The sequence below is a fragment of the Ambystoma mexicanum genome, chromosome 3q, assembly GCF_040938575.1.
Source record: "Ambystoma mexicanum isolate Mex_15411 chromosome 3q, UKY_AmexF1_1, whole genome shotgun sequence".
Taxonomy (NCBI): domain Eukaryota; kingdom Metazoa; phylum Chordata; class Amphibia; order Caudata; family Ambystomatidae; genus Ambystoma; species Ambystoma mexicanum.
In genome coordinates, this window is record NC_090926.1 from 1,235,043,354 (window position 1) to 1,235,515,740 (window position 472,387).

Below are 472,387 nucleotides of genomic sequence, written 5' to 3' on the forward strand. Positions count from 1 at the left end.
CCGCTGGGAGGGGGTATTTAGAAAGTGATAAGCAGTCATTAAGGGCTCCCTCCCATTCCACCCAGCATCGTCTACCGCTGGGAGGGGGTATTTGTCTGGGCGACAGACATATCAAGTTTCAGAGATATATTGATATACATTTTCAATATCGATATAGGATGAGAACATATCCTTAACATCAAGATATATAAAACAGAATTGCTTGCTGTATAGATGCACGATTTGTACCTCCCCATGGCCTCTTTGGACTAATTTGCCCGCGTCAGTTTGGGAAAAGCATACACATTGCCCTTTTCTAAGTGGCCCCCCTACTTTTGTCTGTGGCTCCCTCTGTGCTCCCCCTAAATTTAATTCCTGGAGACGTTACTGTTTACAGACCAAAGAAAAACCTAGATTTACAAAGCCAGACCTATTGGCATGGCCAATGCTGGTTTTGTTTGCATTCGGTTACTTGTAGTTTTGGCTTTCCCGATTATAAACCCAAGACTATCCATCGCAGAATGCCAAAGAAAACAACATTGAAGGAGCATCTCTACTTCCACTGAGTGACCTGCACACATTTTAAATATAATTTATTTGCAGATATCATCAAGCTCATATGTCTGACATCTGTACCCTACTTGTGTTGATCTAATAAAGTGTTAAAGTTTATGTTACTTGCAAAACAGCCACTACAGGCATCACAATCGCACACCGACACAACCTGCATACAAAGATAACAAAGTTTCCCAGAAGAGCACGAGGGGCAGTAGCTCACCGGTGTGAACCGTCTTCTATATTCCCAAAATAGTTCACCAGCTTCGGTCGTCACCAACATGTTGCGAAAGTAACAGCAGACGCACCCCCTCCCCCCCTTGACAGCCAATCACGCAGCTCCCCTTCAGATGTCCACCCTTTAGCATTCCTGGCACAGCCTCTGACGTGCGGGCGGGGAGGGCCGCCATGCTCGGTGTGGTAACAGCAAAGGCGAGCGTGTGACTGACAGCATACAGTGAAGGCACTGCTGGGGCTGGACGTGGAGCAGGAGTGCAACTAGGTAAAATGTCGGGGGGCTTGGGGAGGGCCTTCTGGGGTGCTAACCCATCAGATGATGGGAGAGTGCAAACTACAGAGACAGCGTGGTAAGAAATTCTTACTTTTGTGGGGGCACCCAACTATTTTACACATTCTAATGAGACTATTCTAGTGCAGCTTCAATGTTACAAGCGGTTAACTCTTTCACGTCTGCAACCACACACTGGCACAGTTTATTGCATGTGTCATGTTATGTACTGTAGGTCAGAACGCATGCAGCGCAGGGTATGCATTTGGTCACCAATCGTGTTTCTAGTGTTCAGTATGTTAGCACTGCATGCTATTGAAAGTAAATACACATGAACGTTATTGAATGTGTTAGCTTTCATATGTGTAGCGCTGCAAACCTGCATGCAGGGGGCTTGGCGGGAGAGTACATGATTATAGGGCGGGGGATTTGAGAGGGATACCGGTCAGCCATTAGAAGTGTCAAGGTGAGTGAGAAAAGGTGGACTGACAAAGTGATTGACTGGTGAGTGAAAGGGACTATATCTGGTGTGCACTGCAAAACGTGGTTGACTTGACATGTATGAGCTGGTGAACATGAATCATGATAAAGAGTGTACATTGTTTTGGTCGTGATATATAAAATCCTTATTTTTTCAATGGGGTAATGCATATTCTGGGATAATCCCGGTCGCTACAGAGATCCGATGATGCCATTATTATTAGTGAGAATGTGGGAGCTACAGCCAAGATAAGCACGCAGGTTCTAGTTCCATGGTTTTGGCTTCATTTGAAGGCAAAGATTTTAACTCTGCCGTTTTTTCTGGATGTAGTTTACCCAGTTTAATGTATGCTCCGACTGCTCCCAGTACCTACCCGAACCACGAAGTTGCATCAGCTGAATTGATTGCTGGACATGCACATGAGTAAAAATGGTTCCATGTAATAATTTTTTTATTTTTTTTATTTATTTGAACTTTACTCAGTAACAAGTTTTGTCAAAAACCTTCCATATCTACAGATGCAGTTCAGAATGAGACGGGCTAACGCCTCCCCTAGGCGCTGGCCAAGCCACCTAACTAGCCGGAGGGCTAGTTCCTTGAAGGAACACTGTGAGTCATTTCTTTAGGCTGCTTCCTGATCTAGTACAGATCGACCATCGGGCCGTAGCTGGTTTATCTGGTCAAACGCTAGATCGATCAGTTTGGCCAACGTTTGAGTCCATCTGGTGTTCTCGCCGGAAATTAATCTATTCCATAAGTCGTCTTTTTGGAATATCCACAGGTTTGCGCCAGCGAAGGGAGGTATGTGTTTCTATTTTCATTCGTGTTCGGGCATTCTATCACAAGGTGCTTCAAAGTCTCGATGGATAATTCCTTTTTACATAATCGGCATCGCTTCTCGGCACCAGCTCCTCTGATTGTCATGATTTCTCTAGTTGGCAGCAGGTTTAACCTTGCTCTCATGATCGAATTTCTCAGCTTCTTATCTGGAAACTTGGCACAGTATTTCAGTGGTTGTTTTAACCTTGTTAAATGTTGGAGGCAGGTGATTTAGAAGTGTGTTCCCTACTGCTTTCTCTGTTGTCAGAATCCAGTCCAAGTCTTCTGTTTTCCTTTTAATTTGATCAGGATTTTCTTTTCAACTCTTTGTCACTGCATTTGATTTTCGCCAGGTCGTCCTTTCTGGCTTTTACCCAGTGTTTGAGGGCCTCGCATTCGCCTGTTTGTTTCGTCACGTATGATGTTGAAGATGGGCAAGGTGTCTGACATGATGATTCTTCTGTATAGACACATGGCACTTTGATCTACCATTGACGCTAAGGATAATGTCTCTGCAAAAATGTCTCCTGACAAAAAGGTTGTTTGACATTGGTTGAATCGTTTTTTTATTCTTCTGCTCAATTTACTCTAGACATAAGAGTATTGGCTTACGACAGCTTTGAGGGACCTTTGGGTGCATACAGCTATGGCAGCAATTGCAATTTTTAAATCAACTGGCATGGCTTATGTGCAATTTGCTGGTTGCAGTAAACACGGGGGTTGAGAAGGGAAGCAGGGCTGTGCTTATTTTCAGTCCGCAATGCACAGTAATCCTTTGAGAATTATACATTGGATGGTTATTCTAGGTTTTAATAATGACTTTGCTTAGTAAGGCAAGTGCTACATTCCTATTACAACTACAATGTATGCTGGAAGTGATCATTTGAAATGAACATTGTAAAACTTTACAAAAAGCCAGTTTACAATTTAGCAGAATTAAATCATAATTAACGGCACCTTCCACAGAGAATACACATCATTTGTTTTCCCTCAAAACGTCCTTCCTTCCTGGAAATAGCAAACATAGTTGTAGACCCTGCAGCCTGGTCCTCTGGTTCCTTGCAAGGTCTTTCTGAATCCCATCAGCCTTCGCAAAGTACATCTCCATACCATCAGCTCTGTCCATACAGACGATACCCCCACAGTGTGTTGGCAACACAAAGACAATGTATGTCTCCAAATAAGAGGCCAGGCGCACTTCAAGGGATGCCTCCGTTGTTGCTGCTTCTATGCAACTATCCAACTATCGTCCCATTACGTTACTTCCCTATCCATTCAAACAGTTAGAAAAGGCTGTTGTCTCACCCAGCGTTTTGTTGAAATGGCCGATCCGCGGGATAATGCACACTACGTTTTTAGGCCAACTCGCAGTACCAAACTTGTCACAATATCCGTCCTTGACCATTTGAGACTCAAAGCCCATAAACATGAAATGGGCATTCTGATACTTTTAGACCTCTCAGCAGCGTTCCATACGGTGGACCATGGAATTCTGTTGGAGAGACTGAATGAAATCTTTTTCCTTTACAGACTCGCCTAAGATCTTATTTCTCCCAGCTCCACTCCAATAATTGTCTTCTTGCTGTCAAATCCTGGATGGATGCAAACTTCCTGAAGGTGCCTGTACTTCTGTACTTCACTATGCTGGCCCAACTCTTTAGGGAAATGCCCCACCCCACCCCCAGAGGTCTAGAACCTAGGTATAATCCTAGACCATACACTAACATTAAACTCTCATATATCTGCAGTCATAAAGTTGTGTTATTTTATGATAAGGGAAATAAAAATACTGTTACACTACCTGGCCTTTCCCCACCAGGTGATGGTAATGAACTCCCTGGTGTGTTCCCGCCACTTTAACCATAGCATGTATCCAGGCCTCCATGACTACCAAATAGCAAAGCTGCAGAGAGTCCAGAGGACTGAGACTACTAACAAAATACTCGAAGTATAAGCATATTACCTCAGTCCTTCAATCTCTGCACTGGCTCCTGATAAAAAAATTGGACAACCTACAAGAGCATGTGCATAGCTTTTCATCCCACAGCAAACACACTGTTCCACAAATTAAGTTCACATAGCTCTTCGCGGTCAACAAGACAGACACTACAGGATACTGAAAATGCCATTTTATTAGAAGGCGAGACTAGGTCGCTCCTTCCTACTTAACATGCCTGGACTCGTGCCCTGCAACACAGCACAGGAGCTGGAGCTCCTAGGACCGGATCCCGACCTGCAGGAGCAGCGGGCATCCTGCAACAAGCCCTCCAGCCTATTGCCCAAATTCTGGTAAGCGCCGCCCCATAGCGCCGCCTCGACCGCATATTATTTTAATATATTGCATCCGCCTGAGCAGCAGAAGCGAATCATTTCCTAAGCAAAGCCAGGGAAATCCGTTGCCTGTTTACAGCCATTTGGCTGTCCTTTACAAGAAAATCGCCATTGAAGCACATGAGGCACTCCACAGCTTCAAAATGGCCGACCGTTTCCTGATGTGTACCTGCACTGCCTATTGAGGCTCGAGCAAGCCTCCTGATTGGCTGCCCCCGCCTACTTGTCCTCCTATTGGGCGCCGGCAGGCGAAGCCGGCCCACTTCACCCAAGGCCATCTCCTGTTTCCATGCCTGTTACCTGCCTACTCTGCCGTCTGCCAGAACCCCTGCTTCTCCCACACATGACCACCAAGGTAACTCTGTAATACAGTTTACTGCACTAGTCTGACTCTACCTGCTTAGTCCCTGCAACAAAATTACATAATTTCTGCAGTAGATGACTTTTGCACCATGTCATCACCTCCTGCAATGCACTTTTAAACTAACTCAGGCATTGCTGCCTTTCTTGTGCACCATCTAACTGAGTACTTCTTGCTAACCAAACCCAAATGGGGCCCCATACACTTTAGCTTTACTGTGATGCCTGTACTAACTCATCATCATACTACAGCTTGCCTGGCTGGCCAATTCTAGATACTGTCATGCGCACACTAGTTTAACTGTGCTGCCTTGTGCTGCCCGCACTGATTTGAATTTAGATGTGGCCATGTACACGGTAGTTTGCCTTGCTGCTCAAATCCAGACGCAGCTCTGTGCATACAAGCATGTTGTGCCTTAAGGTCGCTGTCAGTAAAATTGTGTTGTGCCTTAAGATCGCTGTCAGACATTTAAAATTGTGTTGTGCCTTAAGGTCGCTCTCAGACCATTTAAAATTGTGTGGTGCCTTTAAGGCCGCTTTCAGACCATTCTAAAATTGTGCTGTGCCTTAAGGTCGCTTTCACGTACTCCTGCAACTAACTAGCATGCCTCCCCTGCTTAGTAACTACCTTGCCAGCCCCCTATTCTTCTTAATTACCATTATACTATCCAACATGCCACCTCAACTCCCTACTACCATGTACATGACCTCACCTAATTTCAATTCCTCAATCAATTTACCGCCAATAACAACTGAGGCTCCTCTAGCAATTATGATCAGCCTCCCGTGCCCCACTGTAGTCAGGAACACAAAACTCAGAGCTAGACTAGCCAAAATTTACGAGCCACTCGCCCGCTCCATGCCTACTAATAAAAGGTCCAAATCCACTCTCACTAGCCTTGACAACTACAGACCCAAAATATCTCTGAGCTATCCCACTAAAGACCCTACTACTCCCATCATCCAGAAAAACACTAAACCCCCTCAGAAACTGTCGGCCCCTACTGCACCTCTAGTGAGCCCCCAAATCAAGGGAGCTTTAATTAACGCCAGATCACTAGTAGCTCACGCAACTGAAATCGCAGACCTACTTATCAATGAAGACCTGGACCTCCTTGCCATCACTGAGACCTGGCTCCACCCGGCAGCAGGACCTATGCTGATGCTAGCAATCCCAGAGAACTACACCATCCTGAGACAAGACCGACCCAATTCCAGAGGAGGCGGTGTTGCCATCATTCACAAATGTAGCCTTCCAATAAGATTAGCTACCCCCACCAATGCCCCATCCTGCGAACTACTTTCAGCTAAAATCCCCATCACAAATACTCAAACCCTTAACGTCCATTTGATCTATCGCCCCCCAGGTCCTTTAGGCACCTTCGATGAGGATCTTAACACTATCCTATCCACTAACTTAAAAAACGCCACACAGATGCTCACCCTCGGAGACTTCAATATGGGCTTTAATGACCCTGAAGACCAAGCCGCCATCACCACGCTGAACACCCTCACCGAATTAGGATTGACTCAAAGAAGCCTAAAACCTACCCATGACAAGGGCAGAATACTAGACTGGGTAGCCGACTACAATTGCCTAGCCAACGTCACTGACATCTCACCCCTAGCCTGGACTGACCACCACCTGGTATCGTTTGTGTTGTCCACTACTAGACCTCCACCCAGATTACCGTGCAGGGCACCACCTACTCTTACGAGAAACAAAAAGAGTATCACAGTGGAGAGACTTATCCCCTTCCTACTCCCCACACTTAACTCACTCCCTGACAACTTGGACCCTGAAACCTTGGCTGAGGAATATAATAAAATCATGTCTACCTCTCTGGACTCAATTGCCCCTCTCAAACTCAGGCCAAGCAAGTCCAAAACCCACCTTAACAAATGGTACACACCTCTCCTTAAAAACTTAAGGCAACAAAAAAGACACTGCGAATCTATCTGGAAAAAAGACCCATCAGCAGCCAACAAAATTAAATTCACCAAACTAGCGGCCCTGTACAAAAAAGAAATCTTCCTTGCAAAACGTACCTCCTTTGACTCTCGCATCTCCCAAGCCAGCTCAAACACAAAGGAACTATTCTCGATTCTAAAAGAAGTAGAAACCCCCATTGCACCTATAGACACCTGCATAAAAGACAAGAACTGGTGAACCGACATCCAATATGCCCTAGCCAACAAAATCGCCACGCTACAAAATAAAATATCCTGTAAAAAAGCCTCCTTGAACAATCCTGCCCTGTCCAAGCCACCTGAGAAGCGGACCACAAGTGAATATTCACGATTTAACTTTACCAAAGTGACCATACTCGAAGTGGAAAAAATCATCCTGTCATTAAAGCCTTCTAACTGCCAGGGAGACTTATGCCCAGCACAGCTCATAAAAGATGCTGCCCGCGACCTTTCCCCATTTATCACTAAGCTAATCAACGCTTCCTTCTCCACTGGTTCCATCCCAACTAATTTAAAACAATCCTGGGTACTACCCCTACTAAAAAAAACACTCTTGACCCAGCAATACCTACTAACTATAGGCCTATAACAACGGTACCATTCCTTCTGAAAATTCTTGACAAGGTCGCCTATGTACAAATACAGAAGCACCTGGAGGATCACCACTTGCTAGGAGCCAGACAATCAGGCTTCCGACCCCAACATGGGACCGAGACAGCTCTCATCAACCTTAAAACACAGATTGATCTGCTCAAAGACAATGGTCAAGCAGCTTTACTCCTCCTCCTTGACCTATCTGCAGCATTCGACTTGGTCGATCATTCAGTCCTCTGCACCCACCTCCACACGGCTGCCCATTTCTCCCCCGAGGCCATTACATGGATCAGATCCTTCCTTGATGGCAGAACCATGAGGGTCTTTTCGCCGACAGACGCGGCAGACCCCATACCCATCACCTGCGGTGTGCCTCAGGGTTCCTGTGTCTCCCCTACACTGTACAACATATTTACCAAGCCCCTTTTCGACGATCTGGATCATCTCGGTATCACCTACACTAATTATGCAGATGATACCCAGATCCCCCTTCCACTTTCTGGAGATTATGCAAAGGATTTGGCCTTGGTGAATAGGGTTTACATCATCATCCAGGCATGGATGGCCACTCACGGTCTATGCCTGAATGATGATAAAACGGAACTCATCACACTGGGCACCAAAGCTAGCCTAAAGAAACTGAGCCCTGCATACTCATCATTTATAATTGATGGTAATACCATCAGGGTTGGACACGAAGTCAAAACACTGGGCTTTTACTTGGACTCTAATTTCAATTTTAGCAGACAAGTGAACTCACTAGCCTCCTCCACGTCCTATACTTGTAAATTGATCCGGACAGCCAAACCTTTTCTATCCGAGGCTAGTTGTCTGACCCTGGCCAGAGCCCTTATACTCTCCCGCTTGGACTACTGTAACGCCCCCTATCTTGGGTCCTCCAAGTTCGTCACTGTCAAGCTACAAACTCTCCAGAACAACGCACTCAGAGCGGCCTTGGGCATCTCAAGAAGAGACCACATTACAATACATAGCAAGCAACAAAATTGGATTCCCATCATAGACAAAATTTCCTTAAAAACTGCCTCACTAACCCATAAGTCCCTTAACAATGCGGCCCCTACCTATCTGATCAACAGATTTCATAGACTAACATCCATGAGACCGACTAGGATAACATACAGCGACTGCCTCTCCGTCCCTTCTTACAAACGATCAACTATAGGTGGCAATAGCTTCCCAGTGAAAGCGGCCAAGCTATGGAACTCCCTACCACCCACTCTTAGAATGGACCTACCCTACCAAAACTTCCGCTCAAAGCTGATGTCTTGGCTGAAGACAGCTATCATCTAGGACCTCTTGTCTCCCACCTTCACTTGGTCACTCTGGATACACAACTGTTAATTGTACATATGTTTATATTTACCGCTTATTGCTATTATTACTGTGTTCATACTTGTATATATTTTACTGTCTGTAACTAAGTCTTGCAAATTCTTGTATCTGCTGCGCCTTGTTACCCTTGGGCTTTTCGGCGCATTATAAATAATAAACAAACAAACAAACAAACAAACATGGCCAGGACCTGGAACACCCTACAAGCTATCCTGTTATTCCGGAAAAAATTGAAGACATTTTTATTTAACCTCCATCAATCTTCTTTGTTTAGTAGGTCATTTTGCTTTTTAGAACTTGCACCATGCAATAACTCCCTCTCTAAGCGCTGAGATTCCTACAATAGAGATTCTGTGCTTTATAAAACCCCCACATAACATATTCTGACTGATAAGATAGCTCAGCGCGGTTGAGCTCTCGTTGCTGAGATCTGTGTGTGATCTTCAGGTAGCAGGATCGAAACCTGGCACGGCCAACTCAGTCTTTCATCTGTGATGAACTGCAAGAATGTGTCCATTTTCCCCAAGCGGGAGCCTCCCTGTAAGGCTATGGAGGTGAGCCTGCTCTGCATTAACCTGCCTAGGGGTAGAGGCAAGCAGTACCTCACCGAGAGACACTCCCCTTTTGGAGACAAGGACTACAGTTCTCAGGAAGAACTCTCTAGCGCACCTTTCAAGATAACACCAGTATATCTTCCTGATGACAAAACCTCTGAAGAACAAATTAAAATGTGGTACTGCCAAACAGAAATAGAAAATATCCTTTTAAAATCCCATTCTACTGGAGGGAAAGAGGAAAAGGTAGTGAAAGAGAAGAAGTAATTGCTTTTTACACAGGGGAAGTCCTCCAGCTATGTGTTCTCAGAGAGAAGAGAAGCCTGGGGAACTGAAAACACAGCCCGCAAGATTCAAAAGGGAACATACGCTGGCTATGACCAGCTGAGACGAGACGTATAGACTTCTGCAGTCGCACAGAGTGCTGAGCTGTCAGATGTGCTGTCGGTAGCAAGAAACCTAGCAGGAGAGAAAGCGGACAAACACAGCATCTCGAGGAGACGAGAGAGTGGCACACAGAGTGGTGGCATGACCATGGGACGTTTGTGGTGGACAGGAGGTCCAGGTAACTACGCTGAGTCCATTCGCATATGGCGACCTCGGGACGAGTGGAAACCCGAGATAGCCTACTGCCAGCTAGAAAGAATCCAGGAAAGAGAAACTGGGAGAGAGACGCGAGATGCTAGGAAAGGATAAAAGGAATCAAGTTATGAGCCTGAGAAGAACCCGGTGACGCTAACTCTCTCCATGGACGGTAATGGAGATATTGGGAGAACCATGGATGGGGGTGTGAATCATTACTGGACTCCTACTCATCACAATCATGAGAGTGAAGGTATAATCAAAGTGAATGAAAATCATTACTTGGCTGATCCTACTCGTCACAAGAGTAAAGATATGATAAGTGTGAATGGGAATCATTACTGCAGTGCTCATGCTCGTCATAGTAACGAGAACCAAGTTGCAATAAGAGAAACTGAGAATCATTATTGTAAAGCCCCTACTCGTCTTAGTCAGGAGAAAGAAAATACAAGAAGAGTAGTAACAACAAACCTACAAGACAATTGTATTGGAAATTATCCCACTGATTATAAAGCATATCATGAAGGTCCAAGAGACAGAGACGAGTCGTCCATAAAAGAGGAATCCAACAATCAATCAAAATACCCCAGAAAGCTGAGAAGGAAAGATTCAAGGGAAATGAACTGTTCAGGAATACAAGAAATATCCCAGATGGGAAAAGTAATTGTTGGAAAAACAAACCAGGTAAATAGAGCAGGAGCAATCATTATAAGGAGAATTGGGAGAAGAACCCCGAACTCAAGACCACACTAAAAGAATTGTGATTACTAAAGACTATCTAAATATCATCTGTTGAAGAGTGGCCGAAAGACAAGTCAAGAAGCCTCAGGAGAAGGGCAGCCTTCTATGTTAAATTGTTAAGAATAGTGGTAGGGTAAGATAGGTAAGTGTTGGACAGTTCTTTATTTCTAGAAATTGTGAGAAACCTAACAGTATTCTCTCACCTACTCCCTCAGGATCTTCCATCCAGGTGGCCAGGGAAGGGCCATTGCTTTTGGATCCCTACCCTGGGGGTGGACAAGCGAGGATCACCTGAGTGGAGGGTCACGAGGGATTGCGAGGAGGATACCCAAGGGCGAGACATGGTATTTCCCCAGTCCCAGTAATACCCCAAACCCACTCTCGCTCAGCCTTCATGGGGTGCTTTCAATCTCACCCCATCTGCCCCTCCCCATTTCCAACAAATACTGAGACGATGAGGAGGCAACTAAGAGCTGTAAAAATTACCCATAGAAACAACACGGGAAGTAAGGGCAACAGACTATAGAAAGAACTTAAACTGTCTCACTGATAGTCGGGCAGAGTCAGGCATTTACTAATTATCACTCCCACCTGACCTCACTTTACTGTTTTCACAACTATAAAAGGTGTGGTCTTTTTCAAGAGAGTGAGTGAGCTGTGGATACTGTCTGGACCAGAGGAGCCAAGGAGCAGAGACTGACAGGAGCTGAGCTCTGGAGGAGAACGGCGTGCCAATACGCTGACCCGGTGTCTGTGAGGAGCTGCAGCGTGGTGAGGGAGCCGTGACTCCAAAGAGCTGGAGTGAGGTTGCCTGCATCCTGCTGGCGGCGTCCAGAAAGGTGCTTGTTCCCTTGGGAACTGTGCCGGCCCCAAGGGTGTCAGAGGGGTAGGTGGTGAGACCCTGACATCAACCTCATGTATCCTGAAGGGACGGCCGGTCAATGCGACGCTGCCCGGTGGGTTTCGTGAAAGCAGTGAGAAAGCAACTCGGACGCGTGCATGTGACTGTAGTGGAGCGGGAGAAAGGCACAGAATATAAAGTGACACAGAGCGAAAAAGCAAGCCACAGAAGGTAAAAAGGTTTTGAAGCTGAAAGTAATTGGAAAAAAGAGCGCAAAAGACACAAAAGTGAAAGTGAAAAGCGGAAAGTGTATAAAGAAGCGCTGAGAGAGCGGAATGGAAAGGTACAAATGAGCGCTTCCGGAGGACAGAAAGGTGTGGAAAAACAGTGAGAGTAACCCGCAACGAAAAGGAGGGTGCAAGTCAGCACCGAAAAGACAAGAGAAGCGTGCAAGGGGCACAGGAAGGAAAAGGAAAGGAAAGTGCCAGGGGCACGGAAAAGGTGAAAGCAAGCGAGAGGCAGTGCAAGTGTGCACGAGAAAGCAAGAAAGGTACATGTAAGGAAAGTGCAAGTGTACACAAGAAAGAAAGCAAAAGATACAAGTGAAAACAGGAACGGGTGCTGGCAGCACATGACGGTGAAGGGCTTAAAAGGGAAGAGCAAGGAATAAAGAGTGGGGTTACATATCGGAGTGGTCACACCTAGTGGAGTAAAGAACCAGACTATTTCAAAAGTCTCTGATTGTGTCCCACAAATGAAGTGTGTATGAAAGAACTGTGTTTAAATAGGAAAGGTACATCCTAACAAGTTGATCTTGTATTTGAAACTGAAAAGGGTCCTAAGCTTGGGGAAGGGAACACTGGAGGGGCCTAACTAAGAAAGCAAAGTGCATTCTGACAAAACTGAAGTTGTGTTGAAAACTGAAAGGGGCTGAGTTTGTGGAAGGGAACCCCAAGAGGTCTAACCAAGTTGGAGATTGATTGTTTTGTAGCGTTGAAAGGATTGAAGCATAGGTTTAGACACAGATGGCTTTTTACCTTGGACTTCGACAGCCTTTTCAAACATCAGTGAAGGGAACCATCCCTTTAGTGCTAAGGCCAGTTGGGCATTACACCAACCCAGGTACTTTAGTTAATAAAGGTTCTGAAACTAACATCTTTGCATCTGTGTCTCTCTTGATACCATGCCTGTCTCACATATGGTGCCAGAAGTGGGATGTGGATCAACTGATAAAGGTTGGGGACTCCACCAGATTAGAGAACAATATCCCATAAAATGAGTCCACTGACAAACCTAGGCCCCAAGAAAACATACAATTTCTTCTACTCCACCAGCAAGTGCTTTTTCCATGAACCAGAAGAATAACAAACTCTAAGGTGTTAAAACTTTGGGATGTGGGGTCACCTTCCGACAAGCCCTTCCTCCCATGAGAAAAATAGTGGAAAGAAACGCTCATCTGTTTTGTCTCCGGGATTATATGATCCCCGGGATTATACGGTGCCAGGAAAAGTGATTGTCTCCATAGACGTACAAATCAACATTCCTATTGACTGGCACATATGTCATACCCCGTAGGAAAAGAAATGTTGAGGAGTTACTTCTGTTGTCTTGTGGAAGTAATTTGAAATTTGTCTTTTTGAATTTCTCTCCCACTCCCAGAAAGATCAATAGGGGTGAGATGGTAGGAATCCTCATGTATGAGAACTTATGGACTCCCCTTTTCTCCTAGAACATCAGGAGGAGAAGTGATGACAGCCCTGAAAAACAACCCAATGGACAAGGGGAGCCCAAAAGAAATATTCAGGCTGAAAATACTGAGTCAGATTATAACACCACGTTGACAGGGAATGACATATTTGGGGAAACCCACCCCAGTCCGTATTTTCAGGCTATAAAACCCAGGAAGGGAAAACTCCACTGTCCCACCACTTCCCCACAGTCGTCCATCTCCTCCACCGAGATACCACTATTCAATCCCAGAAAGAAAGTGAGAGATATAGAATTACTATTATTTTCCCTAGCACCAGAGGCAATCTTAGGGGGTCCATGACAGATCCAAAGATCCTGCATCACAGCCCCACACAAGATAAGGTAAAGTTCCTTATGGGAAGATGGTCAAGCCCTCTGGAGACAGTGTTCCCTAGACTAGGAAGAACAGTGACCATCCCCTTCAGGAATACCTTCCCAGGATTCACTAGAATTGGAATCCTCTAGTGATTCTGAGGGCAGCCAAGTTGTGGAAGATCAAGTCTGGGGTATGTCCTTACAGAAATATGGGACCAGAGAGAGTTTCCGCCACACAATATTCAGCAGTGAAGATGATGAGAATCCTGATAAGCAATCTGAGGGAGGTGAGGACCAAACAATTCTGTTGCATGGTTTAGGGGTGGGGACAAAGAAAATCTTTTGTGATCAGAGCAGGTACAGTCCACTGGAGGAAAGTAAGTGGGAGCCGGTTCCTCCAAGAACACAGTTTATTTTCCCTTGAGGAAAATGGAATGTGGAATGTGAAATGTCTCAAACCCAAACCTTTTCCATTTCCACTCTGGGTAATATCACTATTATACATTGCACATGTGAGCGATAGCTCTATCAGTGAGGACCTACTCCTTACCATCAAGTTCCACAGGTGATCGACTAAATCCCACATGGGAAGAGGTTGACGTCTCTGCCAGAAACTGTCCTTCTGTGCGCAGAGAACAATTACCATCTTCCCCAAAACCACCCTTGCTGGTTCTCAAGGAAAAGAAAACCCTGAAGATAGTGGGTCTTATGTAGCTACTATAAGAAAAGGGGTGAGCATATTTCTTCTTCCCTCACATCCTTGAATGAGGGGATCTCCTGCTATTCATGCGGTGAGACCGAAGAGAACCCAGTTATCATAACCTCCTTTGAGGATAACGCCCCAATCTCTAGTAAAGATATGGGAGCAAATTCATCCTCTAGGATTCCTCTCTGATGAACCAGAAATTAGATCTCTTGCGGAAAAACAGTAAATACCTCTCTCGAGCTAATCGGTTTTCTTCTTTAGACAAAAACCCTGGAGAGATTCAGAAAAAGTACATGCTTGCCATGGTACATTCTTGAAAAGGAAAGGTACATTTACAAATGCACAACTCAACTGCACTTGAGCTGAGTTTTAACTGAAGCACAATTTATTCAAAAGAACCAGCCGACACGTGTTGCCAGCAGGCAGTGCAATATAGTTTCTTACAAGAGTTCTTACCGCACTGTCTGCTCTGCATTGAAAACGCGTCAGCATTTCAACGACACCCACTGTACGTGTAGTCTCACTAGTTTTGCTTCAGTGTTCATTATTACCGACTGTACATGTGGCTTATCAAAATTGTTTCAGCCTAAACAAAGACTGAGTTCAAAACACATCTCGGCTGGTTCTTTTGAATAAATTGTACTTCAGTTAAAACTCACCCCATGCACAGTGGAGTCGTATATTTGTAAATTGTATGGTTTGGTGGATCTGGGAGGCATAGGGTCCAATTGCACGACCTCTTGCAGCAGATCATACCCATACATTTTTTGGTTCTCCTATAATTAAACAGACAAGCGCAGCTGGTTCATGTCCATTTTCCTAGCTCCATAGTTTACATCCTAACCAGTTGAGCCTTTATTTGAAACCGAAAAAGGGCCTGAGCCTGGGGAAGGGAACCCTGAGAGGCCTAACCAAGTTGGAGATTTATTGTTTTGTAGCGTTGAAAACATAGAAGCTTGGGGAAGGGAACCCTGAGGAGCTAGGCAACACATGCCTTCTTGCAGCAGGCATTTGGAAAATACCCTGGTCTAATTTCCCCAGCTAGGCAGAGAGGGCGGACACCAAGGTGAGTGGTCTCCCGAGCACCCTGATGGGCAGGGGGAGCACAGGTTGAAAAATGTATACACCAACATATATGTTGTCCCAACCAGGTAAGCGAGGTTGGGAGCTGCCGGACAGCCCAGAACACGCTATGCATCTGGGCATGGGTAATGAGTTGTGTAAGCAGAGACTCCGGCCCCATTGGTTAGATGGAGACGGCGTTGGGTCTGCCTGTTTTAGGCCTACACAAATGTATTCTGGAAACAGACACAATGGGCCGCATTCCAAGTATGGTGGTCCAGAAATAAGGGTGCTGGTAGAAATTTGCCAGCATCCTTACCGGACGGCCATACTACAAGCATACTGGTAGGGGTCATGGATCCCCTGGCAGGCCTGACCTGCTGTGTTTTCAGGCCCCTAACGGCATGTCTCTAGTGCTTAAGTGGAACTGCATGGAAATGGGCATTAACCGTTTCCGCCGCCTGCCGTAATGTCCCGGTGGCACCGGAAAGTCAGGTGGCGGAAACAGAGTTACAGGGTTTGCCGGTAACCCGCCGCGTGCCGGCCGGGTTTCCAGCAACCCAGTAATGAGGCCCAATGTTGCCTTACCAACACAGAAGATCGAAGGCCGAAATCAATCAGAAGCTGCAGAAAGTCTGACCAGAAACGGAAGCATGTGGAAGACACATCTTCTACAAGCTATTCCTCCAAGCTAGCAACAGAAAAAAGGAGGAAAGTCGAAAAGAGGAAGAAGGATTCTGTCCATCGCCATTAAGAGAAAGAATGAATGCACTTTTTTAAAGAAGACCCATGGAGAGGAATCGTAGAAAAAAGGGACATACTTTTCTTTACTTCTCCAGATCCACTGCATCCCTTCTGTCATTCCAGGCTCAGCGCTTAGCAGTCTATTGAGACCTATTGATGTAGACAGAGAAGTCATTATGGGAGGGCAAAAGGGGCTTGTGCACTTTCCAATGCACAAACAAGAAAGATCTTCCATTTCGCTTGTTTGGACTGGGCGCAGTGAAAGGACCAATACACTAGGTTCATTTTTTTTAACTTGTTATGCATTTTCTTTGAAGTGGGAGAGCAGCAGTGTTAAACGCTGCTCTCCGCCCTGCATTTATGTCCAAAGGCGGATATAAATGCATTTTTATGTTTTTCTACTGCATTTCAGTGATAGAGTGTGTTTGAGTGACAGCCCCTTAAAGGGCCTAAGCACCCAAAACTGTGAGAGCCTGTATACATTAGTGTTGGGAGCTTAAGAGGGATGGGCTCCACATCTTTGCTTTACTGTTCAGCCACCCATGAAATGCACAGGTCACCTTTGAGAATAAGGTGACCTGCGCATTTCTGAAATGAGCGCATATGAAAAAGTGCACTATCTGTGCTTTTCTCAATTACACAAATCTTTGAGAATCTGCCCCAGTTTGTTTGTTCACTATAGCACATCTGGTGTAGCATTATCACCCTTCTATGCGGAATAGATTGGTCAGGTGCAAAGTTGACATGCCTAGTGAAACAATTTAGTCCCATGATTTTTCAGAAGTTACTGCGGTAAACACTCCTTACAGAGATTTGCATTCATATGCCATATCACAACCAAATTCCAGCAAGGCAGATGTAGCCTTTCACCATTTCTGAGGTTGTTAAACTTGAGTGTATAAACTTTTACTGCTCTACAAAAATGTACCTGCACCTGATACATAAAATGTAACATAGCATCATTATGATGCAGGCCTAGAGCTAGGTTCCTCCAAACGAGGGTTGTAAAAACTAGCAGCCACATTCCACAAAAAGCAAAAAGTGTTTAGTCGGGAGAAGTGATTAGGTAGTAAAATCCAAGACTGTGGAACCAACATTTTTTGAGGCTCGGATTCTGGTTTATGGAAGGATAAAGTGGTCGTGGCCTAATCAGCTTCTCTCAATGCAGAATACGCTGATGCTTTCCATGGCAATGTTTGCCTTATCGCATACTGGTGCAATTCTTTAGCACATTGCCTGAAATCCCGGCGTCACCTCTTAATCAATGTGTGTGATTATGGGTAACTCTTTTAATCCCGTGGTGCCTAACCTGTAAATATTGGCATTTTCAAAAAAAAAATAATAATAATAAAAACAGATTCAAAGTTCTAAATAAAATGGTTTATGAAATCAAATGTCAGGATGGTAGAGGGCTTAACTTGCCCTATGCTAAGGTGGGATTTCCCTAACTGAACGAAACTAAAGAAAGTCTGAGTCAAAGAGTTCAACGGAAAAGTCTGTCTGTGTCCAAAACCTATCCTTGCCCTCACAACTAAAGTTAAAGAATGTGCAGGGAAGTCAATAATAAAAGAAATGGTGATCCACACAAAGTTCTGAGCTTCTTCCAGCTCTTAACTACTTCTTCAGCTCCCTTTCCCCAAGTTCAAGAAAGTTCCACAAAAGTCTCAAGATTACCTTTCTCAAGTTCAAAGGAGTATAGTTCTAAACATTCCTTGGGGTTCCCTTCCCCAAGGTCAAAGTAATACAGTTCAAAAGAAAAGGGGTCTTGAGGTTCCGTCCTCAAGACAGCATTTTGCAGTTCATCAAGTCTCAGGGTTCCCTTCCCCAAGACTTCAACGTGGTAATTGATACTGGGCTCAGTCTTTCAATGTTTAATACAACTCCAGGCCAACTTGACACGCCTTCTGGATTTCATTAACAGTTTATTCACAGTGCGTCTCCTTGGTTTGTTTCACAATGTCTTTGGCTTTCACAATTCAGGGCTCCCTGGTCTAGGCACAGTTGTCACACCGCACAGTCTACCCATCACAGGTCGTGCAACCAGGATCCCTAGACTCTTCAGTCCACACAGGTATTTTTGTATCTGCTCCTGTGTACAGATTCACATTCACTTTGCTTCTCTTTGACGGCCTCTTGGCTTTATATGCAGGTTCACACACTCCTGGCTACTCCTGGTTAGCCACTTGGCTTTGCCAACAGTTCACTTTGAGGTGGTTTTATGTCTTTCCCACCTTTCTGTTGCACTCTTTCACATGTGTACTCTTTTAAGTAGGTTGCTTTCAAATGGGTACTTTCCTTTTTGGCATTTCATCAGCTTTTAGTTTTGCCCATAAAGTTTCATTCAGATCGGTATTCAATATGCATAATTTTACTTTACTTCCAGTGTTCATTCAGTTTGGGATTCTATAGGCATCATACGGCCGTATTTATGCGTAGCCCCCTCGGAGCACTCCAGCTTTGAGTGACACTTCCCTGCACTCACTCGTCTCTGGCGTTTATCTCAGGCCACTCCCCTTCTGCTGCACAGACCCACAGGCCGTTCTCTGCAAGCCTTGCTCCACTCCATGTGCTCCCTTGCACCGAACAGCAGTGCTGCACAACGGGACTCGCTTTTCCCAGATGGTTGGCTGACATTTAAGCACATACATCAGTGACTGCTGACACCTTGAGTGTGAGACACTGTGCACGTCCAGTGTTTTCCTCTTTTGTGGAATACAGGGACCTTGTGCCGTTGGTCTAGTGCACTCTAACCAATTGGCCTACAACATATCCAGCGGGGAGGAAACACGTCTGCGAATCAAGAAGTGGCTTTCGGAAAAAATCGTATTTGGATTACCACTATTGAACACCCTGTGAAGCAAAAGAAATTGGCTCTTTGAAATTGAACGAACTTTGTCAATTCACATCAATTTGAATTCTGTTTTTAGTAATTGTGTCTTTGTTTGTAATGTATACGTCCTGATGAGGTGCACCAGATGGAAGCTGTATAGACCGTTCTGGTAGCCCGAAACTCGAGTCGACAATACCACAGAGCTTACTCGTCCCAGAGTTGTCTCTAACTTGGGTTTTTATAGACAAATATGGGGATTAATATGGGTCCATGAATAATTAGCTTTGAAATACCCACCCAGTGTTCTTACATCTTTTGATGGAAAAAATATTGTTAAATAGGCACTTTTGGAACTAGTAAAATATCCAACCCATATGGATGGGATGTTCTGAGTTACAGAACAAAATTACCAGGATTGCGTTTTTTGCACAAGTATGAGTGATTTTTGTATGTATGGGGATGAAAGAGTATGGAAGGCAGTGATATGTGAGCTTTTTTGTTGATGTGATAAAATGTGTGTTCTTGACCTTTTTTTTATAGATGTGTTATTAATATATTTGATATGCTCTTTTGTAAAAGTTTTCTATAATTAAAAAAATGATTACATTAATCTGAAATAAATGCGTTCTGGCCTGCTGTCTTACGTCTAAAACACATACTCTTTAAGTAGGCTTGTTGTCTTGGAGGGGATCATGCAGCGTCTTTACGCATAAATGTATATGAATCAATTATAGGAGGTTGTGCAGCTTATCCATGGATAACTGCAGCTTTTGTTTGGTCCTTGCACACGCCGACAGTCTCGCTTCTCTTCAAGGGCGCGGACGGCATCCTCTCTTCATTGGTCGCAGCTCTGACTGCTTTCTTCAGACTACGGCGGCCCCCACACCTGTGTTGCCTAACGGCCTAATTAACATCTGCTGGCGTCCTGGCCTCCTCTCAGGTCCCACCATGGCTGCCTCCTCACAAGAAGGGTCTCCTGCTGGTCTCTCCCACATAGGCTTCCCTGTTGCTACTCTTGCTCCTCCTTTGGTCTCCCTTTATACACCTGCATCCACTTGACAGGTTGCAGGTGTGGACTCTCAATTGGGCTTGTCTGACTATAGTTAAAAGGGGCATACCTGACGTTCAAATTACTCTGCAGGCATCTTCCTCATCCCAGTACTAGAGTGGTGAAATTAGGTTATAGTGTACATTCCTCTCTCGTCAACTCTTCCTCGTCCCAGTACTATCAGAGGTAAAATGTGGGGAAATGAGAGGACAGGTTTTACAGTAGCCCATAAAGGCCGGGGGAGGGTTAAGTTGGTCTTCAATGGGGAAAGGGGAATACTATGTCTCAGCTGTGGGCACCCCACTCCCAATCCCTAATGACCATCCACCCAGGGATGTCTAAAGCGGCTCTTAAGGCATTGTTCTGTATGATCAGTAACGTCTTAATCTAACAGGTAGTAGTTGTGATGAAGAGGGCATTACAATAGTCTAATTTGGAGACAAGGAGCACTCCTGCAATTGTGACAACTGTCAGCGGAGAGGAAAGGTCTGCATGCATTAATGAGTTTAGTGGTGTAAGCCGTAGACGAGGCAATTGCAGGCTGCAGACGAGGCAATTGTAGATAGAAAGGAGTACAGATAAAATCCCATGGTTTTTACTTCTTTGGAGACGGGGAAGGTAATACCATCCATGATGAATGATTTGTATGCTTCGTCAAGGTTGTTTAGTAGTGGCCGAGATCCAATCCAGAGCAGCTTGGTCTTGTTGATGCATAGAGAATGTAACGCCATCCAAGCTTGAATAGTTTGATAGACCATACCCAACGTATTGGAATCAGTGTCATAGGTGCCCGAGATAGGTAAGAGGCTTTGGGCATCGACCTCATAGTTAGTGTAGGAGATACCCAGGGTGTCAAGGAGGTCGAAAAGGGGTTTCATGAGGATATTGTATGAAAGACACATGAATTTTGAGAGACTCAGCAAGTGACTGGGGCTGAGGCAGAAGGGGAGAACACAGATGAGATTCAAGGTGTTGCTTTAGGGGAGAAGTAGCCTGCAGATGAGGTGTTGGCAGATAATTTTGTGATCGCCCAAATCAAAGGCAGCTCAGAGGACTAGCAAAAGGAGAGCAAGTGCACTGTTGTCTTTGAACTCCTCTATTTGGATCCTTAAATCTAGGAGTGCAGATGCCATGCCGTGACCTGGAGGGTACCAAGATTGACACAGCCCGAAAAGGTTATTAGATTCAAATGCTTTTGGATTTGTAGATAAGCTGCTCTGTCCAGAATTTTGAGCAGACATGGGATAGTCGTAATGGGGCAGTATTAGTGGGGATGTTTGGGTCCAAGGTGGGCTTTTTGAGGAGGGGTAGGACCCAGGCATATTTTAGACTAGAAGGCACTATGCCAGAGGAGAAAGAGGTATTGATGAGCAATGAGATGAAAGGTGTGTGCTCTGATGCGCAGTCTTTGACTGAGGCCCGGGCAGATGTCCCCTTCACATCTGGATGGTTTTAGACCTTTGATGATTTTGGTTAACTCCAATTCAGTGATAGGGTTCATCTGCCCGTTCTGCCTATTAGGTGGCACTAAAAATCCACCTGTTAGCCAAAACTATTGCATTAGATAACAGCTAGGGAGAAATGGCATTTGAGGGACACAAAGCGTGTAGGTGTTTGGCTATTTACCCACCAATTGACAGCCCCTAGCCAAGCTAATTAATCCCTATGGCATTTCTCACCCACTTGCTGCCCCTCCCCGCCCAAAACAGATGTTCCTGAGATCTCCTTCAGTTAGCTTAATCATCCTTACCTTCAAGGTTTGGGTTTGAAGTACCTGCCAGTGGTTTATTTGTTTTACAAAGCAGCCTTTTCAGAGGTAATGACTTAATTGGAGCTGTAAACGTGGCACGGTCTTAACCAGGTCTGCCTCCGGCCACGTGATAAGCACCATGTGTGTCCTTCACTGAAATCCTGTTAAAGCATTTGTAAAGCCAACATCATTGGCTTGTGTAGAAGCATTAGGCACTTGCCAGGCACGGTTATTATATGCCAAGGTACTCGCACCATTTTGCAGCTCCTACGATTCATGACGTTAATACCAGTGCAGCCGTGCCTGGTAATACCTTTCTCATGCCCACACAAAAGTTAGAATGTCCTATGCTTATTTAAGATGTGTTCTGTATCCTTGTCACGGACTACTAATTATGCCCATAAAATTCCACTTATTTTTCTGATTCCAGCCAGTCTGTAGAGCATAAGGGGACGGGAAGGGAATACCCATGCATATTTTGATTGCTGTGAGGCAATCAAAACTATAAGACGTTATCGGTGGCACAGCAAGATATTCTGGATCTCTTTATTTCTTTAGTTTGGGGGTAGAGGGAAAGGCAAAGGGGTCTGTGCCCAGGCCCCAAAGATCCTTAAGATTGCCCTTGGTATAGAATTTAATCCAAGTATGAAGTTGTCTGCGTACCCTAAGCAGTGGTGGTGCCAACTGCCTCTCACTCCCCACACCAAAAAACTATGGAGGGAAAGCGCACGTCTATTTTGCAAAATAGAATAACTACAAGTACCAGAAGTAAACAAAACGAGTGTCGGACACGTCTTGCGTGTTGCCATTGCCTGCCTTCCACCCATCTATGCTGATGCAAGAGTAGCAGATGGGGTCAGTTCGGTGTAAGCGCTCTCTTAACTCAAAAGTAACTAGACTCCTCAAAAAACGTTACACATTTAAAATAAAACCGAGTAGGCTTTTCAATATAAGGAGGCTGGCTGTAGGGCTGCTCTGCTGTGGGTTACGACCCTACCGCTCCAGAACATAGTGCGTGGGGGAAATGACACTCTTTTAATTGCCCATCGCCCAAATTACAGACACGCCTCACCTGTACCCGAAAATACCCCCGATTTTCACCCAAATAAAAAATAGCACTTTTCTTTTGTTAATCAAAGGGACACCAACCCATTCCTCAACACGTCGGCCGATTTCCACCGAGAAATATCCCTCGTTTTAACCCAAAATAAGTATCCGTTTTTCACGAGCAATGTTAGCGAAACGTTCCACTTCATACTCCAATAAACCCCCCTTCACTGTAAATCACTCCCCTCCTGGTGTCAATCTCAATTGAACCTCACTCTCCCGAGACGGCAAGTGAAAGCCATGAATACTCCCGCTTGGGGCTCTCAGAGCTCTGCACTGTCTGCGCATTCCTTCCCCCGGTAATGGATCCGCTGTGAAACCCCCGGGCACGGCGGGCAACCCCGTACCCCCGGACCTGCCACGAGCCCCGTATTTACAGCTCTGCTGCCACAGGCAAGATGGCGCCCGTCGCCACCCAGCCAGGACCCCGGTGACGTCATCAAGACGCGCCGCCTGCCTGGCTGCCGGACCGGGACCTGTCACCTGTGTTACCTAACTAAGAATCCAGAGAGCAAGAACATTGCCTGCACTACGGGTAAGGGGGGACCTGGGACTAGGGCTGTAGGTAGGGGCGGTGCAAGCAGAGAAATGCACTCTGGCATTTGCAGTCCTGAGGGAAACATTCTGTCTCTCCAGGAAAAACTAAAGCTTATATTAGCAGACCGACCGAGCAAGCTGGGAGTTCGAGATTAACTGTTGTTTAAGATCTGTCCTCTGGTCAGGGCTCAACGTTTTGCCTTTCTGCATAGAGGAAACCATTGAGTGATATATAGCACAATCAGACCTTTCTGGGATCTGTAAGCTTGTGATATGCCCATGCTGGGTGGGTTAGCCCATCCAGGGTTGTTGTTTTCTTTGGATTCTTGTAATTGCAGACTTTTATAACGGGAAGAGAATGCAAATGATAATAAGCATGGAAAACCCAAACCGATTTGGCTTTTGTGTTGGCATGGGATCTGCATTTTCCAGAGGCTACTATAATGGCCGTTCGACCTGTTCAGAAGTTTACAACAGCTGGCATGGGGCTTATTACCTGGACATATTATGATAGTTCCTGGAAAATGCCTTGATAATGGCCATACAAGAGCCAAATCTATTGGACGTTCCAGTATTTCTTTTTTAACATGATTGCAGTGAAAGGAACAGATGCAAGGACACATAGTCTGTTTATAATCCAAGTGGCTAAAGGATCACTTGGATATTGTTATGTTAAAGGATATTTTTATTGCACACTATCACCACCTGAGTGGTTCTCTGGCAGATCTGAAAAGCAAGAGGGTAGGGTAAGTTAGTAGGACAAAGCGCAAAAGAGCTGTGATGTGCTGAGCCTAGGTGTGGTTTTTCCCCTCTGTAGTTGTTGTGTGAGGTTATGTGTGGTTTCATTGTTGCACTGTAGTGAATTCCGTGCGGTTTGTTATGCTGTATGGGTATGGTTGTGTTTGTTTGAAAGGTGTAAGCAGAGGGATGAGTTTTTTAGTAGATTGGTTAGTGGTGGCGCTCTACCGTACCCACTCCGCTTTGTCCACATGTGGCACGCATCCCTGCCATTGTTCTTCATTGTGGTATGCTGTGGCGCTCTCCCTCTTGTATTGTGGCTTGCCAGCAGGGCTTTTGGTGGTGATGCCTTCTTCATCTTCGTGCCCCCTTGTTCAGACTAATGGATGTCTACACCGCCTTGTTCTGTGGTGTTTCCTGGGATGCCGCCCTCAACACCTCCCTGGGCCCCTTGAGGGGGGGCGCTCTTCCCTGTGCCCTTGAGCTCCTTGGGCCTCGTGATTTATCTATTCGGTCGCGACTCTTTCCCTTTCAACTCTAATGCCCTTTGTCTAAATACCTTCAACTCTCTCTTCCCAAATATCTTCCTTCCCGAGCCCTTCGATCATCCGCCTCCAACTCCCTCAGGGTCAGCCGCTTCTCGAAGCAACGAGCTGGGGGTAGATCTCTCTCCGCGGCAGGGGCCTCCCTCTGGAACAGCCTTCCTGCCTCCCTGAAACTCGAGGAGAACCATCTCCGGTTCCGGAAGCACCTCAAAACCTTCCTCTTTGCTTCTGCTTTCTCTCTCCCTCTCCCCTGCTGAACAGCTAATATTCTTCACTGAAACTGCACTGATCCTGCAACTGGACCTCTCTAAACGGCCTCGGCCCTGGGCCCAGCCACTCTCCACTTGCACTGATGCCCTGGAACCCCTCTGCACTGCGGGACTGTCTCTGTATCCCTACAGCCCCCCCTTCCCCAGCACTTGTTCTGCACTTACCTTGCACTTGCCACCAACTGGCCCTATTTATTTATTACTTTACGCCACTTACCTTGTACTGCACTTCCCCCCTTCCCCTTCCACTTTTCCCCCTCCCCCACCCCTGCACTTGCGCGATCTGAATGACACCTGGCCTAGTAGGATCGTTGTCTGTCTCCCCTTGTTCCTCCCCTCCCTGCCTCGTCGCGCCTTGAAACACCTGTGTATAGGCGCGTTACAAATACCATATCATATCATATCATATGGTTCAACCTAGTACTCTCCCATCTCTCTCCTTATCCTCTGGTGGGGCCTGCCATGCATGGAACAGGTGCACCCTGGTCTCCCTGCCATGGGAACTGGAGCACCCGGGTCTCTGTCCCACTGAGATGTCTCCACCTCCCTGCACTTTGTTTTGGTTTAGTCTAGTCCTTCGTCTTGCCATTTGTATGTTCATTCCGTTGGGTACAGGTGTTGTTCATTCGTTTTCGTCCAGCTCTGAGTTGAAGAGCCCTGTTTTTAGGAGTTTTCTGTATTTTAGGTGATCTTTCATGTTTCGTATTTCTCTCGTGAGTTGCACTTTTTTTGCAACTATGCAAGAGAATGCAGATCCACCAAGCTTTTTGTTTGTGTATGGTTTAAGTTCCAGGCAGATGTCGGTGCTCGATCGGAGTGTTCTGGTCGGCTGATTTTCTTTTGTAAGATTTCTGCTCGTTGGCTAAGACATTTTTATTACACCAGGAGCTGGTTTATAGTTGTAAATGGTGTCCTGACATAGCAGCTTGGCGCCCGTCTATAAAATTAATAACTTGGGTGTGATCTAGAAGGGAAGCGATGGCTTCACGCTCATTTTCACATGAATGCACGATCTATAGCAATGCATTTCTCTTGGTTTTAACAATTGATCGGGTTATGGGATGGCTAGGGTGCATTTCAATGTCACCTGGTTTTCTCATCACACTTAGGCCAAGAAGCAGTCTCTGTTTATCCAAGTTCCCACTTGACACTCTCCCCTACTATTCTTCAGCTCGAAACCTCACCGCCATTTATGAGCCTTCTCGCACCTTCTATACTTTCATCGTCAAAACTGCTACAGCGGCTCACCTCAGCCTCCTAAATATTAGGTACATCAGGCACCTACTTCCTTTCAATACTGCCAATCATCTATTAACCACTCTTGTCTTCTCTAAACTGGACTACTGTACCAGCATCCTCTTTGATCTCCCCAACTATGCTTTCTGTCCTCCTTGACAAAATCATTAATTTAACTCTCTTTAAAAATCCCATATATTAGGAGACTGATGAACTGTTGTTTAGGATCTGTCCTCTGGTCAAGGCTCATCATTTTGCCTTTCTGCATAGAGGAAACCATTCAACGATATATAGCACAGAATGTCAGACCTTTCTGGGATCTGTAAACTTGTGATATGCCCATGTTAGGTGGGTTAGCCCATCCAGGTTTGTTGTTTTCTTTGCATTCTTGTAATTGCAGACTTTTATAACGGAAAGAGAATGCAAATGTTAATAAGCATTGAAAACCCCAACCGATTTGGCTTTTGTGTTGGCATGGGATCAGCATTTTCCAGATGCTACTATAATGGCCATACGACCTGTTCAGAAGTTTACAACAGCTGGCATGGGGGTTATTACCTGGACATATTATGATAGTGCCCTCCCTGTACTTCCTCTCACTTCGGCTCTTTCTCTCTCCTCGCTCCACTTGCATGGAACTCTCTTACCCTGAGACACCTGAGAAATGGTCCACACTGATTAGTTCACAGCCAAGTTGAAACCCTACCTCCTCATTCGAGTTATCGTCTTAACCTAACCCTCATCTGCCTTCGGGCTAACATTTTTCCATCGCCTCTAACCTGCCTCTGTCCCTCACTTTCTATGCCTCCACTCTAAGACTTCATCCATCATGGCCACATCTCTAACATAGCTGGCTGCAATGCCTACCTGCACTTAAAAATGTTGATTGCCCTTAATCTATGTAAGACCGCCCATGTATTGTCCCCGGTGACTGTTCCATTTACTCCCCACCACAACCTCACACTTTCACCTGAACTCACACCATTGTAAGAAGCTTGCTGCCTCGTGTTAAATTTGATATCTCTTGTATATTCTTTTGCGATCAAAAGAGCATTGTTCTTCTATATATATGTATATATATAGATCTCCATCGAAAGCATATAATCTGTTTGTTCCTTTTAGAATTCAACACTGTTCCACCAATCTGCACCAAATTCTGTTGGGACCCTCCGGACGTTACTGGTTACATGCCATTTGACTACCCCGCCGTTTTCCCGGGATTTTAGCCCCTTCACACATGAGACGGCTGCCTGAAATCTGCCAAACATCAATGTGGTTCTAGAAGGACCTGATGAAGCTCATTTTAAGCGTCTCGACACAAACAAAACTCGAAGGTCCCACACCAAAACCACGTTTCAAGGCCCTGGGACGCACCGTTTCCGAGATATTTGCACTGCAGTGCACCACATGAGGGTGATGCAAGAGGTGGGGAGAGCACACAGAAGGTCCCTGTATGCTGCAACACCCAACTCTCGTCTCCCCTCCACGTCTGCTCTGGGGTATAATAGCCAGCCACACACGCCCATTCTCAGTGCAGTTTACTTCAGAGTGCAGAGCACATCAATAGATAAGCGACTCGGAACAGCGACCTACAGAATCATTGATTTTCAACAATTGATAAGTGTTCTCATGTCTGTCTACACAAGCTGTGTGGAGTGCGGGTATTTTTTGCTAGTAAATACAGTAAATAAAAATAAACATTATCCATCCCATTCTTGATATACTAGCCGAGTCCTGGTTTTAACAGCACATTTTGAGACTTAGGGCTACACGCCTTAAATCACGCAGTTACAAACTAGGACTGGACTATGCAGAATTGTAATTTAGTACAATATAATTTTTGGCAGAATTAAAGGGAGTGTTTTGACAAATAGTCTTCAACGGTGGTTCAGCAGTGCTTGAGCTTGTGGAAATCTCTCCTGGGTTATGCCCTCAAGTAGAGTTCCCTGACCCACACATATTGGTGTAGAGCAGAGTTAACCAGTTTCTAATTACTCCATGTAGAAGTTGCACAGCATGAGCAACTGGTAGGATAGCTTAGGAGCCAAAGATTCAAATTCCAGTTGGGCAGACACTGTCCATCATCTTTCAGCAGTCAATAAATTGAGTAACATTGAATAATAATAACCCCTATCTTTACGGTGGATGGGAGCTGGAGGAATCAATCCTAAAGCGTTATGTAAAAACGTTATTATTTTTGAATTAGAAGACTGACTTGTGACGTATCTGTACAATTTGTCCCTTCTCCCCAGAGGGAAGCCATCCCCTTTTGAGGCGAGGGAGGTGAGTCCCTAAGCAAGACCCTCCCTGGGGGTGTGGGCATGTGGGACCTTACTGGGAGTGACTCCCTCTTGTGGACCAGGGCTCCCATTCCACCAAGGAACTCCCAGTCCAAAACACCCTTTCTGCCTATATGGATGTTGGAAAGACTTTGAGTATATTCTTCAAAGATCCTTCTTTGTCTCTATTGGCTGATGGTAATGCTGAACAGTGCCTAGATGCCATGGGCAAGGAAGGCAGACCCAATCCCTGGTTTTCCAAAGGCATGTATAAGGAGAGAGACTCCTACGGAGGAGAGTGAGCAAGTGCTACTCAGAAGAGCCTCTGTAGCATTGACATCCTCAAGCGGTGGAGCCACATCGAGCCGCAGAGCTAGCTGTGGTATGAGGGACATGAGGGCCGCTAGCTGATGTCTGGACGGCGGGTAACTTGATTGAACAGGCGGCTCTGGTCAAGGGGAAAGAGACGCAGAGAAGAAAACAGTCTTCTTGGGTGGTGTGGCCACTGAGCGGCATTGGTTGGCTGGGCACCCAGCAAACAACACTGAGAGCATAACGGAGCCAGAGGTCCCGAGTTCCTCTTGTAAACTGTCTTTGTCCGCCGAGAGAGGTACAGACAGGGAATCAGACATTCGCCAACTTGTACATGCGAGCAAGGCATAAATCTACTTGTTTCACAAATACCGGAACCGATGCAGGCACGACAACTTAAGAGACTGTAACTGGCACACAGCCCTACTAAACATGATGAGAAAAATACAAACACAGCAATAAATGGAATAGCCACCAAAGATACGAGAACTCAAGGGAGTGTAACGGGCGCACAGCCTCACTAAACCGGAGTTAAAGGAAGACAAACACTGTACTACAAGGCAGGAATAATCACCAAGCACAAACAAGCCTAAGAGAAGCTAACTAGCACATAGCCCCACTGTACCAAAGTGAACCAGAGACCAACTTTCTGTATCAATGATGAAGGACGGATATAGTCCTACACTGAGAGAGGAAGAAAGGATGGTGAATTTATTTATTGCATTTGTTATACGTCCAAACCCTGGGGTATCACTGCGATGTTAGACAGTTTACGATTTGGTTCAATAGCACTCAATATAAAAACATTTAAACATTCGATATACATACATATGAAAGGCAATGGTACCACAGATGACGTAGTAGGGTAGCTTGGAATATACATAGGTTGAGACATTACATAGGTCACATACACTGTTTCCCAATTCTAGAAGGGTCTTCATGGAGTAGGCAGATATCTATACCTGAGGAGGCTGAGTATAGTTGACTGTGTATCAATTGGCTATAATTGGTTGAATAACCAGGTTTTAAGTATTTTTTTTGAAGCAGTGGAAGGAGTCTTCATTTTTGAGGTTTAGAGGGAGGGCTCTGCAGCATGGATACGAAAGTGCATAAAACCACGGGAAGCTGTGTTACCCAAGTGGGCAGACACCTTAATAGAAGTTATGTACTTGAAAAATAAGATATTTACTTATTTATTTAAAAATGTATAAATTGCAAACTAAGGCCCAAAGGCGTCTAGGCGACCACAGGACTATGGACCATTAAGGTGATTAAAAAAGGCAGTGTCTTTTTCACGTAATCAAGGAGGGATTAGAACATTTAAAAGAGACCCATACTAAAGATAATTCTAATTCTATACAAAGAACTTGATACGAAGATTGGGGAAAATATACCATTACACTTCCAAGACACTTTGGGACTGGAAGCAAGGCAATTCAATTTGGGCCAGGCAGAAGCTTATACTGAGTCTGTTGTGCAAGCCTCTCTTTTTTCCTTTTTATTTAGGTATTTTTCAAAAGCGGTAGGCCCAGTTAGTCGGTTAGGATTCGGACAAAAGACTTGTTATGTTGGGCGTGATGTGCACCCTTCGCTTTAGTTTTGTTAGGTAGGGAACTTCCCTCATAGCGATAGGGCAAAGTTAAGAGTTTTGCTTTTTTTTAAATAAACCATTTTGAGCATGTCATTAAGTTGCCCAACTGCTTCTTCTGGTTCACTTTAGCACGTCTCAAGTTAATGTGGCTGGGGAGCACTTGCATTCCTTGATCAGCTGCGTGCTATCCTGATTCAGACTAGGAATTCTTTCGCTGATATCATGCCTTCTCTTTAGGGTACATTTGAAAGTTTGTTACAAAATGCATCTCATAAGTAGAGGGATGTAAACCAAACCCTGTAAAAAAATAAAGAATGAAGGGTGATGTATGAAAGATTTTGAATACATCTAAACTGCTGCTTGCTCTGGTCATAATCACCTGCCATTAAAGAAAGGGGAAAGCCCCTATGTAGTGATTCCTGGTCCTAAGAGAAAAGGGGCAGCGTAGTGCGAACTGCTAGGCAACATCATATCTGCTCAAGACCACAAGCATCCCAGGTATGTTTCTGCCTCATTGGGTGTCATCAGCGAGGTTCAGTATCCCCCCCCCCCTTGGCTTAGCAAGCTTGCAGCCCAGGCCTGGGCACCTCTAGTGTCCTGCACACAGAGCATGTAAGCACCAGTGTCCTGCATTTAGTGCATGTCCGCTGCCACAGATACTCTGCTTGTGGCATGGCCCTCGGTAAAATGCTAAACTGTGGTTTCGGTGCAGCAGACAGGGGCAGTCTGGCTAAAAAGGATTTACCAGATATGTTTGTTTTTGGGAGCATATTTTAATCATAGGGGAGTAATTTCTATATTGTTTTGTTTTGGTCTTGTTACCTGTACTTATCATTTGTAAATGGCCTATCTGCTATAGGTACAGCTGTGTACCACTGTGGGTTGTTTTAATGTTGCACATTTCGGGCTTCCTGCTATCCCGTCATCTAACATTGTTTAACAAATGGCATGTGTACATGCATTGAATGCCCATTTGTTATGTAACCACATGCAAGATCATGGACGTGTCAACATGACACGGCATGGCATACATTTCAGTGTGGAGTGTGTTGAGATCAGTGGCATTAGGCTAACCTTGAACTTTTGTATCATTTATTTCATATTTTCATAAAGTGAGGAAAATGCACAAAATGTATCTGCGCGTCGTGCAATAAAACACATACAATAAAATCAAAAAGTCAGTAAAAATACAATCTAAGATACAAATACAAACACACTAAAAGCTACTGATACTAAGTACCAGGCTAGAACATTAAAAACCTTTTTATAAATGAAAAAACACAAGACCCATATGAATTTCGAGGTGAATTGCGTTCCCAGACCAGACAACTAATAACACTAAAGAACTGAATTCCTTAAGCAGAACTTTAAGGCTTCTAAAAGTAATCCAGAATAGTGTGCATTTCGGAAGGTAGTACACTCCAAAGTGCAATAGCAGCTCCTAAAAACAAAAAACAAAAAAAAAGAACTTTTGCAGGAGGTTGCAGTCTAAATCTGAGGACCTTGAATTGTGTTAGCTCCTGGCTATGTAAACTAGAGCCCCTACAAATCTTCAATTTCTCTGTCGGATATAAGGGCGCAGACACATGAATGGCTTTGTAGGTAACACAAATCAATTTAAAAGAGTTTCTCACTTCTAAAGGAAGCCAGTGTAGGCTTTTCTGAACAGTGGTTATGCTACCAAACTTGATTGCACCGAAAGGTAAACTAGCTGCGTCATGAAAGACCGCTTTCACAGGCGACACTGAAGATTTGGGAAGCCCTACTACTAAAGAATTAAATTAACAAAATCGAGTATGGGATAAAACTAAGGATTAAACCAATGCATAAAAATTTGCAGAACAAACAAAAGATTTAATAACTCTCAGGGAAAATAAATGAAAATTAGCAGATTTAACTAAAAAGATATGGGAAATCAAAGACAAACGAAAACCCAATAATTTATCATGGCGTCAAAACCCGATTGTCCTCCTTTTAATAGTGACTGAAACCAACCACGTGTCGGTTGTAGATGATGAAGTAGAGTGAGAAAATAGAAGAAACTCTGTCTTCGAAAGGTTTAGTTTCTTAAAACGGGAGGCAATTAAATGTTAATATCAAGTAAACATGGAGTTGATGGATATCTCTTTCCAACAACACTGAAATATAAAGCTGAGTGTTATGTGGATACTGATGCATTATGTCCATTCACTTAGAAGCTCCACATTCAAATTAAAGAGTATAGGTGACAGGATTGATCCCTGGGGAACCTCAAACGGCACATGAAAAAGGTCTGAGTGGACCCGCCAAAGGTCACCGACTGCCACCTTTTAGACATACGAGAGCAAAACCTGACCCCTATTACCTATCCTCTGTGAACGAATCTCCAAAAGTACCTCATGATCTCTGTATCAAATGCAGCGTATAGGTTGAAAAAGACCAATAAACAAGCACACCCATCATCCAGCATTCAGTATACTTCATCCTAAATATGAAGGGTGGCAGTTTCAATGCTACAAGCTTGCCAAAAGCCCAATTAAAAGGTGGCCAAAAGTTGTTCCTCAGTAATCCATTGGCTCATTTGGACAGAAATCACGCTTTTAAGAAACTTGCCCAAAAATGGAAAGGCAATCAACACCAAGATTAGTCTTTTTTTGGTATGGGTGATAAATGGCTTATTTTTAAGAACTCAGGAAAACATTTACTAAAAGGGGGGGTGGGTTTACTAGATGAGTGACGGAGGAGACCAAAAGTGAGAAACAGGACAGGGATCATCCACATGGTTTTGTTTATAATAACTAGAAAATAATCCATATCAAGGATGTAAAACTGGTCCCAGATGTCCCGACCCTCGCCCAAAACCTCCTCTGGCAAACCCATTGGCCAGGTGGAGTCAGGACCCGGGCCTCTAGAGCCTGGCATCCTCTTCAAAAGCCCTCATGGGGCCAGTCCTGGCGCCATGCTCATACACCATGAAAAACAATGTGCTTGGGATCTACTTTATTGTATTGTCAGCTAACATGGAGGCATCCACATAGCTTGGTTCCTAAGAACCAAGCTATGCGGTCTAGTGTTTTGGGTGTGGTAGCCTAGGGACTACTTTACCTGGACTATTTTGTTGGGGCTATTTAAACCACATCCGAGCAAGACAACACGCTTCGCGTTACTTTGCAGCTTGCAACGTGACGCTTACCGTATCCAGCTATTCCCTCGAACCTCGGAGAAGCAGAACCTGCAAGGAGACAAAAGGAAGATCTTTAGCAGCAGCATCTTACCTGCAGTCTTCATCTTTAAACACTCGCAGCTACTGAGAACAGCTTCCTGGAATCTTCACGCCTCCCGGACAGAACGACCTGAAAGAGAAAGATAGAGGCAACATTAAAGAAAGCAGTAGAGACATTTTACAAATTACGAACTGCTCAAAAGGCTTACCTGGCTGGTCGCCTCTCAGCTGCCACCACTCTGGACATTGTACTCGCGCTGAAGAACACCGCGACCTACAAGGAAGGAAAACACAGGTTAGCAAAGGCAAGACTTAGCAGCGCTGCGCATAGCGCTTACTTACCGCATCATAGCGCTCTTAATGCGCCATCATTTACCAGTGGGGCTCAACCAAGCCAGTTTGCCGCGTTGAAGCTCCGCATACCTAAGGGAGAAAAAAAGAGACATTTTAAACAATGAAAGGCATGCGGGATAGCAACAAAACTAAAGAACAGCAATAAGACCTACCTGAACAATATCAAACGGGCCGGCGTCAGTGAAGTAACTGGACCGCACTCGCCCATGAAAGACAACGCGCCCCTGCAAAGAAGGCAGGATGGAGAGCAAGCCTAATTCTACCACAAGGTGAGGAGAGGGCGCCAGAGGGACTGATATCATTCGGGGGTGGAGGGAGGATACGTACCCCAGTCGGTCAGTCTTGAACACAGTCCTCCTGTATTTTCAGGCAGAACCTTCCCCGCAGACCACATCAGGGCAAAGCTGAGAAGCATACCAGCGAGTAACCCGGCTGGGTGGCGTCCCTGTGGATCCCAGGTGAGCGTAACACCAGGTGGCTACAGATTTACACTGCAAAGACCACTTTTGAGACGGGGTCTGAAGAATGACCGCCCTGATATTTTAAATCGTATTACAGAAGAACAGCACACATTGTTTACACTTGTCCTTCGATAAGCAGGGGGGTTCTTGTGAGGGAGGCTTCCTCATAATCTTCAATAAGTGCACTTCAGAAATATTAGCTGAGTTGCAGCAGCGTGCTTGTTTCAAGGCTCTCATATTGCCATCCAAAGGATCTGAGCATCAGACTCACTTCAGGCACTTAATTAACTGTCATTCCAAGTTAAAGGGCTTCAATAAACTAAGGGATGGAACACTTGGAGAGCAAGTGTTTCAGATGAAAAGGTGCAATGAAATCCACAACGAATTTCATTGTTAAAATGTTAGAATACATCATTCACTGAGTCAATTGATTCTGTAGGCCCTGAAATACTACCAAGCAAAGGAGCCAAGGTAGTCATACTGACTAAGCGTAGATTTCGTTTTAACACAGAAACCTTTTTTTCTCTTGGCCGCAAGATCAACCGATCATCAGACCAATCCAAATTCTGTGATACAACCTTCAACTCAGAAAAAGGCTGAACACTAAATCAAGAACGTTTCCCTTAACATGGATGAACACATTACAGTAGTTTTTAAATTCAACAAATGAAAGAATGGTGCTAAAATAGAAACATGGTGCCAGGAATAATTCGACAAGACAAGGTTAAAGTCGCCAACAAAAAAGAAATGCATGGAAAGCAGACAATCATTCGTAAATAAATCCATCAAATCAGAGGAGAAAACTTCATTATTGCCAGGAGGATGTGTGACGGGTCAGAAGGATGCAGACTCTTTAAGGACATTTTAAATATGTTATATTAAATGATAGTCATACAGGCTTATCCATTCCTATAGCTATGGGGTGTTCCTTCCTAAAGAATAACTAAGGTGCTCATCAGTCGTCCGTTTCTCAATGTCCAAAAAGAGTCTGTCTACTGTCCAAACTAATAATATCTGCCCCTATCACTTATCTTAACCAAATAAAGGCAGGGGAATGAACTACTTCTCAGCTTTGTGCTTCCAGCACTGGTTCTCTTGATATATGAGCATGTTCTTTCTTAAGTAGTTCCTTTTATCAGTTCCAACAGTTCTTTTCTCAGAGTTTATATCCGACTTTATAGAAGTCTTTACTATGTCCAACTTGTTTGCTGGCATAGGTTATGTATGTCTTTAACTTTTGATGTTCCGTTTAATTTATTTCACACCCTTATGCTTTGAGTATCTCACAAGCTTTCCTTTCTTTTCCACGGTTTGAGGATCTCTTTCTTGCATTCACATTTATAGGATTTCTCTCTTTAATGCGGGTTCCTCTCTGGCAACCTTATTCACTCTTTATTTCCATCAAAGTTTGCATTTGGTGAATGTACTGTATTTCTACTTTCCTTCCCTCCGGAATATTCCTGTTCCTTTACATACATTATAACTCTTTACCTTCGACAATGGTATTTCTTTTATATCCAATTCTCCATCACTGAGTGGTATGGATATCACCCTTATTTCATTACAGTTCACATATTTTACTTCTTTTGTACTGGGATGAGTTATTCGTTCCGTGTTACTTTCCTTCCCATGCCTTCCTATTCCCCCGTTATCTTCTCTCTTCTTCAGAAACAGCCCTGGGACTCTTACGGGTCTGGCAGCAGTTCCTGTTCACTTTACCTGCAAGCCTTTGTTCTTGGTGCCCCCCGCCTGCGGTCCTCGCATCTCTTCGGTCTCTCACCAAGGAGTCGCGTTGCCTGCAGCATGTCCCTCTGATGTTCTGAGCATTGTTACACGGGTCCGCTTCCAGGGTCACACCAACACTGATTCTTCTTCTCTCCAGCATTTCAGTACATGACAGTTCAGCGTTCGATCACATGGCTCACCTTCCTAGTCTCACGGGGCGAGGGGGGACTCCCCCTTGGGGAGAAGGGATGAATTCCCTTGATTCGTCACAGATGATGGATTACAAACACATGCTTACTCGGAGGCTTCAGCAACACATTTCATTGATCGTAGTACATTCAAAAGAACAGGGAGGAATAACATCGAAACCTGTAGGTGTCTCACCCACTAGTCCCCCAGGATCTGTCATCCAGGTGGCTAGGACAGGGCCATCGCTTTTGAGTCGAGTTCCTGGGGGGTGGACCAGTCCAGGAGCATCACCTGGATGAGGGGTCTTCGGGGAGTCAGATTGAGACACCAGATGGTGAGCCGCGGTATCCCCCTCCCTGTAACACCTTGTCCCCATCCTACCAGGTAGGATACTTAGGAGCTCAACCTCCCTCCACCCTTTTCCGACACTAACACTTTCTCACGGACAGCTCACCGTGAGCGAAAACATACTAACACCAGAGCAGTAGACCTGACATGTCCCAATACAATGGTCAGGCAATTACTGATCATTACACACACCTGACTTCCATCACACTTCCCCACACAGATAAAAGGCGCACACTCTGAGCAAGGCAAAGCACACGAGGAAGCAGCGGTTCCAAGATGGCAGTTTAATATGAGGAAAAAGACGGGACCAGACCAGAAACGGTTGCAAGGAGGGAAGTGCCCTTGACTTTTTCAGACCGTTACTTTTTTTAACCTTGGAAAATAAGAAACGTAAGACCTGGGACTAAAGCTGAACAAATCTGCATTGTGTGTCAGAGGTACCCGGCGCTCTCCCGCGACGATAACCAAGACAGGGAGGAGTGGTTGCCGCCATGGTACTGTTCTTGGCTCCTAAAACAAAGCAGCGCCAGTAAAGACAGCACAGCCGGTGGGTCGGAGACACTGATGCCAGACCAGCTTGTGTTAAAACTAAGGTTGCAAGCGGCAACAATGTATGAAGAAATCTAAAGAGAGCAGCATGTAAAACGTATATGAGTGACACAGATATAATTGTAAACCAGAGGAGTGACTGAACTTTGGAAGCCAAGAAAAATACTGTACACAGAGGGGTCTGGCGCCACGTGGTCTGCTCATTCGAAGGTCTGTTAGGTATCCAATGGGTTGGTGATTGTGGAAAAGGGCATGCCAAGATTGAAGTGGTCCTGCAATGGGTCAAGCTAAACCCTGTACACATTTGAAAGTCTTCGATAGTTTAATGCAAACTGAAATTGGTCTGAACCCGGCTTAGGGAGACTAATTGTGCAAGAGGAAGGATCTGAGCCCGGCACAGGGGGATCCGGGGTGAACCATGAGTCACCCGAGAGAGACTATTCTGAGAACATTGTAAGAAGGGGGATCTGAGACCGGAAGAGGTTGATCCACAGTAACTTATCATGATGTAAAAGAGATATGAGCCCGGCTGGGGGGATCCAGGGTGAATCACCTGAATTGAGTATTTACAGAAGGAAAGGAACTTTGTTTTGTTTTGATAGATCAGGATCTCTGAATCAAGAGACTGTGAAGTAAAGAGACTTGGGCACAGAAGGCCCTGATGCTGGTAATGGAACTGTAACCTCGTGCCGGAGAAACCAGAGTGTGTGCTTTGCTCGAGTGAACTGCCTTGTCCTGTGCTGAAAACGTGGGGAAGGGAGGCCAACAGCCTGAACATCCTGACATATCATTTCGTGAACACTTCCTTCTTTTTCATGAACACTACCCCACACACTGTATTTAGTGGTAAGGATCGGCAATAGGTTTTTTTAGTATAGGCCCTTTATATTTTGACGAGACTCCACTAGGACTGCATTATTATTATTTGATGGTCGTAGCACACCCCTGTTGAAGCTCAATAAACACCCTTGAACTGTGGTCACGTGTCTCTTACTGTTGATACCATGTGTTCCGTACAATACACATTTGCATACAACAGTCACTCCCTCCCTCATCCACACGTGCACCCATACATCACACACATAATGCATATAAAAATAAAATCTTACCTGCATGCAGCCCCAATCCTCGCAGATTCCGCCGCCACCTCCAGAAAGCACACTTACAAATGTGCAGTACCCCAGCTTGCATTCCCAATGTGCCATGCAAGGCTGGGGAAGTGAAATGCCCCGGCCTTGCATGGCTTATTAAGCCATGTGCGGCTGGGGTATGAACTGTAAAAGGAAAACTGGGTTTCCCTTTGGTAGTTCAAGCCAGCCAGCAACAAGCAGCTGAGGGAGTAGTTAGCAGTTTACAAAAGTGTGGCCTTCAGACACTGGGTAATAACTGATAAATGTGACTTTGTTTAAAAGTTGTTTGTGGCGTTTTGTTTGAGGGGCACTTCCTTACACTTGATGTATAGTAGATTCATTTGGTGGCACATTTGAATGTTGCCTTATTTATGTTAAGTTTCGAGCCACCTCATCTAGATTTACATGCAAGGTTTACTCTTCTTTGCTACTGTACACCTTGTCCATAGTCCCATTTTCTCAATTCTCTTGCAATGTATGTCCACTGGGAGGTAACTGAAGCCTCTCTGTAGTAGTAACCCTCAATTTTAAAAAGCCGACTTGCGGGTCCTTTGCACATTTAGGGGCTGAAGGTGGGAAGGGTAATGGAGGAAATAGAACTATTGCCTTGTAGTACAGTAGTGCCTACTGTGAAAACATTTCCATATTCCTGTTTCCTTTGCTCTATACACTGGGAAATTCCTAAAGCATGATTTATCCAGAGGGTGGTTGAGCCAAAGCACTGGTGTAGCCAAAAAGAAGGTTCTTTAGAACTGCTTGGCCAAGCCAAGGTCATCGGACCTAGGGCTGTGATTCATGCAGTAGTGTGAAGAAAGATGATGTGGATGCCCAAAAGCCAGCCTTGGTGATAATGTCGACTAGACAGTTTCTTTGAAAAGAAACCAGTGCAGCTTTAGTTCTGACAGAATGTGTGTGGGAATCCTCGTCTAGGAGATGGGACGGTGACCAAACAACCAGGTTGCTGCTTGAATGTGCTTGGAAGCCCCATTAGGACTGGGTGCAACATTGGCGTAGTAGGGGTAAAATTAGTATTTGTTGAGCGGGAGCGAAAATCATCACCCAGTGTCAGGACTCACACTGTGATTGGTGGCAGGCAGCAAAGTTGCTCTTCAATGGGAGGATGCCGCCTTTCGTTGTGTTAATTGCAGCGTGTGGTTTGGACCCGGGGGCCTGTGGGCTGTCATGTCTCCTCCTTGTGTTTCGCCCACACAGCGTGCTCCAACAGGCCGCGCAGTGCCGGTATTCCGCCTTCGCGCTTCCTCTCACACCGGGTTTACAACACTTCCCAGTGACAACAGCAGTATTGCACTTGACCACAATGTATACACGACTCACCTGCTACTAGGAAGCACAGGCATAAAAGGAGCATACAATGATGAGCCTGCGCTCCTCAACTGTGTTTCTCTTCCCACAGTGAATGGCGTTCTGGTACTCCTTTGATGTGCTTTTTCCTGTGCATTTGACCTCAGATTTGTTTCTTTTGGATTGCCCTGTTTTTCCCTTTTCTCTGGTTGCTGTCTAAATTCCCTATTGACGTGTGCTGTGTGCTTAGAACTGCCTTTTTGTTCTCCTTTGTTTGTTGTGACGCTTTGGAACTTTGGATAACCTGGATTGTGACCATCTTTGCTATGTGTATCTGATTGCTTACAGATTTCCCTGAACTGTGGTGTCATCATTGGCGACTCTGGCTGTCTATTGCTCACTGGAATTACTCCTTTGGATGCCTTCTGCATTCCCCTTTCTCTCCCTTTTTAGTTTCTGTCCTCGTGCCATCCAGGTCAGACCCAGCGTTTTCATCTTGGGACTTTGGCAACCGCTGGCATCCATGTCGAGCAGTCACCTGTGGCATATGGACTCATAACATCTGGTGGGAATACACATAGGTTCAGCAGTCCTTTTCCATTCAGAATCAGGTAGGAGTGGTTTTAGAGGGCAGTGCTGGTTTCTGGCCATCATCAGGGTTCACTTATTTCCGTAACCCTAAGTTTGATTTTTTGACTTTGTTACCCTGTAGTGCTTTGTTAGGGGTTTAGATATGAGAGCCGGACACACGGTTGTCATGTTTTTGTCAAATATATTTATTAAATGAAAAAGGGTTGGGAAAAATGCCTCTCTGATCCCATGCTAAAGAAGAGTTTCCCTACCTTTAAACCAAAACTAAGTATCTGTCTGTCAGGATGTTAATAACTGAAAACCCGCCCTTGTTTCCAGAATATCCTAACCTGACCGTCCCACTACAAACAAAACAATAGGAATGTGTAGGGAAAATATCTTTAGCTTGAAACGGGCAAAAAGTGTTCACAACTGAAGTAAGAATCATTCCAACAAAAATGTTCTCCAAGGTGGAAGCCCTTTGTTCTACAGGGTGGTTCCCTTCCCCTGGATTCTTAAATGGAGTGTTTCTTTTACTAGCAGTTCCTTTGTTTCCTGCTTTTGCTTCAAAAGGTTTCTGTTTAATCAATATCTTCTGTGACTGTCTTTCTTTAATGCAACCTTCTTCTTGGTTCAAACAATATTGTCAAGAATCTGTATCCACGTAGACTATGAAAACCTCCGTCCCCAAGCACCAGTCAGAGAGAGAGGAAAAGACACTCGCTGACCGGTTATTGGGCCACAGGTGGCTGGAACGAGAACACTGGTCCCTGGGTAGCTGCAAAGGAATAACAACAATAAACCAGTTTCAGGCACTATTACCATGCAACAAGGGTTTCCTAACCAGACACAATGAGCACCTACCTAAGGGACAGCTGAAGAAAAGTTTGGAAGAAGAGGGAACTCAAACCCAGGTGTAGTACTGCTCAACCCCAAGGGATGTCAAATACCAGGTGACGGGGGAGCCGTACCCAGCAGCTGCAGGTCAACGGCGGCGAGCAGATGTGAGAAGGAGCAGGCTTTGTAGTCCAGCAGTAGAGGGGCTGTGAACTGCTAATATCTAGAGAGAAACACAAGGTCAGAACGTGGAGGGAGTCCCTGCCTCGAATCAGAATCTAGGGAGGAGCAGTAGCAATCCGTATAGCAGTCTGTGGTCGGCAATGGTAAATCAAAATCCAGGAAGGAACAGTAGCAGTCCGTAGAACAGTCTGGTCGTCAAAGTCAAGGTGTAGTCAGACAATCCATATTGCGTGAGCCCAATTTCCAGAACCGTAGTCACGAGCTTCAGCCAGGTCGTCGTAACCAGAGGACAAAAATCCAGGGACGTGAGCGTGGTTTCAAAGTTGCAAAAGGCACAAACAAGGAAGCGCGTAGCAGACTGTGTAAAACAGCTGATGAGCACTGAACTGCAGGGCTAGGTTCCTTTTAAACGCGTAGTAGTGTGGTCACGTGACTGAAACAAGACCCGGTCACGTGAACGAGGCTGCGTCACCTGACTACTGTGATGCGTACTGATGACCACATTCCTTCTCCATGGAAACCGCAACCTCCAATGCAGTCATAGGCGCCAGGTACGCTGGTAATGACGTGTCGGCAACCCTCCTGACAAAGGGAGACTGCAACGCCGTACACAGAGATGCCACTGCTGGATGGGCACATGAGGAATCGGGGTAGGTGTGCATGATTCAGAGGGGCTGTAAGGAGTGACTGGGTGCATGGATGTGTGCATGACAAATATCCACCAATCTTTCCTTGGTTCAGCCAACTGGTGTTTCATTAAGATCTATAGGGCTTGCAAATTGCCTGGTATACTCTCCTCCTAGGTTCCCTTGTGTAATGTCCACTACCTGGTATACTTTCCTTTCTGCAATGTCAACTAGCTGGTGTGCTCGCAAGCCAGGACTTCACTTTATGAATCTCATTTGCCTGGCATAATGCCCTGCTAGGACTTTCCTATGTTTCTCAGTTGCCTGGTATCTTGCTTGCCAGGACTACTCGTGCATTTTCCAGTTCTCAGTGTTATCAACACTGTATGTATTGTTCTCGGTTTCATAATTCGGTTTGTTCTAAGGTTTGCTCAAGGTTTTCCCAACATTTATACTTTAGGTAGTCATAGATCAGTGGGGTTTGTACTTTAACTTTTCTGCAATTAAACCATTCTTTAAACATGTCTTCAATGGAATTCAATTCAAACTGTTGTTGGCACGGTTGCCGGAACGCCCCGGGGTCCCCACTGGCCTCAGGGAGACTCAACAGCTTTCTCCAGCATCTTCAGTCTGGTTTGCTCTACTGCAGAGTGCTGCTTTCACACCTCTTTTCAGTCTGGAGGGCGTTGACATTCCACTGTCACACGCCTGCTTTGCTGAAGCTCCTAAAAGAGAGCACCACCTTCTTTACTTGCCGAACGGCCAGGACCTCCCTTGTGGCTCCCAGCACGGCAGCTCTGGTTCGGCGTCCCTCCCTATGATGCGGCGGCCTCCTCTGCTCTGCCACACCAACGTCATCTTTGCCGATTTGAGCTTGGGGATCGGAGCCAACGTCTCTTCCTGCACTGCCTCTGAATAGTGCGCTCGCCAGGTTTAAAAGTCCTGCAGATAGGTGCTTTAGAAAAACAAGTAGACTGCACCATAGGTTTCAGGTTCTTGTTCAAATTCCTGCTTCTTCCCCCTCTCAGTACTTTGGGAATTCTGGTAGTTGAAGTCCATAGGAGTTATTGAACATTTCTTATTGACTTTACAAAAGGTACTTTGGAAGAAAGTTGTATTGGCTCTGTGTGTCTTTGTGTAGTAGTTAGGCACTTGATCAGAAAGAAAAGAAGAAGAGGTTTATTTACTTTTTCTACAAATGGGAACAAGCAACTGGCAGTATGCCATGAGGGGCTTTGGTATTAGAGGGTCTTCGTCATGGAAAATGGTCTTGGATATTAAAAGATCTTCGTTATGGAAAAGGGGTAGATGCCGCTTCTCGTCCAATGAAGTCATGACATCTCCACGGGTATTGTCTCCTCCCATTTGATTTTCCCTCAAAAAGCCGCCGCCTGAGTCTGGATCAGGCAGTGGCTGCCGTCCCCTGGCCACATGGGAGGAGGTCACCGCCGGAGAATCTGTGATGACTCCATTGGATTCATCACAGCTTGCTGATTCTTGGTGTGTTCCTGTCTTTTCGCCTGAGCCTGTAGTCCCCAGTCATTTGGTACTGCGGGCAGCGCTTTCAGGCGGAAGGTGTCCACAGATTGGGGACCACTTCTCTCTTGTTAATTGGAGAGGGGCAGTGGTGACTACAGAGGGTAGAGAGTCCACGACACCCAATAAGCAGGAGCTATCCTTGAGAACAAGGAGCTTGCACATACTTGCAAATCCAACTCCCACACTATAAACGTTTGTATGTGTCCAAATATGCTTTAAAATGTCCTGCATGTGTCCTAATGCTCCTTTTATGTACATTCCCAAACACAAAGAGCCAGGCAGACGTGCTTGTATGGCACCAATTTACCTGGGGAGTGAAACGCAGCTCCTGGTACTTGTTGGCGTCCAGCTGATGAAGCTCTCCTAGGCTACAAGCAGGAGCTAAATTCAAACCCTGAAGCACGAACATCTAGAATGCTAGAAATATTTTCCTCCCTATGGAGTCTCAGCTCCTCTTAGATTTCCTAAGCAAAAGCATATTGAGGAAAGATCTTTGCTTGTCTAGGAGCTGTCGGTCATCATTCCTCCAGTGGTCCATCTCATGCGGATTCCTAAATGAAAGAGTTAGCGCTGCTGCTTATTCGGTTATGACAAGCAGCGCTGTAACTGACCTTGCCCCCACATATCTCAGGGGGCACGGCACATTTCCAATGTGCCCCACCCCTTATTTCCATCAACACTCGCTGCTCACACCATTCTTTCAGTTTCACTACAGCCAACAGCCCACTCACTATGTGATTCATGTTCTTTGGCACGCACTCTGCTCCAAATCCTGTCTCGTCATTCTGAATTTACAGTTCCTTCCTCCACTGGTTCTCGTGCTGGGCCACCATGTTATAGGTGGGAGGGGAGGGGAGTGGTGTGGGACTTTAAGAGCGTAGTCTAACAAACTCCTCATTCTTCTTTTGATCATAGTTCCACTGAGTTGCTCTGCTCCATCCCAAAGACCCCTCATTCCAGAAAAAGCACTGCATTCACCGGTGACTGAGTTGTGGGCCTGACCACTTCCAAATCTGTACTGTTGACCATTAAGTTTAATGTACAGCAGTCTAAAAGTAGGTTGGATCTACACATTCCTCTGTTCCTGTTGCCCCGTGGCAAGTCTGGTCTTGATAGATTGGACCACTCAGACCACAGTCTCATCAGTAAGGTATGTTGACTGGAATACAGGATCCACAGGTGGAGACCTGTGTTTCTCCCATGGCGACTGTACATACCCTTGTAATGTCCCCTGGAACGGATGAGGAACACTTGCTTACACTCTGACACCTAGACGTCCCCAAGTGAGGCTACGGGGGCAGGGAGCCAATGGCAGTCAGCCACTTTGTTCATGACAGTATTGAGGGAGGCTAAGGCAATGTACCCAACCCTCTGTCCACCTGAAGACCCCACGTCTGCGATCTCCATATCAGGGTGTGCACTTTAAGGTCCTCATAATCTCCTGCAGGCAACGTACTGTCCGATCTCTGATTGGGTTTGTGGCTTCACAGCACTGGCTGACAGAGGAGCAGCAATTGCCTCCAGAGCAAGATCCTAAATCCTCCACATTAGATGCCTTGATTTGCACCAGTTCCTCATTAGAACTATGTCTTCAATAGTGTTATCTATTTGATTCCAAAGAGCAGTGGTGCCTGCAAGAAGATGACTTGATTCTTGATTTGGACCTCTTGTGAAACCAACAAAAAGAGACCAGAAGAAGCACAAGAGGGGCTAGCTTTGGGCGATGGCGCTGCAGAGCTGACATGCCTTGCTAAACCTGGGGTGATAGAGAGCATGTCTCCTCGCCTTTATGGGACACATTGAACCGTTTAGTGTCCCGTTCCTGGATGGTCTGTGGGCGCATTGTATGGGATTAACTGTGGGCGCATTGTATGGGATTAACTGTGGGCATCAGTGCCCTGATGCATGCTCAAATACAGAACTGATGTACATCTAATGCTCTCTTCTATCTCCTGCAATCACAGACCAGCTTGAAGCCTGAAGTCTTTGAGACATTCTTGGATTTGGTGAAACACTGAGTAGCAAGGTCCTGAAGCTGAGCCTATGGCACACAGAAAAAATGAACTGAGGGAAGGGTTATATGGGGATGGCTCTTCGGAAATCCCAGCTACATCACATCCAGTGCCAGTGGTACTTGGATCGTGTAAGCATTAATAAGGTGAAGGGGCTGGACTGTTAACTCTCCTAACAGTGAGCCCCAGCTCTCTCGGCGTGTCATGGATGGCTGTAGTTGTGATTTTTAAGCGAATGGGCACGGCTGCCACTTGCATAATATTGGTCATAATGCTCTTTGTACAAAGAGTGTTAAAATGTCTTTAATTATTTACTTTCGTGCCTGGCATTTGGTTAACTATAAACTTGGTGTCAAAGTCTCCCTTAAGCTTTGCACTGTGTGTTTTTATGGGTAGACATTTTCTAGAAAGGGAACCCATTTGAGAACTGGAAGAGGAAGGGCTGCTATATAAACAGTGAGGTCCTGCATTCTAGAACTCGGCCGTAAGCACTCCATGCTAGTCATGTACTAAACCCTGCACAAATCCTGTCCGTCAACCTCAGTTCTTTCCAAGGCAAGCACGTCCTATTGGCATGGCTCTGCCAGTGAACTGCAGAACTGCCCTGAAGCAACCCTACTCTGCACAGTGTTGCTGTGCCAAAGCATAGCCAAAGGCCATGCTCCCTGCCTGGCAACACTAAACGCCTAAACACTGCTCCGACAGTGTGACCTCATCCTTAAGTGATATCTGCATCTCCCACCTGTTGAATGAACAAGGATGTCTTTGTAGGACTTAAGAGGTGGTGCATACACATATGGGTGATCGGATTGGCACTCACGACGAGTGGGCGCTTGAGTACCACCTAGGAATCCCAGAATGGGAATGAAGTTTCAAAATGAGGTGTAGAGAAAAGTTTGAGTGCCAATTGGTTCGGACACTATGACTGGAACCATACAAAAACAAGCACTGGCTTTTTGTATGGTACCTTAAGGCTCCTCCCAGATGTGTCCAGGGAAAGGCCGATGCTTTGTCATGAATCTACGCCATAATGCGCATCCGACGCGTAAACGTGTCTCAGCATCAACTTTCCTATGATGCTGTCTGTTGACATGGTACCTAAGCAGACGCCACGCACTCAGGCATTGTATCGCAGCTGCCTCGCTCTCATGTCGAGTAACAGTGTCACCATGGTTACCCAATGCAGCGTGTAACAGCGTGCCACACCTGCTTTCCCGGAACCATAAAGATCAACCCGCAGAATGGCGCTTTCGCTTCTGATTCCAGTAAGTACGTGCGCATCTTGGTTTCCATGTCCCTTGTCTTGATGACTCGCTTTGACCCTGTTTCTGTTTTGACCCTGTTTCTACACTACGGATTGCTTTGGATTTAGATTTGGTACCTCTGTTCTTCTGGTTACCTCGTAACAAACTGTTGTTGTGTAATGGACGGTTTTCCGGATTTCCCCACGTTTATGGTGGTTTCTAACACTCTGAGTCTGTGGGCCTATGGACCCTAGTTTACTGTTGGACCTTTGGGGGCTGTGTTGTGCAGTAGACTAAGGACACTCTGCTGTTTATCTGTGCGCCATCCCGTCGTTTGTGCATACTCCTGCTACCCGGGGATAGGTCCCTACTAACCATACTAACCACTTCCTCTTTCCCTTTTCTGCACTCCTTTTGCCCTGCAACTGATATTCTGATCACTCAACACTCACAGGACTTCACTCTATCAATTTAGGTAAGGCACCCATTCCTTAGGAATCATACTCACCCTTCCCAAACCACTCGATCAGTTCATGTTTCTATGCTCTCGTTTCTATTTAGAGTGAGAACAGAGCCTTTTTGCCACCAGATGAACCCTTGAAATACCGGCTGTAACCCCAAGCCTCCTCAGGTTTGTGCTGACCTATTTTGGAACTAAGACCTATCCTTATTTCCACAGCTTGGTGCATGCCTGGTGGTACCTTTGCCCTTTCATTTGACCTAGACCTTTGTTTGTTCAGTAAACAGAGGGGTGTATATCAAAAGGAAGGTGACCCTCATTGGGCAGGCCCTACCTTTTAGGTTTCGGTTTGCAAGATCACTGGAGTGAATAATAGGTCTGTCTTTTCGTCCTTTGGTGAGTACTGACACGCTTCCTGATCCTGACTTTGGGGGTGGTGCACTGCAGGAGGCTCACCTGGGAGGAGACCAGACCAAGGGTGTTGAAGGGATCCTCTCGGATGAAACGCGGTATTCGCCTTTCAGCAGGAGTAATCTTTTGTGTATACCAAATCCTACAATGGCTTATTGCCATTATGTTTCTGAACCCCATGCTAAGTTTAGAAATATGGGCAAAGTGGGTGCAACATCTTTACATACCCCACTTAAGGAGGAACCTGTTGAGATTAACAAGTCTTAATGTTCTGTTATCAATATGAATTTGATATTGATGGCTACAAAATCACAATGAAAGTTGACACGTGCTCTCCGTGGACTATTATTTCACGAGACACTTTAATAAATACTTTGAGGAAGAGTGAAAGTTTGATTGGCCCAACTGACATTCGTCCATGTGGTTATGCCGAATCCTCCATAGAGATTTTGGGACCATTTTCTGCGAAGGTAGTGTACAAGGAGATGCAATGCAATGCAAACATTTTAGTGGCAAGAAAAGGTGCTTCATTGTTGGGATGGGAGGAGCAAAGAAGCCTAGGAAGACCTAAACATTTTGAACATCATATAAAACTCAAGAAGGATGCACAGCCCATTATTCATAAAGTGAGACAGCTGCCGTTGAATATGAAGGGACAACTGCGTAACGAATTGAATGATCTTATAAACAAGGGTGTGATCGAGCCGGTGACAGCCACAGAGTGGTTGTCGCCCATAGTTTTAGTGGCCAAAAGCAATGGGAAACTAAGATTGTGTGTAGACCTATGTAGTTTAAACCAGAATATAATAGTTGAGGGGCATCCCCTTCCTAACGTTTCAGAAGCTCTCTCCACACTTGGTGAACCCAAGTTGTTTTCAGTTATCGATCTTTCAGCGGCATATCACCAGGTTCCCCTTTCTAGAGAGTCCCAACATTTAACCGCCTTTATCACACCTGAGCGCATGTTTAAGTACAATTGTATGCCGTTTGGACTAGCTTCGGCTGCGTCTGTATTTCAGAAGGTGATGGAAGAGGTTTTGAGGGGGTTGAACAAAGATACTGTGTTCCAGGGCGATTCTAGTGTTTGCGGATGATGAAAGTGAGCATGATGAAATATTGAGAGCTGTTTTGAACAGACTTAGAGGAGCAGGTCTAACTGTTCAAAGGAACAAGTGCAGGATAGCTGTTAGGAACTGGAGTACCTTGGTCACAAGATTTCCAAGGATGGAATTTCCCCCAAACAATTGCTTATTGAAAGTATCAGCAATGCTCCCCAGCCCCAGAAAAGGACCAATTACGTTCTTTCATGGGTCTGGCGGAGTATTACCACACATTTTTAGTGGTTTTGCTACGATATCCTCTCCTTTGAGAGATCTGCTTAAGAAAGGGGTGAAATATGACTGGTCGAATTTGTGTCAAGAAGCCTTTCAGCAAATCAAAAAGGGTATCATCCAGGCACCATCATTAGGGGGTTTTGTTTCAGGCATGAAAACTTTGTTATCGGTAGATGCAAGTACCCTAGGTTTGGGCGCTGCTTTGGCCCAATATGATTCTGGCAAGGTTGAACACATAATAGCTTTTGCCTCAAGACCACTGAGGGGGGCGGAGAAAAACTATTCCGTCATAGTGAGGGGAGCGTTGGCTGTATCATGGGCTGTTTCACATTTTACGTTTTTTCTTTCCAAGCTTTTCTTGTGAGAAGAGACCATAAGCCCTTGGTTTAGTTGATGGGCAGTGTTGAATGGGCCAAGGGATCTAACAGAATATCAAGATGGATGGTATAACTACTGGGTTACAATTTCAAAGTAGTATACATACCTGGTAGAGAAAATGTTGTGGCAGATTGCCTATCCAGGTTACCGACAAGTGACAATGAAGTAGGTGAAATTCCTGAGAGTCAAGAGTTCAATATATCACAAATGGAATATGATGCCATAGACAAGAGTAAATGGGAAAGTGCTGATGAAGAGGATGATGTGTTGAAACAAGTAAAAATGTGGACTAGAGCAGGCTGGCCTCACAAGAATGAGATTGAGAGAGGATTTGACAGGTATTATGGAGTAAAAGATTAATTAAATTTGTCGGAGGATGGGCTTCAACTCAGGAAGGGCAACAAAGTTATACCTCCCAGTAGTATCAGATCTCATTTGGTGAGTGTAGCCCACCAGGGAGATTTAGGCATGGGTGGCACAAAGAGATACCTACGTCAAGCATTCTGGTGGCCTGGTGTTGATAGTGATGTTGAGAGATGTGTAAGGAACTGCAAAGAGTGTGAGAGAAGCGATAAAAGCAAAACAATCAGAGAAGTACCAATAATTCTTGTTAATGTACCCAAGGAACCCTGGCAAAAAGTTGCTGTTGATTTGGAAGGACCATTGCAGAATTTAGGTGATGACTACAGATATTTAGTTGTGCTAATAGACTACCAGGCCAAATGGATTGAGTGGAAAGCACTTGGTGAGGTCACTACCTCAGAAATGATTGTATTGTTTGAGGAGGTGTTCCACAGGGAGGGCTTTCCTGCAGAGGTGGTCACTGATAACAGGGTTCAGTTCTGTTCCTATAGGATGTTGGCTTTTCTGAAGAAATTTTGCATTAAACATTCCAGAACAGCCTTATACCACCCCAGGGCCAATGGCCTGGTGGAAAGGGCCAATAGGTTTGTGAAAGGTGGGTTACAGCTAGCCATGGCTTCGGGATTAAACTGGTGAAAAGTTCTAGGAGAGATGGTTTGGAACTATTGTACTACACCGCACTCTGTTACAAAAATATCCCCGTTCATGTCGCTTAAAGGCAGACAACCAGGCACAGAGCTTTGTCCGGGCTGGCTGGATATGGCATAGAGTGTCAACATAGATCGTGAGAAGATTATGGCACTCTTTAGAGAGGCGCAAGATGAATATAAAATGAAATTTGATGTAGAAAGAAAAACAAGGAAACAAACTGGAAGGAAGGTGATTTAGTTTTTGTCAGGAATCCCAGACTAACTCCTAAATGCCTGGAAAGCAAGTTTATTGGTCCCAATAAGATTGTTGTTGTGAGGGGAAATGTGGTTATTATGGAAGGGGGTGAATGCTGGTCCATGTCCAGATTAGTCAGATGTCCACATAGTGATGAAGCAGATAACCATGGTCCGAGTGTCAACCATGCTGGCAAACACCCAGACTGTTGTGTTAAGGAAAATTAACAGTTTCTCAAAGGAGAATCTAGCGATGATCTACAAGTGAATATTGGAACAGAATCAAATTCAGGAAGGGCAAGGAATACACCGTCTTGGTTCAAGGACTATTACTTGGAATAAACTTGTTCAAAGCTGTTTTGTTCAGGGACCATTACTTGGAATTAACTTGTTCAAACTGTAAGGGAGGAGATGTGTTGAGATTAACAAGTCTTAATGTTCTGTTATCAATATGTAGCAATTTAGTATTAGCCAAGTGTTTAAGTATGTACAAGAAATTGTACTCCAATGCATATGTTTTCTTTGTATAAAAGACTAAGGATATTGTGATGTCATCTGATTCTTTATTGGAATGTTTACTCATGTGTTTTGTTCTCGAGTGTGATTTGACAGTTGGAGCCTGCGATAACAAGCAGTGCCAGCTGCCGCGTTGCTATAACATTAAATCTTAGTTGTAACCAAGTTATAGTCCTTGCATACTTTACAGAACCCGTTAAACCTGAAGTGGCCAAACATCCCTCTTGCTCCCAAAGGTATGGAGAAAGGAAACATGTGAATGGTTGTGTAAATTAACTGCCTTTCCCTTTTGTGACAAAACTTGATAACGCATTTGTAAAAATGTGTAAAACAATCCCAAGAGTACTGGGACGAAAAAGAGGCCTGAAGTTCAGGCAATTAGGCTTTACAGCCCACACTTGAGGAAGGCTGAGCGGCTTAAAAAAGCTCCCTCGGGTGCAAGCCATTAGATGTGGTCATGGTTGGAGAAGCAGTAGCAGGGTTTGCAGCAGAAGTAATTGCTAGGGCAGGAGGAAGTGGTAGAGGAAAGCACGTTGCTGACAGAATCCACAGAAGTGGGAGGAAAGACAGGACGCCGGGACTTTCCATCCGTTTATTCCAGTTATCAGCCCTGAGTTGGTCCTTTCCCCCACTGGAATGCAGAGGTTGCGCAGCAGGAAGCGTACGGTTTGAAGGCTTTCCCCCAAGTGAACCTGATTGCAGAGCATTCGCTGTGAGAAGCGTGCAGCAGACAGTGCCTGCAGACTGGCGTCCTGCAAGGGGTCATGGTGAGCCGAACTCCATGCTTGTGTGGTGAGACCAAAGGCAGCTAGCTGAGAGAAGAGTGCCGGTCGAGAAAACAACCATAGTAGAAGTCCTGCAGCCTGTGACAAGGGCCGAGGAGCCGGTGTTTCTGCGCATCCCCAAACCTTCAGGCAGTGCAGCGGGCAATTGTAACCAGTTGCTTTTCACTTGTTTGTTTGTTTATTCATATATAATGCACACCGGACCCGAGGGTGTCAGGGCGCAGCGGTTACAAGACAGTTGGCAGTTTAGTTACATAGGCAAAATACAATACATACAATACATAGAGAGATCAATACAGGGTAGCACAAGTTGAAAGTAGAACAGACGAAAGAAGATACAGTAGCAAGTCATGCTGGTGAAAGGCAATCAATATTTGAGGACTGTGAGGCAAATGTCTGGCTTTACTGATCATGTGCTTTGAATCGATTGACAAGATTCTGTCTGAACTGAAGATATGGCTGGTCCGCTCGTGCAGTAGGGGGCAGAGAATGCCATAGCCCAGCAGCTTTAACAGGAAAGGTACAACCTCCCACCGTAGATAGTGTAGTTCTTTGGACAATGAGGCAGTTAGCTTTTGCTGATCTAGTGGGCCTAGTTGACGATTTTCTACAAAATCTTTCACTAAGGTAGAGGAGGGCTGCGTTATTGAGACATTTATATGTCAGAGAGGCGGTTTTAAGCTGGATTTTATCACTCGTAGAGAGCCAGTTGTTTTGTTTTCTGAATTCGGAGATGTGATCTCTCCTGGAGATGCCCAAGGCCGCTCTAAGGGCGTTGTTTTGGAGGGTTTGGATTCTCTTCATGATGTATTTGTTGGAACCAATGTAGAGGGCGTTGCAGTAGTCTAATTTAGACAATATCAGGGCTCTGGCAAGGGTGATAAAGCTATCTTAGAGAGAAAGGCTTTGCCTGCTCTAATGAGTTTGTAGGTGTATGCAGTCGTGGATGCCACAGAGTTGACTTGCTTGGTGAATGAAAGGGTGGAGTCGAGGTAGAAACCTAGAATTTTTACCTCGTTGGCAACCTTGATAGGTTGGGGGAGGGGCCCAGGATAATGAGTTCAGTCTTGTCGTTATTCAGGCATAGAACATGTGTTGCCATCCATGCCTGGATGACGAGGTAGACCCTGTTCACCAAGGCCAAATCCTTGTCATAATCCCCTGAAAGTGGAAGGAGAATCCGGGTATCATCTGCATAGTTGGTGTAGATGATACCGAGATGGTCCAGATCGTCGAAAAGGGGCTTGGTAACAATGTTGTACAGGGTGGGCGAAACACAAGATCCCTGGGGTACTTCACAAGGGATGGGGGTGGGTCTGCAGCAGCTGAGGGTGAGAAGACTCTCAAAGCCCTATTACTGAGAAATGATTTAATCCATGTAATGGCTTCTTTGGAAAAATGCGCAGCTGATTTTAAGAGGCACAAAGGACCTTGGGATCAACCAGGGCGAATGTGGCAGAGGGATCTAAAAGGAGAAGTGTTGATTTCCCTTTATCCCTGAGTTTGTCTATTTGAGCCTTGAGGTCTATTAATGCTTTTTCTGTTCCATGTTGGGGACGGAAGCCTGATTGTCGCACTCCTAGTAAGTGGTTGGATTCCAGGAATTTTTGGATTTCTAAGTAAGCAACCTTATTATTTGAAGGAGGAAGGGCACTGTAGTGATAGGGCGGTAGTTGGTCGGGATGGATGGGTCTAGCGTTGGTTTTTTCAAGCGGGGGAGTACTCGGGACTCTTTGAGGGTGCTTGGGATCGAGCCCGATGTAAAGGAGGCCTTGATAAATTTTGATGTGAAGGGTGCCAAGTCTCTCGCTGCGTCCTTGAAAAGTTGAGCAGGGCATTGGTCGCCCTGGCAGTTTGAGTGCTTAAGTAATAGTATTAATTTTTGTGTCTCGATTACTTTTTCTGTCTCAAGAATGGTGTCTTTGGAGAAGTTGAAACGGGTTAGAGGGTTTTGGGGGGGCTACAAGGGAGGATATACAGGGGTGTATAGTAGGGAGAGACGCTTTCTTTTTGCAATTTTGTCTGGAGGGGGTGGAGGTTATTTTGTTAGCTAAAGCAGACCGACGGTTAGTGCACCATATTTTATCCTCCGTGCAGGTGTCTTGTACTGGGATGGGAGTTTCTAATTCTTTGAGAATTACAAAATGTTCCTTCGTGCTGGATTAGGCTTGTTATATTTGGTTATTGTAGGATTCACGCTTTGCTAAACAGATTTCTTTTTTTGTAAAGAACTGATATCTTGTTAAAATGAGTTCTATTTTCTGGGGCAGGGAGTAGTCTCCAAGTTGTTTCACATCTTCTTTTCTCCAAACGTAACACTTTCAATTGTGGTGTAAACCAGGAATTGAGGTGTGCTATAAGTTTACTATGTATCATTTTGAGAGGGGCAATGGAATAAAGTGATGCCGTCATAATTTTATTGTATTCTGTGACTAACATATTGGGGTCCATGTTGTCTGGTAGGGCGTTGAGGGTAGGAAGAATGAGAGGTAAGGGTATCTGTAGTGATATTCTTTATATTCCTCGTTAAAGTTGGAGGGGCAATGATCACATTTTTTTAGAAGTTGGTTTGGTAGTGGCGAGGTTAAAAGATACAAGGTGGTGGTCCGTCCAGATTTCAGGGGTGATGGCGGTGATAGTGACATTGCAATTATATTCCGCCACACAATCTAGAGTTCTTCCTTTTGTCATGGGTTGGTAGGTTTACTTTCCGTGTCATTCCTAATTCTGACATGGTGAGGGCCATACTTGCTGCAAATGTGTCAAGGGGGTCATTAAAGCCCAAATTGAAGTCTCCTAATAAAAGAATTTGTGATGAGCATGGAAGATAGGTCTTCCTCGAAAGACCCAATCGGGCCTGCGGATCTGTATAAGAGATGTATTGTCAGAGTCTGTGAGTTAGCGATGAGCAGTTTAGCTGTGAAGGGCTCGCAGGAAGTAAGGTGTAGGGATGAGTCGATTCTTATAGACGGGCTAATTTTAGCAATGGGGATAGTGTAACCATCCGGTACTTCAAGCATGATAGCTGGGCCTGCTGCCTCATGCAGCCAGGTTTCGGTTATGGCCAGGAAATCATAATTTTCGGCCAAAATCAGGTTGGATATCTTTATAGGGTGCACAACTAAAGATCTGGCATTAATTAATGCTCCTTTGAGGTCTGAGGTGGGGTTGTCTGATGGGGGTGGAGTTGCAGGGAAAGCCGATGCATCAAGTGACGGAGGGTCGGTGCTAGAGTGTTTAATTTGTGAGTGGGTTGGCATACGTTAGTTATACCGAGTTTGCTGAGGTAAAAGGTTGGTGGTAGGTTTGTCACTAATAGTGGTAAGAGGAGGGGCTGAGTTGATTCTCTCGAGAGGATGTTTAGTGGAAGATCTGGCGGGGGGGTCCAAACAATTTTGCTAATCTCGAGTGAATCCTGGTATTCCTAAAGGCTGTGTCACAGGGCCTGGTAGGATGAGTTGGGATAAGAATGAAGCTGACCGGAGCATGTCAGACAATGGAGTGCAACAATTGTAGCACTCGCGTATAGACAAATATGCTGTAGAAGAAAGTTTCAAACCTCATAGATGATAAAACAGCTTTTAATAACGTTAATAAGGGTCACGTGCACCTAAAGGTGACTTTAACACAAAGACAAGACCTCAGTGAAGCCATCATAACATTGTATCCTGTGAAACCAAGAATTAAACCTCAACATTGTGAACCAAATAGAGCAAACAAGCACTACCTTAAGCCCAGAGGTGAACAAGCATTGCCCTCAGTCAAAAGAGACTAAAGTAAAGGTTTCTTTGGGAATAACTGTTGCTACCAGAGGAAAAGGGGCTAATATAACATCCTTGAAGGTAGAGCTTGTAAATGAATGACTATGATGTGAAAGAAACTGCAAATGAATAATGAACTCACATTGACAAAACCAATAGAGGTTACATTGAAAATACTTGGTTGGTGGCTTGATAAAAGACCAGAGTGGTTGGAAAGTGGCCCTAGAGGAGTTAAAGAGACATAGACATTGCTTGTCTAGCGGAGTTAAAAGGGCATTGGTATACAACTTGTCTTTGCTGTAACGTTGTGAAGAAATGTTTAAAGCTGTTTAACGTTGAAGAAATGTTAACCTTTGAAAGTGCCAGTGGAACTGAAACATCAAAAGCAAAGAAGTGAAAACTGCATGGTGTATTTCTGAAGGAGTTGGGTCTGACAGGAAAGTGGACCATGCAGAAGTGGAAGTAGAAGACCGGGTGTGAGTTACCCTTGCAGTCGTAGAAGTTGTTGTGTTTCATTGTGCCAAGAGAAAAGCACTGTGAAGGGAGCAATTGGTGTTTACTGTGCCAGGAAAGAAAGGCTGTGGTACTTTTTTGGGACTAAGAAGATGTGTTACATGGTGCTGCAAGAGAAGAACTATGAAGAGAAGTCACTTTCAGTTTATTTGGGTCCTGTGAATCATATAAATTGCAACAGCAATCATCCTGACCAAGAATCCCTTTGGTGCTGTTTAAGGAACTTTGAACCATATATTTCCTGGAGGGAAGGGATCTTTTCTGTGTTGAACTGTGGTGTGTTAGACGTTTTCTTTAACAAACTGACGTTATCAGGAACTGTGTTGGAACTCTGTTTCAATCCTGGATTTCCTTGTTGTTTTGTGTTATTCAACAGAACTGACTTTAACCTGAAACCTGGGGAAGGGGAGTTCGCTCAGGTTACAAACAAAGACTTTGAAGGTGTTGCAAATACATGTATTGACATTTCGAATTGCCATATATTTTCTGTGTGAAGCCAGAAATGTTATGCTAGAGTGTTTTTCCTTAGTTTATTCAGGCAGGGAAATCCTTGTTAGAGTAGGGCAAGTGAGGTGCTGGATTTACATTTTGATTTAATAAAATGGCACTGTTTGAAAAACCCTCTGAAATGTGTCGCCTCACATTTCTGAACCCTTACACTAGGCTTAACAGATGCCTTTAATAATGGTAAAACTGTTTTTACAAATGTAATGCAGGAAGCAGATGCAAGGACACATATATTGCTAAGAAATTGGAAAAATGAAGATTCACTTCGTTAAGACATTTTCATTACACCAGGAGCAACCTAGTTTACAGCTGAAAATAAGCGATTTTCTTACAGAAGACTGCTTAGAAAAAACATTAGAATTACTTTAAAAGCACAGGGTTAGATCAAATAGATAGTGAAGGTTTGGAGTTGATTTGGCAAGTAATGGGTGGGAATGGCCATGAGGACGAGCATAGTCTTTGGCGGTCAATGGGTTGGTAAAGTCCAAACATCCCCCTTAGACTGTGTCCCTCCCCACACATAGACTCTCTCCAATCTTCACTTTCAATGCTAATAGTTTTTGTTTATAGGTACTTATTAGCCGAAACTAAGAATGCCAGTTAGTTGACATTGCATAACAATACCTTCTTTCACCCTTTTTTCCTCTGTAGGGAGTGAAGAAACATGGCGCTACCAGCTGCAACATGGAGACTTCTGAGCTGCGCCCGCCACAGGGCACATACTGTGGGCATAATCCGGATGCAGGGGACCGTCGCCAAGCAAAAGGGTGAGTAGAACACTTGTCAATTGTTTGCCTTAAAATGCAGGTTAATGTCTGTACCAGAGCTGTTGTTGTTCCGTTTCAGAATCAGGCCTCAAAATGTGCACTCACCGCTAACCATTGTGATCTATTTATTTATATAACGCAATAAACCCATAGGCACCAGGGCGCATAACATTTTACATCGAGACAAACACCGGACCCAACAAGACCTACTTTACAGGACACACATAAAAAGAAATCCAATAAATTGTATCTGAAAAAAGTCAAATCCAGGAATCGGAGACAAAGAATTAGTCACTTTAAAAAGATACATTTTCAGAGCGTGCTTGAACGGCAAAATAACTTGGATTCGTCTCAAATTAGTGGAATTAGTGAATTCCAAAACATTGGTGCCATGTGATCGAAAGCAAGTTTACTGGTTCGCTCGATATCTGGGTTGATCAATTGGCAAGTATTCGTCGAGCTTAATGCTCTGTGGGCAGGCAGCCAGTCAATTCTCTCCTTCAGATAAGCTAGGGCTGCTCCATACATACATTTGTGAGTAACAAGCATCAGGAACATAACCCTTGACTCCACTGGAAGCCAGTGAAGTTTGCTGCCCCATTCTGGACTGTCTGAAGCTTTACAAGATTATCTATAAGCTAGCACACGCCAGAAGACTGCCACAATAATCACCCTTGGAACAGATGACGGTTCTGGAAATCATGGAACAGCTAGGTTTAGACAGAAAGGCATGACTTTGTCATATAAGTTTTAAAGTAGTAGGCACAGCTGTACACTATGCTGTTAACATATGGCCTCATGGAGAGATTGGAGTCTAAATAGACCCCAAGAGTTTTGACCTTGATGGCAACCTCAACTTTAAAGCCTGCAATTCCAAAGCTCGGATACTCCTCTCCCAATTTCTTTAAACAATTAGATGTTCCGATGATCAACAGCCTGGTTTTGACATCATTAAGCGCTAGATGAGCCACCCAGCTCTGAAATCCGCATAAATGTCATTAATTAGCACTGCGTCTTTCCCATGATCGCTTACAATTTAAACAAAATCTGGCCGTCATCGACATAGTTCATATAGAAATACCTATCTCATCCAGCATATCAAACAGAGGTTTTGTCAAAACATTATAAAACGTTGTGTCATGAACCATCAAACTCGCCCCTTCTGGGCCTCCTCGTCCCTGACACGTCGGGCCTTACACTCCATAATACTACCAACATGGCGGCAAGCTCAGAACGTTGCTCGCCAGTCTTCACGTTCTACGCAGCGTCCTCTATAAAGAAGCCACACCCCCGCGGCCCACGCCTCTCAACGCTGCTACTAGCTGTGATCGGACGTGTGGTCCGAACCTTCTCTAGTGCTGCTTGCTATCCCCTGGCCCCTGGATTCCCTTCTCCCGACTTCTTACCTCTTTCCTACTTCCTGGAATCCCTGTGCCGCTTCCGCGTGCCCCCAACACCTTCTTGAATACTCCTGGAGTTTCCCGTGATCCTGGACATCGAAGCTGAGCGTAATCTGGAAGCCGAGGAAGGCCGAGCGGGCTTATTTGAGTCCCGAACCATACGAAAGAAGACTCCGCCTAAAGAGGACATCCGGCAACATAGACAGGTGAGAAGGGGGGAAACCTGTGACAGATTGAGACACCACCTGACCGAGGTCGATACAGACATGGAGGCGGCCATCCAGGATCTTATGCGTGGCATGCAAGAACTATCGACCGAAGTACAGAACTTGAAAGCGGAGAACGCTGCGCTGAAACAATTGGTACTTTCACGCGACTCTGCCCCAAAGGACAGCGTGCTATCGGGCGGCATTGTTGACAAATATGACGGCTGTGCAAAAACCCTCCGAGAATTCCTGGATTCTTGTTTGGTCCACTTTACCTTTAAACCTTATTATTTTTCCACCCCCAGGGCTAAAGTGGGCTTTATTATTTCTCACCTCTCCAGGAATGCCTTAGCCTGGGCCACACCATTAGTTAACACCGGAGATTCCCTTTTGGATGATTATGATGGATTCATTCAAGCACTAAAGACTATGTTTGACTGCCCAGAACAGGTCTTTATTGCTCAAGAACGTTTACTCGATTTCCAGCAAGGCTCTCATGACATGCTCACCTACATAACTCGATTCAAGCAATTGGCTAAAGAAGCGGGTTGGCCTTCTGAAGCTTGCTTCACCCTCTTTCGAAGAGGGTTAAATGAAGATGTTCAGGATGAATTGGCCAGGGTAGCACGTCCTAGTTCTTACCAGGCACTTGTGGATCTTGCTCTATAAATTGATTTCCGCATCCAGGAAAGAAAGGTAGAGAAAAGAAAGACCAAGTAACCATCCAAAAAAATCCACTTGCGAGCCCTTCAAAATCCGAAGATTCTCATGTTCTTACAAATGAACCCGAACCCATGCAGCTAGGGGACTTCCGTGGACCCATATCCCCCCAAGAAAGGTTGAGAAGGATCCATACTGGCTTATGCATGTACTGTGCCTCGGACAAGCATTTAGTCAGAGAATGTCCCTTAGCCCCTCCGCGGCGTTCGGGAAACGCCAGCTCCCGATCCTAGATGGAGCTCAGTTTCGCGGGAGAGAGATGCAGGCTCCACATCTATACCATCCTTGAACTCTCCTGGACAAAACTCCCTGGTAGTCTTACAGGCTTTTCTATCGTCATCTAAGAAGGAATCCTACCCCATTCTGGCACTAGTGGACTGTGGGGCCATGGGAATATTCAAAGATCAGGAATGGGTCCTTAAACATCATATTCCTTACGAATCCCGGAACGTCCAGCAACCTGTAGAAGCAATTGATGGAAGACCTCTTTCTTCTGGACCCATAACCCTTCAGACTAAGGAAATTGAGCTTGCTATAAACCATCACCGAGAAAGGATAAAGTTTGACATCATAAAATCTGCCCATTACCCAATGGTTTTGGGAATGCCCTGGCTACAAAAACACAACCCATACATCAATTGGACAGCTGGTTCCCTGTTCCTAGGTTCCGAATTTTGCATGTCCCATTGTCTGCTCCAGGATCCTTCACCGACAACATCAGAAGAACATTCAACAACTCAGCAAGATCCTCTTATGGTCTCCAACATCATCCAGGTTCCTAAAACCTACCAGGAATACGCCGATGTGTTCTCTTCTGCTATTGTCCAAGCCCTACCACCCCATAGGCCTGAGGACTGTGCTATTGAAACCGAACCTTCAGCCGTGAATCCCTTTGGAAGGATGTTCATCCTGTCTTAACCAGAGAAAAAGGCCCTTCTTGAATACCTAGATACTAACCTAAAAAACGGCACCATACTCCCATCCAAGTCTTCGGCACCAAGGAACTGAGACCTTGTCTTGATTATCGAGGTCTTAATCAGTGCACCCTTAAGGATCGTTATCCATTACCCTTGATCTCGGATATCCTGGAAGCCGTAAGAGGAGCCGTAATATTCACCAAATTGGATCTTAGGGGTGCTTATCACTTGATTTGTTTTAGAGAAGGTGACAAATGGAAGACAGCCTTCAGAACACCCTTTGGTCATTACGAATACTTGGTCGTGCCCTTTGGACTCTCTAATGCTCCGGCAATCTTCCAACGCTTCATGGACCGGGTGTTTTCGGATATGCTATTTCTTTTCGTCATCGTCTACTTGGGCGATATTTTGATATTCTCCAAGGATCCTCTCAAGCATGAAGAACATGTTAAATCAGTGTTACAACGGCTACGTGAACACAAGCTTCTAGCAAAACCTGAGAAATGCCTTTTTCATGTTTCCACTGTTCACTATCTAGGATTTGTCCTTAGCCCAGATGGCATATGCATGGATCAATCCAAGGCTAAAGCCATACTATCCTGACCAACTCCGACCTCCGTAAAACAGATCCAATCTTTCCTGGGCTTGGCCAATTTCTATCGGAAGTTTATACCATCCTTCTCCGAGATAGTTCAACCGATCATCTCCTTGTTGAAGAAAGATACTCCCTATCATTGGACCCCAGCCCAGGAGAAGGCCTTCTAACGCCTAAAAACAGAATTTACACAAGCCCCCATCCTGGTTCAACCTGATATAAATCGACCATTCCTAGTGGAAACAGATGCCTCTAACTATGCCATCGGAGGAGTTCTGAAACGGGAACTAGATGACGGGCTGGAACATCCTATTGCCTATCTTTCACGGACTTTGTCCTCCAGTGAAACTCATTACTCAGTCTTAGAAAAGGAACTTCTAGCCATCCGTCAAGCCTTCACCGATTGGCGTCATTTACTTCTAGGAGCTTAACAACATCCTGTCCAGGTTCGGACGGAACATCGAAATCTCCAAGTGTTACAGGCCCTGGAATGCAGGAACAGCCGTCAGGTCCGTTGGGCGTTCTTCTTTGCTCAATACCAGTTCCAAATTCACCATGTTCCGGGAACACAAAACGTAATTGCTGACGCCTTGTCTCGGCACCCTGACTATGAACCTCCTGATGACCGAACATTTCCCAAGATGTTTCCCCACACAATAATTGTAGCCCAGGCGACCAGTCTCCTAGATGAAGTCCGCAGTCAGACTCAATCCTCGGAACTCTGGAAAGGTATCTCGGACAAGAACCAGTGGAAACTGAAGACCAAAGATGGATACTTGGCCTTGGTCATCCCAACACAAAAACTACAGCAGAGGATAATAAATCTCTGTCACAAAACTCTTTACTCCGGGCATCGTGGTATTACCAATACCCTCCGATTAATACAAAGGCAATTTCGGTGGCCTGGAGGGAAAGCTGATGTACAAAGGTATATCCAGGCATGCTCTGTCTGTAATCAAAACAAACATGACAACAAGAGACCAGCGGGTCTATTGCAGCAACCTCCACTTCCAACAAGGCCTTGGGAATTCATAGCAACAGACTTCATTGTGGAATTGCCACCTTCCAGGGGATGCACAACCATCATGGTCACCATTGATTTGTTTACCCATGTGGCCCATTTTACACCTCTGTTTAAACTGCCATCCTCGTCAGAACTTGCTGGAATTTTCCTGGAACACATATTCCGACTGCATGGACTTCCTTCCAAGATCATATCAGACAGAGGGCCCCAATACATTTCTCAGTTCTGGAAACATCTTTGCCAAATACTAGGAATCTAATGCGCTCTTTCCTCAGGATATCATCCCCAAACCAACGGAGCCACAGAGCGCGTAAACCAAACCTTGGAACAATACCTCCGTTGCTTCGTTACCAAGGTCCAGGACGATTGGTCCCTCTTAATACCAATGGCAGAATTCGCCTATGGACCACTCTGCTATTAAGACCAGTCCTTTTTTCTGTAGCCAAAGATTCCACTCTTCGGTTCTACCCTCCATCCTTTCTCATCCTACACCAGTTCCAACAGTCGATTCCTGGATTAAAATGCTCATTAATGTTCAAAGAGAAGCCAAAGAACAATTAGAAAAGGCCCAGACCAAACTGTATGCGGACTCCAAACGATGACCAAGACCCTCCTACACCATAGGGGATAAGGTTTGGCTGTCCTCGAAACTGCTACCACGGAATTTGCGACCAAATAAATTGGCTCCTCTATATTATGGGCCATTCCTTATAAAGGAAATCATCAACCCAGTGGCCTACCGACTCAAGCTTCCAGACTCCTGGAAGAAAATCCACCCAGTCTTTCACACATCCTTAATAAAGCCATATCTTCAGACCTCTCGAACTAACCTTCGGCCCAAACCAGTACTCATCAATGACCAACTGGAGTATGAGGTCTCCAGGATTTGCGATTCTAGATATAGACGTGGCAAACTCAAGTACCTGGTGGAGTGGAAAGGATATCCCCCCAGTGAACGCACTTGGGAATCTATCTAAAATCTAAATACTCCCAGGCTACTCAGAAGGTTCCATCTCATACACCCGGGCAAATCCAGTGGAACGAGTTTCCGGAGGAGGCATGCTGTCATGAACCATCGAACTCGCCCCTTCTGGGCCTCCTGGTCCCTGACACGTCGGGCCTTACACTCCATAATACTACCAACATGGCGGCAAGCTCAGAACGCTGCTCGCCAATCTTCACGTTCTACGCAGCGTCCTCTATAAAGAAGCCACACCTCAGCGGCCCCGCGCGTCTCAACGCTGCTACTAGCTGTGATCGGACGTGTGCTCCGAACCTTCTCTAGTGGTACTTGCTATCCCCTGGCCCCTGGATTCCCTTCTCCTGACTTCTTCCCTCTTTCCTACTTCCCGGAATCCCTGTGCCGCTTCCACGTGCCCCCAACATCTTCTTGAATACTCCTGGAGTTTCCCGTGATCCTGGACATCGAAGCTGAGCGTAATCTGGAAGCCGAGGACGACCGAGCGGGCTTATTTAAGTACCGAACCATACGAAAGAAGACTCCGCCTAAAGAGGACATCAGGCGACATAGACAGGTGAGAAGGGGGGGAAACCTGTGACACGTTGGATATGAACAAGATCCCTGGGGAACACCACACTTCAGCATTACGGAATGGGATTGGCAGAGCTATCTTAAAAAAATAAAATAAAAAATGAAAACGTGCCCATTCGACCACTCAAAAATGAACTGACCCAAGCAGCTGCCTCTGCAGAAAAGTTGGCAGAGCTTAAGAGTTTGTCTGATAATAGCTTGTGATTCACCAGATCGAAGGCCGAGGAAAAGTCAAGCAACATCAGTAGGGCAGCTTTTCCAGCATCCATCATCTTGAGCATACTAGACTTCAGATCCATTAGCACCGTCTCCATACCATGGGCCTTCCTTAAACCTGATTGCCTTTGACTAAGGACCCCACCTGCTCAAGATAGTGCTGCACCTAAATATATGCTACCCGATCCAAGATTTCTAACAGGAAAGGTACATTGGTGGTTGGCCTGTAATTTGTAGCCACAGCTGGATCGATATTTGGCTTTTTCAAAAGCGGTGTTATCCAGGCCTCTTTTACAGCCGATGGAACACAAATGAGATGTTACGAAACCTAGTGACCAGTGGAATCGTAGCAGCATAGCATTCTTTGACTATGAAAGCAGGACAGATATCTCCCTTACAGGATGTAAATGATATGATAGGTTATTTATAACTTCAAAGCTGCAATAATTTCAGACCTCCATCTCAGATGCACAAATGTGAACGGAGGATGGCCCATGAAAGATAGGGGAGGTGCTATAGTGGGGCATGGGGATTGGTCCATCCTAGCAAGGATATTAGTCTGCAGTTTGTGAACCTTACAAGGCATTTTGGATGTCGAAACACCATGCTTGATCCTTAGTCACTGTAGTTATGGGCCGCACCTTAGGTGCTTCTAAGTCTTGTAAGATTTTGAAAAGTGCTGCAGTGTCAGATTTTGCTTTAGCTAATTTAGTTTCAAAGTAATTTATTTTTTGATAGAATAATAGCCTTCTTACATTGAATTATGGCACTATTATATGCCTCTTTACTTTCCCGAGAGGGACACGAAACCCAATGCCTGTGACGCTTTCTTTTGTGTGCTCTAAGAGCAATACATTCTGGAGAGAACCAAGAGTTGGTAATAGGATGAAAGGTCAGTTTTAAATTTCTCTGTTGCCAATGTATTAACTGCTCCCAAGAGTAAGGTGTTGTAATGATCCACTAACTCATCCACTGAAGTCAAACTGTTAAGATGGACAGTATCAGTTTTCAGGGGAATCCTAGCTTCCTTTGTCAGCTTGCGATGGTTTTGCGTTTTTTTGCAATCTTTTTCCCAGCTGGAGGATTGGACTGTGTTTGTCAATAACAATATCAAAGAAGACCAAAGAGAGGTGACCATGGGCACTTATGTACTTGAAAAACCATAAATATGGATATTCAGGTGGCTTACCAAATCAAGCATCCGCTTCTTCTCTATGGGTAGATCCCTTAACCGGGATAATAAACCCGAGGTTAATCAGTGCCTGTACAAGGGCCACAGAACTGTTGACAGCTGGCTCGCCCAACCCATAGTTAACATCTCTTAATAATAACATAATGGTGTTAGTTTTCAATAAGGACAAAAGGGTCGATACCAGTCGTGATTCAAATCCAGGCATGTGCTGTGGCGGACGATATAGTGTAAGTATATTCTAATTGGTGATAGAATTGACCAAGAATTTCAAATGAATGAAGTCACAGCCTTCGGATTGTCAATTTCAACTTGATGAATATTAAGATAGTCCCTGAAAATTCGGGCACCTCCTCCTCCAGTGCTCAAATGCAAACCCTTTTCTCCAGGAAATTGGTGAAACCAGGTACATAGTTGTCGTGATAGCCTTGCAAAATGTCTGTGTTGGGTAGATAAAGCTATGTATAAAATGGCACTGCCCTCATGGACGAAGACAATTTCCTGGAGAAAAAGGTTTGCATTTGAGGTAATTTGCATACCACAATGCCATGCTGTTGTGGCTCAGAAGTGGAGGTGAACTTCCAGAGATGGCTAATAGGTGGTGTTGTGGAATGTGTGACTTGGCTCAAATAAACTTTGCTACTTTCACTTTTCTGGTGAATGTTTTTTTTCAAAACCTTTTTAAACCCACCATAACTTTCTTGGTGTTATATAATATATACATATATATTCAGTTAAAAAAACTTATTAAAGAGCGAGTTAAGGTGATCTGATTTATTGCAACAAAGCCCTTGAAATTCAGTGGGTGTTGGAAGTGTTGACTAGATTAATTCGGCATTGCCTCCCTCCTCATCCTACCGTTGATATCCTCCTATGATGTCATTTTGTATCTCATCATGCTATGTGCTCATTTATATTTTAGGGCGGCAATTGACTCCCTCTAGTTAAGATAAAACCTATTTACATGGACTTTTCCCACTTGGTGGACGGATTTGGATGACATTTTCCAAACAAAATGCTTGCCATGGGCCGCTCGAAACTGGAAGCTTTGGGGGAAAATTAAACGTAAAAACGTATTCAGAAAACAAAAAAATCAGTTTTTGACTTCTTCCATTCCTTCCTATATGGAAAAAGGTTATTCTGTTGAACATATGTAGCGCGAAAACCACTGGACAGATTTCCACCAAATAAGAAAGAACTTGGGATCAAAGCGTTGCAGATGAGCGTTTTTGTTTGTTTGTGGTAAAATCGTGCAGTAGTTTTTAAATAATTAGACGGAGTAGAGGGTGCCCCCATCCCAAAAGACTTTTAATCTCCCATGGTGCATTGTATCAGTGAGACTTTTCAGAAATAAAAAGGTAGGAGTGGGGAGGCGGAAAACTACCAAATGTGCAGTGGGAGAGTTACGGGTAGGTGGGGGAGTCTGCTTGTTTCAGACCATGTTCGTTTTAGCGGGGGATCTGGTTGCTTACTAAGCAAGGGGATGTTGCCCACGGCCATAGGCCCGGATCAGTGGTCATGGCCAAAGCCCACGGCCAGTGGACCTCTGATCTTTATAATGATAGGCGCTAAAAGGACATTTTATATTAATTGGTGCTAAAATGTTAAAAGGCTAACCATAGCCAGTGGGGCCTGGACATAATGTAGCATAACAAATCCCTTGAAATTCAGGGAAAAACATTAGTTAGTACAGAGTTAAGAAGATCCAATTTATCCCAACACTGGCCTTGTGTTAGGTAGAATTTCCTTTTTGAGTGTAATTCTCTCCACTTTGTGAGTCACCAAGCATTTTTGCTGGGCTATGGGAGTTTTGGACTGATTCTTCTGAGAGAGTGGGAACCTTTTTCCACACACTCTCATTCTTTTACTCTAACCGTGGGAACCCTGTTTACCTCTTTTTGGTACGTTTTAATGGGGCTATGTTTATTATTGCAGCACACAGCATTTTCTGTGCAGTGTGCTGGAAGCTCCGTGAGCTTTCCTTTTGATTTTGCCTGTATTAACACAAGTTACCAGGGCAGGGGAACACCCTTTTGTTCCTCCTGTATTTTATTTTGTGAGATCAGCACACCACTCTTAAGTGGATTGCTGAGGAGAAACATTGTCTTCCTTTTCTCACGTTTCCAGTAACATTTAGTTACTGTTCCAAGTTCATCTGGTGGCAGGGTATCTTTTTGCACAACATTTTGTGCACTTTTGTTGCAGGCTGTCTTCACAGCGGCGGTGAGAGATACAGGGGTCACCATTTGCCTAAAAGTGTGACTGTACTTTTTGAAGCCCTATTCATGATGACTTGTTCTAACTTTAGCCTTCTCGACCTGCCTGGGTCTGGGAGGTCCTGATGTTTTTTGTCTTTGGTGGGTTTCCCTTGTAAAGCTCTTCAAGACTGAGTTCCTGAATGGATAGGAAACGGGGAAGGCGACCGAAACTCCCCTGCTCTTTGTCCTGCAGTGTGCCTGCCTGGAACCAGTTTGTGCTAGGAGGCTGTTTGTCCCCATTGGACAGCTACTCCCCCGCCCCAGGTTTCAATGAATGCATGTCTGGTGATTGGTGGCTTCAGACAGTTTTTCTACATAAAAGTCGAAGGTGCTGGAGCAGTAACTCAGTCGACCACTGTAACTGAAGCTCTGAAGAAGGACGTCTGCAGCCACCTCCAGCAACTGCCAGAGCTGTCTAAATAACTGCTGCTTAACCGACATCAACTTCTGAGCGACTGGAAAGCCCCGAAGCCGACAACTTTCTCCTCTGGACTGATAGGCCTAACCAGTCCCAAGACAAACTGCCCTCCCTGGAAGAGCTGAAACCTCCACAGCCCATAATTCACCAATACGCTGGGTCCTGTGCCATTTTGCAGTGCAACGTCAACCGAAGCACGCTTTCATCTGAAACTTTGCAGGCATTCTCCTGTAATTCCAGAGACTGCATCCTGCTCCTGAAAGTCCCCCAGCCGAGTCGAGGACTGAGAACCGGAGGAAAGTCTACTGCACAACAGCCATCCTCCACCTGAGCCTTGAAAAAGGAGCCAATGAGCCAGTGCCGCAAAGATCTTCTGCTGGGCATTCCACTACTCGAGAGCAACCATCAGATCCATTGCAAGTTCTTTTTTTCAGTCACCAAGACCAAGAAGCCCAAACCGGGGTCTGCTGTTGTCACTCCTTGGGGACCATCCTGTTGCACAAGCTTCTTCATTGATAAGGTACTGTTCAGCCCCTAGTACTTACCTGGGGCCTGCATTGGTGTTCCTGTGCTTTCGGAGGGGTGCACATAAGCTGTTACTTGCATCCCCTCCTACGTCTACATAAAGCTACATTGGGACGGACAACGCATTGTGCTCCTTCCCAAAGAAATCTTCTGATACTAACCTGTAAACCTGAAGAACTCTTCATAGACTATGCCTTGTTTGCTGCTTGCCTGCTTTTCTTCTTTGGCCCTTGGTCACTCTATCTCCAGTGCCATACCTGACTGTGAGACTCACTTAGAATAGGGCTGGACATCATAGAATTTGGTTAATCAGGGGTGGACTTCATAGGTTTTGGTTAATCAGGGGTGGACTTTATAGGTTTTGGTTAATCGGGGGTTAACTAAAGTATAGAAGTTGGTTTACAGTTTACATACCTGTGTGAGAAGTTTCTTCCAGTTTTGTGTTACTTTAAAAGTGTTCAAAAGTATCTTTTATCCTTTTGCCATTGCTTATATATTGTGTTTACAGGCTCTAGCAGGGGTCCCCAACCTTTTGAGTGCAGTGAGCAAAATGTGCATAGGAAAATAGTGTGCAACATACATTTTTCGAAAGAGCATATTTGCCCTCAGTTGGCGGAAAAATTATTGTAACACAAATTAGAAATATAAGAAGGCCTTTAACTTAATTTGACATTAAGTTGTTGTTTTCAGGAAATGTTGAGGACATTGAGTGGTCAGTAGAAAATGTTTATACACATAAGACCAGTTAAGTTGTTCAACAATATAATAGGACTAAATAAACATTACCAGGGGGTTTCAGGATCTTGAGCGAAATATATATATTTTTTAAAATGTAGTGCAAATGTTTGGACCGTAAAATTGGTCACAAATGGAGCACTGATTTTCAGGTGTACTTTAGGATTCTGGCCAGGGATTTTCTGTGATCCTTAGTGACAAATTGTGCATTCCTAAGCATAAAAGATCAGCGGAAAGTGTCAGTTTGAGTCTTTGGTTGAAACCCTCCGGGACAGAGCTGTTGGCAAACAGTGTCCCCAAGTTCAGGAGGTCCAGGTTATAGAAAGGCATGCCCCGTGGTTTGATGCAGAATGTAGAACCTTGAAAAGAAAATTGAAACATGATTTAGTGAGTGGTGTGTACACCCCTGGTCATATTTATAGTTTTAAAATGGCATACAAAAATGGCCAAAAGACAAACAAAAAAAGAATGTACTGAGAAACAATGGGAGCTTTTTTGAAGGACACCAAATAGCTTTATATTTAATGCAGTCGTCAGGACATGCATTATGCCATCTCTTTGGACAAGTAGTCCTTGGACCACCAGCCTCTTATAGGTCAATTCCCTTACTGGATGGACATTGTAAGATATTCTCCAAATTTTTGTTGCTTAGAGTAGAAGAGTGGACTCAAAGTAACAATATCTTGAAGCCCTCCCAAACTGGTTTCAGGGGATGGCTTAGTACAGTGGGCCACTGCTTCACTCTGAGCACAATCATGGAGAAAAACAGTTAGGTTAAGGGAGTGAGTGTAACGCTCAACTGGCTCCCACGGAGGCGCTGACCTGGTCTGGATTGCTGTGACCTCTTCAAGCGTGATGCGCAGGATTCGAAACACCGACTGAACTGGACCCCCAAATTTGGCTTGTCTGGCCCGTAGAAAAATCTTTCTGTAGGTGGAGAAAGGGGATTAACTCACTGCGGAGTATTGTGATTGCTTCCCACCTCCCCTTTGCTCTTCTCTGACCCCCTCCGAAATCCCCAATCAAGGCTCACCTTAATGTTTGAATGGATGAGCTCTCCATCCTGCTTCTGGTGCAGGGGTGCGTATTTGACCAGTTACTTCACTGATTTCGGAAGGCGAAATGCCGTAAGTATGCAGTTTAAAAAGTTCCAGAGTAGAGTCTTCTCTTTGTTTGCTTTTCTTAACCTGCGATCTGTCCTTATTTTCAGGTGCAGAGTGGAAGTGATGCTTTGAGGGATATTGCCGGAGATAAACTCAGGTGAATTTGTGATAAAATGATCCCTTTAAATGTCTTTGAATCCCTCTAGTAATGTCTTTCTTTTTTCCACTTAGGGGCCGGGGTGCGGTACCAGGCCAAGAAGTGGCGCCGACCCGAAATGAGGAGTGGTTCCGTCAAATATGGTCAGGTAAGTCTTGTGACGGAAAATCAGGTTTTCCTCATTTGTTCCTCCTGCTCACCTTTTGTCTCTTCTTCTCCCCTGCAGGTGCAGAGATGTGGCGGAATGCCCAGAAGGTCGCGGTGGATAGTGAAGAGCCCACGAGGCAAGTGAGTGATGCGCGGCGCTGCTACAAGTAGCGCGATGCTTTTAAAGAATGTCTATCTTCAGGATCGCTGGCGTGATGATTCCGGAGACAGGTAAGAAATTAGATTAAGTTCTTGGTTTTCACCTTTTCTCTTCCCTTCCTTCCTTTCAGGTATTCCAAGATCGAGGCAGGCGTGGCTGGAGGCAAGATGCAGGAGCAGGCACGGTGAGTGTTCAGCTGCTAGATGCAGAGCAACGAGAAGCACGTGTGGCAGTCCGGGCGTGGTTTAAATAGCCTTGGAAGAAGTTCCAGGTAAGTATTCTTCCACGGTCCCCACCCAAGTAAAATAGTTCCTTTGAGAAAATAGTCCCTCATTTGGCTTGAGGCTTCATGCAGCATGGTCTGCGTCAGGTAAGTGCACCAAACACCCTCTTTTATGAGCCTGGCGCCTATAGCGCCAGGACTGATGTCCAACATGAGCCTGGCACCAAAGGCGCCAGGACAAAGTCCAAAGAGCCCCTATTAGGGGCCGCTGGGCTTTTACCCGAGGGCATGATGCCTGCTTCCGGGGGTGCTGGGCCTGTCCTGGTGCTCCGGGGGTAGGCATCATGACAGTGAGATTATTTTTGCATTTTTTTAAGATTTAGAGAAAGCATTTTTTATTTGATCAAATCACAGTGTGGCACAATTTACATTTTATTGTGGTGCCTAATGGTTTTTATCGTGGTCCCTAATGGTTTATTAAATCTTATCCAACTATCATACACAGACATCTCTGCATCTGTCCGATATACAATATCAGAGAATTATACATTGTTTTTCCCCACCAATAAAGGTGAAAAGCAGGGGTATCAGTTGGCCGCAATGTATTCCTTTCTGATGTTGATTAGAGTATCGGCACCTTTGGTCTTCCTCCTCCCTCCACTGCATCCACTTCCTCGTTACCCTTCTGCCTCCCTGCCCGCCCACCTCCCATGATTGGCGGCCTTGTGGGTCATTACTGACCCTCCCTGGGCAGCCCCTGCAGCTAAGGGCCCCAAGGCAAAGGGCAGCTCCTTCAGCGGCGGATCTAGCTAGTGTCTGCAGGTGTCAGCAGGGGAAGCCAGCGGCCAGCCCTCAACCTGCATCGACTAGAAAGGTTGGAGTGGTCCCGGGTGAGGAATAGAGCCTTCACTCTACCCTGAAACACTGCCACATAGCAAGCTCACCTACACTAGAATAATACTGTGTTTTGTGAGCTTGTGCCACGCTGGAATAGCGCTGTGACATTTGCGAAAATATGTTTAAATTGCATTGTGAAACCTAGGCCTTTCTCCCACTATACTTTCACCTAGCAAACTGTTCTACTACTGTCTGAGCCCTTGTTTTGTTCAATTGTCTATTGTCTCGTCTGCTTGCACCCCTCCCTGCGTCCTTCCCTAGTGCTCTCTCCACCCCTGCTCCCCCTTCCTCGTCTCTCCTCTCCTCTCCCTACCTACTCTATGGTGCTCTCTTGTCTATCGGATCTTTTGTAACTGCTTCTTTATCCAACATCCTGCTCTCCTCACTAAATCTGGTAGGAATAAGTTTAAAAAGTACATCCTGGTCTCCAACTCAGGCCTCCCTATCGCTGATACCCATACCAGTGCATCCTCCAGGCAAACCCTCACCGACATCCTCTTTGCCGTTCCCTCGCCAGACTTATGGTCTCTTCATATGGTCTCTGTGTTTTCTCATTTCTCATCTTCTCCCATTAATGGTGGCACCTAGTGGGAGGCCCTTCTGGTCTTCTTCGACTCCTCTAAGTTTGTTTGTTTATTGTTTTTATATGGCGCACCAAACCCGAGGGTAACTGGGCGTAAGCAGTACAACGAGACTTTAGGCTTGATGATACATAGTTACAGTCATAGAATTACCGGTCACAGGTTACCGGCGAGCAGTTAAGGATATATACAATACATTACAAAATATACAGTTAATCATTATGTTATCATTAATTAAGGTCATCATTAATGTTTACCTGAATGTTACCTTCCTGGTCCAAGGCCCTCGGGCCAATATTTCTCCTCTTTGATAGACGCTTCCCGTGCCTCATCAATTTCCTTCCTTCTCCTGCTGTCCCCTCTCTTCACTCCACAGCTTCCTTGCTTCCCCCTGCTGTCTCCTTCTTTGCTACCTTGCCCTCTCCTCCTTCCTCTTCCGCCCCCCCTGTCTTCTTCTACACCTCCGCAGGGCGTACCTCTGATTTGTACCCCTCCCCGGAAGTCTTTCAGCGTTGGCAACCTTCTCCATATTGCCACTCTAAACTTGTGCTCAGCTGTGAAACACTCCTCTGACATCTGCCGCTTCCATGAAGAACTTGACCTCGATGTCCTTGGTCTCACCGAGTCATGGTTCACTGGCAGCTCTGTCACAAGCTTTGGCACTCTCCTCCCTGACGGCTACAAGATCCTCTCCGCGCCAGGTCCAACCGTTCCAGAGGGGGTGTAGCCCTGATCTTCCCAGAGTGGACTCCTGCTTCTGTCATTCCTACACAGGCCTACTCTTCTTTCAAGTGCCTCGCCTGCATATTCTCTCTCCCTCCCTCTCCCTCTCCCTCTCCCTCTCCTTCTCCCTCTCCCTCCCCCTCTCCCTCTCCCTCTCCCTCTCTCTCTTTCTCACACCTGGTTGGATCACTTCCTTCCTCTTTGAGTGGGCGGACCTCTCCTCTTCCCTCTTGGCCTCGATCCCTCAACTCTTCCTTCTTGGAGACTTTAACATCAACCTGGATGCTTCCTGTCCTTTCTCTGGACTCTTTCGCGACCTCTGCGACTCGCTCTTTCACTATCTATCCTCCCCTCTGGTTCGACTCACTCTGCAGGGCATACTCTGGATGTTCTGATCTCTACAGACCTTCCCCTTTCTATCCCTCTCACCACTCCTCTCACCTGGAGTGATTACTTTCTCCTTTCCTCCCAGCTCACTCTCTCCACCCCTCAGGCCAACCACAGCAATGCTGCATACCTTTTCGGTTATCCGACCCATGAAGCGTGTGTCAGTGAGGTACTCGCTGCCACTTTCTCACCCCCCCCGACCCCTTTGGCTGACTCGCACCCTGACCAAGCCCTCTCCATGCTCCACTCTGATATCTCTGATACTCTTAATGTTCTTGCCCCTGTCATGAGGATCCGCTTGAAGCCCAAAGCCAAATGCAACTCCTGGAACGACTCAGACCTTGCCACCCTTAAACGCAAGTGCAGGGTGGCTGAGAGGAAATGGCTTGCTTCCATTACATCCTTTCACAAACTGTGTCTTCAACTTACTCGATCTCTATTCTACCTTTGGCACGGTCAACCATGCCATTCTGCTCATCCGTCTATGTGATAACCTGGGTATCATCGATCAGGCCCTGACTTGACTAACCTCTTTCCTCTCCGATCGACCCTCCCAGGTCCAATGTGGGTCCTTCCTCTCCTCTATCTCTACCTGTGGTGTTCCCCAGGGGTCTAACCTCTCTTCCTTGCTGTTCAACCAATACCTGCTGGCACTTGCCGCTCTCTGCACCAACTTTCAGTGCTATGCGGATGACACTCAACTCATTTTCAGGCTCTCTTCCACCACTTCTTCACCTTCTCTCATCTCTGACTGTCTGTCTGCTATTCAGGAGTGGTGTGCTGCCAATGATCTCTGCCTTAATGCCAGTAAGACTGAGATGCTCCTCATCAGCACACCTGCTCCCTCCTTTCCTGTCACTTTATTCATTTGTATTTGTAAACCGCACGAACAGCCCGGAGGCATCGAGGCGCTGTTGCAAAGATTGTTTTATATGCACATATTTATCTTAGTTACGCAGATATAATTCGCTCTTGGTTACATTGAGCTTGAAAAAAAGTGTTGCCTTAGTTACAAGTGGAGAAATTGGCACAGGAGAACGCAATAGCTGGTGGTTATAGAGAGCCTCAGTCAGGCAAGCTGATGGTGGGCTCAGGTAAACAGCAGGGTTTTGATTAGTTTTGTGAATGCCAGGTGAGATACAGTGTTCCTAGCGTGTGGAGGGAGTGCATTCCAGTGTGTTGCTACCAGAACTGGAAAGCTGGACCCTCCTGCTCGCGCTCTCCTGGTTTTAGGAATGGATATCCTGTTAGCATAGGCTGTTCTGCTGGGTCTTGTGGGTTCTTGCTTAACAACAATTTGCACCAGGTATTGGGGTGCTTGGTTGTGGAAGCATTTGTGTGTTATGGCCAGCGCTTTAAAGGCTATCCTCTCTTTGATGGGGAGCCAATGGACTTGTTTTCTTGTGGCAGAGATGTGTTCCCTTTTGGAGATGCCAGTGACTCTCTGGCCGGCCTCTCTTGGCCCTCTTCCTGCTCCCACTTATGAGGCTAAAAACCTTGGGGTACTCTTCAACTCCACATTCTCCTTCTCTTTTCTCATCTCCGACGTCTCTAAGAAGTCACACTACCAGCTGCAACCCCTCAGAGGTATTCTTCCTTTCCTCTCCTTCCCCCAGAAGTCACTGTCTCCAGAGCTCTGGTTCTCTCTAGGCTGGACTACTGCAACAGCCTCTTTCTAAATCTGCCTGCTTCTACTCTCCGCCCTCTGCAACTCATCCAGAACAGGACTGCAAGACTTGTCCCTGGCCTCAAGCCCAGGGATCGTATCTCTTCAGGACTGAAATCTCTGTACTGGCTCCAACTCTCTCAGGGTCAGTCGCTTCTCCAAGCAACGAGTTGGTGGTGGATCTCTTTCTTCGGCTGGTGCCTCCCTCTGGAACAGCCTCCCTGAAACTTGAGAACCATGTCCGGTTCCGGAAGCACCCCTAAACCTTCCTCTTTTGCTTCTGCTCTTTCTCCTCCTCTCCGCTGCTAAACTCCTGGCTGAAACTGAAATTGCACTGGTCACCTGGCCACCCTCTGATCCTGGGCCCAGGTCCCCTCTCCTGCCAGTTGCACACCTGCACTGCCTCCCTGGCAACCCCCACACTTGGGGACTGATTTTCTGTATTGCTACAGTCCCCTTCCAGCACTTAACACCGGATGTCTGCACTTGCCACTAGCTGGCTTCACTTTTTTCTTATTGCCTTTTATTTATTCTATTTATTTTTTACTTTCGATTCCCTTTGTACTGCACTTTTCCCCTTCCACTGCACTTGCACAATCTCAATGTCACTGGGTTTAGCAAGATCGTTGTCTGTCCTACCTCTGTTCCCCCTCCATTGCCTCGTTGCACCTTGAAACACTTGTGTAAAGGCGCGTTATAAATGCCATATCATATCATACTTCTCTTATATAGCATGCATCTTTATGCCGAAGACACAGCTATTGTGGACTTAACACTGGCAGTTCTCAAGCAGGTCCTGCTAAACCCAAATTACTATGGAAATTTAGTTTGAAATGAAATGTGATAAAAACAAAAATGATGGTGTTGGGAAAAGGGTGAAAATGTGTTCGAGCCTCAAAGAGCGGTGCTTGGGTCAATCATTTCTAGAAGGCAGCTGAAAGGGCATCATTAAGGATTAAAGGGCTTTTTTACATTTTTATTTCACGTTTGAAGCATTCTGATTGGACAAGTGCCTGGAGGTATATATGGCAAAGGTCTGCTCCATGATCTTTATGGAAGCAAAGTCTAGGGTGGTTCAAACCGTCATGTCCTGGAAGGGTTGCAGATAAATGTCTGTGCCAAATAGCAAGCCTCTCCTGCAGATACACCTTGTAGCGCATTATGACCTGAATTGGGGGTGTTCGGATTGAAGGTGTCGGGCCACTTACAATTTGTAACTTATTTTTTAAACGCTCAGCTGGGATTTTCTGCTAATCGTAGAGGGAATTTCAGTGCAAGTGTGACTGAGTTCCCCCTTGGGAAAGAAAAAGGCTTGTTGTATGGGGGTGGGGGTGGGGGCGGTGTGATATAACTACAGTTGGCAAATTAAGTCAACTCATAATAGCTCTTAAAGCCAAGAGCTTGTCCAACAGGGAGAGGCAGATGTCCAAAATATCCACAGGCTGCCCCCTTTAGCTTTAAATGCAGACTTACTACACATATAAGATGGCAAGCAGAAATCTGTGAAAGAAGATCCCCAGAATCCTAGAGGCTGATGCTAATGGTACATTTAAATGTACCTATCCCTCAATACGTTAAGGTCTGCAGGAGGAAGCACACAGTGTGCCTCCAAAATAAGAGTTGATGAAGATTTGGTTCATTTTCTGTTAATTTGTTATTTCTGTTTTGCGTAAGCATGGACATGCGTGCAAGCTTTGTTTTTATATCTAATGGTAATGATCAGGGATTTCATATATAGCTTGTTTGAATATGTTAAAGCTGTTTTTTATTTTATTTTGTGATTGTTCTATGTGAATTTTAGGAAATATGATACATGATCTGATATGATAAGTCATTTATAATGCACCATTACATAAGTGTTCCTAGGCGCCACAAGACAAGGGAGGGATAACGGGGGTGACAAGACAAACAATCCTACTAGGCCTTGTGACATTGGAATTGTGCAAGTGTGACAACGAGAAGTGCAGGGGGAAGGGTGAAGTGAACGGGAAAGGGTAGGGAGAAGTGCAATCAGGGCAGCATCGCTCTGGGTAAGTGTAAGGAGGAGGGGGGGCTGTCGGTGTTACAGTTACAGCCTCCAAGTGCACAGTAGACCCGGAGGCAGTGCAGGGGTTACTGGTCGTGTAGGAGCCTGGTACCCAGTGAGACTGAGGGTACCAAGCAACCAGTCTACGCCGCAGACAGGTAGGTAAGCAAGGAAGTGAGAGATAGAAGGCAGAGGCGAAAACCGCATCAGGTGGTCCGGCTCAAGTATGAGTGTGGCAGGGAGGCAGTTCCAGAGGGAGGCACCTGCAGAGGAGAGAGATGCCCCCCCCCCATTCCCTGCTTGGCGAAGCGTTTGATCCACAGAGAGTTAGAGGTAGCGGAGCAGAGGGCTCTAGAAGGAAGGTATTTAGGCAGAGAGAGTTGGATATAGTGGGGGCCCTGTCCCCAGAAAGCCTTGTGGACGATGCAGAGGGTCTTGAACTTGATCCTTGCCACCACCGGGAGCCAAGGCAGAGATTTCAGGGCAGGAGAGATGCATGTTTTGAAATGTTGCTAACTTAATGGAGAAATACGATGAAATAAATATTGACTGCATATTACGGGTCATTCATGGTAGGCTTTAAAGGTCACTTCACTGCGGTTTCGGAAGTTACCTCCTAAGAATTCTTTGGGCATGCAATGGCAAATAATGCATTTTACAACTCCCGAGGCCTGTTACATTGGTGAAAAAGTGGGCAGGAATAGAAATAATAATTGTTCTGAAGGATTTGGAGCCTCCTTTTCTCTACTTAAAAGGTATTTTACGCAAAGCTTAGTGGCAATCATTGGTCAAAACTTGAGTATTTGATGACCATAGAGGAGTACGGCGGTGTTAACGAAGTATTTGAATTAATTAATTGGCTTGTTAATTTAATTGTATTAACAGTAAATTAATTGGATTTGAATATAGGACAAATTAATTATGAAATATGTGGCATGCCATTTACTTTATCTGCACATTATCCACATGCCAGATCGGCAGAGTGTCAAACGATGAACATTTTTCCACTGGGAAACTATGTAAAAATAAATATTGGTGACACTAGAACATGACCATTTCCTCCAGCACACAAACATGGTTCAATTATTTTGCTCATGAATGCATTTGTCAGCTGGGCAAATTATCTGAAGATGACAGGGTTTTAACAATGACACTGCTATAATTAGTAAGGACATTTACTGAAAAATAATGTGCATGGTGGCAACAAACTAAAATCTTGCATATATAAAAATAAGTCATCTGAAACCACAGCAGACTCATTGGCCAACATTCTTGCACAGTCCAGGCCTCTGTCGTGGCTTTGCTGCGACTGAGGTCTCATCCCTTTAGCACCTCACCATGGTCCAGAGCAACTGGCAAGCAACAATTTGGGGTGTTGCGACCAACATTTTGTTCACGAGCTACACATTGGGGATCACTGCGTCTAGTTTGTATAAAATAAATGCTTATTCTTATATAACTGCTAGCGTGTAAGTGTTTCCTTGAACTAAGTGTATACTCAGAGTACTGTTTGCCTTAATACAGCCCCCATCCCCCTAGTCTAAGCTTGACTGCTCAGCCATTACTACCAAACCATTGGGTGGTTGAGGCTAAACCTAAGGGGTGTCTTCCTGTTCTTCCACGGTGGGCTTTCTAAAATCTTTCCACATATAAGACTTTTGTAAGACCTCCTAACAAGTGTTAAATGGTGTTGGAAGTGACAACAATCTTAACTCTGAATCCTCCCCATTACTCAGTAATTGAGCACATGCATGATACTATAGCAGGGATTAATAATGAGATAAAAAAATAACATCATGGGTTATATCTACAGCGGGCTCTTAGTCAAGGTGGTCTTCACTTCCCACACCTGCTGAATTTCACGGCTTTTGTTGTGATAAATCAGATCATCTTAACTCTGTGCAGGGGCAACGCGCTGGTCTTGGAAGCAAGACCATGCAGAGGTTTGAATCCCGGACCCGCGCTTAGAAACTGAACTCTGGTACGGTATTAGGCGAGTTATAAAAAACAATAAAATACATCTAGTCCCAATTATTTAAAACAAGGATTGGGACGTGGTTGAAAAAGACTACTTTAGAGCCATAACTGGTTATGTATGCCATTCACTATTATCACACTGTGCAGTGATGTCACTGGTTTCAGACAATATACCGTGAGCTTTTTAAGTTTGGTGAATAGGGGCAGAATTAGGAAAGAGGACATTGCATTGTACAGATCTGTTCCCAGACAGGCTGGCTTTTTGGACACTATTGTGCACAATACAAGCTTACACTGCTAAATCTAGTTATAAAAACATGTGCAATACCAAACTTTCAACAATCAAATTAAATGGGCAACTTGGTGCAGCATATATGTGTTGTTTTCTGTGGCACCACTTGGAGGTATGACCTTCACCACATTCCCTGCACTCTCCTCATATTAACATTGCAAAATTCAGAGGACAATGTGGACATTTTACCGTCACAGAAACAGCAGAAGAATGCAGACTATAACAAGAGAAAGGGCTGGGGCTGGGACTGGGTTTTAAGAAAAAGCAAAGGGTGGGAGTCAGACACTGGATGGAGTGGGTGATGATGGGGCTGGGAGTGGAATGCGAGTCCACAGATGTGAAATGAGGAGGTGAGCGCCTGGTAAATATCATTTAACACCAGCTTTGGAATATGGTTGAAAAAGGATACTTTAGGAGCCATAAAAGGTTATATTTGCTAGTCACTGTATTTTCACACTGTGGTCTGGTGTCAGAGGTTAGGGAAAATATGTGACAACACAAACCTTGAAGAAATTAAAATGCAACTTTTTGTCAGCGCAAGTTATATATCATTGCCTGTGATGGGCTAGTGAAAATAAGCATCAGACATTGAGTACATTGAAACAGTTTTATTTTTGCCAAGGTTGTCCAGTGGCGTAAAACTCAGTAGACAGACTGCATGTTATTTAGCCACAGTCTTACTAGTCTCTTTAGTAAATGCAACATACCTCAGCTCAGTCACTTTCTTGATTGGTCAAGCAACTTTGCATTCAAGATCCAACATGCAGTAGTTCTCATTTAATTCCCTTTCTTAATGGGTTCAGTGGCCTGGCCTCAAAGTGGCAACATGCATCAGTTCTCATTTCAGTTGTTTTCGCACTTTGATCTAGAAACATTCCATCCAGGTCCCACCCTGTATCGTTTCTCAGTTCATCCTCTTTCTCGATCTTCTCTATGAAATTTCACTCCACTTCCAGCCGCTAGACCTTTTCCATTCAGTCCCTTTCTCAATTGTGCTCTGGGAGCTCTCACTACAAGTTCCAACTCGCAGCATTTCTCCTTTCAATGTCTTTTCACCTTTCAAATAGTCTCTTGGAACGACCCTCCATGTTCTCACCTACAGCTCTTCCCCATTTGATGTCATACTATATTCTGGCCCCTTGTTGTGCCCCTTGTGATGAGGTCATAATCTTAGAGGGAGAGGAGCAGACAACCTTGTGGGTCATGTTTGTTGCCCAGCTGGAAAAGGTGGTCGGGAGGTCTCTGGGGCTGCTTCCCCTCCAAATCTTCTTACATTTTCTTCAGAAGATTCAGTGCCTAGGTAAAATGCATCTGCATTCCCGGAGATTTGTGTGGCCAAGGCCGCCAGATGGCATTCTGGCTTCTAGATTTTATTTAGCGTGCTGCTCGGGCATAGGGTAGCATGGGCACGGCGGCTCCTTGGGGGCTTGACACACCTGCAAAGTGGACTAGAGGTGGGGAGTGCAGTTTGGCATCAGGGAGAGTCGCAACAAATTCCCTGTCGTGGTGTGGACCAGCCCTCGCGTTATTCACTCCACTTTGAGATCTGGCCATTTGAAACCGAAGCGAGCATTAAATGCCCAAGTAGCACAAGGCAGCGAGTTATTAGGAATTAGAATAGGACGTCCATGTAGCTGGGGAAGCAGAGCAGTAGACCACAGAAACGGTGTGCGAGAAGAAACTGGATGAGAAACTGTAGCTTATCGGTGAAAAATAAAATGCCTTGACTCAACAGAATGGAAGAGGGAAGGTGTAATAAGGGAGAGCAAATAAATGAGGCTGGAGGGGGGAAAAGGTGGTGTAGGAGAAGGGAGACTTTAAAGAAGAAAAGCTTAGCAGAGTAAGCTAGAGGGGTGGGGGCTTGTGAAAATGAGGGCAGAGGGAAGGAAGGAGTTGGAGGAGGAGTCGGGACTTCAAGGCCCTAGAAGGGAACGAATAAGAGGACTGCTGGAGAAAGAAAAACCGACAGGAACGTTGTGGTCCACTTGGGTGTGAGCTGTACCCCCGGACAGGAACATCCGAAGGAAGAGGAGGAGTAGAACGAAGAGACACAGCAAAACAATGTGATGCTTCAACAGGAAATGGCAAGCAAGATCCTTTTTTTCAGTTCTAGCTAGATCCGCCTGACTTTCAAGAAACCGCTGAAGACTTGGCTTTTTAACCACCTACTTTGAAAGAAATGAAAGATAACAGCAACTGCCTGGAAACTGTGCACCAGAAAGGTTTGTGCTAATTTATGACAAGCGTATCTCGAAAATCTTGGCACTACCATCTGCGGGAAACCAAGCTGACTCATGGAACCTCTCCTGCGTGGCAATGGTCCACACCTTTAATCTCAGTGAAATCTACCACCAAGAGCAAATAAGCGACAACACCCTCGCTCCCACTCTCCATCTCTCTCATTCTCAACTAACTCCTCACTACTAAGATCTTGCATCCTTAGACTCCTCCTACAGACAACCTTGTAGGTCTAGTGCACTTAACAGATTCAGACTTTACCCATCTTCTATCAACAACCATGCAGTTAATTATTTCACTCGATACACAGGTAATGGGTACCTCCGACCTAAATCCATTAGCACCAAAGGTATCTGCATCTGCCTTCCCACTATCCGACTAACACACCTTGCCCTCCGTTCTTACAGAGCCATGTGGAACAAGGTCAATATTATTGGCAGAAGAGCACCATATAAAACCACTTCACATTATTGAGACAGGAGGTGAATAAAAGGAGATGGTGGGAAGGGGGGGGGGGGGGGAAAGAGAGAGAGAGAGAGAGAGAGAGAGAGAGAGAGAGAGAGAGAGAGAGAGAGAGAGAGAGAGAGAGAGAGAGAGAGAGAGAGAGAGAGAGAGAGAGAGAGAGAGAGAGAGAGAGAGAGAGAGAGAGAGAGAGAGAGAGAGAGAGAGAGAGAGAGAGAGAGAGAGAGAGAGAGAGAGAGAGAGAGAGAGAGAGAGAGAGAGAGAGAGAGAGAGAGAGAGAGAATAAAATAAAAAAAAAGAAAGAATCGGAGCTCACAGAAAAGCCAGCTGACGGCTAGCTAAAAAGCGTGTCCTACTCATCCTGTATAGGATCAATGTTGCACTTTCTGTCAGAACAACAATTCCTACTGCAAGTTCCCGCTTACCAGACGGACTTTCGAGAGCCAAAGTAGCTAGGAACAGCAGCAATCGCTTCCATTCCTTTAAAGGCTTGTTTCAAAGGCATTGGGGGTTGCCATGGCGACGTTGGCCGCTAGTACGTCTGCAGTCACGTGTTGCTCCGGTTTCCCAGTCACGTGACTCCCGCGTTGTGGTCACGCATATTTAAGTCCTCCCCGTTTGCCGTTTCGGTGCTTCTGATCGTTTTCCTCGGAATTCTACAGTGGCACTTGCTATCTTGGATCTTGTCCCTTCTCGACCTCTTGCCTGTCTAATGGATTTCCTCTTGTCTTGCCCACGGTACTTCTGATCTTGCTCCTTCTCGACCTCTTGCCTGTCTATTGGATTTCCTCTTGTCTTGCCCACGGTACTGCTACGAACAGCTGCTACGACCCGGACTTCTTTTTGACTTCGATTCATGTCTCGTGCTTCATTTTGTCTGCTTACCTGGTTTTGACCCGGAACACTTGGATTGTTTACTTACGTCTCTCAGAAGAAGGATCTCTCACCTTAGGCGTACGCGTGCCGGCGGGAATAGGAAACGAGTGCTGGACTAGAGACCGTGCAGCCTCAGGGTACACAAATCCTGTGTACTGGGCCTTTGCGCACCACCACACCGTCCCCTCATTCTCCACTATCCAAGTACCAGAACCTTCCTAACACCCTGGCATTGCAGCAGCTGTACAAGGGCAAAAGCAGGGGAGAAAAGATAGCAGGGGGGGGCAAGAAACCACAAAAGGAATTGGAGGAGGTGTTGAGGAGGACAAAGGTGGAATCGGCACAGTTAAGGATGGACATGAGGGATGGACAGAAGGCACCTAGTGGGCTGGACGAATGGAGGACAGGGGACACATTATTCAAGATTGATAGTACCGCCATTAGGGATGTGCACATTGATAAAGAGGATAGGAGGAGAGGAAGACAGCAGACGGGAAGTTTGGTGTATGGGACAGTGCAGTTGGAGGATGAGATGGGAGGAGACCCAGGTGAAGAGGCATGGGATACAGTGGACGAGGTAGAAGAGGAGATGGCACCACCCATGATATCACCACGAGTGGAGAGCTTGTGGGGGGCCCATGTTCAGAAATCAGTATGGGCGCATGGCAGTGGCAAAAAGGCAGACCGTCCAAGGAAAGTGAAAAAGGAGACAGGGAGGCAGTTCCCCTTGTTACATAAAAGACCAGGGCGGGAACAGTATGTACCATGGCCTCCCATGGATAAAAATAACCAAATTAAAACACTGGCATCTCTTACTGCAGGCATGAAGCTGTTATCACTCTGGGTGTAGGTGATTTAAAAAGTTATTTGACGCAATACTAGGGGATCAGGCAAACGACATATGGGTGAAAGCTAGGTATGCTGTGGTGCGGTTATGGTACAACATTTGTGGTGGAGCCCATTTAAATGATATCAGGGTGCAGGTGTGGGCACCTTTACAACGTGCCTACCCTGACACCCCAGTTCTTCACTCCATCATGTAACGCACGATGATGAAGACCCAGCCCAATTTTATTTTACAGACACGAGATGTGGAGGTAGGAAACGGGCGGTTCATGGGATCAATCGATCCCATTTTTTTATTTTGTGGTTAAAAAAAGGGCTCCCCAAGGAGGTGCAAAAGGCCCGCGACAAGATAGTGGGGTTTGAGGCAAAGGGGTGGGTGGAGATGCAGTCCATAATCATACACCATTGCAAACGGTTGAGAGAAAAGGAGAAGATGGAAAAGGCCCAATGAGTACAAACGGAGGAGCCAAAACGGGGGCAGAGAAAGTTAGCAAAGATTCAGTAGACTGGTGGTAGTAGCAGCCGTACAGACAGAGCACAGGACGTTGCAAGCAGACATGAGGACGGCACCTGCATGGGGAGGAGGATATAAGTGGAACTGTGGACTGCAGGAGCAGTATCGGGTGGCCTCAAGGAGGGTACCCATGGGGGAGAGCGAGGTTCACAGGGCCGCAAGTGGGGAGAGGAGGCTTAGGAGGGATGGGGCCTAGTGCAGAAATATGGGACCATGTTGGACATACGGGAGAATGGGACATTTTACACAAGAATGTAGGAGCAGGCCTGCAGCTTCCTATAACCAGATGCCCCCATATCCCCATGGAACGCCGTCCCTGTCCCCACAGCACTATGCTCTTGTGCCTACAGCGGCCCCGTACGGTGTGTGCGTCGCCAGCTTAGCCCTTTCCGCAGGTGCAAGCACACGGTCCTACCAGCCCAGTTCCTTTATATAGTGCATCTGGCTCCTTCACAAGCGCTGCAAATACCCAACAGTCATGCAGTTCCCAATGGCACCATCACACACTACCAAGGGGTGAGTGTGCTGGGAAGGAATACCTTCCCTGATAGCGTGCCCGGTGCTGTCAGTCACTACCAACCCAGAAGAGGAACGTGGAGATAGGCGATAAACCCTTTATTTACTTGATGGGCATAGGTGCAATAAAATTGTGCAATTAAATTGTGCAACAGCGAGGGGCACTTTCCTTTGTCGTGTGAGTTTATGGACAAAGAGGGCTTCTCTGGAGCAGTGAAATCTGTTCCATTTACATAAGAATTAGCAATGAAAGTGGGGGGTACGGTGGTGTGGGCCCTGTTGTTGTTCTGAACAACATCCCCTGTTAACCTGCTATGAAGAGACGTGCTTAGCAAGCTGAACATGACTGTCATTTGTTGACAGGGGGTGGTGTGTTCAACTCCATAAATGTGTCATATTATAGACATGGTGGTCATACATGCTTTAGTAAGCCATGGCAGCCCCGGGGATCCTAATCCACCCAGATATGTTTATCTATTGAGTCGGTGTTCTTAAATGCAATTCTTCAAGTGGATAATATGTTTTGGACGAATACCCTCCGATTTTCTCTTCGACATTCTGTAGCCAGCCAACCCCCATGATGTGGGGCTCTTGCGGAGCGTGGCTTCAATTCAAATGACCCTTAAGCCAGGAGCAGTATTGCCCCAAGTGAAGCAGTAAGCACTACCCAAAGAAGCATAAGAAAGAATACATGACACCATCACTGCCCTCCTACACCAAGGCATTATTGTGCCACCTAACACCCCTGTAACACAGCTATATACCCAATCAAGAAATCAAAAGGATCTAGTTGGAATATGACTAAGGATTTATGCCCTTTGGATGACCTGGTTTGTTTGTTTATTTTATTTCTATAGCGCTCCAGACCCAAGAGTAAAAGGGCGCTTAGTACAAGTTACAAGGCACAGTACATGATAATAAGCAATAATAATTGAACACAGTTATATACAGAATATACAGACAGTGGAGGTAATAGCAACCAATAATGACAAAAATTAGACATGTGCAATATGTACAGTTTATAGCTAAGTCTAACTTCAAGGTTGACTTTTTGTCAGAAGCCACCCAATGGCAAGTTTCCTGAACGACTGGAAGGATTTGGATAACTTAATATTCAGTGGCAGGGCGCTCCAGAGTTGGGAGGCGAGGACAGTGAAGCTCGAGCCTCCGGCTCTTTTAGAGGTAAATCTGGGTACTGTGAGACATAAGGTATTGGAAGATCTCGTAGTTCTGGTGGAAGATTTCATGGTGAATTTGTTAGTAAGGTAGGTGGGGGCTAGATGGTTGAGAGCTCTATAAGTGAGGCAGAGGGTTTTTAGATCGATTTTATGTTGGATAGTGAGCCATTTGCATGTAGTTCTGGTGGCAGAGATGTGCTCACACCTGGGAATGTTTAGCGCTGCCCGTAGTGCATTATTTTGTGGGACTTGGAGTTTACTAGTTATCGCTTGGTTGGCCCCTAAGTAGAGGCTATTACAGTAGTCTAACTTAGATTGTATAAGAGCTCTAGCTAGCAGAGTTACTGGTTTAAGCAGAGTTTCCAGCAATGTCCAACCCTGCGACTATACTGTGCAATATACCCACAACAGCGACCCACTTTCCTGTCATTGACTTCAAAAACTTTCTTCTCAGTCCCATTGCACCCTGCCTCCCAATATCTCAGTGTTTATGAATGGCGGGAGGCGATTCCAGCACAAAAGATTGCCCCAGGTGTACTATGAGTCCCCCAGTAATTTGAATTGGGTGCTATATGCAGATTTAGGTAACATATAAGTGCCAAGCACAATCATTCAATATGTGGAAGATTTGTTAGTATGTAGTACTGATTAACAAAAGTGCATGGACGATTTTCATCATTCATTCTATTCCAATTGCTTTCTGAAAAAGGATACAAAGTAGACTGGGCATAGCTGCCAACAACAGGTGTTATACCCTGCTCAGTTTATTTCTCTGCATGCTAAGTAAATAACACAAGAGCGTGCTGCAGCAGTGTGCAGCATACCCCAGCCAGTGATGGTTAAGGACATGCAGAAATTCCTGGAGTTGTGTAATTATTGCAGGGCATGGATTTCTGATTACATGACTTGCACACAACCACTGCTGCAGGCACTCAAAGATGGCCAGAAAACCAAGAACACCATTGTATGGACAGAGAACATGCTTATTAGTTACCAAGAATTAGAAAATGTTATTGCCACGGCCCCTGTTTTAGTAGCATCCGACTACTTGCAAGATTTCTATCTCTTTTCACACGCAGACGGGCAGATGATGAAGTCAGTACTAACTCAGAAAAGCATGATGGGCCACAAGCCCTTGGCATACTATAGTGGCATTTTAGATTGTTATGCAGGGCCAATTCCCATGTGAGCAAGCTCCTTGCTGCAGCAGCTTTTGCTATAGAGAAGTCAGCCATTATTACAATGTGCTGCTCGGTGATGTTGTATATGGAGCATGCAGTGTTTGCCATTTTGGAATGATCCAAGTCAACCCTGACCACACAGCGAGCTTCAACCTATGAGGTCATTTTATCCAGCGCTAACCTCTACATACAACGATGTAAAACAGTGAATCCAGCCACTTTCCTGACAGAAACCACATATGAAGGACCCGATGATGACATTGCAAAAGCACATGATTATGCCCTTGATGACAGAGAAGTGTTCTTTGTTGATGGGTCAGCAACTAATGAACAGGAGATGGATAGGAGGCACACAGGGGCCCGGTGGTGCATTTGGTTGACCGAGAGTACAAAGTCCTAGGGTAAAAATGGTTACTGATGCACTATTCTGCACCGGCAACTGAACTCATTGCATTAATTGAAGCTTTAGAGGCATTGCAGGGCTGCCGAGTGAGAATCTATTCTGACTCGCCCTACGTCACAACCACAGTACACTCAGGGTTGTCCCAGTGGAAGAGGGGATTTGGAAGAGCAGATGGGTCCCCAGTGTAACTTGCTGCCTTGTTGGACAGGCTAATCTATCCCCTATCGCAGCCCACTCTAGTAGCAGTGGTGAAATACACCGCCCACACAGATAATAATGACGTAATTTCTCTCGTCGAATGAGGTAGCCGACACAGCTGCAAAGTTAGCAGCCTATCTCCCAGTACCAGATATTTCAAAATACCCCGAAGGTGCGAGTATGCAAGAACAATTGCCAGACCTGTATACATCTCTACCAGTTACCCAGATCATTGAAGTACAAAGCTGAGCACCACAAGAGGAGAAATTGTTATGGCAATAAAGAGAATGTGAGCAATCCCCCACAGACTTGAAATGGAGGCAGGGCACTACAGGCAAGGTGGTAATGCCACATGAGTTGGAAATGGTCGCATTCTAGCAATTGCACTATCCCCCCCCCCACATGTCGAAGCAGCACATCGCTGCGGACATACAATACGACTGGCATGTGGCCAATCTTCAAGATTTGTTAAATGCGTTCATATCAAATTGCATAGTATGTCAAACGTACAATGCTGGGCAAACACTGCAGACCTTACGAGGCACATTGCCTCGCCCTCCGCGTTGATTATGCCGACATGGGAGAGCGGTACAACAACTTCCAGTCTTTTATTGTGGTGGTGTGCCCCTTCTCCCGCTGGGTTGAAGCTGGTCCATGTGCACATCCAGATGCCCAATCTGCGGCAACAATTTTTGTCAGAGAAGTGTTCCCCGATGGGAAATGTGCAAAGTATTAAAATTGGATAATGGCACACATTTCTTTAATGAGCTGTTCAAGGAGATAACAACTCTGCTAGGTATTAAGTACAAGCTGTGTTCCATTTACCACCCTTAAGCCAACAGCCTTGATGAATGAATAAACAGCCTCTTGAAAGCCAAACTGTCTAAACTGTGCGTTATCCTCAAGAAGAATCCAGTCCACTGTTTACCCGTGGCCCTTTTTAGCATGCAGACGCAAACCTGTAAGGATCACCATCTTTCACTTCACAAAACAGTGATCGACCAGTGCATGCATATGCCATTCTCGCCAGTTAGTAGTGTCTCTGATGCTGACAGGGCTGCGTCCATCTTGGGGGATAAATTTAAAGTATACTGCTCTGCTTTGAAGAAGTCAACAAAATGTATTTCTCAACAGATAGCACCACACCTATCAGAATACAACATCAGCGCTGCACCACGCCTATCAGAATACAACCTCAGCGCTGCACCAGAGTCTGCGATCTCGACACCTATCTAGCTGGTCCCAGGGGGACACTGTTTATGTGCGTAACTTTGTCCGCAGGTGGAGCGAGCCAAGGTACAACGGTTCATTTACAGTTGTGTATGCCACACCATTTGTGGTCAAGATGAAGGAATTTCAGCATTGGGTAGACCCCTTGGATGTCCAGCTGTCTCCCCAAACTACACCTCCGATGTCTGAAACAATGACATAAAGTTCTGCAGTGTCATGACTGTTTTTCAATTTTATGCATGTACGGAGGGTATAGCACGTTGATGACTGTATACAGAAATTACTTGTGCACTATCACTTTCTTATATTTATTGTATTTTCCTTAACAATTCTACCTCATTGCTGCAAGACAATCCCAGCTCATCAGTCGTTTCACCAATATTATCGGCCCCTATTCTGTAAGGGCCAGCTGCTACTATTTTTATGATGCATTATCACTGCACTTTTTAGTATAAACAACACATTTCAGAAAGCCACAGTATCTCTGCATTCGGCGCAGACAGTCTTCTCATCACTGTCGCTGAGTAATGTATATGTTGATATGTATATGTTGTGGTTTTATTTTAGAGATTAAGCATTTATGTTAAATGTTAAAGGTATTTGTACCGCGCTCCGTCACCAACGGTATTGGTCCCCAGGCTCTCTGGTGGATCTGTAAATGATAAGGTGGGGTGGGGTGGGTTAGTAAGGTGAAGAGGGAGTAGGATAGTGAGAGGAGTGGTGTTCTGTTGGCAGCTTCAACTCGGTATACACCAGATGCTGAGCTTTGATGCTGGTATCGGGTCTGTGATAGGCCGCGTTTGCTGTAGGTCCAGTTTATGTGTTGTTGCAGTGTTGTGAAGTGCGTGCGGCTTGTTGTGCGAGAGATGGTTGTGTGAGTTTGAGTGAGATAAGTATGCAGAGTTTGAGCTTGCTAGCATTGCAGTTCTGTCCCAGTGTGGCACCAGATGGTCCCCACAACTCTATCCGGATGCGGCGCGGGCCAATGTCCAGAATTCTATCTGGGTGTGGGCAAGCCAACAATTCACAGTCCCGTCCAGATGCGGCGCAAGCTAGCGTCCTGAAATCTGTCCAGGTGTGGGCATGCTACCATTCGCAACCCCATCCGGATGCTGTGCTGGCTGGTGTTCACAATTCCAAGTGTGGCACATGCCAACACTCAAGTTTCATCCAGGCGCGGGCTTGCTATCCTTCAATTAATCCCATCTAGATGCGATGCAGGCTAATGTCCACAATTCCAGGTGTGGCTTGTGCTAGTCTTCAGCTTTCACCTTGGTGCGGGCATGCCAATGCTCATGGTCCTATCTAGATGAGATGCAGGCTGACATTCTCAATTCTGTCCAAATGTAGACATGCTAATATTCACCACTCCATCTAAGGGCGGACATGCTAGCATTCAAAGTTTCCTCTAGATGAGACGCAGGCCAATGTCCACAACTCCATCCATTTGTGTCCATGCTTATATTCTCAATTCTATCTAGATGCGTCTGCCGGTCTGGATATGGTGCGTCCGGTACGTGCGAGTGGGCGAGTCACTTGAGGACTTTCGCCTGTGTCCAAGTATGTGTTCCGTCTCTGGAGCCTTCCTTTGTGGCTATTTCCATGATATCTTATGCTCTGTCGGGTGTTTAGTTCTTTGGTCTAAGTGTTTGTCCAGATTGAGAGTGGCCGGGATTGGAGTTATTTCCACCGTTGTTTTAATGTCTGCACATTCTGCTGCGTTTCCGTTGTGGTTACCCTGTGAAGAGCCATGATATGAGGAGTTTCCTGAATGCTAGGTGGTTTGTTGTGTTCCGTATATTCTTAGGTAGGTCATTCCAGGTTTTGGGTGTCTGGTGGGAGAAAGAGGATCCTCAGAGTTTTTTTCTGTTGTAGAGTTTTGGTTTCAGGCGTATGTCGGTGCTTGATCTTAGTGTTCTTGTCGGTTGATGTAGGCGTAGTTTGTCGCTTAGGAATTCTGCGCCTTGTTTGTGTATTGCTCTGTGTGTGATGCACATGGACTTGAACTTTATTCGTTGTTTTAGTGGTAGCCAGTGTAGTATTTTTAGCGCGGGTGTGATGTGTTCTCGTTGTGGTAGCTTGAGGAGGAGTCTGGCTGCTGCATTTTGTATGCATTGCAGTTTTTTTAGAAGTCGTTCGGGCATGCCCAGGTATAGGCTGTTGGCATAGTCTACTCTGGACATGATCAGAGCGATGATGGTAAGTGTTTTGTTGGTGAACGACAGGAACGGTAGGATCCTTTTTGCTGCTTAAAGAAGGACAAACATTTCTTGATTACCAAGTTTACTTGTGGCTCTAGAGTGAGATTGTTATCCATCAGGACCCCTAGGTTTTTTACAGTTGATGATGGTTCTGGTTTGGTGCCGAGCTCTATTGGCCAGGGGATGCAGTTTATGTCTCCTCCCTTTTTTGAAACGATCATGATCTCTGTTTTGCCTGGGTTGATTTTGAGATGGTTGAGGTTCAGCCAGTTGAATATGTCACGAAGGCAGTTCTCTAGTGTGGTGTTTTCTTCTCTGGTGTCTTGTATGTTGAAGATTAGTTGAGGATCGTCGGTGTAGTTGTAGCATGTGAGGCCGTGTTTTTTGATGAGTTTGATTAGTAGGTACATGTAGATGTTGAATAGCAGCGGGGAGAAGGATGAACCTTGGGGTACTCTGCACGTGGATTCTCTTGGTTTGGATTTAAAAGGTTTCATCCATACTGTTTCTGTTCTGTTTGTTAGGAAGGATTTGATCCATAGTAGGGCAGTGTCTGTTATCCCTAGTCCTTCTAATCTCTTTATAAGGATGGTGTGGTTGACAGTGTCGAAAGCTGCAGACAGATCAAGGAGAATCAGGACGGTACTGTTGTCCGAGTCTGCATTTGTTTTTAGGTCGTCCCATATTGAGAGGTGAGCTGATTCTGTTCCTCTCATGGGTCTGAAACCAACTTGTGCCTGGTCTAGTAGGCAATGCCTTCTATGAATTCTTGGGTTGTTTGGTAGACGTACGTTTCTAGCAGTTTGGCTAAGTAAGGTATGTTGGAGATGGGTCTATAGTTAGATAAGTCCTCTACGTTTCCTGTGTCTTTGAGTAGCGACTTGATGTAGGCTAATTTGAAGCCCTGTGGTACTTTACCTGTTGAGATTGAGCGGTTGAGGAGGTTCCTGTGGTATTCCATGGGGGTACCTTGTTTGAGAATTGTTTTGTATATGTCCGGGGGGCAAGGGTCTTCAGGAGAGCCTGATTTGTTGCTTTGGTTTATCAGTTTGACGAAAGCCTCAACTGATATTTCTGGGAAGTTTCGTAGCTTGTTTGCGTGTTACTCGTCGGTGTCGGTGGGGTTTGCGCTGTGATCGCTTGGTCTGTTTTGAATGGTGTGTTGGATGGAGGTTATTTTTTTTTTTGAAGTGGTCTCCAAGGTCCTCGCAGAGTTTCATTGATGGAATTGGCGTGTTGTTGCAGCCCGGTGGGTTTTTTATTTCGTTTATGATTTTGAATAGTTCTTTCTAGGCGTTTGGTGCTCTGAAGATTCGGTTGTCGTAATGTTTCCCCTTCGCTTTTTGTATTTTCTTTTTATATGAGCGGATCTGTTGTAGGAATTTCAATTTGTTTGCGGAGGTGTTGTTGGTCCTCCATTCAGATTCTAGTTTTTGGTTTTTTCTTTTCATGGTGTTGAGTAGTGGGGTGAACCCCTTTGCTGTGGTTATCTTGTGTGATGGGGTGAAGGGCTTTTCTTTGGCGATGTTGTCTAGGGTTGTTGCGATCCAGGTATGAAGTAGGGCCACTTTTTTGTCTAGATCTGCTTCTTCCATGGTTGATGCTTGTGGTTTGCTGAGTTCTAGGAGTTCGGTTAGGTTGGAATTTTTTATGGTTCTCCAATTTCTTTTCATCATGATGGGTCGTTTTCCTTGTTGCTTTTTTGTTGGGGCGGTCGTTGTGATTATGAATGGGATGATTAGGTGGTCGCTCCAAAGTATTTGAATTGAGGGTGCCATGGTGATGAGATCCTTGTTGGTAAAGATTGCGTCAAGTGTGTGCCCTGCTGAGTGGGTTGCTCCTTTGACTAGTTGTTGTAGGTTCATGGCTTCTAGTTGGGCAGTTAGGGATTTTTGTGTGGTTGTGGTTTCTTCGTCGAACCAGATGTTGAAATCTCTGAGGATGATCAGATGATTGTACTTGATGGCTAGGGTGGTGATTGCTTCTGTGAAAGTGTCTATGAAAGTCACGTTGTAGGTTGGTGGTCTGTATATCAGTTTGAATTTCAGGTTAGTTTTGGGGTTTACTGAAAGTCGTAGTATTAAGGATTCGCATTTCTCGATGTTTAGAGGATCTTCCATTTTGATGGCCAGTTGTTCCTTGTGGATGATTGCTAGTCCCCCCCCCCCTCTTTTGGATTTTCTGTTTGTTTGGATGCATTTGAAGTCTTCAGGCAGGCAGTTGTTGAGGGTGATCTTGTAGTTGTCGTCTAGCCATGTTTCGTTTATAAATAGGATGTCTATGCCTCCTTCTGAAAGGAGGTCGTATATTTCAGTTGAATGGTTGGACATTGACCTTGCGTTTATTAGGTTGCAGTGGATTCTCTGGGTGAGATTTTGTTTGGATGTTATTTGTTGTTCAAGTTTGTGGTTGTCTGTTCGTGGTGTTTCCGCGTTGGTGTTGGTAGGATGAAGAACGGCGACGGCTGCTTCTTCATTGAAGCGGTCCAGTAGGTTGGTAACAGGGCTGATTATTCTTGGTGTTTCTGCTGTGATGCTGTTCGGGTGAAGACCAGCGGTGGTTTCTTCATTGAGTCCGATTCTTGGGTGGGAGGTAGCATTGCTGGTTGTCGGTGCTTTGCCGTATTGTGCGGGATGTAGTGGAAAACAACGTTGTCCCTCTGTTCTTGTGAAGTAAGGTGTGATGGGGTCGGAGCCCTCCCACTCTCTTGTTGAGTGCTCCCATCGTTTTTCCACGTGTTTCAGGAAATTCTTTGCATGTTTCAGGGTTTCCGTGTTGGGTTGTTGGTGTACCGTGGTTGTTGCAAGGTAAGGTGTGAGGTATAAGGATTTTTCTCTTGTAGATTTTGTTCCGGTTATGGCTGTGTTGGGCGTGTTTCCTTCCAGTGGGGTTGCTTCTTGTGGGTTCTGGCGGTGTTGTGTGTTCGCGTCTCTTGTTGCACGGTCCTGTTCTCTTTCTCTGCGTCCTTTTCTGGTTGGGCCATTTTCCAGTTTAAATGCAGGCGTAGTAAGGTAGTTGGTCCTCTATGCCATGTTGTGCACTCACAGTGCCCTCGGTTTTTCCTTCTCTGGATACGCTGGGGTGTTCTCTGGCTCAGTGTTGCTTTCCTGTCGGTGGGTAGGGTGTGTTTCCTAAGGGTGCGCTGTCGGGGGGGTTTAGGGTGTTAACGGTCTGCTGGAATGGGACTTAACTGAGTTAGGTTGTGGTGGGTTTCCGGGATTGAGAGAGTACTAAGCTATGCGCAGTTAGATTATTTGAGAGACTTGTATAGTGGGAGGGGGTCCTATTAGTGCAATTTAAACATCACACAGTGCAGTTTGGAGGCAGAACCCCTGCTAGGTTTGAGAAACCTGTATAGTGTGAGAGAGGCCTATCAGTGCAATCTAGACATCATAGAATGCAATTCGGGGATGGACCCCTAGCTAAATTTGAGAGACCTGTATAGTGGGAGAGAGGCCTATCAATGCAATCTAGAACATCATACAATGCAAATTTTGGGGACAGAACCCCAGCTGAATTTGGGAGGCCTGTATAGTGGAAGAGAGGCCTATCAATGCAGTCTGGACATCATAAAATGCAGTTTGGGGACAGAACCCCAGCTACATTTGAGAGACCTGTATAGTGGGAGAGGGGCCGATCAGTGCAATCTAGAATCTCATACAATGCAATTTGGGGACAGAACCCCAGCTAGATCTGAGAGATCTGTATAGTGAGGGAGAGACCTATCAATGCAATCTGGATATCATACAATGCATTTTGGGGACAAAACCCCAGCTAGGTTTGAGAGACCTGTATAGTGGGAGAGAGGCCTATCAATGCAGTCTAGAACATCATACAATGCAATTTGGAGACAGAACCCCAGCTAAATTTGAGAGACCTGTATAGTGGGAGAGAGGCCTATCAATGCAGTCTAGAACATCATACAATGCAATTTGGGGACAGAACACCAGCTAGGTTTGAGAGACCTGCATAGTGGGAGAGAGACCTATCAATGCAGTCTAGAACATCATACAATGCAATTTGGGGACAGAACCCCAGCTAAATTTGAGCGACCTGTATAGCAGGAAAGAGGCCTATTTAGAACATCATACAATGCAATTTGGGGACAGAACCCCAGCTAAATTTGAGAGACCTGTATAGTGGGAGAGAGGCCTATCGGTGCAATCTAGAACATCATATAATCCAATGTGGGGACAGAACCTCAGCTAAATCTGAGAGACCTGTGTAGTGGGAGAGAGGCCTATCAATGGAATCTAAACGTCATACTATGCAATCATCTTCTTTACTTATGGTTCGGCAAGTGGCTTGGAGTCTGGGGCAGAGTAGTTGCTCTGCTCCTGACCCAGGCCACTCCTACCTTACTGGTCCTTGTAGATGCTGGTTGACGGCTGGCCACTGCTTCCCCCGTAGACACTGGTTGACACTTCTTTAAGCCGCCTCTGTTGGAGCCGACCTTGGCCTTAGTGCTCCAATCAGGGCTCGGGGCGGGATGGGAGGCGGGAGGGCTGGGATGCGGAAGGGGAGCTGGGATGGAGGAGGCGGGCTGGGGAGCGAAGTGGGGCTGGCCGCGGATGTTCCTTTCCTTGTCGGGTGGGTGGCGGGGTCTGGGGCCTTACCTGGCATGTGGCGAGGGGTGAGCCGAGTGGCTCTGTGGGTCTAGGGGCCTGCAACTTTTCTCAGAGGCTATTGGGCACACTTCTAAATGCAACTTTTCTCAGAGATGCTATTGGGCACAAATTCTAAATACACACATAGGCTATTGGGTACAAATCTAAGTGCAACTTTTCTCAGAGAGGCTATTTGGCGCAACTTCTAAATGCAACTTTCCTTGGAGAGGCTATTGGGCACAACTTCTAAGTACACACATAGGCTATTAAGCACAATTCTAAATGCAACTTTCACATGTATAGGACAGTTCTCAAATGCAAATATACTGCAGATATAATGAATTTACAGTGGTGATGCTTTGTTAGATGAGTGGTAGGGTAGTATGGCGTGAAGTAGTTGCTTCTTGCCACACTTCTTGCCACACTTACTTGTTTTTGGCTTCTTGCTTCTCCTGTGGATACCTGCAGATACGATATGGATCCGTCTTTGTAGGAGCTGTCCTTTGCCTCGTGGTCCTTAGCCGATGGGGCTGCCGGGCAGAGGGCTGCCCTCGAGGGTAAGGGATGAGGGTAAGGGATGAGCTGAGCAGATAGCTGGACCAATCAGGTCTCGGGGGCGGGTCGGGAGGCGTGAGGGAGCTGGGAAGCAGGAACCCGGTGCGGGGAGGGAGAGGACTGCAAACGGTTGCTCAGGGCCTCACGGGATGACCAAAATACCCAAAATGGGGGCACCCTGCAGAGGAGGTGCATTCACCTTCTTTGGTAAATAGGGATAGGTCAGCCTGCTTCCAAGGATTACGAAAGGAAGCAGGGGGCTATGCACAGCTTAATACACCCAGGCAGTGCCTCTGAGGCAGACAATCAGAGCCGGTGGGAGGGTCGGGAGGCGGGAGGGAGAAGGAAAGCAGGAAGGGAGACGCTGCGAGGGGTGCAGGCACACAAGCCCTAGAGCCCCGTTTTTTCCCCAAATAAAGCGCACAATGTGGCACAATGGGGCCGCGCACAGCTCCAAACTCACCTGCCTCCAAGGATTATGAAAGGAAGCAGGGGGCTATGTATGGCTTGATACACCCAGGCAGTGCCTCTTAGGCAGCCAATCAGAGCCGGTGGGAGGGTCGGGAGGCGGGAAGGAGAAGGAAAGCAGGAAGGGAGACGCTGCGAGGGGTGCAGACACACAAGGCCTAGAGCCCCGTTTTTTTCCCAAATAAAGCGCACAATGGGACCGCGCACAGCTCCAAACTCACCTGCTTCCAAGGATTACGAAAGGAAGCAGGGGGCTACGCACGTCTTGATACACCCAGGCAGTGCCTCTTAGGCAGCCAATCAGAGCTGGTGGGAGGGTCGGGAGGCGGGAGGGAGAAGGAAAGCAGGAAGGGAGACGCTGCGAGGGGTGCAGGCACCCAAGGCTTAGAGCCCTATTTTTTTCCCAAGTAAAGCGCACAATGGGGCACAGTGGGGCCGCGCACAGCTCCAAACTCACCTGCTTCCAAGGATTACGATTATATAAGTGGCCAAGTTATTTGGTTGAGTCATATAAAGGAGGTGATTTCTTTGGGGGGGTTACAGTTGTGACGAATGCCTTTCTGGATGACCTTATCGATGTACAGCGTACTCAAGTAATTAACACGATCACACAGAGAAAAAAGTGGGGGGTGGATGAAGAAAGGGGATATGACCAATACATAGGGATTGGATTAGATGCAATGGCTCATGTTCACCATCCAGAATTTAGCAATGTGTGGTACAGCCACATGCGCTTGGTGGGGAAAGAGAGGGTAAATGGTAGCTGCTATGTCTGCTCCTTGATTCCCCCCCCACACGTTGGGAACACCTAAAAGGTTAGTGCCCCAGGAAATACATCTTTAGAAGCCCAGTGCTTAGTTCCTCTAGCACTATGTCAGGTTCGCAGCTTGTTCCAGGGGCACGGAGTGCGACTTGTGCTGATGGACAAAGACGAAGCAAATTGTGCCAAGAACAACAAAGACCCACAATGCAAACCATGTCCACTATTACAAATGGAAGGTGAACTGTTCATATCAGACAGGTGGCAAGAGGCAGTAGTAAGCTGCACGGCAGGGGTACTGGCAGGGTTTGGCGAAGAAGTAATATGGGACGTGAACAGCAAATGCTTCACCATATGGGCCGCATATGTTCAGAAATTGACATGGATCAAAACCAGTGAACGTGCAAGCACCAAAAGAATAGCCGTTGTGTTTTCAAGGGCTCGTAAATATTCCAGTGGGAACCAACAGTAAATGTAAGACTTTGTACATTCCAGATATAAGCATAGTGCACAGCGACCGTCATGGACATCTACTGGGTGTGCGGCCAGCAGACATACTTGCATCTCCCACCATCATGGAGAGGCACATGCTCATTGGCGACATTACATTCTGCCATTTTTATAGTGCCTGAAGCACACCACACAATAGCACCAGCTCTTGTTGCAGCCCCGTCAAGACAATCCCCACCCCATTTCCCACAAACGAGAAGAATGAAGCGATCACTGCAAAGAAAGAGGAGGCGATCGAATTATCTGAGAGCTCCTCCAAGTTGCTAAAAGTAATTCCAGATAAATATCGACTGTAAACCATGACAGAGGTCTTCTTTGCGTCCCTCTTGCTACCAGGGGGCTGCACAGATTGTTAGGTGTGAGATGATCCAGTTGGCGAATGAAACCGAGCAAGGATTGAATGCGACTAAGAGTGAAATGCGTGTAATCCAGTTGACTCTTCAAAACAGATAGGTGTAAAAGAAAATTGGACTGTCCTGTTGCACATACAATACCCTCAAACGGTGCAGAGAATGGGTCCCTATCACACTTTATAGGGACCCTGCAGAAGCTAAAAATCGGTATGGAAACCGAAGCAGGAGTTGATGCTGAAGATTGGTTCGATACAATGTTCTTGTGAGCACCATCAATCCTCGGAGCACTGGTGAAGATATTGGCCCATAACTTCTACTGGTGATGTTCTGCATGTGCTAAATCATCCTTTGGTGCTGCATAATAGTGTGATTGTTTCGATTGGTTCAAGTGGCGTACCTCCTAGAACAAAAAGATGGGCATGCGCAGAGAGACAACCCAAAGAAACCCCGAATGGTGAGAACCATAGACCCCCACGGAACGGTAACCACCCCTCTAGCAGGACCAGATAATTATACAGAACACTGCGTTGGGCTATCAGGGGATGCAGTGTATTTATCTTACCTGTACCCCGCAGCAATAGGCCAAAGCAGGTGAAAGCTTGTGTGATTTATGTAAGGTATGGGTGCTGTGGTATGGGTCATCACAAAAAATCTGGTATGGGCTTCCCATGTGGCATGGGGAACGCAGCCGCTACCTGATCCTGACCCTAGGTGTGGTATTATGAGGGAGGATCACACGGGAGGAGACTCGAGGAGACTCGTATCACAGGGAATTGGTGACCTCTTTAACTCATGATTCTCCTAATCTCCCTGAAGCATTGATGGCATATTGTAAAGTAGAACAAACTAATGTAGCTGCTTCACACTTAACATCTCCTAATTCTGATAACATCCAGTTCAACCATCAAATAGATATGAATAGACATGAAGGACTTCAAGATCCATAATGCCTGTGGTACTGGGACGAGGAAGAGGGTCCAAGAGTCAATGAGAATCACAGGTGTCACTAAAGGGAATATGCGGTTTAGTTATTTGAAGGCAAGGCACCTGAGCTGGATATTTAAATCTGAAAATGGACCACAGCTGAGGGCGGAGCAGGGAAGTTGCAGCAGAAGCAGTCCAGAAAGTCTCAGAGGCGGTTGGATCGACAGAAGTGTTAATGCCAGCAGAAGCCCGCTCAGTAAGAGAAGGCATGATTAGCTTTGCAGAGTATGCACACCAGGAAGCAGAGTCGCGGTCCGCAGCAGGGAGAGCATCCCAGCTGTGTGGGAGACATGCACCCGACCTGACGCGAGTTTGCTGGTGGTGTTGGAGGATGCGGAAACCCAATGGAGCCGTGCAGCCTCAAGAGGAAGGATGTGCAGGTTGTGGCAGGTCTGGAAGAGCTCTCAATCAGATTACCGACCCACTAAGGGTCTGCTGCAGCAGCAGGGAACAACACTGAGCTGCCAAGTGAAGCCAGTGAGTTGGCCTTTAAGAGAAGGTAATCCCAGGGTACTCGAGTGGAACGTTTGCTAGAATCAGACTATTTTGAATACCGAGCAAGTAGAATAAGAAGGCAAAAAGGCAGCAATTCTCCATTTATGAGATGTCAATTTAGGGAAACCTGTAACCCACATTGCCAACAGTGAAGAGGCTATCCAGAAGAACTAAGAAGGCAAAAAGGGTGGATTTGTCATCTATGAGATGTGAACTTGGGGAAGCCTGTAACTCACATTGCCAAAAACTAAGACTATCCAGAAGAAGAGGGCAACAAGGGTGCCATTATCCATTTTATGAGATGTCAACTAGGGGAAACCTTTAACCCATATTGCTACCAATAGAAGAGACCCGCTGTAGTAGTAGGAGTTATTTCTTCCTTGCAGGAGAGTGAACCAGGAAAGGGACTACTTGTAGTTAGTCCTGGCATGCGAGTATAGCAGGAAAGAAACAGTTGCTTTGAATCAATGTGGTTATAGTAAAAAGGTGTTGTGGAAAGAATTTGGGATCTTTCATCCTTCTGAAGCACTGTTGCATCACCGAAGGAAGTTTCTCTGCTATCCTGACAAAAGTATTTCATTGAAAGAATAATTGTGATATGCTAAGAATTGCTTTGCTTTCTGGGAAAGACCTTTGAGTGGAGGAAAACAATTGCCTTGGTTTGTGGACTAGTGTTTTTGTGGAAAATATATTTGCCTCATCAAGACGGATATTGTGGAGGAAAACAATTGATTTGGGTTTTTGGAAGAAGTGTTTGTGAAAAAGACGTTTACTTTACCAGGTGGATGGACACAGTGAATGATGGAGACATTTTGTGTTGAACTGAATAGAACTTTATGAATCGGAACTTGCCTAAGGGTATTTCTGAATTGATCCAGGGGAAGGGAGCCCAAACATTGTCATACGGGGTACTTTCTAAAAACTATAAGTTTGAACTTGTGCACTGTTTTTGTTGAGCAGAAGGACAGACAATTATTCCTTGTACACTTTTGTAAGTTGTATTAGTGGCGTTTGGACACTAATTGGTCATCTTTCTTTAGTTTAGTTTGCAAGGTAGGGACATTCTCATTAGGATAGGGAAAGATAGGTGTTTCTCTCAACCGTTTTTATTTTAGTAAATGGCAAACATTGAGAAAAATACACTTTGTTGTCCGTCTCACATTTCAGACCCCTCTCAGTGCCTAAGGAAGGCTCCGATAATGCACGAGAAGCAGCAGAGTTAGTTAATGCAGGATTAACTAAAAGGAGAGAATGTTGGGATGCATGTTCAGCTCCAATGTCCTCAAAATGATTCAGGAAAATATATTCGGAACACAAAGAAACAAAGAGGCCCAGCTTTAGGAGGAGGGGGTAAGCAATAGGCGACATAAGGGTAAGGGCGTAATGGTTTGTGTACTTGAAAGCTCAAGGGAGGGGGTTGTATCTGTGGGATTATATAATATAGTAATGGGGTGAGGAGAAAGATCAATGAAAATCCAGCCCTGTCCCGTGGCAGAAAGCACTGAAGCACCGTCATATTAGGATCGAAGCCTGGGATGACCCAGTCCGCAGTAAAGGCAGTAGCGCATTCTGGCACCCAGTTCCATAGCACTCTTCCCATCCCCGGTCGCAGCCCAGGTGTTAGACGAAAAGGCCTTCAGGCCGGACAGATAAACCATTGATTGTGTTATGTTGCAGGCCTGTGCAATCAGAAAAGAATGCAAATAGCCAAGCGTGGGTAGGGCTATGCCCCTCCCCGAAGGACGATCTCCTGGGAGCTGGGGCAGATGTCTTGACTGCCAACATAGTCCAACCCAGATTTAGGGCACTAACACCTCCAGGATAATGGCCACTCTATCTGAACTGCCAGATGCCTACAAACTGAACACTTATGTCCCTCACAAAACTTATTTGTGTTTTCCTGAAGAGGCCCGGGTGAAGGCCTGGGGAGGGAGCAGCTGCAAAGGGGGGGGGAGCGCGCACAGAGCAGGGTGTCCTGTGATTTGTATTATGAGGTGCACAGGATGATGGCAACAAATCTGTTTCTGTGCTGGGGAGGCTTTGGTGGGGGTACCTGCGTGTCTGGGATCACAAGAATTGCCTCTGTTATGTTTGATGGTTTCGGAGTCATGATGTAATGGTGATGTAATGTTTTCGGTTGGCATAGTTCTATAATGATGGGGATTCCAGAACTATGCGAGTTGAGAGCTGAAGCCATCAGAGGGTTCACCAACCTGGGGGCTCTCATATGAATAAATACTAAAAAGATAAGCTAATCAAGTTGAGTCAGCAAATGCTTTATTTATTACAAATTGACGACGAGGATTACTCGCTACAGAGGAAGAGAGTCCCTAGCAAGACATTTGTTTGGTGGTGAATCTATAAAAACCAATAGTGCAGACGGCAAACAGTTATCAGTTTAATTTACAGCAACAAGAACTCTTGAACGGTACTGTGCGTGATTAATTATATCATAAGTGAATAATTCAAACTGGGAGCTTACCTGCATTTTATGAAAACTGTAGATGCGCGCTGGCAGTGGCATTTATAGAGTGTAGAGGAAAGGACCTTAGGAAACGTCCTCTACGTGGCAGCCATATTGTAAACAATTGAAGGGTTGCCTATAGGCCGAATAAAAATATACAGAGCGTAATAAACTAGAACGTGCAGTCTGTTTGTATCAAAGTATACTTCCTGGGAAACAAACTACACCGTTTCAATTAACGCAATGGTAGTGCATGGATGAGAACAATAAGTGGGGATGAATAAGTGAAGATATTTAGCCATAGTTCTTGCAACAACAAGGAGTATGACAAGTACAAATAAAAAAAGAAAAGATTACCTCCAAAGAGCAAGACTGTGTATTCAATCTACACATGACCATAATATAAGGACTCCAGAAACATTACTAAAATGACATTGTGTGATCACTCACCATGCAAAACACTCCAACACCAGTTCAATTTCTTCCAAATCCGGGAAACACTACCAGTACGTGGGAACAATGGATAGACGGATTTCAAGTATACCTAAAAGCAATAGGTGGTGTCAAGTTTAACGATGATTTAAAAGAAGCTACCTTGTTGAATTGCTAAGGTACAGAGGCCCTCCGAATATTCTGCACACTGCCGGATCAGTATGATACAAATGGTGTGTCGGGAGATTCGTCTGGTCCAATCAGCAATAGGAGATATGGAAGTGCTTAAGCCAAACTATCCAAAAATGGTGGATACAAAACTAACATTGTTCTTGAGAGATTTTTTTCTCCAGACGCCAAAGCAAAGGACAATCTGTAAATGCCTACATTGCCGTATTGAGAGGTCTAATTTCAACATGCAGATTTCATGGGAGTAGCTGATGAATACCTGAGGGACCTATTAGTATTACATGTTGTGGATTCCTCATACAACGGAGGTTATGGCAAGCAAAGGACCCAACTTTGGAACAGGCGATTGAAATAGCCTAGGAGGATAGAACTAGATGAAACATGTATGAGAGAGTTGCAGAGTAAGGCAGAGAGTAAAGAAATTAAATCTATTCAAGATGAAAAAGAAGAGAACAATGAGGAGATGCTTATAGCGTTGGTAAAGAAATTAATGATGAACAATTTCAAACCGAATCCCAGGAGAGAGAGGGAGCCTGTCAACAGAATGCAGGGTCGGTATTACAAATGTGGTAGGAGCAGACACATGAATATAGAGAAATAATGCCCAGCATACTCTGCTGAATGTTTCAAGTGTTGCTACACAGGTCATTTTGGCAAAGTTTGTCGAAATACCAGAGGAAGATAAAGATTTGGGTCCTATCCTACCAGCAGAATACAAAATGAAGGAAGTTGTTATACAAGCGCAAATAAGGCAAGCATCAAAGCATTGGAAGAAATTGTAGGCCCGAGTAGTTTACTATCGATCACAGACGAGATGGAGGAGGAGGTTCAGATTTTAACCCTCACATCAGGTGAAAAGAATCAAGGACCTTGTCCAGGATCTTGGGTGACCATGCAAATAAATGGAGTGCCATTGCAAGTCATGATGGATACAGGTTCACCGTATACCATGGTTGAATGTAGAGATTTATGTTAAGGAATTGAAAGGCAAGCGGGAGGATTTGCAAATCGCAAGAGTGAGGGCCACAGGGTATGGCAAGACTCCAATTAACATCATTGGATATAGTTGGGTACACCCATGTTTTAAAGAAAGGAAAACCTACTGCAAGCTGTATGTTGCCGAACAGGGCTCATCTGTCGTAGGATGGTGGGAACAAGCTGCATTACACATCCCAATACATCCTGGAGAGAATATTCCCATTTTGAGCATATCCGAAGACTGTTGTGACACTGGTGAGAATCTAGCAGGGAGTTTTTTCCTAGAGTGTTTAACAAGACCATTGGTTTATTAAAAGGTTTCAAACACAGAATCATATTGAAAAAGGGTGCCAACCCAGTTGCACATAGAGTAAGAAATATTCCCATAGGCACTAGAGAAGCATTACATGAAGAACTTACAAGGCTGTGTGAACAAGATATCATCGAACCAATTGAAAGTTCAGAGTAGCTTTCCCTGATTGTGATTGTACGTAAACTCGATGATTCCATTAGAATGTGTGTGGATTGAAGAGAGTTAAATGCAAACATTTGGGAGGACAGACACCCTCTACCTAACATCGGAGAGATGTTGACAACAATGAAACCAGAAAAATTCTTCCCAACTCTTGATTTATCTTCATCCGGTTATGTTAGACGAGGAATCGAGACATCTCACATCATTTGTTACACCTCTGGGACCCTTCAGATACAAAAGGATGCCTTTTGGTTTAGATGCAGCGGCGGCTGTATTTCAAAGGCTAATGCATCAATTGTTTGGTCTTAAGGGTGTCTACTATTTTCAAGATGACATTTTGATCTCAGTGTTGACAGAGGAAGAGCACAATACAAAATTATTAGGAGTGCTGCAAGTAATACAGAAGAGCGGACTCACTCTGAGGTTAGAAAAATGCAAGATTAGAATGGATGAAGTGACATATATGGGACAATGTATTAAATCTGAAGAGATTAGATCAAAGAAAGATCTAGTAGACACCGTTTTGAACATTCCTGAACCAACAAGTAAAGATCAGCTACGAAACTTCCTGGGGTTAACTGAATATTATTCAAAATTCATATCTCACTACATGGATAAAACAAAGCACATGAGAGAACTGATGAGAAAATCTGCGAGATTTCTATGGTCAGATGACTGCAGGCATGAATGTGAACAAATAAAGATTTGTGTAAATAAAGCACTGATGTCGAAGATGTTCAATTGCAATGCTCGAAATGTAGTTTCTGTGGACGACAGTAGCATTGGTTTGGGAGGTGTCCTAGAATAAATCCAGGAGTGCAGAATGGTGCCAATTGCATTTGCATCAAGAATACTAATAGTGGTAGAAAATAACTATTCCACTATTTAAAGAGAGGCACTTGGGGTGAGGTGGATACTAGAACATTGTACCTACAGATCATAAACCATTGATCCATGTACTAAACTCCAAGAGCCCACATCTGGTGTCGACCCAGATCCGCAGGTGGATATTAGACATTATGCAGTACAATGTAAGTGTGAGGTACACTCCAGGTAAATCCAATGTTGTGGCGGACTGCTTTTGAAGATTAACCTGGGATTGTGGTGAATACAATGAGGTGTTCTAGGATGAGCATAGTGCAGAGTGTATCATTGCACACATAAATCCAAGCATATCCAGAGAAGAATGGACCAAAGCGGTGGCTGAAGATCGTGAACAAGATTATTAAAGACAAGCTATTCAAGGTATCACGATCCACGCCCATGACCCCTCAGGTATAACAGCCCCCTGGCAACAGTGGGGCTAGAGCCCTTCACAGTGGCCCAAGGGCCTTTTAACTCCATCATAAGGTTACATGGAGTCAGTCCTGGCACCTTTGTCGCCAGGCTCATTATCAGGAATAAGGCAGTACCAGTTTTGGTCCTTAATCCAACATGAAGGTCTGTTACACAGCTCAGTTCCTAGAACTGAGCTATGCAGACTAGTGTTTTGGGTGTGGTTGAGTCTTCAGGTGTGGCTGGCTATATAAGCCACGCCCAAACTGGAATACACGCTTCGCGTTATTCTGCACTCCTGAAGCATAACACGCACTGTGTCCGGCTTTTGCTCATCTGCTTCTCCCTGCGGCCTGATCCTGAAGCCATTGATCCGAATTCTATCACCAACCTGGAAGAACAAGAACAGCATTGGCAAGCAAGTACTTTTACCTGTGAGTAGCCGGTCCTGAAACTATCCTGCGCTTTGTTTGCCTCGCCATCTGCAGATCTCGCCGCAAGCTGCGAAGATAATGATACAAGGACAGCATTGATAACAACTCCTCCCTGGGCAAGCAGCGGATCCTAACATCACTCTGTGCTTCGTTTACCTCGCCCATCTCTGAATTTCACCGCAACCTGCAAGGCTGAAGCAGGGACAGCATTAATAAAACACTTACCTGGGCAAGCAGCGCTTCGATCGCTCATCACTCCGGAACATCACCGCAACCTGCACGAAGAAGAGAACACAGGTTAGCAACTAACTCTAAATAAACAGCGCTGCGCTCTGCGCATCAACAACTTACCGTAGTCTTCACCATCTGGCGCTGCAGCTCCGAAATCGCAACCATCCCTGTGAAAACATAAAGAGACATTTTTAGATAAATAGCGTAGCGGGGCAAACACAGAGAAAACGAAAGGAGAGGAAAGAGACAGAATAAAGACTGAAAGACTATAACTCACCTGAACACAACAAGCAGAGTCAGAGTCACAGCCGGTCTGGACCCGACATAAGGGCACACGGACCAGTGAAACAACTAGGTCCACGAAACGCCCGCACCTACCACGCGCCCCTGCCCAGAGACGCAGGACGGAGAGTTCAATGCACAAAAACCTAACGTGAGAAAGAACCCCCAAGGGATGGGATTTGGATCAGAGGGAGGCGGGAGTCCACCCATCATGAGCCCAGTATCTCAACCCTCCATTCTCCTATTATAGGCGCTACCCAACATCTGGCACATAACCAATCCGAGAGGGGCCCGGGATAGCGCACAGTCTTCCATCCAGTATCGTGTGGCGCCCCGTGGATATCAGGTGAGCGTAACACGAGGTGTTGGAAGTTGATCAAAGTGTTCAATATGTACATTCAAATAAAAAATGAAATTTCAAGTGATGCCACATGTGTACATAGAGGGAATCATATCATTCCACCAGGGGCATTGAGGAGAAGAATAAAAGATCTTGCACATGAAGGTCATTTGGGAAGGAGTCTCACTAAGAGGAGAGTGAGAAAAAACTATTGGTGGCCAGGTATGTAGAGTGAGATGGAAGAGTTGGTTAAAGAGTACACATCATGTGCTGTCAGAGACAAAGGAAAAAGGGCGATATTTATGCCCTTACAGGTGGTCAAATTCCACCTTCAGTTTGGACTAAATTAGCCATATACATCACAGGACCTTATGAAACTTTGGAGGCCCAGAAAATGTATATTATTGTACTGTTAGACTGCATATCCAAATGAGTGGAATGGGGTATTATGTTACTGCCAAAAAGATAGTGAGGTTTATGGAAGATGAGTTCAACAGGGAGGGGGACCAGCTAGAAATACTATAAGACAATGGTGTTCAGCTCATGTCAACAGAGGTACAGACTTTTAGGTCTAATGGCAAATGGCTTAGTCGAGAGGATGAATGGCTTTGTGAAGAGCATCATACAGTTGGCAATTGTGAATGCTCTACCGTGGAAAGACACATTAAAGGAAGCCATGAATGCTTACAGGATGACTCCACACTTGGTCACAGAGGAGGAACCTTTCACAATGATGAGAGGGAGGACAGCATCCAATAGACTTAGACCTGCTTGGTTGGTATCAAGAGGTCACAAACAAATTGACATGAAGGAAGTTGTGAAAAGAGTGAAGGAAAGGCAAGCCAAATATAAGGAGTACTACAATACCAATAAATGTGTAGTAGAGATTGAGACCAATGAAGGTGACTGGATTCGTGTGAGAGAGCCCAAGAAAGTGCTGAAAGGTCAATTTAAATTTAGGGCTCCTCAAAGAGTTGTGAAGTCATCAAGAAAATCTGTATACTTCCTGTGTTCTCATTTACTCAAGTTGCCTTGTCCATTGTCCCCTTTTCGCCTTTTCTCACCTTTCCCTACTCTTTTCCCTTGTTTCATATCTCTCTTTCTGTTTCTGTGTGGTGTTATGTAGGGGGGAAATGTTATGTTTCAAGGTTTCTGAGTCATGATGTAATGGTGATGTAGTGTTTTAGGTTGGAATAGTTCTTGAATGATGAGGGTTCCAGAACTCTGCGAGTTGAGAGCTAAAGACATCAGAGGCCGCACCCACCTCGGGGCTCTCATATAAATAAATACTAAAAAGATAAGCGAATAAAGTTGAGTCAGCAAATTCTTATAACAGCCTTTCATCTCAGGTAGCCAATTTGATCTCAAGAGTATCCACTGATTTCATTTCTCATTACCAGGTGCACATCATGTGAGTTATCCATTGGGAGAGGGAAATATTCTTACATGGGCTGCCAATCCTGTTCATTGAACCCAAGGTGGCAAGGCTGATGTCCACGTAGAATGGGATTGGCACAGAGTAACTGCAAACAATCGTCCGAAGCCCTATGGCGAGCGGGTGGTATGTACATAGGGTATAGCCAATGAGGTTGGGGAATGAGTACCATATACTGTATGCATCATGGGTGACTACATTGCCCGTTATAATGTGGTGTTTGCTTTGAACTAACCAGTGCGCTGCGTGGTAGTCTAGATTAAATGCCCCTACTAACGCTTTTTTTCGATCTGTATGAGAAATAAAACTTTAGTATCCTTGCAAGAGGTGCACCAAGCCTTTGTCCTTGGAGAATTGTTTTTTATTGTATGGTTGTTGGTGGACTGCGCTACAATTCTCATACAATTGTATCTTTTCTACTGCTAAATAAATCTAAATGTTTCTCCCGCGTGTAAGTAACTATGTTTAGAGCCTTTCTACCATCTCATCCACACGTCCTATCCTAGACTAATTCTTTGTAATTTTAAACTATTGATGAAGTCACTCCAGAATGTGTATTCTTTTTTTCAGAGGTCCCTGCTAAAACTGAAAAACCCGTCAAAGGTGAGCATCTATTTTTGGTTATATTTTTTAAATGTGTCAAATGGGATTCTCGTTGTGCTGTAAGTTTTTTTTTTTTTTTGTTTTCTAAATATCATAGCTTTCATATCATTATGATATGTAAAGAGGTATAATAAGACATTTCTTTTTCCTGTGAGCATATCTTATCTCGTATATGGTGAGATTGGGGGGTTGAGCGAAGTAACTTTTCAGACTTGCAAAATGTTACTGTGCAAAGAGTAGTTAATCAGAATAGTGTGTCTCTGAGAACATGAAGGCTTACACAAGTGATAATACCATCAGTGAAAAACTTGACACGTGTTGGCATTGAAGGCTTCAAAGACGCACGTTTATCAGTGTCCTAAATAAACTGCTTATATGCACGCTCACCTAGCTGTGCACAGTGACCGAATTCTCCAGGGAAAGCTCTCTACACAAATGTTAATGCTGGATGCTTCATATTGTCACACACTCGCGGGCATCCACATCCAGACCAGCAAATACCTGCAGCCATTCCAACTCACAAGCATTCACATCCAGACCACTGACACACAGACACCCATGTCGACAAAAGCTCTTACCTGCGACACCTGTCCAGTCGTCTCTATCCGGGCTGGCACTTGTACCCGGCGGTGTCTGGGTGCAGGCCGGTGTGGGACACCACCATATTTATTCCAACAAGCACGTGCGGCAGCACGGCCTCCGCGCATCTGCGTTGCTTGCCGAATAAATAGGTCACCATTGCAACTGCCATACCATGCCACCAGCTGTATTGTCAGAAAGGGGAGGGGTTTAAACCCCTCTCATCCCCAGCTGAGCGTGTTTTAATGCACTCAGCAAGTACTCCGCCTTCAGTGTCCTGACTTTATTTCTGTGCTCTGCAAGCCCTCTGATCTTCTCAGCTCGTTTAATTCCCTGCTCTGTCCTCCTTAGTACCTCCCCTTGCCTGGTACCTGATTTAGCACATGTCCTCCTTCTGCTGTTATCCTGCTTGTCAGTGGAGTTCCATCCCCCCCCTCTTTATTCCTGCCCCGGGACTGCTTCCTATTCCCTGCCGATTTCGTTCTCTCTAGTATCCTTGTCGTCACCTGCCAGTTGCTGTTTTGGTTGGATTCCTCGTCCTCACTATTTTTGCCATGTTCGTTCTCATAGAGGGGCGTCCATGTGCATTTTTTTTATAATAAAGGTAGTCTCTTGGAACTGTCGTGGGAGTGCACACCTGCTTTCTAATGTGGAAGCTACTAGTGTCTTGAGAGAATGCAATTGCATGCTCTTACAGGAGGCTTGGTTATGATATGATATGGTATTTATAATGCGCCTATAAACAAGTGTATCAAGGCGCAACGAGGCAAGGGAGAAGGAACAAAGGGAGGACAGACAACAATCCTACTAGGCCAGGTGTCATTCAGATTGTGCAAGTGCATTGGATGGGGGAAGGGGAAAAGTGCGGGGGGAGGTGAGGGGACAGTGCAATACATGGGAATAGAATAATAACAAAAGTAAAAATAATGGCCAGTAGGTGGCAAGTGAAGGGAAGCGCATACGTCGGGTGTCAAGAGCTGGTAGTGGGACTGTACGGATACAGAAACAGTCTCCGAATGCGTGGGTTGCCGGGCAGGCAGTGTGGGCGTGTAGGACTGGTGTTGGAGGGACCTGGGCCTGAGATCAGAGGGTGGCCAGGTAACCAGTGCAGTTGCTGTTTCAACCAGGAGGTCAGCAGGGGAGAGGAGGAGAAAAATCAGAAGCAAAGAGAAAGGTGTTGAGGTGCTTCCGGAACCAGAGATGGTTCTCCTCATGTTTCAGGAAGGTTGTTCCAGAGGGAGGCCCCAGCTGAAGAAAGAGATCTACCACCAACTCGTTGCTTGGAGAAGCGACTGACCCTGAGGGAGTTGGAGGCGGATGAGTGAAAAGCTCGAGAAGGAAGATATTTAGGAAGAGGGAGTTGGAAGATATTGAGGCCCCAGGCCCCAGAAGGCCTTGTGGACAATGCAAAGGGTTTTGAACTTAATCCTCACAGCCAGTGCAGAGATTTCAGTTTTGGGGCGATACAATCCCTGGGCTTGAGGCCAAGGACAAGTCTCGCAGTCCTGTTTTGGATGAGTTGCAGAGAGATGAGAGTAGAGGCAGGCAGATTTAGAAAGAGGCTGTTGCAGTCCAGCCAAGAGAAAACCAGAGCTCTGGAGACAGTGAGCTTCTAGTGGAAGGAGAGGAAAGGAAGAATACCTCTGAGGAGGTGGAGTTGGTAGTGTGACTTCTTAGAGACGTCAGAGATGTGAGGAGGGAAGGAGAGTGTGGAGTAGAAGATGACCCCGAGGTTTTTAGCCTCACCGGTGGGAGCAGGAGGGCGGCCAAGGGAGGCCGGCCAGAGTGTGACAGGAAAGGAGGGAGTGGGTGTGCCGATAAGGAGAATCTCAGTCTTACTGGCATTAAGGCAGAGGTTATTGGCAGCACACCACTCCTGGATAGCAGACACAGTCACTGATGAGGGAAGGAGAAGAGGAGGCTGAAAGTAGCCTGAAAATGAGCTGAATGTCATCCGCATAGCACTGAAAGTTGGGGCAGAGCGCGGCAATGCGGTGGGCAAGAAGTGCCAAGAGCCAGGGAGAGAGGTTAGACCCCTGGGGGACACCACAGGTAGAGAAAAGGGTAGCAAAGAGGAAGGACCCCAGTTGGACCTGGGAGGGTCGGTCAGAGAGGAAAGATGTCAGCCAAGCCAGGGCCTGACCGGTGATACCCAAGTTATCACAGAGACATTTGAGCAGGATGGCGTGGTTGACCGTGTCAAAGGCAGAGGAGAGATCAAGCAAGATGAGGACACAGGGGGTGTTAGAATCAAGGTTGGAGAGCAGGTCTTCACGAATGTTCAGGAGAGCAGTTTCCATGCTTCTGGCAGCTCTGAAGCCAGACTGATGGTCATGAAGACAACCAACCGTTTCAGTGTGGAGATTAAGCTGGGAGATGGCCAGCTTTTTTCAGAAGTTTGCTCAGGAAAGGAGTGATGGAGATTGTGGGATAGTTAGCCGGGCAGGACGGGTCGGCAGAGGGTTTCTTAAGAAGAGGGTGCACAAGGGAGTGCCTCGGGGGGAGGGGGGGGAAACCCCAGTGGCGAAGGAGTGGTTGCAGAAGTCAGCCAGAGCAGGGGCCAAGGTGTCAGAGAGCCGGTATTGCCTTTGGAGCAGGCGGCTGGCCAGTTTCTCAGAGGATGTACATGAAGCACGCCATTTCCTCTCGGCCACCCTGCACTTGCGTTTAAGGGTGGCGAGGTCTGAGTCGTACCAGGAGTTGCACTTGGCTTTGGCCTTCAGGCGGATTCTCATGACCGGGGCAAGAATATCTAGAGTATCGGATATAGCAGAGTGGAGCATGGAAAGGGCTATATCGGGGTGAGAGTCAGCCAAAAGGGGACGGGGTTGAGAAAGTGGCGGCAAAAGCCTCAATTGACACGCGCTTCATGGGTCAGATGACCGAGAAGGTGGGTGGCAGCGATGGAAGTGGCTTGGCCTGAGGGGCAGAGAGGGAGAGATGGGAGGAAAGGAGAAAGTGATCACTCCAGGAGAGAGGAGTGGTGAGAAGGGGAGAAAGGGGAAGGTCTGACGAGATCACAACATCCAGAGGGTGCCCTGCAGAGTGAGTCGGGCCAGAGGGGAGAATAAAGAGTGAGAGAGAGTCGCAGAGGTCGCAAAAGAGTCCAGAGGGAGGACAGGAGGCATCCATGTGAATGTTGAAGTCTCCAAGAAAGAGTAGTTCAATGGTCGAGACCAGGAGTGACGAGGAGAGGTCCGCCCACTCAGAGAGGAAGGGGGAGATAGACCGGGTGGCCGAAAGATAGTAACCACTCTAAGGGAAGGGCTAGGAGAGGGAGAGCCTGCAGACAAGGCATTCAAAAGAGGAGTAGGCCTGCATAGGAATGACAGAGGCAAGAATACACACAGGGAAAATCAGGGCTACACTCCCTCCGGAGCAGTTAGACCTGGGCGCGGAGAGGATCTTGTAGCCGTCAGGGATGAGCCTGTCAAAGCTTGTGACAGAGCTGGCCGTGAACCAAATCTCGGTGACACCAAGAACATCGAGGTCAAGTTCCTCAAGAAGGCGGCAGATATCGGACAAGTGTTTGACAGCTGAGCGAGAATTAAGAGTGGCAATGTGGAGAAAGTTGCCATCCTTGAGAAACTTCCAGGGCGGGGTACAGATCAGAGGTACGCCCTGCGGAGGTGCAGAAGGAGTCCGAGGGGGGGGCAGAAAGGGAAGGAGAGGGCAAAGTAGCCAAGGAGGAGGTAGCAGGGGGAGGCGAGGAATCAGTCGAAGGGGGAGAGGGGACAGCAGGAGAAGAAAGGAAATTGATGAGGCGTGGGAAACGTCAATCGAAGAGGAGAAGGTTGGCCTGAGGGCCTTGGATCAGGACAGTGCCATTCCCATAAACATTAATGACGACCTTGGAGGAGTGGAAGGAGGCCAGGAGGGCATCCCACCGGGTGCCACCATTAATAGGAGAGGAAGAGAAGGGAGAGAGCGCAGCGACCATATGCAGGGTCCATAGGTCTGGTGAGGGAACGACAAAGAGGATGTCGGTGAGAGTTTCCCTAGAGGAGGCACTGGTATAGGTGTCAGCGATAGGGAGACTTGGGTTGGAGACGCTTAGAACCGGTCATGGACGAATATTATGTATTTGCACAGGCGGCCAGACCGAGCACTGGTGGGCACCTGGCAAGCGATTTAATTACAGCGATCCGCTCAGGACGGGGGATAACAGCGAAAGAGGTGGCCAAACTCCCATATGGTGGCAATAGCTGTTGAGTTCTCTAAGATTGGAGACCCTAATTTATTTGTATTAATACATGTCTACTGGCAAAAGGGTATCTCCAGCCTAGATGTATTTCCACAGACCGTTCATTTCCCCCTCCAGTCCGAGGAGCAGGAGCTCTGCCCAGCTGCACCCGACCCTGCAGGAGCAGCGGGAATCCAGATGGCAGCCTTTATGCTCAGGCCATATAACGCGGTAAGCGGTGCAGGCACTGTGCTTTAATTACAATTTTAACTGCACAAGCCTCCGCTTTACTGCGAACAAAATGCCCAGAGGATTTGATGAGGTAACTTTCCTCACAGCACCATCCTGCTGATAGTAGCATCCCCTGTGCCCTTCCCCACCATTGAGCACCACGAGGCACCTACACACTTCAAGATGGCCGTCCTCCACTGAAGTGCGACTCCCCACCGCCGAAACAGCCCCAGCTGACGTCACCGAGAACCGATTGGCTCCTGCGCCAATTATACTGTCCAGTAAGAAAGACGGCAGTGAAGCCGGCCCTCCCTCAGCAAGGCCCTACTGAAACAAGGCAATCGTCTGTTCCCTGCCTGTTCACGCCAAGTCTGCCGTCTGCCAGCCCCCTTGGATTCACTTAACGCCAAGGTAACTTTGCTACTTTTATCTCCGAGGCATCACAACTGCCATTTCAAATTCTATCTGACTCTAACGACTTTGCCTGACCTAAGCGATCGACTTGCCATGCTTATACAGCGCCGTTCCTCATTTGCAGTATCTGCACCCACCACCGCCCACCTTCCTGCCAAAATGGCACTGCCTCATTGCTGAACGCGCCATCTCGTTCACACCCGCCCCCCAGCGCTCTCCTGATATCCGCTATCCCATATACTTTACCCTCCACGAGTAGCATCGTACTAAATTGAAATAGAGCACTACTGTACCGTACTCACCTACCGCTGCATACATGTGCAAACCGCTCTTTAACGGCACCAGCTACCGTCTACTCGTTCTGAATTCACTCTCACGCACCTACACCTAAGTAGTTGTCAGCTTACCTGTTTATCGTTATTAGTAACCTGCTACTGTTTAACCACTCCTGCTTGCATGTGCACACCCATATCTAGGTGGCATGTGGACTTCTCTAACAGTCCTGTTTGACATTTTGTTGTGCATTTCCCCATTAGCCATTGCTTATTATTTCTGACTATATGTGCAAAATTGAATCTAGGTGGCCTGTGCATTTCTCTAATAGCCGTGTTTGGCATTTTGCAGGGCATCTCCCTATCAGCCATTGTTTACTATTTCGGCCTGTATGTGCAAACTTGCATCTAGGTGGCCTATGCATCTCCTTATTAGCCTCTGTTTGCCTTTTCTGATGGTATCTGCAAAATCGTATATAGATAAGCCACTGCAAGACTATAGTATATACATTTTTTAGAACCTGCCGTATCTGTCACACATCCTGCCTAGACTGACATGACATGATTAGCCCAGCTCAGCCATAAGTCCTAGCATCCTAGCTACCTATACAAGTTTACTATGTACTTGCCACTACTCTACACGGTTCTACTTAGAACCATCCTGAATCTGATCACCCTTCACAGGCCAAACATGTCCCAACCACTGAACCAACTACCTCATGCTAACGCACCGCAAATACCACCTCAAGTATTCGCTACCATAGCTACCATACTCTGTAGTCTCCAATAGTGAAACCTTAAACTCTGCGCTAGACTGCCTAGAATCTACGCTCCCCTAACCAACTCTACCATCCATACCCAGTCCACCTCTAATACCCCACCCCGCAAAGACAACCATGGCCAACATCCTCTACAACTTAATTGCCATCTTTTAGAGATTCCACCACCTCCCCAAACAGCCAACAAATAGATCAGTCGCCCCCCGCCCCACCCACACCTCTTGGCATAAAAGATGCCTTAATAAATGCCCGCTCTATGGTAGCGCATGCGGACATAGTCCATAATGAAAACTTAGATTTCCTAGCAATTACTGAATCCTGGCTCCACCCCGCAGCAGGTCCAGCCATCATGCTAGCCATCCCAGACAATTACTATTTTATACGACTGGATCGCACCACTTCTAGAGGTGGTGGCCTTGCTATAATTGTAAAAAATAATTTAATGTTAAGACTATCCGCACTAACTCCAACTCCTGTGAAACTCTAACAGCCAAACTTACCATAGCCAACAACCTAACTATCACCATCCACTTGATTTACCGACCACCAGGACCCCTAGGTTCCTTCGAGGAAGACCTCATGAACCTACTTTCCAATAACCTAAAAAATTCCACTCATTGCCTCGTCCTAGGAGACTTCAACTTGGATTTAATGACGCCCGAGACACTAATGCCCTACAGATTAATAATGCCCTTGAGGAACTAGGTTTCTCCCAAAAGATTATGGAACACACGCACATCAAAGGTAGGACCCTTGATTGGATTGCGGAACATAATTGCCCAAGCAACATCACGTCCATACTACCTCAACGCTGGTCCGACCACCACCTAATATCGTTCTCCCTAGAAGCCACACCTCCTTTGAACAAAAGTATCGTAGCTCCCACTGCACCTACCAGAAATAAAAAAAAAATCACTCCTGAAAATCTCATCCCCCTCATCCTACCTACTTTAAATTCCATCTCAGATCTGACTGACCCAGCCACCATGGTAGATATCTACAACGAAGCGAAGCTGGCCTCTGTAGACGCCATTGCACCTCTGAAAATTAGAAAAAGCAAACCCTGCCAACACTTAAATAAGTGGTTCACGCCCCTCTTGAAAGACATTAGACAAAAGAAACGACTGAGTGAAAAAATCTAGAGATCAGACCCCTCAGATTAACAAAAACAAACTAGCCACCCTCTATAAAAAAGAGATTATCCTAGCTAAACAAACGTCCTATAACTCCCGATTCTCTCAAGCTAAATCTAACACCAAAGAATTGTTCTCTATCCTGAAAGAAGTAGAATCCCCTATCTAAACACCTGATTTATGCTTCAAAGATAAGAACTGGTGCACTAGTATACAAGAGGCCCTGGCCAACAAGATTACAATGCTCCAGGCAAAGATTAACAACAAAAAAAGTGCCATCACCGTTTCCAATGCCGAGATCAAAGATACCACCCCCAAGACTGCCACGAACACCCCACACATCCGGCAACCTACCCCAACACTACACAGACTTGACACCACTAGCTTCCACTTCCGCATAGTCTCTATTAACGAAGTTGAGAAAGTCATCCTCACCCTCAAACCGTCCAATTGTCAGGGTGACCTGTGCCCAGCCCAACTCGTAAAAGACGCAGCCTGTGAACTCTCACCCTTCATCACTAAACTCATAAACGCCTCATTCTCATCTGGCACTATACCCAGCAACTTGAAACATTTGTGGGTCCTGCCCCTCCTTAAAAAACAAACCCTGGACCCAGCCATCCCAACCAATTATCGACCCATAACTACTGTGCCCTTCTTACTTAAAATCTTGGATAAAGTAGCATGCTTACAAATTCAGAATCATCTGGAACTTAACCAACTCCTGGGAGTTCGTCAGTTTGGCTTCAGACCACAACATGGTACTGAGACTGCACTCCTAGACCTCAAGGAACAAATTGACCCACTTAGGGACAAAGGCAAGATGTCACTTCTGCTACTCCTCGACCACTCTGCCACTTTCGATCTGGTAGACTACTCAATACTCTGTGACCACTTGGTCACCGCAGCCCACTTCTCCCAAGAGGCAGTTGCCTGGATCCAGTCCTTCCTCAATAACCGGACCATGAGTGTCTTCTCTCCCCTAGCAGCTGCAGACCCCACACCCATCACATGTGACGTACCCCATGGTTCATGTTTATCTCCCACTCTGTACAACATCTTCACAAAGCCCCTTTTCAATGATCTAGATGGTCTAGGTATCACCAACACGAACTTTGACGGGCGATTATTTTTATTTTAAAATGTTTTTATTGGCATTTCTTAAATCAACATGGTACCATCAATGTGCATGGTTGCCAACGTATAATATATAACACAAGTATAAGAACATTTTAACCGAGCAATAACCAACAGTAACTGCCTCCAAATGCTTTTCATCCTATTATTTGCAACACTTTAGAGTGGGGTAATTTGTAACGCGTTCCTTTAGCTTTTATATTAGGTGCATTTGGAAATGTGTGGAATTACCAAAAATAAAACTTCTAACACTAAACAACAACAGTCTACATATGGAAGAAGCGTCTGGCTCAGGCGGGTATGTCACCGGTAAAAGTTCCATTTCTCAGGAAGTGAAGGGGACAGTGATCGAGATGACATCATCTGTGTTTCAATGCTTGAGTTCGGGTATAGTGATAGTGGTACAGTTCTTTAGGGGGGTTTATGATCTGCGCTGAAGTGTATGTCTCGCAGTAGGGCCTTCCAAGAGTCAAGGGTGCCACTCGTCATGTCTCCTCCAGAGACGACTCCATCCTGCCAGGCTCTGGTTTCGGCTGCGGTCCATCTCTCCAATTCTCTCAACCAGCGTTCATGTCTCGGTCCCCCTGGTGTCTTCCATGCCATGGCTATGGTTCTCTTCGCCAGTATGCATGCGATATCCATCAGCTTTATGACGTGTTTGTATTTGCTCGGCCTAGGGTAAGTCCCTAATAGGCATTCTGCGGGAGTCCACGCATATCTGCTTATTCCGGCGTCTGTGCAGGTCTGTTGTACTCTGGACCACAACGCCATTGCCTTGGTACAAGTCCAGAACATGTGGATAAGATCAGCCCTGTCACTCCCACACCATGGGCATGCTGAGGAGGCCTGTTTGTTGAAGGAGGCCACCCTGTGCGGGGTCATGTACGTCCGGTATAGAACGTTTAGTTGTATCTGACCAAATCTAGAGTTCCTCGAGACCTTCTTGGGGTGTAAAAGTACTCTCTCCCATTCCTTGTCTGTGAGTGCAGTTTCAAGATCCACTTCCCACTTCGCCTTTAGCGCCGAGCTTTTGGGATTAGGTTTGTCATTGAGTCTTTTATACAATCGAGAGACGGGTTTCCAGCCATCTGTAAGATCATGCATTTCTTGCAACAGTGGGTCCGGGGTGGGTTCCTCCGGCCAGCTGCTCCAGTTTTTCTTGGCGATTTGTTTATTGACGGGCGATTATGACAAGGATTTGGCCTTTGCGAACAGAGTGTACCTCATCATCCAGGCATGGATGGCCTCCCATGAACTATGCCTGAATGATGACAAAACAGAACTCCTCATCCTGGGCTCACCCTCCAACATTAAAAAACTTGGTCCCAATTATGCCTCCTTCATAATTGACACCAACAACATAACTGTGGCCAAAGTAGTCAAAACCCTTGGCTTCTGCTTGGATTCCACGCTTACCTTTGGCAAACAAGTAAACGCTATGGCCTCAGCCACCTCCTATACATGCAAGTTAATTAGAGCAGCCAAACCCTTCCTCTCCTCCAACAATTGCGTCACCCTAGCTAGAGCACTAGTTCTGTCCAAATTAGACTATTGTAATGCTCTCTATATAGGCATCAATAATTACATTACTTCCAAAATTCAGACCCTTCAAAATAATGCACTAAGAGCTGCCCTTAGTCTTCCTAAAAACGCCCATATATCGGACCTTAGGAGATCCGTCAACTGGCTCTCCACTAAAGACAAAATACTCCTTAAAACTGCATCTCTGACACACAAATGCCTCAACCACGCAGCCCTCCAATAACTAATAGACAGATTCACCAGACAAACAGCTGCACGTCCCCTAAGAAAAGCCAACTCCAACCTCCTACTAGTACCCAGATTTAGGCTCACTAAATCTGGTGGGAGTAGCTTCCCTGTCAAAGCAGCTTAACACTGGAACTCCCTTCCCCCTGCCTTAAGGGAAGATCTCCCCTACTCACAATTTAGATCCAACTTCATTCATTGGCTAAAGGAACATGACGTCTGACCTTACTGCACTAGCCTCGCAAGGACCCACTGTATATATGTTCTGCCGATTTTTTTTATGCATTACCCCTACAAACTGTATGTATCATGTTTTTGTTTCTTCTCTCCACGTTTGTGCCTGTATACAGCACTGTAACCTTGGCTGTACTGTTTATAATTCCTGATGATTCTGTAACTTAAGCTGAACAACCCTCTTCTTGCCCTTGCGCCCGAATACCTTTGGGTCTGGTGCGCTATATAAATAATAAACATAAACAAACATAAACGTAGCTGAATGTATCGTATCCTGCGAGTGCGAGGTACATGTCATACTGGCAGGGGACTTAACTGCCTCTTGCACAGAAGTTAGGTCTGATGTAGAAACTTGGGAGGTAACATCCGATATGGTGGCACAAGGGTTTAAAGCTCAGGCAGGGAGAAAATGGTGTGTGGCATTAGCTTCGGTAGGACAACAGATGCTTAACGGGAAGAAGAACAGGGATTCCCCGCAGCAATCGACATGGCACCATGGTTCTAGCTAACCCATTCTATTTAACTCCTGCTTTGGGGAAGCAGATCACTAAAATATGTGGAGGGATCCTTGCATGATGCGTGCAGATTTCGACATGTTTTTCTGTTGTATAACTTGGGGAGCTCTGACAATCCTGAGGGTAAACCCTTCTAACAATAGGATACGTTGGTCACGCACAGATACTGGGCGCTTAAATAGCAGTCTTTGGGAGACCCTAAAAAGGACAATGTTCGTATGGAAGTTGTCCCCTTTGAATGGAGATATACGATAAGTAATTTATAACGCACCTGCGCCTAGAAACACGTGTGCAAGGTTTCTAAATAATATTGACAAAGCACTGGAAAATCTAGTAGGTAATGTGCAGGGGAACAAGGGAAGTGATCCCCGGAAGGGGAACACATTTCATATGCACGCATATGATGTAGTGCTCACTGAAAAGAATGGGAAATGCAAAGAGTGATAAAGGAAATTAAGTCCTCCAACTACCCTGGCTAAAGGAAATTGTTTCAGTGTAAACAGCAGGTAAAGCAGGCACATACACATTGGTAAAGCTGGCGCAGAGGGATGCTGGGGTAATGCTCCATACATTAATTAAAAGAGATACAGAAGCTTTTGGGGAAATAGTTAATGCCCAGAAAGGCACAGGGCCCACTAAAAAGCTGAACGCAGTGCCTGAGTCCTCCTAAGTAGAACCCTTGGAAGAACTCTGTGCCCCAGGGTGTGATGTCCATCCGGTGGCCGAAGTTGTAACATATAAGCCTGATGGAAAACATAGAATCATTGTAGAAAATGAGTTGGTTGAGGACTTAATTAAGCTTTGTAAGCGTTCAGGGGCATCAGGCCCAAACGGTTTAACCAATAATATTTTCAAGGAAAACCTTACCTACCAACGGTACTAACTATTCTGTTTTCGGAGTATAGTAGTGGCCGAGTCTTTTATGGAATTCTAGTGGATTGCTTTTGTTGTGCCTTTTTTTAAATGGGCGTGAAATGATCAATAAAGACTTTTTATTGCAGCATGTAGAGGATTGGGTATTTACCTCTGGTAGAATGAACAAGCTACAAACCGGCTTCCACAAGGGCCACTCGACAAACATCAATGGTTTGGTGTTAAGAGTTATTCAAGAGCATGCATGGGAAGATGAGACTTGCTGCACCTATGCTGGCTCAATCGATCTCTCATCAGCGTACGACAGGGTTGATGGGGGGAGACTATTTTCAACATTGCCCATATGGGAGTTAGGGGGGTTGCCCAGCGGTTTACTAAAACTGATAATTGATAATAGATCTCCCAGAGGGTTCCGGAATTAAAGTAAGACTCCATAATAAAGGATGGCTGTCCAGAGGAATTCAAACGCTATCAAGCCTTAGACAGGGCTGCGTTTTAACGCCCTGCCTTTTTAATGTTTACGTATCCAACATCAGTGACGTTTTAGATTCGTCTGCTTTTATATCTCATACACTGTGTGTATTTAAGGTTCCCTGGATTGCTTACCCCGATGACTTTTTAATTTTCAACAAAACATGTAATGGTCTTCAGTGCCTTTTATGTGCTTTTACTATAAAAAAGACAACAGTCTTATCATAAATCTAGGGAAACCTAAAGTTTTCCAAGGGGAAAAAACACAGGGTATTTAAGTGGCACTTGGAAACACTGTGTTGACGCAAGGCCCAGTGTAACATACCTAGGGTTTCACATAACAGGGAAGCCTGCATTCCTGAACATTTGCACTATTCTAAAACAGAAGGTGTCTGCTGTGATGCTGGAAATGCATTGGAGGGACAGGACCTCCATGTCCTTGTCCTGTACTCCTTTATCATGCACGTTCAGTGCAGTGTTGTTCTGCACAGGAATCCATGTGGGACCCCTGGCCATGCAGCTCTTCCTCTTTTTGGTTGTGGTGAACAGACCCTTAGGATACCCCTATAGCACTCATGGGTGGGGCTACAACCATGTACCCCTAGTGTATGTTTTTGGGCACCTGTGTGAGGCCCACAGAGCAGGGTACGAGCTGGTGGCAGCTCCATGCTGAATTTGACAGATGCTCTGAGTATCCTCCATTTTGAGATACCCAGGCCCTGCCATTGGAATCAGTTGATTCCTGATAGGAGACAAGATGGCCCCTGTGGCCTCTTGCTTTCTATTGCCTGTTACATTGTTTTCCCAAAGTCCTGGGAAGCCCTGACTCTGTCCCTTCCCCTGACTGGCTGTTGGGTGGAAGAACCATATATGGAAATCCAGGTCAGACTGGCTGGAGCCTTCCTAGTGACACTATGTTGTGGCTACACCCTTGGGGTGGGACCTGGGTGAATGGAGTGTGTCACCAATATACATTTCATGTTATGGGTGTCTGGTCTTTGGTGTGTGACACAATGATTGAGACAGCCCTGCCCGAAACTGGTATGAATGCAGTATGGTGTGCTGAAAGGCTGCGTGCTTGCCCCAATCCACATTCCTTGTTGTGAGTGTCTGGATGATATGATATGATATGGCATTTGTAAGGCGCCTATACACAAGTGTTTCAAGGCGCGACGAGGCAGGGAGGGGGGGACAAGGGGAGACGGACAACGATCCTACTAGGCCAGGTGTCATTCAGATCGCGCAAGTGCATGGGTAGAGGGGAAGGGAGAAGTGCAAGGGGGAAAGGGAGAGGGGAAGTGCAGTACATAGTAGAATACAAGATAAAATAATAAGGGCCAGCTGGTGGCAAGTGCAAGGTAAGTGCAGACCAGTGCTGGGAAGGGGGGCTGTAGGGATACAGAGACAGTCCCGCAGTGCAGGGTTTGCCAGGGAGGCAGTGCAGGGGACAGTGGCTGGGCCAAGGACCAAGATCGGTGAGTGGTCCAGTTACGGATTCAGTGTAGTTTCAGTAAATTAGCAGGGGACAGGGGGAGAGAAAGCTGAAGCAAAGAGGAAGGTTTTGAGGTGCTTCCGGAACCGGAGATGGATGGAGAAGAATGGCCTGAATGCACTGTGAGCCTGATTGGCTGTCTGCCTGCTGAATGCCCTTCTGAATGATTGGCTGCCTGGGCCTGGCTCAGCAGTGTGAATGAGAGACAGAACAGTATATCTGGGGACCTCTCACTGACCAGAATTGTTAAGAAGCTGAAGTCAAAACTTGATGTTTAACCTTGAAGCTTAGCTGGAAGAGAAGAATTGCTGCAGCTTTCCTTCGCCAATCTAAAAGCTCTTGTGTCTTCAAGAACTGCTCCAAGGTAGGACCTGGCTAGGCGACCTCTTCTCGAGCTACGAGAGAACATCATGCAAAAGCTAATCTTCTTCAAGGCGCCCTGGAAGTCAGTCCTGGAAAGGCTGCTGACCGGAGACTGGGTCCGCAAAGAACCTGAAGTGAAGCACCCGGACATCGAAGTCCATCGTCGTCGACCAGAGTCCGGAGGACCACCGTGACCCATGGAAGCCCATTGAGTCGTGTTGCCCAGAAGCGGGGACAGCTTGATGTTATGCTGCTCAACAACTGGAGCCGCAGCGCTCCACTTTTGTCTAAGACAGTTTGAAATGAAGGACTTCCTTGCCATCACCGTCGACTGCTTTGTCCCGCCGGAGAAAGTCGAGGTCGTCGACGGCTGAGTAGAATCCGCTGATGGGTTTCCTGCCACCTGAAGTCCACAAAGACGCCCACAAAGATCTGAAAGCCGGCCGTTATTGAGTCCCGATCGGTGACGCCAAACACTGACGACCCGACGCCCTTGCTGGGCCTACGTTCTTCATCAATCTTCAACAAACTCTTGTCATCAAGGTGCACCGCACGCCTCATTATCTCAGGACTTCTACGACCGAACGTTGATGATCACCACAAAGGACGAAGCTGCTCTCGCGTCGACAGTGTTCCTATTTTCTTCGTAGGAATCACAATGACCCGTGGCTCCTGCCTTAAAGGCAGTCCACTCAGGAAAGGCACGTCGACGAACAATCGAAAGAACTCTGCTAAACTCAGGTACATTGGGGTAGTAGAACATTTTTAGAAGCAAACAAGACTTTCTCCAGCATGGGGTCTGGCATGGATTCACATGCTCATGAATATTCCCTGTCGTCAGGCTGGGAATCCTCGGTAAAGAAAAAACCAGTATCAGTTTCGTTTCTGATCTGTCTTTCGTAGTAGTAACCAATCACTGATCTCTGCGTCATACTGACCACAGCCAATGACTGCCCTCTACCTAAGCCCCGCCTCTGGCAGCCATCTTCAGATTTTTACCGCACGTTCAAGTGTTGGGATCCTCGTGCTATTGCTCTCGAGCGTTAGTGCTATTTTTCACGTTTTTTCCTCAAAAACTTCGATTTTTCGGTCAAAAGAGCCTCAAGCTCCACCGTTTCTTCATCCGATCAACAGGGACCCGTGTCGGATTCGTCTACGCCCCTCAAGGGTGAAGATTTCGTCGAGCCACGCTTTTGGAGGACTCCAGAAGTTTCTCAGGCGCATCTCGGACATGGCCCAGGAGAAGGGAAGCTCGACGCCCGGAAAGCTGTTCAGGGTCTGCTCTGGATGCCAGCTTCAGAATGTCTTTAAGGAGGACGAACACTCCTTTTGTCTCTACTGCCTACATGAGGACAAGACGCATGTGGAGAAGGACTGTGCGTTTTGCGGCAATATGACCATGAAGGACCACCATCAACGTCTCGCCAACTGGCTGGAAGGGAAAAGCCCGTCAGGCGAGAAGAAGAAGAAGAAATCCGAGCGGTCTTCTAAAACCTTTGAGGACGCCCCGGCGACGGGGGTCCAACATAAGGCCAAGCACCGCTAGTCTGCTGGCACCGGAAGCGCCGAATGGTCGGGCTCTACGGGCGGCAGGCAGGGCGCATCTTCCCCGGCACCATCAACCACGAGCCAACGCTCTGGTTCGGGTAAGAGGAAGGCCGAGCACCCGGCGAAGCTCCTGGAGAGGCCCTGGTCGAGCTCTAAGGCCCCATCGGAGGGAGAGCGAGGCAGTGACCCTCCCCCCAAGGAGAAGGCGGTGAGCGCACCTAAGGTGGTGAAAGCCTTAATCCATCCGGCCAAGGCCTCTATCGAGACAGTCGCGGCGGCCCTGGCTCAGCCTGTGGAGGCTACACCAGTCGTGGCGACCTCGGGGCTCAGAGTCTCCCTGCCACCGCGGAGGGAGTTCTCTTTTATGCCCATCGACAGGACCCCCGTGAAACCTCCGACGGAGAAGAAAAAGGGGGGGCAGGAGGTCGCCGTGGATTCGGCCTCAACCTCTGGGGAAGAGCTGATCAAAGTCTTAAGCCACGGCGTTGGCGTGGAAGAAGACCAGCCCGTCGGGAGGGACCCCGACGTAGGAGACGACGATAACGTTGAGGGTGCCGACGGGGCCCCTGACCGCCCGTCGGACTCCCCTCAACCAGTGCCGCAAGACAACTCGGCGGCCATTTTGTTGGCTATACAGTCCTTATGCTCAGAGATAAGGACGAGACTGCCGTTACCACCAGCGGAGGAACCGCTCCCGACGGAGGACCCGGAGCCAGGCCCTTCTGGGAGCCCTCCCCCTAAGAGAAGAAGGATTCATCCTCCACCTCCTTTTCAGCCATCGCACCCTGTTCAGCCCTCCTCCCCGTCCACGACTCGTGGGGATGATACAGGGACTGACACGGCCGCGACGGGTACGGACGACGAGGTTTACGACGAAGATCTGCCGTCGTCACCTCCCACCCGGGCTTCTCCGCCCGACGAGATTGGATCGTTTCACTCCATGATCGCCAGGGCATCCGAGCTTTTCCAGCTCTGCCCGGAAGAGAAGAAGAAGGAAGGTTTCCTTTATCAACGGCGCAAAGCCAAGAGGAAGACGGTCCTCTCCCTACCTCTACTGGACGATATTTGGGATGAGGGCCTCGCCCTCCTCAAGAACCCATCCACGACGCCGGCTAGAAGGGATCGGTACGAGAAGAAGTACCGGGTCCCGGACGCGGCCCCCTTGTGCCTTCGGGTGCAGCCTACCCCGGACTCGGTCATCTCCGCGGCGGCCAGGAAGAAAGCGGGGGGGGGCGCGGCCTCTACGTCGACCTCCCAGCCGGACGGCGAGGGAAAGAAATTGGATACGATGGGACGCAGGGTCATCTCGTCTGCAGCGACGACGATTAAGGCGGCCAACGCCTTGGCTGTCGTAGCCCGCTACGACAGGGAGTTGTGGTACAAACTAGCCCCCCTGCTGGACTTCCTACCGGACGACAAGAGTGCGGATGCCCTAGAGATCTTGCAGGAAGGAGAGGTGGCGTCGGACCACGCCATAACGATTGCGACGGACATCGCTGACACTGGATTTCGCCAGTTGGGCAACGGCGTGTGCCTTAGGCAGCGTGGATGGCTCAAGGCTACTGACTTCTGTCAGGACGTGCAGACCAGAGTCTTGGACATGCCGTTCGACGGAAACAACCTGTTTGGGAAAACAGTGGACGATTCCCTTCAAGCCATCAAGGCAGACACGGAGACGGCCCGGGCTCTTGGGGTTCTCCAGCAACGGCGGCCGCCCTTTAGGAGCGGCGGAGGCAAACAGGGTGCCTCCAAAGGTTCCGGCGGTGGATTTTCCACCTACCGTCAAGCGGCCCGTTCGTCGTCGCAGGAAGCTTACAGGGGACGAGGCAAGTCAGGCGGGCCCCACCGTCGTCTCCAAGGAGGTCAAGGCGGCAAAGCCTCGTCGAAGCAGGACTGAACCGGCCGTGGGGTCGGGCCCCCACCGAAGCACCCCGGTGGGAGGCCGGCTGGCAAACTTTGTCAGCGTGTGGGAGTCCATCTCCACCGACCGTTGGGTGCTGGACGCCCTAGCCCAGGGTCACGCGCTCGAGTTTCTAAAGAGGTGCCCGCGCGTCCCCCGTGTGGCCAGGAAAGAACATCACGTCCCTCAACTTCTCTTGGAGGTAAAAGCGATGCTCAAGAAGGGCGCCATCGAGCTCGTCCCAAAGAGGCTTCGGGGCTCTGGAGTTTACTCAAGATACTTCCTTGTGAAGAAGAAGACGGGAGGATGGCGTCCCATCCTGGACCTACGACGACTGAACAAATTCATCAAGGCACGGAAGTTCCGGATGGTCACCCTCCAACACGTCCTGGGTCAGCTGGAGGAGGGCAACTTCCTGTCGTCGTTGGATTTGGAGGATGCCTACTTCCATATTCCCATCCTAAAGGGACACCGAAAGTTTCTCAGGTTCGTGGTCCAAGGGCGTCACTATCAGTTCAGAGCCCTTCCCTTCGGACTGAGGTCGGCACCCAGGGTGTTCACCAAGTGCCTCGCACCGGTGGCGGCGCAGCTGCGTCGAGAGGGGATCCATGTCTACCCCTACCTGGACGACTTGCTCATCCGAGCGAAGACGAAGGAGCTCGCCGTGGAGCACACAGCAAGGACCGTCCAACTTCTCACGGACCTGGGATTCTCCATAATCTACGCCAAGTCCCACCTGGTGCCCGCGCAAGACGCACTGTTTCTGGGAGCGAAGCTCGTCACAGTGTCGCTTCTGGCCTCTCCGTCGGAGGAAAGGACGAGGGCCATTTTGGGCAAGGTGCAGCGGATGCTGGTTGCGGACGCGGCCAAAGTGAGGTCCATCAAGTCCCTCCTCGGAATGATGTCTTCTTGCATTTACCTCATCCCCCTGTGCAGGCTCCAGATGCGCCCGTTGCAGGAGTTCCTGGACGCGCGCTGGATCCAGACGACGGGCAGCTTCGAGGAGAGGATCACACTCGACGAGAGTTTCCGATGAGCGATCCGGTGGTGGGGCACCCGCGCGCATCTGACGGCGGGCATGGACTTCCAGACCCCAGACCACCAGGAGACAGTGACCACGGATGCCTCCCTGGAAGGGTGGGGAGCGCACACCGAAAATCTGCACGCGGGAGGCCTTTGGCTCCCGACGGAGATGTCCCTCCATATCAACGTCCTGGAGCTCCGTGCAGTGTTTTGGGCCCTCAGGTCCTTCCTTCCGTCCCTCAAGGACAAGGTGGTGAGGATCTTCACCGACAACACCACCACCATGTTCTACATCAGGAAACAGGGCGGAACCAGGTCCCCAGCCCTGTCCAGGGAGGCGCAGGATCTGTGGCATTGGGCCGTCGCCCAAGGGATGTTTCTGGTGCCGTTTCATCTGGCAGGGATAAAAAAACACCATCGCCGACTCACTCGTGCCACGAGTGGGAACTACGACAGGATCTAGTGGACCGCCTCTTCCGACGGTGGGGCACACCCCAGATCGATCTGTTCGCGACGGCGACGAACTCCAAGTGCCGGAGGTTCGCCAGCAGGTTTCCCCAGCCGAGGAGCATGGGCGATGCTTTCTCGTTCCCCTGGGAGGGCCTGTTTCTATACGCGTTCCCTCCATTGCCATTGCTGATCCGGCTCATCAACCAGCTCAAGAGGTCACGGTGCAGGATGATCCTCGTCGCACCTGCATGGGCGAGGCAGATATGGTTCCCGGACCTTCTGGACTTGTCAGCGTCCCCGTCAATCAAGCTGCCAGTGGACGCGGATCTTCTCTCCAGGGAAGGAGGCGCCATCCTCCATCACGACCCGAAGTCGCTGAACTTGCAGGCCTGGCTCCTGCAGCGTTAGAGTTTGGAGGATACGACATACCGGCCGACTGCAGAGAGGTTCTTGCAAAGGCCAGGGCGTCCTCAACTCTTAAATGCTACGGACACAAATGGAAGAGGTTCTCTGTCTGGTGCCACGCACAGAAGATTAACCCTCTACGGATTACGGCTCCCCAAGTACTGCCGTACCTACTGACGCTGGCCAAAGCTGGACTGACGCACGCGTCCTTCAAGATTCATCTTGCTGCAATCTCCCAATACACCAGAACCACGGGGGCGGACGTCTTTGTGGTCTCATCGTCTGGTGAAAGAGTTCATGAAGGGACTGTTCAGATCGTTCCCGCCGGTGAAGGCTCCGGCCCCGGCGTGGGAGCTCAACGTGGTGCTGACCAAGCTCATGGGACCTCCGTTCGAGCCTCTGCACTCGGCTCCGTTGAAGTTCTTGTCGTGGAAAACAGCGTTTCTTGTGGCCATCACCTCCGCACGACGGGTGGGAGAGATCCAGGCCCTTTCCTGCAAGGCCCCGTACTTGACTTTTCACGACACGAGGGTAGTGCTTAGGACGCACCCCTCCTTCATGCCCAAGGTGCCGTCGGACTTCCACCTCAACGAACCCTTGGTGTTGCCTGTTTTCTTCCCGTCGCCTTCGTCGCCGGCTGAAAGGACTTTGCACTCGCTGGATGTGGCTAGAGTGCTGAAGTTCTACGTGGACCGCACAAAGTGTTTTCGGAAGACGTCACAACTCTTTGTGAACTTTGGACCTGTCAATCAGGGGAAGGCTCTGTCGAAGGCTTCCATTTCCAGATGGCTCTCCGGCTGTAACATGTACTGTCATCGGTTGGCAAACCGACCGCTGCCTGGCCGTCCGAGAGCCCATTCCACCAGAGCGATCGCAGCTACCACGGCGTTCCTATCTGGTGTGTCCTTGCTGGACATCTGCAGGGCTGCTACGTGAGGTCGACGCACACCTTCACGAAATTCTACTGCGTCGATCGGGATTCCAGGGAGGAGTCCAGGGTCGGCCAAGCAGTGCTGCGCAACCTGTTCGCCTAAGGTGAGCCTGGTGAGGAGGTAAGATTTGCTTAATGTTGAGTTTGATGTAATGCTTAATGTTGAGCCTTTGCCACCTCCCGTGGTTGTGCATGTGTGTACTGCTATGTATTCTTTATTCATGAGCATGTGAATCCATGCCAGACCCCATGCTTGAGAAGGAACAAGTTACTTATCTGTAACTGTTGTTCTCCAGCATGGGTCTGGCATGGATTCACACGCGAACCCTCCCGCCTACCCCTCTGCGGCTCTTCACTTGGTCATACTGCCACTTCACGTGCTACCAAATCTGAAGATGGCTGCCAGAGGCGGGGCTTAGGTAGAGGGCAGTCATTGGCTGTGGTCAGTATGACGCAGAGATCAGTGATTGGTTACTACTACGAAAGACAGATCAGAAACGAAACTGATACTGGTTTTTTCTTTACCGAGGATTCCCAGCCTGACGACGGGGAATATTCATGAGCATGTGAATCCATGCCAGACCCATGCTGGAGAACAACAGTTACAGGTAAGTAACTTGTTCCATATTAAACATATATGGACTGGGCTTGTTAATACAATTTATTTACAGGTTGCCCAGGATGGGGGAGGGGGGGATCCTCACACAGAATGGTGTCTTTGGTAGGGACAAAGTATTCTGCCATTTGTTTAACCCAACTTGTCTTACTTCCCATGTCTATTGTTGATTCACTTTACTAATTGATTTGTATGCTATTAAGAACTGTCCGCAGTTGGTGCATTTTAAAGGAGTCAAGAGGAACAAGTTACTTACCAACTGTAATGTTCTTTTGATTGGATGTTCCTCCCATGTATTCCTCATCAGAGATATATACATATCTTCCAGCTTTGCTGCTTCGGACATTTCTTTTCCCACCAGAGGGTGCTGTGCTCGAGGTTGTAGCGTTGATGTCCCTCGAGGGCTGCCGTCGAGCGGCGACGTCATACATAGTATAAAGGGCTCGAGCCGTGCCCGGTGGCTTCAGTTCTGTTTTTACGATATGTTGAAGTGCATCAGGTGACCAGGCATTAATTGACCTCCAGCTCTTAAGGAATTTAGAGAGCAACTAGCGTAAACTGTATGGTGGGGTAGGCTGGGAGGGTTGATGAGGAATACATGGGAGGAACATCCAATCGAAAGAACGTTACAGTTGGTAAGTAACTTGTTCTTCGAATGGATTGTGTCCTCCCACGTATTCCTCATCTTTTATATAGGCTCCCAAAGCAGTATGAATTCGGAGGAGGGAGTACTGAAATGTTATTCATGAACCGTGTGAAGGACGGCTTTTGCAAAAAGGCCCCCTTGAGATGATGTTGAGTCCAAGCAATAGTGCTTCACGAAGGAGTGCATTGACGACCAGGTGGCCTCTTACACCGGGACACCCCTCTGAAGAGCCGTTGAAGTCGCCATGCCCCTAGTTGAATGGGCCCTTATCCCATCTGGAGGCTCTTTACCAGCAAATTTATAGCATTCATTAATTGCCAAGATTATCCATCTGGACAGCACCTGCTTTGTTACCGCTAAACCCAATTTGTGTCAGTATACCCGACAAAGAGTTGGTCACTTGGGTGGAAGTCGGAGACTATTTTTGGTAAAAAAAAGGTTTGACCCTAAGAGTAACTTTATCCCTATGGAAAATGTTGTGAGGAGGCATCAAGCGAGCGCCTGCAACTCACCCTGCGGGCTGATGTAATTGCCACTAGCAGAATGGTCTTCAAAGTGAGGAGCCTTTACAGGCAAGAATGTAATGGCTCAAAAGGGATACATGTGAGAAATGTTAGAACTAAATTTAAATCCCAGATGGGAACCTGTAAGGGTGTTGAAGGGTACACATTTGTGAGCTCTTTCAGAAATTAAATAACCAAGGTTATTTTGAAGTAGACACTTCTTCTGAGGAGCGCTTAAAAATAGATAGCGCTGCTAAGTATCCTTTTATTGTGCCAACTTGGAGTCCCAAATTGGCCAAGTGTAAAAGGAAAGAAAGTATTGTAGGAGTATTATTTAAGAATGGATCCACATTATTATCCCTGCACCAGTTACTGAACTTGTTCCAACGACACCGGTACAATGATTTTGTTGCTGGCCTTCTGGCCGAAAGCAAAATCTCCATTACGTCACCCGGGAGGTCCCAATCCTTATATCTCAGCCTCTCAGAAACCATGCGTGAAGGCTGAGTGTCTTGACCTCTGGATGGAGAACCCGACCTTCCTCTTGCGAGAGAAGATCCTCTCTTTGTGGAAGACGTATTGGAGGGCAGATGGACATGTCCAGAAGGTCTGGGTACCACGTCCTCCTGGCCCAATCCGGAGCAATTGGGATCATGGATTTCCTGAACTTTCTCAACCTCCTGATTATATGAGGAATCACGGGGACTGGAGGAAACACGTATAGGAGTGGAAAATCCCAGTCCACCACGAACGCGTCCCCTAGAGCTCCTCTTGGAGGAAATTCCCTTGAGCAGTACAACTCACACTTCCTGTTGACAGTGGTCGCCAACAGATCCACTTGAAGGGTTCCCCAAAGGGCGAAGATCTTCCGAAGAAATTCCTGAGCTAGTTCCCATTCGTGAGAAACTGCGCTCTGCCTGCTCAGAGCATCCACCGCCGTGTTGCTCTCCGGCTAGGTGAACTGCCGTGAGAGAGATTCCTCCGTGCATTGCACAGAACCAGAGCTGTATTGCCTCTCTTCACTGTGGTAGTGACCCTACGCCCCCTCTCTTGTTGAGGTAGTACATGGCCACTGTGTTGTCCGTCATTATCAGGACATTCTTTCCCCGTACAGATGGCAGAAAGGCCTTCAGCGCTAGTCTGATTGCCCTCAGCTCCAAAAGGTTGATGTGTAGTTTGGACTCCGATGGAGAGCATCGACCACTGATTGTCAGATCGTTAGTATGATCTCCCCACCCCTTGAGTGAGGCGTCCGTCACTACTGTTATCTCCGGCCATGATTGCCAAAAAGATTGAGGGTATTTTCCTTGCAAGCCCACCATAGAAGATCTTGAGTCACTCTGGCCGGGACTTGCAGAAGATCTGACATATCCCCCGCAAAATTGGTTACCATTGAGTCCTGAGGGCCCATCATTCTCAATCAGGCTTCTGGCACCAGAAAAATGCAGGATGCCATGAGGCCGAGCAACATCAGAAAATTGAAGGCCGGCAAATGTTGGGCATTCTGAAACTTTACCACCTGCAGAATGTGGTGAGCTCTCTTCTTGGGAGGCAAGGCTTTGCTCGAGGACATATTCAGGACTGCTCTGATGAATTGGAGCTTTTGGAGTGGAATCATTTGTGACTTCTTGTAATTGAGGGAGAAGCCCAGTCTGTGCAAGAAGTGGCAGGTCATGGTCAGATATTCCTGGGCTTGTACGTGTGAACTTGCCCTGATTAACCAATCATCCAGGTGTTACTCACCGGACGGGAAGTATACCAAATCGGTGGCCGGAAGACACAGGACTGAACTATTGATTGAAGAGCTAGGTCGGGGCCTCCAACCTAGCCTCCTCTCTGTGAGGGCACAAGACCTTTTTAACGATATGACCCTCTGCTGGGTAGGACCAGGCAGAGGGACTGATCGCTCAAAAGGGCGGGGAGGACACACCGCCAAGAACCCAGCTGTAAAGGAAAAACAAGAGGTGAGCAATTGGAAATAAGAAAGATCCCTTTCCCTCGATACTTCTTTCTAGTAGTACCTGAGCTATGCTCTCCCCTTGTTTCAAGGCAACCGGAACCACCTACAAGTAAGAGAGGAGAATATAACCTATCCTGACTATAGTGGTCGATTAGCTAAGGAATATGGATAATCATACAACAGAAAACCCTTACCACTGATGTGCTGTTGAGTCTGTGTTGTCCCAAAGAGTTCATAAAACGGAAGTGCAAAATAACAAATGGGTAGGTTAGTTAGGGAACTGAACCCGGGCGGAACGAGGGCCGCACTAGAGTCGGGTAGGTGCACTATCCGCAAAGCGTCCCTGTGCACTACTGAAGAATGTCCAATGGAAGTCTGATTGTGGAGAGGATTGTAACAGCAACAATAAGAGACACAATTGAGTTGGAGTATTGCATGTGATATAGTTCAGCGGCAAGGTACAATGAGTACAGGAGATATGCTTGTTAGCAAGTGGTGAAAAGAAGAGTCTTACCGATGCCGTGATCACAAGGTTCCAAAAAGCGGCAGGCAAAAGCAGTCCGTGAAGGAGGAAACAGGTCTGGTACACGGGTAAGTAGTTATCCAAAAAGCGGCAGGCAAAAGCAGTCCGTGAAGGAGGAAACAGGTCTGGTACACGGGTAAGTAGTTATCCAAAAAGCGGCAGGCAAAAGCAGTCCGTGAAGGAGGAAACAGGTCTGGTACACAGGTAAGTAAAGCAGGATCGAAGACGGAACTTCTAAATACTGGGATGCAACTTTAATCAGAAGCAGCGTTTCGCCCGGTTCCAAGGTTTAAATCGGGAAGGAGAAGGCGGAACTGGACGAAACCGAGGTTCACGCATCATCGCCTCTCAGCTGACAGCGGGAGGCAGAAGGCTGGGAATCGTAGTCCAACTTGCCGCAGAGTGCTGCGGAGTGAGCCGAAGCCACTATTTTCCAGGGCAGTTGCCAGTGGGCGTAGAATGGGTTTGCAATATGACGCATACCCTTACGGAGGGCAATAACCTTCCTCCGGCCTGCCGAGGCGTAACACCAGGTAAGGGCAGACATGAATCCCCCCTCTCCTGAGACTTGCTGCCACTACAGTCATCAGCTTGGTGAAAACCCTTGGGGCGGAGGTCAGCCCAATTGGCAGAACTCGAATCTGATCATGAGAACTGCCAATCGCAAACCTCAGGTACTTTCTGTGCTTGAGATGAATCGGCACATAAAGGTAAGCATCCTGAATATCAAATGAAACCAACCAGTCTTGGAGTTGGAAAGCCTGAGGGATCTGAGGAAGGGTCACCATCTTGAACTTGTCCTTCCTGAGGAATTTGTACACATTTCATAAGTCCAAGATGGGTCTCAATCCTCCGTCCTTCTTGAGAATGAGAAAATAAGGAGAGTACCAACCCTTGTTCATCTCCGCTACAGTTACATGCACTTGGTGAACACCCTTTCTCTAGCAAGGTTACAATCTCCTGCCCAAGGAGCGGGTCTGGAATTTTGATAGAGCTGGCTCTTGGTGCATGGTCCTGAGGCCTTTGTCGAAACGGAAGACAGTAACCATGGGCCACTGTTTCTAGTGCCCAGGCATCTGAAGTAATGCCCCCCCATTGGTTCAGATACTGAGTGACCCTGCCTCCGACCGGGGTCTTATTGGTCAAGGCATCAGAGTGGCTTTGCAACAGCTGCAGCAACGGCTAAGGGGACAGTTGCTGGGGCTAATCTAACACTCTTTCATCTTCCACCACGAGGACATTTTCTTTGTTGTCCTTTATGATTGGCCTGTCCTTTCCCTCTCCCAAATGAGGGGTAGAAACAAAAAGGACGGTTCCTCCAGGAAGATGACCCTGATTAGGAGTGTTGTTGAGGCTGTTTTATGGAGGTGCTAAGTGATTTAGACGCCGCTTTCGAGGTCTGCAGCTTTTCTAAACTTTCGTTACCTTGCTGCCAAACAACCTCAAGCCATCAAAAGACATATTGGGCCTCATCACGACTTGGGCGGTAAATGTGGCGGATTATCCGCCGGACCTAAATAGCGCTAATGCCAAGGCACCCGGCGGATAATCCGCCAGATCACAAGTCATTGAGTACGCGCCCCGGTCCAAGGCGTTAGCGCGATTAGCACAAACCCTTAAATCCGGCGCACCGTGCGCTACCGCCACCTCGCGCTTATAGCGCGCGGGAAACGCGTCACCGCCGGAACGGGAAATAAAGCGGCGGCCATCTTGGAAATCACAATCCGTCGGATATCACAGCCACTGGAAGCCATCCACGCGATCTGAACCCTGAAAATGAGTCAAGAGCGCACTAGGGGCAAGTCTGCACTGGACAGGGTCAGAAAACCCAAGTTCAGTGACCAGGAGCTTGAGGTACTTGTGGAGGAGGCACTGACGTACCATAATGAGCTGCAGCAGCGTAAAACCAGCGCCCAGCGCAGAGGCCAAATATGGAGATCCGTCGCAAAAAGGGTCAGTGCAGTGGGGCGCGTGCCCCGGATGGGGAGGACTGCCGCAAGCGGCTGAATGACCTGCGCGTGCGAGGCATCCTGTCCCAGCACAGGGGCACAGGAGGAGGGCCACCACTCCCCCTCCCCCGACCTCACACCATGGGAGGAGAAATTGACGGGCCTCATCGACGTTGGAAATATTGAGGGCATTGGTGGAGCGGAGGCAGGGACTGGCATAAATCCAACGGCAGGTGAGTCCCATCCCCAAATACATGAATGAGAGTGAAGACATGTGTCTGAGGCACTGCATACACCCGTAAGTGAGTGCCACATCCCTAGAACGGTAGTGCTGCCTAGACGACCCTGTACGTGCAGTGCATGAATGACAGGGGCAGGGGATAGACTCCCATACCCATAGGACAGCTACGTAGAGTGGTACTGTGCATCAACACAACCACAAAAGCCTGAGCGCAGTCCGCCCCAACCACGCGTTCCCATGCAGTGTACCTCCATGCACATCCACAACAAGCACCACATGGTGACTGAACGGAATGCAAGTTGACTGCGTCATTGTCACTGTCTTCATTCACACTTGTTTGCATGACCTGCATCACACAAATGTATGTAGCATTGTACTCAAACCACCCCCTATGTGCCCCACAGGCACATGTTGATCCCAACAGCCTGGTGATGATGGCGAAGAGGCCACACCGACAATGCGCCCACAACACTGTGCCTCCACCAGCACCCCCCAAAGATGCCGCACCCATGTGAGACAACACAGGGGAACACCCACCTCACCCCAACGCAGCCCCGCCAGACAGCAGCGGCAGCCACATGGCCGCAAGGAGGCGACCGGCAGCTCACCTGAAGCCACCATCCACAGCCCCAATGCCGAGGGAGAGAGGCCTGAACTGGAGGCCGACGTGGGAGCAACACCTCCACATGGGCATCATGCCGCCGCACTACACTCGCAAAGCAGTAGTGATGGAGAAGGGGTGTCAACACCCCATGGAAGCCCAAGCCCAGGCAGACACCAGGCAGGGAGTCGCCATGAGCCTGTGCGTCGCTGCAGCACACCGCAGCCTGATGTGGACACTCCTTCCTATGGGAGTCCAGAGGGCCAGCGATCTGAGCCAGGCTGCCCAGTCCAGTCTGGTGGCATGTCGCCATGCAGCCCCCCCCCACAGCGCCCAATTCGCGGTCCACCACCTGACGCACCAGGAGAGGCCTTTGTCACTGGGGCAGGAGTCATGGGCTGACTGGATATCATTGAGGCAAAACAGGCCCGGGTGGAAGGAATGGCAAGGGTCCAGAGCCGGCACATAAAGGCTGTGAGTAAATCCATCCGGCATGGGTGCAGGTACATTGCGCGGGACAATGCGCGCACACGGCAAGTTGTGCAACAATGCACCGCTGCCCTGACAGGCTTTGGGCAACGAGTCCGCGAATTCACAGAGGCAGTGTCAGCACTGGCAGAACAGCAACGCGAGGCCAATAACCTCATGCGCCAGCACATGATGGCCAGCGCTTCCGTACACTCTACTTCCACAACACCCACAGAGGGTTCACTAGACCCATCTCCAAGGCGCCGGTCCATGTGCCACCTGAGGGCACGCACACCGGAGGGTCCTGGGAGGGGGAAGCACCCGCGCCCATCCTAGTGGTGCATGGCAACATTGTTGCGGCAACTGCACAGTTGGGGGTTGTACACTGGGGGGAGGGGGATTGGTGGGTGTTCACTGGGGGTAGGGGGGATTGTTGGGTGTTCACTGGGGGAGGGGGGATTGTTGGAGGGAAAATAAATCGCGTTACAAAAAACACAATGCATGGACAGTAGTGATTGTAACAAATGCAATTTAATGTTGAAGTGACATGTTCATCATTTACCTATTACCCATTTCTAATGGAATCCCGCAATCAATCCCTGTCTGGCAAACCTCCCTTCTCTCTGCCCAACCCTTTGTGCATGTGCAACACCTTCTGGCACTTCATCGCCCTCACTACCATCATCAGGTGGCTGCACATGTGCATCAGGCGGCAGTGGCACATTTCTGCGACAACTGATGTTGTGCAGCATGGCACATGTCAGTACAATTTTTCCAGCTTTTTCTGGTGCATACATCATTGCCCCTCCCGTGCGGTCGAGGCACCGGAAGCGTGCCTTCAGCAGTCCAAATGCCCTCTCCACGCAGATCCGTGTACGGGCATGGCCAAGGTTGTATGCCCACTCCGCCGCCGTGTGTGGGTGACGCACAGGGGTCATGAGCCACGTGTACTGGGGATATCCAGAATCACCTGCAGGGGAGAGGAAGCCGGTATGGGGACAAGATAAGTCCAGTGGGTGTACAGAGCCCTGTCATCAGTGTGATTTTGCCATATTTGGCATTTGGCCTATAACATTGTGGAGTGTGCTGTCCTACGGGCACGATTGAATCAATGGGGTACTCTCCACTTGGTACGCCTATGTTTCTGTATGTAACAGTACTCATTCACTTGTCGCAGGATGAGGGGGCCCTTCCATCTACTTCTGCTTGACAGAAGTGGCTGCCTCATGTGTCATTGCAAATGCATTTGGCTGCAGTTGCATTTGCTGCTCTTCACTATTCTGTACTGTTCACCATGGATTTCCATGGCCATTTTGGGGACAGCGTTTGTGGGATGTGCATTGTCAGCACTCGGCCTACTTATGTGTGGAGCATTCGTGGATGTGCCAGCTCATGGTTTGGAATTACATTACTGTCGGATGGACATCTTCTTCCCGCAATTCTGACATTTCTTAAAGCCAGTTTTTGGGCATGGAAGGATTCGACGAGGAAGACATTTCACAGAAAACTGAAGCGCTGTTTTCGTGACATGAAGCAGAGTTATCAGAAAAACTGAACTTAAGCCAACGGGCGCGGTTCGAGCCCTTTATACTACGGATGACGTTGACGCTCGAAGGACATCGACGCTACGACCTCAAGCAAAGCGCCCTCCGGTGGGATTTTTCTTTCCAAAGCAGCAAAGCTGGAAGATACGAATATATATCTAACATGGGGAATACGTGGGAGGACACAATCCATTCGAATGAACTGTGGTACCACATATACATTTACCATATTAGAATTGCCAGAGTACAAAGTGTTATTGATTGGGTGTATATATATATATATATATATGTATATAAAGAACTGTGTTATCACATAACAGTGTGCGGGCATTCCTTTGTGGAGGCTTGGGGACTACACTGTACTTAAGAACCAGCCCGCATCACCTCCTGAAAGCTTAAGCCTTGATTGCTCGTCCATTGCTACCGCATAGAGAATCCTGGCTGGGGTGCTCTGTGTTTCTACTCTGCCATATAGAGGGCAGGAGTACAGAACCCACCCTCCAGTCTTTACATCCGCTCAGTCCAATCAGCTACTAAAGATAGATGGGAAATGCAGCTGTTTTTTCCATGAAATTGGCCACCCATTTTTATGAGGGCAAGGGAGTACCCAAATTAATTTAAGGGATGGCACTATGGTTTATGGCCAGTTGGACAGAGCGGAGGATATGCTGTCGAGACAGGTTCTGAGCGTGCCCATTGAAGTTCTGCTCCCAGCTATGTGCTTTGAGCTCGGGTTCTTATCGTTGAAGGTGCCCGTTCAGTTGAGAATGTTGCCCCTTTTTTGCAAACTAATTAATTATCTCACCCAGGGATTCTGTATATAGCATTATAAAAACATATATGGAAATGAAACCGGTTCAGGCAGCCATTCCTGCTTTCTGGAAAGGATAAGAGAGCAGTGTGTTTAAAGATTGAAGGATGCCGATCGAGATTATAGTTACCCGATAGTGAACTCGGACAATGTGAAAAACGGCCTGTATAACAGGAATTGGTGCAGCACAATGGAACAGTTCTATAATTATGCGCCATTGTCCCATCTTGAACACAAACGCAAATAAGGGGCACGGTGGACCCCTACTTTGTTCTCTAATTGTTTTTTCAAATCAACCCTCTTGCGATTTAGATAGAACTTGCTTCCGAAAAGAGAGGTGTTGTTAAAAAGTAAACAAATTAGCATTGGGGCTTGTGAGGGGGGTCAGTAATGCGAGGCAGACAACTGCTTGTAGTTTTCTCAGTATTTGACATTTTATTTTAAACAGAAAATGCAAAGATAACCTAATTAAGCCTACTCTACAAGGGAATTCCCTGCTTAGTCTAGGTTCTAAGGGAAAATCTCCTAACATTCACCAAACTGGCCATCTCACTAAACAACAAAAGCATAGCACAAACAACATAAATAAAAGATTATCAAATAACCAGTGATTTGGTTAACTTCCACTTGTCCTGGGTAGATCTAGTTCCCAGGAAAGTCCAAAGTCAATTTCTCCCAAAGGAAAGTAAAGTCTTAAATCAGTCATTGAAAAGTTCCAAAGAAACAAAAGTTCACCCAAACAAAAATTCACCGGTAACTGTTCCTTTTCTGTTGGTTGAAAAGTTCCCTTTCCAATCCCCACAAGGTAAACCGCACCAATGGTAATCCTAGATAACCTCCTTCCAGGATAGAATTGACAAAGTTCAAAACAAAAGTACCACCTCTGCTTTAACAACTTTCCCTCTTTTTGTAACCTCTGCACAGATAAGACTTCACTTCAAGTCTTTCATAAGAAGTGCTCTAACAAGTCCTATTCAGAAGTGCACTGCATCTAATAAACGGTCCTGAATGAAGTTCTCAAGCTAACTACACCTATAAAAAGGGCTTGGAAAGTACAGAGCATGACAGCCAGAGTTGAGTCCAGTGCAGACCAGACACACAAGGACATATCCACAGGATCAGCTAGAAAGCCACTTGGCAGAAGGTGGTATCAATGTTAACCAAGCTGCTGTCTACTGTGAAGAGCCAGGAATGAGACTCGGGCACAAGGGATTCGTGATTTTGGTCATGTCTTTTATTAAAATAAGAGGGTGGGGATATACCTCTCTGTCCCTGCTCTAAGAGGTGTTTCCCTACTTAAAACCAAAACTAAGGGTCTGTCAGTGTCAGAATGTCCAAAGCAAAATCGTCCCATGCCCAAAGTACAATTCTGGCCCTCACATTCTAACAAACTAAACTTTAATGTGAAAAGGGGAATGCCTTTGACCTCGAGTGAATTACAAATGTTCAAAAAGGAAAAATGGTAACTCCAACACAAGTTCCAAAAGTATACAGTACCTTCTTCCAGAGGATGATTCCCCTCCCCTGGTATTCTCTTCCTTTGGTTGTTTATTCAACAATGTTTGTTCCTTGGGTTTCTCTTGGTCAACAACAGAACAGGTTATACAATAAAACTTGACTTTTTGTCTTTATCTTGTTAGGCTACCTGGTGTACTCTCCTGCCAGGTTTTCACTCCTGTTTTCGTAATCAGCAGAGCTATATAATCAGCACAGCCTTTTTGCTAGACCTCTTATGTCTCTCTCAGGCCTTCTTTATTATTATTTATTATTTTTGTATTTGCAGAGCGCACTACAGCCACGGCATCAAGGCGCTATAAGGAGACGCAAGAGGGCTTGTTTCAGGGTTACAATGAATTCGCCCCAACAGAGTAATACTTGGTACAGAAAATGTGTTACATAGTCAATAGTTACTTTACAGAACAAAGAAACATTATAAGAAAGTAAGCAGAAATAAGCAGAACGCAGTAGGTGAGGCCCTTTGTACAAAGAGCCTCGTTTTGATGGCCTTCCTGAATGCTGCATGAGATTTGATCATTCTGATCTGGGCTGTGAGGGTGTTCCAGAAGGTCGCAGCCATGGCAGGGAAGCTTGTTCCGCCTGCACGCACTCTACGTGTGGGAGGAACAGTGATACGGTTGGAGTAGGCCACCCTAGACGGTCTGGATGATGTGTTTTTAGTGATCCTTTGTGCTAGGTATAGTGGGGCAAGGCCATGGAGACATTTGTGAGTCAGTGCTAGGGTCTTGAACACAATCCTTTCCTTGACTGGGAGCCAATGCACCTGCCTCCTGATCCCGGAAATGTGATCCCTTCGTGATATGCCTGTTGCTGCTCTTAGGGCATTGTTCTGCACTATTTGGAGTTTTGCTAGATTCTGCTGGGAGGTCCCAACAAAGAGGGCGTTGCAGTAGTCCAATTTGGACCCTATGATAGCCCTAGCAATTCTTAGATCCGTTTGATCACATACAGTGTTCATCTTGTCCTTGCCTGGTGTACCTTGTTACCAGGACTTTCTCTTATGAACACATTTGCAACTGCCTGGTAAACTCTCCTGCCAGGGCTTCTTTTAGAAGTACACACTTGCAACAGCCTGGTATACTCTCCTGCCAGGGCTTTCATATATATATGTATCTTTCTTACACTTTTATTTTGCCTGGTATACTTCCCTGCCAGGGCCTTTATCATATGGGAAAACAGTTGTCCACAGATGTGTGGATGCTCCGTCACCTGTAAACCAAGTTTTGATGTATTCCAATCAACATTTAAGACCATTTAGGCAATCAGTTCTAGACTTATGTTTTCTATTCAAGAATGTTTTCACTCAATAGCTTTTATATCAACAATCTTGATTGTTTATGTAAAGAATTTGTAAACACAATATACACAAATATATATATTTATATATATATATATTTTTTCAACAAAATAATGGTGAAGGTTCTTAAGTCAGCAATCCATTAATCATATGTTCATATGCACTACGCATTTTCGGGAAATTTTTTCCCTTCCTCAGGAGCTATTATTTGTACATTTTTTGTATATCAAATCGCACAGTGATCTACAAAACTTACAAAATATAGAGTATATTTATTTAGTGAAATGCTATGTCTGAAGCCATTCTTGATATATACATCAACAATCAAGATCTGTCCGGATTCTTTTTCTTAATATTCCTCTAGGGTCAGTCTGGCTAGCACAGTCCAAGCTGTGAATAGTGTGTTTTCTGAGATGCCGAAGCCTTAAATTGTATCCAGTACGTCCAGAAATTCTTAGTGATTTAAAGCAAATTGTGTCCGATATTTGTATCTTGTGTTCCCTTCTATCTGTTATCATCTCCCAATTAAGTACTATCCTCACCTTAAGTAGAAGATATCCGGTCCAACAGCCGTATCTAGATCTTCCTTGTGACTTACAAAAATGAGAGACCTGTCTCAAAATTTCCCTCTTTGGTAGTGAGATCTATTTGTGAATAACAGATCCAAAGATATCTATTAGATCTATTTATGCAGCTAATATCTCATCCAAAGCACTGCATTACTCGGCTCATCTTCCTCATCCCAGGATCCTCGTGGGTATGGGAATGGTAGTCCATTGTAGGTATTTACATACAAAGTGTGTGTTCTTTAAGGGCAAGTCAGCTCTGCATGACTTGCAGGTAGAGTCTGTAAAGGTGTTTTCTTGAGGAAAGGTCTTTAGTATTCTTCCTAGATGGATGAGGGGAGGTGTTACAATATGCCATTAAAGCATTGCGTATGGAGGGGGTATCCTCAAGAGAGGCAGGGGAATACCATGCCTTTCCCGATGGTGCCCTGCCACTCCCCGGGAGGTTGTCTCCCCCATGGGACCCTCCCTCATATAGCCGTTCCCAGGATCAGGTAGTGGCTGCCAACCCCATGTCATATGTGGAGAGGTCACCACTGGGAAAGGAGTGATGACCCCATCAGATTCATCACACTACCCACATCCTAATATAAGAGAAAGCCCACCCAAGGTCTAGAAGGAGAACAAACAAAGGAAATTCTGACACACCAGGTTGTCGGATGCCTGCACAAGTGAATGCTGATGCCAGGTCATGAGGAGATTTGCCTCGGTGAATGCTGACATAACAGGTCATGGTGAGACCTGCTCAAGTGAATGCTGATATACCAGATTAAGATAAGAATTGCACCAGTGTATGCTGATGCCAGGTTATGAGTCTGCTCTGATCATTCGTAAAATGCTCCATTTCTTCCGAGAGCCAGACCTGCGGTCAATAAATACCCTAATAATAATAAAAGACCCATCTATGCGAATGCTGATATATCTGGTCATGGTATATAATTTATATTCATTGAGACCAGCTCAATTAATTGTTGACATTCCACGTCGTGGTGAGGCCTACGTAAGTGAATGCTGATAGTCCAGCTAATGGAGAGACCTGCACTAGTGAACCCTGATGCCAGGCCGTGGTGAAACCTGCACACATTAATGATGATATGCCAGGTATTGGTGAGACCTTTCCAAGCAAGTAAAGAGTATCTAGGTTGTAGCAAGGCCTGTCTGTGTGTACGCTGATGATCAAGGTCCTGGTGTGACCTACATTCAATTTCTGAGAGGAGGAGGACCTGTGTTTGTTGGAACGGTCTGGAGACCTGAGGTTGGAGATATATCCGACAACTGAGCGGTTAGAAGATAAAGAAGTGAAACTAGAATCTGCAGAGATGTCTGAGAAGTTAAGGACGTGGGAGAGGTATGAAGGATCAGCGAGAAAGCAAGAAGACCATTGAGGATCCACAACCTGGAACCAGTAGAATCTTCTTTCTTTTGTGTTGAAGACTAGGGATGAACATTGTAGAATAGGATTTGTAAACTCTTTTGTTAGCCAAGACTTGGAACATTTGTGTTTTTGCTATGGGACAAGCCTGGATGATAAGTGCTTATTAAGCATAGGTTTAAACATTTCTGTTGGCCACATACTTGATCATTGTGTTATAGATTATGGAGTCCCTTGAGGGACGAGGACTTGGAATATTAGGTTGAACTGTAAGATTTGGCTTTGCACAGTGGCAGGTGTTGAAAGCTGAAAGAATACCACATTTTGCATTGCCCATTCCTGACACTGCTCAGATATAGATATCCCTTTTAAGTAGACACTCCCCAAGTATCTATAGGCATTTGGTCTCAACTGTACCTTGAAAACGCTGTCCCAAAAATACATAATCTGATTATAGAATTGACCATTTCAACTAGAATGCCACAGCGAGACCCCAATAGCCATCCCTGGACATTCACCTCCATTTCAGAGCCACTGAGCATGCATTGAGATATATTCTTATTTTTGCTAGAAAAGCATAACTGCTGTAAATGCTGACAATAAATTGAAAAAGAGTAACTAATTACTTGCTAGCATGATCCTTGAATGTGTGTCTGAGTGCTCCGATTGTAATGCGATTCCTCTTCCTTTAAGCGCCCCGAGTCCAATTTGATTGGCAGGACCCTCTGGCATTGGACAGTCAGTTGACTGAGGAGGAGGTCATGATCCGGGACTCATTTCGCACCTACTGCCAGCAGAAACTCATGCCGCGCATCCTGATGGCGAATCGCAATGAAGGTAGAGAGCCAAAAACAGATGGAACATGTTTAAAGTTACATTGCTATGTTTATTTGAAAGACTACGGCAGCCAGTAGCATTGTCTGGGCTTCGAAGTAGATCTGAGTTCTAACAGTGCACCGCTGTCTTGGCCTGCACCACCACCTGCTTTATTGGGAATAGGCTGGCACAGAGTTCTGTCAATGCACTTCAATCTTGACGTGTAGCACCCCCTGCAAGTCCATTATTAGACGTATGCAGACTGTCTGGTGTACGGGCCCATGGGCCTACCTCTGCCTGCACATCTAAACCTGGATCTGTAGCATGACCTGCTAGTCCAGTACTGGGACCCATACACTGCTGTGCCAGTACAACCCAGCCATGTCCTACCGCACACAGCTTTTTCAGTGTCCCTGAATTTGGAACATCACCACAACTTATTCGATCCACACATAGCTCTGCCAATGCATGTCCATCCTGAACAGTACCACACCTACTATTCCAGTACTGGGACTCGCACACAGCTTTGCTAGTGCACCTCAATCTCGACCATTACTGGAATCTGCACAAATCTCGCTCGATGCATCTCATTCCTGTCTTCAGCGATATAAGTAAATGAATTGCTGCGTCCCTTCTTTCTCATCATACGTGCCTTTCAATCACCATTCAAAATTGTATATGTGCCAAAATGCTTTGTTCATATTTGTTTCTTTTAATCTTTCAGTCTTTAACCGTGAAATCATTTCCGAGATTGGCGAACTTGGGGTCTTAGGATCCACCATTAAAGGTAATACATGGAACAGAACAGAACTGGCACAGGGTACAAATTACTACTTTTGTAGGAGACCGCTACAACACAGAGAACACAGCCACCCAGGCATTGGCTAGTTGAAGTCTGCCATGTCCAGGCAATCGTTCCAACCTTGGTCCATAGCAGCCCACCACATCACTGGGAAAATACAGGAGGGTGTGTCAACGGTAGTAGGAGCCTACCACTGAACGAGGTTGTATGCTGCAACCTTGGTGAGGATTAGCCATCAGATCACTGAGCGGAAACAACAATTCCAATCCTAGCTTCAGCTCACTCACTTACTGGGAACATGTAACCACTCCATCCGCCATCCCTAGCAAATAGTATCCCACCAGATCCCTTGAAGCAGACAACCCCTCCTGCCATGCCCTGCAGTAGACCACACATTATTTTTAACAGATAAACCCTTCTGTCCCGGGGTATGAGAGTTAACTACATCATTAGGAGGAGGCAACCCTTCAGACCAAGCCTGTAGCAGCCCAACACATCTTGAAGGGCCGGACATCCACTATGAAAGGACACTCTAAGGCCTTCCAATCCACCTTCATTTTCTTTTGTGTCCTCAGGCTATGGCTGTGCTGGGACCTCCTATGTTGCCTATGGTCTGTTGGCCCGAGAAATCGAAAGAGTGGACAGCAGCTACCGATCTGTGATGAGCGTCCAGTCCTCCCTGGTTATGCACCCAATTTATGCATATGGAACAGAGGAGCAGAAGCAGAAATACCTCCCGAAGCTAGGTGAGAGGACACACGTTTGTATGTGGTTGAGAAACGGTGATTAAGGCAAATTTGCACAACAGTTTTGACACTTGGAAATCTACAAATACTTTCTAGATTGGTAGTGTTCCCAGCAAGGAGAGTAGAAGGGGACAAAGCTCACATAGTAGAAGGGGACAAAGCTCACATTTTCTGATCCATGGGCAGAAATTAAATTCCGCTCTAATGGCAGTACCATACCGCAGTAAAAAGCAATGTTCTATGTAGCGCAGTGATCTTTCAGTGCAACTTATAGGGAGACCGGTGTAGGCGGGCACACAATATACAGCTTAACCCTTCACTTGACCCGCCTCTTAACTGTCTCCAAATCCCGACCTCCCTGGTTCGAGATCACCCTGGTGTACTTCCCTAGAAATAAGGTAAGGGTAAGGAAAATCAAGAGGTTAGGGCAGGCAGGTTACCCAAATACCCCTAAGGAGAAAACACAAGGTTAGCATAACGAGCACAAAAGGAAAGGCGGACAAAGGGTATGCTGGTGTACAGTTCTTTTTAGTTGTTAAAACATTCTTATATACTTATCCTGTACACCAGCAGGTTTTGTGGGTTTTTTTTACAAACGAGGCAGAGCACAAGAAACTATATACAACTTAAGTTAATCATAAGCAGCTGCAATACTAATAAAACACAAACATATAAAAAGAGTGCTTTAAAAATATAAAATGTCTTTTAAAAATATACTCAAGGTCTATAAAGTGGCAGTGGGCAGCAACAACAGTGTGTGAGGGCCCCAAAGTCTTAATATGGGCTGGGCTGCGTATGCCAGCTGCAGCCCAGCACTCGGAAACAGCGTGGAGTGCCCCCCATAGCACTTCTCAACCTGGGCCACGTCTGCCAGGTGTGGCCCAGGGAGTCTGGTGGGCCACCTGTCAGGCCGGGGGAGGTGGCCCCTTCATTTAAAATCAGCCCATGGAGGGCTAAAGATACATTGGGTGCCCACAGCTATGGGGAGCACCAGTAACTGGAGGTGCCTGGCACGATTGTTTAAGGCACTCCCCTACCTGTGTCAGAATTTATGTCAATCCTGGCTATCTCTTCCTGATCGTCACTTAACATGAATTCCCCCTCCTCCTTACCTGTGTCTTCGGTAGAAGAATAGTGTAAATGTCTCTTTCTCACAGTCTTATGCCTTTTTTTTTTTTTTAAGAGATATGGCCGTCCCCGGATGGAAGCCACTCAGCTGCCTCAGTTTACCAGGCAGACAAAGGACCCCCTTCTGAGGGAGCCAGCGAGAGGAAAAAGCCAAGGCTAAAAAAAACTCTCTGGGATGTTGCTGAATGTTCCTTCTTCCAATAGTGTAGTTGTTGCTGCTGCAGAGTGCCGCTTGAGCAGGAATGGGGCAGGTTCTCCAAAAATGAAAGCAAACGGTATCCTCTGTGTCCGGAGCACAGCCAACGCAAGAGGAGTCGTCAGCGCCGAAGATCAGGTAAGCAAACTATGGACGGGAAAGGGAAAGGTGCGACCGAAGCCTAAAGGTAAGCCGGAGCCCCACGGAGATGGTAGCAAAGAACAGGAGGAACGGGGGGAAAAGAAAAGGGCCGGAGCTGCAATGAAGACTTGGAAGGAAAGGCGAAGGCAGACAGAGGGAAACGGGATAAAAGGGAAGATAAAGAATACGGAATAATGAGCAGAGACGAAGGCGGAAATCAGAGGAGAGGGAAAGCCGGTACAAGGGGGGACCGGAGAGTAAGCAGAGGCACGAAAGCCAAAACAAGAGTACTACCATGTTAACTCGAAGGGACGCAAAGCGAAAGGGTTGCAACGCAACGCAACCAGGAAGTGACGGGACCATAAAGGCATAGTTAACATAGAGAAAGGACTAAAGGAAATAGACTAGACCGCTACTAAGAAGAGATCGAGACCAGTGAATATAGAAAACGGACTGAAGCAGAATTAGAGAGCAAGACCCAAACCCAAGGACGATATAAACAGGGAACCCAGAAGAGGGACAAACACAAACAGATAAGGGGTTACCGGCGGCGCTGTTGCCAGGGTCTCCATAAGCGCCAGGTTGGAAGGTGCGTGACAGCCTGTCAGGGTAGTACCAAATTAAAGGCCTGGGCTGCGTATGTCACCGGCGCTGAGCAGAGCGCTTTTTCTTTTCAGAATAATGGGTCCCTTGAATGCCCACGTGCGAGGGTCACTTACTAACTTTTTCTTTCTTCGGGGTCCGAGGCTCACGTCGGACACCCGATTCTCTACTTTTAATTATTTCGGGATCCCCAGCGCAGTTTCACGTGCCGGGGATGCTTTCTTCAATCCCCGAAGCGGGGGTTACATGCACCCCTCCTTTTGAACTACCCTCGGCCCTGAGGATCGCCATGGCCTGGTCAATGAATGTATCCAGCCATGATTTAGCACAGACCACTGGACCCCTGGTGTATCATATGTTAATTTCATAACCTGTCTGCTCTCCCTGGTGGTACGACTGAGAGCAGCTGAGGCATCAGATAGGTTTTCCTCCGTACTTGGCGGAGTGCTCGGTACTAAGTCGGGGACCCTATCTTCCAGTGAAGGAATGGGTAAGGGTTCCTCTACCACATCCAGCGTGGCAGGGGTGATTGGAGCAGGATTGGAAACAACCTCTGAAGGAATACTCATGGGGTTCAGGTTCCCTAGGAGTGGGATATGGCCAAGTTGGTGTAGGGACCCACACAAGGGTCTGATCTAATGCTTGGTCTGGGTAGACGCCAAACTGATTCTCCTCCTCGGCATCAGTGTCTTCACTGGCTTCTGGCTGACCTTCTGATCTCTCGACCTCGGTAGCTGGAGAAGCTTCCGGGATTAAACCTTCAACGGATCTCCTTCGGGCCTCTCAGCTCGGAGTCGGTGCCTCGTCACCAGCCCCTTGACCAGTTCTTCATCTGTCACCTCAGGTGTCAGCTCAACCTCATCCCGACTGGGAGAATGTGGTTCTGGTGCAAGGTCTCGATATTCCTTGGCCGTTCTTCCTATCGCAGTCAGTATACAGGGAGCCCTACCAGCTGATGCTCTATGATGAAAGGCTGAGACTCCTACTTGTCACCTAGCTTGTTGCGTCCCCTCTTTCCCAGGCTGCGGATGAACACACGATTGCCAGGTTGAAGAGGGTGAAACTTGATCTTGATGTCTTAGCAGCATTTGTTCCCGTCTGCCGTCTTCTCCGCAGCAGCCTGAGTGAGCTGATATGATTGCTCCAGTTGTCGCTTGAGCTGTTTAACATAGTTGGCATAGTCCTTGTCTGCAGACACCCCAGAACACAGGTCTACAGGCAGTTGGGCATCTCTTCCAAACATCAAGAAATATGGTGTAAACCCAGTGGCATCATTCTTCGTACAGTTGTACGCATGGGTCAGGGTGGCCACATGCTGACTCAGTCTGTTCTTCTCCTCTTGCCTCAGGGTGCCCAGCATGGCCAAGAGGGTGCGATTATACCTCTCCACTTGGGCATCCTCCTGAGGGCGACATGGCATTGTACGGATCTTCTTGATGCCAACCAGCTTCAGCATCTGCTTGATGAGTGTCGATTCAAAGTCTCGTCCCTGGTCGGAATGAATTCTGGCCGGCAAGCCACAATATTTTTCCCACAACACACAGGCAACAATGATGGCATGCTGATCTTTGGTGGGAAACGCCTGCGCGTACCGAGTGAAGTGGCCTGTCACCACCAGGATGTTCTGCACTCCTCCTCCATCTCCAGCTTGAGGAAGTCGATGCAGACGAGGGACATGGGCCCGGAACTCTGTAGATGACGAAGAAAGGCTGCAGGATCAGCCGCAATCTTCCTGGTGACACAACTGGCGTTGTGCTGGCAATAATACTCCACATCTGATCTTCTGGGCTAGAAAAATCTTGAGCCAACTCAAAGGTTCTGTTGCTGCCAATATGTCCATTCTGGTCATGGAGTGCATACAATACAGCTCAGCTGAAACTCTGTGGTAAAAGCAGGCAATATAGTGGTCGGTCTCCTACTTTGCTTTCCTTGTACAGGATTTCACCCTTGAGCGTCTTCCACTCCTTCAGCATTGCAGCTTGCTCTGGGTCATGAAGGACATCTCTTGACACATCCGCTTCTGTGGTCTTGTTTTTCAAGAACAGAGCAATGCCAGGATCCGCTTGCTGCGACATACGGATCTCATCTCGGGTCAGACGTGGTAGCACAGATTCCCTCATATTGCCGATATTGCAGTAGACTTCGGGTACTGCCTCAGCTGAGGATCCCAAGCAATCAACGCACCTGGCTCTGTCTGACTCCTGCTGCCTTGCAGCCTGGCAGATAGCTCTGACACCTGCTAAAGACAACTCCTTCCACCAGGTGGATCCAGCTGTATTATCTGGCTGAGCATGATTGCTTCTAGAGCGGACATCACCATCGATGTTAGTGCGCCCAGGTCTATACTGTAGACCGAAGTTGTATGTGCAAAGTGTGGCGAGCCAACGGTGTCCGGTAGCATCCAGCTTCGACGACTTCAACACATATGTAAGGGGGTTGTTGTCCGTCCTCACCATGAAGGTGGCGTCGTAGAGGTAATCCTAGAGATTCTCTGTAACAGCCCACTTCAATGCCAAGGATACCAACTTGTGGACTGCGTAATTCCTCTCTGTCGCATGCAGGCCTCGGCTGGTAAAAGCGACCGGTCTTGTTACACCATTGGTCTCCTGGTAGAGAACTGCTCCCAATCCCTCCAAACTTGTGTCCACATGCAGGATGTAAGGTTACTGCGGACCCGCATAGGCCCGGACTGGTGCTGTGGTGAGGGTCCGCTTGAGCTCCTCAAAGGCCTGCTGGCATCAGTCAGACCAACGCTCACCAAAGGGCTGCCATGGATGATATAAATGGTCTGCAGAGTTGGCAGTGTTCTTCCGGCTCCACTGGGTAGGTGGGTACCCCTTGGTGAGGTCCACAAGTGGTCGGGCTATGTTGTTGTATCCCGTGACAAATCTCCTGTAGTAATTACAGAATTCCAGAAAACACTGTAACTCCTTGATGGTTTGAGGTCTTGGCCAGGTGAGGAGGGCATCCTTCTTTACTGGATCCACAGCGATGCCATCCACGGAGACGATGTGCCCGAGGTACTTGACACTTGTTTGGCAAAACTGGCACTTGTGCACACTGACCTTTTAACCCTTGCTCCTCCAGGCTATGCAGCACCTTCATGAGCCTCCTATTGTAGTCCTTCAGTGTCCTGTAGAACACAATGTCATCTAAGTACACCAGTATCTCCAGGAGGTTCATGTTGCTGACAGTCTTATGATATGATATGGCATTTGTAACGCGCCTATACACAAGTGTTTCAAGGCGCGACGAGGCGGGGGGAAACAAGGGGAGACAGACAACAATCCTACTAGGCCGGGTGTCATTCAGATCGCGCAAGTGCAAGGGTAGAGGGGAAGGGAAAGTGCAAAAAGGAGGTGGAGAGGGGAGAGTGCAATACAGGGTTAAGAGCATACAGGATAAATAACAAGGGCCAGCTAGTGGCAAGTGCGAGATAAGTGCAGAAAAGTACTGGGAAGGGGGGCTGTAGGGATACAGACACAGTCCCGCGGTGCAGGGGGTTGCCAGGGAGGCAGTGCAGGGGAGAGTGGCTGGGCCAAGGACCGAGAGCGGTGAGTGGCCCAGTTGCAGATTCAGTGCAGTTTCAGTAAGTTTAGCAGGGGAGAAGGGGAGAGAAGGCAGAGGCAAAGAGGAAGGTTTTGAGGTGCTTCTGGAACCGGAGATGGTTCTCCTCGAGTTTCAGGGAGGCAGTGTTAGGGAGAATTCTCTGTTTAGGCTGAATTTCCTAACCTAGTGAGTCCCCCAGCAGCTTTGCTGGATTTTTGGGGTTTATTTTTTTCTCCTGCCAAGAGTGAGACTCTTTTACCCTCACTCTTGGACATGATTTGAGTGTGTTTCTTTGAATCTAGAAGTGTTTAATGGGCTATGGGGTCTTTTACTCCATAGGGTTTCATGTGTTTTTGTGATGTGTGTTACACAGCACCCTCAGTGCAGTGACACAGGGGTGTCTTAGTGACCCCCCAGTATAGACTCCATACCCTGGGACTGACTACAGTCTCCCAGGGCATGTAAAGTCACCATTGACTTTACTAGTCAAATTCTGAACAGAACCAGTACAAACCATCATATTGTGGACATACTGGCTGGGGCAATTCGATTGCCCCAGGGTCTGTTAGTCGAGGGGGCACGTCTCCGTTCCCCCTGATCGAGTTTTGGCTGGTGGCAGTGGATACTACTTTTTATATTCAACCGCAAATATTTTCCTATGGGATTTCCCATTGTTTTAGGCTACTATCTTTATTTAATTATTTACGGTAGCCTCGAACATACCGCCGGTTTATTTAATTAATATTAATTCTCCGGTTGGTATTTTTTGCCAAAACTTGATTCTAAAATGGCGTTTGTGTTCTCTTCTGTGACTCCAACCCAAGTCGAGCCCTTTGTTCCACTTTTTGGCGGGCTTCTCCACAGAAGCCCTCCAAAGTGGTGCCACTCTGTCTGGGGTACTTAGGAGGGGTGGAGGGGAATTTAGGCACCCTGGACTGAGTTGCCTAGGCAACTCAAGTCGCACTCCAACCTGATTGGCCCAAGTGGTGAGCCGGCCAGCTCACCACTTAGCATGTTTGAGTGACAGCTAGGCTGAGTGAATGGGGGTTTGCTGCATAAAAGCAGGGCTTTGGGGACTGGAACTTCAGAAGTCGCCACAGGACCTAAGAATCCGACGAGGGAGAAGCTGAGCCGACCTGCCACGACACCACCACCGGTGGAGCCCTGCTGGACTGCCTCACCACTTTTCCCAACGACAGAGGAGATCTCCCGCCGGAGAGTCTTCTTCCTTTGACTGGTAGGGGTAACCAGTTACACCGTCTTTTCGCTTTCCCGACATATCTCGTGGCCGCCTTGCCCGTGCCAAGCACCCCGGCAACCGGGATACCACGTTTTACCACGACCGCGAAACCAAGGTACCACCTTTAACCGGAAAACTCTGCGGCTGGTTTCTTCCCTGGTAGTGCAACGACCTTCATCTTTCCTCCAAGTCGAGATCTTCTCTTCCCCTGGACGACGACGCAACTTGCACCCACTACCAGGAACAACTGCCACCGCTGGAGGATCCTTCCCACTTAAGGTACCGCGTCTCGCCTGGCTTCCCTTGCTACCGACTGTATGGGGTAGATTTAGCCCCCGGCTTTCGAACCTGGGTTAGCCTGGGACACCCTGGCTAAACTTTTCTAAGCCGCTCTAACCTCTTTCTTGAACCCTCTGCAAGACTTTCTAAGCATACTGTAACTGTGTGCTCTTGGGCGCATTTGTGCTCTGCTCTCTCTAAGAGTGGGCCCAGCCTTTGGACTTTGGCTCACCAGTGACTTTTTTGCTCTCTGCCTTGCTAACAGTGTTCCTGAATCGTAGAGTGGTGTACCTCTTTGTATTTTGTCTTTTTCCCTCCCTTTCTCACAAACTTATTAGAGTGCAATCTAGTTAAGCGCTCACCTCTGTATGAAAATAAGTGGTGTTTTACTGTGATTCATCTGATAGGGAAAAAGGGGTGTATATATTACAATAGTAACTGTGCTTAGAATATTTTACAATAAGAGTGCTGGAGTGTTTCAACTGTGTGTTTTAAATAAATAATTATATACTTTGATACCAAAGCTCTGGTCAGTGTTTGTTTGTATTATTGTATCTGAGTGCCTATTGAGTATACTTTGCATACTGCCTAACTCTTCTTGAGGGAAGTCTGACTGCTCAGCCACAGCTACCAGGTAAATCTGGGTGGTGCAGACTGCTACCAAGTGGATTTACTGCCAACACCTGTAGTCTTAAATCTTTTGCAGTGGTCCCTAAGGGAACTGCACAGGTTTCTACCTAACAGGCAGGAAGGCTGTTCCAGAGGGAGGTCCCTGCAGCGGAGAGTGTTCTGCCCCCAACTCGTTGTTTGGAGAAGAGGCTGACCCTGAGGGAGTTGGAGGCGGATGAGCGAAGAGCTCGAGAAGAAGATATTTAGGAAGAGAGAGTTGAAGGTATTTGGCCCAAGGCCCCAGAAGGCCTTGTGGACAATGCAGAGGGTTTTGAACTTGATCCTTGCAGTCACTGGGAGCCATTGTAGTGATTTCAGTCCTGGAGAGATACAGTCCCTGGGCTTGAGGCCAAGGACAAGTCTCGCAGTCCTGTTCTGGATGAGTTGCAAAGGGCGGAGAGTAGAGGCAGGCAGATTTAGATAGAGGCTGTTACAGTAGTCCAGCTTCGAGAGAACCAGGGCTCTAGAGACAGTGAGCTTCTGGGGGAAGGAGAGGAAAGGAAGGATACCACGGAGGAGGTGGAGCTGGCAGTGTGACTTCTTAGAGACGTCGGATATGTGAGGAGAGAAGGAGAGTGTGGAGTCGAAGATGACCCCGAGGTATTTTGCCTTGCAGGTAGGAGCAGGAAGAGGGCCAAGAGAGGCCGGCCAGAGACTGCAGGGAAGGAGGGAGTGGGTGTGCCGATGAGTAGAATCTCAGTCTTACTGGCATTAAGGCAGAGGTCGTTGGCGGCACACCATTCCTGGATAGCAGAAAGACAGTCAGAGATGAGGGACGGAAGGAGAAGAGGAGGCCGAGGGTAGCCTGAAAATGAGCTGGGTGTCATCCGCATAGCACTGAAAGTTGGGGCAGAGAGCTGCGATGCGGTGGGCGAGGAGTGCCAGATACTGGTTAAACAGCCAAGGAGGAAGGTTAGATCCCTGGGGGATAAGGCGTTGGAAAGTCGCTGGCCCACCAGAGATCCCCCTGAGGCATCCTGACGAATTTGTGAAAACTCAAGGGACAGATGAAAGCGGTCTTCTCATGATCCGCCGGATGCAACATGATCTGATAGTAGCCACTCCACAAGTCCAGGACTGAAAACTCAGTGAGGCAGTCCAGTGCCTCGTCCACCCAGGGTGTGGGGGACTGGTCCGGACTAGTGCGGGTGTTGAGTCGACGGTAGTCGATGCACATCCGGACATCCCCATTTTTCTCCTGGGCGACGACAATGCGAGAAGTGTAGGGGCTCCTGGATAATCCCTGCTTGCAGAAGATCATCTCAGGAGTATAACTCGGGGGCAACACACTCGTCTTGGAAGCAAGGCAATGCTTGCTTCCAAGGCAATGCTCAAGGGCAACACAGGTTCGATCCCCGGGTCCATGCTTAGAAACCTCTGGGTATTAAGCAAGTTATAAATAACCAATTATATATATATATATTATCCAGATGGCGGCGTACATCCTCCAAGTCTCCTGGGAAGGGAGTTTTATCAGACCTCCGGATCTGATGTTCCACTCCTGGGCCTTGCCAATGTCCCAGGGGCTTGTGGAGAATGCCTCGGCGTGCAGGGCGGGCTGCTCCCTTAGGTGGTCCTTGCCCCTCTCTGAGATCGGGGCGTTTCCAAGGTCTTCGGATCTAACGCTTTCTCATATGAGCTGGTGGTGGCACTTGCTGGGGCTACAGATGCGGTCAGGTGGTGCATCCTCGTACACGGATGGTCCTATTGCTCACATTAATGACCGGTACCTTGATGGTCTTCAGGTCCATTCCATCCATTATCACCAGGGTCTGCTGTACCAGTAAACCCCCTGGGAGCTCTCCACGTTCTGGTGCCTCCATCGCCAGACATTTTGGTCGTTGTTCCCCGCTGTGTCGTACTCTGACAGGGACCATCACAGTGGCGTGTGCGGGATTGTGATCTGCCCGAACCGAGTTGTGCGGTTCGATCCAATGGGACCATCAGGTGGAGCTCTGGACAGGATCTCTCTCTGCAAGTATGCCTGTTGGCACATGGAGTGCATGGACAACGTGCTGGCATATTGTGGTACAGCCATCTGCTGGCATAATACTGCCAGTGCGTCGAACATCGAGGAATTGGTTCCAAACACAACCGATATTGCGGGATCTTCACTCTGACTGCTGTAGACCAGAGTCCGGGTGTCGATAGGAGCGCTGACTCCAGCTACATCGCGTGGAAACTGCAGTCGGACCCAGATATTTGCAAGGGTTGTCTCCCACGCCGAGAATGTTCAGCCGAGCCAAGGGCTGCAATGGGATATGCACCAGGTGTTTTATGTAGAACGGCTCATAAACAATGTTCAACTGTGAGCCGCTATCCAGAAGCGCGTGTGCCTGTCGACCAGCGATGGCAATCGTTACAGTGGCGAGTGGTCCTGCAAGCCCATCAGGCATTGCCCATGATGTTCGGGGGCTGAGCTTGTTGTTAGTTTGACTACAGATGATCTTCCTCTCGGGTGAACTAGCCGGTCTGTGTGGATGCTGGTTTCCAGATGACTTGCCCACAGGTGGTGTCACTGCAGCCTCGGGCCAGTCTGGTGGTGTAGACTTGTTAGTTGTCGCCTCTACTCGGTTGGAGCGTAATAGTATTGAGGATTCAGGTGCTCCGCTTCCTAGTCCTCGCTGGCGTTTCCCACCACCGGGTGCTTTGGACTATTCAAGGCCTGGAACCTTGTTGGGGAGAATTCTCATTTCTGTGCTAATTCCCTTCTACCTTAGAGACCCACAGCTCTTTTGCTGGACTTTACGACTTTTAATTTTTATCCTGGAGTGAGACCTTTTTCTCACTATCTCATGTATTTCTATCTGATTTGGTGTTTCTTTTGGTTTTGGAATCTGACAAACTCCATAGCATCATCTTTTTGTATTGTGACACACATCACCTTCAGTGCAGTGTCTCATAGAAGTCCTTTGGATTTCTGTAAAGGTTTAAATACCTTCTCTTGGATAAAGTACTGTTTCCAAGAGTAGTAAAGTGAAATTGACTTTACTTAACTTTTTCTCTTTGTAGACCTAGCACACACCATCTTATGTGGGGTACCGGGGGCTACTTAATATCACCTTTGTCTACCTTCTCATGTGACATCTTTTATGTTATCCTCACTACAATTAATGGCTGGTGGCAGTGGTTTACTTTTCCTGCCATTGTGTGCATTATTACCGCAGGCTGCTTCCTCAGCTGCTGCATTGCACCCATGGGTGCTCATTTTGTAAAAATGGACCTGGTCTTCTTTTTTTCACCATTTCTAGTTTGACAGGACTCTGTGCGCCAATCCAGGTTTGGTCCCTTTGTTAGTTTAGTCTTTGGCATGATTCATGGGTGAAGCCTGCCCCTGGCCCAAGCGTGTCTGGCAGGGCAGGAAACGAGGGAGGTTCCCAAAACTCCCTGTGTTTAGTCTTCTTGGTTACAGGAATGCACCCAAAGGTGATTGGCTAGCTGGGTGTCCTTGGAGGTCTTACACGCTGCTGTGTGACTGACGGCTAAGCTGCAAATGAATGGGAGAAACCTGCATAAAAGGTGAGGTCGTTTGCAAGAAAGGCAGAGCCCACCACTGGACAAAGGAACCGAAGATGAAACTGGAAGAGAAGCTTGCTGCATCCTCCTGGACCCTTGGTGTGCCCGGTGCAGCCCTGCTGCAGTGCTGAAGCTCCAATGTTTGTATCCACTAGAGAAGCCCGGAATGGACGACTTCTCACCTTGGGTTGGTGGGACCAACTGGCCCCAAGACGAACTTGACTGGAACCCCTCTCCCTGCTGGTTGTACTTCTTTGCTGCTGCAGGAACCGAGCGCCAGGGGACAGGAACACCAGGAACTAGTGCATCCCGACGCAGGGTGACGTAACCCTGAGCCACCTCAACAGTGCTGGACCCCATAAGCAAGGGGAACCCACAAGGTGTCCAAGAACCGCAGTGGTGCCATTTGCCGGTAGCTGAAATGAAAAGAGCTGCCGATCTGGAGTAAGCCCATTGTTGCCGCTGACCTTCAAACCGCAGTGCAGGAATCCCCAGACGTCCTCCCTCTTGTCCCCACGACTGAGGCCCAGGAACACAGGTTCTGCAGGACTGCAACAGGAACAGAAGCCAGCTGGATCCTTTTTCTTCAGAACTAAAGTACTGTCTAACTAGGGGTACTTACCTCTTGTTGTGTGTAGCTTGCTTGCTATCACTGTAGACTTGCATTTGCTGCCCTTTGCAGAGTTGCTTGCATCTTTGCTTTTCACAAGCCACCCAGCTTGTGGCCCAACAGTGATTCGTTTCAACAAACTCTCTATATAACATTGTGCAAGACTTTTGTTCCATCTTCAAGAAGTGCCTCAGCTCCCCTAGACTTTGTTCAATTGAAATGGCTGTCCTGGCTCTCTGCAGACTCTTCTTACCCTCTGACTTTGTGTTTATCTGTCCCTCAGAAAAGTCATACATAAGTTACTTGTATAGCTGGGAAAGGGTTAACCTATTCTTCATTGGGGGATTGTAAAGTACTTACCTGTTCAGAGAACTTGTTTAGTTTCCTTCCCTAACCTTTTCATTTTTTCTACAATCTCAGTATTGCATTTAAGTGTTAAAGTGATATGTCAGCGTCTACAGTGTCCTAGTAATTTGTCACCTCAGGGTGTAGGAAGTGTTTACGTGAGACATCCCAAAAGGGTAGGGTAATTACTTAACTGAAACTGAAGGAGTGTATTTTTAAGTGTATTTTATAGTTGCATATTTCCCTTTCTAAAGAAGGCTTACTTTAAAACTGACTTAAATTAATGAATAATTATTTTAATAAGAAACCTTGAGTATAAGTTTTATTAGAATACTTGTCGCTGTGAATCTCTATGTTGAATCTCTATAGCTCACATTGACCCCTCTTGTGATAGGTCTGGCTGCTCAGTCACTGTACCAGCTTGTGTACTACAGACCTATACCAAAGGAGGGTTCCCTATTGCCAAGAGGACAAGGCTGGTGTAGTCTCCAGCGGGGTTAGTACATACAATCTTGCCTAACAAACCTTGCCGCCACTTGGTTGCATTCCGGTGAGTTCGTAAACATACGGCGGATGTGGCCCTCCTGTCCACACATATGGTAGACACACATATGGTAGAACTGCCAAGGCCGGAGCTGTGCGGTACGTCGTTGGTTCATTTGAGGCTGCTGTCGCTCTTGAGCATGCCGGAAGAGCTAGTGTTATCTCTCTCGGGATGGCGGTGTAGAGCCTCTCCCGTACTCTGGTGGTCTGGATGTCATTACAGGCGGTGGCTTGGTCTGCACCCTCTGCAGCTGCATCGCCTGGATGGTTCGGTGCAACTCCTCTACTTGATGATGCAGATCATAATCCAGGGCAGCGTATGGAGACACCAGTTGACTTGTAAACTGTACACTGTGTTCTTCATATCGCCCTCCAGAGTACGCACCTCTCAGACCAGTTCATCAACGTGTGGTGGTCTCTGGGTTCGTTCTCGGAGTCGTAGGTGCAGACGTAACAGCAGCAGAGATTTGGCTCTGCTTATAACCTGTTGCAGCCTGTCCAGGTGCAGGCTGTTTGGCTCAATCCACTTCCGTTGCAAAGCCAGCTGAAGAATTGGCTCGGTCATGGCCAGATATTTGGAGAGACGCCCACTCTGTTGGAGGCGGGTGACGTAGTACTTCCCCATCAGCTCCGCCCCAGTCTTGGTGGCTCCAAACACTCCATCGAGCTTGTACATGACGTCCTTCGTTGTGAGATCTGGATGTGTGACACAGATTGCCTGGTGGCTCTCAATGCAGGGCCGCGCAGACTCTCAATGATGCAATACCTCTTCTCCCGGTCTGTATCTCTCCAGTCGTGTATCATCTGGTTGGTCTGGTCTGCCCACAGTTGGTGTTTCCTCTTCACCCCTCAGGGTTGGTTTCTCCCCAGAGAAGGGTCTCAGGCGGACATAGGGGCCATGCTCAGATGGTGCCGCAGTGGCCTTGTGTAACACGTTGGTGAAAGCATCCACCATGGAGGAAGCGTCAGTTTGGCGCCTCTATCCTCTGGTGTAGCACTGGCATGTGCTCTAGGCCCTGGTAGGATAAGGGGTGCTTATGGGCATAGCCATTATAGCATCTACACTGGGCACTGCAGGATGATGGGGTGCAGCGCTGAGCAAGGCATGATTTGGGCTAAGCATAGGTGGTGTGATTGGTGCACTAGCCTGCAACCCGGACCATGTGTTCATTGCCCAGAGAGGATAGGACACAATCTCCCCTATGGATGGTAAGGGGCAATGAACGGAGGATAGCACTGGGGCAACGCGCTGGTCTTGGAAGCAAGACCACACAGAGCAGCAGAGGTTTGAATCCCAGATCCGTGCTTAGAAACCGAATTCTGGTACGGTATTGAGCGTGTTCTGAAAAACCAATTAAATAAAAATAAATGTCTCGGGATCAACTTCCTTAGGCACATAGCGGACCAGGATACTGGTTCCTGCTAGGCCACAGGCTTTAACCATGCATTTACCCTGGCCAGTGAGGGATTCCAGGGACTCCGTCAACCTCAGGACCTGGTGTAGAGGTGTGCTCCAATGTGATCAAGCAATGGTCGGGCTTAATCCCCTCAATCCAGCTGGCTACCTGAAGCTGATCCATGAGGATGGTACTTGTCTGTCAAATAAGTTGGCAAATCTGTTAAAATCCCACAACACAGTGATTATATTACTATATACAAATCCCTATCCAAAGTTTGCACAAAAAACTAATTGCAAAAAAACAAACCTACGCTAGCAAACTAAATACTACCCCAGGGATGGAAAGGGGTAAGTATAGGGTAAGTAGGTAGGCTAGGAAGGGTATAGGCACACCAAAGGTGATCTCAGCAGTGCCTCCAGAAAATGTAGGACAGTGTTCTTCCAACAAACCTAATAGAGAGACTGGTGTAGGCGGGCACACAATATACAGTTTGACCCTTCATTTCTAACTTGACCCGCCTCTTAACTATCTCCCAACCCCACCCTCCAACAAAAGGGAGTTTTTGAATAGTCACGGAGGACCTCGCTATTTCAAGGGTTGCTACAGATGTGGAATTTCTGACCACTTTGCGATGGACAGGGAATACATGGCACTACATGTTGAATGTCGATGTTGTGAGAGAAGAGGACATTTATCCAAGTGTTGTCGCTTCTGGAGTGGAAGTGTGGGGATGATAGAAGATGACTATGATGATTATGAGGATGTATATGACGGATGAAGCGTGGGGATGATAGAAGATGACTATGATGATTATGAGGATGTATATGACGGATTGAAGGGTGTACAACTTATCAATGTGGTGAGTGAGGTTAAGATCCAGAAACCCAGTGTGTTGATTGGGGTTAATGGCTCATTCATTGAAATGTTGGTGGACAGTGGGGCAGATTACACTCTTGTCAGTAAGAAATCGTGGGAAGAAAACTTGCCAAGGTGTGTATTAAAAGAATCCAGAGTAGAAGCAAATGCATATGGTAAGAATCCCATAGTTAAAATAGGAGAATTAGATGCTATGTTGTCTTTTAAGGGAAAGACCACCGCCAGTAGAATCTGTGACAAATGTAGGTGGGAATCTGTTGTCGTGGAGCTGTCGGACAGCTCTCAAAATGAAGCTAGACCTCAACGGTGAAAAGCAGGTATATAATAATTGCAACACAGTTTGTTTCCCCCACAACAAAATGAGATGCAAGAGTGGACGGAATTGAATGAAGAGGAAGTGACCAATTGGTCACCCAATGTGTTTAAAGCTGAGGTTGGATGCTTGAAAGGGTTCATTCACAGAATCGGGCAAAAAATAATGCAGTGCCATTTGTTGCAAAGCTTAGGCATGTACCTAATGCGTGTAAGAAAGAGGTAGAGCTGGAAATTGAAAGGATGCTTAGGAAGGGGTCATTGAGAGTTCGGAGGCATCTGAATGTGTTAGCCCATAGTGATTATGAAAAAAAAACAATGGATCTATAAGGCTATGTATAGATCTTAGGGAAGTCAACAAGAATATCATTACTGAAAGCTTTCCCTTACCGAAGATTGACGAAATGATAATTGAGTTGAGTGGTTACAAAGTGTATTCCCTATTGGATCTAAAGTCTGCCTATCACCAGATTAGGATGCATCCTGACTCTCGCGATATACTTACCTTCATTACACATATTCGGTAATTCAAGTGCGTCAGGATGTCGTTTGGGCTAATATCTGCAGTAATTGTTTTTCAGCGAGTGATGCACAATATTTTGGGTGGCCTGAATGGAGTAAAGTTTTATCATGATGATAATCTTGTGTGGGGGAAGTACAGGAATGAACATGATTTCAAGTTGAAACAAGTTCTGAAGAAGTTAGAAGAGACTAGAATGACATTGACATTGGAAAAATGTACATTTGTTGTGGCTCATGTCGATTATTTGGGCTACAGCCAGTCTACGGATGGAGTTCGACCTAAAGAGAGCACTGTGAAGACCATAAAATAAATACAGCCACCCGAGAGTAACACTGAGGTATCGTCTTTTTTAGGTATGATTGAATATTATGCCAAATTTGTCTGAAATCTTGCCAGCAAAACAGTATGCGCAGGTTGACCAGGAAAGCTGCGAGATTTGAATGGAATGAGAGATGCCAGTAGGATTTTAAAAGTGTCACGAAAGACGTCACCAAAGCTCTGTTTTTACATGGATGGTGCATGCACCATTGTGTTTACGAATGCCTTAGAACTTGGTTTAGGTAGTGTTCTTATGCGGACAGTACTGCATTGCATACCATTGAATATGGCTCTAAGGCTCTCAAGGAAGTGGAAAGGAGGTATTTGGTGATTGAATAAGAGGCATTGGCAGTGTTGTGGGCAATAATAACATTATACTGCATGGTAGACGAGTCATTGTCAGGACTGATCACAAACCCTTGGTTGCCATAGTTATTAAAAAGGGACTCGATGGAGTGTCAAGGAGGATGTCGAAATGGATAACGAGGTTACACGGGCTTGACTTCACAGTTGAGCATGTCAGAGGGAAGGTGTTAGGGAGAATTCTTAGAAATGTGCTAATTCCCTTCTACCTTAGAGACCCACAGCTTTTGCTGGACTCTAGGACTTTTTCATTTTCAACCTGGAGAGAGTCAGACCTTTTTCCCACTCTCTCATGTAATTTTCTGTGATTTAACACTGTGTTTCTTTTGGTTTTGGAGTCTGACAAACTCCATAGGCATCATGAATGCATTGTGACACACAGCACCTTCAGTGCAGTGGCACGGGGCAGTCTCTCCGATTTTCCAAAACTTTAAATACCTTCTTTTGGTGAAACTACTGTTTCCAAGAGCAGGAAAGTGAAATTGACTTTACCTACAATTTGTAACTTTCTAGACCCAGAACACACTATCTTACCATAGGGTGCTGGAGGGGTTACTTAGTATCCCTTTTGTCTAGTTTCACATGTAACATTTTTATGTTACCCTTTCTACAATTAATGGCTGGTGGCAGTGGTTTACTTTTTACTACCATTGTTTGTTTTTACGGCGGGCTGTGTTCGCAGCTACAGTAATGCACCCATGGGCACCCATTTTGTCAAAATGTCCCCAGTCTTCTTTTTTCGCCATTTCTTTTTGGAAATCTTGAGATTTTTACTGCACACCAAACCAGGTTTTGTCCCTTTGTTTGTTTTGTCTTTGGCGGGATCCACGAGTGAAACCCGCCCCTGGCTCCAGAATGTCTGGCAGGAAGTGAGGGAGGAGCCCGAAATTCCCTGTGCTTGAACCCCTTGGTTACAGGAATTCACCCAAAGGTGAATGGCCGACTGGCTATCTGGCAGGGACAGCCACCCTGCTGTGTGATTGACAGCTAGGTATAAAGAAACCTGCATAAAAGGCGAGGCTGTTTGGCTTGGAAGGCAGGGTCGACCATTGGACGAAGGAATCCAAAGGTGAACTTGGAAGAGGCGCCTGCTGCAACTCCTGGATCGTTGGTTTGCCCGGTGAAGCCCTGCTGCTGTGCTGAAGCTCCGGATCCGCCTTGACTAGAGAAGCCCTGCAAGGACAACTTCTCCCCTTGAGTTGGTGGGACCAATTAACTCCAAAGTTAAGTAGTTTGGACATCCTCTGGGAGCTGGCTGTACTTCCACTGCTGCTGGAACCGAATTGCCAGGGAGAGGAACACCAAACTGAGTGCATCACTTTTAAATCGGACTCGATCTTGTGGAATATCCTCCGGACTCCCAGTAAGCAGGACTGACCAAGCCTGAGCCACCTCAACAGAGTGCTGGACCCCAGATGCAGGGAAAGTCCAGAGTGGTATCCGAGAGTCCTCAGTGGTGCTATTTGCTGAGATGTGAGGAGCTGAAAACGCGAAGTTCCGCTGAATAGAAGCTGGTCCTTTTCTGCCGCTGACCGTCCCGTTGTGTTGTAGGAGTACCCAGAAGTCCTCCCTCTTGTCCCCACGACTGAGGCCCAGGAACAACAGGATCTACAGAGCCACACAGGAACAGAAGCCAGCTGGAACCATTTCTTCTAACCAAAGGTACTGTACAGTCTAAGAGAACATACCTCTTGTCTTGTAGTCTTACTTGATCTCAGTTGAGACTTGTCTTGGTTACTTCTGTAGAGTTGCTTGACTCTTCTACCTCTCACAAGCCTCCTGGCTTGTGACCTTACTTTGATTCTACTTTTTCTACAAAGACTTCTAAAACATTGTGCAAGACTTTTACTTATCTGGAAGAAGTGCTTCAGCTCATCTAGACTTTTGCCCAATTGATATTGGCTGGCCTGGCTCCCTGAATGACTCGTCTCTCCTCTGTGTGTTGGTACCTTCCTTCCAGGAAAGGGTTAACTTACTTTGCATTGGGGGGGGGTTCAAAAGTACTTACTTGTTTCAGAATATTTGTGTTATGTCTATCTCAGTATTGCTCTAAATGTACCAGTGATATATTAATGTCCAGTGTCCTAGCTATTAAGTCACCTGAGGGTGTAGGAAGTGTCTGTGTGCCATCCCAAATGGTATTTGCTGATTTAGAGAACTAAAAGTGTGTATTCTGGAGTGTATTTGTGTGTTACTATTATATTGCCCCTTCTGAAGAAGGCCTATCCAAACTCACTGTTAAAATAATAATTGTTTAATCAAGTAACCTTGTTCGTGAGAGTTTATTTGGGTACTTGTCACTGTGATCTATGTGTAACCACCCTACTGCTCACATTGACCCCTCTTGAGATAAGCCTGGCTGCTCAGCCACACTACCAACCTGTGTAGTACAGACGTATACCAAAGGTTGGGTTCCAATTGCCAGGAGGTCAAGTTTGTTGTTGTGCCTCCAAGGGGTACTGCACCAAATCTTGCCTAACAGAAGGATAATGTGGTGGCTGATGTGTTGTCGAGGTGTCCGCTTGTAGAAAGTGATGAGCTTCAGATTGGGTCTGACAAGATGGGATCAAGGATATTTTTAAGGCCGAGGAGTCTCTGCGTGAAGGGGACTGGCACATGAGGCGTGTCAGAATGACTAATTGTTTCGATGTAAAGAGTATGGTAGAAACAAGGTGGAGGGAGAGCAAGAATCTGGTAGGCTGTGATCAACTCAAGGAATTCAATAGTTAGTGAAGAATTAAGTGTTTTGAATGGTTTGCTGTGCAGAGGACAGGGATTAGTTGTACCGGAGAGATTGCTTGTGCCCTCGCGCCACGCGGAACGCTGCATTGTGGAATTGTCATACAGAACAGGTAAATAATATAGGAATTGCGCTTACATTGTGACTGAGTATGTAGGATATGGCCTATTAGCTGTCCCGGCATGGTTTTTGTGGCAAATGCTGCTTTTAAAGTTATTGTGTGAACCGGGTGGTTACTATAAAATGTATGGGATCGTCTTTAATGCGCTAGAGGCTCTATGGACCTTATCTTTTTGAACTGATTGGAATGTATCACAATGTTGATACTCTTAAGGCGCTGAGCGATTAGGTAAGGACTGCAGTAATTTGTTTGTCGTATACTTAACAGAACTTGGAAGGGTAATCAGATAGTTGACTTGAGGTTATATATATCTTGTGATTGGATGATAAGAAGTGCAATCGTTTTTTTTTTAAGATTGCTGGACTTATACAATGGTGTTCTAACAAGTGGATACATTAGGTAAGAATTCTCGGCACAATGTAGAAGTAACTCCTTTTAGAGTATTCTAATGTATCATATGAATCATACATTATGATTTTGTTCTATTATTGATAGAATGGAAGTTTGAAACTAGAGGAACAAGAAGGATAATTTAACCTATCCACGAAAAAGAGAATTGACAAATGTGTTAAGGAAAGACAGTCAAACAGTAATTCTCCTAAAAAACGTTTTTGGAAAGATCACTCTTTGGGAGTTGTATACATTTAATGGTGATTAGGTTATAGCTTTATTCTACACAGAGCGATGGTGGTATACGTTGGGAACACCAAAGCAGAATATAGGTCAAGTCTATATTAAAATATAAAAAAATCAAATTCACAGAGTGTTGGTGGTGGACATTGACACATCGTTTGGTGAAGACATTTATTTAATACACCTCAATAAATTTAGACCTACAATGGTTGAAAAATATATAAGTACGGTTAGGATCTCCAATAATTGTGAATCAACAATTAAAATGTATTTCTCTTTTTCTTTTCCTTGGCTTGCCACTGGTCTGTATATAGTTTTCATATATTTGTTTGATGACCTGATGACCTTATAAATTGGAATTGTTATGTGGTGGATAAATCCCTGAGGAAGATCCTTATGTTTGGGGTCGAAACACATGTTGACGATGTCCAATTGTTAACAATTAAAACATAATTACTGTATCAATTAGTGGTTGTAATATGTATGATTTTGTGAAAATTGGAGAGGTACTGGCGCAGAAGTCAGAACTCATTAGATGTTGCATTTTTAGGCTTCTTTGGGCTTGCAGCTTTTTGTATCATTGCATCCCAGAAGTAGCAGGATAGAAATTAACAAATGTTTTTCAGGAAACAAATAATAAACAACAAATAAGGTGGTTAGTGCAGCGGAGTGTACGCCCACAAGGTGATTGTCATTAGAGCTATCACAGCGAAAAGTGTAGTGACATTTTTGGAGGGCATATGTTGGAGACAGGGCTGGCCGATTTAACTGTTAAGTGATAATGGTCCCCAGTTCATCTCTAACGAGTTTCAGAAGTGGTCTTGAGAGAATGGCATCAAACATAAGAGAACATCTCTTTACATCCACAGAGCAATGGGTGTGTGTAACGTTTCAATAGGACTGTGATGGATAGTATACGCTTGTCGTTACAAGTTTGTGTTGACTGGCAAAGAGAGCTTCTTTGGAGGCTGTTTCAGTACAGGAGCACTCCCCATCTGGTTAGTGGTGTCTCCCCCTTTTAGCTCATGAGGGGATGCAAACCCAACACGTTGGTGGTTCCAGGATGGAAGGGCCCCTCCAAAATAGTGGATGTGGACCTTGGTTTGATTCATGAGAGAATTAGAAAATGTGGGGAAAAGGCCAAAAGAAGGTTTGATGTTAAGCATGGGTGTGTATTGATGCGGCTTGAAAGAGGCAATGACGTCAAAGTCAAACTTCTGCGATGGAGTAGGAAGGTTGACTCAAAGTATTCAGGTACCAAGACTGTTGCGAACGACTACAGAAATGCAGTGCAGTTGGAGGGAGGTAAAATATGGAATGAGGAATGCATTACAAAAAGGTCATAAGGCATACCCTTTTGGATAGGTCTATCATTGTTGTTAACTTTCCCTACTTTACCGGCATCTCCCTGAGCCAAGGAAAGGTCTTGTATTTGGGCATGGTTATTGTCTTCATTGATGTAAGGGAAGAAATTGTACATAGTTAGTGTTAGCAATGTACTCACCCGTATGTAATGTGTGGAACACTGCAGCAGCTGGTTGCATCATAGAGGCCTAACGTTCCTTGAGCAGCACAGAGAATGTTGTGTTCAAAAGGGATTTCAGTTGTAAGATGCTCAAGGGAAGAGAGGCTGTCGTCCCAAGAGTTACCTTAATTAAAACTCAGTTTACATACCCTCACTCTGGGTGCTTTCATTCTTCACCACCAAATTACATTTTGGTGCAAAACGAGCTCCATTATGTTGTCTTTTATATCAGTTTGCTCTTTTTAAATTGTTGCATGTGTAACAGCATGGGGTCGATGGAACACTCTTGATTCAGGTTTTAAGTTGACTTTTTTGCACACAAGGAGGGGTTGGAGGATTTCCTATTGGGTAAGGATAAACTGAGTAAGGACCAGTAAGGCAAGCCCATGTTAAGATGGAGGAATAGCCCAATATGTGTAACAAGGAATTCTATAGATGGCGTAATGCCTAGGCCTTAAGACTTTATGATTGATATCCCAATGCCTCCAGTCTTAGTAGTTTCCTCTTAGGGTGTCTGTGCTTCCTGAGGTTCCCATGCCAGGCTTCTTTAGGTTGTTCTACCATACATGTATTATTGACCTTGCATTAGTGGATACCTTACACGGCTAAAAGCAGACATCACCAACAGTCATTCGCTTGTATGTCCTGGACAGACAGTCAGCATTACTATGTTGGGGACCTAGACTATGCTCTATAGGGAAGTCAAAGCCTTGGAGGCTTATGGACCACATGATCAACTTGAGATTCTCACCCTTCATGTGAAGGCTTGAGAGGCTGTTGTCGGAGGCGGCCGTTGTAGGCGGTGCAGCCTGACGCAGCCTTCTCCCAGTATAGGGTGCCTTCCTCTAACCTCACGCACCATTGAGGTGTGAGACCGAGCTCAGATGTAATGGAGGCTAGGGATTCTGCAGGACAGCACGGATTACATGAAAGGACGGTGAGGTTTACTGCCCTGTAGCGGTTCCCACTTTGCTAGCTTCAATATTAGCGCCGGTGTTAGAGACCTGTATGACCGCTTGGGTCATTCGAGTTCTGCGAGCCGTACTTAGGGGGCTTTCCCCTGCCCTACGTCCCTATGACCCTTTTTAGAGAGAGCCTCAGCAGCCTCTTGTTGCCTTCTGGTATCCATCTACGTAGTGTGGTGCTTAGTGGCTGGATGAGTTAAGTGCAACTACGGGGGTTAAGAACCCTTTATTACTCTTGTTTTCTATCTGTTCTGGCATAAGTTCGCAGACCATGCCTAGCAAGGATAAGGACATAAATTTGCCCACTACCCCTGAAAATGCCTCTGGGCCCGGGGCAAGGAATGCCTGTTCACAGCATGACGTCATGGGTAGGGTTGATTTCTCCCCACAATCCACCTCCCTGGGTAGCCACAGGAGTGGCATCCGCTTATCTGAAGTTCTGGCAATGAGTGCCAAAAGGAGGCACACGCTTCAGAAGGAGCAGCTTCTGCTTACTAATCTGTCAATTAAAACAGACCTTAAGAGTGTTGTTTGCCCCCTTTCTCCTATTTCCCTGAATTACTGCCAAAGGTACTAGATTATTATATGGCCAATGAAGGGATAATTGAGGTGATACGAGAAGTTAATGATACTGTGGGTGCCCAAATCCAGCTAGTACAGCCAAGCAGTAAAAGGGAATATGCAGGAGAAGAAATGGCAGAAAGAATGGATAGCATCCTAGTAGACCCCAAGACACCAGAAAACTGGCGGATTCATAAAAACCAGATGCTGTGGGACCTTGCAGCAAATTTTGGGGAATTTCAGTCATGGATGGTCTCTTTGGGCCCAAAAATTCCTTCCTCATCTAAGTCAACTTCCCAGAAGACCAGTCAAGAGGTACCTGAAAGAATGGAAAAGGCCTCTCAAACTTCCGTTCAGAAGAGGTCCCACTCGGGCTGTCAAACAGATCACATGGAGACTCCTGAAGTAGGGCCCGCCGTGCAGGCAGAGGCAGCTCTCCCTTTTCTTTGTCCAGTGGAGAGTTTTTATCGGAAAGTTCTATGCCCTCTTTTAAACTGGCAGTTCTACCGGCCCCAGCTTTGCCTAAGGATATTCAACAAAGAAAAGGAACTATGGCTAGGATTTTGGACCCAGACCTACAGAGTTTTGTTTTGGACTACAGAAACGTTTCGAGGGGATTGGGTACTCCGACGTATTCCATATCTATGACATGTAATCACCACAGCTGCACTGCTTCGGAAAATCTTCAGCGTCTGCCTCCTGCGTCGATGACGTCGATACGCCGCCCTCTAGGACCTCCTCCGACGGCCGACGTCACTTGATGTTATAAGTAGGACGCACGACGCCCGTAGCTTCAGTTCCATTTTTTCCGCGAACGTGTTTGCTTCGGAGATCTCGCCGCGCCTCGACTCTTTGGAGTTTCTGTTCTTTCTCGGTTCTTCGAACCTGTTTGTTTTGTGAAGTATTTCGTGAAGCTGTCTACCTTGTCTTCCACCCCGCGTCCGGGCTTTAAGAAGTGCGTGGACTGCGGGTCCAAGATGTCAGTGATGGACTTGCACAACGCCTGCCTCTAGTGCCTCGGGGAGCCCCATGACACGGATTACTGTGTCGGCTGCCAATCGCTCACGTCCAAAGCCTTGCGGAGCGCAAGAAGAAGTTATCGGTAGGTAAGGTGTCCAAGCCACGGAAGTCGAGGTCTGCGGGGCTTTCGACGGACGATACGAGGGTTGACTCTCCGCGTCGTCGTGCAGTGGGTCTCAGTCCCGGAATCGGTCCCGTCACTCCTCTGCCTCTTCGAGGCACTCCCGAAAGCGGCGTTATCGGTCACCTTCCCCGTCCTCATCCGAGGACTCCGCTCATCGGCGGGTCGCTTACCCCACCACGCATGCGACACCGGAGGAATGGGCTTCCTTCGGGAAGAAAATGTTGGCGATTCTTGAATCACAGTGCACTTGTCCGTACGCGCCTCCAAGTGGGGTCGGTCGTGATTGGGCGAGAGACACCGCTCGCACGCCTTCGAGCTCGGGTGGTCGGCACGATTCGTGGGAGAGGTCCCGCTCGGACAAGGGGAATCGTTCTCTTCATGCCTGTTCTAGGTCCCAGTCCTCGACGCGCTCGAGACCGTGTGCACCTGTGGTGTCTTCAAGGAAGACATCAACGCCGGTGGTGCCGAGGTCGTCGACTGACTCTTTTGAGGCCCCGCCTTCGAAGAAGTCGTTGACGCCATCGACGCCCCGGCTGTCGAGGGACACGCACGGGGCCCCGGCCTCGAGGACTGTGTCGGCGCCATCGATGCTGTCGGCGCCGTGTTCGGCGTCAACGCCGATTCACTCGACGCCTTTCGAGGCTGTTTCAACGGGGGTTGCCCAGGGCTCGGTGGAACCGCCTAGGAAGGCTCTGGCAAAGGTTAAGCATGGCTTTGTTCCACATTCTGTGCCTTCTTTCCGCCAGCTTGAGTTTATTTCAGAGATGGATGAGAGCTCTGATGATGGCATGGTTCCGGATACGGTTCCGGACGAGATTTCCTCGGGCCATAGCCAATTTGAAGACCTGCAGCAATCCCTGCACGATGCCAGTGGGCTGGACACCTCTCCGGAGGTGGAGTTTTGTAGGCCTGAGCCTGGCACTCATGCCGACTCCTCGTACCGGCGCCTTATGTCCAGGGTCACCGAGTACTTGGGATGGTCTGCTCCCCCAGGGGATTTTCTTCAGGATGTCCTTACGGATATCCTCGACCAAGGTCTACCAACTGACCCGGTACTGCCGTTCCATATGGCTCTACAGAGGAGGGTGGCGGCGGCTTGGACTGCTTCGGAGAGTCTCCTGGCAGTGGGCAAGTCTTTGCCATGAAGATACCGCCCCGCCAGTAGCGACTCCTGCTACTTGACCAAGCACCCCACTCCGGAGAGTTTGGTGGTGCAGGCGGCTACGGCCCCGGCAAAGCAGGCGTCGTATCCTACCATCCCTCCTGATAGGGACGACAAGCGTTTTGACGGCTGGGCGAAGAAAGTGTTTTCTTCAGGGGTTATGGCGCTTCAGGCGGCCAACGCCGTATATGCCTTGTCACGTTTCACGCACACTCTGTGGAACTGTGTTTCCTTAGCGGCTGAACATATTCCCGAAGGGGACGGTTTCCTTGCCATGGTTCAGGATGGAAAGGATGCCATGTGTGAGGCCGTTCAGTCGGGTTTGGACATGGCAGATTGCGTCAGCCAGTCCATGGCGGCGAGCACCATAATACGCAGGTTTGCGTGGTTGCGGAAGTCGGGGTTTGCTCCTGATGTGCAGGCCCGGGCTCCTCAACATGCCCTTTGACAGGGAACATCTTTTTGGCAGCAAGGCTGACGAGAGCCTTGAGAGGTTGCAGACCTCAAAAGCTGCAGCAAAGTCATTGGGCGCTGCAGTTTGCCAACCTCTGCCTTTTCGTCCTGGGGGACAGCAATGGAGGGGAGGTTCCTTTCGTTATTACTCATCCTTTGGTAAAGCGAGAGGAGCTGCCAGTCAAAGGGGCCACCGTAGGAGTGCCAGAGGTGGAAAACAAGGTACTCGAGGTGCCAAGGCCGCTCGGGCTGTTGCCTCTTTGCTCTCAGGCAACGCTGCAGCCGCTTCAGCTCAGTGCTGAGGCCATATCCCACGGTTCGTCGGTTGGGGGAAGGCTGGCGCAGCATCTTGCAGAATGGCGCACCATTACTTCAGATGTGTGGGCTCTGGAGATCATAACCCACGGCTACTATCTTCCTTTCCGGCAGAGGCCTCTGGACAATCCACCAGGGAATCTCTCTTTGAAGAGTCCGGATCCGCTCCTTGCGCAGGAAATTCAATCCCTGCTGGAGAAAGGTGCCAGAGAACTGGTGCCTGTAGCGGAGAGGAACAAAGCATGGTATTCCCCTTATTTTTTGATTTCCAAGAAAGACGGGGGTTTGAGACCCATCATGGACTTGCGCGGTTTGAACAAACTCCTCCAGACGGACAAGTTCAAGATGGTTACTCTTTCTCAAGTCCTCCAGGCCCTTCAACTTCAGGACTGGTTGGTGTCTCGCAACCTCAAGGACGCTTATTTTCATGTGCCGATCCATCCAAAGCACAAGAAGTACCTGAGGTTTGCGGTTGGCGACTTGCACTTTCAGTTTCGGGTCCTGCCGTTCGGATTGACCTCCGCCCCAAGGGTCTTCACCAAGCTCATGGTAGTGGTGGCAGCGCACCTCAGGAAAGGGGGGATTCACGTCTACCCCTACCTGGACGATTGTTTGATCAGGGTGCGCTCTCCCGAGCAGGTCCGGGATCATCTGTCAGTCCCCTGCCACTCCCTCGACAAGCTGGGCTTCTCCCTCAACTTAAAGATGTCCCATTTGACACCAACTCATATGCTCCAGTACATCGGAGCTGTGCTCGACACGTCCCTGGGGCATTGTTTTCCTCCCTAGGTGAGGGCTCATCACATTCAGCAGACGGTGCACATGTTTCAGCTTGCCCAGAGTCTCCCAGTGTTCGAGTTCTTGAGATTGCTCAGCCTCATGGCATCCTGCATTCTTCTGGTGCCAGAGGCCAGGTTGCGGATGAGATCTTTGCAGTGATCTCAGTCCTCCGGCAGGTTGTCGGACCCTGTTCAGGTGCCGTCCTCGGTCGCCCATGACCTTCGGTGGTGGGCCGTCGAAGACAATCTGATGAAGGGGGCTCCATTTTGGCTACCCTGGCCGGAGGTGACGATCGTGACGGACGCATCCCTCACGGGATGGGGAGCTCATGCCAACGAGTTGACAGTCAGTGGTCGTTGGTCTCCGTCGGAGTCCAGACTTCATATCAATCTGTTGGAGCTGAGGGCCGTCGGGCTGGCCCTGAAGGCTTTTCTGCCGACTGTGCGAGGGTAGAATGTCCTGATCCTGACGGACAACATGGTGGCCATGCACTACCTCAACAAAAAGGGGGGGCAGGGTCACTTCCTCTGTGCAGAGAGGCGATGCAGCTCTGGTTCTGGGCAATCCAGCAGGAAGTTTCGATCTCGGCAGTTCATCTGGCCGGAGACGAAAACGAGACGGCGGACGCTCTGAGCAGGCAGAGCGTGACCTCTCACGAGTGGGAGTTGGCTCAGGAGATTCTCCTGGAGATGTTCGCCCTTTGGGGGACCCCTCAAGTGGATCTCTTCGCCTCCAGTGTCAACCGGAAGTGCGAGCGGTTCTGCTCGCGGGAATTTCCTCCAAAAGGAGCCTTATGAGACACGTTCGTGGTGGAGTGGTCAATCCCACTGCTGTACGTGTTTCCTCCAGTCCCCGTCATCCCGCAAGTGCTGCGGAGGTTACGGAGGTTCGGTTCCCGGATGATCCTCATTGGTCTCGCCTGGGCCCAGAGGACGTGGTACCCGGACCTTCTCGACTTGTCCATCTGTCCTCCACGTCGTCTTCCCTACCGAGACGATCTGCTCTAACGGGAGGGGGGTCAGGTTCTCCATCCAGAGGTCAGATCCCTCAACCTTCACGCTTGGTTTCTGAAAGGTTGAGGTATAAGGATTGGGACCTCCCTGAAGACGTGATAGAGGTGTTGCTCTCGGTCAGACGGCCCGCAACAAAGTCCCTGTACTGTTGCCGTTGGCGTAAGTTCTGTGATTGGTGCAGGGTAAGAATGTGGATCATTTTGCATGTGACATTCCCATGCTGCTGTCTTTTTTGCTTTCTTTGGCCCACAGGGTCTTGCAAGTGGGTACCGTTAAAGGTTACCTGGCGGCGCTGTCCATATTTAAGCGCTCATCTGAAGAGTGTTCCTATTTTAAAATACCTTTAATTTCTTAGTTTCTGAAAGGGCTCACTAATGTGTTCCCTTCGTCACCTTTCCAGGTGCCCGGTTGGGATTTGAACCTTGTTCTCAAGTTTCTGATGGGTGCTCCGTTTGAGCCTTTGCACTAATTCCCTTTGAGACTGTTAACTCTTAAAACTGTATTTTTGGTTGCGGTCACTTCCGCTCGCAGAGTGAGTGAGTGAGTTACAGGGACTTTCAGTTAAACCACCCTTCACTGTGTTTCATAAGGACAGGGTTGTCCTTCGTGTTCGTCCTTCTTTTCTTCTGAAGGTGGTGTCGGAATTTCATTTAGGCCATAAGGTTGTTCTTCTGGCATTTTATCCTCCTCCACATCCTGGTAAGGAATAGGAGAGGCTCCATAGGCTTGATCCTAGGAGAGCGTTAAGCTTTTATATTTCACGCATGTCCCGGGTCAGAGTGGACGATCAACTCTTCATTGGTTATGCTGGAAAGCGTTTGGGACAAGCTTTGACGAAACAGACTTTGTCTCGCTGGATTATTCTGGCTATTTCTGAGTGTTACCGCTTGGCGGATAAGGACCCACCGGTTGGCTTGCGGGCCCATTCTACCAGGGGTATGGCTGCCTCTACTGCCCTACAAAGGGGTGTTCCGATTTGTAACATCTGTGATGCAGCCACCTGGGCTTCGGTACATACTTTTATATGTCACTACTCCCTCGATTCAATCCGTGGGCAGGATCTGGCCTTTGGCAAGGCAGTCCTTTACTCTGCAATTTGATTGGGCATTCTAAATTTCTGTTTTCTAAAATTCTTTTCCCATCTCCTTGCATTTGTACTGCTTTGGGAGTCTGTCATAGATATGGAATACGTCGGAGGACCCAATCCCCTCGAAGAACAAGTTACTCTCTTGCCTGGTAACGTTCTTTCGATGGGATGGTCCGACGACGTATTCCATATCGCTCCCTCCCTGCCGTCCCCGCTACAGAATTTCTTGTGCGATTTCAGCTTATGTTTCCGCAAGGCTTTGTGTGTCAGTCTGGCAGAAGACTGGTGCCACAGGTTCTGGGAATAAACTACAACTGAGGCTACGGGCGTTGTGCGTCCTACTTATAACATCCAGTGATGTCGGCCGTCGGAGGAGGTCCTCGAGGGCGGCGTATCGACGTCATCGACGCAGGACGCAGACGCCAAAGATTTTCCGAAGCAGCACAGCTGGGATGATTACATGTCATAGATATGGAATACGTCGTCGGACCATCCCATCGAAAGAACGTTACCAGGTAAGAGAGTAACTAGTTCATTACCAACGTTGCCGAACGGAGTCATCCTGAATCCTGGGAATCTTTGAAGAATACTATTTTAGCCTGGCTCATTAAAAAAATGGGGCTCAATTGTGTTAGAACCAAGGACTTGAAAGTCTTGCGCAGAATTACGATTGACAATTGGTGCTCCATTGACAACACAGAATGTATCATTATAGGCTATGGGCTTAGCAATTTCCCTATGTTCCTGAACAAGGTTGTAAAATTACAGGACTCATCCTCGCCTACTAATTTAAGAATTGTGGTGAACTGATCTGTTTTTTCTTTTGCAAGTTTCTGGTTACAGCAGTGGCTTTGATTAAGGTCTCTTCCCTTTGACATTTTTATTTGTTTGTATTTCGCCTCGTAGATGGTTTTGTTTAAATGTGATTTTTTTGTATTTGTCTGTATGTCAGCGCCCTTAAGCCTGCGGGTCAGTGGAGCGCGGTACAAATAAATTTCAGTTCAATTCATCAGCCATTTTAAGAGCTGATGGTCAGTTTGGATGGTGAAGGGAGTCCTATGCCCCCCCATAACTCTTTTCTTAAGATGACTGATGAAGCATATAGGGTTCTCCCTGCCTTTTGTCATCTAGCTAAGAGTGAACTGCTCCTATGCCAGTGTCCGAGGCATCGGTTTGTACAATAACGGGTCTCTAGTATTCAGATGCCTTCAGAACCTGGAACCTGGGCCTGGAACAGTGAAGCGTTTAAGACCTTCTCACACTCCTCAGAGCAAGTTACATGTTTGGGCTTCATGGGGGTTGTGAGAGTAGGCAAAGGGACAGTTATGTTGTCATAGTCGGCCATATAGCCATATAAATTCCTGTTATACCCAGCTAGGCCCAAAAAGGCTCAGACTTGAGTTTTGGTGGTAGGGGTCTCCCAGTCATGTACAACTTGTACTTCAGTGTTCAGAGGCCGATTGTGAGGTACCTGCAGTGACAAATCTGGACTATTCATCCCTTCTCCCCAGGGGGGAGCCACCCGCTTTGAGGCTAGGGAGGTGAGCCCACTAAACAAGTCTCTCCCTAGGGGTCTGGAAAAGAGGGACCTTTCTGAGAGTGACAACCCCCCTCCCCTCCAAGGGACAAGGACGCCCATTAGGAACTCCCTATGAAGAATACATTGTCTGCCTACATGGGAATAGAAAAGGCTAATGGTGACATTGCATCAACCTCTTTGACTTCAGGTAATGCTGGATTCCCCTTGAACGTAAACGGCACGCCCCTCTCAAATATGGCAGTGGAAATAAAGAGATGAGGAACCTTGAATGGAAGAGGGAGATTCTTTCGTAGAGGTGAGCCTCTGATGTGAGAACTTCCTGGAGGGGCAGAGCCGCACTACACCGCAGAGCCAGCGGTAGCGTGGCGGAAGAGATGAAGCACGGAAGGAGGCCGGAAGGCTGGCACAGAGAGTGGCAAGTTAGCCTCGGCCGAGACAGGCCCGGAAGGACTGTCTCTTCTGATGGTGTGACCATGCTGCAGCCGTGGTGGGTCTGGGGCCTGCAGAACGATACAGAAACCAGGGTTACATGGAGAAATAAATCCTTGGCTCCAAATAGGAGGAAGGAGACTGCCGAGACAAGTTCAGAGACCACAAGCTGGCATACCGAAGAAGCTGGAGAGAACAAATGAAAATCACTACACTGGGACACTATCTCGCTGTAGCAGACTTGACTGTAACAGAGGTATGGTTGCCCACGGCAGAGGCAAGTGAGTTGAAGGAAGAGAGCAGGAAGACATTACTGGTTACAGGAGCCTTAGAAACCCGGGTCCTGAACATTTCCTCCGGCCAAAGTGATCACTCAAGCTAGATCATCAGAGGGGTCAGGAGAACCCTATTGAAACAAGTGACAATGTAAATTATCTGAATAAATGTGAACTTGGAGGGTTCAATCAAACAAAAACAAAAGCTAAGAGGGGAAGAACCATCTGGTGGAAAAGGGATGAAGGTAACATCCCTCTGTTAAAAGGATATTATATTTTGGATTTATATCAAGACTTGCAACCTTTCCTAAGGAAGTTAAAGAGAGAGTTGAAGAGGCTTCCTTGGTGAACTGACATTGAACATTTTATTTGGAACTGAGAATAATATCCTGAGATATATAACTGAAACCTGAGACAGACATAGCCTGAGTTAGCAGCATAGTGCTCTGATTTAATATATGTTGTTTTCCAACAGTGATAGGGCCAGAGAGCAATTTGGTTCTCGGACTGAAGACTACATTTTATTTTGACATTAGACGAGTACCCTTAACTTAGTTTTGTAGACATGGAAATACCTCTTAGCAGTAGTGATACTTAGGCATTTCCCTTTTTAGTTTAATAAACAAATTTGAAATTTCCTCCTCGAGTCCGACGCCTTTTTCTGGTACGTTCCAGGGTGTCTGTCGGGGGATACGCAGGGCGCCCAGGTAGGTTTGGGGTGGCTGTACTGATATAAGGAGACAGGCAAGCACATACAGCATGAGGGTAAACACGAAGGAAGAACAGACAAGGTAAATCGGAACAACGGAACAGGAAGAAAGGGCAGACCTCAATGGTGAACAAGAAGTGATGGGAATCATACATTGGACAAATAATGGAGTGTACACACAGGTTGGTCTTGAGACTACCCACAGAAATAAGGGAAGTTCAGGGCCTCTGTGCAAGTTACTAAGTGCCACACCATGCAAGCCCATGGAAGGGGGCAGCAAGAGTGGCTTCTGCATCTAGACCCTAAGTCACAAACAAGGGAGTGTACTTTAACGAGACAAGCCGGTGTAGGTCCAGCTGGTACATACAGTGTATGCCTTGTTCCAGGCCTCTACTCTCACTTGCTCTGCCCCCTAACTACACCATATTCAGGGCCGACCGAATCGACTCCGTTGGAGTAAGTGTAGCCCTTATTGCCAAATCATCCCTCCTCGCCAGAAACTCTGCCACTCCTCCCATCCCTGTTATGAAACACTGCTACTTAAACTATTTCTTAACCCACAGACTACTTACAACATCCTCCTCTACCTCTGCTAACTCCCCTGAATCTGATATCCCCTCCTCCTCACATCAAACCTGCCACTAAATGTATCATACTTGGCGATTTCAATCTAGAGTATGACCCTATGGATCACACTCACTCCAGGACATGAGTTTCACGTAACTGGTCTCCTTCCTCACGCATGACAAAGGATGCATCCTTGACTGGATTCGGACTGAAATACCACCATCAGCATTTCCAATATCAGTCCAGTGCCCTGGTCCGTTCACAACTTAATAGAATTTAATGTCTTATACCAAACATGCCCCTACCACAGCGCCTGTACTCAGTCACATCATGGTCAGAAACACCAGGAAACCCACCAATGAGACCCTCAAGCCGAGCCCCCTAGAATTCCTCACCTCTGCCCCCTCATCACCTAGTGAACCCGAAAGCATAGCCGACATCTACCATCAGAGTCTCTGCTACACGATTGATCCGCATGCCCCCCAGAAACTAAAAATGTCCAAACCACACTCGCCCTCCAAAACCTGGTTCTCGGAGGAACTCATCACCCTTTGCAGAAATTAGAGACTGTTAGAACATCTGTTCAGAAAACACCCTACCCCCGCAAATAGCTCTAAAATTGCCAATGTTGCCAAAACATATAAGAAAGCAGTTCTCACACAAAGCAACCTACTATGACCCTTGAATCTCCAATGCAAGCTCTAATTCCAAGGTATTATTCGCCATCCTAAGAGAATTGGAAAACTCTGCACCTTCTATTACACAGACCAGCTCTGAAAAAACCTGGTGCACTACTATTCAAGACGCCCTCTCCAACAAGATCGACGTTCTACGCAATAAAATGAATGCCAAGAAAACACTTCTAGCTGCCAAATACCCACAGCCAGACACTTTCGCTTCCCTTCGCTCCTCCTGATTACTATTCTCCTTAGCACAAACCACCCAAACTACTGTCCTAGACGTCATCCAGACCATAAAATCCTCTGTCAGAGAGACAACTGCCCCGCATACATCGTGAAACTCTGTGCCCCCACATTGACTCAGATCATCACTGACTTTGTGAATGCGTTTTTGAGACCAGTGTTCCGTCCAGCATCAAAACGGCGTGGGTTACCATACTGCTAAAAAAAATCCACTTTGGACCCTTCCCTGCCTGCCAACTACTGTCCCATCACCACTGTGCCCTCCCTATTAAAAATTCTGGACAGCATTGCCTACCTGCAGGTTCAACAATACCTCGAACACCACCAACTCCTGGGTGCCAGACAGTCAAGCTTCTGCCCTAAACACAGTACCAAAACATTAGGGTCTCACATTATCGCTTCTGACTGTCTAGACGGCCTCATCACGATTGCTAATTAGCACCCTTGTCTTTGTTCTTCTCCCTCTTCGGCTTCGTCCGGATACCTTAAAACTTACGAATGCGACGGCTTGCAACTGAACAGACTCAACTACCTCTAATTGAATGGCCGTACGTGCAACCACACATATATAGGTATGTTCTGCCTAATTTACTCGCAAAATTAAATGAATGCATGCATTTCGCATGCATGGAGACTGATTTACTGTCAAGTATAAACGTGTCACAACACAATTTAATCTCATTCCAGTGGAGCCCGTGATTGTCACAACCATATTACTAATACCTCACACCAAGCATGGGTAAGTGAGACGGACCAATATTATTTTCCCGCAATTATAATTGGAGTCCCACGCGATCTGCATAGCAATAAACATTATAATTATGTCTCTCCAGTGATCTGCAATATTCATCAAGATTCTAAGGTGCGCTTTAAATATTACAATTTATTAGCACATAACACAGCATATCTGGTTGACCAACAATGGAATAGATGCTAATTGAGCCATTGACTAATTTTAATTCTTTTTCATTCTTTTCCTGTGAACGTACTTACCTGGAATTGGGTACATGATAACCATATTCGGCCAACTTATATCCTTTTCCGATGCACAACTTGTCAAAGTTTTTTTTTCTCAATGTGATCAATTTGGTATTTGTATGGATTTATGACTGGCTGTTGAATTAATCTAAAATAACCGCCAATTGTACTCTGTGTCTCGGATCGGTCCGTAATGTATGGTTTATTTTCAAATGCATTGAATTATACATTTCACTGTACATGCAGTCTCAGAAGAAGAGCCCTTTAGCTCGAAACACGTGTTAGACTGCCTCAGACTGCCTCGCATCTCAAATTAAAATCTTGAAGGATCGTATTGAATTTGCAGTTTGTGCGCGCAGCGTGATTGCAAACACCCCCTTTTTTGCATAACTTACACAGTGGGTGACTTGGCAGGTCCTCACTATGTGCTTTCAGCTGCAGCCAATTGGAACCAACCCAAATTTCCAGTCCTTGCGCTGTATCTCGCCAGTCCCCTTCTGCCACTCCTTTTGGTTCAGTACCAAAACAGCCCTAGTTGATTTTAAAAACTCAATTCAACAGTATTTGAGAGTGGCAACCTAGCCATCCTCCTCCTCCTTGACCTTTCTGCAGCTTTTGACTTGACCATCACATCCTCTGCCTGCACCTTTGCTTCCACTTTCACTTTTGCTCTGATGCCGTACGCTGGATCAAATCCTTCCTTGGTGAACGAACCTCAAGAATTTTCATCGAATATGGAGCAGCGGACTCCAAACCAGCCCCCTTCTTCGTCCCCCAAGGCTCCTGACTCTCACCCACTCTATACAATACCTACACCAAACCTCTATATGACATTCGGGACTTGCTTGGCATCATCTATACCAATTGTGCTGCCGATACACAAATCCTTATCCCTCCCATTGGCAACCACCAGGACGTTTCTGATATTATAGACAATGTGTATAGCTCCATTCAGAATTGGATGGTTACTCACACCAATGATAAAATGGAGCTACTCCTCGTGGGGTTGCCACACCTTCTCAAAACACTTGACTCAGCTTACTACACCTTCTCCATTGATGGCGCCTCAATTCCAGTCCTCAAGCAGGTTAAAACCCAAGGTGTCTACCTCGATGCAGAACTAACCATGTCCAAGCCCATCAACGCCTTTGCCTCCTCGACTGCCTATACCTCCAAACTCATCGCACTGAGTAGACCATTTCTCTCCTAATAACTGCCTCCTGCTTGCAAGAGCACTGATACTCAGCAAATTGGATTACTGCAATGTTCTCCATCAGCTACCAACCACGCTAAGCTTCAAAACCTCCAAAATAAAACATTACGTGCAGCACTGTCGATCTGATCCTATTGTGGTGACACGTAAAGAGGCTCACTGGTTGCCCATCAAAGCCTGAATTGACTTGAAAACCCTTGCTAATAGCCTGCACACAGTAATACTAGCCAACCGACAGATGGACACTTGTATGTTTGATCCAGTCCGCACGACTGTGAATGCCTGGGCCAGAATATTTCAGAGGCTGTGGGTCACCGTGCCCTATGCTGGGGCAATCCCGCTTTGGTGTTGCCCGGGACTCTCCCCAACATACGACAAGGCCATTCAGAGGGGGTGGGATCCTGACGACACACTGACAATACGCGACCTCTTTCCAGAGGGCTCTTTCGTTACACATGAGGACTTCTCTGAGAAACTAGGCACTAGCTCCATTAAATCTTTACAATACTACAGAATTAGAGCAGCGGTTAGGGTGCATTGGCCGTCGTTTCTGATTGAACCAGAGGAGTGCGAAGTGCTGGGCTTGGTGGTGGCGGACGGGAACCCCAGAGGGCTGGTTTCCAGATTATATAAGAAGTGCCAGGAAGCACAGAGCCATCCCCAGAAAGCCAGAGAGAGATGGATATGGTGGTGTCGCTTGACTAGGGAGGTGTCTCTTAAAGCAAGACACAGGCTCATACAATTTAAGATGCTCAATAGGCTACACTGTACCCCTGCAAAAATTGCTAGGTTTGCCCCCACGGCAAACGGCGGCTGCATTAAATGCAGACGTGTCTGATGCACACCATATGTGCTGGCGCTGCCCCGATTTTGGCAAGAGGTTGCTAATTGCTTACAGGAACACACGGGTGTCCCCCCTTATTTGCACCTCCCAAAATACCTATTTGGAGATATTGGAAAGGTAAATGTTAAATTACGACGCTTGTTTAACCTCGGGTGCTGGAAAGCCATAAAATGTATACTACTTAAATGGAAATCTAAGATTGCTCCGGATATTAGTATGTGGATCAAAGAAGTGACATATGCTAACGAATGTAAGGAGGCCTATGTTTCACTTGTAACACCGAGCTGCAGACCTAAAGATATTTGGGAGCCTTTCTGAGAATACTTAAGTAAACAAACAAGTGTTAGGTGACACCCATGCAACAAGAATGTATATTAAGATATGCTATGGTGTAAATGTAATAATGTCGATGAAGACTTTATGTGAGGATGTATGTTCTGCGCTGCTCTAAAATAAAGTTTTTAAAAAAACCTTGTTATTGCCCAATGCTGCATCCACAAGGAAGCCCCCCCTTTACTTGAACAATAGTAACTCCAAGAGACACCCGGCACAACCCCTACGTATATCCAACCACATCTCACTGGTTATGCCTTGCATAAAATGAGCCAGAGCAGGAGGCGTGAGTTTTGGAACTAAAGCCCCCATGCACTGGAACTTGTTACCATCCTACATCAGAAATTAACCCTCCTACCATGTCTTCAAGAGACATGTGAAAACTTGGCTGTTCGATAAATATGCCTAATCCTTTATTTTTCAGCACTCATTGCCACCCCTACCTCCGGAAGCCTTGCTATTCGGTCCTCTATGTATGACTTTACTTACCTTATGTCTAACCACACGTTGCCCACTGTTTTTCTGTACAAACTCTGTGATTCCCCTAGGTTTGGGCGTCGCATAAATAATGTAAATAAAAAATGTAAATAAGCAGAACGTAATGCAGTGATACATTAAATAGACTACAAGCAGAAGTGAGACACAGGAATAGGCAGCTTCCTAGGATATAGGAGCCAGTCTCTGTACAAAGGAATACACAGAGGCACAGGTGCAGACACCATACAGCACTTACCAGACACCGAGATCCCCAAAAGGCAAACAGGAGTTCAGACAAGAAATCAGGAACTAAGAAAGAAGTACACAGTAGCACTGAATTGGTGCAAGGTAACAGAGGCAAGGTACATGTACATGGTAACAGAGACCAGGTATTGGTACAAGTTAACAGAGACATTGTACTGGTACATGGTAACAGAGCAGGGTACTGGTACAAGGTAACTGAGGAGGTTACTGGTACAAGGAAACCAAGGAGGTTACTGTTACAAGGTAACTGAGCAGGGTACTAGTACAAGTTTACATCGACAGGGTACTGGTACAAGGTAACAGACATGATACGGTACAAGGTAACTCAAAAGGGTGCTGGTACAAGGTAGCTGAGCAGGGTAGTGGTATGAGGGAACTGAATGTAGGTAACACAAGCAGCCTGGAAAACTGGACTGGAAACACATTAACTATACAAGACAAGACTTTGGAAAAGAGAACTAGACCAAAGGGGAAAAGGTACAAAAAGAAGCAAGATAAACAGAGACTGACTTATGGGGTAACGCTTGGAAGTAAATAGACCTGAAAGCAAGGAAGTTGCATAGAAGGGAGCAGAGGAGTCTTATAGGAAACCGCACGCGTTCCTGAAAGCTGCAGGGACACAGTACAAGGGCTGGGCACCACATGTAATCAGGACAAGATACAGGGGTAAATTGCTGCCGGGTACTGCACAAAGGCAAGTAACAAACACACTGGCAGCATGAAGAGGGTGCAGAACAGAGCCTGCAAGGCAAGCCTTTTAAGATTTGAGAGATTCCAAACGGGTCACAGCAGCACAAGGTTTAGAACGCAATGCAAGAACAAGGAAGCTTGAGGGTGTGGCAGTTTACAAGCAGCTGCATTATTGGCCTGAACACAAGCAGTCACAGGTGTAGTAAATTGAAATCTCTGGCCTGGACTTTGGGAGAGGATCCAGTGCTGACAAACCAAGAGTTTCTGTTTGGAAACAAAAGCACAATCATTGCCGTGGCATTTTAGATCTTGCAGTCCATTGAAAGGAGTCTGTTTGCTTCCAGTTACACTGAAACCAGTGTGCATGCAACTCAAATTCCAAAAGAGTTTCTGGATTGGTCTATCGGGTTTTCCAGGTATCTTCCAGGTATATTCTGGGAATTAAAGTCTATGGTTTTGTAAATACAGATTTATTTTAGGAACTGTTAAATATCAGGGTCTTCTCTGGAGATGGTAGACAACACCCGACAGGTCTGCAGACCGCATCACCCAGAGGCAGAGATGCAGAGACGTGATAGTTAGCCACACTGCCTTTGGTTTTTTACCAAGAGATGGACTTACCAAGAGATGGGGGTGGAGAAGCTAGGTCGGATCACCTGGGGGGAGGATACTTGGGGATTGGGAGTGGGGTGCCCACAAAAGAGACATGGTATCCCCCTTTTCCTGTTGAGGACCAACCTAACCTCCCCCCAACTTTTATGGGTTACTATAAAGCTGTTCCCCTAATTTCCTCACGTATGACACTTGACTGTACTGGGACGAGGAAGAGGAGACTAGGAGTAGTGAACACTACACCATTTCACCACTTTAGTACTGGGATGAGGAACATTCCTACAAAGAGCTGTGAGGGTCGAGTATGTCCCTTTAATTATGGTCAGGCAGGACTAATTAGGCATCCATACATGCAGCCTGCCAAAGGGCTGCAGGTGTATAAAGGGAGACCAGTGGGGCAGAGAGGAGAGTAACAGGGAGACCTGTGTGGGGGAGGCCATCAGAGTACCTTGAATTAGTGGAGGTAGCCGTGGTGGGACCGTAGAATGAGCCAGGACACCGGCAAATATCCCAGAGGACTTGCAGAGCCCAAAGTCAGTGGGCCGTGTGCTTGTTGCAGGTCTGGGCGCCTCCATGACGGAGGGTTAGCAGCAGGAGCAGCGAGAGAGCCCCAAAAAAGAGAGTATGCCGTCTGTGTCCGTCCAGAAGCATTTCCAGTGCCGGCGTGCAGAAGGAAAAGGAAGCCAAGCGAGCAGGGCTTGGAAAGGTGGATTTCCCGGCTTCATAAGTAGAGGAGAAGCACTGGGAACCGCCGGAAGGCAACGCAGAGAGTCAGTGAGTGTCGGGGGACCACTGGGGTGCTCCTAGGAGACCGCAAATAAGTAGCAGTCCTCAAAATGAAGCAAAACAAATGCATATTGAATACTGAACGGAATGGAATCTTAAAACAAAGAAAAACAAATGCATATTGAATACCGAACTGAATGGAAACTTAAAATTAAGCAACATAAATGCATATTGAACAACAAATTGACTGAAACCTTGAAGTCAAGCATATTAAATACTGAATGGAGTGAAACTTTGTGGGCAAAGCAAGTAACAGGGAATCATCTAAGTGCCATTGCGAAAACAAATTACAGAAAAGGGCGTAAGTATGACAGAGCGCCATAAAAAGGTGGGGAATGAGCAAACCCAACCTCGCTCCCCTCCCAACCCCCCCGGCCCCCAGAGTGAACTATTATGATTGATTGAATGCGGTGCAACAAGGCCAACAACTGGTAAGGGGTGTGTGGCACATGATGGCAGAGCCACAAGGCTGACAAAGTGAAGCCAGAGGAGTGTAAAACAGCATATAAAGCCAAGAGGCCGATAAAGAGGAACTAAGTGAAGGTGACATAGACCACAGGAGCAAGTACCAAAGAAACTGTGTGGGCTAAAGAGCCCAGTAATCCTGGTTGCGCGACCTGTGTGGCTGGACCGTGAGGTCTGTCAACTACGCCTAGACTAGTGAGTCCTGAATACCAGGGTTATTGTAAACAAAACTAATGAAGAGCACCGTAAGTGAATCCTCAAGATCTTTTGTTTTTTTAACTGTGCTGCTTGAAACTTGGGAAAGGGAACCCTGAGGATTGTTTTGAACTGTATCGCCTTGAACATGAGAAAGGTAATCTTGAGACTTTTGTGGAACTTTCTTACACATGGGGAGGGGGAGCTGAAGAAGAATCTAAGAGCTGGAAGAAGTGCTGAACTTGGAGTTAAGCCCTGTTTATTGTATTATTAACATCCCTATACATTGTGTAGCTGTAATTGGGAGGGCAGGTATAGGCTTTGGACACAAACGGAACTTTAAGTTGAACCCTTCGACTCAAACGTTCCTTAGTTTTGTTCAGATAGGGAACTCCCACCTTACTTAGCATAAGGGCAAGTTAAGTCTTCTACCATCCTCATATTTGATTTAATAAAGTATTTTATTTTGAACTTTAAGTCTCTTGTCTGTATCTTGCTTCATGATGCCTTCACAGTATATGGCACTCGAAATGACATTATGCAGTAAAATGTAGGAAAGCAGCAAAAAGAAAATCTTTCCTTATAGTTGCTTGCTACTTCAGCAATGCACACAAACAAAACACCTGTATTGTAAAACACTTAAGTACTAGTAAGGTTGTAATCCCATTAAAATCACATGGACCTTAAATATACTAACTAAAGATTGTGGCAGACCAGAAGAAGGCATCAGACGCACCGAGGACATTTTTAAGATTTAGTATTAAATAATAATGAAAGAAAGGCCTAATTCTCCATAACGCTATGGGGATATTCATTGCCTACCAAAACTAGACACAGGGTGTTCATCCGTCGTCAAAGCTCAAAAAAAGTGTCCTCCATCTAAAACTGTCCCTACCAAAGTAACACCCGAATGTTCCTCTTCTGGAACTTTCCTTTTAGCTGAACTTCCTGGGTTTCTTCACAGGGTTATTCCATGAAAACGCAAAAAACAAAAAAGTTCTTAGAGTTCTGAAAAGTGGTTAAAGGTCAATAAAGAAGGTTTCTGAAGTTTCCTTGATTCCCTGAAGACTCTGTAGCTCTTGATATAGGATTCTGTATTTGTCTGCTTTGAGGTTATGGAACCTTCCTGTATCATTCTTAACACCCCTTTTGGTGGTGCTATTTAAATCTTCTCCTTCTTTCTTTAACTCTTCTGGTCCAAGTTTCACACTGTCTCTGATAGGGCGTTCTGAACCCTTTTTGATACAGCAACTCTTGTGGCCTCGCCAAAGGCTTATACTTTGGGTTATTCAGGCTCCTATAACCAGTGCTTGTGAACCATTGTTATTTCCAACAACTCTCTTGTCATCATCCAAGACATATATTTTGGGTTTCTCCAGTTCCCATAATCAACATTATAACTTTGTTCATTCATCCCAGTTTTCCCCCTCCCTCATTTCCTGAGCCACCTGGTTACCTTCTTTTGGGTTGGGCTGGTTCAAAGGGCTTGACATTTGGATATGGCAGCTTTGCCTTCTCTTGTTCGCTGCTTCCTCAACTCTCCTCGCTCTCTGCATCTGTTGACTTCGGTAAGCTCTGCACACGGCAGATGAGAAGTTTCATTACTCCAGGCTCAACTGGTTTTGGCATTGTTTAGCAGGCCGTGGACCCACCACGGCTTCCTCGTGGTCACGCCACCAAGTAGGATGGTCTCTGTGACTCCTTCCCTGCAGTGGTTGTCCACTGCTTGCTACATCTGGCTTCCAGCGTTCTCAGGTGTTCTCTCACTCTCAGGCTACCACTAGCTCCACCCCTCGAGGGCCTACCTACGTCAAAGGTCCTCCCTTGCATAAGGTTCTCACTCTCAATTCAAAGTTTCTCTTGGGTTTTTGTAGGTCATCCGGAACAAAAGGGATATGTCTGTGCTCTTTGACTATGGAGTTTGGGCGAGTTCCAACCTTAACTGAAACCAAAGATATTGAAGAAATGTCACTACTTGGTGGATTCCGAATAGAAGTATTCAAAACAGAAGTGACAACAGTTTTCCAATTCCCATCTAGGCAGATAATGTTCTCTGGACCCTTATCGGAATGGGAGTCTTCGTCCCCAGGAGGGGAGTCACTCCCAGTGAGGTCCCACTTGCCCAGACCCCTTGGGAGGGTCTTGCTTAGCGGCCTCACCTCCTCAGCCTCAAAGGGGGTGACTCCCCCCTAGGGGGATGGGACGAATACCCGAGATTCGTCCCAATGTCCAATCCCTAGCTAGTGAGAGTCCTAGAGCCGGTAGTAGTATCACAAAGTTCTGATGGAGTCTCAGGTGAGTAGCGCATGGTAAGGCCACTCAGATGGGGATTCCTAGGCAAATAAGTAGCCAGTTCAGGGCCAAAGCATTTGGGAATATGGTGACGTAAAATACTTTGGGCCTCCTTACAAGTTGGGCAGTGAGGATTAAAGGGTGCGGTATTACTACGCCGCCCAATCATAAGTTTGGTGGAAAGTAGGAGGATTCACCTCCAGCAAAGCTTTCTGCCAAATTTTAGCGCAATTAGCGCAGTAATTATGCCGAAAATGCTCCATTGATTCCTAAGCACTAAAAAAAATGGGGATTTACACTGCCACTTGTAATCTGGAGGTAACACCGCCAGACCAAGTGGCGGTAACGGGTAATACAGTTTGGCGGTATCCGGATGGATTTGCCGCCTAGATAACACCAAACTCGTAATGAAGGCCTTTGTCAGGTTGTAGGATTCTGGGAAGCAGCTGCCTCCTCCTAGTGTCTAAGACGGTGGTCTTCAAACTCGGGGGCCCGAAACATGTCAAGGGGGACATGAAGCTCTTTAAAAAGAGCATGGGGCCTGCTTTCAATAGAAAATATAAGCCAATATGCATCTGGAGATGACCCGGCAACACTATTTTTACTCTGAAAGGGGGGTGAGGGAGGTGGGGGGTTCAGCAACAATATTTTTGCTTGGGTGTGTGGGCTCAGCACAAACAAGTTTGAATACCACTGTTCTAAGAGGATAATGCTAAGGTAAGGTAAGGTAAGCATATAAACTCAATGTGGAGGCTGCTGGTCAAAAAAGTTGATCTCAGGGCCCCCAACATCCAGAAACCTAGAAACTGCCTCGTACAACAGTAAATCTTTGGGGAAAACCTTGCCCCACCGCTGTGGTCACCGTTTAAGATTGTCAGATTCAATGGCGATCTCTGCCGGTTGCCTCTCAGTTCCTCTGTTTATCTCGGATGGTTGGGGGAGACACTCTGAGTTCGGTCTCATGACGAAGAAGAGACCTTCACTGGTGCATGTATTGCATCAACTCCAGGCAAGGTCAAAGGTCACTCAGCACCTCAGCGGTTGGACATGCTCTTCTTATGGTGAAAGTCAGCACAGCGGGTTTCCAGCATCACAGCTCACCCCCCAAAGATGCTCACAAAGAGTTCCTGCCATTATGTCAGTCAGGGACACCTTGGAGCGGAACAAAGCTGGAGACGGGACTTGCAGAGAAAATGCAAAAGATGCACTCTCCAACAACCAAAATGGGTGAAGAACCTACCTCGAGCAGGATAGCTGACTGGTTGGTCCAACCAGTCAAGGGGGAGTAAGGCAGTGGTATTCCCTATTGAATAGAAGGTCGAGTTTTGCGATGCAGAAGTGTTGGCTAAGCCAGTGCTAGTTTCTGGAGCAGCCTTCTAGCACCCCTTAGTCATCTTGGTCTTTAGATCCTCTTCAGTGCGAGTGGTCGACTTGGATTCCACCTCTGCTCCTTTTATCCAGAAATCGGGCTCAAGGGTCACCCCAGGCCTCCCGACCAATAGCTCATATAAAATGTGCAACCAAATTTCAGGGTTGCTTTTTATAATCCGTGGTGGCAGACCATACCTACCTGCTGCCCTTAAACTATTGATCTGCTTAATTGCATAACTAATGTCATTATACGAGAAAATCACTATTCCTAGACCAAAGTCAGCTCAGGTCCTTACTGCCAGCAGCCACCCCAAATTTATTTGTGTAAAATTTCACCATTTCTCTTCGTCAATCGCAACTCTCTGAGCATCTTTTACTCCATCTATACAGTCTGATAAAGATTTCCAGAATTGCTTCTGGTCCTTTAGGGCCAGAATCCTTACCAGATCCCTATTATTAAATGAACATTGTGATTTTTGTTGTGGATTTTTGTGTAGATGCAATTAGCCAACTTGTATAGGCTTGCCTAATGCACCTTTTATGTTCCACATAATGATCACTCCTGATTGTCTGAGCCTTCAAATTAAGTAGCCTAAGATCACTCTTCATGTTTTTTTACTTTCCCAGATTAGCCACACAAAATGTGCAAACTTACTAAGTCCCTCACCTCTACAAAACCTAACTTCCCCTTATTAAGGGGACCATCTTCCTACGTATTGTCTGAGAAAAGGCACCTGGGTCTGTCAGCTTCCTATACAATCACACCGTTGAGGACTTTATCTAGCGCCACATTACATATCTGCGCTTTATGCTCATCCCATTTAATACAATTTCTCCCATTATTCAGCTCAAGAGTCCCCCTAAGGAATTCACAATGTAATTCCTTAAGCCCATTCAAGCTTTACACTTCACTGTTTATGATCACTAGCACCAGGATCTCGATTGGTTAATTATAATACCTTCCCCCACTGAGCGGTGGACACGAATATGTAATTGAGGGTGCGTCTAAGTTGACCATTCAACCAAGTCCATGCCCCAGGGGAGTCATCCTTTGTACACACATTAACATGGCCCATGATAGAAATAAATCGGCTCATAACTGTCCATTGCTATCATTTTTTTTTGGTTCAAATAGCATGAATTTCTGCACTCAGTGAACAAACTTTTTCCCATATATGATCATCTGAAAAATGCATATCCAGACATGGGCATTAAAATCGCTCACTACCATCACGTAGAATATAAGCCCACAGCCCTCAAATTCTTCCAGAATAAGGGTTAGTCTATCTTTTTTAGATACATATTAATAATCAGGAAGACACCCAGAATTTCTTACCTTCATCAGGTGTCTTTTTATGGTAAAATTATGTAGTTCTTGGTCATTGTTAATAGACCTCCCAAAGGTCTCCCCCTAAACCCCTGTCAGGTGGGAAACAAACATAACCATCCACACTCCGCACATCCCTCACCCAAACCTCTTGCATAGCGGGCAACCAAGTCTAGTCTGTCCTTGCTGTCTCACCACCACCTTAGGCTGTGAACCCTCATCCTTCGGAATAGAAATGTTTAGGCCAGAAGCAAAAACCATCCACTCACCACCTTTTTGTACCTTATGGGAGGACCCATGCGACTAATTGATTTTCCCTTTGGACTTGGCCTGGCTCTTTGTGGGGTTAAACTACCTTCCTGTAGAGTTGCTGGTAATACATCAATGCCTAGGATCAGAAATGAGTCACACTCTGAACGTATTAGTTTAGTTATGACCCTATTCTTAAAGTGCACTATGGCGCACCACCACCATAACCCTCTTCCAGTTCCACTCCATCAATACCCGAAGAGTTCAGCACACTAAGTCTGTGGATTTCATTGAATAGAGTAAGAATCCTGAAATGATTTAACCATATAATACTGTCCTCCATGGTTTGTTCAAAGGGTAAGCTGACAGGGCTCATCCTATTGGCATCAAAGCTGATATTAGAGGCTCTCACTGACTTAACAACGACACTAGATTGGGCCATCAGGCGGACATTATCTTTATTTGACAGGGGTCTCTCAAAAGGGGACTCCCTCGTAGATCCAATAAAGACTTGTACAAGCCCCTCCTCTGGGAGGTCTCATTTACATCCATATTACCACTATCAATTGAAACCAGATGCATAGTTTTTGCATTTTCAAGATTCATACAAATTCTGCTATTACTCTGTTTTTTTCTTTTTCCTGTAGTCCCTTAACGTTTTGCTTCTACTTTTTTGGTCCACCCTTACAACTACTCTGTACACCTGAGGCCAGTGGATTCGGCAGAGTCTTCAGTGCAAACCATCGGGCTGATTACCAATGTTGGGATGCACGTTCAGCTCCCATGCCCACCCAAACGATTTAGGCTCAGGAAAATCTATTAGTCAAAATATAGTGTATAGCAATGCTAACAGACCATGGTTCAAGGCGCGAGAAATACAGAAGCACTGCCATATTGGAAGTGAGGCCTAGTACTTTGCAATCCCTGTTGGAAGAGCAGCAGCATAGTGCGATAGAGAATTCAAATCATCTCCCCTTCCCAAGCCGCAGCAGTGAAACCTAGCATAGCGGCCTTCAGGCCGAACAGATAAAAGTCCAATTGTATCGAGCTATAGGCCTGCAAAACCAGAAAGGAATGTGAATGACCAAGCTGAAGGGGCCCCTGAGGGACCCGCGGATGTGGAAACAAGGCACAATCACCACACACAAACTGATATGCCAGACACGAGGTTGTATTCCCAAAATCTAGGGTTTATTGCAAAGCAAATAGTCTCAGTTGGCCAAATGGTCCCACGCCCCTCGACGTGTGTCTAATAGACCTCGGGGACGCAAGAGAGCGAGGATCGTACATCAGTTACATATATACAAAGTAAGCATCTTACAATCAGAAATGACGCATTCGATACCGCCCCTAATTCATTCCCTTTGAATTGGATGCGATGATTGACCATGGTGACGAGTATGACACCTTAGACCATTATATTTAGCAACAGTTTGCAATCTCGGACCTACAGAGACAAGCCTTTGTTTTAAAGAACACAACACTTCTGTTTTCATGGGCGAGCTGTGCGTAGGGGAATGGCACATTCCAGGCCTTGCTATCTCCTAGTTTCTATTCACGCTCTGGAGGTCAGCTTGCTCTCTGGGGCCTTACAGTGCTCAAGAAGGGGGGGCCGCAAAGAAGAGCATAATTCAAACCTTTTAATATTAGTTTCGTACATTGCTATTCCTTTAGGGAGACTCGCTGGCATCTGTGTACTGATTAGAATGCCTTGCTCCTTGCCTCCAAGGATATGTGAGGGAGGGGACCGGGAATTTCTGTCTGGCTTTCAGCGTTATGTTTCAACATGTCTTTAGTAACCTTGGACCATTGAAGCAGAATAATATCTCAGCAAAGCAGTTTTACATGAAGCAAAGAGGCAAAGTTGGAGAAAACAGAGAAAACAAAATGGCGATTTTGGTCATCTTAAAATCGCCTTACTTTAGTTAAACTAATGGCTATATATTCCTAACACTGAAATGAGGCGGTTGGTCTTCGGCCAACCAATTATCTTATATTGCCTTACATTTGAGGGATGTCTAATTTTTCTAGACTGACAAAACCCTCCTCTTGGCCGTATGCCAAACGCCTCACTCATACATTGCATCCTCCTCCGACCAAGTGTCTGATTCTGATTCTGAACCCTGTACACTCGTCATCTCTTCTTCATTGTCATCAATATCGATTGCCATGAATTCTTTAATAGTTTTGGATTCATCACTGCTGTGAGTGTTTGTTCTAGTAGTGTTTTTTCTTTCTACCATTTGTACACATTCTTCACTGATCTCAGTGCATACTATAGGGAGACAATGTATGCAACAACAACATGTCATGAATATTCCTAGTATTGCTACTAAGATTGCAAATATTTTCCATCCCCAGGATCGTAACAATTCCCAATACCAGGAGCTTATGTTCAACTCCCAACCTCCTTCAGGGGGGTGAAGATCAGAGCTCAAAACATGCAATTTTCTTATCGCTTCGAAAATCGTGGAGGAGTCGCCGCTTACAAATACGCAACATGCTGATCCCACGATTTTGCAAACACGGCCGCGATCAACTAAGATTACATCAAGAGCCATTCTATTCTGAAGTGACATTAATCTAATTCCCTTTTCCTCTAGTGTCATGTTGTATAATATATCTGTTGTCACATTTATTGTTTTCTCTAATATATAGGACAATTGTCTTATATTATAGGAGTTTACGGCTTGGCTCACGAATGGCACGAATGATTTTGCTATGTCTTTCACTAACAAACCCTCTTCATTTCACCGCGGTCTGGACTTGGCCAATTTGGCCACATCTGCTGTTCTTGAAAGGAATATCCCAGGGAACAATAATCCTAAATAACAAGTACCTCCCCAATTTCTGGGCAGCCAGGGATATGCTTTTTCTCCACATATAAAGTAAACGGGACCCCCAACATAAACTGGCTCTACCTCTTTCTCCAGGAATGCTATGTTCATGCATCTAGTGGATGTCCCTACTGAATAGGAACCCCTCTTCTTCAGGCAAAAGGGCACTGAACGTGGACTGGATTTCACTGGATAGGATGGGGGAACCGTGGGCCTCATTACGACCCAGGCGGTAAGGGGTTTACGGCAGCGTAAACAGCGCCGACCCTTACCGCCTGAGTACGAGGTCCCTTAGCGCCATGGCGGATTTAACACCTGCTTTTAGCAGGTGTTAAAATCCATGGCGCTAAGGGACCATGGAGTTAATTACGCCACCGTAATTTACGGTGGCGTAATTAACGCCTTCCCCACTCCCATTATGCCCTATGGGGCAAAAATGGGAATGGGGAAGGGTAAATGGGGATTGGGGACTTACCGCCCCGCCAAGGTCGGAATGGGGCGGTAAGTCCGCCAACCACCATGGCGTAAACGTAGTTTACGCCATGGTGGTAAAGTCACGGCCCAGGCGGTAACTTACCGCCTGGGTCGTAATGAGGCCCCGTGTCTTTATTTACTTCGTGTTTCATTTGGAATGTGATTACAGATGATTTATAAGGCACAAACAATCTATCCTGTGGCATTATCACTGGTGTAATTAATCGCGTGTTGCGAAATATGGCACAACCGACTAGTTTCATGATCACTTCCTCATACTCATATTTGTTCCATCTAGTTGACCAGTTTCACTTTCGTTCCATTTCCCATAATATAAGGCACTCAGAGAGGCATAGCATGCAGAGGTCAATGGCAGGGGCTGTACATACCATCCAATTCCCTTCCCACCATGCTGTGGCAAGTGGGCACATACCCAACAATCAGTTTTCCTCAATATTGAGTGTGTCATGTTCATTATTAGCAATAATGTGTTGTTCCCATACCCTTCCCTATGTCTTTCTTCCATTGGGGATAGGGTATAGGAAACCACATGAACTGGGCTCTCTGTCGCAGAAATGTTTAGAACAGGCAAGAGTACTTCCAGAGGGTGTATCTCTTCCAGGTACCACAATACTGACATTGTCATGATTGGGGCCAGTACACTCATTATACACATTATTACTGTTAAGCACAGCATACAGCTTTTCCGACCATTCTTTTTTTCGACTTTCTATGTACCATGTTTAACTCGTTAACAGCAGTGGTGCAGGAGGGGACGTAAACTGATTCAGTCATCTTTCCTCATTGTTCTTCTTCCGCTGTGTTCGTCGTGAATGTCTCTTGTTGATGCGCTCGCTGGGCTGTCAGTAAGTTTGATAAATGTCTGCAGTTTATTTATGCCAGCTCTTAGCAACTTGGATTGCTTCTACATTAGGCAAGATCTCTGTGCATCTGCACATCACTCCAAAGTTCCAGAGCAATTTTTCGATTGCCTTTTGTACCATGTGCGCCCCGCTTGTCTGCACGGGTTCAGGAAACATTAATTTTATATTAGCACCGAGGAGTCACGCTTATTGGGCTGTCTGTTTTGCACAGCCCTCATGTCGCTTTCCTCTTTCCACGCCCTTCTCCCATCCACCCGAATTGCCGTGTGTGTAGTCGGGAGGATCCGATAGGGCCCACGCCACCTGTGTGCTAATGATGTCTTTCGCTCAAAGTTTTTTATTAGCACCCAGCTTCCTGGCTCCAGTGCGTGTCCCGGGCTGGTGTATCTTATGGGCAACACCTCCTGCACCTGCTGATGAATCAAACGCAATTTCTACATTAACAGATTACAATAAATGCTGAGTAGTAGTAGCTGAGTAGAGGGTATTCCACTTCCCTTAGCCTTTTCGGCTGAGGTGCACACCAAACATTCGCCGGCCTCCCCATGACAATTTCATACGGGGAGAGCCCAGTTCTTGCCTGCACAAACGTACGCATACACAGTAAATCTATTGGTAATGCATCTACCCAACTTAGCTTGCTGCCTGCACAGATCTTACTTATTTTGGATTTTAGTATGCCGTTGTGACGTTCAATAAGACCGGCACTCATGGGATGTCTGGAGCAATGTAATCGCTTATCGATTTGGAGACGGTACTTATGGCAGTACAGTCCTTCAAGGATTACGCTTCTACCCATTTACTGAAAGCACATATAATCACCAGGACATACCTCAAGTTTTGGCATCTCTCCATTTCTATGAAATCAAAATGGATCACCTCAAATGGCATAGAGGGAGGGCCAAAACTACCTGTTGGAGTCACCGTTCCTTTCCCCACATTGTGTTGTACGCACGTGATACAATTCTGTGCCAGCCTCTCTGCATTCTTTTTTATGAGTGGATTTTCCCAAACTGTGGCTAGATGTTGGATTATTTTCTTTGCACAGATATGAGAGGGGCTGTGGACCATTGTGACCATTGCATTTACATAGGCATTGGGTAGCATCCAATTCCTGCTCTTCTTGTCCACCCAACAACCTTCCAGATCTAATTCTGCAGAGCCCTCAGCCCACCCTTGGATCTCATCAACAACGGCTTCCGCCTGCATCTCTTTGACGGTGACAATTCCATTCTCTATCATGCAGGGCACTTCCTCCGACTGTACTGTTAACATTTTTGTATTCAAATCAGTGGCAGTTTGTTTCGCAATTCTGTCTGCAAATGCGTTTCCCTCTCCCACTTTGCATGTCACTTTTTATGCGCTTCACATTTCTCTATCGCCAGGTGCTTTGGACACGTAAGTGCAGACAACAATCGTACAATCAGAGGGCCATGTTAGAAAACCTCTCTCAGCCCACAGTCTGCCAAAGTTATGAACTACGCTAAAGGCGCATTGGCTGTCAGTATATATATTTACACTCCGATTCTCAGAAATCTCACAGGCCCTCGTTAGAGCAATTATTTCTGCTGCTTGGGCAGAGTTGTAAGGGATTCTTTTACTTTCTACAATGCTCTTTAATGTGGTGATGGCATATGCAGCAGTTGATGTGCCGTCAGGTAATTTAAAGCAGCAACCGTCACAAAACAGTTCTCCATCTGGTTCTTTTAATGGGGTATCACTTAAATCAATTCTCCCTTTTGTTTCTTCCTCAGTAACCATTAAGCAATCATGTGGAGGTGATTCATTTTCACCAAGGTTTTCTCCGGGCATTGGCATTAATTCTGCTGGATTCAAAGCGCTACACCTCATAATTTGGATGTGGGATGCAAACAACACGATTTCATATCTAGTCAATCTAGCAGAGGTGAGGTGTTGTGTCTGCGTTCTATTGAGTAGAACGTCTATGCCATGTGGCACCATCAAAATTAAAGTGTGCCCCAATACCATCCCTTCTGTTTGTTTCACTGATGCAGCAGCCGTTTCAACAGCTCGCAAACATCATGGTAATGCGCGCGCTACGGGGTCCAGCGCGGAAGAAAAATAACCGCACAGCCTATTTCTTCCACCTTGTTCCTGTGTCAAGACAGATAACGTGCAGCCTTTACTTTCATGCACAAACAACCTAAAAACGTTTTCATAATTTGGTGTGCCCAAAACTGGAGCAGAACACAGTGCAGCTTTGAGCAAATCAAATGCTTTCTGACATTCTTCCTTCCACTGCAAAGGCATCACAGCATCCTTCTTTGTCAACTCCACCATTGGTTTTACAATTAAAGCAAAATTCGCAATCCACTGACGGCAATAGGAAGCCATGCCTATTATAGCTCTGACTCCTTTCTGTGTCTTTGGAATAGGCATACCAGAAATTCTCTCTATTCTCGCCGGCGTTAGTCTTCTCCCTTCTTTTGAAAGTAGGTAACCCAAATAAGTCACCTTCTTCTGACAATACTGGAATTTCTTTAAGCTTGCTTTAGGGCCATGCGCAGCTAGATGGGTCAATAACAAGACAGTACTTTTTTTACAAATCTCTTCCGTGTCAGCAGCAATCAACAGGTCATCAATATACTGTAACAATACACAACCTGCCGGTAGTTCTAGCATATCTAACTGTTCTTTTAATGCTCTACTGTATATACTCAGACTTTCTGTGTAACCCAGTGGAATGCGGGTGAATGTGAATGATCGTCCTCCTAAAGTGAAGGCGAACAAATATCTGTTTTCCTTATGTACCGGAATGCTGAAGAAAGCATTCTTCAGAACGATAACGCTAAAGTATTCTGCCGAGGCAGGAATCATTGTCAAAATTGTGGTAACATCTGGAACCAACGGGAATTGAGGGTCTACTACTCTGTTTAATGCACGCAAATCAATTATGAAACGGTACAGTACCTCGTTACCCCCTTTCTTATACACTGGAAGGATGGGGCTGTTACATATACTGCCTGTAATCTCTTCAATTACTCCCAATTTCACCAAATCAGAAACAATACTTTTCAATCCTTTCTCTCCTTCTGCTGAAATGTTATACTGCGGAATACGTGGTAGTGTTACTCCTTCTTTTGAAACAATTTTCACTGGCTCTATTTTCAAGCATCCCACATTGTCATTCATAGCCCAAATGCAAGTGGGCACCTCACTCAATTCCCCTGTTAATGGTTTAGACACAAATTCAGATACTGGCACATTCTGAGGATAAATGGTCAAAAATACCACCTCTGGTGTACAGTGGATAACTGCGCTTAGTTTTTTCAATAGATTCAATCCCAGGAGATTTTCCCCACAGTTCTCTGTTAAAAGGAATGGAGAATGTTCAGTAAAACGGCCTATTGTCACTGCTACTGGTTTGGATTTATTACTGGGGTACCTGCAAACCCTACTGAAATATTAATTCGCCCTGACAGTGGTATATCTCGAACCAAGTGATGGTCTATCGAGCACTTTTGTGCCCCCGTATCCACGAGGAATCTATGCTCTTCAGTCCCGACTTTCATTTCTACGTAGGGTCCTTTCTAATTCACGGGAATAGATACTGGTTCCGACCCCTGTCTTGGGCTGTCCTATTGGGGCAACAACACATCTTCCGAAGTGTAGTCGCTGCTATTATTGTAGTATGCACCTGATTGAGTGTCAAAAATATTCCCGCCTCTTCCTCTACTTCCATTTTGCATACCCTGATGATGGGTAAAAGTAGTTTGATTCAGAGCCTGGCCTTGATTCTGGGCACTATTCGCCTGACTATTTTGGTGCTGCTGCATATGATTTCTGTTATGGCCATTTGTTCCTGGGTGCCCTCTGTGTTGTCTTCTCTGACCGTACCCACCTCTATTTTGTAAGTGTGGACATTGTGCTCGCCAGTAACCTTCCTCTTTGCAATACGCACATTGATTTAATCCCAAGGGCTCTCCATGCATGTTCAAATTACTCCTGCCTTGTGTATTTTCTCTTCTCCTATTGTGTCCTGACACTTGCTGGAGTAGCACTCTCGTTTTCAAGTTTTTTCTTTCCTTCGCTTCCTTCTCCTTCTCTGCATTCACTCGATTTTCATAATTTTAGGCCATATGTAATACCTCACTTAATGTTTTTGCTTGCCATGCACTTTCTGATGTCATTATTAGATTTTGGATCGGAAGTATTAATCCTCTCACATGTTTATCAACAAATAGCCTTTTTCCCGCTTCCGTGCTTACATCCTGCCCACTGAAGTCTGTAAATACTTTCTCAAATCTATTAAAATAATCTGTAGCTAACTCGTCCTTACCTTGAACGCACGCAGTCAATTTGCCCCATTGAATTCTTTTCTCTGGGACAATTTCTTTAAATTTCTGCACTTTTTGTGCCGGTAATGCCATCATATTCGGCCCCGGTTTTGCCCCTACTGCTTTATCTTTATCCTCCTGCATTAAATTTGCCCAAGTGGCGCCGTAGGCCGTCTCATCATCTACCTTCCTTATTTGTTTCCATATGTCCGCTGGCAGGATTACTGGGAATATTGGATCTATATCACTCATAGTGAACATAGATGATTGCAATTGGGATTCTACTTCTTTATAGAAGCCTGCTGGATTCTTTCGTATATCAGGGATCGTTTGTTTTATGTTATTCACTTCCTGTCTAGAGAAGGGAACGTGCACATATTGGGCTGTGTAGTGTGCTGGAGTTACCTGAGCTGGAGTGGTGCCCGTCGCAGGAATCTCTACCTCCGGTACAAAGGTAGGGGGCACTTCCCTCATAGTAAATACTGTGCTCACTATTCCTCCCCCTTCTCTCATATGCAACAATATTCCCAGATCGAGGGATAAGGCTGTTTCTCCCTTCCCTCGTTCCAATGCCCTCTTATATACTGCCATTGTCTCGGGGGGGTGGGGAGGGGTGGCTGTCTTTCTTCGCATTTACATCTCTGTCTATCAAATATTCAACCATTGTCTGCAGTGCTTTTCTTTTCATCGGCAAGGAATATTCATCAAATATTCCATGTATTTCCATTGCAGAAATACTGGGGATCTGAAATCCATTTTAACGCTTCTCGTATGCATACTTTTAGCCTATCACCTGTCTGTCCTGATGACGACAAGAATCGCTGCTGTCGATTGGGTACCACCGCTTCCTTCCTACCCCTCACAATATCCTTCCTCCTATACCCCGGTGTGGCAAATATTTCAGCATATTCATCATCAAGTTCATTCTTAAGTTCAAAAAGTCGGTCCACATGCTCTTTTATTTCTTCGTCTCTCTCTCTACAACGGGCCAATGCATTCAAATCCAACAATCGTTGTGGCGGTAACCTGCCAATTAACTTTTTCCATAGTGCCGTCAAATATTCCCCCATGCATTCCAACAATACCTGTCTTTCATTGCTCTTCCTGAAATCATACATCGACGCTAGCGTTGCCGTCTCATCATTCCCGTCTAGATAAATGCTTTCTCTCCTTGCTGATCGCACTGCGGGTCACTCTCTCACATCCACTTTGTCCTTCTCTCTCTCTCTCTCTCTCTCTCTCTCTCTCTCTCTCTCTCTCTCTCTCTCTCTCTCTCTCTCTCTCTCTCTCTCTCTCTCTCTCTCTCTTCAATTTGTTCAAGTTCACTTATTGGGGGAGCTGTCGGGACAGAGACACCCTCTTGGGCGAGAGGTGCAGAGGGGACAGTGGAAACGGGTGATGACTGTTGGGGCTGTGGCAATTGCGAAACACTCGGGGCTGGCTGACTAGTGGGCAGCGCTGTTCCTATTGCAGCCTGTGGCTGAACTGGGGTTGGGAGGGGCCGAGCAACGGGAGGGGGCTGAGCGGCAGCTCCTGACGTAGTCTTTTTTTAGTCTCTCCTCTCGGGCCCTGTTTTGTTTCAGTCAATATTTTATTTATCAGCTCATCTAATGAATGTAGCTCTCTTTGTGGATATATTATTTTCAATTCTCAGCTGGTCGCGTCTCTCTGCCTTCCTCAAACTATTACTCCACTCCTCTTCCTCTTTTTCCTCCGCTTTCTCTGCTCTCGATTTATGCCTACGCGCATGTTTCTCTCTACTTCTAAATCGGAGCATTGCTTCCCTCCTCCAGTCCCTAAGGATATCAAATGCCGCAGGGCGTGCTTTCTTACTCATCAGAACCTTTTCCAGGTTATCTATTTACCCCATTTCAAAACTCCCATGTTTCGGCCACTGCAGATCCTCCTGCTTTCTGGTTTGCCTATGCCAAATTTCACAAAACATTATCGCTCCCACACTATACTTCACATACTTATCATAAGCAGGTGTTCCACCCAGAGGTGTGACCTGGCCAGTTTCCAAAGATTGTCCACCACAGCGGAAAAATCCCGCTAGGGTGGACAATACCCCAGGCATGTTTTAACCTTACCCTTTGGCTAATCAAACTTACTCTGGGTGTTTGATTTTGCAAAATCAACTCTCAACCAATATCAGGATTACTTACTAATCGGGGCACGACTCACCTGATCAATCAATTTGCCTTTTCAAGACACAATTTGCCCGTATACTGACGCAACCAAATGACGCTGTGTCTGCATATCTTGGCTCTGCCTCGTTTCGGGACCCTCGCCTCCTTGTTCGCTGGCTGGGCACGTCGATCAGGGATCAGCTGTGCGCAGATCTGCATAGGAGTCTCATCGCTTACGCAAGGGCTCCCCGAACACCTCTTGATCCCGGTTCGATCGTTCTCGTCCTCGCCTTTCTTGCCGCCTTATTTTGCAACGTACACAATGGAACAAGCGGGGGAGGGTCCCTATTCGGGCGCCATCTTGAAGGGGCCCCTGAGGGACCCTCGGATGTGGAAACAAGACACAATCACCACACAAGAACTGATATGCCAGACACAAGGTTGTATTCCCAAAATCTAGGGTTTATTGCAAAGCAAATAGTCTCAGTTGGCCAAATGGTCCCACGCCCCTCGACGTGTGTCTAACAGACCTCGGGGGACGCAAGAGAGCGAGGATCGTACATCAGTTACATATATACAAAGTAAGCATTTTACAATCAGTAATGGCACATTTGATACCGCCCCTAATTCATTCCCTTTGAATTGGATGCAATGATTGACCATGGTGACGTGTATGACACCTTAGACCATTATATTTAGCAACAGTTTGCAATCTCGGACCTACAGACACAAGTCTTTGTTTTAAAGAACACAACTCTTCTGTTTTCGTGGGCAAGCTGTGCGTAGGGGAATGGCACATTCCAGGCCTTGCTATCTCCTAGTTTCTATTCACACTCTGGAGGTCAGCTTGCTCTCTGGGGCCTTACAGTGCTCAAGAAGGGGGGACCGCAAAGAAGAGCATAATTCAAACCTTTTAATATTAGTTTTGTACATTGCTATTTCTTTAGGGAGTGTTAAACGTATCTTCACGGGATCGTGGTTTACCTCTTTTTCCTGTAGACCGTGGAGTTGAGGTTGCCAGTCTGTCGAAGTCTTGATAGCCGATGAAAGAGTAACGCGAGGAATTAGCCCAATCCCCTCCTGACGGTATATGACAGGATGGCAGTGAACCAACTCCCAACGCCACGGGTGGCACTTCTCAGGATTAGCGTGACGTCGGGACAGTGTTTCCACTGGCTGAGAAGGCTTGATGAAATCACCGATGAAAACGGAGAGGAACTCAGGAACTTCCAAGGCAGTAAGGCACAGGTACCGGCAGGGCACAAGACAGGCAAAGGAAAGCAAACTGCAAGAAGAAGCAGTACTGACAGGGGTCCCCACTACTACTAGGAACCCAGACGAAACCTCCTCCACCCTGAACCAGGGGCTGGCTAGTAACGAAGATAGGGGAAGAAAGGGTAGGAGGACCAGAAGCAAGAAGGAGTAAGGAGTAAGGAGAAAAGGCAGGACTGAGCAGGAAAGGCAGACCTGGAAACTGGAGGGCTGAAAACCTAGCACCAGGCTCCAGCAGCGCATACACAGTAACAACCGCGTTGAGACGCGTTGTCCCTGTGTATGCGATGCCTATTTATGGTCCGGGGTCAAAACGAGGCTTGGAACGCATGTTCCGATGCTGCGCATGCGCGGGACGTCGAATACTGACGATCCGCGCATGCGCAGATCCTCGCAAGATGGCGGCGTCCACGGCGCCCATCCGAACCGCGGGTCGGCGTGAAGAGAGTCGCCACCGCGGGTACAGCCTCCATGAAGGAGGAGACTGCTGCGGCCGTGGACCAGGAACCCAGGTAAGTGGCGCCGACGCCCGCGAGCGAGCGCGCGGCGTGACAGGGAGACTCACTGGCATCTGTGTACTGATTAGAATGCCTTGCTCCTTGCCTCCAAGGATATGCGAGGGGGGGACCGGGCATTTCTGTCTGGCTTTCAGCGTTATGTTTCAACATGTCTTTAGTAACCTTGGAACATTGAAGCAGAATAATATCTCAGCAAAGCAGTTTTACATGAAGCAAAGAGGCAACGCTAGAGAAAACAGAGAGAAAACAAAATGGCGATTTTGGTCATCTTAAAATGGCCTTACTTTAGTTAAGCTAATGGCTATATATTCCGAACACTGAAATGAGGCGGTTGGTCTTCGGCCAACCAATTATCTTACATTGCCTTAAATTCGAGGGGTGTCTAATTTTTCTAGACTGACAAAGCATGGGCAGGGCTTTGCCCATCGCGAAGGACTAACCGATGGGAGCCGGAGTACAGGTCTTGAGCTGCCAACATGTCCAGTCTAGATTTAGGGCACTAGTACCCCACCCCTACCCCCCCAGGAGAAGGGCCGTCCCTTTTGAACTGCCAGATGCCCATAAAACAGGATACCTAATCCATCAGAATTCGGATGATTAGAGTGGTCTTCGAAAAGCCCAGGCAAAGCTCCAGGGAGGGGCAGCTGATAAGGGGGGAGCCAGGAGTGAAACAACCTGTGATTTGTCATAAGAGCTGCAGCAGGTGATGCCAATCAATTTAGTACATCAGCTTGGAGGCATGGTGGGAGCACCCCCGCATTTCTGACATCAAGAGAAGCGTACCATTATTCTAAAGAGCCAATTTGACCTTGGAGATATCCACTGAGCTCATGTTAACAATCAGGTGCACACCACATGACAAAACTAATGGGGAAGGTAACATTCAAGGTACCTTGCAAACCAAGCAGCGGAGAACCAAGATCACAGAGTAGGGGGGCCACGCGTTGGAGGGCAGGGTTAGGTTAGGATGTGGCGACTCGGTCAAGGGTCTATAGGGGACTGGTAGTCTGTTTATAGGTGGTAACCAATAAGGGTGGGGGGTTATTATTGTATGTTTACGTCCCGCGTGATGTTGTTCTCTCTTAAAACGCCATGCATGTTTTGAACTAATGGAGAGCTCTGTGGCAGTTCGGTTCTACATTACATTCTGTCACCTTTTGCCTTTATTTATACAAAATAAACCTTGTTTTCCTTGCAAAGAGGTACACCAAGCCTTTTTCCTTAGAGGAGTGTTTTTTTTAAAATGATCTGGTTGTCTAGGGAACGTGCCTTAAACCTCCACAGACCGGCCAACCTCGGGAGGATAGCTCAGGGCCAACACGCTCACCTTGGAAGCAAGACTACGCTAAGCAAAACAGGTTCGATCCCCGGGCCCGTGCTTAGAAACCTCTGAGTATTAAACGCGTTATAAATACCCATTACCCATTACAACCTACCCTGGTAAAACCGGTTTCCTGCTTTATTACACTGGCTGACAGCATGTCAGGCCCAAACTCTGAGGGCGACTTAACATCCATTGGTGACTGCACCCTTTTTTGTATCCAAAATGTCTCCTTCACATAGCCCTCTTCTTTTTCTTAGTCTTAGCTGGGTTTCTAACTGGCAATCATGGCAATTCCGGAATAGACACGTTGGGAGATACATAAGGAATGGATGCAGATCTATGGCTAATAGCATCCTATGGAACAGTCCCCATAGGAGAGCTAATCAAATCAGTCAGTATTGGTGAGGCACTTTGACGGCCTAACAAACGGGGGCGCCAACCTGGTGTCTCAGGCTCTATTGGGACCCTCGTCCCTCCGTCACCCTGGTTCGCTGTTTTAACTCTTGTATCCACCATCTGTCTAATTTCAAGACTAGAAATATTATGATCCACTCTACCACAAACTTCCAGAATTTTGTCCAACAGCTTCGCATGTACTTCCAACTCTCTTTTAGTGTCCTCATGCAGAGCTACCGGCTATCAAAATATCCTATGTATTGCTCCAAGGGCAGGAGGGGCAGGTGTCTCCAGGCAATTCACCATTGAATCCGAGATGGATTGGGCCTTTCCTCTCAAACACTGAGAGGAAGGGATCTTTTTCAATGCTGTTTACAAGGTCCGCTCTGGAGGAGATGTTCCCTACACACTTAGTCCATCTCCACATTAGGTGCGTTATAGTCCAGACTAAAGCAAGATCTTAAAAATTATGTCTAGCTAAAACCTTCTCCCAGCATGGATGGGAGTAACGGGGTCGATAGTTAACTTGTTCATTGGATTCCTTGCAACCCTATGATCATCTTAGCTATCCCCATCTTTTAATGGTAAGTAGAATTTGTGATTTTCCCCAGTAAAGAATGGCACCTTCCTATCCTTTTTTTACTTATGTTTCCAGGGCTCTAGGAATCTTTACTGTATCCTATCTGGCCAACTCACCCACAAGGCTGCATCATTGCCTTGTTACCGACTTGTTACTTCTCAGATTGTAAGCGCATTCCATGGTCGTTACCCAAATGGCTTGAATGCCAGGTTCCAAGATGGCCCACCAGTCTGCAAGACTGCACTTAGTGACACTTCACGGAAGACGCAGATTTTGTTGGCGTCTCCGCTCCATACTCTGCCCATCTTCAAGCACAACAATAAGGTTGGGCACAAAAATGGGTTGTGGTGGTGCTTTGAAAGTTCTTTAAAGTAAAATAAGTATTTACCCCAGATGAGGTAAGTATCCTACTCTATCCTATTTCCAAAGTCAGTCCAAGGAAAGGATCCTTAGCCCAGATTCAATGACCAGAGGCCAGGCAAGAGGGATTTTAGGACAAGGGCTTTACAACCTATCTTACCCACTGAAGGACAGGGGGTGGGGAACAAGTATGTTATCTTACCCCCTCACTCTGATTCTTCCAGGTGACACTGCAAGTCTTCTGGAATTCTCCGGGGACACAATCTTCGGTCCTTGTATCGGTTGAGGGAAGCCCAGGGGTCGTGGATAGAGAGATCACTTTTCAGGTCGGGAGCTGGTCACCTTGCACAACAGGGAGTTCCAGTCAATTTCAAGAAGAATACCCCAAATAAAGAAAAGGTGAAGACTTCAGCAGTGCAGACACTTCAGGACACCTTATAGTAGTGCAGCAGACACTTTGGGACAACACAAGGGAGTGCAGGAAGATTGTTCCAGCAGTGGTCCCCACGGTCAGGTAGCAACAGGTGATCACCCAGCAGTGAACACATAAGCAGCCCCAGCACAGCTTCCTTTGGGGTGAGATAGCTGAAATTGCGAGGACCGGAGACTTGTGGCATAAGTAGAAGATCTGGCAAGTCTCAAGGCTGTGCTCGGAACGAAGACGGCTGCAACAAGGAAGCCCAAAAGGGAGCTGATGAGTTTACTGGGTGGTCCAGGGACATCTCAGAAGGCTTTCAGGGCACAGCCCCTCAAGCAGGGGTTGAGACTGGTTGTTTGCACCGGTCCAAGGGTCGATTCAGCCACAAGGGTCTTCTGAGATCAGCCAGAGGAGCAGGGCTTCACCAAACCAACCACTGGAGTCCTCGGGTTGCCAGCAGCTTTTCCTCGAAAGAGTTTTGGTTCCAGCGAAGATCTGTCGAATAGCTGCAGGAACCCTCCTTTTATCCAAGGTTCAGGCTGGCAGCTAGCCCAAGCCCACCAATGGTAAGGATCTGCAATATTCAAACAGCCCAGGGTTGCCCAATTTTGGACAACCATTGGCCATCACATCTGTCCAACAGATGTTTGGGCGCCAGATTATGTGTACTGGGGCCAGACAGTCTCCGGCCTGTCCTTTGGGTTACAAACACAAAGACCACTTTCCCGCGAAAGCAGCCTGGGAAAGGGGTTGCAATAAATGGCATTTCCCGGCCCTGAAAAGGCAGGAAGAAGGCTAATAAACAATATGGCCAGAGAACAAGTGAAAGTCTGGTGGTACAGCTAATTTAGGGTGTTAGCCTCCTTTTAGTAAGCATTTGCCATAAATGCAAAAGTGCACGAAAGAAATATAAAAATAATTGTCAAAATCCCATCATATCACGCACACTGTCAAAGTAACCAAATAGCCATTGGTTAAAATGTTATAAGACTACAAAGTATTCCTGACTGCACTTCAATGTAAGGTGATGTGTGCAATTGTAAAAATACAAGCACTCTTGGGGAGTAGTCAGTTTTCCCATAGGAATGAGCAAAACAGGCAAGGGAAGTGAAGCGGAAGACTTAACTGGCCTCAAAGTCAGGACAGTGTTCGCAAATAAGAAAAAAGACTGGGGCTCCCATGGGAATTTATGGAGGAAAAGGTGCCAGAAGGAAACCGTTTCTAACTGGGTCCCTGGTAATACTTCACATAGGGTGAGGCATGCTGCCATCACATTAGAGATGTCTGTGTACTTTGGGAAGTCTTCCAGTACTGGTACAACAAAAGGTGGACGACTCCATGTCATTGAATAGAAGGAATGCATTGAGGGAGTGATTTTGGGAGGTCTCACCTTCAAAGTCAATAAAACAATCCCAAACGTTCTAGCAGTAGTGCTGGGAGCCCCTGGGAAGCAATGGGAAGATTTGCAAAAATGTCCCTAACAGTAATCAAAAGCCAGTCTCTGAGAGTTTAAGGGTGGTATCAGGCCTTTTAGATTTTACATTGTATTTCACTATCTTTTCATGAGGAAAGAGATAAATGGGAGATAAATCCACATAGGAGAGAAGAACTGGAGAAATATCCAGGCACACTTCATAAAGTGATGCATTTAAACCTAAGGTGGTGCCATATCCTAAAAGAAGCAATAGTATATGCCTACTGTTCAGAGCTCAAAGTCACCACTGATTTATTTCAAAGGCAACTGGGAGAATTGTTGGGGTTTGGAGGGATTCTTGTATGAAAGGGGGATTCTAGTAAAACCAGCCATGGCAAGAGGTTTAGGAAGGTTATACAACATGTTGAACAAGTCGTCCTTTGCACACAAAACTGCCAGTATTATAGGAGGACAATGTGATACGTAATACAACAAAGTTATTTGTTTTATGTTGCGCACATTTCCCAACCAATGTTTTCCATCTGACGGTAGAGCTAGTAAACCATCTACTGGTCTGTTTAATTTTTCTTTGTGTTTATTTGTTGTCGTAGCCAAAGGAGAGTTACTTGGCTGCTTCGGCCTGACTGAGCCAAATCATGGAAGCGATCCAGCTGGAATGGAGACAAAGGCACGTCACAATCCTACCAGCGGCACTTATACGCTCAACGGCTCCAAGACCTGGTAAGAGAGTGGCTGGCACCAGCTAACATGCTGTTGAGGGTGAAAGTAAAAACTCACTGTTGTACTTCTTAGCCTCCTAGTTGTTCAGAAGTACCAGTATGTGATGTCGCAATCAGAAAGTGCATAATACTATTGAGCATGTATCTTAGGACTTTAAGAATTGATGCTTAAGAATCTGATAGTTGGTGGGTCCAACGATACCCATTTGTCATCCCAAGCAGTTTTTAAAAAACGATTTCCTCTTTTTGTTGCTTTTGTGCGGAATCTGTTTTAAGATGAGGAAAGTGTAGCAGTGTTTGAGGGTGTATCATATGAATTGTGGGGCTGATGGAACAAGTACAGCAGTTCGTCTGCTGTGTAACTTTGACAATGCTTGGGGGGCGTGGCTAAGCAGCCATGAGATAAGGACGTGTTTTTGTGCGTCTCCTGCTGATCCTGAAACATCCGTCGGTGCATAGCTGCCTGGACTAACGCAGTTGTGATATAAATGGAGCTACAGATGGGGGAATATGTGAGGAGCGCTGAAATCGAACAATCGTACTGAACACGGGCATGTAACTAAAGTTACAGAAAGAACAAATGCGTGTAGATCCCAGAGCGGAATAATCAAAATTGTGCTGGCTCGAGAACAAAGGAATGCTTACGAGACGGAATGGAAGCTGGGCAGGGTCGCAACATGATTGCATCAAAGGACACCTATAGGCGGTTGTGCGGGCAAAGCGGAACACTGTGAACTACGGACGAGTGATCCTTTCAACACCTAGTGCCCAAGTGAGCTGCTGATAGAGTGTGGAAGTCATGGTGGACCATGCCCACCAGTGGAGCACGCACGGCTTAAGTAAGAATACCACCTCCATTGTGGGAAGAATGAGAGCGGGGACCCGCAGTCGATGGTAAGCAGCGTCACGGCTGGAAGCCAACCCTTGCCGCAATCTGGGAAGTGCTACTACAATGCACATGCACGGTCTGCTTCGGCTGTAATACACAGTCGGAAACAGCAACCCAAAAGTGCAAGACAGAGCGGACCGTTGTCCCACCCCGACAGTAATAAGCCCTTTCAGCGAAGAACATTAGAGCACTGCGCCGTACACATTGAGTTCACTGCGCGGTGTAGCTCAAGACTTTGAGCAGAGTACAGCCTTCTCTGAATGGCTATTTTAACCAAAGAATAAATGCCTGCCCGTGCCCCAACAAAGCGAAACTGCCAGGAGAACAAGTATCACAGAGTGCGTGGAGATGCAAAGAATCTCCGGTAATTATTGTACAGTAACTGGAGCCTCTAGCAGGAAAGAGGGGGCCCGGAACAGATGCACACAGTGGGAATGCCTGGCATGAGGAGCTGTACATGGAAATACCCTTTACATTTGCAGATGATGACACAGAAGTAATAACTTCACTGTGGTGCCTTTGCTAAACAAGATACTTACCGGCAATCCCAGCGACGGCGTACATGATCAGTGCACAGGTCATGTGTGGGGGCTGCAAAACGACCTGAGACTCAGGGGAAGAAGTCTGCACTAGGACTGGGGGTTGCACAGGCAACCCGGGTGCATACTTGCACAGGAGTCAGAACGGATAGGAATCAGAACCCATTAACGGCCCAGGAAAATGAATAGAAGGGCGAGCTGGAGTGAAACATCACAAACGTTGCAGTAGGGGACATGCTGATAAGGACTCTTACACAAAGGCGAGCAGCTGGTACAAAAAGAAACAAAAAGGCACACAAACATTGCTGTATGATTGCTGGGCCTATACGACCCCTTAGAGTTGCTGCAGGCCCACGAAGACAGGCGAGCATAGACCCCCGGTACATGATGGAATTCTGCATACAGCAAGAGTAAGACTTCACAAATGGAAGTTGTACGCAATGAAGTAACCAGGTGGAGTGCAGGAAAGTGGATCCCCACTGCATTATCAGAGACCAAATGGCATCCAAACCGAGTAAGCCCAAGGGGGAACAACCGTCAATAGACCTTTTTGCCAAACCAATCCAGACGGGGGAAATTGCAAAGACTGCGGGACAAGAAATGCAAGGAGGAGCAGTCCCGATGTGAGATGACCATCAGATCCTGGAGGCCATTGCAGAACTTAAGTCATCATGGGAGTCCAAGATTGACGCAGCCATTGCAGAACTGAAAACATCCTTGGAGTCCAAGATCGACGCTGTGAGTGTGGACGTTAAAGGCAGGATGTTCGGGTGCTGGCCGAACGCAACGAGGGACTGGAAAAGGAGGTCAAGAGAAACTAAAGTACCAGCAGTGCCAATGCCAAGGATGTCTCTGCATTATAACAGCAAGTGCGCAACCTAAAGTACAGGGTGGAAGAGGCGGAGAGATGAGCGCGTAGGAACACTATACGTATTGTGGGACTTCCGGAGAGAGAAGAGATCCCAGACCCTACTAATTACATTGAAAATATGTTATTGCCAGAAATAGGTGGTGGAACGCTCACTCAGGGGTTCACTGTGGAGAGTGTGCACAGGTCCTTGACCAGGAAGCCTCCGCCAGGAGCCCCTTCCCGGCTGATAATTGGCAAGATATTGACCTACAAAGACAGAGAAAAGATCCTTGAGCACTTTCGCAAGGAGGGTACAATAAGCCGAGTGTCAGCGACCATTACGACATACCCGGATTATACTTTCCTGGTGCAGAAGGCAACGCCTGGGCTACGTGTCCGTGAAAAGAAGGTTGCATGAGTCGGGCTTCCGATACATGGTGCTGTATCTGGCGAAGCTGAATGTCCTACACAAAGAAAGCGCTTTTTTTGAGACTCCGGAAGAGGCAACAAATTGGATGGACAAGATGAACTGCCCGGCGGAACGGATGACCAGACGGGAGGCGGAAAGGATAAGTGAAGCGGTATTTCTCCTATGATGTACCCGTGGTCGGAGTGAACTTTACTATATAATGTGGTATAAGTGACATTGGGCCCCATTACGACTGTGGAGGTAGCCATGCCACTTTTAGCGGGTGCCGGGGTCCGGGTTCCTTGAATGGGGAAATACCGGGCCATTCCAACCTTGGAGGGCCAGGTATTTCCCCATTCAAGGAACCCGGATCCAGGAACATCCCAATTCCCATTTGAGCCCCCATAGGGCTCAATGGGAATGGGGAGGATGCTAACAATGGGCCTGTTAATGACGGGCCCGTTGTTGGCATCCTGATTTGCTCGCGGGTGCCGCTAAGGACGCCTAGTTTTAACAAACATCCTTAGCGGGTCCCGCGAGCAGACCTCGTAATGAGGCAGTAGAGGGTTAACGGGGCCAGCAGCTCTTCCGGCGTCGTTAACCCTCTACCGCCTTCCTCGTAATGTGGCCCATTGTCTTTGAAACAAGAGTATAACACAAGATAAAGAGTATAACAAGGTCACAGAGAGGATTTAGTACGACACTGATTGTGCAGTATACTGTTAGCAAAATGCAGGAGACACTGGTGCTGCTTCCCTGTGAGCGGTGCTTGGAGACACGCTATCACACCCACTAGATAGTTAGGTTAGTCAGGATACGGGTAGTGCGGCATCCTCCTGCTGCGCCCTGAGTACCGGCGGCTGGCCGGTGGACGGGTGAGATGTGGGGTAGCCTGAGATCCAGGGATGGAGCTGGGCAACAGTCGGGAATGGTTGGGGTAGAGGGAGGGATGGGAGTTAGGGTAGTTGAGGGGAACAAGGCCTACATTAATACACGAAGATGATGGAACGAAGGTTATGAGAGGAGAGACGGACTTTAAAGCGGTAGGTGATTATGGGTGATCTTAGAATTGTGACCTGGAGTGTCGGGGATGAACAGCTATATAAAGAGAAATAGGGTAATGACGTACCTTAAACACCAAAAGGTAGACATAGCGCTCCTGTAAGAGACCCACCTCACCCGGATAAGCTAGACATGGTGGTACGTAAATGGAGTGGGAAGACGGTGGGTTCGGCTTATTCGGCGTATGTCAGAGGAGTCCTGAACTGGGTCGTGCCAAACATCCTTTTCAAGGTACTCCAGACTGTGGTGGAAAATTTATTTATTAGCATTTATAAAGCGCTCACACAGCCCGTGGGCATCGAGGGGCTGTTACAGGAATATGTCTCTTAGTTGTGTATTTATAACACGCTTAATACTCTGAGGTTTTTTAATGCGGACCCGGGGATCGAACCTATGTTGCTTTGTGTCGTCTTGTTTCCAAGGTGAGCATGTTGCCGCTGAGCTATCCTCCCGACAATGATGGTAGGATGGCTATCGTTAGGGGCCTGATGGAAAATAAATAAATATGCGTTATAAATACATATGCCCCGAACCAGGATACCACTTCTTAATTTAAAACATTCTATCCCAAGATTAGTTTGCATAGAGACTGTGGGCCTCATTAGGAGTTTGGAGGTAACCATGGCGCCATTAGCGCCATGGCTGCCTCCAAATCCTTACCGACTCCGCCCTGGTGAATGGAGCTATTACCGCCCCATTCCAAGGTTGGCGGGGGCGGTAATTCCCCATTCACCAGGGCCCTTCCTCATTCCAGCCCCCATAGGGCTCAATGGGAATGGGGAAGGCGCTAATAACGGTACTGCAAATTGCGGTACCGTTATTAGCACCAAAGTCCCTTTGCGGGTCCCGTCCTTAACGCCTGGTAAAACCAGGCGTTAAGGGAGGACCTGCAAAGGGAACTCGTAATGGGGCGGTAAGGGATTACCGGTACTGGTGCCCTTACCGGTACCGGTAATCCCTTACCGCCCAGGTCATAATGAGGCCCTGTGCATTGATATGGGGGATTTTAATTGTACATTAGATCCAAAGAAGGACAGGTCAGATAGCAAATTCCCTTGCCCAACCCCAGCTGTCAAAGCACTTAAAGTGCTGCTGAACACACTAAAACTAGTCGACTTATGGAGAGTGATGCGTCCACATGACCAGGGGTATTTGCAATACTTTGCTCTGCAGAACCTTTACACGAGATTAGATCAGGTGTTTGTAGGTGAAGAGACTATGCATGAGTTCACACACGCTGAATATAAAGCGAGAGTGTTGTCCGATCATGCCCCACTAGTGATCACATGACAAATACTACACCCCCCCCCCCAGCCAGGATTCCAACCTGGAGACTCTGGGTGGAAACTTTGAAAGATGCAGGGTTCCGGGAACATATAACAGGGGAAATGCAGGAATATTTTAAACACAATACCGACAGTGTGGACTCGGCAGGTATACTGTGGGAGGCTTTTAAGGTGGTGTTGCGGGGAGCGGCGATAGCTACATCTAAAGGGCTACAAGAGGTAATATTGCAGCACTTAAAAAATTCAGAGAGTAAATTAAAAACTATAATGCGCGATGGGGAAGGGACGCTTGAGGAGGCACGGGAGGTGGCCTGCCTCCAACAAGAATGTAGCGAGCATTGGGAGAGGCTTAGCAAGCTAAACTACAAGAAATATATAGAGTGCCACCATGCAGAAGGAGATAAACCAGGCAGACTGTTGGCCTAGCTGTATAAAAGCGAGAACGCACGTCTACAAATCCGTGCATTGAGAGGGAAGGATGGGAGGTTACGAGAAACCCAAGAAGAGGTAAATTAGTGTTTTTACGAGTATTATCACAACCTGTATATGGAAATCCTGGAGAAGGAAGTAGTGGATATACAGGAAACATTGACTGAGATAAACCTCCCCTGGCTTAGTGTAGAAGAGAGAGATATGTTAGAGGTGCCGATCACGATCTAAGAACTAGAGACTGTGATTACAGAACGGCCTAGTAATAAAGTCCCCGGGTCAGATGGACTCCCCAGTGAGTTTTACAAAGAATACAGGTTGGATATCCTTCCCCCACTGCTGGAGATGCTAAATGAAGCTTTAGAACAAGACTGGTTACCTGGGTCGTTGCGGGAGTCCATAATCATTCCCCTCCTTAAACTTTATAAACCGGACACAGATTGTGGGTCATACAGACCTCTGTCCTTGCTGAACCAAGATGTAAAGATCCTCACGGCAGTGATGGCGATGCGGCTGAGACCTGTGAAAGGTCAACTCATTCACGCAGATCAGACAGGACACGTGCCACACAGGAATATTGCAAACAATCTGAGACGGTTACACCATATAATAGACCACACAAACAGAGAGAGAAACAAGAAGTGGCAATGGTATCACTCTATGCGGTGAAGGCGTTCGATTTTGTTAAATGGCCCTGGTTGCTGGCAGTATTGAAGGGTTTTGGGATGGGGCCAGTTTACATAAAGTGGGTGAAGTTATTGTATTACGAACCAATGGTGAGAGTAAAAACAGGCGCCACTATCTCGGGGACAATGGTGCCTGAGTAGAGGCACAAGACAAGGGTGCCCATGGTCCCCAATGCTCTTTATACTAGCGTTAGAACCGTTAGTGGTCTATATGAGGACAGAGTTTGGGGAGGTGGGTACAAATACATCAGATGGGAAGCACCTGATTTCGTTATATGCAGACAATATGCTCCTATACCTGCAATACCCGGAAGAAAACTTGCAGCATGTTCTGGATGTGATGGCAAGATACGCCCTAGTGTCAGGACTAACTCTGAACCCACAGAAGTCGTTTCTGTACCCCCTGGGGGATACAAGGGGAGATACTGTAAGCGATAGTCAATCAACACTACAGCTAAGTCAATGCCTAGTCTGGGATGCTGAGGAAACCCTTATTGATGTATTTTTATATCCAGTTCAGTACTCTGGATGACAACCCTTGTATAACACCCCCCTCTTAGAATCCCCCTGACCGCACTGAGCCAAGAAGTAGGTTTGTTTTGCAAATTAAAAAGGTTTATTTGGACAATTCAACAATATATATCTATCACACTTTATAAATAAATTGATAACTGATATCACACTTCAGAATATGAGCAGTAGTCAGCAAGAGGTACTTATGAATAGGAACAGAAGAATAAGGTGGGAAAGAATGCTTTATATGGTTCAAGGAAACGCAAGGTGGAATAAAATGCAGTACAGAAATAACTTGTTATGATTTTAGCAAAAGGTAATATGATCACTTTTTCTTTTGACAATTCACTCCCCCCATGCAATACAAGAAATGGAAGGAGAGCACACAGCCTTCAAGAATCCCAACAAATCACACTTTATAATGCAATACACAGTTCCAGTTCTCCCAGCAACCTTAGGGAAAACAGGGATGAGTTTTAAACACAGGCGAATTACTTTAATGTGGTTTGCAAGGAAGTGAAAAGGTGCTAAAATTGCTTTTAATTCCCTCTAGAGGTTCAGGGTAGGTAATGGCTACTTTATATTATTTCAGGCTCACTTTAACAATCCTCTATGAATGATTAGCAGATTGCAAACGAATTTTAGCAAAGAGAAGCAAAAAGCTGCTGATTTCTACAGATGAAGAAATCGGGCCAAATCGCAAATCGCGGTAAATTTCGCGAGTATGGGGAAGTCGGTTCTAGCTTCGTTGGAAAGCCTAGATTCTAAGCTTTCAGATGAAAGATGAAAATTTCGTTCCTAGCCCAAACGGTTCAAGAGATACGGACGATTTAATAAAGGTAGATTTTCGGATTTAAAGTAAAACTCAAAATGACAGGTGACAGCTTGAAGCTGCAGAATTGACAGGTGACAGTTGTGCAGCTTTAAAAATGACAGATGACACGATTTCTAGGAGGCTGTTCTACTTAGGTTAAAATAGTTTGGATTAGATTATTTTAACTAAGAGTTTGGTTCTGCACAGTTCTGCTAGGTACTCACAATATCAATTTGAAATAGGCCTCGTCACGGTCTGGCAGGTTGGACGGGACTTCCGGCGGGTGGTTCTGAAGTCCCGGCTATCTGGGTCAGCTCTGCACTCTGGGTCTGTCAAGCACCGGATCTGCTCACAACGGTCTGGTTTGTGGTTTTCTCGGGTTCCGAATACAGCACTGCTTTCTGGAGACTGCTACAGGTTCTTGCAAAAATTATTGGCAAAAATTCAAACAGCTTGCCCGGCTGTTGAATAGTTTGGTTGGTTTTGAGGCCTGCTGAAGAGGATTCAGCTGGTGGATTCAGGCCTCTCTGCTACAAATTCTGGAGTTAATTTCTGCTACAGGTTCTGGAGATTGATGGATTTGAAGTCTGGATCTCTGGATGTGAAGTTGTCGGTCAGCATGCTCCGCAGCAAATGGAATTGAATGTCTCTACCTGTCCCAGCAGTCTCTTTTTATGTGTTTTGAAAATGGGTGTGTGCCTGGGCCTAGCTAAGCCTGCCCCTCTCACTTATCATTGGCCAAGCTGTCCTCTCTCCCTTGATTGGGGGGAAGAAATGGAGTGTCAGAGGGATGCTGTAGGTTTTATGGTCAGGGGAACCTCCCCTTGTCAAATTGCACACAAATCTATTTCTGATCCAAATACATATTTCCCAGGTACACAGTTGTTTGACATCACATACACACATCATATATTACTAAAGATAGCCCCTGTCCCGACTCTGGCGTTTCTAGGAGCTTGCATTCAAAAATGGCAACTTATTTTCGATTTTAGTGGGTTTTGCAACATTGGTTTTTCATCAAAAATTATACAAAGGTACATTTCCCTTCCACATATATCCCAGTAACTTTCCATGTCTCTAGCTTAAACACATTGTCTACACTAATCATAATTAGCGGGGTTTTGCCCCAGAACCTGGTACAAATTGGAGTTTGGACTCAAATCGTGAGGGCATTTTTCAAACTAAGACTCTCAAAGTTGTACATTCCTGTCATTTGGTTACAATAAATTATCACTGTTTCTATAAAATATATATTTGTTGCAATTCAACTCCCCCAAAGTGTTTGGGTCCACCTCCAGGAGTCTGGGTGGGTCAGTGATCCCATGTCTCTCCTTGCTGGCAGAGGGCTGTTGACAGGAAACACTCAAAATTAACATACCTCATTCAACAGAAAGAGCCTTTTGTGTGGGCTCCCGAAGGCTGCCTGGAAGTCTCTCCTCAATCAATCAACAGGGTCATGTGATATCCTGCCTCCTGGGGTGGAATCTCTGAGGTGTTAAGGTTTCCCAGCCTCTTGGCCTCTGGCCGTGGCTAAGATTTTCAATTAACTAACAAGCTTTGAAGTCTCTGCCCCTCTTGCAACTCCTAAATACATTTTCCCTGTCAGAGTTTAGACCGCTAGCGCCACCTTGGGGAATTTGTCGGTACTGCATCCATTTTTGAGTTGTCTTGAATTACTGCATTTCAATAGAGTGGTCTTTTGCTTGATAGTATAGGGCCCTTGCTTAACATTGTTTTGATGGCATCCTTACAGTAGAGTGGTGATGTGGAACCCCCACAAGAAGGTGGTATCTTTGCAGTGGTCTCGTGCCAACTGCGCAGTTCTCCTATTCTGGCGTGAATGTGGGCGGCGATAGCTCATCCCCACATCCACCCAGTCTATTGATTCAACATGGGTCAAAACCCTTGACAATACACAAGCAGCTTACCTGTGCTACATATCAAGTGAGAGTTAGTGTAATATAGGTACCTGGGATTGGATATATATCATGATCCCAAAGAGGAACACAAGCAGAACAAGGTTAAAGCGTTGGAAAACATCAAGAAAAGCATGTCTTTCTGGGCGAAGCTGCCGCTGACTATGAAGGGGCGTGCAGCATTACTGAAGATGGTGGTACTGCCTAGACTTTTACATTACGATGTCCCTTTCGCAATCCCAAAGGTCTTCTTTAACAGACTACATAGCATATGCAGGGGCGTCATATGGCATAACACTAGGAAATGGGTGGTGTTGTGGAAGCTCCAGAATACATATGATCAGGGAGGTATAAGGCTGCCTGATTTCGAGAGATACTTCATGGCTAGTCAACTGCAATATGTGACCAAATCGTTATCGGATGAACACACAGCAGAATCGAGGCTACTCAGTGAGGCGGGCGCACCGTTTTTCTTGAAGGAATTCATATGGTTACCGGATTCGTATAAAACTAGTCTGGACCAGCTGTTGCTCCTCGGGTCTATCATGTGGTGCAGAGCAAGACGACTGTTGGGGGGCGCGACACTGTATTCCCTGCAGATACCATTGGTTACGCTAGGAGGGGTGGATAAGCAGACTAGGAGGAACGCCCAGAAGAGCTGGGAACCTATGGGGGTATCTACAGTGGGAGATGTACTTAAAGAAGGAATACCCCGAGAATTCGAGGAGTTGGTAGCAGACACGGGAATACATATTGAGCAATATATCACACATGCCAGACTTTTGAGAAGCCTTAAGCGGAGGTGGTCAGACTCTGACATGCCCTTGCTACCGGACGAAGTCAATGAAGCATTGTATGATGTATCAGAAGGTGGGCATGAGGTTTCGTGCATATACAAGCTATTTAATGTCCAAGGTGGGCAGGGAAGTGGATCAGATCAGACAGAAGTGGGAAGCGGACCTTGAAGAACCACTGTCGGATGAAGGGTGGAATAGAGCGAAATTGTACTATAAAGTTTTGAGGAACACAAGACTACAGCAGATCCAGCTATACGTGACACATAGAGCATACCTGACTGTGAGCAAGATAGCCAGGTTTAGCCAGACAGGTGTTCAAACATGCCCAAAATGTGGGGAGGTGGATGTGGATCTGGTGCATATGTTTTAGGCATGCGCAGAGATTAACAGGTTTTGGAGGGAGGTGGCACAATTGTTGGAGAAAGTGGAAATTTCCCTAGACGTGGAGTGTCCCAAGGCCTGTTTGCTGGGGGGATTCCCGAGACCCAAAAAGGCTAAACACGTAAATAAACTTAAAGACTTAGCATATATCCTGGCTAAAAGGAGGATAGCGATGGGTTGGAAAGTGCAGGCAAGACCTATAGAACATGTATGGTGGAGAGATTTGCTGAAATGGGCTAATTCAGAGACCACAATGTGGCAAGAAGCGAGCAACAACAAAGGGGAGCAACGTGGGAGTGGGGTGGTGGCATGGAGATTACTCATAGCAGACTTGTCGGCCTCTGAACAGGGGACCCGAGAGGAAATAGAGATCCCTGTACAGGAAGTTACCGCAGATGAACAAGCAATAGACAAGGAATAGAAGAGGATAAGTAGGGTGCAAAGTATGCCTAAACACGGGGGAGTTGTGGGGTGGGTAGGGGAGTAGTTAAGTTAACAAATATGCGTTAATTGATTATTGACTGTATGTAAAGTGTTTTGTTTATGTTCAAAAGAAAAATTGTTTAAAAAAAAAAAGAAAAATATTGACAATGCTTTTAGTATGGATGCCTATAACCCATAATTCAACACTGGGCCAACACATCATTTTTGAAAATTGGACCGTCCACGGCCCTTCCCTGCATATCAACAGAAGTCCACCCAATTGTGGTAATAGAACTAGCAAACCCAATTTAGTCCTACTGCAACACCCCCTACATCGGCTTCCCATCCTATAAAATGAATAGGCTACAAAAAGTCCAGAACACAGAGCGTGGACTCATTTCTGAATTGACAAAAGGCCAATCAGCCACCAACCCACTCTTCCGGTTTAGGCTTTCACAATCTTCTGTCTTGCACATGCAAGGAAAAAACTCATGATACTGACCCCACAGAGTCTAAAGCTCTGTTCAATCAACTGTCTGAATATCCCAAAACAAGGTTCAAGTCCTGGGGCCACAGATGATTCACTGCAGTCACTCCCCATCTCTGAAATAACTTCCTGTACGACATAAGGCTATCCCCCAACCTGATGGTTTTCAGATAAAACTTAAGACCCATCTATTCTAACAAAACAGCATTTAAGTTAGGGCGTGAGCACTCCTCAAATTAACCTAAAGATGAAAGAAGGGGGGTCCAGATGGCTACATTTATACTAGTAAATACTTGGCAATTGGCACTCCAGGTTGCTATGTGCAATTGGTTTTCACCCTCTGGATCACAGTCTTCAATTGCCCTCTCGTAGATTTGGAACCTACATTTCAGTTTCACGAATGCCAAGAGTCTGCTCTCTTTTGTGCACAGTGTTCTGTTGCACTGCTGCATGCTTCTAAACGTCCACTTTAGGTTCCAGAATGCATTGGGTGTTCTCTTTTGTCCCCAATATCCAGTACTAATGTTGTCTTTTAAGACAGAATTCCTATTTTCTGGGGATTCCAGGGCCACATTTTAGGGCCTCTCAAGTTTTTGCATTTTTCCCTGGATTTATTTGGTTCATTGACTTCTTTTGGGGGGCCTGAGAGACTTCTTCCATTGCAACTCTTTTTCCTTACTTAAGCTATATGGTATTGGGTTGCCGCTAAGGACCCCCCCCAGTCCCCTGTCCAGGGAGTCCCTCCAAAACACACAGACCATTTTATACTAGGGTGATTATATCACCCTGCATTGGCTCTATGGAGTAAGATGATGGCAACTATATATATATATAACTCGCTGTGACGCATGCGCACATACGTCTCAGTTTCCCCTGCAGTGACACAGCACTGTCTCCGGCACAGGTAAGATCACGGCGACTGCTCAGCTCTTGAAATGCAGACTCCCATCTCCTGGGACCCCCTCTGGCACCATCGCACTGCGCTCGCACACCTCTGTGTACTAGCGTTAGAGGACCCCGCACTATTGATCCAGACTTGATTGTCATCACTCGCACAAGGTTTCTTTAAAAAACCACGTAGTTCATCACTCATGGCCAAAAGCCCAACCACGAACACCGTCTGCTTGATGCACATTAGCATCATCCGTAATCTCTAGTTCACTACCTTTTTCATGGCGTACCATTGAACTTTACACCTCTACTCATCGCATAGGCACGGCCATTTTCTTCTGAGTGCATAACCACTACCACTCAATGTTTCATTTTCTCGTAATAGTCATTCTGACTCCCTTTTACTTAGATCCTGGCATCTGCACTTCACCGCATAGGCACGGCCATTCTTTTGAGTGCAAAACCACTACCACTCAGTGTTTTAAAAACTTCTCATAATAGTCATTTTGACTCCTTTTTTTTCTCAGACCCGGGCATTTGACTTATGCAGATACCCTCCCTAGCCGCATACATCAGCAGCTGGACAAATCCAGACCTCATCCATGGCGTTCACTGATTTCAACATGGTAGGTTGACAACCTTGCAGTTTCTTTTTCCACTAATTGACATTTTGTGACCACCGTCACCTAACACAGTCTCACCCCCCATTTTAGGTTGACACCCATCTCTGTTAACACGGTCTAACCACGACTTTATGTCCTGAAGACAGTTCGGTACCACATTGCAGCGTTGCTCCACTCTACACAGCCACTGCTCTTTGCCATCAGTATACCGAACCAGAAACACCAACCAATGTGTCGACAATGTTAAATGTATTGTGATCTGAAACAATACATGGAATAACCTGTCACCTTATTTACTAACCCACAATATGCATACTATAATGTACTTTACCATGCATATGTCTCGTGCTACGGCACACGTAAACTCTGTAAATATGTCTTCTTGTTAGTTTAAAATAAAACTTTCTATTTTCTGTACCTAACGGTGATCCTTTTCGAGCTAGCAGCTATCTAGCTCTTTTGCAAGGTTTTGTCGGCCACATGTCACGCTTTGGTCCAGGGAAGCCTTTGACTCTACCCCCCGTTCACTATTACAGAATCACTGCAACAACCCATGAACTGTGAAAGAATCAATGCCTTACATGAACTGTGATCAATGTATCACCAGGTAACTGAGTCGCTTTTACCTGCAAACCGTCTTCATCGGCATTGACTGTTGTGACCAGCCAGAGGCTGGGACGGCCACTGATCTTCAAACTTGTGAGGATCTGACGTATGGAAAGCTGAGCATTCTGGGCTGCGAGGGCAGCCTTACAGGATTGAGCCTTGGCTTTAATCTTGAGCATATACTTAACATTGTGGGTACAGCAGCATCAGGACAGTATCCCACTCGACCAATCAGAAACCAGTCTGTCTCTCCCATTGAGAGATTTCCCGGATTAATGGATGCCTGGGTTACCTCTGGAGTATCATGATTCAAACCTGATACCCGAAGAATCTGTGTGTCATTGGATATTGCTGGTGACCCTAATTGGGGTCAAAGAATGTTTGTTAGGGGGGATTTGTGCACAACCCTCTGGCTGACGGCTGTGTAATCACCTAAGCTAATGGTAGAACAGTGTCACACAAAAGGAAAGACCAGCCTCTCCAATGGTAGCTGCAGCAGAGCCGTCAGGCTTAACTTCGGAAGGAAGGCCAGCAGGGAAGTACAATTTATCCCAACATACACCAAAAATAAATACATCATACTGGTGTACCGTGCAATGAATCCTGCAGAGTCATCACTGATCACCAACCTAAAGTGTCGTTGCATGTGGCATGGGGAAGGCAGCCACTACCTGCTCCTAAACCTGGGGGTGGTATTCTGAGGGTGGATCGCATGGGAGGGGATGACTTGTAGGAAAGAGAGGCGACTTCTCTTCCTTGTGAGGAAGTTCCCTTAATTCCTGAGTTGTAAATGGCCTACTGTCATTATTCAGAATGATCTAATTGTAAAACTCTGAAAGCCACTTTACTTAAACAAAACCCTTTTCTGTCTTCATGTGTGCAGGGTAAACCTAAAACATATGAATCATCTGATGTAAATTGTGATTGTATTTTAAATGCAACTGTTCAGCACTGGGACTTAAAATCAGTTGAAACTTCCTGAGACTCTTAAGTCCCAGAAAGCCTCAGGTACTGTATCGAGGAAGATGAGCAACGAGTTCATGTGGAGTAAATGTGACACTAAGAGTAATGTGTAGTCTAGTTGTCACAAACCTTCTCAGCTGCAGCAAGGGGAATGAAGGAGAGAGAAGGAAGGCTGGGGAGTGCACAGAGCAGGAAGCGAGATCAGTGGGAGAGGAAATCCCACTAAGAGTCATGGGGAGAACAGGAGACGTCTACCAGAAGCAGATTGGCGGCGTTCCCGACCAGAGAAAATGAACTCTGGGGAAGAGAAAGCAAATGGTGCCCAGCAGGGTTGTCAGAGGAGACGCGGTCCTGCAAAGCTGCGCAGGTCCTGGTGGCAAAGGACATGAGAGCCGACGCAGGGACCTAATGAGACCCTGCCCAGAAGGGGAAGCTGGCCCCTCACAAGCACATCACAGCAGCCACACAGTGAACCGGTGAGTTAGCCTAGAAGCGTAGCTGTCCCCGGAACGTGCGAACACGTTAAAATGTTTGAAGCCAATTTTCGAATACTGACCAAATGGAACTGAAAAGAGAAGGCAAACATGATAGAATTATCCTGACATAAGATGTGAGTTGGGGTAAACCTGGAAGCAGCATTTTCCAAGGCAAAAGACATTATCAAAAGAACAAAGGCCAAATATGGTAGAACCTCCTGATATGAGAGTTCAGTTGTGGGAAACCTGGAACCAGCATTGCCATGAGCCAAGAGAGATTGTGAGAGAAACAAAGAGGCAAGAGTTATACAGTTGTACTTCAGAGAAATGCGAACGTTGCAAAGATACCCGATAAGAGTATCGGGTGGTAAACCTTTTTGGCAAGAGATACCTGGCAGGAGAGCACGCCAGAATATCTATGTGAGCCAAAAGGGAAGATATTCCTGGCATAAGAGTAAACCAGGATATCAAGAGTTTTCTGTTCATAGGTTTCCTGGCAGGAGAGTGTACCGGTAATCTCAATTTGAACTGGTGCGTTAAAGAGGGACTTGGTCATACTAAGTTGGTGTTTCAATTGAACATTTCGTCAACCAGAAACCTTGAAAAGACTTACGTTTTGCTATACTTGAATCACTGCTGGAGAAACAACATTTGTTTAGCCATCCTGAAAATTAGGAAACATTTTCCTTTGCCATATTCCAACCAGTGTCATGCAACAGGCATTTTGTTTTGCCATTCTGAAAGGCTAGCGGAGACTTCCTCTTTGCCATATTCCACCCAGTATTGTGGAAGGAACATTTGTTCCGCCATCCTGGTGAAAGTATTGGGTAAATGAGAAAAGTGTGTTGCCATTATGAGAGTGATCTTGACACAGAACATCGTGAACCGTTTTCCTGAAACAATCCAGGGAAAGTAATGTGTTTGAGATTTTGCACATTTTTGTTGAGTTGAACTTAGAAACATTTACCTTGCACTTGTTGCTTCTATGTCAGTGTGAGGGTCAGATTTAGTATGGATACAAGCTCAGCATGTTTTAGTCTTAGTTCCATAGGAAGGGACATTTACGTTGGGATAGGGAAAGTTAGGCCTTTCTGTTAATAAAATGGCTAATGTTGAGACTATTACCACTTTGTGTCCGCCTCTCATTACTGAGCCCCCCGCAACTGAAAATATATAATTAATTCATCTTTCATAACGTGCTTAATACTGCAGACCAGTGTGATGAATCCAATGGAGTCATTACGGATTCCCGGCAGTGACATCCTAACATGTGGCCAGGGAACGGCAGCCGCATCCTGACCCTGGGGGCGACTACTATGTATGAGGGAGAATCACATGGGAGGAGACAACTACTGGGGAGATGTCATGACTTCATTGGACGAGACACAGTATTTATTTTATTTGTGCGATATATATAGCGCACCGAGCCCTGAGGCATCTGGGCATTGTTCTTGACAGTGGTTAATACAGTCGTTACATGATTACACATATGCATGATAGTAGTTAATACATAGCTACATAGTTGCATGTTTGCTTCCCCCCCATTCCCATGAAGAAGACCCTCTAATGCCCAAGACCTTAATGACCTATTGTCAGCTGTTTGTTCCCCCTATTAGAGGAAGTAAAGACACCTCTTCTCTATATTCTTTAGGTCAAGCCCCCACCTATGACCTAAACACACAAAGCTCCAACAAACCACTTTTTGCTACTGATGTACTTTTATGTGGAACTGTTCTCTCATGTAAAACCACTGAGAAAAGACTATCTCAATAATATGTCCATTGACAACCCTTGACTCCAACTCCCATAATCACCTAAGTACTGAGGAGGATGAAGGAGTTGGTACAAGGTAACTGGAGCCCCAAAGCTCAATGTGCCGGTTAGTTGTTCTACACAATCACCTGTGCGCGGGACATTTATTTGTATTCATTTATTGTTCATTTGTACAGCGCTTATACATCAAGTAAATTGTGTTTCGAAGCACCCACAGAGCAACGGGGAGGGAGCATGGGAGTGAAAGACAAATATAATAACAATGAAGAGAAAGCAAGAAGCTTTTCTACTAGGCCTTGTGAGCATTCAGAATGTGCAATTGCATAGAGAGAGAAGGTACGTGCCAGGGGTCCCAGGGCGGGAAGTGCTAGGGAGTATGTTTGCACGCAGCTGTTAAGTGCCTGGTAGAGATCACTTGGTAGGATTAGTCAACTGCCAGTACAATAAGAGCAGGCCTGCGAGACAAGCCAGTGGGCGCCAAAAGGCAAGTGCTGGGAGTGGGCGGAGGGTGAAGGTGATTGGGGTGGGGGGCAGGGCACATAAGGGCCCTGGTCACCAATCTCAGCGACTAAGGGGGTTTAGCAAGGGAGGGAAAGGGGGCGGAGGAGGTGAAAAGGAAAGTCTGGAGGAGCCTCCTGAATTTGAGGAGATCTGGCTGAAGACGGAGAGGAAAGGGGAGGCTGTGCACATAACAAAGTTGTAGCATTTTGATGTAGGGAACAGGGGAACACAATGTCCAACACAGCCGGGAGTGCTACCAAACTCCAGGATATATTTTAGAGCAACCGTCCCTAGGCCCCACAGTTCATATTACACTCCAAGGAGGGGAACGGTTGGAACGCTCAATGATACAATGTATATCTTATACAGGAGTGTAATGCATAGATTCTTAAAATACCTAACAAATCAGGGACAGTCTCTACACACCCAGTGCTTCGCGAATAACTCCAGGGACCCTAGAAAAATGACAAAGTCCAGGTAAGCACCTTGCAGTGTGAAGGAAATGGTAAATGGTAAATAAAGGCCTCTTCATTTATAATCGACGGCAACCGCATTAACGTAGCTCAGGAGGTAAAAAGACTGGGTTTTTATCTTGATTCTACACTCTCATTTGTCAAACAGGTTAACATGCTAGCGTCCTCTACGGCGTATACGTGTAAACTTATAAGAACAGGAAAGTCATTTCTCACCAATAACAGCTGTACCATCCTGGCCAGAGCACTAATCCTGTCCCGTCTGGATTACTGCAATGCATTGCACATAGGCTCCAACAAAACCATCATTAAAAAAATTCAAACCTTACAAAACAATGCCCTTAGAGCGCCAGTAGGCATTTCTAAAAGAAACCATATCTCTGAGACGACAGAATAATTGCCTCCGAACCAAAGACAAAATCCTCCTAAAAACTCTATCACTCACCCATAAATCTCTCAATAACGCCGCCCCTATCTACCTATCAGAAAGATTCCATAAACAGACATCCATAAGACCCACCAGATCAGCAAATAAGGTTCGTCTGGCCATCCCTAAATTCGAACTCACCACCATCGGAGGTAATCATTTACCCATCAAAGCGGCTAAACTTTGGAATTCCCTGCCTCCTTTATTGAGAACAGACCAGTCCTATCCCAACTTTAGAACTAACACCATTATGGGGCTGAAAGCTAACGACTGTCAATTATCACACTATGTCAACTGAACTGTATTGTAATGAACACCGATCATCCCAAGCTGCTACCACTATTTGCTGCTCCCAACATACAACATGTTTAAATACCTGTAAATTCTGCCATTGTAAGATATGCATCCCACGCTCATATGTTTCCCATAGGGATAACTATAACTCTGTACATAATGACTGCAATATCTGTATATAATAAGTATTTTTTCCTTGTTCTGTAATTTATGTTTCACACTGTTGACTTCCTGTAACTACGCCTTGCATTATCTTGTAACTGCTGCGCCCTGTTAGCTCTGGGTCTGACGCGCATTATAAATAATAAACAAACAAACACTGCCTTTTGGTCGTCGAACCTGGGTAGTATTTTCTGAAAGAGAAGAGCACAACTTACATTCCTAGTAACCTTGTCGAATATATTCTTTGAACTATCACCAACACAAGTAAAGTTCGAACTTCCCTACAGAGACTACATTCTGGGGAGAATCCTTGTGGCTCCTTTGACTGTTGAGCACAATGCCCCACTCTTCTCAGCGATTGGACAGCTGAATTTCAGTGAATTCACTTGTGACTTGGTTCTTTATTTATTGCATTCCTATACTTAACTCATGGCTTAATTTAGGTCATTTGAATGCATTTTAGGAACCTATGGTGAATATATATGTTTATTATTGAGTATTATGCTGGAATATCACCTGCTAGTATCATTTTCTTAGTGTGTGTAAAGGCCTAGATTAAATATTTGTATTTTTATACATACCTGTCTAAATTAAATTATTGTCTATTCTATTGTGTGTAATCATTGGGGGCCCCTAACCCCAATCACGCTCCCCTGAGAATAGCCTCGTCTGCTCTCCACGTTTACCTTGATTTGTTTTGGCTACCCTCTCAGAGTTCCCTGTTCATGATAAGTAGGGTGGCCTCCTACAATCTGTCCATCAGGCCAGAGTCTAGAAATCCATCTTAACCGGATCCCAGTCTGTTTGCTTATTATTTACTCTGTGCTGACTTTTGGAGGTCATTAAAGGCTTCTGCTTTACTCCCCTTGCCTATTTTGCTCATTCTTATGGGGAAACTGAGTAGTCCCTAAGACTATCCGTACTAAGAGACTTTGGGCATGATTCATGGAAGCACTTTATAATGGCGCAATCCCATAGGAAAACGCTCCATGAATCAGGCCCAGTGTCTCTCTTTTGGAATTCTTGTATTTTTACAATTGCACAAATCACCTTACAGTGAAGTGCAGTTAGGATACTTTGTATCCTTATAACTTTTTACCTGATGTTTTTTTGGTTACTTTGACAGTTTTTGTGATATTTATTTTCGTGCACTTTTGCATTTTTCCCCACGTGTGACTGCTAAAGATGGCTAGCACACTAACATGTCCGTGCCACAAGAGTTTTGCTTGTTCTATGGCCATCTTTTCCTTTGGCCTTCATCCTGAAATTCCATATATGGTAACCAGGTTTCTAGTAAAAAAAAAAGGCTGCATTCGTGGGCGAGTGTGCTCTGTGTGTGAGAGCCAAAGAAGGGGGCTGGGTCTACCTAGAAAGTCTGTTGCTGAACAGATGTAATGGCCAGTGGCTGTCCAGAATTGGACAACCCTGGACTGTTTGTTGCAGATTCTTGTCAATGCTGGGCTTGGATTGGGCTAGTGCCCAGCCTAAATCTTGGACAAAAGGAAGGATCCTGCAGCTATTCGACATATCATCATTGGAACCAAGACTTCTTTGAAGAAGAGCAGCCTTCTGACAACCCGAGAGTGACACCAGCTGCCCAACCGCTGGCTGTTCTAGAAGACCCTCATTGCTGCTTCTACCCTTGGACAGGGCACAACAACCAGTCCCGACCCCTGCTTGTGGATCCACCCCTTGGAAGCCTTCAGAAGTGTCCCTGTACCACCCCCTATTGGGCTACCCCACTGGAGACGCCGCCGTTTCGAGCAGAGCCATGGGACTTAAAGGATCTTCAGCTTATGCCATAAGATGTCTGTTCTGACAATTTCAGCCTCTCACGACAAGGGAAGCTGAGCTGGGACTGTCTCTGTGTTCACTGCTGGAAGATCAAATGTCAGCGCCTGACTGGGTTGACCTCTGCTGGAACCATCCTTCTAAAATCCTATGAGATGTCCTGAAGGGTCTGCACCGCTGATGTCTTCATCTTGTCTTTGTTTGGGGGTCTTCAAGAAGTTATGGTACTGTCTGGTGAGAACCACGGCCAGCTCCCAACACGAAAATCGCCCCCTTGTAGCCGCAACCACTGGGCTCCCCTCACCTGTGCCAAGAACAGACGATTGCAGCCCTAGCAAATTGTGGAAGAACTGCAGTGTCACCTGGAAGAATGCGAGTCGTGGTAGGCGTTGGGGGTGTGAAGTTAACATACCTGTTTCTGTCCCCCCATCTTCCATATGGTAACAGTGGGCGGAAAGCCCTTGTCCCTAAACTCCATCTCGCCTGGCCTTAGGTCGTCGAACCTGGATCAAGGATCCTGCCTAAGACTTACCTTTCTAACAGAGTAGAGTGGGGTACTTAACCTATTTGTAGTAAACACATCACATTAAGGAACATTTCAGTCACCACCACAGCCCACTGCATCAGTTCTGAAATACCTTCCCTGGAGAAACCATATTGGATCTTGTGACTTTTTAGGGATAAGACCCATACATCTTAGGACTGGACTTGGTTGTCATTATTCTATCTAAATATAACTGTTTTTCTTGCATTTAATATGAAACTAGACAGTCAGAAAAGGGAAGACAAGTTTATACTACCCAATGAACTACTGACCGTAAATAGATAGAAAGAAGCTGGGTAATGATAATAAAACCCCACTATCGATCTAGAGACAATGCTCACCTAACCTGGGGCACTGTGCCATTTTATCTGCTGAAATAGCCACAGTATCACCACAGAAACTAGGCAATCATTAAACCAAGAGAGAGAATATACCAACCCGCTATGGCTACCCGATACATAAACTAATCTACTGGGATTATGAGACATATAACTCACTAACCAAAACCTCTAATTTCTGCTTACTTAATTCACACAAAACCAACATAACTACCTCTCTCACAGCAAACCGCACATACTTCACCACACCGCAACAACAAACAACCAACACATGGATCGCAACAACAGCACACGAGGTCTCGCTTCGATCCTATTTGCACACCCAAGCTCAGCGCACGGTGAAAACCGAACTGAAGCTGCCAACAGTACCCCATCTACGCCCTCTTCACCCACTAACCCACCCCATCCACCTTTCTTTTCAGATCCGCCTGAGCGCCTGGAGACCAACTCTGTTGGTGACGGTGCGCTATAAAAATACCATTAACATTTAATGACTTAGCAGTTGACTATTAGTAGGTGATGTTCTCTCTAAAGGTGAATGTGTATCTTTGTGATCATGTTTTTTAATTAGTATACATACTTGTGATATTTTTATGCTTAGTGTGTTTAGAAAGGCCTAATAAATAATTGTATTTTTATATACTTCCTGACTAGCTTGAATAATTGGTGTTGTTCTGTGTGGACCCATTGCAACCCTAGACCACTCTCACAGGTTTCCTGAGACTAAGCCTTGACTACTCTTCCACATTACCTTGATTGGGTTTTATCTAACCACTGTGTTTTCCCTTTTTACCATAAATAGGGTGACCTCCTAAACTCCTCCCTCCAGGGGTTGACATTTGATAATAGATTTGAACACCAGTTTAGAGTCACCTGTGATGTCAGTCAAGGAGAGGATGTGATTTAGGGTTTCCGAAACCGTAAACCAATTTACATCCTTTTCAAGAACACAGCTGCTTTTCCTAAGCTAGGGACAGAGTCCGCAAGGGGACATGACCATGCAGACCTTTCTTTCCTCAAGCAAAGGCAGTGGTTTTCAGATGAAGGGCTAAAACAGCAAGTTGCCTAAAATGTAAGAAAGGGAAGAGACTTATGAATGTCAAAAAAATAACTACAGGCGCAGTAAATGGTGAAAATGTAATGAGAAAAAGATAAATCGGTATCCAGATAGAGACCAAGTTTTTGAGCAGTGCTAGAGATAGCCTGTGAGGAAGGAGGAAAAGAGACAAAAGATGGAGTGGTAGGAGGGGGGATAGTATTAGCGGGGAAGAAGAGAACTTTGGTTTTAGTTGCATTTACAACAGGAAAATGATCCGGCACTGAGGTCATAATAGCTAATAGACAGGAATTAAGATTGACATGAATAGCAGGCGAGAAGGAAAAAAGGACAGGAAAAGTTGGGTATCATCCGAAAAGAAGTTTTGAGATATCCCAAAAGATGAAATTATAGAAGCATGAAGTGTAGAGACTGAAAAGAAAAGGGCCCAAGACAAAGCCTTGAGGAACACCGTGAAGAAGGTGTAAAATATCCAAAGACCGAGCCCAAGATACCGAGTACGTACGGTTGGATAAATAGGAACAAAACCAAGATAGAACAGAACCAGAAAAATTAAAAGAGAAGAGAAATTGGTGGGAAATTCAAGGGGAGAGAAGGATCTAACTTTACTTTAGTAATTTATACCGCGCTATCCATGGACCCGGAGGCTTGAGGGCACCAATATGACATACAAAACATGAAACAATAAACTGGAGGTAAATGAAGATATTAAAAGTTACAGGTGCCGGTTAAAAGCCCTCATAAAACATATTATTTAAAAAGCCACGTCTTGAGTTTACTTTTAAAAGCATCAATAGATTTCAATTCCCTGAGCTCAGGAGAGTCAATTCCAGATTCTAGGAGCAGCATGCATAAAGGCTGTTTTGCTGGCGTTGGTAGTATTGAATTTCGGGGTGTGTAGCAAATTGGTATTATTGGATTTTAGGCAACTGAGTTGCACCTTATCACTAATCGGAGCCTGAAGATACTCAGACATCCTGCCCTGCTGACATTTCCATACAATGAAAGAGATATACAAGTCTAGACTCCACGCGGAGCCAGCGGAGGTTACGGCGAGCTTCTGTGATATGGTCTCTGCGTGCAGTGCCGGTTACCGTTCTTACTGCGCTATTCTGCACAACATGTAATATTTTGCAATCTCCTTTGTTGATACCAATCATTAAGCTACTGCAATAATCTATTTTTGCGCCCACTATTGCTCTGGCAATGGTCTCCGCGTTCTGTTGGCTAATGAATGGGCGCAAGTGTGCCAGGAGTTTAATGTAATATGCAGATGATGACTGTTAGGCAGAAACCTGTGCAGTTCCCTCTGGGACCACTGCAAAACATTTAAGACTACAGGTGTTTAGCAGTAAACCCACTTGGTAGCAGTCTGTACCACACAGATTCACTTGGTAGCTGTGGCTGAGCAGTCAGACTTCCCTCAAGAAGAGTTAGGCAGTATACAGAGTATTCACAATTGGTCAAAAGAACACAGTAGAACAAGCAAACACTGACCAGAGCTTGGTGTAAAAGAGATATAATTATTTATTTAAAACCACATCTAATAAAACACACAGGCACTAATATTAAGCAGTTCAAAAACACGGTCACTAAAAGATATACACTCCCTTAAAAGAATATTAGACAAGTCCTAAGTAAAGCCCCACTTATTTTCAGACAGCGGTGAGCGCTTAACGCAGATGGCACTCTAAAATTCGTTTTAAAAGGGAGAGAAAAGCAGAGTATAATTTGAAACAGATCCCAACACTTTCACAAGAACACAGCAAGAGAGGAAGGCAGATTCAAACCGTGAAGTTAGAGTTCAGAAGGCCGGATCCACTTTAAGAGGATCAGAACGCAATGTGTCCAAGGTCACACGGTTGAAAAGTGCACAAAAGTCTCAAAGGTTCAGAAAGAGTTGGACCAAAAGAAAGGGACCAGTTAGATGGTCAAGGCGGCCAGCCCAGTCCAGAAGGTTAAGTGATTATTATTACCTTGTAGCAATCTTTATAAAGGGAGGCCTGGCGGACACGGTACCTTAAAGTGGTGAGAATACTCCAGTGGGGGCAGTTGTTCCTGGACGCGGATGCAAGTCGGTGCTTCGCCCGGGGGAAGAGAGGATCTCGTTGAGGATGAAGACAGGAGTCCGTTGCACTGCCAGGGAAGAAACCAGCCGCGGAGTTCTCAGTTAAAAGGAGCGGTCCTTTGGTTTGCGGTCCAGTGGTAAGTGGCTATCCGGTTGCTGGGGTGCTTGGCACGGGCAATTCGACCACAAGACGTCCTGGGATGCGAGGAAAAGAAGGTAAACTGGTTGTGCCCACCAGTCAGGGGAAGAAGACTCTCCAGCAGGGAGATCTTCTCTGTCGTCGGGAAGTGGTGAGTCGGTTCCGCAGGGCTCCACTGGTGATGTCGTCGTAGCAGGTCGGCTCAGCTTCTCCCTCGTCGGATTCTCAGGTTCTGTGGCGACTTCTGAAGTTCCAGTCCCCAAAGCCCTGCTTTTATGCAGCACACCCCCATTCACCCAGCCTAGCTGTCAATCAAACATGCTAAGTGGTGAGCCGGCCGGCTCACCACTTGGGCCAATCACACAAGAGTGCGACTTGAGTTACCAAGGTAACTCAGTCCAGGGTGCCTAAACCCCCTCCCACACCCCCTGTTGTACCCAGACAGAGTGGCACCACTTTTGGAGGCTTCTGTGGAGAAGCCCGCCAAAAGTGGAACAAAGGGCTCGACTTGGGTTGGAGTCACAGAAGAGAACACAAACGCCATTTTAGAATCGAGTCCTGGCAAAAAATACCAACCGGCGAATTAATATTAAATAAATAAACCGGCGGTATGTTCCAGGCTATGAGAATTAAATAATTAAAGTTGGTAGCCTCGAACAATGGGAAAATCCCATAGGGATATATTCGCGGTCGAATATAAAAAGTAGTATCCACTGCCACCAGCCAAAACTCAATCAGGGGGGACGGGGACGTGCCCCCTCGAATAACAGACCCCGGGGCAATCGAATTGCCCCGACCAGTACGTTCACAATATGATGGTTTGTATTGGTTTCTGTTCATAATTTGGGACTAGTAAAGCCAATGGTGACTTTACATGCCCTGGGAGACATTAGTCAGTCCCAGGGTATGGAGTCTATGGTGGGGTGTCACTATGACACCCCTGTGTCACTGCACGGAGGGTGCTGTGTAACACACATAGTAAAAACACATGAGACCCTATGGAGTAAAGGACCCCATAAAACACATTGACAGTCAAAGGAACACCATAAATCATGTCCAAGAGTGGGAAAAAGAGTCTCACTCTTGGCAGGAGAAAAAAAAACAAACTCCAGAAATCCAGCAAAGCTGCTGGGGGACTCACTAGGTTAGGAAATTCAGCCTAAACAGAGAATTCTCCCTAACAATGACACGATGGAGCGAATGTGCTCTTTCATATTGAGGTGCTGATCCAACACTACACCCAGAGTTTTAACCTTTTTTTGAGTAAGGATTTTAGTTCCCTTGAGGCTAAAGCTCTCATAGTCTACACCAAATTATTTTTGCAGTTTTTGAGAGCCCACAACCATAAGCTCTGTCTTATCCTTGTTAAGAGCAAGCTTGTTCTGGATCATCCAGTTTCCTACAGTGGATTATGCCTTATTAAGATAACATTCATCCTTCTCATAATTGCCGGATAGTGGTATCAGAGACTGTGAATCATCGGCATAATTAGTAAACTCTATACCATTGAAATTGAGATATTTTAAAAAAGGAACAGTAAAAATATTGTATAAACAGGGAGGGAGAAAGACATGCCCCCTGCGACACCCCAAATTTTAAAATTATCGGGGGAGATTGTGCCTCTCCCGAGTAGACCCTACATTCCTTATCACTAAGAAATGATGAGAGCCACATGGCTGCCCCGTTGGAAAGGTTTGCCGCCTCCTTCAACCTGGGGATCAGGATAGTATGATCCACCAGGTCGAAGGGGGCCGATAAGTCTAATAACATGAGAAGAGATGGCAGGCCTCTATCATATGATCAACTAATCTCGACCTCAGTTCCAGTAGAGCTGACTTGGTACTGTACCCCTGTCTGAAGCCGGATTGATGTGAGTGTATAATAGGATAAGAGTTCAAATGGGCAGTTGACTGGACATAGGCTCCTCGATCAAGAATCTTCAATAAAAAAGGGGTGTTCGTAATGGGTCTAAAATTCAGTGGATTATCCTGAGGTAGGCTTGGTTTTTTGATAATGGGCGTGATCCATGCTTTTTTAAAACTCCGTTGGCACCTGATTTTCAATAAAGGAGGCGTTGATAAACTTACAAATTGCTTCCATTAGTATAGTCGAACAGGATTTAATAATTACAGCAGAGCATGGGTCGCCTTTACACGATGGAGACTTAAGTTGCATTATAATAGGTGCTAATTCTTCCACTGTAATAGGAGTAAATTACTCCGATTATCGGAATACAAAGCCTTTTTACTTACAATATCGTATCTAATTTGGTCAAGCTTCCCCTGCGATGCTTCCTGAATTGATGTGCACGAAGCTGTATCCTTGGTAATAGTAGATGTCTCCTGCCTACAGGGGGTAGCTTGCTCTTTTCAAATTTTAAAAAGCTCATTAGTTTCATATTGCGCATTGCTGTTTCTATCATTAAAACCGGTTTTTAGCATTACTTATTGCTTGCTTATACTCTTTTACGGCTATTTTGTAAATAACTAAAAAAGAGGGCAAGGTTCAGTTCTTCTTAGAATCATAAAAGCATTTTAACATATGCAACTGGAGTTCCCTAAATTCTTCAATGAACCAGGCATTTCTAGGCGCCACTTTTTTGTGTTTCAATTTGAGGAGGGCTAGGAGATCAGTGACCTGGTAAGGTTCCTAGTGTTTCTGTACAGAATAGTCTGCTTATTACATCCCTCAGTTTTTATGAGAAAGGTTGAAATCAACGTAAAGAGGACAAAGAAATGGTCTGACCATGGGAATGGGAGTACAGATACATGTTTAACCGGGACATTCAAGGTGGCAACCCTGTCTAAGGTATGCCATTTGATGTGTGTTGGTACAGTAACGTTTTGGGTAAATCCCAGGTTGGACAAAGAGCCCTCCAATTCCAAATCTCTACTGTATGCTTCCTTTCCTAGCCATGAGTTAAAATCACCTAGCAGAACACATTTTGTTTTGGGTTTAAGCAGAGGAAGGTTACTATTAGATAGAATTTGAGAAAAGTCATCCATGACCATCGGAGGTCTGTAGAAAAGCAAAAAGTTAAGTTACCTCTGCATTGAAACCTATTTTGACACATACAATTTCAATGTCATCAATGGGATGATGTTGAACTTCCCAAATAGACAGCAGGAATTATAAATAAGGGCCACCCCACCATCCCTGCCCTTAGATCTATCATGCCTGACCATGGTATGTCCATTAGGAACTACCAGATAAAGTGAAAGGCCCCGCGGCCTCATGTCCCCAGGACTCTGTGATGGTACAGATGTCGATTTTTCCCTCTACTATAAAGGCAGCTACCTCATTGGCATGTTTAATAAGAAACAAGTGTTTAATAGAACTATTTTTAGTTCTGACACTGTGTTAGTGTAGCCAATGCAATTGGAGGTCGCGTCTGTGGCCTCCTTTTTCTGTGCTACGGGATTTCTAGACTCATCTTCAATCATAGGACACTAGGCACCCTGGTGCTCCTGACCAAAGAGAGCCGGTAAAGGTCCCATCTCCTTGCATAAAGGAAGCAAGGCACTATCAAGGGTTCCTTCCAGCTCAAGATCATTCACAATGGTAAACCTCGGGATAGAGTGTTCCTTTTTACTCAAGGACATTTTACCGCCCAAGGACATTAGCTCAGAATGTAGGTGTTGGCCAGAGCGGTTTGCGAATATCTTGCTCGCTGCATCAATCGCCGCAAGCACTTCCACGATACCCATCGCTATGTCACTGGTAAATATTGTGTATGGATGTTCCAATATTCAAAGTATTATAGGAGAATATTAATTCCAAAGTTGTATGCATCCTCGACAAAGCCCTGAATGGCAGAGGGCAAAACGACCTCAGTGTGCCCCTTAGACTTAATCACCACGGAAACACCCATTTTGCTCAAATAGCAAGACACGCTCCCTAAATTAAAAAAGAGCCTTAGGACCCACGTGTTCAGACTTGCTTGTCCTGCTGCTTGATGGAGTCCATCTACCCTCAGCCTGATCCTTGATGGACGCTCTGCTGGCCCTCACCTCCATCACACTAGAATATTTGCAGTTAGCTCCTTGACCACTTTGTGCATTACTTTTTTTTTACTCTGATTACACGGTGACCCTGACACTGCATGTCAGAGGAGTCTGCCGCCTAGCCTGCGTGCTGTCCTCCTTGCCTGTTTATTCTTCCTCCCTCCACACTCTTGGCTTGTTCTCCTCCTTCCCTGCCCCTGAGATCTGAATGCTCCAAGGAAAGGGAAAACCTTTTGTGTGTCCCTCCCCACCAGCCCTATTTGTCCACATCACCCCCTCTTGATGCACCACAAAGCAATCTGCATATCTTGGTCAGTTTCTTTCAGTTCCTTTCAAATCAACAACAAATAAATCACGACTGTGAGGCGAGGTGAGAACGTGTCGGAGCCAGAGCTGGGCTTACGGCAGGCGGTTTCGGGAGGGAGATTGCCTGCCCTGAGTTTTGGTGGCTAATACTGCTGGAAAGTCACTGAAGAAGTACTATGGAGGAGGCAGTGTTTTCACCGATCTCCCCATTTCCCCCACTTATTCTCTGCAAGTCTGCTCTTCTATTCTCCTTGCAAGATCGCCTAGAACCCGAACTGAAAATCAAACGTAAGACTGTAGTGGTGAGAAGAAAACGTGGGGTTGCACTCTGAGTCTTAGTAGACATGGTGCCACCAACACTATTAATGGTGTGGTCTTTGCCACAGTTGATGGCAACTCCGCTCTCGGAGGAAGAGGATTCAGGGACATCGCCACTGAGAACTCTAGCAGCACCTCCATATCCTTGGGGAGGTTCATTTTCCACCAACTGAGACCCAGTATTCCTTGGGGCTTGATCATGGAGTGCTAAGCAGTAAAGCTTTCACAGCAGGCACCAGCTCTGGGTGCGAACCGAGCGGCCCATCTGCATTGAGCTTTGAGGACGGATTCCCAAGTATGTTCCAAGGAGAAATGGCCATCAGCGGAAACCAGTCTACCATCGCAGGGCATCCAGTCTATGCGGTCACTGCCAATTTACCTGCTAATGAAGTTGAGAGACCGTTCTTAATCCCAGTTGAAATTCCCCCCCGGCTTGTGCTTCATTTGGTCTCCCTTTTGGCTCCCAACGCATTTGCGCCCTTCCCTTCTATGCCACCAAAGCCCTCTCACAAGCGAACTCGCCTGGCACTGGACCCTCTGGACCCCCTGTCTGCATTTGGTCTTGCTCTGGCCCATCCTCCGCCCACCCTTCCACTCCTTCCTTTTGACCCAAGAGACACTGAGATAAAACGATTAACTGGACAAGTATGCCCTTAGCACTGCTAGTAATTCTTGGAGAGAAAACATGTTAACTATGCTTTGGGGGACCAATTCTTTCCTTTGACTCACCCCCTTCAGGGTCACCATGCACAACACCCTAGGAAACCAGCCCATTTCCGACCCATTGCTTAAGGAAGTCTACATCCTACCACCACCACCACGGAATGCCCTACCACCACCCCTGCAAGCAGAAGTCTTTCACCTAGCATTCCGAAAAGCGATGAAAACCATGCTCTTCAAGTAAACCTATCTTATACCCTACTCTCACCTGGAATACTTCAACGTGCCCCAAACTGAATTGATATCTGAATGATTGTATGACAAATTCACAATGTACCCCTAACCCCATTCCCCATGCTCCGTTACCTGATTACTTGAAATCTGCTTCCATGACATGTATGTAACCTTTATGTAACTAAGACTGCCACATGTAACAGTGCCACGATGCCTTTGGGCTGTATGTGCGCTATACAAATGTAAAAAATAAAAATAAATAAAATAAATATACTGCTCTGGGATGCGCCTGTGACCAGGTGGTCTCTGAATTGGCAGCCATAAAAAAACTGTTATTAGAACTGATCGAGGGTCAGGGGAGAGGGGAAACGATGAGAAGAAGAGGAGGATCACCTGGAGAACCTTGTTTTCTTTTCTGGTATCACGTGTCCCCAGTTTTTGGGACCTTCCGCGCCCACTGCCCCTAGCGATCTTAACGCTCCTAACTTCAGACAGCACCAGGGCGAGACGCAGCCAGATTACAATATCCTCTGGAAGCCCCCCAGGGTCTTTTTCCCTTGTGCTAAGACCTCTCCATTGGTGGGTAGTGTTCCAAGCTCACCGAGAATTAAAAGCCCTGGGGGGGGCATGAAGTGGCACCACAGTATTTCTTCACGGGGTACCTAAACTGCCCCTTGAGAGATGCAAACCAAAGAATGCCATCACATATGCCTTCACTGGCTTCGTACTGTTGGGAATTGTGCCTTTGTGTCAAGGGATGACATGGTGGGTTGCATGAGAATGTCCGTTGAGGGAGCCAACCCCTTTGATTCTGTAAAGCTGGTCTTCAGGGATGAGAGAATGGCTAGGGATGTTCTGTAAAGATTTGGGTGCTCTGGTCGGCCCCCTAATAGTGAGATTTTGTGTCAATCCATGCTACTCACACCCCTGGGGATAAGGCAAAAATGGAAATAACAGGGTATCAGGCCGTGGTTCTGAGAACTGTGTCATACTTGCATAACAAGGACTCTTCTATCCCACTCTTGCTCAGTGTTTTGTACTTTGGTAATTGTAGTCATGTTTTTGATCAGATGTGCTTTGATGGCCCGAAGAGCGAATAAAGCTATGTATGAAATAAATAATAGTGTTAGCCTTTCGTTTTGTCTATCCCACTCCCCTCCTGGAAGTAGCATTGTTGGCTTGGCCACTGCTACCACTAAGCGAGCCAAGGATTCTAAGGGATAGCCTATTTGCATGTATTTGCAAAGGCAATGACAGCTCTTAACCCTAGGACTGGGGTAGTCCTTCAAATACTTCCCCCATCGTTCCTCTTTTGCTGAATTGTAAATCTGTTAGGAAGCCACATTGTGATTTACTCTGTAATCTACAAATATAAATAACATAAATCACACACCATACTTAAGCAAAGGAAATGGCTAGAATATCAAATGTAAAGGCCAGAATAGATTAGAAGTGTAAGAGTGAGCATGATATGCAGTATCAGGTGCTTGGGTTGATGTGGGCAGTGTGATGGCACACATAAAACCCTGAGCTTGGGATGTACTAGTTATGTTTTTGCTTCTTTGTCTCGCCCTTTCTTAGGATCACCAACTCTCCCATGGCGGATCTCTGTGTGGTATGGGCCTCGTGTGAAGATGGTAAAGTGAGAGGATTCATCCTGGAAAAGGGAATGAAAGGTCTCTCTACCCCCAAAATCGAGGGCAAGTTCTCCCTGAGAGCATCCTCCACTGGCATGATTCTGATGGAAGATGTGGAAGTGCCGGAGGAAAATCTGCTGCCCAATGTGTCTGGGCTAGCCGTACGTTAAACAATGTTATTGTACACTAAATAATGCAAGCTCTTGTTTTATACAGCAGAAAGCAGGCCTGTATTACACAGCCATAAGAAGCTCACATGCTGACATTTCTTTTCTGCTACTCAGCGGAACCTCACCTCATGCTAGGCCACTGTGTATTTACTATTGGTAATAACGCTATTGATTAACAGACAAAATTACTTTCTCCAAATCATAATTTAATTGATAATTTCTCAATAATTTGGTTGCATTTTATAGTTTGTCATACAGTATCATGAGGAACCTGACTGTGAATTCCCTACCGATTGTTCAATTCCCGGTTACTACTCATGAGTCAATTCATTAAAGTAAATTAGAAATCTCAAAAACTAAGAAATTGGATCCACAAAATAAAAAAGGAATGACTAAATTGTATATTTAGATCATACAGTGGGTGATATATGACCAAACTCCACGCAGCAGAATCACCATCAATGGCAAACAAACACTAGCATAGTGTTCCCCCAGTAACACCTGTCTCAAACATTTATTTATTTTATTGCTAATTTCTATCACACCAACATACAATACAGTTCACTTTGGGGTGCAAGGAGGGAGCAGAAAAGGGAGAAGAAAGGGGATTGGGGAAGGGAAAACACAAGCCATTCATGGGGACACAAGGGCATCATTCCTTAAATGCAAAGTGCTTAAAGTCCATTAATTGCCAACTATATCTAGCGCAATAGATTTAATGTGCATGTCATGTGATGTAAAGTACACTCATTTTTTGGCCTCTTGTGGCCAGTGTCTCTACAAAAAAGAGAATGGGTGTTTCTGAGGTTCAGTGAGAGTCAGGTGTCTTGAGTGCGGACCGGAAGTACCACAGTCCCGAGTGCTCGTATGCTTTAACATGGTTTGTGGCAGTGATACTTGGGTATGTGTTTTTTCTGTAGGAGAAACCTCAAATGTGTAAATGAGAGCTCTGGAACACTGGGTAGCCGCTGGTCTGGGTTGGGTAAGGGTGGCTTGTGGCAAAGCTGAAGATATGGCGGACCGTACAGTGAGCTCAAAGCGGATCTGACAAGGTTAATTTAATGGGGTGGGAGGTGCTAGCAGGTATAAAGCTGCTATTTGTGGGGGTTGTCTGTGTTATTAAATTGAAAGGTGGGTGGTTTAGTGGGGGAATGCTGAAGTTTTTGGGGTTCTTTCCATTTACTGGCATAGGTGTCTAATTAATGTTTGATGAGGAGGAAATGTTTGGGAGACTGACCCAATGTAGTCAGATTTCCAAGGTGTTCCGGTTTGTCACTGCCTGTGGTGACCATATGTTTGAAGGTTCTAATTGACCCGGTCTTTAAACATTGCTGTATCAGTTTGTCTGTTGTAGCAGGTCTCTTTGCTTAGACATCATTTTCCATTTGTGAGCTTTCTAAACCTATAAGGCCATCAACACCTTTGCAGTATTGTTACTGCTACAGAGCAGGAGGCTTAACTGGTCAGTAACCTGCCTCCTATTTTGCTTTTCTTGGTGCAATAAGATTGTAATCTCATTGCTAATGAAAATCCCAGACTTCTTGTAGGAACATAGTGTTGGAAGAAAACTTTCAGTAATTTTGGGTCATTCCTCCAGGGTGCGCCGTAGGTTAAGTGGTGCACCCTAGGTTTGATCCTTTCTACGCTCGGTAGCCATTGTAATGTAATATAAAGCAGTCTTATGTAACACCCATCTGCCAATAATGTTGGCCTCGCTGCGCATGGTTTTGAAAGAACGGAGGGCAGGGTGTGTTAGTTGGTGCAGAAACCTTTGGTGTTAATGGATGCAGGTTGGAAGTACCCGTTGCCTGTGTGTCGATATGAAAAGCTCTGATTCTGGTTGGTTCCCCCTGGTTGGTGAGTGAAGAAATTAACAGGATGGTTGTTGAAAGAAGATGGATCAGGTCTGAATCTGTTGTACACTAGCCTTAGCACATCATCTGTAGGAGGGTGGGATCTGTAAGGATGCACAATTCTATTAGTGAGGAGTTGGTTAAGGGATGAGGGGGTGAAGATTAGGGGTGAGGGTGTTACCACTCCTGGCTCTTGGTAGATTTCACTGAGATTAAAGATGCGGAACAGTGTCATGCAGGAGAGGTTCCATTGTAGAGTATTTATTCCATGAGTAATGTTGCCTCAAGGTTCAGGTCAGAGGAACTGCCTAGAAGCTTTGTTGTCTACCAATTGGATCTGGTTAATCAGGGTATTAAGAAGCCGCAGGTATAATCCGTTACAATAACATAGTTTGGATGGAATGAAGTCTTGTATCTGTTTTATTTTGTGGCTCATCTTCAGAAGGGGGGGGGGTTAAGGGGCTTCTTTTCAAGAGGTGTAGGTGGTAGAGAGTGTTACAAATAATGTTATTAATCTGCAAGATCAAAGTTGCCTGGGCATCATATAGGAACCCAAGGTTCTTGGCATTCAGCACTAGGCAGCACTCGAGAATAAAGCTAATGGTCTGGCTAAATTCAAGTCCACTTGGGTCTCAGCGATTGTCATGCCTGTCAGCCCATGCAAACCCGGCACATCTGCTTCCGCACCTGCTGTTACACAAAGAACTCCCAAACGGTTGATGTTACCTGCCCACACGGCCCTTAGAACTGCCAGGCCGTTCTACACACATTGGAGACTGTTTGGAAAGCTGCCAGGGAAGCGCTTCCATTAGAAAACGTCATGCCCTTAAGTGCATGGTACAACGTTATTTTAGTTCTACATGCGCATTGGAAAGGAAAACGTTTTGCTTTGTTTTCATTTGATACACTTGCAGGTTGAATCACGTGATGTGTTCTGGGAACGTGATTCAGCTGCCGTGTTCTTGGTCACGTGTAGTAACGCGAGTGGTCACGTGACATGTATATAACACAGCGTTTCCAGGCAAACGACGCTTCTGATAGTTACTCGATACCTGGCGTTCCGGAGCTTTGGAGCTTGCAATTATTTCCCTCGCAGCTTCAGCTTTACATCGGTTTCTACAGCTGTTCCTTCTAATAGCATACCCGCTCCAGTTCCGCTCGGAGCAGCCTGCTGTTTCTTCAGTCGGCAAACCATCCTGACACCGCATTACACTGCGGCTCTATCAACTTACCTGCTCCAGTTCAGCTGCAGAGCCTGCTGTTCCTCAGCTGGCACCCAGCATTACACCGCGTTCCACAACGGATCCTCCTAACAACATATCAGCTCCAGTTACGCTCGGAGCAGCCTGCTGTCTCTTCAGTCGGCAACCTTGCTTTTGTTTCCTGGCAACCGCTATACCATTTCCCTGATATCGGAATTCCCACTACCTGTTTGCTTAAGGACTTCTTTCATTTTGTTTACTCTGTGAGTTCAGTCTATTTCTCTCACGGATCCCATTTGGATAGTCCTTTCAAGGGCATTACAGTCTTTACTTAACTGGAACTATATTCCCCCAATTCCACTACACCTTCTTGGTTTTCCAGTCAGGACTCGTGCACTGGACTTAATGGATGCTATCCTGTGTGCACCAACCCGACTCTAGTGTGGCCCTCGTTCCGTTCGGGTTAGTTCCCTCTACTAACATCCTTCCTTGTCATTGTTCCCTTGGATTACCTGCTGACATTTCTGGATTCTACATGTGACTGTCCTAATCAACAGGTTAGTGTACCTTAGAAAGGCGCTTAGCTGCTCTCTTGGTTGAAGTTCAGTTTCTAATATAATTCCTTATTTCTATCAACAGCCTGGTGGTTATTGTTCCTTACACGCCCTTTCCACTTATTGCTTTCTTTGGCTGTCGACTTTTAACTAGCCAGAGAGTGACATTAGTTGTAAAGTCTAACATTGACGGACGTCGTTCTACCTCAGGTCATTCCGTCACTTCAGGGAAGACTCCAAGTGTATCCTTTTACCAGTCTGTATCCTAGTGGTATGAAAGCAATATTGGAAGAACTTGGCCTTTTTGCAACTGAACACTCCTTAAGAATTAATCTGAAAAAGGCTCAGATTATGTTGATTACTACCAAAAAAGTGAGCAAGCCTAAAATGGTAACCAGTGAGGGAATAACAAATTACACTGAATCCTAATTGGCATTGTAATCCATAGTAGACTTGGCTAAACTCCTCTTCTAGAAAATAACATTCATCAAGCCAAACAAATAACTATGCTTATACACATCTTTGTCTCGAATTATGCAGTATACTCATTGAAAGGGATCATGATGTTATACACCCAGTGGCTTATTCCAGTGTTATCTTATGGAATAGAGGCCCTCTCTATTAGAAATCTATCCTGGTTGATAGGATAGAAGGATTTTTCTGGCGAACTGTTCTCAGACTTCCCTCTTCTTGTCCAATCCAATATATAAGGGTCAAACTTGGCCTTCTATCGCTTAAAGCTACATCTTGCTGCAGAGAGGTTTACTTCCTCTGAAGGCAATTACTCATCCTGAAAGCCAAATTTTAAGAACCATAGGTAATACCATCATTAATTTGAAGGGGTCTAATTCTTCGAATCTGTATGATGATTGTGTAGAGAGCTGTATACTCAACTGCAATGGTCAATAACTGACACTCGTTGTGGCCGATATAAATCAATCAAATCTGCATTTTTTTAAAAAAGCTGAAAAAATGGGATTGGTTAAGCAATTATACACATCTGAGCTTGCTTCATAACTACCCCCAAATCGAGGGAATTATCCACTCATACTTCCTCCCACAAACCTATCTCCAACGGTGCCCAAATCAAGCGATGCTTACATTTCGACTGCTAATGAGGACAAATCAACTTCCGGTTAGAGCAATATGTGGTGCCCAATGGCAACTGTCTATGAAGCAGGGGTATTATCGTATTTGCAAATGCAGTAAAAACCTTGAGACAGTGAGGCATGTCCTCACTGAGTACCCAGTTTTGGTGTCGATATACATGTCTACCTATGGCGGTACAATACTTTATTGTATAAATACGACTACTGAATCAATGCACATTGTGTTACATAGCATTTGGTTACATGCAGTGAGTTTTTGACCAACAATAATGAGAAACTTAAATATTAAACTTGCCCATACAGAAGTAATGCCGCGACATGTCGGAGATCATGAGAGGCGGTCTGCTTACAGTTCATTGGCCAGATCTCATTGCTCATACTCTAAAGGGCTATTTGAATTCGATGGCTAGCTGTCACTAAATTATCTGAAATGGTTGTATTGAAAAAATGCATATAACATTATTGAATTGTCTATACATGTTTGTACTGTAATGAACTTAATTAATTTAAATGCACATTTTATGTAAAACATATTTTTAACAGTCTTGGAAGTTTCTAGGTACTAAATACAACTATGACAATAAATAAATACTAGGCAGTTCACAAGTTGGGATGGCCATTTAAAGGGTATTATGGAAGGAGTGGTACTGTTGAATAGTAGAATCTGTCTTGTTAGCCATCCAGTGTTGAATATAAACAAGATAGTTAGAGATGGTGTTTGTTGTTGCTTTTTTGGAAGCTTGAAAATTACATGTGTGAAATGTGTAGATGGGGAAAGGTGGTGTGGACTTTTTATTAACGTTGGTGAGTGGGCACATGCACAATTGAAAAGCAAGGATGTGAATTCTGGTCCCTTGGGGGTCCTTCAGTCTAATGCATATGGAGGAGAGAAAAATGGTTCTAGTCTTGTTGTTCAACCCAACAGAGGCAGCCCTTTCTTGGCCCATGGTGTGGTGTAGTCATTTGATGAAAGTGGTCTGGTCTATGTTGGTCTATTTTGTGATATGCTGACAACTCTACTAGTATTGGGACTGATTTTTGGATTAAGGCTGTGGTTTTCAGGATTTCCTCTCTGGTGTTCGTTAAAGAGGTTTCCATACCTATGGTGATAAGAAAGTCAGATTGTTTATCATGGAAGTGGTTTTCCTGTTCTTAGTAGTTCTGCATTTGTTGTGTGACTTGTCTTTACAATATCTGAGCTACAAAAGGGAGGTTGCAAATGGGGCAGTTGACATGTAATTTCATGTCTAACCATGCTTAAAGCAGCATATTTGAGCCATGGGTCGAAGCCTTGACTCATATGCAGATTCATATTTAGTAAACACAAGAGATTTACATTATATTCAGGCGAGGCTAGGCAAAAGTGTTCATAATTGTAAGTTGAACAGTAAATGATGTTTTCATTCAAGAGTCTAGGACGGGTGCCAAGCGGCCTTGGTATTAGAACACTGTGATAAGCTTGGTGTAAATAATCCCTATGACTGCTCTCCAGGCTTTCTTGGATGAGCGCCAAGTGTTCAGAAAATGGTACCCAAAACTGAGAGAGCAATATTAAAGAACTGCAAAATTACGAAAAGACTACAAAACCTCTGTTGAGCCTTTTGCTCTCCGGCAGCTTTATAAAGTGAGTGAAAGGTGCATAAACCTTGTTCGTAGCACAAGCAATCTTTTGCCTTCTCACAGGAAAGATGTTGGGCACTGATATTGAACTTGTTTACCCAACTTCAAACTGCTGCCTAACTTCAAGCTGCTGCCAAACTTCGAGCTATAGTAGGCGTTAACAGTGAGAGGCCAGAGAACATAAAAACTGACTGAATTTGAATCCCACACAGGGAGATTTTGCTGTGCACAGTCCGGATGTTGCAAGAAGACAAAGAGGAAGACAAAAGGCTGGAGAGGAAGAAGCACTGACTTTTGAGCAGGAATTCTGATTCCGATTGAGCTGTATGGGGAATAATTTTTACTTTTCCACCCAAGGCAAGATAGCTCACTACCTCAATTCTATTTATTTTGTACATCAGAGCGTAAGAAGCATTCATTTGAGGGTTCATTATTGAGTGTTTTGTCATGAAGCTATTTTTTTAACTTTAATTTTTTGTTGATTTTTATAAACAAGCTATCAATAACATTCGCAGTATTAAACACAAGCAATATCACATAAATAACTTCAAACATCTCCCACCCCCAATTTAATCTTGAAATGTTCAAAGTTATTCGCTCAGACAGCCAACATGTAAAAGTAGCCAAACATCTGTAAATCTGGTACACCTTTCAGTACTAGCCCAATACTTTTGAGCTCCTCCTAACCGGGTTACAGGAAACTCTCACTCATCCTCCCTCCCTGTGGACGTGGAGGACAGACCTCCGCCAGCCCAAAATAACACGCATAGCAAATACCAGGGCAATAAATCCCTGCTCTCCGTGCATATCTCCATTTCCCTCAAAGCTGAGATCTCACACGACAGATTACCCCTTTCGGCACACCTGCAAGTCACAGCAGAGCCTTTTAATTCAGGATCCACTTTACAATTAGCGGGCCCCACTCCTCCCCCAAATAATCCTGTATGGTCATTGACTGCAGCAGTCGGCTTTTCCGTTGTGTACATATCTGTTTCTGTTCCCACACCACTATGTACGGGACCTGCAGGGATTTCCATTTCTGCGCCAAAGCATTTTTACCGGCTTGCAAGATTGACTTCCATAGCCTCAGGTACCTATGCTACTCTCTATTCATCCAAGGGTTACCTAGTAAGGTCTGGAAAGAGTCCAACTCTAGCTGAACAACCGTCACCTCATTCATCCAGCTCAGTATCTCCGTCCAATAGATCTGAATCTTGTGGCACTCCCACCACTTAAGGAACAAGCTTCCCTGTTGGCCACATTCATGAGGACAAAAGGGGGACGAGCCCCGACACATCTTTGAGAGCCTAACGGGGTCTCTGTGCCAACAGTGCAGGACTTTAAAGTTGTGCTCCATCGTGTAGGTGACAAAGTTGCAATGAAAAGTAATCTTGAATATAGAACTTCACTTCTCCTCAGGGATTTCCCTACCCACCCAGTTCTCTTATCGTAGTTTAAAGTCCTATCTATTCCCAATGTCTGAGGTAATCGTAACCCTATATAATCGCAATAGTATTCCTTTACGACCCTCTGCTGAGGCTAGGACCTCCTCGAATTGTGTCAAGTCCCTTGTTAGCTTGTTCTCCCAACGTTTATTCGAGTTCTCGGGGAACTTCGGCACCATTCGGGCATGGGACAGCCTAAGGCAGATTGTTCTCTAGATGTCCAGTTCGTGGTGTTATGCTGCGATGCTTGGCTCTCTAGTACTTGGGGATATTTGTGCTGCATATAGGTAACTTTCAACATCCGGGACTGCCAATCCTCCCCTCTTTTGCTGCCATCAGTATTCTTCTAGCCATTCTTGAGGGTCCATGTTCCCAGACAAAGTTAAATATATGCGACTGGAGCTCCTTAAGAACCACTCTGGGGATCCAGATGGGCAATGCTTGAAAAATATATAATAGCCTTGGCAATAGCGTCATCTGCCTAACCAAGAGATTTCCATCTTCCCCCACTTTGCCAAGTCTTGTTTGGCTGACGTTAGGAGTGTCGGGATATTAGCTGTGTAAAATTGTTCGTACCAGGCAGTTAAAAAGACACTCACATACTTCAGGGAATTTGTTGCCCATGCAAAATCAAATGTTCCTTTTAGTTGCTGAATAGCATTATATGTTTCTGAGATGTGAAGTATGGTGGATTTCGTATAGTTGATCTTAAATCCAGAAACCACCTGAAATCTCTAAACAAACTACATTGGGAAGTGTTTTAAAAAATATAAAAAATAGGCAGTCTGCATACAATGCTACTTTGTGCTGATACCCAGCCACCTCTAGCCCTTGTATATTTTCTGTGGAGCGAACCACCCTCGCCATGGGTTCCATTGATAAGGCCAAGAGAAGGGGGATAACGGACATCATACCTGCGTACCTCTTCCCAGCTTTATTGGGTCCGATAATACGCCATTTAGTTTAATGCGGGAAGTGTAAAATGTGCGAGCACCCTCGCGAGAAACTTAGGCCCAAAACAAAACCCTGTTAGCACTTTAGACAGATAACCCAAGTTCACCCGATCAAACGCCTTCTCTGTGTCGACCAACAATATCGCCATCGCCTTCTTACACCGCCTGGCCAAGGCTATTACATCAATTGTTCTTCGGATATTATCATGGGTATGCCGACCCGGGACAAACCCTGTCTGACCTGCACCAACCACAACTGGGAGCACAGAAGCCAGCCGGGTGTCTAGTATCTTAGAATAAATGCGCGCATCATAATTAAGGACTGCAATTGGCCAATTAGAGGGGCATTGTGTAGGGTCTTTGTCCGGTTTGCCAATTAGTGTTACCCATAGTGGAGGTAATGGTGCCCGTATCTATAAAGGAGTTGAAAAGGGGGGCAAGTTGGGGTGCAAGTATAGTAACAAATATTTTCATAGAAGAGAGCAGTAAATCCATCTTGTCCTGGGGTTTTATTAGTGGGGAGGCTGCAAATTTCATGGGTGATTTCTTCGATTGTAATGGGATTCTCTAGCCCCTTCACCTCAACCTCTGCAATCCTTTGGAGGTGAGCATCCCTGATAAAATTCTACTCGGCAGCGCCATCTACTATATCAGCAGCGAACAATGATTTATAATATTTGGATATAATACTTAATTTCTCAGGTTCCTCCACCGATAACTTGCCCCTTACATCTCTTAATCCCTTGATCATATTTCTGCTCTCTTGGGTTTTAGGCTTATATGCCAGGACGCAGGCTGCCTTGTCTGATGTATTAAAGTAACCATTTCGTCTTAAGCAACTTGTGGGAGATATCAGCTGCCCATAGAGCCTTTACCTCTGCTCTAGCTACTTGTAGTTGTCTGTATACCTTTCGTGTACCCTCGACTTTATATTTAGTGTCCCATATCTGTAACTTCTTCTCAGCCTGGTGCCTTTGGGCCATTAATCTACGTTTACACGCAGAGGCTAAACTAATAATTTCCCCTTGTAATGTAGATTTAAAAGCATCCCATACAGTCGCTATAGGCACACCCCCATTCAAATTATCCCGAAAATAGTGTGTAATCCTTTTCGGAAATGGTCTCACAAACCACCGGATCTGTTAACAATGAATCATTTAGTTTACATAGCGCAGTTTTCCTAACCTCCGTGGCTAAAGAGTTTAACTGTAGGGTGGTCGGGGAGTCCTCTGAGACCAGCTCTAACTCTATGCTGGCCGAGCTAGCTAACAGAAGCAAGGGTCGAGAGACCAACAGGTAATCTATTCTAGAATAACTCTAATGTACATGTGAAAAATGTGTGTAATCTCGGGAGTGTGGGTGTAGACAGCGCCATATATCTAGCAGTTGTAAATCGTTCATAGCTTGCTTAAGCAAAACCACCTTTTTGTCATCCGACCCTGATGCTAGGCCTGATCTATCCACCGCTGAGTCTAGGACCGCATTAAAGTCCCCTCCAACCACCAGATATCCTCTCTGAACTGTGTTATTTGTAGGAATACCCGATTGTAAAAGGCATCCTGTTGCTTATTTGGACCATAAATCGAGAACAGTGGCAGGTCTCGACCTCCAACCGTTATATGCGTCCTTACGTAGCGGTCTTGGGGATCTCTTAGGACATTTATTTTTTCCAAAAATATGGAGCTAGACATTATGATTGCTACCCCTGCCCTTTTCTGATGGGAAGAGGCAAAGAATTGGTGTGGGAACCATTTGAATCTCAACCCTGGCCAGTCCGTGCTCAACAAATTGGCCAGTATGTTCTCAAAATTGAGTCCCTTGCAATAATGCAATGTCGGCCTTCAATTCAACAAGTCTGGACAACACACTCTTCCTCTTCTTTGGGGCATTAAGCCCTGGAGCATTCATGGATACGATCTCTATACCTGCCATTCCTAGATCCTTAACCAGTCTACGAGGCCCCATCAGCCCATGGAACCATCACCGGACATTAGGTCTTTCCATCTTGGTAGTATTAGATGAGGACAACCAATCGCTCTACCTATCTGGATCCACAATTCCACCACCCATACTGCAACTAAAATACAAAAGACATGCAAAACGAACTGTAGCAACAAAACAAAAAAGTTCAGAATCACCCACATGGGGTGAACCACAGGTTCCAAATACCTGAATGCGGGAGGCAACATGCTCACAATGACCCTATAATCAACTTCTATTGTTCAAGATGTGGCTATAACGGTTTGTGCAGTGCCAGTCGTATTGCATAGAAACAGCCAGAAGAAAAATATCCGGAATCGGTTCCCTGATTGAAGTATTCCATCTTCTCTGATGTTTCGGGAGAGCTTATCAGGTCTGATCATCTAGACCCCTACTAGTCTCTTTCCTGTCCATGGAGGGACATCTGCGGTCCTTCCGTTTATTCTTCCTAGAGCGCGACATGGCCCATCCTCCTGGGGGAGCCATAGTACCTGCATCCTTCGGAATCTGTATTTCTTGTGGCATGTTCTTCATATTCTCAACTGCCGCTCGGAGAGATGTATATTGATGTTGTTGTCCAACCATTTGAATTAGAATGCGGAACGGGTGTCCCCATCGATATTGGATCTTCTTGTCTGAGAGCCCTAAGGTGAGTGGGTGCATCGCTCTCGGTTTCTGAATAGTCCCTTGGGATAGATCCTGAAACAATTGCAAGGTATTGCCTCTAATGCCTGTATCCTGGTCTTTTGAAAAATGAGTTCCTTGGTCTTAAGGAAATGGACCCCCGTGAGCACGTCTCGAAGAAGATTCTGGCGTTGTTGAACATTTGAATAAACTGTGCGTCCGGTCCAATGTAAGATCCACTTCCATTTCACCTAGAAACTCCAATAACAAATCCCGAATGTAGCTGTCCAGATCCGGGTCTTTGACCTCCTTGGGGATACCAGTAATGCAGACATTATTCCGCTGTGAGCGGTTATCAGACACCCCACCATAGACTCCATACCCTGGGACTGACTACTGTCTCCCAGGGCATGTAAAGTCACCATTGGCTTTACTAGTCCCAAATTATTAACAGAAACCAGCACAAACCAATACATTGTGGACGTACTGGTCGGGGCAATTCGATAGCCCCGGGGTCTGTTAGTCGAGAGGGCACGTCCCCGTCCCCCCTGATCGAGTTTTGGCTGGTGGCAGTGGATACTACTTTTTATATTCAACCGCGAATATATTCCTATGGGATTTACCCATTGTTCGAGGCTACCAACTTTAATTATTTAATTCTCATAGCCTCGAACATACCGCTGGTTTATTTAATTAATATTAATTCGCCGGTTGGTATTTTTTGCCAGGACTCAATTCAAAAATGGCATTTGTGTTCTCTTGTGTGAATCCAACCCAAGTCGAGCCCTTTGTTCCACTTTTTGGCGGGCTTCTCCACAGAAGCCTCCAAAAGTGGTGCCACTCTGTCTGGGTACAACAGGAGGTGTGGGAGGGGGTTTAGGCACCCTGGACTGAGTTACCTTGGTAACTCAAGTCGCACTCTTGTGTGATTGGCCCAAGTGGTGAGCCGGCCGGCTCACCACTTAGCAGGTTTGATGGGGGTATGCTGCATAAAAGCAGGGCTTTGGGGACTGGAACTTCAGAAGTCGCCACAGGACCTGAGAATCCGACGAGGGAGAAGCTGAGCCGACCTACCACGATGACACCACCGGTGGAGCCCTGCGGAACCGACTCACCACTTCCCGATGACAGAGAAGATCTCCCGGCTGGAGAGGCTTCTTCCCCTGACTGGTGGGCACAACCAGTTTACCTTCTTTTCTTCGCACCCCAGACCGGCTAGTGGTCGAATTGCCCGTGCCAAGCACCCCGGCAACCGGATAGCCACTTACCACTGGACCGCGAATAAACGGGCCGCTCCTTTTACCTGAGAACTCTGCGGCTGGTTTCTTCCCTGGCAGTGCAACGGACTCCTGTCTTCCTCCCCGACGAGATCCTCTCTTCCCCCGGACGAAGCACCGACTTGCATCCGCTGCCAGGAACAACTGCCCCCGCTGGAGAATTCTCACCACTTAAAGGTACTGTGTCCGCCAGGCCTCCCTTTCTAAAGATTGCTACAAGGTAATAATAACCCCTTAACCTTCTGGACTGGGCTGGCCGCCTTGACCTTCTAACTGGTCCCTTTCTTTGGTCCAACTCTTTTTGAACCTTTTCAAGACTTTTGTGCACTGCAACTGTGTGACCTTGGACACAATTCGTTTGATCCTCGTAAAGTGGATCCAGCCTACTGACTCTAAACTCAGTGTTACTTTGCCTTCCTCTCTTGTTGTGTTCGTGAAAAAGTGTTGGGATCTGTTCTAATTTATTCTCTGCTTTTCTCTCCCTTTTTTTTAAAAGAATTATTAGAGTGCCATCTACGTTAAGCGCTCACCGCTGTCTGAAAATAAGTGGGGCTTTACTTAAGACTTGTCTAATATTCTTTGAAGGGAGTGTATATCTTTTAGTGACCGTGTTTTTGAATTGCTTACTATTAGTGCCTGTGTGTTTTTCTAGATGTGGTTTTTAAATAAATAATTATATCTCTTTTACACCAAGCTCTGGTCAGTGTTTACTTGTTCTACTATGTTCTTTTGACCTATTGTGAATACTCTGTATACTGCCCAACTCTTCTTGAGGGAAGTCTGACTGCTCAGCTACAGCTACCAAGTAAATCTGTGTGGTACAGACTGCTACCAAGTGGGTTTACTGCCAAACACCTGTAGTCCTAAATCTTTTGCAGTGGTCCCAGAGGGAACTGCACAGGTTTCTGCCTAACATCCAGGAACCAGCAGATCATTTGTGAATTATCACCTGTACAGCCTGATGAATACAAAGATTTGTTGAATTGCTGGAATTCATCCCCTATCCTAACCAGGTCAAACAGCTCCTCCCCAACCGGACTCCTAACGCTGGAGACCAACTTTGACATACAATCCTCCCTTAATCGCCAGGCCTAAATCCAGTCTGCCCTGTCTCCCTTCTCATAATATTTTTGTTTCAGAAATGTAATCTGTTTTTCCATGTCCTGCACTAGCAAGCTATTCAATTGTGAATTATAATGTCTCTACTGGGCAGCCCGGATATACGTGATTAGTTAACCAAAATTGTAATCCAAAAATTACAAATTTGATATTTTTTGAAAGGAAAAAAAATCACACACATTGCCACTGTGCGCCCATCCCCCCCTCCCTCCACCGGCACCCAACTTACCTGTTCTCCTTCACCGTGACGTTCACCCTGCGTCGTAAGTTCTGCCTCCCCATTGAGAAATGGAACTTCTACCACAAGGTCCTTTTCTTTATTTCTTGAGGTTTTTTTGTATTTTTTATTTTTTTTATTTTTTTACACTTTGTCCCCGCTGTCCTTTTAAAGTGGAGCAGAGGACACCCCCAAAAATCCCGCTCCCTGTGATCGACAATATGGTTTTATGTTTTTTTTCCCAATGACAAATTCAGCATACGATTTCTTATCTTTTCAATCAGAAGTACTCTAATAGTGGCCTTGAACCCCGACCCCCCCCTCCCAAAGAAGTGGGGGACTGGATTCTCCCTTATCATTTAGCTCAAAATATTCCTTAATGTGTGCCAGCTAGCACTAGGTCAATTCTGGAGTAGGAATTTCGGACTCGAGAATAAAATGTGAACAGTGTCTCGTCATTGGCCGATAAGGTCAGAGCATTGGTCAGCCCCAAATACTCATTAATCATATTGAACTTCCTGGCCTGAGAGAGTCCCGCTCGGGCTACTACCAAGTCCATATTGAAGTCACCTCCATTAACAAGTTGTCCTTCCACAAAATATTTTAGCTCATCTTTCAGGGAGTCCCAGAAGGTGGTCTGGCACTTGTTCGGACAGTACACTGACACTATCGTGATTGGACATCCGCTTAGTAAGCCCCTGGCCGCTATGTAACGCCCTTCGGAGTCCTGGAAGACTTTCAACTGTAAGGACCAGTCTAGAAAACATGACAATGGCCACTCCTCTTTTTTTAACTTGTGCCGAAGAATGGAATACCTCTCCAATATGTCTAGAGTTCAGGTCTCGGGGAGCCCCATTAGACCAGTGAGTTTCATGAAATAACAGCAAGTCGAGCCTAGCACGCTGGAACTCTCCAAGTACAAGAGAGCACTTTGCAGGGGAGTTTAACCCACAGGCATTGAGAGAGCACACTACCAATGCAATAGAGGAGAAGACCAACAGCCATGAATCCCGAGCTTTGAGACTGCCCGTCTCTGGTCCCAAAAACCTTAAGGAAATCCCAATGACCAGTTACCATTTCCTGAACCCCCTAAACTATAACGCCTTCCCCACCCCCCGGCCAAGGCGTACAGTCCAGCCAGGTTAACATCACTGGCCACCCCCTAACAGAGCCCCTCACCCACCTGCAAACAACACTCTCCCCCCACCCCGACACCCCCTCGCACCAACATACCGTAAGAACACCCGCCCCCGCCTTGAAGTGACTAACTCACCCAATCAGGCACCGCCACATTTTCAAAGCCCCCACAACTGTCCCAAGGCCTCAGCAACAGAACCCTTCTTCGCCTGAGCCTCAGAGGATCCCTGAAGTTCACTCTGGACCCTCTGGATATCGTCCTCCGAGATTAGTTCATATTTATGGCCCACATACTCAAACGACATAGAAAAGGGGAAGCCCCGGCGATACCGAACTCCCTTCTCATTGAGCCATTGGGTCAGGGGGCACACATTCTTCTTCTCGCTAAGTAAATGCCGAAAGGTCCTGAAAAATAGTTATCTTGGAAGAGCCGAGTGATCGGGCCCCTTTCCTCGCCTTGGCAAAGATATGCGTTTTCTTCTCATGATAGTGTAAGCGGGCAATGACAGACCTTGGCCCTCTGCCCTCAAACCAACCCCCACCCACCCACATGGTGCACCTTCTCAATCGTAGATTCAGCTGTCGTATTGCTGCCAAAAAGGAGCTTGTCCACTTACTGAATGGACCTCTTGATGTCTCTTTCCGTTTCACCCTCTCTCTCTCTCTCAGGGAACCTAAAAAAACAAAGGTTGTTTCTCCTCACATGATTTTCAAAATTGTCCATCTTAAGCTTCATCTCAGATTCTCTCCTTTCAAGTTCTGAGAGCCTCATGCCAATCTGGAGTTCCATTGTGTCGAGAGAGGTTTGATTAGTCTCTAGGTTGACCAGTCTATCATCGATTTTATCCACTCGCTTGTCCAATGTATCAAGCCGGCCTCTTATGTCCATGCGGATCCCCTGAATCTCTTCCAATAAGGCTGATATGTCCTTCTTTGTCGATACTGCATCTGCAGTCTCCTCCACCATGGTCGAACACTCCGGCTCTTGGGCAATTGGGGGCTCATGAGGCCTGCAAAGTGGTATCTCTAGAGAGACGTTTTCCAGTCCATTAGGGTGATAGTAGACAGGCACTGTTAGGTAAGATTTTCATATCAATGATAAATCTTCCTGACCTGTGTGAACCCCAGAATGTTTTGCTGGACTGGTAGACTATTTTTCCCTGTACCTGAGTGAGTGGGAACCTAGAGTTGTTTACTCCTTTTATAGGTGTCATTTTTAAGACTCTCCATAGTGCCTTTTTAATGTTATCTTCTTTGACAACTTTTGGCACATACTGCCTATTGTTGCTGGGTTGCCTTAGGGCTCACCTTTTAACTTTCTCTGGCTAACGTTGTGAGAACTACAGTTCTCATGGGTGTAAACCTCTCCAGTACAGACTAATAAGTAGCAGCCACCCACTGCAGGGGGTTCATTGCCTGCTTTCTTTGCTGATGCACAATGACAGGTACATGCCTTTCCCCACCCCTATTCCTTACGACAGCCCCTGCTGGGGGCTGGGTCTTGGACACTCCCCTGAGGGTAAAAGAAAGGCTCTGGAGGTAGGGGTATTAAAAATCACATCACAGTAGTTAGAGGGTCTTCTTAAAAACACTGGTTTTTAAGAAGATGGCCTATATGGAAGCCTGCATCTCTGGAGCCACTAACAACATGGACATCTCTGGAGCAACTAACAAAAAGTACATGGCTGTACTTTTCAAAATCTGCAAGGAACTCTCAATCTACTGCAGTCTTCACCTCTCTTCTTCCATCCCTCACCCTCATTACTGCACTGGCCTCTCACTTCATAACCAAAACTCGGGGCATCCTGTCCTCACTCTCCTCTTCACTCCTCCATCACTCGCTCTCAGGTCTCCCTTGGCCCTCTCCCCTTCACTCCTCTTTCTCGCCCACACTACCAGATGAGATCTCTAGACAAGTCTTCTCTATGAAAGTCTCCTCCTACAGGTGCTCCCCTGCTCCTCCAGAACTATCAAGGACAACATTGGTTTGCATTACCCCCCTTTCCTCCTTCCGCCCTACCCATAAACCCTCTCAACCCTAGCTCTCTCCTCATCTTCTGTCTATGCGTCGCCTCCTCCATCGCCTTGATCGACGCTGGCTCAAGTTCCGCTCTCCTGCCAATCAGGCCTCCTACTTCTCTTAGCACTCTCTATGACTCCTGCCTCATCTTAGCTAAACTACTACTCTAACCTTCTCCAATCCCAAGCCTCCCATCCTCGTCGTATCTTTCAGACCCTATCTCGTCTTCTCTCCCCGCCTACTCCTGACCTCTCTACTACTTATTCCCTCTCCCCTTTCGACTTTGCCGACTTTTTCATTTCCAAAATACTCGCTCTACGTCAAAGCATCCTTTGCTCCCCTTCTTACTCCCCTACTCCCCCTTCTCTCTCCATCCCTTCCTCTCACTTGTCTGACTTCTCTCCTGTTACTCCTTCTGATGTTTCCCTCTTCCTGTCCAACACTCATCCTACTGCTGCCACCTCTGATCCCCGCCCCACCACCCGTATTCCTAAAATCTATCCTCTTATCATTCCCTACCTCACTTCCTTCTTCAATATCTGTCTCTCCTCTGCCACCTTCCCTTCCGCCTTCAAACACGCTACTATCATCCCTATTTTGAAGAAACCCTCTGCTAACCCCCTCCTTGCCTCCAACTTTCGTCCTATCTCGTTTTTACCATTCCTGTCTAAGATTCTCGAACGTTTAGTCTACTCTCAACTCTCAACTTTTGTAACTAGTCTCTCTTTTCTTCCCCCCTCTCAATCTGGATTCCGCCCTAAACACTCTACTGAAACTGCCATCACCTACGTTCTCGCCTCTCTCCTTACTGCTCACTACTCTTAGCAATCCTCTGTCCTCGTCCTCCTTGACCTCTCTGCGGTCTTTGGTACCGTTGATCACCCCTTACTTCTCAACACTCTCTCTTCCTTTGGTATCACTGGCTCTGTCCTCAACTGGCTCTCCTCCTACCTCTCCAACCGTTCTTTTGCTGTCTCCTGGGGCGGCCGTACCTCTTCTACTCTCCCACTGGACTTTGGAGTTCCCCAAGGCTCTGTACTTGGCCCTTTCCTTTTCTCACTTTACACTTCCCTTCTTGCCTCTATCATCTCTTCTTTTGGCATATCACACCATTTCTACGCAGATGACACCCAGCTATACCTCTCCTTCTCTTCTTTCACTCCTGAACTCCACTTAATGTTTCTTCCTGTCTTACTGCTATCAAAAACTTGATGTCATCCCATTTTCTCTATCTCAACACTGATAAACTGAAGTCTTATTCTTCCCCTCCAAAACGCTTCCACCTCCCCCTCCCCCTTCTTTCATTATTTTTCCCCCTACTAACCTCCCTTTCTCTTCCTCCGCTCGCAATCTAGGCCTCCACATCGACTCCACCCTCTCCTTTACCCTCCACATTTCTCTTAACTCCTACGCCTGTCGCTACCACCTATTCAATGTTAGCAAAATCCGTTCCTCCCTCAGCTTCCACACTACTAAACTCTTAATCTCTTCCCTCATCTTCTCCCGTCTTTTCTATCTTTTCTATTGTTCTTCTCTCCTCTTTGGACTCCCCGTCTCTCATCTTGCTCCCCTCAAATCCCTCTACCACTCCTCCATTCGTACCCTTTGTCTTCTTGCCCCACATGATTCCATCTCCTCTTTGCTTTCTTATCTTGGCTGGCTTCCCTTTCACTCCCAACTTAAATTTAACTTCCTCTGTCTCGTTTTTAAATCTCTTCATGATTTCGCTCCCCCCTACTTATCCTCTCTCCTTTCTTTCTACACTCCTTCTCACTCCCTCCGATCCGCTGATCTCTTCTTAGTCAAACGTTCCTCCATCTCCTTGTGCCTCTTCTCGTTTTTGATCCTTTCAGCTCCTTGATCCCCCACACTGGAACGCTCTACCTCACACTATCCGCACCATTTCCTCTTACTCCTCCTTCCGCACCTCCTTGAAATCTTTTCTTCTTCACCCCCATCCTGACAGCCCTCCTTACTTTCCCCTACTTCCCTCCTACATCCTTCATTCCTTCCCCCTTTCTTCCCCCATTCTCTGTCCTCCTTCCCCTCCCCCTGAATTATCATCCTCTTACCCCTCCCTGACATCCCTTACTACTTCCCTCTTTTCTTCCTCGTCTCTATTTCTCTTTTATTGACCTCTGTAAATTGTTCTACATACTGCTTTTGAAGGTTTGTTTCATGTTTTGTAAATGTATGCTTCTGTTGTAATGTAACGCGCTTTGGCATAAAGCTCTATATAAACTTAATAAAGAAGGCCCACTTTTAGCTCCACCACCCCCTCATGGCATATTGCCATACCTCCCCGCATCCACCTATGAGATTTGAAAACCTTTTGTCAAGACCCGTAAGCCAATCCTCTAAATATAACCTACCTTGTGTAATTGCTGGAAACACCTTTGCAGACTCCACATACCAATCCTCCAAGACTGATTTGCCTTCTTAAACCACAAAGCACAATCACCCAGGATTGCTATGCAACTCATCGAGAATGGACTACCATTCCCACAACCACCAAAATACTGGGACGAGGAAGAGGAGGGGAGTAATGCAGAGCAAAGGAAGCCACAAGCACAATCAGACCTCTAGTCTCTGGGAGAACACACCTGTGCTCGGGACATTTAAACCACAGAAGCAGGAAGTTAATAAGGAGATAAAAACCTGGCAGAAGAGTACACAAGTTATCCTGACAAGAAAAAGACAAATATGTGGATAACCTTTGTTGTTGAATTGAGAAAAACACCAGCAGCGGTTACTTGTGAATAAACAACTCTGTGAAGTAGAATCCAGAGGAAGGGAAGTACCCTATGGAACAAGGATCCCTATGTTGAAGTTATACATCTTTTCTTTTTGAACATTTCTAAAGCACTTAAAACCAAAGACATTACCCTTTTCACCTTAGAATTCATTTGTTTATAACGTCAGGGTCAGAATAGTACTTAAGACACAGGAAAGTTTTGTTTTTGACATTCTGACACTGACAGACCCTTAGTTTTGGTTTTTGGTAGGCAAAAACCTCTAGGGCAGGCATTTTCCCACCCCCCTTTCTTTTGATTAAAAGTCTTTAGCCAAAACTATATCTATCTTGTGCCTGCATTTCATTTCTGTCTCTTCACACTAAACGCCAGGAGAAGAGAGGCATTCTCCTGGGATCAGCATAGTGCTGCTTATTTATTACTTCATAGTGTAGGGGCCTGAAGAAGGGTTTTCTTGGCACAGGACAGTGGACACTTTTACTTCAACAGACATCCTAACAGTCCCCTTAGATCTTTAGTTGAGGCAGCAAAACTCCTCTTAGAAATAGGGAAAGAGAGGTTGTCTCAACTTTAATTTTTTTTTACTTTTAAAAGACTTTTGCCCCAAATATGCCCCCTTTCTGTCAGTCCTCCTTCTGCAGCCTTACAGGTAATATCGGTACATTCCACCCACAACAGCACTATCTCTTGGGTTACACAAATCTGACCGGTTTAGGCCTTAGATAGAAGAGCTGCAAGGATATCCCTTAAGTTACACAGATCATACAGGCAATTAGCAGGGCTTTCCATATGGACAAAGAGATCCTGTAGGTGCAGACCTCAGACAACAGAGCTTTTGCCTGGATTACACAGGTTTGATGGGCTCAGACCCCAGATAGGAGAGCTAGACATCTAGTTACCATGACCTTGCTGATTTAGAGAGTAAGGCTATGTTATGTTATTTGGAATTTGTATAGCACCTACTGCCATTAGTATGGCCTCAAAGCAATTGTGAGGATTAATGCTCTTTGGAAGACCATAGTCTGAGTTGAGAAGTAGTAAGAGGAGTGGTAAAATGCGTGTAGCTATTTAAAGCCTGATCGAAGGTAGGTAGGGAGTGGCTAGGTCCCTAAAAGCAGCCCATTCTATCGGGTATGGGACGGGTGCAATTTCAAATTGTCAAGAGAGTCAAGCTATGTGCTATGTGCCCAACCGAGTTTTGGGTGGTACTCCGCTGTATTCAATGGGTGGTGGCACTCTGGCTGAGGGTGATGTATGCTTTGGGTAGGGTATAGTCAAATAGTGTGCCAGTCAAATGCGTGTGGTGTAAGTGTGTTGAAGAAGGAAGCTGACGCAAAGGTGGCACGTTATGGACTTTTGTTTGTGCATAAAAGGGCCTTCACTATCCCTATCTTATGAGGGGTTTCCGTGCCTCAAAACTAATACTAAAGCGTCCATCAGAATGTCCATAACAAACGCCACCGTCCTGTGTCGCAACCTACTTCTATCCCCCACACTACAACTAGAGATAATCTAACACAAAGTTCCTCCTCCAGGAGAATTGTCTCCCTTTGCCTGATGCTCAGATACTGTTCAGTAGAATGTTCTTTTGCAACAAAATTGCCAGGGGGAATGACTCCCTTTCCCTGGCTTGTGGGTTTCATACAGTCTTTATACAATTTCAGGTCCAGGAGAATGGCTCTCTTCTCCTGGTGTAGCTCTATAGTTTCCAATAAAGCCAAGGGGAATGACTCCCTTGCCCTGGTGTCTAAAAATGTCTCTCTCAAATCTTTAGCTTGATGTATACTTTGCCACTTTATTTTGGTAGAAGAAAAGTCCCAAATCATGCTGTGTTGGTTACTGTTGCCACTGCAATGAGGACGTTCTCCTTGCTTGCTCAGTTGCCTTTCGTTGGGTTCCCAGGCCATTCTCTGGTTGTCAGTGGGCTTCTTACTGCCACTGCTATGAGGACATTCTCCTCTGAGGCTTGGTTTACAATAGTTAGGGTCTCTGACAGTGGGCTTATTGTCGCCACTGAGATGAGTATGTTCTCCTTGGATGCTTGATTTGTAATGGTTAGGGTCCTTGCCCCCCGCCTCTGGTGGTCAGTGGGCTTGTGGTCGCCAATAGGATGAGGACGCTCTCCTCGGATGCTGGGTATAACAATGTTAGGGTCCCTGACCTGTCTATCTTCCACCCCTGCATCCCCTCTGGGTCTCTCACACCTCCCTTTACCTTCTGAAGGATTTGGGCATGCAACCGGTTCTTCTCTCCGATGCACTAGGCTTCAATCTCAGGTTTCTGCAGCACCGTGGCTACTCCACGCGCTAGTAAGGTGCTTGGCTCTTCTCTCCTGCTTCGTGTTCGGGTCAGCTTCAACTGGACCATCGGAGAACTGCTTCTGCGTTTGCTGGCGTCCTTCTCCAACTCTGGTCTGCCCACAGCGTTTGAAACTCCGGCTGGTTTCCACACCTGTTGCCTCTCCCTCTGTTGACAGGTTTGTTAGTCCATCATGTATATTTATACAATGTTGCCAGTACCGCCCTGCGGATTGTAAAAGTGTGTTGTTTCTATTGATGATTTAATCCTCATGTCTTCTCGGGGCCCCTTGTTCCAGTCCATTAACCTTGCGTCTCCTGTGCTCTTCTTCATCCTAGTACGTTTGAATTTGGCTCTACCCCCTGTGTTACAACAATACATAGGCTTGCTTTCAATAAAATGGCTCTGAACAGTGGGACTAGTGGGTAGCGACCGCACCTCCTTAGCCTTATGGGAAAGGGCTCCCCCTCGGGGAGAAGTGACAACACCTTGTGAATCGTCACAGTGGCTATGTGAACAGCTGGAACTACCCTCCACCCCCCGTGGGACTCAACTGTATCCTGTGGGATTCAGCGCGAGAGTGTCACCAAGAGATAGTAGTTGGGAGATTCATAGTGGCAAACCTACCTTTGGAATATTTTGTGAAAAATACGCAAGTATGGCAACATATAAACAGTAGCGAGATTTAAGTAGCAATCTACATTAGCTGCCCCAGTCATGAATAACGCAGGCGTGGCAAAATATAAACAGTGGTGAGATTTAAAGCAGCAATCTAAACTGGGAAACCTAGTCCTGCAAAATGCATGAGTGGCGAAATACAAACAATGGCGAAGTTTAATCTAACAAACCCCCAGTTGGAACACTTTGGGAAGCACTATGCTGGTGTGACAAAATACAGTAGTGGCAAGATTCAGTCTGCGTCTCTTACCTGAGAGTAGCTGTAGAAGGATAGCAAGGCGTGTGGCAGGGCTAGGGCGCCAGGTGAAAAGACAAACAGGGATGGAAAGTGCCCTCGGCCTGTGCCATTCACCGGCTGCCAGAGCAAGGCTGCCCTGGGGGAGAGATTTAAATGTGGTGTTTCCGGGTCTCGTGACCTGGGCCACACCAGTAGGATGTAGCGAGGGCAGGCAGGGGGAGGCGGGAGGAGGAGCTGGTGCCAGGGAGTCCCGTGAGGCAGCTTGGTGCCGCAAGAGGTCCAAGTTGAATAAAAAAAGAAATAAGGGCTACTCATGCCCTGAATCCTATCCGTGCAATCTGGGCCGCGGGGGAACAAAAATACCTTCAGTTACAGAGATCCTACATGCGCAAGCAGGAGATCTTTTCTGTGGGTTAAGCAGATCTTACAAGCGTAGGCCTCAGATGGCAGTATTTCCTCTCAGATTACACAGGTTGTACAGACTGGTCAGCAGAGCTATCTTTCGGGTTACATAGTTAGCTTACATTTCTCACAGATCGTGCTGGTGCAAACTTGCAGCCCCAGAGCTATTATGCAGGTTACATAAACCTTCCAACCTCAAGCCTTAGACAGCAGGGCTATCTCTTGCTAGTGATACAAAGTATAGCTCATCAACAAGGCCCATTGAGGCCGAAACATATTTGTGATTGCTTCTCTCTTGTACAGAGGAAAAGTGGCATACAACTTTAGTACAGACTGCTCCTTTTTGGACTGTGTTGGGCCCCTTTATGTACTGGCAAAGGCATGCTAAAGAATTCTAGTAATGTTTCACATAATATTCTCAGTAGTTAGAGTATGTGCAGAAGTGGTCCTCATTTTTCTATTTTTGGAGACTTAGGGCCTCATCACGAGTTTGGCGGTAACCCTTAAATGCGGGGGTAACGCTATAACCGCTGCATTTAAGGATCCGCCAAATCATGGGCTTGGCGGATTTACCCCCAGCTCTGAGCTGGGGGTAAATCTGCTGCGATTTTGCCTTTTTTTGGCTCTATTACCGCCGGCGGTAATATCGCTGAACATTCCCAATTTGTCCCAATGGGGAATGGGAAATTCCCGAATGGGCCCAATGGGGACTTACCGTTCCGCCAAACCTGTGATCCGGCGCTAATAGCGCCGTGGGGGTGGGGTTTGGCTGTAGGGTTAATAGCCCTGGCGGTAATACCGCGGGGGTTAGGGCCCAAGTCGTGATGAGGCCCTTAATCTACACTTAAGTGACTTGGCACTGGTGCGGCTGGAACACATCCAGATTTGTTTGTGGCCTCATTCGGTGGCCTTATGTGCGGTGTAGCAGGTCGTCTGAATGTCCTTTTGGGGCTGGTCAAGTTTAATTTGCATACAATTGTCCTCCCTCAATGGCACAGGTGAGATCAAAATGGATAGAAATGCCACCTTGAGGAATTGCCAGCAGTTTCATGCATTTCCATTGTGTTTTCAGCCACTGGCAAGAAGCTCAGCTACGCTGACATACACCCAACAAGTGCAGGCCTTACAATGCTCTTCCCCACTTCATGCAGATCATACCAGCTCAGACATCAGCTTACAGTGCTATCTATCCCTCACGTATGCTATGCCTAAAAGCCTCCGATCTGACCTCACAACTATACCTTCCATTAAACTAATTTTCTAGCTCAGGGCTTCAACTGCAACAAAACCGTCGGACTGCAGACTCACAGGTCTAAATATGGTTCTTACAATCCAGCTAAGCACAGTAGAGCTATCCATTAGATAATTAACAGTTAATTCTCACTTCCCACGCCTCAGGACTATCCCATCCAAATACCAGATCCTTCATGTTTAACTTTCCCCCAGGTCTATTAACTGTCAATCTTCTGTGTTGTGCGTATTTTCCCAGTTTATCTAGTCAGTGCACAGTGTACTTAACAATCAGGTCTCTTGATTACCTCCACAGGGCCCTTTCGGTTGCCTCAACAACGCACGCTATGGCATTTCCTGGGGAGCACTTGGCGCAGCGGAGTTCTGCATGCACACTGCCCGGCAGTACACCTTGGACAGGTAAAATGGGAGACCTGTATTTCTTTTCTGCTGATGAGACAGATCTATTGGGGATGAAGGGGGATTGGGTTCCTCTTTCATTTCATGTAAGGACTTTTGCTCTAGAAACCTTGTTCCCTGCATCTAGTCTCAGAGCTACCAACCATTGAGGATCACAGCATTATGTAAATGTCTGAATATGAGTTAATTGTAATCGACTACCGGCTGATTCTCTGAAACATGTTAAATGTGTTAATCATTGAAAAATGGGGTGCCAGGAAATATGGCCATGGGGTTCTGGACAGAGCCTTACCTACGGCTCAGCTGATCCATGTATATATCCTTGCCTCTCCCCTTAGATACTCCTCTTTGTCCCCCTGTTTGTTTCCTGTCCCCAGTACACGTTCTGCCCTTCATCTGGTTCATAAAATGCGATTCTTGTGCGTCACTTGCAGAAATGCTTTGGTTACTCTCTGTATTTAACTGTTTTTATTTTGACTACTGCCCTGCTCTCGCTGCCTATATGATTTCAGAGCTGTATCTAGGCTGACTGTGTTACCCTGCGCTCATTGTCTTTGTTAATGCTGCATTTACATTGATTGCTGGCCGACACTCACTGCCTGTATTTTGTTAATGCTGTATTTAAGTTGACTGCTGCCCTGCACACATTGCCTATCTTGTTTTTTTAATATCTGCATATAGATTGACTGTGTTGCTCTATGCTTATTTCCCATATTTTCTAAAGCTGTGTCTAGTTTGACTGTTGCACTGATGTGTTTGCTACTTCCCACAGCTCTCCCATATTCCTACACTACCCCTAGGTTATTTATCCACAGTTTCCCCGTCTTCATTATGCCACGCCCTATCGCTCCGCCTGCCACACCATGCATTTCTCTGTCCCATTTTATTCCCCTATAGCTCACACCGTAAAACAATCCTAGTCTGTATCACTCAGTCCCCCTATTGCTACTTCATGCTCTTCTCGCACCCTCTCTACCATTCTCTCACTCCCTGTGGTCCTTCTTTCACTCAATCCTCCCAGGCACCTCCATTGAGCAGTCCTTTTCAGACTTTGGCTTGGTTCTTCGTGCACCCTCTGACCTCCACTATCCCTCTTGGTCATTTGATGCTTCTACCCCTTGCCCGCAGCTCTGGATCCACACTGAAATCCACCTCCTCAAAAACGATATGCTACGTCGCCTCAGTCAAGGTGTAAAAACCACTCCCCTTGTCTTCTCACTTACAAGAATGCCCTTCTCTCTTCCCCACGGCCCTAGACTCTGCTAAAGCCTCCGCTTTCACTAACCTTATCACTTCTTTTTTGCTCGTACCCATGCAAACGCCATGTTCACTCCTCCCTATCCCAAGGTGATCTCTTCTTCCCGCCCTGCTAATGTCTTTGCCTGCTACTTCATTTGCAAAATTAAAAAACATGTGAAACATCCCTACTGCGAGCCTATCCTTTATTCCACCTGCTTCGTACTCACCCCACATCTCATCTCTACCTTCTCCTTGCTCTGCCCAACACTCCTAAATCTCCCTGTGAACTAGTAGCCATTCCTATGGCTGTTTAACATTCCTCTCTGCCCATACTGATCCATTTACTCTGCAGATGGTAAACAAACTGGCTCCCTTCACCTGCTCCCATCTATCCTCCCTCTCCACCTTATTTCTTTCCCTTGGAGTGTTTCCAACCTGCGCCAATACTGCAACCATCCTACCTATCCTTTAAAAGCCTTTAACTGACTTTGATAATCCAGAAAACTATCTCCCTGTATCTACCCTCCCTCATTACCTTAGAATCCTGAAACCTTTCGTCTTTAACATGATTTCCTCCTACCTAGACTGAATCATCTCCGGGACACCCTCCAGTCTGCTATTCTGCGGATTGGTCTCCTGCCACATCTCTTACTTCCTAATCTCTGCTCACAGCTGCAAACTATTCTCCTTGCTAATCCTACTTGATCTCTCTGCCCTGTTTGATACAGTGGACCACTCCTCCCTCGCTGACCTTGGAATACGAGAAACTGTTCTTGACTGGGTTGCATCCTATGTCTCGCATCTGTCCTTCTCCATTTCTTGGAAGTTATCTCTAATTTAACCCCCCTCCCTATTAGTTTTTCACCCTGTTCACCACCTACCTTTGTCATTTCACCTCGCTTTTGTATTCTCCTACCACCTCTTTGCCGATGACACCTCTGTTTTCTTCTCATTCCCTTCTTTTACTCCTGGCCTCTCTGCTTGCATATCTGACTCTCTCTGCTATTCACTGATGTTTGGGAACCTTATGTCTTATATTGATATGATCCCAGACCGAAGTGATCTATGTTCAAGCCTCTGATGCCACACCCATCCTTCTTTCACTGTTAAGATGAATTTCCAAAATCAACCTTGGGGTTGGTCTGGGGAGGCCAACCTATTATGGCAAACAGAAAAGATACTGAAGTCTAGTCAAACCCAATCAAGGTAGGTAGCTGAGGGGTGTGTGAGAAGGGACTAGGGCTACAATGAGACACACAAAGAGCATTCCAATTATTGTTAGATGAAGATGTGCACAGATATGCATTAGGCCTTTAAAATACACACTATAGCATTATCACTCAACTACTATCAAATACATATATGCATACACAATTGGGAGTTCTAAAAAGAACCCCTACGTTTACCATAAATACAGTCAAGCAATAGTTGGCATATTCATAGGCAAGTATTTCAATAACTGCGTGTGGTAAAGTAAGCAAAGAGGTAGAAACACAGTTGATTCAATACCAGTAAACACAGATAAGAAATCAAGTAGAGAAGCATAGTTAAAACTCTTATGAGCAATCCTAGAATTAGATCCCAAACACTTAGTAACTCCAGCCCTGAGATAGGATGGGGCCTAGCGGAAGAGTTACTGTCCAGGTAGGGTTACTGTTGGATTTCTTTTGTTTTGTTTATTGTATAAAAGTACATTTACACAAATCACATAAAACATTTCTACATAAAATCCGTAACAAAAGTACATCATTAAACAAGAAAATCAGATCATGACAAAGGATACATAAGAGAAATGATTATTTACAGATCTTCTCCTAACATTTAGGACCAATAGTTTCTCCAATTTAAATATACTTCCAATAGAGTTAGAATTTACAAACTTTCATTAAGCCTCGAATACCTTGCTGTGTTACGTTGTCTATTTCTATGAAGATTTCCATTAACAGTTTAACCAATGCTAACAGTAGTGATAGTTGAGAGCTAGTCATCAGCCTATGCCACAACTCATCTGTGAGGGCTGCCGAAGTTGAATTAATAAATCTCCCCAGAATGAGCCCTCTATGATCATGAAAGGCAGGGCATAGCATTACCAGATAGAACAGTGTCTGAACTGAATCCGATCCACACAATCTGCAGGTGCGTAGTTCCTGCACAACTCCCAATTTACCACTCCCAATTTAGGACCTAGGACTTCCATCGTAGGGAGGCAATTTAACTTAAATTGTAGGTACCAGTAGCAATGTTTTGAACAAGGATATTTCGCCAAATACAACTGCAACTGCTTTGATGGCAAATAACATACATCTTTTGCTGTATACAGTTTTAATCGTGACAAATCAGACATGTCAGTGCATCTATCCCATTTTTTCATTTTGCTTTTAAGAGTGATTTCTGGTTTATTCCATTTATGTCCAACAGGAGGCAGATGTTCTCGCATCTTTTCTTAGTTTTTTCAAGAAAGGATTTTTTGTCTTGCATCATTAGGGCTTTAAGATAAACCAAATTGAGTGTACATCTGCCCGATCTAGGACATCACTAGAGATAGACTCCTGATGATATACTGAGACCACCAAGATGCAAGACCCATCTCCATCTAATAATGCTTATTGGAACAGAATTTGGGATACATAGGACCTGTTTCCATATTTTCCCTTCAAGTGTGTCAAAAAAAGTCCGGTCTTTGATGTTCATCAGTTTGCACCAATAAAAGACAATAGGAGAAACTTTAAGTCATAGAGCTCAATCAAAGGAACAAGGGAATACAAACACAATTCACATTTTGTTACTTTTAACAATGATATGCATGACATGATTTTTTCCTGAATTCTAGCAGCTTGTTTTTCACGTTGTTTTATTGACCGCTATTTCAAACCCCAAGTAGCGAATGGATTTGACTTGCTGCATGGTAGCATTATTCAGCGTTCAAGAGTACCTTTTGCTCTTTCTTCTACTTGTACTAACCATAACATATGATTTGTTTCTGTTAATTTTTAGGGAATTAGCTTTAAAATAGGATTCAACCCCCTAAAGTTGTGTTTGGAGGCCTGCTGGGATGTAATCCATGAGCAGGAGGTCATCTGAAAAAGCGATACACCTCAACTTCAGCCATGCCCATGTTGGTACCAGACCTCCCCACTACTATGCCACAAGTCTGCCAAATATAGGTTTAATAGGGTGGGGGCCAGCACACACCCGTCGGACCCCTTTTTTCAGCCTTATCTTCCTTGACAGTTCTCCTAAGATATTTAACCTGACTCTAGTGGTATTATCAGAGTACAGCAGCTGCACCATACTAAGAAGATATGGCTCAATTCCCCACCCAGACAGCTTCTCCCAGAGCCCGGAAGTATCAACATTGTCAAAAGCGGATGACAGATCTATAACCGCAACATCAAGGGTACGACCTGAAGGTGGTCCAACATTTTACAGGCCTTCAAGGCAAGACCACTTTGTATTGGCCCCACACCCTTCCTGTGGCCCGTCTGTAAAGGGCTGAATCAATGAGGTTTTTCCACCAAGGTCGTTAATTTCTTAAGCAGTAGGTTTACGAACACCTTTGATGTAGGCCTGTAACTGGATGGTACACTTCTATTTCTATTTAAAAATTGGAACAAGAATTTAATCATCCCAGGAAGACGGGCAAATATTCTTCTGGGATACATGTCTGAACAGATGGAAGAGAATATCAGCCCAAAGTACTGGGTTTTCTTTAAAGATACCGTTCATGACCCCATCCGGACCACTCGCTCTTGAATTCTTTAATTTGCCAATGACAATCTCAATGTCTGTTCGATCAAAGACAATCGAGACCGAGTGGTCGATTGGGCCATGTTCACTTGACCCTCCCTGTTTACATCATATTTGTTAGAGAAAAACATAAACCACCCTCCAGTGGCCTGTGTAGTGATTTGTGATTTATTTTTGTTGTTGAGCGTCCACCAAATAGCTTGTGTATCTTTTTGCAGGATATTATATAAAATGTGGTTATCACCAATATATTTTTGTATGTTATATGATTTACACCAATTTCTGTATTTTTGTTTTTGAACGTTTTTCCTATCTGCCTTCTCTGCCCACGTCAAATCTCTGCATTTGAATAGAGTCCTGATTTCCTTGCGCATTAAGCATTAGTTTCTTGATCTCCCTATTGTAATGTTCTCTATTAGGATGCAAAGGAATATATAGTTTATTCAGTGGTTTATTTGCTCTTGCTTTCTTCAGTCTGTCTGATAAATTAGCTGTTTTCTGGGAGAGATTTGTCAAATCTATCCACTACTCAGTGTAGCCCATCAATTCAATAATTCGGAATTGGCTTCTTTCGGATTGTGACAGTATTGAGCCTCCCTATTTCCTTGATTCAAAACTACTAAAGATGTCTTTAGTGGCGACTCACTAACTACCTGGAGCCCCTCTATGACCACAGATATTTATGACCTTGCATGATCACTAGTCTTGTTTTTATTACTTTCCAGCACACCGATTTGCTCTAGGTGGAAGTTTTTAACAACAATATAATCAATCACAGAGGCTGCAAAGACATTAGACCACATTGGAGTGTCTCTAAGAAGACCTCAATTTAACAGATTTGTTTGTATGAAGGCCCAACTTGATAGAAATTACGTCCATGTTGTTCCTAACTTGGCTTTCCCTGCCATATCCGTTGTGGGTAAAATTCTCTTATCCCCATCTAGATCATCCCAATCTAACTCCTCAACTACACATTGAAAGTTCAAGTCACCTGCCATTACCACACGCCCCTGGGGATGGTCAGATAACCAAGCAACCAAAATATTTTCTTCTTTGTTGATAACCACTTCAAGGATGGTATTCAGTGGATTGAAGTAGACGTTGATCGCAAGGGCAAATGGAACACATGAGATTTTCCTTGTGTCTGTGATCATCGTGACCAATATCGACTCATCCTTAGTGGTAAGGTTTTGATTACCCTTATTGCTATTAAGAGCTCTCCCATTGGTATCCCTCTTAATCTTTTTTAGCCGCTTTTAGTGCAATCAAAAACCCCCACACAGGCATCATACTTAAGCATGTTTCCTGTAAAAGAATGATATTACACTTTTCCCACTTCTCATTTATATTGTGACTTAGGAAAGAATTGTACCCTCTGGAATTACAGCTAAGAATATGCCATGTCTCAAACAAAGCCTGGTCTGCCTCGAGTTGTGGCTGGGTGGCCGGAGGCAAGCTAACCCCAACTTAACCCTTCCTTGAGTGTCCATGGTTTCTGTTTGGTAGACAGTGTCGTAATGACAGGTTTCTTTGATCGTAGTTTTCCCCTGATCACGCACCGTCTTTTCGGGTTGCTGTGCATAAACATTCGTAACCATGTAGAAAGATTTCTGCCTGTTCTATTAACAATTGTTCTACCATTTATGAATGGATGTGGACCGCGCCTTTCCAAAAACTGTCATAGTCAAATAGGTGAACATACTTGATGTCTGCTGATGATCTAGTCTGTAAGTATGGGATGGACATCAAGATTTGGAGGAGTCTCCTTCTATTCAAATAGACATTACAGTCTCCTTCACAAACAGATACAAAAAATGAGAAAGTACTCTGTTCCTTGTCGAAACAGACCCCTGTTGTTTGTCTCTCGAGACCCAATTTTTGACGTTGAGCATCCTCCTTGATTGCTTTGTCTTCATGGTCACTCCGATTGTACTTAGCACGATCTTTCCCTATTTTGGATAGTTGAAGTGTCAAACTCCTTATATTCTTCATACCCGATATGTTCTTTATAGTTGTTGTACCCTCGTTGTTCCTTCTACTTACATTCCGCGATAGGTCTACAATTGGTGTTCCAGGACTTTTGTATTTGGTGCTAAGTGTTCTTTTTTTACTCTTTGATCTTCCATCAGGGGAAGATCACTTTTTTCCTGCGAGATTTTAGTAACATTAATTATAGGGTCCTCCTTGTGACTTGTTCTGTCCACCATTGCCACTGCTGCCTTCTGACTTGCTTCATGTATGTATACAATTTCACATTGCATCTTCTTTTGATTTTTCCTTTGTCCAACAGAGGCAATATTGGGCAGAAACTTGCGCGAACCTTTATTAGAGATTTTTGATCTGCCTTTCATATTTTTGGTCTTTTTCTCTTTACTAATAGGTTCCTTTTTTCCACATTTAATTGCTTTCTCATCTGGTATTTGAGTTGATGTTACTTCCATCAAGGCCATTTCTTTAAATTCTGTCAGTTCAATCGGTGAAATTGATAAACACAACATTTCGGTACTGTATTAATTCTTACTTCATGAGCGACGGTGTCATATAGACGTATGTATGATTGCAAGACCAGATTTAAAACTGCTAAGGATGTTGAGGCTCCCTCCATTGATTAATTGTAGTTTGTGTCAGTTCAATAAAAGGGAAGAGAGGTACGATTTTGCATTGCAATAGAATCGTCCATTCTGCCTCCTTCTGGACGTAGTGTCGGGTATCTCATTACTGAGTTCGATCTGGGTTCTGAATAGTCCCACCAATATCCTTAGTCGATCTCGTAGGTTCTCAATAGCATGTATTTCATTTTCCAGGCTTATACAGGCATCAAAGATAGAAGTATTAGCTTGATGTTACACCTGTGTTAGGATTTGTCCCGATATTTTAAATTCTGAAATTTCGATATTTTCGTTTACCATTAGTGTATCATTTATTGTAGTAAGTGTGTGGTCCGATATCGTACAACCCTCCATTGTTACTTTGCTGAAAGATTTTGTTGGACGCTTGGGGAATAAAGGTCAACATTTTCCCGTTTCATCCATTCCTGGGAGGCTAGATGACTCTCTTTCATATGCATAGGTGGCTTCTGCAGAGAGACTGGTTGCCACTCCTCAGCATATATCGCTTCGCCTCTCATGTTCAGCTCCTTAAACTTCCACACCTTTACTGGTCTTACAATATGGGAGACACCGGTGAAAGAAGAAGTTTGGTCCATTACCGAGAATCAAAGGGTCCACCCCCACAGTCTCCTCAACAGGTGTTTCATCCGTTGCTCCAAGGATCAAAGGGTCTGACCCCGCAGTGTCCTTGTGCGTTTGATGCACCAGTTTTGCCTTGTAATGAATGTTTTAAACCCAACCTGTCTGACTGAGCTTTTTAATTTATTTCACAGAGGATCAAAGAGTCCAGCCCCACAGTTTCCTTGTGCGCGTAATGCACTAGATTTGCCAGTTAATATAAGTGTTGCCCCCTATATATTAGTTTGAGTAGCCTTTGCCCATAGTTGAGTCTAATTTCTTACCACAGTCTCACACATGGAATAGTTGACATCCGGTTGCAGCAATGTTAGACTCACCGCTTTGCCACGTTTCCTTGGCGCTGAAGGAAACACAAACTCAGTCAAGTTTGCTGTCTGGCCATGCCATTTCACCCGTTGCCGGCTCAGACTGCAGGACGGCCTCACTCGGCAGACTTTGAGGCTTTTAGAAAGTTAACTATGCATTTGGAAAAAAACGGCAGGCATGAAAGATAGACTGCACACAGCCACAGACTGCAGGGCTGTCTCACTCCACCACTGTTGGATTGAGCAATGCCAGTGGTGGCGATTAAGTGTTCTAAAGGTTTAGAAAAGTTCAGGAACTAGGGAATGCCCAGTGGGAATCCTTGTCTCGACCACCACTGATCTGAGTCACACAAGTGAGAGATAGGAACAGGACTTTACACCCAGGTAACCCTATGAAGGAGGGGGTGGGGGAGTCAAAACAGGTATATTAACTTTAACTTCCTACCACCCTTTTTCCGATATTCCCAGAGATCATTTAAGAGGTTCCAGAATCCGCCTGGCCCACTTACTTGTGTATTTGGCCTGGTCATGGGAGGTCCAGGGGTCGAGGGTGGATAGGTCATTTACGGATGCATGATTTAGTTTCAGTCGGTCATGGTACCTGTATCAATGTTCCAGAGTCTGCCCAGCTGGTTACCCTCAACATGAAAGGATGAAGATATCTGGGGAGCAGGCAACCTCAGGAAGCCTCCAGGGAGGGAAGTAGGCTGGATTCAACGAGTCACCTGTGTACGAGCGCATTATAAATAAAATATCAATATCACCATGATCAGGCGCAACAGGCAATCTTGGCTTAACAAAGGAGCAGGCCCTGACCAACTTCTGTTGGGAATGGAAGGCTAAAAATGCAGGAGCAGACATCTTGGGGCAAAAGTTGAAGATACTACAAGTTTCAATGATGCACTCTGAATGGTGATGCTGCAGCGAGGTAGCCCAGGAGAGAGCTGGTCAGTTCACCGGGTGGTCCAGGATCACTTCCGAAGGCTCAGTGGGCACAGATACTCAAGCAGCACCACTGGTCAAGGGGTTGAATCAGTGAACAGGGCCTTCTTGAGATCAGGACAGAGGAGCAGGGCTTCACTGAACTTGGCTGGAGGTAATGCTAATCAGCTGCAATGATTATCCTGTGGTCTTCAGCAGGCTGCATTTCTTTGTAGGAGTCTTAGCTCCAACAATGATCTGTTTTAATTGATGCAGCAGTCCTCCTTTATCCAGGATTTGGACTGGAGTCAACACCAGATCCACCAACGGTAAGGTTCTGCACCAGACAAAGAAAGAAATGGAAAGGGGAAGGTAAGCATCTGCAGAAGCAGAGCACCCTGCCCTTCCTGCCTCCTCCGTTATTTCAACTGTCCTGAAAAGCCATAAGCTTTTCATAAAATATACAATCCGTGCTTCCCAAGCACTTCTCTTTGTGCACCCATTAGCCTCTCCTGCACCTCCCTCTGCCTGACCTCAGAGTGGTTGATTCTAGGGGTCGCAAAACCTGGAACAGCTCTCTTAAACGAGCCCCCCAGGGCAGACGGTGAAGGGAAGAGGCTAAGGGCGATTTCCTGTTTGCCTATTCACCTTGCGCCCTTGCCTTGTTGCCCTGCACTGCCCCCTGTGCCCCGGCTACAGTAACATCATGGAAAGGGACATCTGTTTTTTTTTTCCGACAAAGGGATATTTTGCAACACTACTAAACTGCCACACTGCTAGACTTTGCCACTAAGGCTCTTTTAATGTGAGACTTTACCACTATCAACTTTTCCACTAAAAGTGTCTTAATATGGGATTGTGCTAATTTGAGACTTTGCCACCATCTTTTTATTTTTTATTTAGAATATTATAGTTTATATATAAACTTTTTCATTTATAAATTTTCCGAGGCTCTTTACATTATTCTACTTTTCAGATAAATCAAATTCTCAGCATCATAACCAGGCATATAGGGAAAATCAAAATAACAGGAAAGGGTCGATATATTGACTATGCCAGTTTTTCCAGTTCCAAAATATTGGCAAGAAATTGCATAATCGTAAAAATATTTTTTTTTATCTTGTCCGCTCAAAATCTGCGACCATCTGGTTGCAGCATCTAATTGTTGCATCGAGATCTTGAACAAGATGCCAAAGAGTTCTTTTGTGGGCAAGGGCCGGGCAAACCATGATTAGGTGATGTAACAATATTGTAATAAGTTCATTGATGGTGTGTATATCAGCATCGCAATGGATGTTCCTGGAATACTTTGTTTTATATTCGATGGTCTTGAGCAAATCATTCCTCTGGAGCTTTATTTTGGAATGTTGAGGTTGTGGTATTAACCTTTCGAGGAAGATGTCTTCTTTTGTTTAATCCACGTTTTCAAAATAGTGTTGTTCATTGTGTTGGCTGTGCATCGTTGCTATTTCGTGTCTTATTCTGGACACTGGGTAGTTATTTGGCAGTCTCAGAATTTTCCACCAAAAAAGAGGCTTCTAGTTTTTGCCATTTGATGTTACCTGCGATGATCATTGCTTTGCTCCCATATGTGGTGCTACGAATCACTTTTTGTCTATAGTAGGCAATTATCGGTTTCAAAGAAAACTTTCCATATTTTCTATGCAGGAAGCATCCTTGTCTCACCGTAGACTGCATTTTTTCCTCAACGTTGGTTGCCCGTTCTTTTTCCGACATGGATTGGTTAATTAGTATGCCTAGATACTTAAAGGTAGTCACTTCTGCCAGTGGTTTGCCATCAATTAATAGCTTATGAGGCCTTTTTTTGTTCGGTATCTGTTTCGTCAGAGTCATGTATTTTGTTTTTCTGCATTGATTCGCAACTCGTTACAATCCATGTATTCACCCAGTTTTAGGCCAGATATCGTTTTGTCCAATAGTACGATATTGTCTGCATATATCAATGCCGGGACAGGAACGGAGTTGATTTTTGGTGGATTTCAGCGCTATCTTTGATGGAATCTTCAAAGTAAGCTGTGTATAGGTTGCACATGGTTGCCGAAAGCGGGCAACCCTGTTTCAGTCAGTTCCATTTCTTTATGGGAGAAGTGGTCAATCGTTCTTTTGAGAGTCTAATAGTGATTGTCGTATTGGAATACAAATGTTTGATTGGTTCGATTATCTCCAATGGGCAATTCCAAGCTGTTCATTTATTCCCGGGTTTTTGTCTGTTTATGGAATCAAATGCCATATTGAGATCAACGAATATTACATGTACCGTAGCCTTCGCCGTTATGGCTTTATGTTTTATTAGGTTAAGGGTCAAGAGGTTGATGTTGGTACCTACATTGGCGGTGAAGCCCATTTGTCTCGTCGTAAATTGGTTGGTTTGGTTAGCCCATTCCTTGAGTTTCTTAAGAAATGTGGCAAATAATTTGCCCAACGGGTCAAGGAGAGCAATGGGACGATAGTTGGCTGGATCATCTCTAGCACCCTGTTTAAAAATCGGTATCAGGGAGGCCATTTTCCACAACGGCAGAATCTGATTTAATTTGTTTATCAAGGCAAATAATTGGTCCATCAGGTTTGCCCAAATCTCGGGGGCTTGTTTATGGATGGCGTTGGACAGGCCATCGGGGCCAGGTGCACGCGAGGCGTTGAGCTTAAGAATCATCTCCAAGATGTCTTGTTTCTCCCATCGCAGGTTCCACTTCTTTGTAGTATTTGTTTCCAATAGGGTGACGTCCGATACTCGTTCTCTATATAGAGTGGAGAAGTGGTGGGTCCATTTGGTTTCTGTCACATTTGTAACAAGCAGATGTTGATGTTGGGAGTTATTATTGAGGAGGTTCCAAAGGTCTCTCAAATTGTGATTTCTAAAAGTTGCCAGTATAGCTTCTGCATCTGTTTGCAGCATAGTCAATGTGTGAGTTTTTTTCTGATTTGTATAGGATTATTTGGCTATTTTTATCTTTTGCATAGTTTCCACATTGTAATTTTTCTTCAGTGCCCATATGGTTTTTCGTAAGCCTTTCTTTTTCACTGCCAATTCGGGGTTATAATGATGTTTAGGGGTCTTTGTTCCTGACAATGGCCTCAATTTCTGGAAGGGCAATAGGAGCCATTCATAATTAAATTTTGTTTTATCGTCCATTTTAGCATTATGAAAAAGACTGGGACATGTATTTAGTTGAGTTTGACTTAATCTCAATCTTGTTAATTTGTGATTAACTTCGAGTTGCGTTGTCAGGTGTTTCTGAGTTTGATGAGTCAGGTCTGAGCCATAAATTGTCAGCATGTTGTGATCGCCTTTAGAAGTTGAAATGATTTTCATTTTCGTTATTGAATTATTAAGTTCAAGCGACAAATATATATAATCGATGGGTGCACTAGAATTACCATGAACCCAAGTGGGTGTGGTAATGTTTCGATCCTCACTAGATGTGTTTGTTAGGATCAAATTTCGGAAATTTGTTTTTCTGCCATCGCCGCAAGTGTTGGGAGCGGTCTTTTTGCTCCTTTGGTTGTTCCTTATGATCCAGTAAATGGATATTCAGATTCCCACAGATGATGAATTCCATGTTTTGATGATTGCCGGATAAGTCATCTATAGTGAGTAAGACGGCATCCAGAAAATTATCATGATTAATAGCAGCCGGATTCCAATATGCGTTGAAAATGGCAATAAGTCTGTCTTGTAATTTTGTAGAGGGATTTGTGTTTCCATGGGCGACTTCAGCTTGTACCTTTTTATAATGGTGTATTGAATCCATGGATTTATGTTCTCAGTTTTGACCAATATCCAATCTGAATCGATTTTGATCATGGTGATGAGGCCAGAGGAAGGTGGCCCTTGTTTTTTTTGTATGGCCGGGTTCAGAAAAGTTGAGAAACGGTCACAGCATGGTGTATCTATCATCCATGTTTCTTGGAAACATATGATTTGGAATGATTCAGATTCAGACCCTGGTTGAGTAAGCAGAAAGGAGTGCCCTCTGGTATTCCATGAACACAGGTACCAGCTATTAACCTTCGAAGGTTTTGATGGTTATGAGTTGCAAGTCATAATATCTGAGTTGTTTGTTTGGTTTTCATCGTATTCACGGTATATAGGATGTTTGTTATAGTGGCTTCTGTTTCGCTTCCAAGGGCTGTCTATCATAGGGGCAAAAGCCTGTGATGGTGTCAACTCATCTGCCTGAGTATTTAATGCATTATGTTGACCATTCTGCTTCCAGCAATCATTCCTGATAGACAAGTCACATCTAGGGGTATTCTGGCTTTGTTCATCTTCCGTTTTTCTCTATTATTTGCGTGCATTTAAGTCCGAGCTTTGTTAACGTTTTGCCATCGAAAGGATCCAATTAATAACTGTGATCTCCCAGAATTCAATTCTCACTTTATCTAATAGATTTCCTTCATCAAATATCACCACCTTGATGTTCTCCATATGAATGGACTTTAATTGGGGGATAGCATGGAGTAGCAGCAGAACATTTGTTTGCTTCATTGTCAAGGGTTCATTAGTTTGGGCAGTTCTTGCCAGTCTTAAAGCATGTTGTCTTCTCTGGATCATCGGATCAACAAATGATGGTAGCTTTAGCTCATTGGCTGGTGTTCTAATCGTCTCATCAGAGTGTGGTCTATGCTGATCTTTATGTCTCAGCTTAGGTTGTGGTCTGTCATCTATGCTCTGATCATCTAATGAGGACTCGTCTCCCTCTAAGGCTGTCCTCGTAGAAAGTGCAATTTGTGATGAATCGTTCAAGGACGCATCTGATATATCTTCAAAAGTGAGGTCCAATGAAGTGAATTTACACAGTTTTGGTTACAGATTCGTCAATTATTATGAGGTTGGATTAATTGGGGAACGTTGACCTCTCTAGCTCATCTGTTTCAGGCGTATTGATGTATACTGATAACTCAAGTAAATCCTCTAGCTGTATCTCAGCCACGACTTGTTGTAGGTTATCAGCTTTCTTAGGGATATTTTGAGTATTAGATGTTCTTGTCTTAATAGTCTTTTCAATTATCTTTGTTTTTTTCCTGGCCCTTTAGGTGAGTGATTGTTGAATTTTGTTGTGGGAGCGTTATGTTTAATAGAAATGCTCACAAACCTGTTTGTTTGGCAGCCTTTTTATTTTTACCGTTGGTCACTAGCGGCACACTTCTTTTTTGTGAGAATATTTGAAACGTGTCCTCTGACTTCTTCAGCAGATCAGACGGTGTCATTTTCTGTATTGGTGCTTGGCATGTTGGAGTAGGTGGTGCAGCCTCTAAGTTGATCTTCTGCAACTCCACCGGAGCCCATGTTTCTCTCAAATCTGGAACGATGGGTGGTAGAAGATTGAATATTTCGGCTGTGGGGATTTGATTGGAACATTTTCAACCATGATATCATGTCTGCAGTCAGTTTTACTCCTCTCTTTCCCCTCTCGCAACCTAAAATAGTCTCCCTTGCCATAATCGGGATTGTTCAGCTTCAGTGTCCAACCGCTTCTCTATGCTGTTGATAAAGTGCTCTATATGAATCTGCTTTGTGTGGATCATCGCTAGGAGTGTTGCTTGGTCATTTATGTTCTCGTTGTTTGTTTCATGCAGTTTCATAAACGGATCATGGAGTGGGAAATTATTGTAATGAGCATGTTTTGGAGATCGATCATAGTTGTTGCGATCCTCTGTTGATGGTAAGTATCGTGGTCTTCATTTGTGCAATCATTTTCTTTCATGTCGTTATCATGTCTTGGTAATGGCTGATTCTCCTTCAAGTTTGAGCTTTTCTGCACTGGTGAGCAAAGTGGCTCTTCTATTTCGAATGTAAAATGGTTAGAAGGGAATTTTTGGTTTTTTAACTTCAGTGTTTCCGACTTTGTCATAGCTGGTCTTTTAGCTTGCGGTTTGATATCCTTAACAGCAGGGGTCGAAGTGACAAGTGGCTCTTTTTGGCTTGTGTTGAAGATGTCACCAAACACTTACTTTCTTTTGTCGAGACTGCTCATCAAGGATTTGATCTCGGTGATGTCTAGAAATCGGCGGTCTGCTTTGGTGATTGTGCCAGACATTGGAGGGGAGCCTTCTTCAGCCGATTTTTGTGCAGCATGTTGTTGTAGCCATTTCAATTTTGCTATCTTTGCCTTTTCTTTTTTTGAGATGTCAATCGTCTCTGGGCATAGGTTAATTTTCTGCACAGTGGATTTTATTGCTTGGCGACCGCAAATTGTCAGACATTGCCTTCTCGGTTTGCAGCACTCCTTGAGAAACCTTGTGAGTGTTCACCCATGAAAGCTGGTTCCGCAGACCTTGGGGTTCTTTTGATCTCCGTAATAAGGCATAGTCTTGTTGCAGGAGCGGCGTACTGGTTTGATTGCTAAGGTGACTGGTGGAGAGCTGTGTAGGCCTTTTGCTCCCGGATATAGGTAAGTTGTCTTTAACTGCTTTATGTGTAGTCGCAGTTGTCTCGGGATCCGCCTTCTGAGTATCAGATGAGGTAGGCTCAGCACCAGTTTTTTCGAGGATGGCAATCATTTGAGGCCTCCATGGCAGGGGTTGTTACTGCTAAGGAACTAAGGATTGCATTGATATTTGATGGTAACTCTTTCTCTGTGGTGACGGCTGGTAGCGTCTAAATTCTCCCAATCTGGCCGCTGGATGGAAATTGGCACTTCGTTGTCCTTCGGGCGAAGCCTCGGCGGGGTAGCCATGAGTTGTGGTTGAATTTTAGCAGGAATGGATTCGTCCTGCGATAAAAAGAGGTCTGTTGACGGTAATGTATTACTTAAAATGGGTACAAGTTCTAGCTGTTGAGTGTCCTGTGCCTTAGGCGTTTTTATCATGCGATGTTCAGTTCTCGAGATCCGTTCCTCTGTTGTACTGGCACTTTGTTTGGTTTTCTGTTTGTATAGGGCTTGTTCAATTGTTGGCTGTGTAGGCTCAGGTTGAATGGTAGTGCTTAACCCCACTTTGCCACGCTGCCTTGTTCTGGGTCCAGCTGGCGTGGCTGCCTTCAACCGTTGGGCCACCAATGTAGCGCTGTTCCTCGTCGTCATATCTACTTTTAATTCCTAGTACTGGTAAAGGGAATGGGCAGTCAAACACTAACCTACAGCTGTACTAAAAGTACTCTTGTAAAGTCGTTCAGTCCTCTTTGCTCGGCAAATCTTTCAATGAGAGACGCTTCGCACGGAATCAAACGGGTGGTACCCCCGCAGTTTACCGGTCTCGCGTCTCTACTATTCACTCTAGTAGAGTCTGGTTTGCCCAGGTGCGAACAGCAACTTCACCTTCACTTTGTCGGGTCGACAACTTGGTTTTGTGTTATTTCACAAAATATTACAGCTATCTGCAAGTTCTTAAGAGCTGTATCATAGTCCAGAATCTCCAGCCCTACCAATTGTTGTGCAACAGACTGATTAGCGCAGGCGACGGTGTGACTAATATATTCATGGCCAGATTCTACTCTTGTGTCTGGTGGTCACCTGAAAGTAGACCAGCCCTGATCAACAATCTTGGAGTATTAAGGTTGCAGTAGATAACTCCAATCCTACAGTCCTAGAAGAGGGGACCGTTAAAGGTCCTTCTCTGCATATCGACAACTCTATCTTATTGGATGAATCGTTTTTAAGACTGCGTAGAGACATGGGAGAACTTGCTAGTACGAATGATCTTTGTCTTCAAAAAATATTGCTGCTGGCATTACTACTGTTAGGACTGATTTTCTATACTCTGTTCTGGTCGACAGATGTATAGAAGGCCAACCTATATTGAGACAGGGACAACTCTGGGAGCTGTAGTCAAACCAGTTTAAGGTAGCAGTGACGAGAGGACTAGGCTAAGTCTCAAGAGGTGGTGCACAATGAGTAAACACAATGGAAATCACAGATTACACTTAGACAGTATGTATAAAAATAGGTATTTATTTATGGCAAAATATCACTATGAAAAATGACTAACCGGTAGAAGTATCACTCAACACTAATAATAGATTACATATATACAGTCACTAGAGTAGGGCATAATAAAAATAAAGCTCCTATATTAGTGTAGGCACTACAGGTCCACAGAGAATGAACCTCAACTGCAAAAGTCCATCCTAAAGTTGTCTGGGGCCTTATGCCCAAAAGTTCAGGAAAAGTTCTGACACAGATTGTGATGCTGGAAAAAAAGAAGGTAGGGTCTCTGGGGTCCAGTGGACGGTTCCAAGGGTTAGAGGACAGTTTATTGTAAGTAACAAAAGTGTCTCCAACTTTCGGAAGGATTGCACGAGTAAGCAATTGCAAAGCCAAAGTATAGCAATGTTTTTGTAAAAGTTAGTAAAACCTTTAAAGGGAGTTTAGGGGCAGGTAAGAAGCGCTGTAAATCACCCCGTACTCTGATTCTTCACAGGACTTGGCAGGTCAATGGAAGAAGGTCTGAGGTTGCTTTTCCTGCCATCAGCCTCATTTCTTGATTCGCAGGGGTTGCAGGTTCGAGCAGATCTCCGGTCGGTGTCTTTCGCTGGTGCAAGGACTCTCGGATGAAGAATGCAGAAGAATACGCTGCAGGACCCCTCTCAGGACTGGACTCGACTCAGGTAAGCTGTTTCGGATGGTGGTCACTGCAGCAGGGCAACGCAAAGGGACTCACTTTTCGCGGTCAGACTTTCCCTCCTATCTTGGGTCCCCTTGATGCTAGGGCTCTGAAATGTCACTGAGGTAAGTCTTGTAGGACAAGCTGTGGATCCCCCCAGTTCCAGGCCTCAACGCGGAATGTTGACGTTGGCAGCACAGTAGCCCAAACTCTGAGCTGGTCAGCCACAGGACGGGCCTGGAACACTTCAGAAGGCTCTTCTTCGTAGGGTACCGAGCAGATGTCATGAATGGATGTTCCCTCCACACCACGGGTCGCAGCTCCCTCGCAGGACTGTTGAAGATCAATAGCAAGACAGGGCTCCTACAGGACAGCAGAAAAAGTTGGTCGCCAGGCCTCCTCCAGACAGGTCGCTGGTCTCTTCACAGGTCTTACAGCTGGACAGGAGTCTTGGCTCCTTCAGGGTACTCCAGGATCTCTCTAGAGTGGGTGCAAGGGTCCCCTTCTTATCCCAAAAGCCAGGTAAGAGTCGAAACTCCCAATAGCAGAACTAGCCCCACACACACCCCAGCAGTCGTCCAATCGGGACCACTGGTGGGAACACTCATGCATAACACTCAGACACACTGAAACCAGTTTATGAATTTGGACCAGACAGTCCCAGCCCACATCCTGCCAGCAAACACACATAGCCCTCCAGTAGCCCGCCAAAGGCCTCTGCTTTCCTGGGCACTGGAAGTTCATATAAACACAGGCGAGGAAGAAGGCTAAAAAAACAAGATGGCCAAAGGACAAGCGAAAAACCTTGTGGCATGGCCATGTTTGGTCACTAGCCACAGTAGTAGTCAAACGTGGGGAAAGCGGTAAGGCTAAAACAAAAAGCACCAAAAAATGGTAAAAAGTCACTGCTGCCATCTTGTCCATTTAGCACACCTAGAGTAACCAAAAATCCTTTGCGTGTTAGTCTAGGGCAAAAACAAGTGTACCCCATTGTACTGCATTGTAAGATGACTTGTACAATAAGTTACCACGAGTGATAACAACGTACTAAAAGTAGTAACAAGTAACTAGATAAGGGAAATAATGTTTCCCAGTACTAACAGCCTGAAGGACATGTCAGTTTCCCTATAACAGATGAGCAAAAGATAGGGTAGTGACCCTTAAGGCTTCACTGCAATGTACAAAGTACAGGCCAGGATAAAAAAATAAACGCAAAAAGTTTTGGGGGTCCATAAAAATGGAAGGAATGGTGCAGTAAAGAGAAATCTTTCCTAACAGTCACCCCCTCCAGACTATGGACAGGGGGAACTAATCCACCGGTGGATGGGTACTCTGTTCCAGTCGGTTATCCCAGTTGGACTGCCCATCAGAATTGCTAAATTTGGGATCTGGCATATGCCCAATAGTGAGGTTCAAGACCCGCAGACTCATGAACAACCTGAGCCACTTTGGATTCTCTCCCTTAATATCCACTAAGGCCTATGGTGATCATACACAGTGAAGCCTCAACTTCCTAAGACACCATCCAATGGAAGAACATCTTTTCTCCACCTGGGGCCACCGCAGTTCTCCACACCTAAACCGGTAGCTGATGTGACATATAGGTTGTCCCTTACCTTTGTCATCAAGTAGCAAATATTTCCCAACTATCCCAGTGTCATAGGCATCTGTCTGCACTAAGAAAGGTCTCTTCCTATCAGGTGCTATTAAACCAGAATTCTTTCCTGCCAATGAAGGCCTTCTCACATTCAAGCGTCCATAGGAATTATTTAGGTCCCCTATAAATAGTAAGGGCAATCAGAGGGACAGCTATTTTGCTATAGCTTGCCACCCTACTCCTGTGTTTCCCTGTGAAGTCCAGGAATGTCCTCACTTGGGCTTGGGTAGTGGGAGTTACCCAGTTCTGTATCTGCATCTGAAGTACTTCATTGACAAAAGGTTGCATCTTGTCCCCACATACCAACCTTATGTTCAAGTAAGGCCAATGGCCCCTGTTTAGCTTGCCACTTGGATGTCTCCCTGAACAAGTTGGCCTGATGAAGGTCCTGACACCCAGTCTTGTGAGTTATTCCCAGTTCCTTCTAAGTGGGGTTGATTCTGCCATGTCATCCAGACATGTATTGCTGAGATCCATTTTCCCATTCAGGACAGGAGTTGATCTCATTTGACAGGTGTCAGTTTCAGCCACCAATCCAGAAGTCCATACATTGAAGCAAGGATCTGAAAAGGCTGCAACTGCTGTCTCCTCCTCAGCATAGACTGCAAGGGCTATGTTGCCATACCCTGCAGAGAGATCATAAAGGCAACTGTAGTTTTCAGTACAAAGCTGATCTACTAAGTTGTTACCTCTTAGTGGAGAGTGTGTATCTGTCTTGGCGACAGAATACAGAGCTCTAGTGTCCATACAGAATCCCAAACTCGCTTTAGCTGTATGTTCTTCCAGATGATCAGAAAAGGACTCTAGACAGCTAGAGTTCTCAAACACTCCTTGTTCCAACACAGGGTGGATCTCACACCCACTGTCGGAACATCTCTTCTGTTCTGAACGACTACAACACCCGAACTTGGTGGGTTCACCAACTCCCAGAATGCAGCGTGGTTTACACCAATCTGTTTAAAGAGGATTTCAGTGACAACAAGGGGGGAGATTGCCTCAGCAAAATCTCCAGCTCACCTTGCTGATGTGGGGTCAGGTGAGTGGACACTAGGTCATCATCAATGAAGCCATTAGAAGGGCTGCTTTGGCACAGGGCAGGGAGACACACAGATCCTCCATACTATCCATAGGAAACTTTATGGCAACCTGGCAGGTCCACCAAGGCCTTCTGCATAGTTTCTCTTGCCAAGCTGTGAAACATGGCAAGCCCCCAGACCACTCACATGTGTTCAGGGACTTATTCAATAAGATTGACAGAAGAAGGTCCCACCTCCTTCTCTGGGGTTCACTGAGGGCTCCAGTCACACTAAGGAGAGATCTGACAGTTTTCTCTCACAGACCATCTTACTGTGGGTGACAGCTAAGTGACACTTGACATGTTACTTCACTTTCCCTCCACTGGGTGTGACCATTTCTGAATACAGCTGAGGAGCTAGCTCTGGGACTGTCATTCAGTATGGCATTAATGACTGGCTTGTGGGTAAGCATAAAGGCATAAGGTGTTGTGAACAGTAACCACCAATTGCACCTTACTACCTGAGGTCTCCAGAGTCAAAGGACTACACAAAGTAGGTCTTGCCACTGGTACAAATGAGTCCACTCCTAAAAGTGAACTCTGGAGTATATGAATATTTGTCTCACTTCTGTCAACCTGGTGACAGAGAGGGAGACTCCTTCAGTGGATTTCTTCTGGGACCCCCATCATGGGCCACAAAGAAAATGTGTTAGACCACTATGGTGGTATACTGATAAAAGCTGAACCACTACAGGAATGTCACGCCCCAACTGTAGGCGAAAGGGCCTCACCTCCTTAGAAACCTCCAGCTTCTCAAAGTTTTCTCTGGTGGGCTCTGTGGGCTTACCTTCTAGTAACCCACCTTCCTGTTGTATCCTTTACTTCACTGGAGGGGAACCCTCCCACTGGAAGCATGCCTTTCTCCACAGGCCTATGTAAGATGGTTTCTTTTTTTGTTGGCCCATACTAATCATCTCTCCCCTGGAGATCTCCTCTACCAGCATGCTAAGTAGCTCAGGAGCCCTATAGGATCCAAGATTTTCTGGGAGTCTTTCTTCCAGAACAGAAATAAGGACTCTACCAACTACCTCAACAGATGTTGTAAGTAGGACAGGGGGACTAGTCTCTTTCCCTCTGTCTCTCCTTCGGACTCCTGGCCATGGGTTTCCCCTTGGTCCTAGGTTTTCCCTTAGGCTTAGCTAAGGCAGCCTGATTCTGAGACCAGGACTTGAAGACTAATCTCACCCAGAACTCTTCTAGGAACAGCTCTCCTTACATTGACAGATTCCCTGACCAGTTCACTATTCACAGCTCTACTGACAGGTGCTACTGGAACATTGAGAGAGAGCCCATCAGTCAACTGAGTATCCCCCACAGGATCTCTGGCAAGGTCCTCTGGGTTTAGCATGGAGGAAGCTACTTCAGTTAGACTGGGCCCAGTGTTCCTAACAGAGGTACTTAGACCCCACTACCTGAACGCTGTCCTCAAAGAACACATGACTAAGGGGCAGGTCTGGGATGGGAGCAGAAGCTCCAGCACTACTATATTCCAAAGTATCTAGTCTATCTTCAGACTCTTCACCTAAGGGGAAACAATCTAAAGGGAAGGACACCGCTGCAAACTCTTCTTCATGCTGGAAGACGGCCAGACTTGCAGAGTGGAGCCCCAAGGTCTTACCCTTACACTTGGTGGGGGAGGGCCCCTTCCTGTGGCACTAGCTCCACAGGTATAACAAGTCCCACTGGATCTCTACACAAAGGGAGGCTTAGAGAAACCACTGTAATGCGTGGATTAGTCCCACTACCCTGACCACTGGACCGAAGATTCAAAGAGGGATTCATAAGAGGACATCCCAGAAACGTCCAAGCGAATGCCAGAGCCGTTGAGTGACCGCTGCAGACCCGACCATGAATTCCAAGCGTCAGGATAGATCTCTTGAAAACGGCTTTCTCCCCTGAACTGGTGGGCCAAACCAGTCTCGAGACCACTTACATTTTGCGCTGTCCCACCAAGAGCTGCGACCTTCCCGGGCTGCAATCTCCCACTGCCCGGTGAACTGTGCCATTTTACGGTGCAACATCTTGTGAAGCACAGTTTTGGCTGAAACCTTGTGGGTATCCTTGTGGGTATGCAGTGACCCTTTTTCCGCTCCTAGCTGTGCCCTCAGCTGAGCCGTGGACCGAGAACTGAAGAGAAGTCAACTGTGCAACAACCGTTGCTGACCCGAAGCCTGTCAAGGGCTGCAACCCACCAGTGCCACGGAAATCCACTGCTGGCTATTCCACTGCTCGAGTGCATCCGTCTGTTCCTTCTTCAGCTGCCAAGGCCAAGAAATCTGAACCGGGGACAACTGTCGCCTCAGTTTGGGCACCGTTGTGATGCACCAAGTTCTTCATTGGTAATGCCCTGAGCCTAGGTAATTAGCTTGGCCCCGCTGCATTGTTCTTGTGCTCTGGGAGGGTTGCAGTTAAGCTGTTTCTTGCGGTTTATAGTTTTCATCAAATCCATTCCATTGAACATGGAATGCATCGAAACCTATGCAATGAAATATGTTACATCGAATTATCATACATAAAGTGTAAGGTGTTTATGCATCGAAACCCTTTCATCGAAAAAGGTTTAGTTATATAAACACTTTGCATTTCTTGCATGGAAAGTCGATGTAACATGTAAAACGCCTTAAAGTTATAGTATTATTATTTATTTGTTTAGTTTTAAAAAAACTTTACAAAATTACATCAGAAAATTACAAATTACAGATTACATCTTCAAATTACATCATCAGTTGCACTAAAATTACAACCTTAAAAACATTTAAAACTTTAAAAATTAAATTTTCTATTACTCGCACTTGCACTATCTAATTTCCATTCATCGTTATTCAGATTACTATAGTGTACTAAGTATATACCTGTCTCGTTCTCAATTTGCACCTTGCATCGATTCACACAATAGCTTTTTTTTTATTCACATCCACAATTGATAGAGCCTTATATGTACTGCCTGAGATTCCGAATTCAAGCAGAATAACCAAAAGGCATCACTTTTAATATTATCATAATCGTGTACTAGATGACCTAGATTTATCATGTATTCGGTTCCTAAACCAGGGCATTGGGAAAGTACATGTTGAGTTGTCTCCTAATTATTATGCTTCTTACAAATTCTGCATATTCTCTCATCTCATGGTATTTTTAATTGTGCCCCCTTCACTGCTAGCAAGGGCAACTGATTAGTTCTTAACCTTAATCGCAAAGATCTGTCTGCAGGAGTTGGACATCTTCTTAGATATGCTTGGGTCTGTAGGTACTTGTATACTATTCCAGTCACATATTTGTGGCTACTTAGTAGTTCTAGGTGTTCATAATTACGCACCCAGTCCCAAGCGTCAATTCATTTTGCGAAAATTTGCGTCAGTATCTCATATGGAGTCTTTTTTTGGATACTGCGAATGCCAGCCTATTGTAGTGAATAGTGTTTCGATTTTACTTTCAAAGCTGTCATTCTTACTGGTTTTATTTTCTAGCAGTCGCAACAGCTTACATTGTGAAGATCAGTGTATTTTTAAATGCAGAGTTCCAGATTTCTTCAATAAAGTACTTTTCAATGATGTTAATCCCGATTCCAGGCGTATTTATTGGATTGGAGTTGACGGTTTCAGTTTGAAAATCCTTCTAAAAAATCGGCCTTCCAATACATCTGGACATGATAGGTCTTTCATAGCAAGTGCTTCCAAACCATATAGGATCGTTGGGCTAAAACATTGTTTGTATAACATTTTGATACCTTCAAGTGTGAACCCATCCGCATCTCTAGCAAATTTTACAATTTTAATTCCAATATATTTATAATTCATTAACACTAGGTCGTCTGCATAAAGTAGACACGGTATAGACGACCCTCCTCGTTTAGGGCAACAGCCAAGCACAGGTACTAGCCACTCTGGCAAGTCTGCCATATATAAGTTATAAAGCAGCGCTGCCGGATGGCATCCTTGTTGCACTCCACCATCGATATCAATGGGTGCTGTGGTGCTACCATCTATAGCTAGTCTTACTTGTGCTTGTGTGCCTTGATGTAATCGTTCTAGAATATTTACCAGCCACTGTGGGCATCCCCAACTCTTTAATTTACCCCATAATCTTTGCTGGTCTACACTGTCAAATGCAGCAAAAAAATCAATAAAAAAAACAAGTTGTTACCGCTGCATGACGTGTTTCATCGATAATGGAGTCTAATATTCTTAGGTTGTGGGTTGTGCATGCCCTGTTCTAAAGCCTGTTTGCTTGAAGTGCAGTATGTTTCTGTCATTTGCCCACTTCTGCAATATTTGACAGACAAAAGTTGAGAATAATTTACCGGATACATCAAGCATTGATGGTAGTCTATAATTTTCTGGTAGACTACATGCTCCCATTTTATATACTGGAAGTATTATTGCCTGAAGCCATGTCTTGGAAATTTGTACACTCAATAGCATTGCTCATTTGTCTGGATTTTGTTTAAAAATAGCATTTGCTAGGCCATTTGGTCCAGGTGCTCTAGAAGCTTTCAGATTTTTAATTGCTGTCATAACCTTGTCTACAGTGAACTTCATAGGCCATTCCTCTTTACTGTGGGTTTGCTTATTCACCTTCAGATTATCCTGCTTCTGCTGGAGGAAGGCTAACCATGTACTTTCTTGAATAAGATTCACAATAGATGTATTTACCTCTCCTTTGGCTCTTGACAATTTGGCCCATATATTCTTTGTGTTGTTACTATTGAGTCTTTTAATCATCAGTTGCCAGTTTTGATTATGAATAACGACCATTGGTAGCCACTTCTAATTAGCTTCCTTTGCTCTGTGAATCTGCATGATTCTGACCCGGTTTTCTGTAGCTTCCGCAACTTTTTTCTCATTCCACGTTTTGCATCGCGGATCGCCACATCATATATATGAGTTTTTATTGCAAATCGCCTGCTTTTTCATTTTATTGGTGCCCAACTTCATTGTTATGTTATAAAACTTATTTTCAATCTCATCTACCGTGAGATATCTGATTTCTCTCATTATATCTTTAAAGAAATCATGGGTCGCTTTCTTAATTTTTTCCAGGTTAGCTCCAGTCCATTGGAGAGCATTTCCTGCATGGTTAACAGTTATGTTCTTACACCCACTAGGACGGTTCTCGTATATCTGTTTATTAATTTCCAGGGTCAACATTTCATGATCACTATTTAGCATCGGGGTTATGACCAGACTTTGTGTCCTTTTTAAACACTCGTTATTACCAAAAACATAATCCAATGTTGCTGCGCTATTGTTTCCCTTCCACGTGTATGCTCCCGGTATATCACCTTGGGCTTACCATTCATCATCCATAACCCCCATTGTCGTAGGGAAGTTAGCCTGCGATCACCTTTATTGTTACCTGTTCCTTGTATCATATTGCTTGTTTTGTTTACATTTTCATACTCGGCACTGTTAGGGAGAATTCTCCAGAATGGCTAATTTCCCTTACCTGTTGAGTCCCTCAGCAGCTTTGCTGGATTTCTAGGGTTTAATCTTTTTACCTGTTAAGAGTGTGAGCCTTTTTTCCCACTCTTCCATGTGTTTTGCTGTGTGTTGTACATGTTATGCTCATGGGCTATAGAGTCTCACCCACCCCATAGGCATCATCTTTTTACTGTGTGTCCACAGCACCTTCAGTGCAGTGACACAGGGTTGCCTTTTCAGACTTCCCACTTTAAACTCCATTTTCTGCGACTGACTACTGTCTCCCAGAACATGTAAAGTTGCCATTGACTTTACTAGTTTTTTTAAAGTAATAGACCCAGTACAACCTATTGTGGGATGTTTCAACCCACTAGTCCAGGCCCTGCAACATTACTGTGCATTGCTTGCATCAGCAACATCAGAATGGCCGCCGGAGAGCATTTTGCTCGCTAAAAATCGTCCCAAAAGTATGCAGTAAAAACCTGAAAAATAGGCCGCCCTCCACTTTTGCCTATGTCAGTGGTAACACAGGAGACCACTGCCAAAACCCATCACTTGGCTGCCCACAGAGCAAGGCTGATTGCAAGAGAAACACAGAGCTGTGTGAAAATCCGTTTTTTTCTTGGTTGTCAAATTTGCAGAAATCATGGCTCACAAACCACCCAAAAGATCCAACCTCCTGTTGGGTGTTGAACATCATTCTACTTCAAGAATCCACATAAATATAATATCAGCAGAAGTTTCTTATCTGAACAAAGTCCACTTTTGAAGATGGTTGCTGGAAGAAATCTGTCAAAAATGGGTGTAATACCGTTAGTCGCCTCTGTCAGACGCTGGCGATTTCTAAATCTGACAGGAGAAACTGTGTCTCATAAGCTAAATATGCCAAAGAAGGGATTTCCATCAAATGCAATATAGGGTGCCACACATTGATTTTCATGTTGAAAAAGACTGGAATTGAAGATATGTTTGCTTATTTTAAATTTGTAACTGTAATTCTGCACAAGGGACAATGTTAAAATGGACTATAAGGTAACCTGAATCAGCTAAAACTTCAAAGAGGCTTTCTTCCCCTGAGAACACCGCACCCTGTTCCTTCCCACCAAAAGGAGAGGATATCGTATTGGGATGCTAATGAGAAGGGGAGGAGACTTCCTCTGTTGTTCTGGGAAAGAGACAATGGAGTCCTTGAACTGAATGGAAATGCTAATTCGGGTGTGACTTACATCAACTGCCCTGGCAGGAAGACAAGTCATGTGACTCTCTGACTCAGCCAAGCTTTGGAGGCGGGCCAGACTGAAAATGTGGATTTGAAATTGGACTAAATATATGTTTAAGGAAAAGACTTATAAAATATTGTACCGGACTGACAAAAATATAAAATTTAGAGATTATTAAAATGAAAAATTCGCTCACAGTTTAAAACTAATCTGGAATCTGTGAGACATTCAGAGACTGAACCCTGAAATTGTTCATATTCTAGCAGTTGTGATTATGTTAGGAACATGAAAAATTACAGGAATATGCCTAGATGTTTTATGCATGTATGTATAAAAATGTGTACCGATCTGAAAATGTGTAACCAACCAAAAGCGCGAAAAATTGTCATTTATTAACAATAACTCGTAGGAAGATAAGATTTGGACAGAACGTACCTTAGTCAATCTGTGATGTGTATATGTATTATGAACAAGTTGTGCATATGGGAAACGTGTTTTTTGGGAAAAATAGATGTTCTGGGTAAAAGCAAAGGGGAGGTTCTTCCCTAGATTGTAAATGGCAGCATCACTCTGACACATGATGACACCTCATGACACACTGTTCCTTTCTCAAATCAGGGGACAGGGAAGTCTCTGACCTATCAGATCCTTAGAGGGTTGGGCATAGTAGAATCAGCTACTCCGCCCATTTGGAAAATGGATAAATAGGGACTGTTGAGGACCCAGAAACACACTCTCTTTCACTCATCAACTGATCCACTGGCAAAGCACCCTGCAGGAAGATCCGGACTCTAGAACCTAGGCCTAATCCAAAAGCTGAACCCTTTTTAGCAGGCCTTTAAAAATCTTGCAACCTGATTTAACTCCTAAACTTCCATGGGGCCTAACTAAACCATTCAACAGCATGGCTGAGCTGTTTTGCTTCTGGCCAAGAACCCGTGCTAGAACCCAAGATCCAGACCAGTCCAGCAGAGCTGTACCGAGAACCAACCCGTCAGATCCAGTCCAAGAGGCCATGCAGACCAGAGTGCCTTGCTGAGAGCAGAGTCCCAGTGCCCTGATCCTGTCCGGTGGCGAGTGAAGTCCAAACCCTTGACCAGATCTTTGACAGGCCCATTCCATTCCAAAACCAGAGTTGTGAGTATTTAGCGTAGAACTGTCCATAGTCATCTCTTAGTTTAAACTAATCCATCCAACCCATTCCAAGATATCCAGACTGCATTGCAGAATCTCTTTTGTCCATTCTGAATCCTTTCTCATCCATCTAATCCTGTGATAATTGTTAGTGTAAACCAACCTGTTTGTAATTCAAAGCGCAATTTCATTTGAAATCTTGACTCCTTTTGAGAAAAATCGACCTCTACTAAATCCTCTGTAACTTTTGAACCGTACGTGCTAGGAACAATATTTAAGTGTCATTTTGAAGCTAACACCCTCAGCTTATACTTATTGTTTTTCCGTAATCGCGTTTCCCGCGCGCGGAAAGTTGCAGCGAATTTGCATTTGGCTAAATTTCAACTCATGTAAAAACAGCTATTTATTGTTTTCAACTTCTGAATTTCGTTTTCCATCTGCTAATAATTCTACAATCATTGTTAGTGTCTACCTGAACCAATCCAAAGCAACTCTCACTTGTTCTGAATTCAATTTAGCGTATTAAAATCATTTTGAGCATTTTTCCCATTCAATTCAAACCACATTTAAAAGCAATTGACCTGTTTTAAAATCATTACTGTTCTCTCTAAGCTTGCTGGGGGGGAATCGAGATTGAAACTGCAATTGTTGATTGTTATACCTGATACCTGTGTGCCCTCATTCCATCTCTTCATATTGCATATTGGGGGAGTGAGTACTAACAGAGGGAAAGCGTGATTACATTGTCTTTGGTTGAATTCATATCAAGTTTCATTTCTGTGCTGCATTAATTTCATATCCTTGCATTCATTGAACCCATCCAAAGTTATTCTCTGCTACATTATTCTTCCTATTTCTACTCCTAATTGATTAAAGAGATTGTTGATATTGTAATATTACCCATTGTTGATCATTGTTCATATTCATAAGTGTGATATTCAGATATTATTCATATTCATAAAAGTGTAATCGATATATTGTTCAATTCTTCAAATAAATCTTTTAATTTGCAAAACAAACCTACTTCTTCGCTCAGTGAGGCCAGGGGGATTCAAAGAGAGGGGCGTTATATAAGGGTACATCATCCAGAATTAAAAGAACTTTTCACATAAAAATATATAAATAAGGGTTTCAATTGGGCATCCCATACTAGGCATTGACTTAGTTGGAGTGCTGGATTGAAATCACTTACACTATCTTCCAATAGAGTACTGGAGGGGTTAATAGTTATCCCCTTTTGTCCGATTATCATGGAACATTAGTATGTTCCCCTTTCTCCAAGATTTGGCTTGTGGCGGTGGTATCTACCATTTTTATTCTACCGCGAGCTATGAAAATAGCCTCGGTACCATTAGAGGCTATGGTGGTACCCTCAAACTCTAACCCGCTGGAACCCTTTTTATTTTTATTTGGTCCCGGTCGGGTTTATTCGCCATTTCTTTTTGTAAAGCTCTTTCACGTGTTTTACTCTGTGCGCCAAACCAGGTTTAGTTCCTTTGTTCGCCGTCCTTTGGCGGGCTTCTACACAGAAGCCCTCCTTAGGCACCTGAGTGTCTGGGTGGACAGGATGTGAGGGAGGGGGTTGATGCCCACTGCACAGGGTCTCCTTGGAGACCCAAGTCGCACTCGAGTTTGATTGGCTAGGTGGCTGTCCTGCCAAGACAGCCACCCTGCTGTGTGATTGACTGTAAGGCAGAGTCGCCACTGGATCGAGAGAACCGAAGAGAAGCTGAAGGAAAACGACTGCTGCAACTACTGGACATCCCGGTGAAGCCCTGCTGCAGGTCCGAATCGCCCAAAACTTCGACGACAGAGAAGATCTGCACGGAATCTTCTTCCCTTGAGCTTGGTGGGACCAACCAGCTCGCCAAACACGAAATGCCGGCCTCCCTCTCCTGGTCGAATTTGCTGTGCATCGCTGCAGTGAACCGGATAGCCAGGCGGAACGGAACCTGTTTGGGTTTTTAGGAGCGCACCGTTTATTCAATGTTTTACTCTGCTGCTGGCTTCTTCCCTGGGCAGTGCAGGACCCTCCAGACGTCCTCATTCTCGTCACCACAACTGAAGCTTCAGGAACCGTGAGCCTGCAGGAACTGCCAGGAACAACTGCCTCAGCTACAGCATTCTTCTCCATTTAAGGTACTGTGCAAATCGGTCGTTCGTTCCGTCTGACTGCGGGGAAAGTGCTTGAAATCTTTCCCCTCTCCGAAGGCTTGTCCTTCTCCTCTCCTTTGAATAACATTTCCTCTGACCAACTTCGTTTTGAACTCTTGGCAAAGACTTAACCGTGAACTACGCTGAACTGTGGGCTGCTCTGCAAAAAATCTGAACCATTAACATTGGCTCAGGCCTATTGACTTGTTGGTGGTGTTGATTTTCAATAAACATGTCTTTTCTCCCTTTTAAATTGCTGGAGTGCCCTTTTGCTCACCCTTCATTTTGAGCCTAACTTGTCCAGAATTGATTCAGGAGGTTGGGGGTTGTTGTAGCATATTAAGATTGTGATGTTATGCTGCCTTATAATAGTGAACGGTTTTATAACTGATGGTGTAAATAAATGTATATTCTTTTACTCAGAAAACTTGAATCAGTGTTTGTTTGAACCATAGTAATTGCTGTCCTTGTGTAACTTCTTGTACTGCTCCCTTTACTCTTGAGATAAGTCTGGCTGCTCAGCCATCGCTACCACTTTACTGTGTAGTACGGGCCTGTACCAAAGGTGAAATTGTACTTACACTTGTAGTCTTAATTGTGTGTGGTGTTCCCAAAGGGTACTGCATATGATTCTGCCTAACAGGCACATTCTGTATTGTCATAGCATCTTGCATTAAGGTCACCACCCACAATGACCAATTGTGGGTTCAGCACTACATTTATTGGTAATAGAACATTATCTATTCCTTCTTGGAGCTCTTCCGGGTCATCCATATTGGGGGGTGCATAAATATTTACCAGCAACAATTTCCAGGAGGCGCCTGATGTATCTTGCTCTTATCTCTACTGCTAATACATTTTTATTTTGAGGTTCAATTATACCTGTTTTGATCCGGGTGAAACAAAATTTCAGCTCAATAGTCCTCCATAGGGTCTACCTTTCTTACCCTTACTGGCCAGTTCCTGGTATATGTGGTACCCCCTCAATACACAGTGGACAATCTAGCCAGAGCTCTTGTAACATGAATATGTCACAGGTTTGTAGTTTTTACACTTATTTTATTGGGGGGTGGGGGAGGTCCAATAAAATAAAGGTCCACAGTCCAAGAAAATAAACTTAAAGTGCACACTACACATCTTATACAGAGCTGTTCAGATTTAAGCACTGGACAGCTCTATATAACGTTATATGACTACACACTACACCAGTCAGAAGGATCTGTCCAGTGCTGAAATCTGTATTTCAGCACTTGGATGCTCTGTCTAGCTTGTGTTGTTTATTGGGGGTGGGCGGGTTCCCCTTCCCCCCCAAACCCCCAACTCCCAGGGGTCCCCTTTACCTAACCTCCCACCCCAACCCCCATTTTCAAAAAAGAACCCTTTCCTCAATCCATCGAAATTCATTCAATGAATATGTATTCGATGGAAAAGCATTTCAATGAATGAATTTCAATGGATAATAATTTGAAAGAAATTAATTCGATGTAAAGACTGGATACCGTCTCTTGCATCCCCCTCCAGTGCACCCTGAGTCCCATTGGGATGAACAACCCATTGGGCTCTAATTTTCTAAACTAACTGTTACTTACCTGCAAACCTGAAGAAACCTTCATAGACTCTGCTTTGTCTGCTGCGTACCTGCCTCTTTCCTCCTCAGCCTTTGGACACTGGACCCCCATCAACCCTCTTAACTCTGTGAGACTCACCTAGTATAGGGTTGAACTTTTTAAGATTGGTTAAGCGGGGGCCAGTAATTTCTCTCACTTTGTGTTGCTTTACATTAATTTAAAGTGTGCTACCTTTTAATTCTACTGTGATAGTACTGTGTGAATAGTACTTACCCAATTTACTTCTAAAGCCTTAGTGTGTTTAAAATAAATCACTATTTTTATATAACTTCTATTGTGTCAGTGTTTTCTTGAATTACGTGTATGCTCGAAGTACTGTGTGCCTCACTACAGCCCTTCTCCCTCTTCCTAAGCCATTCCTATCAAACCTAGGGGGTACAGCTCTGTCAGGTGGGCTTTTCCAAATTTACAGACAGCAACTTGTGTAAAACTCTCTAACACCTCCAAAAGGTAACCTCCTTGGACATTCTTCCGGACCAATCGTCACATCCACCGGGACCCTCTGCTTAACTTTTTCCTAACTTCTTAAACTATTTGAGAACTTCGTAAACGTTTGGGCACAATGCCCCAATCAATTTAGGGTTGGCCTTTACAAGATAGGGTTCTTATTCTTGTGGACTTTTGTTGCCATTGTTAATTACTTCCCTTCTCTTTCAGGCATTGGGGTGGGGGTGAACTGTTTACTTTGCATTGATTTACAGTGACTGCATGTGTTTTATATAAGTAATATTGTGTGATTGTATTACCTGCTCTGTTCATTTTGTATAGTGTGTTCTTTGGCCAATAATAAATATAATGTTTTTATACTTTCTAAGTGTAATCCTTGATTTCTCCACTGTGTGGACTCAGTGTGGAATCCTGACCCCATTGACCTCCCCTGAGAGTAAGCCTAGACCACTCTCCATGCTAGTGTGTCGGGGGTCACCTCGAAAAACTCACCAAAATATTAGTAAGAAGTAATGCAGTTTTATTCAGGACGACAGACGTAGCTGGGACAGCACATTCAAACAGATTGTGTGTCACATCTGTTCCACCGTGACGCCTTTTGAAGCAATGGACAATCGGCCATTAATGGGCCATCACGTCTTTTCCAAACATATCGCAGCGTGCTAGTTCTTTCATCATGGCTGTCGCCCGCATACATAAACTCTTTCTGGTTCTGAGATATGGCGCGTTGCAACCCTTCAATCCTAATTATCCTACTAGGGGCAAGACGCTGTGTTAAGTTTTCCAACCTATGCCCTTTTCCCTTGCTTCCTCTACAGTTTGCTCTCTCACTTGTTATTTTCCTGGCTGGGTGTTACCCTTTCGGGTGTTTCTCGCGGATCTCCCGTGTGCGGTTTGCCAGCCCCCAGTGCACCAGTCTCACTCTGGTTCACTAGTTCTCCAAGCTGCCTCAGCCTTTCTCCATTTCTCCTATCCTTACCATGTGTTCCTGGTTCTCGCCCTTCCTGTTCTCAGAAATCCTGTCTCGGGTACAACGCGTGTTTATTTTCTATCTGGGTCTTCACTCTCATGTGTACATGGCTGACTACTTGTCCTCGAATCGTACTTGGGAGTACTGGTTATTACCTTTGCTCTACACAGACTCTGTTCAGCTTTCTGATCTACCACAGACCTTTCGGAGCTCTCGGAACAATCATCTTGACATCACTTCCTCCCAGTGGTTTTTCTGCCTCTCCAGGCTTTTCCCCTGTCAGTCTGTTTCAGGGAAGGGGCATCTGTCCGCCAATATGACAGGCAGACATAGTTGCTTCCCTCTGCGACAGGCCTTACCTTTTTAAGGAACGGAAGACCACAAAAAAGAAGGAAAAAAAAGGGATGAAGAAGGAAAACTCCTCTTCCAGTCCAGAAGAATCAGGTAAGGATTTGGGGGTCCTCTCAGATTCTGGTACCACACTTGACAGATTGCAACGGCCACACGTTACTATGGCTACCGCAGAACAAGTTCAAGAGGTTGTTGCTGCAGTACAAGGACTCACTCTGGATGTCCAGAATCTCAAGACTGAGAATGCTGTGTTACGGCAATTAGTAACTGCCCGGGAGCAACATCCATCCGATCTCCTTACCATGGGGTTAGCCTCAAGGAAGTTTGACGGATCCCCAAAGAAACTCAAGGAATTCATAGAGGCCTGGGTGGTTCATTTTACCTTTCGTGCCGGAACGTAGGCCTTTGACCATGCCCGAGTGGGGTTTATGGTGTCAAACATGGTAGGGAACGCACTTGCTTGGGCCACTCCCTTGGTCACCTCAGGAAATCCTGTACTACAAGACTACAGAGCCTTCATCAACTTGTTGAAACAAACGTTTGAGAGGCCTGAGATGGTCTACTCTGCCTGTGAGGATCTGCTAGACAGACAAGGGTCGATGGACCTTCTTTCTTATATAACCACTTTAAAGCGTATTGCTGCAGACACAGGGGGGCCAGAGCCAGCCCAGTACACTATCTTAAGAAGGGGTCTCAGGGAAGAGATCAAAGACGAACTGGCCAGAACGTCTCGACCTAACACGTTTGTTTACCAACTCTCTACAGTTTTACAAATAGACTACCGACTGGCCGAGAGGCGAGCTGAAAGACGGAAGGGAAGGAGTCCACTTCCACATGCTTCTGAACCCACACCGAACCTCCCTCCGCCGCTCAGATCTTCCAGAGATGAACCCATGAAAATAGGAGCTGCTCGAGGACCCCTGACTCCCGAAGAAAGAAAGCGGAGACGGGAGAAAGGGCTGTGCATGTACTGCAGATCTGACACGCACCTCCTGAGGGACTGTCCTGTAGTACCGCCTTGCAGGTCAGGAAACTAATGACCTCGGTCCTAAGAGGGACAGGTAACCGAGGTTCTCTTTCTAGTACCTTTACCACCCAGTCCGTACCCACGCTTGCAGAAGATAACCGTTTTATGGTGGTCTCGGTTCAGATAACCCTCAACAAGAGAAGGATAGATGCCCGTTCTTTGATAAACTCTGGAGCTGCAGGGAATTTCATCGACACCGTCTGAGCAGATAAAGGACTCTGCAGAATTGAGAGAAAAGATCAAAAGCTCGAGGGTGTGGATGGAAAACCACTTAGTTTGGGACTCATCACCCACACTATGGTGGAACTTCAGTTTGACATCATCAGAGCAGCCCACTTCCCATTAATCCTGGGAATCTCGTGGTTAAGAAGACATAATCTGACTATAGACTGGGCAAAGAATCACCTGGAGTTCAAATCTACCTACTGCAACAATCGCTGCCTACCAAACACTGCTCAGGAATCGGTGAACATGTTACCTTCAGTGCATGCAGACTCCATCAGCATCCATTGTATACCACCAGATCTAGCTTACTTTGCAGATGTTTTTCGAGACAAGGTTCATCAGGATCTCCCGCCTCATCGACCAGACGATGGTGCCATTAAACACACCCCTGAGGCCTTGGTTCCATTCAGGCGCATGTACCCCCTCTCCATACCTGAAAAGAAGGCACTCAGGGAGTACCTATATTCCAACCTGCAGAATGGACTCATTCAACCTTCCCACTCCCCAACTGGAGCTTCGTTATTCTTCATACCAAAGAGAGACACTCAGGAGCTCAGAACTTGCATTGATGACAGGGGACCAACAGAGTCCCAGTTCATGACCGCTATCCCATGACCATTATTAGTGACATCCTGGAGGCCTTCAGGACTCCTTTTTGGAAATTTTGAGTACAGGGTGATGCCTTTCGGGCTCGTCAATGTCCCGGCTGTCTTCCACAGGTTTATTGGCTGACTGTTCTCAGATTTTCTGTATCACTCAATGACAGTCTATCTCGACGATGTTCTCATCTTTTAATACTCTTCACAGGAACACCAAGTACACCTTAAGGAAGTCCTAACTCATCTACGAAACAGCTAGCTCCTAGTAAAGCCAAAGAAATGCCTGTTCTGAGTTCCCAGAGTACCCTACTTGGGATACGTTTTGTTCAGTCAAGGGATTGAGATTAATCAAAACAATCTCCACTATTGTCCAGTGGCCTGCACCAGCGTCTGTAAAGGATATTCCGCGATTCTTAGGACTCACAAACTTTTACCGCAAGTTCATCTCTGGTTTCTCCAAAGTGGTCCTTCCCATCACGTCCCACTTAAAGAAGAACGCTGTATTTTTCTGGAATTAACAAGCAGATACCGCCTTCAAACGCCTTAAAACATTGCTCTGTTCAGCCCCAGTTTTATGCCAGCCGGACCAAACCTGTCCATTCATCATCGAATGAGATGCAGTACTCTTACAAGAAGTTGATGGGAATGAACATCCTGTGGCAAATCTAAGACCTTGACATCACACTAGTAGAACTATTCTGTGATTGAAAAAGAGCTTCTGGCGATGAAATTGGCTTGTGAAGTCACGCCACCTGCTGCAAGGAGACTCTCATACATTTATCATCTGCACTGATAATAGGAACCTACGTATCCTGCAGCAGATGGAATGTCAAAACCCTTGTCAAGCTCGATGGGCGTACTTCTTCACTGAGTATTACTTCTCTATATCGTACATCCCTGGAAGCCAAAATATCCTAGCCGATGCCCTGTCCCACTCCAACTCTGCAGGCAGGACCTTTTGTCGACCTCAAGAACTATTCTTTAGAAGAAACCGATTCGTCAAGCAGGTGTCTTTGTTCCTCCAAGAAGTGAAGGAGGCTTCAGTGATCTTATCTCCAGATCTCAACCTAGACCTCAAATTCCACAGGGAAAGGAAGGAAGATTTAGTCTTTGTCAAGGGCAGGTTGTATATTCTGGAAGCTTCCTTACGTAGACAAGTTCTGTCTTGGTGTCATGACAGCAAAGTGGCAGGTCACAGAGGATTCTCCAATACAGTGGAGCTCATCCAAAGGAATTTCTGGTGGCCGACGCTCCACTCAAATGTAAGAGCCTACACTCAGTCCTGTTCGACTTGTGCTCAAAGCAAATACAGCACACAAAAAAACCCTTGGCCTACAAGAGCAAAGCCTAGTTCCTACTAGACCGTGGAGTCGCATTCCCACCGCCTTTGTGCTTGGTCTTCAGGTCACCCATGTGTTCACTGCCATAATGGATACTTTAGACTCCTTTTCAAAGATGGCTCATTTCACTCCTCTTCCGGGTTTGCCCACCGCTTCTGAAATGGCCAAGGTGTTTTTCAAGGAAATTTTCCGCTTGCATGGCCTACCGGAATGCATTGTCTCAGATCGGGGCACTCAGTACACTTCTATGTTTTGGAGCACCCTGTGTAAGATTCTGGGCATCCAGAGGGCTCTGTCTTCCGGTTATCATCCGCAAACCAACGGACAGACGGAGCAGTTGAACAGCACTATGGAGCAATACTGGTGTTAAATCAATTTGCAACAAGACAACTGGGTGAAACTATTACACAAGGCAGAATTCTCTTGTAATAACACCACACACTCCGCTACCAAACCTAGCCCTTTCTTTTGCACCTATGGCCCACCTCGATATTCCCCTCATCTAAAATTCCATCCATTGACTTGTTGTTGCTAGAAATCGCCAACGCGCACAAGATCGCATACCAGAACCTAGAAGAGTGCAAGAAAAGAGACAAATTATGATCGGACTTACATCGCAAAGAGATACCTGACTGGAGAGTGGGAACCAAAGTCTGGTTGTCCACCAGGTATTTACCGAGATGGGTTCGCCCGTCTAAATGTTCTCCTCGGTACATAGGGCCTTATGAAATTTTGGCCAAGATCAACCCAGTGGCCTTCAGAGTCAAGTTGCCAAAGACCCCCAGCCATTTGCATCCAGTGTTTCATTCCTCTTTTTTGTGTTCCTGGGTATCAGATACTTTTCTGTGTCCGCAGAAGAAACTTACAGTACAAGCCACTGCTAGCACCAAGGAATATTAAGTTTCTCGGATCTGTGACTCACAGTATTGCAGGAGTAGATGAGTATCTGGTCTAATGGAAAGGCTACCCATCTTCAGAGAACTCTTGGGAACCTAGAACTTTCATACAAGCCCCTCTTTTGCTGCAATGATTCCCTAGGCTACACCCAAGGAAACCACCAGATATAGATATTCGGCCATTAATGGCCTGTCACATCTTTTCTCAACGTATAGTAGCGTGCTAGTTTTCATCATGGCCTCCACCCACATCCATATACTCTTTCTGGTTCTGAGATGTAGCGCGTTGTATCCCTTCAATCCTACTAGGGGTAAGACGCTGTGTTTAGGTTTTCCAACCTATGCCCTTTTCCCCTGCTTCCTCTACAGTTCGCTCTCACTTGTTATTTTCCTCACTGGTTGTTACACTTTCGGGCGTTTCTTGCAGATCTCCTGTGCGCAGTTTCCCAGCCCCCCAATGCTCCGGTCTCCCTCTGGTTCACTAGTCCTCCTGGCTCCCTCAGCCTTTCTCCATTTCTCCTGTCCTTACCATTTGTTCCTGGTCAACTCCCTTCCCATTCTCAGAAATCCTGTTTCTGGTACAACACAAGTTTATTGTCTATCTAGGTCTTCCCTCTCATGTGTACACGGCTGACAGCTTGTCCTCGAATCGTGCTTGGGAGTACTGGTTATTATCTTTGCTCTACACAGACTCTGTTCAGCCTGCTGAACTACCACAGATCTTCCGGAGCTCTCGGAACAATCATCATTACATCACTTCCTCCCCGGGGTTTTTTCTGCCTCTCCAGGCCTTTCCCCTGTCAGTCTGGTTCAGGGAAGGGGCTGTTAGTCTGCCAATTTGACAGGCAGACATAGTGGCGCCCCCCCGCGACAGGCCTTACCTTTTTAAGGAACAGAAGACCACAAAAAAGGAAAGAAAAGGGAGGAAGAAGGGAACCTCCTCTTCTAGTCCACAAGAATCGGGTGAGGAGTTGGAGGTCCTCTCAGATTCTGGTACCAAACTTGACATTGTGGAACAGAACTGCGTGAAAAGGCGCTGTCAAAGAAATACCCCTAAATCTAGAACTTTTATACAATGCAAGTAATTCATATTTGTGATCGTGCGACATGAAAAATCTCCCCACACAAAGCTGATCGGATTTCGCACTCTGGACCCTTATAGAAAAGCATACATTGAGTTCAGCAATTAGGTCCACAAACCTTCCCACACAGCCCTCAATTACAACATGTGACATCACAATCCACCCCCAAGTCCCACAGCACAAAGTGAATTCATTGAAGCATTTGAGATGACCAGCAGAACTTAAATCAACTGCTCTGGTCGCCTCATCCTGATTCTCATGAGAAGTGCTTACCACCACATTACCGCTAGACCCTTGAACCACGGATGTACTGCTACACAAATGTTGCATATTGGGGACATTCTAACCCTTTTCACAGGGAAAATGTACTAGAGGGAAATTTGAAACCGCTGTGGTTCTTTTCGGCCCCATGAGAAAATCGTATTAGATTATACAATGGTCATGTATTCATTAATCGTTGGCAGAACCCGTGAGCTCTAATCTGTGACCTTGAAAAATAACCATTGTATACTAATTTCAGTACTGGCCTGGGATTGCAAACTCTGCACTAAATCACCAGCCACAGCGGCTTTTTCTGCACACAAATGGCTAACACACGTTTTCTGAAAAAGCAAGCTTTTAAGGCCTATTTAGTTTAGTTCTAACACTAAGTTTTATTACACTTACCTGTGCCCCTCTATTTATGGATTAGTTTTATCATGGGTTCTGTTTCACAGATATCAGAAGGAGCCCCCCCTACACTTTTGCAGTACTACTCCCGCAGCTGATAGGTACGTTCCTTTACACCGCGTTGAACTTGCATCTTTATTACATTATTCCCCCCTTTTATTAATAACTAAATCTTTTTGTGCCTCTTTCCTTTTTAGCAACTTCATCTTTGTGTATCGAAATATTTTCCAATCCTGTCGTGGCTCCCCCAATCTCTTCCCAACCATTCAGACCTTCCCCCACCCATAAACACCCTGTCCCATCCTTTACACATTGGGCCGGATCACGAGTTGGGAAGGAGCCCTTAAATTTAAGGGTCCGCCCAATCTTGAGTCTGGCGTGTTTACCCCCAGCTCAGAGCTGAGGAGTAAACATGCTGGAAAAATGCCTGCACAGTAATTGTGCCCAAAAAATCTCAATGGGGAGTAACAGTTAGCGCACAACCCGTGATCTGGCGGTAATACCACCGGACGGGTGGGCGCTAATGCAAATAAAGTTGGCCGGAATCCCAGCCAGGATACTGCCCAACTTGTAACGAGGCCCATTGAATTCAGAACTTTTTATAATTTTTAACGTCTGCAGGTTGTGTAAAATCCCATCCATCAGGATCCTCCTCTTCATCTTTCCCCATTATTATCTCTTCATTTCAAAACCTTTTTTGTCAACACTGAAGGGTAACATCAACTGTTCTTTTTGCTTATTAAACTATACTCTTTAAAAAAAATGTTCTTAAAAATACAGAAGGTGATGAGAATGAGAACCAACACAGGGACAGTCACTCGAAACAATCCGGAAAGCCAGGTGGGTACTGTGAGAAACCTGAAGGTGTCTTCCTAGCTAGTCCCTGGGGGTCTGTCCTCCAGGTGGCCAGGACATGGCAATCACTATTGGATCCTGTTCCTGGGGGTGAACCAGTGAGGGAGGATCACCTGGATAGGGGATCCTCGGGGAGTGGGAGACCGATGGGTGGGATGCAGCATCCCCCTTCCTTTAACACCTTTTCCCATCCTCTCATGTAGGACATTCCAAACCGCTGCCCGCCCCCCTTTCTAACTCCCACAACACAAAGGACTAAGATTGCGAACAATTCCACCAGTGTCTTGTAGCAGATGTCCACGGGGCAATCCTACGCCAATAAGCTGCAGCGAGGGAAGCTCCCGCGAACCATGGTACCAGCCCTGACACCAAGGAAGAACAGAAAAGCAGTTCCTCACAGCCAGTGAGTCGAGGGGAGAATCGATAAGAACCAGGCTGTGTTGAATGAGAAGCGCAAAGTGGCAAGCTTGAACCAAGTTCAATGAACTGTGTAAAGAACTGTAACAAGTGTTAAGGGGAGGCCAGCGGCAGAGGGAAGTGGACACCACGTGGGTGCTATCTCAAGAGACTCTGGTCGATCCTCATCTGAGCAAAACTACAAGTACAAGAAGGCCGTAGGGAGCCCAGCAAAATAGGTCAAAGTGGTCATACAGAGGATCAAGCAAAATCCCCGTACAATCGAAAGACTTTGATCTGCAAACTAAGTGAAAGAAAGGGAAGTGAATCCTGAAGTAAGAAGAAACAAGGGAAGCAAATCCCAAGAGGGGTGAAGCCATCAAACAAAACTATTAATACTATACTAAAACATATTAGCATAATTACACTCCAGAAAACTGAAAATGTATTTTTCTTTGCTACACATTTTGCATTAAAAACTTCTTTAACACCCTCTTTTGCTGGTTTCTTGTAAATTCTAACAGCTGTAAAAAAATGGAAAGAAAGTTCAGCGATACTCCCCATTATGTTGTGCTTTGAGAGACAGTGCTCTTGTCTTTGCAAACGTTGGTGATGTCAACGTATCATTGCTTACCTTCAAGCTTGACATCAGTTGGTGTTGAATAAATGACAGTATGTAGGCCAGTGAAGCGCTCCTCTTTCCACTTTCTGACGTAGTTCCTCACAAGGACGTGGTCACCCGGACAAGCTGCTTGTGGAAAGTGTCAGTTTGGGTCACCTGATTGTCGAGATTGGTTTTTAGGTCTCCTGTGCAAGGAGATATTTCTTTAAGATCAAATTCCCCCCAGAATAGCAGAGGAAGAATGAGTGTCAGAGATTGCACGCAATGTCGGAATAGGCGCATGCATTCTCCACCCTGTCACAATCTCATCAGGGTGATCGCCTCTAGGCGTATTTCTTAGCGTAAACAAAGCAAGATGCAAGCGGTGCACCCATGATTTTTCAAGCGTTTGTGTAAGCTTTATCGCATCTTCAGCAGTCCATTCATCTTTTCTACTAGACCGTTGGCTTGAGGATGGTAAACCATGCATAGTTTATGCTTTATCCGCAGGAGTGTTGTTATCTTCTTTATTAAATCATTAGCAAAGTGCTACCCATTATCAGAACGAATTTCATCTGGAATAACCCACCTCAGGAACACCTCCATCACAAGAAATGCAGCCGCAGAGTGGACACACAACTACAAGTAGGTACTTGTAAGAACTACACCTCTCTCGCATATCAACATAATTGATATGCAACTACTGGAAAGGGCCTTGCGGTCGTGGCAATGTTCCTTGTACCAAATTTCTTGCACGTCAGGCAGTTATTTACATACTCTGTGAAATATTGTTTGTTTGTTTATTTATTTGGCAATGCACACCAAGCCCTTAGGCAGACGGGCGCAGCAGAAGCGAGAAATCCTAAAAACTTAGTTACAGTGCAAAGGTAGCAATACATAGAGCAGTGATTGCAACAGGAGCATAGTACAAAGGTGCATGATACATCAAATGGTAAGTCAAGTCAAGGGGCGTTAACATAGATATCAGTATATGCGCACATATATATACACATAAGTATATGCAGCCTTGCATGTCTACCTTATCGTATATCCATGGTACATGCAAATATGACAGCGCAGATGATCATGCGTACACAGTTAACCAAACTGCAGTGTGGTTTGGCGGAAACAAAGGGTCGTGTGGGGGCTGGAGAGGTTGGAGTGTAGTTCGTCAGATTGTGTCATTAGTGTGTAGCCAGTTGAGTATCTTATGTCTGAACTTAGGGTAGGGTTCTTCTAGTCTAAGGTCAACTGGTAGTTTGTTCCAACATTGTGCAGCTTTAACAGGGAAGCCGGTTCCTCCTGCTGTCGAGCGTTTGAACCTAGTAATCTCCAACATAAATGAGTTGGCAGATCTCGTAGGGCAGGTAGCTGTTTTCCTAGTAATTTTATCCATTAGGTATGGAGGTGCTAGGTTATTCAGACATTTGGAGGTGAGGGATGCTGTTTTGAGGAGAATTATGTCCGTTATTTTCAGCCAGTTAATCTCTTTCCTGAATGCTGTAATGTGCTCTCTGTAAGGGATGTTCAAAGCTACCCTCAGGGCATTATTCTGCAGTCTTTGAATTTTGTCAGTAGTATATTTGTTGCCACCTGAGTTCAGGGCATTGCAGTAATCTAGTCTTGACATAAGAGCATTGGCTAGTGTAGTGCAGCTCGCTCTCGAGAGGTATGGTCTGGAAGCTCTGATGAGTTTGCAAGTATACGTTGTGGATGAGGCGAGGGAATTGACTTGCTTTTTGAGAGTGAGAGAGGAGTCCAAGTAGAATCCTAAGGTTTTAACTACAGACATTACCTTGATAGGGTTATTATCAATGTTGAAGGATGTATAGTTTGGACTTTTTGGATATTGGCTTCGGAACCTATTCGTATTCATACCGATTTGGCACAAATCGGTATGCAGCCCCCGTTCCCAGCACTTGTCTGCACTTACCTTGCACTTGCCACCAGCTGGCCCTAATTTATTTTATTCTACTTACCTTGTACTGCACTTCTCCCCTCCCCTCGCACTTTCTCCCTTCCCCCTACCCCTGCACTTGCGTGATCTGAATGACACCTGGCCTAGTAGGATTGTTGTCTGTCTTCCCCTTGTTCCCCCCTCCCTGCCTCGTCGTGCCTTGAAACACCTGAAACACTTGTGTATAGGCGCATTACAAATGCCATATCATATCATATCACAAACCAGTCTTCACTTATTCCTGCAGCCACCTGCTCTTTCGATACGTGTGAATGGTAGTGAAGCTGTTCCAATGCCAAGTGTAAGAATTTTTTCAGCATAACAACCTTTCCTGTGCTATCATGTCGCCAAACCAAGTCAGTTGGGAACAAATGACATCCTTGCCTTTTCCACAATTGTTTTCCAGCATCTGATGCTTCTCCCTGCAACTCCGTTATCTGCAATATTGGGGTTGCATTAAAGTTTTCTGGCAATGCATCTTTTTCTTTTCTCACTTTTGAGACTGCTATTAGAGGTGTTTTTTCTTCTTCGCCAGGGCACAGCACATGTGACCCCTCAGGCAGATATGCTGCTTCTTTTGCTGCTCTGTCTGCTCTTTCGTTTCCTAGTGAGATAAAATATTGCCCTCCTGTATGGGCTTTGCACTTTCTTAATGCCAATTCCATTGGGAGCGGTAACGTTTCTAGTAGTTTACTCAGTAATGCTGCATGCTGAACAGGAGTGCCATCACTTCTTTTAAACCCTCTTCTTTCCCATCTTACTAACCCTGAGTGCACTGTAGAGGTGACATACGCAGAATCAGAGAAGACGTTAACTGCTTGGCCCTCTGACATGTTTAGTGCTTCAATCAAGGCCACTAGCTCTGGTTTGGCAGTCGTGTCTGTGAGTACACTATCAACTCCTCCCCTTTGTTTTCTCCTTGTCTATGCCCCACCACTGCACAATCCGAATGCCTTTGCCCTATGGTCTGGTCAATGCTGGAACATCTGTCAATCAAAATCATGTCCGCCCCTTTAGATCACTTCTCTTCCCTAACCATGTGGTTACCTTCACTCCTGTCTATGCATGCTATGCAGTCATGTACATAATCCCCTTCCTCTTTTTTCTCTGCAATAGACCCTGCTGGATTTATTGTCCTGCCTTTCACCACTTCTATTGCTGGGTTGGTTAGTATCTGCTCATACCCTGATGATCTCTGAGTTGTTAGTGTTGATTTTGTTTTCTCCAGTATTGTAAATAATGCATGTTCCACGTACAAAGCTACTGAGCACCCCATGGTTACCGTGGAAGCTTTCTCAACAGCAAATTCATCAGCAGCAAGTCGCTGCTCACATGGGAAATGTCCCTGCATCCATTGACCAACTGTAATATGCCAGTGGCTTGTGCTCCTGTCCCTTTTTCTGTGTCAGTACTGTCGTCATTACTTTTTCATCTGAATGTGAGAACAGGTGAAACTTTTCTTTGTAATTGGGAGTTGCTATCACTGGTGCATGTGCTAACTCGTGTTTAAGCTCATCAAAGCTTTCGCCCATTTCATCTGTTCATTTTCTCGGTGTTTGGTTTTCTGAGCTTCTTTTAGTACTTGCAACAATGGCCTGGTGTATGTGGAATAATCAAAAACCCATGCTATGTATTAGTTTAACCAGCCCAAAAACCGTTGCATCTCTTTCACAGTTTTTGGTTGTGGAGTCTTGTATATGGCCCTCTACTCTTTCGGGTGTTATTTTTCTACCATCTGCCAACACAATCTGACCCAGGTACACCACCTATTTTTGACAGTATTGTAACTTCTCTCTGTCCACATTGTATCGTCTGTCTACTAGCAAAGTCAGTAGTGTCAAAGTCAGTAGGGCCACAGTTCTACACTACTCTTCTTTTAGGCTGCACACCAATAAGTCATCAACATACTGTACTACTGTGCTAGCAACCTGCAAATTGCTCAAGTCCATTTGTATTATTCTGTTGAAGATGCTAGGCCTTTCACAGAACCCCTTACATTTTTTTTTTCAAACTGGGGACTACGATACATAAAGGTGGTGAGATACCAGAAGTCTGGATGTAGGGCAATGGAGAAAAGGGTGTTTTTTTAAGTCAACTACTGTGAAATAGTGTGGCTCTGCAGGAATGGTACAGAAAATCATCGCGGATTAGGGACCAATGGATCCTCTGCCTCAATAATATTGTTCAGAGGGTGCAAATCCTGTATAAAAAGTTACGCCCCTCCCTTTGCTTTATAGATTGCTGTGTTTCGAGGTGATGAACTCAACTGTATTATGCCTTGCTGCCACAGGGCATGCAGGGTCTCGCATATGCCCTCATCTGTTTCCCGAGAATGTGGGTACTTCTTTACTCGTGGCAATAGTGCTCCTTCTTTTAACTTGATGTAAACTGCCCCAGCCACTTTAAGTATTCCTACATCATGGGGTCCTGTTGTCCACAAACCTTTGGGCACCTTTCTTTCTTTTTTGTTATCAGAGTCATCTGCCCTATCTTTTACATGTACTGGGCAAGGCATGCTCAGTTCGTACACTACCTCTCCTTCTTCATTGTCTTTTGTTGCAAACAACTCTGTGTCACTTTCTCCTGTCAACGTCAGTGTGGGGTGAATACACTATATTGAACGCCATTCTATGTTGTCCTCATCAGTGGCAACCAGTATAATCATTTCTTTTCGTACCACTACTTCCTCCAGGTACAGTAGAGTCTGTGTGCCTGAGTTAACCAAGGAGGGACACTGGGGCCTGAACAAAAATATGTTGGATAGCTGGAACACCTTCCCCTCAATCCCTGGCAACCATCCCAACAACACGTGTACCCCATACACAAACACCTCCATGTGTGTGGGTATCCCTCTCATTGTGCTGTGTGCATAGTGTACCTGAATCAGTACTGCCACCCATGCTGGATACATTTCCGGTGTGGTGCACACCATCTCTTTCTCAGAAAATGAAATTGTGTTGTTCAATTTGCTGAGTAGGTCCCTCCACAGAATGTTGATGGAAGTGTCTTTTGAATACAGCAAAGGTGCTACAATATGCTGTGTCCCTATTGTCAGGGGTACATCTTTTGTCAGAGGAATTTTAAAAATTGTCCCAGAAAAGCCTTTTGTGTCCAACCTTTTATTAAATAATGGAAATCCTTCTTCCTTGATGCATGATCTAGTAGCTCCAGTATCTATACAAAAGGAAAATCCCCTCTGTTCTATCTGAACTGCTACCTCCGGTTCCTCCTCAGGGTCTTCAGTTACTGCTAGAACAGGACACACTTGCACTCCCCATGGGCACACCTATTGGGGAAAATGTGTTTGCGGCTGACGTAAATGGGTTACCGTCCACCACTGTCACTCCTGTGTATTGGGGCACAGTATTCTGTCTCAGTATTGTTAACACTTTTGGGATTTGTGTCTGTACTGGTGCCTGAAGTACGCTCACTTTACCTTGAGTTCCTGCCATTTCCCCACCTTGTACCTGCACTTGTCCCTGGGTAGCAATACCTTGTGTTTGTGTGGGCTGTATCTGTAAATGCTGTTGCTGTGGCATTACCTGCACCTGTTGAGGAGTCTGCTGCTTGTATGTCTGCTGTTGCTGCCCTACCTGTGTAATGAGTGGGCATGTTTGTTTGTTTTATTATTTATAATGCACACCAGACCCGAGGGTATCAGGGCGCAGAAAGCAACAACATTTTCAGCTTTGTTTACAGTGCTGTACAGTTATATACAGATATATACAGATTATATACACAGGGAATAAGGTTAACCGGTTCAGAGAGGCAAATGGTCAAAAAGTAGAAAACACGATAGGAGAGTATATACAGGCAAAGGAGATGCAGACATGGATGGTGTGGGGCGAACTAACTGTTAGTGGTAGTTTTCCTTAATCCACTGAATGAAATTGTGCCTGAAGTGTGGGTATGTTTGGTCTACCCTTAAGGCGGGAGGAAGGGAGTTCCACAGCTGTGCGGCGTTCACCGGGAAACTGCTTCCTCCAGTTTTGGATAGGTTGAACTTGGGCACCGTAAGGAGATTGGAGTTGGCAGGTCTTTATGGGCAGTTGGAGGAATGTCTTTTGAATCTGTCTATGAGGTAGCGTAGGGCGTGGTGCGGCATTGTTAAGGCACTTGTGTGTGAGTGAGAATACTTTTAATGAGATTTTATCCTTTGTGGTGAGCCAATTGTTCAATCTCCTTATGTCAGAGATATGATCTTTTTTTAGAGATGCTCAATGCTGCTCTGAGAGCATTGTTTTGTATTGCATTGTTTTGTAGAATCTGGATTTTGTTAGTGATGTATTTGTTAGCCCACAGATATAGGGCTTTACAATAATCCAATTTTTATAAAATGAGGGCTCTTGCCAGGGTGGTGCAGCTGTTGGTGGAGAGGAAGGGCTTGGCCGCTCTGATTAGCTTACAGGTGTAAGCGGTGGTGGAGGCCATGGAGTTGACCTGTCTGTTGAAGGAGAGGGTGGCATCTAGGTAGAAGCCTAAAAATGTGACTTCTTGGGCTACCATCTATGATAAAGCATGTGAAATTGTGGCCAAGTTTGTTGATGTTGGAGGTGGTGCCGAGGATTATGAGCTCAGTCTTGTCATCATTCAGGCATAGGCCATGAGTGGCCATCCATGCCTGGATGATGAGGTGCACTCTATTCACCAAGGCCAAATCCTTGTCATAATCTCCCGTCAGCGGTATGAGGATCTAGGTGTCATCGGCATAGTTAGTGTTGGTAATAGCAAGACCATCGAGATCATCGAAAAGGGGCTTCGTGAATATATTGTACATGGTAGGAGAGACAAATGATCCCTGGGGCACCCCACAGGTAATGGGGATGGGGTTGGCAGATGCTGAGGGTGAGAAGACATGCATGGTTGTGTTATTTAGAAATGATTGTATCCAGCATATAGCTTCCTGCGAGAAGTGTGGAGCCGAGTCCTGGTGGTTGCAAAGGATTTTGTGGTCTACTAAGTCAAACGCTACTGATCGGTCGAGGAGTAGTAGCAGCACGGTTTTACCATTGTCTCTAAGTGTATCAATTTGTGCCTTGAGGTCTATAAGCCCTGTTCAGTCCCGTATTGGGGTCTGAAGCAAGACTGGCGCACTCCTAAGAGATTGTTTTGTTCCAAGTATTGCTGTATTTGGAGGTACGCTACCTTGTCTAGGATTTTGAGCAGGAAGGGAACTGTGATGATGGGTCTGTAATTAGTGGGTATAGAGGGGTCCAATGATTGTTTTTTGAGTAGTGGGAGAACCCTAGACTCCTTGAGGTTGCTGGGGATAGTGCGAGTGGAGAAGGAGGCGTTAAGGAGCTTCGAGATAAAGGGTGATAGGTCTCTAGCCGCGTCTTTAATAATTTGGGATGGGCATGGGTCGCCTTGGCAGTTTGACGGTTTGAGGGTGAGTATGACTTTTTCAACCTCTAAGATCGATACTTTAGAGAAGCTGAAGCGGTGTGTGGGTTTTTGTGTGGGTATAGACATGGTGAAGGATTTCTTTTTTATTGGCAATCTTGACCTGGAGGGACGCTACTTTGTTGGAGAGGGCATTTTGCATTTGAGGGGATTGGGTCCTCCGACGTATTCCATATCTATGACATGTAATCACCACAGCTGTGCTGCTTCGGAAACTTTTTTCTGCGTCCTGCGTCGATGACGTCGATGCGCCGTCGTCGAGGACCTCCTCCGACGTCATCCGATGTGATAAGTAGGACGCACGACGCCCGTAGCCTCAGTTGCGTTTTTTCCGCGAACGTGTTGCTTCGTGAATCTCGGTTAACGCCTCGACTCTTTGGAGTTCTGTTCTTCTCGGTTCTTCGAACCTGTTCGTTTTTGTGAAAATCCTTTGTGTGAAGATGTCTTCTACTTCGTCTTCGACCCCGCGTCCGGGCTTCAAGAAGTGCGGGGAGTGTGGGTCCAAGATGTCGGTGACAGACTCGCACAACACCTGCCTCTGGTGCCTTGGGGAGGCCCACGACACGGATGACTGTATCGACTGCCAGTCGCTCACGTCCAAAGCCTTACGCGAACGTAAGAAGAAGTTGTCGGTAGGTCGGGTGTCCAAGCCCCGGAAGTCGAGATCTGCGGGGCTTTTGACGGATGATTCGAGGGGTGACTCTCCACGTCATCGCCGGAAGTCTTGTGGGTCTCCTTCTAGGAGTCGGTCCCGCCACTCCTCAGCCTCTTCGAGGCATTCTCGGAAGCGCCGACACCGGTCGTCTTCCAGGTCCTCTTCGGAGGATTCTGCCCGGCACGTCGCTTACCCCTCCAGCAGTGCAATAGCCTGGAATATATTTCAGAGGCGGATGAGGATTCTGATGCCCTGGTTCCTAGTCAGGTTCCAGATGATATTGTCCCGGGCCATAGTCAGTTTGACGATTTGAGGCAGTCACTGCATGATGCCAGTGGACTGGACACCTCTCCAGAGGTGGAGTTTTGTAGGCCTGAGCCTGGCTCTCATCCGATTCCTCGTACCGGCGCCTTATGGCTAGGGTTTCTGAGTACTTGGGATGGTCTGCTCCCCCAGGGGAGTTTGTGCAGGATGATCTAACGGACATCCTTGATGTTGGTCCCCCAACTGACCCAGTACTGCCGTTCCATATGGCTTTACAGAGAAGGGTGGCGGCGGCTTGGACTGCTCCGGAGAGTCTTCCGGCGGTGGGCAGATCCTTGTCGGAAAAATACCGTCCAGCCAGTAGCGACCCCTGCTACTTGACCAGGCACCCCACTCCGGAGAGTTTGGTGGTGCAGGCGGCCACGGCCCCGGCAAAGCAGGCGTCGTACCCTACCATCCCTCGTTTTGATGGCTGGGCGAAGAAAGTGTTTTCTTCTGGTGGTATGGCGCTTCAGGCGGCCAACTCCATGTGTGCCTTGTCTCGTTTCACACACACTCTGTGGTGCTGTGTTGCGTTAGCGGCTGAACATATTCCAGAAGGGGACGAACGGGATGGTTTCCTTGCTATGGTCCAGGATGGTAAGGATGCCATGTGTGAGTCCGTTCAGTCGGGTTTGGACTTAGCTGAATGCGTCAGTAGGTCCAGGGCGGCGAGCACCGTGATACGCAGGTTTGCGTGGTTGCGGAAGTCGGGGTTTGCTCCTGATGTGCAGTCCTGGCTCCTCAACGTGCCCTTTAACGGTGAACACCTTTTTGGCAGCAAGGCTGACGAGAGCCTTGAGAGGTTGCAGACCTCAAAAGCTGCAGCGAAGTCGTTGAGCGCTGCAGTTCGCCAACCTCCGCCTTTTCGTCCTAGGGGACAGCAGTGGAGGGGTGGTTCCTTTCGCTATTGCTCGTCCTTCAGTAAAGCGAGAGGAGCTGGCAGTCAAAGAGGCCAACGCAGGGGTACCAGAGGTGGACGACAGGGTACCCGTGGTGCCAAGGCCGCTCGGGCTGTTGCCTCTTTGCCCTCAGGTAACGCCGCAGCCGCTCCCACTCAGTCATGAGGCCATGTCTCATGGTTCGCCGGTTGGGGGAAGGCTGGCGCAGCATCTTGTAGAGTGGCAAGCCATTACTTCAGATGTGTGGGTTCTGGAGATCATGACCCATGGCTACTGTCTTCCCTTTCGGCACAGGCCTCGCGACAATCCACTGGGGAGCCTCTCTTTGCAGAGTCCGGATCCGCTCCTTGCGCAGGAAATTCAAGCCCTGCTGGAGAAAGGCGCCATAGAACTGGTGCCTGTAGCGGAGAGGAACAAGGGATGGTATTCCCCTTATTTTTTGATTTCGAAGAAAGACGGGGGATTGAGACCCATCAGGCCCTTCAGCTTCAGGACTGGTTGGTGTCACTCGACCTCAAGGATGCTTACTTGCAGTTGCCGATCCATCCCAAGCACAAGAAGTACCTGAGGTTCGCGGTTGGCGACTCGCACTTTCAGTTTCGGGTCCTGCCGTTCGGATTGACCTCCGCCCCGAGGGTTTTCACCAAGCTCATGGTGGTGGTGGCAGCGCATCTCAGGCAAGGGGGGGATTCACGTCTGCCCCTACCTGGACGATTGGTTGATCAGGGGGAGCTCTCCCGAGCAAGTCCTGGATCATCTGTCCGTCACCTGCCACTCCCTTCACAGGCTGGGCTTCTCCCTCAATTTAAAGAAGTCCCATTTGACGCCAACACAGCGGCTCCAGTACATCGGAGCAGTGCTCGACACTTCCCTGGGGCAGTGTTTTCCTCCCCAGGTGAGGGCTCTTCACATTCAGCAGATGGTGCACAAGTTTCAGCATGCCCAGACGCTCCCAGCGTTCGAGTTCTTGAGGTTGCTCGGCCTCATGGCATCCTGCATTCTTCTGGTGCCAGAGGCTCGCCTGCGGATGAGATCTTTGCAGTGGGCACTCAAGACGCAATGGTCGCAGTCCTCCGGCAGGATGTCGGACCCGGTTCAGGTGCCGCCCTCGGTCGCCCGGGACCTTCTGTGGTGGGCCGTCGAAGGCAACTTGATGAAGGGGGCTCCATTTTGGCTTCCCTGGCCAGAGGTGACGATCGTGACGGATGCATCCCTCACGGGATGGGGAGCTCATGCCAACGGGCTGACAGTCAGCGGTCGTTGGTCTCCGTCGGAGTCCAGACTCCATATCAATCTGCTGGAGCTGAGGGCCGTCAGGCTAGCCCTGAAGGCTTTTCTGCCGACTGTGCGAGGAAAGAGTGTCCTGATCCTGACGGACAACACAGGGGCCATGCACTACCTCAACAAAAAGGGGGGGCAGGGTCACTTCCTCTGTGCAGGGAAGCGATGCAGCTCGAGTTCTGGGCCATCCAGCAGGAAGTTTCGATCTCGGCAGTTCATCTGGCCGGAGACGAAAACGTGACGGCGGACGCTCTGAGCAGGCAGAGCGCGATCTCTCATGAGTGGGAGTTGGCTCAGGAGATTCTCCTGGAGATCTTCGCCCTTTGGGGGACCCCTCAAGTGGATCTCTTCGCCTCCAGTGTCAACCGGAAGTGCGAAAGGTTTTGCTCGTGGGAATTTCCTCCAAAAGGAGCCTTAAGAGACGCGTTCGTGGTGGAGTGGTCATTCCCGCTGCTGTACGCGTTTCCTCCAGTCCCCGTCATCCCGCAAGTGCTGCGGAGGTTACGGAAGTTCGGTTCCCGGATGATCCTCATTGCTCCGGCGTGGGCTCGGAGGACGTGGTACCCGGACCTTCTCGACTTGTCCATCTGCCCTCCACGTCGTCTTCCCTACCGAGACGATCTGCTCTCATGGGAGGGGGGTCAGGTTCTCCATCCAGAGGTCAGATCCCTCAACCTTCACGCTTGGCTTCTGAAACGTTGAGGTATAAGGATTGGGACCTCCCTGAAGACGTGATGGAGGTGTTGCTTTCGGCCCGAAGGCCAGCAACAAAGTCTCTGTACCGTTGCCGTTGGCATAAGTTCTGCGACTGGTGCAGAGTTCAGAATGTGGATCCTTTTGCATGTGACATTCCCATGGTTCTGTCCTTTTTACTTTCTTTGGCCCACAGGGACTTGCAAGTGGGTACCATTAAAGGTTACCTGGCGGCGCTGTCCATCTTTAAGCTCTCGTCTGAAGAGTGTTCTTACTTTAAAATCCCTTTAATTTCACAGTTTGTGAAAGGGCTCACTAATGTGTTCCCTCCGTCACCTTTCCTGGTGCCCGGTTGGGATTTAAACCTTGTTCTTAAGTTTCTTATGGGTGCTCCGTTTGAGCCTTTACATTCTTGCCCTTTGACGCTGTTAACTCTGAAAACTGTATTTTTAGTTGCGGTTACTTCCGCTCGCAGAGTGAGTGAGTTACAGGCACTTTCAGTTAAGCCACCCTTCACTGTATTTCATCCTTCTTTTCTTCCGAAGGTAGTGACGAAATGTAATTTGGCCCAGAAGGTTGTTCTTCCGGCATTCTATCCTCCTCCGCATCCTGGTAAGGAAGAGCAGAGGCTCCATAGGCTTGATCCTAGGAGAGCTTTAAGCTTTTATGTTTCACGCATGTCCCGGGTCAGAGTGGATGATCAACTCTTTATTGGTTACGCTGGAAAGCGTTTGGGGCAAGCTGTGACGAAACAGACTTTGTCTCGCTGGATTGTTTTGGCCATCTCGGAGTGTTACCGCTTGGCGGGTAAAGACCCACCGGCTGGCTTGCGGGCCCATTCTACCAGGGGTGTGGCTGCATCTACTGCCCTGCAGAGGGGTGTTCCTATTCGCAACATCTGTGATGCAGCCACCTGGGCTTCAGTACATACATTTGTATGTCACTATTCCCTCGATTCCATCCGAGGACAGGATCTGGCCTTTGGCAAGGCGGTCTTTTGCTCTGCTATTTGATTGGCTATTCTAAATTTTGATTCTAAATTCTTTCCCTCCTCCTTGCACTGGTACTGCTTTGGGAGTCTGTCATAGATATGGAATACGTCGGAGGACCCAATCCCCTCAAAGAACAAGTTACTTTCTTACCTGGTAACGTTCTTTCGATGGGATGGTCCGACGACGTATTCCATATCGCTCCCGCCCTGCCTTCCCAGCTGCAGAATTTCTTTTGCGATTGCAGCTTACGTTCCGCAAGGCTTTGTGTCTGACCGGCAGTTGACTAATGTCACACGTTCTGGGGGAAAAAACTACAACTGAGGCTACGAGCGTCGTGCGTCCTACTTATCACATCGGATGACGTCGGACGTCGGAGAAGGTCCTCGACGACGACGCATCAACGTCATCGACGCAGGACGCAGACGCCGAAAAAAGTTTCCGAAGCAGCACAGCTGTGGTGATTACATGTCATAGATATGGAATACGTCGTCGGACCATCCCATCGAAAGAACGTTACCAGATAAGAAAGTAACTTGTTCTACTGGTGCACCAGCTTTTATCCTTCACGCAAGTGTCTGGGACTGGGATAGGAGTTCCAGTTCTTTAAGGATTGTGAACAGTTCTTTTATGCTTGAGTTCGCTTGAGAAATTCTCTGGCTGTAGGAGTCTTGTTTGGCTAGTAGAATTTCTTTCTTGTAGTGGGAGGTTATATTGCTGAGGTTGACCTTATTATCATCTGAGGGTGATCGTCTCCACATATGTTCACTTTTTATTTTTTCAAGTCTGAGTGATTTGAGGTACTGGGAGAACCAGGTGTTCAGATGCATTTTGCATTTTGCAGATGCATTTTGCATTTGCTCTTTCTTAGTTTGAGTGGGACAATAGAGTCTAGGGCTGCGGTCATTATTTTGTTATATTCATCGACAAGGGTGAGGTGATCAGTCGATTTGGTTAGTGAGTTCAGTGTCGGTAGAATAAGAGGGACAAGTTTTTCGGCTGTGATGTTTCTTTTGTTCATAGTGGGAATGGCAGGGGCCAGAGGGTTGTTTTGGGGGGTCGGTGTTAAGGGCTCAAGTGAGAAGGTTAGGAGGTAATGGTCGGACCATATCTGTGGAGAAATGGAGGTAATGGAGGCATAGAAGTTATAGTCAGCCACCCAATCAAGAGTTCTGCCTTTGTTATGGATGGGAAGAGTCACTTTTTGATGGAAGCCTAGTTCTGCCAGGGTGCCAGCGATTAGTGCGGCATGCTGATCTTTGGGGTCTTTGAACCCCAGGTTGAAATCGCCCAGAAGAAGGCTTTGGGACGTATTTTTTAAGTTGTCGGAGAGGATGGTGGTTAGGTCCTTCTCAAATGACCTCAAGGCGATAGGTAATTTAGCGGTGAGGGATTCACAGGATTCAGAATTGGGTGACGTGTCAAGTCTTATAGCTAAATTGGATTTAGCTATTATAGCGAGGCCTCCACCACGGGTCTCAGTTCTAGCCACTCTGAGTATCGTGTAGTCCTCTGGGACTGCTAGCATGAGAGCAGGACCAGCTGCGGTATGGGGCAAGGATTCAGTGATGCCTAGGAAATCAAGTTTTTCTAGCTGTAAACTGTCAGCTATTTCTGTGGCGTGTGCTACTATGGAGCGGCCATTTATTAAGGCACCTCTGATGTGTGGAGTATTAGTCACAGTAGGTGTTTTTAATGAGGCCTGATTGTTGGATTTGTTCTTAGGAGGAGCATTGGATGGTTTGTTCAATTGGAAGTTCTCAGGTGATAGTGAGTGAGAGAGGTGGGGGGTGTTTGAGTGAGAGTTAGTGGCTTTAGTTCGTGGACATGTTTTCCTAATATTTCCTGTTTTAGTGGGGAGCGTAGACATGGCGAGGAGTTCGAACTATTTGAGTAGCCTAGCACAGAGTCTGAGGTTTCTGGTAGTGGGGCTGCACGGACTACCAGTTTTGTGTAGGTTCTGGATGTGGACGTTTGGGGTTAATGAGTGTGCAAGAGTCACACGGTTGGATAGTAGTACTACTTCGTCAAAGGCTAGTGGGAGGTGTGAGCTTGTGTGGCTAGTCATGCAGATCAGATCTAGAATGGTCCTTAATAGGACTGTGTAAATGCCAGGTACATACATAGTGCAGTAGTGTTGGGCTAGTGTGCAGGCAGTGCCAGCGGGTGTGATGGGCGGTAGGGTAAGCAAATTAGTTCAGGTTTAGGTAACAATATGGTGACTAGACAGCCTAGGCAGGCACAATGTAGGCAGATTGTGAATACAGTTCAATACTATTTCAATGCAATTACTGTGATTGGCTGTTTTGATTTGCCCAAACTAGGTGGACTGCAGTTCAGTGCTGGATCGATGCAGTTTGCTGAGATAGGCTAGTTTCGATTTACAGATGCTGAGGTGAGACAATGCAATTACTATGATAGGCTAGTTCGATGTGCACTAGGGTGAATACAGTTGAATACATGTTCATGCAGTTACTGTGATAGGCTAGTTCGATTTGCACTAGGGTGAATACAATTCAATGCAAGTTCAATGCAGTTATTGTGATAGGCTAGTTTGATTTGCACATACAAGGGTGAATACAATACCAATGTGTTATGATGCATGTGGATGGCAGCATTCACTCGTGGGCATTAAACGTGATAGGGTAGTTATGCTACATTTACCAGTATCACGTAGTAGATCGGTATAGCGCTAGTGACTTGCTAGGGGGTAGTAAGCGCATATGGTGCTATGGACACATGTTGAGCGAAGGTTGGCTATGCATAAGCCGTGAAGGACACAGTTGCAAAGGTGGGTGTGGGTTACAGCAGTGTAGTCGTAGCAGGGCGTCGGCTGTAGATGACGCAGCGGTATGCTGAGCGTTTAAGGTAAGGGGCAGAGACTACAGATAGTCGCAAAGCCCGAAGGAGACTAAATCCAATGGCATACGGCAGAGCAAGAGCAGTTGTGTGTAACAGGCTAATAAGCAATCACAGTGGCAATACGTGAGCAGGTAATCAGATGGAATATCATAGGGCGAAGCACAGCATAATATTGTCACAAATGCAAGCATACAGTTGAGTCGAGCATGGTAGGGCTATGGTGGTGGCAAAAATGGCAAGAGACAACATACCCCATTCGTGTGTTTGTAAGGCGGCTGCTAAAGGTGGGCAGACATCAATCTCGTTGTAAGCACGAAGCAGGTTCGGGAGTGCAGTACGCTAGAGTGCAGTACGCTAGAGGAAGAGGGACGCTGTTCCGTGAGAGTGCAGCTTGTTCATATGGGGAGATGGAGAGCACCCGAATTAAGTGTTCGTGCTGGGCGTGCCTTGAAGGGGGCAGAGTGGCTAGCCGGCGGCCAGCCACGGACTGGCCACAGACAGGCGCTCAGCCTTTTTGGTCAGGCCATTGTCTTGATCAAGCCGGCTTCTGCCTTCTGGTTTGCCCGGGGCCAGGAAATCAGCTGGACGGCCCAATCAGGTCATGGCGAGCGTTGCTAGACGCCGCGTGGGTAGCGCATGGCGGCGGCCATTTTAACGCTCCACAGCGGTGTTGAAAAGAAGAATAATAATTAGGCACGGTTGCAGGGATACGTGCGAGGACACCTTTCTCGATAGGGATAATGATTCAATAGAAAGAAGCAGATGAACGAGGGCTATTCCTGGGGTTACGCACGAACAGCGTTACCGTGAGGCAGATGGGGCAGCTCATAGGTGAACTGGGCTCCAATGCTCCAACCCTCCTCCCTCGTCGGACGACCGATGACTGATGACATTTTGTTCATGCAAAATGTCAAAAATTCCCACATGCGGAGCACTGTACTCTGAAATGTGGCGTCATTCCGCTGTATCCCATTCCCCTTCCACGTGCATAGTATCCTCTCCCACTCTGATACTGTCCCATGTAGCCATTCCCTCCACCGGCCTGCATGGCCCCTGGCTGCTGCACATTTACAAAAGCCTGTTGATGCTGCATCTGTACCATTCCCCACTGCTGGTTTGGTGGCACCTGAGTGTAACCTCCCAGCTGCATTACTGCGGCCACTGGAAGCTTTTCTTGCTAAGCTAAAATTATCCCTGCGAGTACTGCTCCTTCCATGTGTATTTTTGGCCGTTTTTTTCTGAACTCTTTTGTATTTCGTTTTTTTTTTTGCATTATTAACTCCTTATCCTTCTCCTGCTTTCTTTTACAATAGTGTACAATTGTTGCCTTTATCTCAGGCCACCCGTTTCACTCAATTCCCACTATCTTTTCTAAAGACGTCTGCACCTCCGGGGGAGCCTCCTTACTAGAATGGGGAACAACAAGGGTATTTTTTCGTGTGTCAGCATTTCTTGTATGGATCGTATGTATTCTGTGGGGTACTCATTAGGCTTCATTTTATGAGCCAATATAGAACCCATGTCTGATGTATCTGGATAAAGCTCTCTTAGAGCCTTCCAAACATGTGCTCAATAGTTGTTAAAGGGTGTTACATCGTGTATATTAGAGCTTAATTTTACCCCTGCGTACCCGGCCTGTTGCTATATTTTGCCACTTCTCTCCCTGACCAATACCACCAATAAACTTTGTATGTAGCCTATGGCCAATGGGATTCTCGCTGTCTCCTTTTCAAAAACATAAATCCACTTGTTCGCCCCTGCCATTAATGAAGGTAAACTGTAAACTAAATTGAGCGGTGTCCATTGTCTGCCATGGTATGTAATGAATCTCACCCCTCACTTTCTGTAAAAGGGGAATTTGTGTAGGAGCTCTGCGCTTATTGACTCGTCGTGGTCTCTTAGCTTCTGCTGTTCTGGTTTTCCTGCTCCCAAGCCTATTTCCCCCAGTCTCCCAGTGATTCTTCTCTTTCTTCCTCTTCTCTCTCATTTCTTATTTCCCTTCGCCCGTCAGTCACATTGCGTGTGTCTATTTTGTCATCCACATGATCGCTGTCAACACTGTCTTTCCAGTCGATATGGTGTGCCCTTCTTCTGTTGTATTAGTTTCACTATGGTCCGAGTCCTGTCCCCAATTATCTATTTTAAACTTTATACGTCCTATTTTCCACCACTGTTTGTTGGCTCCCTTCTCGTGTTCCTTTCCTGTCTCCTCTATTTTCCTTTCCAATGCTTTTTCTGCTTCCTTGAACACACTGTCGCGGCTCTTGGCTCTTTTTTTATGACATTTAAATATTACCTCCTCCCTTTCTCGTCCTTGCTAATATTGCTCGTGTCGCCCTCCTCTTTCTTTTTATGTGTTTCTTCCTTGTCTTGAGGCACTCGTTTAGGATTCGTATAACCTGCAGCTGGTTTTAATAATGGGTATATTGTATAGGGAGCGGGGTGGTGGACTTCCCTGCTCCTCCTCCTACTCGATCTCTTTCTCTGTCTCTTTTTCCTTCTCTTTGTACAATTTCCAAAGCCCTAAAATATCCTGTCTCTTTTTAAGCTTTGCTCCTTTGCATGTAGCAGCCAACTTTCTATAATATCTTTATCAAATGTTCCCTCTCCGGGCCATTCTTTATAACACTTTCCCACTGTATCATTGATGGGTAAGATTTGATAAAGTTCAACTGGTGTGGGACTTTACAAGCCTTATCTCTTGGTATTAGGGACCCAACTCTTAATATAGGCCTTTACTACACAAGTCGGTAGAGTCACTGAGCAGCCAGGCTTATCTTGTTTTAGGAAGGGAAATGTGAGCTGTAGAGTACCACAAGGCAACAAGTAAACGCTTACTTATATTAAATTATTTATTTATATATACATAATGCAAATTAAGCATTCTAAAAGAGTAGCAATTACTAGTAACATTCAATGGAAGATATAATTAATTTAAACAAGAACCAATAATGCAGGTGAGTAATTTCTTTCTATGCTAAACATATTCCAGCACACGGAGAGACATCAATCAAGGTCAGTATTGGCACTTATGTTTGTTTACCAGAACAAAATTGAGATTTATTTATTTTGACATTTTTATAGCGCGCCAAGCCAGGCATCTGTGCGCTTATTCCTTAAGCAGGTTGGTTATAGCAGTAGCTTACTGAGATATTAGTTACTGGCATTACCTACATAGGTTAAGGACATTAGTTACAGTGATTACATCATTTACATATTGCATTTTAAATTTACAAATGGCGTAGCGGTTCTATTTCAGGTACCGGCATGTTGGGACAAATTTGTCCAAAGGGAGGTAGTGGTAGGAGGTTGATGACTAGGTGTCTTGGGAAAAGAGCCATGTTTTGAGGCATTTGCAGAAGGACCAGAGGGGAAGGGTCTGATCTCAGGGACAAGGGCATGGAGTTCCAGTGTTTGACTACGATCACGGGGAAGCTACAACCTCTAACTTTTTGCATTCTTAATCTAGGGGTGGCAAGAGTAGGCTGAGCGTGTGGGTCTGTTGGACTGAATTTTGGAGATTTGTCTAGCTAGATAGATAGATCGGGGGTGCTCTTAGATAAGCATTTCATTTGATACAACCCCGAACCGGCAACCAGTGGATATTACGTCTGCCTGCAGAAATATGTTCTTTTTAGGGGATGTTGAGGGCGGCTCTTACAGTATTGTTCTGAGCTATTTGTAGTTTGTCGAAGAGGGAGTTACAGTAATCAATCCTTGACAAAATGAGGGCTCTGTCTAGGATGATACAGTTGTCGGTGGTTAGGAAAGGGCTGCTGGCGATGATCAGTTTGGCAGTGTAAGCCGTCACTGCGGAGATGGCGTTGACTTACCTTGTTAGGGAAAGCAAGGAGTCCAAGTAAACACCTAATGTTTTTACCTCTTTTGCTACCGTGATAATGTTGCTATCAATAGTGAAGAATTTGTCGGATTGAGGTAGGTTATTTAGCCTAGATTGACTGCCAATGATGAGAAGTTTTCTCGTCAAACAAACAAGCATTGAAACAAAGCTCATGTTGCGCCATCCAGGCTTGAATGATGAGGTAAATTTTGTTCAGTAGATTGGAATCGGTGTCATGGTTACCCGTAATCGGTAGAAGTATTTGAGTGTCGTCCGCATATTGGGAGGGAAAATAGAGGCAAAGTATCTCAGAAGGATAGCTCAGGGGCAACATGCTCGCCTTGGGGGCAAGACGACACGGGACAATACAGGTTCAATCCCTGAGTCTGCGCTTTGAAACGTCTGGGTATTAAGCGCATTATAAATAACCTATCATATCGTATAACACATTTTCAACTGGTTTAATAGATAGTTTCTCCCTGAGAGATGTAGGCCGTCTTTTATCCCAGCAATAATGGTGTCAACAATTAAAACCTGTAAGGGAACAAGCACTGCCAAAGCCAATAGGGTTCAGAGGAGGAGCCAAAGTGAATGGAGCCGTTCCAGTTCTGATGCAGCTTTTCTTAGAAAATGTTAATCAGTCAGTCAGGAGTTGTTTGAAAAATCTCAGGAGCTCAAGAGGAGCCTACCTGTTGGCGTGGAAGCTGGAAAGCCTGCACAGGTGAGTTGAGCTCAACTCTAGATGGGTGAAAATAGTACTTCCCAAACCAGGAAGCACCACATATGGCAAAAGGTAGTTATACCGCAGGCCCCATAAGTACCTTAGAATTGAAGAAGAGGTTCCAACTGGATTCCTTCCTGATGCAGTGATGCAAACCCTTGTTCCTAGACCTTGGTCGAGGACGTTTGGTGACCCTCTACAGCAGCACTCTGGAGGGTTCCATGTGTTAATATCCCCGCAAAAGTTTTTGCAGCGATATTGAGCCATGGACCCTGCGGGGGAACCCAACAACCCCCACATTATTTTTAAATGTGCGCGGGACACCCCGCTCCCACAAATGATCCCCCCCCCCCAAAATATTGTCTATGGCGATACAAACGACCATATGTACACCGATATTTTTGGTGGGGATAATATGTAGGGATACCCTCTGGAGAGGGACTTGTAGCAATGGATTTCACACGATTCAACTGCTCTTTGTGGTTTTGCCGCCTTTTTCTCAGCGCCAAGAAAGATCGAAAAGCTCTGGTTGGATTTTCCTCAGTCCTTGACTCTGGAGATGGTACTCTGGACGAAGATGTTCTGCTTATGTAGTTCCACAAAGGTGCCCACAAAGCTTTGGTTCGATATGTTCTCTGGAAGACGTTGCACTCGATGATGGTCAGGGGTCCACGGCATTGAGATTCTGTAGCCTAGAAAAGTTGCAGCAAGTCAGGGATGAGCCAAAATGAAGCAGGTCTCGAGGCTAGTTGGTCCCACCAGCCCAAGTGAGGAAGTCATCCTGCACAGATCTTCCCAGTCGAAACGAGAAAGGGGTGCACACTGCTGCAAGGCTTCACCGGTGCTTCTGTGGTCCTAGAAGGTGCTGCTGGTGTCTCTGCTTGTCCTCCTCGTCGGATGTCTTGTTCCAGTGGTCGACTCTGCCTGTAGTTCCAAAGGCAACGCCTTTTATACAAAATTCCATTAATTCACAGCCCTAAGGCTGTCAATAACCTGGTGGGTGGCTGTTTTAAAGGACAGCCAGCTGGCCAGTCAGAACTGGTTTCAGTCAGGCACACCTGTCAAAAGAGAAATTATATCGTGCCTCCTATTGCAATAAATATATGTAAATTGGCCTACGCCAAGCTGCTCGAAAGTCACTTGCGAGAGAATCTGTGTTGCAAGGTCCTGACCTTAAATCAATGTAAGCCGCCATTTTAGGCCAATCCGCCATTTTAAGATTCACTTTGTAAAAGTCACCCTGTGAGTTAAAATGGTGGACGATGTCATTCCAAAATACAACATGGCCGTCTTGACCTCTGTGCATAGCTAATGTGTAACTTGCCTGCAGGCCACTTGTTGAGGTTGTGAACTGAGACCTTGTCCTTCGTTGACCTGTGTGTAAAAGGATTACTTGTGCAACGAAACTAATCCACAAGCATATGTTGAAACAATGTATTCAAATACTGAACGTAGAACACTTGTTTTACAACATTGTATTAATGTTTGAGAAGGCCTGCATGGAAAAATCTTAGAATACAGTTATTGCACAGGCTTGTTGATACATGTATTAAAGGCAAACCAGTTATATGTGGTTGTTCGAGACTTGGCACGAACCCTAGATCGGTGATGTATTACATGGAATATTAACCCGAAGTGGGGTTGGACATCGTGCCCACCAAGTATATAAAAAGCGAATGCATTCTAATGTACGTCTCTCACTGAACACACTGAGCCACGCTGGAGTTCGTTGTGTTGTACTGAGGGCCGATAGCTATCTGAATTTGCTCTGTTTTTGTAACTGGATTCAGTATAAAATAAAGTATTTTGTATGTTCCTTTGTAACCCGTGTTTGATGTGTTTCCTTTTGGGGTACTCAGCCTCGATATTTTGATTCTGTTTTCACACACCTAGACAAAGGACAGCAAAGTTTCAGGACCCTCCTTCACCTAGTTTAAACAACAGTGTAAAAGCACAGAAGGAACTACAAAGAAATGGCGAAAAAAGAAAAACGGGCCATTTTGGAAACATTTTCACCAATGGGTGCTGTACTCCAGCTGAGAAATCAGCCTGCTAGTACCCTGCACAAAAGGTAGTAAAAAGTAACCACTGTTACATGAAAAGGGGGGTCAGAAGTTACTATGTAACCCCCCAGAACTTCACATAGGGTGGTGTGTGCTGGACCCACAAGGAAAAGTTAAGTAAGATAAAAGCTATCTCACTATTCTTGGGAACGGTAGTTCACCCAAGAAAATGTATTTAGACATTAAGAGAAGTCCAAGGGACTTCTCAGTGGCACTGCACAGGGGGTGCTGTGTGTCACTATGCAAAAAGCAGATGCCTTTGGAGTTTACCAGACTCCATTAAACAGTTCAAAACCCAAGTCAGAGAAAAACATGTGACTGAGTGGCAAAAAGCACCACTCACTCAGGAGGTTAAAAATATCTCTGATTCTAGCAAAAGAGCTGAGGGTCTCTACGCTTAAAGCGAATTAGCACAGAAACTGAACATTCTCCCTAACAGTTGTGTACCCACTCAAAATAGTATTTTGGTATTTTATCACAATATTGGGGCAATTTTCTGCACATGTGTTTAAATGGAGCATCCATCCAATTTTATTCTTCTCTCCCTTGTTCCTTCCTTCCCTTTATTATTTTAAGCCTTTAAACTCTCACTCCTTTTTTAAACAGTCCCACTCGTTCAATTTGTATGCTTACCACTTCACTCGATCACCCTAGTTTCATTCACTCTGGACTTCCCTGCAGGTCTCGCCCTTTCACACCTCGCACTCAATGCTTGCAGACAATGGCCTTCCCCACAGGCTTGCCTTATTATATTGTATTCGTATAGAAATGGGCTTCTCCCCAGGCCCACCACATTAACAATGAAGCCCTTTGTTAGTACGTCGGAAAATGCGGTTACTCCGCTCCTTAAGCAACTGCATCAGTTACTTGTGCTACGCGGCTCTGCACTATTTACAAGTTATTTCGGCTCTGGCAGTACTATGACCACTTTCCACAGCACTAAAAACAAACTGCTGCTACTCACAAAACAAATGTGCGCATGTACCTCAAAAGTATCTTTTCCCAAAGAAAATAAAAAGACGCTATACCAATTGCCTGCACTATGCGCAACTCTTGTCTAACAAGGTCCGCCACTTATTACGCAACCTGCTGTAACGCAGATGAGCCACTGTCTACCTGCTCCCTATCGGAATGGCAGACCTAGCCTCTAACACTACTAAGGTCAATCGCCCTCCACCACTCACGAGGGTGTGTAGACCATAAAAATAATCCCTTCCGCCCCTTGCGCTTTCATGCATGGGTACACTCATGTATCCTTTTAGGAAATTCTTCACTTCTCTCGACCTCCGAGTATCCCTTTAAAGGCCTGCATTTCAGTCAGAGTGAAGGCAGCGCCGGACCAGGTGGACCTTCGGGAACTCTGCGTCCATGGACCTCCTCTGACTAGAGCTCTTCGTACTGGCCGATGGACGCTGTCCCCCACTCCTCCGGGAGCACGGCTAGAATTCCCACGCCACTGTCAATACGCTACGATATCTAGCTGGGGCCTCCATAATTGTGTCGGGGTCGCCTCAAAAAACTCACCAAAATATTACATAAGTAGTCAAAAAGGAATGCAAGAAGTAATGCAGTTTTATTGAGGGCCCCAGACGCAGCTGGGACAGCAAATTCAAACAGATCGTGGAACAGAACTGCGTGGGTAGGCGATGTCATGAAACGCACCTAAATCTAGAACTTTTATACAAAGCAAGTAATTAGTATTCATGATCGTGGGACGTGAAAAAATCTCCCCACACAAAGCTGATTGGATTTCACGCTCTGAACCCTTATAGAAAAGCATACATTGGGCCTCATTACGAGGTTGGAGGTAGCCATGCCGGCAAAATCCCAAACTCTGCTCCGGCTCCCGCGGAAGGGGAATCGCCGGGCCATTTCGACCTCGGCGGACCCAGTAATTCCCTTTACGCGAGTGCCAGAGCCGGTACGTCCATATTCCCATTGGAGCCCCCATAGGGCTAAATGGGAATGGGGAGGATGGTAGCAGCGGTACCATTCATAACGGTACCGTTGCTACCATCATGTTCTGCTTGCGAGTGCCGGTTCAGCCACCTGGTTAGACCTATACCCGCGCCGTTGTTGCCTTACCGCCATGCTCGTAATGAGGCCCATTGTGTTAAACAATTGGGTCCTCGAACCTTGCCACACCGCCCTCAATTACATGTGATGTCACAATCCTCCCCAAGTCCCACAGTACAAAGTTAATTCATTGAGACATTTCAGACGACCAGCAGAACTTTGAGAAGTGTTTACCACCATGTCACTGCCAGAGCCTTGAACCACGGACCAACTGCAACACAAATGTTGCATATCGGGGACATTCTAACTATTTCCCCAGGGAAAATGTACTACAGGGCAATTTGAAACAGCTTTGTTCTTTTTGACTCCATTAGAAAATCGCATTTCATAAATGATTTTGAATTATAAAATGGTCATGTATTCATTATTCGTTGGCGGAACCCGTGAGCTCTAATCGGTGTTCTTGAAAAATAACAACCATTGTACACTTCTTTCAGCACTGGTCTGGAATCGCGAACTCTGCAGTAAATCACCAGCCACAGCGGCTTTTTGCGCACACAAAAGGCTAACACAAGTTTTCTGCAAAAGCACGCTTTTAGGGCCAATTTACTACGTTTCGTTCTATCACTAAGTTTGATTATACTTACCTGTGCCCCTGTATTTATGGATTCGTTTTATTATGGGTTCTGTTTCATAGATATCAGAAAGAGCCTCATCCCCTTTTACAGTGCTTCTCTCGCAGCTGATGGGTATATATTTTATACCGCACTGAACTTGCATCTTCATTCCAGTACTAGCTTGATAAGTTTGGCTGAACTCCCAGAGTGTCCCCCGTCCACTATAACAAGGTCGGCTTCCTACACTCTGTCCACCAGGTCAGAGTTTAGAAATCCATCTCAACACCACATATATAGCGCCACTAATATCCACTATTTTAAATCCTTACTCGATGCACATTTCCTTTGAATTGAAGGTGCTTCCTCTTCCTATTACAACATTATCCCCTTCTCTGACCACCCACCACATTACAACTACTTCCACTGTACACTCTACCCTGCAGTTAAGGAAGCCTGTTCCCCAGACTGCTCTCTTCATTGTCTATCTTGTCCCTGGTCTCTGATCCATGTACTCCCCATGATCCACCGTTCATTTACCACTAATGTACGGCACCTGTTTAAAGACGGCCACAATCACTGTTGACCACAGTATGTGTTTTTGGACGAATACCCTGTATCCTTAGTAAATACATATAATGCAGATTGCCATGGCATATGAGGAGTGCTACACAAAAAGTAGGTTTGGCAAGGGCCTGTTGTGGACACTCTGCATGCAATTCGTTCCTAAGTACTGAATTCCTCAGTGGTGACACAGAACTGACCATGGAGTTTGTCTTTCAGGATACAGTTCGGAGTCCCCTTGGCTCGAAATCAACTCATCCAGAAAAAGCTGGCAGATATGCTGACAGAGATCACTATTGGCCTGCAGGCCTGTCTGCAGCTGGGACGCCTGAAGGATGAAGAGAAGTAGGCATCTTTTTATACAGTCACACCCAATAAGCACTTACGCACCTAACTACAAATCACTATTAATCTATACCTTATTTATTTTGGTTTTTATAAGTCATCAAATATGTCCATTTTGCAGGTACTTTAGATCATTTTCTTACAGTAGCAATTGTGTTATTGGGTGTGGTGTGGTAGATGTTACCCCAGACTCCACAGAGAGTCAGTGGAGTGTGTTTCAAGGTGGATTTTGTTGGAACTTGCTTTATCATGTTAAGGCACATCTTGAATTCCTACTTATGTGCCCTTTGTAGGCAGTGGGGGAGGCACATTAAGATTTGTTTAGTCAGTTATGACTAGAGCTCTGCTCACTTACAACTGGTCATTCATATGTGGGGAGTGAAACTTTCAGAGCATGTGCAGGTAGGAATAGGTAACCTCGAGCACAATGTTCCTTTGGCGAGAGAATGGTAGGTGTGGCTTTAATTGTACAGTTTCTTTACTTTTTATGTTGCGCTTCGTCTGTTCCAAAACACTCAGGCCACTTGTACACGAGCATGGCTTTGAATTTGTTGAGACAGAATGTTCCTTATCCAACAGACATGAGCCAGGCATGTTGTGATGTTACCTTGGCTTACAGACATGCGGTTTAAGCAGAGGTAGATATAGGTGTTCTCTGCATGTATCTGGTAGTGCATGTAGTGCATTACAGTCAACAAAGATAAGGGAAACACCCATGTCTTGAGCTATAAGAATGCATGGGAGGATCCATGGTTGACCTGTTCTTGGTATCAGGACAACCTTATTTGATGACCTGGATGGACCAGTTCTTTTTTGTCTGCAACAGTCTGTTCAAGAGAGATGTGTTTGTTAGTCCTTCGTGCATCTCCTGTAAACAGGTATCAGAACTTTAAACTAGAAAAACAGGCCCCTCTCTTCATGCATATTAGGAAGCTCTTGAAGAGGTGTCTACAGTGTTGAAGCACAGTGTTTATCCTAGCTGTTAGAATGACTACAGTAAAATGCATGGCTCTACGGACCTTCACATCGAAGCAAAGCGCATGTACTTCATTGGATGCTAGGGTGCTTCCAAGATGCTGTACCTTTGCTTTTAAAGATCGCTTACCTCTGCTGCCTTCCTACAGGGCCACTCCAGAAATGATCTCAATGCTGAAGCGAAATTCATGCGGCAAGGCCCTGGACATCGCGCGGCAGGCCCGTGACATGCTCGGCGGCAACGGAATCTGTGATGAGTATCACATCATCAGACACGTCATGAACCTAGAAGCAGTCAACACTTACGAAGGTAGGTCACACACCCAGGACCAACACCATCAGCATCATTCTGGGTGTCAGGATAGTGAGCCAAGGTGAAAGCCATATTTTTACAACGTATCCGCTCTCCCACATCAGTTCATAGGAAATAGTTTATTATCTATAACAAAAAAACTTCAAGGGGTGTATGAGAGTAAAGCCTTGTCACTCCGTCCAAATTACTTAACTGTAAGAGAGGTTCAGCTTCCCTTTTTTGTCATGTTCGTTAGCCCCCCATTAAGGTCAGTTGTGGTTTCCCTCGAGGGTAGTACAAAAACGAACTGAACAGTAATACCTGCCAAACGTATATAATGTGCCTCAACGTTTCTTTCTGGCACATCTCTATCGGATGACAATTGCCTAAACCTCAGCAGTTGCTGCTTTTCCCCCAGTTGAATGTGGTCTGGCATTTCCTGGCAACAGAATTTTAAGCCCTGTTGTTTCTTTGTGCATTTTGTTTGAATAATATTGCAATGTGTGGTGTTTACTAATAGAGATAGACATTGCAGATAAAGACATTTCACATCCTGACTTATCATTTGTGAATACTTCTTTCTTTCTTGTGATCATTATATACCACACCCTTTTTGTATCTAGTTGTAAGGTTTGGCAATAGTTTTTATTTTTAGTATAGGCCCTTTTATTTGACAAGACGCCACTAGGCCTGCATTATTTTGATTGGATGGTCGTAACTTGCTCCATCTTAGACTTAGGTTTAGATTGGGTGTTTTTCCAACCTAATTATACAGTTTAATAAACACCCTTGAACTGTGATCACTTGTGTCTGTCTTTAGTTGCCACCATGAGTTCTCTTACAGAATCATGGTAAGATCCCTTTTGAGGTAAGTCGGGGCGGGGGATCAAATTGCCCAGGGACGTTTGGTAAAAAGCTCAATTTCCTCAGTTTAAAGAAAGTAAACCAGGTAAAAAAGAAAGAGGTAACGTAGGCTTTGGGGAAGCTGATAAATCTCTTAACATTGAAGAAAGGAAGGGAGAAGAGCCCACCATCTATCCCGACCTAGTCTTCACTCAGCGAAATGATCCAGCTCCCACTGAAGCTTTTCTACAAGAAGTTCCGCAAGAAGAGGGCTTAGAGAAGGGAAGTCCCTTTTTCTTCTTAAAACAAGGATTGCTTTATAGAAGAGAGACATCTACGGAAGGTGTTGTAAAAACACAATTGGTAAAACCCAAGAGCCACCGAAAGGTTGTACTGGAGATCGCGCATTCACATCTTACTGGGGTGCATTTAGGACAAGCTAAAACCCAGACACATATTAGTGGGAAGTTTTACTGGCCAGGTACCTGCCCCTCTCAACCCATCGCTGATCATATAGTCCACTTTTCAAGAATCGGTATGGACATAATTGGACCTCTAGAGACATCCAGATTAGGCAATAAATATATCCTTGTGATTGTGGATTATGCAATCCGATATCTTGAGGCATTCCCAATGCAAAATAATACCACACAGCAGATCCTTAAACATCCTTAAACATCTTCTACTATATTTCTCCAGAGTCGGCTTTCCCGAGGGTTCACTTTATGAGTAGGCTTATGGCCGGAGTCAAGGAGCTACTCCATATTACCACCTTGCAAACTTCTGTGTACCATCCCCAAACTGATGACTTGGTAGAAAAATTCAATAAAACCTAAAACAAATTTTATGAAAATTGGTAGACAAGTAGGGGAATGACTGGATTGAATGATCCCATGGGCACTATTTGCAGCAAGGAAAACCCTTTAGGCTTCCACGGGTTTCTCTCCCTTAGAACTGCTGTATGTTATAGAGCCCAGAGATATCCTGGACATGCTCTGGGAAACCTGGGAAGAACGAGAGGTGGCCCCCATTCCCACCTCGCAAACTGCCAACAGAATGCGAAAACATATGAAATTGGTCTGAGACTTTATTTGTACTTGTATGAAAAAGGCCCAGAGCCAACAAAAGTCCACTTATGACAAAAAAGTGAATTTAAGATCATTCTCCATACGACAAAAAGTAGTGGTCCTCTTACCCAACTCAGAAAACAAACTTGTCTCCAAGTGGCACAGACCTTATGAGATAATAGAATAAACGAGAACCTGTAACTATAAAGTAGCCCAACTGGACAGAAAACAGAAGGTCCATTTGTATCACGTAAATCTCTTGAAAGAGTGGAAAGAGAACATGTCCACCCATGCCAAAATACTAGCCTGTCTGGTTCCTGGGGAGATAGATAGCTTTGACATAATTCCTCCCGAGCTGTCTATTCAACAAGATGATCTAAAAGATGTAGTGGTCTTGTTTCCCGATGTAATCTCAGAAATACCAGGAAGAGTTAAAGGCACATACCACTATATTAGAACACCTAAAGGCAAAGTGGTTCCTTTAAAACCATATTGTCTCCCCAAAGCCCATAAACAGATAGTGATTGAGGAAGTCAACAAAATGTTAAAAGCTAATATCATTGAACCATCTTCAAGCCCTTGGTCCTCTCCTATCGTTGTTGGTCACTAAACCTGACCGTTCCTGGAGATTCTGCATAGACTTACATCAAGTTAATGCCATTTCAGACTTCGATGCCTATCCCATGCCACGCATCGATGACCTAATTGATGAACTCTGAGCCGCCACCTTTCTATCTACTCTAGATTTAACTAAAGGCTACTGGCAAGTTCCCATATATGGGCCGGAATGGAAAAGACTGTGTTTTCAACGCCTCTAGGACTATTCCAATTTAAAGTCCTTCCTTTCGGATTACATAGCGCCCAGCCACTTTCCAACATCTCATGGATCACATCCTACAACCCTATTCTGATTTCTGTGGAAATTATATTGACAATATCATCATTTATAGTAAGACTTGTGGGGGGGGGGCATCTCTTCCATTTTTATACCATCATGAAAGTCCTCAGAAACACCGGCCTAACTGTTAATCCAGCTAAGTGCAGATTGGCCCAGCAGTTGTTAAATGCCTTGGCTTTTTCGTAGGGAATGGGAATGTATGGCCCCAGCATGAGAAGGTAAAAGCTGTCTTAGATACACCAAACCTGAAAACTAAAAGAGATCTTAGAGCTTTTCTCGGGTTAATAGGACATTACTGTAGGTTTATCCCCAACCTTTCGGACAAAACCCCGGCTGACAGATAAACTTCAGAATGCTGAACCCCAGAAACTTAATTGGCATGACGAGGATGAGATATGTTACAACACCTTCAAACAGACTCTGTGCCAGAACCCAATCCTGAAGGTAGTTGACTTTTCTAAAGAGTTTGTATTACAGATGGATGCCTCCCTTACAGGGTTAGGAGCCGTCCTGTCCCAGGTTTGTGATGTATTGGAACACCCAATATTATTCAATAGTCGAAAACGGTCCCCACGTGAATAAAATCCCTATATGCTGGAACATGAGGCCTTGGCCATCAGGTGGACCATTATCCATCTTAGATACTACCTGTAAGGATGCAAAAATTCACACTTGTTACAGATCATTCGCCCCTAGTTTGGATTAACCGAGGGTTGGAGCAAAGACTCCAACCCTCGGATCATGCCATGGTTTCCAGACCTACATCCCTATTGTTTCACTGTGGAACACCGAAAAGGTAAAGACCAGGGAAATGTAGATTTTCTTTCCCGGTTCCCCTGTGAAACAAATGTGGCTAGATCACATGGAGGGAAGGGTACGCGAGAAACATGAAGGTGTCTCCCTGACTAGTGCCCCGGTATCTGTCATCCGGGTAGCCAGGACACAACCGTCGCTATTGGATCCAGTTCCTGGGGTGGACTAGTGCAGGAGGATCACCTGGATGGGGTGCTGACTGGTGAGAATCTAAGTGATTTTACTGAACCCAAAGGTTTGACATTCCAAAAGGTCGACTTTTTGTTAAAAAAAAATTTCCTGCAAATATATATGTGGAGGGAGACCCCCACATACCCCTCACCTTACCCCTATACATTATTTATATACTTTACCCCCCCACTTATATATATGTGGTAAATTGGGGGTTGGACTTTTGGGGTTAGGTAAAATTGTTCTAAACCGACTGGTGAGACACGGTATCCCCCTTCTTCCATCACCTTTCCCCATCCTACCACGTAGGATACTTAGAAACACTAACCCCCCCTTTACATCAGGAACACTTTTGCATATTCCAAAAGACAATGGACTAACACCAGAGCCGTTTACCTGACATGTCCCAACACAAGGGTCAGGAAAAGTCATGCAATTGACCAGAATCACACAAACCACGCCCCTTTCCCTTCCTCACAGGGATAAAAGGTGAAGCACGAGAGCACACTATGAGCAAGGCAGACCGCACAACGAGACAGCTATCCCAGACTAGCAATTCAAGCGGGGGAGAAAGGCAGCGAGAATTGAAAGGGAGATAAGGAGAGAAGCGACCTTTCCCTTTCCGAACCAGACCCGCAAAGCCTCTCTGAAAGGAATCGTAAGAACGCAAACAAAAGCGAGCGTGCTACCGTGGTACCGGCCTTGACTCCAGACAAGAAAAGCACAGTGGTTTATCACAGCCGGTGAGTCGGGAGAACGGATAAGAAACCAAACTGTGTTGAACGAAAGTTGCAAAGGGCAAAATAAAGGAAATTCAAAGAACTGTTAACTCAAAAGGGGAAAAACAGCTGCTGAGGTGACCAGCACCACGTGGGTGCTCATTCGAGAGAGACTGGTTAATTCCCCATTGTTGAAACTACTGACACTAGAAGGCCTTGGGAAATCCACAAGGACAGGACAAAGTGGTCATACAGAGGTCTAGCAAAATCTTCTGTACAGTTAAGTCTTTGACCGACAAACCATTGGAAAACCAAGGGAAGTGAATCCTGCGCAATAAGATAGTAAAAGAAACTGAGGCTGACAAGTGTGAACCCGACTGAGGGATGCCGGTAAAATGGGGCAAAGCATGATGCCCAAAGAACTCTATGAAGAGCAGCCATATTGAACCGGACAGAGGGAGGTGGACATTCGAGAGGGGTCTGAGCCCGAAAGAGGGGGACCGTATGTGAAAACCATTTACCAACGCAACGAAACAAGAGGAATCTTGTGAATAGAAGCTGCAGTGAACCCAACAGTGGGCGGCTGCTATTCGAGAGGGGGTCCGAGCCCAGAAGAGTAGGATCCAGGGGTGAAAAGCCATCACACCTCGTACATTCAGAAAGGAACTTTTTGTTTTATTATTATGAACCCATCAGATCCTCTGAGGCAAGAGACTTTTTATAGAAAAGAAACTTAACCGCTGAAGATCCTGATACCTGAGAACAGAACTGTTGTCTTGTGCTGGGAAAGCTCGAGAGTGTGTGCTGTGCTCAAGAGTCCCGCCTTGTCCCGTGCTTAAAGCGTGGGGAAGGGAGACCCCCGGCTACCACATCCTGACTTATCATTTGTGAACACTTCTTTCTTTCTTGTGAACATTATCCCACACCCTTTTTGTATCAATGTTAGGTTTGGCAATATTTTTATATAGGCACGTTTATTTGACAAGACGCAACTAGGATGGTCTTATTTTGAATTGATGGTCTTAGCTTGCTCCCATCTTAGATTTAGGTTTATATTAGGCGTTTTTCCAACCTACCTATACAGTTTAATAAACACCCTTGAACTGTGATCCTTTGTGTCTGTCTTTACTGTTGCCACCATGAGTTCCTTAAAATAGCCAGTTCCCCGCACGTAGGGAATCTGTGATCTGAGCTGTCATCACCAGCTTCAATCTTTCTATTGAAGGAAGAAAGTTGCAGCAGTAACCTCAGTCCCTGTTTTTTGGGGGGGGGGCTAAAAAGATGCAGTAGTAGTATACCTGATCCCAAGACATAGCAGGAACCAACAGTTCTATGTGATGATTCACTTTTTGTAGGTCGCCCAATAAAAAGACATTCTTTTCGGCCGATTTTGGGTGGCCTACAAAAAGCGGAAACCCACATTGCCTCGCCCCCTACTCTGCCCCGATGGGATTCGTTCAAAACCGGGAGTTACACCCCCAAAATCCTCTCCTTCAGCACCCCTCACCCATCCACCCTCTCCGAAATTAAACAATCAAAAAACACACACGCAACACACACTTACCTGTTCACTTCAGTGCCTGTCAACCCCTGCACGCACTAGTGTGCGTCGCAGGGACGTGACACTTTGATTTAGAAGACTGCTCTGTGCGGTTACGGAGTGATCTTTCTAAATTGATTTTATAAAAAGATCTTTTCACCTGGAACGGAACCAACACCACTGTTTACATGAGCATTTTTGGCAGCCCATTATATAGCGCGGGGGAGCCTGAGAGGAGAAAAGGGAGGAGCAACAAGAAGAGGGAGCCGAAACACCTCAGAAATCACTGACAGTAGTCAGCATTTTATTTTTAAGTTAAGCAATTTTTATTAAGCTTTGTAATGGATAAATACAGAATATAATAATCAACTGTTAACCACTACAAGACTTGATAACGAATAATCCAAGATAAAAATGTAAGTTGAGTTAACAATTAAAGGCACAACGTAGTTTATCAAGGTTACAATAAATGCAGAAATTCACTAAATGTTCCTTTGCAAAGCTCAAACATCAGAGTTCATTGAAGCAATATATGAGAAATATAAACCTAAAAGGACTACAGGAACACAAAACAAAAGAAGAAAAGAACGGACAGGACAATACAAGACACAAGAGGGGAAGGAAGAACAAACAAAACTGAAACTGAAGTAACAAATTAAAGAATCTGATGAGTAGGCATTACAATATGCGATCACTGGGCTCCACTTTTGTATATATTCATATACGTTGGTTGGAGAAGTGGCACAACCCTTTCTATTCTGTGAATATAGGTTATATAATTCCACCAAGCAGCATAAGATAAGCAATCCAAACATTTCCAGTTAGAGGATATTAGATGAAAACCAATAAAGACAAGTAGGTGAAAAAACCTGGCAGAGGAAATATTAGTTAAATCAGAGTGACCATGTGATCCGACAATTTGATTGTCAAGATTAAGTTGAGCTGCAAAATGAAACATTTTTTGTAGTGTTATCCAAATTCTTTCCCTGAATGAAAAAACTAATTTACTGTAAAAAATACAGTCTTTAAAATCAGCCGTGCATTCTTTACAAGACCAGCATACGGTTATCAAGTTGGAAGCAAATGTAGAAATTTGTTTAGGAGTAAGGTAGGCTCTACTCAAAATAGTAAAGGCAGTCTGAGTTAGATTTGTGGTTTTAGATATCTTAAAGACTTGCTGTCATACCTTTTCCAATATGGTAGCAGTATATTGGCTAGAAAGATCATTGATCCATCCATTTTCAACATGTTGATTAGCAATTGACACGTTGGAATCAGCAATAAAGAATGTATAAATGCTTGCAGCTTTAGTAGAGACACTTGCAAAAACTTCCTGAAATTGCATGGAAGGGGTCCGTTGTGTGGTAATGACAAGGTAATTACTTTTGCAACTTCTGTATACGCAGCAAAGTCTGAATCATCCAGGTTAAACATATAGGCTAGAGTATGAAAGGGGATTAAAGTATTGTAATACAATACATCATTAACACAAGAGATACTGTTACTATACCATATGCAAACAAGTTTAAAATTCACTTTGAAAGGCAGGATCTTGTTAAACCATAGACCAACCTTGTTACAGTCCAAAATGTCAGAGGAAAAGGAAAGTAGGCTTAACCAAGCAATCTTAAGAAAGAGCAAGGTAGGATATCTTTTAAGCCCGGCCATACAGTCCTGTTCAGAACTTCTAGAGGTTTGAAAGGAGATGACAAGTTCAGTTCAATCTTACACCAAGTTGGGGAGATATTAGATAATTCTACATTGTGTAAACATAAAATAAATTGTTTCAAAACAAAAGCTTTGTGGTAGGATTTAAAGTCTGTGAATTTAACACCTCCCGAGTTCTTCTGGAGCTTGCGTTTTTTAGAGCAATTTTCAGTGTTTTATTGTTCCATAGAAATTTGAGAAGGCTATGGGGGAGGAAATGGGAATCATAGACAGCACATATAAAATGATAGTGGCAATCATCATTTTAATAATTTCAAGCCTGCCCCACCAGGTTAGGAAAAAGGGAGAACATTTAACCATACTATCATTAGTTGATATCCCAGAATCTGCATGAACTTTTAACAAGTGTGGAATATTTGCAGCTACAATAATTCCAAGATATTTGATGCTTGTGGTGCATAACGACATTCAAAACGAATCCATATTTTTTTAAATCAAGGAGCTATCAAGAGGTAGGATTTCAGATTTGTCAAGCTTCAATGTATACCCTGAGATGTCTGAAAATGTATTTAAAGATGTGAGCAAATTAGGCATAGATGGTTGAGGATTAGACGCATAGAGCAGGATATCATCAGCATAAGCAGACCGCTTTAACAATAGTAGAATGGATACAAATAACTAAAAGGTTATAGTTGATTTTCATACTTTCAAGGAATGGTTCTAGGGCTAAAACCAATAAAAGTGGATAGAGCATCCCTGTCTAGTACCCCTTAGAATTGGGAAAGAGGAGGATAAAGTCTCATTAATTAAAATATTGGAGGATGGTGAGGTATACAGGGTCTTAATTTAATATGATTAGCAAGGATTCCATGCCAAACGAGTGACTTGAACATGTATTGCCAACCCTTACAATCAAAAGCTTTCTCTGCATCAAGAGTAATGAGTACATGTTGATCAAGGAGAGAATGTTGAGATGCTACAATATTAAAGAGATGGGTGTTGGAAATACTATATCGACCTTTAATAAAACCTGTTCTACGTTTTCATGTTGCATAATGCATCTACCAATGCAAAGCAATGGAGATACGTTTGTATCATCCTAGGCTACACTCAAAGGGTTTTTGTTTACTGTTAAATGTGCCTAAAGACAAGCTGGTGGTAGCAGTTACCTTTTTACCATTTCTACTGTAGTTTTAGTTGGCCTTCTTGCGTTTACTGCTTTGGCCACTAACAGTTGCTGGTGTCCTGACATGGCCGTGCCACAAGGTTTGTCGTTCTGTCCTTTCTTCTTCCTGTCTTCTCGTGTCTGGAAATTATTTTCATGGTCATGCATTTAGCCAGGAAAATAGTGCTTTTCCCTGGTTTTTGCAGGCCATGTTTGTTAGCAGCTAGGAAGTGGGTTGGGACTGTCTGGTCCCAATCCACATTATTGCAGTGTGTCTAGAGTGTATGTATGAGTTTGCCCACAGTGGTCCCTGGGAGAATTCTCAGAAATGTGCCAATTCCCTTCACCTTAGACACCCCCAGCAACTTTGCTGGATTTTGAGGACTTGATTTTTTTAACCTGGAAAGAGTGTGAGCCTTTTTACCCACTCTTTCATGGGTTTTGATATGTGTTTTACATTTGTGTTCTCTGATTATGGAGTTTTAGAGAACTCCATAGGCATCATCCTTTCATGTGTGTTACACCGCACCCTCAGTGCAGTGACACAGGGATATCTTTTAGACTTCCCAAAGGTTTAAATACCTTCTTTGTGATAAACTACTGTTTCCCAGGGAATGTAAAGTGAAATTGACTTTACTAGTCTTTCCCAAATTCATAGACCCAGCACACACCATCTTACAATGGAGTGTTGGAGGGGTTACATAGTGTCCCCTGTGTACTCGTGTAGCAGTCAAATGCTACCCCTTCCTATTGAAAAGGCTGGTGGCAGTGGTTTTACAACAAACTACCATGATTTTTCCCGATTGCGAACACCGGTAGCTAAAAATCACGGGAGCCATGTTTTTCAAGATGCCGCCTTAAGCCCCTTTGTTTAAACGGGTCCCGGCCTTCTTTTTTCGCCGTTTCTTTTTGGAAAGGTCCTTCTAGTGTTTGATTCTGCGCGCCAAACCAGGTTTGGTCTCTTTGTTCACGTGCGTTTGGCGGGCTTCAGGACTGAAGTCCACGCTTGGCGTCTGAGTGTCTGGGGTGGCCAGGAAGTGAGGGAGGCGGGGGTTGAATTATATACTTTGCATTGACTAACAGTGACTGTATATATGTTGTATATCAGTAGTATTGTTGATATGTTACCTGTTCTGGGTGTTTTTTAGTGTGTTCTTTACCTGTTTAAGTGTAATCCTTGACAGCTTCACTGTGTGGACTCATTGTGGACCCGTGGCCCAGCTCATCTCTCCCGAGATTCAGCCTTGACCACCTTGGCTAAACTCCCAGAAGATTCCCCTGTTCACTATAACAAGGGTGGCTTCCTTCATTCTAACAGTTATACAAAAAGAATGTTCACAGAATCAAAAAACTAAATTGGTTGTCATAAATGAGATACATTGCATTTTTGCAAAGCGATGGATTGTTTTACACTTGCATTTCACATTTAACTGTCATTTTCATAATGTGAGTGTGCTGTTTTATTTATGGTTTTCATTGTTGCACTCCACAATCCGGGGGCTGCCCATATGGCTAACCTGCCCGGTCAGTACCAACCATAAACCTAGAGATTTCAATATAGACACACAAGTAACTGGTACTTTCGACCTGCATACATCAACACAACAAGGATTTCTGCATTTGCCTAAACAGCTAACACACCCTGCCTTCCTTTCTTACAGAGCCACGCACAGCGAGGCCAACATTATTGGCAGAAGGGCGCTATATAAGTCCACTTTACATATATATAATAGGATTTAAAATCAATGGTGCCATTTTATTTCTTTCTTTCTAGCTGGTCTTAGATTAGGTATTCCCCATTATAAAAATGCATGTTAATCTCAATTTTGAATTAAGGCCATTTTGTATGTACAACTGCATGAAAAAAGTGGTCTGATTAACACATTTTAATCCTACAAAGTAGACCACTGATTATTACAAGGGTACACTTTAGATTAGCATATAACATCACTATGGCCCTCCTTAGGAGTTGGCTGGTCTGTAAGTAATGTATACTGGCAACTTTCCAGACCGGCCAACTTCAAATCTGACGGTAGGGGCTCTGATCTACCGGCAGGCCTGACCTGCCAGTAGATCTGGCCCCTACCGCCAGATAAATGATTGAAGGGAGTAGTTTCTTACCTGTAACTCCATTTCTCCAGCATTGGTATCTTTCATGGATTCACATGCTTAGAATATTCCCCGTCGTCAGACTGGGAACCCTCGGTACACATATATATAGTCATTTCCAATAGGAAAAACTTCTGCCCTATCCCCGTCTGCGTCCTCTACGGGGCCGCCCACGTACGCCCCGTTGGACGTGATGGTATATAAGCCCCGCCCCCGCGGGTCCCTTCAGATTTCGACCCCTCCAAGATAACGGGGGGAAAACTTGCTTACATACCAATCTTCCACATTGCAGTCCGGGGAGGCCGGAGGGCGCATGTGAATCCATGAAAGATACCAATGCTGGAGAAATGGAGTTACAGGTAAGAAACTACTCCCTTCTCCAGCATTGGATCTTTCATGGATTCACATGCTTAGAATAGATTGTAAAGCAGTAACATCAAGAAGGAGGTGAGAATGCAATGTAACTTACATTCGTAGAGACACCCCCAAACACTACCGTTTACACCATGTATGTAAGCAACAACTTATTATACTGATACGAAACGGATTTCCGCCATACAATGCTATGTCATATGACTCAGTATGCACCCCTTGCGCACATATCTACCCAACCACTTATGTTTAGGTCAATAAACTATGCACATTCATGTATACACTCTGAAAAACCAGCTGAGGCCAAATAATAATAGGCAGCATTCTTCTTGAAACTTTGGCTTACCTCATTGAAAAAGGTGGCGAAGCACTGCCCTTCCCATTTGTACCTCATCCGCGTGCTGCTTTTCCAGGCAGTAGTGGCGCGTAAACGTGTGCGGAACAGACCATGCCGCCGCCTGGCAGATGTCCGTCAGCGGAATTCCTGCCCATAGAGCCACGGAGGAAGATGTCGATCTCGTGGAATGGGCTCTGGGACGATGTAGTAGAGGTCTCCCGGCCTTGGAATGACACAGGGTAATCGCCGAGGAGACCCAGCGAGCCAGACCTTGTTTGGAGATAGCCTTACCCCTAGCCGAGGGGCCGTAGGCGACGAATAGCTGTCTGGTGGCTCTGATATCTTGCGTTTTTTGCAGGTAAAATTTTAGCGCCCTTTTGACGTCCAGAGTGTGAAGAGCCTTCTCCGCCGTCGACGAAGGAGATGCAAAGAAAGTAGGGAGTACCAGGGTCGAGTGCTTATGATAGACCGACGGTACTTTTGGGATGAATGAAGGGTTAGTTGATAAAATAACTTTGTCCTTAAAGAACCTCAGATATGGAGGGTCTATGACCAGTGCCTGTAGTTCCGACATTCTTCTAGCCGAAGTGATGGCAACTAGGAACGCGAGTTTCCAAGATAGAAATTGTAGAGATGAAGAGGACATTGGCTCAAAGGGAGGCTTCATTAAGGCAGCTAGAACCGTGTTCAGACTCCACGACGGTGGGAACCGTTTTTCCGGAGGGAAGGTTCTAAACAGACCCTTCATGAAATGCTTCACTAGCCTGTCACTGAATAGTGGAGGGGACTGTCTTCTTCTGGTAAATCTCGAAACAGCCGCCAGGTGTACTTTGATTGACGATGATGACAGTCCGCTCTCCGCAAGATGAAGAAGATACGGGAGGATTTGCTCCGGAGTTACTTCCAAAGGTTGTATATTTTGTTGTGTTTGACACCATATACAGAACCTTTTCCATTTGCTTACATATGATTTGTTAGTGGACGGGGCTCTGGCCGCCTGCAGAATCCTTCGGCAATCAGTCGAGACTTTTAGGTTCCCGAACTCCGAGAAGTCAGGAGCCATGCAGTTAAGTTCAGGCTGTCCGGATTGTGGTGCCACACGGTCCCCTCGTCCCTGGACAGGAGGTTCGGTACTTTCCTGAATGGTATCGGCTGATCCAGCGACAGATGAAGGAGGTCTGAGAACCATGGTTGCCTCGGCCAGCGCGGGGCCACTAGGATGACCCGGCAATTGTACCTGTGGATCCCCTGGATCGTCCTCCGTATGAGGGGAAATGGAGGGAAGGCGTAGAGGAACTTGCCTGTCCACGGAAACGAGAACGCTTCCCCCAGGGAGCCTGTTTGGGGCCATCTGCTCGCGAACTGAGCACATTTTCGGTTTCTTTCCGTGGCGAAGAGATCGATCGACGGGGTCCCCCATCTTTCGAAGATTTCCCCGAGTTGAGTGGAGTCCACCTCCCACTCGTGTATTTGTGACATAGTCCTGCTCAGGGAATCCGCCTGTAAGTTCTTCGCTCCCGGTAGGTGGTATGCCACTAGGGAGATGTGGTGTTTTAAAGCCCAATGCCAGATCTTTTGAGCTTCCTTCGAGAGGGTCCTGGATCTGGTGCCACCCTGTTTTATCAGGTAGAACATAGCTGTCGTATTGTCCGTGAGCACTCTTACTTTTGACCCCTTGATGTGTGGGAGGAAAGATTTCAGGGCCCATCTCACCGCCCTTAGCTCCAGGACGTTGATATGTAGGCGAGATTCGGTCGACGACCACCTGCCTTGGGTTTGGTGACGTGACATGTGTGCTCCCCAGCCCGACAGAGAGGCGTCTGTAATGATGGTGTTCTGAAATTCCGGCTCCTGCAGGGGGACCCCTCTGTCCAGGTTGCGCGCCACTTTCCACCATCGGATGGCTTTGATAACTCGTTCGTCGTCGACTATTATCTTGTCCGACCAGCGGCCTGTGGCCTGCTTCCATCTGTCTGATAGGAACTCCTGTAGAGGTCTCATGAACAACCGGCAGTTCGCGACTAGGTGGATGCACGATGCCATGGAGCCGAGGAGAGCCGCATATTTTCTTACTGACAACCTTCTCTGTAAACGAAGTTGGCTTGTCAGGTGTTTGATCTTCAACAACCTTTCCAGGGATGGTTTCACTAGTCCCGTGTGGGTGTCGAATTGAGCACCTAGGAACTTCAAGCTCTTCGAGGGCTTTAGTGAAGACTTTTCGTAGTTCACTGCAAATCCCAGACGCTGTAGCAGTCGCAAGGTGGTCAATAGGCTGTCGTTGGTCGACGCTGGGGAGGATCCCCTCACGAGCCAGTCGTCGAGGTACGGGTAAACGTGATGCCCTTCCTTCCGCAGCCAGGCTGCTACGGGTGCTAGGCACTTTGTAAAGGTTCTTGGGGAGGACTTCAGGCCGAAAGGGAGCACAGTAAATTGGTAGTGTGTTTGGCCGACTAGGAACCTCAGGAACCTCCTGTGGTGAGTGCGCACCGGAATGTGAAAATACGCATCTTGGAGGTCCAGAGACGCCAGGAAATCGTTCTTTTGGACCGATCTGATTACCTCCTGTAGAGTAAGCATCTTGAACTTTTGACTCAGCAGGGTTTTGTTGAGGTCCCGTAGGTCGAGGATGGGGCGCCACTTCCCGTTTGGTTTCTTTACTACGAAGCAGCGTGAGTAAACCCCTAAGCCTCTCTGTGAAGCAGGGACTAACTCGATGGCGCCTTTTTTTTAGCATGAGCGCAACCTCTCGACGCAAGACGCTTAGGTGTGGTTGAGACAGGCGTATCGGTGGACGTCTTGGAGGTCTGGATTTGAATCTTAGGGAATGTCCCAGTCTCACCGTGTCCAGAACCCACCGATCTGTCGTAATTGACTCCCATTCCTCGACGCAACTTGACACTCTCCCTCCTAGAACGTCATTGTTGATCTTTTTGTTTTCCCGTCGACGACGAGTAAGTGGGACGTCTCTTAGAGGCCTGGAAATTTCTGCGTCGGGTCGAGGACTGTGAGGCGCGTCTATAGCCTTGGGACGGATATGAAGACCTCCCGAATGCTCTATCCCTGGATCCCGCAAATCGTGCGTTTCCCGTAGCTCCTCTAAAGGGGCGAAAGGAACGAAAGGGCTTACCGCTTTGGAGAGAGCCCAGCGAGCGCGCCGTCTCAGAGTCCTCCTTCATTCCTTTCAAGGCCTCATCCACCTTTTCGCCAAACAGGTGGTCACCTTCGAAAGGCATGTCGACGACCTTATATTGCACCTCGGGTCTAAAGTTGGTGCACTTGAGCCAGGCCTGGCGTCGTAGAACCACTCCGTTGTTAATTTGTTTGAACCCCGAGTCTGCCAGGTCCACCGCTATATTGATAGCATGTTTCGAGGCTTCTTCTCCTTCACGAACCAGGGACATAGCTGATTTTCTGTGTTCTTCTGGGAGGTGGTCCAAAATGGGTGCCAGTCTGTGCCACATCTCCCTGTCATACCTGGCCATGATTGCCAGGGAGTTCGCTGCTTTCACTGTTGACGCTCCCACTGACAGGATCTTCTTACCGAAAGCGTCTTGGCGTCTAGCTTCGGAGTCCGGCGGGGTAGAGCACTTATGCTGGGCCTTTGCCTTTCTCGTCGCCGCCGCCGATACCACCGAGTCAGGCGTGGGTTTCGCAGAGAGGCATTTTGGCGTCGAATCTGGAACTTTAAATTTTTTCTCTACGCGGCCTTTGACCGCAGGTTCCGAGAATGGATGCCGCATGGTTTGGACGCCCTCTTTCCATACGTGGTCCAGTATCGGTATCGAAAAAACGGAACGCCTATTCTTGCCCATGTGGTCAAAGAGGAAGCAGTCCTTCTTTTCTTCTTGTTGGGTCAAACCGAACTCCTTGCAGGCCTTTTCCATCATGGAATGGAAGGCCCCTATGTCATCCGGTGGAGATGGGTGAATGGGACTTTTCGGAGGATCCACCTCCACATCCGAAACCCATGACGGGTCTCTCGACGGCGAGAGGGAGATATCAGAAGCTGACCCCTGTTCAGAGAGGGAGTCCGAGAGCTCACCTTCTTCCTGGACTGTTGGAGCAGTTGGGCCCACGACCGATCTAGTCGGGCGGTGTGAAGGTCCGGGCTCGTCGACGAGGGGAGTCGTCGGAACAGGTGGGAGCCTTTCGTCCAGGGACTTCAAGAGCGAGTGTAAGGAGGAAAGTACCTCCATGGAGAGAGTAGCCTGGGCGTTTGGAGGCTGGGTGAAAACTTGAGAGCAGGTTGCACCAGAAGGAAATCTGGGCCGTAGCCCCAGGTCTTCCGGGCTCACTATTCTGAAGCCGTCGTCTTCTTTGGAGGCGATCGAAACTGCCTGTTCTTGTAGCAGTGTGTCGGGTAGCCCCATGTCGAACGCTTCTGGCCTCCAGGCCTGGAACTCCGTCGACGAGGGAATCGTCGTCGACGATGAGCCCGTTTGAAAGGCGGGGGACTGTGACGGAGTGGGCACTTGGATCGTCGCCGTCGTCGTCGTCGACGGAGGGCCTGCAGGTGGCTTAGGCGGTCCCGCCTTCGCGGAGCTCTCCCTGCGTTTATCCGCCTCTCTACTCGTAGCTGATCTTTTCTGATCGCTCGAGGAGGATTTTGGCCTGTCCTTATCTTTCTTCGACGAAGAAGAAGAGGAAGATGATTTCTTCGTCGATTCTTTCGATGAGGCCTTAGAGGAATGACTTCGAGGCACGTCCTTCTCCGTAGGTCGTGATTTTTTGGCCGGAGGTTCCGACGGATGTGAGCGTCGGGAGGCTTCTGATGTTTTCGCTGAGGCGATACTGCGCACCGATCCTACCTCCGACTGAGGGTACGCTCCAGCGCCGTCGTTCAGCCACGAGACCAGTCGCCGATTCCGGTCCTTCAGGGTTTTTTGGGAAAACCCCTTGCAGATATCACATTGGTCCGCCGAGTGGTGGGGGTGAAGGCAGTAGATGCAGTCAAGATGGCCATCCCCTTCATAAACCTTCTTTAGACCGCACGTGGCACACGGGCGGAAAAGAGGCTTACCCGACATTATTGCCAGACCAACTAACAAAACTCGTAGGAGTTAGAAGCGGACCAAACAGACAAACTCGCAGGAGTTAGAAACAATCGATAAGTATTTGAAGAAAATACACGAGGAGATCCCACTATCTTTGGAGACGGTTGAAATCTGAAGGGACCCGCGGGGGCGGGGCTTATATACCATCACGTCCAACGGGGCGTACGTGGGCGGCCCCGTAGAGGACGCAGACGGGGATAGGGCAGAAGTTTTTCCTATTGGAAATGACTATATATATGTGTACCGAGGGTTCCCAGTCTGACGACGGGGAATATTCTAAGCATGTGAATCCATGAAAGATCCAATGCTGGAGAATCACCGATTCCGTAGTAGGTTATGACATCATCGCATGGTTATACATTCCCAAAACAATGCTAATTTATTAGAAGTTCCGACTGGTCGGGGACATCTAACCCTGTCGTGATGCACATGGCTTTTCCAAGGATACGTCAACAATACTGGGAGGGAGAGAAACAAACAAGCTCCCTTTGAACTGGCGATAAGCATCTTATCCGCCCAGACATGCTGCCCTCCTCATTTCACAGTCATTTCTAACGACTACCATTTCACCATGCATGGCCTTTGGCCACATCGTGATCATTCCTGAGAACCTGATTGAAAGCCATAAACCATTTTGTCTGTTCTGCCCTTAAGTACCCCTTGCACCAGGCTTATTACCCAGCCCCAAACTGACCCTACCAGGTGGCCAGACATTCCTGGACACTGAATAACATGCTCCCATGTACTTCAAAAGATAACATCTCCCCTCTACAATAGTACCAGGTGGTAAAACCCCTGCCTGGCCGCAGCTGACCATTTGATGTTATCGCAGCTGCCTGAATGCAGTTTAGCTGCCTTCTCCCAGCCTTCAACCTCAATCAACCAGTTTTACTGGTCACACAGAGTTTCTGTCGCCGCCCCAGGTTTCTGCAGCCTGCACAACCCCTAGCTATGAGGGGATCTGTGGTATAAATATACATTTATTCACCGTGTACCCTCTGTTCCCCAACTGGCCCAAACATATCTTGCTAAAGGCCCCGTGTATGTATTGTCTGTATATGTATGTTCAAGACTAATGTGGCCCCTCACAGTAGCTTCCCTATCCGCAAATCTCCTTTCTCGTGTTTTCATGTAAAGCTCCTCGCTTCCCATCTTTAGGTGCTACGTGTCATGTCACTGCATCGTTTTCATATTGCACCAACAGATTTGTCATTATGTTGCTAAACATTTTTTAGAAACTGTATAAATACAATCTTTTTAATACTAATGTTTTTAGCATTAATATGTCTATGAATTGAAGTTGTTTGTTTTTAGTTTTTGATATGTGTTTTTATGGATGCATGTTTATTGTAAGGAAGGCATGGTATCACAAGTAAGACACTGACACAAGAGGTATAATTTCAAAACCTTTATTCAGTTTTCGGGGTTTGGAAAAACTCCTACTTTGCCAGATAGCTATGATGGGAGTAGTCTCTACCATCAAATAATAAAGAAAACACAGTCCTTGTCAGTATTTGTCAAATCAAAATGGCCTATACTAACAAAATCTAATGCCTGCCCTATCTCTTCTACAAAAAGTGTGTAATGGGGAATATGTATGCAAAGGAAAATCGGTGTTATGACATAAATGGCTGAATCAGCTCTCCTCCCCCACATTGGACAGCACAGAGTAAGGCGGCCCCGTAGATAGGATGACACTCTCTGGCTCAGGATCTCAGAAACAAAGGCAGTTCAAAACGTGGATCGAGGCCCGCCTGGATTTGCACGTTAAAGCCACTTATCCCAGCGTTCCAAAAGTTCTTTTACAGTTCAACAAATGTTCACACAGGTCTCCCTCAGCCGGGCTCAGACCTCTCAATCACAGAAGTTGCAGGGGTTCCCTTCCCCAAGCTTAATTCACTGTGGTAAGAGGTTCCCTTCCCCAAACATTTCACACTTCGTCTCCATCAGTCGGGCTCAGACCTTTTTCTAATGTCGAAGACTTTCGAATGTGCGAGGCTTCGAATATGCAAGGCTTCTACTATAGACCACTGCAGGACCACTTTGACTTTTTCTTCAGCTCACACTCATGTTTATTTTCCCCAGTGTATCTTGGTCTTGGTAGTTCAGCACCATAAGCACAAAGTTCAAAGAAATCTTTCTCTTCAAGCATTCACCTTTCACTTTTGCCGGGGTTAATCTAGACCTTTACGCATAAGTTCGTTCACATTGCCGCTGTATAACAAAACATTTCACAGAGACTTTCGAGTGGGCTACTTCCTTTCGCCGGACCACTCCGCTACTATGTATCACTGGCCTCAGTTATCAGCCACATAAAAGTTCTTCACTAGTTGGCTTTCTTTTGCATCTCATCAGCACGCACGCAGCCTTCAATTAGGAGATATACTGTTGGTACTTCAATCGTTCCTTAACACACACCGGCCTTTCATTTCATTTGCTGACTCGCCGGCTGTGTGCATTCCTTTCTTAACTTTGCGACTTTAATTCATGAGTCAAGGTTAATACCACAGGCTTGGCCTTGCCTCCCCAACACCCGGGAGGGTGGCTGTCGTCCTTGAAACCCAATGCAATCTTTCCGTCTGGGATTTGGGCTTCTCTGTGTATCCTTCCCTGCTCTTCGGAGGCAACGACTTCCTGGGTTCCTCTACTCTTTGCTCTTGTTACCTCGATAGGTTGATCTGCTCGAGTTGGTTCGCCTGCGCCCCCAGAAGATCTGCTCCTTCACATGTTCCACCTATCTCAGAGTGTCTCTATGTTCCGACCTTTTATGCATGTCGGGAGAGCTAATGGGTGATTAAATTCAAGTGCCTGACTTTGCCTGACCCAATTAGCGGGACATGTCCAATGAGATATTTAAGAGTTAGCCTCTTTACTCTCGGTCGCCCTCTTCATCGGCCCAGTGTTTGTGCAGAAAGGTGGCCTCGGAGTTGGGACGTCAGAGAATACTATAAGATAGGATGAGATATGGGAATGGGAAATGGGGGAATACTGCGTCTCACCATCGGTTGCCTCACACCCGCTCCCCGAAAACCCCTCACCCAGGTGATCCTCCCACACTGGTCTACCCACAGGGTCTGGATCCAAAGGTGTTGACCGTGCCCTGGCCACCTGAGCGAGAGATCCCTGGGAACTAGTAGTTGAAACACCCTTTTGGTTTCTCACAGTATTCATATTTGCAATAATGACAATGAGTAAGAATGATTTAAATTGTATGTGACAAATTTTGGTGAAACTAAATCTAAAATGTATCCACTCCCTAAATCTCAACATCGCTGTCACCCCAGTCGCCAATATGTCATGCGGAACACAAACCCTTCTTTCCCATGAAGACCGTTATCGACCACCACAATACACACATACAGAGTTTGAGGGTTCTTGTAATGCTCTGCAATGAGCGATGAGCAAATGCCAAGAGGGGCAGAGCTAGTGGGTATAGCTGCACCACCGAGCTAGAAAGCATAGCTGTACCACAGAACTGAGAGGCATAGCAAAACCACAATGCTGGACTGCTTAGGTAAGATAAAGCAATTAGCTATTCTAATACCTTCACCATGGCTGGGTGAATCTGCTTATGGACCTAAAGATTCACACTTTTCCAATTTTTCCAAACTGTAAATGCTTCAATGTTTTGGGGCTGGAATAAGCAATTTTTTGTCACATTTTCTTTTCCATGGTTAAAGCATTAAGAGACTCCATGATACAGTTTGGTCAGGTGGTGTTTCAACTGTCCTTTGTGCTGGTGAGATACTGAGCTTATTGCGATATGAGTTTGGGCATAGGGATTAAGATTTTGATCCCCTTAATATTTCTTTGGCAAGGATAAGTTGATTCATCAAAGCACTTGAGGATGGAAGAAAGGAATCCAAACAGATGATTTTAAAATGTGTTAACTGTATTTGTAATCTATGGCTTAAGGTTGTTATTCAGTAACTGCTCTTGAAGCCATGGACATTTGAGACTGATAGCACTGTTGCGAGTATACATTTATGTTTTACTGTGCCTTATTTTAGATGGCTAAATACACACTGTTGATTGGTTGTAGGTTGCTTTGAATTTCAATCAATTTCAATCAAATTGAGTCAACAAAATTGAAGAATTTTCAAATGGAGCCTGTAATATCACTGTACACCCTCCAAGCCATATCAGAGGATTCTAACCATGTCTGTAAGCTACTCAGGCAGGAATAAGGATGCTATTTGTAGGAAGTTTCATATCGTGACAATCCAATCTACCAAAAGATAGCAGCTTCAATGCACCTAAGAGTCCACAATTCTGAGTTTGCATTAGGGATATTTGGGTCTAAATGAGAAATGTCTTATTTAAGCAAGACAAGCATTGGGTGGTGCAGATGATAACTGGGATGCACTCTAAGTGAAGGAGAATGTCTTGGAAAAGTACACGTATGTGGCAAAGGAGGCTCTGTCCTATGTAAATAACAGGGCTTTGTAGGCTTGCCAATGGTGCATGGCACAGCTTATGGTGGGGGTCCCCGTTATATGCGTGGCACCTAATAGCGATATACTTATGACTCTCAAGGTTAATCTCTAATAGTGTTCTACACTTTACATTCGTGGAAATTCTAGCTAACCAGTTAAAAATAGTTGTTACTGGATTCATTTGGCAGCATGTCCATGTTTGCCATCATCTGCACTACCATGAGGTCTCAGAACATGCCTTTTGTTTTCTTTTACTTTAAGTCATAATAGCAAAGCAAATTCAGGTTCCTCGTCTGTAAATTCAAAGGAATGTTCTCCCATCGCCATTTGGTGGTGCCGCATCATCACTGGATCAGTGCAAAAATAGTAATGGGGCCTCTTCAAATGTTTGGCCCCAGGATGCACCAAACCCTCTAACAGCCCTGGTGTAACTGTGTAAAAACTAGATTTATTTAACTGATCTCTTTGCCACCTAAATAATATTTTCTTTTCTCTCTTGTTTGTCTCCTCCCAGGTACCCATGATGTGCATGCACTGATACTCGGGAGAGCTATCACAGGCTTGCAGGCATTCACCGTTCAGAAATAAGCCTGTGCATACCTAGATCATCTCTACAGCACTTTCAAGGGGCCTCTAGCACTCTGTCATCTATCATGTTTCTGCCACCAAAGCTCCAGTCACCAGGACAAGGACACACTGCACTCCAAAAGTGCCGGTCGGCCACTAAACAGAGAAAAATCTACAGCATCTGTCCTTACATACACTTTGCTCACCTTGATCAGGTGCAGTAGGGCGTCTATGCGCTCCAGAACTTAGACAATGAATGTATGACCATCACAAATCAGCCTTGTGGTGTGGACGCCTTTTTGCTCAGAGGTGGAAGTGGTGTAACTTCTATATATTTGGTTATTTACTAGAGCCCCCTTGGAATTGTACATGGCATGTTCAAAGAAAGCTTTGCATCCATGGATCTTGCTGGCATCCAAGATTATAACAAAAGGAGGCTCGATCTGTTGAAAATGTCACATTACTCAAAATAAAACGGTTTTTTAATCATATTTCGGTGGAACAAATGATACATTCTGACGAATCCTTGATTCTCAGGTCAACCTCTTTGACCAAAGTCGGTAATTTCAGATGGCGCGGATGTTGAAAAATGCACTGCTAACTCTTGGGTGGGACATTGAGCAGAGTAACAATACATTTTTGAAAAAACTGAGATGGCATAACTGACAGGTGGTCCAGGTAATATGTTGCCTCAAATTTTGATTCAAATTATAATCACCACAAATAACCTGACAAAGAGAAAAATGAACAGCATCAAATTGCCGAAACAGACTTTGAATCTAACCAACAACAGAAAACTATGCAATTTAGAAGGCAATAAAAACACCAAAATGAAAACAAAATGTGTGACAAATATCAATTATTTAAAGTTGTTAAGAAAACGGAAATAATTCAACATTGTGCAATCCAAACACTGTCTTTAGAATAGCAGGTAAGGGAGCGGAAGATGGTACAGGAGCCAGGAGGTGAAAGGCCTAGCATATTTGGTATCCGGTAATAATGTCCCCATACATAGTGTCGCTGGGAAAAGCCATTGGTGACATTACATATGGTGACATGTATGGGGACGGGTTGCAGGAATGTCCCATGCTCACCTTGTAAAAAGATTTGCCCCGCATGTTCAATGTAATAATGTCTCCGCAAAAAACTTTTTTGTCAGGAGACATTTTTGCAGGGACATTATTACATGGAACCACCGATACCTGGTGGGTTGTTTTGGGTCCACACCCGCAAGCTACATGTGTACTTGATGGATGCTCAAAGTGCGGTCTGCAGTGAGGAAATGCACAACTCCATTAGTGCCTCTGACCGTACCTTACATGGACCCGGTCCTTTTTAAAAAAAAAAAAAATATTAATCTGATTATGCAAATGGAATCATCATGCATGACCTGAAGTTGAAGATGGATTGAGCAAAACGTGGAGGATGATGGGAGTTGGGACAGGTAAAGAAATTGGACGTCAAGGAGGATGGAGAAAGCAGTGGGAGAGTATGCATGCCGAATGGACACAGAGGGTCACACTTGTGGGGAAGATGCACTATTAGAAGCGTGGAGATGACTATGAGGGGGAGAAGGCTGCCGGATATGAGAGGTCGAGAGGGGGGCAATGAGCGAACCGCCATTTCATCCTCCATCCTTTTCCCCTTCATAATGTGTTATTTTCCTTTTTACCCAAAAAGGGAACACTGTCAACATTAGAATTGAAAATGATTATGTTCAAAATATAATAGTTGGTAATAAAGTCTTTGGCCCTCATTACGACCCTGGCGGAGAGGGTTTACGCCAGCGTAAATCATGGCGTACCCTTCCGCCTTACTACGAGATCCCGTAGCGCCATGGAGCCTTTTTCGCCTGCTTTTTCCGGGCGGAAAAATCCATGGCGCTACGGGACCTTGTTGTTAATTACGCCACCGTAATTTACTGTGGCGTAATTAACGCCTTCCCCACTCCCATTATACCCTATGGGGCAAAAATGGGAATGGGGAAGGGCAAAATGGGGATTGGGGATTTACCGCCCCGCCAAGGTCGGAATGGGGCGGTAAATCCGCCAACCCCCATGGCGGTGTTGGCAGCTTTGCGCCATGGTCCATGGTGCAAATTGCACCATGGATCTCCGCCAGGGTCGTAATGAGGGCCTTTGTGACTTACCTGTATTAGTATTTCTCCAGCGTTGGTATCTTTCATAAATTGGCATGCTTGAACATTCCACGTCATCAGACTGGAATCCTCGATAATTTTAAATAATTATATATATATATATATATAATATATATATATTTTTTTTTATTATCATGATTTAATTGATTTAGCGGTTTTTACAAGATTGAAGAAAAGGAAGAAGACAAACTAGTCTTTGCATGCCGGGTGGGCCTGAGCTGTTGCACAGGATAAGAAAAAGACTAGGTTAACTTGCTTCTCCTGCTGTCCGTGTCGAATTCACACAAATCGTGTCGCCAAGCCCTGTAGCGGTTGATGGGGTTAAAAGTTGCTTTTTTCCTTTTGTCGTTGGCTAAGGAAAAGATCAGTTACAGAATTTCTATGTATTTGTCACCCATGAGGTTTTCTAACCGCCAATCAGGTGAACCCACCAAAGCTCCTCTTCACGGATCCGTGCTGAAGCCAGGGGGTGAGACAAATGAGTTGGTATGTTGTACGTACCGGGACATGTCAAAAGTAGATGTCGTAATGATTCAATCTCGTCCAAATTTCCACAAAATCTGCATTTGTTTGATTTTGAGAGTCCTCCAATCATCAGAATTTCGTTAGTTGGTAGGAGGTTAAGCCGAGCCCTCAAAAAGGTACTCTGTAGTCTTCGATCTGGGTATTTCTTCAGAAATGACTGAGTTTCATTTAGTTTTCTGACCTGAATCGGGAGATGAGATGTTAATCTGTATTTCGCTGCTAAGTCCAAGGTAAGGATCCAGTCTATTTCATCCAGTTTCCTTTTTATTTTGGTGGGGTTTTGAATCTGTTCTTCCACAGAGATTTGGATCGCGAAAAGTTGATCTTTGCAGTCTTGGTCCCAGCGTGTGAGCATTTTACAGCGGCTCATAGGAAAAAAGCAATGCAAATTGCCATTATGCCTGAAAATGCACTCACTTGAGTCGTCCCTTGTTAGGAATGCTATTCCTATTATATGTTTATTTCCCTACTTTATCCTGATCCCTGAATGCATGCTGTGTCCCTGTAGGTGTGAAGCCATGACTGGAATGCCTGGAGTGTAGTGTGACTGACTGGAATGCTGAGTGTATGAGATTCCACCCAGGGCAGTTGGTAATGATGTAGTCTGGGTGGTGGGAGCCAGTGGGCTTCCCTAGTACTGTACTTCCTATCTCCTTGTGATGTAACCTGATTAAAGTAACCTGACGATCACGGCTGTCTACCAGAGTATCCTTTATAAGTACTCTGACTACTGGTCATAATAATTGGCAACAAGGTGGTCTTGTCAAGGCGAGGACCTTGGAGAACCCAGGAGAAGCAGGTACCTGTGTGTATGAGAGCCAGGGAGAAAGGAGATTGCTGCCAGGGGTGCAGAACAGGAAGCAGTGAGTGCAAAGGAAAGGAGAGGCAACCCACTGCCCCCATGATGAGTCCCACCACCCAGGGGAGGTAACAAAAGTATGTCATGCAAGACACCCAGGGGAAGCAAGAGTGCCAGAGACAGCCCCGGTAGGCCCAGGGGGAAGTAAAGGTGCCAGAGACTGTCCAAAGACTGCCTTGCCATAAAGGTACCAGCCTGTTCCCTGAGATGAATCTAGAGAGAATGATGATCTAGTTCATCCCTAAGCGTTGTGAACCCTAGTGCGCCCAATGTGACCAGGTATGGAGTGGGTTTCCAAGCGAAAGCCTGTGGGTGTGCTTCCGCTGTAGAAGTGACCAAAGCTTCTCCAGAACGCTGCATCATGAGCCAACATTTAAGATGCAGATGAAGTGAAGGAAACAATATATATATCATGAGGGAAAGAGCTTTCTCGCAGTGCTTTTGTGAGTGTTTGAGAGCGTTTAGTTCAGGGTTGGCCTGCCAGATCGCTGCCCGACCCAGGGAGAACAAGCATATGGTGTAGTGATGTACGTTACTAAGGTGGGTAGCTGTGGTGGCAGTTGGAATTGCAGAGCTCCATGCTGCTTTGCTGCTGCTGCGAAAATGGTGACGTCAGAGGGTCTGCCTGCTGTGATGGCGATCACCTGGAATGTTGGAGGGCCACGCGATGGAGATCGGCGTTCGGCTGTGAGTGCGGTGAGAGAGCTGTTGACTTTTTATGGATATGTAAGTCTGACTTCGGAGGAAAGCACCCAATAACGAGTCCCAGCGTGACCAGGAAGGAAACGGTCAGACTGGTCAGACGCAAGTATCGCAGACGCTATTCAGGGACAGACTTAAAACAAACTTTTGGCAACCATTTACAGGACTTATACTCCCGGCGAATTCCCATTTTTTAGCTTGCTTTTGTTAGGGTTTGTCAACTGTGGTGTTGTATCATTACCTAGATTGCCATAGGTAGGGTTAAAGCATTTTTCAAAGTATATACATTTCCTCTTGCGACTTCCCATTTAGTTTTTTGATTCTTATGAGTGCCAAAAAGATTTCCTTCACACTTGATTGCTTTTTTGAAAAATTGAATAGTTTTATTTCATATTCAAGCTCTTAATCTCACTCACTCTCTACACGTGTTTCACCCCTGTTCATATCACAAGGGATCCTCAGGAGAGATTTGATTTGAAATTTGATTACAATTATCGTTAGTTTTTGTATTTGTTTTGCCACACTTCAATCATTCAACTTGGATCAATGCAATTCCTGTGCGTATACCTTTATATTTTCTTTTGGGTGTTTTACCCTGATTGTTAGAGGTGATCCGCTTGTCACTCTCTGGCTCCGGAAAAGGAACCTATATTTGTCAACTGGTTTCAGCAGGGGAATATAGTTTGCCGCTTTCTTCTGGACTATAGAGATATTTTTTTAGCACTCTATACATTCACATATTGACAGTAACAACATTTCTCTGTCTTTCAATTTCTTTGTCTGGATCCGGCATGTTCCATTTCTAGAAGGGACTTCTCATCTAGATATCAGCTCCCGCTATCTGTTGTCTATTACGATAGGCCATCATTTCGGCTTCTTTGTTCTTCTCAGGAGTTTCAGTCTCGTTGCTATGATTGTGGCAATGCACAGTGTTCACATCTATTCTTGTTTTTTCTCTTCATAGGTCTTGTATGGCTGGACTGTTATTTCTCAAGTTTCATGTATGGGTACTGGTCCAGATCTGTTTCCTTAATCAACAGGTTGATTAAGGAAACGGATCCGGACCAGCCACAATCATAGCAACGAGACTGAAACTCCTGAGAAGAACAAAGAAGCCGAAATAATGGCCTATCGTAATAGACATGTATAATACAATAAAGAGCAAGATGATACGTATTCTCTACTTACATCAAACCCCCTCAAATAGGACCCTCTGTAATGTTTTCCGGCACCACTATTCCTGAAAAAATGGACCGCGTGCTATGATTAGTTTGCAAAAATATATAAAATGTATTCAAAATATTCCAACTGAATTTAAACATAAAACACTACCCTCACCTAACACAGTGCAACTAACACTAAAAAACAATTACTAAATCATAAAGCACAATTTTTACTTATTTACACGACACAGACGATATCACATAACAAAACACAAAAAATCTCAATGTGTCATTAAAACAACAACAATCCCAACATGTTTCTGTTCTTCACAGCCCCGTTCGGGCGAACATTCTTCAGGGGATACATTTAAAACATCCACTATTCTCCTCAACACCGTGTTGAATGGGTAGTTTCAGGCACCCTCAAAGGAAAAAAGAAAACCTCTGAGCCTTTAATTGGTGAACCTTCAATGCACGTCACAGAATGACAAATTTGCTAGTTTCTCGCCAAATGAGAGACCAATACTTCATGGGGCATCACAGTCCGCCAGGGTATCGCCACACCTCCACAACTGTGGGGTCCAGTACTGCAAAAAGCAATGCAGCAGTCAACGTGTTGCAATGGAAAAATCCACACGATCATACAGTTCATTACTGTGTCAATCTGCACACAAAGGAGGGTTTATTTACTCCGCCAGCAACTTCCCCAAAAACTTCCAAAGAACTATATTTTATTATATATATATTTTTATATATTTTTGCAAACTAATCATAGTCCATTTTTTCAGGACCAGTGGTGCCGGAAAATGTTACAGAGGGTCCTATTTGAGGGGGTGGATGTAAGTATAGAATACGTATCATCTTGCTCTTTATTGTATTATACAAATTGATATCCCCATCGGTGGAGTAAGATGTAATTATATAGATAGGGACTGTGTATACCTATTTGAACATACTATCATAATAGACAACAGATAGCGGGAGCTGATACACAGATGAGAAGTCCCATCTAGAAATGGAACACGCCGGATCCAGACAAAGAAATTGAAAGACAGAGAAGAACAAGTTACTTCTTACCTGGTAACGTTCTTTCGATTGGATGTTCCTCCAACATATTCCTCATCTTAGATGTATTCCATCCAGCTTTGCGGCTCTTTGGAAATTTTTTCGGCAGAGAGCGCTGTGCGTCGATGTCGTTGAGTCGATAGCCCCTCCGTCGAGGGTGATGTCATTGTGTGTATAAGTAGCACGCGCGGTGCCCGTTGGCCTCAGTTCTGTTTTTCCCCTCTTTTGTATCTGTGATCTTGTACTGTGTAGATTGTGCCGGCAGACAGGTATCAGTCTTGCGAGATTTGAGATGGCAATAACCCGGAAAAAATCTACAGAGGGGTAGGTTGGGAGGGCGATGAGGAATACGTTGGAGGAACATCCAATCGAAAGAACGTTACCAGTAAAGAAGTAACTTGTTCTTCAAGTGGATTGTGTCCTCCAACGTATTCCTCATCTTAGATAGGCTCCCAAAATAGTATTTTGCATAGTTCCTCTGGAGGAGGGGTCAGATTTATTTAATTTTTTTTAAATGCCCTTAGATGGCAGAGTAAAGCACTGCTTTTCTAAAAGTTAGCTCCCTAGACTGGGAAGCATCCAGGTTATAGAATTTTGCGAAGGTGTGAAGCGAAAATTCCCTTGAGCAATACCTTTCGCATTTTCGGTTGGTACTGGTTGCGAATAGGTCTACCTGAAGGATTCCCCAAAGGGCGAAGATCTCTTGAATGACTTCCTGAGCCAATTCCCATTCGTGGGACACCGTGCTCTGCCTGCTCAGAGCATCTGCCGTCATATTCTCTTCCCCGGCTAGATGAATTGCCGTTAAAGAGATTCCCTCTTGAATCGCCCAATTGCAGAGCTGCATTGCCTCTCTGCACAGGGGTAGTGACCCCACACCTCCTCTTTTGTTTAGGTAGTGCATGGCTTCTGTGTTGTCTGTCATTATCAGGACATTCTTTCCCTTGACTGATGGCAGGAAGGCCTTCAGGGCTAGTCTGATTGCCCTCAGCTTCAAAAGGTTGATATGTAGTTTGGACTCCGATGGAGACCAGCGACCGTTTATTGTCAAATCGTTGGCATGTGCTCCCCACCCCAGGAGTGAGGCGTCCGTCACTACTGTAACATCCGGCCATGGTTGCCAAAAGGGTTCTCCCTTTAAGATGTTCTCTGCATAGGTCCACCATAGAAGGTCTTGTCTGACCTTGTTCAGAATCTGAAGAAGATCCGTCATTTGGCCCGAGAACTGGGACCACTGAGTCTTTAGGGCCCATTGAAGGGATCTAATCCTCAAGCGTGCCTCGGGCACCAGAAAAATGCAGGATGCCATGAGGCCGAGCAATGTAGAAAGTCGTAAGTCTGGAGATTTTCGGCATTTTGGAATTTTGAAACCATCTGAAGAATGTCTTGAGCCCTCGTCTTGGGAGGCGAGCTCTTTCCCAAGGATGTGTCTAATACAGCTCCTATGTATTGAAGCTGTTGGGAAGGTGTCATTTGAGGCTTCTTTAAGTTGAGGGAGAAGCCCAGTTTGTGGAGGAAGTGGCAGGTGACTTTCAGATGATCCAAAGCTTGCTCGGCAGAGCGCGCTATGATCAGCCAATCGTCCAGGTAGGGGTAGACATGAATCCCCCCTCTCCTGAGGTGCGCTGCCACCACTACCATTAACTTGGTGAAGACCCTCGGGGTGGAGGTCAACCCGAATGGCAGGACTCGAAACTGATAGTGTGAGTCGCCAACAACGAACCTCAGGTATTTTCTGTGCTTGAGATGAATCGGCACATGAAAATAAGCATCCTGGAGGTCCAATGACACCAACCAGTCCTGGAGTTGAAGGGCCTGAAGGATCTGAGAAAGAGTAACCATCTTGAACTTGTCCTTCCTGAGGAACTTGTTCAAGCTTCTTAAGTCCAAGATGGGTCTCAGTCCTCCGTCCTTTTTGGGGATCAAAAAATACAGGGAGTACCAACCCTTGTTCCTCTCCGCTGCAGGTACTGGTTCTATGGCACCTTTCTCCCGCAGGGTTAGAACTTACTGCTCTGGGAGTGGATTTGAAAACTTCAACGGGTGTCTCAATGGTGGATTGCTTTGAGGTTGCTTTAGAAAAGGATGGCAATAGCCTTGGGCTATTATTTCTAGAGCCCAAACATCTAAAGTAATGGCTCGCCATTCTTGCAGATGCTGCGACAGCCTGCCTCCTACAGGTGTTTTGTGATGCAAGTCCTCAAAGTGGTTTTGTGGCAGATGTTGCAGCCGCTGATGGCAAAGAGGCTGCAGCTGGAGCTGGCTTAGCACGTTTTCCTCGTCCACCACGAGTGGCTTTTCTTTGGCCCCTTTGACTGGCCATTCCTCTCGTCTTCCCGTATGAGATATAATAACGATAGGATTGTCCCCTCCATGATTTTCCTTGCGCACGAAAAGGCTGAGGTTGCGTAATAGTAGCTCCTAAAGATTTGGCTGCTGCTTTTGAGGTCTGCAACCTCTCAAGGCTCTCGTCAGCCTTGTTGCCAAAAAGGTGAGACCCATCAAAAGGCATGTTCAGGAGGCGGTTCTGTACGTCCGGTGCAAAACCTGACTTCCGTAACCACGCAAACCTGCGCATTACCGTGCTAGTGCCCATTGACCTGCTTACACTATCCGCAGTGTCCAATCCAGATTGAAGGGATTCCTGCATGGCCTCCTTTCCATCTCTAACGATGGCTAGGAAACCTTCCCTTTCTTCCCCTTCTGGTATGTGCTCCGCCGCCATTGCGATGCACTCCCACAGAGTGTACGAAAATTTTGCCAAGGCACATGTGGAGTTGGCAGATTTTAATGCCATGCTCCCGGCTGAAAATACCTTCAGTGACCAACCATCCACACGCTTATCGTCCCTGTCTGGAGGGATAGACGGGTACGCAAGTTTGTTGGAAGCTGTGGCTGCCTGTATGACCAAACTCTCGGGAGTTGGATGTTTTGACAGATAGCCGGGGTCGCTACTGGCTGGGCGGTATTTTGATGCTGGGGATTTATTCACCGGAGGAATAGAATCTGGAGTTTCCCAATTCTTGGCCACCCTGTTTTGTAAGGCTACATGAAAAGGTAAAACTGGGTCTTCAGTGGGACCATGGTCCAATATGTCTGTTAAATCGTCCTGGACGAATTAGGCTGTTGGTTAAGCCCATCCCAAGTAGTCTACCACCTTTGTCATTAATTGACGATAAGAGCGACTGGCATGCTCTCCTGGATCTGGTCTACCAAAATCATTCTCAGGAGAGGTATCAATGCCACTTGCATTATGCAAGGACGCCACCAAATCCTTCATCCTGCTTTCTTCCGACATTAAGCATTCTGGGACCTTTTGGGTGCCATATTCCAACCCAAACGGTACATCTTCCTCTTCGGGTCTCTCCTGATCCTCAAAAATTGAGGTCAAGGATTTGAAAAACTCCATCCTTGGGAGAGGCTTGAAAAGGAGAGGAGGAGGAGGAGGAGGTGTAATACTAGATTTTGAAGAAGATACATGTCTTGCAGTTTTCTTCTTCTCCTTTTCTGGCTGCCCTGGCTTGGTTGGAGCCTTTGGCGCCGAAGGTTTCGGCGGCGATGTCGATAAAGGCGTCGATGACATTGTGGTCGTCGACAGGGTCTGCTTCGAGGGCATCAAGGCGGCCTTCGACAGTTTCCCCTTCGAGGTGTGGAAGGTCTCGGACGGCGTCGGTGACCTCGAGCGGTCGACTCGACTCAAGCGTTTTTCACTCGGCGTCCTGGAAGGTTCTCTATCCTTCCTTTAACGATCACCCGGGCTCGAGGGCGCGCGAGTGTCGGAGCGATGATGCTCCCGGCCGGCTTCCAAAGAAGGTGCGGACCGAGGCTTCGCTTTCTCAAGTACCGCCATCATTTTGACCCTAAATGCTTCCCACTCTTCGGAAGACTAATGTTTTGTGGGGCATTTCATTTTCGGAGACTCGTCTGACAACGAGGTGGAGGGAGATCTATGGCGTTGTTTCTTCGACTTTTTCGACGAAGAGCGATGAGAATCGCTTGGAGATTTGGATCTATGCCTTTAGCGTCGGGGAGATTTTTCCCCATGGGGTCTCGACTCAATGCTAGAGGCTTTCCAAATAGGGACATGAGCGCGGGCATGTGACCCCCTCATGCCGGAAATAGCGCCATGGCGCAAACAGCGGAACATCACGACTCATGCGGACATGCAATTAACGTTCTAGTGAAGGCCGTAAAGTACCTTACCGCCATGGTGCAAATACCGGCATTGCGGACCACCCGTAAACGGCCATTTGCAGTGTTCCCAACTGCCACAGGTGCACACAATCAGCATAGGTGGAGGCAATACAGACTGGGCCAGCAGAAAAGGAGCACTCCCCAACCCTTCCCACACCCAGTCACACTCCACAATGATTCCAATACTACTAGCCATGCTGGGGCTGGAGGACCTGATTGCAGTGGAAGTGCTACAACAAGTGGAAGTGCTACAACAACAACAACAGGCAGCACAGAGGAGACGTTGGAGAAGGAGGGCAAGGCAGGGCCAGCATGCCCCACCAGTGCAGCCAGTGGCACCACGCAGGCAGCCCCCAATCCCACGCATCCGAGCCAGTCCATTCAACCTAACCGCTGAGCAGATTCACACTCTGTACCGTTTGGACAGGGACACCATCACCACCATTGTGGACATGATACATGACGACATTGTCAGCCTGATTGAAACACGCACTGCCGTCTGTGCTCCAGTTCCTGGCCACAGGCACCTATCAGCACACAGTGGGGCACATGCATGGCATTTCACAACCATTATTCTCAAGTACGCTGAACCAAGTGCTTGATGCCCTCCTCATGCACACACCACATTTCCTTACCACGGTCTGCCCAGGAGATCTCAAACACCAAAGTAGGTTTCCATTCACTGGCTGGCATCCCTGGTTGCATTGGCGCCATCGACTGCACCCATGTGGAATAGGTGGTCCCACATGCCATGTAGCAAGCGTACCGCAACCGTAAGTTATACCACTCAATCAATGTCCATGATTCAATGGTCCTGCGTAACTCCACGATACCACGCAACATGGAGCGACATGCAGGGCAGAGATCCTGGCTTCTCAGTGAGTCGCATGTTATGCCCATGGAAATGTGATGTGGGTAGGTGATTGAGGTATAGATGCATACTTCACCTGGCTGAGATGGGGGGGGATGCATACTTCACCTGGCTGAGATGGGGGGGGGAGATATGCATACTTCACCTGGCTGAGATTGGGTGGTGGGGGGAAAAGATGCATACTTCACCTGGCTGAGACGGGGGGAGAGATGCATACTTCACCTGGCTGAGATGGGGGGGGGGGGAGATGCATACTTCACCTGGCTGCGAATGTCAGAGGGAATGGAGCATGCTCATACGCCAAAGCAGCCCAGACTGGACCTGTCGCCTGACCACATAATGCAAGATGTAAGCAGCCCTACCATGTAAATGAAGCAGTGTCACAACCATTCCACAGCCATCTGCATGTGCACTGTACCAAATCAGACCAAATACCCCTCAACACAATGCAGCTACAAGCAATGACTATAGCCAATACACAGCACCAAACACCATCAACTGAAAGGACAGTCCCCCATTACTGCGTACAAAGGAGTCACATGAGGGTCAAATACATCAATACACCACTACATTGACACAGAGGCCCAACTGAATTGCATGATTCCATTTGTTGTGCGTAGTGAGATCATCATGAGGCTGACATCAACGGTGCCAGGATGAAAGCATGCAAATTACTGGACATCTGCCAGATCACAGAAACAACCGCTGTGGACTAACACAGTGCATGAGCACTCACCAGGAACTGGACCCCCTGCGCCCACTAGTTGATGGCATGCACACCAGTCCATAAGAGGAATACACACATAGCAGTCACATCGTGTGTCTCCATTCATGCATGGAAATGGGGTTGAATTGAATAAATAGATGCATGCCATGGTGTCACTTAATGAGGTCCCATATGATGTGATGACTTACACATACATTGATGCCCACATGCAGGTGATGCAGGCTATCCCTTGAAGAGGTGGCTCCTTACCCTAGTCTGGAACCCACAGAACAGGTGTGGTGATTAAGCAGACATTTGGCCTCTTGAAGGTACGGTTTCGCTGCCTCAGCAGGTCTGGTGGGGCACTCCTGTATGGCCATGAGAAGGTGGCAAAGATCGTCATGGCATGTGTCGTGCTACACAATATGTGCCTCAGACGGAATGTGCCCCTGCCCCCTGACGCTGAACTGCAACCACCTGACTGAGAGGATGAGGAGGGTGGGGATGCACAGGAGGGACGTGACATGCGTCAGACTCTGATCAACCAATGTTTCTAGCACACATGGACGGGGGGGTGTTACATGGAGATGGCACTCGGGGCACTGGGTGTGTCAGGAACATGGACACTGTAGACTGTTAACCAATAAAGCACACATACGCAATAAGCAATGTCCACACATGTGAATTATGAATAACCAAAATGTGTATTGAAGAAGCATGACTAAGTGAACAAGCCCTCCACCCCACACACCCCCCCTCGCCCCTCCCCTACACACACTCTTCCCCCTCCCCCCTCAACTCCCCCACACACCATCTCCCCCCTCAACTCCCCCACACACCCTCTCCCCCTCAACTTCCCCATACACCCTCTCCCCCCTCAACTCCCCAACACATGTTGTGCAGTACTGTGCACCAGTGGACCACATGGCACCAGTATGCAAGGCTGTGCCTACTGGCATCCCCCTCTTCCAGCACCAGGTGCCCCCCTGTCTGATCGGCGCAGGTTCCTGCCATACCTGCGCATGGGGCTGGTCCTGGTGGAACGAGTAGCTGAAGATGTACTTGGTTGCTCGGATAACTGTGGTGGACGCATGTCCCGCATTGCTGCCACCATCTCAGACAGTACGTGCCGCACTGCGGCCAGTTCTGCACATATGTCCTTTGAGGATGACTATTTCTGACTTCAGGGATGCAGCACATTCCTGGATGTCGTCCCTTACACTCCCACATTCAGTTATGTGCTGCGTCAAGAGGCCAGTGAGCTGCTGCTGGAGCCTTAGAATGTCCTGGATCCCCTCTTGGGTGTTTGGGGCTGCGGTGGATGTTTGAGGGGTTACCGAAATACTGTGTTCCTCGGGCACAGTTGGGGTGGGGCTGGGAGTTGCTGGCCATGAGTTATCCGGAGACAGCCCGTGCATGCTGGTGTCGGGCAGGCTGCATGGGGACGGGAGTGGGGAATGCAGGGGGCAAGTGGGGGAGTTGCAACATGCAGCACATCCCCTTCCTCGTCATTAGAGATTTCTACTGTGGCAGCTGTTTCGCTAACTGTGCTGCTTGCAGCCGATGCAGTACCTTCTGCCGCCAACACTTGGGTGATGGTGGCTGTTGTGGCCGCCATAGTGGGGGACGTAGAGCACATTGGTGCTGTGGCCTGTGGTGTGGTCTTGGCCTTCCGATGTTGTGCCGGTTGGCCTATGCCCCTTGAAATGGAGGGGCGGTGTTGTCCCGCCTCGGCCCTGGCCTTCTTGCGTGGTGTGGCACCGGTGTCCTCATCAGCGCTGTCAGAATGTGTGCCTGTGGGTGACCAAAGGAGGGAGAGGGTTAGTGATGGGTCTACGGGCATTGAGCATGCATTGGGGTGGCTGCATTGATATGGATTGGTAGATGAGTCACATTGGGGGGAGTGACATACAGGTTGCCTCACTCTTGGGTGGGTGATGCATGGAGGCATTTGGGTTGCAACACAAATGGGGTGCATCATGCATGTGGACAAGGTGATGCTCTGCACTGCCTGTAGGCAGTCTTGTGCTTAGGTGTCTGGTGGACCCTGATATATATCATTGCACTGTCAGTTCAGGTGGACATCATTGTGGTGGTATTGGCATTGTTTGATTAGAGACACCTACCTGCATCGGCTGATGACGGGGCTCCTCTCTCCATGTCCCCGACTCCCTCTATTGACTCGCGGCCTATGGTGGAGGCACATATCTCCTCCCATGGTTGGAGTTTTATGGGTGACTCTGCACCTCCACCTGTCCCCATCACAAGGTTTTGTTTGGCCGACAGTATACTTCGCACGCGTAGACGTAGGTCGTCCCATCGCTTGCGGCATTGTTTTGGTGTGCGGGGTGTGGTGGCGACAGCACTGACTCTCTGGGCAACCAATGCCCAAATCTGCTTTTTACGCTGCAGCACTGGTCGGGACATGTAATTTGCAAACACCACGTCTGCATGCTCCTGCAGTGTCTCTGCAACATGGTGAGCTCCTCTCTGGAGAAGCGCTCCTGGCGCAGCCGATCTCCAGTTTTTTTTACAGCTTTTGGCATCCTAGATTCAAACAGGTGGTGGTTGAGGTGTGGGAGTTTTGGGGGTCAGATGGCTCCTGGTTGTGGTGGATAGCAATGGATCGTGTTTTTAAAGATGGCCGCCTGTGCGATGACGCTACTTCCGGTTCCGCTTATTAACGGTCACCACTAATAGCGGTTAGCGCTATTTGAGGTGACTGCTATTAGCGGTGACCGCTAATGCCGATGGCTAGGATGCCAGAGGTGCTATTTCCACCGCAGACGATGCCAGAAAGGGGGATTTTTCGGGTTTTTGCGGCATGGCGGCGAGTTCATTACCGGCATGGCGGAAAGCTTGTACCCGCAAACTCGTAATGGGCCGCTTTTAGCAGTCTATTGCCAGCACGGACACGGTAATTGCGCCATGCCGGTAATGACTGGTACTTACCGCCAGGGTCGTAATGAGGGCAAGTAAGTTGAAATGTTTTAGGTCACTGAAGGTCACATGTCACATTGTAGTTGGTTCATGGGGGTAACACATGGCATGATGTGAGGTGATTGCACATCATGAGTTTAAGCATGTTTTGAGGTTCCAGTATGGGTGAGTGTGACTACACATTGAGTTGGTGTAGCATGATGTGCGTTGGATGCACAGTTTGCGTTTGAGCATTTTTGAAGTTCCTGTATGGGTGAGCTTGACTACCCATTGATGTTGTGTGGCAGTGAGTCGCATGTTTTGGGGTGAGAATAGGATGATGTTTTGTGCGTGGGTGAGAAGAGTACACCATTGATGTTGTTGTGTAGATGTAACAGGTGTGGGACATTACACTGTACGCATGCTATGTAGTACTGGTGTGGTTGGGACCCCTTCACATCCAGTTGTCAGTTTGTTAGTGTTTTAACAGTGTCCAGTGGGGTGACCGTTGGGAATGAGAACACTCGCGTCCAGCTAAACCTAAGGGAGGTAAGCTTTGGGACCTAGAGATAGGTGGTCTGGATGGAATGTTTTTGGGGGGCAAGGGATAGCCTTGCCATCTCTATGTAGGGTTTTCTGATTATTTATTCATTCTATTTGTTCCCACTGTAAATGCAATTTTGTGTATTTTCTTGTGGGAATTTTGGCAACATGGTCATGAATAAAATGCCTGGACTGTGACTGACTGGAATGTGGAGTGTATGAGATTCCACCCAGGGCAGTTGGTAATGATGTAGCCTGGGTGTTGGGAGCCAGTGGCCTTCCCTAGTACTGTACTTGATATCTCCTTGTGATGTAACCTGATTAAAGTAACCTCTAGATCACAGCTGTCTACCACAGTATCCTTTATAAGTACCCTGACTACTGGTCATAACATCCCTCCACCTCCTTTGGTCCTTTATGGCCCTAACCAACGAGGTGGCAGGTTTTAAACTCCACCCCAGGCAACCACCTTCAGATTTTTCAATGCAGTCGGTTAGATAAGGGGGATCCTCTTCAGCTCTCCGAGCTTTCATACGTTTTTGGATACGATTGTTTAAGGCTTCAGTCAGATTGTGTGTCAATCAGAAGGAGGTCTACTCTTTGAGAGTCTCCTGTGCTCAGGAGACTTTCTTTCCTTTTAAATCGTCAAGTGAAATGTTTCGTCAAGGCACCTCATGGCAGAGGCAGTCGTGGAAGGATCAACAAATGAGAAAACTTCCCTGTTTAATGACTGCAGTCGGTGCAATAAGAAGGTCATCTTTGTGAGGGAGACACATGAATACTGTTCTACTGCGTATACCCTCATGATATCCAAGCCTGTCAAATCTGCAAGTCTTTCTGCAAAAAAGGTGCTGCAGGACAGACAAAGGAGGCTCCTGCTTCATCTGGAAAGCAGATAATCATCAGATGAGGAATCATCCAACAGTCCCAGACTCTTCTCACAGGAATACTGGTAAACAAGCTTCAAACAGAAGAACTACTTCAGTTGAAAGGGGAGGCTCTCCACCCCCCTAAGGCCAAGAAGAGTGACGAGGGTATTGTTGTGGCCTTAAAAGGGTCTAAGAGTCCAGTCTAAAAAGTAGGGAACCACTCCTTAAGTTTTTGTCATGGTAACGGTCGCAGCAATAACATTGTCAACGAAAATCTCCTCTATGTCCACGAACGTCTCGTTGACGGCAAAATCACGGTCTACGGCCTACAACACAGGGTTAACCATCGAAGTTCAAAATGAGAGATCTTCTCCGTCACTGGCAAGTAGAAAGGAGAAAAGCGCAACAATATCAGGCAGCCTGGGAACAGCTGGAAACCTATCCCCGATCAGCGAAATGGCAGAACTCCCAGATCTCCTCCAGGAAGTATTTTCCGATACTGAGGAAGGGATTGGACCACCCTTACCAAAGGAACAAAGCCCACCTTGGCAACCCACCATGGACAAGCTCCTACAGAAGGCAGCTATATAACTTGTCCCAGAAAACCAGAGAGGAAAAGGGTTCTATTTTCAGTTCTTTCTCATCAAAAAAAAAAAGACATTAGTGCCTTAAACAAATTCATCAGACACATAAAATTCAAGATGATGTCACTTCAACATGTGCTCCCATGGTTAAGCAAGAACGACTTCCTGGCGACCCTAGATCTGGAAGATGCATACTTCCATATTCTGGTCCACCCGGCACACAGACAGTATCTCAGGTTCTCTATACTTGGACTGGCTAATAAAGGCAAACTCTCAAAGGGTCACAGCAGCAGCAGTCACAAACATCAATGCAGGAAGTTCTAGGGTTTTCCATCAACAAATCCAAATCATTGTCGGTACAGGCTCAAACCACCCTCTTAATCGGAGCAGAGGTTATTACTTGTATCCCAAGAGTACGTCTGTCATCCGAAACGATAACGCAATGCTAGGGCATTGCTCCCACTTGGCGTTCCGCAAAGCCATCAAAACCAGTCTGTTTGTCTGAAATGTTCGTGCCTAGCATTTGCTTGGTACTCAACTGAAATCTATGCCTGCTTAATGTCCTTGCAACTGACCGCCTATGTTGTAACTAAGTAATCGCATGTTCCAAAGTCATATTCTTGCCTACTTACACCTTCTTGAAAATGCGCCTCAATGCCCGTGGGCTGTAGTGCGCTATACAAATGTAAAAAATAAAAAAATAAATAGGGCTGGTTTCTTGGTTTCTCGACAATGCCTCCTCCATGGTACGTCGGTTCAAATCCCTCTTGGGCATAATGTCCTCTATATACCGGATTCACAACTGCAGGTTACGAATGAGACCAATCCAGGAAACGCTGGGCCAGCAATAGACACAAGCCTGCAACTCATGGGAAGAAGTTGTAAACCTCACACCGCCCTTTTACAAGGCACTACACTGGTGGGCCAAGGAAAGTAATCTAAATCAAGGCATGCCGTTTCAGGCACCCACATCAACACTACTCCTCAGAACGGATGCATCCTTGTCAGGCTGGGGAGCACATCTGGGGGAGCTGCAAGCAAAGGGCGTATGGCTGTCAAAGGACTCACTTCCACATCAATGTCCTAGAACTCTTGGCTATACGTTTGGCACTGAAATCTTTCCAGACAGTGCTAACAGGCCAAGTGGTCACAGTTCAGACAGACAATACAACCACCATGCACTACACTAACAAACAGGGAGGCACAAGGTTGGCAATTCTGTCAGCAGAAGTGCAGAAACTGTGAGTTGGGCCCTCAAACACAGAGTCCAAGTGAGGGCGGAACATTTGCCAGGGAAGGACAATGTCATAGCGGCCAAACTCGGCAGGAATTACTCTTCGTCCCACGAATTGGAACTGGACAACAAGGAATTTAATCGAATCTTCTGCAAATGGGGCCACCAACGAATCGATTTATTGGCAAACAACGGCAATGCAAAGTGCTCTCGTTCTGCCTCCAGGTACCCAGAAACCAATCCCTTTTGGACGCCTTTTCGGTGAATTGGACGGGAAAGTTCCTCTATGTGTTCGTCTCGACACCATTGATTGCGCGAGTTCTTCGGAGGATGGAAGAACAACATTGCCAAATGATCCTCATAGCACTGGAATGGGCCCGATAAGTTTGGTATGGAACCCTGCAACAAATGTCTCAAGAAGCGCCCATTCGCCTCAGGCCATACCAGCGCCTGTTGACTAAACAGAACAGCAGGATTCCCCATCACGAACCAGACAGTCAGTCTCTCAAGGGCTGGTTATGAATAGTGAAAACTGGCAATTGTAACACTGCCCACAGAATGCTGGGAGATTATCAAAACTTCCAGAGCGCAAACCACTCGCTCAAAAAATGGGGGAACGTTTCACTGCATGGTGTGCAACATCACAGCTTTTACTGCTAACAGTATCTGTAGTCCTAGTGTTACTCCTACCTACTACACCTGGCCAAGAGTGGTTTATCTCAATCATCCATCAGGGTACATCTCTTCGCCATATCAGTTTACACCACAAAACAACATCAGAATTAACCCATCTCTGCGCTAGCAGTCAAGGTTCTTCTCAGGGGTTTTCTACATACTTTCCCTAAGGCACACAACCCATTACCTTCTCGGAGTCTGAATATTGTATTGTCTGCATTAATGGCGGCACCATATGAACCCGTCATAGATTTGACTTACGTTTCTAATCTACTTTCTTAGTAGTTATAACGTCAGTGAGGTAAATTGGTGAGCTTCAGGCCCTCTCAACAAAGCCGCCTTGAACAATCTTTCAAAAGGATTGTGTGATTCTCAGACAGCATCCCAAATTCATACCAAAAGTGGTCTCTGATATGACTTTGTCAGAGCGAATAGTACTCCTCATGTTTTTCAGCAACCACTCAACAGCGGAGCGCGCCCTTCACACCTTGGATCTCTCACGGGCACCGAATTTCTACATCCAACAAACTAAATACTTTCATACCTCTTCCAGACCCTTTGTGGCATTTCCAGGTTGCGATAAAGGTCAGTGCATATCAACACAAGGCCTTTCACGCTGAGTGGCAAATTGCATCAGCCACTGCCACCAATCCAGAGGGAGGGCAGCGTCAGCAGCATTTCAAGCAGGAGTGGTGATAAAGGACATATGTAGAGCGGCCACCTGGAGCGACGACCGGGAATATTCAAGCATGTGAATCTATGTAAGATCCCATGCCGGAGAAAGAGAAAATAAAGTTTATATTATGCATGCGAAAAAGGATCTATTAATTTTCGGATAAAAATAATGGCATCTCAATGGGGTATTACAGATGCTAGGAAGCAGTGCACCGTCTTATGTCTTATTTCAGGGCTTTGAAACCTGTGGCTTTACAGGTGTTTTGGACTATGACTACCGTGATCCCGTAACATTGACTATGCGGGGTAGGGCTGATGGGAGGTAAATATTTTTTTTCTTTTATTTATTTCTAGCACACCGCAGCCCGCTGGCATCAGGGCGCGAACATAAAGACAATGGACAATTAAGCAAGACAGGACAGGAGAGCAGCTGTTCCTAAGCCAGATTTCTGGATTAATTACTTAAAGAGTAAAGTTTTTTGTTTCTTTTTGAACACACAAAAGTTGGGTTCTAATCTGAGTGTGACTGGAAGGTTATTCCACTTTAGGGAGGCTTTGACTGGAAAAGATTGCCCCAGTCCATTAACTTTTTTGACACAGGTGGTCTTCATTAGGCCTTGGTCCTTTGATCTCAAAGGTCACCCATGTTTGTATAGTGATATTTGCTCTTTTAAGTATGGTGGGACGGTGCCAAAAGGCAACTATGAACTATTGAAACTGTCTTGAAAGTAATGCCATCTTCTATGGCTAGCCAGTGTATAGATGTTCTGTCTTCTGTGACATGGTCCCTTCTAGATTTCCTTTTGATGACCCTCACTGCATTGTTTTGAATGACTTGGCATTGGACTATACAGCTTTTGTTAGCTCCCAGTAACAAAGCGTTTCCATAGTGAAGTCTTGAAAGGATGATGGCTCTGGCGAGGGTGGAACAATTTTTTTCATTTAGGACAGGTCTTATGTGCCAAAGTAACCTTTGGTAGAATCTGCAATCTTTCTTTAGGTAAACTTGCTCCTAGTGTGGGTTCCAAATACACACCTAAAGTTTTTACTTTGTCAGAGACTTAAATTAAACTCAACGTAATCCAGGCTAAGTTTGGCCCTGGCCTGGGCGGATCTAAAGATCATGAGCTCTGTTTTGCTGCTATTTAAGCAGCAAATAGAATGGTGTATCCCAGATGTTATGCAGCAGTGCATTACCCCTTTTATTTTCTTTTGGGGTGTCTGCAATATGTGGCTCTCCAGTTGTTTTGCATTGCAGCGCCTGCCAGCAGCTCCCTTAGCGTGTGGCACATCCCTGCCTGAAGTGTTTCCAACACACCCACCACACTACAAAACTCCCCTTCCCCGATAGTTTGTAGGGTACCTTGCTGTTCTGTCTTGGTTTTATTGCACTGTACTACTCTTTTTTTCGTTATGAACTACTCTCGTACAGTCATTTGTATTGCCCCTCATGTTCACCCTTGATACTCAACTTAGAAATTACTTAATGACCTACTGCTCTGATGGCAGCTCTGTTGCACTGGATAGCATTAACTTGTCCTCCTATATGTAATATGAGAGAATACCTCCTGTTGGAGGTCGGACGCATCCGATGGCTAAGCCACATACCTACAATCACATTACAAGAGAGTGAGATATTAACTTGTTTGGACGGGTAGACAGCAATAGAAAATGGTGCATGATCACGGGGAGCTGATGGCATGAGCAGAGCTCAGTGTGCTGTTAGCACGCAGATTCCCACGGAAAGGCAGTGGCTCCGAAGTCTACCTATAGTCTACCATCAGGGAGTGACCTAATTGGCTGAAGTGAACCCGGGACTTGGGGGATGGTTTGGTGGTGTATCCGTGAGCCGACACTATTCAAATTGCAAGGAGGAAATACCTGCACTGACCCAAGTGGGGGCCCAGCCACAAGTTTGATCTGCACCAGCAATACCCTAACTGGGGACGGTCGGCACCTACCCATGATTCCGACTGGGTCAAGGAGGTGTAAAGCGAACCACCACAAGTGTCATGTCCGGACCGTCTTCTGATTTGGATACAACTGATACCAGTGGGAAAACTATGAAATCCCCCAACCCAAGTAGATCCTCCAGATGCTTAAACAAAAGGGATGTGCCGGTGCAACTACAAGCTATTCTGTCCGAAGTAAAATCCATAAATGAAAGTGCCCAAGAGACCAATAACGCGGTACAGGATATTATAAAAGACATTAAAGGCTGCATAAATTTACAAGTGAACGCACTACCAAAAAAGTACAATGAATAACTGCGGGGGAGGATAATCAGGAATCCCTCTCCACTGAATTGGATGCTACTATCAAAGAGGTAAAGGATCGGGGGAAAGAAATTGAAGACTTGGATATGGAAGGCTTGTTATATACACATTCTTTCAAGACAGTCTACAAATTATGAACCCAAATGAATATATCATCGTGAGGGCACACAGAGCACCATTGCCTAAACCCAATAAAGGCGAACACCCAAGGATAATCATGCTGAGATTCCTGAACTTCCAACACGCAGTGATGAAGGCATACCGAGCAAAAGGAACAATACAGAAAGAGGGGGCAACAATACGCTTGTTCCATGACATCTCTTTGGAAGTATCTAGATGCAAATAGTTCAACACATTGTTCGAGGCACTGAAATGCTTGGACTGCTTCTATTATCTGAAATGACACGCGCTGTGGTGCTTCCAGCATATCCAGTCACGGGCAACACCCCCACCCCATGGTCCGACCACCACACCATCACCTTTAACATCCCCACCACTACAACCACATCCCACCCCCCCTCCTCCCTTGCCTCCTGCCCTTACAAGGAGTGCCCGTCAACTGACCAAAGAAAGACTCCTACCCTTCTTACAGGGACCTGCCTTCACAGCCCCATTCTCCAACGACCCGGAAACTCTGGCAAAAAATTATGATACGGCCATCACAGCAGCAATCAATACCATCGCCCCACTTAAACTTCGGAAAACCAAACCCACTAGACACGCTAATGCGTGGTTCACCCAAGACCTTCTAAAACTACGCTCCGACAAACGGGCAGCATTAGCTCTTTGGCAAACATCACGGGATGAGAAAGACAAACTCAACTTCAAATCCCTTGCAATTAATTACAAGAAAGCCATCATTAAAGCCAAAGCTAAATCCTTCGAAGAGAGAATTGCTGAGGCCAAGTCGAACACCAAGGAAATGTTCGCCATTTTCAGGGAACTTGAGAACCCCACACCCACCCCCCAAAACTACACTAAGGACAAAGAATGGTGTGACAACATCCAAACAGCCATGCGCAATAAGATCAGCTCTCTCCAAGCCAAAATCTTGAACACCAAACTAACACTCTCCACCCACACTACACCCTCCCCACCACCACTGCCCCCATCACCCACTGAGGCCCCACCCACCTTCTTGTTTAAAACCATCCAAGAAAACGACATGATCAACATTATGAAAAACATAAAACCCTCCAATTGCAAAGGCGACCCCTGTCCTGCCTCCATCATCAAAGACTGCGCAGACACCTTGGCCCCTTTTCTAACAGCCTTCGTCAACGCCTCCTTCACCACTGGGAGAGTCCCCGCCTGCCTAAAGGAAGCATGGGTCCGACCCCTCATAAAGAAACCCACACTTGACCCCACCTCCCCTAATAACTACCGCCCCATCACCACTGTCCCTTTCCTCCTCAAGATTCTAGACAAAGCAGCCTACCTGCAGGTCCAGCACTTCCTCGAAGAACAGAACCTCCTTGGACTGAGACAATCCGGCTTTCGCCCTAGGCATGGGACAGAGACCGCCCTACTCGACCTAAAAAACCAAATGGACAACGCAAGGGACCAAGGCAAACCTGTCTTGCTCCTTCTCCTGGATCTGTCGGCAGTTTTTGATCTTGTAGACAACGACATCCTCTGCCACCACCTCTCCTCCACAGCCAACTTCTCTCAAGAAGCCATTACATGGATCACCTCCTTCCTCCAAGGCAGGACCATGCAGGTCTTCTCTGACTTAGCCACTGCATCACCCTCTATCATGCTATGTGGGGTGCCCCAAGGCTCCTGCCTCTCCCCCACCCTCTACAACATCTTCACCCGCCCCCTCTTCCTCATCCTTGACGCCATGGGCATCTCTTACACCAACTACGCCGACGACACACAGATCCTTCTCACTCTGACAGGCGACTATGACACGGACTCTGCTACCCTCAACAACATCTACAACACAATTCAAATGTGGATGGCTATCAACGGCCTCTGCCTTAACTCCGACAAAACTGAGCTCATACTCGTAGGCTCCCCTGACACCATCAAGAAACTTGACGCTCAGTTCAGCCATTTCACCATTGACTCAATCACGATCCCAGTACTTGACACGGTAAAAACACTAGGCGTCTACTTAGACTCCAATCTATCCATGACCAGACAAGTAAACGCCATTGCCTCTTCGGCCGCTTACCATGCAAAACTCCTTAACGCAATCAGACCTTATCTGTCAAAAGACACCTGCACTAACATAGCCAGGGCCATAACCGGCTCGCGACTTGATTACTGCAATATTCTTTTCCTTGGGACCTCCAACAAAAATCTTGAGAAGCTCCAAGTAATACAGAACAGTGCCCTACGCGCTGCACAAGGCATTGCCAAGAGAGAGCACATCACCGCTGCCAGAAAAGCTTCCCACTGGCTCCCCATAAAGGAGAGGATCCTATTCAAGGCTCTAAGCATCACCCACAAATGTGTCCATCTTGCCGCCCCAATGTACCTTTCGCAGAGGATCCACCTGGTCTCCTCCACAAGACCCACTAGATCACCCTATGCCAGCATGCTCTCAGTACCCAGGGTAAAAAGGACCAGAGCAGGGGGCTCCAGTTTCCCGTACCTCGCTGCCGTACACTGGAACACCCTCCCTAGCTCTCTGCGCTCTGGACCCTCACTGACCGCCTTTCGGAAAACCCTGAAAACGACCCTGTTCATCTAACAATTACATGGCCTAGCCCTCATAATTGTATTGTATGATGTATTATGTGATATATCTGATCACAGGTCACTGCCTTACTGTAACCCAAGGCACAACCTGCTCACATTGTAACTAAGTCTTCCTTGCAAGTAACAGTGCCACAATGCCCCTGGGCTGCCTGCGCGCTATATAAATTTAATAAATAAATAAATAAATCCAACAATGGCATTTGTTTGAAACCCATGGTAACCCCTGGCAATTCCTGCAACAGCACAACATAATCAGCACGGATCACGTACCGGATCTAGGGAACCAGGCTAAGCAAAAAGATGACTTCCTGAAACCGCAACCGCACCTTGGCTCCCAAAACCACTGGATAAAGGCAGGAAGGAAACCCAGTGACCCAAATCGGGATATGGATAAAAGACCAAGGAGATAGAACAAGTTACCTACCTGTAACTATTGTTCTCCACCATAGATCTGGCATGGATTCACATGCTCATGAATATTCTCCGTCATCAGGCTGGGAATCCTAGGCAAAAAAAGTTTCACTTTCACTTATAAAGTCTATTTCTCCTTTAAACCAATCACTGTCCTCTGGGTTATACTGACCACATCCAAAGACAGTCCTCTCCCTCTCCCCTGGCAGCCATCTTCAGATTTGGTAAGCAGGTAAAGTGGCAGTATGACCAAGAAGAGCCGCAGAAGGGACGGAGGGAGGGTTTGCCTGTGAATCCATGCGAGACCCATGTTGGAGAACAATAGTAACAGATAAGTAACTTGTTCCTTCTCCAGAATGGGGTCTGGTATGGATTCACATGCTCCTGAATAACGAATGCATAGCAGTTCAACATTACACAACCACGGGAGGTGGCAAGGCTCAACAGAAGCAACCAACTCTTATCTCTTGAACAGACTCACCTCAAGTGAACAGGCTGCGTAGCACTGCTTGGTCGACTCTGGACTCCTCCCTGAAATCCATGTCAACGCAGTGGAACTTCGTGAAGGTGTGCATGGACCTCCATGTAGCAGCCCTGCAGATGTCTAGCAGGGGCACACCAGCCAGGAATGCCGTTGTCGCAGTGATCGCTCTGGTGGAGTGGCTCTCGGAAGGCCAGGCAGCAGTCGGTTTGCTAACCGATGACACTGCATGATGCAGCTGGAGAGCCACCTTGAGATGGAAGCCTTGAACAAGGCCTTCCCATGGTTCACAGGACCAAAGTTCACAAACAGCTGTGAAGTCTTTCGAAAACTGTGCTTGCCACGCAGAACTTCAGGGCATGAGCTCCTCCCAGTGAGTGCAAGGCCCTCTCAACCGGTGACAAAGGTTTTAGGGAAAAAAACAGGTAACATCAAAGGGTCATTGAGGTGTAATTTCCGACGGAACCTTTGGCATGAAAGAGGGGTGCGTCCGCAGCACCACCCTCGATTCGTGGAAAGTCAGGTATGGCTGTTTGCAGGATAGGGCCTGTATCTCCCACCCTCCTGGCGGAGGTTATGGCCACAAGTAAAAAGGGGTTTTCCATGAGAGGAACTTGAGGGGCCTGATGCATAGGCTTGAAGGAGGCCCCATGAGCCTTGTCAGAACCACATTTAGTTCCCACGCCGGGGCAGGAACTTGACCATCGGGAAAGATCGAAAAAGTCCTTTAAGGAACTCCTTGACGAGTCGATGAGACCAAAGTGAAGACTTTCCTGGGGACCTGGTTTAGTGTGAGATAGCCACTAGATGCACCTTGATAGAGGCGTGCTCCAGTCTGGCCTTGGCCAAGGATAGCAAGTATGGAAGAATCTGTGAAGCCGTGACCCTCGTAGGGCTAATTTCTTTAGACCGGCATGTAGCGAAACGCTTCCACTTGTGACCGTAGCACTTTAAAGTCGATGACACCCTAGCCTTGGCGAGAACCTCCCTGCAGTCTGCCGGCAACTCATATCCTCCAAACTCTAGGGCCGCAGAAGGCAAGCCCTCAGGTTGAACGATCCTGGGTCGTAATGCAGGATTGGGCCCCCTTCCCGGATGAGAAAATCCAGGACCACCGGGAGCTTGACCGGAGGCAACGCTGACAGGCTGAAAAGGTCTGGGTACCAAATCTGCATCAGCCACTTGGGGAGTATCATTCTGCACTAACACTATCTAAGTGTGTTGATAACTCATAGCAGGAGAGGCACCGGCGGAAACGCTTACAGAAACATCCCTTCCCACAGGAAAGAGAATACGTCCCCCAGGATCGTCGGTTGGTGGAATCTGCTGGCAAACTATTGGCATTTGGAGTTTGCTGCTGTCGCAAACAGATCGATCTGGGGCCTGCCCCACTTGACGAAGATGTGGTCCACCTGGTCCTGCCGAAGTTCCCACTCATGGCAAGAGCGCAACTCCTTGCTGAGGGGGTCAGCGATGGTGTTCTTGACTGCAGCTAGGTGAAGAGGGAAGAGGAACATTTCTTGCCCGATGTCCCAGCGCCACAAGTCCTGCGCTTCTTTGGAGAGCTCCGGGGATCGAGTGCCCCCGTTTCCTGATGTAAAACATTATGGTGGTGTTGTCCGTGAAGATCCTCGCCACCCGGCCCTTCAGAGATGGAAGGAATGAGGGCTCAGAATACTGCATATAGCTCCAGGATTTTGACATGGAGATCCTTCTCCTCTGGCAGCCACAGGCCTCTGGCGTGCATACGCCCGGTGTAGGCTCCCCAGCCTTACAGGGAAGCGTCCGTGGTGACAGTCTCCTGGAACAGAGGGTTCTGATACCGTGTGCCCCATGCGATGGTCGAGCGGACGCCCCACAACCTTATCTCCCGATGGTAATCGTCCAGCGTGAACTTGTCTTCGAAGTTTCCGGACACTTTTATCCAGCGAGCGGCCAGGAACTCCTGAAGAAGTTGCATCAGCAACCTGCAGAGCCGGATGAGGAGATGCAGGACGACATCAGGCAGAGAACGACTTGATAGTCTGCACCGTGGCAGTCCTCATCGACAACAGCCGCTGCACCTTCCCTTGAATGGCCGCTACCCTCTCCTCCGAGGTGACGCCAGGCAGGACACTGTATTGAGTCTGGCTCCCAGGAACAGTGCGTGCTGTGATGGTGACAAGCAGGACTTTGGATAATTGATGGAGAATCCTAGATCCCTCAGCAGCTTGACGACACCCTCGGTTTCTCCAATGGCCAACTCAGCACGTATGAGCCAGTCGTCGAGGTACGGTTATACGTGTATCCCCCCGTAGATTCAGATGGGTCGCAACCGGTGCCAGGCACTTTGTGAACACTCTGGGGGCGGACTTCAAGCCGAAGGGTAGGGCCCTGAACTGGTAGTTGTCATGGCCACTGGACAAGGGTCATTACCTTTATGCCCTAAAGGGTCCAAATGGACCCAGTCCTGGAGCCTTTGTGGCCAGGCTCATTTGAAAGTGGGCTCTGAACACAGTGTGCGTAAAGCACGTGCATCCAGGCCGGGCGTGGCCATACAAAAGCATTAGAATTACGTGCAGAAGTCTGAGGGAGTGATAAATTGGGGCCAGAAGGCGGGGCTTAAGGGGAGTGGCTGGGGCCAGGCTATATAAGCCAGCCCCACCCGCATGCTGACGCTTCGCGTTAGTCTGCTGTGTGTAGCGTAACGCTTACCGCCATCTACAGCTTCTTACCTGTTTCCAGCTCTGCACGCTTCTCTTCAGTCTCTGGAATTCCATCTTCAGCACACACCTACCTGAGACCAGCCACACCATCGCTCGAAGCGCAGCTAACGTGATCTTCACTCTACAGCCTCAGCGCGCATCTTACCTGAGCTCAGCCACGCCATCGCTCGAAGTGCCGTTTACCTAATTCCAACTCTGCAGCTACAGCGCGCATCTTGCCTGAGTTCAGCCACGCCATCGCTAACCTGTCTCTGCAAATCCGACGCCTACAACACCTCGCATCCTTACCTGTTCCGAATGCCCAACAGCACAGGAGTCATCCTCTGGCTCAGCATCCCCACGGATCACCATCAAGCGCCGTCATGCCGAACCTGTAAAGGAGACAGAACGCACATGGTTAGCAACTGCATAAACTTTAAACGCTTGGCCGCACAACCCGCTAATGTTGCGCACCATCTGGAAACCCAATTTACCTTCTAGTGGGGTCTTCCAAAAGCCCCTCTCGCACCGTTTGAACTCGCTTCCATCATGGCGATTCCACATGGCCGTATCTATTGGGGAGAGAAAAAGGACATTACAACATTACGGACAATAATCATTGAAGAAAAGTCAATACAAAAAGACACAGACAATAATCTCTACTACAAAAACCTACCTTCAACGTGGATTGGTCACAGCCGGCCTGGGCCACTACGCACACGACCGGTGACGCAACTTGGTCCAGCAATGGCGTCCCTGCTGAGAGAAAGCAGGACGGAGAGCTCATCCTTACAAAACAACAGATGAGATCATCTGGGAAAACGCATGCTCATCTCACTATGGAACGGAGGGTTCGAGGGGGATCGCAATTCAACTGCAGCATTTTCATTGCCTCTTACCTTCTCCCAAGGATATTGCAGGCAACCAGAGCAGTCCACACTATCGCAGCTGGGGGTGAAGCCTGAACTAGAGGAGTCCAGTCCAGGGAGGGCTCCAATCATGCCCAACGCCCCGGCAGAGACCAGGTGAGCGTAACAGAACGCGAAGCCTCTCTGAACCTTGGTTCACAGCCAGCTCTGTCATGAGCTTTGACACTCTTCTCCCTGATAGCTACACGATCCTCTCAGCACCCAGATCCTCCCGGTCCTTTGGGGGGTGGGGGGGTATCCCTGATCTTTCCTGAGTGGATTCCTGCCTCTATCATTCCCACTCAGACCTACTCCTCTTTTGAATGCATTGTCTGTAGGCTTTCTCTCTCGCCTACCCATTCTCTTACTGTGGTTACCATCTACCGACCTCCTGGTCAAACCACCTCATTTCTCTGAGTGGTTGGACCTCTCCTCCTCCCTCCTGGCCTCTACCACTCAACTCCTCCTCCTCAGTGACCTCAATATACATTTAGACTCTCCTTGCTCGACCTCTGTACTCTTCCGTGACCTCTGCGACTCCCTCTCCCTGTCTATCCTCCCCTCTGGCCCGACTCACTCTGCAGGGCACACACTTGATGTCTTAATCTCCTCTGACTTCCCCCTTTCCACCCCTCTGACCACTCCTCTCTCCTGGAGCCATCACTCCCTCCTCTCCTCTCTCCCTCTCTTCCCCCCAAGCCACGCCTACCCCAACACTGCCAGCTACCTTCTCGGACATCCGGCCCATGAAGCATGTGTCAGTTGAGGCTTTTGCCGCCACTTTCTCTCCCCCCTCCCTCCTCCACCTTTGGCTGTTTCACATCATGACACAGTCCTGTCTCTGCTCTACTCTTCAATTACTGATACGCTTGATGCTCTTGCCCCTGTCATGAGGATCCTTTTGAAGTCCAAAGCCAAGTGCAATTCCTGTTATGACTCTGACCTAGCTACACTTAAACGTAAGTGTAGGGCGGCTGAGAGGAAATGGAGGACTTCCTGTTCATCCTCTGACAAACTGGCCTGTCGCCTGCTACAAAGGCAATACCGACTCTCTGTCCTCATTAAGAAGAGAGTCCACATTCAAGCTTGTGTCTCTGCGGCATCTAACAACCTCGCCGAACTCTTTAAAATCTGCAAGGAGCTTGCCAACCCTGGTGCAGTCTCTACCCCTCCTGTTGCCTCCCAGGCTCTTTGCAATGCCCTTGCCTCTCACTTAATTTAAAAAACCCAGGACATCCTGTCCACCCTCTCCACCCACGCCCCTTCTCTCCTGTCTCCATCTGTGCTTGCTGACCCTCCTTTAGCCACCCCCCCACCATCCTTCTCGTCCTTTCCTCTTTTCTCCCCTGACGAGGTAGCTAGACAAGTCCGATCTATGAAAGCCTCGTCAAAACAGGTTCATCCCTGTTCCTCTAAAACCATCAAGGACCACATTGACACCCTCGCTCCGGCCCTTGCTGATTTTTGCAACCATTCCTTTGCCTCAGGATCCTTCCCCTCCCCTTTGAAGCACTCCTTTGTGCATCCTCTTCTCAGGAAACCCACAGCTGATCCTTCTTGTCCAGCTAACTATCGCCCAATTTCCATTACTCCCTTTCTGGGCAAACTCCTGGAAAAGTTAGCCATATCTCAGCTTAACCTTCTTTCCAATTCTGTTGGCTGTCTCCATGACCACCAGTCTGGCTTCAGAGCTGCCAGAAGCATGGAAACTGCTCTCCTGAACATCTGTGAAGATCTGCTCTCCAGACTTGACTGTAACATTCCCTCTGTCCGCATCCTCCTCGGTCTCTCTTCTGCCTTCGACACGGTCAACCATACCATCCAGCTCAACCGTCTCCGTGAAAACCTCGGTATCACTGATCAGGCTCTGGCCTGGCTGACCTCTTTCATCTCACATCGACCCTCCCAGGTCCAACTTGGGTCCTTCCTTTCATCTATCTTCCTCTCTACCTGTGGTGTTCCCCAGTGGTCTAACCTCTCGCTCTGGCTTTTCAACCAATAACTGACAACTCTCGCCCACTGCATTGCCACTTCTGCTCAAATTTCCAGTGCTACGCTGACGACACTCAACTCATTTTCAGGCTGCCCTTTGCCACCTCCTCTTCCTCATCTCTGATTGCCTAACTGCCATTCAAGATTGGTGTGCCGTCAATGATCTTTTTCTGAATGCCAGCAAGACGGAGATCCTCCTCATTGGCACACCTTCACCATCCTTTCCCCTCACTCTCTGGCCGGCCTCCCTTGGCCCTCCCCCTACTCCCACCTGCGAGGCTAAGAACCTCGGGGTCATCTTTGACTCCACCCTTTCCTTCTCCGCCCACATCTCTGAGGTCTCTAAAAAGTCAAATTTCCTACTGCACCTCCTCAGAGGTACTCTGCCTTTCCTCTCCTCTCCTTCCCCCAGAAGCACATGGTATCCCAAGCTCTGGTTCTCTCTAGGTTGGACTATTGTAACAGCCTCTTTCTAAATCTACCTGCCTCTACTCTCCACCCTCTGCAACTAATCCAGAACAGGACTGTGAGACTTGTCCTTGGCCTCAAGCCCTGGGATCGTATCTCTCCAGCTCTGAAATCTCTCCCTTGGCTCCCAGTGGATGCAAGGATTAAATTCAAAACCCTCTGCATTGTCCACAAGGCTTTCTGCGGCCTGGGTCCAAAATACCTTCAGCTATCCCTCCGCAAATACCTCCCCTCTCAAGCTCTTCGCTCCTCTACCTCCAACTCCCTCAGGGTCAGTCGTTTTTCAAAGAAACGAGCTGGGGGTAGATCTCTGTCTTCGGCTGGGGCCTCCATCTGGAACAGCCTCCCTGCCACTGTAAAACTTGAGGAGAACTATCTCCGGTGCGGAAGCACCTCAAGACCTTCCTCTTTTCTTCTGCCTTCGCTCCCCCTCTCCCCTGCTGATCTGTTCTCTCTTGGCACCGTGCACCTGGCCAACCTCTGTCCCCTGGGACCAGGTACCTGCTCACCCTGCCACCCTCCCGCACTGCCTCTGGGCCACCCCTTACACTGGGGTCCATATCTGAACCCATACAGCCCCTTCTTTTTCTTCCTGCACTTATCAGACCTAGCCTGTCTGCTGCCTTAAACCTAGCACTTGGAAATTGCTGGCTGCATTACCACCGTTTGTTGCCTTTATTATTTATTTATTGTTATTTATGTTTCTCCTCTGCTTCGCACTATCCACTTCTCCCCCCTTCCATTTACTTTCCCCCTCCCCCTCGCAGTTGCGTGTTCTCAATGTCACTGGGCCTAGTAAGATCGCTGTTTTGTTCTCCCCGTTCCCCTCCCTTGCCTTGTCGCGCTCTGAAACACTTGTGTACGAGCGCGATAGGAATAAAATATCAATATCAATAACCTCTGCCTGGGCGTTATGGACACCTCAGAAACTGACCAGTTGACCCAATTGCTGGGGGAACTACGGGCCGAAGTGCATGCCTCTAGACAAGAGACTAATGTCTTATCTGGCGAGACAGATGCTTCAGACTCAAGCAGGGCAGGTTCCATTACCCGGAATCGCACCAACCCCTTTGCCACAGCCATCACCACTGGTTCAAGTGGTACTCCCGGGGGCTGTGCCTTTGGCCCCAACTGAACATTTCACTGGTGATCCCAACAAATACACCATATTCATGAACCAGTGTCGTTTTCACGGTTTGTGTCGCCCTGTGGCCTTCCCTAATGATAGTGCAAAGGTTGCCTTTGTGCTTTCATACTTGGGAGGCAGCGCAGCAGATTGGTCCATACCATTAGTAAACCAGGATGATCCACTACTTCGCAACTTTGGAGACTTCCAACGGGAATTGGAAAAGTTATTTGCTAGGTACACCCAAGGACAAGCCCTGGATAAGGAACTATTGTCCCTCAGACAGGGAAATCATGATCTGCTGACGTATATTGCCACCTTTAATCGTCAAATAGCACAAACCAACTGGCCCAAAGAGAAGAGGACCACACTATTCTATCGGGGGACTGCGTGGGGAACTAAAGGACGTACTAGCCCAAGTGGTCAACCCTCCCGAGTGTTGTGCAGAGTACATTAATCTGACAGTACAACTGGACCATAGGTCACAAGAATGAAAGATGGACCGCACAAGAACTGAAGGAAGGTCAGTTTAAATGCGACCCTGGGACATTCAAGTCAGAACTCATGAACCCACTAAACCCATGCAGATTGGAGGATTACGAGCCTCTATCTCCAAAGCTGAGAGAGAAAAAAGGAGGCAACAACTCTGTCTATACTGCGGCAAGGCAGGACACTTCCTTCGAGATTGCCCAATAAAACCTCCCACGAGAATCGTAGGGGCAACGGACAATTGCAATGAAGAAAAAGAACAAACCCCGGAAAACTCCCACGCCCGACAAGCGTAGGGGTCCACTTGTCGAGCGAAATGAAGAAAGTAGTACAGGCCTCGCACCTGGTCATCCCGGTACTTTTGGTCCATCACCGGCAACCATCAAAGGTCTACGCCTTGGAAGCGTATATTGATAGTAGGGCGGTGGGGAATTATATCGATCAGAATCTAGCCACACGGATTGGCTTTCCTCTCCAGTAGAAGGTACAATCGGAAAAAGTCACCGCAGTGGATGGCTCTCAGTTCACATCCGGCCCAGTGACACAACATACCGACAAGGTTGTGCTGATATGCCAGGACGGTCATCGGGAAGACATTTCTTTTGATTTTATAAGGGCCCCCCAGTTCCAGATGATCTTAGGAATGCTCTGGCTAGAAACTCATAATCCCAGGATAGACTGGCGAACATGAGTGCTGACCTTTTCTCAAGAATGCGCCAAAAGCTGCTACCACAAGGAACCGAAGAACCCAGAAATCAAGGCAAAAACGATCCGGGGGCTCTCTGAAGCCCTACCCCCAGAGTATCTGGACTATCAAGACGTGTTCCGTAAAGAACAAGCAAACACCCTGCCTCCACATAGACCTTACGACTGCCAGATCGACCTGGTCCCTGGAGCACAAATTCTGTGCAGTCGAATATACGCTTTAACGGAGCAAGAAAATCAACATCTGAGAACCTACCTAGATCAGTACCTAGCTAACGGATTCATCCACCCATCCAAATCTCCTGCTTCCTCAGCTCTCTTCTTCGTACCCAAGAAAGAGGGCAACCTCAGAAAGTGCCTAGATTATAGGGCATTGAATCAAATCACTGTTAAGAACAGATACCCTCTGCCACTCATCCCCAAACTACTCGATCAGGTGAAGAATGCTCGCCTCTACACAAAATTAGACCTACGAGGAGCCTATCACCTCGTCAGAGTTAAAAGGGGCGACAAATGGCAAACAGCATTCCGAACCAAATACGGACTTTGAGTATCAGGTGATGCCCTTTGGGCTATGCAATGCGCCAGCGGCATTCCAGTTCTTTATGAACAACGTACTCCACAAACTGTTGGATGTCTGCGTCCTCGTTTACATCAACGATATCCTGATTTATTCACAGTCCAAGGAAGATCATGTTGGCCATGTAAGGGCAGTTCTGGAGAAGCTTCGTCAGCCTCGGCTGTTTGCTAAATTAGAAAAATGCTCCTTTCATGTCACGGAGGTCGAGTTTTTGGACTTCATGCTTACTCCAAAAGGAGTTCATATGGACACACGCAAAGTGGAAGCTATCCTTCAGTGGTCATCCGCGACAACTACAAAAGGGGTGCAAAGTGTGCTTGGGTTTGCTAATTTTTACAGACGGTTCATTGCAAGATTTTCACAGATCGCCCCCCCCAACCACTTCTCTTCTAAGAAAGAATAACAAATAATTTTGGTCCTCCGAAGCAGAGAACGCCTTTCAGGAATGAAAACAGGCTTTCACATCAGCACCTATACTTCGATATCCCCGACCTGACCTGCCTTACTTGGTCGAAACGGACGCCTCCAGTGTTGCCATGGGGACAGTATTATTGCAGAAGGGCCCGTAGGCAGGGCAGCTACATCCCATAGCATTTTGGTCTCGTAAGTTTTCTGCACCAGAAAAGAATTACGTAATCACCGACAAGGAGCTCCTAGCAATCATGGGAGCTGTTAAAACCTGGAGACACTATCTTTTAGGTTACACTATCAAGTTACTTACCAACTGTAATGAAAACTGCTAAGGCTCAATCTTCACGTCAACTTCGCTGGGCTCTTTTCTTTGCCGAATACGACTTTGTTATAACTTACAGACCAGGAGTGCGTAACAGAAAGGCAGGCGCCTATCACGCATGAGAGAGGACAAAGACGCCTTTACTCCATCTAAACCAGTAGCCATTATTCCCAAAGAAAGGATTCGAAATCAGATTGCTACAACCGCCTGCTGGGAAGACTTGAAGACTGATCTCCAATCTCTGATGGATCAGACAGCCCAAAATGAATGGTTGAGTAAGGGGGACCAGTACTCCAAAGATAATCTACCCTACTTTCAAGGAAGAACACGGTCCGGAAAGAATGGTGGTGGTAAAACCGCTGCCACCGTTCTTTCCAGACCGGCTGATTAAGATTCCTGCAAGTGGGAGGTGTTAATCCCGCCAGGTCTGACCTGGCGGGTTTAACACCACCCGCCTGCAGGCGGACATGGAAACACCAGCTCTGTCATAGATGGAACCAGTGTTTCCATTGTCCCCATCCCCATGGTGTCCTATGGGGCTCCATGGGAATGGGGACTTGCACAATTCCGCCTCTGGAATTCCCGGGTCACCGGGGTCGTAATGCCCCAGTGATTCCGGGAATCACGGAGGAGGAATGGTAATACGAGTCCGGCGGTAACCTGCTGGTTTTTCCGGCTCGTTTACCGCCGGACTCGTAATGAGGCCCTATATATCCAAGACAAAGAACTACAGACCAAAATAATAGCAAACTATCACGAGTCATTGGTGGAAGGACACCCTAGAATTGCAAAGACTCGAGCCAAGATTCATAAAACTTATTGGTGGCCTACCTGGAGAAGAGATGTTGCCCAGTTCATTTCAACTTGCGGAGTCTGTGTGCAAAACAAATCCCAGAAGTTAAGTCCTGCAGGGTTGTTGCGTCCATTAAAAGTACCACCAGCACTATGGCATACACTGTCTATGGACTTCATTACCGACATGCCACCCTGCGAAGTGTTTAATACAATCCTGGTCGTGGTAGACCTATTGCCCAAAATGTTACATTTTATTCCACTAAAGGGGCTTCCCACTGCTGCTACTCTGGCAGCACTATTCCTGGAACAAATTGTTAAGTTACACGGTTTCCCATCTGTATTGGTTTCTGACCGCAGAACTCAATTAGTCTCAGCCTTCTGGAGGAGGTGTTGTAGGCTAGTCCAAATCGACCTTTGTCTATCCACGAGTCACCATCCCCAGACCGATGGTCCAACGGAAAGGACCAATCAGCCTCTGGAACAATACTTGAGGTGTATGTTACAGCAAACGGAAGGGTCCTGGAAAAGCATTCTCTGGTTAACTGAATTTGCCTACAACTCTATCCATACTAGCACCAGACAGACTCCATTCTACACAGTGAATGGTCGCAACCCCGGGACATCCTCATTTGATCTGCTTGACAAATTGGAAATGCCAGCAATCACTTAATTACGCAAAACTATCACTCAGTCCCTTAAAGAAGCTACCGAAAACTTGAACCGAGCCAAGGAACAACAAAAGAAATTTGCAGACAGACCTATAAAAGAGGTCCTGCAGTATCACATCGGAGATAAAGTATGGTTGGCCTGCAAAAAGCATTCCATTAAAAGGACCCCGGGCCTTCCGTCCAAGATACCTCGGACCTTATGCCATCAACACCATTATTAACCCTGCTGCAATGAAATTAGATTCACCAGCCAACATGCGAATCCATCCGGTTTTTCACATTTCTCTTCTAAAACCGATAAAACATGACACACGGATTTCAACACCACCAGAACCAGAGATCATTGCAGGTGGACCGGAATATGAGGTCAGGAGTATTCTGGACTCCAAGAGAGTGCAATCAAAACTATACTACTTGCTATATTGGGAGGGCTACGGGCCCCAAGACCGCACTTGGGAACCAGTTGAATTTGTCCATACTCCACGACTAATCTAACAATTTCACGGAGACAATCCCACCAAACCAGGACGAGGAGGAAGAACACCCGTGAGAGGGGCCTTGAGGGGGAGTGCTGTCATGGCCACTGGCCAAGGGCCAGTACCTTTATGCCCTACAGGGTCTAAATGGACCCAGTCCTGGCGCCTTTGGCACCAGGCTCATTTGAAAGTGTGCTCTGCACACAATGTGCCTAAGGCACGTGCATCCAGGCCTGACGTGGCCATACAAAAGCATTGGAAGCACGTGCAGAAGTCTGAAGGAGTGGTAAGGTGGGGCCACAAGGCGAGGCATAAGGAGAGTGGCTGGGGCCAGTCTATATAAGCCAGCCCGACCCGCATGCTGGCGCTTCACGTTAATCTGTTGTGTGCAGCGTAAAGCTTACCGCCGTCTACAGCTTCTTACCTGTTTCCAGCTCTGCACGCTTCTCTTCAGTCTCTGGAATTCCATCTTCAGCACGCACCTACCTGAGTCCACCCACGCCATTGCTCGAAGCGCAGCTAACCTGCAGCCTCAGCACGCATCTTACCTGAGCTCAGCCACGCCATCGCTCGAAGCGCCACTTACCCAATTCCAACTCTGCAGCTACAGCGCGCCTCTTACCTGTCCTGTCTCTGCAAATCCGACGCCTGCAGCACCTCACATCCTTACCTGTCCCAAACGCCCAACAGCATGGGAGTCATCCTCCGGCTCAGCATCCTCACGGATCCATCCATCGGGCAGCCGACAGGCCCTTGGATAACCGCTCGCCATCAAACGCCGTCAGGCTGAACCTGCAAGGGAGACAGAACGCACAAGGTTAGCAACTGCAAAAACCTTAAACGCTTAGCCGCGCAACATGCTAATCTTGCGCACCATCCGGAAACCCAACGTACCTTCTAGTGGGGTCTTCCAAAATCCCCTCTGGCACCGTTTGAACTCGCTTCCATTATCGACATTCCGCGTGGCAATCTTCACATCTATAGGGGAGAGAAAGGACATTACAACATTACGGACAATAATAATTGGGGAAAAGTCAATACAAAAGGACAAGGACAATAATCACTGCTACAAAAACTTACCTTCAAGGTGGATTGGTCACAGCCGACTGGGCCACCACGCACACGAACCAGTAACGCAACTTGGTCCAGCAACGGCGGACCTGCTGAGAGAAAGCAGGACTGAGCGCTCATCCTTACAAAACAACAGGTGAGATCATATGGGAAAACGCATGCTCATCTCACTCTGGAACGGAGGGTTCGAGGGGGATCGCAATTAAACCGCAGCATTTTCATTGCCTCTTACCTTCCCCCAAGGGTATTGCCAGCAACCAGAGCAGTCCACACTATCACAGCTGGGGGTGAAGCCTGAACTAGTGGAGTCCAGTCCAGGGAGGGCTCCAACCGTGCCCCAATGCCCCCGCAGAGACCAGGTGAGCGTAACAGTAGTGCTGTCCCTGCACTACGAAACGCAGAAACTTTCGATGTTTCTCGTGAATGGGAGGTGGAAATAGGTGTCCTTCAGGTCCAGCGACATCAAGAAGTCTCCTTCCTCCAGTGGATGAGCATATGCTGCAACATAACCATCCGCAACAGCTGAGGGATGTGCTGCTCCTGGCTGGTCAATGGAGGAATCTGCGTACGCTTGCTCCAAAAATACAGGGTATGTGTCATGATCACAGTCAGTGAGCATAGTCCTCATTCAGGCATTCAGGCAAGGCAGGTAACATTATTTCAATCAGCAGGTCAAAGGTGGATGTTAGCCTGGCACATATGGCATTTACACCATCCACAGCATCTTCTTCCATAGACTCCTGTGATGTTCAACAGTAATTTCACACTCTTAACATGGCCGCCGCAAAATCCATTTACAAGTGGCAGCACAGTTCTATTCATATTTGCAGAGGAGCTACTTAAGCCCCACCTACGCTGGAAAGCACGTTTTGCGTCTTCTCCTCTGACAGCAGGTAACGCTACTGGCGTTTCTCCTCACAGAACCTGTGAAAAAAGGAGATAATATAGACAAACAAGTTACTTACCAACTGTAATGTTCTTTCGACTGGATGTTCCTCCCACATATTCCTCATCTTAGATATTCAATATCTTTAGCTTTGCTGCTTCGGAAAATAAAATCTCCACCAGAGGGCGCTGTGCTCGAGGTCGCACCGTCTGAGGATGAGGAATACGTCGGAGGACACAATCCATTCGAAGAACAACTTACTTACCAACTGTAACATTCTTTTGACTGGATGTTCCTCCTACGTATTCCTCATCGACCCTACCAGCCTACCCCACAGTACAGTTTACGTGTTTTACACTCAATGTTCCTTGAGAGCTTACCGTTTAAGGAGTACGCTTTATCTATTCATCATTCTTAAAAATATACGAAAAAACAGAACTGAAGCCAACGGGCGCGGCTCGAGCCATTTATACGACGGATGACGTCGACGTTCGACGGCTGCCGCCGAGGGACATAGATGCCGCGACCCCAAGCACAGTGCCCTCTGGTGGAGATTTCTTGTTTTCCGAAGCAGCTATACTGAAGCTACAGAGTACCATAGTTCCCAGAAGACTTAGCCAACAGAAGTTATCTCTGACGCTGTTATCTTCAGTTAAGAACATTCATTTGCTCGCAGTCGCAGCATCTTCAGTCAGAAGTTTCTTCTGCAGCCACTGCATATCCCAAAGGTTTTTTCCTCAGCTTTCCGAAAACCTGCAGACAACACAAGACAACACATTTTTTTTATTAAAAAACAAACTTAACAGACAAGACGTTTTATAAGCATTTACATACCTGAAGGTTCTTGAGGTTTTCACCTCACAGTTGTTACCCGACCAAATCCGTCTAGTAGTTTTTTAGGTATGAAAGAATGTGTGATATATCAGGGTCCGGTCTGCTGACTCACTTTCCAATTCGGTCTGCAGACACCCCTCTGGACCAATTGGAGTCCAGCGTGAAGTCTGCGGACATAGAACGTGCCCGCTGATTGGATGGTGAAAAACGTGAGGTGTATCATACTTTTTTGAAACGGTCGCCATGCCGGATCCACAGGCACTGTTGCTGTCCGCGGATAGCACGATGGGGAAAAAGTCTGGAAAACACATTTGGGGTTATTAAGTGGTCGAAAGAGGGGCTGGAGGTGATGGGGTGTTATAAAGATGATATGGAGATGATTTTCTAGGTGAAAAGTCATTCCGAGTGCCACCTAGTCTGCGGACAGCGCAGTAGTCAATTTTGAAAACAAATTTGGGGTTATTTGATGGCTGATAGAGGACATGGAAAGGGTAGGGGAATGCAAGGAAGATAATATGGAGCTGTTTTTCTGGGGGGGAAAAAGGGGTGTGCAGGTGCTGCTGAGTCGGCTGTCACCTCTCACTGTCTGCAGACATTATAAGAATGGCCGGGGGCTCTGAATGAGTTTTGTTATTTGAAGGTGTATTGTATGTACTTGTTATATGGTTGAAATCTATTGTGGTGGTTATGGCCAGTGGCCAGATTTTTGGGGGCATGGGCGTAAGGCATGCCCCCAAAAATCTGGCCACTGGCAACACATAGTTGTTACGCTCACCCAGAATCCACAGGGACGCCACCCAGCTGGGTTACTCGCTGGTATGCTTCTCAGCTTTGCCCTGATGTGGTCTGCGGGGAAGGTTCTGCCTGAAAATACAGGAGGACTATGTTCAAGACTGACCGACTGGGGTAAGTATCCTCCCTGTATGATTTCAGTCCCTCTGGCGCCCTCTCCTCACCTTGTGGCAGAATAAGGCATGCTCTCCGTCCTGCCTTCTTTGCAGGGGTGCGTTGTCTTTCATGGGCGAGTGCGGTCCAGTTACTTCACTGACGCCGGCCCGTTTGATATTGTTCAGGTAGGTCTTATTGCTGTTCTTTAGTTTTGTTGCTATCCTGCATGCCTTTCTTTGTTTAACATTTCTCTTTTTTCTCCCTTAGGTATGCAGAGCTTCAGCGCGGCAAACTGGCTTGGTTGAGCCCCGCTGCTAAATGAGGGCGCATTAAGGGCGCTATGACGCGGTAAGTAAGCGCTATGCGCAGCGCTGCAAAGTCTTGCCTTTGCTAACCTGTTTTTTCCTTCCTTGTAGGTCGCAGTGTTCTTCAGCGCGAGTGGAATGTCCGGAGTGGTGCCAGCCGAGAGGCGTCCAGCCAGGTAAGCCTTTTGAGCAGTTCGTAATTTGTTCTTTAATGTTGTCTCTATCTTCCTCTTTCAGATCTTTCTGTCCAGGAGGCATGCAGATTCGAGGAAGCTGTTCTCAGTAGCTGCGAGTGTTTAAAGATGAAGACTGCAGGTAAGATGCTGCTGCTAATGATGTTCCTTTTGTCTCCTAGCAGGTTCTGTTTCTCCGAGGTTCGAGGGAATAGCTGGTCACGGTGAGCATCACGTTGCAAGCTGCAAAATAACGCGAAGCATGTTGTCTTGCTCGGATGTGGTTTAAATAGCCCCAACCAAATAGTCCAGGTAAAGTAGTCCCTAGGCTACCACACCCAAAACACTAGACCGCATAGCTTGGTTCTTAGGATCCAAGCTATGTGGATGCCTCCATGTTGGCTGACAATACAATAAAGTAGTTCAGCCAGGACTGGCCCCATGAAGGCTTTTGAAGAGGATGCCAGGCTCTAGAGGCCCGAGTCCTGACTCCACCTGGCCAATGGGTTTGCCAGAGGGGGTTTTGGGCGAGGGTCGTGACAATAGTGTAGTAATATGTGTACAGTAATTATAGGTAATGCAGGCGGAGAATACAGTATTTGTAATATGGAATGTTATGATTAACGTGTATATAGTATTTATGATTGTACTACAATTGAGGATAGTGCTCCTTGATGTCTCGCCCACCTATCATACGGTGAACCATCATATCCTTATTAAAAGTTTACATGATACCTTTAGCATCATAAACCGGGCACTAGACTGGCTAATCTGTTTTCCTCACTAACCACTCTCCCCAGCTGCGCTCTTCCCAGCTGCAACTGGGCTGCTTATTTTTTTTTGTTTGCTTGTTAGGCGTTTATACAGCAAATAAAATACTGTTTCAAAGTGCCCACAGAGCGAGGGGTGGGGGTACAATGGAGTGAAATACATTACAAAACAAAATAATAGAATATGAGATAAATAATGGCATTCTAACTGCCAGCAGTGATGGATGCATGATAATATATTTATCAAATCAACAGACACCCACCACAGCCACAGAAGGAGCAGGAGCTCCCATTCCACTGCAGGAGCAGCACCCTCTTCCCGGATGGGCCCCCACCACCACGGTAAGCCCCTGGGCTTCATTCCGCATCATTTAGCATGAAAGCTAAAAATCGCCAAAATTTGAGATTTGTCATCCACTTTACCGCTTAATACTAAAGTAGACCGTATCTAGTCCATTTGAGCATTTAGAGCTGTGCAGAATTGACTTTGCACACAATCCCGCAGCATATGCAGTATCTAAAGCACGATGTTTGCCGTTCTAAAATGGCCGCTCTGCTTCAGCAAGGTGCTACTCACTTGTGTTGACATCCAGCCTCTACAAGGCCGCATAGGATTGGCTGGAGCCATCCTACTTTACCTTGCTCAAATTCGCCGGCAGGCGAAAAGCCAGCCCGCCCTCAAAGGCACGACCTCCAAGGCTGTGCTACCTGTCCTGAGCCTGTCACGAGCCAAACAGAGCCCAGGGCCAGATACTATGCCGACACATACCAATTGGGAACTATACCGCGCTATCCCTATTGCCCAGCCAGCAACCTGGTAAGACTGTAAGACTTCTGCAATCCAGTCACTTATTGCCAACAGAACTTGTCACTGAACTCACCATAGCCAGCTGGCCTACCTCCCAATCTGTATTGGCTCCCATGCTTACTGTGCCCACCAACCAGTTACAAGTATCACCCTGTGCACCACATGGTACTGTGTAATCACTGTTAAATGTACTAGATACCCTAAATGTATTAAACTCTATTGTCTATAGACGCCAAACTGTAACCCTTCTGCTTATGCCTTTGCCCATGCTGTTGTCTGATGCATGCACTGTGCCGATGTTGAATTCTGCCCACTGTGCCTATTTGAAATGTAGTCATTGTAGCACTATGCTGAATTCTGTCCAGTGTACCTATTTGGAATTTAGCCATTATAACCCACTGTGCCTAGGCTGAATTCTGCCCACTGTGCCCATTTGAATTAGCCTTTACAGCCCACTGTGCCTATTTGAACTTAGCTTTTACACCATGAGTAGCACACCCCGTAGGATTTAACCTTGTAGCCCTATGCTGAATTCTGTCCACTGTGCCTTTTTTGAATGTAACCATTGTAGCCCACTGTGCCTATGCTGAATTCTGTCCACTGTGCCACTGTGCCTATTGGAATTTAGTCATTGTAGCCCACTGTGTCTATGCTGAATTCTGCCCACTGTGCCCATTTGAATTAGCCTTTACAGCCCACTGTGCCTATTTGAACTTAGCTTTTACACCATGAGTAGCACACCCCGTAGCCTGCTAATGTATTTACTTCTTCTGATCATCACCCACCAGATAGCGTGCAGTAGCCTCCCCATAGCGCTCACCAGAGTTCTAAACAACTCTACCACTACTTCCCCAGCCACCCGTACCATTATGGAACACCCGGATCCGAGTCCTTCATTTGGGCCTCTAAGCAACCCATGTAGTCTACTCCTTAGAAACTCTAGACTCCGAGCAAGACTCACAAGACTCCATGAGCCCCTGTCCAGAACCCTACCTCCCATTAACAAAAGATCTAACAACCAGAAGGTATATATCACTCCCCTCAACAGCCTGAGGCCTCGCCCTACCCCTACCAAAAAAGAACCGACCCAATCTACTGCCCCTCCCCTCAAAGAAGGATTAATAAATGCCAGATCCTTGACTGCACACGCTACGGATATCTGCGACTTGATATTGATCGATAATCTGGACTTCCTCGCTATCACAGTCATGGCTGCACGACGCAGCAGGACCCCTACTCTCCCTAATAATCCCGGAAGGTTATACCATATTAAGACAGGACAGAACTAATATGCATGGCGGTGGCATTGCTATCATTGCAAAGACCAGGTTAGGCATGAGAACTACGCCTACCATAGTATCCGAATAATGTGACACGTTCACCATCAAACTTCCTCTAGTTAGCTCCCAGACACCGACTATCCACCTCATCTATAGACCACCTGGACCTATAGGGACATTCGAGGAGGATATCCACAACCTACTCTCCAACAACCTCAAAATGCCACTACCATTGCCAACTCTCTTTCTGACCTGGGTATAACGCAAAAAACTCTAGAACCCTCTCACATCAAAGGGCGAATCCTCGATTGGCTAGCAGACTACAACTGCACCACCAACATCAAATCCATTGTCCCTCAACCCTGGACAGACCACTTCTTCTTGTCCTTTGAATTATCCACCTCCAGACCACTTTTGCCATTACCCACTATGGCCCCGCCATGCCCTACAAGAAATAAAGAGTATCACCAAAGATAAAGTGATTCCGGCAATCCTACCCACTCTTAACCATCTAGCGGATCATTTAGACCCCGAAACACTAGTTAACGAGTATAACAAAATCATGTTAACCATCCATTACAACATCGCCCCTCTGAAACTTAGACCGAGTAAACCCAAATCTCATCTAAACAAATGGTTTACACCCAAACTAAAGGATCTTCGACTACTCAAGAGGGGCTGCGAAACAGCCTGGAGGCTTATCCCCTCAGAAGATTACAAAAATAAACGGAAATCTCCTCCCAATATAAAAAGGAAATCCACCTGGCCAAGCAGAATTCATTCAATAAGCACATATCCAATAACAATTTGAGTATGAGGGAACTGTTCACTATCCTCAAGGAACTAGAGTCACCATCCCCATTCCGGACCCATGTTCCAAAGACGAAACTTGGTGCTCTGATATTCAACAAGCACTATCAAATAAAATCACTGTGCTCCAAAGGAAAATAGCCATGAAAAAAGCCTCCCTCATTCAACCACCCCAGACCAACAACCTGAACATATATATTTTATTTTTTATTTTTTATTCGATATAGTTGGTCGAGACCAACTTTTCAAATTACAATTGTTAACATGATATTCATTAAATGCAACAAATTTCAATTATCGCTTTTGATTGCTTCATAGCAATTTCATGATGACAAAATGTACAGTTTTACATAAAATAAGTGTAGCAGCTTCTCATACAAACATTGGGCCTCATTACGACCCAGGCCGTCCAGAAATAACGGTGGCGGTAAACCCGCTGCCACCGTTGTTTCCGGACCGCCTGAGTCTGACCCCTGCAGGCGGGAGGTGATTTTCCCGCCAGGTCTGACCTGGCGGGTTTAACACCTCCCGCATGCAGGCGGACGAGGAAACACCGGCAGCATTACGAGATGCTGCCGGTGTTTCCATAATCCCCATTTCCATTGAGTCCCATAGGACTCAATGTACACCTTTGTCTCATATCAGCTGTGAAAAAATTAAATAACGCAGAAGCCATTAAGCATACTTGTTTAAGTCCCCTATAGGCCCTTATTGATTTTGAAAGCTGACCATCAAGAGTTAATCTGATTTGGATGGTGGTGTCTTGATGACATTTTTTATTCCAATAAATTAGATATATTGGAAACCGTGCCATGCACAGTTTTTCTAAGAGCAACTCCCTCGATATGGAGTCAAAGGCAGCCTCGAAATCAATAAATGCCATATACAAAGGTTGTTTTTGTTGACGTTCTTGCTGCTTAATTGCCTGCAAAGAATGTACGTTTATAGTTGTGCTCAGTCCCATTGTAAATCCAGTTTGATTTGGGTCTGAATGATCCATAGTTGATAATCATTTCGAAAAATGCCTCATCAATAATTTGGCAAATAACTTTCCTGGAGCATCCAGTAAAGCAATAGGACTATAATTTTGCGGGTTACTGTGATCACCCTTTTTGTATACTGGTATAATGATCGATTTTGTCCATGTTTGAGGAATACGTCTACATTCAATAGTTTGTTTGAATATCTCTAAAAGAATTTTCGCCCAGGCCTCAGGATGTTTCAGGATCATAAAATTTGAAAGACCATCTGGCCCAGGTGCTCAAGATGGACTGAGCTTCTTTATGAAGATCATTATATCATCTATGTCAAAACTTATGTTGACTGAGCCTTGCCAATTGATTTCAAAGCAATCTCCCCAAAAGGTTGCAGCATACAAAGTGTGATAATAGTCATTCCAAATTTCTTCTGGGACCGCATTCACTTTTGAGAACTCAATTGAGGAGATTTGAAAGGATTGTTCAACAGACCCCAGATGAGAGCAGATTTTTTTGATGCTATGACAAGTAACATAGATTCAGCATCTTTTTGATATAGGAGATGTTTTCGTTCTCTCAACCAATTATGGTATCAACATTTAATGGTTTTTAACCTGTCAAATTTAGCAGTTCCTTGTAGCTTTCCAGCTAACCGACAGTCTGCTCTCATCTTAGCCTTCCTGTTTGCTAACTCACTATTATAAGAATGTAAATGTACCACTTTTCTCTTATTTTGTTTAGTGTGATTATTTTGAAAGATATGTAGAGTTGCTACATAAGAGTTATCACTGATGTCTGAATTAGGAAACAGGTAGTTATTTGGCATAGAAAGAATGCTTGCAAAAGCAGCAAGATTTTTTGAGGAGACCAATGTAATCTATTCTTTCCCCGAGATATTGATAAGTTGGACACAGTTATTTCTCTTTTTACAGTTACTGGTTCTAACCACGTCCACGTCATCGCTAATATATTATGGTCACTAATGTTTTGGGCCACAATCTCAAAATCATTAATCAGTGAAAACATTTTGCTGTCAACATATATATATAGTCAATGATGGCCGTTTGCTTACTACGATGCCATGTATGAGCTGGCGGTCTGTCTCCTGGGAGTGCCCCATTAAGCATGAATAAACCACGTCCACTCATTGCTCCATTTTTTAGCAGTTGCGGACATAAGCATAGATTCTTGTACTAGGCATTTCACATTCAAATCCCTCACAATTATTATATAATTGACAGATGGTTCTAGCGCACCTATGTCTAAAAGATTTTCCAAATTCTTCAAGAATAAATCCTCTCAAATACCAGCATGATTCCAATATAAATTCAATAATGCAATTGTCTGATTGGGCGATTTGATTTTAACCATTTGAGTATACATATTGGGTGCTGCCCACGGATAAAGAGAATTGAGATGTAATGTTAACAGCCACCATTAAACCTGACATAGGTCGACCCTTAGGTAATTTTATTGCAGGGACTAAAGCTAAATTGGGACTAAAGCTTTTTGATGGTGGTCCCAGACAGGGGGAGTGGTAAGCCAAACTTCCTGCAAGGATATAATATCAAATTACAAATTAGGGTTTTCAGCTCCCAGAGTGAGGTGTTTAAAGCCTCTAGTATTCCATGAGGCCAATCTTAACTTAACAGTTTCGTGAATCAGCTAATGCTGATTATTTTGCGATCTAGGATTATTTTCAGAGATCTGTCTTCTGCAATTATCAGTATTGTAATCATATGTTATCGCGAGTGATGATTGCTCCTCCCTTCGTGGAGCTGTTTTCAGCACCGTGGAATACAGTGGAGCCCCCACTTGTTGGTTTGATTCTTGCTTAGTTAGTAAAAATCCCATATCAAAGACTCAGTTGCGCGCTTGCCACAATAAATTCATAACCACTCCAGAGCTCATCCATATTTTGACTATGGCCAAGTTATTATCATTAATAAACTCCACTTGTTCTAGATCACTGGTGCACAGGTCCTCTAAAAGTGGAATTTCTGGAAAGATGTTTAGTATACTTGCACGATTGAGAGCATACATCTGATACAGATGGCCTCTACATTGCAACATTAAATAATGTAAATCAGATTTCCAATTGAATTTAACATGAGTACCGGTTAAAACTTTATGTTTGGATGCCATATGATCGTGTCTTTCTTCATATTGATAATTACATCTTTGACTTTCTACATTAAATATTGGTTGCAAGTTGGTTCTAGTTCCCATCATATTGCCTTTCTCACCTGTTTGTTGTTTTATGTCTTTGTTGGTTGTCTCTAGTGCAGGTTTCGATCTATTCTCTGACAATATAATATATTGTTGAACAGACTGAGCAATTTGAATGCGTCTTTGTTCTAGCGTTTGAAAACTATGTGCATTTATTTGTGCCAATTCTTTTTGTTTGTCTTTTATATCAGCAAATTGTTGCTGACTGAGTCCATTCGTTGGACTTTTGATTGGGCAGAGCCTGTTGTACTGTCAATTTGTTTTTGCTCTTGTAATTGAGTGGTTGCTTCTACTAAGGCATCTAAAGGTTCATAATCAAGATTTTGGCCCGTTGTCTCTTGTCTCTCTTTACTGTGTGAGGTAATGGTAATTTTGCATATTTTTCAACTACTGCAGCGCTCGCCATTGACAATCTAGTTTTAGGCATATGTATTGTTTGAATAAAAGAACGCGCACCATTAGACTTTGTTACATTCATAGTCTTAACATTTTTTGATTTTTTCGTTTGTAAGTTCACCTGAGGGCCACCTGTTTGGAACATATATGTATTATTCACTTGAGGTGCTTGATCAGTTATAATCTGAGCAGCACTAGTCTCTGGTTGTTCATTATTTCTTTTGATTGGCTCCTGTTTATTAATCAGATGCTTCGTTTTGGCTTTCCTTTTTTTGACACACGGCTCACCTAATTTACATTGTGTCTCTTCTATTACAATAGATTCCATTTGTATGCTAGCTTGTTTTGTTTCAGTGGATGCGTCAAGTTGATTTTTTGATATTAACACAGTGTTTGCATCACTATTTTGTGTTGTTTCCTTCATACTACTATAATCTGTGTGACCAGAGTGTGTGTTATTAATATATACTCTTTTATGTAATGATTGCAATATGTCACTCTGGTTATGCATTTTCCGATCAAGTGCCTCATATAGCTTAGTCAAAGAGAAAAGGGCTACATTCATGGTTTGTAGTGCAGCTTCAATACCAATTGTAGGAATCGTACCCTCTTCATTATTCAATGTCAAGGGAGCTAAGCCCTTTCCCCTGGGCGTTGGATTAGAAAATGACAGTGATAATACAGACTGCTCATGGGCCGTTGGGGAAAACATTACTGGTGATTGAGATAAGTTCTCTCTCATCTGGTCCAGCGTCATTGTCTCCTCAGCGTGTTGTTGTGGCTGAGGCGACATATTAACCGGCTGCATGGTCTTGGCAGTAATTTCATCTAAATTCAGCATGCGCTTATAATCAGTGTTTGTTGGTTTCTCATTTATTTGAGCGGCCAAAGGCTGTTCTTGCAACAGCTATTCGGAAGCGGCTGATGTCCCTCCGAAAGCCACGGATGTATAAATGTGGCGGCCGTTAGTGTGAATCCAGCACTGATTAGTGAGTCAGTTGGACTACATAGGTCTATTGCAGTATTTGCTTGCGCTGCTTGTACATTTGGAATTGCCAGTATTATGTCTTTATCTATTTTGTTTTCTTGTGCAGAAAAAATCCTTATGTCTGATGTTACTGACATAGCACGCACGGGTGCAGACATCTTTGCCGTGTGTGGAAGTTGCAGTATGGGAAAGGTTTCTGACTCAGATGTTATTCGCGAAACAATTTCTTTAGTGGCCAGCATATTCGTTGTTAAAGTATACATATTAGTCATTTCAGTTCAGCTGCTCACAAATTCATACAAAAGTCAATTGCGTCGGAGCAAATAAACACAGTTGTGGAAATGGACCTCACTGCCTTCCTGCAGCCCAGCAGACAGAACACTTAGCCAATACACTTGCCCGATGCGCGTGTTTTTCCAAAGTTATGGGCTGCTGGGAAGGGAGGCGGGGCCACACCGTTACTGCAAACATTTTAAAGAAACAACATTCGTTACCATCCAGTCCGTTATACTTGTAGTTGTTCCTGCTACAAAACTGAGTCAATCCGTACCCATGTGGATCAGCAGGACCAATCACGTAAACTGCTTGCAAATACAAGTCTCCAGGAGAAAACACAGCCGTGTGTCAGCACCAGACAGCAGACAGAACACTTCGCCAATACACTTGCCCGATGCACGCCCGAAGGAACAGGAGCCAGCTGCACAATTTATGTTCTCTAAAGCGTCTATCCTTGAGGTGGAGAAAGTCAACCTCTCTCTCAAGCCATCAAACTGCCAGGGCGACACCCGCCCCGCCCAGCTTATAAAAGAAGCTGCCAGGAATCTTTCTCCATTTACTACCCTTACTCAAAAAGCAAACTCTAGACCCACTTATGCCCACAAACTACCGTCCCATCACGACAGTTCCTTTTTTGCTCAAAATCTTGGACAAGATTGCTTATAACCAAATCCAAAGATCTCTGGAACACCATAAGCTCTTAGGAGAATGTCAATTATGACTCCGACGCCGACACGGCACGGAGACTGCCCTCAATGATTTGAAAGCACAAATAGATGAATTAAGAGACAAAGGAAAAATGGCTCACCTCTTGCTGCTGGACCTCTCTGCGATATTTGACCTTGTGGACCACGGGGTCCTTTACAGCCACTTAGACTCAGCCGCACACTTTTCCAAAGAGGCTATGACCTGGATTAAGTCTTTTCTCAGCGACAGGATTATGAGGGTGTTCTCCCCATCAGCAGCGGCTAACCCGATTCCCATCCTGTGTGGAGTTCCACAGGGCTCTTGCATCTCCCCTACTCTATACAACTTATTTACTAAGCCCCTTTTTGATGATCTGGACATTCTTGGTATCACCTACACTAACTATGCAGACGATACCAAGATTCTCCTCCCACTTTCTGGGGATTACAATAAAGATTTGGCCTTGGTAAATAGGGTGTATATCATCATCCAGACATGGATGGCAACCCATGGTCTATGCCTGAATGATAAAACAGAGCTCATCATCCTAGGGACTCATTCTAACCTCAAAAAGCTAAGCCAGGACTACACCTCATTTGAGATTGATGGTAATATCAAGGTGTCCAAGGAGGTGAAGACGCTTGGCTTCTATCTGGATGCCACCCTCTCCTTCGACAAACAGGTGAAGTCTTTGGCATCTACCAACGCTTACACAGGTAAACTCATTAGAGCAGGCAAACACTTTCTCTGAGATAACTGCCTTATCCTAGCGAGAGCCTTGATCCTATCTAGGCTCGACTATTGTAACGCCCTCTACATTGGTGCCAATAAATCTATCACCCAACGAATTCAAATCCTACAAAGTAACGCCTTGCGTGCAGCCCTTGGTGTGTCCAAAAGATCACACATCTCAAAGATCAGGCGCCAAAACAACTGGCTGTTCACCCAAAACAAAATCCATTTAAAAGTGGCATCCCTTGTTCACAAAGCTCTGAACAATGCCACACCGAGCTATCTCACAGACAAATTCCTAAAAACAAGTTCTGCACGTCCACATAGAACCTCCAATGCCAATAGCCTCATCATACCAAGATTCAGGCTAACTAAGGCGGGGGGAAGTAGCTTCCAGGTTCGAGCAGCCCAATTATGGAACTCACTGCCTCACCCTTTACGTGAGGAGCAGCCCTTTCCGAAATTCAGATCCAACTACATCAATCAGCTGAAGTCTGCCAATGACTAGCCCACTAGCTCATACTTATCTTCACAAGACTGCCTAGTATAGATATGCTGCCTATTTGTTGCTCTCGCGTACATTTTCCCTTTGCCCCTCTGGCTGATGATCTAATGTCCGTCCTCTTAGTGCCTGTACATATGCTGTCCTCATTGTAATATGTACCTATTATGCATGTATGTATTCTGCAATTGACTTTCTATGTCCTGTAAGGGAATAGTTTCTTACCTGTAACTCCATTTCTCCAGCATTGGTATCTTTCATGGATTCACATGCTTAGAATATTCCCCATCGTCAGATTGGGACCCCTCGGTACACATATATAGCCTTTTCCTATAGGAAAACTTCCGACACTTTTGTGTCCTATCTACGTTTTTTTAGGACCTGCCTACGCATGCTCCGTAGGCCGTCCCAGTATAAGAGGCCCGCCCCCGCGGCTCCCCTTCAGATTTCGGCCCCTCCAAAGTAGGAAGGGTTAAATTTATCAATCAAATACATTGCATTCCGGGGAGGTTGGCTGGCGCATGTGAATCCATGAAAGATACCAATGCTGGAGAAATGGAGTTACAGGCAAGAAACTATTCCCTTCTCCAGCATTGGATCTTTCATGGATTCACATGCTTAGAATAGATTTTATAGCAGTAACACTTGAGACGGCAGTGAGAATGTAATGTAATATACCCTCACCATACTACACAATGCATATGTACAGTAGGAATAGGTTAACTCATATAACCTTACCCACATAAAGTATATTGTCATCAAAAAGGTAGAAAACAGATTCTCCACAGCGTGGAGCTTACCTTACTGAAACAGATGGCGCAGGACAGCTCTTCCCATCTGCACCTCGTCCGCATGCTGCCTGGCAAGGCAGTAGTGGCGGGTAAACGTGTGGGGCACTGACCATGCCGCAGCTTGGCATATGTCCGTCAGCGGAATTCCTGCCCATAAAGCTGTTGAGGCGGACATCGATCTTGTAGAATGGGCTCTGGGATGTCCTTGCAGTGGCCTTCCGGCCTTAGAGTGACAAAACGCAGTCGTCGATGAGGCCCATCGAGCCAATCCCTGTTTAGAGATTGCTTTTCCTCTCGTCGACGGACCATATGCGATGAACAGTTGTCGAGTAGACCTGAGTTCCTGTGTACGATGTAGGTAAAATTTCAGATCCCTCTTAACGTCCAGGGTATGAAGAGCCTTTTCTGCTGCCGATGATGGTGTGGCGAAGAAAGTAGGGAGAATTTGTGATACATTGTCGGAACTTTTGGGACGAACGAAGGATTAGTTGCCAGGACCACTTTGTCCTTAACCCTTTAAGTGCCATGGGTATTTCTCCCCAGTGCCAGAGCCTTTTTTGGTGATTTTGGTATGTGGCCATTCAATGGCTTGTAACTTTTTCGTTACATGAGATATCGCGGCCAAATTTGGCTCCTTTTCTTCCCACATGTAGGCGGTCGTAACGCCACCCAGGAATCCCAGGTTGCTGTAGGGGGGTGAGAGAAAATAAGGAAAATGTGCGAAAATTTTGGGTTTTTTCAAAAAATGCCAATAAAATGATGCACAAAGAAGCCTGTGGTTTTTTCCTTGTAAGAGCTAGGAACAAATGGTTTGCTGTGCTGAGTTCCCCAATGTGTTGGCTTTCAGGAACAGGTTGAGTGGAAATGGAAAAAAATTATTTTGATGGGGATATCAACCGTTTTGTGAGAGGTAGGCGATTTTTGCCATTTTTGCCAATTGGACATGCATGGACGGAATGGAAGAAAAGGGCAGGAAAGCCAAATTGGAGGACAGAAAGGCATATATTTCTGAAAAGTAGACAAAATTCCAAGTTTAGGAAGGGGTGATTTGTATAGGTCAGGCAACAACTAGGTAGGGGGAAACTGCCATCGAATGGGGGAAAAGCGGGAAAATGACTGAAAAAAAAGGTATGTGTTGGACATGGTTGGCTTGGTACGGCAATGGCTTCTATGAATTTTGAGAAAAGCAACGCTCCGCTACATTCCCCCGACTCTTGCAGTTAGGAGAGCATACCATTTTTGTAGTGTTTGTACAAAACAAGCAATACCACAAGCCAAACACTGAGCGTTGGTACACAGGAGTTTTACGCTCACGGCCTGACCAGACGCACTTAGCATGTGTAAATTGGGAAAACCAATGTGGTGAGGAACGGCAGCCATACATTTTTTGAAAGAGCACAGGCAGACCTTTTCAAGGGTAGGTGACTTGTGCAGGTTACAAAAGTGTATGGTGGCTAAAGCAGCGACTAAATGTAGGTCACATTTGGGAAAAGAAAGGGTTGTGAGACAAAGGGCTCCAGCAAATGGGTCAAAACGTTATGAAAACCACACAAACACAACACATGGCCTACCGTCCCGCGTTCCCACAGGTGTCCCGATGAAAACGGTACCTCACATGTGTGGGTGCACCTACCTGGCCGCCAAGGGGAAAGCCCAAAACACAAGTAACCCCAAGTCTGTTTTCACACCGGAAATGTCACACTCTCCCATCATACAGATATGGGCCTCGGGTGTCCAAGCCACCGAGGAAAACAGGGAACCCCATGCATTTCCGAAAAGAGGACACCCGTGGGAATCCGCAGAGGTATGATATGCCCAAATTGCCCCAGAATTTATTACCCAGACACCCCTGCAAAGTCCGAAATGTGGGGAAAAAAACGCTTTTTCCGCACATTTCGCTCGACGCACCCATTGAAACACGCCCCCAACAACACATGGCCTACCGTCACGCGTTCCCACAGGTGTCCCGATGAAAACGGTACCTCACATGTGTGGGTGCACCTACCTAGCCGCCAAGGGGAAAGCCTAAAACACAAGTAACCCCAAGTCTGTTTTCACACCGGAAATGTCACACTCTCACATCATACAGATATGGGCCTCGGGTGTCCAAGCCACCAAGGAAAACAGGGAACCCCATGCATTTCCGGAAAGAGGACACCTGTGGGAATCCGCAGAGGTATGATATGCCCAAATCGCCCCAGAATTTATTACCCAGACACCCCCGCAAAGTCCGAAATGTGGGAAAAAATACGCATTTTCCTCACATTTCGCTCGACTCACCCATCGAAACACGCCCCCAACAACACATGGCCTACCGTCCCGCGTTCCCACAGGTGTCCCGATGAAAACGGTACCTCACATGTGTGGGTGCACCTACCTGGCCGCCAAGGGGAAAGCCTAAAACACAAGTAACCCCAAGTCTGTTTTCAGAGGGAAAACTCAGACATTCTGCCGACCGGCACAATGTACAGATATGGGCCTCGGGTGTCCAAGCCACCGAGGAAAACAGGGAACCCCATGCATTTCCGAAAAGAAGACACCCGTGGGAATCCGCAGAGGTATGATATGCCCAAATTGCCCCAGAATTTATTACCCAGACACCCCTGCAAAGTCCGAAATGTGGGGAAAAAAACGCTTTTTCCGCACATTTCGCTCGACGCACCCATCGAAACACGCCCCCAACAACACATGGCCTACCGTCACGCGTTCCCACAGGTGTCCCGATGAAAACGGTACCTCACATGTGTGGGTGCACCTACCTGGCCGCCAAGGGGAAAGCCTAAAACACAAGTAACCCCAAGTCTGTTTTCACACCGGAAATGTCACACTCTCACATCATACAGATATGGGCCTCGGGTGTCCAAGCCACCAAGGAAAACAGGGAACCCCATGCATTTCCGGAAAGAGGACACCCGTGGGAATCCGCAGAGGTATGATATGCCCAAATCGCCCCAGAATTTATTACCCAGACACCCCCGCAAAGTCCGAAATGTGGGAAAAAATACGCATTTTCCTCACATTTCGCTCGACTCACCCATCGAAACATGCCCCAACAACACATGGCCTACCGTCCCGCGTTCCCACAGGTGTCCCCATGAAAACGGTACCTCATATGTGTGGGTGCACCTACCTGGCCGCCAAGGGGAAAGCCTAAAACACAAGTAACCCCAAGTCTGTTTTCAGAGGGAAAACTCAGACATTCTGCCGACCGGCACAATGTACAGATATGGGCCTCGGGTGTCCAACCCACCGAGGAAAACAGGGAACCCCATGCATTTCCGAAAAGAGGACACCCGTGGGAATCCGCAGAGGTATGATATGCCCAAATTGCCCCAGAATTTATTACCCAGACACCCCTGCAAAGTCCGAAATGTGGGGAAAAAAACGCTTTTTCCGCACATTTCGCTCGACGCACCCATCGAAACACGCCCCCAACAACACATGGCCTACCGTCACGCGTTCCCACAGGTGTCCCGATGAAAACGGTACCTCACATGTGTGGGTGCACCTACCTGGCCGCCAAGGGGAAAGCCTAAAACACAAGTAACCCCAAGTCTGTTTTCACACCGGAAATGTCACACTCTCACATCATACAGATATGGGCCTCGGGTGTCCAAGCCACCAAGGAAAACAGGGAACCCCATGCATTTCCGGAAAGAGGACACCCGTGGGAATCCGCAGAGGTATGATATGCCCAAATCGCCCCAGAATTTATTACCCAGACACCCCCGCAAAGTCCGAAATGTGGGAAAAAATACGCATTTTCCTCACATTTCGCTCGACTCACCCATCGAAACATGCCCCAACAACACATGGCCTACCGTCCCGCGTTCCCACAGGTGTCCCCATGAAAACGGTACCTCATATGTGTGGGTGCACCTACCTGGCCGCCAAGGGGAAAGCCTAAAACACAAGTAACCCCAAGTCTGTTTTCAGAGGGAAAACTCAGACATTCTGCCGACCGGCACAATGTACAGATATGGGCCTCGGGTGTCCAAGCCACCGAGGAAAACAGGGAACCCCATGCATTTCCGAAAAGAGGACACCCGTGGGAATCCGCAGAGGTATGATATGCCCAAATTGCCCCAGAATTTATTACCCAGACACCCCTGCAAAGTCCGAAATGTGGGGAAAAAAACGCTTTTTCCGCACATTTCGCTCGACGCACCCATCGAAACACGCCCCCAACAACACATGGCCTACCGTCACGCGTTCCCACAGGTGTCCCGATGAAAACGGTACCTCACATGTGTGGGTGCACCTACCTGGCCGCCAAGGGGAAAGCCTAAAACACAAGTAACCCCAAGTCTGTTTTCACACCGGAAATGTCACACTCTCACATCATACAGATATGGGCCTCGGGTGTCCAAGCCACCAAGGAAAACAGGGAACCCCATGCATTTCCGGAAAGAGGACACCCGTGGGAATCCGCAGAGGTATGATATGCCCAAATCGCCCCAGAATTTATTACCCAGACACCCCCGCAAAGTCCGAAATGTGGGAAAAAATACGCATTTTCCTCACATTTCGCTCGACTCACCCATCGAAACATGCCCCAACAACACATGGCCTACCGTCCCGCGTTCCCACAGGTGTCCCCATGAAAACGGTACCTCATATGTGTGGGTGCACCTACCTGGCCGCCAAGGGGAAAGCCTAAAACACAAGTAACCCCAAGTCTGTTTTCAGAGGGAAAACTCAGACATTCTGCCGACCGGCACAATGTACAGATATGGGCCTCGGGTGTCCAAGCCACCGAGGAAAACAGGGAACCCCATGCATTTCCGAAAAGAGGACACCCGTGGGAATCCGCAGAGGTATGATATGCCCAAATTGCCCCAGAATTTATTACCCAGACACCCCTGCAAAGTCCGAAATGTGGGGAAAAAAACGCTTTTTCCGCACATTTCGCTCGACGCACCCATCGAAACACGCCCCCAACAACACATGGCCTACCGTCACGCGTTCCCACAGGTGTCCCGATGAAAACGGTACCTCACATGTGTGGGTGCACCTACCTGGCCGCCAAGGGGAAAGCCTAAAACACAAGTAATCCCAAGTCTGTTTTCACACCGGAAATGTCACACTCTCACATCATACAGATATGGGCCTCGGGTGTCCAAGCCACCAAGGAAAACAGGGAACCCCATGCATTTCCGGAAAGAGGACACCCGTGGGAATCCGCAGAGGTATGATATGCCCAAATCGCCCCAGAATTTATTACCCAAACACCCCCGCAAAGTCCGAAATGTGGGAAAAAATACGCATTTTCCTCACATTTCGCTCGACTCACCCATCGAAACACGCCTCCAACAACACATGGCCTACCGTCCCGCGTTCCCACAGGTGTCCCGATGAAAACGGTACCTCACATGTGTGGGTGCACCTACCTGGCCGCCAAGGGGAAAGCCTAAAACACAAGTAACCCCAAGTCTGTTTTCAGAGGGAAAACTCAGACATTCTGCCGACCGGCACAATGTACAGATATGGGCCTCGGGTGTCCAAGCCACCGAGGAAAACAGGGAACCCCATGCATTTCCGAAAAGAGGACACCCGTGGGAATCCGCAGAGGTATATGCCCAAATTGCCCCAGAATGTATTACCCAGACACCCCTGCAAAGTCCGAAATGTGGGGAAAAAACGCTTTTTCCGCACATTTCGCTCGACGCACCCATCGAAACACGCCCCAAACAACACATGGCCTACCGTCACGCGTTCCCACAGGTGTCCCGATGAAAACGGTACCTCACATGTGTGAGTGCACCTACCTGGCCGCCAAGGGGAAAGCCTAAAACACAAGTAACCCCAAGTCTGTTTTCACACCGGAAATGTCACACTCTCACATCATACAGATATGGGCCTCGGGTGTCCAAGCCACCAAGGAAAACAGGGAACCCCATGCATTTCCGGAAAGAGGACACCCGTGGGAATCCGCAGAGGTATGATATGCCCAAATCGCCCCAGAATTTATTACCCAGACACCCCCGCAAAGTCCGAAATGTGGGAAAAAATATGCATTTTCCTCACATTTCGCTCGACTCACCCATCGAAACACGCCCCCAACAACACATGGCCTACCGTCCCGCGTTCCCACAGGTGTACCGATGAAAACGGTACCTCACATGTGTGGGTGCACCTACCTGGCCGCCAAGGGGAAAGCCTAAAACACAAGTAACCCCAAGTCTGTTTTCAGAGGGAAAACTCAGACATTCTGCCGACCGGCACAATGTACAGATATGGGCCTCGGGTGTCCAAGCCACCAAGGAAAACAGGGAACCCCATGCATTTCCGGAAAGAGGACACCCGTGGGAATCCGCAGAGGTATGATATGCCCAAATCGCCCCAGAATGTATTACCCAGACACCCCCGCAAAGTCCGAAATGTGGGAAAAAATACGCATTTTCCTCACATTTCGCTCGACTCACCCATCGAAACACGCCCCCAACAACACATGGCCTACCGTCCCGCGTTCCCACAGGTGTCCCGATGAAAACGGTACCTCACATGTGTGGGTGCACCTACCTGGCCGCCAAGGGGAAAGCCTAAAACACAAGTAACCCCAAGTCTGTTTTCAGAGGGAAAACTCAGACATTCTGCCGACCGGCACAATGTACAGATATGGGCCTCGGGTGTCCAAGCCACCGAGGAAAACAGGGAACCCCATGCATTTCCGAAAAGAGGACACCCGTGGGAATCCGCAGAGGTATGATATGCCCAAATTGCCCCAGAATTTATTACCCAGACACCCCTGCAAAGTCTGAAATGTGGGGAAAAAAACGCTTTTTCCGCACATTTCGCTCGACGCACCCATCGAAACACGCCCCCAACAACACATGGCCTACCGTCACGCGTTCCCACAGGTGTCCCGATGAAAACGGTACCTCACATGTGTGGGTGCACCTACCTGGCCGCCAAGGGGAAAGCCTAAAACACAAGTAACCCAAGTCTGTTTTCACACCGGAAATGTCACACTCTCACATCATACAGATATGGGCCTCGGGTGTCCAAGCCACCAAGGAAAACAGGGAACCCCATGCATTTCCGGAAAGAGGACACCCGTGGGAATCCGCAGAGGTATGATATGCCCAAATCGCCCCAGAATTTATTACCCAGACACCCCCGCAAAGTCCGAAATGTGGGAAAAAATACGCATTTTCCTCACATTTCGCTCGACTCACCCATCGAAACACGCCCCCAACAACACATGGCCTACCGTCCCGCGTTCCCACAGGTGTCCCGATGAAAACGGTACCTCACATGTGTGGGTGCACCTACCTGGCCGCCAAGGGGAAAGCCTAAAACACAAGTAACCCCAAGTCTGTTTTCAGAGGGAAAACTCAGACATTCTGCCGACCGGCGCAACTTACAGATATGGGCCTCGGGTGTCCAAGCCACCGAGGAAAACAGGGAACCCCATGCATTTTCGAAAAGAGGACACCCGTGGGAATCCGCAGAGGTGTGATTTGCGCCCATCGCCCCAGATTTTTTTACCCAGACAGCCCTGCAAAGTCGGAAATGTGGGGAAAAAAACGCTTTTTCCGCACATTTCGCTCGCCGCACCCATCGAAACGCGCCCCCCACAACACATGGCCTACCGTCCCGCGTTCCCACAGGTGTCCCGATGAAAACGGTACCTCACATGTGTGGGTGCACCTACCTGGCCGCCAAGGGGAAAGCCTAAAACACAAGTAACCCCAAGTCTGTTGTCAGAGGGAAATCTCCGACATTCTGCCGACCGGCGCAACTTACAGATATGGGCCTCGGGTGTCCAAGCCACCGAGGAAAACAGGGAACCCCATGCATTTTCGAAAAGAGGACACCCGTGGGAATCCGCAGAGGTGTGATTTGCGCCCATCGCCCCAGATTTTTTTACCCAGACAGCCCTGCAAAGTCGGAAATGTGGGGAAAAAAACGCTTTTTCCGCACATTTCGCTCGCCGCACCCATCGAAACACGCCCCCCACAACACATGGCCTACCGTCCCGCGTTCCCACAGGTGTCCCGATGAAAACGGTACCTCACATGTGTGGGTGCACCTACCTGGCCGCCAAGGGGAAAGCCTAAAACACAAGTAACCCCAAGTCTGTTGTCCATTCTGCCGACCGGCGCAACTTACAGATATGGGCCTCGGGTGTCCAAGCCACCGAGGAAAACACGGAACCCCATGCATTTTCGAAAAGAGGACACCCGTGGGAATCCGCAGAGGTGTGATTTGCGCCCATCGCCCCAGATTTTTTTACCCAGACAGCCCTGCAAAGTCGGAAATGTGGGGAAAAAAACGCTTTTTCCGCACATTTCGCTCGCCGCACCCATCGAAACACGCCCCCCACAACACATGGCCTACCGTCCCGCGTTCCCACAGGTGTCCCGATGAAAACGGTACCTCACATGTGTGGGTGCACCTACCTGGCCGCCAAGGGGAAAGCCTAAAACACAAGTAACCCCAAGTCTGTTTTCACACCGGAAATGTCACACTCTCACATCATACAGATATGGGCCTCGGGTGTCCAAGCCACCGAGGAAAACGGGGAACCCCATGCATTTTCGAAAAGAGGACACCCGTGGGAATCCGCAGAGGTGTGATTTGCGCCCATCGCCCCAGATTACTTTACCCAGACAGCCCTGCAAAGTCGGAAATGTGGGGAAAAAAACGCTTTTTCCGCACATTTCGCTCGCCGCACCCATCGAAACACGCCCCCCACAACACATGGCCTACCGTCCCGCGTTCCCACAGGTGTCCCGATGAAAACGGTACCTCACATGTGTGGGTGCACCTACCTGGCCGCCAAGGGGAAAGCCTAAAACACAAGTAACCCCAAGTCTGTTGTCAGAGGGAAATCTCCGACATTCTGCCGACCGGCGCAACTTACAGATATGGGCCTCGGGTGTCCAAGCCACCGAGGAAAACAGGGAACCCCATGCATTTTCGAAAAGAGGACACCCGTGGGAATCCGCAGAGGTGTGATTTGCGCCCATCGCCCCAGATTTTTTTACCCAGACAGCCCTGCAAAGTCGGAAATGTGGGGAAAAAAACGCTTTTTCCGCACATTTCGCTCGCCGCACCCATCGAAACACGCCCCCCACAACACATGGCCTACCGTCCCGCGTTCCCACAGGTGTCCCGATGAAAACGGTACCTCACATGTGTGGGTGCACCTACCTGGCCGCCAAGGGGAAAGCCTAAAACACAAGTAACCCCAAGTCTGTTGTCCATTCTGCCGACCGGCGCAACTTACAGATATGGGCCTCGGGTGTCCAAGCCACCGAGGAAAACAGGGAACCCCATGCATTTTCGAAAAGAGGACACCCGTGGGAATCCGCAGAGGTGTGATTTGCGCCCATCGCCCCAGATTTTTTTACCCAGACAGCCCTGCAAAGTCGGAAATGTGGGGAAAAAAAACGCTTTTTCCGCACATTTCGCTCGCCGCACCCATCGAAACACACCCACCACAACACATGGCCTACCGTCCCGCGTTCCCACAGGTGTCCCGATGAAAACGGTACCTCACATGTGTGGGTGCACCTACCTGGCCGCCAAGGGGAAAGCCTAAAACACAAGTAACCCCAAGTCTGTTGTCAGAGGGAAATCTCAGACATTCTGCCGACCGGCGCAACTTACAGATATGGGCCTCGGGTGTCCAAGCCACCGAGGAAAACAGGGAACCCCATGCATTTTCGAAAAGAGGACACCCGTGGGAATCCGCAGAGGTGTGATTTGCGCCCATCGCCCCAGATTTTTTTACCCAGACAGCCCTGCAAAGTCAGAAATGTGGGGAAAAAAATGCTTTTTCCGCACATTTTGCTCGCCGCACCCATCGAAACGCGCCCCCCACAACACATGGCCTACCGTCCCGCGTTCCCACAGGTGTCCCGATGAAAACGGTACCTCACATGTGTGGGTGCACCTACCTGGCCGCCAAAGGGAAAGCCTAAAACACAAGTAACCCCAAGTCTGTTGTCCATTCTGCCGACCGGCGCAACTTACAGATATGGGCCTCGGGTGTCCAAGCCACCGAGGAAAACAGGGAACCCCATGCATTTTCGAAAAGAGGACACCCGTGGGAATCCGCAGAGGTGTGATTTGCGCCCATCGCCCCAGATTTTTTTACCCAGACAGCCCTGCAAAGTCGGAAATGTGGGGAAAAAAACGCTTTTTCCGCACATTTCGCTCGCCGCACCCATCGAAACACGCCCCCCACAACACATGGCCTACCGTCCCGCGTTCCCACAGGTGTCCCGATGAAAACGGTACCTCACATGTGTGGGTGCACCTACCTGGCCGCCAAGGGGAAAGCCTAAAACACAAGTAACCCCAAGTCTGTTGTCCATTCTGCCGACCGGCGCAACTTACAGATATGGGCCTCGGGTGTCCAAGCCACCGAGGAAAACAGGGAACCCCATGCATTTTCGAAAAGAGGACACCCGTGGGAATCCGCAGAGGTGTGATTTGCGCCCATCGCCCCAGATTTTTTTACCCAGACAGCCCTGCAAAGTCGGAAATGTGGGGAAAAAAACGCTTTTTCCGCACATTTCGCTCGCCGCACCCATCGAAACGCACCCCCCACAACACATGGCCTACCGTCCCGCGTTCCCACAGGTGTCCCGATGAAAACGGTACCTCACATGTGTGGGTGCACCTACCTGGCCGCCAAGGGGAAAGCCTAAAACACAAGTAACCCCAAGTCTGTTGTCAGAGGGAAATCTCCGACATTCTGCCGACCGGCGCAACTTACAGATATGGGCCTCGGGTGTCCAAGCCACCGAGGAAAACAGGGAACCCTATGCATTTTCGAAAAGAGGACACCCGTGGGAATCCGCAGAGGTGTGATTTGCGCCCATCACCCCAGATTTTTTTACCCAGACAGCCCTGCAAAGTCGGAAATGTGGGGAAAAAAACGCTTTTTCCGCACATTTCGCTCGCCGCACCCATCGAAACACGCCCCCCACAACACATGGCCTACCGTCCCGCGTTCCCACAGGTGTCCCGATGAAAACGGTACCTCACATGTGTGGGTGCACCTACCTGGCCGCCAAGGGGAAAGCCTAAAACACAAGTAACCCCAAGTCTGTTTTCACACCGGAAATGTCACACTCTCACATCATACAGATATGGGCCTCGGGTGTCCAAGCCACCGAGGAAAACGGGGAACCCCATGCATTTTCGAAAAGAGGACACCCGTGGGAATCCGCAGAGGTGTGATTTGCGCCCATCGCCCCAGATTTTTTTACCCAGACAGCCCTGCAAAGTCGGAAATGTGGGGAAAAAAACGCTTTTTCCGCACATTTCGCTCGCCGCACCCATCGAAACACGCCCCCCACAACACATGGCCTACCGTCCCGCGTTCCCACAGGTGTCCCGATGAAAACGGTACCTCACATGTGTGGGTGCACCTACCTGGCCGCCAAGGGGAAAGCCTAAAACACAAGTAACCCCAAGTCTGTTGTCAGAGGGAAATCTCCGACATTCTGCCGACCGGCGCAACTTACAGATATGGGCCTCGGGTGTCCAAGCCACCGAGGAAAACAGGGAACCCCATGCATTTTCGAAAAGAGGACACCCGTGGGAATCCGCAGAGGTGTGATTTGCGCCCATCGCCCCAGATTTTTTTACCCAGACAGCCCTGCAAAGTCGGAAATGTGGGGAAAAAAACGCTTTTTCCGCACATTTCGCTCGCCGCACCCATCGAAACACGCCCCCCACAACACATGGCCTACCGTCCCGCGTTCCCACAGGTGTCCCGATGAAAACGGTACCTCACATGTGTGGGTGCACCTACCTGGCCGCCAAGGGGAAAGCCTAAAACACAAGTAACCCCAAGTCTGTTGTCAGAGGGAAATCTCCGAAATTCTGCCGACCGGCGCAACTTACAGATATGGGCCTCGGGTGTCCAAGCCACCGAGGAAAACAGGGAACCCCATGCATTTTCGAAAAGAGGACACCCGTGGGAATCCGCAGAGGTGTGATTTGCGCCCATCGCCCCAGATTTTTTTACCCAGACAGCCCTGCAAAGTCGGAAATGTGGGGAAAAAAACGCTTTTTCCGCACATTTCGCTCGCCGCACCCATCGAAACACGCCCCCCACAACACATGGCCTACCGTCCCGCGTTCCGACAGGTGTCGCGATGAAAACGGTACCTCACATGTGTGGGTGCACCTACCTGGCCGCCAAGGGGAAAGCCTAAAACACAAGTAACCCCAAGTCTGTTGTCCATTCTGCCGACCGGCGCAACTTACAGATATGGGCCTCGGGTGTCCAAGCCACCGAGGAAAACAGGGAACCCCATGCATTTTCGAAAAGAGGACACCCGTGGGAATCCGCAGAGGTGTGATTTGCGCCCATCGCCCCAGATTTTTTTACCCAGACAGCCCTGCAAAGTCGGAAATGTGGGGAAAAAAACGCTTTTTCCGCACATTTCGCTCGCCGCACCCATCGAAACGCGCCCCCCACAACACATGGCCTACCGTCCCGCGTTCCCACAGGTGTCCCGATGAAAACGGTACCTCACATGTGTGGGTGCACCTACCTGGCCGCCAAGGGGAAAGCCTAAAACACAAGTAACCCCAAGTCTGTTGTCAGAGGGAAATCTCCGACATTCTGCCGACCGGCGCAACTTACAGATATGGGCCTCGGGTGTCCAAGCCACCGAGGAAAACAGGGAACCCCATGCATTTTCGAAAAGAGGACACCCGTGGGAATCCGCAGAGGTGTGATTTGCGCCCATCGCCCCAGACTTTTTTACCCAGACAGCCCTGCAAAGTCGGAAATGTGGGGAAAAAACCGCTTTTTCCGCACATTTCGCTCGCCGCACCCATCGAAACACGCCCCCCACAACACATGGCCTACCGTCCCGCGTTCCCACAGGTGTCCCGATGAAAACGGTACCTCACATGTGTGGGTGCACCTACCTGGCCGCCAAGGGGAAAGCCTAAAACACAAGTAACCCCAAGTCTATTGTCAGAGGGAAATCTCAGACATTCTGCCGACCGGCGCAACTTACAGATATGGGCCTCGGGTGTCCAAGCCACCGAGGAAAACAGGGAACCCCATGCATTTTCGAAAAGAGGACACCCGTGGGAATCCGCAGAGGTGTGATTTGCGCCCATCGCCCCAGATTTTTTTACCCAGACAGCCCTGCAAAGTCGGAAATGTGGGGGAAAAAACGCTTTTTCCGCACATTTCACTCGCCGCACCCATCGAAACACGCCCCCCACAACACATGGCCTACCGTCCCGCGTTCCCACAGGTGTCCCGATGAAAACGTTACCTCACATGTGTGGGTGCACCTACCTGGCCGCCAAGGGGAAAGCCTAAAACACAAGTAACCCCAAGTCTGTTGTCCATTCTGCCGACCGGCGCAACTTACAGATATGGGCCTCGGGTGTCCAAGCCACCGAGGAAAACAGGGAACCCCATGCATTTTCGAAAAGAGGACACCCGTGGGAATCCGCAGAGGTGTGATTTGCGCCCATCGCCCCAGATTTTTTTACCCAGACAGCCCTGCAAAGTCGGAAATGTGGGGAAAAAAATGCTTTTTCCGCACATTTCGCTCGCCGCACCCATCGAAACGCGCCCCCCACAACACATGGCCTACCGTCCCGCGTTCCCACAGGTGTCCCGATGAAAACGGTACCTCACATGTGTGGGTGCACCTACCTGGCCGCCATGGGGAAAGCCTAAAACACAAGTAACCCCAAGTCTGTTGTCCATTCTGCCGACCGGCGCAACTTACAGATATGGGCCTCGGGTGTCCAAGCCACCGAGGAAAACAGGGAACCCCATGCATTTTCGAAAAGAGGACACCCGTGGGAATCCGCAGAGGTGTGATTTGCGCCCATCGCCCCAGATTTTTTTACCCAGACAGCCCTGCAAAGTCGGAAATGTGGGGAAAAAAAACGCTTTTTCCGCACATTTCGCTCGCCGCACCCATCGAAACGCGCCCCCCACAACACATGGCCTACCGTCCCGCGTTCCCACAGGTGTCCCGATGAAAACGGTACCTCACATGTGTGGGTGCACCTACCTGGCCGCCAAGGGGAAAGCCTAAAACACAAGTAACCCCAAGTCTGTTGTCAGAGGAAATCTCAGACATTCTGCCGACCGGCGCAACTTACAGATATGGGCCTCGGGTGTCCAAGCCACCGAGGAAAACAGGGAACCCCATGCATTTTCGAAAAGAGGACACCCGTGGGAATCCGCAGAGGTGTGATTTGCGCCCATCGCCCCAGATTTTTTTACCCAGACAGCCCTGCAAAGTCGGAAATGTGGGGAAAAAAATGCTTTTTCCGCACATTTCGCTCGCCGCACCTATCGAAACACGCCCCCCACAACACATGGCCTACCGTCCCGCGTTCCCACAGGTGTCCCGATGAAAACGGTACCTCACATGTGTGGGTGCACCTACCTGGCCGCCAAGGGGAAAGCCTAAAACACAAGTAACCCCAAGTCTGTTGTCCATTCTGCCGACCGGCGCAATTTACAGATATGGGCCTCGGGTGTCCAAGCCACCGAGGAAAACAGGGAACCCCATGCATTTTCGAAAAGAGGACACCCGTGGGAATCCGCAGAGGTGTGATTTGCGCCCATCGCCCCAGATTTTTTTACCCAGACAGCCCTGCAAAGTCGGAAATGTGGGGGAAAAAACGCTTTTTCCGCACATTTCGCTCGCCGCACCCATCGAAACACGCCCCCCACAACACATGGCCTACCGTCCCGCGTTCCCACAGGTGTCCCGATGAAAACGGTACCTCACATGTGTGGGTGCACCTACCTGGCCGCCAAGGGGAAAGCCTAAAACACAAGTAACCCCAAGTCTGTTGTCCATTCTGCCGACCGGCGCAACTTACAGATATGGGCCTCGGGTGTCCAAGCCACCGAGGAAAACAGGGAACCCCATGCATTTTCGAAAAGAGGACACCCGTGGGAATCCGCAGAGGTGTGATTTGCGCCCATCGCCCCAGATTTTTTTACCCAGACAGCCCTGCAAAGTCGGAAATGTGGGGAAAAAAACGCTTTTTCCGCACATTTCGCTCGCCGCACCCATCGAAACGCGCCCCCCACAACACATGGCCTACCGTCCCGCATTCCCACAGGTGTCCCGATGAAAACGGTACCTCACATGTGTGGGTGCACCTACCTGGCCGCCAAGGGGAAAGCCTAAAACACAAGTAACCCCAAGTCTGTTGTCAGAGGGAAATCTCCGACATTCTGCCGACCGGCGCAACTGACAGATATGGGCCTCGGGTGTCCAAGCCACCGAGGAAAACAGGGAACCCCATGCATTTTCGAAAAGAGGACACCCGTGGGAATCCGCAGAGGTGTGATTTGCGCCCATCGCCCCAGATTTTTTTACCCAGACAGCCCTGCAAAGTCGGAAATGTGGGGAAAAAAACGCTTTTTCCGCACATTTCGCTCGCCGCACCCATCGAAACACGCCCCCCACAACACATGGCCTACCGTCCCGCGTTCCCACAGGTGTCCCGATGAAAACGGTACCTCACATGTGTGGGTGCACCTACCTGGCCGCCAAGGGGAAAGCCTAAAACACAAGTAACCCCAAGTCTGTTGTCAGAGGGAAATCTCCGACATTCTGCCGACCGGCGCAACTTACAGATATGGGCCTTGGGTGTCCAAGCCACCGAGGAAAACAGGGAACCCCATGCATTTTCGAAAAGAGGACACCCGTGGGAATCCGCAGAGGTGTGATTTGCGCCCATCGCCCCAGATTTGTTTACCCAGACAGCCCTGCAAAGTCAGAAATGTGGGGGAAAAAACACTTTTTCCGCACATTTCGCTTGCCACACCCATCGAAACGCGCCCCACACAACACATGGCCTACCGTCCCGCTTTCCCCAAGGTGTCCCGATGAAAACGGTACCTCACATGTGTGGGTGCACCTACCTGGCCGCCAAGGGGAAAGCCTAAAACACAAGTAACCCCAAGTCTGTTGTCAGAGGGAAATCTCAGACATTCTGCCGACCGGCGCAACTTACAGATATGGGCCTCTGGTGTCCAAGCCACCGAGGAAAACAGGGAACCCCATGCATTTTTGAAAAGAGGACACCCGTGGGAATCCGCAGAGGTGTGATTTGCGCCCATCGCCCCAGATTTTTTTACCCAGACAGCCCTGCAAAGTCGGAAATGTGGGGAAAAAAACGCTTTTTCCGCACATTTCGCTCGCCGCACCCATCGAAACACGCCCCCCACAACACATGGCCTACCGTCCCGCGTTCCCACAGGTGTCCCGATGAAAACGGTACCTCACATGTGTGGGTGCACCTACCTGGCCGCCAAGGGGAAAGCCTAAAACACAAGTAACCCCAAGTCTGTTGTCAGAGGGAAATCTCCGACATTCTGCCGACCGGCGCAACTTACAGATATGGGCCTCGGGTGTCCAAGCCACCGAGGAAAACAGGGAACCCCATGCATTTTCGAAAAGAGGACACCCGTGGGAATCCGCAGAGGTGTGATTTGCGCCCATCGCCCCAGATTTTTTTACCCAGACAGCCCTGCAAAGTCGGAAATGTGGGGAAAAAAACGCTTTTTCTGCACATTTCGCTCGCCGCACCCATCGAAACACGCCCCCCACAACACATGGCCTACCGTCCCGCGTTCCCACAGGTGTCCCGATGAAAACGGTACCTCACATGTGTGGGTGCACCTACCTGGCCGCCAAGGGGAAAGCCTAAAACACAAGTAACCCCAAGTCTGTTGTCAGAGGGAAATCTCTGACATTCTGCCGACCGGCGCAACTTACAGATATGGGCCTCGGGTGTCCAAGCCACCGAGGAAAACAGGGAACCCCATGCATTTTCGAAAAGAGGACACCCGTGGGAATCCGCAGAGGTGTGATTTGCGCCCATCGCCCCAGATTTTTTTACCCAGACAGCCCTGCAAAGTCGGAAATGTGGGGAAAAAAACGCTTTTTCCGCACATTTCGCTCGCCGCACCCATCGAAACACGCCCCCACAACACATGGCCTACCGTCCCGCGTTCCCGCAGGTGTCCCGATGAAAACGGTACCTCACATGTGTGGGTGCACCTACCTGGCCGCCAAGGGGAAAGCCTAAAACACAAGTAACCCCAAGTCTGTTGTCCATTCTGCCGACCGGCGCAACTTACAGATATGGGCCTCGGGTGTCCAAGCCACCGAGGAAAACAGGGAACCCCATGCATTTTCGAAAAGAGGACACCCGTGGGAATCCGCAGAGGTGTGATTTGCGCCCATCGCCCCAGATTTTTTTACCCAGACAGCCCTGCAAAGTCGGAAATGTGGGGAAAAAAACACTTTTTCCGCACATTTCGCTCGCCGCACCCATCGAAACACACCCCCCACAACACATGGCCTACCGTCCCGCGTTCCCACAGGTGTCCCGATAAAAACGGTACCTCACATGTGTGGGTGCACCTACCTGGCCGCCAAGGGGAAAGCCTAAAACACAAGTAACCCCAAGTCTGTTGTCAGAGGGAAATCTCAGACATTCTGCCGACCGGCGCAACTTACAGATATGGGCCTCGGGTGTCCAAGCCACCGAGGAAAACAGGGAACCCCATGCATTTTCGAAAAGAGGACACCCGTGGGAATCCGCAGAGGTGTGATTTGCGCCCATCGCCCCAGATTTTTTTACCCAGACAGCCCTGCAAAGTCGGAAATGTGGGGAAAAAAACTCTTTTTCCGCACATTTCGCTCGCCGCACCCATCGAAACGCGCCCCCCACAACACATGGCCTACCGTCCCGCGTTCCCACAGGTGTCCCGATGAAAACGGTACCTCACATGTGTGGGTGCACCTACCTGGCCGCCAAGGGGAAAGCCTAAAACACAAGTAACCCCAAGTCTGTTGTCCATTCTGCCGACCGGCGCAACTTACAGATATGGGCCTCGGGTGTCCAAGCCACCGAGGAAAACAGGGAACCCCATGCATTTTCGAAAAGAGGACACCCGTGGGAATCCGCAGAGGTGTGATTTGCGCCCATCGCCCCAGATTTTTTTACCCAGACAGCCCTGCAAAGTCGGAAATGTGGGGAAAAAAACGCTTTTTCTGCACATTTCGCTCGCCGCACCCATCGAAACGCGCCCCCCACAACACATGGCCTACCGTCCCGCGTTCCCACAGGTGTCCCGATGAAAACGGTACCTCACATGTGTGGGTGCACCTACCTGGCCGCCAAGGGGAAAGCCTAAAACACAAGTAACCCCAAGTCTGTTGTCAGAGGGAAATCTCCGACATTCTGCCGACCGGCGCAACTTACAGATATGGGCCTCGGGTGTCCAAGCCACCGAGGAAAACAGGGAACCCCATGCATTTTCGAAAAGAGGACACCCGTGGGAATCCGCAGAGGTGTGATTTGCGCCCATCGCCCCAGATTTTTTTACCCAGACAGCCCTGCAAAGTCGGAAATGTGGGGAAAAAAACGCTTTTTCCGCACATTTCGCTCGCCGCACCCATCGAAACACGCCCCCCACAACACATGGCCTACCGTCCCGCGTTCCCACAGGTGTCCCGATGAAAACGGTACCTCACATGTGTGGGTGCACCTACCTGGCCGCCAAGGGGAAAGCCTAAAACACAAGTAACCCCAAGTCTGTTGTCCATTCTGCCGACCGGCGCAACTTACAGATATGGGCCTCGGGTGTCCAAGCCACCGAGGAAAACAGGGAACCCCATGCATTTTCGAAAAGAGGACACCCGTGGGAATCCGCAGAGGTGTGATTTGCGCCCATCGCCCCAGATTATTTTACCCAGACAGCCCTGCAAAGTCGGAAATGTGGGGAAAAAAACGCTTTTTCCGCTCATTTCGCTCGCCGCACCCATCGAAACACACCCCCCACAACACATGGCCTACCGTCCCGCGTTCCCACAGGTGTCCCGATGAAAACGGTACCTCACATGTGTGGGTGCACCTACCTGGCCGCCAAGGGGAAAGCCTAAAACACAAGTAACCCCAAGTCTGTTGTCCATTCTGCCGACCGGCGCAACTTACAGATATGGACCTCGGGTGTCCAAGCCACCGAGGAAAACAGGGAACCCCATGCATTTTCGAAAAGAGGACACCCGTGGGAATCCGCAGAGGTGTGATTTGCGCCCATCGCCCCAGATTTTTTTACCCAGACAGCCCTGCAAAGTCGGAAATGTGGGGAAAAAAACGCTTTTTCCGCACATTTCGCTCGCCGCACCCATCGAAACACACCCCCCACAACACATGGCCTACCGTCCCGCGTTCCCACAGGTGTCCCGATGAAAACGGTACCTCACATGTGTGGGTGCACCTACCTGGCCGCCAAGGGGAAAGCCTAAAACACAAGTAACCCCAAGTCTGTTGTCAGAGGGAAATCTCAGACATTCTGCCGACCGGCGCAACTTACAGATATGGGCCTCGGGTGTCCAAGCCACCGAGGAAAACGGAACCCCATGCATTTTCGAAAAGAGGACACCCGTGGGAATCCGCAGAGGTGTGATTTGCGCCCATCGCCCCAGATTTTTTTACCCAGACAGCCCTGCAAAGTCGGAAATGTGGGGAAAAAAACGCTTTTTCCGCACATTTTGCTCGCCGCACCCATCGAAACGCGCCCCCCACAACACATGGCCTACCGTCCCGCGTTCCCACAGGTGTCCCGATGAAAACGGTACCTCACATGTGTGGGTGCACCTACCTGGCCGCCAAGGGGAAAGCCTAAAACACAAGTAACCCCAAGTCTGTTGTCCATTCTGCCGACCGGCGCAACTTACAGATATGGGCCTCGGGTGTCCAAGCCACCGAGGAAAACAGGGAACCCCATGCATTTTCGAAAAGAGGACACCCGTGGGAATCCGCAGAGGTGTGATTTGCGCCCATCGCCCCAGATTTTTTTACCCAGACAGCCCTGCAAAGTCGGAAATGTGGGGAAAAAAACGCTTTTTCCGCACATTTCGCTCGCCGCACCCATCGAAACGCGCCCCCCACAACACATGGCCTACCGTCCCGCGTTCCCACAGGTGTCCCGATGAAAACGGTACCTCACATGTGTGGGTGCACCTACCTGGCCGCCAAGGGGAAAGCCTAAAACACAAGTAACCCCAAGTCTGTTGTCAGAGGGAAATCTCCGACATTCTGCCGACCGGCGCAACTTACAGATATGGGCCTCGGGTGTCCAAGCCACCGAGGAAAACAGGGAACCCCATGCATTTTCGAAAAGAGGACACCCGTGGGAATCCGCAGAGGTGTGATTTGCGCCCATCACCCCAGATTTTTTTACCCAGACAGCCCTGCAAAGTCGGAAATGTGGGGAAAAAAACGCTTTTTCCGCACATTTCGCTTGCCGCACCCATCGAAACACGCCCCCCACAACACATGGCCTACCGTCCCGCGTTCCCACAGGTGTCCCGATGAAAACGGTACCTCACATGTGTGGGTGCACCTACCTGGCCGCCAAGGGGAAAGCCTAAAACACAAGTAACCCCAAGTCTGTTGTCCATTCTGCCGACGGGCGCAACTTACAGATATGGGCCTCGGGTGTCCAAGCCACCGAGGAAAACAGGGAACCCCATGCATTTTCGAAAAGAGGACACCCGTGGGAATCCGCAGAGGTGTGATTTGCGCCCATCGCCCCAGATTTTTTTACCCAGACAGCCCTGCAAAGTCGGAAATGTGGGGAAAAAAACGCTTTTTCCGCACATTTCGCTCGCCGCACCCATCGAAACACGCCCCCCACAACACATGGCCTACCGTCCCGCGTTCCCACAGGTGTCCCAATGAAAACGGTACCTCACATGTGTGGGTGCACCTACCTGGCCGCCAAGGGGAAAGCCTAAAACACAAGTAACCCCAAGTCTGTTTTCACACCGGAAATGTCACACTCTCACATCATACAGATATGGGCCTCGGGTGTCCAAGCCACCGAGGAAAACGGGGAACCCCATGCATTTTCGAAAAGAGGACACCCGTGGGAATCCGCAGAGGTGTGATTTGCGCCCATCGCCCCAGATTTTTTTACCCAGACAGCCCTGCAAAGTCGGAAATGTGGGGAAAAAAACGCTTTTTCCGCACATTTCGCTCGCCGCACCCATCGAAACACGCCCCCCACAACACATGGCCTACCGTCCCGCGTTCCCACAGGTGTCCCGATGAAAACGGTACCTCACATGTGTGGGTGCACCTACCTGGCCGCCAAGGGGAAAGCCTAAAACACAAGTAACCCCAAGTCTGTTGTCAGAGGGAAATCTCCGACATTCTGCCGTCCGGCGCAACTTACAGATATGGGCCTCGGGTGTCCAAGCCACCGAGGAAAACAGGGAACCCCATGCATTTTCGAAAAGAGGACACCCGTGGGAATCCGCAGAGGTGTTTTTTGCGCCCATCGCCCCAGATTTTTTTACCCAGACAGCCCTGCAAAGTCGGAAATGTGGGGGAAAAAACGCTTTTTCCGCACATTTCGCTCGCCGCACCCATCGAAACACGCCCCCCACAACACATGGCCTACCGTCCCGCGTTCCCACAGGTGTCCCGATGAAAACGGTACCTCACATGTGTGGGTGCACCTACCTGGCCGCCAAGGGGAAAGCCTAAAACACAAGTAACCCCAAGTCTGTTGTCAGAGGGAAATCTCCGACATTCTGCCGACCGGCGCAACTTACAGATATGGGCCTCGGGTGTCCAAGCCACCGAGGAAAACAGGGAACCCCATGCATTTTCGAAAAGAGGACACCCGTGGGAATCCGCAGAGGTGTGATTTGCGCCCATCGCCCCAGATTTTTTTACCCAGACAGCCCTGCAAAGTCGGAAATGTGGGGAAAAAACCGCTTTTTCCGCACATTTCGCTCGCCGCACCCATCGAAACACGCCCCCCACAACACATGGCCTACCGTCCCGCGTTCCCACAGGTGTCGCGATGAAAACGGTACCTCACATGTGTGGGTGCACCTACCTGGCCGCCAAGGGGAAAGCCTAAAACACAAGTAACCCCAAGTCTGTTGTCCATTCTGCCGACCGGCGCAACTTACAGATGTGGGCCTCGGGTGTCCAAGCCACCGAGGAAAACAGGGAACCCCATGCATTTTCGAAAAGAGGACACCCGTGGGAATCCGCAGAGGTGTGATTTGCGCCCATCGCCCCAGATTTTTTTACCCAGACAGCCCTGCAAAGTCGGAAATGTGGGGAAAAAAACGCTTTTTCCGCACATTTCGCTCGCCGCACCCATCGAAACGCGCCCCCCACAACACATGGCCTACCGTCCCGCGTTCCCACAGGTGTCCCGATGAAAACGGTACCTCACATGTGTGGGTGCACCTACCTGGCCGCCAAGGGGAAAGCCTAAAACACAAGTAACCCCAAGTCTGTTGTCAGAGGGAAATCTCCGACATTCTGCCGACCGGCGCAACTTACAGATATGGGCCTCGGGTGTCCAAGCCACCGAGGAAAACAGGGAACCCCATGCATTTTCGAAAAGAGGACACCCGTGGGAATCCGCAGAGGTGTGATTTGCGCCCATCGCCCCAGATTTTTTTACCCAGACAGCCCTGCAAAGTCGGAAATGTGGGGAAAAAAACGCTTTTTCCGCACATTTCGCTCGCCGCACCCATCGAAACACGCCCCCCACAACACATGGCCTACCGTCCCGCGTTCCCACAGGTGTCCCGATGAAAACGGTACCTCACATGTGTGGGTGCACCTACCTGGCCGCCAAGGGGAAAGCCTAAAACACAAGTAACCCCAAGTCTGTTGTCAGAGGGAAATCTCAGACATTCTGCCGACCGGCGAAATTTACAGATATGGGCCTCGGGTGTCCAAGCCACCAAGGAAAACAGGGAACCCCATGCATTTTCGAAAAGAGGACACCCGTGGGAATCCGCAGAGGTGTGATTTGCGCCCATCGCCCCAGATTTTTTTACCCAGACAGCCCTGCAAAGTCGTAAATGTGGGGGAAAAAACGCTTTTTCCGCACATTTCACTCGCCGCACCCATCGAAACACGCCCCCCACAAGACATGGCCTACCGTCCCGCGTTCCCACAGGTGTCCCGATGAAAACGGTACCTCGCATGTGTGGGTGCACCTACCTGGCCGCCAAGGGGAAAGCCTAAAACACAAATAACCCCAAGTCTGTTGTCCATTCTGCCGACCGGCGCAACTTACAGATATGGGCCTCGGGTGTCCAAGCCACCGAGGAAAACAGGGAACCCCATGCATTTTCGAAAAGAGGACACCCGTGGGAATCCGCAGAGGTGTGATTTGCGCCCATCGCCCCAGATTTTTTTACCCAGACAGCCCTGCAAAGTCGGAAATGTGGGGAAAAAAACGCTTTTTCCGCACATTTCGCTCGCCGCACCCATCGAAACACGCCCCCCACAACACATGGCCTACCGTCCCGCGTTCCCACAGGTGTCCCGATGAAAACGGTACCTCACATGTGTGGGTGCACCTACCTGGCCGCCAAGGGGAAAGCCTAAAACACAAGTAACCCCAAGTCTGTTGTCAGAGGGAAATCTCAGACATTCTGCCGACCGGCGCAACTTACAGATATGGGCCTCGGGTGTCCAAGCCACCGAGGAAAACAGGGAACCCCATGCATTTTCGAAAAGAGGACACCCGTGGGAATCCGCAGAGGTGTGATTTGCGCCCATCGCCCCAGATTATTTTACCCAGACAGCCCTGCAAAGTCGGAAATGTGGGGAAAAAAACGCTTTTTCCGCACATTTCGCTCGCCGCACCCATCGAAACGCGCCCCCCATAACACATGGCCTACCGTTCCGCGTTCCCACAGGTGTCCCGATGAAAACGGTACCTCACATGTGTGGGTGCACCTACCTGGCCGCCAAGGGGAAAGCCTAAAACACAAGTAACCCCAAGTCTGTTGTCAGAGGGAAATCTCAGACATTCTGCCGACCGGCGCAACTTACAGATATAAGCCTCGGGTGTCCAAGCCAGCGAGGAAAACAGGGAACCCCATGCATTTTCGAAAAGAGGACACCCGTGGGAATCCGCAGAGGTGTGATTTGCGCCCATCGCCCCAGATTTTTTTACCCAGACAGCCCTGCAAAGTCGGAAATGTGGGGAAAAAAACGCTTTTTCCGCACATTTCGCTCGCCGCACCCATCGAAACGCGCCCCCCACAACACATGGCCTACCGTCCCGCGTTCCCACAGGTGTCCCGATGAAAACGGTACCTCACATGTGTGGGTGCACCTACCTGGCCGCCAAGGGGAAAGCCTAAAACACAAGTAACCCCAAGTCTGTTGTCAGAGGGAAATCTCCGACATTCTGCCGACCGGCGCAACTTACAGATATGGGCCTCGGGTTTCCAAGCCACCGAGGAAAACAGGGAACCCCATGCATTTTCGAAAAGAGGACACCCGTGGGAATCCGCAGAGGTGTGATTTGCGCCCATCGCCCCAGATTTTTTTACCCAGACAGCCCTGCAAAGTCGGAAATGTGGGGAAAAAAACGCTTTTTCCGCACATTTCGCTCGCCGCACCCATCGAAACACGCCCCCCACAACACATGGCCTACCGTCCCGCGTTCCCACAGGTGTCCCGATGAAAACGGTACCTCACATGTGTAGGTGCACCTACCTGGCCGCCAAGGGGAAAGCCTAAAACACAAGTAACCCCAAGTCTGTTGTCCATTCTGCCGACCGGCGCAACTTACAGATATGGGCCTCGGGTGTCCAAGCCACCGAGGAAAACAGGGAACCCCATGCATTTTCGAAAAGAGGACACCCGTGGGAATCCGCAGAGGTGTGATTTGCGCCCATCGCCCCAGATTTTTTTACCCAGACAGCCCTGCAAAGTCGGAAATGTGGGGAAAAAAACGCTTTTTCCGCACATTTCGCTCGCCGCACCCATCGAAACACGCCCCCCACAACACATGGCCTACCGTCCCGCGTTCCCACAGGTGTCCCGATGAAAACGGTACCTCACATGTGTGGGTGCACCTACCTGGCCGCCAAGGGGAAAGCCTAAAACACAAGTAACCCCAAGTCTGTTGTCAGAGGGAAATCTCCGACATTCTGCCGACCGGCGCAACTTACAGATATGGGCCTCGGGTGTCCAAGCCACCGAGGAAAACAGGGAACCCCATGCATTTTCGAAAAGAGGACACCCGTGGGAATCCGCAGAGGTGTGATTTGCGCCCATCGCCCCAGATTTTTTTACCCAGACAGCCCTGCAAAGTCGGAAATGTGGGGAAAAAACCGCTTTTTCCGCACATTTCGCTCGCCGCACCCATCGAAACGCGCCCCCCACAACACATGGCCTACCGTCCCGCGTTCCCACAGGTGTCCCGATGAAAACGGTACCTCACATGTGTGGGTGCACCTACCTGGCCGCCAAGGGGAAAGCCTAAAACACAAGTAACCCCAAGTCTGTTGTCAGAGGGAAATCTCCGACATTCTGCCGACCGGCGCAACTTACAGATATGGGCCTCGGGTGTCCAAGCCACCGAGGAAAACAGGGAACCCCATGCATTTTCGAAAAGAGGACACCCGTGGGAATCCGCAGAGGTGTGATTTGCGCCCATCGCCCCAGATTTTTTTACCCAGACAGCCCTGCAAAGTCGGAAATGTGGGGAAAAAAACGCTTTTTCCGCACATTTCGCTCGCCGCACCCATCGAAACACGCCCCCCACAACACATGGCCTACCGTCCCGCGTTCCCACAGGTGTCCCGATGAAAACGGTACCTCACATGTGTGGGTGCACCTACCTGGCCGCCAAGGGGAAAGCCTAAAACACAAGTAACCCCAAGTCTGTTGTCCATTCTGCCGACCGGCGCAACTTACAGATATGGGCCTCGGGTGTCCAAGCCACCGAGGAAAACAGGGAACCCCATGCATTTTCGAAAAGAGGACACCCGTGGGAATCCGCAGAGGTGTGATTTGCGCCCATTGCCCCAGATTGTTTTACCCAGACAGCCCTGCAAAGTCGGAAATGTGGGGAAAAAAACGCTTTTTCCGCACATTTCGCTCGCCGCACCCATCGGAACACGCCCCCCACAACACATGGCCTACCGTCCCGCGTTCCCACAGGTGTCCCGATGAAAACGGTACCTCACATGTGTGGGTGCACCTACCTGGCCGCCAAGGGGAAAGCCTAAAACACAAGTAACCCCAAGTCTGTTGTCAGAGGGAAATCTCAGACATTCTACCGACCGGCGCAACTTACAGATATGGGCCTCGGGTGTCCAAGCCACCGAGGAAAACAGGGAACCCCATGCATTTTCGAAAAGAGGACACCCGTGGGAATCCGCAGAGGTGTGATTTGCGCCCATCGCCCCAGATTTTTTTACCCAGACAGCCCTGCAAAGTCGGAAATGTGGGGAAAAAAACGCTTTTTCCGGACATTTCGCTCGCTGCACCCATCGAAACACGCCCCCCACAACACATGGCCTACCGTCCCGCGTTCCCACAGGTGTCCCGATGAAAACGGTACCTCACATGTGTGGGTGCACCTACCTGGCCGCCAAGGGGAAAGCCTAAAACACAAGTAACCCCAAGTCTGTTGTCCATTCTGCCGACCGGCGCAACTTACAGATATGGGCCTCGGGTGTCCAAGCCACCGAGGAAAACAGGGAACCCCATGCATTTTCGAAAAGAGGACACCCGTGGGAATCCGCAGAGGTGTGATTTGCGCCCATCGCCCCAGATTTATTTACCCAGACAGCCCTGCAAAGTCGGAAATGTGGGGAAAAAAACGCTTTTTCCGCACATTTCGCTTGCCGCACCCATCGAAACGCGCCCCCCACAACACATGGCCTACCGTCCCGCGTTCCCACAGGTGTCCCGATGAAAACGGTACCTCACATGTGTGGGTGCACCTACCTGGCCGCCAAGGGGAAAGCCTAAAACACAAGTAACCCCAAGTCTGTTGTCAGAGGGAAATCTCCGACATTCTGCTGACCGGCGCAACTTACAGATATGGGCCTCGGGTGTCCAAGCCACCGAGGAAAACAGGGAACCCCATGCATTTTCGAAAAGAGGACACCCGTGGGAATCCGCAGAGGTGTGATTTGCGCCCATCGCCCCAGATTTTTTTACCCAGACAGCCCTGCAAAGTCGGAAATGTGGGGAAAAAAACGCTTTTTCCGCACATTTCGCTCGCCGCACCCATCGAAACACGCCCCCCACAACACATGGCCTACCGTCCCGCGTTCCCACAGGTGTCCCGATGAAAACGGTACCTCACATGTGTGGGTGCACCTACCTGGCCGCCAAGGGGAAAGCCTAAAACACAAGTAACCCCAAGTATGTTGTCAGAGGGAAATCTCCGACATTCTGCCGACCGGCGCAACTTACAGATATGGGCCTCGGGTGTCCAAGCCACCGAGGAAAACAGGGAACCCCATGCATTTTCGAAAAGAGGACACCCGTGGGAATCCGCAGAGGTGTGATTTGCGCCCATCGCCCCAGATTTTTTTACCCAGACAGCCCTGCAAAGTCGGAAATGTGGGGAAAAAAACGCTTTTTCCGCACATTTCGCTCGCCGCACCCATCGAAACACGCCCCCCACAACACATGGCCTACCGTCCCGCGTTCCCACAGGTGTCCCGATGAAAACGGTACCTCACATGTGTGGGTGCACCTACCTGGCCGCCAAGGGGAAAGCCTAAAACACAAGTAACCCCAAGTCTGTTGTCCATTCTGCCGACCGGCGCAACTTACAGATATGGGCCTCGGGTGTCCAAGCCACCGAGGAAAACAGGGAACCCCATGCATTTTCGAAAAGAGGACACCCGTGGGAATCCGCAGAGGCGTGATTTGCGCCCATCGCCCCAGATTTTTTTACCCAGACAGCCCTGCAAAGTCGGAAATGTGGGGAAAAAAACGCTTTTTCCGCACATTACGCTCGCCGCACCCATCGAAACACACCCCCCACAACACATGGCCTACCGTCCCGCGTTCCCACAGGTGTCCCGATGAAAACGGTACCTCACATGTGTGGGTGCACCTACCTGGCCGCCAAGGGGAAAGCCTAAAACACAAGTAACCCCAAGTCTGTTGTCAGAGGGAAATCTCCGACATTCTGCCGACCGGCGCAACTTACAGATATGGGCCTCGGGTGTCCAAGCCACCGAGGAAAACAGGGAACCCCATGCATTTTCGAAAAGAGGACACCCGTGGGAATCCGCAGAGGTGTGATTTGCGCCCATCGCCCCAGATTTTTTTACCCAGACAGCCCTGCAAAGTCGGAAATGTGGGGAAAAAAACGCTTTTTCCTCACATTTCGCTCGCCGCACCCATCGAAACACGCCCCCCACAACACATGGCCTACCGTCCCGCGTTCCCACAGGTGTCCCGATGAAAACGGTACCTCACATGTGTGGGTGCACCTACCTGGCCGCCAAGGGGAAAGCCTAAAACACAAGTAACCCCAAGTCTGTTGTCCATTCTGCCGACCGGCGCAACTTACAGATATGGGCCTCGGGTGTCCAAGCCACCGAGGAAAACAGGGAACCCCATGCATTTTCGAAAAGAGGACACCCGTGGGAATCCGCAGAGGTGTGATTTGCGCCCATCGCCCCAGATTTTTTTACCCAGACAGCCCTGCAAAGTCGGAAATGTGGGGAAAAAAACGCTTTTTCCGCACATTTCGCTCACCGCACCCATCGAAACACGCCCCCCACAACACATGGCCTACCGTCCCGCGTTCCCACAGGTGTCCCGATGAAAACGGTACCTCACATGTGTGGGTGCACCTACCTGGCCGCCAAGGGGAAAGCCTAAAACACAAGTAACCCCAAGTCTGTTGTCAGAGGGAAATCTCCGACATTCTGCCGACCGGCGCAACTTACAGATATGGGCCTCGGGAGTCCAAGCCACCGAGGAAAACAGGGAACCCCATGCATTTTCGAAAAGAGGACACCCGTGGGAATCCGCAGAGGTGTGATTTGCGCCCATCACCCCAGATTTTTTTACCCAGACAGCCCTGCAAAGTCGGAAATGTGGGGAAAAAAACGCTTTTTCCGCACATTTCGCTCGCCGCACCCATCGAAACACGCCCCCCACAACACATGGCCTACCGTCCCGCGTTCCCACAGGTGTCCCGATGAAAACGGTACCTCACATGTGTGGGTGCACCTACCTGGCCGCCAAGGGGAAAGCCTAAAACACAAGTAACCCCAAGTCTGTTGTCCATTCTGCCGACCGGCGCAATTTACAGATATGGGCCTCGGGTGTCCAAGCCACCGAGGAAAACAGGGAACCCCATGCATTTTCGAAAAGAGGACACCCGTGGGAATCCGCAGAGGTGTGATTTGCGCCCATCGCCCCAGATTTTTTTACCCAGACAGCCCTGCAAAGTCGGAAATGTGGGGAAAAAAACGCTTTTTCCGCACATTTCGCTCGCCGCACCCATCGAAACACGCCCCCCACAACACATGGCCTACCGTCCCGCGTTCCCACAGGTGTCCCAATGAAAACGGTACCTCACATGTGTGGGTGCACCTACCTGGCCGCCAAGGGGAAAGCCTAAAACACAAGTAACCCCAAGTCTGTTTTCACACCGGAAATGTCACACTCTCACATCATACAGATATGGGCCTCGGGTGTCCAAGCCACCGAGGAAAACGGGGAACCCCATGCATTTTCGAAAAGAGGACACCCGTGGGAATCCGCAGAGGTGTGATTTGCGCCCATCGCCATAGATTTTTTTACCCAGACAGCCCTGCAAAGTCGGAAATGTGGGGAAAAAAACGCTTTTTCCGCACATTTCGCTCGCCGCACCCATCGAAACACGCCCCCCACAACACATGGCCTACCGTCCCGCGTTCCCACAGGTGTCCCGATGAAAACGGTACCTCACATGTGTGGGTGCACCTACCTGGCCGCCAAGGGGAAAGCCTAAAACACAAGTAACCCCAAGTCTGTTGTCAGAGGGAAATCTCCGACATTCTGCCGACCGGCGCAACTTACAGATATGGGCCTCGGGTGTCCAAGCCACCGAGGAAAACAGGGAACCCCATGCATTTTCGAAAAGAGGACACCCGTGGGAATCCGCAGAGGTGTTTTTTGCGCCCATCGCCCCAGATTTTTTTACCCAGACAGCCCTGCAAAGTCGGAAATGTGGGGAAAAAAACGCTTTTTCCGCACATTTCGCTCGCCGCACCCATCGAAACACGCCCCCCACAACACATGGCCTACCGTGCCGCGTTCCCACAGGTGTCCCGATGAAAACGGTACCTCACATGTGTGGGTGCACCTACCTGGCCGCCAAGGGGAAAGCCTAAAACACAAGTAACCCCAAGTCTGTTGTCAGAGGGAAATCTCCGACATTCTGCCGACCGGCGCAACTTACAGATATGGGCCTCGGGTGTCCAAGCCACCGAGGAAAACAGGGAACCCCATGCATTTTCGAAAAGAGGACACCCGTGGGAATCCGCAGAGGTGTGATTTGCGCCCATCGCCCCAGATTTTTTTACCCAGACAGCCCTGCAAAGTCGGAAATGTGGGGAAAAAAACGCTTTTTCCGCACATTTCGCTCGCCGCACCCATCGAAACACGCCCCCCACAACACATGGCCTACCGTCCCGCGTTCCCACAGGTGTCGCGATGAAAACGGTACCTCACATGTGTGGGTGCACCTACCTGGCCGCCAAGGGGAAAGCCTAAAACACAAGTAACCCCAAGTCTGTTGTCCATTCTGCCGACCGGCGCAACTTACAGATATGGGCCTCGGGTGTCCAAGCCACAGAGGAAAACAGGGAACCCCATGCATTTTCAAAAAGAGGACACCCGTGGGAATCCGCAGAGGTGTGATTTGCGCCCATCGCCCCAGATTTTTTTACCCAGACAGCCCTGCAAAGTCGGAAATGTGGGGAAAAAAACGCTTTTTCCGCACATTTCGCTCGCCGCACCCATCGAAACGCGCCCCCCACAACACATGGCCTACCGTCCCGCGTTCCCACAGGTGTCCCGATGAAAACGGTACCTCACATGTGTGGGTGCACCTACCTGGCCGCCAAGGGGAAAGCCTAAAACACAAGTAACCCCAAGTCTGTTGTCAGAGGGAAATCTCCGACATTCTGCCGACCGGCGCAACTCACAGATATGGGCCTCGGGTGTCCAAGCCACCGAGGAAAACAGGGAACCCCATGCATTTTCGAAAAGAGGACACCCGTGGGAATCCGCAGAGGTGTGATTTGCGCCCATCGCCCCAGATTTTTTTACCCAGACAGCCCTGCAAAGTCGGAAATGTGGGGAAAAAACCGCTTTTTCCGCACATTTCGCTCGCCGCACCCATCGAAACACGCCCCCCACAACACATGGCCTACCGTCCCGCGTTCCCACAGGTGTCCCGATGAAAACGGTACCTCACATGTGTGGGTGCACCTACCTGGCCGCCAAGGGGAAAGCCTAAAACACAAGTAACCCCAAGTCTGTTGTCCATTCTGCCGACCGGCGCAACTTACAGATATGGGCCTCGGGTGTCCAAGCCACCGAGGAAAACAGGAAACCCCATGCATTTTCGAAAAGAGGACACCCGTGGGAATCCGCAGAGGTGTGATTTGCGCCCATCGCCCCAGATTTTTTTACCCAGACAGCCCTGCAAAGTCGGAAATGTGGGGAAAAAAACGCTTTTTCCGCACATTTCGCTCGCCGCACCCATCGAAACACGCCCCCCACAACACATGGCCTACCGTCCCGCGTTCCCACAGGTGTCCCGATGAAAACGGTACCTCACATGTGTGGGTGCACCTACCTGGCCGCCAAGGGGAAAGCCTAAAACACAAGTAACCCCAAGTCTGTTGTCAGAGGGAAATCTCCGACATTCTGCCGACCGGCGCAACTTACAGATATGGGCCTCGGGTGTCCAAGCCAGCGAGGAAAACAGGGAACCCCATGCATTTTCGAAAAGAGGACACCCGTGGGAATCCGCAGAGGTGTGATTTGCGCCCATCGCCCCAGATTTTTTTACCCAGACAGCCCTGCAAAGTCGGAAATGTGGGGAAAAAAAGGCTTTTTCCGCACATTTCGCTCGCCGCACCCATCGAAACGCGCCCCCCACAACACATGGCCTACCGTCCCGCGTTCCCACAGGTGTCCCGATGAAAACGGTACCTCACATGTGTGGGTGCACCTACCTGGCCGCCAAGGGGAAAGCCTAAAACACAAGTAACCCCAAGTCTGTTGTCAGAGGGAAATCTCTGACATTCTGCCGACCGGCGCAACTTACAGATATGGGCCTCGGGTGTCCAAGCCACCGAGGAAAACAGGGAACCCCATGCATTTTCGAAAAGAGGACACCCGTGGGAATCCGCAGAGGTGTGATTTGCGCCCATCGCCCCAGATTTTTTTACCCAGACAGCCCTGCAAAGTCGGAAATGTGGGGAAAAAAACGCTTTTTCCGCACATTTCGCTCGCCGCACCCATCGAAACACGCCCCCCACAACACATGGCCTACCGTCCCGCGTTCCCACAGGTGTCCCGATGAAAACGGTACCTCACATGTGTGGGTGCACCTACCTGGCCGCCAAGGGGAAAGCCTAAAACACAAGTAACCCCAAGTCTGTTGTCCATTCTGCCGACCGGCGCAACTTACAGATATGGGCCTCGGGTGTCCAAGCCACCGAGGAAAACAGGGAATCCCATGCATTTTCGAAAAGAGGACACCCGTGGGAATCCGTAGAGGTGTGATTTGCGCCCATCGCCCCAGATTTTTTTACCCAGACAGCCCTGCAAAGTCGGAAATGTGGGGAAAAAAACGCTTTTTCCGCACATTTCGCTCGCCGCACCCATCGAAACACGCCCCCCACAACACATGGCCTACCGTCCCGCGTTCCCACAGGTGTCCCGATGAAAACGGTACCTCACATGTGTGGGTGCATCTACCTGGCCGCCAAGGGGAAAGCCTAAAACACAAGTAACCCCAAGTCTGTTGTCCATTCTGCCGACCGGCGCAACTTACAGATATGGGCCTCGGGTGTCCAAGCCACCGAGAAAAACAGGGAACCCCATGCATTTTCGAAAAGAGGACACCCGTGGGAATCCGCAGAGGTGTGATTTGCGCCCATCGCCCCAGATTTTTTTACCCAGACAGCCCTTCAAAGTCGGAAATGTGGGGAAAAAAACGCTTTTTCCGCACATTTCGCTCGCCGCACCCATCGAAACACGCCCCCCACAACACATGGCCTACCGTCCCGCGTTCCCACAGGTGTCCCGATGAAAACGGTACCTCACATGTGTGGGTGCACCTACCTGGCCGCCAAGGGGAAAGCCTAAAACACAAGTAACCCCAAGTCTGTTGTCAGAGGGAAATCTCCGACATTCTGCCGACCGGCGCAACTTACAGATATGGGCCTCGGGTGTCCAAGCCACCGAGGAAAACAGGGAACCCCATGCATTTTCGAAAAGAGGACACCCGTGGGAATCCGCAGAGGTGTGATTTGCGCCCATCGCCCCAGATTTTTTTACCCAGACAGCCCTGCAAAGTCGGAAATGTGGGGAAAAAAACGCTTTTTCCGCACATTTCGCTCGCCGCACCCATCGAAACACGCCCCCCACAACACATGGCCTACCGTCCCGCGTTCCCACAGGTGTCCCGATGAAAACGGTACCTCACATGTGTGGGTGCACCTACCTGGCCGCCAAGGGGAAAGCCTAAAACACAAGTAACCCCAAGTCTGTTGTCCATTCTGCCGACCGGCGCAACTTACAGATATGGGCCTCGGGTGTCCAAGCCACCGAGGAAAACAGGGAACCCCATGCATTTTCGAAAAGAGGACACCCGTGGGAATCCGCAGAGGTGTGATTTGCGCCCATCGCCCCAGATTTTTTTACCCAGACAGCCCTGCAAAGTCGGAAATGTGGGGAAAAAAACGCTTTTTCCGCACATTTCGCTCGCCGCACCCATCGAAACACACCCCCCACAACACATGGCCTACCGTCCCGCGTTCCCACAGGTGTCCCGATGAAAACGGTACCTCACATGTGTGGGTGCACCTACCTGGCCGCCAAGGGGAAAGCCTAAAACACAAGTAACCCCAAGTCTGTTGTCAGAGGGAAATCTCCGACATTCTGCCGACCGGCGCAACTTACAGATATGGGCCTCGGGTGTCCAAGCCACCGAGGAAAACAGGGAACCCCATGCATTTTCGAAAAGAGGACACCCGTGGGAATCCGCAGAGGTGTGATTTGCGCCCATCGCCCCAGATTTTTTTACCCAGACAGCCCTGCAAAGTCGGAAATGTGGGGAAAAAAACGCTTTTTCCGCACATTTCGCTCGCCGCACCCATCGAAACACGCCCCCCACAACACATGGCCTACCGTCCCGCGTTCCCACAGGTGTCCCGATGAAAACGGTACCTCACATGTGTGGGTGCACCTACCTGGCCGCCAAGGGGAAAGCCTAAAACACAAGTAACCCCAAGTCTGTTGTCCATTCTGCCGACCGGCGCAACTTACAGATATGGGCCTCGGGTGTCCAAGCCACCGAGGAAAACAGGGAACCCCATGCATTTTCGAAAAGAGGACACCCGTGGGAATCCGCAGAGGTGTGATTTGCGCCCATCGCCCCAGATTTTTTTACCCAGACAGCCCTGCAAAGTCGGAAATGTGGGGAAAAAAACGCTTTTTCCGCACATTTCGCTCGCCGCACCCATCGAAACGCGCCCCCCACAACACATGGCCTACCGTCCCGCGTTCCCACAGGTGTCCCGATGAAAACGGTACCTCACATGTGTGGGTGCACCTACCGGGGGCGCAAAAGGAAAAGGGTAACCGACTGGGAACCCCAAGCCATTCGCCACTGCCCATTTTGTTCATGTGGGCAACCTACAGATTTGGGCCTAGGGTGTCGCAGCCAGCAAGGGAAACAGGGAACCCCATGCATTTCCCAAAAGAGGACACCCGTGGGAATCCACAGAGGTCTGCCTTGCGCAAATTGCCCCAGTTTTTATTAGCCACAATCCCCGACAAAGTGTGATATTTGGTGGGGAAAAAACACAATGTTCAATTTGTCTGGGGTTCTGGGTAATAAATTCTGGCCCGCTTCGCGCAAATCAGACCTCTGTGCTTTCCCACGGGTGTCCTCTTTTGGGAAATGCATGGGGTTCCCCGTTTTCCTTGCCGGCTTGGACACCCTAGGCCCAAATCTGTAGGTTGCCCACATGAACAAATTGTGCTGTGGCGAAAGGCTTGGGGTTACCAGCGGGTTACCCTTTTCCTTTTGCGCCCCCGGTAGGTGCACCCACACATGCAAGGTACCTTTTTCGTCTGGACACCTGTGGGAACACAAGAAGGTATGACATCTGCTGTTGGCGACGTGTTTCGGTGAGTGGACACAGGGAAATGTCTCTGAAATTGGCCGGAAATGAAGACAATTCTCAGACATTTCGCTCTGGCCACCCACCGAAACACACCGCCAACAACACGTGGCCTACCTTCCCGTGTCCCCACACGTGTCCCGATGAAAACGGTACCTCACATGTGTGGGTGCACCTACCGGGGGCGCAAAAGGAAAAGGGTAACCGACTGGGAACCCCAAGCCATTCGCCACTGCCCATTTTGTTCATGTGGGCAACCTACAGATTTGGGCCTAGGGTGTCGCAGCCAGCAAGGGAAACAGGGAACCCCATGCATTTCCCAAAAGAGGACACCCGTGGGAATCCACAGAGGTCTGACTTACGCAAATCGGCCCAGAATGTAATACCCAGAACCACCAGCAAAGACCCACATGGGAGAAGGGTGCCCAAGGCCAGGGATATTACCGCCGACTTTGCTGGAGCCCTGGCTGCCCTGCGTTACAGCTTCTCCCCACCAAGGAGTCTCGGCAGTGTGCCAATACCTCCCCGAAGGGAAAAGCTGTAATGCAGCCAAGCCGCAACTCCAGGACAGTTGGAGGTGATCTGCCCAGACGGGCCATTCCCACCCACACCACCAACAATCCAGCCCCAGTCTCACCCACCCCACTGACAGTGGGCCCTAACCATAGAATAATAAAAAACAGTACTCACATAACGTTGCAGCTGCTCGGGTAGAAAAAGCTGTAAACAAAACAAAGAACATGTGTTACCTATGGTCACACCAGCAAAATGTAGCCCTCCCCGGGGGCAGATAGGGGGGGGGGTTGTCCTGCACTCCTCCCTGGGCTGAGGCGTCCGTTCCTAGGAGCAGATATCTGGTCCCAGGAAGGGCTGCATGACTTGGCACCCACTCCATTGCGGGTGGGGGGGGGGGGGGGGGGGTCAACGCCCCATCCCATTAGAAAATTCCCTGACCCATTGGGGTGCCCCACCGCCCCCCCTAAAAAGCGTTCCACCATTTTCATTTTTTTCCTTTGGTAACCCAACTCCCCTTGGTGCAGAGGGTCACATTGGTGTGCCAATCTGGCGCCGGGGTGCCCAAACCTTACTGCCCCACCCACTGGGGGGGCCTGTCCCACCATTTTTGGGGGCCCTCTCCCCCCTCACCCCAAATGGCTGGGGGACACACCTCATGCAGGCCTCCCTGGGCCTCCTCCAAACGGCTGCGTGAGGTACACCCCACCTCCATTTGGGGTGAGGGGGGAGAGGGCCACCCCAAAAGGTGGGGCAGGACCCCCAATAGATGGGGCAGTAGGGTTTGGGCACCCTGGGGGCAGATAGCCACACTAATGTGGCCATCTGCACCAAGCAAAGTTGGGTAAACAAAAACAAAATATACAAAACCACAGGCTGCTTTTTTAGGGGGGGCTGAGGGCCACCCTAAATTGGCAGCGCATGATGTACCGCAACGGGGGGTGGCCCTCAACCCCCCCACCCCAAATGGAGGGCCCCACCTCATGCAACCCTCCCTGGGGGCAGATATCTGCTCCTAGGAAGGGGCATCTGACCCCAGGGAGGGATGCATGAGGTGAGGCCCCCCCTATCTGCGCCCAGGGAGGGTTGCATGAGGTGGGGCCCTCCATTTGGGGTGGGGGGGGGTTGAGGGCCACCCCCCGTTGCGGTACATCATGCGCTGCCAATTCAGGGTGACCCTCAGCCCCCCCTAAAAAGCAGCCTGTGATTTTGTATATTTTTTTTTGTTTACCCAACTTGGCTTGGTGCAGATGGGCCCATTAGTGTGGCTATCTGCCCCCAGGGTGCCCAAACCCTACTGCCCCATCTATTGGGGGTCCTGCCCCACCTTTTGGGGTGCCCCCCCCCCACCCCACCCCCAATGGCTGGGGGACACACCTCATGCAGGCCTCCCTGGGCCTCCTCCAAACGGCTGCGTGAGGTACACCCCACCTCCATTTTGGGTGAGGGGGGAGAGGGCCACCCCAAAAGGTGGGGCAGGACCCCCAATAGATGGGGCAGTAGGGTTTGGGCACCCTGGGGGCAGATAGCCACACTAATGTGGCCATCTGCACCAAGCAAAGTTGGGTAAACAAAAAAAAATATACAAAACCACAGGCTGCTTTTTAGGGGGGGCTGAGGGCCACCCTAAATTGGCAGCGCATGATGTACCGCAACGGGGGGTGGCCCTCAACCCCCCCCCCCCACCCCAAATGGAGGGCCCCACCTCATGCAACCCTCCATGGGGGCAGATATCTGCTCCTAGGAAGGGGCATCTGACCCCAGGGAGGGATGCATGAGGTGAGGCCCCCCCTATCTGCGCCCAGGGAGGGTTGCATGAGGTGGGGCCCTCCATTTGGGGTGGGGGGGGTTGAGGGCCACCCCCCGTTGTGGTACATCATGCGCTGCCAATTCAGGGTGGCCCTCAGCCCCCCCCTAAAAAGCAGCCTGTGATTTTGTATATTTTTTTTTGTTTACCCAACTTGGCTTGGTGCAGATGGGCCCATTAGTGTGGCTATCTGCCCCCAGGGTGCCCAAACCCTACTGCCCCATCTATTGGGGGTCCTGCCCCACCTTTTGGGGTGCCCCCCCCACCCCACCCCCAATGGCTGGGGGACACACCTCATGCAGGCCTCCCTGGGCCTCCTCCAAACGGCTGCGTGAGGTACACCCCACCTCCATTTGGGGTGAGGGGGGAGAGGGCCACCCCAAAAGGTGGGGCAGGACCCCCAATAGATGGGGCAGTAGGGTTTGGGCACCCTGGGGGCAGATAGCCACACTAATGTGGCCATCTGCACCAAGCAAAGTTGGGTAAACAAAAAAAAATATACAAAACCACAGGCTGCTTTTTAGGGGGGGCTGAGGGCCACCCTAAATTGGCAGTGTTAGGCAGAAACCTGTGCAGTTCCCTTGGGGAACACTGCAAAAGATTTAAGACCACAGGTATAGCAGTAAACCCACTTGGTAGCAGTCTGCACCACCCAGATTTACCTGGTAGCTGTGGCTGAGCAGTCAGACTTCCCTCAAGAAGAGTTAGGCAGTATGCAAAGTATACACAATATGTACTCAGACACAATAGCACAAGCAAACACTGACCAGAGCTTGGTTTCAAAAGTATATAGTTATTTATTTTCAAGAACATATAAGTTGAAAACACTCTAGCAAAAATATAGTAAAACACTCTAAACACAGTTATATGGAAAGCAGTCCCAATCCTTATTCCTATCTAGACAACTCTAGGTTAACACCACATAATTCAAACAGAGGTGAGCGCTTAACGTTAGATGACACTCTAGTAGGTAAAAAGAAGGGAGAAGGAGCAGAATTAGGTTAAACACACCACTCTAAGGTCCAGAACACTTGCAATAGGCTCAAAGAAGTACCAAGTCACAGGTGAGCAAAAGTCACTAGGCAGGGCCCACTCTTAGAGTAGCCGGAGCGAAAAATGTGCCCAAGATCACACTGTTATTAGGGATTCAAAGTCTTGCAAAGAGTTAGAAATAGTTTAGAGTGGCTTAGAAAGTTTAGCCAGGGTGTCCCAGGCACTCCCAGGTTCGAAAGCCGGGGGCTAAATCTACCCCGTACAGTCGGTGGCAAGGGAAGCCAGGCGGAACACGGTACCTTAAGCGGAAAGGGTCCTCCAGCGGTGGCAGTTGTTCCAGGCAGTGGCAGCAAGGCTCGACGTCGGTCAGGGGAGAAGAAGTTCTCGCTGAAGAGCAGAAGAAGAAGGTCGTTGCACTGCCCGGGAAGAAACCAACCGCGGAGTCCTCCGGTTAAAGGGTTGTACCGACTTTCGCGGTTAGGGGTAAAAATGTGGTATTCCGGTTGCCGGGGTGCTTGGCACGGGCAAGGCGGCCACGGGATACCTTGAGAAGCGAAAAGAAGGTGAAAACTGGTTGTCCCCACCAGTCAAGGGAAGGAGCCACTCCGTTAAGAGTTCTCCTCGGTCGTCGGGAAAAGTGGTGAGACGGTTCAGCAGGGCTCCACCGGGTGGTGTCGTCGAAGCAGGTCGGCTCAGCTCTTCCCTCGTCGGATTCTTGGTCCTGTGGCGACTTCCGAAGTTCCAGTCCCCAAAGCCCTGCTTTTATGCAGCAAACCCCCATTCACCCAGCCTAGCTGTCACTCAAACATGCTAAGTGGTGAGCCGGCCGGCTCACCACTTGGGCCAATCAGGACGGAGTGCGACTTGAGTTACCAAGGTAACTCAGTCCAGGGTGCCTAAATCCCCCTCCACCCCTCCTAAGTACCCCAGACAGAGTGGCACCACTTTGGAGGGCTTCTGTGGAGAAGCCCGCCAAAAGTGGAACAAAGGGCTCCACTTTGGGTCAGAGTTACAGAGGCGAACGCCAACGCCATTTTAGGATCAAGTTTTGGCAAAAAGTCCCAACCGGAGTTATAATAATAAATATATAAACCGGCGGTATGTTTAAGGCTACCGTAAATAAATAATTAAATGTGTTAGCCTAAAACAATGGGAAATCCCATAGGAAAATATTCGCGGTCGAATATAAAAAGTAGTTTCCACTGCCACCAGCCAAAACTCGATCAGGGGGGACGGAGACGTGCCCCCTCGACTAACAGACCCTGGGGCAATCGAATTGCCCCAGCCAGTACGTCCACAATATGATGGTTTGTACTGGTTCTGTTCAGGATTCAAGACTAGCAAAGTCTTTGGTGACTTTACATGCCCTGGGAGACAGTAGTCAGTCCCAGGGTATGGAGTCTATGTTGGGGAGTCCCTAGGACACCCCTGGGTCACGGCACAGAGGGTGCTGTGTAACCCACATCACAAAAATACATGAGGCCCTATGGAGTAAAAGACCCCATAGCCCATTCAACACAAGGTTTAACCAAGAAAACACACTTCAACATGTCCAAGAGTGAGGGTAAAAGAGTCTCACTCTTGGCAGGAGAAAAAAAAAGAAACCCCAGAAATCCAGCAAAGCTGCTGGGGGACTCACTAGGTAGGGAAATTCAGCCTAAACAGAGAATTCTCCCTAACACTCGCCCCCCCCAGACTAAGGGACAGGAGGATTTAATCCACTCCTGGATGAACCTCATACCTCTAGTCGATGATATACATCCTAGAGAGTCCATCAGCATTTTGATGGTGACACCCTGACCTGTGCTCAATGGTGAAATCAAACCCTTGCAGGCAGATTGACCATCTCAATAGTTTTGGATTTTCCCCTTTCATTTGCATTAACCATCTCAAGGGTTGGTGGTCAGTCTGAATAACAAAAGTAGAACCATACAAGTATGGCCTAAACTTCTTCAGTGCCCACACAATAGCAAAGCATTCTCTTTCGATAGTTGCCCACCTTGTCTCAGGATCCTTCAGTTTCCTACTGATGAAGCAAATGGGGTGCTCCCTACCCTTCTCATCCAGTTGGCTTAGAACTGCACCTATACCTACATTGGAAGCATCAGTTTGTACAATGAAAGGTTGGTGGTAGTCAGGAGCTCTCAGTACTGGAGCTTGGCAAAGAGCTCTCTTCAGTTTTTCAAAGGCCTGATTGCACTCCTCATTCCATTTTACCTTTTTAGGGAATTTGGGAGAGGAGATTACATTCAGTGGAGAAGCTATGGTCCCATAGTTCTCAATGAAATTCCTGTAATATCCAGTGAGGCCTAGAAAAGCTCTCACTTGGGTTTGAGTAGTTGGTGTTGTCCAATTTTGCACAGCTTCAATCTTGCTGGGCAAAGGCCTTATTTCTCCACCTCCTACCTCATGTCCAAGGTAGACCACTTTACTTTGACCAATCTGGCACTTACTGGCTTTGATTGTCAAATGGGCCTTTTCCAGAGCCTGCAACACATGTCCTAGGTGGTTCACATGTTCTTCCCAGGAGTGGCTGAAGACTGCAATGTCATCCAAGTATGCCATGCAGAAATCTTCCATCCCAGCCAGAACTTGGTTCACCATCCTTTGGAATGTGGCAGGTGCATTTTTTAGTCCAAAAGGCATGACCTTAAACTGGTACAAGCCAACTGGGGTTGAAAATGCAGTTTTCTCCTTGGCATGGTCTGTCAGGGCTATTTGCCAATAGCCTGACGTCAGGTCAAATGTGCTGAGGTACTTGGCTGCACCAAGTTTATCCACCAACTCATCTGTCCTGGGCAAAGGGTGGGCATCAGTCTTGGTGACTGCATTTAGAGCTCTATAGTCCACACAGAATCTCAAGTCTTTGGATCCTGCCTTTGGTACTAACACCACTGGGCTAGACCATGGACTAGTAGAGGGCTCTATTACCCCGAGATCAAGCATCTTCTTGACCTCTCCTTTGATGTGGGCTCTGATATGTTCTGACATTCTGTATCCTCTGCTTTTGACTGGCAGACAGTCACCAGTGAGTATCTCATGCTGGCCCCAAGGGGTCAAGCCTGGTGACAGTGAGAACAGGGAGGCAAACTGATTTAACATAGATTTGCACTCCTCTTGTTGCTCAGGTGTCAGGTCTGAAGAGAGGTTGACTCCTTCAACTTTTTCATCTAAAGGCACACCTCTGAGGAGATCAGGGAGAGATTCACTCTCTTCTTCCTCTGCAGCTGAAGCTAGAAGCAAGGCTCCTACATCAGGCCTGGAGATGTATGCTTTTAGTCGGTTGGTGTGGAAGACTCTAGGAGCTTCCCTGGGTCTGCCCAGATCCACCAGATAGTTGACCTCTCCAAGTTTTCCCACAATCTTGAAGGGTCCCATCCATTTGTCTTGCAAGGCCCTCTGCCTTGTTGGGAGCATAACTAGAACTAGCTGGTCTTGAGTAAATTCAACCATGTTAGCCTTCTGGTCGTGCCAATGTTTGGCCAGAGCTTGACCAGCTTTCAAGTTGTCACTTGCTTCTGCCATCATGTGTGACATTCTCCTCCGGAGACCTATCACATAGTCAGTCACTCTGACTGGCTTGAGGGGAGGAGCACCTTCCAATCCCTCCTTAATCAGGGCCAAAGGGCCTCTGACTGGATGGCCATAGAGAAGCTCAAAGGGAGAATAACCTACTCCCTCCTGAGGGACTTCTCTATAAGCAAAGAGAAGGCATGGCAGTAGAAGGTCCCACTTTTTCTTAAGGGGTTCTTCTAAAGCACCTATCATGCTCTTCATGGTTCTGTTAAACCTTTCAACCAACCCGTTTGTCTGAGGGTGGTATGCGGTTGAGAACTTGTAAGTAACTCCACAGGTTTTCCACATGGCTTTCATGTAGTGGGACATAAAGTTTGACCCCCTGTCAGAGATTACCTCCTTAGGAAACCCAACCCTGGTAAAAATACCAAGGAGGGCCTTAGCCACAGCCGGAGCTGTAACAGTCCTCATAGGAATTGCCTCAGGGTACCTAGTAGCATGGTCTACTACAACAAGGATAAACCTGTTGCCTGAGGAGGTTGGAGGATCAAGGGGACCAACAATGTCAATCCCTACCCTCTCAAATGGGACTCCCACAACTGGGAGAGGCACTAAAGGTGCCACATTCTTGGAACCAACCTTACCAGAAGTCTGGCAGGTATGGCAGCTCTTACAATATCTATCTACTTCAGCCCCCATCTTTGGCCAATAAAAGTAGAGTGAGAGCCTTTCCTTGGTCTTCTTGAAACTCAAGTGACCAGCCAAAGGTATCTCATGGGCTAGTTGTAAGAACTGTTGTCTGTTCTCTTGTGGGACTACAAGGCGTTTGTAGTCTCCAGGTTCAGACTCAGTCGGTTCACTGTAGAAGAGGCCATCTTCCCAGTGTAACCTATACTTCCCAGGCTCTTGCCCATCAGCCTGAGAAGCTGCCTGGTGGCGGAGACCTTCCAGAGTTGGACATTCTCTTTGCCCCTTACGAAAAGCTGCCCTGCTAGGCCCACCTTCTGCCAGTAAAGACTGCAGCTCAGGATGGTCCTCAGGGTCCACATCTCCAATAAGGTTGGGGCCTCCTTCTAGCTCTTCCTCAGAGTCTAGCTCAACCACACAGGGTTGTACCTCCCTCTCAGCCTCAGCTGGAGGTGGAGTTACAGGTGTAACTTTGGACAACCTAGGGGAAGTCCTTGTTGGAAGCACTGGAGTGCTTGCTGCTGGCTTTTTCCTAGGAGTCTTGGGTTGCCCCTTTGCTCCTGATCTGGTTGTTACTGCAGTAAGTTGCTCCAGTGGGAGAGGAGTGATTTCTGTCATCATCTCCTGAGATAACCCTCTCAGGGTTTTCTCTCTTGCAGGTTTTGTGAGCTCCTGTAACCTTTTGCTAGGGGGTCTGGGGGTATGTGATACAACTCCAAGAGCTTTGAGGTCATTACCCAACAGAACCCTACCTGGCACTTCACATTGTACACTGACAGGTATTTTTACAGCCATATCATTACATTGGATGAGAACTGGTAACTGGGGACACATCTGCACAGGCCCACCAGCTAACTTGGTGAGGCATTTGGGTGCCTTAGCAACATCCTCTGCCTTGAAAAATGATTCATCCACCACAGTTATGCTGGCTCCAGTGTCCCTAATGGCAGGAGTCTCCTGACCATTCACCTGGACACTGTCCTTATAATACTCTTTAGTATTATCTGGGATAGAGTTATAGACATCTAAATTCTGTTGTTCCCACAACCCCAGAGAGACTAAAGAAACACTAGCTGAGACTCCAGTGGGTTCATCAGCTAGTAATAGAAAGTTTCCACTTGCCATATGTACTTCCTCTTCTGGAGCGAAGGCTAAGGAGGCAAGCTGGACCCCTGAAGGTTTACCCTTACATCTGGGATCTCCTTTCACATGGTCAGTAGCCTTACAAACAAAGCATGAGCCAAAGGCTCGCTGGAATGGGGGCTTGTTCTGACCTCCTTCTGGTCTGGGACCAGGAGGTACACTAGCCTGATTTGGTTTCCCTTGTGGCTTACCCTTATAGTTTTGTTTGGGGCCCTCTTTGGAATTTGTAGTATTAGAATTCTCCTTGGAGTCCTTTTTAGGCTGTTTCTCCCCATCCTTCTTCTGAGTGACCCCAGAATCCTTGTGAGTGGCCCTGTTGGCAACCCACAAGTCAGCAGCCTTAGCTAGTTTCCGGGAATCTAATTCCCTGGAATCAGCCAAGTGTTGTCTGAGCTCAGGAGAGCAGGCATCATAAATAGTCTCCAACATAAACAAATTCTTCATACCTTCATAAGTGTTCACCTTGTAACCCTTAATCCATCCCTCTAAGTTTTTCAAACATTCACTCACCCAGGTAGCCCAAGGGGTACCATCATGCTTTTTGAGGCTCCTAAACCTCTTAAGATACTGGGAAGGGGTCTTCCCAAACCTAGCTATCAAAGCTAGTTTCACACATTCATAGTCCTTCCTATCCTCCTCCCCCATCTCCATTACCACATCAGTTGCAACAGGGGGAAGCCTAGAGAACAACCAGGTGAGTAAGTCATTTCCTGTGATGTTCTGGAGCCCATGATTATATTCAAACAGAGACAACCAATCCAACACATCCAACTTAGGCTCATACATACCAATCAATTCTTTAGGCATCCGGGGTCTTTTAGGACTGGAACTTCTAGAGGAGCCAGAGAGAGAAACATTCTCAACAGATAATTTCTTCATTTCTAAGTCATACTTGAGCTCCATTTCCCTTAGCCTTAGTTCTTTGTCAGTTTGAGCATTATGTTTCTTATACTCCAATTCTAGTTTCATTTTCTTCAGTTCAAAGTACTGAGGACTAAATGTGGGACCTGGTAAAGGTCCAATAGGTACATCAGGTAGAGCAGGCAGAGGCCTAGGGGGGACAGTTACAACAGCCTCACCCTCCTCTTCTGACTCTTCCTCAGAATCATCAACATTTTGCTCCATGTTAACTTCAATACTGTCATCTACAGTTGCTGGAGTGGTAGGTTCCTCTGAACCATCACCCAGACTTTGGTTAGCTAACAATCTTTCAATCAGCTCCATTTTCTTGCCCTTAGTCAGGAGATCCTTATGTTTACAGAGCACTCTTAAACAGTCAGCAGTTTTGGCTGCAAGGGACTCTTGACTATAGCTTTCTATAACTGACATGTTAGAGGATTACTTTTACAGTGCTAAGCTTTGTGGTTAGTTGCACTAAGGTATTCAAAGCACAATAAAATGTATACTCAATACAAATCCCACCGCTGTACACCAGTGTTAGGCAGAAACCTGTGCAGTTCCCTTGGGGAACACTGCAAAAGATTTAAGACCACAGGTATAGCAGTAAACCCACTTGGTAGCAGTCTGCACCACCCAGATTTACCTGGTAGCTGTGGCTGAGCAGTCAGACTTCCCTCAAGAAGAGTTAGGCAGTATGCAAAGTATACACAATATGTACTCAGACACAATAGCACAAGCAAACACTGACCAGAGCTTGGTTTCAAAAGTATATAGTTATTTATTTTCAAGAACATATAAGTTGAAAACACTCTAGCAAAAATATAGTAAAACACTCTAAACACAGTTATATGGAAAGCAGTCCCAATCCTTATTCCTATCTAGACAACTCTAGGTTAACACCACATAATTCAAACAGAGGTGAGCGCTTAACGTTAGATGACACTCTAGTAGGTAAAAAGAAGGGAGAAGGAGCAGAATTAGGTTAAACACACCACTCTAAGGTCCAGAACACTTGCAATAGGCTCAAAGAAGTACCAAGTCACAGGTGAGCAAAAGTCACTAGGCAGGGCCCACTCTTAGAGTAGCCGGAGCGAAAAATGTGCCCAAGATCACACTGTTATTAGGGATTCAAAGTCTTGCAAAGAGTTAGAAAGAGTTTAGAGTGGCTTAGAAAGTTTAGCCAGGGTGTCCCAGGCACTCCCAGGTTCGAAAGCCGGGGGCTAAATCTACCCCGTACAGTCGGTGGCAAGGGAAGCCAGGCGGAACACGGTACCTTAAGCGGAAAGGGTCCTCCAGCGGTGGCAGTTGTTCCAGGCAGTGGCAGCAAGGCTCGACGTCGGTCAGGGGAGAAGAAGTTCTCGCTGAAGAGCAGAAGAAGAAGGTCGTTGCACTGCCCGGGAAGAAACCAACCGCGGAGTCCTCCGGTTAAAGGGTTGTACCGACTTTCGCGGTTAGGGGTAAAAATGTGGTATTCCGGTTGCCGGGGTGCTTGGCACGGGCAAGGCGGCCACGGGATACCTCGAGAAGCGAAAAGAAGGTAAAAACTGGTTGTCCCCACCAGTCAAGGGAAGGAGCCACTCCGTTAAGAGTTCTCCTCGGTCGTCGGGAAAAGTGGTGAGACGGTTCAGCAGGGCTCCACCGGGTGGTGTCGTCGAAGCAGGTCGGCTCAGCTCTTCCCTCGTCGGATTCTTGGTCCTGTGGCGACTTCCGAAGTTCCAGTCCCCAAAGCCCTGCTTTTATGCAGCAAACCCCCATTCACCCAGCCTAGCTGTCACTCAAACATGCTAAGTGGTGAGCCGGCCGGCTCACCACTTGGGCCAATCAGGACGGAGTGCGACTTGAGTTACCAAGGTAACTCAGTCCAGGGTGCCTAAATCCCCCTCCACCCCTCCTAAGTACCCCAGACAGAGTGGCACCACTTTGGAGGGCTTCTGTGGAGAAGCCCGCCAAAAGTGGAACAAAGGGCTCCACTTTGGGTCAGAGTTACAGAGGCGAACGCCAACGCCATTTTAGGATCAAGTTTTGGCAAAAAGTCCCAACCGGAGTTATAATAATAAATATATAAACCGGCGGTATGTTTAAGGCTACCGTAAATAAATAATTAAATGTGTTAGCCTAAAACAATGGGAAATCCCATAGGAAAATATTCGCGGTCGAATATAAAAAGTAGTTTCCACTGCCACCAGCCAAAACTCGATCAGGGGGGACGGAGACGTGCCCCCTCGACTAACAGACCCTGGGGCAATCGAATTGCCCCAGCCAGTACGTCCACAATATGATGGTTTGTACTGGTTCTGTTCAGGATTCAAGACTAGCAAAGTCTTTGGTGACTTTACATGCCCTGGGAGACAGTAGTCAGTCCCAGGGTATGGAGTCTATGTTGGGGAGTCCCTAGGACACCCCTGGGTCACGGCACAGAGGGTGCTGTGTAACCCACATCACAAAAATACATGAGGCCCTATGGAGTAAAAGACCCCATAGCCCATTCAACACAAGGTTTAACCAAGAAAACACACTTCAACATGTCCAAGAGTGAGGGTAAAAGAGTCTCACTCTTGGCAGGAGAAAAAAAAAGAAACCCCAGAAATCCAGCAAAGCTGCTGGGGGACTCACTAGGTAGGGAAATTCAGCCTAAACAGAGAATTCTCCCTAACACTCGGCGCATGATGTACCGCAACGGGGGGTGGCCCTCAACCCCCCCCACCCCAAATGGAGGGCCCCACCTCATGCAACCCTCCCTGGGGGCAGATATCTGCTCCTAGGAAGGGGCATCTGACCCCAGGGAGGGATGCATGAGGTGAGGCCCCCCTATCTGCGCCCAGGGAGGGTTGCATGAGGTGGGGCCCTCCATTTGGGGTGGGGGGGGGTTGAGGGCCACCCCCCGTTGCGGTACATCATGCGCTGCCAATTCAGGGTGGCCCTCAGCCCCCCCTAAAAAGCAGCCTGTGATTTTGTATATTTTTTTTTGTTTACCCAACTTGGCTTGGTGCAGATGGGCCCATTAGTGTGGCTATCTGCCCCCAGGGTGCCCAAACCCTACTGCCCCATCTATTGGGGGTCCTGCCCCACCTTTTGGGGTGCCCCCCCCCACCCCCAATGGCTGGGGGACACACCTCATGCAGGCCTCCCTGGGCCTCCTCCAAACGGCTGCGTGAGATACACCCCACCTCCATTTGGGGTGAGGGGGGAGAGGGCCACCCCAAAAGGTGGGGCAGGACCCCCAATAGATGGGGCAGTAGGGTTTGGGCACCCTGGGGGCAGATAGCCACACTAATGTGGCCATCTGCACCAAGCAAAGTTGGGTAAACAAAAAAAAATATACAAAACCACAGGCTGCTTTTTAGGGGGGGCTGAGGGCCACCCTAAATTGGCAGCGCATGATGTACCGCAACGGGGGGTGGCCCTCAACCCCCCCCACCCCAAATGGAGGGCCCCACCTCATGCAACCCTCCCTGGGGGCAGATATCTGCTCCTAGGAAGGGGCATCTGACCCCAGGGAGGGATGCATGAGGTGAGGCCCCCCCTATCTGCGCCCAGGGAGGGTTGCATGAGGTGGGGCCCTCCATTTGGGGTGTGGGGGGTTGAGGGCCACCCCCCGTTGCGGTACATCATGCGCTGCCAATTCAGGGTGGCCCTCAGCCCCCCCTAAAAAGCAGCCTGTGATTTTGTATATTTTTTTTTGTTTACCCAACTTGGCTTGGTGCAGATGGGCCCATTAGTGTGGCTATCTGCCCCCAGGGTGCCCAAACCCTACTGCCCCATCTATTGGGGGTCCTGCCCCACCTTTTGGGGTGCCCCCCCCACCCCACCCCCAATGGCTGGGGGACACACCTCATGCAGGCCTCCCTGGGCCTCCTCCAAACGGCTGCGTGAGGTACACCCCACCTCCATTTGGGGTGAGGGGGGAGAGGGCCACCCCAAAAGGTGGGGCAGGACCCCCAATAGATGGGGCAGTAGGGTTTGGGCACCCTGGGGGCAGATAGCCACACTAATGTGGCCATCTGCACCAAGCAAAGTTGGGTAAACAAAAAAAAATATACAAAACCACAGGCTGCTTTTTAGGGGGGGCTGAGGGCCACCCTAAATTGGCAGCGCATGATGTACCGCAACGGGGGGTGGCCCTCAACCCCCCCCACCCCAAATGGAGGGCCCCACCTCATGCAACCCTCCCTGGGGGCAGATAGGGGGGGCCCCACCTCATGCATCCCTCCCTGGGGTCAGATGGCCCTTCCTAGGAACAGATATCTGCCCCCAGGGAGGGTTACAAGGGGTGCCCCCTTTCTACTTTGGTTGGGGGGGCACCCCCCCTATGGGGGGACACCCCCTTCCTTTCATTCAGTAAAAAATCCATGGTGGCTAGTGGCCCCCACCCCTTCCCCCAACCCTGTTTCCCATCATTTCATTTTTATTTTTTATTTTACATTCCCTTGGGGCAGATGGTCAGCCATCTTCCCCAGGGTTCACATACACGTGCCCCCATGCTTTGGGGTCGGGAGGGGGGAGAGGGCTGCTTACTTGAAGCAGCCCCCTTCCCACCCCCCACCTCACAAAGAGATCCATGGTGGTCTAGTGGGTTGCTGGTCACGGATCGAGCGCTCTGCGCCGATCCGTGACCAGCAATGCCTCATATGTGGTGTCCTTGGAAAGGGGAGAAAGTCCCCTTTCCAGGGACACCACTTTCTGCTCAATCCCTGGTGGCCTAGTGGGCCCCAGGACCCCAAACCCCCTCCCACCTCCCCCCATCCCTCGGATTATTTTCACGTTTTCTTTTATACATTTCCCTGGGGGCAGATGGTCAGCCATCTGCCCCCAGGGTTCATTTTCATGTGTCCCCATGCTATGGGGACCGGGGGGGGGGGGGGAGAGGGCTGCTTACCTGAAGCAGCCCCCCTCCCCCCCAACTCGCAAACAGATCCATGGTGGTTCAGTGGGTTGCTGGTCACGGATCAGCGCTCTGCGCTGATCCGTGACCAGCAATGCGGCATATGAGTGGTGTCCCTGGAAAGGGGAGAAAGTCCCCTTTCCAGGGACACCACTTTTAGGTCAATCGCTGGTGGCCCAGTGGGCCCCAGGGCCCAAAACCCCCTCCCACCTCCCTCCTTCCCTCGATTTTTTTTTTTTTTTTTTTTTCCCCCACCCCTGGGGGCAGTGATCATCTGCCCCCAGGGGTCCCTGGCGCTGTGGCCCCATGCTTTGGGGCCACGGGGGAAGGGGGCCGCTTACCTAGTAAGCAGCCCCCCCTCCCCCACGCGTCACAAAAGGATCTTCTTTGATCCGTGACGTTGCTGCCCGCGGATCGAGGCGCCCTGCGCCCGATCCGCGAGCAGCAAAGCCACACAATGGGTACCGTTGGAAAGGGGAAGATCTCCCCTTTCCAACGATACCCGCCTCGATCTCCGGCTTGAAATACAGCCGGAGATCGAGGCGGAACAAGAAGGGCACTCACCTTCTCTCTCCAACGCAGCAGCCGAAAATGGCTGCTGCGGTGGAATTGCTTTCAGTTTCACGCCGACGTGCGTCACGCACGTCGGCGTGTAACTGAAGGAAATCCAACCCCCGGGCAGTGAGGGGGGACCTCCCCCTCACATAGCCCGGGGGTTGGATTACAGTTTTGAGCGATCCCTGCTTTGCAGGGATCGCTCAAAACAAGGTGCCGAAAAGGACGAGCTATCTCGTCCTTGGCACTGCGTGTGCACTTCCAAGGACGAGATACCTCGTCCTTGGCACTTAAAGGGTTAAAGAATCTTAGGTATGGCGGGTCTACGACCAGCGCTTGCAGTTCCGAGATTCTCCTAGCTGATGTGATAGCAATCAAGAATGCCAACTTCCACAAAATGAATTTTATGTCAGACGTGGCCATAGGCTCAAAAGGCGGTTTCATTAAGCCTGCCAACACTGTGTTGAGACTCCAAGTTGGGGGGAAACGTTTTACCGGGGGAAAAACTCGAAATAAACCCCTCATGAAGTGTTTCACAAGTCTGTCGCTAAATAGAGGAGACAACTGCCTCTTCCTCGTGAACCTCGAGATGGCCGCCAGGTGCACCTTTATCGATGTGAAGGATAACCCCCTCTCCGCCAAGAGGAGCAGGTAAGGTAGAACTTGTTCCGGCGTCACCAACAATGGTTGTAGGCCTTGTTGTCCTCTACACCATTCACAGAACCTCCGCCACTTATAGGAGTAAGATTTATTTGTAGAAGGGGCTCGAGCCGCCTGCAGAATTTTTTGACAATCCTCCGAAACGTCTAAAGCACCGAACTCCGAAAAGTCAGGAGCCAGGCTGTAAGGTTGAGACTGTCCGGGTCGTGATGCCACACCGTGCCTTTGTCCCGGGATAGTAGGTTCGGGACTCTCGGAAACGCTATGGGATGTTCCAGCGACAGGTGAAGCAGGTCGGAGAACCACGGTTGCCTTGGCCAGTATGGTGTCACTAGAATTACCCAGCAATTGTATCTGCGTATCCACTGTATTGTCCTCCATATGAGGGGGAACAGGGGAAAAGCATAAAGGAACATGTCTGTCCATGGGAAGGAGAATGCCTCCCCCATGGAACCCTCTTGAGGCCATCTGCTTGCGAATTGCTCGCATGTCTTCTTGTCTTTGGTCGCGAAGGCGTCCAGAGGGGGGTGACCCCATTTCTCGAACACTTTCATCAGGTGAATTGTGTCCATTTCCCACTCGTGTATCTGGGCCATGCTTCTGCTGAGGGAGTCTGCTTGGGAGTTCCTCACTCCTGGGAGGTGGTGAGCCACGATGGAAATTTCGTGCTTTAATGCCCAATGCCATGTTTTCTGGGCTTCTATGGAAAGAGTTCTTGATCGCGTCCCTCCTTGTTTCCTCAGATAAAACATGGTCGTTGTATTGTCGGTCAGTACTCGTACATGCGAACCCTTGATGTGTGGTAGGAATGCCTTCAAGGCCCATCGTACTGCTCTGAGCTCTAACACGTTTATGTGTAGGATTGACTCCATTGGAGACCAGCGACCTTGCGTTTGGAGAGCCACCCATGTGAGCTCCCCATCCGGTTAGGGACGCATCCGTGACTATGGTTCGCTGAAACTCCGGCTCCTGTAGGGGTACACCGTTGTTCAGATTGTGGAAACTCTGCCACCTCTGAAGGGTCCGAAGCAGCTTGTCGTCGTCGATGGTTATCTTGTCTGACCACGATCCGATGACAGTTTTCCACCAGATGGATGCAGGATGCCATGGCCCCTAGGACCGAAACGTATTTTCTCACTGAGAGCCTGGTGTTTCGCCGTGGTCGGCTCGTTTGCTGATTGAGTCTTGAGGTTCTGTCGAGAGAAGGTTTCACTAGCCCTAACTGGGTCTCGAACTGTGCCCCCAGGAATACCAGCGTTCTCGATGGCCGCAGAGAGGATTTTTCGAAGTTTATGGCGAATCCCAGCTGTTGTAGAAGCTGCATGGTGGCTTGTAAACTTGTGTTGGTCGACGCTGAGAGGATCCCCTTACCAGCCAGTCATCGAGGTATGGGTATACATGGTGGCCTTGCTTCCTTAGCCAGGCCGCTACTGGAGCCAGGCATTTCGTGAACGTTCTGAGGGAGGTCTTGAGCCCAAAGGGAAGAACCGTGAACTGGTAGTGAGTCCGCCCTATTACAAATCTCAGGAATGTCCTGTGTTTCCGACGCATTGGAATATGGAAGTACGCGTCCTGTAAATCCAAGGACGATAGAATATCCCCCTCTTGAACGGCGCGGATCACTTCCTGCAGAGTGAGCATTTTGAATTTTAGGCTCTTTAAAGACTTGTTGAGATCGCGTAAGTCTAAAATGGGACGCCATTTGCCGTTCGGCTTTTTTACGACGAAATATCTTGAGTAGACTCCTTGATCTCTCTGTGATGTTGGAACTAATTCTATCACCCCCTTTGCTAACATGAGTGTTACCTCTTGTTGCAGTATCTTCAGATAGGAATGAGCGGTGAATGCAGGTGGAATGTGCGGAGGGCTGTGTTTGAATTGTAGAGAGTGTCCGTTTCTTATAGTGTCCAGCACCCATTGATCCGTCGTTATTCGTTCCCATTCGTCGACATATGCTGACACTCTTAACCCCAGAACGGTGTGTTGTATGTCACTGCTGATCTTTATTTTGCTTGTCTCTCGACGACGACGGATATGATGGTCTTTTCCTGCAAGTTTGGAAGTTCCGGCGTCGGTTTGCCGTTTGGGAAGCACGTCTGTATCCCTGGGAGGGGTAAGCCGATCTGCCAAAGGATCTGTCTCCAGACGCAGAGAATCTTGAATTACCTGAAGCCCCTCTAAAGGGACGAAAAGACTTGTAGCTTCGGCCACTCTGGAGGGCACCCAATGAACGTGCCGTGTCCGAGTCCTCTTTCATTCCCTTTAGGGCTTCGTCCACCTTCTCACCGAAAAGAAGGTCTCCCTCAAAGGGCATATCTAAAACTTTGTATTGTACCTCTAGCCTGAAGTAGGTACACTTAAGCCATGGCTGTCGTCGTAATACGACCCCATTATTGACTTGCTTGAAGCCTGACTCAGCGAGGTCCACCGCGATGTTTATTGCGTGATTTAAGGCTTCCTCACCCTCTCGGACAAGTAACATCGCTGCCTTCCTATGCTCTTCCGGAAGATGATCAAGCAACGGAGCTAGCCTGTGCCACATCTCCCTATCGTATCTGGCTACAATCGCCAGAGAGTTTGCGGCCTTTACTGTAGTTGCTCCCACGGATAGCACTTTTTTGCCAAAGGCATCCTGGCGTCTCGCTTCGTTTTCAGGCGGAGTCGTGCACTTGTGCTGGACCTTCGCCTTCCTCGACGCTGCCGCCGACACCACCGAGTATGGCGTTGGTTGGGAGGATAAACACTTGGTGGTAGACTTTGGAGCCTTAAACTTTTTCTCGAGGCGTCCTTTCACTGCCGGCTCTGAAAAAGTGTGACGCATTGTCTGCAACCCCTCCTTCCACACGTGGCCTAGTATTGGTATTGAGAACACAGACCTTCTCTTACCCATGTGGTCGAACAAAAAACAGTCCTTTTTCTGTTCTTCCTGGGACAAACCAAATTCTTTGCATGCCTTCTCCATCATAGAATGGAATGACGCAATGTCGTCCGGAGGGGACGGGTGAGCTGGGCTTCTAGGGGTTTCCAACTCCACCTCTGACTCCCAGGTTGGATCCCTGGAGGGGGATGATGAGATATCCGACATGGCTCCCCTGTCAGACTCCGAATCTGGCAGCTCACCTTCCTCTTGTGCCAGTGCTGAGATTGACGTGCGTAGGTGCGTCGGTGGACGGGACGGGCCCGGCTCGTCGACGGGTGACTGTGGCAGGTTTGCCTGAGGTAGTCTCTGGTCCAACGACTGTAGCAAGGACTGAAGCGTGGACAGAATTTCCAACGACAAAACAGATTGAGGATTGAGAAGAGGGGCAGATACCGGTATACCGGATCCCCTCGTCGACGACTTGTCAGCCACTCGTAGCCCTAGGTCTGCTGGGCCAGCTATTCTCTTGTTCTCGTCCTCCGATGACAGCGACACAGCCTGTTCTTGCAGTAAAGTATCCGGGGGATCGGATCAAAAACCTCAGGCCTCCAGGCCTCCTGTAGAACCCCCGTCGACGAGGCCATCGTCGCCGCCGTTGTCGGTGGGACGGTGGATGCCACCTGCGTAAGTGGCAGGGTGGAGGCCGATGACTGGACCGCCGTCGACGACGGTGACTTAGCAGGTGGTTTAGGCGGTCCCGCCTTTTCCACACTTGGCCTGCTTTTACTCGACTCTCGACTCGTGGTCGATCTATGATGATCGCCCGAGGAGGATTTCCTTTCCTTTTCATGCTTTTTTGATGAAGATGATTTCTTTGACGAGGAGTCTCTAGCTGAGTGACTCCCAGATGACTCTTTTTCCGTCGGTCGAGATTTCTTCGCCGGTGGTTCCGACGAGGTAGCGCGGCGTGATGTTTTTGCCGATTGTGTGGAGCCTACCTCCGAAGGGGAGTATGCCCCCGCTCCATCATTCAGCCATGCCACCAGTCGTCGACTCCGGTCTTTGAGGGTTTTTTGAGAAAACCCTTTGCATATGTCGCAGTTATCCGCCGAATGATGAGGGTGGAGGCAATATATACAATCCATATGTCCGTCCCCCTCGTAAACTTTTTTCAAGCTGCACGTCGCACATGGACGGAACAGTGCTTTTCCTGACATGAAGGACATTTTCTCTAACTCAAACTCCAGGAATACAACCTTGTACAAAATAGTAAGACAACGCGAGGAGATCCCACTACTTTGGAGACGGTTGAAATCTGAAGGGGAGCCGCGGGGGCGGGCCTCTTATACTGGGACGGCCTACGGAGCATGCGTAGGCGGGTCCTAAAAGGACATAGATAGGACACAAAAGTGTCAGAAGTTTTCCTATAGGAAAAGGCTATATATGTGTACCGAGGGGTCCCAGTCTGACGATGGGGAATATTCTAAGCATGTGAATCCATGAAAGATCCAATGCTGGAGAAATATATTGTGTTCTGCATGTAATCGATGACCCTGTAACTTAAGCCTTGCCTTTTCTGTACTGCTGCGCCCGGCTACCTTCGGGTCTGGTGCGCATTATAAGTGAATAAAACAAACAATAAGAGCAGTGGAGAGAAAAGGAGGAAGGACAAACCTACTATGCTTTGTGAGTATTAAGAATGTGCACGTGCAGCAGGGAAAAGGGCAGAGCCATAGATGAAGTACTTGGATTGTTGAGTGCTACATGGCCAAGGGCCATGTTAGGAGTAAGTGCGATCCTCCAGGGCAGAGTGTGTGCCAAGACAAGGGCTGAGGGAAGACTGGAGCTTGGCCGATTGTGTGTGGGAGTTCAGGTGCCCCAAGGATGCATAAGGGCACCATACACCAATCACAGCAACTGTGGGATTAGCAGAGAAGAGTACAAGGGAAGGAGGAGGTGAAGAGGAAGGTATTGAGAAGCTTCTGGAATTTAATAAAGTCCTGCTCAAGGCGCAGAGGCAGGGGAGAGGCTGTTCCATAGGAGGGAGCCAGCTGATGAAAGTGATTGACCACCTACCCTCTGTTTAGCATACCGCTTTACACACAAAGAGTTGGTGCCAGAGGAACGAAGTGGTCTAGAGGGAGAGTATTTAGTAAGATAAAGGTGAAGATAGTGTGGTCCCCGGGCCCAGATAGCCTTGTGGATGATGCAGAGTGATTTGAATTTAGTCCGTGCAGCAACCGGGAGCCAATGAAGACTTTTTAGGGCAGGAGCGATGCGGTCCCTGGGCTTAAGGCCAATGATAATTCTCACTGCCCTATTCTGCATTAGCTGGAGAGGTCGCAGAGTGGAAGAAGGTAGATTTAGGAGGAGGCTATTGCAATAGTCAAGCTTAGGGAGGACCATGGGCTCGGGTAACATTGAGCCTCTGGGGGAATGTGAGAAAAGGGAGAATTCATTTGAGAAGGAAGAGCTGAAAGTGGGATTTCTTGGCAATGTCCTTAGTGTGAGGGAGGAAGGAGAGGGAGGAGTTGAAGATGACTCCAAGGTTTCTGGCTTCGGAAGAAGAAGCAGGGGAAGAGCCCAAGAAGGAAGGCCAGTGAGAAGAGAAGGAGGGAGCACAAGTCCCGATGGGAAGGATCTCAGTTGACAGGCTTTGAGGCAGAGATTGTTGAAGGTCCACCAACACTGGATGGCGGATAGGCAGTCAGGGATGATGGAGGGTGCAAGTGGGTCAGCAAGAAGTTTGAAAAAGAGCGTGTGTCGTCTGCGTAAGACTGGAAGTTGGAGGATAAGGAGGAGATGAGACGTGCAAGCAGAGCAAGTTAGATGTTAAAGAGCCAAGGGGAGAGGATAGAAGCTTGGGGGACACCACATGTGGAGAAGGAAGTAGGAGAGGAGAAGGTACCCAAGATGACTTGGGAAGTGCGGTCAGTAAGGAAGGATGTCAGACCGTTCAGTGCCCGTTCCGAGATACCATGGGTATTGTGGAGCCTTTGTATGAGGGTGGAATGATTGACTATGTCAAAGGCAGAGGAGAGATCGAGAAGGATGAGGACAGCAGGGGAGTTGGCGTCCAGGGACGCAAGCATTTCTACACAGGTGTTCAGAAGAGCAGTTTCTGTGCCTCTGGAAGCTCGGGATTGATGGTTGTGGAGACCATCAACAGGTTCGGTGTGTGAGTTGAGTTGGGGCAATGCCAACTTCTCCATCAGCTTCCCCAGGAAGGGGTGATGGAAATACAGCGGTAGTTGACAGGGAATGTAGGGTCTGCTAAAGGTTTTTTCTGGAGTGGGCGCACAAGGGAGTGCTTCAGGGTAGAGGGGAAAGATCCAGTGTCTAAAGAGTGATTGTAGAAATCAGCGAGTGCGAGGTCAAGGGAGCCAATGTTATCCTTGATGGTTCTGGATAAGCAAGGGGAAACCTGTTTAGAAGAGGCCGTCATGGAGTGGACAGCTATGGTAACTTCTTCAGGTGTGACAGGGGAGAAGGAGGGTGAGGGGCCAAGGGAGACAAGGGGGTAAAGGATGGGTTGGGAGGGTGGCTCGCAAAGGGTGTTCAGAATGTCCTGAGTTTTGGTGGCAAAGTGGGTGGGCAGTACGTTGCAGAGGGCCTGGGAATGAGAAGGGAAGGAGGAGACTGCAGAAGTGTTGGCTAGTTCCCTGCAGATCTTCAAATGTTCAGCCGTGTTGTTGGATACATCGGAAACCTGTCTGTATGTGGTCTCTTTTCTTGGTGTGGATGGAGAGTCTGTATTGCCTTTGGAGCAGGCGGCAGGCCAGTATGTCAGAGGATGAGCCTGAAGTTTTTCCAGTTCCGTTCCGCCGCCCTGCAATTTCGTTTAGGGACGCAAGTTTGGAGTCGTACCATTGGGTTAAGCTTAGAGGCAGGTGTCAGGTGGATCCTCATGACTGGGGCAGGAATGTCAAGAGCATTGGTGATGGAAAGGTGGATGTTGCTGAGAGCATAGTCAGAGGTAGTATCAGAGTTAGGGGGGCAGGGGGAATGAAGGTGGAAGCGAAGGCAGCATCTGACCATCTGACACTCGTTTCATTGGGCGGATGTTAGTGAACAAGGTTGGTGGGGCTTTTTGGGGGGGGGGGGGGGCGGTCAAAGGGCCAAAGGGACCCAGGTGGGATGGGAGGAGAGAATGGTCTGACCAGGAGAGGGGGGGGGTGTGACTATTGGCGGGGAGAGAGAGAGGTTAGAGTGTATGAGGGCATCCAGAGTGTGTCCAGCTGAGTGGGTTGGCCCAGAAGGGAGAATGGAGAGGGAAAGAGAGGTGCAGAAGTCAGTGAAGAGAGTAGATGCAGAGGCAGGGGAGTCCAGTTGGATGTTGAAATCACCCAGGAGAAGGTGGTTGGAGGTGGGTGAAAGTAAGGAAGAGCAGAAATCAGCCCATTCAGAGATGAACAGGGTAGTGGCGCCTGGAGACCAGTAAATGGTAGCAATGGTCAGGATGGATATGGGAGAGATGACCAATTTACAAACCAGGCTTTCAAAGGAAGGCTAGTACTGGGTGGGTAAGCTGGAAGCAGGAACCCACTCAAGGAAGATTAAGGCAACCCGACCACCCCCCCCCCCGCCAGTGCAGTGAGATCGGGGCTTGGAGAAGATTTTGAAGCTGTCTGGGAGGAGGGAGTCAAAACGAGTGACTGCGCTGGTATTGAACCATATCTCGGTAAGAGCGAGAATGTCGAGGTGTCCATGTCTTCATGTCTTCAAAAAGGAGACAGATATCAGCACAGTGTTTGTTGGCTGAGCGGGCGTTAAGAGTTGCCAGATGAAGGAGGTCTCTGCCTTTGAGGGACATGGTACACCAGTCAGAGGAGAAAGAGGGAGCATGGTAGGGGGAGATGCAGGAGAAGGAAGGAGGTTAATGAGAGAAAGCAGAATCTGGTCAATGAGAAGGAGGTTGGGTTGTGGACCCTGTGCCAGGATAGTGCCTGCGTGATAGACATTAACGAAGCAACGGGAGGATGAGAGGCAGGCCAGGAGAACTTAACACTTTGTGCCACCATTAATAGTAGAGGATGTGGAAGGAGAGAGAGTGGAGATGAGATGGGGGTCCATAGATCTGGAGAGGGGGGCAGAGAAGAGGATATCAGTGAAAAACTCTCTGGAGGAAGAGCTGGCATAGGCGTCTGCGATGGAAAGTCCAGGGTTTGCACTCAAGTTGTCTTTTATGTGCTTTTTTCTACTGGACTTCGTGAGAGAGGGGGAATAGGTGATAGTTTAGCAGTTAGAGAAAATAGGAAAGATGGAGAGAGCTATAGGGGTGGCTGCACCGCACAGTTCTAGCTAAACTCACCAGGTGGCCTAGTGAAAGTAGTCACAAAGGCATGAAAATAATCCAGAAAGGAATAGAGTATCAAGATATAAGAGGTGCACAGCTGTAAAAAGTACACACAGCCTAAAATGTAATTATTTAAAAAAGGCACAGATGCAATGCAGGAGAGGTGCACAGATGTTACAGCTACACACAGCCTAAATGCAGTGATGGGAGATGAAGATTGGTGGTGGAAAGGAAGGCACAGTACAAATGCAGTGTAGAATGGTTCAGTAGGATTGGTGGAGGTGGTAATGAGAGAGTACAGCCATCACTCACTTCAACTAATGCGGTGAGCGTAGATGTCCACTGATCAAGTCTAGAGGCCGAGGCATAGTTTGTGGGGGCACTCCAGGCCCTCTTCGGCCCAGACAGGCACAGACAGGGCCATATATATGGGCCTTTGTTGTAGGGGCCAGCTTCTGCCTGCCAGTGCCCCTGATTGATTAAAGTTGGAGTGAGGCAGCCAATCGTGGAGGGGGCAGGCTTCAGACAATGGATGGCTCATCATCCCCTAGGCAGGGGCAGCTATCTTTTAATTAAAATAAATGTATTATGCATTAGCCAACAGAAAAACTTGACTTTTTCCACATAGCAATAACACTCAATATTTTCATTACATAAAAACGAGTCAATAAAAAACAGATTTACAGAATACAATCAATAGGAGAACGTTTAAAATAACAAAACTCAACAAGAAAAGAAATCCAAGATAAATATTAACCAGGATCTAAGGCACTTATCAGATAACACTGAGGTCCAGCTCCTTTTAAGTGCCCTATTAAGTTAAAATATTGAAGGAAGCGTACCACCTCAATCGTAAGAAAAGTATCATTTCCTGAGGAGAGTCTTTGCCAAAAGATAAATGAGTCCAATAGTCGGGCGTTGTGTGTAAATCTAAAGAATCTTTGAACTCGCTGATTCAGTGTACCTGTGCTTTCGACAGCAGATGAAAGACTGACTGTATTTTCATCGCACCTATCGCATATATTCAATGGATACTTTTCTTTGTCTCTGATATGCTAGATTTCCAGAGTAGCTAAGGTATCTATTTAGTCTAAATCTCAAGAAGTTTGATCGCGTCAGGGGGGTCAGGAAATTTCTTCAGGCATGCTGCTAATGAGGACTTAGATGTGTCTGTTAAAGTGAGAGCCGAGGATAATATAGCCGTTCTCATTTTCCCTATGGTCCTAATCCATTTTCATTTTCTCCTTTACTTTTGATGGATTTTGCAACATGAGCTCAGTGTAACTGTCTGAGTCAGATAATATGTCCTCACATTTAGATCTTAACTTATTCAGGAACAAATTATTTGAATTATACATGGACATTTTCACCTCCTCATATAGGGATAATTTACGTGGATCTAGGATTGACCTAGGGGCAGCCATCTTGGAAGGTGCACACAAGCAGCCAAGTAAAAGCCGGATAAATAAACGCTTTGCTGGAATTTCAAATTAGCAACACTTGCTCTAATTATGAGTGTGTTGCCCGCTCAATGGCAAACAATGTAAATAAAATAAAGATCTAATTGATTAGGATGAAAGGAAAGTCACCAGTGAATTTCAAAGCCACATTGGGCAAAGCGGCTCCAGATGCTGCAGGGGGCACAAGGTTTCTGCTTCTTCGTCATGTGGATAAGGAGCGTGTACTCCACTTCCTCATTGTGTACTTGCAGAGTACCCCAGGGTTTTATCCTATTATTGTGGCAATTACATATCTATTTCCTACCTCTCGCTCACCTGATGTGTTTCTTCTCTTCTCATTTCCAGTGTTATGTTAATGACACACAGTTTTCCTTAAACTTCCATGAACTAATTTGTTCTCGTTTCTTATCCAAGATTGTCTGACCGCCATTGAGGCATTGTGTGTGGCTAACAATATCTGTCTCAATGTCAGTAAGACTGAGATCTTTCTTATTATGACACCTGCATCCTGTGTTTCTCCTACCCTGTGGCTACTGGCTTTTGGCCGTCTACTCTTACCATTGTGTGAGGCCAGAAACCATGGGGTTATCATTAAAACTTTTCTCTCTTTTACTTCTTACATTTTGGAGCTTGTAAAGAAAGGACATGGTTTGAGCTTGACCGCCTTAGCTTTCCCCGGAAGCTCAACGTCTGTAGAGCCCTGGTACTGTGTAGGCTGGACTACTGCAACAGCCTCTTCCTTAACCTCCCCATTTGTTGTCTATACCCCCTTCGGCTAATCTAGAATAGGGCTGCAAGACTTATCATTGGCCTGAAGCTCAAGAATGGTATCACTGCAGCTCGAAAATGTGTACATTGAGTCCTGCTAATTGCAACCACTATAATATGTACAACTTTGTTTCCCTAAATAGTGCACTGCTACAGCGCTCCGCTGCTGTAACTTCAATACTCTGCTTGTTAGATGCTTTTTAAAACAGAGAGCAGGAGGCATGTCTCGGTCTTCGGCCAGTGCCTCTCTTTAGAACAGCTTTCCTTCTTCTTTTATACTTGAGCTGGATTTCCTTAAGTTCCGAAAACGTCTAAAAACTGTGCTTTTGTGTTCCTGTTTTACTTAATCCCTTCCTTGCAAACTCATAGCACTGCCACTGACACGTGTGACTTGGTCCCTCATAAACCTCACAGGTTCCAGGCCCTATTTCTAGTCGACACCAGTACACCCCCCCTCCACCACTGCCCTTGCGGGTGTACCGCCTGGCAGCTGTGTACCACAGTCTTGGGACTCCTTTTCCCCAGCAGGTAGTTAGTGGCCTCCCACTTTGGTATGCCTTGGTACTTTCCTTCTGGGCTTCTATGAGCACTTGGTAATCCATACTCCTCTTTCCATTCATGCACTTCTTTTACTGCATAAAGCATATGTGCATTTATAGCAGCAGTGTGTACAATTGTCTTGGATAAGCAAGGCAAATGCATATTGAAAAGATGTATACAACATTTTTAAGTGGCAGTTGGTTTGTGAAAGTTTAATATGCTGATAGGGTCATCTGTAGAGTTTTTTTAACTAATTGGTGGGTATATGTGTGATTGGTTCAAAGCAGGCAATGAGGGAGTGGTACAAACATAACAGTAAAAAGTGTAGAAGGGCTGTCTTGTGTAATGGTGTGCAAATGCAATCGTTTTTTTTTTTTTAATAAAGCATGGCTTAGAGAGGGGACTGCCGAGACCGTGGATAGTCATAAAGGGCCATGGATTATGGTCCTTATTGTATGCTAGAGAAAAGTATTTGGGACAGAAAACTGATTCTGTGTTTTGTTCTTTTTCTCTAGTATACTATTGTTCATTATTTCCATTAGCATAGTAGAACATGTTAATGGGAATGTTGGAGAATCTTATTGAGTCCAACTACGCAGGAGAGGCCGGGAAGTAAGGTGGGGAGAGAAGTAAGGGAAGGGGCAGCAAA

The 472,387-nt window shown here is 47.0% G+C and overlaps 1 protein-coding gene across 2 annotated transcripts; it reads left to right on the forward strand.

The window, feature by feature from the left end:
* The first annotated feature begins 888 nt into the window (after nucleotides 1-888).
* On the forward strand, nucleotides 889-358,129 carry GCDH (glutaryl-CoA dehydrogenase). 2 transcript variants are annotated; one of them, XM_069604167.1, is made up of 12 exons: nucleotides 889-1,036; nucleotides 57,322-57,437; nucleotides 109,212-109,244; nucleotides 145,253-145,396; nucleotides 146,100-146,162; nucleotides 146,753-146,923; nucleotides 210,088-210,217; nucleotides 241,927-242,143; nucleotides 267,178-267,281; nucleotides 334,136-334,261; nucleotides 335,386-335,546; nucleotides 357,235-358,129. In XM_069604167.1, the coding sequence occupies exons 2-12, from the start codon at nucleotides 57,335-57,337 to the stop codon at nucleotides 357,306-357,308; spliced, it is 1,326 nt and encodes a 441-aa protein (XP_069460268.1). In that variant the 5' UTR covers nucleotides 889-1,036; nucleotides 57,322-57,334; the 3' UTR covers nucleotides 357,309-358,129. The 2 variants fall into 2 exon arrangements, with proteins under 2 accessions (XP_069460268.1, XP_069460270.1); XM_069604169.1 differs by lacking the exon at nucleotides 889-1,036 and adding an exon at nucleotides 23,403-23,515.
* Nucleotides 358,130-472,387: the final 114,258 nt, after the last annotated feature.

What these genes read in the sequence shown, in the direction of transcription:
- GCDH (XM_069604167.1), top strand. Translation starts at nt 57,335, where the DNA reads ATGGCGCTACCAGCTGCAACATGGAGACTTCTGAGCTGCGCCCGCCAC. An exon ending in CCAATGTGTCTGGGCTAGCC is followed by an intron (nt 242,144 to 267,177) that starts GTACGTTAAACA and finishes TTACCTCCACAG; the next exon opens with GGCCCTTTCGGTTGCCTCAA. An exon ending in CGGCAGTACACCTTGGACAG is followed by an intron (nt 267,282 to 334,135) that starts GTAAAATGGGAG and finishes TTTGTCTTTCAG; the next exon opens with GATACAGTTCGGAGTCCCCT.